This window comes from Marmota flaviventris, chromosome 2 (assembly GCF_047511675.1).
Source record: "Marmota flaviventris isolate mMarFla1 chromosome 2, mMarFla1.hap1, whole genome shotgun sequence".
In the NCBI taxonomy this organism is placed as follows: Eukaryota; Metazoa; Chordata; class Mammalia; order Rodentia; family Sciuridae; genus Marmota; species Marmota flaviventris.
The window spans coordinates 103,867,576-104,307,728 of NC_092499.1; the positions used below are offsets into that span (position 1 = coordinate 103,867,576).

Sequence of the window (440,153 nt, forward strand, 5' to 3'; positions counted from 1 at the left end):
TCTCTGTGCCAATCTAACCTGCCAGAATAATTGTTCTAAATCTTCACTTCTAGCACATTTCTAAATGCCTAGGTAGCTTTGTAGTTATATTTTCTTTTCCATGAAATCTGAACTCTAGTGACTGATATTCAAACTTTACCTAGTTTTCTTCTACCCTGTGAACCACAATCCTTTTGAGGAAAGAAACCAAGGTCTCACAAGAAATACCTTAATCCCTTTAAAGGGTATACCCTCCAGTTGCCCAAAGACTTTCCCATGAGGCCCCATCTTTTAAAAGTTACAAAGCATTTCCCAATACTGCCATCCTGGGGACCAAACTTCCAAAACATGAATCTTTGGGGAACATTCAAACCATCTCCAAACCATAGCAGGAATTTCTGCCACCAAAAATGTACTCACATCTAGGTACCATAGATAACTTGACATCCAAGATAGCAGGTGATACATACCCTTCCCATTATGCAATAATATAGTTCTTCATGGTCTAGTAATCTAAGGTTACATGATAAAATTATCTAAAAACCATTTAATAGAAAATGGCAGGAAAGGAAATGACAACCGCAAGGAAAACTCATATTAGGGAAAATGAATAACAGTAAACACACAGTGGTCTCCAATTCATAGCATATATTATAGATTACTAGATAGGAATAGCAAAGACTTTCTAGCATGAGAGAAGAGAAGATTCTTCAGTCAAGCAGTCTTGCTGCCGTATGTTCTATTCTTGGAGGACCTCATTCCTATTGTTCCTACATGGCCATATCTGTGATGGACAGTGGGGAGGATAATCCACTAAGGACCACATCTCTTAGCATTCTTTTTCTTGATCCATGGGGATTTTAAAAAATCATTTGCTATGGCAAAGATAACTAGCTTTTACCACCAAATGGCTGTGATGCCCTTCTGTTGTATAGAGTTGTTACTAGAAAGTAGTTCCTAGCTAGGAACTACTAGGACAACTAACTGTATAAAGAAGAGATTTCTTTAGCTCACAGTTTTGGAGGCTTGGGGGCATGGTGCCTGCATCATTCCCAGTCTTTAATCAGTAAAGTTATGTGGCTATCTACATTGGAATGAGTTAAAGTGTTGTGTATCACTTTTAACAAATGTGCTTAAGATTCAGGTAAGCCTTTTCCAGTCTTTTCTCTCATTTCTCTGGGTTCATTAAATGGTCTCTAAGACCCTTGAGTATAGCAGAGCCATAAGATGAAAGAAAAGGTGTCTGAACAGCCAAGTTGACTTTCTAAAAGACTACCTGCTGATTAGGAGCTCTAATATTGGACTTTGCAAAAGTGAGAAACACACCTATTGTGTTAAGCCATTCAAACAACTGAGTTACCTATTATGGCAGTTATTCTAAGGCTGAGTAACCTATTTGTTCTCTAGACTTAGTGCATCTTCACAATAGTAAACTGCCTATTTGCATCCAGCCAATTCCATGGGGGAGAAATTCCAAAGCCAGAGGTTTTCTCTTCCCCTATCCCCATATTGGGGGTTAAAGCCAGGAGTGCTCTACCACTAAGCTATATGCCCAGCCTTTTAAACATTTTTAAACTTGAGACAGATCTTTCTGGCTTTGAACTTGTGATTCACCTGCCTCAGCCTCCCGAATAGCTGGGATTACAGGCAAGTACCATTGTGATCAGTTTAGCCAAATGTTTTCTAAAGTTTTAGTATTTGAATCTAGAGTCCAACATAGGTATTTTTGTTTTTTAGCAACAGTCCTTGGTATTCTCCTAGATTGATGGCCTCCATTTTGGTTTCTGTCTGAGAACAATTTGAGACTGAGCTTTCCAACCTTTTATGGTTAGATATTGAAGTTTCATCATTTTCATTATAACCTATAAACAAAAATTGCCACTCATAACAAAGTGGTATCTTTTCTTTTCTGCCTTAGATAAATCAAGTTCAATCCTAAAGTTGACTTTTTCTCATAGGACATTACCAAAAACTAGCAAGTAATAGTTTATTTATTCCAGAATCTGACCTTTAAATAACGTGGTCTTTTATATATTTTATCCTTGATAGGCACATGTTCTGAATCCTAGTATTTAGTAGGTATTGTTTTAACCTATTGCTTTTCTATTTAATTCACAGTGCAGTATAGATGAATTATCGGAATTATCCGGGCCTTATCTGAATTAACTGATTCAGCATTTTTGGATCCCCAAAATGCTGATACCCCCACTCCTAGTACCAACATAATCCTCACTACTGGCACCAATATATGAATTGTTAGAGCTATGTTAGTGGTGAATGACAATAGGAAACAACTCAAATTGGCTTATGCAAAAATAAAAGAAATTTTAAAAATTAAAAAGAAAAGACTATATTGGCTGTTGGCTCACATAACTAAAAAAACTAGTGATATATTTAGTTTGAGTCATAGCTTGCTCCAAGGGCTTAAGCAATGTCAGTAGAATTTTATTCCTCTTCATCTCTTGGCTCTATCTTCTGAGTTGGCTTCATTCTCCGTCTCCATATGGTGGTTTTTGGCAGCTCCAGTTCACATAATTCTTACTGTTAGCAATCTCAGTGGAAAAGTGCATGCCTCTTCCCCACAGGGGCCTGCAATAGTCTTACATTTCACTGGCTCTGATTAGGACACGTGGCCAGAAGAATCCAGTAGGTTGGACCTGATTCACATGGTTACTCATGTTGCTGAGAGTAGAATCCACTCCACCTAAAAGACATTGACTGAGCGTAGTAGAGGAGGAATGTCAAAGTATGGTTATCAGAAGAAGGGCAAATGGATACTGAGTGGCATAAACTCCCAGATGTCTTTCATTAGATCCACTGTGAGTGTTTTCTAATTGCTTCACATGTGTTAGTTTTATCTCCTTCACTGAACTGTGTCTCAGGAGCAGGATCATGTATTATATGTCTTAACAGTGCCAACCCAACAGGCGATACTGCTGATTGATAGCCTCTTCTTATATTACTAAAGATTGCACACTTAAGGAGGATAAAGATAGCTTAATAAAGGAGATGATTTACAGAGATATGTGAAGGGTTAAAGGAACCAAGAAGGGATGGTAAAACATTTAAGGATTGACAACCATGGGAGGCCTAAAGGAGAAGAGAAAGGATTGGAACTATAAAAGTGGTAGCTTGGAAGAGGATGCCCGACAAAGGCTGTGACTGTCAAACAGATAAATGTAGCCATTACCAAAATATGGCCTGGCAAAGGACCAGGAGACAAACATGTATCCTCTTTTCCTTCTACCCTCCAAACTTCTCCTGGTATCTCCCCTTCACCAAACTCAACTAGAAAATGGAGCTTCGGTGGTACAGTCTATAAATTCCTGCTTCCAGTATAAAGCAAGACAAATAGAGTGAAAAATGGATCTGGAGGAGCAAAAGGAAAATTACCAGGATGCCTCTATTATGTTCCAGAAAGCAACCCTAAATAAAAATAATCCCTATTCTGTGTTTACTGTATTCCTTGGATTTATCTGGAAAATAAAGTTTTGCCCTTTTCCATAATTTTGTTAAATATATAATGGATAATGGGCATTTTAAAGAATTTAACATTCATGAATTTGCAGATCATAAAAAGTCTTTTGTAAGCCCATGTAGTTAAAAAGCTATCATTGTTGTATTGATATGAAACTCCACAAGAATATTATACCTGGCAATCCATCAGAAAGCCCTGGCACAGCACTTGTCAAATAGTGACAAATGTGATAAATGTTTGATGATTTGAAGAATGATTGAATGAATAAATTAAAGCATTTCAAACCAGAAGAGTGTAAGTGGAAAATTAGATGGGTTTTCCTTGTTAGAGGTTAATACTAACTATACCACATCTACCAATTCTGTCTTTTTAAGTCTGACACTGGCTTTTTAGCTGTTGATCAAAGTCTTATCTCTTATAGAAAATGGAACTGCAATAAATTGTGTCAATCTTTAAAAGTAAGAAGTTCCATAATTAACTGTCATGCTAATAAATTCACTCTAAAGTTCATTTCAGTTCAAGGGCTATTATATATTTTTCAATCTAAAACTGGGTTTCCTTGTGGAATTGTCACTCAGCTGTAAGAAAAATAAATATACTTGCTTTATCATATAAACTGGTATTATAAAGTGTCAGTCCAAACTGTTTCTCTAACAGATTTTATAATTAAGCCAAAAATGCATACATCTGTTCTTTGCCAATCCTGTATGTACAGGGTTTATGCTTTTATGTGTATCGCCATTCATTTATTCATACAACAAATACTATTATGTCAGTCCTATGTGCCACACAAAATCCCTGCCTTTATGGTACTTATGACCCAGAACAACACTTTTCCAAGTTTAAGGAGAAAGTGAATTGCCTGAGGATCTTGTAAAAATTAAGATTCTGATTCACTAAGTCTGGTGTGGGCCCCAAGGCTAAATTTCTAATCACCTCCTGGGTGCTGCTAATGCTAGGGACCACACTTTGAGTAGCAAGGGTCAAATGGATTTATTTAATCCTTACAACAGCCTCATAAGTATCAGATTTTTTTTTTCCTTGAGCATTTAACTATGTAGAGAACTCTGTGCTATGTATTGTAAATAGATATGGGTCATTAGGAAACTCACTATACAGCAGAAAAAGATAATGTAACAAATAATCATAATAGTATGATTCTGTTTATATGAAATATTTAATTAAAGCAAATCTATGTTGACAGAAATTAGTGGTGGTTGCCTGGGCTAGGGGTGAGTACAGGGATTAACTGTAAATGGTCATGCAGGATCCTGTTGGGATGGTAAAATGTTTTTAAAACTGTATTGTGGGGCTGGGTTTGTGGCTCAAGGGGTAGAGTGCTCACCTGGCATGGGTGAGGCACTGGGTTTGATCCACTTAAAACTAAAAAATAAATATTAAAAAGAACTGTATTGTGATGATGGCTGTATGACTTGATAAATTCACTAAAAATCATTGAATTATATACTTGAAATGGGCAAATTTTAAGATGTGTAAATTATGCCCCAATGAAATTATAAGAAAATTCAAATAATTAAAATATAATGTGAACAAATGCAGTAAGAGAAACATGTAGTTTCAACTGCTTTTAACAGTCAAGGAAATGGAACTTATAGAGGATAATTTGCCCAAAGTCACATACTAGCCAGAGATGGAATTACAATATAAATCTATTCCAATTAACCTAAGAGAAGTCACTGTCAGAAAATTCATTGCCGTGGAAGATGTATGCCAGGAAGTAGATACTCTTGCACCAAGAAGAGGTTGCCTCTCTGTCAGAATTGTCCTCACCCTGTGAGACAGAGATCATCCTGAGTGGTGACCTACATAGCATCCCATACCAGAGCTGCCAGCTAACATGGCTATGGAAGCCCATGAGCTTCTGGTAGACCTTTGGGTTACTTCCAGATTTTAGTTTCAAGCAATGAAAATCAGTCCTTGTCTGATTTAGTAGCTAAGGTATTGGGCAGTCCATGGAGTCATTATGAAAGCTCAGAACCAAGTTTAAAATTGTGCAGTCAAGAATGATGCCCTAGGGGCTGGGGCTTGGGGCTCAGCAGTAGAGCGTTCGCCTACTCATTATGTGAGGCACTGGGTTCAATCCTCACATAAAAAATAAATAAATAAAATAAAGGTATATAAAATAATCACATCAATCTTTAAAAAAAAAAAAAGAATGATGCCCCCAAATCTTGCAGATATCTCAGCAACCTCCTGAGAAAATTGCTGTTTTGATGCTGCTGAACATGCTGGACTCCTCTCCTTACTCCACCACTACTGCTGCTCTAGGAACTCAATTTGGTCATAACTGCAAAGTCTCAAGAGAGAAGTGACTGCTGTCTTTGCTTCTTTCTTCGTGTTCTAGTCTTTTACTCAAAGCCATGCAAGTGCTCCTGCTTAGTGGAAGGTAGTTTATACAACAACTTTGGATGGGAAAATATTTGACAACTTTTATCAGTTCCTAGGTGTAAGAATCAGGTTTTTCTGGGGCTGGGATAGTGGCTCAGTGGCAGAGCACTTGCCTTGTATGTTATGAGGCACTGAGTACGATCCTCAGCCCCACATGAAAATAAATAAATAAAATGAAGGTATTGTGTTCATCTACAATTTAAAAAATATTTTTTAAAAAAGAATCAGGCTTTTCTTAATTTCAAGACTCATATAATCAGTGAATTCTCAGAGCTCAGAGAGTTCAGAATTTGGGCAACCAACCAAATGAACAAATGAAACAAAATTCCCGCCCCCCCCCCCAAACAGGTGTCCATTACAGCCCTGCAGAAGCAGTAGTCCGTGGAGCAATATCATCAAGATCAGTTGGAAGCTTGTTACAAATAAGATTCTCAGTGAGATAATTTGTATGCATAGTAAAGTTTAAGAAATGTTGCTCTGTATTATACAACATGTAGTTCGTTTTAATTTTCAAATATCAGTCACCATTATGTTCTAATCATCTAGAGAGTTACTAAATTTAATGCAGGACACACAGTTAAATTTGGATTTTAGATAAATAACAAATAATTTTTTTTTCTTTTTCTTTTTTATATTTTTATTTTTTAGTTTTTGGCGGATACAACATCGTTGTTTGTATGTGGTGCTGAGGATCGAACCCGGGTCTCACGCATTCCAGGCGAGCACGCTACCGCTTGAGCTACATCCCCAGCCCCACAAATAATTTTTAGAATAAGAATGTTCTATGTCATAGTTGGGACATACTTATACTAAAAATTATTCCTTATTTATCTGAAACTCAAACTAAAGTGGGCATCCTGTATTTTATCTGGTAACCATATTTGTCCTCTCCCCCATGATTAACAAAAATGAATAAAAACAAAGGAACATTAATTGCCTAGTAATGCATTTATACCAGTTTTCTCTTTTGGTTCAATAGACTATGAGTGTCATGAGAGCAGAATATAGAAACTGCATAGTTTCAAGCCCGCTCTGAGTTATGAGTAAGAATTTAATGTTTCAGTTTCCTTATAATTTGAAGGGTGAATGTGGGTTTTTTTTTTTTTAATAGAACTATATGATGGTAACTAATTTCACTTAAGAGTTTTGGCCAATAGCACCTTCATCTCACAGAACCTGATTGTATGAATGTGTTAATAAAGGAAATATATGATGACAATCATTGCTGGCTTACCTCTGAAAATGGTTATTATAACTTGGTTTTCTTCCTAAAGAGTTGCTACTTGTACTCAGGGATTTTAGAAACATAGCTTTTAAACATTCAGGAAAGAAGCATATTGTATGATATATCGATCAGAAGAATTTCATTTAAAAATAAAGGAAAACTTTAGTACTTACTTCAAAAATGTATATCAAGTATGTTTTTTTAAGGTAGATTATGTAAGGTAGAATAACTCACTATATTACTTAGTCAGTCCAATGATCTTAACCAGCCAAATAGGGAAATTGGGATGATTGGGAGATAATGACTTTCTTTTTACAGGATTTTGTGTATATAAATGAATCATTCCAATATACTTAACCAACAAAAATCTTCCATTCAGCATGTTCCTGCCATCTTATCTTATTCAATTGGTTGGCAATGGAATGAATAGGGACTATGAGAGGGAGGCTTACAGTTCTAAGGAGCAGAATATCCCTAGGGTCTGACAAGTGTTAGGGACTAACCTATATGTCCTATATGTCCATACCTACCAGCCCCTACTGCCCCACTGCCCATCAAAAGTTTCATACTCTGCTTGCTGCCAGCTTTTAATTCATTATTTGCAAGCTCCATCCTATAGGCAGATATCTGTGACAGGTGAAGGAAGTATCCTGGTTTAAAGACCATAAAAGAGCCAATTGATTAGCTCATTTTAAACATCAAATAATAGAGAAATCATTTATAAGTATATTATCAATAATTTATACATGCTATTTCTTAAAATGGTTAAGTATTTAGTGCATAAATGAGAATAGTTAAGGGCAGGGGTGTTTCTTAGTGGTACAGTGCTTCCTTGCACATGTGAGGCACTGGTTTAGATCTTCAGCATGTTAAAAAATGAATAAATAAAATTTTAAAAGTTATTATAAAAAAAAGAGAATAGTTAGAAACTATATAAAGTTGGGTGCTGTGGTGCACACTTGTAATCCCAGCATTTTAGGAGGCTGAGGTAGTAGGATTGTGGGTTCAAAATCATTCTCAGCAACTTAGTGAGGCTCTAAGAAACCTAGCAAGTCCTTGTCTCAAAATAAAATATAAAAAGAGCTGGGGATGTGGCTCAGTAGTAAAGCCCCTCTGGGTTCAATTCCTAATACCAAAAAAATAAAAAGAAAATTAAAAGCTCTTTGGAAAAATAACTGATTCGAGGTGTGGAACATAAAGTTACAAGAAGATCCCGAAACACCTTGTCATACCAAAACTTAAGTATCAAGGACTTTTGGGTCATGTCAGAAGGGACTCTGTTTGAAGATATTTCCATTGGTCAAAGAGACACAGTTTGAGAATGAATTAGAATAACTGTTATGAATTGATGCATAGTAAATATGTTTCAATCTTTTAGCTCAGATGGATACTCTAAAACAAAGAAACCTCTTTTGATACTTTTGGAAACTGCAAGAAAACCAAATTCTTATTTTGAAAGCTGTTAATAAGACGAATGAAGCAAGCTTCTAGTTTATTTCTCATAAATAAATTGTACCTCAGGGTAACCTAATAGTTAACGAGAGGAGGTTTCTTTTTACAGAATATTCCAGTTAATAGTTGATGCAGAAATTAATATCCTATTCTAACTCCTAATGAAATAATGTGGTTAGGGATTTATCATTAATGTTGGCTAACTTTACAAAAAAAGAAACAGCAAACAGCAGATATTATTTGTCACCTGTATATAATATCACATATGAAATATTCTTGCCAAAAAAATCAAACTAGAATTATGTCCAATCTAGTTTTCTTAGGTAATAAAACACAGGGCAGAAAGATGACACTATTGGAGTTACAGTCAGAAAATCCAGACTGGAAAATCCTACAGGACAAACAACCCAGTTTTGCTTCAATAAATCGAATGGAAAAAAAAAGGAGGGAGAAGCAATAGTTTAAGAGATTTTAAGACATGTATCAAAAATGCAATATGTGCCAGGTGCATGGCATATACCTGTAATCCTAGTGGTTTGGGAGGCTGAGACAGGAGGATCATAAGTTCAAAGCCAGCCTCAGCAACTTATCGAGGTGCTAAGCAACTCGGTGAGACACCATCTCTAAAAAAAAACACAAAAAAGGGCTGGGTATGTGGCTCAGTGGTTGAGTGCCCCTGAGTTTAATCCTCAGTACCAAAAATAAAAAAATGCAATGTGTGTGAACTTTATTTAGATCCTAATTTGAACAAATCAGCTGTGATAAAATAATAAAAATATTCATGAGACAATTGAGGGGAATTTGATCATAAAGCATTTTTATAAAAATTATAGATGTGATAATGGTATTGTCAATATATATTTTAGAAGTAAGTGCCCTTATATTTTAGCTATAAATACATAAATATCTGTGGGTAAAAATGATTTGGTGTTTACTTCAAATTAATTTGGGGGTATGTTTGAATAATTGTTGAAGCTGAGTGAAGCTTCAAAGGGATTAATTTACTATTCTTTCTACTTTCTTTTGTGTTTGCATTTTTTTTCCTAAAATAATTAGGTTATAAAATTATATTTAGAGCATGATGTCAATTTAAGTTCTTAATATATATATGTATATATTACTTATGTGTATTAATGCATACATAAAAAGGAAAAGAAGCTTAAAAAATTCTTGGTGATTACCACTTTTTGATGGAATTAGAAATGAAATATATAAACTGGTTAAGGTGGTACATGCATGTAATCCCAGCAATTTGGGAGGCTAAGGCAGGAGGATGTAAAGTTCAAGACCAACCTCAGCAATTTAGTGAGATCCTGTCTCAAAGTAAAACTTGAAAAAAGAACTGGAGATGTAGCACCATCAAAGTAATGTACCCTTGGTTTAATTCCCCTGTAATCCCCCTTCAAAAAAAAAATGAAACATGCATGTTTTTTATTATTATTCTCTATATTCTTCATTGGGGGAAAATAAATTTCAAGAGGCACAAGACCCAATTATTTTCAACTCTTTTTAAATTAGCATTGACAAATAATGAAGACAAGAAGAAAAGTCCCTAAACTACTAAAAGTTGTCATTATGTGGTGGAACCACATGACATTTTTTTTTTCATTTCTGTATTTTTTAACTTTAATATAAAGGTTAATTACTTCAGGATTAAAAAATTCAGGACCTGGAGTTGTGGCTCAGCGGTAGAGCGCTCGCCTAGCATGTGCAAGGCCCTGGTTTCGATCTTCAGCACCCTGTAAAAATAAAAATAAATAAAATAAAGGTATTGTGTCCAACTACAACTAAAAAATAAATATTAAAAAAAATTTTAAATAAAACACCACTAAATCTACAAGCACAATTCACTAAACATAAACAAAATTATGTACCGTTTAGTAAGATTTTAGAAAATACTAACAGATGTAGGTAACATTGTCTAAACTTCAGGTGCCTAATTGGTTGATTATCCCTGAGATGACGGGTTAAATACCAGTCTAAAGGTCTAGAGAAAAAAGGGGGAAGGAAATCAGATTGTGAAAAAGCAGAGGGTGTTCTTGTGATTCCGAATCGCAAAAGCTGAATATTACTATCAAATATAAGGAAGCATAGCTCCAGAAAGAGATCATGCTTTGATGATTTTGTTGCCTCAATTTGTTTTGTTTTGGCATAACATTGCTATATCTTTACCAATTTTAAGTAAAACTTCATAGATTTCATTTTTAGAAATACTACATTTTTTAAAAATATCATGGCTTTAATAATTCATGGAAGAAAAATAAATTTTAAGAGGCATAAGACCCAATTATTTTCAACTTATCTTAATGTTATCACTTTCTCTTCATGATATCTTTTTTAAATCTGTTTTTCTTTACACATAAAACTTTTTCTTCTATTTTCTTGTAACTAGAAAATTTTTATAAGTGGAATCACCTGGTCAGGAGTATGAACATTTAGAAGGCTCTTGATATACATGATTGATAACTTGTTTTCCATTGTGTTTTTTACTAATTATTAATTTACTAATTCATAATCTACCCTCTACCCAGCAGTGTTTGTGTGTCACTGAATATTCACCAGAATTGATCATTATGTTATTTATTTATTTATTTACTTACTTACATTTTTGTGGTGCCAGGAATTGAACTTATGGCCTCAAGCATAACAGGCAAGGGCTCTATCATGGAGATTTTTGATTTCCAGCCCCATCATTATGTTTTTAAATATATTTGGGCTAATTTCACAGTCATAACATAGGATTTTATTGTATTTGCATATCTTTGATAGACAGATATTTGTATTAGCTATTTTAAAGTCCTTTTTCATGAATATTCCCTTATATACATTGTCTGCAATGTAAATCTTCTTAACTGTCTACATTTCTATTTAATTAAAAAAATAAACAAAATCATGGACCCATTTAGACATATTGAGCACAAAGTCATGTTTTGAGAACATGGCATAGTGTTTGAAATGTGAACTAGTTCCCATTTGAGCTTGTGTCTTCCTCCCCACCTCCAGTACACTAATAGTTCATGCTAATTATCATAATGTTTCAAATAATTCTTGTCTTTAAGTTCTCCATTTGCACTTATCTATAAATCATTTCAATTTACAGATGCAGCAAAGAACACCAATGATATTATTGATGGGCCAGATGCATTCTTGTGCTCTTCCTTCTGGGACCAATACTTTTTGAGATGGTCGGGAATAGAAGACTGATCTGTGGTGAAAAAAAACCCTACTTCTCTGAGAGAAGTTAACAGATCCTTTGGGAATAAGTCTATGATTTCGATTTCTTATTAGCATTGTGAACTCCATTCAAGTGTGACTGACAGTTACACAAGTCAATACAGAAATACTTTAGGACAGCCAAGTTTCAGAGCTTTGTTTTCTTTTTTCTTCTTTTTCTTATAAATTAGTGCTTCTGTTTTTACAGAGTTCATTGGAAAAATAAATCAGAGCACTTTTGATTCTACAAATGAATGTAATGAAGCAATGTTTCCAAGAAATCTATCATTTGGCTAAAAGAGGACCAAAATAATAAATTGATTGTTTGAGGAACATACTACTGAAGGAAATGAAAGTACATTCTAGATGATTATTAATGCTTTCATTTTCACTTTAATTCTTATTCAAGTCATATCTAAAGACTAAATGCAATTGCACAGGTTTAGAAAGCAAAGAATATTTCTGGTTTTGACAATTTTGATCTCATCAAGCATACTTTATAAAGTGTTGAATAATGTCAGGATGGAACAGGGTAGTCAAAGACCCAGGAGATAATCAGCCAGTTGCATTTATTGATTTTTGGTTTTCATTCCCAATTCCAGAGGAGGTGATATCCCTCAATGTAAAAGATTTTAAAATATTCAATGGCATCTTTTCATCATGCTCTTGAATATAGTTCGAAAGCTTATGGTGATATGTTCAAATATTAGACCATAAAAATCCTGTAGGTTTATAATGCAAATAAAACTGGAAAAATTACAGATAAGAAATTCTGGATTTAGAGAAGAATGTGCCAATCACCAAAACTTAATGTGTAATTGCATAAAAATGCTGGTTTAGTGAAATTAGAACTTCAGCAAATGGATCCAAAATAAAATTTTTCGGTAGTATAGGAAACCAATTGTTCCCTAACTCCTCTTAAATAAAAGTGTGGATAATTAAGTGTAATTTAAATCATCTAATCCAAGTCAACCCATTCATTTAATCAAATCATCCAGGGAAAAGAACTTTAAGACAAAGCAACTTTCACTGAAAATACAATTTCTCATTTAACTAATAAATAATTACTTAGGGATTCTTGGCATTAGAAGAAAGATGGTTTTTAATAAGAAAAAGAAAATATAGCCTTTACCCTTGAAGGACTCATCTTGGGGGGAAACAGAAAATATGTGCCCCCAAATCTCAGAATATGGACATGTTCTCCTATTTTCATGAATGTTAAAGTAAACAACAAGTTGACTGTAATAGACTGTATTTGCCTAAAATGCCAAAGACTTGTAAGCAAAGTTTTATAAACTCTGACATATACTGAGAGTTGAACCCAGTGTCCTTTTTTTTTCCCCTGGGCTTTTCATAACGTTTTCTTTCAGCAATCATTTGAAAGTGGTTTATTCAAATATATTTTTATTCCTTTTAGCATTACAGTATCTTCTTAAGTACTTGCTCCAATGGTCTATATCTATTTAAGGTAATATATGCTGGCAGTCCAATTCATGTTCAACTTAATTATCCTGAGTAGTAGTTGGAGAGTCACTATTCTGAGGGCACTGTTTCTCCAACTGTAGTGTGCACCAGAATCACAGGAAGAACATATTACAAAACAGATAGCCAGTCCCACTCTCAGAGTTTCTGAGATGGATGAAGTTTCATTAACTGAGTAGTTCTAGGATGAAGTCCAAGAATTTAACTTCCTAACTAGTTGCCAGGTCATTGACATGCTACTGGTCCCAAATCTGAGTTTTAGTCCTTTTTTTGTGTTCTCTCTGGAAGCTTGAAGATCTTTTCTTTGTCTGCTATGTGCTCAGATTTCTGGATCACGTTTTCAAGTTGATCTATTTTTATTTTGTTTTATTTTTCAGTATTGGAGATTGAACTCAGGGGCACTCGACCACTGAGCCACACCCCCAGCCCTATTTTGTATTTTATTAAGAGAGAGGATCTTACTGAGTTGGTTAGGGCCTCACTAAATTGCTGAGGCTGGCTTTGAACTTGCCATCCTCCTGCCTCAACCTCCTGAGCCGTTGGGATTACAGGCCTGTGCCACCATAACCAGCTGATCTATTTTTATACACTGTAGTAGACATTTACTGAACTTGTTCAACTTGGTGACTCATGTATTTCAGTTCTGGGAATTTTTTTTAGATTATTTAATTAATGACTTTTTTCCTTTTTTTTTCTCTTAATTAATGATTTTTTCCCTCTTTCTCTTCCTGCCTTACTCCCTCAACCCCCAATTTCTCTGTTACTATGTGGACTTTGAACATCCTAAATTAGATCTTTTTGCTCTAATTTCTAGGAAATTTCCTTAACTTTCTCTCTTTCAATAGTTCATCCCTCCACCATTTATATGATTGCATTATCAATTCTAAAGGCTTTTTATTGTATTCTGAATATTCTTTTCTTTACATTGAGCCACAATGTGCTCACCTAGCATGAGCGAGCCCTGGGTTCAATCCTCAGCACCACATATAAATAAATAAAATAAAGGTATTGTGTCCAACTACAACTAAAAAATAAATATTAAAAAATATTTTTCTGCTTACTTGTCTTTCATGGTTGCAACTCTCTCCTAAAGATAATTTTTTTTCCTTGAGTAGGAGAAAAGTATTTTTGTCATTTGTTTTGATTTCTGTCTTCATGATAGAGGCTTTTGTTATATATCTAATAATCTTTGGTGTCTGCTCTTTTATACAAATAGGGTAACAAAATGTTGATGGGAAACTAAGGGAAGAGGTAGAGGTTTGTTAAACTGTAAACTTCTCTGTAGAGTTTGGGCTTACAGCTGGAAAACCTTCTATATCTTCAGGACTTTTCACTTGGGTTGATCAGCTTACATGGAGAAGGATCATCTAATCTCCTGAGAAACAGAATGCCTGGCTGCTGGATTCTGGGAACCAAGTTGGTAGCCAGGAACCTCAATATTCAACATTCAAATGCTGACTCAATATCCCTGTCGCCTAGAGACCTTCTGCTTCACCTTTTGCAGATAATACATTTGTATTACTTTTCTTGGTTAGGAGAGAGGCATTTACTCTACTGTATGAAGTAGGGAAGGAAATGGGTGGGAGGACTGATTGCCTTTGTGTGTGTGCTGGGGATTGAACCTGGGCCGTGTGCATATTAAGTACAGGCTGTACCACTGAGCTACACTTCCAGCCTTCTGACTACTTCTTGAATAAACTTGTAATCAATCAACCTTGATCTTCCTTTCCTTTTCTTCACTTCAAGAGGCACCTGGAACTGGATAGTTAAGTCTTTTATTGACTCTGCTGTATGCATGGGTTTGGTTATTGATTTCCCTCATTTGTTACCTTAGGATTCTGTTTTAAACTGAGTCTCATATAACTCATAAGTTTTTAATCTTCTCAGATTTTGTTGCCATTATCTTGTCTCTTGTCTTCCATGCTTTTAATGTTTAAAATGTCATTTTATGAGTGGGGCAGGGAAGTGAATGCCTGTATTCCTAGTTGCTTGGGAAGCTAAGGCAGAAGGATCTCAAGTTTGAGGTCCACCTGTGCCAGTCAGTCAGTCCCTGCTTACAAACACAACAATAATAACAACACAAAAACAAGGGTGGGAGTGTAGCTCAGAGGTAGAAAGCTCCTGGGTTCAATTCCCAGTATGGGGGAAAAAATCTTATGAAATTATATGATGTATTCGGTTAAATTTTACTTAAGGTAGGGGATGACAATGAAAAGATAAATAAAAAACACATAATTATTAAAAATGGGCAATTAAATACATAGATGTTCTTAATACTATTCTACTTTTTTATATGCTTGAAATTTTCCAACATAAAAAATTAAAAAAAAATCCCTTTGCTCTTGGTAGGCGGAGGCAGGAGGATAACAAGTTGGAGGCCAACCTCCGCAATGTATGGAGATCCTGTCTCAAAATAAATAGAATAGGAATATATCTCAGTGGTAGAGCGCACCTGGGTCTAATATGTAGTGCTTAACAACACAATCCTTTTGTTGATGTCTTAGGGTAGTTTTGAGGGAGTGTTTAACTGCTATGTTTATATAGAAGAGTGGAATCATTCACTTTTTAATAAATCTTTATCAAACATCTATTATGTGCTAGGCACTATGCCAAAATGTGCATGGGAATATGGAAAAGGGAGGTTGTTATTCATTTTACCTGATCAAGTATACTGACTTTAAAAAAACCCCAAATCTATGACTCTTTTAAGTATGATGTTTTGGAGTGTTTGACAGTTTTTTCCCTTTTCTGACCTCTGAATGTTTTGATTTAAATACGTATTTTTATGAAGTATGAAAGAAGGAATCTTAAGGGGGTAAAAGGAATTGAGTGTAAGATGGACCATAAAGGGGTATCTTCTCAAATCTGAATATCATATTCATATGAGACATCTAAATAGCTTAAATAGTGGATAAAAATCATACTAGCAAGGAGTAGATAACTATTTTTATTTACTCACATTCAGAGAGAAAAGAAAATCTCTACCAGAAAATCCCACAAAGGTGGGAGATTCTTGCTGGTAGAAAAGAATGGGGAGTATACTATAAGTGATTGATTAGTAGAATCTGGTTTATGATTAAGTGAAAAATCTTGGTTTTTAGTTTGTCAGTAATGAGAATACCATGAACTGAAGTTATTAAATTAATTGTTACACAAACTTGTTCCTGTTAGTCTCAAGGGGACAGTCTGGGGCAGAAAGCTACTAGAGAAGCTATGAACCATCAAATTTGGATCTATGTAGATAACACTATGCATCCAGATTGCAATTTATGACCTACTTACCCCTTCATTCCATTACTTTTCTTTTCTCCCTCTTCTCTGTCTTCTTTTTAAAAAGGCCCAAAGTCATGTCATTTTCCCAAGGAAGCAAAAAGCCCTTTGCTTTGACTGCTTTCCCTTTTGATTATAAATGTTTCTTTTAACAACTCAGGTCTGCCTGATAAAATATGTACATGTGTGCATGCACATGCTTGCAAATACAGAGTGGGAGGCTCTTAGAAAGTAGAGAGTGAAGTCATGTGGACAGAATTCCTGTGTTTGGTTATGGTGAATAGAAAGTGAACTAAAACCTATCAGAACAAAACTTGAGGGCAGAGTAGATTTTAGATGTTCTGTTCCAAAAGCATTTAGCACCATGCCTAGCATGTAAGAAAAGTTCATTAAATATTTTTCAATATTTATGTATTGGTATTAACTTCTATTATAGAAACAGTGCTACTAATTAACATCAAATTTGTATTACTTATTTTTCTTTGAGCTTTTCAATAAAGCCTTTTGGTTCTATCTGGCAAAGTCAGCAAAAACCCAAACACATGTTCTAAGTGATATAAAACTCCACTTTTTATATTGTCTTCTGTCTTCTTTATATTGTAACATTATATATGTGTATATATATATATATATACACACACACACACATACATATATATATCTTTTTATATTGTTTTCTGTATCATAGGAAATTCACTGGAGAGAATATTTCATTATTAAAAAGGGCACATGCAAAGACTACATTAAAGCATGAAAAATATTTGAAGTTCTAATTTCAAATGAGTAATAGATTGAATTTCAGCTCTCCCTTTTTAAGTTTACTGTGCTCTTGATACAGTTGTTAGGTGCATGGTGTAGACAGATGCAAATCAATCTTAACTGTCAAGGAACTCACAATATAATGAGAACAAAGTATAAGATAAAACTATGTATAAAAAATTTCAATCAGTCCTCTGAAGGAGTAAGGAAGCCCCTATGACTGAGGGCTTGGGTAGATAGCTATTTCTTCCTTTCAATTAGTTGTGTGAGAAGTATAAAAAGAAACTGGCTCTCCTTTTTCCTGAAAACAGCATAAATCCCTCAGATAGATGTCTTCTCCTTCCCCAAGATTTCCCCCCAGTTTTATCACTGAGACTTTGAATCTTACTATGGGAATGAAACCTTAAAGTTACCTAATCAGTTTGTTTTTTTGTTTTTTGTACCTGGGATTGAACTCAGAGGCACTGGACCACTGAGCCACATCCCCAGCCTTGTTTTGTATTTTATTTAGAGACAGGGTCTCATTGAGTTGCTTAGTGCCTCACTTTTGCTGAGGCTGGCTTTGAACTTGTGATCCTCCTGCCTCAGCCTCCTGAGCTGCTGGGATTACAGGCATGCACCACTGCACCTGACCCTAATCAGATTTTTTATCTACTCTTTGTTGAGGGTGGGTTGCTGGGCTTGTATCAGTTAGAACATACTAGATTAAGAAGCACAGAAAATTCAAATCCTATTGGTTTCATCATGAATGCAGACCCAGGTTGAGTTGTTTGATTCAGAGACTCAAAAACATCACCAAAGATTAGATTGTTCTCTGGGAAGGCTTTCTTGATGTCTGCTTTATTTTAACCTGGCCAGACCTGGTGTTTGGGGGCTCCTTGTTTTTTGAGCACATGCAGAAGAGGTTGCCTCTGAAGCTCTCTCAGAACCTGAAAAACTTCCCCCAAAGACCCCAGCAAATTGCCCCTCTCATTGACTCAAATTGTCATGTCAACCAATAACTGGTGGAGGGAAAGGGATTGAGCTGATTCCTTAAATTGGAGTTATGCTAATTTGCTCAGATCAGAACCACATGCTTCAAGCAGGTAGGAAGGGATGGGACTAGTAGTTTTTTTTTTTTTTTTAAACCCAAGATACACTACTACAGGATCTGGAACAAGGTCCAAGTGTAGCTAGTACAACTCCATGGAAGCCCCCAAATCCAAAACTACAATTGCCTTCTCTCGCTGGACAGCTCCAGTTGTAATTAAGTACAGTAATGGCATATATGCAGCTGAATCTACCTCCTAGTTTCCATCCAAGTCCAAGATCCAGTGACTCCTTCTTGCCCTGTTGTTGCTTGTAAGCTGCTTTCTTCAATTTTTTACTTTGGATGTATGGTCTTCGCAGAGTCTGTTTTGCTTAGGACTTATTCGCCTTTATTGCCCCAGCTGACTCAAAGGAATCAAAATAACTGGCTGCCAATCAAGAGAGCCTTACCTCCAAGCCCAAATTGAAGGAACTGAGGTTTAGTTAGTCTGTCTGTCTTCCTTCTATCCTGGAGCTCCTTCAAGCCAACTTCAGAATTTTTGCGGACCAAAATAGTGGTTGTGTGAAGTTCTCTGGGCCGTCTCAGTTAAATCGAAGGATTGGCTTAATCCATTTACAAGAACTCTTCCCGCTGTACGATTCCACAGCATCGAAAGGGGTTCGGGTACGACAGTCGTGAAAGCTTGGGTGAGTGGAGTTTGAGAATCTGAAGTCCTTACTGCTTTGTGCGGTTTCAGGGAGGTTTTACCCTTTCTTTCGCATTCGGCTAATTTGACCAGCCGCTTCTACGCCCAGAGAGACAGAGGGCCGGCTCTCCCTTCCCCACGCGCGCAGCTTCCAAGCTAAGCGTCACGCAGACTCCCGGGGCCAGGGCCTCTGGGCCCAGACCAGTGCCGCGTCCAGGGTCCAGCATGTCTTGCTAGGCGATGGCAGCCTTCAGTGCTCTGCGGCCTCGGGCTCCGGATCCAGATGCTCCCACGGCTTCATCTCCGTGATTCCACTTCGGGACCCGAGACGTAGAGGGACCAGCGCGAGGAGGCGCCACGGCGCCAGTCTCCTTGCTCTCTAGAGGCCCCAAAGATGCGCCCTGGGCGGCGGGCTGCATGGGCCTTGCCTCCGGGGTGCCTACGCGCGCTTCTCGCCCCTCCCCTCCCCTTCCCTTCCCTCCCCGCCAGCCGCAACTCCGGCCCGCCTCACCCGACCGCGGGCTTTGTCCAGCGTCCGCACAGCGGCCCCTCCCCGTTTTCGCCGGCTCCGCCTTCCCGACCCCCCCAGTCAGCTCCACTTCCTCGGCGCAGGAGGCGGCAGCGGGCAGGGGACGAAGGGGTTAACCAGAGGCTCTTCCCGGCGCGGAGGGATCCGGAGGCGAGCCGAGCGCGGTGCTGAGGCCGCCTCAGCGAAAAAAATGTCCGCCTGAGGAGACCCACAAGTTCTATTCGGGGGGACCGCCAGCCCGCCCCGGGAGGAAGGGGCGGCCAGGCCCGAGAGCCGCCTCCCCCGCCCGGACCCGAGAGCTCGCGCGGGCCAAAGTGAGCCGTGCCGCCGGGCGGTGCAAGGGGAAGCCCGAGTCCGCTCTCCCGGCCAAAGTGAACTTTAATCGGGGTGGTTGGATGCGGAGACGGGGCGGCAGGTAATTGCGGGTTGGCGAGCGGGAGGGAGACGGCGTGGCGGGGCTGGAAGCCCCTGCCGGAGCTGGGGCGTCCCCGGCCCGCGCCCCAACTCCGCGCCCCATTGTACAGAGCCAAATCCGAGGTCCCCTCCAAGTTGGGGAGCGGAGTCGGGTGGAGGCGCGAGTCGCCGGCGGCCAGGCCCGCGGGCGGCGCGCTCGGCCTGCGCGCCCCGCTCGGCGCTCGGCTGGGGCCGGCACCCAGCTCCGGGGCGCGCGGGAGAGCGGACGGCTTCGGCCGCTGAGCCAGGCTCATTGTTCGGCAGGTCCGGGGCAGGGCAGCAAAAGTGGGAGGAGGCCGAGCCCGGGGAGAAGGACGCCCGGCGAGACCGAGACTAGTTGTTGGCGTTCCTGCTTTCTTTTTTAAAACGCCCCTTGGGCGCGCGGGGGGTGCTTTCCGACCCCCTGGGCCCGCCGGGGACGTCCGGGAGGCGGCGGCCGCAGACGTGGGCCTGCGAGCGGCGCGTTCGCTGCAACTTGTCAGTTCTATTGTTGCCGAGCGAGTGAGTCACTTCGTATCTCCCCTCGCCGCTGCTCCGCTCTCTGGACGCCGAATTGCCCCTCACCCCTCCCCACCAGACCCCCGCCCCGGCCGGGCCCCGCGCGCCGAGCTCCCGGCGACTGCGCGGGGCAGGAGGGGCCGGGGAGGGGACCGGGACCAGCTCGGAAACTTGCGGGAGAGGCGGCGAGTTGCGGGAGCCACCGCGTCGCTCTCGGGCCGCGCCGAGGAACGCGTGGATTCAGGGACCCGGCGCGGGCGCTGAGCTCTCCCGCCCCCTGCTCGCGCCGTGGTGGGAAGGAGTGGGGGAATTGGAAGTCAGCTGGGCTCTCCCAGTGCTTTTCCTCCTCCCTTACGCCTCTTTCCATCCCCTCACACACTTTGGGCCTCGGTGGTCTCTCGCTCAGCCCGTTTTCCCCTGCCTTAGGACCTGCTAGAAGTGGCCGAAGATGAATTCCCAGCAGCAGCGCATGGCCGCTATAGGGACCGACAAGGAACTGAGCGACCTGCTGGACTTCAGTGCGGTAGGAAAGCGTTCCACGGCATCTTGGGGTTCTACTGAGGTTTACAAGGAAAAAAGCAAGCAGAAAAGAGGGGGGAAAGACCTAGACACTAGGCGGGGTGAACTCCATCTGTTTTGAGCAGTAGTTCTCAGGGCTGGAGTCCAGCTCCCCCAAGTTGGACACCTGAACTTTGATGTAATGTCTAGACTTGCAGATTTCAAACTTTAATGCCAGAGGGGTCGTTTGATTTAACCAGTTAAAAGAAGAACAATATAATCATGAGCTTTGGTTGAGTCATTCTTTGACCCTGATGATTATTAGTGATTTTAAACTGTATATGGACAAATTATTTTTTTTCAACTCTTCTCACCATTTTCCTCCCTAAGATATGTTTATGGTACCTGAAAGATGTCAGCTGCAAGAAAGTGAATCCAGGGCTAAAATTTTCAGCTATTTGAGCCAGTACTTTTATTTTAAGGTGCACATACAGTATACATGTACGCACTCTATCTGTAGTCTCAACCGGGAAATATCTTAAAAATATATGGTGAAACCACAGGGCTGGCTTGAATTTCTTTATCAGCTGCTATTAGAAGACAGGACTAATACCTGCTTTATAGGACTGTGTTATCCTTACTGTACATAGTAATTTCATTGGACATGATTCTGACTGTAAGTGCAAATTAAGTAATGTTAATATAATGAGATTCACTTAGTTCCAAAGTGAAGATCATGGGTAGAAACTTACTATTTAAACTTAATTAAACCGGAATCTTTATGTAAATGACTGGGTTTTCAGAAAAGAATGTAGTCAGTTTTTTTCCAAATAGTATTAGGAAACAGTATCAGTGTTTCCATTCTGAGTCTGAATGTATCTCCAATTTTATTTCAACTTCCCTATGAAATATAGTAACTAACTAATGACACTTGGTGGAATTTTATTTGCAAAGAATCTAGAAGAATTCAGGATTAATAGATACATTTGGGTTATTTTGCAGATGTTTTCCCCACCTGTTAATAGTGGGAAAACCAGACCAACAACACTGGGAAGCAGTCAGTTCAGTGGATCAGGTAAGATGTCTAAAACTAGAAACTCATATTTTGGTGGTGTAACACATTTTAGTAAAAAAGTATGAAGCATTTTAGTATCTCTTTTCATGCCATTTTCTAGTGTGTCAAGTTAAAATTATAAATAAAAACAAAAAAGCATCAAACATGGACAGTTTGCTAAAGATTCATTGATTCAGTTACAAGAATTTCAATACAGATTTAAAGTTGTTCATTTTCCTATGAATTTAAAATTGAAAATCATCTTGAGTTCAAAGGATTGTTTCAAACCTTTATATTTAGAAAAATGTCACAAAAAATGGTCCATGAGTGGTCTTTAAAACAAATTTTTTGATATATATATGTAATTTGCTAAATTTTAACTCACTGTCACTAAACCTGGATTCTAAAAAAATGGTAAAATACTATTATTGATTATGTGTATACAATAATTGAGTCATGCGATAATTAGTAAGATGTATTTATTTTAAAAGTTGGCTACTGGAAATTTATAAGTAACTAATTTCATGGGCAGTTATTTAAAATATTAATGGATGAAATGTTAGAAATGAATATAAACTTATGTTTTTTTAAATTACATGTCTTAGATGAATAAGTTCTGTCTGTTCTATATTCACATTACATTAGGGTAATGTTTATTAGATTCCTATTTCTATACCAATGCTGTTATCTTTGAATTTATTTTTGGTGTATTTATAACTATTTTGTTCCATTATTAGACATTCCATTTTTTTTCTAACTTTTTTTTTAAACTCATCATTTTAAAATTAATATTCCAGAAGTAAAGTCCATTCTGATGTACAAAGGCTATAATTTCTGTTTGAATTTATTCCTTGGTACTCAGAGAGATGGAAAATAGTAAAGCCATAGCAGCAGCATCATATGAAAACCAAGTGTCAGATCTCTGAGCTGAAACGCAGTAATTGCTTTTTGATCAGTGCTTTTTATTTACCCTAGTAAACTGATAGTTGATTTCTTAAAATACTGTGAGAACAAAACACTGGGAATTTGAATAACTAATTTAACACTTTATTCCACTTCACATTTAAAAAATGTGTCAGATCATACACTACTTTACTAAAATTCATTTTTAATTATGAAATTACAACTTGTGGGGAAAATATAGCATGCTATCTAGCATCTCAAATAAGTAAAGCATTTTATAGCCTAACGGATAATAAAATATTACATTTGTTCAAAAGGATATCATGAAATGTTAGCCAAATCCCAACTCTTCTCTCATCTCATTTTTACTGGTAATCATGTGAAATTTTACTGTTTTGGGGAATAGAAAAAAATTATAAATATAGAAGTTGGATATAATCTTGTGTTTTGAAGACATTTTGGTTTTTACAACTAAGAATTCATTTTCAGGAACTTTCAAATTGCCTTTGTCTAACCTTGTATATTTCCTTCAATGAGTAGTGATATTATTTTATACTGTTTTTACTTACGTTTGGATAATATATATTTTTTGAAGATAGATGCAAGGAAAATATATTTAACTGGATACTTAATGAGAACTAGGACTTGGACTTCAGAAACTTGCTATTATAAATTCTTCCCAATTTTAGAATAAGAACAATTATATCAAGAATAATTATAGTCTGTGAAATTAAAAAGTGTTTAAACTCAAATGTGGATTGCAAGTATGGCATTGGAGTTGCTAGCTTCCTTTCATTGCATTACACAAAGAAAATGTTATTCTGTTTTGTAGAAGTGGTCACACTTGATTCTTTGGAGTAGGAAATTTTTAGTTTTATCATTTGTCTATTGAAAGTTTGAACTTAAACACCTGTATTCAGTGGACATGGAAATATTTACCTGGGTGGTTTGTTTTAAATGCCCCCCAAAATTATAATAAAATAAGCTGTGACCTTCAAAGTTAGTGAGTGGATTTAAATTTAAGAAGAGAAAAATGGTATGTGATTATTTTATGTCAAATATAGGGTAGATAAGGCTTCACTGTAGCCATTTTTTATCTTAAAGTGAATGTCTAAGAGAAATTGACAGAGTAATATTTTATTTATATTTTTTATATACTTTATTGACATATGAATAATCTTGTGCCCTGATTTCAGAGGATATTATGTAATACATTGTAATGCCTGTTTATTTGCAGCATGTAAGGAGCTAAAGAAATGATTTTTGCTTTTGAAGTGCTACTATAAAGATTAGAGTTTTTTTGTCTTCGAAAAAAAATTTGCAAGACATTATGCCTATTTCTTTTTGAAGATGATAATTTAACATTGTGCAGTATAGTTCTTTTTGAAGATGATAATTTAACATTGTGCAGTATAGTTTTCTCTTGATTATTTATTTGTCCTTTTAGAGACTGTCTTAATTTCATAGTAGATTGTTTTTGAGAAATAGTATATAAGACTTTTAGAATTTTTTTTAGCTGAAAGTATACAGTATATATTATAGTATGTGATATTATCTGTATCTTACTTCTAAAGCAAAGCAACTTATATGATAGCTGACACTTCGTCAAAAGTTATGTAAAAGATATATTTACTATTTTTCATCTCTAAGAGTTTATTATAGTGTTATTTCTTCATCAAGGTATTAATTTCTTTTGTAGTATAGTTTCATTGTGAATTTATCCATTTGCTGTGTGAGGTGTTCTCTAGTGACCTTGAGAAAAGTGTTTCTGTGAAAGTGAAAGGTGAGGTATTCTATTAAGGTAGTATATAGAAAGAAAGTTTGTGGAAAGGATTGATAAAATGGATATGGTTCAGGTATTTAATTCTCCTAACCCCCAACTTTAGGGTTTGAGTATGCAGATTAAAAAAAAATATTAGATTAAGTATTTGAATGTTTTCTGAAAATTTTCTTTGTATTTTAATCCAAGTAGTAACAGATGTTGGAGGGGAGTGGTATAATTTTATAAGCCATTTGTATTGATTGAGTTTGTCTTTCATGCTTCTATCTAGAAAGTTACTTTAACTAGGAGGTTAAAGTTTTCCTTTTCCTTTTTCAAATTAGACTTTTGTAATAGTATAAGTTTCATCTTAAGAGTTTTGGGAACTATTTTAAGAAATATCTTCTTGTAATTTTTAAATTTGAAAAAGGAATACAGTTTATCATTCTTCAGTTACTGATCAGTTGGAGTGAGAAGGATATTCAGAGATACATAGTTTTTTTTTTTTTTTTTTTTTTTAAATATTGATGTAAGGCCAGAAAAATATTAATGAATTCTCATTAATTGCTTTTCAGTGATTTTGTTTTAATTAAACTTTTTGTTTTGAGATAATTGTAGATTTATATGCAGTTGTAAGAAGCAATACAGAAATCCTGTGTAACCTTTACTCATTTGCCTGCAATGGTAACATCTTGCTAAACTGTAGTACAATATCACAATGAGGTTATTAATAGTGATACAATCAAGACAAAAAAACTGTTCCATATCACAAGAATTCCTGATGCTGCCCTTTTATAATTGCATTCTCTTCTCAGATAATTAAAAAAATCTGTGGTAAGAGTATTAAATACCTACACATCATATTAAGCATATTAAGATTATTAAATGTCTACTTGCCCTAGTAAACATTTCAGATTGCTGTAGCGTTATTTGAACTTACCAAGAAAAAAAAATTAAGAGAAAACCAAAATTTTACTAATGTGTTTTTAAGGTGAACTACAGTAGAATAGGAATGGTGATTTTTTTTAAACAGAAGGAAAACTAGGTTTGGCCTTTCCTTTAAGGTATTTTAATGTTTGTTATGTATAGGGTGTGGGTCATATTATACACTGTGTTGAAATTTATAGTTATAAACTATAATTTTTAGTTATATATATTTGTTATAATTTAAGCTTGTTAGACATTTGCTCTGTGTAAACTATAGTGATGAATGAGAGTAACTGCATAGTCAGCAGGGACGTGGTGGAAAATATATTTTAAAATAAATATGGTAAGCTATTAATAGATCATTTAAGGGAAAAGTTAAGTAGCAGAGGAAAAGTTAAGTAGCAAAGGGGTCTTTTAGTGACAACTTACATGTGAAAATACAAATGGAAAACTGAAAAACTAGGGACAAGATTATACCCATGAGTAGAATATATTCTTTAGAACAGTTCTTATAATGTTCAAGCTATTGTGGATCTAATGGATTTGAAAAATGGATCACAGCATTTTAGATACTTATGGTGTGTAGGGAAGCATAGCTGTATTGATGGTTTTTGTCAGTTTTCATAAACAGTCTAAATAAAAACTCAAGTTTCTTTTTTTCTTAAACTATCCTATGGTATATTGTCTTCTTTGAGTTTTAAGATTTAGATTCTCTTGGAATGGGAAGATAAAGATGAAGATATTCAACCTTGAATATAAGAACAGTTGTTTTCACACTTTGTATTTAACAAGGCCGTATAGAATATATTCTTTTATTAAAACCAGATACCCTTTTCGGTTCTTGAGCAATTGATAATTATGCCTGAATGTTACTGGCTGCTTTATGTTGTTGAAAACTGGTAACCTGAAGATAAAATGTAGAATTGTAAAGTAAATTTCTGTAACAAAAAATGTCAGAAACTGCACATTAATGTAATTTCAGTTAAATTCATAAGAATCAAGATGTGCCATAGATTCAGGGAACAGGCTTAAGGAATACTCAGAAGTTTTGAATTCAGAGTTGACTTGTGAAGGAGATAATGGAAAATGAATTAGGGAAAAGAACTGGCCTCTCAGGCGTGGATTAGCATGAGGAGATACCCAGAAATGGAATTTGGCTCCATCCAAGGCCCTATACAGTTTGGAGAAAGAGAAGCTGGTTTGTATTGACACCATTCCTGAATTCATGTCATATACTGTTACCTGGAATGATTTTGCATGAGTTTACATACACATTTTATCACTTGTTAACTGGTTGATCTTGGGTAAGCTACTTAACCTCTCTGTGTTTCTGTTTCTTAATTTGTAAAGGAGTACTAACAATATAGCTATTCATGTGAGGTTGTTATGAAGATTAAATGAGCTAATACACTTAATGCTCCAAGAACAGTAAATGGCATAGAGTGAATTATTAGTGGGGAGGCTATAGAATAAGGAAAACATTTGTTTATTCAGGAGACTTTTGTGGTTATTCAGGGATGAGCTGCTGGTAAAGGTTTGAATTTTATGTTAGTATAGAAAGTAGAAAGGAAAAATACTAGGAGTAAAGGATTGATAGAATATGAAGGGTTGAATTTCTGTAGGTAAGAAAAATGACTCAAGGTTGTAGTTATGACACCATTGGAAAATGGAGCACTGGAAATAATGAAAATGCTGAATTGTTCTGAGCATTTTAAATTTTATACAACTGGTCTGGGGATGTAGCTCAGGAGTAAAGTGCTTGCCTAGAATGTGTGAGGCCATGGATTCAGTCCCCAGCATCAAAACAAAACAAACAGATAAAATAATCACAAGACCTCAGACTCTTGGGTAATTTGGGGATTTATGAGAGAAGGATGGTGGGAGATAAAGATCTTACTGCTGCTTATAAATTAATACATAGTTGTCATTGTAAAGAAAACTGGGGAATAGAAAAAGCAACACGGAAAGGAAAAAAACCCTTATTTTACTATCCAGAGAAAATCGTTATGTTTTCATTTTTTTCCCCCTATAGTCCTGATTTTTTTTTCCCTGATAGATAGCAAAGTTGAGATCTTAATGATGGTTTCATTTTCTGTACTGCTTTTTTATTTCACTTAATATTTTATCATTAATATTTTCTCATATTACTAAAGATTCTTGATAAAGTTGGATTAAAATTGTTATATGCAGTTGTTTGGGATGGATATTGCATAACTGAAGTCAGTTCTTTATTGCTTGACATTTCAGAATTTTGTTTATTAATTTATAATTAATGTGGTAGTGAACACCTTTTTGTATGGACATACATTTTTACCCAATTTACGTTTTTTTTTTTTTGATAGAAGACATAGACTCTGTTTTTGTGCCTTTAAGTTATAATTAAAGCTGAGTGAATGAATTCCTTAGGGAAATGCACTCAGGGAGATAAGTGACCAGGCCAAGAATTGATATAGTGCTGGAGTTAGGTGTATAAAATTAGTGACTTTCTTGATTTTTTAAAAATAGTTTTAGCTGTAAATGGACATCTTTATTTATTTTTTTAATCTTGTGCTGAGAATTGAACCCAGTGCCTCACACTTGCTAGGTAAGCACTCTACCACTGAGCCACAACTCCAGCCCTTTTTTTTTTTTTTTAATATTTATTTTTTAGGTGTAGATGGACACAACACAATGCCTTTATTTTTATGTGGTGCTAAAGATCGAACCTGGGTCCCTCCCGTGCTAGGCGAAGGCTCTACCGCTGAGCCACAATCCCAGCCCCTTTGGTTGATTATTTAATGTAAAAATATAAATTTTTATTAACATATGAAAGGTAGATGATGACATTTGGTACACATTTGTATTTTTGTATAAAAGGGTATGCCATGACTAGAGAGGGAATTCCTTTCGTTCTCTGTGTTTTTTAAATTGGAGTGGAATCTAATTGGAGTCTTGTCAGTAAGACTTGAATTTTTTACTTTTTATGAGAGATGCAATGTTGTGTGGTAGGAAGAGTTGAATTTAGGAGCCAGACAACTGGTTTGGAATTAGTATTTTGCAACTGATTAGCTATGGGGTCATAGACAAATAATTTGACTTAAATTTCTCATTTGTGAAAGGGGAATTATAATACCTACCTTTGGAATCCTTGTGAGATTTAAATAAATGAGAGTGTCTATGTATTGCCTGCCACGCCCTGCCATGTAGCTACTTCAAAAATGATCACTACCCATTATTATGCGTCATCTTCTTAAGTAAAACTTCAGAAGTTACATAATAATAATAATAATAATAATAGCCAGTGTCTATTGAATTGCTATTCTATGTTAGGCATTATACTAAGTAATTTATAGACATTATCTCATTTCTTATTGGAGAAAATGAAACGCTTTGTCGCTTTGTTGGTAGTAATGGTGAGAAAATGTCCTCACATGGACAGCTTATCAAAATTTCCTTTTTTAAAAATTTTTTTTTAGTTTAGTAGATGAACACGCAGTATCTTTTATTTATTTTTATGTGGTGCTGGGGTTTGAACCCAGTGCGTCACACATGTGAGGCAAGTGCGTTACCATTGAACTACAGCCCCAGCCCCAAAATTGCTTTTTTTTAATATTAGTTTTTTAGTTGTAGATGGACACAATACCTTTATTTTGTTTATTTGTTTTTATATGGTGCTGACGGATTGGGCCTAGTACCTCACACATGTGAGGCAAGCATCCTACCACTGGCCACAACCTCAGCCCCTCACAACTGCTTTTTAGTGCCATACAACTATATGTGTATTATGAATCTGAAAAGTAATCAAGGATGAGTAGTTGTGAAAGCTCATCGGGTACCTAAGAACTTTAACCTTTCTTCCTTCTTTTAGTTGATTGTTGATTTCTTCTTAATCCTGTCTTTTTTTTTTTTTTTGGTGGTGGGGGGGTACTAGGGATTGAACTCAGGGGCACTTAACCACTCAGCCACATCTCCACCCCTATTTTGTATTTTATTTAGAGACGGAGTTTCACTGAGTTGCTTAGCTCCTTGCTTTGAATTTGCCATCCTCCTGCCTCAGCCTCCTGAGCTGGAGGGATTACAGGCTTGCACTACCATGCCTGGCTTTAATGCTGTTATTTGTAGATGAGGTATGGTAGCATATAGAATGGTGAATAGAATGTGTATGCCTTTTGAAAATGTTCTGCAATGCTTAGGCATCACCATTATTAAAATGTAGTGTTTTCTCTACATTTTTTCTACCTACTTAAAATTCTGAAATGAGGTATAAAAAAATAAGATAAAAATTATGTGACCTGAAAGGATAGACTAGCTGGGAGACAGGAGACAGGTTGAAGAGAATGTTAAGAGTCTCCAGGATAGGACTTTTCTTCTCCTTCTCCTTCTTTCTCTCTCTTTCTGGGTTTTTTTTTTTTTTTTTTTTTTGTGGTGCTGGGGATTGAGCCCAGGGCCTTGTACATGCTAGGTGTGGTTGAACATTTGTTTAACGAGCTACATCTCCAGCTTGTCCACTTTTCTTCCTAATGGCAGAGGATAAGGGACATAAACTCCACTAGTAGCCTGAAGCAACATGTTGCAAGTCAGCAGAAGAAATCTTATCTTAAATATTAATGCACATTTTACTTTCTATGTAGCATAAACATATATGTCACAGAATATACATGTTTTTCATTAACCATCAGTAAAACAAGTTCTGAAGATGTGTTTTGCTTGGCTTGTGGCACCATCGTCTTCCCCTTGTTTTTCTTTGTATTTTGGGAGTAGGGACAGGGTCAAATGGGATACTGGCCTATACTATCCCTAGCAGGAAACCCAGTTCTGAAGCATATTCTTTAGTTGTCTTTATTTCTGAACTTTTTCTGCTTCTACAGAAGCCTGTGATTAGGGAGAAAATTGTTTCTGTAGGGAGGAAGCTGTTATTTCCATAAACTAAAACACAGATAGATTTGTTAGTAATGTAACTTATTTGAGCCTGTTTTCTGTCTCCAGCCAGATCATCCTGTAACTTAACATACCCTACTTAGGAAGAAAATGTGTATTTTTGTTTGTTTGTTTTTTGTGGCACTGGAGATTGAACCCAGGACCTTGCACTCACTAGGCAAGGGCTTTACCACTGAGCTACATCCCCAGTCCTGAAAATGTATTTTTTTTTATAGAGAGAACCACATTTTTTGTATGTTCAAAATGCTCTTTTGTGTTCCAGGTAAAATATGTGCTCTCATAAACACCATGGTGAGTCATTCAAGCTACTGTAAATTGCTTGGGTACTAAAATATCACCTTTAAAGATCGTACAGAAATGAGAATAGATAAGAAATTGTTTAAATTTTTATTGCATTGACTCAGGGATGAAGTCTTCAAAATATTTTAGTAAAACAATTTGAGACAAGAGACGGGACAGAAATTATTACTTAAAAAAATTTTAACCAATACCATACCTTACTATATTTTTGGTTATTAAAATTTGAGAAATTTGGTTCAAGATGTCATTTTGCCATCACTGTTTCAGGTATTAAGAAGGTACATGAATTTGAACTAAGGGTTTTCTCTGAATTTGTCATAATCAGACTGATGAAACAACATTCTGGTTATGAAATGGAAGTCTTTCTGTAGGCTGTCTCCCTCAAAAATTGTTTATTTGCTCCTGGTAGTTCTGCCAGTGAGCTGTTGTGAGCAGGATCAGCTTATAATTACTCCTCCACCTCTTCATTGGTGTCTAATGTAGAGAACACAGGTTGGACTTGATCTGAGGCTGCTCCAGTCAACAAGCAAATGTGCTGCTGTTCTCAGCAAGAGCTGGGAGCCTTGGTGGGGCATGGAGTGGGAATCCCTGCTAGGAGGGATTATCATAGTCACCTGGAGGAGCTTTCGTCCTGGAGGCAAATGTTATTGTTTTGAGGTTCTTGGGAGTAAATAAGAGGTTTGCTTGTGTCACTGGAGAGGAAAAAAATCTAGGCTTTGAACTTAATTGTGGAAGCATGGTTTGTCCACAAGTGAATCTGAGCTTATATGGTCACTTGTAGAGCAGGAGTAAGATCCTTTTTTTTTTTTCTGATTGGAATATTTCCTGATTGGAAGCCCTGTTATATCCAGCTCACTTTGTCATTTGCTCAGTGTCCCATTTGCTTACATGCCTGCTATTGACATGTTTTTCATGTTGATCTGTTTTGGGAACTGTTTTTCGATGTGATCCTGCTTTGGAATAAAGTTAAAGAATGTTTCATATTGAATCTCTTGATGGCAATATGTAGATAGATTGAATTGACTGTAACTTTCCAGCTATGCAGGTAATTATAGCTGTTTCAAGACTATCTTGAAATATCTTTTTTTTTTTTTTAAGGGTATTGTTATTTTGTTGTAGACGGACATAATACCATTATTTCATTAATTTATTTTTATGTGGTTCTGAGTATTGAACCCAGTGCCTCATACATGCTAGGCAAGTGCTCTGCCAATGAGCTACAACCATAGCTCCTATCTTAAATATCTTTGTAGTGTTTCTCATGGAAGTATCAGCTAGTTCTTTTTATTTTAGATGATAGCATGTATTATTATTTGTTGAGACTTTTTTTTTTTCCTTCTAAAGAGCGACAATCCCTGATCTAAAAATTTTGAAACCCAAAAAAGATGTAAGCAAGAATTTTCCCATAAATTCAGCGTAAACATTTGCTAGCAATATCTGGTTTTACCTAAAGGGAGGCTGTTGACACTATTTTCCTAATTACTGTGTAGTTATCAGGTACTGGGAATGATTTGTAACTTACGATTTATGTACTGTATTAAGTTGAATTCTTAAACCCACCTGATCCAGTGAATTTCAGAAAAGGAATTAGGGAGATACCCTCCTCACCCCCATATTGCTTTAAACTCACAATAAAGAAATTCTTTGGTACTGAAAGTATAGACTAGGAACTTTATTATTTTAAATAAAGAAAAATTGTGAAAAGCTTGTTCATATAAGGCGATCTTCTCAGATTATTGGTTTTTTTAGGTTGAACTTTGTTTTGTGTAGTTCACCTAATATGTTGATTTAGGGAGTCAAATTCTGTTTTGAGGAGAAATGAACTTTCTCATCTTTTGGACCCAGGAGTATACTGATAATTCTCTAGTCAGTTAAAGCACACAGGGAAATCTTTGGGGTACTATATGGAGAGTCAAATTGTTTTCATTGGTTCCTCATTGTATATATATATAACCAGCGTTAGATGATCCCTCTAAAAAGGAAGCCTCAATCTTGACCATACCTTTTGTGAAGTTTGAATACTGCCTGGGAGTATAGACAAGAAAATTCTACCAAGCTCCAGTGAGCTTCATGATGAAAAAGTGGAGCTAAGATACTTATTTGTAGATAAAATCATTCTTTAGTAAATTTTATTTCCTTTTATACAGGGAAGCACTTTTCAGACCAGTAGTATAATGTTTAGTCCTAAAATACCCTCATTATAATAACCCTTATTAAAAACAAGTTGTGGGGCTGGGGTCACAGTGGTAGAGTGCTTGCCTAGCACATGTGAAGCACTGAGTTTGATCCTCAGCACCACACAATAATAAATAAATAAAGTCATTGTGTCCATCTACAACTAAAGAAAAATATTAAAAACAAACAAACAAACAAGTGTGCCTCAGTGGTAGAGATTTGCCTCACATGTATGAGACACTGGGTTCAGTCCTCAGCACTACATAAAAATAAAATAAGGGCATTATATCAATTTTCAACTAAAAAATATTAAAAACAAACAAGTTGTGATTCTAATGAGTGAAATTTTTCCTCAGGAGCCTGCTATTGGCTCAGTTCCACTGCTATTTAATGTAAACTGTGAAAATAGTAATGAAGTATGTAAAAACTAGTTTGTCATAGTCTGTTTTGAGAGACAGACCGGTAACCTGTTTTTGACTTTTCTGTTTGCTTTGTAAGCTTGTTCACTATAGTGTTGCCAGTGTTATTGTTCCAAGAACCATGATACAACCACAATACAAATAGTCCACTTAAGGTTTATACCTGTACTGTAGGAACACAAAACAGGAGGTACAACCAGGGTCTGTCTTGTCTTCATATTTATATAACCCCTTTTGTCAAGCTTAAGAGCAGTGCTACAGTGAGCAGACTCCATTTATGTTAAGTTAGACTCCAGAGACTTGCAGAACAAGTTGTAATGGCAGTAGGACTTTGCCCAGTGAATGATTGGGAGAAGGGGAGTAGTCTTACTCTTAAAAAAAAAAAATCAATAATGATAAAATACTTCATAAATATTTACTCATACACTGTTTACTTCAAAATTCTCATAGGAAGTTGGTAACTGTTCATTTTACAGAGGAAATAGAGAAGTCAACAGTGATATACATTTGCCTGTGGTTTCTTATTGCCCCTCAGAAGTAGCAAACTGATCAGTTGTAGTTGCACCTGCACTGATACCAATCTACACTACAGTACGGTTTGTCTTGAAGAGGAATTTAATATCTTTAGAAATCTTAAAATTTTTTTGTAACAAGAGTCTTAAATAGGGTGATGTTTCTCCAAAAGAAAGTACTTCAAGATTTATTTTTATTAAGAAAACTTACCAAAAGCTTCTAAAAAATAGTTATTTTTTATTATGTAAAGATATTTAATATGAATTTTTACAAGCTGATATCTTTAGGAGAGTAATTCTTTTTGTGTGTGGTCTTTTATTGTTCAGCTATCTTTAGGTTTTGTGTTTTGGAAAGAAGATGAAATTTGATAGGTGTAAGATATTGGGATGTTCATACCTATTATTTAGTTGAGGTTGTGGATAAGAATGGTCACATCTCCCGTTGGAATAAATTCCTAATGCTTTCTTTAAGAGCTATCTTAAATGGTAATGACAAGCATAGGTGGTAGGTGCTACAGTAGAACTGAAGACTTTGGAATGTATGGCTAGGGTTCTTGAACTCAGGAACGAACTTCTGTGTTCCTTATATCTTAATGTTCTTTAAAAATACTGTTATCTGTTTTTTTCATGTTTTGGATTACTGGGGATTGAACCCAGGAGTGCTTTACCCTATATGCCTAGCCCCTTTTATTTTTAAAGTCAGGTTGCTTAGGGACTTTCTAAGTTGCTGAGTCTGGCCTCAAACTTGCGATCGTCCTGCTTCAGCCTCCTGAGTTGCTGGGATTATAGATACGTACCACCACCATGCTTGGCTTGTTTTATGTATATTAGTCAGATTATAAACTTTCTGAGAGCAGTGATGCTATTTTCCACTTGTATTTTTGTAAAGTACCCTGAGTTGAGGTCAGTAAACACTTGGTGACTGTTTGATTTAGGTTTAGGGATGGGTGATAGGTTGGTGAAAGAAAGATTAAATTCCTTAACTTACATTTTTCTTTCTTTCCTGGCACCAGCTGCATGGTAAGGCTTAAAAGAAATTTACGTAGGTTCGCTCACTCTGGAGACATGAGTTATATATTTATTTACAGTGGTTTACCTGTTCTCTTATTTCTTCTGCAAAGATCTCAGCCCATCCAGGACTCTTACATTTAAACATCAAGGATGAACAGGAAGTGGCCAAGTGGTAAAGCCATTGAGGTTTTATGTGAATACAGCTGGCTCTAGAGAACCACAGCCAGCTCTGGCTCTGAGAAGCAGAGAGAAGTGATACTTTCATAGTGTTTTCTTTTCACAGGGTGTGTGGCACATTTGTTCTTTAGTAATATTAGATTGTAGGGAGATTGACTTGTCTGATTCTGGGCTTACTTGGCCAGAGGAACTCTGTTTTATGAGGGCTGTAGGGACTATTATACTACAGTCTGGAAACCAGTAGATGGCTAGAATTTTGCAAGTTATACTTTTCCTAAAACTCTGATTTTTGCCAATTGATTTGGGCCAGGGAGGGCAGGTTGTATAATCTTCCATTATAATAATGTGGGGAAGTATTTGTAGGATTAGAAGAAGATAGCTTTGTTTTGCGGAACTCTCATTTCCCTGCTTTGTTTGTGATAGGAAAGTGAACCTTTGCTTAATGCTATAAATAATATCTGGTTTTAGATTTTGGGGCCAAAATTGCTTTTGTTGATTGCAGAAAATATGTATGTGTGTGTATATATACATACATATATAACATTTTTATACATAATTAGAAATGTACACATATTTGCATGTATATACAATAGTAAAATATTAAATATGACTAATTTTAAATATTAAGAATTAAAAAATACATATGCATATGTGTAATATGTATGCATATGTATTTTAAATACTCAATATATTTATATTTAATAAATAATTTAATATACATATGCACATACATATGCATATGAAGGCATATATACATGTAATATTTTTAAAATGTTTTTATGTGTGAGCTGGGGATCAAACCCAAGGCCTCCTGTTTGCTAAGCAAGCACTCTACCATTGAGCCATACCCTGAGATCTAGACATGATATCTTTGGCAATTGTGTCTTTTATCTTTTAATATCTTTTGTTTTGTTTCAATTAGGAAAGGTGATCACTCTGATGTAATTTGGAGTTAAAATGTTACCCTTATGCAGAATTTGGAAAAATTCTTTATTGCGGAAAGCTTGAGTTAAAAAGAGTTTTATCAATAGAAATTTAGGACTCTGTTAAGCTGGAGGTGTGATAAAGACAATAAAAATTCAATCTCATAATCTTCCTCGGAAGAAGCATTGTGCATTGGAAGCTGCTCTCAGGTTGAAGGCCACTTAATCTGAGATATTGGCTGCTAGAATACTTTTTTCTTTGTCTCAATTCTTAAATAGTGTTCCATTTGAAATGTGTAAAATATATTTTCTGATGTAGTCCGACAGATAGTTTCTTATTTCAAACAGTAACTTTCATTGCTTGTAAAACCTGCAGATTTCTGGGACTCCACCTTGACAGGCTTAATGTTGATTTTCAGATTTCTGAAAATGCCCATTGCTCCCTGTGAAAGGAGCAGGTTTGCATTTATTCAGTGATTCTAAGATGAGATAATTGGTATTTTTATGATATGAATGGAGGCTTTGTATTTTTGAATTTTGTGAAACAAAGCTGTGTTTGTAAACACATTTCAAAAAATATAAATGACACTTTTTGGTGAAGATGTTCACTGAATAGCAAGAAAGTTCAGAAAAGGGAGCTTTTGTTAACATTTAATAATAATCTGACTGTTTTCATTGACTATCTCACTGATGTTTAAAGAGTACCTGATTTTTAGAACTTTTTGCATTGAAAATAATCTTCAGACTGGGTTAGGGTAGTAAAATATTTTCTAGTATCAAATGCCGCTGCTTTTTCTTTTTCTTCTTTTTAGTTGTAGATGGACACAGTAAATTTATTTTACTTATTTATTTTTATGTGGTGCTGAGGATCGAACCCAGTGCCTTGCACATGCCAGGCAAGGGCTGTACTACTGAGCCATAACCCCAGCCCCTCAAATGCTTCTTTACCAGTTTGAATTTTTAAAATTATTGTCTTGATTTAGAAGACTGTATCATAAAAACATTATATTCCAATGTAAAAATAATCTTGGGAAACTCTGGGAAAGGAAAGCATTTATTCAGTGTCTGATGTCAGATTTAAAAAGTTACTGTGGTATTTGGCAGATAACAGAAATATTGTAGTGTGGCTTAACTGGCTTAGGTATGAGTTAACAATATGAAAATATTCAGGCAAAATCCAAAGCGAGTCTTCAGTTTTTTAAAGTTAAAGTGGTTAATGTATATTTCCTTTCAGTTCCTTATTTAAAGACTTCTGTTGACTTCTAACAAAGTTTTCTGTTCTGGTATGAAAGTATTATTTCCAGAAAAAGTGCAATGTATCTATTTGTAGTAGTTTTCTTCAACTTTCTAGGTGACAGGAAGACAATGCCAGATTTTAAATTCGTTTAAAAAATCTACATGTAAGTGAAAATATATTATTGACTGTTTTTGAAAAATTGTAAAGATATGATCCAAAGCTAAAAAGTCTATAAATAGTATGGAAGAGAGCAAATGGGGAGAAACAAATTTTCTCTTGTTCTTCCTTCTTCTACCCGATTCCTATTCCCTTGGTGCAGATTTATGCTGTTTAGTTTCTTCTCAAAGTTTTTCATGTATATATACACATGATGCAAATCCTACTATTTTTATATAATGGGGAACAGTTCTGCAACTTAACCTTTACTGTATAAAGGATATTATTGAACCCATACCAATTTGAGTAGAATATTTGGTTTCCTAAAATATGTGCAGTGATTTGACCCATTATAGAAAGCAGTATAATTGGATAATACATATGACTTAAACTAAAAAAAAAAAGTAGTAGCATTTCTTGATAATTTGAGAATTTCATTTTTACCAACTTAAATAATAATTTCCCTCATTTAGAAAATAAATCTTGTCATAATCAAAAGTGTTCAATAAAATGTTAATTGCTTATGTATAGGCCCTGTGTCCTTTTATATGAATTATTTAGCATAATCCTTATCTAACTCTTTGAAGCTGATTCACTTTTAATCCCATGTATGCAGACAAGAAAACAGTCTTCAGGAAGTTGAGTAACATAGCTAATAAATAGCAGAGTCAATTTTCAAAGGTGATCCATGCAACTATGTAGCAGTAGTTATTCAGAATGTAGTTTCATGGACTGTTGTCTAATATCTTTTTATCAAATATCTCAATTATTTACCATAAGATTTGGGGAAGTCATTATTATAATGTGTTTGATGGAATTGATAAGTTCTGGAACCTGTTGTGGCTCTTAACCTGATCCCAAACCCAAAAGTGAATGTATCAGTATTATCTGGAGAACTTTTAGCAAATACCTATTACTGTATCCCATTCCCATGTATTCTGATTGGGTCATTTATGGTGAACAGAAATTTACTAGCCTCAGAGCTAGAGACTGAAATATCCAATATCAAGGTGCCAGCATATGTCAAGGTAGTCCCTCCTTTATGGCTTTGATCTTAGCTCATACAGCAGGTCTCAGAGGTTGAAATCTAGTACCTGCAGTTCTTCCAGACTAGTTTTACATGCTGCTTATTGTGTGTGTGTGTGTGTGTGTGTGTGTGTGTGTGTGTGAGAGAGAGAGAGAGAGAGAGAGAGTGTGTGTGTGTGGTGTGTATTGAACTTAAGGGTATTATACCACTGAACTACCTTCCCAGCCCCTTTTTAATTTTTATTTTGAAGCAAAGTCTTAATAAAGTGCCCAGGCTGGCCTTAAATTTGTGATTCTAAGTAGTTAGGATTACAGATATGAGCCATAATGCTCAGTGGCAAGGATGTTCTTGCTCATGTCATATGGTGGAAGATCAGAGGGAGCAGAGACTTGCATCCTGATCAAGTCCTTTTTATAATGGGTTTTAATCCATCCATGAGAGCAGAACCCTCAAGATGAGGAATTAGGCCTCGCCTCCCAACCCTGGGGGTAAAATTTCCAACATATGCATTTTGGGGGACATATTTAAACCAAAGCAATGTGATCCTGGCCCCCAAAGTTCATGTCTTCCTCACATGTGGTATATATTATTTTTATCCTGGTAGCTCCCAAAGTTTTAACTACTTCCAGCATCAACCTTAAAGTCTTAGTGTAAATCCCAAATTTCATCTAAATGTCTAATAAATGAGATTTAAGGTAAATTTCCCCTTTAGCTGTGAGCGTGTGAAATTAAAACAAGTACAAGGGTCCAAGATATAATGGTAGTCAGGCATAGGATAGATAGTCTCATTCCAAAAGGGGAAAATAGGCAAGAAAATAGGGGTTACTGGTCCTAAGTAAGTATAAAACCCAACAGGGAAAACAACATTAAATTTTAAAGCTAAAGAATAATCTTTTTGACTCTACATTCTGCCCTCTGGAAACACTGTAGTGAAGATTGGGTCCCAGTCTCAGGTAGTCCCTCCTTTGTGGCTTTGATCTTAGCTCATACAGCAGTTCTCAGAGGTTGAAATCTAATACCTGCAGTTCTTCCAGACTAGTTTTAGGTTGTTGTAGGTTTCCCTCTCTCCCCTACTGGAGCCTTTGTCTAGCAGTCCCCCCCCCCCCCCCCCCCCCCCCCCCCCGTACCAGTCTATCTAGGTAGATGAAGGCATGCCCCCACAGCTTTTCTGTGTTCCTGCACATTCAGTACCTTGCTGTCAAGATTTGCATCTGGCACCTTCTGAAGCTGGGACCCAAGCTGAAGATAGGTGTTCTTGAGCTGTGCTTTGGGTAACCAATGAATGAGTGCTGCAGCAGAATGCAATGAGCAGAGATGGCCCTTGTCCTGGAACCTCAAAGTCCCCAGGGTGCCCCAGGCCTCTTTTGACATATTTACTTTCCTGAGGTATTTAGCACTTTTGGGCCTGTGATAATCTTGGAAGTGTCTGATAATCTTGGAAGTATCTTTGGGGTTATTCTCCCATTGTTCTGATGAATAGCCTCTGGCTTTGTTCTGTTTATATTGTTTTCCTCTTCTGAAAATGATCTTTGATTCTCTACTATACCCCCAGGCCTAGAATCTTTTAAATCTCTAAATTCTGCTTCCCATTTAATTACAAATTCTGTCCATTTTCTTTTCACATTTTACTGTATGCAGTTAAAAAAACAAGTTAGAAAAGTAATCCCCAATCTTAACAGTGTTGGGAGGTGAGGCACTGTTATATCGAACTTCCCAAACTCCAGAACTATGGGCCAATAACTTTCTGTTCATCATAAATTACCTGGTCTCTGGGCCGGGGTTGTGGCTCAGTGGTAGGATGCTCACGTACCACATTGTCAGGTACTAGGTTCAATCCTTAGCACCACATATAAATAAATAAATAAATAAATAAAAAATGGGTAAGTAAATAAAAAATAAAGGTATTGTGTGCATCTATAACTAAAAAGTACTTTAAATAAATAAATTTAAAATTACCTGGTCTCACGTATTCTATTAACAACAGCACAAGAAGGGCTATGATAGGGCACTGGTAACTCAGAGTGTGGTGTTGCTATAAAGAATACTTGAAAATGCAAGAGCAGCTTTGGAACTAGATAATGAATGGAGGCTGGAACCTTTATAAAATGAACTGGATAAGACTAGACTAGGAAAAGACTAGACTAGTGTGAATGGAGCAATAAGGGTCATTCTGGTGAGGGCCCAGAAAAAGGAGACATAAGAAAAGTCAAGCTTCTTAAGAGATTACTTAGGTGGTTGTGATCAATGAATCCTTCTAGGTCAAATGTTTTCTATATAGGAAGGCTAAATTGTTAATTCAGTTTTTTAAAAAAATATATGTATCTTATAGTTATAGATGGACACAATGCCTTTATTTTTATGTGGTGCTGAGGATCGAACTCAGGGCCTCACACATGGTAGGCAAGCACATTACCACTGAGTTATAACCCAGCCCATATTCAGTTTTCTTCATTGAGTTAAAGCTATTCAGGTTTTTTTGTTTCTTTTTGAAACAGGGTTGCTTTTTTTGCAGGGGGGGGGGTTGGGGTAGGGTGGGGTGAGTATGGGGGTGTGGGGCTCATGCTGGGGATGGAACCCAGGGCCTTGTGCATGCTAGGCAGGTGCTCTATCACTGAGCTACACCCCTGGCCCTAGAATCAGCATTTGTAAATTGTGTCTTTCAAGGAATTTTTCTATTTAATTATTTTTAATTTTTTGGCAAAAATTACCCATAATATTGCATTACCCTTTTATTGTGTTTAAGATGTGTAGTCATCTTTCTCTCCTGATACTGGCAATTGTTTCTTTTCTCTATTTTCTTAATGAGTCTTAAGGGAGAGTTTAAATTTATTGCAATATTTTCCATTTCCAACATTCCTTATTTTTTTTTGTTTATATTCCGGTTTCTGTCTTGTCTCATTTTCCTTCTACCTTTTACTTTCCTGCAGTGGAGGACTGCAGGTGATGAATTCTCATTATTTTTGTTGGTCTGAAAATTTTTTTTCTCTTTTTTCCTTTTTAAGTTCTAGGAGTAGGACCCAGGGGAGTTTTACCCCTGAGCTACATCACTAGCCCTTTTTCTTTTTTTTTTTTTTAATATCTTTATTTTGTTTGTTTATTTTTATGTGGTGCTGAGGATCGAAGCCAGGGTCTCACATGTGCAAGGTGAGCACTCTACCACTGAGCCACAACCCCAGTCCCCCTAGCCCTTTTTCATTTTAAGTTTTGAGACAGAGTCTGGCTAAGTAGCTTAGGCTGACATTGAATTTTGATCCTCCTGCCTCAGCCTTCTGAGTCACTGGGCTTAGAGGCATGCCCCACTGTGCCTGGCTTCTGCCTTTATTTATTTATAAATATTTTTCAGTTGTAGATGGACACAATACCTTTATTTTATTTATTTAGTTTTATGTGGTGCTCAGGATTGAACCCAGTACCTCACATGTGCTAGGCAAGCACTCTACCACTGAGCTACAACCCCAGCCCTTTGCCTTATTTTTGAAGGCTGTTTTGCTGGACTTAAAATTCTAGATTAACTTTTCTTTTTTGACAATTATCCAATTGAAAGATTCGTTTTTCTTGAATTTTGACTTTCATTGTTGCTCATAATAAGTTATATCTGTGTATTAAGATTTCTTATGTTGGGGCTAGAGCTGTAGCTCAGTGACAGAGTGCTTGCCTAGCATGTGTGAGGCACTGGGTTTGATCCTTAGCACACGTAAAAATAAACAAATAAGGGGTTGGGGTTGTGGCTCAGTGGTAGAGCCCCCACCTCACACATGTGAGACCCTGGGTTCGATCCTCGGCACCACATAAAAAATAAATAAGTGAAATAAAGATATTGTGTCTTCTACAACTAAAAAATAAATATTTGAAAAAATAAACAAATAAAATAATGTATGTTGTTCATACACAACCACCAATATAAAATAAAATAAAAAAGATTCCTTATGTTTGCTTCCTATGACTTTTTTTTTTTCTTCAAGATTTCTTAGTTTTCAGTATTTGTCCTCAATTATCTTCAATTTTATTTATCTAACCCCACCCTTAAAAAAAAAAAAGGGTTGGGGACCGAACCATTCCCTAATCCTATTTTTTTAGAATTCTTTATTGTGAGATAGTCTTCCTAATGGCCCAGACTGGTCATCCTCCTGCTTCAGCCTCTGGGTAGCTGGGATTACAGATGTGTACCACTGCACTGACTTCTACCCACCTTCTTACCTCTCCTAGGACACCAAGTGCTAACACAGGATTAGTGCTTGTGATATTTTTCCCATTGTAACTGAGATTCTGTTAATATTTTTTCAGTATTCTTTCTTTATAGTTGGATTTTAGTGGTTTCTGATATTGTGTCTTCAAGCTTTGGGTCTTTTCTTCTATAGTGCCTAATCTGTATATTCCATTTACTAAGGTTTTCATTTCAGATATTTCATTAAAAAAAAACAAAACAAAAAAACCTTTATTTCATTTATTTATTTATTTTACTGTGGTGCTGAGGATTGAACATAGGTCCTTGCACATGCTAGGTGAGCGTTCTACCACTGAGCCACAACCTCAGCTCCTATTGCAATTTTTTAAAAACATTTTTAAAAACCCATTTTTGGGTCATATTTCCTCATAATGTTTTTGTAATTTGTAAGAATTGATTTCAAGTCTTTGTCAATATGTTAATTATTTATTTTGGACCTATTTCTATTGCTAGATCTTCTGATTATGGGTAACATTTTCTTGCTTCTGTACATATCTGACAAATTTTCTTCTTCTTTTTTTTCCCCTTTATATTTCCTCTAGAAAAGCTTATTATTTTTATTTACTTATTTTTTTTTGGTACCGGAAATTGAACTCGGGCACTCAACCACTGAGCCAGATTTCCAGCCCTATTCTGTATTTTATTTAGAGACAGGGTCTCACTGAGTTACCTAGTGCCTCAACGTTGCTGAGGCTGACTCTCAATCCTCCTGTTTCAGCCTCCTGAGCTGCTGGGATCACAGGTGTGTACCACCGCACCCAGCTAGAAAAGCCTAATTTTAAATTTTGCTTTTTGACTGTGCTGGTGTTTTCAACACTATCATGATGATTTTCTGGTCCTCCATAAAGAAAGCATGCTTGATCTTGTCACTGACATTCAGCACACATAGAACATCACAGACCTCATTGATGTGTTTTTTTCATTTTATAAAGTCTCATAAGAACTTAAGGTTTCACAGCATGAATCCCTTGAAGTCACCCTGGGCACATGCCAAAAATGGGGATTTTGGTGCTTTCCCAACCCTTTTTGTTACAAAGGGAAACAGTTCTATTACCAGGGGTTTGGGATAGCCTACTTTTGTTAAAGGCTGTGATGTAGGAAAGCCTAATGATGTAATGTCAAACATTAGATCATTCTGAGTGCCTCTAGACACCACCCCTGGAAGAGGAGAGTAAAGCTGGTAAATTTGAATGGATTCTAGATATTATGAATGTTACATTATTGAGTGTTCGGATTTTGTTCCTTTTTGAAAAATCTAGTGTAGGAAATTAAGTTATTTGATATTAGCGCAATCCCTTCATGGTTTGTTTTTAATTTGGAGTGAATCTAGATAACTTTTATGCTAAGAAGAGTTTAGCTATATTACTAAGGTGTAATGCTTCTGAAATCTTTACAGAATGCCATGGACTTTCAGCCTTTACTCTCTATTCAGATTACTTCAAGCTTAAAACATTTACCAGTTCTGTTTGAGCCTGGGGAATGGTTGAGTTTACAAATCTGTTGCTTTCATCCTGCCATTGTGGAGTTTTACCGTGGGGTTGTGTGATTTGGGATCCCATGCATATTTCTCTGCATAGTTCCCTCGTCCAGCCACTGCCCTATGAATTCTAGCTGTCCTTGCCTTCCAAGACTCTGATCTTTGTTCCCTTCGCTTTTCTTAGTGAGACTACCCTTCTCTGCTTGAGAGCCATTCCTTGTACAGTGATTTAGATTATTTTTAGGTAGGAAACGAGGATGATGGTAGAGTTCACATAGTTTCTTTCTCCTTTTTAGGGATCACAGTGTGCGTCATAGTTTGTTTTCCAATATCTATACCAGTCATTTGACGTATGTTATCTACTTTTCCAGTTGTTTGCAGTAGAAGGTTAATTTATTCCCACTTAATGCATTATGGCTGAAGTCAGAAATCCTCTTTCTTTTTATATTAGGAAGGTAAATGTGGCTAGAGGAAATAGTAGGAAGAGGGGAGGTAGTGTACTTAGATGAGGGGCCGGATTGGTAAAGCCAGAACTGTCACATGTCTGGTCAGGTAGTACTTGGCAATGTAAGTGGTGCTTCTGGGCATGTGTGATGCACAGCTCAAATGGTGGCTTTACATGGAGCAAAGCTGGTAAGGGTACATGTGAGAGCACATAGATGTGGAATTGACAGCTCCTTGTCTTGATTTGAGTTGGTAATGTGAGACAGAGTAGGTCATCCAAGATGATGTCAAGGTTTTTATTTTGTGTGATTTATTTATCACTCTAGTGGGGGTTAGTAAGCCCCATTCATAAGGATTTTGTGAGACTTAAATGAAATGATGCATATGAAGATGCTCTCTATGTGCTGGTGCAACATAGAGGTTGAAGTATTATTGTTTATTACTAAAGTCCATGCTCTGCATTTCTACACAAAAACCTGCGTTTTGTCTCCCTGGCATCATAACAACCTGAAAATGTACTGTAACTTCAAAACATCAGAATTCTAACCAACCACGGGAAACAGTCTGGTATCAGGAAAGCAACAATATTTTGTTTTGATGTTTATATTGGCATGTTTAGATGTCGGGTTTAGTCTTCTGAAGATGAAGTTCAGCCATTTTGTATCAAACAGCACAACCAGTGTCTGTCACTTTCCATGCATAAAGTTTAGTGAGATGTTCTATGTAAGATCTGATTTGCTAGTTCTTCCTTGTAGAGTTATAAATGGAAAGATTACACTATCTGATTAATAGTTTCTTCATACTCTGCATATAATTTGTGGCTGCAGAATATTGTAATTTGTTGCACACTATGTAACAAAACAACCGAAGATACAAAGATACGTTTAATAAATATTGTACTTATTGGAAGTAAAAAATAAAAATCAGAATTCATGTTCAGGGAAAACACTCCTTTCTTTCTTTGATATTTTGTGCTAGTGTATGAGAGTTTTGTAGTTTCATGGCAATCATGTGTGAAAAATAGTCATTTAAAAAAATCTCTTGACTTGGAATAAACTGTTCAGACAAACTGGAATGAATGAATAGCAGGGGAGTAGTGATACCAGTGGAATTTTGTGCAAGTTGAGGATGGGAAAACAGTATTCTTCATGGTGCAGTGCCCTTAAAGCTGGGGACTGGAGTTTATGATGGAATCAGCTCAGAAGTTACATCTAGAAGTACAGAGATAACAACAGGTTTTAGGCCTGTACGTAACATAAATGCATTTCATGATTATAAACATTATTCCCCACTTCATCTTCCTTTATCTTTCACTTGCATTCATCTTCCTATATCACTCCAGGGAAGAAAGTGCTCACCACACTTTTCCCTGGTTAAGATACTAAAAGTTTCACTTTTTTTCATAGATAACATAACTTATAAAAAATGGACAGTAAGACTAAATATCAGATTACCTGTAAGTTAATTGATTTTTGTCTGCTTAATTTTCTTGATTCTAGCCATATCTTTTGAGAGAAATTATCTAATTTTGTGACTTCCCCAAAAGATACTTTTCATAGCCCTCTGAAAAGGCAAAATAGTGTTATTTTTTAAAATTATACATTTGAAATTCTGCACTTTATCTCTATTCATTCCATTAACTTATTTTAAGTGGGCATGTATGCATATTTTTAAAAATTTTCTCAGCTACTTTTCTCATTGGTTATTGCATTACTATGTGCCCTCTGTATAATTTATATATTTCTACACTTTTTAATACTATTATGAATACTTGTTAATCTACAATTTCATCTCAATAATTAAGCTGTTTTTTTCCTACCAAAAAAGCATTATGATCTACTCTTCCAATTGTTTTCCTAGAATATGAACTCCTTTTTTTTTTTTTTAAACTGTCTTATTCAGTAATCTATTCCAAGCACATAGAACATTGTTTCTTAGAGTGATTAAGTAATTTTACTGGATGATATGTAGATGTAAAATTTGAATCTGCATAGATGATGATGATGATGATGATGGTGGTAATAATAATAGTAATAATAATAATAATAGGCTTGAAACTCAGTCCTGTGTGAATTAAAAGCCTGTCCTTTAGGCAAGTATGGTATACTGATTTCCTTGTATGCATATAACTGATGGTCATAGTGTTTTATTGGTAAAGGGAAACAATATAAGAAGAATAATTTATAAAAATCTTTTATAGAAGAACTAAGCTTCATGAAATAAACATGTATTCAACATCATATAAACATTTATTCAGTGTATACTTTGTGCCAGGTTCTTGCTTGGTGTCTAGGATATAAAGGTGACACGGCATGGTCCTTTAGAAGAGATTATAATTTGTTGGGGAGGATAGTCATGAAAAGGTAAGTAACAACCTGGAAAAGCACTTCAGAAGAAATAATCAAAAATATTATGGGTTCTCCTGTCTAGAGAACTGGTATATCCTTTGCTGTTATGCTAGATGTAGGTATGGTGAGTGGGGAAGGCAGACAACTTTATAGTACACCTGTGCTGCTGAGGGTAGTAGCCATTAGTGACATGTGACTATTTAAATTTTTAGGAGCTGTGTGTGATTAATAACAGTTAAAATATAAAATTTGATGGAAAACTGTCATCTCAATCAAGATGATAAGTTTACCCACCGTTTTCCAAAATTCTCATGCCCATTTTTTCTAATGAGATAACTTTTTTTTTCATTGTTTTATTTTATTCATTTATTTTTTATGTGCTGCTGAAGATTGAATCCAGGCCTCACATGTGCTAGGCAAGTACTCTGCCAGTGAGCCACCACCCCAGCTCTCTCATGCCCATTTGTCAATTTTTTCTTGTATGCTTTCCTCTGCTTTTTGTCATTTGCATTTTTTAGATTTTTAACATAAACAAAATCACACAGAATGCTGTCTTTTGTCTGGCTTCTTTAACTTAGCGTAGTTGTTTTGACAGTCATCTATATTTCAGTAGTTTATTCTTTCTTATTTCTGAATTATAATCTATATCACAATGTTTATCCTTTTCCTGTTAATGGATATTTGTTTCCAATTTTTTCAGTAATACAAATAAATTACAGTTATTCTTATGCAGGTCTTTGTGTAAACACTCAGATGGTAGATGTTGTTAGCTTGCTAAACTGCCAAAGTTGTTATGACATTTCACATTCCTTCTTGATGTGTATGAAAATTTCAGTTCCTTTTTTTCTATGCTGACACTTTTGTATAGTCATTGGTTTTTTTTAAAAAAATATTTATATTTTAGTTTTTTCAGGTGGATAACAATATTTTTGTTTTATATTTATTTGGTGCTGAGGATCGAACCCAGTGCCTCATGCATGCTAGGTGAGCACTCCACCACTGAGCCACAACCCCAGCCCATAGTCATTGTTTTTAATTTTAGCCATTCTAATATAAGTGTGCAGTGGTATCTTAATTTACATTTTCCTAATTACTAATCATGGTGAGTAGCTTCTTATGTGCTTATTTGCCATCTTTTGTTTGTAAAATATCTTTACATCAGTTATCCATTTAAAAATATTCAGATTGCTCAGTACCCACCCCTCCCTCCCAATTAGATTTCTTTGCTTTCTTTTTGAGTCTTGAGACTTCTGTACATATCTGGACTCAAGATACACGATTTTCACATTTTTTTCCTGCTCTTCGGATTGTCTTCATTTTCTTGAGTGTCATCTGATGAGAAGTTTTAGATTTTGATGAAGTTCAGTTATATTATTATTTTATAGATCATACTTTGATGTCTAAGAAATTTTTTCCTAAGAAATGGTCACAGAAGTTTATGTATACTTTCAGAAATTTAAAAATATTGGTTTACATAAGATTGCTCTATTTTGAATTAATATTCTTATGTGGTGCAAGGTAGGGATTGAAGTTTATTTATTTTTTTTGTATATGATATTCCATATAGCATTGTCTGTTAAAAAGATTGTTTTTTTCTCAGATGAATTCCTTTGAACATTTGTCAGAAAACAGTTTTCCAGATATACATGAATGTGTGTATACATGACATACGTACATACGTACATACATATATGTATATACATGAGTATTTTGTAATTTGTACCATTGATTTTTTTTTTTGTCTTTTTGTAGTACCACACTTTTTTGATTATTGCAACTTTGTAATAAGTTTTGAAATCAGGTAGTGTTAATCTTCCAAATTTGTTCTTTTTCAAAGTTATTTTATTTTTTATGGGGATTCTGCATTTCCATATAAATTTGAGTACTATTATCAGTTTCTACCAGAAAGAATAAAAAGCCTACTGGGATTTTGATTGATATTGCTTTAAATCTCTAGATCATTTTGAGGAGAATTGATATCTTAACAAGATGAAGTTTGATATGATCCATGTTGGTATTTTATCTTTCCATTTATTTAGATTTTTAATTTCTCTCAGTAGTATTTTCATGTATAGTTGTCTGACAGATACTGTTAAATTTATCTTTATTTCATACTTCTTGATGCTATTGTGTGGGGTACTTGTTAAATTCAATTTGTTTATTTTTTTATTATAGGATATAATTGAGTTTTATATATTGACATGTTATACTACACACACATTTTAAACTCATTAACTCTGGTACTTTTTCTTTTTTAATAGATTTAGTTCCGTGGATTAATCTACATAGATGATCATGTAGTCTATAAGTAAAGATAGTTTTACTTTTGTCTTCTAGTTTGGATACCTTTTACTTTTCTTTTTTTCCCTGATTATAGTTTTAAAAAATACGAGTACAATTTTGAATAGTTGTGGTGAGAGCAGATATCCTTGTCTTGTGTTGGATCTTTAGATGAAAATCGTTTAGTCTTTTACTAGTAAGTGTGATGTTAGCTGTTGGTTCTTTTTTTGTAGTGCCTTTAATTAAATTGAGGAAGCTTCCCTTTATATCTAGCTTCCGAGAACATTTTCCAGGAATGAATGATGGATTTTGCCAAATGTCCTTTCTGCATCTGCTTAGATGGTCACTTCCCGCCCCCCACCCCCCAATTTGTTCATGTGGGGAGTTACAGTGATTAATTTTTGATTGCTGAACCAAGTTTGCATTCCCCTCATAAACTCTGTCTTCATAAAGCATTATTCCTTTTAGATGTTGGATTAAATTTGCTAAAATTTTATTTAGATTTTTTTTGGGGGGGCAATGTTAGTGCCTTGTTTCAATAACAGGCAAATAAATAAATGAATGAATGAACGAACAAACGGATAAATAAATAAATAAATGCAGTGGTACCTACTGTCCTTTTTCTGTAGTTTTGCTTTTCATTGATTTCTGTTACATGGAGGCAACTGTGGTCTGAAATATTAAACTGAAAATTCCAGAATTAAAGTATTAAGTTTTCAATCGTGCATTATTCTGAGTAGTGTCCTGTACCATTTTTCTCAAGAAATGAATCTTCCCTTTGTCCAGTAATCAATGGTATGTACATTGTCTCCCTATTAGTCACTTAGTAGTAGCCATCTCAGTTATCAGACTGTCACAGTATTGCAGTTCTTGTGTTCAGGTAACCTTTATTTTACTTGGCGATGGCCCCATATGGCTAGAGGATGTTGCTGGCAATTCAGATATGCCAAAGAGAAGTCGTAAATTGCTTCCTTTAAGTGAAAAGGTGAAGTTCTTAATAGGAAAACCATAGTAGAAATAGTGTTCGATAACTGTCCATGGTTTCAGATATTTACTAGGGGTCAGAACCCCTGTGGATAATGGGGAACTACTATAATTGGTGTTATTTATCTCTTAAGTCTCTGGTAGAATTCACTAGTGAAACTTTCTTGATCTAGAGGTAAATGTTGTTGAGAGTTTTTACTACAAATTCAGTTTCTCAAGTAGTTAGAGGTCCATTTATATGATCTATTTCTTGACTGGACTTTGACAGTTTGTGTTTTTCAAAGAATTGTTTGTATAATCTAAGTTGTTGAATGTATTAAATTGTGTTATTCACTTGCTGTTCTGTTAATATCTATAGAAGAATCTGTAGTGAGGGTACTGCTTTTATTTCTGATATTGGTAATCTATTTTTTTTTTCTTTTTGATCAATGCTGAGTTTATAAAATCCAGCCCTTGGATTCACTGACCATTTGTTTAACTTATATTGTGATTATATTCTTTGTTTTCTCTCACTTACTTCATTTGTAATTTAGTCTTATTCTAGTTTATGGTTGTATTAGCTTTTTGTTGTTAACACTAAAATAACTGACAAGAACAACTTAGAGAAGTTTATTTGGGCTCAGAGTTTCAGAGGTCTCAGCTTCTGAGCAGCCAATTTCATTATTTTGGGCCTGAAAGTGAGTCAGAACATCATGGCAGAAAGGCATGGTGGAAGAAAGCTGCTCAATTCATGGGAACCAGGAAATAGAAAAAAGAGAAAGAGAAAAAAGGAGGGATGGAGGGAGAGAAAGAGTACACACCTGTGAGGAGCCAGGGACAAGATATAATAATCCCTAAGTGTGGGAGACCAACTTTACATGTGACTGAGTCCCACTCCCCCGCTGGGTGCTGAGGCGCTCAGTCACAGAAATGTGGCAGAGCTTTCTCCACCCTCTTGGGTTCAAGAGTGGAGGGTCTCGGTGTCTCGTGCATGGGTGTGTCTTGCTACAGCCCCATGGGTGAAGTTATGCTTACCTGTTTCTTTGTAATATAACCTCTTGCCCTGTTTAGGATAGAATCTTCCATGGAAGTGCCTTGTGTGTGTGTGTGTGTCCCCTTCTCTTATTGTGTCCTTGGGTGTGGCCTGCCCAAGTGTCAGTCAACCAGCTGACAGTGGACATCATGAATATAGACTCAGCCCCCTGAAATCTGACCCCTTGCCTCATTTGCCATTAATTTTGTCCCTATATACTTTTCACCTTATACATTGTGGTTTTCATCTGTACTTGCTTGGTTTATGTCTTTTTATACCCCCCCCCCCCCCATTATTTACAGACTAATTTATTAGTTTCTGTAATCAAACCCATGGAGATAAGATCTTACATATTTAATAGTGTGTTACTCCTATACAAATGAAAAAATTAAGTTTAATGTTTCTAGACCAATATGGCTATTAGTTTCTGTACAATGCAAACTTAACATGGTAAACTGGGATACTTTTTCCAAAGTTGAAAGCAAAGCCGAAGTTTCCAAATATTCAAATTATGTGTGTGTGTGTGTGTGTGTGTGTATATGTATATATTCATATTCATATTTACATAAAAAGACCAATAATAGCGGTATCAATAGCAGCAGCAGCTTTTTCAGGTTCTGCAGTCATCTGAACAAAATTGTAGAGACATCCAGCACACTCCATTAAAAAAGAGGAAAAAAAAGGGGGGATAATAAAACTTGAGAAAACAGCAAAGTTCTGTTACTGTTGTGATACCTGTCTCTAAATTTTTTGAACATAGGTAGTATATTGTGGAAAGCAGGACTAACTCCTCTGAGTTATTCCATGATGTGCAGAACAGTACTTTTCACATTGTGCCTAAACCCCGAGTTACTCCATTTTATAAAGCTGTGGTTTGCCATGAGTTACTCCATTTTGAATTTAAGTGCTCAGGTAGAATGTATCTTTGTACCAGTAAACAAACTCCATCTGCCTAGCCCAACCATAACACACAAATTAATAAGTTAATCATGCTAATAAAAGTGACCGCCTGTGAATTTATCACATTAATCAGAAGCACATGGATGCATGGGCATATCAAACTCATACTGAGAAACTCAGGCCTGTGGGGCTTATCAGAACATACCATACCACTGAATGAAGAAACCCCCTCACCTGAGGCCTGCAAGAGAAGGAGCACCCTGAGAACTGGACACAGTGACACTGAACCCATCACCTGGTTACTGATCATAAGCCAGGAATATAACCACAGTGAAGAACCTCCAAACCTCTGTCGCGAGTCTTCAGCACAGTATGTTTCTCCTGCCCCTGATGACCATTCATGGCCTGTTCTAAGCTGACACTCTGAAACTGTTCCCTGGCTTAGAATAAGTTCCTGTGCTTTGACAGCTCTTAGTCCTGGAGAAGCCATGAACAAGTTCTTCTGCTGGTTCTGGTTTACAATCTTATCTGACCACCTACAATGAAGGTTTGCTCTCTACTTTTTTTTTTTGCTTTCAGTTCAGCCTCCTGAACCCCTGTGGCTGTCTTAACACTTTCTTAACCTTTCTGAAACACACACACACACACACACACACACACACACACAATTGTATAATGATGTGTGACATCATAAACATTAGTGGTTAATATTGGAATAAAAGAACCTGTGATGCTCAGCTTCTGATTGTCAGGTGACTCATATTTGGTAAACTGTTATACCCGAAAATAGTGTAATCTGTGAATTTATTGTTATTCAATAAATTCTGACATGTGGAAAGACACAAAGGGATTTAGTTAATGTTAATGGCATAGGTGTATTTAATAACTGATTTAATGTCCTTGCCTATCTTAATATCTTGGTCAGTTCTGGGTTGGAATTTGATTGCTTTTTTGCCTCATTATGAATTGTACTTCTGCTTTTTTGTGTGCCTGGTCATTTTAAAAATTGAATTCTAGACATTGTGAATTTTGTCTTGCTGATGCTGTATATTTTGTATTACCAGAAATATTCTAGAGTTTGCTCTAGTATGTTTCATACTATACTGAAGACATTTGAATATTCTCCCAGTGTCCTAGGATTCAGGAATTTTCCAGTCTGGCTCCTGGGAACAATTACTATTACTAGCCCTGTGTGAGTACCTGGCATTAGTCTTTGTGATCTTCTGACTTTTAGGGTTATTCTTTCTGTGGCATTGGGTAGTATTTTTCACATGCCTGTCCTGATCATTATTCACGGGAATCTCTCTATATAGAGTTTGTATACTCTTGCTTTCTGTTTACTCTATCTATAAGGTTCTTGTCCATATTCTCACCTCAGTGAGTCTGTCAGTCTCCATTTTCATTTCCCCTGCCCATTCCCCAAGTCTAAAAGCTAAGATAGTAAGTTCTGGCACTTGTAGGGGTTGTCTGATTTGTTTCTTTCCAGTCAAGATGCATGTCCTTTGTTGCCTGTTGTCCAGTATCTGGAAAATCATTATTTCATTTATTTTTTGTTTTATGCTTTTTTCATTTGAGAGTATAAATCCAGCCCCTATTGCTCAATCTTTGAAGTAGGAGTTGTAGCTATTTACATTTCAGTTTAAAAAAGAGGAATAGAAAATTTAGTTCCTCATTTGATCTAGTCACATTCCAAGTACTTAATATCCACACGTATCTGTCTAGTGGCTACTGTACTAGACAGTGTAAATATAGAAATATCGCAGAAAGTTCTTGTTGGACTGTGCTGAATTGACCATATGTTGTTATATATAATGTGTTCTTCATAAAAGCTCACATAAAAATTGCAGGCAGGCTTATGTTGTACTTCCATTTATGCAAAGAAATCCAACATTTAAGTTTTGAGATGCCTGGTTTATATTGCATATCTGGTAGATTATGGAACTGGAAATGAGTCTTCAACTTTAGTACTCTTTTTTGGGGGGTTCTGGGGATTGAGTCCAGGTACTCATGCATACTAAGCACATGCTTTGCCACTTAACTACACCTCCTGCCTTTTCGTTACTCTTTATATTGTATTGTTTCTCAGAAGCAGGTGAGAAATCTCTGGCTGATTGTGTCTGCTTTATTTTGATTTTTTTCTTTTTTTTTGTTTTGGTTTCTGGTAACAAGTATCACTGAGATAGATGATAATGTTCAGGCCCTTTGTAAGTTCAAGACATTGCCTACTTTTTTTCTTAAAGTATTCTCATGACTGACCCTGTGCCTTGGCACACAGTAAGTGCTTAAATACTTGTTTATTCAAAAGATATTTCAGCACTCACTATGAGCCTGGGTTCCCTTTGGTGTATGTGGATGGAAGATTAATTTCTGTTCCCGACTTAAAAGACCGTGAGTATCCAGTGTTTCCATGGAGAGACTGCAATTCCTTAATAGTACAGTGAATTTGTATCTCAAAGAATTCTAACTAGATTCCCAGTCACTCTACCATCTGAAATACTGAATGGCACACCTGAGCTACCTGATGATATTGAGAAAATGTTGCTTCCTTTTCCTCAGTGGCTGTCAGAGCTATTTCACATAAAGAGCAAAGACTCTAAACATTTTGATGGTAACTGTTGAAAAGATAGAATGTTAACACCTGTGTTCATGAGAAATTGGAGCAAGAATCTAGTTTTATGGAAGAAACATCTTACACACACATGAAACCAGTTTTTTTTTTTTTTTTCCAAGGAGTCTGGTCTATTGTAAATTGAGAAATCAGGGATAGTTTAGTCAATATTTAGGGTTCTTATTTTGACCTTCCTGTTTAATCTATTTAATTAAGAACAAACTTGACATTTGTTAAACAAACTTTAACAAAATAAGTATCAAATGCTTGTTTTGGTTACATTTTCTGTTTATCATTTAATAAAAACTGATAATATTTTGGTAATGGTGCTTGAAAATATTCTTTAACTGTTGAATTAGAAGTTCACAAGCATCCATTTTAGTTAGCATTGGTTTTTAAAAAATTGGCAAGGTTATCATTCAGTATTTTGTCATGTCAGATTTAGATTAAAAAAATAAGAATAAAGAGCTGCTGTAAAATATTATGTGTACCTTTTACAAAGAAAATCACAACTCCTTTGAGTTGTAAAATTTGAAAATACATTTCTCAAACATATGCTCATATATATGTTTGTGATACTGGAAATTGAACCCAGGAGTGCTCATCCCTCTTTATTTATTTTTTGATTTTAAATTTTATTTATTTTTTTGCATACCAGGGAATGAACTCAAGGGCACTCAACCACTAAGCCACATCCCCAGCCCTATTTTGTACTTTTAGAGACAGAGTTTCACTGAGTTGCTTAGCACCTCGCTTTTGCTGAGGCTGTCTTTGAACTTGCGATCCTCCTGAGCTGCTGGGATTATGGGTGTGCTCCAACACGCCCGGCTGTTTTTTTATTTTGAAACAGGGTCTGGCTAAGTTGCCCATGCTGGCTTCAAACATGTGAAAACCCTGCCTCAGCCTCCTTTATTTTGATTTATTGCATAAAGAATTGGGGGCATATTCACTTGGGGTAGAAAAGAAATGATTAAATTTTTTTCTGCTTTTTCTTTTGGTACAGGGGATTGAATCCTGGGGTGTTTTATTACTGAGCTATAGCCTCAGTTCTTTTTATTTTTTGAGACAGTGTTTTCCTGAGTTGCCCATTTGGTCTTGAATTTGAGATTCTCCTGCCTTTGTCTCTGGAGTCTCTGGGATTAACAGTGCCTGGAGATAAAAATTTCAAACTAGTGATATGAATTCCTTTTTTAAAATAGTGATTTTTATTAGCAAATATTGTGGAATTTAATTCATTTTTGTAATAATGTTTATTTTCTTAAGTATTATTTTGAAAGTATTTTTAAATGTACGGAATAAAGTTTGGACTTTCAGAGATTTGTTTTCATATTTTAGGTATTTTCATAGCTATATGCAAAGTGCTTTTGTTAATTAATCATTGCTACTTTATAGTGCCTTAATCTGATTTTTTGAGATATAGATACTTTTTCCCCATTTAATAGTTTTTTTTTTTTTTTATCAGTACTTGGATTCTCAGCCTGTAAGAATTAGTCTAAAGTTTAGTTTAAATAATGTGGTAAATAGGCACCAACTGTTTGCTAGTCACTGGGCTAAGTGCTTTGAAACTAATAAAGATATAGATACATGGTGAGTGTAGTTCCATATATCCAGTAGAAGAGAACACGTATATGCTAATAATTACAATACAAATAGGTTCCTTTTTGGGTTCTGATAGACATCTTAGAAGAAATACCTACTGAAAAAAACTCAGTGAGTAAATGGGTAAACATGTCTGTTTCCCCCTTTTTATATATCCAATGTTATTGTTAAAATAAAGCCTGCCAGAGTACACATTCTGTTGTTAAATTTGCACACCAGAATTCTAAAAATCTTATGATATGCACGGTGTCAAATACATTTAATATTTGTAGTATTAAATATTTGGGTGGAATGACCACTTGTAAGAACTCTTATTTTTAAGTTTTTTTTTTTTTTAATCAGTGATAAAATTTAAAATAGCCACCTTGCCATCACATTTCAAACCGCTGGCTGTTAATGTGTTTGAAAAAACACATTAGTGGATCTCACCCAGCATGATTAAAGAAATGGTATAGAACAGAAGCTTTGAGGGTGTATTACATGTAATCTGGAATATTGTTTTTTTTTTAAATAAGATTTTAGTTATATAAATATATGTTTGTGTATGCTAGGTGGTGATATAAAATGTACTTAATGGTGGGTGAATTGTGGTTAAAAAAAAAAAAAAAAAACTTTGAAAGACACAGCTTTGGTAGTTAATTTTAGCTGGCTTTTTAAAGGCCTAGTTTCTCTTTCTAAGATGTGAAAATGATTGAATTTGCATAGCTGACATGTGACAGGTTTGGTTGTTGATAATGCTGCTTGGTAAAATGCTATTCTCTCTGGTTTAAACAGCAATTCATTTTTTCCCACATTAGATAAAAGTCTTATTACAACTTTTTTTGTTCTTTGTAGCCTTTAGTCTTTTCAGCCACTGACCTTTAATTCTTGTTGGACAGCTTCTTTTAAAGGAAAAAGAAGCTTTATTGGCAGTGAAGGCAGTCAGTGTTTATATCCACATTAAGGAAGAGATTCCAGAAAAATGAAGAAAGATAGTAGGATATCATTGTTTAAAAACAAAACAGTTTAAACCACCACAGTTCAAATAGGAGAAATGCATCTAGTTAATGATGTATCCTACCCAGGCCTTAGTTTTCTCATTGAAAACCCAGAAAAACTGTTCATTGTTGATCTCCTTGATTATTTTCTGATACAAAATTGGAACTCTTGAGACATCTTTATATCTCTTTCAGGTGGGGAATTCTACCAAATATTTGGAGTGATAATGTGAACAGTCTGTTAGGAATTCAGTTTCATGGGTACCCCCTAACGAAGTGGAATTGAACTGTTACGTGTACATTTAAATGACGTTTAAGAGCTTTTGTCTGTACTATTTGATGTAGTTTTTATAGGGCAATTAAAAGCACTTAATTTGTATATTAGAAAAAATATCTTAAAACTTTCCTTACAGGGAATTTTTTTGAAGCAGGTTGAATTTGTAATCATGTGTCAATATCAGTTATTTTTCAGCCTCTGTAGAATAATTTTTCGAAGCCGAAATGAAAATCACATAGAAAAGATAATTCAGCATTTCAATACTGTAGCTTTTATTTTCTAGGAACATATATAGGTCTTAAAATGAGGTTATTTTTAGAACTTTAGCAGGTCATTGCTTTTATTGTTCTTTTATAGTACTTGATTTTTGGATTTTATTTTCATGGTATTTGCTGTTAACTTGAGTAATACTTAAGTGTATAGAAAACCAGCTTTATTGGTTTGGGAATGTGGGAAGTATAAGTTGAAAAGAGATTAAAAACCAGTTTCTTTGGGTTAGAAGTAATTTACATCTGGAAATATATCCTTGAAGTCTGATTGTAGTTTTTCTGTTATTTGCAAATACATTTGTGATGAAATTTTGATAGTATATCCTATAGAAATGATTTCAGAGCCTCTATGTTTTCTTTCTAGAAAAGCTGTAATTGTAAGCAGAATTTGGCCATGTTGGTTTTGAGTAGGGTGTTAAATCTTGCAGGTGAAAACAAAAAAGGGTAGGGATTATTCTTAACCAAGATACCATGCTTGTATGATTTTTAATCTTTATTTTTTAAAAAGAGTGCTTTGAGATATTAGAAAAGGAAGAAATCTTTTATCAAATTTGTGTTGTTCTCAGTGTTTTATTTTGGCCTTCATACTTGAGAATATCAGTTTTATAATATGAAAAGGAGGTTCCCACCCACAACCTTCCCTCACCCTTTCTGCACACAGCTATTTATTTTAAAATGATCCTAGTTCTTTATGAACTGTCAAATATGGCTTGATGCTTTATATTACAGCAAATAAAAATTGGTACGGATGTGGCAGGATGTGACCTGTGCCTCAAGGAGGAATCAGACAGAGTTTGGACAGCGTTCATGTATGTATCATAGGGTGCTGCTGACTTGGTTCCCAGGAGAACATGAGATTGCCATGGCAACATAGGCTCTTTGAAGGCAGATATCTTGGCAGAGTGGTTGGGTCTTTTGAAGTGCTGGGTGTGTTGATAGGAAAAGATCCTCTCAGCAATAAGCAGACAACTGTAGGCCAGCAGTCAAGGAAAATAAGAATTTAGTTTTAACTTTAACTTGAGGACAGATATCTTTTGAATTTCCCACTCAATCCCAATCTTCCTTTAAAAAAAATATTTATATAAGATTTTCTCTTTACATTGTATACTATTTCAAGGACAAGTTTCTAAGCATGTGCTCTGTAATGTTTTTGCTAAATAAAATTGTCTGAATTTTTAGTGAAATTAATGTGTTGTAATGCATTCTGATATTATTGGTAGCTTCTGATATTGAAAGAGTTGGTGAAGGTTATTATAAACTGTTCAGTTTAGAATTTGGTAGTGTTTAAAAACTTGTAGCAAAAAATATATATCCCGACTCCTTGATCTGCCTACTGTTTTCAAGATCCTTTTCTTTAGGTACCAACTTTCTTTCTCACATTTCTCCACTCTGAATGTCAGCCTGCTTTTTCGGTTTTGTTCTGTGGAGGCTCATGTCTGCTTCTGGGCCTTTACTCAAATTTGCCTCCTGCCTAGTATGGGTTCTCATCTTTATGCCTCTCCAAATACTACTTGGAATTCACCTTTATTAGTAAAACTTTCCCTGACTACTGCAACTCCAAGGACCTTTCTTTCCAAATGCTTGATTAAAATTTGAATATTAAATTGTTTAGAACTTAATAGGATTTTTGTACATATCTTTTATTAAGTGCTGGGTGTTGTACTTAATTCCTGAGTAATAAGCCTTTTATGATCAGGAGTTATGTCCTTTAGTCTTGTGCCTTATAATAAGGACCAGACACATAGTAAAACTAGTTGATTATTGGTTTTGACTATGTTAATAGTAAAAAGTCATATTCAAATAGTGGATTATTTAGTTTTTTTTTTTTTTCAAAATTATATAGGCAATCTCCTTAGAGTACTAAATTGAAGATCTTACTTTTAGTACGTGGTCCCAGAACCAATAATAATTTGTATGGAACTTTAATTCTACATCTAAACCATAATTAATCATCTAAACTGAAGAAACCAGAAAATAATTTATATTTGGGTCTTCTTTATTTTTTTTAAAGTTGAGCTTTTTTTTTTTTTTTAAATTTATTTTTGTTTAGTTGTAGTTGGACACAATACATTTATTTTATTTGTTTATTTTTATGTGGTGCTGAGGATTGAATCCAGGGCTTCACATGTGCTAGGCGAGGGCTCTACTGCTGAGTCACAACTCCAGCCCATATATTTGGGTTTTCTTAATTCTCCCAAGAGTGATACATAACTAATACTATTCTTGATGCTTAGGAGAGAAGTATATTTAGTGTACACCGTGACAACTCAGGGCACTCGTGCTTATTAATTCTTGTGGAACCACTATTGAGAACTGGACATATAGTGTAATTTCTTTATTATATTTAGTTTCCTCATATTTCAGTGGCTCATTTGAACCTTTCTGTATGTGAAATTTATTCTGTTCTATTACTTCTTTTTATAAGAAATATTGGTAAAACTTTTAAAGAAAGCCATGTCAGGGACCTAGTAGAAGTTTTGCTATTGTGATTTATTAGAAATGATTGAAATGAAATAGTTTTCAACACTACTGTCTGAAGATGCAAAATACAGTTCCCACATTATAAAATCAATTCATTGTAAAGTTGAGAAATTTTTGGTTCTACAAAAACTTTGAGATTTTTCTCCCTCCAATCTTGGAATGAAGAAGATAAAACCAGTTGCTGAATCCAATATTTTAGAATTTTTATTATGTTTGTAAAGAAATCCATTAGTTATTTGCATACGTTTTACATCTGAAAGTGTTAAGCTCCCCGCCATGCTTTATTTTTAAAAGCAATCACTCCTTAGAGAAATATTTAAAATACATAGTTGTTCAGAATCACCATTAGTTCTTTGCTTTTGTTTATTTAGCATAGGGGAAATGCCTAGAGCCAAGGGGAGTACCAGGGTCTTGTGGGTCTGATAAAACATTAGGGTTATTCCCATTCACAGGAAAGTTATTATTCCCTTAATGCAAGTGTACTAAAAAAGCTCCTGCAATTATCCATAATAGGGGATGGTTTGATGGTTAATGATTTATATGTACTTCTTCACTGGTACTGAAGAAGCAGCATTTTTTATTAGTTTTTGATTAAAATCTTTATATAATACATTATGAATTTTATTGTTTTCTGAAAGTTTACCTCAAATATTTGGCTTCATCAGGCTTATAGTCATGAATATTTGTTGTGTTTAGCATCATAAGACAATACAGTGATAGTATATGTTTTTTTTAATGAGGCTATGAAGAGGCTTGGAGAGGTGATTTTTAACTCTGTTATGAAGAAGAGATCATGGGTTTATTGAAACTCTTTTTCTAGCTATTTATCCATCTCTGGGTGTACTACATTGATTTTAATTACTTGATTCTGACTACCAGATATATGGGCTGTTGGTAATTCTTATTCAGGTGAATTTCATATTAAACATTTTTTTTAAACACTTATATCTTCCGCCTCATGTATGTGCAAAGTTTATTTGAGAAGATATAGAAATGGTTTATGCATTTAGGTGTGTTTGAATGTGAACTTTAATGTCAATAATTAGAGGTATTTCAAATGATAAACAATAAAATTTTTGGCATTTAGATTGGTTTATATTTAAAATTATTGGTAGTGAATATAATTTTAAAAATTTTTTAGTTGTAGTTGGACATAATACCTTTATTTTATTTATTTATTTTTATGTGGTGCTGAGGATCAAACTTGGGGCCTCTCACATGCTAGGTGAGCACACTACCACTGAGCCACAACCCCAGCCCTGAGTATAAATATTTCAATAGACTGAATTAAATTAAAATATGTTCTGATAATGCATATTTAATTTTACTTGTTCCTTTTAGATGTACATGGTAGTAGAGTATATTTTGATATATTTAACAAACTTATAATGTATATCTTGTTCTAATTAGGATTGCATATTCTTTTGAATACCTTATACCTAGACTGGTGTGAAGTCTTTCTGTAGACATAATGGGGGAAAAAAAAGGACAACTTAAAACATCGTTTGGTTACTGCTAGTAGAGACTGGATTGGTCAGTGAAGAAATATGCGTCAAGTCCATTGTTTGATACTGGATAGAACATAGGAAGCTTCCTATGATAAGTTCTATATAGCTCCTGAAATCTTGGCTTTTACTTGAGACTTTCTTTAATGAGCTGCTTCTCCTTCTTCTATATTTATAAATCTGTCTAGTTTATTGAGTGAGATGGACAGGCAGAGCTGTGTTTGCCAAGGACCAGATATGCCTCTCTACTTGCTATGGCACTCTTGGTTTGGCTTTCACATATAAGGGATTGGTCCAGACCCAAAGGAGGAGATGTAGGGAGTCAGCTGATTAGAACTTGCTCTGGATTTAAGAAGTAGACAGAAGATGTGTATTGCTGAGAATGGAGTGTAGGGTACTGCCCCAGGTTTTTAAATTTATTCTTCATTAGAGTGAAAATTGGAGATCAAGCATCAGTGCAGATACTGTATCTGTTAGAACCTCTCTTATCTGAGGGAACTTGAACATAGCAACCTTAGTGGAATTGCCAGAAAAGTGTGAGTGTTGTTTTATTATAATCTAGTTAAGTGGAGAAATTTCTTTTTTAGCTAGATAAAGATATAAATCACATTAGTAATTCAGTGGTTACTAAATGAGAATATAATTTTGATCCCTGTGTTTTGGTTTGGTTTTAATTAGAAATAGTAGGAAAAACTGGCTCCCATTATTTTGTATTTATTCATATTAAATTTTATAGTACTATTGTAAGAACAATAAGAGTGCTTTTCAGCCAATTTGAAATAGACGCTATCTGTAAGTACTAGACTATTGTTTGGCTTTCACTGACTTACATTTTACCAGGATCATGTTGTCTTCTGAGTGGAGAGTAAGGCAGAAAGAATAGATCATTTAGGAGGCTGTAGAAGATATGGCTAAATTTTAGATATATACTGAAGGTAGAATGGATGGATATTGGGTCTGTGTAACAAAATAATGGGGTTACAGTTATTTGAGAATGGGGAAAACCGAAGAAGGAGCATAGTTTTGTTTTTTAGAAATAAGATGGAGAATTCACTTTTAGACACATTAGACATTTAGTTGGAGAGATTAGTAGGTTATTAGCTACTCTGGTCTGTGGCTTTGGGTAGGGATGTGAGCTGAAGATAGTAATTTAGATGTCATCTGAGAATATATGGGATTGGAAATCATAAGATTGGAGTGAATATAGATGAAGAAGAGATCAAAAGACTATGTATATACTTCAACATTTAGATGTTGGAGTGATGAGCAAAAGAGACTTGAAGACATATTCAGAAATACAAGTGACTTAATCGGAGTTGACTATGACTATGGTTTAAATTTCTTTTTAAGAGTTAGATATAGAATGGAAGGAATCTCAAGCTATATTTTTCTCATTTTGCAGATTAGATTTTTTTTCAGTGGAATAGAATAGAAAAGTGGAGATATACACCCAAGAGTATACAGAAGTATATGGCAAACCTGACATTTCAGAGCACTGGGGTAAAGGTGAATTTTTAGTTTTTAATTTTTAAAATATTTTAGTATTTTAAGTGGTAGATGGATACCATACCTTTATTTTTATGTAGTGCTGAGGATCAAACCTAGTGCCTCACACATGCTAGGCATGTACTGTACCATTGAGCTACAACCTCAGCCCATAAAGGTGGATTTTCAACAAAATATTTTAACCATTTGCAGGAATGATAAAATTAAATTCATATCTTACATCGTATAGAAAAATAAACTGCAAATGGACCAGAGATTTCAATGTAAAGAATGAAACTATCGTATAAAAGTAAGAGAAGAAGACCTGGACAAATTCTTTTGTAACTTGGGTGTAAGGGAGGGTTTTCTCTCTGATTCGAAATCCAGATGTAACAAAAGGAAAGACTAATAAACTTGACTATATAAAAATAAAGATAAGACTTTTGCATGGCAAGAAATCCACTAAATATAAAGTCAAAAGGCACATTCAGAACTGGGAGAAAACATTTACTGCAAATAAAGGGCTAATATTCCTCATATGTAAAGAACTTTTTAAAATTAAGAGTAAAGAAAAACAAATAGAAAGGGACCCAGACAATTCTCACACACACAAAAAAAAAACTATAAAAATTGCCCTTATACATATGAAACATATTCACTAATAGGAAAAAGTCAAAATCAAAACTGCACTGAGTTATCTGTTTTCACCTATCAAATTGGCAGCAATTTAAAAGTATAATTAAATACATTGTTGTGAGGAGAAAAGTATTTTAACATGTTGTTGATGGAATGGAAACTGGTAGTTGGGTGTAACTATACCCCAGGTTTGCACAGCACATCTTGACAAGTGGCCTTTGAGAACAAGATGGAACTAGAGAAAGGTTCATTTTCTAATGCCCTTTAGGGTATATATCTGACCACTTGTTCCTTTCTCCAAAATCCCTGGGACCAGAAAAAGGTGGGGATTTCCCCTCTTGCTACTTCTTTTTGGTTCTATGTTACTTAAAAGTAATGTTTCTCCCTTCAAAACTGGCTTTTGAGATGCTACAGGACAGTATAGGGGAAAACAAACAAATAAATAATCCTTTCTCTAGAGAGCAACTGAACTACAATGTTGAAAATTGTTTTTGATGGTTATGAACATATTCACTAGCTCTGTTATCTTAGATTCCTTTAGTAGCAAATCATAATCTCTCTGGAGATAAATGGATTCATTAGGCAGGTGCAAGCAAATGACAAATGATTAGAAATTCCAAAATTATTTCAATAATTAAAATAATCCACACTATTACTTGCAGAATGGATGCATTACATATGTATAAGTGGAGAGATGTGTTGGGCCTTTATTCTGTGGAATCTATTTAAAAACGTACTGAGAATGAATGGAAACTATCATGTACTATGTAAATGCAAAGCTTCTGCCTTAGCTCACAGCAATTATTATATTTCGCACTCTTATATATAGTAACTGATGATTGATATTTAGATTAATGATAGTACAAGGAACCTCAGTAATGCCTTGGTTTCATATCACCATACTTGAGTTATTTGTTTATACCAGTCATCAGAACTGGAGAAGAAGGTAATGTTAACTAATACATGTAGAAGGAATGATTTAAAAAATCATCAGTGTGCAACAACTTGATAGTAATTGGTTCAGATAAGGATCATTAAAGTATGCTAAAAACTAGTGAAGTGAGCTGAGTGTGGTGGTAGTACACACCTGTTATCCCAGCTACTTGGGAGACAGGTGGGAGGATTGCAAGTTTGAGGCCAGCCTGTGCAACTTAGCAAAACCCTGCCTCAAAATAAAATCAAAAGGGCTGTGGACTTAGCTCAGTAGTAGAGTGCTTGCCTAGCATTTGCGATCCCTGGGTTCAGTTGCCAGGACTGAAAAACAGAACACAGCTAGTGAGTTGAAAGTTTGATGATTAACGAGATACTTATATAGATTCCAATTATCCTCCTGCAAGATACTTAGTAATTTCAGAGGGAAAATTATAAGTTTACAGTGGAGAAACCTTGCTGACAGAACATTAAACATATGGTTAAAGTTAGATCACCAGTTAAAGGACAAGTTTACAAGTGCCTCCTGACATAAAGCACTGAAAACATACCATCACTTCTGTGTTACTCCTGCCAAAAGTATAAAATCTGAATCTAATCATAAGAAGAAAATTCAGACAAACTCACTTAAGGAACATTCTACTAAACAACAGAGCAGCAGTACTCTTCAAATGTATCAGTATTGTGACAGATGAAAATTAAGGAACTATTCAGATTAAAGGTGCCACAAAGAAGTGCATGTTCTGGAATTTTCTTTTGCTACAAAGAGCATTATTGGAACAATTGGTAAAATCCAAATAAGGCCTGTATATTAGATAGTAGTGTTGTATGAGTGTTAGTTTTCTGATTTTGATAATTGTATTTTGACTTTAAGAGAATATTCTTCCTTTTAGAACAAGTATTTAGAATAATGGAGAGAATACTGTGTTTGATAGTTACTCCCACATGGTTCAGAAAACCTTTGCAGGTAAACGTATATAGAATAAGAGAAGCAAAGAGGATATAGCAATTGTGTCTTTGAAAAGAATGAGATAAAGTAATTATGAAGTGTTAGCATATGTGGGATTTGGGTGACGAATATGGGAATTCTTTTCATGATCCCCCCATTTACTCTCCTGTCTTTCCTCCCCTTTTCCCTTCTCCATCCTCTACTTTATTGGACTTCCTTTCGCTCATCTGTTAAATAGTATTTGATTGGTTCTTTATGTAATCCTAACTTTCCCTCTCCCTTTCCTTTATTTTACTCTAGCTTCCTCATAAGTGAGACAGCAGAGTATGTAGTGCAGGTGGTAGAGTGCTTTCCTAGCATGTATAAAGCCCTTGGTTCAAGCCCTAGCACCCTCTGCACCCCTCCCCCCCAAAAAATCTAAGAGAATAAGAGAAAACATTTGACCTTTAAATTTCTAAGTTTTAAATGGAGCATGATATTCTCCATATCCATTCCTTTTCTAGCAAATGCCATAATTTCATTCTTTTTTATGACTGAGTAGAACTCCAGTGTGTGTGTGTGTGTGTGTGTGTGTGTGTGTGTATATACATACATATACACCACAGTTTCTTAATCCATTGATTTATTAACAGATCTGGATGGATTCCATAATTTAGCTAATGAGAAGTGTGCTGCTATAAACACTGATTTGATTCTGTTGTAGTATAAGGCCGATTTTAGATCTTTTGAGAAAATTCTCCTATTTTGAAGTATTCAATTAATTGTTGTCAACTACAGTTATCCTGACGTGTTATAGCACATTAGAAGTTATTTCTCCTATCTAGTTGCACCTCTGTACTCATTAATCATCCTCTCTCTCCATCCCTTCCCACCATTACACCCTTCTCAGGCTCTGGTAACCACTCTTCTATTCTCTACTTCTTTGATATCAACTTTTTCTAGCTTACATATGTAAGCATGTCATATTTGTCTTTTTGTATCTGACATTTCACTTAACATAGTACCCTCCATTTTCACCCGAGTTTCTGCAAATGGCAGAATTTCATTCCTTTTATGGCCAAATTATATTTCATTGTGTATATAGGCCACATTTTTTTTATCCAATTATTCATCAATGGGCACGTAAGTTGATGACGTATCTTGGCTATTGTGAATAGTGCTATAGCAAACATTTTAAACGTTATGTACAAATAGAAAACAACATGTTTGTAGCTCTCTTTTATGATTAATACCTTAAATTCATTTTGATATTTAAAGGACTTATGTACCAGCATCTTGTTTATGGCTATAATCTATAATCAGGATATGGTAACAGGTCATTTAAAACATTAGTACTCTATATGTTTTATCTGTAATTGACAAAATGTAGTCCACAGTAAGAATTAAAGATAGAGTAAAGTGAGTGAATGTGCTATTAAACCCTGCATTAAAAATATTTAGCAATAAACTTTATACATCGTTATATTCCTATACTTTGAGAAAGAAAACCACGTATGAATCATCATTACTTTAGATTGTTAAAAACTAGGTATATTATATTGCATTCTCTTTTGGCGATTTCATATTTTTAGAATGAGTTGTCTTATGGAAATTGGGGATGCAGATATAGCTCAGTGGTTGAATGCTTGCATGAGTGAGATTCTGGATTTAATTTCTAGTACCCACCTGCCCCTGACACAAGTGTTTAGGGCTGGGTATGTAGCTCAGGGGGTAGAGCACTTGCTGAGTATTCACAAGGTCCTACGGTTGATCCCCAGAACCACAAAAGAAAAATTAATTTACCTAAAAGTCTGCCTACCTTTACTATTTCTGTGAATATGTTAACAAACAAAATATGCTCATAACCAAAAGCTTGTATTTTATTTTTACTATTTAATATGAGCTATTTGTCAGTTATTTAATATGAGGTAGATAACTGACAAATAGCTAATTAAAGCTGTGTTAAAATTATTACTTGTAAAGTTTCTTTGAATATAAGTTGAGGTATTTACATATTATTTTTCACTAAAAATAATCAGAGGTACTTGGAAATGGATTTGTTTTGTATCTCATGCAAGGAACATACAAGATAAGATTGGAACATTTTGTGATACCTGTAATAAGAAAGCTTTAAAGACTACTGGGGTTAGAGAACTTAGGGTCCATTGAAGAATTTACTGCTGAATAAAAATGGCACAATTTGAGCATTAATAATGATAATATCTACAGTGATTTGAGTTATATATGTTAAATGTATGAGTTCATAGTGACTCTTAAAATTACTGATTAAAAAAGTAGAGGAAGCTAATAAAACAATCATTATTTTAAAAAGTGAAAATGTATGAAAGAATTGCATTTATCCGGTCTTTTTCTATTGGAGTGTACTGTTGGGCAACTAAATAGTAGTTGAGGGGATGTTTCCTTATATAGAACTGTTCAAGTTAACAAATAAGGAACGGGTTGTAAAATTAGACTATCATCATTTTGTATTTAAGACCTTATAAATTAACATATGTAGGTATTGAGCATTATACTGTTCATATTACAAGAAGAAAGAGATCCAGACACATTTGCTTCCTGAATAAGATAGAATCACATTCAAAGTAGTCTTGTCTCCCCAGAAAATAATCTAACTTCAGTATTAGATCATTCCAACTACTAATTTATGGTGAATACAACATATAAAGAAAATGTTAATTAACAAGAAATAACAGAAAAATCCAGATTGTGGAAAACTCTAGGATAAACAACTAATTTCTTCTTTCAAAACCCCAAAGAAAAAAATGTTGAAGGGGACATATTTTAAGATTTAAATTAGTTAAAATAAGAATTTATATCCTCATTCATACTAGCCACATTTCAGGTACTCAGTAGCCACATACAGCTAGTGGCTACCATATTGGGCAGTGCAGATAGATAATATTTCTATCATTGCAGAAAGTTCTATTTCATAGATGTGTTAGTTTCTTAGGGCATCATAACAAACTTCTGCAGTTTTGGAGGATAGAAGTTCAAAATTTAGGTATTGCAAGATACTGGTAGGGCTAGGTTACAGGCTCTGGGGGAGTACCCTTCCTTTCCTCTTCCAGACTTTTTTTTGACACCTTATGTCCTTGGTTTTTGGCAGCATACCTTATGTTGCTGCTTTCATTTTTTTGCCTGGTCTTTTCCTTTTCTCTGTCTCAGATTCGTCTCTCTTTTCTCTTATAAGGACAGTAGTCACTGGATTTAGAGCCTATCCTAAATCTGATATGTTCTTATCTTGAGACCTTTAATTACATCTGTAAAGACTGTGTTTCCACATATGGTCACATTTACAGGTATTGGGTATCAGGTCTCAGACAAGTTTTTTTTAATTTTTTTGAGATACAATTCAGCTGCTCCATCAGTGGTGCTATAAATTAAAGGAATAATGAAAAGCAGTTGCAATGTTTGCACCTTATTTGGATTCTGATTCAAATTAACAGATTGTGAAATAAGACAATAATGAGATGGTTTACATTTGAATACTGAATGTTTATATTAAAAAATTTTGGTAACTCAGGTATGAATGGTATTGTAATTATGTTTTAAAAATGAACTTTTAGATATACAGTCATATATACTGTATATTGAAATAAAATAATTTATTGGAGGTTCTTCAAAATAATACTGAACTAAAGGAATGAATAGGGGGTTGCAAACTATAGCCCATTTAAATTGCAGTCTCTTTTTATAAATAAAGTTGTATGGAATTATAGATATGCCTTTTCATTTACTTATGGCCTGTGGCTGCTTTTGTAATAGAGTCTGAGATAAATAGGAACAGAACAGGCCTACAAAAGCCTAAAATATTTGCTTTGTGGCTCTTTACAGAAAAAGTTTGTTGATACCTGGTACAAATGAAACAAAGTAGATTATGAAGTGATAATAGTTAAGCTTTCTCCCTTTTATTTGTTTAAAATTTTCAATAATATGTTAAACTTTCAAAAAAAAGTTGACTATTTGTGATTCTAGAGAAAAACTAGGGAAAACTAAGCATAAAAATAATGAAACTCAAAGGAAAATAAGAGGTTTCTCTGTAAGAAGTTCTAATATCAAGGATGTTTTATTTCTTAAAGAAATAAATTTCTTAATGAAATGACTATGGCAAATGTTAACATTTGTTAATTTTGAGTGGTAAGTACATGAGTGTCATTTGATTTATTCTCATGTTATTTATCTGTTGAAATAAAAAGTTAAGCTCTATCATTTTAAGTCTAAGTTAAAATGTAAAGTCACACTGTAAATTTGGGAAAGCATTTGTAATATATGACAGGGGATTGAGAGCCTTTATACATAAGAAGCCTCTATAGTTGTCGTTGTGTGCCTCCTTCCCTCCCCTCGCAATTCTTATTAGGAAAACTGGAAAAGGACAGTGAACCTTGCCATGGAAAGTTAACTGGCTAAGGATGCATCTAGAAAAAGTGTTAAAAGAATTACCACAATTAGAAAATGGTTAATTAAAAAATTAGACATTCTTAGAATAGACATGTAGTTAAGTTTGTAGTGCTTTTTGGTACCAAGAATTGAACCCAGGGGCACTTAACCACTGAGCAAATCCCAGTCCTTTTTATTTTGAGACAGGACCTTGCTAAATTGCTTAGAACCTTGCTAAGTTTCTGGGGCTGAGTTTGAACTTGAATTGTTTCTGCCTCACCCTTGGGAACTGCTGGGATTACAGGTGTGCACCACCATGCCATTTGTTTTTTTTTTTTTTGTTGTTGTATTTTGACCAGTATTATTTTGAATTCAATATTTTTAGTAATTTAAAACAAAATTTAAAAAAATTCAACAAAGAGTAATTGAGTTTACTGGTTAAATGATAGAAATTTCTGTGTCTACATGTGTTTATTAAACTGTGATGTATATTATTAGAGTACTTCTTGAGAAGGTCACAAATTTCAAATTTCAGCTCTTGTGAGAATCACCTGTAGTGCTGTAGTGCCTTTTTTTTTTTTTTTTTTTTTTTTAAAGTACCAGGAATTGCTTTACCGCAGAGATATATCCCCAGCCCTTTTTATATTTTATTTTGAGATGAAGTCTCCTTAAGTTACTGAGACTGACCTTGAACTTGTGATCTTCCTTTCTCAACCTCCCCAGTTTCTGGGATTACAAGTGTGTTCTACTGCTTCCAGTTTATTTGGAGGGCTTTTGGAGGAGATACAGACTATTGAACCCCATCACCAGGAATTTGTATTCATTGGGTTTGAGATGGTGCAGGTACTTAGAATTTGTGCTTCTGACAACTTCCCCTGAGATTTGAAACTGCTTGTTGAAGGACTACACATTGATGATCAGTGTTCAACAATTAAATAAAAATAAAAATAAAAGATACATATGTATGTGTAACCATGAAATTTTTGATGCACAAAAAAGTTCTTCTCATTTTGGTTTATGATCCAGTTAAATGTATATTTAAAAGATTGCATTTGCTTTATAGAGAATGATTGGAGCCTTAAGTTTTTAACTTGAACATCTTTGACTCATAAATGATGGTTTTTACTTTATCTAAATAAAACTGGTTTCTTTGTGTTATACTATTAATTATATGGATGAGACTGAAAAGAGTAAGTAAAGAAAAACTGATTCTACATATAGAACAATACATTTTTACAGAAACATTTGGTAAAATTATTTTAAAAAGCAAGTAAAATCACAACATTGTGATTTACTCTCCAGTGGAGAATTTCTATTATTTGTCTATACCTGTCATAATAATTTCTTTTTTTTTTAATTCAGTAAGAAAAAATAAAAGCTAAAGTAAAATACTGTTTCCTTCCTGGAAAAAAATAAATTACAAAGAATAAAGGTCTCTTAGGCCCTTTAGTTGGGCTAACTGACTACATAGGCCAGTATTGTCTGATAAAACTTCTACAGCGGTGAAAAATTTTTTGTTTATTTATTTTTTTACATTTGTGCTTTCAAATAAATATGACCATTGAGCACACGAAATGTGACTAGTATGTACTGAGCAACTGAATTTTAATTTTAAGTATCTAAAATTTATATTTAAATAAACACATGCACCTGGAGGCCATCTCATTGGACAGCACAATTCCAGGCAGTTTGGAATGAGACTAATCCCTTGTTATAAATATATTAATAATTTTTAAAGTATTTTTTTAAGTTGTAGATGAACACAATATCTTTGTTTTATTTATTTATTTTTTATGTGGTGTTGAGGATTGAACCCAGTGCCTCACATGTTCTAGGCAAGCATTCTGCCACAGCCACAACCCCAGCCCTATATTAATAATTTTTAAAAAGCATATTCAGCGTTTGGTTTGCTGATGTTTTGCTTTGTCACTCATTTTTTATTGTCTTTTTTCTTCGACTACCACTTCTGCTTCTTTTGTGTAATGGTAGCAGTTTGGCTTACTTTCATGTACTAAATATTCCTAAAATTGAATCTTTAGGATTTGAAGGTTCTGGTTTAGAGTTTGTTGGCAACATAATAATATTTCTTTTATAATATTATTTGTAAATTTTATAGAATCATGTTTTTTATGAGTTTTTATTGTTTATATTAACTTTATTAAAAATCTCTCCAATTGACTCTTTTGATTCTTAAAACAAAATTCTTTTTATTTTTATTTTGTTTAGCTTAAACCTGGAGTTATTCAATGAATATTATTTGCTTATTTTGAAGCATGCATTATTGAGAGATAGGGTCTATTTCCTCTACCATTCCCTATCATATGATGTGCTTATAACCAGGAGAGGCAAACATCCTGTTGTGATCATATTTGGAAGTGTTTTTAGGAAGCAAAATATGTGTGAGGGAAACACATTGAATAGTCATATAAAAGCTGGAAGAATTGGAATAGACAAATATGTAAATGGCAAGGGGCCAATCAAGAATCTTTTATAGATTTCTACTTTCTATATTCTTTGTTCTGTGACTTGACGGTAATGGAGATTGTGCCTCAGAATTCTTAGCAGTGTTGTGTACCTGCTACCATTTCAATGTTTTGAGGTTTTTCTTTGGTACGGTGTTAGGGATCCAACCCAGGGCCTCTTGTTGGCAAGCATTCCCAGCCCAAATCTTGTAAACTCTTTTATTTTTTCAATTTTATTTTTTTTAATAACTTTATTTGTTAATTTTTTATGTAGTGCTGAGGATCAGACCCAGTGCCTCACACATGCTAGGCAAGTGCTCTACTACTGAATCACAACCTCAGCTCAAATCTTGTAAATTCTTAATGCCTAATTTACACATCTACCCTGAAAATATATATTACTTTTGTTTAGTTGAAGAAGCTTTAGTGAACAGTTTTAACAAAAGTTCTGTGCAATGTAACTGAAATTTTCCTGTTAATCATATCAATGGATTTGTGTCTGTATTATTAATGTTTCCTTAGTGTTCCTCAGTTTGAAGGCTAGGTCATTAATAAAAGTAGAATGCTTGAAACTACTAGATTTCTATAGTCATCATTTGTATACATATCAACTCTTGTTTATGTCAAGACTTTATTTCATCATGAACCCTGTTATCTTATATGGTGGACACCAACTTTCATAAAATCATTTTGCTATGTAAAATACTTTTTGTCATTTATGGAATCTATTATGTTTTTATTTTACCTACAACTCATATTTTCCTAAAAACTGTATGACTAGTCAAAATTTCTCTCTCCTAATGATTCTTATATCCTTTCTGCTACCTACATGGTAGTTACTGAGTTTACTAATTTAATATTAATATATGAATTTGTGACGCTATAGCTTTGTTCATCATCCTAGGTTGACAGCTTATTATATTGTGTTTTCCAAATGTCTCACACCTGCCATTTAGTGCTCAGAAGAGCATTTTTTAACATGTAGTTTTTAGTTGAGACCTTAAGAGTATCCTGAATGTGTAGGATGAAAATGGTTGAGGGACTTAACAAAATTGTTATAGTAAAAGCTCACGATTGCAAAAAAAAAAAAAAAAAAAAAAAAAAAGAACCAATTTTAGTGTTGAAATAAAGATGTAAGCTCTCAGGGAATTCTACGTTTAAAAAAAATTACATTTAGGTCTTATAGGAACAGAGTTTATTTTTATTTCCTTCGGGATCCTATAGTTTCTTGATTCAGGTTCCAAGGTGGGAGTGTTTGCCTTTTACTCCTGTTCTTTTTGCAGACTAATTTCTTCACTTATTTATTAGTTTGACAAAATTTATAACATCTCCAGCTTACCCACTATCTCTGTGTTAACTTCCTGATTCTAGTTCTCAAGATAGAGTATTTAGTGATTAATAAGCCAGTGAGTTGAGTTAACTAGTCTCAATTTGGCTACCTGTGCATTTCTGATCCACTTAGCTTGTGGTAGGATCATGGTTATTGTTCACTGATATAGACATGGCTGCCCTGATCTCATTCAATAGGGACTGTAAGTGATTTTTTTATGCATATGTGTATTTCAAAAGTAATTAAACAGATTCTCCATGCTGTCAGTTCCTTTAATGATTTTTATGCATATTCATTAACAGACTTTTTTAAAGCACATATTATAAAAATATACAGTGTTGGGTGGTGATGTTACAGACATGATTAGAAGCAAGTGTAATCCTTGCCTCCAGCAGCTCATAGTTTTAGCAGTAGGGGTGACACATAAACACTAATGTCATAGTGATAATAGGTAATTCTAATACAAGTGGACTACTTAAATAGTCACATTAAATGAGAGCTCAGAGTTGGATTTCTGTCCCTAAGAAAAACTGTGTGACCTAGAGGTGGGCACAGTGGCACATTCCAGTAATCCCAGCAGCTCCGGAGGTTGAGATAGGAGGATTGAGAGTTCAAAGCCAGCCTCAGCAATGGCAAGGTGCTAAGTAACTCAGTGAGACCCTGTCTCTAATAAAATATAAACAAGGGCTGGGGATGTGGCTTAGTGTTTTGAGTGCCCCTGAGTTCAATCCTTGGTACTAAAACAAACAAACAAACAAACAAAAACCCTACATGACCTTGAGTAAGTTTTTAAAAATATCATTATACCAATTTTTAAAAGGAAAGTGGTATGTGTTTTCATTGTGGAACTTCAGATAATATACATGAAAGTGTTTTATATAAAGTATGAATGAAGTATGACAAAAATATTAAGAGTTTTATTCTATTGACTGATTTCATTGCCTTTCAGTTCTAGTGAAGTCTTTTTACTTTTTTTAAACACAAAGATTGTTTTCTCTTTCTATTATGTGATGATACATTGAGAAGGTGGCTGTATGCAAGCCAGGAAGTTTTCCCTTACCAGAGCGTGACCATGGTGTGTCCTTGATCTTGGACATCTGGCTTCCAGAATTTTGAGAAATAAATGTCTGTTTAAACCACCTAGTCTGGGCCAGAGTAGTGGCTCGGTGATAGAGTGCTTACCTAGCATGCGTGAGGCACTGGGTTCGATCCCTGGCACCACATAAAAATAAAAACAAAATAAAATAAAGATATTGTGTCCATCTATAACTTAAAAAAAAAAAAACCTAATGTGTGGACTTAGTTATGGCAGCCTGAGACTTCTACAGGGTGTGAGAAGGAGTTGGACCAATGTTATTGTCTTTGAAAATAAGGAAGAGAACCATGGAAAGTAGTCAGCATTTAGAAACTGGATAAGGAAAAGAAATAGTCATCTAGATCTATATGACAGGAACACAGTTTTGCGAATACCTTGATTTTAGCTTTGTGAGATATTTGTGACCTAGACAACTGTAGGATAATACACTTTTGTTTTTTCAAGCCACCACACGGTGGGGGAGATTGTTTTCCTGTTCTTACCGGGAGAATATATTATCTTCTTAAGACTTAACCTTTGTATTCTTTTCATGTAAGACATAAATTTTGTTTCTTTGGGGCTGGGATTGTGACTCAGTGGTAGTGCACTTGCCTAGCATGTGTGAGGCACTGGGTTCCCTCTGCACCACATAATAAATAAATAAACAAATAAATAATTTTGTTTCTTTGACAATATTGTACTTTTTATATTACTTATGTTCTCTTGGTTTGGGTAGGTTCTTTGACATTTTTCTGATTCTTTCCTTCTAGGTTCTTTTGCCTTTTTGTATTTATTTGTACTTTCTCATTGAATTTAATTAAAAACTTGAACTTTGTTATACATATTTGAAACTGTAATTTTATCCATAAGCATTCTTTTTAAAAATTTTTTTCTTAGTTGTTGATAGATCTTTATTTTATTTATTTATACGTGGTATTGAGAATCAAACCCAGTGCCTCACACATGTCAGGCAAGTGCGCTACTGCTGAGCCACAGTCCCAGCCCACATAAGCATTCTTAAATATGTATATGTATATTATTTCTAAGTTCCTTTATTTTAAAATCTATTTTCTTGAAAATCTATCTTGTTATTGTTTATATTGATATTATTGTTTTAATGATTTATGTGAAGTAAAATTACCTGCCTCTTCTGTAATCATGAATAAATACATATTTTTCCCAACTCAACTATAGATTTTATTGTTTAGAAGCTTTAAAGTTACTTTGACCTTTTTTTTTCTTTTTTGTGCTATGAGAAATTGAACCTAGAGTCTTGTGTATGCTAGGTAAGCACTTTACTATGTCCTTAGCCCTCCTTTGCTATCTTGAAGTTTATTTTGTTGGAAAATCTGATAATGATAATTATTTTGTTTCAGTCAAGACAAGAACATGCCTTTGACCCATAAGTCATGTACTGTTAAATATTCTGTCACATTTGGATGACTTGAATTAATGAGTATGCCACTTAATTTTTCTACTTGGGCTACTTCTCCCGAAGGTCCATGGTATAGTTGTATTTCTCTGATGGGAATTCGGTACTTTACGTCGTCTTCTTTATTTATTCTTTTCTGGTTTTGGACTCAGTAGTAATTGAAGCTTGCTCCTTATGAATCCAGAGACAGACTTAGATGGGAGAAAGAAATATGCTTTGGATTATCTGCACTAATTCAGTAATAGTTTTTTGATACTTTGTTTTGCTTTTCAGAATCTAAGCTGAGGTTGCCAATTTTGATCAGATGACCCTTCTTTTCAAATCAGAATTCCCTGCTCTATTGAACATAAGGATTCTATATTTAAGGCCCGGTTTTAATTTCCTTTCCTAAACCTGAATTAAAAAAACCTTTTTCCTGCTAGATCATCTCCTTTGTTTCATTTTTTTAAAAAACAATGTTTACATTCCTCGTTTTCTCAATATGCTCACTTAAGCTTTAGAAAATAATCATTAATGGCCCTTAGTACATTTTTATCTGCAGTTCTATAATGCAAGCGACATGAAAATGTTTACCTGTTTTCAGATGTTTCTTTTGCTTCACTGGTCCCTTCTTTTGGTTCTCTTCAAGGATCACTCCCACACTGTAAATTTTCATAGTGTTAATTAAAAAAAAAAATAGAAGAAAGAAAAAGTCCAAGTTCAAATTTAAAGGAATATGGGAATAGAAGGCAAAAGCCAGATTATAAGCCCTATGTTTTTACAATAAAGAGAGTAATTTTTGTATGTGGTTAGTAAATTTTCTGTGATGCCAGTTTCTAAAATATAGTTCCAAAATAGTTTAAAAAGTGGAAGCATAAGTTAAGTTTTAAGCTTTTCAAGGAGTCAGTTTTGAAGAACAGAATTGTTTTGGTATAAGTGTTGACATTCTTATTTTAAAAAGAATTAACTTTACTGAAGATCTTGTTGAATAATTTTAAATTATTGTAGTAACCAAAGACTGGTAGTTGTAACCAAAGATTCCATGGTTTACTTTAGAACTTTTGGCCCCATTAGGAAAATTTCCCAGTTAGACTTTTCAGGATCAAATTGAGTTTTCTGTGCCTTTGATTTTGGTCAACATTTAAGACAACACTTGGGACTTACTGAGGTCTTAAAAGTAACAATGTAAAGATATCAGAGGATGACAAGTTTGGTAAAGATAAATGCTGGTTCATGATATGTAGAGGCAGAGGCAGGTATTGTACATCAAGAGTGTCTAAAAGAAAATTGAAACTTGTAGTACTCATGAGATAACACCTCAAAACAAAAGCTTTTCTGCTTCTGAGATATTAATTATACAATAATACTCTGTCAAGAAGTGAAAAGGAAAAAATGATAATCAAATAGATGCAGGTCCGTTTTATTTATCTGAAAGATATACCTTGGTGCAAATTGATTATGAACTTGTGGGGACACAAACATAGCTTTATTTTTAGAACCTCGTGTTTATATTATTAGGTAATTACAAAATCCTTCTTCAGAGTATTTTTTTTTAACCCAGACAATGGTAGGCCCTCTTTCTTTATAAAGAATTTTCCAAGTATAACAAAAGTAAAGGACAAAACAAACCACACTTCAATGACAGCTAGCTATAGGCAAGACTATTATGTTGGAAAAACACTGCTCAGAAAACAAAGCTAGATTTCCCCCCCTTTTTCTTTTAAAGAAGGGCTTGGGTTGGGGTTGGGGTTATAGCTCAGTAGTAGAGGTTTTCCTAGCATGCGTGGGGCACTGGGTTCAATCCCCAGTACCACATAAAGATAAACAATAAACAAATAAAATAAAGGCATGCGGTCCATCTACAACTACAATAAAAGTGTGTGTGTGTGTGTGGGGAGGGTGGGGTGGGGTGGGTTGGAACCTATCAGTGAAATGAAGGGATTAGTATAAAATTCTCTTAACAACACCAAGATTAAAAAAATCTAACTAATCAACAGATAGCTTGTAGTTTCTGTGACAGTAATTTCTGTGTAGTTCATTAAGTGAAATAAACCAGTCACAGAAAGATAAATACTGTATGACTTAGAATTATCTCCGAAGCTCAAAGGTTGTAGTCAAACTCAATTCAGGGTATGATGGCAAGGTGCAAACTAAAAATTTTTAAGAGAATAATTCCTACCTATTTCTTAGTTTTCTTATCAAGTGTGATCAGCTATAAAGAAAAGCTACAAGGCTGTCTACCTCTTTGATATATTTTAAAGTACTCTGTGTTATAAAAAAGTAAGTGCCTTCATCTCAGTAGATAGTATTCAGTTGACTACTGCATTTCTAGTTCTATGTGGGGGAACCCTCAGACACTCTTTAAAGTATGAATTTTGTCCTACAGGAAATTATGTTTCACTTTGGATACACAAGATTAATAGCTATGAAAAAAATTAAAATTCAGGAGTTTAGAGTGACTGATGTGAAGGTCATAAAAGTGCTGAAAATGAAAAGTAAGGATTTGAAGCTGTCACTAATGTGATTTTAGACGTAAAAGGAAATGATGTAAGATTTGTTCTACTTATTAAAGATAACAGGTTGTTATTTTTCTAGGTCTATTTATAAATTTTATCCTATAATTTTAGATTCCTAAGAGAATAACATTTGATTTAGATTATTTTGTTGAAGGGTGTTGTAAGAAAAGAATGCTTTATGAAAATGAGATCCATCTCAAAAATGTTTTAATTTTAATTAAACTGAAATGGTTTACTTTTAAAATACAGATTTTTATTTCTTTTTTTCCTGGGGATGTATCTTACTGGCAGGGTGCTTCCATAGAGTCGCGAAAGCCATGGGTTCAATCCCCAGCATCAGCAAACCAAAACACTGTGTGTTTGTGTGTGTATTCTTTACTTTTCTGTGTGTGTGTGTGTGTGTATTCTTTACTTTTCTACCTTTGTGTTATTGTTTAATGTTTGTCCCCTTCAAAACTCATGTTGAAATTTAATTTCTATTTTAACAAGATTAATATGAGACTTTTAAGAGATAATTAAGCCACAGAAGGGATTAATGCCATTATAAATGGGTAAGTTTGGCCTCCTTTGGCCCATTGCCTTCTGTCTTCTGGTACATGGGGATCCAGACAACAGTCTGTAAAATGCTATCTTGGAAGAATTGAATGGCTTCAATAGACACCAAACCTGTGTCATCTTGACCTCATACTTCCCAGCCTCCAGAACTGTGAGTTAATAAATTAACAGTTTTAGAAGTGACCTAGTGTACAGTATTCTGTTAGAGCAGCACAGAATAGAATGAGACACTTTTTTATGCTGGTATGCTGTTCTTAATGTCTTTTTTTGATACCTTGGATTGAGCATTCCCTCAGTTTTCACATATTGCGCTCATTACTGTGGCAGTCAGATAAGTTGCCATTTCATCTGTGAACCACTTTCAGTTATTTTCTGTAAGATTTTGTAACTCTGCCAGTCATGTTTGATTATTTACTCATCTGGCTTTCCTCTTACATTTATGTTTTTCTTTAAGATAGATATTGTTTATATATTTATTTGGAATATCTGGCATAATGCTAAGCACATAGTAGATAGATTGTAGATAAATAAGTTACTTAAATTCCCATACTAAGGAGTAGAGTTTTTTTTTTTTTCACATTTGTGGAAAATTAGGTCTTTCATTTTCAAAGATTAGATCTTAGGCTATAAATCCTTAACTTTCTGTATTTTCAGTAATAAATTCAGCACCAATGGTGACTTAGAACATGAATTTATAAAAGTTGCTTGTTAAAACAGTTTATTGAAATAATAAGCTTGGAATAAGAGAGACTTAACAGAAAAATTATATTTCAGTAGTGCATTTTATGCTGCTATAACAGAATACCTGAGTCTTGAAAATTATAAAGAACAGAAATTTATTCTCCCAACTGTTGTTTGCTGGTTCCAAGATGGTGCCTTGCTGAGACTAGGAGGAATGGTTATAAGTACATGTGGCATAAGAATAAGAGTGAACCTATCCACTCTAAGCCCTTTTCATAGCAACTTCAATTCATTCATGAAGGAGGCCTCACCTCCTAACACTGTTGTATTGGGAATTAAGTTTCAAGATGAGTTTTGGAGGGGGAAAAACATTCAAATCATAGCACTTTATATATTTTTACTGATTCTAAATTTAGATGTGATTTATTAATAAATTCATTTAATAAGTATTTATTGAATATCTGCTAAACTCCAGGGACTGGGGTGGACTTTGGTGGTATATTGGTGAGCAAGATATATAACAAGGTCTTAAAAAAGGCAACAAATGAATACGCTGGGTAATTTAAAGTTTCAGGTTTATTCAGTTGATGTAATTGAATTAATTTTAGACAATCCTATTTTATATCTAATTAATATAGTTTAATAATGTTAAAAACAAGTTTTAGAATCCATGTGCTTTTTTTTTTTTTTTTTTAAAGTTTCGAGACAAGGTCTCACTAAGTTGTTTAGGGCCTCACTGTATTGCTAAGTTGGACTTAGACTTGGTATCCTCCTGGGCTGGGGCTGGGGCTCAGCGGTACCGCACTTGCCTGGCATGTGTGAGTCACTGGGTTTGATTCTCAGCACCATGTATAAATAAAGGTCTATTAACAACTAAAAAAAAATAATTAAAAAAAGAAAAAAACTTGGTATCCTCCTGCGTCAACCTTCTGAGCAGCTGGGATTACAGGCATCTACCACCGTGCTCAGTTTACTTTTTAAAAGTAATAAATTCAAAATTCTCTTGGTTTTGATGGTATTACGTGTAATACTGAAGTTTTCCATAAAATCTAATTAGCCTGGGGCTGGGATTCTGGCTCAGCGGTAGAGCGCTCGCCTAGCATGGGTGGGACCCGTTTCGATTCGATTCTCAGCACCACATAAAAAGAAATAATAAAGGCATTGTGTTGTGTCCATCTACAAAAAAAAAAAAAAAAAAAAAAAAAAAAAGATTCATATTCTCTCTCTCTCTCTCTCTCTCTCTCTCCTTAAAAAAAAAATCTAATTAGCTTATTGAATTGGAGCTGACTCACCTTGCAATGACTTAATAATTATCTGTTTCATTTACCATTGTAAATTCAATAGCTACGTTATTCAGTTGTCAGACAAATTTGCAAAATTAACTTCAGTAAGTATTAACCATAGTACTGATTTAAAGGTTTATATGTATATGTATATATATATGGAGAGAGAGAGATTGAGATAGATATTTCTGTCAAGAAAATCTGTTAGTGATTTTTTTCTGTTAGCTTTTTTTTTGGTTTTAGGTGGACACAATATCTTTATTTTTATTTTTATGTGGTGCTGAGAATTGAACCCAGTGCGTCACACATACCAGGCGAACGCGCTACCACTTGAGCCACATCCCCAGCCCCTAAAGTTATATATTTTTTTAAAAGAAAAGAGCTATATCTGCAGGTGATTGTATAGAGCATGCTTTATAATGTTTTAAAGAAGATTGTATTCTCTGTAGAAGATAGATTAAATGGAATCTTGACTAGTGATGATTTAAATTGGTTTAATTCAAAACAAATTTTATATCTTCAGTGAAAATAGTTGCTCATCTAATTTAAAAAATAAATGATAATTGAAAAGTAGATATGTATGTGAATTACTTTTGAGGTAGCTGTTGAAATAGTTTTATGTGGTATGTGTTAGTGTGGGATTATAAAGTGCAACAATTCTGCAAATGGTACGGTGTAGAAAAGTCACATGATTATATGGTAGCTTGGAAGAAATAAAACATTGTTATATAATGTTGTTATTAGAAAATAGTAGTAGTCTTTATAATACAAGGAATTCTTAAGATTAAAGATTCCTGGCTTGAATCTTTTCTGTGAATCTTGCTATACTTTAGCCATGTCCTGTTGCCTCTCTCATAGTCAAATAAAGAAATAAAGAATATCATCCAGGTTAAGTCTTTCTTGGCAAAAGAGATTATTAAACATTAAAGAGAGGAATTAAGACATATGGATCTTATTCTGACTACTCTGTCTTTGAGATTAGAACCGATAGAAGGTTACAATGAGGGAAAGTTGTAGAGGGAAAGAAATTACATATACATTAAGAAAATGAAAACAATGAAGATATTACTCCATAGTTCCTTGGTTCAAAACCTTGATAATGTATTTGTTTTAGAATTCACAATTTTTTTTAATTTTAAAAACCTGAATTAATATTATGTACTACATATTATATAACATTCCCTAGATAACTCTATAGCAGGATCCTATAACCAAATATATCAATATTTCTGAATTGAAACACCAACATATACACAGAGCAGAATAAAGTAGGAGTATGATCACTCTTACTTCCATTCAAGTGAGGTTTTACCACCAAATAACTTAATGTAAAACTTTCTTTTTTTTAGAACTTTTTGAACTTTAGTTAAGGAATTATGGACCTCTTTCTGTTTTACTCTTGAGTGTCTGTACAGGCTACTCTTGTGAAGAAAGGAAGATACACTGTTCTGTTTTGATTTTTATGAAATACATGTTTCTGGTGAAGTAATGTGTATGTATATGAACACATTTTTACATTATGCATCTATACAGACAGATGTATGTATATCTATATACAAATTTAGAAGAACTTTGTGCATGTTTTATTTGTGAGTGGGAGAGAGATAGTGAGATAGTTGGGAGTAAATGGATTGTAGGGAGAGAAGTGGTGAACTGGGTCATTAGCACTGTTTCCTCCTTGTGCTAGGTCAGGTTTGGTTACTAATGTGTGAAATAAAACCTTGATTATAGTTTCACAGCTGTGTTAGCACTTAAGCTGATCACTAACAGATTTTCTTGACAGAAATAAAACCTAGACATTCCAGGACTATGTAAAATCACCAATAAGCAGAATATTCCATATGCCACACAAAACAATGGTTAAAAAAAAAAATTGAAACAGTCACGACAGAATGATTTGAACTACTGTTTTACTAATCTTAAGGAATTGGAAGTGTTTTCTGCAGTATGTAGGTACCCAAAAGCTATTTCAACTTGCCTCTTTAATAACTAGTACAAGGCTTGAGCTTTAAGACAAAGAAATAAGGAATAACTGAACCAATTGAATAGATAGTAGGATTTAGGTAAGCAGAAGCTAATGATTCAAATTGGAAAAAGGCCTGGGCACAGGGGATTAACACCCCAACCATTATGAAAAGTCACACAGGATCTCAGATGACCTCAAGAGGGTTGCACTTTTGTTTATTAAGAACTTTTGTAAGACTGTGCTAAGATACTATGAAGAATACTTGGACTCTAGTATTGTTTAACTATTTAAGTGCCAATAAATGTCATAGAAATTACTGTTATTTTTACTCAATTATGACAACTAAAGGTCAGGCCCTGAATCAAATGAAATGAGTTCATGGGTTGGAATGCATGTATGTATTTCTTTTTAAATATTAAATATTTTTACAATTTAATTTAATGTTCCAGATCCATATAAACATTAAAGTAGGATTATGATCACCCTTATTTCAATTCAAGTGAGGTTTTACCACCAAATGCACAAGAAATGTTTTCATTCCCTACCTTTACTTTTACAGTGCTTTTTCTCCAACCTTCTGTTCTTTGCTGACAACAGCAAGTGTATGTACTTTGTTAGATCAGTTAATGCTGATTCCTGCAAGAAGAAAACTCAGGAAGTGAGCTTAGACATTGTGAAGAGGAAGCACAAAGAATGAGGCAATTGAATGAGGAATATTGGAAGGATTATTTAAAAGTGTGAGTCATAAGCTGTATTAATATTAATTTCCCTCAGGTTACCAGTCTTCATATATGTATCATGGTTTATTTTACTTGGTTAATTTATCCACATATATAGATGGTAACAAGTGAGTACAAAATGGTGAATGCAAAGAAAATTATCAAATTTTCTTTCAGACCCAAAAGCTTAATAAGTATGCCTGTAACCACAGTTCTTGTCCCATGACCATGTACTAATAAACTTGAGCCATGCAATATAAGATTATAAAATAGAAGACATTTAGTGAAGATAAAGCAGCTTTTACATAAATCTTTATTTACCACATGATGCATACTTGATGAAATGTATTTTTAAAGATTCCCTTTAGGACACCAACACTTATTCTGTTATAATAACTTGTTTAATTCTGAATAATTGTTTTTTTTTCTATTTAAATGAAGAGCTCAATGATGGAAAAAAAAAAAAAAAAACATTTCCTGCAGTTTTTATTCCATGCTAGAATTTGGGAATTATATGTGGTAAAGCCAACAGGAACAGCTGTGAGACTGAGGGGATTTCAGTTATGAGGTTTTAATTTTATTAATTTAAACTGTGTTTTGGGGAGTGGACAGAAAGGGAAGAGGAAGATTTTTAAATCATGCCCAATAGTTTTTGGTTTTCTGTCTTTTCTTTATTATGGTATAGATGGCTGTAACTTCAAATTTATAATATGGGAGATTTGTGTATTATCAGGTAATTCACATCCTGTTGGATTTTCTAAATATCTTCAATCCTTTTTAGAAAGAGGTTAAAAAATACATAACATGAAAATAAGATCATATTTATCCTGAAGGATTGTAAAACCAGCAGTCTGTATTCCAAAGATGAAAATATGGTTTTGTTCAGCACTATAAATAAATTGACTTTATATTGCTGCTTACATTTCTGTTTTCTTTTGATAAATTATCAGTATTAACTAAAATGAACTGAGTGTGTTGACAGACCAGGAAAAAAAAAAGAGGTTGTGTTGCTTAAAAAAAAAAAAAAAGCAGCTTTTAAAAATAAAACTTTACTCCTATAGACTGTTATGTATGATCTGTGTTTCCACAAGGAAATGTTGATTAAGTAGTTTCCATTTTGGTATTACAGTATGTCCTGTTGTAAGTTGCTGACTGTATGAAATCTTTTAAGTCAAAAAAGCAGTTCAGCTTAAACCCCTACTATTCATTATGGCAGAAACCAGAAATAGAAATCCACCAGTTTTATAATCTTTTGAGTTCCTGCATATCTTTTAGAGTAAATTAGTTTTTTAAAGTTTTAAGAAAGGCTATTTGCTATAGAACTAAGTCACATTATGTATTCTTATAGAAAAGGTCTTTTAAAATATGATTTACTAAATGCATATCTATAGTGGTGGTGGTGTTATTTTAAAGGAAACCTTAGCCTAGAATTAGTGCCAAAACTGTCTGTTAGTGGAACTGTAAAATATATTGTTAAACTATAAAATAGGATAATTAAGTATAATTGACAAAACTTGTTTATATGTAATACTTGTCAGGGTAGACTTATTTTGGATGTAATAAAAAGTCCAGATATCTTTTCTGTTAAATAAGTAACTCATCCATGGATTTATTGAGGATATTTGACTAAGTTTTTGCAAGTAAGGTCAATTCTGAATTGTGAATATGTCTGCTTGCAAAAGTGTAGTAGTAATTCAGTATAAAGTGAGATTAAGTTTTTGTCTTTAAATGTTACAAGTTCTGAGGAGTGTGACTTGTGTTTTCTGAATAAATGATTCAGTTTCTATCAGTACCTGGAAGAGGAAGGGAAGGAAACATCCTTATATCTGCTATTTTATACAAAATTTAAGACTAGTCAGTGTTAAGTTGCTAAGTTATTACTTTGCAGTAGTTTTGATACATGTCATGATCAGTAATTTTTACTTAAATTATTTTTATGTTTAATGAGATTTAATTGTGTACAGATTAATATTATACTATAAAGGAGACAGAAATTTGAGTGGCACTTGGAAAGAAAAACTGTCATTTGTAGTCTGATGTGGCATTCAAATTTAAATTAGTGGTTTGGGAGAATTAAGATTTTAATATCACTTAGAAGTAAAACTTTTATGCCTTTTCAAGATAAACTAAGGAAATAAACCATAAAGCAAAGACTTTCTTTTTTTTTTTTTGTTCAGATACAGTAAAGATGGGACTTTAAAAATGCTTTCTAATGTTTTTAATACACCTTTCATTTGTCAAGTTAGAGTTCAATTTGTCCTATAGTATTTTATATATCATTTATATTAGTATGTTGTCTTATACTTTGAAAGTTAATGTTCTCAAAATAATAGCTAAAATATGTAGTTAAAGATTATTAAATAAGAAAAATTACTATTCATGAGAACAATCAAAATTGTTTAATTGTACTTTAGTTTATTGGAATGCATTTTAAAAAACAAGTTATTATTATTATTATTATTATTTTTTTTTGGAGAGAGAGAGAGAGAGAGAGAGAATTTTTTAATATTTATTTTTTAGTTCTCGGCGGACACAACATCTTTGTTTGTATGTGGTGCTGAGGATCGAACCCGGACCGCACGCATGCCAGGCGAGCACGCTACCACTTGAGCCACATCCCCAGCCCCAGTTATTATTATTTTTGAGATGTGTCTTGCTATGTTGTCCAGGCTGGCCTCAAACAGTTGAGCTCAAGTGATCTTCCTGACTTGTCCTCCTGTGTAGCAGGAACTGGACTGGACTATAGGCTCAACCCGGTTATGCTGGGCTAAAATAGTAATCTTTTCTATCAGTAAAGATGTTTTTGTTTGAGTTGTTTAGTGACTGTCAACAAGAAATTTTGTGTTCAATATAACTTTAAATGTTAATTGGTATAGTAGTTATAAAGAATACATGAACTATACATAGAATGTATTTATTTAGTATTTTGTTCATAGCGTATTTTGAAAGAAACATTGAAGCTAATGTGAATATAGTAAACAATATTGGAAATGAACTTCAAATTGTATTACGTATCTTAAGATATGTCTAAACTGTTAATTTCAAGGAGGTAACCCTGAAAAGTTAGATCGACAACTCTGAGTAAAGGTTTTCAAAATAGAGGGCCTTCTCTTTTTTATGAATGGCAAATGATGTACAAAACAGTTTCATTTTGAGGTAATGGTGAATACAAAATGTAACTGAAGCTATGCAAAGTAACCATGGAACTAAATTCAAGACATTGGTATTTTTGATCTATATAAGTACCCTATAGTTTGTTTACTGATTTTAACAGTGGTTGCTCACTTTAAGATTTGGAAAGTACAGAAAAAATAAAAAGTGATAATAGCATTTGCTAAGAGGAACATTTTGGTGTTGATTTCCTTCCTTTTCTTTTTTCTCTGTATATTCTACATATTACACATGCATGTTTATACCAGTGTTTAAATTGGGATCATCCTTTGCTGTAATAGCATTAGATTTTAACATTAAAAAAATTGATTGTTTATATGATCACATTCAGATGTTACAATTTGTAGGAACATAGTTTTTGCTTTTGAGAAGAATTCAACAAATTGTCTGAAAAGGCCAGACAGTAAAATATTTGAGCCTTTGCAGTCCAAGAGGCAAAATGAAGATATAATATAGGGTTTTATAACCACTTAAAAATGTGAAAAATATTATCAGCTTATACCCCCCCCCCCAAAAAAAAAAAAAAAAAAGCAGCTGGTTGGGTATGACCCATGGCTTTAGTTTACTAACCTCTGCTTTGGAAGATTATTTGCTTATATCTTATTTGTATTTCATTCTGTGTGCACATCTGTCTGTCTATCCATCTAAATCTTTTAACACTTCTTGATATGACTCAAAGGCACTAAGCTAGGCTGTGTGTTTTTAAAAACTAGGGAGTTTGGGCTGTGGCTCAGCGATAGAGTGCTTGCCTAGCATGTGCAAAGTGCTGGGTTCGATCCTCATAAAATAAAAATAAATAAAATAAAGCTATTGTGTCCAACTACAACTAAAAAGTAAATATTTAAAAACAAAAACAAAAACCAAAAAAAAAAAACAAAAACCCCAAAACCAAAGAGCTTGTTCGCAATCCCAGTATTATTGTTGCCAGAATCAGTTTGCTGGCTCCTGGAGAGAGGGCTGATCGTGACTTAGTGAATTCTGCTGCTTATAGTCTCCCAAGTAGATGTACTTGCTGAACTTAGAAGTGAACTTGATTTAGCCTTTATAGGAAACAGGAAGCAGATATACTTGGGTCTTATGCTAGGAAATGAGGATACTGTATAGAAGATATTAGACCTAGCTGATTTGGCCTTGAAACATCATGGGCTTTTTTCCCAAATCTAGTTTTTCTTGACCTCTTGTTATTTTAGTATCCATTTTTTTTTTTTTTTTTACTTTAGAGATGATTTTAAACTATTAATAAAGAATTTTATATGTTGATGTAAAGGAGTAAAGCTTAAAACGAGAGCAATAAGTTAGCTTAAAAAAAAAAGTCTCTTTTTCTTGGGATATAAAGTGTGTCCTACAGTGTATTCAATTGGGAACAACTGTGTAATTTTGGTATTGCCATGGTACTGTTTTTAAATATTTTTTTTTAGTTGTACATGGACATAATACCTTAATTTTATTTATTTATTTTTATGTGGTGCTGTGGATTGAACCCAATGCCTCATATGTGCAAGGCAAGTGCTCTGCCATGGAGCCACAGTCCCAGCCCTGGTACTGTTTATTTTTAAGAATAGTTTTTCTTTTCTTTTTTTGGGAGGTCTATATGTAAATACTATAACTCTCATTTTCAACTTATGTGTGCAAAGCTTTTGTAATTAACCTTTAACCCACTGAGTCTCAAGTTTTCAATTCTGCGAGTACTTCAGTAAAATTACCAGGTACATTAAAGTAGATTGGAAATTTTAATCTGGAGCTTATATATATTACTATAATTAATATTATAATCTAGTATTATATATTATATATTGTGTACTATATTTAAGTTTTTATAGGTGTTCCACGTCTGGGATGATCGAACAAAATGAATTAAACAAAATGTATTTGGAGCAATATTAGTAAATAGAATTACATGATGTTACTTTAAGCTGTTATCTTAATAATATGTACAAAAATTACATGATTTACCTCCCTTTTTGGGGACAATTTACAAGCTTACAGATTTGTAGTTATAGCACAAATTTATACTGAAGCTTTGTTCCAAAAAAGTTATGTTTTAAGATGGCTTTCCTTCTTGGCACGTTTATTTCATAGGAACATTAAGAGGAACACAGTCGTTTGTATTTTTCTTTGCCCTTCTAGTAAGCATTAAAAAATCTAGTAAGCAGTTAAAAAATAGGTGTGGATGGTAAACTACGGTTGCATTTCATAGCTTGGTGTTGCCTTTAGTACCAGAAGTACTTATTTAGATAAGGAGTGACAATAAGTTTCTAACTTGAACAGATTTGCTGTTAACACTACTCTGCATGTCTGTTGGCCTGTAGTTTCTTTCCTGCAGAACTTGGAGCAGAGGGTAATATGTGTTTTAATGGCTAATGTTTTGTTCTTATGGTTTGGTTCTGACATGTTGCTGAACTTTTAAAAATTTCTTAATAATTTTGACCATAACATCTCTAACTCAAAATTTCCTTTTAATAAAGCTCTTCAGTTTGTTAACTTATTCTCAGATGTTTGCTTTAATTTCATAATTCCCTTATATAGGACTATGTTTTAGATTGAAAGATGATATTCCTGACTTACTACTTCACTTACTTTGTTGTTTTCCACTGATGGTGAAGGATTTGCACAGTTGTATGTTTACATTCTTTGCTGATTTCATTCGCATTTTTTACTGTTACCAACCCTCATTTTCCATCCTATGACCAGTGTCCCATATTTAAAAAGAAAAAATGGTCAACCAAATCTACAGGCATAGAAGAAAGGTTTGAACTTGTGATGTTTTATTATTATATTATATTATAATGTCTTAATTGATTTATTCAATTCAGACATTTAACTGGTTAACAAGTATGGACTTATTAAATAAAATTTAGAGGAAATAAGATCTCATCAGTATTCACTACAGACAGTGTGGGTTGTTTTTTTCATTGTGTGGTTGTACAGATATGCCTACTGCCTGAATGAAGATGGTCTAAAGATTTAAAAGGTTTTTAGAGTTAATACTTTTTTTATGGCAAAGCATTTAAAATTTTTTGAAGAAATGACAATCAGGGCTTAGGATGTAGCTCAGTAGTTGGCGCTTGCCTAGCATGCATAAGTCCCTGGGTTCCATGCCCAGTACAACAACAACAACAACAACAAAAGAAATGAAGACCAGTTACTCATTTTTGAGTACTTTTTGCTTTTTTGTTGGAACTACAAGATTAAATCTCAAATAAACAACTACAGTATAGTACCATTTTTTTTTTTTTTTAACTTAGGGAAACATTTGTCTTTGACCAGTTGTACAATGTATTGCAAACTGTCTTTTAGTAATCAGAATGTAGAAAAAGTAAGTTGATTAAAACACATTAGTAATGTTTTTACTTTGTAGAGACAAATGCTGCTGTATGTTTCCCTAAATTTCCTTAAAAACTGACCCCAAATTTAAAGGTTTGCCCAAAATCAAGTTTTCTTATTCCAAGATTTGTTGCCATACTCTTTCTGCTTTTTTTTGTTTGTTTAATCTAAATTTTAAAAACTTATTATTTCCCAGATAGGAGCTAGAGTTTGAAAGAGATTAGGGATCACTCTTTGGAAACAAAAGATGTTCTTAATGATTTTAATTTGGGTCCACAACTGAAAATCATTTTAGTATTGTGTTGGATAAGAATTCTTACCTAGTTACCTATAAAAGGATCATCCACATAGATTCCCATTGCCGTGCCATCATTATGTCATTGCAATTTTCATAGAGTCTAAGGAATGAGGAAGCATAATTTTTTCTGATAGTGCGCTATACAATTCTGAGAACCTTGCTGTTGCAACCTGAAATCATAAAAACTCTTTACTTAAAACATGATTGGATTTTGCTGGCAGTGTGATGGCTGTTTTTCCATGACTTAGTTTTTGTGCAAACTAGGACTCTTGGTGAATGGAAGAACTCATTAGACTTTTCTTATTTGAGATTATTAATATATTTTGATAAGAATTTTGAGTAGTTAGTGAGAGTTGACTGAGAAGTTAGAAGCTAGTTCCATATCTGTGTATAATGTATTAAAAAACACATACACCTAGTCTCTCCCTCTGAAAATGCATCTATAAAACCAGGCTAAAATGGATGGAATAGCTATTTGAGTACTCTGCAGAATAAATAATACCAGGTGGATTGAAAAAGAAGAATAGAATTCAGAGTATCATCAAAATGGCTGTTATTTTACAGTTTTTTTCTTCCAGTATCCCTAGGACCTGAATTTAACAGTCTGAAACCTAGATAGTGGAGAGAGAGACAGAAAAGGAGAGAGGGGTAAAGATGGAGATAATTTGCAAAAGAAGCCTGATAGCTGTGACTCAAGATCAAAATCCCTTCCCCTTTCCCCTTTCTCCTTTCTCTCTGTAACTCTGTGATAATGTCATCAGAAGCTGTAGTGGAAGCCTGCAGCTGCAACTCTGAGGGATGGGAACGTTACTGTCCAATTGACAAATCCTGTTGCTTCCCCCTTCTTTTCTCTGACTTTCTATGGCTTGGTCTCAAAGCAGATACAGTATCAGAAGTGTGTGACTAAGCAGGATGCTGAAAACTCTAGCATTCTGGTAGGAGAAATGAGAAAGGGTGCCCCTTGAGATTGGAAAGTGGTAATTGTGAATGCTCTAGAAATGAATAGAAAAGTCTTGGCAGACAGAAGATAAAAAGAAGACATGTAAATGTTAGAACTGAAAAATACAGTAGGTGGAAAAAACTCCACTGGATGGCTGACTAGCAGAGTGTGATGACACAGGGAAAATATCAATGTATTTGAAGATGAAGTAGAAAAAAATTTATCTGAACGACAGTTTTAAGATTGAATAGAATCTCAGTGAAGTGTGGGAAAATAAAACATTAGGCATTTTGAGAAAGAATCGGTGCTAAGGAAATACAGAAATAAGTGACTTGAAAACCTCACAGATTTTGTGAAAGCCATAAACACAAATTCAAAAAATCTAACATGGAATAAGCCCAAAGAAGCCGATCCACAGAAATGTCATAATCAATCAGGAAAGTAAAAAGAAAGAAAAAACGGTCAAAAGCAAGCAGAGAAAAACCATATGTTATTTTTGATAACTGAATTCCTCATCAGAAATTATGTAAATGAGAAGAAAAAGGCAAAATACTTCCTAAAATACTGAAAGATAAGCATTGTTTATAAACAGCAAAAATACCCTTTACAAACAAAGGTGACATAAGGGTATTCCCAGGGAAAGGAAAACCTGACAGCATTTGTTTTCAGCAGGCCTGAACTGAAAGAATTCCAAAGATGGTTCTTAAGACAGAGGGAAATGGTACCAGAATGTAATATGGATTTTAGGAATGAAAGACGATAAATGGAAATGCTAGCTATCATAGACTGTTTTCTCCATGTCAGTCCTAGAAAAATAAATGGGCTATTGAAAATATAATGTCAATTTATTCAGCCTAAGCAATTTTATAGTTGAAAGCAAAAATTATGACATGAACTGATGTGGTTTTTAATGGAGGTAGTAATATATATAACATCTACAATCGATTTGAAGTAGTAGTAATATGCTGATTTTACGGGATTCTGAAAAGTTAAACATGTTTTATAATCCCTAGAGCTAGTACTTATAAAATAGATGTTAGAATCACAATGGATAAATTAAGATGGGATGTTAAAAAAGTGCTCCAGTAACCTAAAAGAAGGAAATAAAGGGGAAACAGGAAACAAGCATAAAACAAATAATAGAATGGTAGATGTAATTCTTACACATCAATAATTACATAAAAATTTTAAATGCTATAAACACAGCAATTAAGAATTTGTCAGAGCACATTAAAAAACGACCCCACTTTATGTTGTCTCATATCAAATGCAGTAGTGTAAGTAAATTGAAAGGGAAAAGATGAAAATAGATATAACCTGCAAACAGTAATGAAAGGAAAAACATATTGGCTATATTAATGACAAAATAGACTTAAAATACTCAGGATACAGAGTATAAAAGGATTGATAAAGGGATTAGTTTACCGATCATAAGTGTGTGATTACATAACAATAAAATCAAAAGTACACGAAGCAAAACTTTACAGATCCTTAGGGAGAAATAGAGAATGCAATGTTTATAGTTGAAGATTTTAACATTCTTTCCTTAGGAATAGGTAGAACTAGTAGACAGAAATTACCAAGAATATAGAATGCCTGGATGACACTGCCAACCAGCTAGATGTAATTGACATTTGTAGGATGTTTTACCCAACAAGAACAGAATATTCATTTTTTACAAGTATACCTGGAATAGTCACCAAAATACACCACATATTACTCTTAATACAGATCTTAACAAATTTAAGACAATTGAGTGAATGCAAAATATTTTTCTCAGATCATAATGGAAATCTACTAGAAATAAGGAACAGGAAAATTTCCAAGTATTTAAAGAATAGATAGGGGATGTCTAAGTAATTTTTTAGTTGGGTAAAAGAGGAAGGGGTCATGGAAAATTAAAAATCATTTTCAACTGACAGTAAATGAAAATATAATGTCAATTTATTCAGCCTAAGCAGTTCTTAGAAAAACAAAAGCAGTTCTAGAAAAACAGAAAAGACCTCAGATCAATAATCCATGGTTCCGTCTCAACACTAGAAGATAAAAATGAAACCAAAATAAGAGGAGAAATTAACAAATTCAAAAGAAAAGAGTAACAACCAAAGTCAGTGAAATTAAAAGCTGGGTTTCTTTTTTATAGATCAGTAGAAATTTATTATCTTTAAAATTATGATAGAAAAGACAGGGAGAACCAGTGTTATCAGTGAAAGAAGGGATGTAGTTAGAGAGTCTACTGGAATCCAGAGGACAATGAGGAAATGTAGAAAGCCTCTCTGGACATTAATTTAACATTTTAGGTGAAACGGACCAGTTCCTTCCAGCAAACTTTCAAACTTTACCTAAGATGAAACAAATAAGCTTAATTAATTCTTTATTAAAGAAGTTGAATTCAGCTGTCCTTGGTGGTGCATACTTGTAATCCCAGCTACCCAGGAGGCTGAGGCAGGAGGATCTCAAGTTTTAGGTCAGCCTTAACAACATAATGAGACCCCAAGAAACTTAGAGAGGTCCTGTCTCAAAATAAAAAATAAAAAGGACTGAAGATGTGGCTCAGTGGTTAAGCACCCCTGGGTTCAATCCCTGATTTAAAAAAAAAAAAAAAAAAGTTGAATTAATAGTTAAAAACCTTCCAAAAATATTCAAACCCTGAATAGTTAAAATGGTCAAGCCTATGAAATACTTAATGAAAAAATAATATTATTTCACTGCTCATGTTTTCCAGAACACAAGAAGAGGAAACACTTCCCAACTTTATATGAAGCAGAATTAAACTGATACCAAAACCAGACAAAGACAGTAAACAATAAAGAAAAAAGGAGGAAAGAAGGAAAAAAAAAATTGTGGACTAGAATATCTCTTAAGAATAGTTGTAAAAAAAAAAAAAGGGAAAGTGGATCCTACTATTCAAAAAAAGAATAATATACCATTACCCACCAAATCTATCGTTAATGCCATACTTAATGATGAAGGCATGAATATTTTCCTCCATGAATGAGAATAAGACAAGGATTTTTATTAAATATTTTGCTAGATGTCCTGATCAGTGTTAATATGGTAACAGAAGGACATAAAAGGCATACAGATAAGAGGCAATGTAGAGAATCCCTTGAAAAACCTGAAGTTTAACAAGGTTCCAGAATGCATCACATTCACTCTTCCCTGCAGTTCTATTTTTTTAAAACTTTTTTTAATATTTATTTTTTGGTTGTAACTGAACACAATATCTTTATTTTATTTATTTATTTTTATGTGGTGCTGAGTATCTAACCCAGGGCCTTCCATGTGCTAGGCGAGCACTCTACTGGTGAGCCACAATCCCAGCGCCCCCTGCAGTTTTATTTCTATGTACAATTGCCCTTCTGTGTTTGCAGGTTCTACCTCTGCAGGTTTAACCATCTGTGGATGGAACGTATTTGAAAAAAAAAAATTGTGTCTGCACTAAATACGAAGAGACTTTTTTCTTGTTACTGTTCTCTAAACAATATAGTATAACAACTGTTTGTGTAGCATTTATATTGTATTAGGTATTATGAGTAATCCAGAGATGATTTAAAGTATATGGGAGGTTGTATATTGGTTATATATAAACACTATGCCATTTTGTATGAGGGACTAGGGCAACTATGGATTTGTTATCTGTGGGTGGTTCTGGAACCAAATTGCTCTGAATTGTGAGATAGCTTACTAGCAATGTACAGTTAAAAATAACAAACCCAGTTCACAGTAGCTCCAAGGGAATAATATACTTTATACATATAACATACTAAACAATGATGAAGCAAATCAAGAAAGACCTAAATAAATGTAGAAGCACACTATGTCTAGGGATTGGAAGATTAATAAAATTTTCAAACTGTCAGTATTTCCCAATTTGATTTACAGATTTTTGAAGAATTCCATTTGCAACTCTAGCAGTATATTTTGTAGACACAGGGAATTAGACATCAGAATTTATGTGGAAAGGTAAAGACATAAACTATTAAACTTTCAATAGAAAACATAGACAACCTTCCTGATCTGGGGTTAGGCAGAGTCTATGACATAAAAAAGCATGATCCATAAAAAAAAGTTAATAAACCAGAATTCGCTAAAACTAAAAATTTTGTAGTACAAAATCCAAAGTTAAGAGAATGAAAAGGTATGTAGTGGAGCTAACTATGAAATCAATATAATATTTGGAAATCACCTAGTTACATAAGTAACTAGGGCTGTGGCTGTAGCTTAGTGGCAGAGCACTTGCCTAGCATGTGTGAGGCACTGGGTTTGGTCCTTAGCACCATATAAACATAAATAAATAATTTGAAAAATATATAAGTAACTCAAAAAGCAATAGGGAGAAAAGGAGAAAAGTAATAGCTCAATTGAAAAATAGGCAAGCTTGAACAGATAGTTCACCAAAGAGGATTTAAGGATCTTGAGTAAACATCTGAAGAAAATGTTCAACTTCATTAACCACTGGGAATTTGCAAATTAAAATGATAATGAAACATACACATTGTAACAGCTAAAATTAAAAACAAAAAGTTGTACAGTACCAAGCTCATGAGAATATGGATCAATGGAACTGTCATACAGTGATGGTGGGAATGCAAAATGATATAACCACTTTGGAAAATAATTTGACAGTTTCTTATAGAGTCAATCAACAATTCACTACTTGATATTTACGACACCGAAATTAAAATATGTGGTTACACAAAAACCTGGCAACAAGTATTTTAAATGTTGTATTCATAATTGAAAAAAACTGGAAACAACTCAACTGTTGACAGGTGAATAGTTATACAATATAATGCATTAACACAATGAAATAACATTAGTAACTTAAAAGACAAAATATTCATGTATGTAGCAAATTAGTTGAATCTTGAATGCATTATATAGAATCAAGGAAGCCACTTTTAAAGATTCAGTGATCAATGTGATTCTGTTTACTCAGCATGAATTAACATGAAAAGATAAAACTATGGTTATAGAGAACACTTTGCCAGACATTAGCTTTGAATGGAGTATATGATTATAAAGGCAAAAGGTAGGATTGTTGTTGATGTCGTGTAACTGGTTTGCTTCCTTATTGGTACCGGCTCAAGAATCTATACTTGTGTTATAATTCATAGACTGGAATACCAAAAATAAAAAAACCAATTTTATTGTATGATAATTTACCAAGTTTTTATTTTTTAATCTCATGCTAACCTGTCTCATTTCCTTTTGTTTAAAGCAAGCAATGAGTTCTGTAGTAAAATTTGAAAGACAAAATGTATTCCTTATATATAAAATGTCTGACCAGTATTCTTTCTGACATTTTATAAATTATTTTAGTTCTTGAAATTTAAAAAAAAAAAAACGTACAAAGTAAGGAATGATAGCATATTTCTAAAAGATAATGGCTCAAAGAGGAAATTGCAAGAGAAATTAAGATGTTTGGACAAAATGAAAATAAAAGCAGCTCATCATAATTTGTAGAATGCAGTGAAAACAGGGCTGAGGGGGAAATTTGTAGCATTAAATGTATTTATAAGAAAAGAAGAAAGATTCAAAATCATTATTCTAAGCTGCTACTTTAGATTAGAAAAAGAAATGCAGCTTAAATCTAAAATAAGCAAAAGAGAAAACACAAAGAGCAGAAATGAATGAAATTAAAAATAAGAAATCAATAAGGAAAATCTTTGAAACCAAAAGTGGGATCTTTTGAAAGATAAGAGAAGATGCTTTTCAAATGTCATTTTCAGAGTCTAGTTTTGTTTTTATTATTGGTGTCTATTAACGAACAAAGTTCTGTATGCCATGCCCTGTTATTCTCCCCTGAGGTATTGTCTAATCATACCTAACATGACTAGGGCTTGGCTTTTATTTCTCCATTATAGTCTTTTACCACTAAATTCTACCTCAGTGCTTTAGTTTGTTATGTCTCTACAGCCATATATTTTCTTTTAGCCACAAATTTTACTTTATTTTTCTACTGCTTTTATTTATATTTTATTGTTCAGAATTAGCATATCTTCTATTGGGTTTTATAGTTTAGAGTATCAGTGTGCAATATTTCAGTAAGCATTTCCACCAAAAAGAATTTTCCCACTGAAACTCATCTTCCAGTGTCAAGGAAAAGTAACATTATTTGTTTACATTTCTTGAATTGTCCTCCAAATCTTCTATGGATTAAGAAGTATCTATTGCATTTTTAGTTTTTTAAAATTTGAAATAGTTACCTTTACAATTGACATTTTAACTAAAGCAGAGCACCTGTCTACTACAACTGTCTCACATTTTGAATTTGAAGTGTCATTTAATTTGTTTCAGTGTCTCTGATATGCTAAATTATTATTATTTTTTGGTTGGTAAAACTTTGTAATTGATGTTTGTATCTGGGGCACATGCTATTGAAGGACTGGTTCTTATTTTAACCTTTGGCTCCTCAAAGTTTTTTTTTTTTTTGGTGAGAGTTCAAGGAAGAGGAACAGTAGAAGAATTGCCCACTGTCCCTAGAAAGACTTAGGAGTAAAAGAGTGAGTCCAGGTGTGGAAGTTTTAACAACCCTAGCATAACTGTTTGGATTGAAGGAGATACTAAACTTTTTAGGAAGACAAAACCTATGTCTCCATTTGGGATTATGGGTATTTTGAAGTTGTGCATATTTTTTTTCTTAGTTCTTCTGTGCAGACTTTTTATTGTCCATGTTGCAGAAGTCATTCCAGGAGCACAGATGATCTGCACTTAATTGCTCTAGAGAGAGATTTGGAGCTGGCTCTGCAGGCAAAGAGCAGTGATCAAAGGTGTCCAAGGCTAACCTGGGCAACAACCTAGGCTCAAGCATGGGCTGTAGGCACAGTTGTTTTTGTTTTATTTATTTCTTCCTTTTTTAAAAAAACCAAACTTTTGTTGTTGCTATTGTGCTAGGGATAGAACCCAGAGCCTGCTCTAAAACTGAGCTACATCCCCAGTTCTTTTTGTTCTATTTTCTAAAAGAGTCAAAGGAGAAGTATGGTCTGGGGTTGTGGCTCTTCAAAGAAATAACATCATTATCTTTTTTTGCTCCCCTCGGTAAGCACCCTTAAATCATATTCAGTTACAGTTGAAGTTTGGATTATTTAACTTGTGATATCCCTTAAGACAGAAGCATGATCCCCTAAGATTCTCATATTCATAAACCATAAACCGAGATTTCTTCCTGTGTAGAGACCTCTATACATGTTGATTGATTATAGTTAAATGACTCTTTCATGTATTTTTGGGTAGAGTACTCCATCAGCAGAAGATAATTGCCAGTCAAGCATGACATTTCTAGAGAGTCATACATAGATACACCCAACCCACAAAGAAAACTAAGTGATTTAAGAAAAGTTGCTAAAAGTGTTCCTTTTGATTTACAAGCTGTTTCCATTATGTCTGTGTAAAGCTTGAAGTTTAAATGGGTAAAATAAAGCAGAAATGGTCTGTAGTGCTTCTCATATTATACTACTTCTGTGTAATACTGTAGCACTTTGTGAGTAATAATTAGTTAAAGTTAGTCCTTTGCCATATTCATACCTAGAAAACCAGCAGATTACATGAATTCTGCATCTAAGAAAAGTTATAAAAACAATGAATTCAATTTATGGGTGAGATGAGAGAGTTCACCATTAGAATTGTGTTTCCAGAGTGCTTTGCTACTTCATTAATAGCAGATGTAGAATAAGTCGTTCTTCTACATGAGGAATGTAATTATTTCCTAAAGCCTCTTATCAGAGAACTATTGACTAACCTTTATTCATTTCTGAAAACTTTTTCAGCAAATCCCTGTTTTCTGTGGGTTGAAGGAACCCGTAGGCGATGTTGTGTAGGGCATTGGTTAACTAAAATGGATCTCATTCTCACTAGTTACGTTCTATAAAGTCATCATGAACTTAATTGGCACATACTGAACTACTGCTCTGAAGGGAAATACAAGATTAAATTCCTTCCTGCAGCCATTCAATGCACAATCTTGCTTTATGTATATTTATGTATGGTTTTGTTTAAAGATACCTTATTTAATAAATCTTATTGATTCATTAATAATAATAAGCCCACAGCCAACAACACAATATCTCACGCCTGAATAATGCTTATCTAACATGTTTTGTCTATAATGCATTTTATTATTTTGAGCTCAGGAACACTAGACAGTGTTTAAGATGGCTTGGGGGACATTTTTAAACAGCAAAATTACTAAACAAAAACACAAAAAATTAAATAGTGTGGCACTAAATACACTGCAAAAGAGGACACTTGTTTATAATACCAGCACTGAAACAAGAAGGCCTTGTTCCATCTTGGCTGAGAACATGCCTGGTTGGTGACTCAAATTTTTGCTGTATTGCACATGTCGACAAATGACTGAAAGCCCAGTGACTGTGCAAATAAATTTTAGTACATAAAATTTTTTAAAGACAAATTTGCAAGTGTGGAATCCATGAATAATGAGAACCCATTAATTCCAGTGGTCCTTGGGTACCTGTTCAGACTGAGGACAGAATTTATATAGTCCTTTTATTTCTCTTTTGTGCTTTTCACTTCTTCCTCTCTTTTCTACTTGGTAGGTCCAACAGGCAAACTTGGAACCAGATGGAGCATTTTGCTGAAGCTCTATTTGGTAAAGATTTATTGGCTCAACCTTCTCAGGGTAATAATGCCTCAGTCTCCCTTCAGTTTGAAGGATAGATGGATTATTTTGATTTTTCCTAAGTGATGGAATTCATGACTTTTACTTCAAGTAGTAATAAGTTAAGCTTCTTACTTTTTTCATAAGAACAGTTAATATAGCTAGATAATTTTCTCTCCTTGTCAGAATATTGGTAATTAAGAATCCAACTAATCTAAATAGAGGACTTAACATTTTTTCTTTCTTTTTACTTCATTTCGTGAGTTTACCCTGAGTTCTCTAACTTAGGAAAATTTAGAAATTCATTGAGTTCCTTAAAGTGATATCTGTACTATTAATTTTACAATCAGTAATTTGTACCTAGGAACAAAATCTCAACTAAATCATCTACTGCTGTATTTTAGGGAAATCTTTCTTTCTGAGATGTATGATCAGTGTATCATCATTAGAAAAACATTATTGATACTTCACAGTATTTCTAGCTATTCTTGAGTATTAATTAAATAAACAAAAGTAGTATAGCAGCCATAAAAACTAGTGGTGAAATATTTGGAGAACACCTGATTCAACAAAGTTTAAAGAGGTTTCCTTAGTATAGGACCTTAATATCACGTACCTTTTTTAATCTTCCAGAGAAATTCTAGTGTCAGATATACTAAATAAGCACTGTATGTTTCTTGTATTTATATGAATGTGGAATTCTTTTAGGCACCTTGAAGAATCACGTGCTCTATGGAATAAACCTGTGGAAATGTTGGTGTTTAGTAGCCTCCCTTCAGTTCCTTCCTTTAGATCTCATTTCTACTGTTGAAATAGAATGAGTCTTTTTCTTCTCTACAATAGTTCACTGAGTATTTTACTAAATTGTCACTAAGTTTTTCTTCCCAGATAGACTGCCCTTTGTTGGATTACCAAATGTATTTTTTTGGACATATGTAGGTGCTACCCTTATTAGGCTGTCAGGCCAATTATGGCAAAAGATGTCTTTATTTTTTCTGCCTGTAGTGTCTGTCATAGAGCAGTGTGATACTGTGTGCTTAGATAATATTTAGTAAATAAACACTAAACCTTTACTTTTCATTTCAATTCTATTATTTCCTCAGAAAGTACAAGGAACCAGTGATATGTTAGATGTTTGGAATTTTATAATGAAATCATATAAGGTTTTTTTTTTTTTTTGAGAGAGAGAGAGAGAATTTTAATATTTGTTTTTTAGTTTTCAGCAGACACAACATCTTTGTATGTGGTGCTGAGGATCGAACCCGGGCCGCATACATGCCAGGCGAGCGCGCTACCGCTTGAGCCACATCCCCAGCCCCATATAAGGTTTTTATTCTCACAGAGTGTACTCACTTTATGCCAGAAATTATGACTTTGTCAATGCTAGAATTGTTTTAAGATTGCTGTTAGTTTAAAATATCTTTCCTTTTAAAAAGAAGAAACAAAAAGAGATATGGAAATTCACAAGTTAAAGCATATGTGGCATTGTGGTCATTAAAATTTTTTCAAGTAAAAAATTTTAGTAATTAATGCATAGTGGTTGTATTCTTATAAGGTTAATGAAGTGTTTAAGAGATTTTAGTTTTTTAGCCTCTCTATTTTCTACAAGGTATCAGTAGTTATATAACATCATCGCCTGAATTTCTAAAGAAAATTCAGTATCCTAATGCATAATTAATTTTTTTCTTGCAAAAACAATACAACCTGTAGGTTAATAGGCTATTTTATAATCTGCTCAGAAAGCTAAGCATAGGTTGATATTTTCTTTTTCCACCATTATGTTTAGGAAGCCATTCCTAGCAAACCTAATCTGTGTTGTCTCAAGAAAAAAGGTGTATGTTTCATTTGATGTGAGTTACTGGTTTCTTGTCATCTTCTGTTCATATGAAGGAAATAATCAGTGTAAAAGATGAAATGAGGGATTTGTTCGGTATAATTTTCTAAAGTCCATTTAACAGTCTTCACTTTTGTTATAAAAGAATGCTTTCTTTATTAAGATCCCTTGATCTGCCATTAATGATTAATATCAAACACGTCACTTTACCTTTCTGGGCCTAAGTTTTTTCCTTGTAAGATGAGGAAGCAGTATTAGATCATTCCTAAGTTCTTTTCTAGCTTTAAAATAGTTTGTGTGTGTGTGTGTGTGTGTGTGTGTGTGTGTGTGTTTTGCTGGGGATTGAACCCAAGGTTTCATACATGATAGACAAGTGTGGTACCCCTGAGATATATCTTCAGGCTTAATTCTTGTAGTTTAATGTGTAATGCTAACTTCCTAACATAATATATCCAAGCTACTGACAAACTGAGAAATATTTTCTGAAAAATTAGAGAAAATGATATAGTTGAAATATTCTTTTGGATATATTTTATTATGTTTTAATTTTTTAAAATTTTATGGTATATGTGATAACTCTCACATGAACTATTTTTTCTCAACAATTTTTTCTTCAACCAGTGTTGATTAATGAAAGTTCATTTAAAACATTTTCTGAAGTCCCTTAGAATCCCTTAAATCAGTTTTCTATCAAAATCCTTATTATATAAATATTCATAATCACAAGGCTCCACAGAGAGATTGCACAGGGGAGCAAGAGTTAGGTGAATCTACTCTTTTCAAATACATTTCATAGCTAGAGTGTCTAACATTCAGTGTTGGATCAAAATCTTTATTGATTGCTCTCTGGAGACAGTATATTATAAACTGAATGTAAAGTAAAATAGAAAATGCAAAATTTGAGTTATTTCATGATGTTCACGAATGGGTCATGAGAGAACAGTTCTAGTCACGGGCAAAACCATGGATAGGAGAGAGACTGACAGAATTTGTTAACATTTAAAGAGAAGGAATTTGCCAGTAAATGCTTCAGAATAGAGTGGTTTGGATATCAAAGAATTATGAAGAAAAGTTGGCCTTGTCATAAAGAAAAATAATCTGGAATGATAGTCGATGTAATATGACATCAATAAAATGTCAATGTAACCTTTATTGTCTTAGAATTAGCACATGACTATAATAATTGCTTAAATAGTCTGAAATTAGCTCTTCTAAAAATTCATTTTGAAATTGAAGTCCTAGTCCAACTTTCTGTTTACTTCTTACCATAGAGATTTGGTTCTGTTTTTATGTAGATTCACCAAATGGCTTTTTAAAAATCTAGTACCAATTATCCAGATATATACCCAAAAATGAACATATGAAACTTAAATTGATTAATACAGTACCATTCTTGAGTCACCATTAAAAATATTTATTAAATATTTCTATTTTGGGGGTGCCAGTGTTAAATTTATGTCTTCCCTTTGTAGAGAATAGGGTGGTGAGAACAGAAGAAATGCTGAAAAAAAAATTCTGGGTTATAGACAATCAAAGGTTAAATTCGTGTAGGATATTTCTTAATATCTGAACTCTGATTTATATGTGCTACTTTGAAGTTCACGGATCCCAAAGGAAATGACCTTTGCATTCCTGCATGGTTCATATACTCAAGTTCAAGTTAAACATTTTTATAGAATTTTCTATATGCAGTTTGAAAATAAAACAAACCTGTGTCTGTGTATAAAACTTTTTTTTTTTAATTAAATGAACTATTTCAATCTGTACATTTGAGGGTAGATAGATTTATACATTTGAGGTAGTTGCCTGTTAGGGGAAATCAAAGAGACTTTACAAGTAGGGAGGTCAGGTTTAGAGGTTGTACTTTCTTTATCCAGTGTGGGTTGTGTATTTGACATAGGTGTTCTGAGTCTTATATATATATGATTTTATTTCCTTTGTCATGAAATATCTCTTTCCCATAGTTGTCTGTTCCCCATACCTCTCTCTCTTTTTTTTAACTCCTTGTCAATAATGAAAGACTAAGGAAGTTTAAAATCTAAAATTTGGGCTCAGGTAGAGAACATAGATATCATTTATTTTATTTCCTGAGTGTAATGGAAGACAACGTAGTTGGTAAACTCTGAGATTTAAATACAAGTTATGTAACTAAAGTTGGAAATTCTTTAATAAGTTATTCATAAAGGAAAGATTTTAAAGCCAGTCTATCATAACATTGAAATGACATAATAGGAGATAGAAGAGAAATAGAATAAAATTGATTTTATTTGAGAGAAGAGAAAATTTCAGTTGGTAGTTGTTCAGAGCTGATGTTCTTTATGAAGGGAAGCCTTTTTTCTCTCCTTAGAATGGAAAATAGTTATTGATAGATTGGCTGACTATTTAAAAGCAGCTCCAAAGCACTTGAGAAAAATCTGGATATAGAAGTGCACGGGTAGCTTCTTGTAGTGCTGATGTGGCCAGTCTAGATAAACTTTAGAGGCCTTCTTGAGTTTTGGAAAACAGTTCTTCTGTTTGATGGGTCCTCAGATATTCTTTTTTTCAGAAAAAATTTTGTTTTTTTTTTTTAGTTATACGTGACAGTAGAACATATTTTGTCATATTGTACATATATATACAGAATATAACTTCCCTTGTGTTTGTACATCATGTGGAGTTGCACTGGTTGTATAATCATACATGAACATAGGTCAGTTATGTCTGATTCATTCTGCTGTCTTTCCTATTCCCATCCTCCCTCCTTTCCTTTCATTTCCCTTTGTCTAAGCCAGTAAACTCCTCTCACCCCCTAGCGGTGCACTTATTGTGAGTAAGCATCTGCATATCAGAACATTTGGCCTTTGGTTTGGGGGTGATCGGCTTATTTTACTTAGAATGCCGTAATTCCATTCTTCTTTATGGCTGAGCAATATTCCATTGTGTGTGTGTGTGTGTGTGTGTGTGTGTGTGTGTGTGATTTATTTATTTATATATATCACGTTTTCTTTATCCATTCATTTGTTAAAGGACAGCTAGTTTGTTCCATAGCTTAGCTATGGTGAATTCAGTTGTTATAAACATAGATGTGGCTGCATTGCTATAGTATGTTGATTTCAAGTCCTTTGGGTTTATACTGAGGAGAGGAATATAGCTGGGTCAAATGGTGGTTCCATTTCAAGTTTTCTAAGGAATCTCCATACTGCTTTCCAGAGTGGTTCCATCAATTTGCAGTCCCACATCCTCATCAACATTTATTGTAACTTGTATCCTTGATAATTACCATTCTGACTGGAGTGGGATGTAATATTAGTATAGTTTTAATTTGTATTTCTTTAATTGCTAGAGATGTTGAACATTTTTTCATATATTTTTTGACTGATCATATATTTTTTGTGAACTGTCTGTTCAGTTTTTTAGCTGAATTTATTGATTGGGTTATTTATTTATTTTTTGACTTTTTTTTTTGAGTTCTTCATATATCTTGGAGATTAATGCTTTGAGATGCAGATGGCAGATATTTTCTTTTATTCTGTAGGTTCTCTGTTTACATTCCTGATTCTTTGCTGTGAAGAAGCCTTTTAGTTTGATACCATACCATTTATTGATTCTTGATTTTACTTATAGTGGTTTATGAGTCTTATTGAACAATTCAGTTTCTAAGCTGACATGATGCAGATTTGGGCCTACTTTTTGTTCTAGTAGGTGTAGGGTCTCTGGTCTAATGCCTAGGTCTTTGATCCACTTTCCTCAGATGTTCTTAATGTGATATTTATAAAAATAGAATTGCTGGCAGTTCATGTAGTTCCATTTTATTTAGTTGTATTGTTGTGGGTCAGAGGACCTGAGCAGATAGAGATGTGAGCTGGTGGTCTCAAAAAATTTTGAGTTGAAAATGCCCAAGTGATTCTTAAGGTAAGTGGGGATGGCCTTTGAGTTTATGCTGGCTTTCTACTGGAATGAGCTTGATACCATCAGTCTAGATCCTGTATGAAATGGTTAATACAGTTCTGTTCCTCGATCGTCATTTTTTTTTTTTTTTAAAGATAGAGGGGGGTGGAGAGAGAGAGAGAATGAGAGAGAATTTTTTAGTATTTATTTTTTAGTTTTTGGCGGACACAACATCTTTGTTTGTATGTGGTGCTGAGGATCGAACCCAGGCCGCATGCATGCCAGGCGAGCATGCTACCGCTTGAGCCACATCCCCAGCTCTCGATCATCATTTTAACATTTGAAAATGTTAAAGAAACAAAACTATGTGTTTTACCAAAGTATGCTTCACCACCTCTCACCCATTAACCACATTTTCTCATTTATTGTGTTGGCAGTAACTAATTTTCTGTCCAGGTATTTACAGTGTTGGAAGGTTTTCTATAAATTTTTAGTTTTATAATTCAGGGACTTGTAGGAGAAGTGATTGGGTTTTGAGATCCAGATATATAAGAAGGGACCTGAAAGTGTTTTCTTGCATTTTTCCGTGTAAGTAATTCATGTTCTAACTTTCTTGCTTGGATTGATATATGTATTTATACCTGTGTATCTATATCAAATTGTGCTTTTACTGCTATGATGTATAAATTATTTTTAAATGGTTGCATTCTGCTATTACATTTCAGGAAAGTACGTCTTCTTAAGCAAGGACTTTACAGGAAGAATATCATTCTGAAAAAAAATTAATTTTTTCTTTCTGAATTTTAATTTCTTAGAGAAAATGGACTCATGGGGGAATTTCTATTATGATTAGAAATTAAAATGTGAAAATCATATGAAACAGAAGACCATGAATAGCCTTTTAATATACTTAATGTATTCAATTATTGTTAGGAAGGAAAGAAATGGTATCTCAACCTGTAAAACCATGCTAGATCTTTAATTTGTTTACAACTTGCTTCACATTGATTTTTTTTTTAAAGGAAAATATTTTAGTTTAACAAGAACAATTAGGGAACTAGTGATGGTGTTTTCTTTATTATATAATACTGTTTTTGCAGTGACTAGAATTTTCAAGTAAAATCTATTACAGATATTTTAATGCCTGTGTGTTTTACAGATCTGTAAGCGTGACTTGGGAATTGTTGGAGATTGGATTCTGTCTGTAACTACAGATGGAGTTTAGTGTGCAGGATGGTCATGGGGTTTCCTTAGGATCAACAAATAAAACTGAGAGGAAGAAAGCTGGATTAGACAGTGGGAAAATAAACTTGTGATTCTAACTCAATAACATCGTTGACTATCCGTGCTGTGAATTCAGGAGCTAAAATATTCATTTCTTCATTGTTTTCCTGATCTGGACTTGGCTTGTTGGGCCTTTGGTAGTAGGTCTATCATTCAATATGAATGGCCCTAGGAAGGGGCATAACCTTGGGCAAAGCTGTCCATGCACTTCCAGCAGCTGGGCAGTGAGGTCATCTTCAGGGTGGCCCATCCTATGGTCCTCCCAGGAATGTTCTATGGAGTCTAGTGTGGTTTCTTTGCTTATTCTTCTTCCTAGTTTTTCTTGGGCCTCTGGGATGAATTATATCCCTTTTTTCTTTCTCCTTCTCTGAATATGGGTGAGAGGCTTGATTTAATTGCCTTAAAAGATTTATGTGGGAATCTCTAAGAATAAATACATTTAGAAAATGTGTTGAGATCATCATATGTAAGATGTCATGGATCATTTCTGTATGAAATTTAACATAGTATGAGCCAAAAGAAAAACAGCAATTTCCTCTTTTAGATTTTCACCTATGTGATCTTTCCCCTGGTTCTCTTGAGGCATTTAGTCTTCTTAGGGTGGAGTGCGGGTGTATTGAGAAGGCAGACAGAATAAAAAATATTAATATTAGGATTCAGATTTTCATTTATTCAGTAAATATTTATTGAGTGCCTACTACATTCTAGGCAAGATTATTTAGGCTCTGGGGAAAATAAAATTTTTGCAGAAGAAAATGGTCTTGACAATCACACATTGCCAGCAATTTAAAACATAAAGTCCCATCAAGAATAAAGCCAGAGCTGTGTGTGGTGGCACATTCCTATAATCCCCAAGGCTCTGGAGGCTGAGGCAGGTGGATGGCGAGTTAAAAGCCAACTTTAGCAAAAGCGAGGTGCTAATAAGCAACTCAGTGAAACCCTGTCTCTAAACAAAACACACAAAAAGGCTGGGGATGTGGCTCAGTGGTTGAGTGCCCCTGAGTTCAATACCCATCCCTCATGCCAAAAAGAATAAAGCCAGAAAAACTGAAATTACAGAGTTTCTTCTATATGGTAGATAAATTCTCACATTATAAGGTGGTTCTTCTTTTTTTTTTTATGGAAGCAGCTTATACTTTTCAAGTTGACATCTAAATATTTAAATTATTGAACAAATTTAACAATTACAAAGCATATAATTTAGAAGTTTGACATTAATATTTAAAAATGTCATTCTCTTAATTGTACTCAATGGAATTTTAGTGCCTTAGCAATTTGATAACTGCCACTGTCCCCTTTAAAAAAAAGTAGATGCAAGATATTGGTATGGTAAAGCATTCAGTGTTTCTGTGGAGAGGGTGTTGCTGTATTCCAGACCTGTGGCTGTTGCCAGAAATTAGCACTGTTATCTTCCAGTGATGGTAGTCACATTGCATAGGGTGCTGTCCTGTCCTGCTCCTGGCAGATTGAGTACATGGGACCTTTGACCTTCCTGGAGCTGTTTGTAGAGCCTCATTGCTGTTGAGGCTTCTTGGGGTTCTATTGTTGTGGTTCTAGTTCAGTCAACCAATTCCAACCACATCATGTGACCCTTGACACTAATCTGTGTCATGTGTCCAGCTTGCAGGACCATTTATATCGTAATGATTGTACTCTGATTCCAAAGGCTACTCAACAATTGGCTGATGCAGGAGGCTGATGTTGTAAATCATTGAGTCAATGAATTCAGTGGATCTTCCACATTCTCTACTATCTGTAAGGAGCCCAGTATTGTTGAGTGTTGGAAAGTCCACGCAATTGATTGGAAAAAAAGTTCTGACCATTGTTCAGAAAGCGGTAAACCATTAGGTCACATAAATATGGCTGACCCCAAAAAGAATGATCTCCTTTCAACTGCCTCCTGCTTAACTGTCAGAATGAAAGGTGCAGGGGATCATGTAGACCTAGTTTTGAAAAATTCCGGGCATGATATCTTATTTCCCTTTTTTTTTTTCCCCCTTTTTAATTTACCCTAATGGTAGACCCATGATGGCCTGGTTCAACCACCAGGATTCTTTTGCTGTATTGACAGACTTAGGTCAAAAATACAATTAACCGTTTGGTAAAATATTCCAATTACCTAGTCTCCTTATAGTGGCTTGTGTGGGTCAAACTAGAGGATATTATAGTTTCATCAAACTTTTATTTTATTTAAAACAATTTCTTTTTAGTTGCACTTATTCAGATGCAGTGCTGAGGATTAAACCCATTGCCTCACATGTGTGAGGTAAGTATTCTATCATTGAGTCACAACCTCAATCCCTGAAACTTTTATTTTTTAAAAAATTCCCTGGTTTCTCTTGTATTTAACTTTTCCTCACGAAAGCATTGAGTCTAAGGATGAAATTATTAAATAAGAGGTAGATTCGTAGCTACTAGAATGTAACATAACAGTGTCCTCTGGCATTTAAAGAGGAAATATGTTAGTACCTGGGAATACCGGAGAGGAAGGACTTTAGTGATGTTTGTCTTTCAGACACCCCCAACCCCAAGTCTTCCTAATGAAGGAAAATTCCCTGGCAAGACTTTTCCAAACTATTGTGACTCTAAGTATGATTTGATTGTCATTACCCTTTGAAATAGTAGGGATGGCTCCAGTTTGTGTACTTCCCACGCAAAACACCTGTCACCACCTCCAGATGTCTTTCCCTTCCCCATTCCTGTAACCATTGCTCAATCATTCCATGAAGTGGATGAATGCTACCTGGCTAGTGTGAGAACAAACAGGACAGGTTGGATTGACTTCTTATATAGTCCTCTCCAAAAAACAAAGATTTGGACTGTATCATTTGAACTAAACTGGGAACCATAAGACAACCATCCTTATGGAAGGGCAGGTTTAAAGTAATCAACCTGTGCCCTCAACTGATTTAGGTTTTTCTTATGGAGCTCCAGGGGCTGCTTTCACACATTCCTGGCTTGGTACTTCTTATATGGAAACCAGGCATTAACTTCCTTTATTACCAAAAATTCAGTTACTTGCACCATATGGAAGAGACTTTTGGGTATTTAAGGAAACATAACAGTTCTCAAAGGATTGCAGAGATCTCTCCAAAAATGAAGATAACTTTGATTACTTGTGGGGAGCTTCTGGAGGGTTGACCAATTCACTGTTTACATGTAACTTGAAGGCAATAGTTTCTAGGGTGAAGTCATTCAGTTAGGATACATATTATGAAATCAGCCCCTGATTTTAGCTGAAGTGATTGATGATATACTTCATCTCTAGAAGACATTCAGATCAGCATTATGCATTGGCCAGGGTTTGTATGAATGCCAGAATTGCCTTACTTAGACTTTCTTGTGGGCCAGGCAGGTTGTAAGGTGGATTCTGTGTAATTGCTAAAACATCTTGTATACCTGGATCTATGCTTTGGTCCAAGTGGGAAGGTCAACACAGAAACATAAGGAGAAAGCCAGTCAAGTTTCTATTTGTTTGTCTGATTTGGTCGAGGACTCTAGAGGACCTGGTGGAAGTCAGTATTGTAGATTAGTCTCATATTGTTGCTTGGAGTTCTGTTTATCATAACCTTAATTACATGATAAATAAATTTGATCCTCCCTTTTGTCTGTCAGTTTAGTCAGTAAGGTTGGTCGATAAATAAATTTGATTTTCTCTTTTGTCATCTTAATCAGCTTCGTTGATAGAGTAGCATGCTTATAGAAAAAGGCACCAGGAGCTTAAGACAGTGTAGAAACAAGGGGGGTTCGCAGTGTCAGAAGGTGATTTTCCATGGGCTTCTTGCATTTCAACATGTTTTGCAAGCAGAGGCACTGACTGCCTTTGTTTGGATTATTCTTTCAGGGATGCTTGTATGGTAAACAGCCTTGGAAAGTAGACATAGTATCTTCCTCTGGAAAAAAGGACAGTTATGTTTACTGTTCAGTATAGTAGAGATAATTTCTCTGTCCAGAGCAAATGTCACAGATGCTTACTGTACATTATAGAAGACTGGGGCTTCCTAAACTCAGGCTTTCTCAGGATTCTGTCCTTTGAACCCACCGAATATGCAGCCAACCATTTGTTGCCCTGGCATGTGGGAGAAAGGGGAAAAGATGCTGATGTTGATGGAACGGAGTTAGACATTCTTTCAAAAAAAAAAAAAAAAAACAAAAAAAAACAACGATTTGGATTGTTATTTTAACTATACTGGGAACCTCAAGGCAATCTCCTGTTGGAAGACCAGATTTGAAGCAGTCAGCTTGTGTTCTTAACTGATATAGGTCTCACTTGCGGAACTTCAGTGATTATAAACAACATTTTCTTTCCAGGGGCCCCATACATACTCCTTCTTGGTTGGGATGGGACTTGCTGGAACATGACTAATAAGGTCATTTGTCTCTACTCAGAAGTCTCATGTGTTATGCCTTAATTCGTGAAAGGGTGGCAGACTACCTTGTTATCTTACAAGTAGGGCCAAATCTTAGATTCTTTATGTTCTTAACACTGACTATTCATTTGTGGGTTCCATATCCCCATGTAAAAGAAAGATCCATTTAAGGAGCATAAGTAAAAATTCTAAATGCATATACTGTAGTCCTGGGTCTGGGGGTATAGCTTTGTCACAGAGCATTTGCCTAGCATATACAATGCCTTGGGTTTGATCATCAGCAAGGAGAAAACAAAACAGTAGTCATCTCTTATCCACTGTTTTCCCATTGTTTCAGTTACCCATGGCTCACTGTGGTCCAAAAATATTAAATGGAAAATTACAGAAATGAACCACCTGAATGTTTTACTACAGCATATTATTATAATTCTATTTTTGTTGCTATTCTTTTATAGTGTCTGATGTATAAATTAAATTTTATAATAAGCATTTATTTATAGGAAAAAACAGTGCTTATAGGATTTCTATCCATAGTTTAAGATATTTCTAGAATGTCTTGAAAACTATTTCCATGGATAAGGGAGTAGTACTGTACGCTTCAGTCTAGAAAGGTCATTTAATTGTGTATTACTACTAGAACAACGGTCACAGATTATTGTTCATGGGCTGTTTGACTCACTGTTTACTGTAGATAAAATTTTAATGTAGCAGCCACACCTATTTATATTTTCTTTTTCTCTTGCTGCTTTTGCAAGGTAGATTTGGGTAGCTGCCTTAAAATTTTTTTTTTCTTTAGGAACTAAGCAAAATAATGTGTATTATTTTTATTTTTAAATCTTATTTGTATGGATGTATCATTTTATATATTTCTGGGATACAGTTTGTTTCAGTGCATGTATACATTGTTTACTGATCAAATCAGGGTAATTAGCACATCTAGCACCTAAAGCATTTGTCATTTCTTTGTGATGAGAACATTTAAAAGCCTTTCTCCTAGCTATTTTGAAACACTGTACTACAAGTCAGAATTGCATGGTTAGAACTGAGACCATATTGCCTGCAAAGCCAAAAATAATCATTATTTGTGCCTGTAATTAAAAAGTTTTCAGAGCCATGCTCTGACACTCTAACTCCACATTGTTTTCCTTTAAATACATTTTGCAAAATGTGTCAAGATATATATAGATTCTCAATGCAGAGTTTGGGCAATAGTAAAAAAACAATCACCATTTAAAAAAAAAAACAAAAACTTGAAACTATCTCAGGAAATGTGAGATCTAGACTTTTTTTGGCCTAAACATTGCCTGTTCTGTAGGTTTTTAGAAGTTATCCCTTGGACTGAACTCTTCCTGGTGAGACTGAGATATGGCATTGTATACCTGGATTTCAGTATACATGAAACATGATCTTCTCCCAGATTAAGCAGAGAAGAAGGGACTGTCAAATTATATAATCTGGGAAAGAAGGCAAAGGATTAATTTGGCAAGACTCTGTGTATCCAAAGCTTTGGTGGTAACACGAATCATTCAGTAAAGTGTTGAGGTATTGCTGTTAAATTTTGTGTTTTAGTCTGGAATACTGGAAAGCCAGTCAAAAAGTAGCCATTGAAAAGCAAGGGAAAGCAAAACAAAAACAAATCAAAAGAGAGAGGTGGAAGCAACAATAAAAAGGTGGTTTTTTTTTTTTTTTTTTTATGTTGATGAGCCCTGTTTTTCAGGGTAAGGTAAACCTTTCTCTCTGTGCTGAGGTGTGAGGATAGAAACCTGGAATATGGTGGAAGATCTAACCTGAATGAAGTTTAGCAGAGAATTAAATTGATTTTAATTTTAATGAGCTTTTGATGAGGAGGTCAACATCAAACTGTTTCAGAATTTGGTTGCTAGGTGAGAAGGAAAAGAGTTGATAGCCTGGTAGAAAATTGGATTTTTAGGATCCATTTATGGAGGAAGGTAGGCAAAGTTTTAACATTGTGATAGCCATTAGTGGCTCAAGTGCAACTTTTTAAAGACGACATTGAAGGTGTTTGGGAATTATTTTGCTCACTGCCTCCAGAGTACAGGTATTTTGCTTACTTCCTTTTTGCATAAATGTAGTGACCATGTGTTTTGAACAACAATTAGTATTATTTAGTTACATAAAAGAGTTGAACTCTTTTATTTACAATTTATAGAAATCCAGTCACTTTTAATTGTACATTTGGCAACCTCACACAGAAGAATAGTATATGAGGCAGGGACTGCTCCAGAAAAATTTGGGGGATTCATGTTGTATTTATGTAGCATAGTGTTAATAGATGTGGTCAGGAGTTGAGGTGAACCTGCTGATAAGTGGGGTAGGAGCAGAGGCAAGTGCACTGAGCTCATCTTGAGGCCTTCTTCCATAGAATTCAATATGTTTTGATTCTTGTATTTATATGGATCTGGACATATAGCATCTTACATGGCAAAGTTTGGCATTACTGGTGTGTGTGTGTGTATGTGTGTGCATTTTTTTAAAAAGTGTTCTTTCTTTTTCCTTTGGTAAAAATGTCAAAGCTGTGAGAGGGATACCTATTAATTTTTGACTCATTGCTTAATTTCTGTATATTATATTTTTTATTCCGAGCACTGAATTTTCCAAGTGTTCAGAATCACCTAAGGTAGATAAGTAATAGAACAATTGTATTCTCCTAAAGCTGATATAACCAGGTACATGGATAAGATCACTTGGGAAATGTGTTCAACTAAATAAATATGTTGTTTAAGTGGTATATTTTTCTATCTGGGCAATTAAGTAAGCATATTGTTTCAGGTGGCAGATGTGGAAGGGACTGTGTGTAGGTGGAACAATGCTAAGCTTTCTTCTGATTAATCAGGGAAGACTTCGTGGAAGAGGATGAGTAAGTGGGTAAGAAGCTGAGAGGGTGTTTTAGTTATCTTTGTAAAGAGCTTCACAACAAAGGGGAGTAATATTTGAAGTTAAGAGTAAGAATCTTTAGTTTTTTATTACATGAGGTAGATGGAGAAGTAAAACATATATTTTAGATTTGATTTCTATTATATTATTTTATGCTTACTTCTTTCAGTTAAAACAAGAGCACCTTGAGATTAGAAACCACATTTTCTGCTTTTTTTTTTGATGTTATGTATAGAACAAAACAATCATGCTAACAAAAATATCCCTTTAAAAAATAAGAAGAAACAAACTTAAGTTTTCAAATATGGAAGATGTTAGCTATTTGTGCAGAATATGTGTAAAGAGATAGCTTGGGATAAAGAATTGGAGCAGAACATTGGTAGTGTTCCTAGCTTTGAGGGCCAAGCTGAAGTGAGTATGTTGTGCTGAAATGGGAAGACATTGGTGATCTCCTCCTGAGCCACTGCAGGAAAATGCTGGTAGGACAGGGAACATTGGCTTCAGCATTGGCTTAGCATACAGGTGTGGGTTTTGGTTCTCCCCACCCATGAGGAAATAGTTTGGGAATGCTGTTCAGAATGAGACCCATTCCTCAGATCTCTTATAGGAAAACAGGTTCTTATAGTACAGGAACAAAGATCAAATGCTTACTCTCTACCCCCCCCCCCCCACAAAAAAAAATGGTGCTTTGGTTTTTATGTGGAAACCTAGCAGAAATAAGCTCTTAAATTTAGTATAGTCTATTCATTTTGTAAGTTTGACCTATAATGGTAGGAATATGATTCTGAATAATTACAGATGTCTTTATTTCTTTTAATAATTTAGTGATCAACATTTCTTTGAATTTTTCTTGTCAAGCCATGTGACTAGTAGAAGGAAATAATACTTCTAATTTAATGGATTTCTGAAATAAGTGTAGGTTACTGTTTCTGGCTCACACAAGCGGTATAGTATGCACAGAGTCAGATGATTTTTCTTCTTTTTAGTGGTATTTAAGCTTTTCTTTTCTCTCTCTCTCTCTCTCTCTCTCTATATATATATATATATATATATATATGACATTGAGTATTGTTTTCATGTTGTTGAGGAATTAAATTTTTGTTTGCCATATGGAAAGAATAGGTGGGATTATGAGACATAATCCCAGTTGCAATTCTCAGTTTTTACCTCAAGCAAGCGGATGATTTGATCAAGATTGACTTATTTTATAGAGGTTCTATTTAGGTATGGAATTTGGTTCTATTCAGTGCTTACCTGGAACTTTTATTGAGTCCCTGATGTGTGCCAAATACTTCTCTAGTACTTTATACCGATTACTTCATTTAATCTTTGGGGAAACTTAAAAGAAAAGTAGTGGTATTTCCATTTCAAAAGTGTGGACGTTGAAGATATAAAAAAAAATCAACCAGATTTATCAAGCCTCTCCATTCTCTCTGAAAATTTATTGATTATTGATCCAGGCTAATTGTTTACTTGTGTCTAGGCAGTTATACTTACACATATTTCCATATTTTTGTTGTAATTGTGTGTTATACATTTACCAAGATGAATTGTGTTTTGTTCCCAAATCTCTTGATAATTATCTCTCTAAATTTAAACTGCTGGATTCATAATGAAAGTTGTTTTATAAAGTTGAGTTCAGTGTTTGGAAGGACTCAGTGACAAGGAACTACAGTACTTGGTACTGAATTAGGTCCAAATGGGATGTTAATAAATTGAAGAGTATGGCAGTCAGCTTTTCTAAACTGTGACAAGAACAACTTCAAGGTAAAAAGTTTATTTTGGGCTCACAGTTTCGTAGTTTTCAGTCCATGGTTAACCAACTCCATTGCTCTGGGCTTGCAGTGAGGCAAGACCTCATGGCAGAAGAGCATGGCAGAGGAAAGCAGCTCAGAAGAGAATGGCCAATAAGCAGAGAGAAGGAAGAGTTCGGGGTCTAAGATAGAATCATTCCCCAGTGGCCTGGCTCCTCCAGTCATGCCTCTGCCTGTAGTTACCATCCAGTACAGTAGTCCTTTCAAATAATCTGTCAAATGATTAATCCACTGATTAGGTCACAACTCTTAAAATCATTTCACCTTCTGTATTAACACAGGAGTTTTGTGTGTGTGTGTTGGGGGCGGGGGTTTGTGGGGCACCTTATATCCAGACCATAACCAGCGGAAAAACAGATCTGGAAGATTGTGAATTTATTTCTTTGGGAATGCATTAGTTTTTGCTATATTTTAAAGCAAAAAGCAGAACACCATGGAGAATGCATTAGGAGTATGTCTCATACAAGAAAGGCAATGTGGAAAACTAATTAGAGAACCCATACTCATAAAAGTCTTGATCCCAAGTTTGGAGCCAAATGAAAAATAAGACACAAGAGAAAATGACATGAAAATTAAAATGTCAGGTTTATTAATTACACAGTGATTGGAGTTTATGGCTTCAGAGTGGCTATGGCCAAATTGGCTTACCAACACTGGAATGAAAATAATTTAGAATTTCTGCATTACTCCATTTCAACACATGACTGAAAGAATAGTGTCATTATTAGTGTTGGCAACTTTTTTATTATGTTAGTTGTTACATATTCAAGAAAGATGCACACTTGTCAGGAGGCTTGCTTCTCCTTTGGGGAGAGAAAGGAGGGAGTTTTTCCAGATAGAAGGCCCAGGTTAGGTAAAGGTGATACCTATAACAAAATATTGGGTTATATTTTATGTTAAAATATGTTTAAGGTAATGTCTCGCTCATTCATTATCTACAAGCAAGTGTTCATAATTTATACTATATTAGTATTTGCTACAAAGAAACAGAACCTCAATTCAAACTTTAACCTGTCTGATATATGAGCCTGTATCCTTTTCAGTAAATTATATTTGGTGAGGTTTCCTTGGGGCATCCTCCTGCTTCCGTTTTCACATCTTTTATCTGTACACCTGAACTTTCCCCTTGGAAATTGGACTACAGAGCTATTTTGTTTGTCAGGAGAAAAGTTCTCAAATGGGAAAGCTTGTATCAAATAACATAATGGGATGGAATTGTAGCCTATAAGTGAAAAGAAAGAATATTTCTATTTAGGAGCTTTAAATTCTTGAAATGCATCTTCTGCCGACCCAGGTAAGTTCTGTTCAAAGAACTTGTGGTAGCACCTCATTTTCATAGAATTTTTATTTACATGTTCATTTTTTTTAAAGTTCTCATTGTAAAAAAATGTGTACCACCAATGTGATGGAGCATAAAGGAAGTTAAGGAGGCATTAAATTACATTAATAGAAATATGCTATCAGAGTCATAGATGCTAATGTCCTATTATAATCTTAGCTGGGGTGATAAATTCATTTCTATACTTTAAGAGGGTCATTTAACTATATTGTCTAGGGTGGGGGCATATTTAGAATTTAAACTACTGAAATTGCATCTTTATAGGAGAGATAATTAAGGAAAAGGGTATGGAAAGACAAAGGGTGAATGGAAATAATATTCTACAGATATTTGAATGCCATAATTTAAAAGAGGAAATAGATTTTTCTATTGTTCCTTTGGAACATGGGTAGGAAATCATTTTTGTGTGTGTTTTCAGACACACACACACACACACACACACACACACACACACACACTCAGGGTGAAATAAACACTGTGGGTTTTGTGTTGCAGCCATTGAACCCTGCCACTACAATGTGAAAGCAGCCACAAGACAGTATGTGGCAAATGGATATGTGTGGCTTTATTCAAACAAAACTTGATTAGTGAAAACAGATACTGGGGGTGGATTTACCCACAGATAATAGCATGCCAATCTCTGTTCTTATAGAGTACAGTTTTCATCCAGAGAGGTCTTCCCAAGAGATGATTTTTAGCAGTGGAAAAGACTTAACCTTGAGAGGCCTCAGTGCCCTGTTCAGATTTATTGTGAACATCTGCCTAGCATGCTATTGGTAGAACTCTTGAATTACCTAGATGGGAAGGACCACATAACTCCTAAGGATGCTGCCAGTTTTTTTGCCATCACTTTCCTATGTTTCTCTAACTTATAATTTCTGTGATTAGCCATTTGAATATTTATACCTTAATGGAAAAAATTTCAACTCAAGGGCTGGGGTTGTGGCTCAGTGGTAGAGTGCTTACCTAGCTGAGAATCTACTGTAGATTCTCGGCACCACATAAAAATAAAAAAATAAAGATATTGTGTCCACCTAAAACTAAAAAATAAATATTAAAAAAAGATTTCAACCCCCCAAATTTGTATGTGTTTAACTTTGCCTTTTATGAATTTGTTTAAATCCAGTTTTACAGTATTTCATCAAGTATTTTTTTGTATGTATGCATTTCAGCATATGTAATAAAATACAGTATATATTTTTTTGTCTCTGTATGCAGTATTTGTGTATACAATAAAATAAACATACACATTTTAAGTGTAAAATTACGATAGTTTTAAGATTGGTTTTGACAGGTGTATATGTACGTGTACCACCCCCTAATCAAGATACAGAAAATGTCCATCACTTCCAAAAGTTTCCTTCTGCTCCTTTGTAGTGAATTTTCCTTAACACCTCTCTCTTGGAACAACTCATCTGATTTCTTTCACTGTAAATTAGTTTTAGTCTATTCTAGAAGTAACTACATAGAAATGGAGTTGTACAGGATAAGCTCTTACATATGGGTTTCTCTGACTCAATATGTTCTTGAGGTGGTTTTTTTTTTTTTTTTTTTTAATTCTTCAGTTGGGGATTGAATCTAGGATCACTTTATCACTGAACTGTATCCCCCCCACCCTCCCATTTTTATTTTGAGACAGGGTCTCACTAAATTGCTGAGGCTGGCCTCAAACTTGGTGATCCTCCTGCCTTAGCCTCCTGAGTTGCCAGGATTACATGCATGAGCCACCTTCTCCTGGCTTGTTTATGGTAGTATCTCGTATGAGATCTGCCCAAGTTGTTGAATGCATCGGAAATCAGTTGCTTTTATTGCTAAGACATTTCCATATACAAGTATTTGTTTATCCATTCATTTGTTGATGTATATTTGGATATTATGAAAAAAGTTACCATAAAATTTTGATACAAATTTTCTTTGGACATTTGTTATTTTTCTTCAGTAAATACCTGTGGGACTAAAAGTGATAGGTCACATTGAGTGTATGGTAATATTCTGAGAAAGTAGACAACTACCTTTCAAAGTGGTGGTACCTATTTTACATTCCTGTGAGTAATATCTGATTGCTGCAGTTGCTGAGCATCCTCTTTAACACTTGGTCATGTAAGTATTTGGTAGTATTTCCTGAAGATTGATGATGTTGATGAGCTTTTCTTGTGGTTATTATCTATTTTGCCTAATTTTAAATTGAGTTGTCAGCTTTTTATTAAATTTAAAGGGCTGTTTTTTGAACATTTTCTCCCAGGTTTTTCTTACCATTCTTTTGAGAAGGGCAATTACATTTATTTATTTATTTGTTTACTTTCTTTGTGGTACTAGAGATTCAATCCAGGGCTTTATGCATGTTAGTCAAGCGCTCTATCAGTCAGATACATTCCATGTCCTAGGTTTTAATTTGTTAAATTCATATGGTCAGATTTTCTTTTTTGTGATTATTTTCCCTGTCTTGTCTAAAAACATCTTTGCCTACTCTAAAATTGTGAATTTCCCCCCGGTGTTTTCTTCAAAATTTTTTACAGTTCTAGATTTTACATTGAGTTCTCATGACCATTTCAAAGTAATTTCGAGTTCCATAGTAGTTCAAAGTTCTTACCATTTCTCCTTCCATTTGATATTTAGCTGTTTCAGCACAATTTGAGACTGACCTTTCTTTACTGATTTTTTTTTTGGTGTCCTAATTGAAATGCATTTGACTACGTTCAATTATGTTTCTGTGTTCTATATTCTTTCATTGATTGTTAAATGTCTGTTGTAATATGTAGCTACTTGACAATGTCTTGATTATTGTAGGTTTAGAGTATGCCTTGAAATTATATGGTGTAAGTCAATCCAGTTTTGTTTCTTTTTAAAAATTATTTTGCCTATTCCAGCTCTTTGCATTTCTATATGCCCCTTAGAATCAGCTTGTCATTTTATTTCAAAAAAGCTTGTTATAATTTTGATTGGTCTTTCATTGATTCTTTGCTTTATTTTTGGTCACTCTACTTCTTCATCCATGGTAACATGAGTTGTTCAATAGTAGTTTTAAGTTTTATTTTTAGAATTATCACATAAAATTTACTTATTTTTGGTGTAGAATTTTAACATGTGTAGATCTGTGTAACTTCTACCACAATCAAGATACAGAAGTTCTTCTTTTTGTTTAAAAAATAACAACAACAACAAAATCATTTACACTCACATTATCACTTTCTCCTTTTCTCACCACTTAATTTCTGGCAACCACTGACTCTTCTCTGTTACTGTAATTTTTATCTTTTGGAGACCGTATTTGAATATAATAATGGTGTTTTGAGACTGTCTTTTACTAAGCATAATACCTTTGTGACTTATTCAATCAGTTTTGTTTTAAATTGCTTAGTAGTGTTACATTATATAGATGAACAGTGTGATGCATCCGTGTTAAAGAATGTTTGTGTTGTTTATAGTTTTGGGAGTGTATAATTAGAGTGGCTGTGAAATTTATGTGTGGGAGGGTGATACAGAGAAGTGAACCCAGGGACTTGCACGTGCTAGAATAAAATATTTTTTAAGAATAATAGTTTTCATTTGTATAGGATATTACCTTGGAGTGCTGGATCATATGATAATGAATATAGTTTCTTTGTTTTTAATACATTTGTTTCTTATTTTGAAAACAACCACATTCATTATAGAGTATGTAGGTAGAAAGAAAAATAGAAAAAATATTGCTCTTTGTATCTGCAGAAACCAAATACTGGAAATTTCAGTATGCCGGCCCCCCTGCCTTCATCTCCACCTCTTCCTCCTCTGGTTTTCTGTTTATATTTAGTGGTAATCATATTGAAAATATTTCATGTCAGTATTTTAATTTCATATTGATATGTTAGATTTCTTTCATCCACAGTACTTTTCTAATTAGCATATAGCATAATGTGTACCATTTGAATAACCACAGTGTGTGTTTGTGGAAGTGATTTCCTGCGGTAGAATTTTAGGTACTCTGACTAGATAGCATGAGATATTTTTGACTGACCAACTTTTCTTTACTCCTAAAGTCCAACCAGTTTCTTGACTTCCTGGGATGATGTGGTTAATGGCAACCACTCATATGCTACTCTCATTATTCAGAAAGTTATGCCTACTTGCTTGATTTTTTTTTTTTAATGTGAGTGATTATTTTTCAAGTATGTTAGACTTTCCTTTTAGACCAAAGAAGTGCATTGTTTTTATTTGTATTCTTGAAACAGCATGGAAATATTTCCATAAAGTCTTAGATGCTTCTAGCTCTATTTTTCTCTATTATCTTTATTTTTAAATGCTGTGGGCTACTCCTGTCAGGTAATTACCAAGGCCTTGTGTTAGCCCTTGTGGAACTCAATAAACATTTTTTTCTCGTCATTTGGCCTAAGTGCTTGTCAGTGATGTTTCTGTCCATTTTTGCAGCCATGAGTTGGGCTAAAAGGATTGTTTGGCTTGAGGTTTGGGGGATCAAATTAGTTTTCTGGGTCTTTCTGACCTGACTTGTCACCAAAGTTGGCTAGTATAAAATAACATTAAGCTTATGGTCAGGTCCTATAACTTAGAATTTAGAAATGAGGAAAATGTTTCTTTTACTTATTTAAAAAAGGGTTATATTTTTTGGTTCTTAGAAATATGAAGTAAAACCACTGCTATCCTTTTTTTTTTTTTTTTTTTTAATAATGGAATGTAACTGTACAACCTGGACAGAATACATAGTTAAAGCAGTAGGCATACTGGAGCACCTCAGATCTCAAAATACAACCAAACCTTCAGAATCCCCCAGCCTGTACTTAGTATAGCCTGAAACCTGGAAGTGATATAAACATATAATGTAAACATATAATATATGATATAAACATAGTAAGATCCAGAAGTCTCATAATTCTAGCATGAGGGAGTAAGGAAGGGTGAAAAGCTCAGAGAGAGTTCAGGTAATTCCTATTTTCTTTCTCTTTTTCCTTGACCTCCTCCTCCTTCCTTTTTCTCATCCTCCCCGTTCTCCCTCCTTCTCCTTTTTCCTTTTCCCCTGTTTTCTTACAGTCTGCTTCTAAACACTCTCATGGTGATGATATCCATCTGACACAGGTTTATGCAGGAACCAAAATTATTTTCTCTGATTGAGTTTTGGTTCCAAGAGGCAATGCTAAACCCCATTGCTTTTTTTCTTAAAATTCTATCCTCTTAGTGTTTGGTGTTAAGCAAGTAGACTGACTGACTGTTCCTGGTTTCAGGACAGAAAAAGTATCCTCCAGAGACTGGAAAAAGAGGAAAGGGCTTATGAAAGAGATCCCATGAAGTTTTGTACAAATATCTAATCTTAATTACCATATCGAAGTCTTTTAAAACTGATAATGTGGGATAGAACTCCACTCAGATTTCAGACTGACTATTGGGTGGTGTACCCACAGGACTAATCCAGATAGCACTGCAAAGGTTTTTAAAACTAAATGGGCATTGGAACTAAAATTCACAGAAGGCATATTGGAACTTGCAGCCTGAAACTAAGTGAATTGCCTGTGAAAACAAAATCTCAGTTTACTCTATAGGATTTAAGAAGATCCCGTGTTTTATAATATTATTAAAAATTTCAAGGATATAACCTAAAATAATCACAAATAACTCACAATGGGAAATATAACAATGGACACCTGTGATAAGATAATATTGATGTCAGAATTAAATAACAAAAACTTTAAATTCTCCATTATAAAGATGTTGGAACAAACAATTACATACACTCCCGCAATAACCATTAGGCTTAAAATATCAACAAAGAAAAGATTAAAGAGAAAACAAGATTTTGAAACTGAAAAATACAACAAATGTAATAAATTTACTGGATGGACTCAATAATGCAATGTAGTTGGAAGAGGAGTCAGTGAGCTTGAAGATAAGTGAATAGGAGTTTTCTAAGAGAAAATTAGAAATGTCTGATTTTCCAATCTGGACAACAAAGAGAAAAATGAAAAATATGGGGGGAAAATAGCTTTAAAGAACCGTGGGCCAGTAACATAAGGCCTGACATTTGTATCACTTATTTCCAGAAGGTGAGGAGAAATAATGTGATGTATGAAAAAATTTTGAAGAAATAATAGCTGAAAACTGTCATTGTGCTAAAATTCATAGGACTTTGTATTAAAAGTGAAAAAAAGTCAGTTTTATCGTATGGTAGCTTAAAAAATAAAATAATATTTAAAAGGCAGTGGTATTTATGAATTTTTATTTCATAATAGAAGGTAATGAATTTTTGATCATGGCAATTATTGGTTCCATAGTTAATAGAGGGGGATGGTTTAGATTTTTTCCACATTTATTAATAGTAGCAAATTAATAAATTTGATATGATTACTTATGGCAAGGTGTTGCTTTTTATTAGACAGTTTTTGTGGTACCAGGGATTGAACCCAGTGGCATTTTTACCACTGAGATATATCCCCAGCCATTTTGATTTTTCATTTTGAAAAACTTTCAAAGTTGCCGAGGCTGGCCTTGAACTTGCAATCTTCCTACCTCAGCCTCCTTAGTCACTGGGATTATAGGCATGTGCCACTGTGCTGGCTTCTAAACAATAATTCTTGATGTATACAGTAGTTTGTTTTATATCTCTTTCTAAGCTGTACAAGTTTACTACTTCTGGGGGATTATAGGGACATGAATAGCTTTGAGGAAGAAAGTAAGTTCTTATTTTTTTTCTTGTAGAATTTTATGATATATTAATAAATATTTGTATATTTAATCTCAAAGGTATACTGTTAATTAAAGATCCCTAATTTCATAGCTCTAGACATTTGCAAGGATTGTACAGGTTCAGAAGGAAAGTAAACAGTAGAATACCTATGAGAAGGGAAGAGATGTGGGGGTGGTTCAGAAATGAAAGTCTTGAATCCATGGAGATGCTATTTACTCTAAGAGAATGTTTGCCTGGAGCTATTCATCTTGCAGTTATGTAGTGATACATGTATCAGGGATGAAATTCAGGCATGAATAGTATATATTTTAACTCAAGTTTATTGAGCTATTTTGAATCTCTTTGAATTTGGATATAATTTAACACTGCTTTAAGCAAATGGATGCTTTTTAAAAATAATGTTTTATCCTAATTAGTTATACATGACAGAATGCATTTTGACACATCATACATAAATGGAGTATAACTTCTCATTTGTCTGGTTGTACATGATGTAGAGTTACACAGGTCACTTATTCATTTACACATGTAGGGTAATAATGTTTGATTCATTCTACTGTCATTCTACCCCCATACCCTCTCCCCTTCTTTCACTCCCCTCTGTCTACTCCAAAATAACTCTAGTCTCCAAACCCCCCTCCCCATTGTGAATGAGCAAAATGGATGCTTTTTTGGGGGGTATGCTTGGATCACTTAAATGATCCATAGTGAAATTAATCACATTTTCGGATTTTACTTGAGTCTTTAAAGCCACAATTTTTACTGTTGTAGTTGAATAAACCATTGTGCTATGAAGAAAAAAATCTTTAGTTATTTTTTTTTTTCTTGTCTTACTAGTTGCTGACTTTTTATTTTTTCTTGGCTATATATGTTCTGTCTCTGCAGTCGACCCTTTCTTGAATGGACAGAGGAGCTCACTCTTAATATTGAGTTGAAGCTCAGTTTCATATAGTCTTGCCACCCGTAAAAGGAATTGTAATATTGGAGAGGAAGAAGTAAAATTAATGATGTGTTCTTACTCCCCAGTAAGATTAAATCTAGGGTCACTGGGGATTAAATCTAGGGTCACTCTACCATGAAGCTACATCCCCAGTGCTTTTTTTAAAAATATATTTTTTAGTTATAGGTGGACACAATATCTTTATTTTTAAGTGGTGATAAGAATCGAACCCAGTGCCTAATGCATGCTAGGTGAGCGCTCTACCACTGAGCCACATCCCCATCCCCTCAGTGCTTTTTATTTATTTTTTTGAATCAGGATCTAGTTAAATTGCTGAGGCTGGCCTGGAACTTGTGATGTGCCACCATGCCCAGCTTCTTTAGCTTAAAGTCCATTTTATTTTTTATTGGTTGTTTTTGGTGTCATATCTCAAATTTCTAAATGGAGCCAAGGAAAGAGAGGTTCTGTGTTGTTTCCTTTTGTGTAGAAGAATTTTTTGAGGTTTTCCTTATAGTGCGTCATAGGTTTGGGTCAGCTGCACATAACTAGCATTTTGGAATGATGTGGTTAGTTCAGATAAGGGGAGAGATCAGTTTTTCCCTGGACAAAGAAGTTAAAAAAAAACAAAAACTGATTGTTTTCTTAAATTAATGGTTGCAAGGTGGTAAAATGTAAAGTAATAAACCCAGAGTAATTTGGAAGATGATTTCCTGTACAGATTTAAAAAGGAGTATACGCTGCCTAACTGTAGCATGGTGTGGGAGGTAATGGGAGAATTGAGACCCAGTGCAAATGTGTAGAGGCAGAGACAGATAGGCAAGTCCAGGCTGTCATTTCCTTATGGTCATTTTGGGTCTTGTTAACAATTTTGGTAGCCTTGGAAAATTGTTCCATTTCTTATGTACATATGCTCCATTTTTTATTCTATGATGCTGTAAAAAGTTGCCCTTGCCTTTTAATGGGCAAATTAGTTGAAAGGTAGTATCCATTCTATTACTGAAATTTGTTTTCTTACTCTATTATGAATATGTAGTTGACATTCTTATGAATACATAGTTGATCTCTCCCTCTCTCCCACCTCCTTTTCCCGCCCCCACTCCATACACACACTTGATTTAGACATAGTAGAAAACCAGTATTCTCTTTTTAAAATATTTATTTAATTATTTTTAGTTGTAGATGGACACAATATCTTTATTTATTTTTATGTGGTACTAAGGATCGAACCCAGTGCCTCACATGTGCTAGGGGGCGCTCACCACTGAGCTATAGCCCCAACCCAAAAAAACAGTATTCTTTATCAAAAAAGAATTTTATCTCTTGTGCTAAATGTGTGTATTGAACTAAATCATGTGATCTATTGAGAGTCATCACTATAATGTGAAATAAATCATGTTTAAAACTGCTTGATGGGTTTCTAGAAGAAAGGAGTTTTAAGTACAAAATGAAATAGTCTTTAAAATAAACTGATGTATTAAGAATTTAAGGAAAAACTAAAGTGAAAGTGAAAATTTTTCTGTTATAACTTTATTTAGAAAGGGTTAATAACTACAGACTCACAACATCTGATTAAGAAGCTGGTGCAATGGAAGTCATCATCAATAAAAGAAATAATTTGGGTACTATTTTTTTTATTGTCACAGATTGAGTTTTTAGGATCTTCTGCTTCAGATTTCTAGAGGTGAATCACCTTAAAGTCTGCTATCTTCATCTGAACATTCTTGCCAAAGCGTGTCCTACATTTAATTCAGAGAGGACAATGAAATATAACTGGTATACAAAAAAGGGAAAAGATACAAAGAAGCCATAGACTTTACATAATTTTTTTTGTTGTTGTTCTTTCAGAAATATACTAGTTATCTTTACTGGTAAGCTTCTACTTTGTGAACAGAGACAAGGAAGGTTAAGGAGATCTGTATTTTTCTTTAGCTCTTTTTTTACTGTAAAGATTTTATTGTAGAGATAAAGGTAAAACAGAGTGTGTTAAAGTACAGTGGTTCCCTGGGTATTTGCAAGTATGTTCATGTCATGTGTATTATAGTTGGCTGAGATAATAGCAATTAAGCCTTTCTAGTGTGTTTTTCCTTGAGTGAAAGAGGGAGAGGGAAAAGGTACTTGAGATGCTTTGATTTTTATAGTGGGGTGCCTTGCCTAACTCTTAATTTTCAAATGATCCCCTCTCTTAGTACCCTACATTTCTGACACACAGACCCAGCTTCAGTGTTGGGGCAGTTCTTCCTGACATGCTCTTATCTTCATTCGGTACCATTCATTCACAGAAACATACTTAAAAATTTTCTTGTACTTGTTTATTTTTTTTGTTTCAATTAATTTTTTAAAGGTATATTGAAGACTTTTCTTCTAGAGCATTAGGTTTGAACAAACACATCCATATTCACATTTCTTTGTATAATTGATGATTTAATCATGGTTCATTATTTGCTGATATCTTGTAAACTGAGCTTGGATAACTTTTTTGTTTTATATTTGACCATATTGAAACTCATCTGATACTTTACCCCATCTCCAAGGCCCTGTGAAATATTCCAACAGTATTTTAAGCATTCTGTTAGCCAGTTACTTCATTGTCATTTGTACACCCAGCTACTTAACTTGGTTTCCTGATATTTTCTGATTAGTTGTGGATATGTTTGCACTTCATTTACTTCAGTACATATTTTCCTGTCCTCATCATACCTTTACCCATGATTAAAATTCCATTATAACTTAGCTTTTCTATTTGTTGTTGCTTTGAATAGTCCATATTGTAGAATATTTTTTATGTCTTTAAAAAGAAAATAAATTATTCCTTTGGGTTACTCTTTAACATTATCTTTACATACCCTCTCATGGATTCTAACGGAGACCAGTTTTTGCTCTCCTTTCATGACTTTCTCTTCCAAATAGACTACATTCTCAGAGGTTATGCTTGCTTACTGAGTCAGTGGAACTTTCTCCTTGTTCCAGGCCAGATTTTCGGGTATCATGAGACCAGTGGATCTGTAAGTTTGGGGTTTCTTCTGCACCTTCTCAAGGACAAATAGTTACTGATCTTCTTGCCCTCTGACACAGTAACTACTAATCACTCAGGTGCCAGGGATCTTTGAGATTTTTCAAAAGTCATAGTTGGCTAGCTTTCTGACCTGGTTCTATCAATAATACTTTATTACTTTTTGATCTAATATTTTAAACTTATGCTTCAAAATTTATTTCAGACCACTCTTGATTTGTTTTTCCAGTAAATACTGAAGCTCAGAATCCACATTATCTCTTTTATCTTTCTTCTCTCAATGAGAACATTCATTATTATTCAAGTTACTTGAAAAACGATTTCAAATGCCTTTTCAGGATTCTTGTTTCTTCTAAGAAAAACTGTCTTCTGTCTGTGAAAGTGACTGTGTTCTTATTTATCTTCTATTATAGAATGAATTTCTAATGCAACATCTTAGAAAGGAATTCTGAGCCAGTAATTTTTTATTCAGTCTGGATTACTGATTTTTTGTTTATAATGTAGGCTGTAGATTTGATTGTGCAACCTATTTTGACATTATGCATGATGTCTTTTTATACTTTAATGATGTTTGGTTTTAAAAAAAAAAGTAAATTGATTTTATTCCATTTGTCTTCACCAGTGGATTCAGAATCCAGTGAAAGCTCTTTGGCAAGTGCATAACCTGACTAAAATGTCAGAGAACAGATGGAAAGGAGTTCCGTAAGAATTGGCTGAACAGGAGTTTGACTTTCCAAAAAATAGCTCTACTGCCTTTTCTCTTCCCTGAAAGTGATCTGAGGAAGAGCTTAACCTTCAAATGAAGAAACAGCTGTTTTTAGGCTGATATTCAATAGAGGATAAAAGCTCTTTCAAGTAAGATCTTAACCCTATGATTTCTTTCTTTTTGAAGAGCCATGAGTCTCAGAACATTAAGAATATCTCATGATCAGATGTCAATATAAAAAATAGTTCATAGCCAATATGAACAGTTCTTTTGAATTTTCTTGATGATATTGCTGTCTTGATTGGGCTAAAAATGAATTTAGGGTAATTAACTTATAGTATGAATATTAAAGCAGCTGTGTCTATTCCTGATTATAACTTAGTATTGGGAAGGTTCTTACAGTCAACATCTCTGTTTATGCTATTCATATACATTTTAACATTTCACTATAGAATGCTAAAGATCCAATTTATTATATAAATCTCTTTGTCATTATTGATACAACTATATGATCTGTTTATGTGAATCTGTAATGAGTCTCTGACATTAACTTTTGTAAATTTATCATTTTCACAATTACATGAAGAACTTGAGCCAGGACAGCGGCGTATCTGAAATCAAGTACTACTATATTAGATTAAAACTAAAATAACACTGGAAAACAGATACAGCACATTGGAAGATGAAATAGAAAAGTACAATACAGAATAAAAGAAGGATGGGCACTTTGGCAGCCAAACACATTTAACTTTGCTGAAGTCTTGGTTTTCTACTCAGTTTTTAATGCAATAAAATCAGATGTAATCTTCATGATGAATCTTTTGTATATATAAACAAATCAAATAGGTTTTTTCCCCTCTTACTGTTTTTTATGTCTTCTTCAGGTGAAAAAATTAGATGATAGTGTTTCTCTTTGGTTTTCCTTTTGGATCCACCTAAACATATTTATAAGCTGTTGCCTGAAATTAATTGTGGTGATGGAAGCTAAAAGTGTTGTTTCATGCTAATTTTATAATGTGTATATACTGCAGAAGTTAGACAAAGGAACTAAGTTAAACAAAGATCTAGAGCTATTGCCAAACCTAAAAAACAACAATGGCACAAAGAAGAGAACAGAATGCAGGGTCCAAAGCCAGCAAAATCCAAATGTAAATTTGCTAGTTGACAGGCATCACATGTAAATGGGCTTATTTTGGCAACTCTGAGAGTTAAAAATACAAAAGAAATCACTTATACAAAAGCAAAAGTAATTGAAGGTTGGTTTTTTTTTTTTTTTTTTTCTTTGCGGGGGGGTGGGCAGTGGGTGGTTGGGATGGTGATGGTGGTTTTAAAAAGAAAATGGTCTTTGGAAATTTATGGTAGTCATTTAGTTTGTATGAAGAATGCTGCCTTTTACTTTTGTTAAAACCCATTTATTGTTTACTTAATCCCATTACTAGTGTACTGTCTTTCTTCATATTCATAAAAGTTATTTTGGGTGACATAGAAGACATGACCATTATGCCAAAAGCTTACGGAACACATTTTTTCCCCCAACCTTTGGATTGGGGCCCATAGTTAGAATCTTTTCTTGGTATGTTTGCAGCTTATTTTATATTGTGAATATAAATTGCTATTTTCCAGCTCTTGCTTGTGTGGCCATTTACTTGATATAATTAGAAAAATAATCTTTTACTTTATTTTAAGGGAAATAATAAAATAAAGTGACTACTTAGGTACTTCTGGGTCTGGCTTATTTGTGGCTCATCAGGTGACTGTAGGTGAAAGGAAACAAAAATAGACATGCTCCTTGGAAGAAAAGGGAATGAAAACAGCACTAGTGCAAAAATAAAAAGATAATATAGGATTCTTAACTATATATGTGTTATTATATAGCAGAACTCTAAAAGTCTGTCATCTTGTTCCCCACTTTATTCTCCCCTACTTGCCCTGGCAAATACCATTATATTTTCTGCCTGTGTGAAAAAATACAGAGTCATGAAGTATTTGTCCTTCAGTGATTGGCTTATTTCAGTTAGTATTTTGTCTGCCAGGTTCATCTATGTTCTTGTAAATGACAGGATTTCCTTTCTTTTTTTTCCCCCTAAATAATATTTCATTATATGTATATATCACATTTTCTTTACCTACAGACATTTAGGCTGTTTCCACAAAAATACTGTGATAATGCTGCAGTGAACAAGGGAGGGCAGACACTGACTTCAGCTGTTTTGGGCAGATGTCCAGAAGTGAGATTGTGGAATTATATCGTAGTTCTATTTTTAATTGTTTAAGAAACTTCTATGCTGTTTTCCATAAAGGCTGTGCCATTTTTACTTCCTGTTTCTTTACAATTTACTAACATTTGCTGTTTTCTGGTGTTTTGATACTAGCCTTCCTAACAGGTCAAGGTTATACTTCCTTGTGGTTTAAACTTGTTGGCCACGTGTATGTTTTCTTTGGAGAAATTAGATGTTCTTAATTCATTTAAAGCAGTAATCTAAATCAGTGAAATAGTATTGCAGAAAAAGACTGAATTTCTTGAAAATTTTTTGATGCATTTGAATTATACATAAATATTTAGACGATATAGTGTATGAAGTGTTAAGCTAGCATTAGTTCTACATTTGTCCAATAATAGCTTTTAATATAAGTAATTTTTTTTGGTGGTGGGGGGTGGCAGGGTCTCAGGTGTTGCCCAGGATAGTCTCATACTTCTGGGTTTAAGTGTTCTTCCCACCTCAGTCTTCCAAGGTGACTCTAGGTGTGTGCCATTGTGTCCAGTTGTTGATTTAAAAGGAAGAAAAATCCAGCTTTTAAGAAATTATAGCAAGTAATATAAATTTATTTCAGGAATTGTGAAAAAGATAAAGATAGAACTTTGAATTAAAACTAAAACTAGTTTTTGTAGTTCTCATAACTGTTTTTCCTCATACATTTTAAAAAACAGTTTCCATACTAAGCATCCATTTAATATCTTGCTGTTTTATTTAAAAATATGATGGAAGGAAAGTTTTTATTTAAAGAAGCTTTATAGATAAAAGATGAGAAAAGGTAGAATGAGTTTCTATATTCAGATTTAATACTTTTTAATTGGAAACAAAAAGAAAAGCATTTTGAATTTAATTGAAAATGAAAAAAAAACAGGGATGATGAATGCTATGCATAGTTGATTTATATGATCTTGGAAACATGGACATGAATTAGTACAACTTAAATCTATATCACAATATGCCAACATGGTTCTACTATCCACTCTACTGTTGTTCTATTGTTTTAGAATTTACTTGTGGATTATTTAAGTGAAGTTTAAAATTCCACACTATTGTTGAATTATTATTAAGATGCAGTTTTTGTTCATTAGACCATCTTCCAGGGCATTCACTGTATTGTTGGATGAGTCATCATGCTTTGAGAGTGTTTCACATTTGTGACTGATTCATCTTAATATTTTTTCTTTGCTAGTAATTATCCTAATTTTTTCAGTCTTTTATACATTTTTTTTTCTGATTTAAATTCTTTGCATTTGTCTTTTGAATTGAAACTTCTGACTTCTAGTCAGTGTGATTTTTAGGTTAGTTTATTAGAGGACTATTTTAGGATGACATCATCGTCTTGGAAACAATTCAGTATTTTCAAAAAGTTCATGAAGTTGATATGTTTGGGAACTAGAGAGTTTGATATAATGGATTTTTTTTAAATTGTGGAATATTTGCACAGACTGAACTGGTTGAGCATCCCTCACCTGAATCTAAAATATGCTCATATTAAAGTTTCAGATTTTGTATGTTCAAATTAGGAATGCTTAACCTCTATATATCTTGAGGTTGGACATAATATGGAAGTGAGAATATTGGGATAAAACTTGGTTTGTTTTATTGACTTTAACTTGCTTAATCATTTGTGCTGCTGATGAATACTATACAAACGAGATTTAAAAAAGAGAAATTTGGTGGAGGAGTAAATGACAAATTATTTTGTCTCAATAGGTCTTTGCTAGATACTTATTAAATAGAAATTGTTAAATTATAGAAAACAGATTTAATTAGATCATTGTGCAAAACAGTGACATAATGATATTATTTTCTATAATGTGTTACCTTAATCTTTTAAAATGACTCAGTGAAATAGTGTAGTGAAATAGTTTTGCCAGGATAGATGATCGTAAGTATTTAGAAACTACTACTTGCAAGATGCTTTCCCGTCACATTATATGTTGTCATCTGGTTCTCACAGATGAGGAACTGAGGCACAAAAGGTGTGACATTCAAGTCACACAACTTGAACTATGGATTGCTACCTCAGTTTTTTTTTTTTTTTCTCATGTTATGAATACCATTTCTTTTTCATATTCTAGCTTTTTATTCTCATAAAAGCAGGGGCGGTAGGAAGGTTGGTTTGGGAGAAACGTGTGTCTTTGTAGATTATGGGTACCTTTGAAGAACAGTGGGTCCAAGATTGTGTCAGTGTTAAGCTCTATGGTCAGACATCGAGGGACGTCGTTTTATGTATCATTTGTTACAAATAAATAAACAAGTTATTATTATTGGGGAATTTGAAACACAGAGGTTACCAATCAATGTAAACAGCAGACTACCAATAAATATAGTCAGAGAAGAACAATAATTTGAAGAGTCAGTACCACAAATCGAAAATCCAACTTACTCCTGGCCACTTCATTAAGCAACAGATGGCCACCTCCCACAAATTTCTTCAGTGGCACAATTTTCCGAAAAGTTCTGTAGCCATGGGATTGAAAAGGCCTTCCATATGGTTTCAGGTAGTTTATACTTATTGACACTGTACTAATAAGTGCCTTACAAATTCAGTTGTCAACCTCACTCTGTAAATTGTGTACTATTATGAAACTCCATTTTGTAGACAAAGAAATACACTTAGGATAGTCATCACATAGCTAGTAAATGTCAACACCAGGCATAAATGGACTGTAAAACTTATTTTCCTGAGCCCTCCTTCCAAATGTTGGTAATTATAGAGTTCGTTATATTCTGCTTGCTGTGTTGACAAGGAAGAAATCAGAAACTTTGGTGTGAAAGTCAGATTCTTGGTATGGAAGAAAATCATTCAGATCCATTTTTCTGGTAGTCTTTACTAAATATATTGAATGTCAGAATGTGTCAAATTTCCTTCACATTATCAATAGATAAGTATCTTTCTCTAACTACAAGTACACCAAAGGAGATATGGAGAGGATTTTCTGGGACAGCAAGAAATCTGGAAGTCTACCTGATGAAAGAGAGGAATGCTATTTTGAAGAAAGTCTGGAAGGAAACGTAGACCAGGGGTTCACATATTGAGGGCAGGTGGAAAGGGATCCAAACAACTAAGGTATTTGTTAATGCCTGTGCGTATAGAATTGGATAAACTAATGACTGAAGCCATTCCATTTTGATTCTAACAAGGAGTGGGAGGTGGGAAGCAGTACCTCTTTAAATGGAGATGTACACTTAGAATACGAGTGTGTATTCACTTGCTGAGTTGATGAAAGATGCATACTTTTCTGTTACTATGGCATAAAGGAACATCATCAAGTTTCCCTTCTTCCTCCCAAAGGAACTCTGAACAGCTTGTTAACTTTATGTATCACTATCTTTTTCCTAGTCTTAGGATTGACATAAATTTGAGGAAATCTGTAAGCCACATCAAGATCCTTGATCTTAAGCAGAAATGCTTGTAAACCATGTCTTTAATCTATACAAGTTCTTTGGGTTGAAGATTTTATGGAGAGGATCATGGCCAGCTCAGCCAAAGGCTATGGAACAAACTTAAAATGAATGGGTTCTACTTGTGATAATATTGTTAGCTAAACGTAAATTGCCAGCATTTTGTCATAACCATTTCTTTTTCCAAAGGATTTTTAAAAACTTGAAAAGTATTCTGTGTGATACTTAGAAAAATTTTAAATGATACTCAGAAATACAAACCGGTCATTTTATCATCGTGTTTAGAGCATAAAATTGTGAGATTCTAGCCCTTTTCATGTATTTGAGGGTTAACAAAGAAGTAGGTCTATAAACAGTTCTAGTAAGTTGGCTTTCTTCTGTTTTGTCTTGGTTACTGTCTTCATTTCAGAGAGAGTACAAGATAATGATTTTATATACTTAAATCTACTCACGTAATTTGAGTAATTTAATAAAGATTCTGATATAAGAGACAATAATGCAGGTAAATGAGCAAGAAATTGGTTGACTGAAGATCTCAATCTTGAGCAGTAGTTACAGGTCAACTTGTAGATATTAGACAGTAGAGTGGTATTGCAATATCTCAAAAATATCAGAAAGTAATTCTTGGATTGTGAGGGAAACAGGTATTTCTGAAGATTTTATTAACAAAATAGTAGCTTCAGCTGAAAAAACCTTTTTTCCCTCTTGAATAGTGAGTGTAAATCACAATGTTACAACATGAATTTTTATGCTTTTGACTTACATTATGGTTTCAAAAATAACATTGCATTTATCTCTTTTTAAATTCGGTTAATCTTCTAGTTATAATTGGATGGGCTTAGTAACCTTAAGCTAGTGCTTATATTTCTCCACTGCAGTTTTTTAACCATAGTGGAAGACTGAGTTGTCTTTTCTATCTTGAAAAAAGCACACATTGTCCACTATTTAATTGTTTTTCAAAATTTATCAGTTTACATTGGTAGTGAGAATGACTTGTTGCTATTGGCTTAAATGTGCATTTCTTCTTCTCTGAGAACCTAATGTGGATGAAACAGAATATGAAGTAAAATTTATATACAGTGAGATAGATGGATCTTTAGTGTATAATTCATTAAACTTCATACAGGTATGCACCCATAACCAATACTCCAATCAAGATATAAAGTTGATGGGCTAGGATTGTGGCTCAGTGCTTGCCTATCATGTGTTAGGCACTGGGTTTGATTTTTCAGCACCACATTAAAAAAAAAAAAGATATTGTGTCCAAATATAATTTAAAATGTATTTTTAAAAAAAGATATAAAGCTGTTCACTCATGACATGTGGTGGCTTCAGTGCAATGCTTCTCCAGCCTTGAGCACTTATTTCTCTAGCTGCTGGGAGTGTGGTAGATAACTCCCCCCAGTGTTGTTCTTCAAGAATTATCTTCTGCTGAAGAGAGTCATCTTGACCATGGTCTTGTCTACATTCTGGGGGTAATGTATATTGATAACACCATAATCTTTGGGGTATATGTGTGTATTTCTAAGATGAGAGATTCAAAGTTCTTGGTCTGCTTGCTGCAATTTATGGTAATTTCCAAAGGCTCTCTCAGCCCCCAAACTCCCCTGTTAGGAAGCTGAGGCATTTGTTGATATTGTATCACAATTCAGCTTTTCTCTCTATCTCTTTGTACTTCCTTTAATTCATCATAGGTATTCAATAACAGCATTTTCCAATGGAATTCTTTCTCATTGGTATCCACCTCAAAATCTACTTCACAGGAGATCCAAATTGCAGCACTCTAGAAAAATCTTTTGGGCTGGGTTTGCAGCTCAGTAGTAGAGCCCTTGCCTAGCATGTGTGAGGCACTGGGTTTGATTCTGAGCATCACATATAAATAAATATAGGTCCATCAACAACTGAAAAATATTAAAAAAAAAAAAAACTTTCATGTCCCCCTCCAGCCAGTTCCTACCCATCCCAAGCAACCATTGATTTGATGGTTTTGCTATCTAAATCATATTTAGATTGGTTTTGCCATTTCTACAATGTTAAAAAAGTAGAATGATACAGGATATCTTTTGTGTCTGGTTTCTTTTATTGAGAAGACCACTGAGTTATGTTTGTTAGTAGTTTTTCTTTTTGTAGCTAAATAGTAGTATTGCATTGTGCTGATAAACCATATATTTATCCATTTAGGTATCTCTAGGCATTAAGGTTATTTCATGGATTTGACTATTTTGAATAAAGCTCTATAACTAGTTCTGTGTAATTCTGTTTGTATTCATTTCTTCTGGGTAAATACTGTGAGTAGAATTTCTAGGTAATATTGTAGAAGTATGTTTAACTTCCTGAAAAAGTGCCAAAGAATTTTCCAAATATATGAGAGTTCTAGTTGCTCTACATTCTAACATTTTGTACTCAATTGGTGTGTTATATTTAGTTCCATCATAGTAATATTTTGGTACCTCTGTTCTTTTTGATTAATCAAATAGTTTTTGTATTCAGTTTTAATCCTTCTAATGGATTTTTAGCTATACTTCCTTTATTTTCAGGGATTTTGATAGGGATTATAATATATACTCTTATCACAGTGTACTCAGTGTTATATTATGTCATTATTATAAAATTAAGAATCTAAACAGGTAGTGTTCCATTAACTCTTTTATGTTCTTTGTCCTAAAAATGTCATAAAGGTTTCAAAAGGATTTTATGATTTTCAATTTAAACAATCACATGCATTTTAAAGATGAAAGGAAATAGTCTTTTATCCTTACTCACATATTTGCTGTTTCATATTTTTCTTTGTGTGAATCCAAATTTCATCTCATATCATTTCCCTTCAGTCTAAAATCTTCAGTTGGTATATGTTGCAGTTTACATTTATGGTCTGTGATTCTGAGATGACTTTTTTTTTTTTCCTCCTTGCCCTTTAAGGGTGTCAGTCATTCTATTACCTTCTAGACTTCATTATTTCTGATGAGAAGTAGTGTTTCTTGGTATCATTTTCCCCTTACTGTAAATTGTCTTTTTTCTTTCTGATGAAATTTAGGATTTCTTTCTTTACACAAGCAGTTTAGCATTTTGACAATTGTGCAAATTGGTGAGATTTGCTTTATGGTTCCGCTTAGAGATTGCTCAGCAAATAAGATCTGCAAGTTGATGTTTTTCACTGATTTTGGAGAAAATTTTGCCAGTTTATTCACTCCCATCTACTTTTGATATTCCATGTTTTAGACCTTTTAGCTGATGGTCTATTCATGTTTTACAATATTTTGTACTTTCCTACTGAAAACTTTTTATTGATCTGTGTTCAGTTTCACTTATCATATTTTCTGTTCTAGTCCATTGTTAAGCTTACTCACTGAAATTTTCAAGTATTGTATTTTTTGATTCTAAAATCCCATTTTTAAATAGTTCGCTGTACAGTGAGTTTCTGTCTGTTCATTTTTTAAACCATATTTTGCTTATAGTGTTTGAATATTTATAACTCCTTTAAAATTCTTTTATTCTTATGTCAACATTGGTGTCATCTCTGTAAGTAAGGCATGCTTTATTCTTCGACTAATGGTTATATTTTTATTCCTCCATGTATCTAGTAATTTTTAATTTCATGTTGTTAATGTAGAAAATCTGTTGTAAAAGTTTTGCTTTCTGTTAATTTCTGCAGAGTCTAGTTTCTGCTTTGATTAATAGTTTGGTAAATTTATTGGTTGATATTATTGAGGCTTTATTTACATAGATAATGGCCAAATTTTCCAACTAATTTTAACTTATTCTAAAATAAAATGAATTTTGGGATAGCTTATTGATAAAATTATTGACTTCTAAACTGTGAATATTCTTAAAACACTTTAATTTTTTTAAGGTTTAGACTAAGTTCAAAATTTAGAAATCTTTTCACAGCAATAATTTTTGCTTACAAGTTACAATAATAAATATGCATGAGTGCTTTAATTTATTCCATTAGAGCACTGTGCTAATGTCAGGGGTTCAGTTGAGTGCCTTTTGGTTTGTTTACTTTTGTTCTGATTCTTGGTCATCAGTTGTTTCCTTTATAAAGGCTGCCTTGCAAAATCATGCTGTTTATCAGGACTGGAATGAATGTAAGTAGGTTAAGTAAAAGATTAAATCTGCTACTAGGAAACAAGTTTTTATATTGAGTAGCAGTGTCATTGTGTACATAAAAACTTTTTTATTGCTGCTTTTATGCATTCAGTATTATAGGTGATAACAATTTAAGACCTGAAAGTGTGGTCTTTATTCTTAATTTGAGGCAACATATTATTTGGTGTTGATTCAAGAAACAATGTAACTTCCATTCTGTATGACACAGATTTATAAATACGATACTAGTATTAAGGTGAAGTTAGTAAGGTTAGGGAAGCTGAGCAAGTTGTACAAAAAATATGGAATTGAAGGTGAGCATTGTATTAGTGAGATTTGATTAAATGGACAAAAGGTAGAAACACTAAAGAACCATAAAATATTTATGACTGAAACCATGTAGGAGTATTAATCTGCCTTGTGATTACAGTTGGATGTAACCAAGTGTGTTTGAATGGTAAGGCACCAGAGTTCACTCCTTGAATGCAAGGTCTGTGGTTCTTGTGCATCTCTGACCCTAGTGCCTATAATCCTCCCTAGATGATGACAGTAACATGTGCCATCATAAGAAAATTAATATTTTTTTTTAGGGTTAGAAACACTGTTTACAATAAACACTTGTGGAACAGATTAGAATAAACATTCCATTTCAGATTGAAGAATTTGAGATTCTGTTGACAGTGAAGTACTGAAAATGCTCATTTACCTCTTAAATCTGGGAGTAATGGGTTTTAGAGAAGTATTTTAGGAAGATTACATTATAAGCAGGTGATGTATTATGAAATTGTGTTTTAGGATGATTAAGAGTGACTCTTGCTCACGAGTTAAATAGATATGTCACAAAAGCCCAATGTAAAAAGTAACTCAGGAGATATGAGAAAAAAAATAATTATAAGGATGGTGGAGAAAAAAGCAAAGGGGAATCAAAGATGCTGCTGCTAGTTTACAAATCTGGTTGACTTGGATGATTATAGTACTACTTGTGGTGTTAGAAATATTAATAAGGATTGATGTTGTCCATAGGCATAGGAGGAATAAATGAAAGTTATTTGATGAATTTGGCTTTAGATATTGTGGATTTTAAGTGATGGCAAATTACTAAAAATGAATGCTTTCAGTAGAAATTTGGAGGCTCAGGATCCAAAGTGCAGAACTGAATTTAAAACTGGGAATGTGCATTTGGAAATTTATTATCCATAGAGGACAAAAATCACAAAACTAAATGAGCCATTCAAAGGTTACAACATAAAATCACAACACATAATGAAAGGCAGGTGCTTTCAGTTTTTAGGTGTTTTTTTTTTTTTTGGGGGGGGGGAACAGAAGTGAAAGTATATAAAAGAGAGACCCAAAGTTTAAATCTGAGGGAAGCCAAGTGGTTCATAAGGTCTGATGCCTTAGAGCAGGGATGGGGGAACTACAGCCCATGGTTCATTGTCTATTTTCATAAATAAAACTTATTGAACACTGCCACTCCTACTTGTTTACATATTGTCTATGGTTGCTTTTGTGGTATAGTAGTAGAATTGAGGAGTTGGTATGGAGAGCAATTGGATTCTGATTGCCTAAAATATTTGCTGTCTGGTCCTTTACAGCAAAAGTTTGCTGACCTCTGCTATAGAGACCTAAGAAATGAAGAACAAGAGCATAGCCTTTATTATATTTTTATATATATATATATATATATATATATATATATATATATGTATATGTGTATATATATGTATATGTGTATATGTGTATATATATGTATATGTGTATATATATATATGTATATGTGTATATATATATATATGTATATGTGTATATATATATATGTATGTGTGTATATATATATGTATGTGTGTATATATATATATGTATGTGTGTATATATATATATGTATGTGTGTATATATGTATATATATGTATGTGTGTATATATGTATATATATGTATGTGTGTATATATGTATATATGTATATGTGTATATATATATATGTATATGTGTATATATATATGTATATGTGTATATATATATATATATGTATGTATATGTGTATATATATATATATGTATGTATATGTGTATATGTATATATATATTTTATTAGGATGCTTTTGGTAACCGGAAATATTTCAGTTTTATCCTGTGGACAAATGTCCACTGAGAACCTGCTTTGTGTCTGACACTGGGTTTTGCTGGTATAATCTAGGAAGAGGCTGGGTAGCAGGAAATTAATTAACCAGTATGTAAATGGTCAAAATTGGAAATGGTGAATGTAGAATTTTATTTTATGAATCCAGAAATAAATGATTAGTAATTCAAAGTGTATATAAGGAAGAAATTTTTTAAATATAGGAAAAATATGAAAGGAATATTTTTACAGAGTTCCTCTGGAGAGGCAGAGTGTGTTGCCATTATAGGAATTAATGGTCTAAGACTTGAACACAGGGAGTACATGGGCCTCATTACGGGAAATGAATAGAATTGTTTGTGGAATTAAGTTAAGAATAGTAATTGCTCACACAGCTGTTTTTAAATAGCAAATTGTGTTAGGTAATCAGCAAAAATTCACTAAAACGTACTTGATAGTTATACAGAAACTGCTTTATTGGTACTGACTTATGGTCGTAATGGGTACTATAAAAACAAACAAACAAACAAAAACCCTTTGTATGCAGTTTTCACACTGGTATAGCATTGTATCTTTTTTTGTTTAATGTGTAAGTGCAATTGTAATATTTTCACCTTTTTTTTCTAACCACCAAACCCAAATATAATTGCCTTGTTCAAGAAGAGCAGCAGCAAGAACTTTATGAGCTCACAGAGCAATGAGGTGTACTCTTACTGAAAGGAGGAGTATGTTTGATTGCTTTTCTGTCTTCCTTCTAGATAAAAATGGAATGTTTTATTTGTGTGGCTGGATTTAGGTCTTTCTAATTTATTTGTTTTTTGTTTGTTTTATGTAAGTGTATTTTGTTTGACTATATTTCCATCCTTTTCCTGGCATTTGGATTTTCTTTGGACTCCATTTTAGGTTTTTTACTGACTTTTTAACAATGCCTCTGTCTTTTGTTTTTGTTAGCTTCTCTAGATTTTAAAATACAACATTAACTTTTCACAGACTATTGAGAGTTAATATTGTACAACTCCACATAAAATGCAGAAATCTTTTGACCTTACGTGTCTGTTTACCTTATGGGTCCAGTTGCTCATCTCTGTGCTGTTATTGCCTTGTGTATTATATTTAAAAGCATTGTGACTCCTATGAGATAATGTTATTTTCCCTTTAAACAGCTGTGTTTTAAAGACATTAAAAGGAGAAAGTCTTTTTATTTACTATATTGATGCTTTTTTTTTTCCTTCCTCAAGATCCAGGTTTCCCTCCGATAACATTTTCCATCAGCCTGAAGAACTTCTTTTAGTGTTTTTTGTACAGAAGTTAGTTGGGAATGAATTCTTAAATATTCTTTTACTTGAAATTGTCATGATTTCACCTTTATCCTTGAAGGATACTTTTGCTCTCCCTGTCCTTCTATCCATGCCCAACTCTATCTCCAAGCACTTTAAGGATGGTTTTGCCACATCTGTTAGCATCCATAGTTTCTGAAGACAAGTCTATAGTAATTTGAATTGTTCCTCTCTATGAAATATATCCCTTCCTAGTAATTTTTGAGGTTTTCTCTTTAATTTTGGTTGTCAGCAATTTGATTATGATATGCCTGTGTTTGGTTTTCTTTGTATTTGACCTGTATGAATTGGACTGAGTAGAGTCTTTAATGGGCAAGTTTGTCACATTTGTAAATTTTCTGGGGGGTCATTATGAAAATATTTTTCCTACTCTGTTTTCTCTGTTCTGTCATTATTATCTATGGCTAGCCTTTTAATATCTTCCCTTAGGTCTCTGAAGCCCTGGTTATTTTAATCTTTTCTTCAGTTAAATAATTTCTGTTCATCTGTCATCAAATTCCCTTACTCTTTTCCCTGTTGTGTCTCTAATAGGAAATTTTATTTTAGATATTTAATTTGCTGTTTAAAAAATGTTTTTGTTTTCTTTTAGATTACTATTTTTTTCATTCATTACCTTCATGTGTCCTTTCCTCATTGAGCACATTTTTAATATCTGTTTTTATGTCCTTGTTTAAAAATCTTAACCTATCATTTTGAACTTACCCTCTGTTGACTATCTTTTCCCTTGAGACTGAATCACATTTTTCACCAAGGAATTTTAAATATTATCAATGTTATTTGTGGAAATTTTGGTTTCTTTCATGGTCCTTCAAGAGGTTTTTTTTTTTTTTAAAAAATTCTTTGTTTTAGTGAGCCTTTAATTTTGTTAGACTCAAATTCTAACTTGGCTGAGGATAGCAGCTGCTCAGATCTCAGTTTGTTTGTCTGTCCTCAGCTGCAAACTGACTTGGGCCTATCCTTTAATGTGGGCTTAAAGACTGGGGCAAATATATACCAGAAATTTGGCACTTTTTTTTTTTTTTGCTGTCTTTTTCCTTCTGAGATTCTGTCCTGACTTTTTGGTGACTGTGGCTGTCCTGGCTCAGTCCTCTTTTTCTTCAGGCCATGAAGACAATGGGTTTTCTGTTGTAATTGTAGTAGCTTGAGGTTATGGATGCTTGTCTGCAGGACAAAGTATTTGGAATGGGAAACTCACCTGTTCTGGTCTCTAAGACCTATTAAAAAGAGCAACTCACTCATCCTGGTACCCCATATATACTGAGGATTAACTGTGTTCCTCTCCCCGCCTCCCTCTCCCCCCCACTTTCAGGATTTATTGAAGCTATTTGTAGGAGCTTTCTGTACCATATTGAAAGCAGAGTTCTTCTCATCACTTTTAGGATTTCCCCTACATCTTTGTAATCTGCCCTTAAAGATAATACTCCTTTTAAAAATAATAATAATTATTTCACTCATTCTTGAAAATTTACTTAGATTGCTTGACATCATTGTTTTATTTTATATTTTTTGGGGGGTGGGTAACAGGGATTGAACTTAGGGGCACCACTGAGCCACATCCCCAGACCTATTTTGTATTTTATTTAAAGACAGGGTCTCACTAAGTTGCTTAGCGCCTTTCTGTTGCTGAGGTTGGCTTTGAACTCCCAATCCTTTTGTCTTCGCTGCCCCAGCTTTTGGGACTATAGGTGTGCGCCACTGTGCCTGGCCGATTTCTTTTTTTAAGCTTCCTTTTTTGTTTCTAAATTTTTATGACAGATTGTCATGTGAATGCACTAATTTTACATTTCCTTAATTATGCAGTAGTCATCTGAATGCAGAGTAGCACACTTCTACTAGGTACCAGAAGAATGTAGAGATGAATAAGTATGTTACATGCTATAAAGTTTTGTTGATGTGATATACATGAAAAGAGTCATTTGTGTTTAAGACAAAATAAGTGCAAATTAATTTCTGACTTAGAATTAATCGATATAGAACGATTCAGGGGAAGGGTATTTAATTTTAGCTTGAATTACAGAAGTTCAATAGGTAGGAGAAAGATTAGGATGGATTTTCTAGGGCAAGGAATTAGTGGAGATAGAATATAAATATATGATCAGTCTTCACATGTTTAGGGAATATTCGGTTAATGTCTTGAGGATGGAGCATTGAATTTGTGAAGGGGTATAATAAGTACTAAAGCTGAAAAGGTAGATTGAGACCATGCTCTGGAGTGTGGATATCATTCCTAGAGTAGCAGAGGATCACATTTGAGGAATGAATGGATTTGACCCAGTGTTCTACTTGCTTCTCAGGTGCAGTGGGAAAGCCCTTCGTTTTTACCAGAAACTTGACTGCTATTTCAAGAAGAGATTCAGAGATAGTTCAATAATTTTATGTCTCTTTGGACAGAGCAAATCCTCTACCAGGTCACTAGATGGTTTTCATTAAAAAAATCCCCAAATTGGGGGCTGGGGTTGTGGCTCAGTGGTAGAGTGCTCACCTAAGCATGAGGCGCACTGGGTTTGATCCTCAACACCACATCGATGTAAAAATAGATATTGTGTCCATCCAAAAACAACTAGAAAATAAATATTAAAAAAAATCCTCAAGTTGTCTTCTGGGAACTTGTTAATTTCAATTGTTGTCCATCAGGTGGTTTCTATTTTTTTCTTAGAGACCCAGCATTTCCTTACTGCCCTGCATCTTACCTCTTTTTTTTTTTTTATTATTATTAATTAAATCGTTAGATTTTTATGTTTAGTTAAATCTTTATGTGGCCTTTATGTCAGAGTAATGTGGTTATTAACAATAGCATGTCTTTGGAGATTATTTTCAAAATTGGCCATGATCTTGATGAGACATTTGGTATGATATTCCACTGTATATTGTCACTAAAGACTTTAACGATGAATCTGTATTTGTAAATCTTTGTTTTCAACAATGCCAAACAAAAAATGTGCTTGAATTTTAAAAGGTGACCTGAAAGGATGATTGCTTCTAAACTTTTTACAGACTTAATTTCTCACATGTGTTTTGTTTTTAAATTATATTGTTTTATTTGACAGTCCATTGCACAAAATCTCTTGTAAATAAAAATAAAAACTTTATAACCCATTTTATACCTTAGATGAGGCAGCATATCTTTAAATTCCTCTATGACATTAATATTTCCCTAGCCTTTTCCCCTTTTGTTTTTTTTTAATAATTGTAGCATAATAACAAAGAACTTATTATTCTAATTTATCCTGTGTTGCAGTGAAATCCAGGAAGAACAAATTGATAGATTATTTCACGTGTATTTAAAATCTGAAAACTACAATGAAAAATGTTGGTGGTAGGTTTTTAAATGCATATTACATAAGTTGATTGCAACTTTTGAATCTTATGTAAAGGAGTATCTTACTAAGTGAACAATTGAATAAAGAAACTGTCAGAGACACTTTCAAAGCTTTGGTTATCAGATACAGTTATCTCCAATCAGTTTTCTTTCATCAAATCATTTATTGAATCTCCCTATAGCAGATGGTAATACTGCAAGGTATATTACTTTTCACTTTTTTGTGACAGTGCTGGAGTTTGCAATTTTTCGAATGTTTTACTTGCTAGAATAAAAAAACTTGATTTTATTGCTGGAAAAAAACAGTGTTTGAGGGGATTGAGTTGTATATGCACCCCTGTGCTCTTCCTTCCAACTCCATTTGTATCTCTTCCACAGGGCTGGACTCTAATGCATGGTGCCTAAGCATTGTGGCCATATTGGCTTGCTATTCTCACTGCCTTTGCTGTAGGGATATACCACTTTTCCTTTCTTTGTTCTTTTTTATCTCCCTCTTTCTTCCTTTCATTGTTCCTCAGCTTGGTAAACTCTCCCAATTCCAGTCTTCCTTCTCTGTTTACCCTAGTGTTTGATTTTCTAGGGAAAAGTAGTAGAAGAAACTGGGTTTTTGTACCAACAGCTTTGCACCTTTTTTCAAACCTTTTTACCTCTAGGTGGGTCTTGTCTGAACCTAATTGCATCCTGAGTGATGTCTCCCTGAAGTGCTTTAAACTCTGTAGTGTTGATAATCTTTGTTTGTAGGGCCTCTGGGGAAAAAGCAGTTGTTTAGGGCATACAAAAATCATTTCCCTTAAAAGGAATCTGTTTCCAGTTTTTGGTGATGGATGAAAACCTAGAAAAGCCTTTAGGAAGGACTCTGTTTTAGCACCATGAGGGGGAAAAAGTGGTTTTGAAGTTGAGAGATGATTTTATGATTGACTGTAGATAGAGTCCTCATTCAAAAACAAATGGTGGTAGTGATGGTGGTGGCTGTGAAAGAGAAGCAGGTAGACTGTATCTGAGTTTTTTTTTTAATTGAAAAGGGAGTAATTTAATGCTACATAAAGACTATATGGTCCTCAAAGAATATTACTTTCTGACATCTTTTTAATATTTTTAGTTGTAGATGGGCAAATACCTTTATTTTGTTTATTTATTTATATGTGGTGCTGAGGATCGAATCCAGAGCCTCACACATGATAGGCTAGCACTCTACCGTTGAGCTAGAGTCCCAGCCCACTTTCTGACATCTTGAAAATGCAGTTTCGACTTTTTGTTCCTTCTCCCAACCTCTGAGAGAAATATTGATATGTTTATAGTTTCTGGTTTGCTTTTAATTACTAAAGGAGGCAGATTGCTTTCATTAAATTCACAAATCTTTGTTTTAAAAAATGAAGCCTAAAATCCCATGTTTGTTCTTTATTGGAAAATACAAAATAAAAGTAAACATGGTTTTTTAAAAATGAAGCATGTGAAATAAAACATATTAGATTTTTGTTTAAATTGGTTTTATTCAGAAAGGCAGGTACTAAGAGATTCTGTATATAAAAGATTTTAAAAGAAAAGGAACATTTAAATTTGTATATAAATTCTTGATTATCCTTTAAAAAAGAAACAGGACAGATTAACTTACCAGAAAGTTCTAACAGTACTCTAATTATGTCTATCATTCAGTTATTTCTAAGCCTTAGCCTTCTCTTAAATCTGTTATTTAAATCTGTAAAGGAGCTAACTTCTCTAAAATTGTTGAATTTACATGTCTGTACTAGACATGACAATGAAATAAAATATATGGGAATGATATATTTTCAGATATATCTTAACAGAAATGTTGCCCCTCCTCATCACTGTTTTGCAATTGTGGTGTGTTTACTTGTTTATCAGATTTTGACTGATTTGTATAATATCTATGTTAAGAAGTTCATCTTCTATGTTCAGTTTCTTTCTTCTACTTACCTTGGCCTTAGACTAAAGCTTTCAACGCTTTATTATTCTTGTCATATTTCTGTGTTTATACATCTATTGTCTTCAGTAAAAAAAGAGTCATTGATACAAAAAGATGACTCGTGTCTTTGTCAGTGCCAGCCACGACCATTTACTTGGAGTCTGAATATGTTAACAATAAAAGTACAGAGCTCTGACTTTAAAACCTAGACAGATCTTTGTTATTTTATAGCATCCTCTAAGCCCTTTGCCACATCCAAGAGCAGTGATATGTAGTGTTCTTTAGCTGTTGGCTCAATTACCTAATTAATAACCATTTTATTTAATTAATGTTCATGTTTCTCTGTGGAAGGAATTGGCGCCACTTAATAAACAGAATATGTGGTTTCAGAGAATTTCATCTCTTTTAAATTTTGCCTGAGATTTATCTGTCGCTAGCACCCACCTTTTTTGTATTTTCTTTTACAAAATGTTTTCAACATAATGTGGAAGTCTCATGTATTAATCATGCTATAAGAAAATTCAGTCATACAATGAATCAATTGTGGTCTGATTGTTTTCATTAGAATGGGACTAATCAAAATAAGTTTTTATTATACAATCAATGAAAGTGTGGTATTTTTGCATATAATTTTCATAAAATTAGTTGCAGTTTTATATACCATTATAATGTAGGTAAATAGTTTTGTAGGTAAATAGAAGCTTTTGTTTTTTGATTAGGTCTTATAGGAATTCTATCTGCCACTCTGTAGTGTTGGTTACAAAGAAAATGTTTGGTACATAGTTCATAGGTAACCGGTGATACTGGAAAGATGATCACAAAGTGTTTTTTACATGACACTTTCCAAGTTAGTAGATGCTTTCTTAAAATTTGAAACTTTAATAAGAAAGTTTCTCCAAGAATGAACAGAACATTCTAAATTTTTATACATAATTTCTGTTTTCAAATATTCTGGTTCACTTGAAATTGTACCAGGAATATTATCTATACACAAATCACCTTTATCTACAGAGGATACATTATTCCAAGGCCAAATTCTGTACACACTTATTTTCCATATACATAAAACCTATGAGAGGGTTGAATTTTTAAGTTGGGCACAGTGAGAGATTACAGTAACCAATAATAAAATAGAGCAATTATAATAGATATATTTGTAATAAAAGTTAATTAATTTTTTATTGTAGAATTTTCCATTTATTATTTTGAAATTGTAGTTTGCCAGGGTAAGTGAAACCTTGGACATAGAGAACTACTGCATGCAACACTATGTTTTCTCTTTAACTCTTTAACATGATTTAACAGTTCTTGGTTGTTTTTTTTTTTAATCACTTGCTACAAGAAGTATAGACATAAACAAGAATAGAGTTCTAAGAACTGAATTCTTATTAATTAGGATGCTCTGCTTTGGAAACTCTCACCCCCTTTTTCTGTTATTTTTATTTTATTTTATTTTTTAATGTTGTAGTTGGACGTAGTATCTTTATTTCTATTCATTCATTCATTCATTCATTTATTTTTATGTGGTGCTGAGGATTGAACCCAGCGCCTCACATGTGTTAGGCGCGCTCTACCGCTGAGCCACAACCTTGTTACCCATCCCTTCATTTGATAATTCTGTCCTATAAAAGAACTTTGGGAACCATGGCAAGTTACCAGAGAGATTGTGGCATTTTATTTACCCTACACCACAATTTCACCTAAATTGCAGAGGCTTTCCAGGAATGTTCTGAAAGAGAAAGAGGTCCTAAATAAATTTACTAGAGTATTGTCATTGTAACACCTTGATTTTCACATGCACAAATGAAGCAAAGCCAGTGTTTTATATTTATCTTAGTAAAAAGCTCAATTTGGGATTAGGGAATATACCCTCCTAGGAATCAAAGATATGAAAGACTGGATATGAAAGACTAGAATTATCAAAAAAGAAAAGGCAGAAGTGTCAAGTTAGGAGATCTTCAACTCCTCCAACTTCATCTGGGGACTGATGGGGAGGTAAAATAATGGAACCCAAGCTTCAGAAGGTGGATTAAGAAACAAAGAATTGTTTTTTTAGTGATGGTCACTGATCCTTTCTCACAAAGTGGTTCTGCTTATTTGGAATTAGATTGTGTGTAATTTTAGAGAACATTAAAGTGTTACCAACAAAATTACTAGGGTAAGTTGTCATGTTTTTGATTAGTTTTGATATACCTAATGTTGATTTGATATGGTTTGATATAGTTTGCCTTAATTTGATATCTCTAGTAAGGAATATCTGATCACTGATCTGATAGAAATGAATTTTATAAAATTGATATTTGTTTGACTTGCTTCATTCATATTTTTGTGGTTTAGGAACTAAAGTTTCATATTTTCATGTAGGCAGTACTAAGCTAGAAGAAGTTTAGAATCTACTTATAGGAGTATGAGTGGATGGGAACAGAAATGGAGAAGTCTAGAATGTTAAAATATCCAAAGAAATATTTTAGTTCTGAAATTCCATAATTACACAGGGTATTGCTTAGAGAATACTGGAATAGTGATGAAGGAACTCTGAAGTAACATCTTCTTCAGATTCCTAGGGCAAGGATTGATATTCAGCTAGTTCCATAAAAATGCAAGTATACTTACCGAATGTGAATTATTCTCTGCTATACCATACAAAAAACATCCACCAAAATATCTTTTTGGAATTATATATTTTACTTTTTTCTTTCCTTAGGTATGGATGAACGTGGAGGTACAACATCTTGGGGAACAGGTGGTCAACCAAGCCCCTCCTATGACTCATCTAGAGTAAGTTTTCTTATTGACTCTTTTTTGGGCCAGTACTGGGGTTTGAATAACCAGAGTCTTGTAGGTGCTTAGGCAAGCACTAGTTCACTGAACTGTATCCCTAGGTTTTTTTTTTTTTTTTTTTAATTTTGAGACGTGGTTTCAGTAAATTGCTGAGGATGACCTTGATCTTGTGGTTCTCCTGCCTCAGCCTCCTTATTAGCTGGGATTACAGGCATGCACTACCAGGCTGGCTCTTATTAATTCTTGAATAGAAGGGTAAAGATAATTTGAATAAGTAATTTCTTTGCTATGTGAACTCTTAGATAAATGAAGATAATTTATTTTCATGAAGATAGACTACTCAGTCGCTTCACTATAGACTTAATTCTTATTAAAAACTGTCATACTTTGGGGATTTATTGTATTTTGTGTTATTTCTGTATTTGAACTTGCCTGCAGTACTCCTCATGAAATCTAGAGGAGCTCAGAGTGCCTCATTGTATTTATATAGTCGTGTTTCTTTGTGCTAATTTGATTTGAGAAATGGCATTAGCTTTCAGAGCACAGGCTTTCAGCCTCTCCTCTTTTAGTCTTATTCCACTTGCCACCAGCTATTTCTGTGAGGAACTGTACAGCCCCATCTCTTAGAAAGATATCAAAACAGAGACGACATTTTTTTGGTTGACAATTAAGAGAAAATAAGACCAAGCTAATACTGTTCTACATACAGAAAGTTCAAAGATTAGAACCTTTTTTACAGAAACAAACAGAAATCTCAAAAAAAAAAAGGAAAATGAAAAATTAGATCAAAGAATTTCAATGAAATTATGCACTGTGTTCCCAGACTCACTAGTAAACTGGTGAGTTTAAGAGATAATGTCCCAAAAGGCCATATTTAAATGAATAATGAACTATTTCTTATTTCTCTCAGAATTAACCAAGAGAAGATAAATGGGCATAAAATTTATCAGTTCTTAGCCCTTGAAGTGAATTGGTTTAAATAGAACTAAAACTGAATGTGTGATTGGAGTTCATAGTCTCAGAATGGATTATAGCCTTTTGCACTGAAAATGCTCTGTTAAAGTACTTCTTAAAATATGAGGTTTTGCTGTTGTATTTGGTCATAGTATGTTTTATTTAAATACTTTGTGAAGAACTGGATTCGTTATGTGGAATCTTAGAGACTGCAAAACATAGGATTTTAAGTTTTTCCTTTGGGAATCAGTGGCTGAGAAATCTACACTGCAGTGTAAAGAGCCTGTGCTGCCTATCTGAAGACTTGGATTTTACTGTTGACATCACTATTAACTAACCAAAATTTAATCTTGGACACATTATTATTATTGGGGATTGTTAACCAGATGGATATACACATTTCTTTCCACCTTTAAAAGTTTATGATACTTTGAATAATATTGTGAATAAAAGAGGTAGGTTTCCTGTTTAGATTTTGGAAATAACAGCTTTATTTGGTGGGGAATTGACAATATGCTATTTATTAATATTAGAATATTTTCTTTCAAAGGCTTGAGTTACTGTGTAATAATAGGTTATTTCTTAGAGTGCTTTAAGTGGTGCATTTGTATTTGATATTCATTTCCTTCTCAAAGTTTTTTGTTTTTCTACTTGAGCACTATATAGGATTTTAAAAGAACATAATAATGTATCTAAACATTTATGTAACTTGTGATCCTGGAATTAAGTTTGGCTTCAGAGATGGGATCCAGATCTGCCTCTCTTCTTGCTTTTTGATTTATAGGTTAGATGTGTAATGCTGTCTTTTATTCCTACTTTTTTTTTTTTGAGTATAGGTTATTTGCAGTGCAATGTTAGAATTGATTATATAGTGAAGTAGTTTTCTATTAAGAAAAAAAAAAAGATTAGTCTTTAGGTATTCCCAGCCTACTGTACAACCTTATTTGTATTTCACCTTGTTTATTTGAGTGATCAAATAGGATGATGATCCAGTGCTATCCTTCTTTATTTTTGTTCCTACTGAAATCCACTTTTCCACCAATTTCCCTCCTTTTATTGTGGTCACAGTCTGACCCTAAAATGATTTAGTGAGCTAATGAAAAAGCCACGTTGTTTGTTTGCTTGTTTTTGTTTTCTGAATCCAGTTTTAAACTTTCTTCCCCCTTTAACTCTTCTCCCCCAGAGAGATACTCATGGTTACTTTTGAAGCTTCCCTCAGGACTACTTTTTATAGGAAGATTATCAACTTTTAGTGTTTCATCATTAGATACTGTTTACTGTCATCACCATGTTTTTCATAATTTTAAGAATAAATGGTTATAATCATGTTAATAAAACTCTAATTTGTCCAAAGTAATTCATTCTTCTGCCTATTTTATCATGTTGAGGTTTTTAAATTCCTGTTTTATATTTTAGTACATTGAGGTTTTTAAATTCAGAAATAAATATTAGATGTTGGCTAAAACCAAATTTTGATATACTACTAGTAAAATAGTCAACTCAATGTAAACTTTAACAAAATTACAAATACTTTTTAAAAAATCATGTGAAAAAATTAATTTAGAGTTCATTATATTGTATTGACTGTACATTCTATTACAGAAAATTGCATTGTTTAAAATTGAGTCAAAATTGATTCGATTTTCATTAATATCACTGAATAGAAAATTTTGTTATTTTAGTTTTCATAAAATTTGAAGGGCCTGGTATACAAAAATAGTACTGAAAAAACTACAGAGTACTTGGATGGAGTTATGAAACACGCTTTTGATTTACATGGATTAAACTATATAAGCTGCTGTTTTTCCCCCTTTTGGCCCAATTCAATGCTATAAGAGAAAAAGAATGATTTTTTTTTTTGCAGTAATGTAAAACTGTATTTGGCACATGAGCCCTATTAATACTGTATGTCATGTACATAGTTGTATAGAAGGGGCTATACAAAATCATGTAGGTTGAATTTAATATTTATTTAACAGCTTTTCAAAGGAAATCTTTGTGTGCACCATACATAGGTCCTAAATTTACCATATAGATACTAAATTTAAATCTGATTCTAAGATATTTTTCTAGAATAGTAGACTTGTGCACATGAGCTCCAGAAAAGTCAAGTAGTGAAGAGGCACAGATTTTTCTTTGGTATATTAGTCTTACATCCCTTCTCTGAGCATGGAAAAGTCACTTCAGCAGCTCTCCAGTTAGCTGTGGCTATCCCTCTTTTTACCAAATGCACCAGAAGTAGCCTCACAGTGTAGATGAAGAGGTAGTTAAATATCTGGTCATTAGAAATATCCACACAGAACCATTTAGTGAAGAGATTTTATGAGGTAGACAAGAAATATAAAGTGTTTTTAGAAGAAATAATAGACATATTCAGCTTTCTTGGGAAAAAGTCATGATCAAGGTACACTTGATCTTAGCCAACAGGCCGAGAAGTGATCATGATCAAGGTAAAGCATCAGAGACAAATGAAGGATTTAAGTCTAAGGTAGTATAGAGAGGGCAAAAAGAAATTTATTTGATGAGTTTGTCCCCTTCCTTTCTTATCCTTTAGTGCAAAGAAATGCTTTCTATATTTGCTATTGTACCAGGTATAAAAGCCAAATGTAGCATAATTTTTCATTTTTTTTAAATACAAAGAAATGATGACTTATTCTAGATTCAGATTTTTCTCCCTCTTGCTACCAGGGTGATTCTGACAAGTTATTTAAATCCACTGTACCTTAGTATATTTATCTGTGAAATGGCATAATGATATCTACTTCATAAGGTTGTTTTGAGTATTAAATGAAACAATATACATAAAGTGCTTAGATCAGTGTCTGGTACATAGTGCTATGCGAGTGTTGGTTTTAAAACTGTTTCTCAAAATTTGTTAGATCTATATATAACAATTACATAAATGTAAATGAAATGAGTACATTTGCAGATATACTATATTTTAAGTGTAATGACTGAGAACTATTTGCTCAATTAGTCTTACTTAATATACTTTAATTTCTTTAGATCTATAAAGGACAAAAATAAAATCAATTTTTCTTCCCATACAATTGCTCACTTCTTTTTTGGGGGGAAGCAAAAACTTCTTGCTATTCAACTTTGATATAAGAGTTTTTGTGTCTGCCTGATATGATGTTTTATACATAATGTGTGCTGTATATGTGTTTGCTGAATATAATCAAATTGGGGAATAATGATTATATTTACTAGGGTAATTGGATTTGGAGATTAAGGAAGGAAAATTTTAAAATTGACTTAAGATGATGAAGTTTGATGTAGATGATAGTAATATTGATGGTAGTAAGACATTTGTCCGTGTTTATGCATTGTTGTCCCTATGGTGATTCTACTTAGAAAAGAATTTCATTTAAGATCAAAGGTAATGGATACTTTTATGTGATCTTAGAGAAGTTACTTTACCTCTCTGGGTTTAAATTTTTTATCTCTAAAATTATGATAATTTTACACATATCTTGTACAGTTTTAGTGAAGGTGAAATATAATAATAGCTATTAAATATTTCACTATTGATACTAAATGGAAGCTGCTTATTATTAATATTACCAGTGTTATCAACAAATATCTAATAATTTAATGTACATTTTCAAGGCTATATTTCCTGATATGTCTGATCTTTTAAGTCAATGGACATTTCAAGGGACTGTGTTGTCTTAGTTTCTCTGCCCTCTTAGCAATGTTACCATTAACCTAGATCAAGCTCTAAAGAAAGAGGCGTTTTCTGTTGTTATTCTTTTCTAAAATATCAAGTTTTTCATTCCTTCATTTAAAAGGTAACCTTCAGTTTGCTGGTAGTAAAGTACTCAGTGATTATATTTATAGGTGCCATCAGGGATCAGGAATTGGCATTCATTTTCTTTTTGTGATAAGGTTTGCAGACTAAAAGTCATTTGTATTTTTGCTCTTTCTTCCCTGTGCATTTTGCAGTATTATAGAGTTTTCAAAGATGAAAGGATGTTAGTTAATCTGTTTATACTCAGTCCCTTTATATCATAGATGAGGAAACCAAGATTTGGAGAGTTTGAGATTTGTGCTAGTTCCACAAAATACATGAGATCTGGATAGCTGTATGACTATTTAATGACAGCTTCTGACGTAGAACTCAGACACTGAATATTATGCTAGTGTATTTTAATCTTCTTACCTTAGTAGCTCCCAAGTCAAAGAACTGGCCTAAATATTCTGCCATATTCTGAAGGAGTGGGAGAGGAGAAAGGTGAAAAAAAGAAGAGGATCTGCTGCTGGTGAAAGAGGATATGGGGAATGATATGATAGAAAAATTTTCCTAGCAAGTATAGTGTATTGTGAGGTAAAATAAAATTTAAAGACTAAGCGTTAAAATTGATCGAACTGATTGATGGAGAATCAATGTCTATTTCTGGTATTCCTAATTCTTCCCTTTTTGGCTCTGACCAAGTTATTTCTGTTTAGCCCAATGCCCCACCCCCACCCCATGCCTATCCATTGATAGAAATGTCATGGGTACTAATTATTTCACTACAATTCTGGACTTATGCCTGTTAGCGAAGAAGGAGAAACTGCCAGTGACATGGTAATGAATTGGCTTTAAAATACTTCATTTAGCTGATGTATATGACTCAGCACAAAAGGATTTTAAATAAGTAGATATATTTTGAGGACTTTCATTTTAATACTTGCTGTGACTTCTGCTACTTTCAGCAATGAAAGAATGCCAGGGTTCAGCTTATTTAACAGCACCAGCCACGGTTGCTTCACAGAACATTTATCAGGAACACACATGGATGGCAACCTGATAGACCAGATCAGCTAGAAAATGAAAATGCGAGGTTAGAAAGACTTTGGAGGTGGTCCAGTATTCTTAATTTTGTATATAAAGCCATACATTGGGAACTTGGGATGAAGAAAACAAAAAATAAAAACTAAAGTAAGAATATAGTTTTCAGATTCTGTGGAAACTAAAATTAAGTGTGTAAGGTTATCTGGATGAGATGAATGTTGTTTGTCTTGCACTTCCTGGACATTTCTGCCACATGTGGCTAAAGGGAACTTTAATTTTGATTAGTGCTCCTTCCTTTCTTAGCAGGTATTCAATATCTTTTCATCATGTGCAAGAGCTTTGCCAAGAGCCACTCCATAGTTTGTAGATAGAGAGCTAGATGTGGGATAATAGAGCCTTGGCTTCCTTCATATACTATCTATAAAACATACAGAGGTCATTCTGACCTCAGTAAGGATTATACTGGCTGGAATTTTGGATTGACCAGTTGAGTCGTTCGTTTACATTTGACAGCAGAGGCCATCGGAATTTCTAGGGATGAAGGAATATGTTTTCCTCTCCCATTGGAGCGCAGTGGTATGAAAATCTCCCTTACAAATAAGGATATTGATAAGTGTCTGCTTTTAAGAAATTTTTGCTTCCCCAATTTTAAGATTCTGAGATTATTAAATGTATTCAGTTTTTGAAATATTAAAGGTAAAGAAATACATACATATTTTGGAGTTCAGGAAATATACTTAGAAAAAAAGTCATGTTTACCTAAGGAGTTACACTTTAAAGCTTAAATTCTTCTAAGACAGCAATGGAAGAGCTATTATATGTAGTGAATAATGAATTACCAAAATAATGTCATTGGTATTTGAGGTGGGGGAGAGAGTACTTTGAGTTGTCAGAAAAGAGTTACTAGATAAGACAGTGGACATTTGGGTGAATAGAGGGGAGAGAAAGACAACTTTCTGGAAAGGTGCAATAAGAGGGACTCAAGGACAAAGGCCTCCAGTGACTAAACTCAGTATAGATTAAGTCAACTCATTCTGTCCATGAATGTTATGAGACTGGTAGCCTTTCTCTAGAAGAAATTGGCCTATCCTTCAGGGAGTAGGTAGCTAATTAAAAATAGACTTTTATTCAGGGAATGAATGAATGAAGAAGCATGGATGCAAAATGAAAGAATGACAAATTATAGGACAATGCAGAAATGTTAATTACATAAATCCATTTGTGTTGAACTTAAACTTAGATTAGGATGATAGGAGCCAGACTATAAAGGAATAGAAAGAAGAAAAATTTCACAAAGTAGGAAAATGAAAGTTGCCCCCGCCCCATACTAGGTGACTGGGAAAGATATAAAATCATTTAGATTCACTACTCCCACAGAAAGAGGATACCTGAATTAAACTTCCATTTTTTTTTTTTTTAAAGACTGTGGCAGGTTAGTTACAGTTATTTAAACAAATATCAGATTATTTGATTTTGATAAATAAAATTTACTTACAAGTGGGAAAATCTAATCATATGAACAAAAAATTGCTTTTATTGTCCCTTATTTGTCAGTATTCACGGGTAATAAAGTTTAGGATACCTTTAATATAGCATAGGTATTTTCTCCAGATTGTTTATTTGCTAATGTTTTATTTTTGAAGGGGAAAAAAGGTATAGTTTTTGTAGCTACTAGGAGTTCAAATGGAATAATTAGAAAGGACACACAAATTTTGAAATAGTATTTTATGCCTCTTGATCTCAGGTACAAAACACGAGATGAAGCAGTTAAATAGCAAAGCAAGACAGAAGGGACAGAGACTTAAAGTAAGTGTTTTCTATATATTGCATCTATGTTCCCATTAATCTCTGTTTTGTTATGTAACTGCTCCTTCAGAATGTTCTGAATGTGAAGAAAACTATGGGTAATAAAAGGGTGTATTTTAAAGTTAGGTTTAAATAAACCCATGAGAGTACGTATTTGTTACTCTTGGTGGTATTCAAAACAGCACCTACCTGTAAACTGTAATCTCTGTAATCTGTTTGTTCTTGGATAAGAAAAACGGGGTTATGATGATATGATGAGAGCACCTTTATATCTCTTGCCCACAGAAATCACAAACTGACTGGGTTACCCATTGTTCTGTTTTATTCCAGTAAAAATTGTTTTTTAGTGTCATCTTTATTCCTAGAGATAACAACTATTGAGATGCTCCATTTTAGATCTTTTCATAAAGAGCCTTTATGTTCATTTCTCCCCTTACTGTGAGTTTCACTTAATTTAGTATGCCTATACATCTGTATTAGGACCTATCTGGTCTTTACAGTTCTCTCTTTGTTTTCTCATTGTTTAGATTTTAAAGCTAACAAATAGAAATCATATCACATTACTCTTTGAATCTTTTTAATGTCCCTTCTTATAAATTGTTAAGTTCAGTCCTTCCCTCCCTCCCTCCCTTTTTTTAAGACCATTCCTTTAGTATTTTTCTGAGATTTCTTATCAGTAGAAATAAAATGCAGGAGATTCTGAATAGTATTTTTAAACCCACTTAACTTATTTTTATTAATAGTAATAATTATAACTAGCCTTTGTCACCATATACAGAGTTCACTTTCATGTGTTGCCTTCATTGATCTTTATACCAACTCATTGAGAAATCTTCATTTTAGACATGAGGCTCAGAGATATGCCTTACCAGAAAGGCATAAAAAGTCCCCGAAGCAGTTGTTATTCTTATTTGTCCAGGACTTTATGGAAAGATATTCTAGGAATTTTAAGATGATGATTCTACCAACTTTTCTTATAAGAATAATGTCCACATTTTATATGTAAAGCAAAACGACACAAGCCATTGAATGAATCAGATAGATTTGCTTCCAGGTTTTTTTTCTTATATTTAACTTGCATAAATTAATTTTTGAATCTCTCATTTCTCATCTACTAAGAGATTGGTCTCATGAGGAGTATGTGGAAATAAACTAGAGGAAGTTTTAAAAAATAAGTAGCACATATCTGGAATCTATAGGTGTGTATTCCTCTTTTTACCACCAGTCTCATGAAAAGGTACATATTCATTCTCTTTTAAAATCATATCGTGAATTTAAATGCCCAACAAGAAGTTCTATAATTAGGAAAAGTAGATTTCATTTATGAAATTAAAGCGATCAGAAAAGTTTATTGCATTACAGATTTTAGGAATTTGGACATTATTGGGAAAGCATAATGGGGCAACTTAGATTCTTAGAATGTACTTTATGACAGAATAAAGATTCGTACATTTTCAGTTCCTCAAATCTTTTTAAAAAAGAATATGTATCCCACAAGGTAGTTATGAAATTCAAATGAGCATATATATGTCAGAGGCTTAGCATGATCAATACATTTTAGTTCTTTATGTAATTACTTTTCTTGTCATATTCTCTGATAATTTTATTAGATTATAACAAGCTTGAAATGTTTCTCTTTGACATATTGAACTCATTCTTAAATCTTCATGTTATCAAATGAAATAATTTTAATGTGATTTTATATCATAATTAGTATGGTGCTTTGTATATGGAGCAGAATATATTCTTTGGTGTTTAGGAAATTATTCTGAATTTATTTGTGATTAAGCAATAAAGTACCAGCTGTCCTGTGTCAAATACAATAATGCGTAGCTTAATGGCGGGGGCATGTTTTAAGAAATGTGTTGTTAGGTGATTTCATCATTGTGTAAACGTCATAGAATATACTTACACAAGCCTCGATGGGATAGTCAGCTACACACTGAGGCTGTGTGAAATAGCCCATTGATTGTTCCTAGACTCCAAACCTCTACAGCATAATACAGTACTGAATATTGTAGGCAAGTGTACACAATGGCAAAAATTTGTTTATTAAAACATATTTAATAATAGAAAAAGTACAATAAAAAATATAGTAGAAAATGTAAATAATCCATCTTTATGGTGCCCCATACAGGACTTGTAGATACTTGGGGGTGAAGTCAGCCAGTGAGGGAGTGGTGAGTGAATGTAAAGGACTGAGACATTTAGACTTTCAACACATTATATACTTAGGTAACAACAATTTATAAAATTTGTTTTTCTTCAGCAATAAATTGACTTGAGCTTACTATACTTTTTCATGTAATAAACTTTAAAAAAACTTTTTGCTCTTTACTAATAACACTTAGCTTAAAACATATTGTATAATTGTACAAAAAATATTATCTTAATGTCTTCATCTTATAAGCATTTTATTTACAATTTATAATTAAAATATTAATATTAATTGTATAAATTATTTCACCATGGCATTTTCATACATACATATATCACGTGTTGATAATGTGTCCCCTCCCTTTTAACTTTAATTTGTTTTTTTTTAGTTGTAGGTAGATACAGTACCTTTATTTTATTTATTTATTTATATGTGATGCTGAGGATTGAACCCAGTGCCTCACATGTGCTAGGCAAGCACTTTATCACTGAACCACAACCCCAGCCCTCCTGTCTGCCCTCCTTTCTATCTTATACTCCCTCTGCTACTCTCTTAACACTTTCAGGGTTTTTTGGGGTTTTGTTTCTGTATTTTTTTTTTTAAGTTTCCACATATGAGAGAAAATACGTGATGCCTGTGTTTTCTGTGTCTAATTTCAGTCAACATGAGATCCTCCAGTTTTATTCATTTTCCTGTAAATGATGGAGATTTCATTCTTTGTGGATGAGTAAATATTGTGCATATATACCATATTTTTAAATCCATTCTTCTGTTGATGAGCATCTAGGCAGATTTCATATCTTGACTATTGTGAGTGGTGCTGCAATAAGCATGGGTATGCGGGTATCTCTTTTGTATGTTGACTTCATGTCCTGCAGACATATAACCAGAAGTAGTCAGGCTGGATCATATGGTAGTTCTTTTCTTAGTGTTTTGGAGACTTCATATTGTTTTCCATAGTAGCGGTACTAATTTACATTCCCATCAACAGTGCCTCAGTGTTCCTTTTTCCCACATCTTTGCCAGTATAAAATACATTACTTTTTACTTTTTAAACTTTGCTTAAAACTGTGATACAAGCACATACATGAGATTAGGCCTTTACAGAATCAGGATCATCCATATCATTGTCTTATTCCTTCATATCTTGTTTCCCTGGAAAGCCTGTAGGTCAATAACTTGCATGGTGCTGTCTTCTCTGGTAAGAATACTGCCTTCTCAAGTCCCTCCTGAAGGATATTCAAGGTGTTGCTCTTAAAAACAGGCCTATGGTGGTTTGCATTATGATTATTATGATTATTATTATTATTTATCATTAATTTACTTGAAAGAAGATACTACATCAGAAACATCTGCCTTTACTAAAATTTTTTTTATTGTAGTCTATGCTTTCAAACATTTTTAAGTACTCACTGAAGTCAGCAAAAAGCTTCTTCTAAGCCCTTCACAGTGAATGTTTTTGGTGGGTTCCTCTTTTTCTTCTGCAGTTTGCTTTTCTCTTGTCTCTTTAGCTGTGCATTCATTAGGCGGTAGTTATTTTTAGCTCCATTGTAATCTTGTTGGGACTAATGTAGTAGTTTGCAGAAGAATATTGTTGACTGAAAAGTCATTATATAGTGCATGACTATGTCTTCTCTACATTGGTGATACCACTATTTCTCATTGACTTTACTTTTTTCAGTTCTTGCTGTGTAAATATTTTTCTTGATTTCCCATTGACCTTACCTTACTTAGGTCCTTTCCCCTCAGTGTCTTTCTTCCCAAGTTGGAATTTTGCATTCTTCTTTTGAAGTTCTGTACTCTTACTTGTGGGCTCTTTATATAAAACTCCTTTGTTCTCCCTCTCCCATTGTTCGTGAATTATTTATTGAGATTCCACTATTTTCTAGTCACTGTAACTAGATGGGAAAGACAAAAATGATCAATTCATATTCCATCAGATTCCTAACATGTAAAAAATTACATTAATTAGATTAATGTTTTCTCAAACTGTGTTTAATAGGATATTAATAAACAATGTGCAAAGTTTGATAGTTCAAAATATTTATGTATTATTAGGTTAAAAGGAAATTAAATGGATTCCTTTGTCATTAGATTTCTCAGTTCTTAAAAAGTATTGCAAAGGGAGTGCTCTTTCTCATGGAAATAACAGAGATTGTTGTAGTACCCAGTGATGAGAGTTACTTCATGAGGGTGGTCCAGAGAGAATAGAAGCAATACTGGCTTAGGAAAGCTGCCAGATATATTTTATAGGAAGTGGAAAATGAAAATCTGTTTTGCAGTACAAGGAACAGTGGATTGGACAAGTGAATATAGTCAAATGGGTTACTTATTCTGGGCATCAGATTCCTAACAGATAAGACAAAAACATTTAATAAAATTAATGGTTTCTCAAACTATCCTTAGTAGGATATTAATAAACAATGTACAAAGCTTCATGGTCCAGAAATTTTAGTGAAACAAAAACTAAATGGATTTTTTTGTCATTAGATTTCTCAGTATTTAACAAGTTATTGTAAATTATCCATTTTCAAGAAACGAATAGAATATACTTCCCACATTCTTCTATTTGTAGAATTACCTCTGTGTCACCTGTGAATTGAGTTTGACTGCAGTAGCATTCTCAAAGAAATAGTAAAATTAGATGCCGCATTCTGGCTGGGCACAAATGCCGCGGTCTGGCTGGGCACACAATCACGAGCCACCACACAGCTTGTAGATTCAAACAGCAACTCTTTATTCCCAAACTCACACCAGCCGTCTACAATCACGTTCTGGGGAAATCCACATTCTCAGCCCAAATTCACGTTCTCTGCCCAAATCCACATCCACTGGGCTTCTATCTCCAAAAATATACTGTCTGAATCCCGTGAGAACTCAAGGGGAACTCAGGCAGCAGGATACGCCCTATTCCCGGGAGGAATAATCTTAAACCTTAAACCTGGAACCTAAACTGGGAACGCCCTAAACACGATTATCTTAAAACCGGGAACACCCTAATCTGCCTTGGTCCTTGAGCAAAGTCACCTACATTCAATGTCGCTGCAACATGTCAGCAACATGGGGTACGCTGGCAAGGAAATTGTCATACCTACTTGGCTAATGGCTCCCAGCAATTAGACAATGTAAATGTTTAACTCTTAATTTAGGTCTATGATCGATTTCCATTTTTCTATAACCATGTGAGGGAACTAAGTTTATTTTGTATAATGCTATTCATTTTTGCTAGCACCATTGTTGAAAGAATTGCCCTTTTCTACCCACTAAATTTTCTTCTTATCTCTGCTGAAAATCAAATGGCCATACAGGTGAAGGTCAATTTCTAGGTTCTCAATTCCATTCTTCACATTTATACCATAATCTCTTGGTGAATATATCTTTACAATAAATCTTGATAATCAGGTAGTTTAAGCCTTCCAACCTTCTTATCCTGTTCCAACCTTCTTATCCTGTTTTAAAATTGGGAGATCTTGGTTCTTTGCATGTAAGTTCTTTATTCTACTTTTCACATTCATACCATAATCTCATGGTGAAAGTACCTTTACAATATATCTTGATAACCAGGTAGTTTAAGCCTTCTAACTTTCTTATCCTATTTTAAAATTGGGCTGTTGTAGTTTTTCTGTATATAAATTGAAAAATTTAAACCGTTATATCAGTTCCTACAAAACTTCTAGGAATTTGGTTGGGATTGCATTAAATTTATACATCATTTTGAGGGTAATTGACATCTTACAGTATGGACTCTTTTAACCTGTAAAATATATCTCTATATTTAAGCCTTCTTTAATTTCTCTTAGTAGTAATGTGTTATAGTTTCAGTGAATAGGTCTTGCACATATTCCTTTCGGTTTTTTAATGAATACTTCATAATTTTTGATGCTATAGTAAGATACCTTAATCTCATTTTCTGATTTGTTTACCTTATTTACCATTTGTAGTAGCTGTTTTGTACATTCTTGAGGATTTTCTGTTTGGAGAATATGTCATCCATCAATAACTACAGTTTAAGTTTCTTCATTTCTAATCAGAAATTTTTTTTTTTCCTTTTGAACTACCTTTGTATATGTTTTGGGATTCATATTGCTAAAAACAAATGTTTATATCTGAGCAATATTGATCTGGAGGGTTTTTCTTCTTGTGAACTATTTTGCTGTGATACCTTTTGGTATCATGGTGATGCAAGTATGAGAATGAGTTGAGTATTATTACTTCCTCTTCAAATTTCTGGAAGTTTGTGTAGCATTGGTATAATTGTCTCTTGAAATGTTTGGTGGAATTAATTACTGGTAATATCTGGACCTGGAGTCTTTTGGGATGATTTTTAATTAAAGTTTTAATTTTATTAAAACATAAAGGGCTATTCAAGTTATCTTTTTTATTTTAAGTAAGATTGATTGACTTGTATAATTTAGGAAGTCAGCCACGCGACCAGCATGCTGGCTTTGTACAAGAGGTTCATAGCATAGAAGTTAACTAGTAAGATCAAAATAAACACACAAGACTCAATTACCTTTTTCTTTGACCAGGTCTGAGACGGCCCTCCCTCTGGCTCCTGCCTGGAACCACCCGAACCACCCGGTGGGGCAGCAAGGCTTACTCAGGACTAGCAGGAGAGAGAGAGAGAGAGCACGCTAGAGGATGGCCTTTTATTGGGGAACAAGAAATTCAGGGGAAAATTCCATCCAGTGAAGGTCGAGGGGACAGCATTCCAAGGTCAGGGTCAGTGATTGAAGGGCTCTGCACCTAGAGGGGGTGGGGATTAGTTCGACACGGTTTAGCCAGAACGCCTCATACCCAATCAGGGAGGTGCTCAATCATGTGTGAGAATGGCTTCCCACAAGGAAGTATGTTCCTTTATCCTTTTCGTCTAAGTTGGATATGACTTTTTCCTAATATTTTGTTGTGTTTTTCTAATGTTTATATTAGTTATCTCTTGCCATGTTAAATTACCACAAACTAGATGGCCTCTGGTAATATACTTATCTTCTGAAGCTTCTATGTATGAGGAATCTGGCATAGCTTAATTTGGTCCTCTGCTTTTGGGGTCTCTCATAAGGTCATAAGTAAGGTGTTGGTCAGGACTGGGATCTCATTTGAAGGACTATTGGACAAGGACCTACTTTTAAGCTCATGTGGTTGTTAATAGGATTCAGTTCCTTTTGGGCCATTGAACTTAGGCCCTCAGTTTCCTCTTGGCTGCCCTCAGTGACTTGCACAAGACTGAAAATATGCTTATTCAAGAGATCCTTAGAATTTTAATACCCTATTTGCCATCGAGCAATTGTTTTTCTTACTACAAACTGTCTTTAAATATTTGGATACTGGCATTTTTTTTAATCAGCAATAATCTGTTCTTTAGTTGTGCTTTACTTCTAAGTATTTTTAACTAATCTTTGAAATGGGGATTCCACTTTTCAACCAACCAGACTTTGTAGATTCTGACAAGGTAGCGGTATTGAGGATTCACGATTTATTTTGAAATATAGCAAATAGTATAATTCAGCATATATATAGTATGTTCCAGGGACCTTTAGGTATCCCTGAGATCTTTATAGAGTGTTTTCAAAATTAAAATAATTTTCATATACAAATAAAACTTTATTTGCTTTTTTTTCTTTTTTCTTGGGGGTACTGGGGATTGAACTCAGGAGCACTCTACCACTGAGCCGCATACATCCTCAGCCCTGTTTTGTATTTTGTTTAGAGACAGGGTCTCACTAAGTTGCTTCACGCCTCACTTTTGCTGAGGCTGGCTTTGAATTCATGATCCTTCTGCCTCAGCCTCCTGAGCCACTGGGATTACAGGCATGTGCCACTGCGCCCTGCTACTTTTTCATTCTTATTCTTTTCTCACTGTACTTTGGAGATTTTAAAGGCTACATGATACAGAATAATGTATTTGCTCTGGCAGTTAAAGGGATGTTGGCTCTTGTGTTCTTGTGTTCTTAATTTTTTAAGGTGTAATTTTGAACATGGTAAGGTTTTCATGTCTTTTAAAAGTATAAAGAAAAGTATAAAAGTATACTTTCAAAAGTATCTCAGAACTGAGAGCAGAGGTGTTCTGAGACCCTGAGAATAGCTGTCTGTTGGAAATGATTCTGTATTAGCCTATCTACCTTACTGCTAGATTTCTTGGTGCTGAAGAGTAAAAAATTAGTGACTAACATTAATCTGCTGTCATACTAATTGAAATTAAATCAGTTCTCTACTGCTTCTTGATTTGGAGAAATTCTCTAAGACAGTTTTTCCATCTGTGAGATGGGAGAAATATAGTATTAGATATGTAGGTTAACATAGGTTAAATTAATCAATCTAATACATGAAACACAGTGCTGTATCAAAGTAGATAATCAATAAAAGTTAGCTGGGATGACTATGGTCACCAGAGATTTGCTTAATGACCCTTGTGTTTTCTGATGATCAGTATGTTTCATTTTGCTTCAGAGCATTCTTTTGCAAATCTTAGTGTTATTTCTTCTGCCCCCCTGGCATTAATTCCTACTGTTTATTTATTTGTTTGTTTGTTTGTTCTAATCAATTATACATGACAATAGAAAGCTCTTCAATTCATTGTACACAAATGGAGCAGAATTTTTCACTTCTCTGGTTGTTGATGAAGTAGAGCTCACACCATTCATGTAATCATACATGTACATAGGGTAATGACATCCATCCCATTCCACCATCTTTCCTACCCCTTTGTTAATTTCTACTTTGATGTGCCATTTGAAGCTGTCCTGTTAAATTGACATATTTTAAGCTATTAATACTCAACACAGGGATTTTAACTTAGAATTTGGCAGGGTGGTTTGGGTTTCATTTAAAAATTAACTGATCATGCTATCCTGCCCCTTAGACTAATAAGTAGTCTAATAATACTAATCAAACCTAGGAAGCTGAAATGTGGCATAGTTTAAATATTGTGATTAAGTCATTCAGTTTATCAAAATTTTTTTAGATGTGCTTGCTTTATTTTTCCCAAACTGTGAACTCCTTGAAGGCAAAGCCCATTGTATTTATTGTATTCTAGTACCTAACACAGCACCTGATAGGTTACAGGCAGTAATACATGTGTACATATGCACCGTCATACTTACATATGTATGTTTTACCTTTTTACTTTTCATAAGTAACTATATTAAAATGATGTAAAGAAGTAATTAAAAGGTATTGGGAATGGGGAAAAAGAAAAGGGTAGGAAAAAGTCAAGAGAATAAAAAAATAAGATTTGACAATTGTCCACAAGTACTCCTGGAGGCATCTAGGTAGGTATTGGTAGTAAACATTAAAAATATAAGAATTCAAATCAAGCAAGCAAGCAGACAAAAGAGAAAATCCATTTTAGTTCTTGTTGATATTGAATCATCATGTTTGATTACATAGATAGCTTAGTTTGTGCCACTGTTAACCTTAGTATTAAAGTGGCATATCTCCCAGTCTTTCTTAGGAGATGCATTATAAAAAAGAATCTGCTACTGTGAGCTATTACTGATTGTTAAAGGAATGCTGGTCTCTTCTTTTTGTAAATATCTTGAGACTTTTGTATTATGTGCAAATGTAGTTAACCTTATTTTCCATAAATATTTGAGAAATTTTATTGGTGTAAATACAGGAAAATCATATCAGTTTGGATTAAATGTCTGATTCAGAGTATAGTTTAACGTTTTAGGAAATAATTATCGTATTATTTTTACTTTTAATTGTACTTGTATTAGCTGAACTTATTCCAATAAAGTGATGCCACTTGAACTTGGTTGACAATTTCATTTTACTAAATAAATACATATATGCGTATACATATAAGTGTAGTTTTCTTCTGATAAAGTATCAGGCAGCTGCTACTTTGACTGTATACTAGATTACATTGCTGGCTTGTGTTTTAAATACCACGTTTTGTGAAGAATGCTACCTTTAAACACTAGAATCATGATCTAGTTTGTGATGCATCTACTGAGAAGCATTCAGAAAGCCTTACTGATTGAGGGAACAACACATTCACTTCCACAATTTATGTTCACTTCAGGGAACACGATTTCTGATATACAGCCATAGGGTAGAACTATTTTTATGCTGTTAACTTTTTTCATTTTTCTGCCTTCAATTTTTTAAGAATTCACATAATTTTATTTGATAAATAACTATGTTATGACTGAACTATGCATATTCCTGGACAAATGAATACCCACAAAAACACTCCTAAGAATTGGTTTGTTTTTATTCAGATCTGATGTGTGTTTTTCAAACTGGTGAATGAGTAGCCCCTGGTGGTCATTTTTTAGCACTATGTTGCTAACTCCGAGGACTTGTTCTTTCCTGGTTAAAGAAGGAAATGGCTTCACTTACTGATACTTGAAGAACTTAAAGGAGAATAACAAACTTAAAGGAGAATAACATGCAAAAAGTCAGTAAGTGCTAGGAAAATGGGAGGATATTTAGAATTTAACTTTTTTGACCTGTAGAAGTAAGCGCTAACGTGAAAGAGAAAAATTTCTTTAAATGCATCTTTCAGAGGGCTGGGGATGTGGCTCAAGCGGTAGCGCGCTCGCCTGGCATGCGTGCGGCCCGGGTTCGATCCTCAGCACCACATACAAACAAAGATGTTGTGTCCGCCGAGAACTAAAAAAAAATAAATATTAAAATTCTCTCTCTTAAAAAAAAAAATGCATCTTTGAAACATCAACACATGAATCAACACATGAATGGAAAGACTCACTGATTTTATAGTTGATATTTCAGAGACTTAAATATTTAAAAAATTATTTCTCAAAACAAAGTTAGAACTTTCTCAAAAAAAAAAATGCTTTTTTAAATTAGAAAACTCCAAAAGTTTAAAATGAGGAATGATTCCAAATTCAAGAAAAACTTTATGAGATCTTTAATTAACCTACTCATCTAAAATAGAGTCTCTACTGAGAGGACCCTGTTTTTGTTTTCAGAAGCCCACTTATCATTTGTAAATCACCTCTAAAAGTTATGCTTTGTGTATCAAATATACTAACTCACCATTAAAAGTTATGCTTTGTGTATCAAATATACTAACTCACCATTAAATTACACTTAACTTATATAACCTAATGACAATACCTTTGTTTTTCAAAGGAAGTTCTAGCATTTCAGCTTCTAAGAATTATCTGGAAGAGAACCTGCTTAACCAAAAACAGGGTACTATCTCCTTTGGGTATTAAATAGAAATGCAAAGTCTTTCATTGCCTTTTCTTTCTTGGATTATCCCCATGACATCTGTGATCTTTTATCTAGATGACCACCATGGATTTCAGAGATCTAGGAATTGAGGAAGAGTAAAACAGGTCTGTCTCTTACAGGTCTTCTTAGGTTCAGTTGCTGTGTCTCAGTACCTTCAGCGTTGCAGAACAAATCTTGGATTCCCTATGAAGCCTTCTGATACTGTTTCTCTGGTTGAACATCCAGCCGAATTTAGGTTTTATGCTCTGTTCCTAAGAATTTTTATATCTCTCTGTGTGTTTGTTATGTATATATACATACATATCTCTCACACATACACAATTTGATTAGTATTATTATTTGCAAATTTTGTACATTACTACCAAGCCATTCAGTTACCATGTGTTGGAATGGTGTTATTAAGCCTTTTCCAGTTCATGATAGTGAATATTAATTCCAATTTCTTAATAATAAGGGCTAATCTTAGCTGGAGATACTTAACTAATTCTTCTAATGCTGCAGAAATTTGATTCTAGTTTTGTTGGAGCCTCAATTTGTATTCCCCATTATCTCAATTTCCTAGAAGATTGTTGCACTGCATTCCCACCTTAGGCAAGGGAAAAGTTCTGCAGGAAATAAAATTGTCTGTAGTTGATTTGCACTTACGAAAAGATTTTTCATTTTCCATTTTGTTTGGTTATTCATTATCAGAGTCCATAAGTTCAAAAAGTTCTCAAGAGTTTTTTGACTCTGCTATTTTGAGCACCATTGCCAAAGTGGATAGTTTTAAAATTTTTATTTATTTCGTTCTTGCATTGTGAATTCCTGTTTGAACAAATGTATTCATGTTATATGACTCCTGCCTATCATAGAGCCATTCAATTCACAAGAATTCTAGAGAAAAACAGTTATTATTAGAGAGATAACATTTCATAGTTGGGCTCTAGAGTTAGCCTGAATGAATTAAAATCCCCATCCTGCTATACAGTCATACTTCTGGTGAGTTATGTAAACTTTTTATGTGCTGCTTTCCTCATCCGTGGAATGGGAATATCAGTAAGTAATTCATGGGATTGTAAGGGTCGTGAGAGATACCTTTTGTTCAAGTTCTGGCAAGTAGTATTATCATGCGCATGCTATTATTGTAAATGTTGGCATATAAAACCTTGACTTAAGGAGAATGAGGGAAAATTTGGTGTGTATTCCTAGAAGGAATTGCTGATTCTTCAAGTGACTTGCTTGCTTTTTTCACCTTTAGGGAAAATAAGTCCAGGCCAGTGATTCAGCACCTATTTGAATCAGTCACTTAAAGGAATATTATTTCACTATTATACTTTTATTTTGAACTTACCCTTAAAAAATGGGTTGGCCTTAGTCATGAGGACAGGAAGAACTGGGGGTAAATGGCAGCCACGTGGTCAAAACCACCATGGCAGATGACAGATTTCAAAAGTATTGTCCTATAGATCCTACCAGGACATGCAGTATTGTTTTTACTGATGAATTGTGAACTAAGTGTTATGGGCATAGGTCAGAATTTGAAATTAAGCATCAACTGATGCTGTTGCCATAGCTATCATAGTTAATTCAACAATGAGAATCAAGACAGGATACTGTCAACAAACAAATTATACTTTTGTCAAATATATATATATATTGTACTTTTGTCAAATTTTGGTATATCAATACTGTCACCAGAAAAGAAATATCTCTAGAATAGAGAGTCCTGAAGAGTTTCTGGAAGTTGTGGGGCTTAACTCCACCAGCAGGGTCCTTGATGTACATATCAGAAGAGATTTCAGCACATGTAGAGGCAAAGATAATTTATGTAGGAAAGCAAGGGAGGATACACGTTCAAGGGAAAATGGGGACCATTTCAAGGTTTTTGTTGTTCCCAGCTTTTCTTTTAAAGGAAGCTTAGTGAGGGGTGGGGATGGGACATTATAAAAGTATGGTATCAGAGGGGTGGTCCAAGATGGTTTATGGTGGGGCAGTCATTCTCAGCATCTTTAGGCTGACCTAGTCCCTATTATCAGACAAGTAGATAATGATGGAAAGTCCCCTAGATTATAGTTTTCTTAAAAAATATCATATTTTCTCTGCTTAATCTGTTTATTGGTGGGATAATTAATAGTGCATAAGAAATTTATCATAAGTAAGTTAATTTATGGTAACTTTAAGATTTATAGATTTCCCAGACATTTGGGATGAGGCCTGGGGGAGAGACCTGATTGGAGAGTGACAGGGCTGTCATTGAGTTTGCATTTCAGTGGAGGTAAAGTGGGTTTTTCCCCCCCTGCTTTATAAATTGATGCTATTTTTGTACACTTCTAACTCTCTACAATGAAATATCTTACTTATGTTAAAGGAAAAAAAACAAATCATGTGTCTTTTAGAAAAGTAACAAATGGTTATCTTACACATTTTGGAAAATATAGAGAAGTAAAATAAAGAAATCTCAGTCTCTTCCTCTTCCTCCCTCCCCTTTCCCTTCCCCATTCCCCTTTCCTTTACCCTTTCCCCCTCTTCTTTCTTTCCTTCTTTGATACAATGTGTCACTATGTTGTCCAGGTTGGCCTTGAACACTTTTGATAATTAATCTGGTCTTTTTTTTTTTGTAGCTTTTACAAGGTTAAATATTAGGATAATATCCACCATGCGGCTTGCGCATTGGTTTCATTAATGAGGTTCTTGGCATAAAAGTTAGCTAGCAGAGATCGAAATAAAACACACAGACTCAGTTACCTTTTTCTATGACCAGGTCCGAGATGGCTCCCCTCTCTGGCTCCAACCTCAAACCACCCGTAGGGCAGCAAGGATTACTCAGGGCTGGCAGGAGAGAGAGTGAGCGAGCACTCCAGGGAGTAGCCTTTTATTGGGGAACAAGAAATTCAGGGGAGAATTCCATCCAATGAAGGTTGAGGGGGGGCCGCACTCCAAGGTCAGGGTCAGTGATTGGGCCCCTGGGGTCAGTGGTCAGTAACACCCCCACACGGACGGGTTCTCTCATCAGGAGAGGGCCGGGAAAATTCCGACACAGCCAGAAGCCTCAGGCCCAAACCGGGAGTCGCCCAGTCACGCGTGAGAATGGCTCTCCACAATAATATATACTGTTTTTGTTCCAGTTTCCCCGACCTATGGTTAAAAAAATAAACACTTAACATACAGGTAAAGTTGTCCTTAGAGTTATTATTTTAAAATGTCATCTTATTGAGTGTAAGAATACAGCGTTGCTAATTAACTGATGTCTTTTCTTCTTACTGCATGAGTTTCAATAAAGGTAGTTTTTCCTTAAGTTTGATTTATTTTGGTTAGTTTCATAAATATCAAAAATATTTACTGAGGCTGGGATTGTGGCTCAGTGGTAGAGCACTCTCCTAGCATGGGTGAGGCACTACGTTCAATCCTCAGCACTGCATTAAAAATAAATAAATAAAATAAGGTATTGTGTTCACCTATAACTAAAAAAAAATACATATTAAAATATTTACTCAATTATAATACTGTTGATTAATAGTAGAATCTATAAGGTTTAAAATATGTAAAATCCAAGTTTAAAATCTTTTCCTTCATTTTGCCTGATTATACATAGTACATATTAGGCAGATTCGTGAATGTGAAGGTAGAATCAGGGCTTTAAAATGTGACCATTTTGTCTTTGATATAGTGCTAGGGGTAGAAGAAGAAATAAGTTCCCATGGCTTACAAAATAATATGAACTAGTTCTTCTCAAACTACAATTTGTTCATGAATCTCTTGAAGGTCTTTTTATAATGCAGATTTTAGGTCACTGATTGCAAGATTTTACTAGAAGTTTTACATTTGAACAGTCTCTTGAATTTGCCAAAATAACTGAGAACCACATTTTTAATACTAAGATATGAATTAGTGCTTATGAAACAATCTGTGAAGGACTAGCTTTTACAAAAACAAGTATCTTTAGAACAATACTTATCAAAAATACAATAATGAATAAATTTATAGAAAGCAAAGTTAGGATAAATTTTGTTCCAGTTTTCCCTACCTATTGTTAAAAAAATAAATGTAACATGAATCTAATCGTTTAATAAACCTATTTATGGTGAACACAGAACCTTTTATAGGAGAAAAGTCAGAACTGAGTTTAGGATCAAACCACAGTTGGGTTTCCTTAACTATTTTATATATGATATATTTATAGTACATTTTAAAAGGTGATTAACTTTATAAAATCCAAGGTTCAGGTTTATTTTTGTTATATTCAACAAACACATAAAATTGTTTTGTCAAATTACTTGAAATCATGTCTGAAAGCTTCTTCATAGTTCCTTCGCTTACCTTGTTGATGGATAACCAACCATCCTTGGTCCAGCATCAGTGTACACACCGTACTTTATCCCTGAAACAGAGTATCCAAAAAGTTATTGTAAAGGAAGGGCTTACTAAAGGAAAACAGAATCTGTGAAGGGTTTCAAGTGGTATGGTTTAAAACATGTTTTGTAACATGTATTAGAAGACACAAAAGCATTAGAGGGAAGATTTTTTTTTCCAGTTAAATTAGTCGAGAAAATACTTTCCTCCCCTTTGCTTCTTGACCTACTTTTTTCCTTTAAAAAATATATGGCATTTAAAAACTATTTATTAATGCAAATATAAACTTTTCAAACTATTAGCATAAACATAAGTTTCTGACAAACCTTGTACATGTAAGTCTGAAGTCAGTATTTTTTTTTTAGGAATACACTAACAGTTTTTCTCAAAGTTTTACATATGTTGCATTATATTTCAGAGTGTAATTTTTGAGTTAGATAATTTTTTAATTGAGTTACATTTCTCTTATTTAAAATTTTATTGTAAGTGTAGCAACCATTCCTGAACTAGAAGATACTTAACTTCTGTAATGTTTTGCCCATTAATAAGAATCAAGTAAAAATTAAACATTATAAACTCAGAGCAGAATATTGTGTTTTTTCTTGAATTTAGTGTCTGCAACTTTAGATAGTAAGAACATTGTATGGGCTAAAATATTTTTTAACTCACTGAATGTTACCTTGTTAATTGAAGTATTGATTTCCTTTATTTTTATTGAGATCAATTCATTAGATACTGCTTTTTTATAATTTACAAACTAAAGTAATTAGTACTAATTTACACTTTGCCTTTGTATTATGTAGAAAATAGTACAGTATAATGGGTTAATAATTTTTTAATGCACATTTATTTCTTTATTTGAAAAGCCAATGTGGAGGATGAAGCACTATACTGACAATTGTACAAAGTATTTTGTACACTTTTTAAATGTGTATGTATTAAAATATTTAGATATAAAGAAATGTTAAGCAATCAATTTCAAAATATCACAGAGATGATTAGAATAGATGTAAATGGCTCTTATTCATAGGATTAGGAGTGCTACCATGTGGGTTTGACAGGTGACTTCATCAAACTGCTGTTCTCAAGGAACGCCATGTACATAGGGCGATAGTTTCTCCTTAAACTGGTCTAGTTTTTTTATTATTAATTTTTTAATTTATATATGACAGTGGAATGCATTATGATTCATATTACACATATAGAGCACAATTTTTTATATCTCTGGTTGTATTCAAAGTATATTCACACCATTTCATGCCTTCATACATGTACTTTAGATAATAATGTCCATCACATTTCACCATCATTTCTAACCCATGCTTTCTCCCTTCCCATCTCTCTGTCCTATCTAGAGTTCATCTATGCCTCCCATGCTCCCCCTCTCTACCCCACAATGAGTCAGCCTCCTTATATCAGAGAAAACATTTGCATTTGTTTTTCTGGGATTGGCTGCCTTCACTTAGCATTATCTTCTCTAACTCCATCCATTTACCTGCAAATGCCATGATTTTATTCTCTTTTATTGCTGAGTAATATTCTATTGTGTATATATGCCACATTTTAAAAAAGTATTTTCTTAGTTGTTGTTGGACCTTTATTTATTTATTTTTTGTGTGGTGCTGAGGTTTGAACCCAGTGCCTTACACATTCTAGGCAAGCACTTTACAACTGAGCCACAACCCCAGACCACACATTTTTTTAATCCATTCATCTTCTGAAGGGCATCTATGTTGGTTCCACAGTATAGTTATTGTGAATTGTGTTGCTGTAACCATTGATGTGGCTGTGTCCCTGTAGTATGCTGTTTTTAAGTTCTTTGGGTATAGACTGAGGAGAGGGATAGCTAGATCAAATGGTAGTTCCATTCCCAATTTTCCAGGAAATCTCCTTACTGTTTTCCATATGGGCTGCACCAATTTGCAGTCCTACCAGCAGTGTATGAGTGTACCTTTTCCCCCACATTCTTGCCAACACTTATTGTTGTTTGTATTCATAATAGCTGCCATTCTGACTGGAGTGAGATGGTTCACGTTTCTCTAATTGCTAGTGATGATGAACATTTTTTCATGTATTTGTTGATTGTATATCATCTTCTGAGAAGTGTGTGTTCAGGTCTTTGGCCCATTTATTAATTGGGTTATTTGTTTTTTGGTGCTTACCTTTTTGAGTTCTTTATATGCCCTAGACATTAGTGCTCTATCTGATGTGTGAGGGTTAAAGATTTGCTCCCAAGATGTAGGCACTCTTTTCACCTCACATATTGTTTCTTTTGCTACGAAAAACTTTTTAGTTTGATTCTATCCCATTTATTGATTCTTGGTTTTTAATTCATGCACTTATAGGAGTCTTATTAAGGATTTGGGGGCCTAATCCCACATTATGGAGATTAAGCCTATTTTTTCTTCTATTAAACGCAGGGTCTCTGGTTTTATTCCTAGGTCCTTGATCCATTTTGAGTTGAGTTTTGTACATGGAGAGAGATAGGGGTTTAATTTCATTTTGTTGCATATGGATTTTCAGTCTTCCTAGCACCATCTGTTTAAGAGGCTATCTAATATAAGGTAATTGTAATTTTGTAGGTTAGTCTCTGTGTTCTCTATTCTGTACCATTGGTCTATCAGTCTGTTTTGGTGCCAATACCATGTTCTTTTTGTTACTGTTGCTCTGTAGTATAATTTAAGGTCCGATATTGTGATGTCTCCTGTTTCACTTTCTTGCTAAGGATTGCTTTAGCTATTCTGGGTCTCTTATTTTTCCAGATGAATTTTCATGACTGCTTTTTCTATTTCCCCAAATCTTTTGGGATTTTGATTGGAATTGCATTAAATCTGTATAGTGCTTTTGGTAATATGGTTCTTTTCATAATATTAATTCTGCCTATCCAATAGCAAGGTAGATCTTTCCATCTTCTAAGGTCTTCTTTGATATCTTTCTTTAGGGTTCTGTAATTTTCATTATATAGATCTTTTTTTAATGTTTTTTAAAATTTTTTATTCTAATTTGTTATATATGCCAGCAGAATGCATTACAATTCATATTACACATATGCAGCACAGTTTTTCATATCTCTGGTTGTATACAAAGTATATTCACATCATTCATGTCTTCATACATGTACTTAAGGTAATGATGTCCATCTCATTCCACCATCTTTTTTTATCCATTGCCCACTCCCTTTCCCTTCCTCCCCTTTGCCCTATCTAGAGTTCGTCTAATCTTCCCATGCTCCCCCTTCAAACCCCACTATGAAACAGCCTCCTTATATCAGAGAAGACATTCAGCATTTGATTTTTGGGGATTAACAAACTTCATTTAGCATTATATTCTCCAACTCCATTTATTTACCTGAAAATGCCATGATTTTATTCTCTTTTATTGCTGAGTAATATTCCATTGTATATATATGCTACATTTTCTTTATCCATTTATCTACTGAGGGGCGTCTAGGTTGGTTCCACAGTTTAGCTGTTGTGAATTGTGCTGCTATAAACATTGATTTGGCTATGTCCCTGTAGTATGCTGTTTTTAAGTCCTTTGGGTATAGACCAAGGAGTGGGATAGCTGGGTCAAATGGTGGTTCCATTCCCAGTTTTCTAAGGAATTGCCATACTGCTTTCCATATTGGCTGCACCATTTTGCAGTCCCACCAGCAGTGTATGTGTGTGCCTTTTTCCCCACATCCTGGGCAACACTTATTGTGTTTGTATTCTTAATAGCTGCCATTCTGACTGGAGTGAAATGAAATGTTAGAATAGTTTTGATTTGCATTTCTTTAATTGCTAGAGATGTTGAATATTTTTTCAAATATTTGTTGATAAATGATTGTATATCACCTTCAGAGAAGTGTCTGTTCAGTTCCTTGGCCCACTTATTGATTGGGTCATTTGTTATTTTGGTGTTTAGCTTTTTGAGGTTTTATATACCCTAGAGATTAGTGCTCTATCTGAAATACAAGTGGTAAAAATTTGCTCCCAAAATGTAGGCTCTCTATTCACCTCACTGATTGTTTGTTTTGCTGAGAAGAAGCTTTTTAGTTTTAATTCTTCCTATTTATTGATTCTTGATTTTAACTCTTGCACTATAGGAGTCTTATTAAGGAAGTAGGGGCCTAATCCTATATGATGGAGATTTGGGCCTACTTTTTCTTCTGTTAGACTCAGGGTCTCTGATTTAATTCCTAGGTCCTTGATCCACTTTGAGTTTTGTGCATGGAGAGAGATAGGTGTTTAATTTCATTTTGTTGCATATGAATTTCCAGTTTTCCCATCACCATTTTTTTTATTGGTTGTTCAAAACATTACAAAGCTCTTGACATATCACATTTCATACATTTGATTCAAGTGGGTTATGAACTCCCATTTTTACCCCGTATACAGATTGCAGAATCACATCGGTTACACATCCACGTTTTTACATATTGCCACACTAGTGGCTGTTGTATTCTGCTATCTTTCCTATCCTCTACTTATCCCCCTCCCCTCCCCTCCCATCTTCTCTCTCTACCCCATCTACTGTAATTCATTTCTCTCCCTTGATGTTTTTTCCCTTTCCCCTCACTTCCTCTTATATGTAATTTTGTATAACAATGAGGGTCTCCTTCCATTTCCATGCAATTTCCCTTCTCTCTCCCTTTCCCTCCCACCTCTCGTCCCTGTTTAATGTTAATCTTTTTTCTCATGCTCTTCCTCCCTGCTCTGTTTTTAAGTTGCTCTCCTTATATCAAAGAAGACATTTGGCATTTGTTTTTTAGGGATTGGCTAGCTTCACTTAGCATAATCTGCTCTGATGCCATCCATTTCCCTGCAAATTCCATGATTTTGTCATTTTTTAGTGCTGAGTAATACTCCATTGTGTATAAATGCCACATTTTTTTAATCCATTCATCTATTGAAGGGCATCTAAGTTGGTTCCACAGTCTAGCTATTGTGAATTGTGCTGCTATGAACATCGATGTAGCAGTATCCCTATAGTATGCTCTTTTAAGGTCTTCAGGGAATAGTCTGAGAAGGGCAATAGCTGGGTCAAATGGTGGTTCCATTCCCAGCTTTCCCAGGAATTTCCATACTGCTTTCCAAATTGGCCGCACCAATTTACAGCCCCACCAGCAATGTACAAGTGTACCCTTTTCCCCACATCCTCGCCAGCACTTGTTGTTGTTTGACTTCATAATGGCTGCCAATCTTTGGAGTAAGATGGTATCTTAGGGTGGTTTTGATTTGCATTTCTCTGACTGCTAGAGATGGTGAGCATTTTTTCATGTACTTGTTGATTGATTGTATATCCTCCTCTGAGAAGTGTCTGTTCAGGTCCTTGGCCCATTTGTTGATTGGGTTATTTGTTTTCTTATTGTTTAATTTTTTGAGTTCTTTGTATACTCTGGATATTAGGGCTCTATCTGAAGTGTGAGGAGTAAAGATTTGTTCCCAGGATGTAGGCTCCCTACTTACCTCTCTTATTGTTTCTCTTGCTGAGAAAAAACTTTTTAGTTTGAGTAAGTCCCATTTGTTGATTCTTGTTTTTAACTCTTGTGCTATGGGTGTCCTATTAAGGAATTTGGAGCCCGGCCCCACAATATGTAGATTGGAGCCAACTTTTTCTTCTATCAGACGCAGAGTCTCTGATTTGATATCAAGCTCCTTGATCCATTTTGAGTTAACTTTTGTGCATGGTGAGAGAAAGGCATTATATAGATTTTTTTTTTACCTCTTTGTTAATTTGATTCTCAAGTATTTTATTTTTTTTTTTTTTTGAGGCTATTGAAAATGGTGGTAGTTTTTTTCATTTCCCTTTCTGTGGGTTTGTCACTGATATACAGAAATGCATTTGATTTATGAGTGTTGATTTTATATCCTGCTACGTGGCAGAATTCATATACTCGTTCTAGAAGTTTTCTGGTGGAACTTTTTGGGTGTTCTAGGTATATAGAATCATATCATCAACAAATAGTGCCAATTTGAGTTCTTCTTTTCCTAACTGTATCCCTTTAATTTCTTTCATCTAATTGCTCTGGCCAGTGTTTCAAGAACTATGTTAAATAGAAGTGGTGAAAGAGGGCATCCCTGTCTTGTTCCAACTTTTAGAGGGAATGCCTTCAATTTTTCTCCATTTAGAATGATATTGGCCTGGGGCTTAGCATAGAGAACCTTTATGATATTGAGATATTTTCCTGTTATCCCTACTTTTTCTGATGTTTTGGACTTGAAGGGGTACTGTATTTTGTCAAATTCTTTTTCTACATCTATTGAGGTGATCAATCACATCAATAAGTAATTCATCACATCAATAAGTCTATTGATGTGATGAATTACATTTATTGATTTCCGTATGTTGAACCAAACTTGCATCCCTGGGATGAATCCCACTTGATCATGGTGCACGATCTTTTTTTGATATGTTTTGTATTTGATTTGCCAGAATTTTATTGAGAATTTTTGCACCTACGTTTATTAGAGATATTGGTCTGAAGTTTTTTTTTTTTTTTTTTTTAATGTGTCTTTGCCTGGTTTTGGAATCAGGGTGGTATTGGCCTCACAGAATGAGTTTGGAAGTCTCCCTCTTTTTTTTATTTCCTAAAATAAATTGAAGTGTATTGGTATTAGTTCTACTTTAAAGGTCTTATAGAACTCTACTGTGTATTCATCTGGTCCTGGGCTTTTCTTTGTTGGTAAGCTTTTGATGGCTTCTTCTATTTCCTCACTTGATAATGGTCTGTTTAAATTGTGTACATCTTCCTGACTCAATCTGGGCAAATCATATGACTTTAAAAATTTGTCGATGCCTTTGATATTTTCTATTTTATTGGAATGCAAGTTTTCAAAATAATTTCTAATTATCTTCTGTATTTCTGTAGTGTCTGTTGTAATATTTCCTTTTTTATCCCATATGTTTGTGATTTGAGTTTTCTCTCTCCTCCTCTTCATTAGCATGACTAAGGGTCTGTCAGTTTTATTTATTTTTTCAAAGAACCAATTTTTTGTTCTGTCAATTTTTTCAATTGTTTCCTTTGTTTCAATTTCATTGATTTCGATTATTTCCTGTTTTCTGCTTTTGGTGTAGATTTTTTCTTCTTTTTCTAGGGCTTTGAGATGTAATGTTAAGTCATTTATTGACTTTTTCTTCTTTTAAGGAATGAACTCCATGCAATGAACTTTTCTCTTAGAACTGCTTTCATAGTGTCCCAGTGATTTCAATATGTTGTACTGTGTTCTCATTCACCTCTAAAAATGTTTTAATCTCCTCCTTGATGTCTTCTGCAACCCATTGTTCATTCATATTATTTTTTATTATTTCCCTTAGTGTAATCCCTCCCTCTGCTGATTTTCATCATTATTGTTCATTTCCTCTTCGTGGAATATTTTGCTGAGGATGTTCTGTAATGCAGGCTTTCTAGCATATTATTTAGTCTCCTGGTGTTGGAGTGGATTTTATTTCTTATTTCATCATTGGTTTTTAATTTCATTCCATTGTGATCTGATAGAATGCAGAGTAGTATCTCTACTTTTTTGTATTTGCTAAGGGTTGCTTTATCTCATAATATTTGGTCTATTTTAGAGGAGGATCCATGTGCTGTTGAGAAGAAAGTATATTCTGTCTTTGAAGGATGAAATATTCTATATATGTTAGTTATGTCTAAGTTATTGATTGTATTATCGAGTTCTATAGTTTCTTTGTTCAGCTTTTGTTTGGAAGATATATCTAGTGGTGAAAGAGGCATGTTAAAAGTCACCCAAAATTATTGTGTTGTGATCTGTTTGACTCTTGAACTTGAGAAGAGTTTGTTAGATGAACATAGATGCTCCATTGTTTGGGGCATATATATTTATAATTGTTAAGTCTTGTTGCTGTGTGGTTCCTTTGAGCAGTATGGAGTGTCGTTTTTTATTTCTTTTGATTACCTTTAGCTTGAAGTCTACTTTATTTGATATGAGGATGGAAACCCCTCCTTGCTTCCACAGTCCATGTGAGTGGTATGATTTTTCTCAACCGTTTACCTTCAGTCTGTGGATGTCTTTTTCTATGAGATGAATCTCTTGGAGGCAGCATATTGTTCATATTGTTGGGTCTTTTTTTTTTAATCCAATCTGCTAGTCTATGTTTTTTGATTGGTGAGTTCAGGTCATTAACATTTAGGGTTATTATTGAGACAGCCATTTTTGTTTATTTTTGGTATTTAACTTGACTTGGTTTCTCCTCTGATTAGTTTTTCCCTTAGTGTAATCCCTCCCTCTGCTGATTTTCATCATTGTTTTTCATTTCCTCTTCGTGGAATATTTTGCTGAGGATGTTCTGTAATGCAGGCTTTCTAGTTGTAAATTCTTTTAACTTCTGTTTATCATAGAAAGTTTTTATTTTGTCATCAAATCTAAAGCTTAGATTTGCTGGATATAAGATTCTTGGTTGGCACCCATTTTCTTTCAGAGCTTGGTATATGTTGTTCCATGATCTCCTCGCTTTGATTGTCTGGGTTGAAAAATCTGCTGAGACACGAATTGGTCTCCCCCTCTATGTGATCTGATTCCTCTCTCTTATGGCTTTTAAGATTCTATCCTTTTTCTGTAGGCTAGGCATTTTCAGTAATGTGCCTTGATATAGATCGGTTGTAATTTTGTACATTTGGTGTCCTGTAAGCCTCTTGTATTTGGTTTTCCAATTCATTCTTTATGCTTGGGAAATTTTCTGCTATTATGTATTTGAAGAGATTGTGCATTCCTTTGGTTTGAAACTCTGTGCCTTCCTGTATCCCAATAACTCTTAGATTTGTTCTTTTGATGCTGTCCCATAATTCTTGGGTGTTCTGTTCATGGTTTCTAACCTTCTTCACTATGTGATCAACTTTTCCAGATTGTATAAGTTGTCTTCATTATCTGATGTTCTTTCTTCCAAGTGATCTAGTCTGTTGGTTACGCGTTCCCTTGAGCTTTTTATTTGGTTTATTGTATCCTTCATTTCAAGGATTTCTGATTTTTTTTTCAGAGTCTCTATCTCTTTCTTGAAGTAGTTCTTTGCTACCTATGTATTTGCTCTCTTATCTCTTTGTTGGAATGATCAAATTTTTACTTGTATTTGCTCATTTAGGTCATTCTTTAATTCACAGATCATTTTAATTATGAACCTTCTGAATCCCTCTGACATTTCATCAATTTCGCTGTCCATACGTTCTGTTATTATAGTGTCCTGGTTTGTTCGGGGCACTTTCCCCCCTTGTTTTTTCATGTTGTCTATGTGTCTTCCTTTCTTGTAGTGTGGTTCTGAAGTATTACAGTTTCTACCCTATATTCTTGTAGTACACGTGCAGATTGTCTGTACCTCACCTTGATGTTGGATTTCCAAACCCTGCTGGTGTCCCTCAATATATGCTACTGCAACTAAAGGTGGTGACCGCAGTAGCCTATGTAACTGGAGATGATAATGGAGGTGCCCCAAGATGGATGCAGTATCTTACAGAGATGGGACTGGGGGGTGGGGAGGTTACACTCTCTTTGGGATGCCTGCTCTGAGATGCAGCTGCTTCTAAGCCCTGTCTGTTGTCAAAAAGGTAGGGGCTACTGTGTGGGGAAGGCTATCGCGATGACTGCAGTGTCCCAAGTTGGAAGTGGGTTAGTCTTTGGCCCCGTAGTTGTGAGGGGAGCGAACTGGGGTCTTCTCTGGACCTCGGTCTTACCTGATCCCAGGTCTGAGCTTCCGCACTTGTCTGCTGATTGGAAAGGGCAGTCCTGTGAAGGGGGTTGAGCTCTCTAGGGCATCTGCTGGTGGTGGAATGGACCCGGGCCTACTGTGAGCCTGGATCCCGAGCAGCCTGTTGTGAGCAGATCTGGGCCAGCCTGGGTTAATAATTTTTTTTTTTGGTTAATAATTTTTAATGAAGCATTTTATTTCCTTAGGTACTTGAAGTAGAAGGATATTCTACACTTTTCATGCACCTTGTGTTAGGACTTGTAGGTTTGACTTGCTGAAATTAACTTTCAAAATCTATAAGCAGGATTGTAATTTAATCCCAAAGACATTCTCTGCTTTTAAGATTTGTTTAAGTATAAATATAATAAAGAATTGAACAATGTAGAAGGTGGACATATACAATATGGAAAATGTTTGCTGAAAATAAGTCTCTTAGAAGTACCAAAAAAGAGATTTGTTCAGAGAATTCAACAAGAACTTTAAAAGCATGTGACAGTTAATATAACATAGAATACTGGTGCAGAATATTAAGAGAGTTTCTTAGTCACAGTTGTTATTCAGAGTTTATCTTGTAGTCTTGATTAGGTTACCTTGACGTTAGGTGAAATGAGATCTGTCTTGCTACACTTGCCACTTTGTTAGTTATAATCCCCTGTGAATTGATAATTGGTATTTGGTATATGGCATCTCTCTTAACCCCATCTTTGCCAATCCTTTACTTACAGATCATAGGCAAGACATTTAACTTTTCTAGTCTTTTATTATCTATACAGTAGGCAAATAAGTATGAACTACATGATTTCTTAGGTTTTTAAAATCGCATCATGTAACAGCTGGATTCAGTGTGTGTGTGTGTGTGTGTGTGTGTGTGTGTGTGTGTGTTGCACATCCTATTTAAGTGTCCTTTTTTCTATGAGGGCTATTAGAGTTGTTTTTGATTTTTCAACATATAGAAGGACTTCAAACAGATAAAATCTGTTGTACTAAATACCACAAAGCTACAGGCCAGAGAAGAAAGCATCAACTCTGATTTCTTTTACTGGATGTTATTAGCATTTACTTAGATTTGTGAGCATGGATGGACTGAACTTAAGACTCAACAGAGTGAACATTTTGGGTGATCATTTGGTATCTCATGTTCAAAAGTTCTTCATAATCTTCCACACCAGTATTTCATGTATCTTAGTATCCTTTCTATCTCTAAAATTTATTGATTCTCTTTCTCCTACTCATGCCAATTCAAGACTTTCTCTTCAGTCCAGGGTTAAAGTAATTCTGTGAAACTATTTCTTTTTCATGGGGCGGGGGCTGGGGGGGGGGACCTGACGAGATTTTTCATCACCTTAGTGGAAATTTAAGCACTTAATTATACACCAAAGTTCTGTGCTGTTCTTGCCGTTAAAGAGTTTTTGGAAGTGGATCACAAAAATAGCCTTCCAAACAACAAAATAATTTGTATACTGGCAATATTTGGACAAGTACCATAAATTCATGTATATTGTATTTTCTGAATAGATTTTCCTATTTAATCATACTAAAATTAATTTATATCAAAACTGAAACTGTGAAGTGTTCAGCTGTAATAAAAACACATACAATAAAAAAAATGTCAGTCTCCCTGTTAAGGTGGTTCATTACATATTAGCACCGGATCAGTTAAAGGATAATAGAAACTTAAAATAATGATTACTAAGTGGCTTTTTCAGATGTAGAACTGACTCATTAACTGTAGCATTGTTCATTTTTAATCTTCCTTAGTTTAATACTTTTTCTTAATCACCTACTAGGTACCCATTAGCGTGCTTGTTACTTGTGATAGAGCTGAGAGTGATTTGACATAGATCTCAGATAACTGTTATCCAGTCAGTGCACTTCTCTTTTCCAGAGGAATGTTAACTGAGTAAGACAAGTCTGTCTGTCTGTAACAAAATATCTGATCAACTGTAAGGTTTATTTGGGCTCCCAGTTTTGGAGGTTTCAGTCTGTGGTCTGCCAGCCCTGTTACTTTTGGGCCTGTGTAAAGGCAGTACAGGTGTCGGGAGGAAGCTGCTTACTTCATAGCAGCCAGGAAGCAGAGAGGAAAAGGAGCACATGGTCCCAGTGTCCCTTTCAAGGGCACACCCCAGTGATCTCATTTCCTCCTAATAGGCCCCACCTCCTAAAGATTCCACCAACTCCTAATAGTGTCACAAGCTGGGACCAACCCTTTAATACAGGACCTTTGAGGGAAATTTATCTAAACCATACAACCTTAAAGCTTTTGTTTAAAAAAAAGCATAGCCTTATATATTTAGATGTTTATTTTGGTGATTTATCTTAGTGATAAGTACATATCTATAATAAGGATACTTTTCTTTTAAACTTCATTTATTCTTATTTGTTTTATTTCCATTTTTTTCTCACTTTGAGATTCAGGCATCCTCTGGAGCTTGCTGTGGCTTTTGGCAAATTTTATTGGTTTTTGCCCTTAAAGGTGATTCAGTTTCATAACTTAATGTGAAATCTTTTGGCTCTTGGAATAACCAAAAGTCCCTGTTTACTTGTTCAAACCAGTTAGGTATGTTAGTACCTGATAAGCCTTCTTTCTGATAGTTACTACTGTTCTATTAGGAAACAGATTGAACATTTATAGAGTCTTAAGCTCTGCAGCACTTTAAAGATTTAACAGTTGAAAACTCCCTCCCTCTGTCATTTATTGAGCATTTGCCATGTATGTGCCAGACATTGTTCTGATAATTCAGTTGTGAAAAAAGAAAAACCAGACATGGTCCCTGCCCACTTAGAATTGTAAGATATAATAATCTGTAGCTGGAATGATAATGGCTAGCATTTATTATGTGTTTTCTATGTTCTGGGAACTTAAGTGCAACATATATTAACTCATTTAATCCTTTTGCAACCTCCTGTAAGGCTAGGGTAGTATTATTATTATCCCTATTATACAAACAAGGAAACATAGGCAAGAAAGATTAATTTGCTCCAAGTCAAACAGCTAGTATGTAGCAAAGGTGGAGTTCAGATCTGCCAGTCTGGCTCCAAAAAATTCCACATTTCTACTACGCTGTACTATGCAATTATAACAGATAATTGTGGCATAATTTAAGCAGATAATTAAATATGCAATTTTAAGAAGTGTGAACAGGAGTGTGATGAAAATGCTTACTGCCTAGGGAGCAGAGAATGAGCTCACCTGATTTGGTCAGGTTAGGATCAGGGAAAGCTTTTCTGGTAAAGTATATCTTTATTGAAAAAGTCTTTTTTCCCTTCCCTTCCCAATATTGAAAAGTATTAGAATATTCTAAAATAGAATTTAGACAATTGGTTTCATACAAAATTTTTTTAAAAAAATGTTGGTTACATTTTTCTTATGGGCTGGGTGAAATAATTTTTTAAAATGAGCTATTTAAAAACATAACCCCAGGTGGACAGTGTAAAATGCCTGTAATCCCAGTGACTCAGGAACCTGAGTCACAAATTCAAGACCAGCCTTAGCAGTTTAGTGAGGGCCTGTGCAACTTAGCAAGACCCTGTTTCAAAATAAAAAATGAAAAGTGTTGGGGATGTGGGTCAGTGGTTAAGCCCTTCATAGGCTCATTATTCAGTAAACTCACCTCTTCCAAATTAACCCAGGAATAATGGCCATATGCCTGTAATCCCAGCCCAGGAAATCCTGAGGTGGGAGAATACTTGAACCCAGAAATTCAAGGCCATCCTGGGCAATTTAGTGAGACCTCATCTCAGACAGAAGGGAAAAGATCATATGTTTTACTTCTACAAAATACCAAATAAAATAAATAGAGCTAGATTATTGGTATAGGTTTTTTTTTTTTTTTTTTTTCATTTTGTGATGGAACAAAATACTTGATTATGTGCTAGTTTAAATATGGAAGCAGCTTTGATTGATCACTTGGGGTCTACTGTCATAGTATAGCAGAGATTAATGTTTCTAAATTTCTTGCACCATAAAATGAGCCTACACAGAAGTGTGAGATGCTTTTTATAGAACACATTTCATAATATCAAAACATTTATGAAGTGTTACATACTCACAAATGAACCTGAGTTATAAATTAAATTTCTCTATCAATTTTATTATAATGATTTCATTGATTATTAATCTCTTTAGTGTTTTTCCCTTTTCCATTCCTTCCCTTCTTTCTTCCTTCATACTAGAGATTGAAGACTGGGGCTCACTGTTGCTAGGCAAGAACTCTACCACTGAACTATATCCCAGTTCTGCAAATATTTTTATTTTTGAGATAGGGTCTTGCTAAGTTGTGGAGGTTGGCCTCAAACTTGAGATTCTTCTACCTCAGCCTCCTGAGTAGCTGGGATTACAGGAGTGCAGCACAGTGCCTGCAAAGTGCTTTTAATTTTTATCATGAGATCAGAACAGGATATATTTTTTTGTGGTCAATAGTATACTGAGAAGCTAGTCTAATAAATGATTCCGATAGTATTGCTTTGCCTTTATTTTATTTTTCAATTAGGAATTATTCTTTCTTTTAAATAACTTTATTTTATTTATTTATGTGGTGCTTAGGATTGAACCCAGTGTCTCACACATGCTAGGCAAGCACTCTACCACTGAGTGACCCCAGCCCTTGCTTTGCCTTTATTATGGGTATCATCTCATATATGAAAAATCTCATACTTATTAACAGTCTGCTGTTTTAAATTCCTGGTTATCTAACCTATATCTTTTATTGAGGCTCTATGAGAAGTTATCTTCCATTAAAAAAAACATGCATACATAATATTATTTTGCTATTCTAATCACTTTGGATTTTCTCTTAACTGTGGGATTTCTTTCTACTTTTTGCTTATCTGGAAATTTGTGTTGTTTTAATGTGGTTCTGGGGTGGAGCTTGGAAGGGATCCCTGTCTATGCTTGAATTTCTCTTGAGTTAGTCAGGTTTTTTTTTTTTTTTTTGGGGGGTGGGGTACCAAAATACCTGAAAACAGCAAATTAGAGGAGGAAAAGTTTATTTTGGCTCACAATTTCAGAGGTTCAGTTCATGGACAGCTCACTTTGGGGCTGAGGTGAGGCAGAGTATCATGGGGGAAGGAAATGGTGGTAGAGCACTTTCCATTGTTAATAGTAGCCAGGAAGCTGAGAAGCCACAGGGAAGATGAACCTTTCCACGGCACACCCCTTTTGACCCATCTCCTGGAGCCACATCCCACCTGTTTTCAGGTACCACCGTTAGTCCTTTCAAAGAAGGATGAATTGATTAGGTTTCAGCTCTCACAGTTCAATCATTTCACCTCTGAACATTTCTGCATTTGCATAGGAACTTGTGTGGGAAACCTCATATCCACACTGCGGTATTCTCCCCCTGGCCCCCAAAAGTTTATGTCTATCTCATAATGTAAAATACATTTAGTTCATATCCAAGAGTCTGGATAGTCTTAACAATTCTAGCACTACCCAAAAGTTCACATTCAGTTTTACTTGAGACTCGAGGCAAACTCTTGACTGTGAGCCCTTTAAAGATCAAAAACATGTGACATATACAACATTTCTTTTTCAAAGGGAGAATATAGGCATAGGAAGACAGGATGTGACCAAAACAAAACCAAAACCCAGCTAGACAAACAGGTCTTGTAATGTCACATGCATAATCTAGGAAACATGGTGTTGAGATGCTCTCTAAAGGGCTTGGACAGCCCTATCCCTTTGGCCATGCTGGTTACAGCCCACATGACCTCTCTTTTTCAGTCTGGCTGTCTCTGCTGCATACAGCTATCTTTGTCAGACAGTGTATGTTACTGGCATCTCTTAACTCCTGGAGTCTGTTTCAGCTTTGGTTTTACCTACATAGTTTCATACCTCACCCTGTATGGGTTGTCTCTGGAGATTCTGACCCTCTTACTTATTGCCTGGCCTCCTTTATCAAAGACCTTTCTTAAAATCTCAGTGGGTGCCTCTTTGACCTCGTAAGTACAGCATTCTGCATTCCTGAAGAACCAGCACCAAGCAGTGACACCAAGGTCTGCTGCCAGCTCACATGGTAGCTGGGTCCCCGGGTATCACATCTGCAGTGGCCTCTGAGAAGCTTAAAACAACTGCCTAGGCCCCACCTGTTCAAGGGAGGTGCACTGGGTTCTCAAAGGAATTTTTCTTTCAGACCCTTGAGTCTGGGGTGGATGTGGTCTTAGAAATTCCTGAGAGGTCCTCAAGCCATCCTTACCTTTTTCTCTGTGTAAACTACTTAGCATCTCTGTCATGACTGTAATCTCTACAACAAGCAGACCTTTCTTGACCCCAGTCTTACAAACACTTTTCTGGCCAAATCTGCAAGTTTTAAAAATCTTTCAGCTCAGCCTACAGAATGGGAGAAAATAATTACCACATGCATCCCAGAGCATTAATATCCAGGATATATAAAGAACTCAAAAAACTTAATACCAAAAAAACAAATAACCCAATCAATAAATGGGCAAAGGAACTGAACAGACACTTCACAGAAGAAGTAATACAATCAGTCAACAAATATTTGAAAAAATATTCAACATTTCTAGCAATTAGAGAAATGCAAATCAAAACTACACTGAAATTTCATTTCACTCCAGTCAGAATGGCAATTATCATGAATACAAGCAACAATAAATGTTATCGAGGATGTGGGGGAAAAGGTACACTGACACATTGTTGGTGGGACTGCAAATTCTATGGAAAGCAGTATGGAGATTCCTCAGAAAAACTTGAAATGGAACCACCATTTGACCCTGTTATCCCACTTTTCAGCATAATCCCAAAGGATTTAAAATCAGCATACTGTGGCGATAGAGCCACATCAATGTTTATGGTAGCTTAATTCACAAAATCTAAACTATGGGACCAAACTAGGTCCCCTTCCACAGCTGAGTAGGTAAAGAAATTGTGGCATATATGCCCAGTGGAATATTTCTCAGGCTTAAAGAAGAATGAAATTATGGCATTTGCTGGTAAATGGATGGAACTGGGGAATGGAGAATATCATGCTAAATGAAGTAATCCTTTAAGGACAAATGTTTTCTCTGATATACATTGGATTAGACAGAGAAGAGTGAAGGAAGGGGAGAGGGTATGGGGGTAGGAATGTTACTAGATTAAACAGGACATTATTATCCTATGTGCGTGCAGGATTATATGACTCTACTTTATGTACAAACAGCAGAATGAGAAGTTATACTTCATTTATATATGATGTGTCAAAATGTACTCCTCTGTCTGGAATAATTAATTAGGACAAATAAAAAAATTAAAAATTCTTCAGTTCAGGGCTGGTGCTGTAGCTCAGTGGTAGAGTGCTTGCCTAGCATGTGTGAGCACTGGATTTGAGCCTCAGCGCCATATTAAATAAATAAATAATACAATAATATTTATTTAAAAAATCCTTCAGCTCTGTTTTCTGCTCCTTTTTCTCACAATAAACCTGGCTAAAAACTACCAGCAAAATCCATGCCACTGACTGAATGCTGTGCAGCCTTTAATTTTTCTCTACCAGAATAATGAGTGTATCATTTTAAAATACAGCATCACACAATCTAAGAACGTATACAAAACATAGACAAGTTTTTTGCTAGAATCTAACATGAATGGCCTCTAGTCCAATTCACAGTAAAATCATATTTTCTCTGAAATCTCATGAGCACAGTCTTTACCATCTTCATTTAAAAAAGAATTTTTTTTAACTTGTAAATGGACACAATATTTTTATTTATTTATTTTTATGTGGTGCTGAGGATTGTCCTCATGCTTGCGAGGCAAGTGCTCTACCATTGAGCTACAACCCCAGTTCTACTGTCTGCATTTTGATGTTTTATAAGGTCTACTTAAAAAAATTCTAAGGCTTCTCCAGCCTGCATCTTCATACTTTTGCAAACTTCTCTCACAAACCAGCTCCAAAGGCTTCTGAATCACATGGTCAGGCTTCCATGGCTGTGACCAAAATACCCAAGGAGAACAACTTAGAAGACAGAAGTGTTATTTGGGCTCACGGTTTCAATGGGGAAGTGTAGGCTGACAGCATTCCTCTGTTCCTGAGGTGAGGCAGAATATCATGGCAGAAAACTGTTCAGCTCATGGTGCCAGAAAGCAGATAGACTAGCCTCGCTCCATCTGTCTACAACTACCATTTAGTTCATTCAAAATAGAATGAACTGACTAGGTTACAGCTCTCACAGTCCAATCATTTCACCTCTGAACATTCCTGCATTAACAGGAGATTTTGGAGGATACTTCATATCCAAACCATAGCATTTCTCTTCCATATTTGAAAGAGATCTTTATTTCCATACTGTCTTAAGTTCTTGCTATTAGAAATGTTATCCATGAACTAGCAGTATCAACTTACCCTTTAGAAATGCATCTCAGGCCCCATCTCCAACCTTATGCATCTTAACATGTATTTTAACAAAGTCTGTGTTGTGGGGTAGGATTCTTCAAGTTTGCAAAGCACTACTCTAGGTATCATCCAGCTGGATGATTCATTAACAAGCTAATAGATATTTATGGATCTTTCTAGAACTGACAGTAAAAATGTGGCCTATGGTAATCTTTGTAAATTATTTCTAAGTATTCATCTTGGCTCACTAAAAGTTATATTCAAGGTAGGATCACAACTACTTTGTAGAATATGGATAGTGAGTAATCTCAAATAGACTTTGAAGTGAGGTTTTGTTCTAACACTATGACAGGCATTTCTGAGTCCTGTCTCTGTTCCCTTCTCCAGTAGCAGCTTGCATTTGTAGACGAAGAACTATTTCTTTCTTGCTTCTTAGGCAATAGATTTTAAAGGAAAATGTATTCATTAAGATGAGCCTCTAAATATGTGAGGGGGTACTGTTTAAATTTCTATTAATATTTATTTTAAATCTGGTGATTATGCCTTATTTTTTAATATATGGATTAATAGTATATGCATATATGGTCTGGCGTTGTGACTCAGCGATATAGTGCTTGCCTAGCACATGTGAGGCGATGGGTTCGATCCTCAGTACCACATAAAAATAAATAAATAAACAAATGAACAAATAAATAAATAAATGTATTTTGTCCAGCTACAATTAAAATTTGTTTTAAAAAAATAGTATTTGCATATAATAAATGAAATGACAGTTATTGAGGGCTCATATTCAAATCCTATATGTAAAGGAAAAAAAAGCTCATACTTTTGACTGCTACTCTGTGATGTACCATGCCAGTCCAAGATTTTATATGTGGAATTGTTAAGCAGTTGAATGCTGGGAAATAATATTGTAGTAAATTCTGTTCTATTTCCTGGATTATGTGGTTGTGTGTGAATAAAGGACAGTATTTACTATATATTGTATGGTTGAAAGTTAAATATTCTTTGGTCTGGGGACAGAAAGTCAGCCATGTTAAATGATAATCTATAAAGTTAATAAACTATGTACAATAATTTGACAGATCATAAATATGTATCTAAAACAGATTATTTGTTTGCAGGTGCTTTAGGAAATAATTGTAAGTCAACTTCAGTGTTTTTATAGTTGTGAAAGGAAAAGAAAGCTCTTTTATTAATACTAGAATGAAGAGAAGTAAAATTGAGGAATGCTGAGAACATAATCATTTAATTAACCTTTGGCTTTCAAATGTACTGTGAACAATTAGTTGATGTACAAACACATTGCAGTTAGCATTTTTCCAGGGTAATATTGTTTATGATAATAAGCATTATTTCAGTAAGTGTTTTATAGATTTTGATGCATTATTTTGACCTTGTGGCTAAAAATGGCAGTAGGAATGGGTATCAGAGAGAATATCCAGATATTTGCAAGTTCATTTTAAGAATAAAAGTAAACTTCATGGAGTGGTCTTTCTGGAAACCATCCTATTTTGTATACAGCTACTGCTGCTTTTGGCTGTCCCATTTGGGACTAGGGTTGTGGTTTTTGAGGGCACCCTTGTGGTCATTACCAAGTTGTAAATCTTACCCACATACTTCTTATGTTTGTTACATGTGTTATCAGTGATTCTAAATAAGATAGAAATGAAACAGATTCATTTGGGAGTTAGCACCCTCAGAAGAATAGTTTTAAAACTGCATGGCAGAAGGAGTTGTGACACGCATCTATAAGCAGTTGTAATGATTTGATAGTTACTTAGCTCTGGGTTCCTAGCCCTTTGGTTGAACTGTGAACATGCTTACAAAGATAGTGAGGCCTGTTTCAACCCCATTAATGTCTTCTTGAATGTTAGCCTGCAGTTTGGATAATGATAAATGTTCAGTGACTGATTTTATAGTCCCAGGGGATTCTGGGTGGTTTCTGGTTTCTGTGAGGCAGAGCAATTTTCTCTCTTACTTGGGCCTCTTCTAAGTGTTTTTTTTTTTTTTTTTTATCTTTACTATGTGGTTTTAAATTGGCAAAGGAATAGGTATCATATGCATTTTCAATTAACTGTTATTCAAATACTTGTTTAGAATCAATATGATTTTGGAGGTGATACTATACTTTGTGTAAGAGTCTGAGAAGCAGGAGTTTTTCATTAATAGGGATTTTGTAAACTTTATCTTGCCCGTGTTTTGCTTTTAGAAAATCTGGTAAGCTATAAAGAGAAATTTAGTAATAGCTGTGTGAAATGATAGCATTAGCTTTAATGTCTTCATGGTGTTTGCAATTTCTTTTTTCAAACTTAAGCATTTAAGTCAAGTCAGTTATATTTATCAACTGTTCTTTTTTACTTAGTTAAGTTTCTACTTGTTATGCAAATAGTAAAAGAAATATAAACAGACCTTTCTTGTTAAATAATTGTTTGCCATTTAGGAAAGAATTTATTCCCAATATACTGATTGTAGTTATTTTTAGTATTTTAAATAACACTAATTGCCCAATCCTTTGTTCATAAGGTGCAAGAGCAGAGAAAGAATAGTGATAATCATTTTTTTTAATTTATAAGAATTGAATGATCCATAGAACTCTCCTTTTGAATGTAATGAGATCATAAAGATAATTTTAGTAATAGTTTATAGAATTTTGATAGCTCCTCTCTCTTGTCAGAAGCACTGATTAAAAACATTGGGTTTATGGTGTTTTGTTTTCAGAAACTTAACTTTTCTTTAAGATCAATCAATAATTTTTTTTTTTTTACTTTAAAACCTTAAGAGGAGGAGTAAAAGGAATACTATGCTATTCTGCTTTTAAATGATAAATGAGGATCTTGGTTAGGAATAACTATTTGTAAGTCTATGTATTAATTAGGTGAGTGTCTTTATGCTCAGTTAGTACTACCAAATAATCTCTTTAATACTCTGGTCTTTTTCCCCCCTAGGGTTTTACAGACAGCCCTCATTACAGTGATCACTTGAATGACAGTCGATTAGGGGCCCATGAAGGCTTGTCCCCAACACCTTTCATGAACTCAAATCTGATGGGTAAGTTGGTGATTCTCTGCAAGTATTCTCAAAGTCCCTGTGGTCAGAGAAATTTTTAATTCCCTTGTTCAAGAAGGACACGTAAGTATCCCGAACAAATTTTCTGAGTTTCTAGAGGCTTCTAGGGCTTTCCTGGGTTCAGCTTGAAGAACAGCATCCAAAAATTTGGAATCTTCTTATAGATAATGCCCTGTTGTTATTGGTATCAAAAAGAAAATAACAGTATTTTAACTCACTTTTGACAGTGTCTGTGTTACCTCAAAGCATTGCATATTTTCTGTTTTCTGGGGCAGGTGGTTAGCATTATTTCAGGGGTGCTTGTAATTTACTGTTTGTCTTAATAGTTGTATGTATGTGGTAATTAAAAATATGACAGAACAGTGATTTTAGGCAGATTTTACTCATATTTGACAGTATTTCTTTTGGCACTGTTTGATTAAAAGCTAATGGTATGTTTAGTTATTGTAGAGATTGTGTTAAGCACTTTAATTCATGTTGAGGATGCTTAAAGGTTTGGTCTGCAAAAGTGAAATGTACTTTGCAGAGTAAGACCTATCACTTAAACCTGATATTTATGTTTTGGCAAAACCTTTATGGTTTTCATTCTTCCTCTCTCCCTGCTGCTTGCAGAACATCCCACCCCCACCCCGCCTTTCTCAAATGAAAGTTTATTGTTGTTTGGTCTGAAATAAGCCCAAGTTTTGGTTTTTTTCCCAATTTGGATAGTATTTATTTATATTTATATATATATATATATATATATATATATATATATATATATATATATATAAATTTATTTATATATATAATATTATTTGTACATGGACATAATACCTTTATTTTATTATTTCATTCATTCATTCATTCATTTTTTTAATGTGGTGCTACCTCACACTGAGCCACAACCCCAGCTCCTCCTTCTTTTTAAATAAGCAGTAATTTGACCTTTTTTCAAAACTTGATTCAAAAGAGTCTGTGTGTTTCATGATGTTATTTTTCTTTTTGCTATTGCTGTGGCTGAGCACATTACAAAGGCTTTATTTAATCTGTTTTACTGATTGTCATTGGTGTCATGTAAATATGGAAGGATTGTGTAATTGACATTGATTTCATTACTTATTCTGTTTCTTAAGGACATGACCTATATTGTGATCTTAGAATTGTCCTTTTGAGACACAGTCTTGCTAATCTAAGTGGATTACCCAAATCCAAAATCCTGGTGGTCTGCAGATTCTTTCTAAATGGTTTTGCTCTGAACAGTCTTTGTTTCTTTCTTCTGTCCTCTGTAGTGTTTAGAAGACAAAGTCTGATGTTCTAGTGTGTATTTTGCCTAAGGCAGTTGACAGTTTAAAACCAGAATCATTGAGTGTGACACAAGAGTAAAAAAAATCTAATCAGCAATAAAACTTGGTTTTAAAATCACAGTTTGTTTCAACATAAGCACAAATGAAAATCATGGCATTAAATATATTATTCCAGGTAAAAATCAAAGTTGAATTTAAAACAAAATAATTATTTGGTCATGGAAAACAGTTTTTTAAAAAAACTTACTGAGTTTGCCATCAAAGTAAAATAGACTAGACCCTCCAAATAAATTCCTTTTGCATCTTAACTTGACCCCAATAGTATTTAATTTATATTAAGTATAGTAGGGCAAGTTAAAATCAATGTTTTTGTAAATTAGCATTGAACTAAGCTTCCTTATTGAGGCTATCACTCTGCATTGTGAAAAATAAGAAATTGCCCCTTTTCTATTTATGTTCTTACCTTTATTTGTTGCTCACAGAGATGACTCTTAGACCCAGTAGAATTGCATCACCAGAAAACTGAGAGCTAAGGTGACTATTAAAATTGTGGGGGACAAATGTAGGAATTAAATATAGTTCGGGAGGTATTATGCATGCCAGTCTTTTGTTATAAGCAGCTCTTGACTGTAATTCTGTAAAAAGTGTATCTGTGATTCAGTTTGAGGTAACATTTTCTCATTTGGAACAATTATGAACACGTGCCTGTTTCTTTCTTCAGTTTTCAAATAATTATTGGAATTACCTTGTTTAGTTGATCAAATAGATTTAACTATCAAAATCAGACCATAGATTTTGGTTGCAAGTTTTAACTACCTACTTTGAAAGGATTTATTTACATATTAAAAAGGGAGAAGTAACCCTGAAATGATTAAGCAGATATATTCAAAAGGGTTTGTCTGGTACTTGGAAAGGTCTTGGTTTACCATGCTCATTTCCTTTATTTTCAAGAAAAATGATTAAATGAGTACTTCAGTAGAATGACTTACTGTAAGTAAGCATTCTGCATGGTAGTAGCTTGCTTTTGGAAATGAATGTCTCTTAAATGGCAAGTGCAGCTCTGTACAGCAACAGGCAATCTAACTTGATGTGAACCAAAGTAATTGAACTGTTGGATTCCCAAACATATGTGCTTACAGTACTAGACAGGGTTTAAATAAATAGATTCACTTTTCTAGCTGTTTGATAGTTCAAGGGAGTTTCAGACCGAAAACCTGGATTATTAAAGCTTCGATGATATGTGTCTGGCAGTATTAGAAGCGTTTGAACTGCTGATTCCTAATTGTCACAACAGGTAACACTTGGGGGTGGTGTGGTGAATGATGAATGCTCAGAAACACTTAAAGCTAACAGTAAAGCAGTAACACATTTTATCACTGCTGTCATCATGTAAAAAAACTATTAAGTGTATGTGTAGGATCATACATCTAGCAAATGTTGTTATTTTTTGAGTATTAAGTTCAGCCATAAGCACATTTGCCTGAAGAAATAGTGGATTATAAAGTGCCGTTGTCTTTCATGATGGAGCTTTCAAACACTTTAATGATTTTATGCATTACAAAAATGAGAAATTTTGTCTAACAGGGGTTGATAATGATTCAGTAATGAACAGTTTGCCACAGAAAGTACATTTCTATATTCATTTAGATATTTGAAGTGTTTTATTGAAAGTCAAAAATTACTATGCTGGATTAGTGTTTCTTTTTATGAATTCCAGAATTATCCTATTGATTTGTCAATATGGTATGGCTTGTCTTTTTAGTGAAGTAAGTCTGTTCTTAGCATCAAACAGCTCTGTGTTATATTAAAACTTTGTGCAAAAACCTTGACCATAAAAGTGAATTACAGAATTATCACCAAATAGCCTGGTCTTTTTCTACCCTCTTCTAGCTTTTGCCCATTGCTACACTTTTGATCCCCTTATTAATTTATTTAAAACTTGTTTTGCTTTACGTGTTGGTAATCAATTATGTTTGTGGTGATGATAGGACCAACTCATTAATTGAACATAGGAGCAAATTCTGTTATATAATTCATTTCTAAGTTTTTTACTAGCTCAGCATTTTCCTTAATCATAATTATGAAGACAATGGTTTTGAAAGATGACCATCAAAAAAGTTCACATAATGAAATAACTTTTGACATTATTATATATTTTATGTCAGTTGTCCCCCCTTAGAAGTACAAATTGTATCTTAAAGACTGAAAAAAGAAAAAGCTATTTAACTTTGCTTTTAGTAGTCCGCTGCATTCCAATTTCATATGCTACATAAAAGTCTTTTGTAAAAAGGATCATTAGCTTCTAGGAAACTGGTTTTCCATGGCACAAACTACTGAAAAATATTCTTGGTCGTATGAAGGACAAAACAAATAAATAAATAAATGATAAAATAACAGTACTTTGGAATTGCTGTGTGTGTGTTTGCTATGTATGTTTTTATAACTCACTTTAGATAGGTATTTTAGTTAATTTAATAGGTTTCTAATCAGTAAATCTCTACTTACAGATATTTGACTTATAAACAAACCAGCTGCCCCTTCACATTGCTGCTAGAATATCTTTGCTCAGTTCCATTCTCTACCTCAGGAATTAAAGGGCCCTTCTGGTAACAAAACTACTGTTTTATTTCCATTTAATTGTAGGTTAAATAGGTTTTTGTGGACTTTTCTGGGAATTTAAATCTATTTATCTCATATATTTTTCTGTGTATTCAGTATATATTCCTATATATTTTTTCCTGTGTGTTGAGTATTTCAAACAAACAAATTTCAAGAAAAAACCTTACATATTAGATACTGCCTGAACTATTATTTATGATAAATCTAGAAGTCTCCCAGAATTACAAAAAAATTTAAATTACCAGTTTTAGAATGTCAAAACACAGTAAAATTCTACCTTTAAAGATATCTAACTTTGATACACATGAAATTCTTTTGTTAGATGAGATAATGAAAATAGATAACCATGGTAGACTTCTCTCCCAACTATGTTCAATCTCTAGGACCACACCAAAAAAAAAAAAAATCCTTTTTTCACTTGATAAGTGGCTATTGAAAAGATGAACTATAGCTATAGAGAAACAAATTGGACCAAGCAAAGGGAATTTGAAAAATGAAGAAGGATAGATGATGTTCTGGTCTCTATCATTCTCCTTTTAGATTCTTAATTTCAGTCTTTCCAAATTGCTCCAAATTATCTTTTCTGCCTGCTGTAGTACATGATACCTTATTTCTTAGTACCATGGAACGTTTTCTTTCAGGGACATTATGCGTTTTATATATAATACTCTTCCTGGTGTTATCTTTTTTCATAACCCTACCCAGCTTCTATACTCTGAAAGGCAGACTCTAAATTTTGATATCCTTTCTCTTTTTTCATTTATTTTCCCTTCCCCCTCTACCTTCTTTTCCTGCCTTTCTTCCTTCCTTTTTTAGTGCTGGAGAGGAACCCAGGGCCTCGCATGTGCCATACAGATGCTCTACCACTGAGCTGTACCTCCAACTCTTTGAGGTTCATTCTTTCCTAAGTCATTCCTGTGAGCCAGAGATGACCTGATCTGGGAAAGTCCAAACTAGGACTGATGCCTTGTTTTCTAGAGCACCCTCGTATAGATGTAGATCCCTTCTATCTGGGGGTTATTAGTCCTGGATTGAATTTCTTAAAAGAGTAACCAAGATGTTAGAAAATACCAGGGAAATGTTTTATTTGAAAATAAAACTAAAATAACAAAATAACAGTATTAATATAAATTATGTTATTATATAATATCTACCAGGTCATGATATTAACAGACTACTTAATCATTAACTTTGGGAGGGTTTGTTTTGTTTTTCGTCTAGGACTAGGGATTAAACCCAGGGTCTTACACAGCAAATACCACTGGGATTCACCCCACCAGTGATTTTCTTTTCCCCAGAAAATTGTACAGTACTATATATGTCCATTATTTCACCTTTGAATCTTTATTTTTTCCTCAGTTATTTAACTGACTCAGATTGTAATCTGTCAAATGACTTTGTAACTAATTACATCATTTTCATGGATGTCATGAAATCTTGAGTCTTTTGCATGATATTCACTTTAAATATATCTTTTGTATTTGCTATGTATTATGGGATATTTAGCAAGAGTTTGACCAACAGTTCCACAAACTCTGGCTTGAGACAGCCATACTACCTGTGGGGAATATTTCACCTTTGTTTTTATGGTCTAATGAATATTTTCATGAAGTAACAATGTTACCTTAATTTTGGAACCTTCAAACTAGTAACTGTATAGACTAAATTATGAAGGACCACCTTTATTCTTTAATTTATTGCATAGTCCATGAGAAGAGTAGTTATTAGTCTTAACAGTTTTCTAATGATCTAGGGGTATAGAACTGATAGGTTCTTCTTCCCTGAATCTTTCCATTGTTTGTAATTCTATCCAGGTGAACATAAACTCTTAACTGAGGCTGTTAAAAGTTGTCTATAATGGGGTAGATGACAGGCTCTGTAGCTCCTTGATTATTAGAAAACAAAAAATCTTAAGGAACTTATGTAGCCTTTATAATTTAGTTAAATGCTAGAATTTGAGAATACCACCATGGTAAACAGTTGAAAATTTGGGATACTATTTTAATTCAGAATTAAAAATGCTCCTAAAGGAGCATTATCAGGTCACACCTTCTATGTGAAAAAATTTAAGTTTCACTGCTTATAGTTGTAATGATGAAGCCTGAATCATTGAATAAAGGTTTTCTGAGAAATAATTGCTTACATAATTAATAATGTTCAAACTGGAATGGGCCTTAGAAGTCATCTGAATGGTTCTGTATTCGAGAGTGTTGAGAAATAATATGGTTGTCATAAGGAGTGGATGCAGTAGGAGGGGGGCTGGTGGTACTCCCTATATTCTGAAAATGCTGGAACCTTTTTCAGAGTAAGCGTTAGTATTAGCTTGATTGGTAGTCACAGTGTTTATGTAAGTTTTAATTAGCGATGAAATAATAGTGAATTTTTGAAAACACATTGAATTGCTTAGGTTTAAATTATAAAAGTATTACTGTTGGAAAATATTTATTGCATTTTGATCCTTTATTTCTGTGTTTTTTGTTTGTTTGTTTGTTGTTTTGCTGTTTAATAGGCCTTACATTTTAAGTGAAGCAGTTATTTGGAGTGTTAATCTACCATTTTTTGTAATCTCCATCACATATCAACTTATTTATTTTTGCATACAAAATTCAGTGTTTACTTCTCATAGACCACTTTTTTGTGTGACTTCCACTATATATTTTGTTGGTTAGTGGCATTTTTATATAGGTTTTTATAACTTGCTATTTTATCTGTATTTAGGACTTTTTGATACCTACAAACAGACACATGCATTTGCATATGTATTATATCTGTTTATTGAGTTTTTTTTAAGAGAGGAGAGAGAGAGAGAGAGAATTTTTTAATATTTATTTTTCAGTTTTGGTGGACACAACATCTTTATTTTTTTTTTATGTGGTGCTGAGGATCGAACCCATCGCCGCACGAATGCCAGGCGAGTGCGCTACCGCTTGAGCCACATCCCCAGCCCTGTTTATTGAGTTTTTACATAATTCTTTCCTCTTGGAAAATGTATCTTGGGGTATTATTACCATGTGGTATGGTTTGGTGGTTCTACAGTCATTCTTCTATTATATACTTGTTTTTCACTTTGAGAATAGCTCTGGAGAATTGTAAGACAAAAGGAAGTATAGTACAAGGCCACTTCACAACAAATTAAATCAGTTTATTTAGAGGTTAATTATAAATTTTATTAATAACTCTTACATACATTTTTTACTCTAGTCCCTGAGTAAAACTTTTACAGTGAGCTAGAGAGCAAATATTTTAGGGTTTCTGTTCCAGAAAGCAAAATCAATGTTATTAAATGAGTACTTATATAATTTTAAAAATTGTTTCTGTTTGAAGCCAATTCTGGTATAAATTAGAGGGCTGGTTAGGGTCAGTAATCTTCTCTACATTGTATGTTACCAGAGTCATATTATGTTATTGATAGAAAGACCTGAGAAAGGTTAAGTAAAAAAGGATGAGAACAGAGAAGCATATAAAGCTTATTCTGATATGTTTTAGAAATCAAATATATCAAAATGCAATAAGATCAGGGATTGAATGTTGGAACAAAAAAATTTACACTAGTGGGAAAAACAGTTTAATTCTAATAAAGTCTTGAGTTTAGTTAACAATAACATTCTAATGTTAATTTCTTAGTCTTGACAAATATTGTCTGATTATATAAAATGCAATGGGAAACTGGTTGAAAAGTATATGGGAACTCTACTAACTTGGAAACTTTCCTCTAAATTTAAAATCATTCCCCTGTAAAAAAGTTTACTTGAAAAATTATACATAGCTTCATTTGCATTTGGGTAGAATATCTCTCAAAGAATATTCAAGAAATTAACAATGATTTCCTTCTAGGAAGGGAACTCCTAGAAGGCAGAAGGGGAAAGAAGCTTATTTTGTACCCTTGTGTTTTTTGTTCTGCGAGCATGTATAAACCACACTTAAAAATTACTTGAAAGAATGAGAAAAATAAGCCACATGTCTTTGCAAGAGACATGTCTGATAAAGGACTTTTGTCCAAAATGTATAAAGAACTATTAAAACTCCAATGAGAAAACTAGCAGCTGATTAATAATGGGCAAAAAACCTGGACACTTCACCCAGGATGTATAGATGGTAAATAAGCCTATGAGTAGATATTCAACATAATATGCCATTAGAGAATTGCAAAATAAAGACAGTGAACTATCTCTAAACACCAGTTAGAAAGGCCAAATCCAGAATACTGACAACACCTAATTCTGACAAGAATGTGAAACAACAGGATCTCTTATTTGTTCATTTTACTGCAAAATAATAGAACCACTTTTTAAGACAGTTTGACAAATCCCTATAAAACTAAATACACTCTTACCGTACAACTCAGCACTTTTGTTCCATGGTATTTTTTTCAAAGAAGTTGAAAATTTATATCCACATGGTAATCTGCAAACAGGTGTTTAAAGCAGCTTTATTTTTTTTAATATATTTTTTTAGCTGTAGGTGAACACACAGTATCTTTATTTTATTTTTTTAATGTGGTGCTGAGGATTGAACCCAGTGCACATGTGAGGCAAGTGCTTTACCCAGCCCTAGCAACTTTGTTTATAATTACCAAATATGGAAGCAACCAAGATGTCCTTCAGTAGGTGAATGGATAAATAACAAACCATGGGAACATTTAGGCAATGAAATATCATTCAGTGCTAAAAAGAAATGAGCTATCAAACCATAAAAAGACATGGATGAATCTTGTGGATTATTGTGTGAAAAAAGCCAATCTGAAAAGGCTATATAGTATATAATTCTAACTATATGGCATTCTGGAAAAGGGAAAACTATCAGTGAAAAAATCAGTGGTAGCCAGTGCTGGAGGGAAAAGGAGGTTGAGTAAGTATAGCACTGGATTTTTAGTACATTGAAACTATTCTGTACATTTTAATGGTGGAGACCTGTCTTACATATCTGTCTAAACCAATACTTAAGTGGACCCTAATGTAAACTATGAACTTCAGATATTAACATTGTGTCAGTTATAGGTTCATTAGTTGTAAAATATGTATCACTTTTGTATGGGAAGTTGATAGGAGGCTATGTCTGCGTGTAGGTACTAAGTAGGTAGGTAGATAGGTGGAGAGTATATGGGAACTCTCTTACTTCCTACTCAAAATGTTTTTGCTAAAACATCTCTAAAAAGTTAAATTATAACAAACTCTGGTGCATTACAAATTTAAGATTTTCAGAAATATTTTTCAAGTGATTAATACAGATGAGTCCTTTGGGGAAAATTTTTTGTATGTGAAATCTGTAATAAAAGCAAATCACCCCTTGCTTAAAAAGAGGTTTAAGATCGAGAACCTACATCTCAAATTTCCCATTTTGCTTCATTGTGTCAGTGAATCTGGCTGTGGGGTATATTTATCTGCTGCAAAGTCCACTGATGCATGCAGAGCTGAGCAGAATACAATTTTCCCCAGTGGGTCCTCTTTCTCAGGGCATTTGTAGCTGTGCTGCTGTGTGTGGGGTCAGCAGGGAAAAGCTGGAGGGGCTAAGATGTCAGCTTTTGTAAAGCTACTAACACACTATTTTAGGAAAGGAATGGGACATCTGGCTTTAAAATGTGTGTGTGTGTGTGTGTGTGTGTGTGCGCGCTTTATATATATAAATATATAATTTCCAGTAGGACAATTAGTTGTAAGTGTGCACAGTAATGTTTACTAATATTGTAAACAGGGTAACTTATTAATGTCTGTGGTATTTAAAGACTGATTATATAATTCTCTGTAGTTTTTTTGTGCTTTTCTGTTAGAGTATTAGTTTCTATTTCTTTTGTCCTGACATTAGATGTTTTTAATTTGTTATTGTAACTAGTTAATTTAAACCCAAAGCTAAGGAATGTTTGTGGGTTGATGTAATGTTATTAGTTGTTCTTACTTAAATCATTTGTATGTTACCATAAGTCACAATTGTACTTAAGTCAGCCATTAAGATTTCCTATTCATTGAAAATGAACATGTAAAGTGTTGGTATATAGAAAGTTAATTTTAAAGAATACAGAATGGCTACCAAGTAGCACATGATGGAGAAAATATTTTTAAATTTAAGATACAAATAGAATTAATATTTCTAAGCAGAATGTGTGTAGATCACTGGTCTTAGGATAACAAGTTATGATATTTGGAAAAAGTGAAAATTAATCTTAAATTACCAGTAAATTGTACAAATACAGCTTTCTCAGCATGGGTTCTCATGATAGCATAACAACATATAATATATCTGATTAGTGTTATAATAGATTGCCTTGAAAGGGAACAGTTTTAAGGATTAATAAAGCACACAGTAGGAAGGATTTAATTAACATGATCAGTCTAAGTTTTAAAAGAAGTGAATATTTTTCTTTAGCACATTATTAAAATTTTCTTACTTTAAAGAATCATGTTTTAAAGCATTTTAACTGTACCATAGTTAGGGAAAAGGACCACACTTTTGCTTTGAAAACACTAGCAGAATAAATTAGAGTAGTATGTGTGTTTTTAAGATGGAGTTTGCCTGTTGCAGAACTGGTGAGGAGTGAGTTGACTCCTGGTTGCCTTCTTAGTGGATTGTGTTATCTCACCATGAACAGAGGCATAGAGTAGCCAAGTCCTAGTGATTTTCAGGACAAAAATTGATGAAAGCACACTAGTGGATATAGTTCTTCCTAAGAATTTGTTGCAAGCGTATGTATGTATTGTGTTCATGGGTTTGAACTCATGTATCACATTTTCATTTTTAATACAAAATCTAAAAAGATTCAGCCCTATATGAGAAGTTTAAGTCATCTTTTCATAGTGCCCGTTACTTATTTCCTCAGTGACTACAACATTTGAATTTGGTTGAAAGTTTGTTTTTAATTGGGGAAACTAAGTCTTTTGTGTCCACCCCTCCCCCCCAAAAAAGCCAAGTGTAGAATGTAGGCTGCTGCTTCTTGTCCCATTCCACAGAACCCCTTAAGAGACTTAGTTGGTCTTTATAAATTTGGGGGCTGGGCCTAGATGGCTGCATTCAATGTTGAGAGCTAAAAAGGAGCTTGGTTTACTTCATTGTACAAATGAGAAAAACAATTGATGTTAAGAAGATTTGAAGCCCTTAGAAGATTCAAGTTCATAATGCAAAAAAAAATATAATAATAATAAGAGAGCTCATGTATAATGGCATGATTTGGAATGAACATATTTTATATACAGAGTTATGAAAAATGGTGTTGTGAATGGATAATTATGATTGTAATGCATTCCACTATTGTCATGTATGTAAGAATTGAAAAAAAAAAAAGGTTTCAAGTTCAGAGTATTCCCATTAATATTAATGTACCAAGGTGGAAAAAAGCATGTTGTGTTAATAGGAGAGTCAAGTCCAGTGTGGTGGTGCATGCCTGTAATTCAGCAACTGGAGAGTCTGAGGCAGAGGATCTCAAATCTGAGGCCAGCCTCAGTAACTTAGCAAGACCCTATCATTAAAAAGTGAGTGGAGAGATGGGGGTATAGATCAGTGGTAGATGATCCCAGGCTCATCTCGCTAGCACCACAAAAATAAAAGGAGAGAGTTCTTTACTCCCAAAGAAGTGAGAATTACACCAATTATCTTTGTTGTACTTGCTTTGGCAGCACATCTACTAACATCAAACAGCAGTTGTATAGTTTACTAAGCTAAAATGGGTCAGTGAACAGAAATGAAGGATTTTACTGAGTAAAGAACAGGATATTTATTTAGATCCTGTCCCAGATGCATTGTCTGGTGTTAGTCCCATTTACGGATTCTTGTAATAGAGTGATTTTTTAAAAAATTATCTCCCATTTCTGGCTGACTCTGATCCACTCTAGCTTTATTTGTTTGTTTATTTTTAAGACAGAGTTTACCTGCAGAAGAAATGGCTAGGGTTGAATTGATTTTTGGTTGAATATTTTATTTCATGGTGACAGAGGCATGGAGTAGCCAAATCTTATTGAGTTTCAGGCCAAACTTTATGAAAACATAGCAGTGCATACAGCTTTTCCTAGGGATTTATTGCAGGCATAAAAAAGAAATTTTAAGATTCACTGAAGGTAATGGCAGTTGGTTTCCTCCCTAGGACCTAAGAGAGAGGTAATATAGACTCTAGTATTTGGTGTATTCATGTTGAAGGAAGAGGACACGATGAGGAATAGAGATCTGTTTCAGCATATCTTGATAAGTTCATAGTTTGCTTTTGTGGAGTAGAGGAATAAATAGGTTTGGTTTGTTTATCTTGGAAAGAATAACACTTCTAAGTAAGAGAGGGCCAAGAGAAAAGCATTACCTCAAAGTGTCCTATGAACAAGTGGCCAGTTCCCCCCACTTCCCTTTAGATACCAGAGAAAACAAAAAACTCCGAACACAGGAATATTTTTAGAGTAATAGTTTTTTATTATCCATAATGTGATTTAGAAGGAAAGGAAATGCACTACCCTTCCTCAAATCTTAGGAAAGTGGGAATGAGAAATATTCTGGATTTCTTTTTTTTTTTTTTTTTTTTTAAAGTTTGGCTTAAAAAAAAAAAAAAAAAAAAAAAAAAAACCAACCTTCTAACAGCTGGCTCTAGACTCCAGATATGAGTAGGAAGCCCTAGGTCTGGGAATGTTCTTGGTGTCACCTTAGTCCTCTGACCTGACCTCGGTTGAATTTTCAGGTGATCTGACTTTGCAGTGATCTGACACTGTAGTGTAAAGGTACCCATACCTCAGGTAGCTTTTTCAGTGACAGGCCCTGGGTTAGTTCTGCGGTAAAATTTGGAGGCTCCTTTGGCAGATAGCTTGGAGAAGTGAACACTACCACTTGGAATGCCCTCAGCTGTCTTGCTAACCATGAATCATTGTACTTGGCCAAGCTGCAACTTGATCTCCACAGCTGTTCAGATGAAGAAGCTGCTACTGGGCAGCTTAGATTACTGCATTCTGAGTGTTAGCAGTTAAGGTTCCGTCCTTTCAGTCAGGTCTAGGTGGCCTTGATTTTCTGTGGCAAACCAGTGGGCAGGCAATTCATTTGTGAGGTTGATTTCCTATCACACACAAAATCTAATAATTGTTTCCTGTGAGAGTTTAAATATACCATCTCTCCATATTTTATTGAAAGCTTTCTATATGCTAAACACTGTGTTTAAGAGTGTGCGAAACACGATGATAAAAATGTTATCTTCAAAACAATTAGTAAGGATTCAAACCTTGTACTTAATAGGCTTATAATGTGTATAAAAATATAACATCTGGAATGTATGTTCCAGGCTTAGCTGTAGGAATACAGTGCTTTTGATTTGAATGGGGAAAAAATATATGTAAACTCATTTAATGTAAAGCACAGTATTCATATTGAATCCATTTTCAATTATGAATTTCACTTTTTCATGGCATAAAGCTATCAGATCTCCGCGTGTAATTGTCCAGAGAATAAAATCTATGATGCTCAGCCTGGAACTTAAAGATCTTCATTTTCTGCCTGAAGCCACTGTTGCTGCGACTATATCCTCAAGCTCCTCCTCCTCCTTTAAACTCTTCCTCCTTTTTTTCCCCTTACCTCTATGAAGTACTTTACACCCCAGCTGAATCCTAGTGACCCCCTCCCCTGTTTTCAAAACTATTGTGTACTTCCAGGTTTTTGCCTTTGCCTGATGACATTGGCCTTTTATTTATCCATCATACATCAGCTCACATTTGACATCCGTGACTTATTATAGAGGACAAAAACACTGCTGCTTTTGTATTTTAACACTGTACAACCTGCTGAGTAGCATATCTTATTATCAACTCTTATTAGAGAGTTGTGTACATTCTTTTTCTGTTGAAGTATAAATTACTTGAGGGTAGGTCTCTTTGTTATTTCATTTTGTGTCTATATCTTTTAGTGTATGCCTGAAATGTAGTGACACTCAGTAAATAAAATGGCATTTCTTGAGTGGCTGTCCCTTAACTTTTCAAAAAAGGAGTACTATAGTTTAGCATCATGTCAATCAGAAGATACAGAACTACCTCTGAAAGTAAATTTAGAGGTGAAATCTGGCTGTGGTCCCAGAGTCTTTGGCTCTGTGGTAATGACTTTTGTTGGCAGATTAAATTTTGAGGACATTTTTTTTTTGCCTAGTAACTAATTTTATTTTTGTGATATGTTTTTGAAAGCATGTTTATTTCAGTAATAATTGATTATTTATTGCTCTTTGACATATGAGCACATGACCATACATGATTTTTTCACTTACTGCTCCATCAGGAGCTTATTAGTAAGGGAAGTGGTTGCAGTTGGCAACTATCCCAAGGTACTTTTAGCCAGTGAAAAAATATAGGCAGTGATTAAGTGTACTGTAATGTTTTCATGATAATTATATGTATGTTACAGGATTGGCTTGAGAATTAAAGGGCACAAACTATGCATCAAATTTAACATAATACCTAGCACATTGTTAGTACTCAAACATGTTCTGTTACTAATAAATTAAAATTTGTACTGACATTTTCCTTAACTTTGGGTGAAGGTCATTTTGTTTTAGTTAGAATCTTATCATTCTTCTTATGAAAACTGTTATTTAAACAATTGTATAATTCATAAAATGGTTTTATGAATAACAGACATAGGAAAGCTTGCAGATTTTTAAATGATTTTTATTTTGTGAAGAGATTATATTTAAGTCATCTGTTCACAGACAAATGGGATATTAAATAAAATTTTATTGTTAATTTTATTGACTCATTCTTGTCTGTTATCTTTGTGCTATCAATTCTTGCAGTGCAGAAGGCTTATCTTGTATTCAGTACAATGATCAATTTAATTGGCTCTGCAGTGTTTAGGATGAGGTTGCTTGGCCAGGATATATTTGGCATATGAGGAAGGCAAGCTTCAATGTTGATTATAACTCCGCCTTGTCTCCATTGTGTTCTTTCTAAGCACAGACACAGCTTGGTCCCCTGGCAGTGACATACAGCAAACGTCAATAACAACCTTTGTAAATGTTAAATAAAAGAGCAAATTGAAGGGCAGTGATTCATTAGGAAAGAATTTTGTCTGAGCAAATTAACTCCTATTCCTGTTAACCCGTGTTAAAGAATCACTGACTGTCTCTTGAGTCTTTGGATGTGATTGAACTAGAAACTGTACAGATGAAGGGCCTCTCTTCTCTTTAATGGGTACTTGGGATCTGTGGTGTGTGCTTTTTATTCAAAACATCTTTCTTTGTTTCTTTACTATTCTTTTAAAATTATATTCTGATAATCTGGCCAATTTGATCAAGCTTCAGATGTTTACCTTAATTTGTAGTGCAGCTACCAAAACCCTCTAAATTTCTTGTCTGTGAAGATTTTTATTATAGATTTTAAGTTCTGTTGTTGTATTCTACATATGTGTGTTAATTCTTGAAACCAACCTATGTGGATCAAGTCACTAATCATTCCACCTCAACAGCCTTACCAGGCAGACAGCCAAGGTGCCAGTGTATTCTCAGATTTTTGTATCTGTTGTATTTTGCATTTCATTTCCAATTTGTCTTCTCTTGCCTAATCATTGCAAAAGCATCCTGTATGACCTCAGAGTTGTTGGCTTTCTAGAAACATTTTTTAATACTTCTTTCACTAGCCAAAACTTGAATTTGCATATTTTTGTATGCACATGATTTTTATCTGAAAATATTTTATTCTTTCTCTAAGGTACACTTAAAAAGAAATTCTTCAGATTTTCAAAGCTAGCATATTTTCTCTTCTTGGGAAACATGTTGTATATCTATTGACTGCTTTATCAGAACTCATTTATGTGTTTTATTATATACTATAATGGATTCATCATGAATTTGCTGTTAATGAGGAGCTTTTTATTTAATGTATACTTTCATAGGTTTTGAAAATATCTTCTACATACTAGACACCATATACTATTAGTCTTTGTAGTCAAGCATAAGTGTAAACTAGTAAAATTTTAAGTTCCTTGTTTTATACTTGCATTTTTTGTGCACAAATGAAAAACATATTTTCTTTTCTTCCTTCCACTTCAGCCAAACAAGCATCATTGATCTATCATTTACATAGTATATATTCATCATGATGCTCCCCTGGTAATCCTAAATAGGAACTACTTTCTTCTGCTTTGTCATAGTACTTTGTTTATATCTCTTGAAAAATAAGTCAGATATTTACATTACTACATTAAACTTTTTTTTTTTGACTCAGCTTTGTTTCTGTTTCAGAACCTCAAACAAAAACAAGCATTCATATATCCCATCAACATTTCTTTCTACTTCTTGCCATAAATCTTTATTTCTAACATTATTTACCTGCTTAGTTTGAACTGTTTCATATATGTACACTTTTTCTCACGTTGTTTCCTCTAACTCCAGTGCCCTTGTGACATTTCCTTGCCTGATTAATTCCACCAGTTCATTTGTCAATACTTAACTGCATTCTGCCATTTTCAAGGCACTGTTTTAGCCACTTACTTGATCTTATGTTGGTAATGAAAGCCATAATGACTTTGTGTCCTGGAATTTTCAGTTCATACTTTACCTTTCCTAAGAAGGCTTGCCCAAATTCCCAACTTGGATTAGTGTTTCTTTGTTTTGAAGATAAAGCCACTGCTAAAGATTTTTTTTTAATTATTATTTAAGATTTCTTGAGGCAGTTTATTTGGAATAATGACACAAAGGTAAGTAATTGCATCTCATGGTAAAATTCCTTTTTAGTCTCTTTTAATCTCTCATTTCTTTCGATTAAGTAGACAGTCTCTCTGTTAATGCAACTCCACTGCCTCTCTTAGCTTTTGATCCTCTCATTTAAAGGAAGAGACACAGGCCTCAGGTTCCATGTCTCAAGTAGGAAGAGTTTCTGTATATGACAGTTGCAGCTGGTTTTCCATTATGCTGTCTTGTAGTTTCTCACATACTTCAGTTTCCATGTATCTGCTTCTACTTTGTTCCACAAGAACTTAACATTTTTTCTTTCAGTGACTTGACTGAAGCAAAAAATTGATGTGAAGAAAACATAAATGTGCAGCCATGGCAAACAGTGCTGAAAGTAGTCTGGGGTTGGCTAGGGAGTTTGGGAACGAGTATACTTGGGTATTAGTGGTGTTGGTGTTCTTTCCTACAATTCTGAACTGTTTGATGGACATTTTCTTGGTCAGATGATTGAAGCCTTCTTCATGTGGCAGATCAGACTGAGAGCCATGGTGTTCCTAGACTTCCCAGGTATTGCAGGTGACAGTGCATTTCCTCTACAGTAATGAAGAAAACAGAGTCCCAGGAAGTTCATTGTGCAGACCTTCCACCACTAATATCCTGACAGTATGCTGACATTTTCACCAGAACAATATCTTGGCTCTCAGAACTATTTGTTTTTTCTTAGAATGATTCTACCATTATCATGATTGACTTAGCAGGAAAAAACTACCAAGTGGATGGGAGAATCAAATGGTGTGGTGATACAGATCCCACCAGGGACAGATAATCAACCTTGCCCAGGTATAGTGGGTTGTCCAGATTACAGTAAAAAACTATTTGGGGCCTTTATGTGCCAGGGACACCTGAGAAAACCAAATGTGATTTGAGGTCTGCAGTGTAACCAGCGGTTAGTTTTCCTTTCTGTATTGGAAAAGTCTAAAAATAAAACAGAGGTTAAAACTTTATGATATTCTTTAATGTTTGTTGTATTGGATCCAGCCGATAAGCCCGAATAAAATTATAGGACTTCTGGTATATAGTTGGTGATATGATGCATCTCGTTAACTTAAGGCAAGCAGCATGTGAAGTAATTAATATTTTACTGTTGACTCTGGCAAATCTGTGGGTATAATGAGTGTGAGACTCATGCAATGCTTTAGTAGAAAGTAAGTTATGCATTAGACTTTAAACTTCAAGACTAGCTAACAGTAAATTTCTGAGCAACCCTGTTGTTGAGCTAGTTAAGTTTTGCTTTATTACTTTTTAACTAATAGATAATTTCTAGAAAGCAAGGTGTTTGCCCTTTGCAGTGGGAATTTAATACTGTGTTTTTGACAAGCGTAGAATGTGCTATACTTTAAAATTCTTTCCTGCTTAATTATGTAGTTTTAGAATTATTTTATAACCCTTTAAGTAAAATGTATACATCTTCATAACATGTTGTAAATAGAACTATTCTCAGCTTGTTTTCTTTGTGTAAATATAGAATTGGAGAAAAGATTAATCAAGTAGTTCCAGTGAATATGATGTTTTATAATGTTTAGATTTGTCATACTTATGTTTAAAGAATCTGGTTTTTCAAATTGAGACGTTGATGATCTCTAGTGCTTTGTTGTTTTTTTTCAAAAATGCCTTCTTGTTATATCATCCTTATAATCTGATTAGCAAAACTTGATTGAACTCTACATTCTCTTTGTATTATAAAACCAAAAAGAAATTCTGAAAGAGTTGTTTTGCTTTCATAGTAATCTCTCCTCCCCACTCTGCTCAAATATAGTATGCTCTGTCTCAATCTTATTGAAGAATTGCTCATGTATATTGCTTTAAGAAACAGAACCAAAATTATTTCCTCCCCTTAATCTGTATATTGGAAAAACTTGAGTTGCTGGGAGTTAAATTTTTATTTCTCTGATAGTGTCAATCTTTTACTCCCTGGTCAGATTTCATCTTTTTTCATCATTAATGTGCATTAAACCAGATCATATCTACCAATCTTGCTTTATTATCTGATCATCTTGTTCCCTCAGTGAGTCCAAGAAGGTCACAGTGGGGATCTCTACGCTACATGTTTGTCAATGATTAATGGAAATTTCCTGTGATAAGCAGCACAGGATAACCATGGATTATCAAGATTCTTTGTAATTGGCTTTAATTATATTGGTCCAGTGTGGCAGTCTGTTGTCTGTGTTGAGGGGATGGATAAGGTTCTTTCCTCATGAATATGAGTTCAGTCTTTCCTATTATCTCTACTCTTCTTTCATCTCATTTCTATCCATGCATTTAGTAAATGTTTGTAAAACATCTGTAGAGTACAATAAGTTCTCTGAAACTTCAAGGAGTCAAAGATGACCAGTGAACATTTTCAATGCTAATAGTTTTTCATAATCCACAGTTGACACAGATATAAGCTTTCTTCAGTAGGGGGAATATTTCATTTAAATACCATACAATTTATATATAATTATTTTATCCCCCTAGATTTCATTGTCTTTTAGAATATCTTCCCAGTGCCTCCCACACTGACTCAAGCAAAGTGAGCTTTCCCATTGAGTTTGAGAAGTTATTTGTGATATGATTAAATGCACAAACATGAGAATGTTGTAAATCAGTAGTAAAATTATTTAGCAAATTATTCAGTGGTCATTTCAGTGGAAGTGTAAGAATTGATTTAGGAAACTATTCCTAGAGACAATAGTGCCCCCATGGAAAAAGGCAGTCTTGTTATTCACTGTACCTGGGGTGATAATTGGCATAAAAGATTTTGTTTTGATCAGTATTACCAAATCCTAGGAGAGCCATCTGATAGGATACAAAGTGTTTTTGCTTTGGTGGAGACTTAAAATTAAGTACTTTTCCTGAACATCAGAATATGAAATTAGAGCAATTTCATGTCCTTACTAGAATTATTTGAACAAGTGTTCTATTTTTAGAAGGGGTCAATGATGAAGGATACAGCTCCATTTTTCCTGAAATGATCCTGTGATTTGGGAGGGATTCTTTATAGAGTTTTGTTGAGTTGTATGTAACTCATTTGCTTCTCTTCAGTATATTTTCATTACACTTTGTCAGCTTCTGATGTGGGCTTCTTGTAAGTCCATTTTCTTTTATACTAATAGTGGATATATCTGATTTTCCTTACTGTGTTGTATACCTATAAACATGTAGTTATATTACTTCTTCGGTAATCAGATGGCAAGAAACAGGTAGCTTTATTAAGTCATCAGATTAGAATCAAAATCACATTTAACTTCTATTGTTTCTGTATTTGACTAAAGGAAAAGAAGGTCACATTTCATTAAGAACTTTCATTGTCCCAGGCACTGTGCAGAATGCTTTTTAGCTTTGTTCATTTAATCTTCATAACCCTATGTGAGAGGATTTGCTGTTGTTTTTAAAAATCTTTGAAACTCAGTGGGGGTTTTTGCTCATTTTTTTATTACTCCCTGGTAACCATCATTTCACTCTCTGCTTCAGTGTTTTAATAATAATTTTATAGAAATGGAATTCACATACCCTAAAATTCATTCTTTTAAAGCATACAGTTCAGTAGGGCTTTTTCTTTTAGTGCATTCAGAGTTGCACAATCATCTTCACAGTCTAATTTCAGAATATTGTATCACCCCATGAAGAAACCTGGTACCTGCTAGAAGTCAGTCCCCATTTTCCCCTCCACCCAGCACAGGGCGGCAACAACTAGTCTTTCTGTCTCTAGGGATTTGCCTAACTCTGGACATTTCATATAACTAGGCTCATACAGGTCGTCCTTTGTAGTTAGTTTTCTTTACTTAGCATGTTTTAGGGTTCATCCATGTTGTAGGTATTTCAATGCCCCGTTTCTTTTTATGACTGAATAATATTCCATTTTGGGGGTATACTACATTTATTTACCAACTGATTGAGATTTGATTTGTTTCTGCTTTTTTGGGTTCAAATAATGTCAATATCAACTTTGCATACACATTTTTATGTGATCATATTTTCATTTATCTTCTGTATATATAGTAATGCATCACTTAACTATAGTGTTCAAAGAAATGTATGTTCAGAGAAATGTGCCATTAGGAAATTTCCTTGTGTGCAAACATCATATAGTATACTTATGCAAACTTGTATGTCATAAGTCAAATCTGTCGATGGGACCAAGAGATGTGGTAAATGCAAGATGTCTGAAGCTGCTGATGGTATAACACCATCTAATCTACTATTCTACAGTGGACTTTAAAAAATATATGTACAGTATACTCTAAAATAATGGTAAAAGATATATAGTAAATACATAAGTAACTTAGTCATTTATTATTATTAAGTATCAGATATTGTCCACAACTGGATTTTTTATACTTTTATATGATTGGCAGCCCAGTTGATTTGTTTACACCAATGTTACCAAAACCCATGAGCAGTGTGTTGTACTATAAGTTTAGGATGGTTATTATATCACTTGGGGATAGAGATTTTCTGGCTCCATTAAAGTCTTATGGGACTGTTGGCATTGTTCGTTGTTGACTGAAACATTATTATGTGGTGCACAACTGTACCTAAGTGTGGAATTAGTAGATAATATAACTATTTGAAGAACTACCAGACTATTTTCCAAAGTGGGTCTAATTTATTCACTTTTTTTTTTTTTTTTGCCAAAGTTTGTCTGTTTTTCATTTCAGTCATCCTAGTGGGTATGAAAGCCTCACTGAAGTTTTGATTTGCATTTCTCTTATGATTAGTAATGTTGACTACTTATGTATCTAGTTTGGAGAAATATCTGAGGCTTGGTGTTTTAATCTCTAAAATAGAGATAGTCATTCTGGGCTTATTATAACTTTGAGGATGATGTAATGAAAGGATTATCTAATGCCCAGCATGGGGCCTAACACTTAGAAAACAATTACTAAATGTTTATTTCTTCTTTCTTATTATATCTTCTATTTCACAGATGAGTATACTGAGACAGGAGAGAGCCCAAATAATTCAGCAGAGTTCATGCGACAGTTTGTGAATACTAAGCTAAAATCCAGGTCTTTCACATTCCTTCTACATTCAACACTGTTCTACCAAAAATCCCTCCTTTTTGCCTGTGCCAAAAACTTTCCTCTACTGTAAAATGGCTATTATGACTAGGTAAACTTAGTTACTTGGTATTTTTTTTTAATATTGTTGCTATCAAAACAAATGTAGCTGATGTTGTTATTGTATTGAATAAACTTTCTTTGGATCAAATTGGAATGCACTGTACCTAAAAAAAATAGGACTATCATCTATACTTTAACCTTTCTGAGATAAAAATGTCTAACAGATGAAATTCTCAATTTTGGGTGAATATTTTGATGTCTAACCACCAACTGCTATTTCAGCTAGAATGGTTGAACTCTGGTTTCCAGATGATGGTATTACCTTAAAATGGACCTGTTTTAAAATGTAGTTTATGATGAACAGTACAGCTGACATGTTTTATTGACCCTGTTATTTTTGTGTGGATTCTAGACAAACAGCATCTGGAAATTATGTGCAAATTAACTTTAAAAAAAAAAAAAATCTTGTTACAACTAACTAGAAAGAAAAGGTAGAACTTTCAACAAAAAAGGAGAAACTTCTACTCTTTTGGTAGGATTTTACTAATTAAGGTTCTCTGGGATGTATTATCAGGAGACCAGTTGACCAACATCTGCAGTTAATTATTAGTTACCATAGAGAGCCATCAATTTTCTTGTGAAGTACTAATTTTTTAAACATCAGAGTTGGTATCAGTACTGTTTATAAACTGAGTTTAGAGCATTAAAACTATTCTTCTGATTTTGAGACTCTCAAGTTAATGTATTTTGTTAAGAATATTAAACAATAGTGAAAAATTTAGTGCTTGCTGTGTTAGTCTTGATGCTAAGTACTACATGTATTACTCATACAGTCTTCACAACAACTCCTGAGCTTTAGATGTTGTCTTAGTTATTATTTGTGTTCTTCAAATCAAAATTTTGAAAAATTTAGGTAACTGATTCAAAAGTTACAAAATTATTAAATTATGGAACTAGGGTTTTTTTCCTTTGGTTGGTGCTGGGGACTAAACCCAGGGCCTAGCATATGATAAATAAGTGCTGTACTACTGAGCTACATCTTCATCCTTTATTCATTCATTCATTCATTCATTCTCAGGGGTGGGGCTGGAGACAGGGTTTCACCACATTTCCCAGGCTGGCCTTGAACCTGGAATCTGTCTGTATCCACATCCTGAATATTTGGAATTATAGGCATATGCCACCAGGCCTGGCTGGAACTGGGATTTAAACCAAATTCTGACTGACTCTAGAGCTCTTCTGTTTTCTTTAAATTTGTTAAAAAGAAGTAAAATTTCAATTTTCTGCTTTGCTTTTCAAAGCACTAAAATCAGGTATGTTTTTAATAATATATATCCTATGATTTTCAGATTCAAATATGAATACTTAGAAGATCCATTTTGTTAGTGATAGCTTTGAAAGGTGGTCAGTCCTGCCTGCTGATCTGATGAAGCCAGTCACTACTCTTACTTTTGTTTTCCTTCTTTGTTAAAAATGAGTGTAGTCCACAACATCTGAACTCCTACAGGATCATTGCTGGGAAAGCAAATCTTTGTGCGAATCACTTCAGGAATTTATTTGGAAAGGTTTTATGCCCGCCCCCCCCCCCCCCATTACTGTATTATTTGGGAGTGGGTGATTAATATACCATTTTTAAAATGGTATTGTTTATTCTATTTGAGAAGGAAACAAACGTCAACTCATATTATTTTTACTTACTCATACTTCTATAAGCCAATGGAGTTGTTCTTCATAAGAGGAAACACTCATTGTCCACTTAAAATGACTGCTCATCTTTTATAACTATGACCACAATAGTTCCTTCTCTGCTAAATTTCTGGAACTGGCACACCTGATTTCTATTCATTCGTGCCTCATACTCTGAAAACTACTAGACAGACCCTTTGAAATAAAGCTGTGCAGTCCACAGAGGAAGATCATTAATTAGGAGAAACTTCAAGGTCCTCTCTAATCCATTCAGTCAGCAAATTAATGAATTGAAATCATTGCCTTTATCTAGTCTGATGAAGACTACACAGTTACAGAAGGTCCTCAACTTATGACAGTTTGGCTTATGCTGTTTTGACTTCAGAGTGGTACAGAAGCAGTGCTCATTGAGAAGAAACTGCTTTGCATTTTGAATATTGATCTTTTCTTTGGCTACCAATGTGTGGTAAGATTATTCTCTTATGATGTTGACCAGGGGCATTGAGCTGCAGCTCCCAATCAGCCAGGAGATCACAAAGTTAAATGACTGATACTCTACAGTGTTGTCAGGTTTTTTTTTTTTTTTTTGTATAGATATTCAATAATATGATATTCAATACTTTTATGATGTGATTTTTGCCCAGTGAAAGGCTAATGTACATGTCCTAAGCATGTTTAAGGTAGACTATGCTAAGATTTGATCTTCAGTAAGCTGTGTTAATGCCTTTTCAACTTTAAAAAAAAAATTTATTTATTATTAGTTGTTCAAAACATTACAGAGCTCTTGACATATCATATTTCATACATTTGATTCAAGCAGATTACTTAACAGTATTTTCAATTCAAGGTGGCTTTATCAGGCTGGGCAGTGGCACATGCCTGTAATCCCAGCAGCTAGGGAGGCCGAGACAGGAGGATTTTGAGTTCAAAGCCAGCCTCAGCAAAAGCCAGGTGCTAAGCAACTCATTGAGACCCTGCCTGTAAATAAAATATGAAATAGGGCTATGGATGTGGCTCAGTGGTCAAGTACCCCCTAGTTCAATCCCTAGTACTCCCCCCTCCCCACAAAACAAAAAATTTAATCAGGATGTAAGCCCTTCCCAAATCAAGTAGCATCTGTAATTAGTAAGAACCTGAAGTAGAATCTAAGTCTTGTACTCTCTTCTAATCTATTTCCATGTAGAAAGGAATCTGATGTACTTTTTAAAGTAAATGATAGGTAATAATCCACCAGTGAGAACAACTATCTCTTTGTGGAACAATCATCATCATCGTAATATCCTCCTTGGACTAACCATTAGATTTCTTTCTTAGTGGTAGTCTCTATTGTAGTAAGTATATTTTCATTGAATGTGTACATTTTTTGGACTATAGAATCAGTAGGCTTATGTGGACAAAGTATGGTATTCACATCTGTAACAAACACTATGTGTCCAAATCTGAAATGTAAATTAATTTAGTTAGCTGAGTTTGTTTGTTTTTGATGAGAGACAAAAATACCCAACATATTAACATCAAAAATTAATTACCTAAGTCAACTTTTTGGATTGTCAGAGGGTCAGTTTAGATTCTGCTATATGTCTTATACTGATTTTCACATGAACTCTGGCTCTGGTGATTGATGTTCCTAATGGGATCTAAGGACCCATAAGGTGCCACATTGCCCTCTGAATTATCAAAGAAATCTGCTATTTAAAAACAGATGTGTATATCCAGCTTTCTTCCATCAATGATTTAAATTGGCTGGTTTGCTTTTTTAGAGTGAAACAGTTCTCCTGGTTTTTCTTTTTAAATTATGTCATCTGTCTATGGTATCTGTTGAATCAGTATTCAGAATACTCAATTATCTAGGATACCTCTGCATACAGCCTCCTTGAGTAAAAGGAGCCAACAGAACCTCTCTGAATGCCACTGAACAGAGCATAAAGCTCTTCCTTGGTGGAATTATAACAATGTTTGCTGAAAATTATCCTGTTTATCTTCTTTTGTAATTATATACTCTAGAGAGTCATTCCTCAAGTATTGCAAAACAAAACCAATGAATATACATCTAAATTTTATTCATGGTCACCTATTTTTATTTGCAACTCAGTTTTGGTTAGACTATTTTAAGAAACAGAGCCTTTTTGTCCTTCTTACAGAATCACCAACTACCCTTTTTATTTCACCCTCTTTTGTCCTTTATCTCTTCAAGCATGCTATTGTTTAACAGTTGCTTTGTGTAAGATACAAGCCTTGCATGCCAACTTTGATGTGGCAGAATGAATCATGTTGCCATCGATCTCAGCCTGAACAAAATAGCCATCTTCAAAGAGGAAGAAGTTTCTAGCTTCAGGTTGTTTCAGCCCTGCGTGCTTTGCCTAGCCTGCCGTGTAAAGTCAGTTGCTTTACTCCAAATAGCACTGTATTAATATGCACAACATGACCATTTTCAGTAGAAGGTTATTAGAATGCTAGTTTGTATCCTCTAGTGAATGAAATGATGTGTGATTATGAAGTCATCAGGCATGGACCAGTAAGACTCCAGAGAGCCTGCCCCCTCTGAGGTCCTGGGGGTGCCATTGATTGGTGGCCATGTGTTTGTGCCCGATAGACTGTGAAATGGTGTGTTGCTACACGGCTGTGTTGCACCTGCGCCCCACCGAGGTGATTGATTGGTTTGGTCATGTGGAATGTTCCCATCTGGTCTGCAGTAATGTGGTTTTTTTTTTTTTTCATCTGTGAATAGCAAGTGCTGGCTGGATAGTTACAGCGAACTGTTTCAGAGGCTAAATAATCCTTTTCCTCTAAGCACAAATCAGGATTTGAAGGAGTTTGTTTTGCTCACCTTTTTTTTTTTTTTCCTTCTTTTTTAAAATGAAGGCAGTCATTCTTCATCATGTTTCTGTACCTTCTCTCTGGGATGTTAGGCATCTTTCTCTTTTAGCATATTTCCACCACCACCTCCTCTACTGTATTAAAAAATACTTTATGTATGTATAATTTGTAAAGTTTAAAGTGAAATCTGTTGGGGTATTTTTTCTGTTTGTTGTTTTGACATGCCACTTGAGGTGGTTTGCAATTTTTTAAAGGATGGTTTCTTTGATCATAATTGGATTATCAAAGTACTGATGTATTTTTAAGCCTTCATTTAACCTCACAAAAGTAGTGGTTTATTTATTGAAAACTACTGATGTTGCAGTTTAAATGTCAAGAAATTATTTATTAGGTTCTTTTTTAAAAAGATTCTATAGTTATATTGGGCGGTCTTGTTTGATATTTCTTAATCTTAGTCCTTTTTCATAATTGATCTATTCATTCCACCTAATGACTAATTACATATCAGAGCACATCATCAGCCACATTCATCATAGTAGAATGTAATAATCAATGACATTTCAACAAAGGAAAAAATAAATATGCAAATAAGGCCTCATTAACATTTGCATGAGTTGTTTGAATAATCACGTTGCTGACAAGGCTGTAATTAACAGAAATTGATGCTGAGTTCAGTATTTGATAGTGTGTTTTCTCAGCGTTTTATTGTTGTCACTGCGGGGGCTGAAATGAAGTTCTGCTCTACTTGTACCTTGACTGCAGTTTGATGTGCTGGGCTATGCCAGGTACCAAAGGCTTCTGGGAGCCCTTGATTTATCTGTGACCTAAACTTAATGCCTATAAAGATACTTTATTTAAATTGCCTTATTTTTTTAAAAATAAGCACTGTTAGGTTTTAGCAACTATAGGAAGAAAACAAACATGAAAATACAAGTCATTCATTATTTTGCCAGAATTGCTTTATATGAATACTGTTAAGACTTCAAGGTTTAGAATTGCTCATACTGTGGAAAACTGATGTCATTATTTTTTTTCTCTATTAAGTTTGGCTTAGTGGATCACTATAGAAAGGTTGGTGCTTACTGTAATTGAAAATCACTTGCTTAATGGGGGAAAATACAGTTGGAGATTGTTGTTGTTTCTTAATAACTCTGCTCCCCCACATTCCTCCTCCTTCTCCTGTACTGTTTCCTGTTTTTGTCATGGATATTAACTGAAATGCACTAAACACAATAAAGCTGTTTATGTCAGTTTTTTGGATGACTGCAAGTGCTGATTATAACAAGTTTAAGGAATTTCCTTTGTTGAATGTGTACCCGTGCCATATGGCTCAACATGGAACATTAACTTGACAGGGATAATGGATTGTGGTATATGGAGACAATTTTGCCTGCAGCTTTACTATAACTCATTCTGGTTGGGGATCACAGGTTTATAGTATGGGATGCAGCAAACATCCAGATGGATTTACTTTACATAAAAGAGTTGCATTTCTTTTTATTTCCTCCCTGTAATTGGAAAAAAGAACATTTTTTTTAAAGAAGCAAAATATAAGAAGGTAAACAAAGAAGGAAAGATTGTTCAAAAGAAGAAAAACATGGATTCTTTGCAGTGTTTTTGTAAAATGTTACGAAAGAAACTTTCTGTATATTTAGCACGTTCCTTTAAAGTCATGTTTATATAAGCTTATATTGTTTATTATCTTAGAGCTGTATCTAAAATGAATTTTCCTTTCTTAAGATTAGATGCTTGTCTTCATCAGCCTTCTTAGATGGTTTAGGTTTGTAGACATGAAGAATCAAGTAGTGTCACTTCTGAAATTATTTTAGTAACACTTATGTAGTAACCCTCCTTGAGATGAATTTGATATATAAGATTTAAGATAGATAACCTTTTAAAAATGTATCAAGTTTTTAAACTACAATATATTATAAATAGTGTAAATGAGGTTTGTTGTTTTATTAAACACAATTGCTAGTCGCTGGCTGCTTGGTTTTTAATGTAGCCCTGTGAGAGTTATTCCGGTGTGTCTGGTGAGAATAGGAATACCAGAATTCACTCTGACCAAATTTCAGTTTCTTTTGAAATCATTCAGATCTTTATTTTCTATTCTGTTATACTTTAGTGAAGTATAGAACTTATTGATTAAAAGTTATGTGGAGTTCTACAGTTTCTGTCTAAAGAAATAATCTAGATCTATAATACTGATCTGTAATATTCTCGATGTCAGGTAATGTGCTTTTTCTGAACTTAGTAGGTGAAGACATCTGTTTTCTGCAGTCTAACCTCTAGTCCTCAAATTGCTGGCATTGTTAAAAGTTTTCTTTGAGCATGAAGAACATACACAGAAGTCAAAGACTGAGCTTTATCCATCTTTGCTATGTTAGAAAACACTACAAGTAGAAAGAAAAGTAGGCATTGAGATTGTAGAAGAGGAGGCTCCCCCATCCGCCTTGGAAATACTTTTTCTTCATGCCTCTTATGAGGTCATGGCCCTTCAGAATCATAGATTGGAGATTTGAACATAAAAACAATAATGGTATAATTAAGCCACAGCTTTTAACAGATCAGTAGGTATTTCTCATCTTTTATGCCAAAGCATACAAAACATATATACCAGTTTCTAGGATATTATCTCGCACTAATACACAGGAAAGAAAGATGTGCTTGCCCTCAAGCAATAAAATTTTCAGAGACATCAAAATTTAGATTTGGGGGTTTCTTTTCATTTTATAGTAGATGTTTTCTTATACAATGTGATAGCTAGCATATATTTATAAATAAAATACACTTTCCCTATAATTTTAAAATATTGTAATATACAAAGGATTCTAACTGAATAATTAAATAATTTTTCTTCACTCTGGCAAAAATTTGATGATGATTATAAAGGGCTCATTATTTAAAAATTTTTTTTTACAAAATTTTGTGAAAGTTTTCTTTGTTTTTATATTGGCGGAGGTTAAAATTCTGAGGCTCTGTTTTTCTCCAGTGACTATAAAGTATTTATGATAAAGAAGATTTGATTTAAAAAGTATTCTACCAGTTCTAAATTTTGTTCTTTTCAGCAGCCTTTCCTTAAGCCAGTTCTCTCCTATAGCATTTCATCAAGGGAACAGAAATGGGGAAAAGGAGGAGAATTTCCAGTTTTTCCATTCTCCTTTAACTTTTTAGTCTGGGTACCTAAATATTTTATAATGTGGACTTTGATGCTCATGTCTAAAATGACATTTCAGCATTATTTGAGGATTCTTTTTTTTTCCATTTTATTTTGTTTTCCTACTGATGGATATGGCAATCAGTGTTTAGATCAGGTCTGGGAAGAATCTCTTCCTATGCTTGAAGTGGGCCTTATCTTAAGGTCTTTTCTCTTAGCCTCTGTTTTTAACCGTTAAAACTTTTGAAGATTCTTTAGTACAAATTCATATATCTATTGCTACTGCTCCCAGCAAGTACCTCACAAATAATCAGGTCTATTTCACACTTACCTGTATCAAGATCATAAAGCTTTGTGTGGTTATTTGTATATTGTACCTTCTAAATGTTCTAGGAGCCATTTCTAGGAAAGGGGCAGCTGCTTATTCTCAAAGAAGTTCATTTAGAGACTACTGGGGTAAGGTAATAGACAGTAAGAAGTAGGATTAGAAGAGACCTAACAATATTATTGGGGTTCATAGATAAAAATCAGGTGACCAGGTATTTTGGTTATGTGTAAACAGATTATAAGCCTTTAAGTAGTTTCTTTTTCAGGTGTATGCTACCTGCTGATACCTTAGATTACTAAGAGTTCTGCCATCACTAAATTATCAATTTTAGGTTTAGAATATTATAACTAATATTTCTGAAACTATTAAGTTTTATGTACTGTATTGACTAGTAACTTAGGACATTTATCTTATTTCAGTTGTGAACTTGAGTTCAAATTAAGCTTTTGAACAGGTCTTTGCTCCTTCATCATAGCTGAACCACTAGGAAATCTTTCATGTACCTTGCCATCATCATTATTTGCAAGCACTCAATGTCTTACTTCTTTAAAAGAAATTAGTGCATTACAGCTTTTGCCTACATTCATAGAGAAAGTATAGTTGCCCTAATATTTAGAGGCCAGGAATTTTCAATCCTTTGCTGAGACATACTCACAAGAACAAAGTAATAGAAGCAAAAAAAAAAAAAAAAAAAAAAAAAAACCTTTATATTTGTTATCAATATTTAAGTACCATAATAACGCTTACTGTAGAAGATCTGCAAGTTGCACTAAACCAAAAGGGAGGCAGTAAGCTTTATTCAGTCATTATCCCATTATATAATCATAATTAGCATTAACATTTGGAGGATAGCCTCAGTATCCACAAGTTCAGCATCCTTGTTTTACATTGTATTTGATATGATAAGTAAACATATGATTTAATGTATACAGGAGGATGTGAGCAGGTTATATGCAAATCTATGCTATTTTTTATAAGCTCTTGAGCCTTTTGATGTCCCTGGGGAATCCTAGAACCAATCCCAGTAAATACTAAGGAATGTCTACCTAGTAGAAGCCCTTTTCCCCACAGCAATGCAGTAGCATATATATATCATGTACAAAAATGGGAGGTTATATTCCATGTATGTATAATATGTCAAAATACATTCTACTGTCATGTATAATTAAAAGGAACAAAAAGCTATACAAACACATGCTATAATACTGATGAACCTTGAATAATGTCCTGATTGAATGGAGTATGCTAAGTGAAACCAACACAGACACAAAAGGACAAATACTGTACAGTGCCTAGAGTGATTAAATTCATAGAGACAGGAAGTAAAATGGTAGTTGGTAAGGATTAGGGGAAGGAAGGAACAGGGAAGTTGCTTAATGGTATAGAGTTTTAGTTTTGCAAGATGAAGAGAATTCTGGAGACTGGTTCATAAAGCATTTGTGTACTTAAAATATGGTTAAGGTGATAAGTATTGAATGTAGGCAAAAGTGATTAGGTGATGAGAGCTGAGCCTTTATGCCTGGGATTAGTACCCTTATAAAAGAGACCTTAAAAAGTGCCCTTGTCCCTTTCCTCCATGTGAGTACAATTGAGAAGAAGGCCCTGTATGAACCAGGCCTTCACCAGACACCAAATCTTTCATTATCTTGATCTTGGACTTAAATTTTGAGAAATAAATGTTTGTTGTTAAGCCACCTATAAAACATTTGTTATAGCAACCTGAACATACTAAGACAACTATGTAATAAGCACGTTCTATAAATATGAGTTTGAAAGAATCTACAGTAATCTGTCATGTAGATATGCTATAGTTTTCTCACCTATTATCAGACATATTAATAAACAGCTTCGTATTTAATATCCTTTATAAAGTTTTGTGTAGCTTAATTTGATTATTTCTTTAGAGTGGATTTCTAATAATTAAGAAGTTATTTGATCAAAAGTTCTGAGACTTTTTTTCTTTAAGCTTCTCTAATACACATAGAGTTGTTTTTTGATGTCTGATACATTTTATATAGTTCATTATCTACTCCCCATTTCCTGGGTTTGGGAGAACCCAGTGCCTAATTTACACAGTGGATTCTAAGTAGATGTGGGATGCAAATATACAAAGCTATTTTCTAGAAGATTCTAGGTTTTTCAGACACCTTACCTATTTTCTCTTTTGTAACTGCTTTGAGTTTTGTCTTTTACTCATGAAGTATTTTCTCCTTAGCTTCTTTCCCTTCCTACTCTTTCCAACTTTTCTCCACCTCTGTGAAGTGTTGTTACAGCCCCTGTCAACTAGTCCGCTTTTCCATCTCCTTTCTAAAGTTGAAATCAATTGACATTGGTAGGTGCTAAGATAGCATTGACCAAAAACACTGTGGTCCTGTTTTATGGGGCTTTTATACTTGAAGGTTACATGTGTTGTGCCATGTGTATTTCTTATATCACCCGCTTGCTTGTGGATTAATGTTAGGCCTATTGGAAGTGTTCATGATTGACCATTCTAAATGAACCAAAGATTGACAAGGATTATATAGGTCAGTATAGGATATTCCTTTATTAACACTAGGGCTGGGCCATAGATTATCAGGATGGGACCTTAAAAGGTTCATAATCTAACCACACTTCAGTGTTTTAATCCTTTATTCAGAAATATTTATAGATCATGTGTTAAATGCCAGGAAGTGTGCTGGGGACTGGGAAAACAGGGAATAAGATGGGTAAGATTCTGCATGCCATAGATGTAATGCCTGATAACAAAACCTTGCACTTGTTATGTAATTACAATAGCATGTACTAAGCATTTTTTTTTTAAGGACAGTTTCTAGGCTAGGTGTTCTTGTATATTAGTGCATTAAAGTCATGTAGTTCAATGAGATAAACACAATTCCTTACATTTGAGGAAACAAGCTGAATCATTAATTTGCACAGGATTCACATTGCAAATCCAACTCTGATTCCACAGTTATGATTTTAGCCAGTATTTTGTGACTTCTGACTCCAAGTCCAGTACTCTCCCCTTTTTAATCTTTTGCATGCCTTTATGTCTCTGTCAAGGTGATGTCCAGCCTGTGTTTTGAACATGTGCAACAATGCTGTATGTACTTTATCCTACAGAAGATATCCAATCTTTGGTTATATCTATTGGAATGGTCTTTATGAAGTATGCTGTTTTTTAGAACAAAAACTTTTCCCAAGAATTTTCCCACTTTCTTAGAATTTTGGAATCACATCTATCTGCGGTAGCCCTTCAGATATTTAAATCAAACTGTCACCTTTTTTTCTCCAGAAATATTTCTCCATTGTTAATCAGATCCCCTGATTTCAAATGTCTTTACTGTTGTCTTAGTCACCCACCATCTGTGTATGAATTTTGATTGCTTGTAGTTTTCTTACTGTGGCCTCAGGAATTGTTGCATTTTCTTCAGATGCAGATAAAAAATTGAAAATACTTTCCAATTTAAGTGGTAAAAATTGATATTAGCAATTTCCTTCCTTTTGTCTTTAGAGACCCTCTGTTATTTAATTGATAATTATTTCTTTAGAAACATCTGAAATATTTATAATTCAGGAAAAAACCACCATTCTTTTCCTTTTAAATTATGTGGACCTTACAATTCTGTGTTTGTTGACGAAACCAGTCAATCTGTGACCCAGCCCTGGTATTAGTACAGGAATATCCTTATATTGACATCCTAATTTTCAGGGGTTTGCAGGTAGGTAGGAATAGTAGGTTCAATAGGTTGTAGAAAGTTTAGGCAAAGATTTAAGAACTTAGTAGAAAGAAGACTATTTCAAGCTTGAAAAATTATAAAGGGAAGAAGCACAAACCATTTCTTCCTTTGGAGAAAGAAAATATAAAAATAAGGAAAACTAGAATGAATTCTGTGGTGTTGGAACTTGTAGCTTTCAGTATATATAGTTAGAAATAAAAATATAGATATAAGTGAATGTTGTGCATATTTGTGTGTGTATATATGTGAGCACAGGCGTGCACGCGCCCACATACACACCCCTCAACTCTATCCAGTAAGAGGGCTTGGGAGTAGCAAAACCCTGGTACCAGTGTTCATTCTTCATCAAAAGGAACCAGTGCTCAGAGAAATGATTGATTCTAGAACTGGGGCAGGAAAGTGGAAGGTGAACCAGCAGCATCTTGTTATGCTGCAAAGTAAGGATGTGCTCAAAGAATGGTGACAATTTGTCAGGCTACAGAAGCGACTAGTCGAGTCTGATTTATTTTGAACAACAAAAATAAATAATCGTAGCAATGGATTTATTATCCTTTGAATAAAATAGAAAACCACTGAGTCTATGCTGATACAAATAAATTGACATTTTTTTGTGAAAAACAGTATTTTTTCCCCTCATGGTACTGGGGATTTAATTCAGGGGTGCTCTACCACTGAGCTATACCTCAAGCCCCTTTTTATTTTTATTTTGAGAAAGTCTCACTAAATTACCAAAGCTGGTCTTGAACTTGTGATCCTCCTTCCCCATCCTTCTTCCTGAGTTTCTGGGATTACAGATATAGACTACCACACTCAGCTAAGAAACACGATTTTTATCTTCCCACAAAATACTTATTAATTAATGGGACAAGGTGACTTTATTGTTGAGTAGCAGTGGCAGATACAAAAGTGAACAAAGTAAATATCATCAAGAATAGGATAATTCAGATTCAAGCACACTAGAATGCGAGAAAATAACATCACTTCTGTGACATACCTGCCTAAGATGCATGACCTGGATGTAACTTTTGGCAGAGCGGGGGTGGTACTTGGGATTGAACCCAGGGGTCCTTACTGAACTACATCCCCAGCCCTTTGTATTTTTTGAGACAGGATCTTGCTAAGTTGCTGAGGGCCTCACTAAGTTGCTGAGTCTGGTCTCAAACTTTGGATCCTCCTGCCTCAGCCTCCTGAGTCACGGGTAATACAGGTGTGTGCCATTGCACCTGGCAACATGAATGTAATCTTAAGAAAATATTAGACAAAATTAATTGAGGGACGTTGTGGGTATCAAGGATACAAAAGTTAAGAAAAGATACGACAGCTGAAGAAAATTCTGAACATTGTCCATTAGAGAGCCTTATAAAGACAACTCAAGTGAGATCTGAAGATTAAAAGAATAATGTCTAAAAGTTAATTAAATCAGTCAGGTGGTTACTTGCACAATCAGTATCAACACATATAGTATTTACGAGCAGTAGAGCATTGCATCTACAACATAGTGTCAAAAATAGTTCAGGGAGGAAAGAATAATTTTACTGTACTTGTGACTTTTCTGTAAACTTAGGACATTTTCAAAATTAAAACAGCAACAAAGCATTGTTTGAAATCTGAATGTACAGATCTTGGAATGTCAGGATTTTAAAAAATGGTTATTGTTTTCCAAATAAAGGGAAGAAAAAATTTTTTTCTCTCTTTTTTTCATTCCCTCCACCTATCATAGGTTTTCTGACTTAGGATCCTGTGAGACTGGCAGAAGACAGGTTAACAAGATAAATAAATGTATTAATATGTGCATCTTACATATGATGGAGGTAACCAGAGATGTTGGACCAACAGAGATGTTGGACCCCTAGGGAGAGGTTTTAATGACAGTTGAATTCTTTTGAAAGACTCTGCTTTTATGCAGATAAAGGATTTCAAAAATTCAGATGCCTTCAACACAAAATAATTCCACAAGTGGCATATTTGGGGATAGCATATCTTGATCCCCATAACATGCATTGGGAAGCATTCATCAGTTTTTAACAGTGGTATATAATGATGAAAGTGCTTTTGGAATATGAGTTAATGTATGGATAGATGGGAGCAAAAAGAGACTATATATCAGTTGGAAGTTAATTGCTTAGGTGTTCGTTCATAGGAATCTGAACTGAGGTAGTAGTCGTTAGTAGCAGGGAAAGGAATGGTTGTGAGGTATATCTTAAGGCTATCTTTTGGAATTTGTTAACTCTTTTGGTGAGGGGGAAACCGATACTAGGGATTTAACCCAGGGGTGCTTAACCACTGAACTACACCCCTAGCCTTTTTCATTTTTTATTTTGAGACAGTTTCACTAAGTTGCTTAGAGTCTTATTAAGTTGCTGAGGCTGTCTTTGAACTTGCCTATCCTCCTTCCTCAGCTTCCTGAGTCATGGAGTTTCTTGACTCTTAAAATGGAAATAACAGAAAGACAAATTGATGATCCTTAGTGCAAATATTTTTAAATTCTGGACCAGAATAGTTGATATTCTTGAACTTACTTGAAAATAATATGACACATACTTTGACTTTTTTTTATTTTATTGGTTTAAAAAATGACAGCGGAACACATTACAATTCTTATTACATGTATACAGCACAATTTTTCATATCTCTGGTTGTATATAAAGTATGTTGACACCAATTCGTGTCTTCATACATGTACTTTGGATGATGATGTCTGTCACATTCCACCATCCTTGCTAATCCCCTGCCCTCTCCCTTTCCCTCCCACCCCTCTGCCCTATCTAGAATTTACCAATTCCTCCCATGCTCCCCCTCCCTACCCCACTACAAGTCAGCCTCCTTATATCAGAGAAAACATTCGGGATTTGGTTTTTGGGGATCGACTAACTTCACTTAGCATTATCTTATCCAATGCCATCCATTTACCTGCAATGTTATGATTTTATTTTCTTTTATTGCTGAGTAAAATTCCATTGTGTATATATGCCACATTATTTTATCCATTCATCCACTGAAGGGCATTTAGGTTGGCTCCACAGTTTAGCTATTGTGAATTGTGCTGCTCTAAACGTTGATATGGCTGTGTCCCTGTAGTATGTTGTTTTTGAGTCTTTTGGGTATAAACCGAGGAGAGGGATAGCTGGGTCAGTAGCCAAAGCAATCCTTACCAGGAAGAGTGAAGCAGGTGGCATCAGTATACCAGACCTTAAGCTATATTACAGAGCAATAGTAACAAATACAGCATGGTTATTGCCATCAAAACAGACTGGTAACCAATGGTACAGAATAGAGTACACAGAGACTAACCCACAAAACTACAGTTATCTTATATTAGACAAAGGTGCCAAAAACATGCATCAGAGAAAAGAGAGCCTCTTCAACAAATGGTGCTGGGAAAACTGGAAATCCATATGCAACAAAATGAAATTAAACCCCTATCTCTCACTATGCACAAAACTCAACTCAAAGTGGATCAGGGACCTAGGAGTTAAACCAGAGACTCTATGTCTAATAGAAGAAAAAGTAGGCCCTAATCTTCATTATGTGAGATTAGGCCCCAACTTCCTTAAAAAGACTCCAATCGCACAAGAATTAAAACCAAGAATCAATAAATGGGTTGGAATCAAACTAAAAAGTTTCTTCTCAGCAAAAGAAACAATCTGTGAGGTGAATAGAGAGGCTACATCCTAGGAGCAAATTTTTACCCCTCACACATCAGATAGAGCACTAATCTCTAGGGTATATAAAGAACTAAAAAAGTTAAGCATCAAAAACACAAATAACCCAATCAATAAATGGGCCAGGAACCTGAACAGATACTTCTCAGAAGATGATGTATAATCAGTCAACAAACATGAAAAAATGGTCATCATCTCTCTAGCAAATAGAGAAATGCAAATCGAAACTACTCTAAGATATCATCTAACTCTAGTCAGCATGGCAGCTATTATGAAGACAGATAATAATAAGAGTTGACAAGGATGTGGGGGAAAAGGTATACTCATACATTGTTGGTGGGTCTGTAAATTGGTGCAGCCAGTATGGAAAGCAATATGGAGATTCCATGGAAAACTGGGAATGGAACCACCGTTTGACCCAGCTGTCCCTCTCCTCGGTTTATATTCCAAAGACTTAATGACTTTTAGGTGTTGTTTTAAAAATATTTGGTGCCGGGGACTGAACCCAAGGGACCTATACAGGTTAACCATGTGCTCTACCACTGAGTTCTACCACCAGTTTTCCACATTCGTGCTTTAATATGAATGCTTATTCTGTCAGCAGGTGGCATTACTGAACACAAAACTTACTGAGCAATCTTATCCTACATGCTTTTATTCCCCCTATACTAGTATTCATGGTAACTGTTTTATAATGATGGTTAGATAAATAACCTAAATTCTTCTTGCACATACTACAATAAATACTCTACATGCATGAATTCTTTAAAGAATTAGTATATTCATAAGAAATCTATTATGTGAATTTAAAAATATCTTTTCCTCTGTTAATTATAATACATACTTATTGTAGGAACATAAATACAAATAGGCCAAAAGAAAATAAGAACATCTCTATACTATCACAAAAATGCATAATTTTTTACTCCTTATCATTTAAGATTCAGAGATTGAATAATTTGATCTACTATCTGGTACTAAGTGGTGGTACCAGAATTGGGACCCATATCTGTTTTGTTTTAATTCATTACTTCTTCCATTTGAACATCTGCCTACTTGTTTTTCCTATTTAATTTTATACTATCACCTTGTTTCTTATCTCTCCTCAATACCTTTGTAATTGTTTAGGAGGATATGATATTCTACTGACATATGAATATGTTGTATATTCTATAAAAGTTGTTTGCATAGCATAGTTGGGCACTGTGGTACATGCCTGTAATCCCAGCAGCTCAGAAGGCTGAGGCAGGAGTATCACAAGTTCACAGCCAGCCTCAGTAATTTAGCAATGCCCTAAACAATTCAGTCAGACCCTGTCTCTAAATAAAAATTTAAAAAGGGCTGGGGATGTGGCTCAGTGATTAAGTGTGCCTGGGTTTAATCCCCAGTACCACCCCCCCCCCCAAAAAAAAAGGTTTGCCAGGCATTAGGAACTTATACATCTTTTCCCATAAGTCACAGGGTTAAAAATAATAGGAGTAGATACTCAAATTGGTCTACAAGAAAGTGACCCATAATGTAACTGAAGTTAAATCCAGAAAGAGGATACCTAGTAGAAAGAGGTGGTGTTTTCTTTTTTCTTTCTTTCTTTTTTTTTTTTTTTAATGCCTCATTAAGTCAGTGATTCTCAGGCACCACACTTATGAGGGTAATAAAAACTTGTTTATCAGTGCTTTATTGTCAAGTGAGATAATGTGAGTTGTAGAATGAAAAAAATATATATCATACAGGTGTCATTCTTAATGATACTCTTACATTATTTCCATTTTGAAAACTTTATTTCTTATTTACCTTTATCTGTAATTGGCAGAAGTTTAGTTGTTAATTGTTCTGAAAATATTATATTGAAGATTGGAAAAAGAGTTGGGGTAGGACTTAAGAAAGCAGGTTGACCAAGCTCAGGTATAACTTCTATTCCTGATTCTGTTCCTCCTTTTAAATCCAACTAATTTCTAAAGCTGACTCCTATGTCCAAATGGACAGCCAGTTTCTCTCGCTCTATGTTTTCTCTCGCTCTTGTTTTGTGGAAGTTGAATGTAGGGGGGCATTGAGTTGATCAGTGTTTCTTCAGATTTTAATGCTTATAAAAACGGTCTGGGGATCTTGCAAAAAAGTAACTTCTAATTTTGATTTTCTGGGGTTATACGTGAGATTCTAGTTTCCAAAATCCAGTCTGAGTATTACCCTTTGAATGGAGTTGAAGCGTGAATGATCTCCCTGCAGTTTTCATTTCTGAAACTATTTTTGTAACTTAGGGACTTACTCCTGTTATTATGGATATCTTTTAAATTTTGATATTCATTTCCTCCCTTTAGTACAAACTGTTTTTCATGTGAGTAAAGCTTAGAACTCATTAGTTGCCCAGAAGCAATGATGATCACTGAATTAGTGTAAAATTCTGTAGTAACAGAGACTAATCAATACCAAAAGAATAACAATACCTAAAGAAGATGTAAATGATTGTAGTTAGGTTTTTTCTTTTTATTTTTAAAACTTTTAAAATGTCTCTTACTAATAACTGTGGTATTTAAATTTAGCTACTGAATATGTGCAGATTTATTACATTATCATATTGTAGACCCTTCATGTTAAAATCACTAATATATAATAGCTTGTACATTTATATCATAAAAAATTAGGATTTTGTCTTAGGAGAACTGCTAGTTATCAAGTTCTATGATATTTAAATCCATACCACAGAACTCTAAGAAAGCAAATACTGAATTTAGACAAGGCCAAAATACCAAGACACAAGGGGGCACTGTCTTCCCATAATCAGATTGGATTTTACCTAGCTTTTTGATTACTGTAAATGACATTCTTTTCCAAATTCCATCTTCTCTGCAATCAATCATAAAAGCTTAAATATTGTTCATTCCTCTAAAATTGTAATACTTAAATTAATTAATCTTTCAGAGTTCACAAATCAAATGCTTATAGAAAAATGCAAGAACTTTATTATATTTGGCAGGAGTTTGGGAGGAGAGGATGGTTTGAAGATTGGAGATGGTTAACACACTTAATTGTCAGTGTTTAGATTTGTGGCGGGAGAAAATCACTGTAAAAACAATTCAGTTGCTTTGGAGAAATATAGTGCCTCTGTTCTGCAGAGAAGAGTTGGGATAAAGATTGAACTGTTGTAAGCTGCAGCTGCATTTGCCATCAAATACCACGTTGGTGCTGATGAATGTTTTGTTTTTATTGTCATGGAAACTTGGAGCTGGAGAACGGATATTCTATTCATCTGGGAAAATAGCAGTTCCTTGCATAAAACATAAGGGCCTTCCAGTACAGTTCCTAAAATAGATATTGGCTGAATATAATCCAAAAAGTTGAGGAAGTAAAAGTAAAATAAATGAAATCATTTCTGGATCACTTCTTCTATTCTCAATACTAACAGCATAACTGTGTGTTCAGTTATTAAGCTCATTACTTTCTGCTACAAAGTTGAATTCCAGTTAGCATAGTGTTTGTTTAACATCAGCATAATAGTTATCCAAACCTTTAGGAGTCATCTGTATATTTCGTCTTTGATCTTAAGATATCTGCTGGGAATTCAACCTGTTCCCCTAAATATCATTCATAGTCACCAAATAGCTTTTTAATTCATGCCACTTAACTGCTATAATCTTCCAATCAGATATTTTAAAGCATTTCATGATTTTTGAAAAAGCTTTACCCCAAATGAAGAAAATCTTACTGAAACACAAACTGAGATCATTATATGGACTGAAAATAAAAAGAAAATATAAGATTTTAAAAAACCTGTATGTCATGATCATTGTACTGTCATGTATAACTAATTAAAACAAATTTTAAAAAAGAAAAAAATATATATAAAGATACAGTAAATCCTTGTACGTATAAGTTACAAATGGAAAGAAATAGTCACAGCAACATTTCTGTGCAATGTAAAAAAGAGATGTGGTTTCAATTATAGCAAATGCTATATAGCAAAATACAAATATGAGAAATGATAGTAAAATATAAATAAAATGACAAGAGAAGTTCAAGCTGAATCCCTAACTTTATATTAAGAAAAGAGAATAATTATGAGTTATGCTAGTTTTCCTAAAGGTTACTAGCCAAATTTTCTCTGCAAAACAAATCAAGGAAAATTTTTTGACATCATAAAAAATGGTAGTAAAGGAAACATTGGAACAGCACTGTTTTAGGATAGTCAAAGAAGACTTCTAGTGGAAGTAACATTTGAGGAGAGACTAAGACACTCTGACATAACAATTGTGCAGAGGGGCCAGCAGCCTTCAGTGGGAGAGAACTCAAAATGTTTAAAGAAAATTACAAAATGCAAGTTTATTTTTAAAAAATGTTCAGGTGGACTCAAAAGCATTATAAATACCTAGGACTTAGGTTTTTGTTGTTGTTGTTGTTGTTGTTGTTTATTCTGTTTTGTGTTTTTCCCCCATTTGTTTGTTTAATGTGAGATGGCTGTCCTATGTCGAGTTTTAGAATGCTAGTATGTAGAGATCCCTTAGAGAAAGAATAGTATTGCTTTCAAATTAAACTTTCTTTCTTTTTTTTTTGGTACCCAGGGGTGCTTAACCACTGAGCCACATCTACAGCCCTTTTTAATTTTAATTTAAAGACAGGGACCCGCTGAGTTGCTTAGTGCTCGCTTTTGGCTTTTAAACTCATGAGTCTCCTCCTGCCTCAACCTCCTAAACCACTGGGATTGTAGGCATGCACCACCTCACTTGGCTAAAATTAAACCTTTAAGTAAACTGTTACTGTTTTCCAAAATATTTTAAACAAATCAGTAGTTTTTATTGAATACAGTCTGATATATGTATGAGACAATTCAGAAAAAAAGGTGTCAAAACAAATGTAAATATAATCTAACTTATAGTCAGAGACAGATGCTCTGCAAAGCAGTGACCTCTCAAAGAATATAGTTTAATAGCAGCAATTTACACAAACATTTTTCATGCTCTCTGCTATCTGTATTTATGCCATAAATTTAGAGTGTGAGTTTGTATATATGTTATGCATATGAATATGTGATGTGGCATATAAATATATATCATGCCACATATAAGAGAAACAGGAATTTTAAAGACCTATAAAACAAAACACATGGTACCAAAGTTAGAGAACTAGCCATCTTGCCAAAATAGAAGAGAACTAAGACCTGTACCTTGTATTCTACATTTGAAATGATGAGAGAACAAGAAAATTACCAGGGTTTTAACCTTTAAGAAATAACCATGTGTATAGTTAGTGCAGGAGATCATATTTATAGAGCTGTTTGCTTCAAATTCACATGTGTCATAATTACTGGAATATTGGAGTATTTTAGAAATAAAACATCTGATGTTAGAAATAAGTGAACCTCTTTACAATATCATAAAAACAGAAGTAACCTAACACAGTTTTTAAATTTTTCAAAGAGTTTATCAAATCCAGTATCTATTATGGTAAAAATCTAGCAGAATATAATGTTTGTAATTTAGGATGCTCCCAAATGTAAAGATAGTAACAAATGTGGAACCTGTTGTTTTAGGTTACATTCTACTTTAGACACTACTATGAGCAATTTTGGGGTTAGAAAGTCTGATTATTTACCAGACTCATATTTTTCCATGTTCTAAATTCTTAATTTATACAAACAGGTTTGCTAGAAGAAAGTCCCTTCAGCCCCACTTTTCCCCTTGTATACACACACACACACACACACACACACACACACACTTTGGGACTGTGTGTGGAAGAGTTCAAAGAAGTTTCATAGTGGTCCCAATCAATATTTGTCAGACCCTGGTCAATGGGCAGTCCATAAGAGGCAGGTGAGTTCTGCAGTTGCCCCAAATTCCTTCCTAGAAGACATTTCCAACAGCCTGCCATTTTTCCTGAGTTGTGGAGACAAAGAGCTGAATTTAAAAAAAACAAGGTAGCTTGGATTTCCATGACAAAAAGGAGGAAGCCAAGAAAGGGGGAGACACACAGTAAGAGAGAACTCACTATCTGTAGAAGAGTTGGTTCCCTCAAGTCTTTGGCTGAGTATTGATCTGTGCATGTATGAAAAGAAACTGTAGACCAGGGAAAGGATCACCCAAAAAGAATAGGCTGAACAATTCCTAGAATTCCCAGAAAGTTCAGAATAGTTCTTCCAACCAATGAAAGTAGAAAAATCTCACAGAACAAAGGTTATATGTATAGTCCTCAAAATGGTATTGTGAAAAGTATGAAACTGACTTCTATAACTTAACTGTTTGCCGGGACAAAGTCTGTTTTTTGTTGTTGTTGTTTTTAAGGAATACAATAAAATCCAGCACCTAAAAATATAAACTTCATAAGACCTGACATTGATTTTAAAATTACTAAGGCCAAAAAAGGAACAGGATGATATATCCTGTAACTGGGGAAAAGTTAATCAGTAGAAACAATAGACCAGGAAATTACAGAGATGATGGAATCAGCAAAGAAGGATGTTAAAATGGCTATTATAAATAGGCTTAAAAACTTAAGATATAAAAGGAAAAGAAAAACCAAGTGGAATTTCTAAAGGTGAAAACTATAATACCTAAAATGAAAAATCTACTAAATAAGATTAACTACAGATTATTGATTGCAGAAGAAAAGATCAGTGAATTCACCAACATAGAAACTGAAACTGTCAGGAGGTTGAACTTCCAACTTTTATTTAGAATGTAGAAAATATAAAGCTATTTCTACTCTAGTGATGACAAAAATGGCTTGATAAATTACTAGAGAGCAGAGATTGCATGGCATTTATGTAACTTCCAAAGGGGGGAGAGGGCATATGAACAGAGGAGACTGGAAAAAAATTGCTATTGATACAACAGGCATGCAGGAGTTCATCAGCTATTATTAGGGGAAGACAGAAATACCAGCCAACTTCCCCAGATTTTAGGTAATAAAAGACTTAAGCTGCTACAGAGGGCAGCACGTGGCATAACACAAGCTAAGGGACATTATGACTGGGAAATACAAGAGAATTACCTTAGATTATGATACCAAGTAGAGGTGTCTTTCCTCTCTGGGAGGAGTGAAACCTTTAACCCCAGGTCTATATTGGGTATAAGGGAGAGTTTGAGAAGAGGGAAAGGAAAGCTGGAAAAGCTCTGAGGCCCAAGGACACAGGATCTAAAAGGACTGAGGCTGAACCAAAACAAGAGAACTACCTTCTTCAAAAGTCTAGCAAGGGGTACTAAGCAACTGCAGTGTACCACAGGGTGTGGGCCAAGAGAATAGAGAGAGGGGACTCTCTCCCACACATAAGGCATAATACAGAAAAGGTATTTCCATTTCCAGGTCTAAGTATCCTACTATTCTTTACACAATATCCTACTTTCAATCAAAATTTCAAGACATGCACATAGACAGAGCAGGGTGGGTGTGGGGATTGTCAAGAGGCAAAATAGTCAACAGAACAAGACATGAGGATGGCCCAGATGTTAGAACTATCAGACAAAGATTTTAAATTATCTCTGGTTAGCATATTAAAGGATCTAGTGGAAAAGTTGGACAACATGCATGAATATATGAGGAATTTTTAGAAGATAGGTGGAAATTGAAATGATAGAAATAAAAAATGTGGCCGTGCGCAGTGGCACAAGCCTGTAATCCCAGCAACTCTTGAGGCTAAGGCAGGAGGAGCATCATGAGTTCAAAGCCAGCCTCTGCAATTTAGTGAGGTCCTAAAGCAACTCAGTGAGACCCTATCTCTAAATAAAATATAAAAACAGAGCTGGGGATGTGGCTCAGTGGTTAAGCATCACTGGTTTCAATCACTGATCCCCCTGCCAAAAAAAGAGAGAAATAAAAGACATGATATCAGAAGTAATTCCTGCAGGGTCATCAGTAGATAACACAATTGCTGAAGGAATCAGTGAACTTGAATGTATGTCAATAGCAATATCCAAAATGTAGCACAAAGAGAAAAATGTGAAAAATAGAGTTATGGACAATATCAGTCTATTGTGTGTAATTGAAATGCCATAAGAAAAGGGAGAGAGAACAGTGAAGAAATATTTGAAGAGATAATTACCTAGAATGAAAAACCATAGATTCAAGATTTTAAAATCAGTATACATATCACTAGACATATTCAAACTGCTGAAAACCAAACATAAAGAAAAAGTCATGAAGGCAACTAGGGGTGGGAAAAAATAAAGGAGGAGGAGAAAAGGAGAAGGAAAAGAAGAGGCAAAGTAAAGATACATAAGAAGCTGAGAAAATCCATTTCTAGCTGATTTGTGCTACAATAACTGTTAAAGGAAGGTCTTTAGGCAGAAGGAATGAGACTCCAGACAAACTTTTTCTGTAAAGAGCCAGATATTAAATATTTTAGGCTCTGTGAGTCAGACAATCTCTTTCACAACTAATCTGCCCTTATAGCACAAAAGCAACCATAAACAATACTTCAACAAATTGCCATGGCTATATTCCAGTAAAACTTTATTTACAAAAAAACAGGAAGCAGGAGAGCTTTGGTCCATGAGTCATAATGTGTCAGCCTCTGATCTATACAAAGAATGAAAGCTCCAGAAATGGTAAAAATGAAAGTAAATATAAGAGACATGTTTCCTCTTTTAAAAATCACATTATAAAAGAGTTAAATGGCCAAAGCAAAAAACAGTATCACTGTATTGTGGGATTTATAAAATGTGTAAAAGTAAAACACGTAACAGTAGTAACATAAAGAGTGAAAGGGAGAATTTGGGGAGGTAGAATCTGTAAAAGAAATGTATTGTAGACTAAATGTAACCACTTAAAAATATTTTAATGTAATTTATCTACTACTAGTGGATATTAAATGTACTACTCAATCCAAAAGTAGACTGAAAAAGAGAAAATAAAGAACAGATGAGACAAATAGAAAACATTTAACAAAATGGCAGGCTTAAATCCACCCATATCAAAGATATCACATAAATGTAAATTATCAAACTGAAACAGAGAGAGAGAAACCAGGAGATTGAGGGGAAAGTGTTTGACTTTTTCATTGTGTGTTGCAGTGGTTTATGCACATATTTTTAAGAATAGGTTCTTCTCCGGGTGAAAACACTTAAATAATTAACAACACAACATCTGCTGACACTGATCTTACTTTTTTCCTTTTAAGGATGGTCTGCCCTCCTTTGCTCAAGAGCTTCAGACAATAAATACCAGGGTATCTTGAACTAGTGACTTGGAACCACAAGGCCCAAGGTGTTCTATAACTACTTTGCCTGAACTTTGGGAAAAGGGAATAAGCAGGTTTATATCCATGCCTGTCTATCCTTTGCTTTATATTATAGAATCTATGATTTTATTTAAATTCCTTTTATACTGTCTGTCCTTTTATGCCTTCAGTTCTCTTCAGATCTACCATTTTTTCCAAATCTTGCATGCATTCTTTGTAAATCTGTTTATTCCAGTTGTGAACTTAAACTCATTGTTTGTGTGTATACATACAAATAGTGCTGGAGATACATCCATTCCGTAATGAGAAGGGAAGAGAGAAGCCATTAGATTTTGATGAAATGAAAGACATAAAGAATTTAAAACCCTCTGGAAGTATCCGAAAGTTCCCTTTTAAAAGTTCTTTTCCTAAGCTGGGTGTGGTGGTGCACACCTGTAATCCCAGCAGCTCAGGAGCCTGAGACAGGAGGATTGAAAAAGTGAGCCAGCGTCAGCAAAAGCGAGGCCCTAAGCACTCAATTAGATCCTAGATACAAAATAGGGCTGGAGATATGGCTCAGTGGCCAAATGTTCCTGGGTTCAATCCCTGGTACCTACCCACCCACAAAAAATTCTTTTCCTAATGATGTTAAGTAGGAATATGTAGCTGTACACCAAAGTGTGCAGCTATAATTCAGCAATTTTTATAAAGGTAGAAAAAAATACAGGCTCTTTTCCTAGAAAGAAATTTTTTCTTTTTCTCCAGTAATGAAAACTTTTTCCTTGGGCACTAATATTCAAGATTATATACTTTTTCTAATCAATCTACTGCATTCAAAACAAATATAGTAACTAACCTTTAGATAGCCTTTATCTTTGCCATTGTTCTGAGCACTTTATACATCAATACATTTTATCTTTGCAAAACCCTTATGAAGTGGAATTATTTTAATTCCCATTTTATAATCGATGAGACAACTGAGGGACAGAGAGATTAAATAATACCATGATAAACAGGAGAGTGGGAATTTAAATCCAGCTGTCCATATCCAGAATCTCTGTTCATAATCACTACCAATACATCCTCTCACTATTTTCTCCTTTGTTTTTCTTCCCTTCTTCCTTTCAGCAAATATGCTCATATGCACTGTTTTCTAAACTGATCTGTAATCTATTTTAAGTTAGTATGTAAAAATCTTATTTTGAATAGTGCCCCCTGACTCCCAGATGAACTTTGGGTTTTGAGCTATTGAGAAATAAAGATTAGAATTTACCTGTTTTCAATCTGCAAAGATAGGATGGCAGTAAATTGCAATACTGGAGACCACTTGATGAAAATCAAATGTCCTGTATTTTATACTCAAGAGTACCTATTTTTTAGCAAGAACTTTATTTAAATCTTAGCAGACCATAAAGGGGATTTAAGGCTCTCTACTGGGCTTTTTCCATCTGTTTCAGCAAAATGTAATCCTTTTTTATGACTCACTCTATATTTTTGATGCTATAGAAGGCATGCTACACTTTATTATATAGGTGGAGGATGTTGAACCCTAGTTAAGATTTTTTTTTTTTCTTTTTTTGCGAGAGGGTGGGGAAGACCAGGGTTTGAACCCAGGGGTGCTTAACCACTGGGCCACATCCCAGCCCTTTCTATATTTTATTTAGAAACAGGGTCTCGTTGACTTGCTTAGGGCCTCAGCCTCCCAAGCTGCTGGGATTTCAGGTGTGTGCCTCCACGCTCAGTCCTAGTGAGGAATTTTATTAACAAGAGTTTTTCCTAATTTGAGAAAAATGAAATCTTGATAGTTTTGATTATATCAACATTAATTTGCTGTATTCACTGTGCCATATTCACAGTTAAATGTCTCAAAATGTATAAAACAAATATATGATACCCTGCTTATACATTTTACTTTTATTACTGCACGTCATTATTCCAAAAGTCCCTCCATTAGCATCTTGTGATCCCCTTTTTACTACCTGCAGTGTCCACTTTGCATTCTGTCAGAAAGAAGGTGCCTGATTAATACCAAGGATGTGAGAAGCCTCATCAGTCTTGTTATGTTAATGTAGAAATAGCCCAGTCCAAACTTGCATATTTTCCAGGTAAAGAAACTGAGGCCTAGAGAGAGTTTAATGACTTATCCATATTGTACAGCTAGTTCACAGCAGAGACCGAAATAGCTCCTTTTGACTCTTATGTCCATGCTGATTTCATTCCAGTACCCTGTTCATAACCAGATAGTTGATGAATGGTAGCAGTTCCATTGACTAGTTTCTTTCCTTCTATTCCAATTCTTGCTGTCAGGGGAACTAGCTAATTAACGATCATTTATTATCCACTATTTTAGAGCACAGTTCTCTTAAGCTGTCTCTGCTTCCACGTGGCTGAATGCCATAGATAGAGTCTTGGAGTAGAATCTGTCCCTGGCACACAAACAAAACAAGTTTAGAATTCCAGACCAGTGTTCTGAACAAGTGGCATCTGCCTTCTGGCCTCTGGGTGCCATTTAAAAAAAAAAAAAAACAGACTTAGACATTGACCTTGCCTGGTAAGGTCATGGTCTAAATTAAACAGTTAAATACAGAAAGATGTGAGAAAATCATGGGAATTAGCAACAACGAGCTTAATGTTCTGCTTATCGTATAATACAAGCAATGTCTAAGAAGAGCATTGATGCAAGTATTTGGTAGAAACAGAGTCAGTCTGTCAGAGGAGTATGTTGTACAAGTGTGTGAATACCAAGACAGGATAATGTCAGGAAGGAAATGAGATGCCAAAAGTAGATGTATTTAATAATTTGCTCCCTTCTTTGACCCCAACCAAATTTTTTGGCTATGTGACTGTTAACCTTTCTTTTTCTTTCTTTTTGAGTAGGGAGAGTTAAAATATAGAATGATTAACTTAGTTTGTTTAGAAAATTATAAACCATCTAATAAATGATTTAAAATCTTTTGTTTTTTAAGAATGAGAAAAACATTAAGGGATGACTCTTTTTTCCTGAAATGCAACTAAAAGACCCAATTCCTAGTTCTTTAATCTGTTGGATTGCTATAAAAATGAAATTGTCCTCACTTCTTAGTTTTAAATAACGTGGTTGGAGAAGGGTGATGGGTGATATTAAGTGGAAAAAAATGTACTGCTCTTAAATTCTAAACTTAAGGAAAAGCAGCAATGTAATATTGATCTAGATATATTTTCAAAGACAATTTAGAAAATGTACTTGTTAAGTAAAATGTTTCAAAGAAGCAGGACCTAGATTTTAAGCTACCTATAATAAACACCTTCATTTATCTCATTACTAATTTCTAAGAAGCAACCCCCTTCACCCTCTCATTGAGTTCTGTGTTTTAAATATTCTCCTCTAGTCATTCTAATGGCTGGAAGTGAAAGGAAAACTTTTGTATAAACTTTCTCATCCTCATCTACTTGTTTATGTTTAATTTGTGAATCTGATGTTGAGGGGAGGGGTAGAGAGAGTACTTCATCTCAGGTTTAAACATCTCAAGAATTGTCATTTCTAAAATCTATTCAAATTGCTTAGGTCTGACTGTGTGCCCTTATCAGGATAAGATACTTTATTGGTGCCTTAGCAATTCTGAGGAATTATTGATTGGGAAACTGCTTACAGAACTGATGCAGGAAGTTGGTACAGAGTTTAGATGTCATGTGATGAGATAAAGCCTGTGTTAGAAAAGTGATTACAACTGGAAACTTGCTAATCACTGACCTCTATAGGAATCCTCTGGTTTATCGCTAATCTCACTCACACTTGGCATTTTCCTATGCTGCTGCCTCATTCATAGCTGTGTGAGTAATTTGGCATGGACTGAACAAGAGAAGGGCATAGAGAGTCCAGCAGCTGTGCTTGCTGGCACTAGATATTTAAATATCTTCAATGTAGCCAGCAGCGTGCTTGGCACAAATGTTAGCCAATAATACTTAAACAAGCCAATAATACTTATTCTTGTTGTGAAGAAAATAGGCACACATTTATTTTAAAACCCTTTCCCTCTTTTTTTTTCCTTCTTTTTTCTGTAAGTTTGAGCAGATTGCTATAAAAAATAAGGTCTATAATTCTCTAGTGATAGTTAGCATTAGCCTACATTCGTTCAGACAGAATTTCCAAGTACTTACAAACATTAATTAAACTGTGTGAGGTACATATTATCGAATTGAGTTTCCTAAAAGACCAAGTGGGGCCATTGATGCTAAGTGACTTGCAACTTGCCCAGTTCACTTTGGGAGAAAGAAGCAAGAGCCAAACAGTGAAGCCAATAATCAGAGTTCCCAGATCTCTTCTGTGTTTTACCAAGTGGCATTGCATATTTGCCCACTTCAAAATACAGCATTCTGTGTTTCTCAAAATGGTTAATGTAATTCAGATTGTGTTGAATTTTTGATAGGGGATTCACCCATAAAAGAAGAGAAACAGCTTCTTCATGCGTGAAAAGATTAGGCAACCAGTGAGTTTTCAAAAACATCCCGGGGTGGGGATAGTCTGCTCAAGATAGTGTCATCTATTTTAGATTTGTGTCCAAATATTTAGATTTGGTTATGTAAGGATTTCGTATGTTTTCTCTGAAAAAGCAATAATGGAAAAATATGATGTATACATTGGAATATCTCATTTTGAACATAGTGATGTTGATCTAGGTAACTTTTGAAACATCTAGAAAATCTTTTTTTTTAGTTAAGCTTTCATCTTTTTAAGGACAAACAATCTCATGTTGACCACTTAAATTATAGCACATGGTGGTTTTCAAATTTATGTATGCAAATCAGTATACTTACAGAAATGAACAGAGAAATAACATTGGGTTTCATACCAGTATAGAAACCATTCAGTTTAATTTGTGCTCTTACTCATGAAATCAACAATTATTTCCTGGATGGTCATAATAATTAGTCAACTTCAGTTTTCAGGAAAATTTCAGGTATACACTGTATTGCTACAGAATTAAATGCTTAGCAGGCTACATTGTCCATATCTTTATTTCTGTCTCTTTCAACATCAGTACATTATTATCAGTTAGTAGAAAAAGAGCCCACACCATAAGAGTGCTACTTCTCCAGTCCATAGACTGAGATCTAGAAAATTTTCCATCATATCTCACAGTTTCTATCAGCTTCTTCAATCACTTCTTCCTATTAGCAGGATTTCTAGTAGGAAGAATACAATTAGACATTGTACCTTGAAGTGTAAACAAATAACTTTTACAGTGTCGTCCATGTACTAGTTAGTCAGCTAATGCTACTTTCTGCCACCATGCATGCAGCAATCTCAAGACCAAGAGTAAAGGAGAGAAGATAAAAGTGACTTCTACTGCTGTGTAGTCTAAGGAACTTTAAAGCAGGAAATTACTGAACCAACAAAGGAATACCTGTCTCCCAGGACAGGATCTGCTTTAGTCTCCCCACCATACTCTGTCAGCACCAGGTGAAAGTGGACCTTGGTGCAAATGGAACTATGGATTTTTTTGGCACATCTGCTGGGACCCTCAGTCAATAGCACTCCATGGCTGCCATAGCAACTTTGTTTTGTTTTTTCATAGTTCTAACAATTGAATTCAGGGCCTTGTGTGTGCTAGGCAAGCAGTCTATCATTGAACTTCACCCACAGCCCTAATTGTTTTGTTTTGTTTTATTCTAAGATTATATACACAAAACAAATTTTCACACATGAAACAACTTCTCTGGATGTAATGAGGCAACCTCTTATCTTGTCCAACTTAGTTGTTTTTAACCTTTATTTGTTGTTATGTGGTGCTGAGGATCTAACCCAGTGCCTCACAGGTGCTTGGCAAACACTGTACAACTGAGTTACAACCCCAGCCCTTATTTCATCCTTAAAGGTTAGAAAACTGAAGCCTAGAAACATTAGGTTGGAACGAATATTTTTTTAAAGTACTTAGCAAGAGTAAAATCATTATAAGTCCTTGTGAAAAAGGAAAAGAATAGTGAGTGCAACTAGCATAAATGACCATATTATAATTTTATCTAAAACAAATCTTTGAGTTATTTGGGTTTTGCTGACAATCATTTTTGGTTGACTTTGTCATCCATCCATCTTGTCAGCAGAACTGGGTTTCGTGTCCAGTGCCAAATCAGTTGATAGGTAGAGGTTGCTTTGAGTGCTAAATAGAGAAGGATCCAAATGCCATAGCTGGACTCCACTAAATGTCTACCTATGTGGTTGGGATCCAATATGGAAAATGGTGCAGTGTGATATGCCGTTAAGAATTTGGTTTTCGCTCACTGGTAAAACACATGCATAGCATATGGTAAAGGCCCTGGGTTCAAGCCCCAACACAAGAAAGGAAGAGGGGATGGGTTATTTGGTGGGAAATAGCTCTGTGTTTTTTCTGCTATTCACTAATTCTGTAACCTTGGGAAAATTATTTCTACTCATTAATGAAATGGGATTTAGTGGTATTACCTCAGTGGATTTGAACAATTAAAGTCACTGTTTGCTTTTATTTAGACAATTTCCAGAGTCTTCTAATTGGTCTGTCTGCTCCTATACTTGTTCCTCTCTTGTTTATTCACAAGAGAGAAACCATAATAAGTAGATTGTGCTACTTTTCAGATGTAGACAATAAGTAATTCTAAAGTTAGTTGACTGTCCCTATGGAAGAAGTTACTTTGACCTCCCCTAATAACATACAACAAAAAAACAAATTCAGATTTTAATGTGAAATGTAATACAGGAAAGCTTTTGAAAGAAAACATAGAAAAATAGATTTATAGTTTTGGAAGAGGAAGAGATTTCTTGAACAGTGCACATTTACCATATGGGAGAAAATGGACAAATTGGCCTACATTAAAATACAGAAGTTTTGATTATCAAGAGACCCCATTAAAAGAGTAAGTAGCAATCTACAAAAAATATTCACAGATCTAATAAAGGTCTCTACTATGATTTGAATATAATCTGTTTCCCTCAAAGTTCCATTGTGTTTGAAGGTTTGAGGTCCTGTGTCATTCATTGAGACATGTCCTTGGAAAGGACTTTGGACCCCAGTCTCTCTCTGTCCTGTTACTTCCTGTTTCAGTGATACAAGCTCTTCCACATACATGCACTTAACTCTACCATGTTGTGATACAGCTGACGTGGTGGGAGAACACACCAAAACTGAGCAGATGGAGATGCCATGTGCTTAAAACTTTTCTTTTTATAAGTTAGCTGCCTTGAGTATTTCATTGTAGTAATGCAAACTGACTGATGCAGTCTTGTATACAAAGTGTATGTAAAACTCCTACACATAAGTAAACAATAGACAATTCATTAGAAAAACATGGGCAAAAGATCTGAACAGCCATTTCAATGTAATATGTCCAAACACTCAACGAATTCACTGTGACTAGTAGCTTGGCTGCTAAAAATATCTATTCAGTCTTCCACTCCATTAATAAAACATTCACACAAAAAAACAATACTTCCATATAGTTCCTTGCTAATAAGAGCAGCTTAAACGTTACTTATTTTCTGCACAGATAGTGTTTTCTATGAGTTCTTACAATAAACTAAAATAATGCATTTATTTACTTTTATCCTTTGCTACTAGATCTCTTCACTGGGACCAGGCACTATACTCTGATTCCTCCTTGGCATGACCACTCTGCAAGTTTTACAAAGTACAAAGACCACACTTTCTCAGATCATCTCTTCTCTAGGAAAAACATCCTAGGGTATTTTGTTACTGAGATGGTTTTCAAATCCCTCTCTGTGCAACTCTTTATGTTCAAAGGAATACTATTTTGGGTGACAGTTGGACTAGATAGCCTCAGAAGTCCTATTTTGAGTCATTATTCTTCTAACCCCCCACCCCTTATTTTTCTTAATGCCAGCTAAGCCATTTAATTGCTTTAAAAAAAATCAGTGAACTGTTTTTCTATACAACAAAGAATAGGAATCCATGAATATTTGGTTCTCACCACACTAGGAACTCCCAGTACTTTATGGATTCTCCTTGTCTGGCAAAGGAAGAGTCCAGATGTGGCTGTACAGTTCTCAGGTGTTACATCAAATTGTGCCAGTTAGTGCATTTCCCTTTTATTCTTGAGCCTGGTTGTTCTTAAAACTGTAGAACAGCATGATCTGGGTCTAAATGAAAACCACTTTGACAGTTCTAAAACTGTGTGTTGGGCAGAAGTACAGCTTATCTTCCAGACCTCCTTCATTGGAAAATCACTGACCTAAAACATTATGTTGTTCTCACCTAGCCACCTACTCCAAAGATATTTCTGTGAAATGGTAGTTGGTTTCTTCTCTTAGTGTGAAATCAGAAGCTGCATATTCCTGCATTCAAGTGAGAATGGGACTTCCTTCTTGGTTTATTGGACCTCAGTGAATTGTAGTAGCCTCAGATAGTTCCCTTTCTATTTCTCTGACACCCCCTCCCCCACTTCCACAGAACATTCTGGATCCAGAACTCAAGATGGCTGACCTTGCTGCAGACAGCTGCTATGGTCTAAATTTGCACTTTAAGGAAGAGTGAAACTGATCAGCAAGGAGTGGATTGTAGAACCACTCTACTTTTATGGTATTTGTTTGGTACCAGGGATTGAACCCAAGGGCACTTAACTACTGAGCCACATCCCAGCCCATTTTTATATTTTATTTAGACAAAGTCTTGCTAAGTTCCTTAGAGCCTCACTAAGTTGTTGGGGCTCACTTTGAACTCATAATCCTCCTGTCTCATCCTCCCAGCCACTGGGATTACAGGTCTGCACCACTGCTCCTGGCCTTTTATGGGGTTTTTGAAAATTATATGTACTATTTTACTAAGAAGACCTAGATATCTAATGTATTAGTACTTGTAAAACTTGGTCTTTCAGTAGGCCATAACGTTTTCTATTAGCTAGTGTACAATGAGGGCAAAGGCTTTTGTGTCTTATTTGTCTCAACCCCACCATCTAGTAGAGTGACTAGCCCATAAATGAAACTCAAATTATTCTATCCAGTCCATTGTCAATAGTTGTGATTAGATTAGAAAAGGGAGGAAATATGAGTTGTGCTCGTCTACTCCCTAGCTTCAATTTGACTGCTAATTGTGTCCTATGCCAAAAGAATGTAGACAGAATTATCCTATGAAGAGTTCTTTATAGGTTGATATTAATCTATAAAATTCCATCATCCCAGATGTGAGACATGTATTAAAATTTAGATTGAGGGCTGGAGATATAGCTCAATTGGTAGAGTGCTTGCCTCGCATGTACAAGGCCCCAATTCCTAGCACTGTTTAAAAAAAAAATTAGCAACAAATGTACCACTCATGATTACTTTTGAAATAAATATTGTGGTTTTATATTTCAATTTGTTTGAAAAAATAGATGAATGACTAGAATACTTATATATTTTTCCATGTATACATATAAACCACATGTTAAACATATAACCCATCAATTGCACTTTCCCTCCCATTTTAATACATCTGTGTCAATTTTGTTGAAATAGTTGTAGAATTGAATACTTGACTTAATGAGTTAACATTAGTTTTTTTTTTTTTTTTTTTTTGAAACTTAGGTAAACAGTAGAAAGTTGCATCTTGAATTACATTATTGGTAGAGAAAAAGATGTCTTAAGTTTTTTTGAGGTTTGAGGATATTCGTTAGAGTGCTTATATTATTGTCTCAATTTGTGCATATTACAGAAACACTGGAGAAAATTTTTTTGAACTTAATAATTTATGAAACAGCAAATTACTTGTTTTAAATACAAGTTAGTCAAATCATTTATCATTTCTTGAACAGTTAGTTTGAGGTTAGAAAATAATGAATCTTGCTAATGTAAATCACATAAATCTAATTACCTTAAACTGTTTTTTTGGATAAGATACATATTTAGCTGGGCATGGTGGCATATGTGTGTAATCCCAATGGCTCTGGAGGCTGAAGTAGGAGGATAGCTAGTTCAAAGCCAGCCTCAGCAAAAGTGTGGTGCTAAGCAACTCCGTGAGACCCTGTCTCTAAGATACAAAATAGGGCTGAGGATGTGGCTCAGTGGTTGAGTGCCCCTGAGATCAATCTCCCTGGTACTCCCCCTCCAATAAAGGACACATTTATATGCATGTATCTGCTGGCTTGGTACACATATAAATATATACATGTATCATCCAATTATATATTGCTATTTTACTACAGTTGGGATTCTTGGGTTTTTGTTTTTGTTTTTGTTTTTTGGTACCTGGGATTGAATTCAGGGGCACTCAACCATTAAGCCATATTCCCAGCCCTGTTTTGTATTTTATTTAGAGACAGGGTCTTACTGAGTTGCTTAGCACCTTGCTTTTTGCTGGGGCTGGCTTTGAACTCATGATCCCCCAGCCTCAGCCTCTCAAACTGCTGGGATTACAGGAGTGTGCCACGCCTGGCTCATTACAGTTCGGATTCTTAAACTTGGAGTTCAGGGCTTTATCAATTATGCTTTGAAATTATTATTAATAGGCCTGCTACTGTATCATATTATTAAATATGTTAAGTTACCATTCAGCAAATGTGGGTTTTTAGCCCAGGAACAGACAATTCTTAGATGAGTTCTACTAGACCTTCAAAGAAGAACTAATGCCAATCCTCCTCAAATTATTCCATGAAATAGAAAAGGAGGGAACCCTTCCAAACTCATTCTATGAAGCTAGTATCATTCTGATACCAAAACTAAACAAAGACACATCAAGGAAGGAAAACATCAGACCAATATCCCTGATAAATATAGATGCAGAAATTCTTAATAAAATACCAGCAAATCACATACAAAAACATATTAAAGAGATAGTGCATCATGATTAAGTGGGGCTCATTCCCAAGATGCAGGGTTGGTTCAATATACAGAAATCAATAAAAGTAATTCACCACATCAATAGACTTGAAGACAAGAATCACATGATTATCTCAATAGATGTAGAAAAAATACAGAACCCCTTCATGTTCAAAACACTAGAAAACTAGGGGTAGTAGGAACATATCTCAACATTTAAAATGCTGTATGCCTTAAACCCAAGGCCAACATCATTCTAAATGGAGAAAAACTGAGAGCATTCCCTTTAAAAACTGGAACAAGACAGGGATGCCCGCTTTCACCACTTCTACTCAACATAGTCGTTGAAATTTCAGCCTGAGCAAGTAGGCAAAAGAAAGAAATTAAAGGGATACAAATAGGAAAAGAAGAGCTTACCAACGACATGATTCTATATTTAGAAGACCCAAAAAACTCCACCAGAAGACTTCTGTAACTCATAAACAAATTCTGCAAAGTAGCAGGATATGAAATTAACGCCCATAAATCCATTGTTCCTGTACACCAATGATGATTTACCTGAAAGAGAAATTAGGAAAACTACCCCATTCACAATAGACTTAAAAAAATAAAATACTTGGGAATCAATCTAAAAAAAAGAGGTGAAAGACCTCTACAATGAAAACTACAGAACACTAAAGAAAGAAATTGAAGAAGGCTTTAGAAAATAGAGAGACCTCCCATGTTCTTGTTTAGGCATAATTAATGTTGTCAAAATGACCATACTTCCAAAAGTGCTGTGTAATGCAATTCCTGTGACATTCTTCATAGAAATAGAAAAAGCAGCCATGAAATTCATTTGGAAAAATAAGAGGCCCAGAATAACCAAAGCAATCCTTAGCAAGAAAAGCGAAGCATCACAATACCAAACCTCAAATTATGCTACAGAGTAGTAACAAAAACAGCATAGTATTGCCACCAAAACAGACGAGAGGACCAAAGGAACAGAAGACACAGAGACAAACCCACATAAATACAGTTATCTTACACTAAAATGGAATAGTATCAAATGAAAAAGCTTCACAACAAAGGAGACAATCAAGAGCATAATGAAAGAGTCTACAGAATGGGAGAAAATTTTTGTCACCTATACCTCAGATATAGTGTTAGTCTCCAGGATATATATATATAGAACTCATAAAACAGGCTGGGGTTGTAGACCACTTACATAGTATGTATGAGGCATTGGGTTAAATTCTGAACATTGCATAAATATAAATAAAATAAAGGTCCATCAAGAACTTAAAAAGAGGACTGGGGATGGGGCTCAAGCGGTAGCGCGGTCTCCTGGCATACGTGCGGCCTGGGTTCGATCCTCAGCACCACATACAAACAAAGATGTTGTGTCCGCCGAAAACTAAAAAATAAATATTAAAAAAAAAATTCTCTCTCTCTTAAAAAAAAAAAGAACTTAAAAAGAACTTGTAAAACCTAACACCACCAAAAAACAAATAACCCAATCAATAAATGGACAAAGGAGCTGAATAGGTACTTCATAGGAAAAAAAATGGTAAATGAACATGAAAAAAATGTTTAAAGCAATTACAAAAATACAAATTAAAACTGCACTGAGATTTCATTGCATTCCTGTCAGAATTGCTATTATCAAGAATACAAGTAATGGGGTTGGGGTTGCAGCTCAGTGGTCGAGTGCTTGCCTTGTGTGTGTGAAGCACTGGGTTTCATCCTCAGCACCACATAAAAATAAATAAACAAAATAAAGCTATTGTGTCCATCTACAACTAAAAAATATATATTAAAAAATGAATACAAGTAATGATAAACGTTGGCAAGAATGTGGAGAAAGCTATACGTTGCTGGTAGTACTGCAAATTGGTGCAACCTCTATGGAAAGCAGTATGGAGATTCCTCAGAAAACCTGGAATGGAACCATCATTTAACCCAGTTATCCCACTTCTCGGTATATACCCAAAGGAATTAAATTCAGCATACTACAGAGACACAGCCACATCAATATTTATAGCAGTTCCATTCACAATAGCTAACCTGTGGTACCAACCTAGATGCCCTTCAACAGATGAATGTATTAAGAAATTATGGTACATATACACAATGGAATTCTACTCAGCAATAAAGAATGCAGTTATGGCCTTTTCTGGTAAATGGATAGAAATGGAGAATATCATGCTCAGAAATAAGCCAGACTCAGAAACTCGAAGATTGAATGTTTTCTCTCATAGATGGAAACTAGAATAAAATAAAGGGAGAGAAGGATAGGGTAACATAAAGGTATAGGGAAGATCACTAGTATAGAAAGAGATACAGAGGCAGACGGAAGGGATGGGAAAGGGGAGACCATGTGGAATTAATTGTTAAAGAACCATATTAAGTGCATATATAAATATATCACAGGGAATTTCACCTATATGTATACATAGAAAGAACTAGTCAATACAAATAGATGGGCTAAAACATTTTCTCGCAGAGTAGAGAAAGTAGAACCATGTAGGAAAGGGGAGGACAGGAGGGACAAGGGAGGATTGTGAACTGCCTTGATGTTCTCTCTGTATATCTAAATTTCTATCTTATTTTAATGGTTTGTGAGGACAGGTTATTTTAGAGAAAACTTGTTTTCAAAACCACAAAACTTCACCTTGACTCTTACAAGCGGTCTTGTTCGTAAAACATATATCCTAAAGGATTATTTTTTGTTTGTTTCCTATATATATACTACAAATTAAAGTTCTCTTTGTATGACATAATAACTTTATGAGGAAACTGTGAAGTAAATACGCTATGTTTACTATAATTTTTGTAAATCTACATATTTATGTGTTGGCATTACCTGAAATATTTGCATCATCCTAATATTCAAGAGGCCTTTCTCAAAACACATGCTGTAATATTCTTAACAGGCTCAGAAATGATATCTTTGTTAAAGTATTTTTGTAATGATTAGATTTATAACTGCAGGATTATTCTGCATGTCTAAGGGATTAATAGATGTCATATTTAATGTAGGACTTTTTTAATAGTTAGCCAGCATACCATATATACTTAAATGAAAATAACCTAATATTGGTCCATATACCTCAAAGATTTTTTTTTATTTTATTTATTCTAATTTGTTATATATGACAGCAGAATGCAATTCAATTCATATTACACAAATAGAGCACAGTTTTTCATGTCTCTGGTTGTACACAAAGTAGAGTCACACCATTCGTGTTTTCATACATGTACTTAGGATAATGATGTTTAACTCATTCCACTGGCTTTCCTACCCACAAGCCCCCTTCCTTTTCCTCCCTCCCCTTTGCCTTATTTAAAGTTCATCTGTTCCTCCTACACTGCCCCCTGCATCCCCATTATGATTCAGCATCCTTATATCAGAGAAAACATTTGGCATTTGGTTTTTTGGGATTAGCTTACTTAATTTAGCATGATATTCTCCAACACTATCCATTTACCTGCAAATGCCATGATTTTATTCTCTTTTAATGCTGAGTAATATTCTGTTGTGTATATATACCACATTTTCTTTATCCATTCATCTACTGAAGGGTACCTAGGTTGGTTCCACTATTTAGGTATTGTGAATTGTGCTGCTATAAATATTGATCTGGCTACATCACTGTAGTATGCTGTTTTTAAGTCCTTTGGGTATAAACCAAGGAATGGGATAGCTGGTTTAAATGGTGGTTCGATTCCCAGTTTTCCAAGGAATCTCCGTACTGCTTTTTATATTGGCTGCACCAGTTTGCAGTCCCACCAGCAGTATATGAGACCTCAAAGATTGTTTATTATGCAACGTATCAAAAGACAATTTTAAGTATCCTGTCCTTGTGTAGTGTTTTTAAATTAACAAACAATATTTTTATACAATCAGAAGCTAATAACTCAATGTGTAGTAGACAATTTTGGTGAAGTTCAATAACTTTAAATATTTTAGACAACTTCTTGGCAGAATTAATTACATGACAATTGTTTTTACCTTGGAATGGAGAAAAAAGTCAACTTGTCATTACTTATTTTTGCCTCTATTTTTGGTATCATCATCTAGTTTTGACCTCTTTGCAGAAATCTTTTTTAAAGCGATATGTCTATTTGTGAGGAACTGTTTAAACCTAAATCATGTTTGTAAATGTACTTTCCTGAACCTATGTCAACTCTAATGTGTTATAAACAAATGAGTGGTGACACTGCAGTCAATTGTCAGCACTGTTTCTATTCCTTCTTTTTTTTGGGGGGGGGGGGGATTTGTCCTTTTTAGTTATACATGACAATAGAGTATATTTAGACATTTATACAAACATGGAGTGTATCTTAGTCTAATTAGGATCTCAGTCTGCTTGTACATATGGTGGAGACTCACTGTGGTGTATTCATATACATACATAGGAAAGTTATGTCAGATTCATTCCACTGTTTTTCCTATTCCTTCCCTTCATTCCCCTTTGTCTAATCTACTGAACTTCTATTCCTACCCTCCACCCTTTGTTGGGTGTTAGCATCCACATATCAGAGAGAACATTTAGTGTTTGTTTTATTGATGTGGTGCTGGGGTTGTGACTCAGTCAGCGCTTGCCTGGCATGTGTGAGGCACTGGGTTTGATTCCCAGCATCACATATAAATAAATAAAATAAAATAAAGGTCCATCAACAACCATATATATTTAGGGAAAAAAAAAAAGTTGATATGGCTGTGTCTCTGTAGTATGCTGATCTTGAGTCCTTTGGGTATAAACTGAAGAATGGGATAACTGGGTCAAATGGTACTTCCACTCCAGTTTCTTTGAGGAATCTCCATACTGCTTTACAGAGTGGTTGCACCAATTTGCAGTCCCACCAGCAATATATGAGTGTACCTTTCCTAACATCTTTTATTCTTGATTATTGCCATTCTGACTGGAGTAAGATGAAATCTCAGTGTAGTTTTAATTTGCATTTCTGTAGTTGCTAGAAATGCTGAACATTTTCTTAACACTTGGCCATCTGATGTTTGAACTGTGAATATTGTCCCAACATGAACTCTTTTACATTGCTGCAACAAATATAAATTGACACAGTGACTTCAGAGAATAGTAATGAAATATCTGTAAAGCTGAAAATGTGCATCCTTTAATCTGCAGTTTCTACTTCTCTGTGTCTGTCCTGGAAAAGCTCTCATATATAAGACATGTACAAGGATATTTGTTTCGACATTGTTCATGATAACAAAAAAAGTAAACTGTCTCTTAGTAGGGGAATGATATTTATTTGTATAATGAGACATTTTATAGCAGTAAAAATGAATGAATTATTTTCTTTGATCGACATATATCTCAAAATCATAATATCACATGTAAGTTTTAAAAGGGTTAATATCATGTAATCCCTCTGTTTAAGCATATTAAACTCAAACAGTAATGCATATCATTTAAGTGTGTGAATATTTATTTCAAAGTGCAAAGTATACGTGAAGATCATACTAACTTTATGACAGTGACTACCTTGGGGTGTAGATTAAGTTGTATATGTACCATTTTAATTTCTTAGAGGAGAATGTTTCCATTTGAAGCAAATATGGGAAAATATCATTCTCAGTGGTGCCTATTTAGATGTCTATTCTTGTTCATTCTTTTGAGTGTATTTTCAGTATTATACATTGAAAATAAAGTATTTACATGCTATTTTATGTCAAGTAATAATCTAACTGAAACAAAATGATTTTTACTTATTGTATTTTATTCTCATGTTTCTAATTTGGTCTTTCTACTTTCAGACCCTTAAATATACCTACCATAAATAGTCTAGAAGTCGAATTAATTGTCAATAAGTGAAGATTATTTATATAAAGTTATTTTCTTCATTTTATAGGGAAAACATCAGAGAGAGGCTCATTTTCCCTGTACAGCAGAGACACCGGATTACCAGGCTGTCAAGTAAGTTTAGTGAATTAAAAAAAAAAAAAAAAAAAAATGAGATAAGTTTTACACACCTAAGCAAAGGCTTTCTTAATAATAGAGAAGTTAGGAATTTATCTACATTATTTCACCATTATTTCTTCATTTAAATTTTTACTACATGTGGTGGTGTTTTAGCAGTTAAATATATTTTCTTTACTCTTGCTCCCTCCCTTCCCCAATTCCAACAGACTGGCTTTATCATCAACAGTTTTCATAATCCACTTCCATTTTAACTACAAACAAAATAGCCAAAGTTCTACCCATTTCTAAAATGCTTATCAAAGCTAGGCACGGTGGTGTGTACCTGTAATCCCAGTGACGCAGGAGCCTGAGGCAGGAGGAGGATCATTAGTTTGAGGCCAGCCTCAGTGACTTAGATAGACCCTGTCTCAATAATAAAAATTTTAAAAGGGTAGAGGTCAGGGGATATACTCAGTGGTAGAGCACTCTGAGGTTCAATCCCCACTACTAGTAAGTAAAGTAAAATGTCTATTATTTCTGAAGGTGGTTTTTAATAATTCCCCATAGAAAAACAAAATTGCCGGTATGTAATATGAAGCATATATGATTAATCTCAATAGCTTGAATATCTATAATGTCAAACACACAGTTAACATTAGAAGTATTTTCATTTCTGTGCTGTATGTCACCAATTTTTTAGGTTTCCATCTTTGACTTAGAAACTTTGTTTTAGCTTCTCTACATTCATCATATGTTGCATTTCTGCTAATGGCCATTTTCTCTGCTTTTTTCCCCCTATCTTTTCACTGAGAATCCTGAACTTTAAATTCACCTGCAGATTCCCTCAGAATCAAGCCAAAAACAATAAAAAGGAGAGGCAGCATATATTGTTTGCTGAGAACTTTCCTATTTAAAGACCTTCTAAGGATAAAAATTTATCTCTTTCCATTACAGGAATATATTTATACTTAGAACATTTTCATAAGCATTCTTAGTTTAGTTTCAGATTTTTTTTTTCATATTAACCCAGGTAATAAAACCACTTTCCTTACAATGAAAAAAAAAAAAAGAATATATTGTTTATATCCATCTGCATTCTTCTTGTGAGACCTACTTGGATTTTAAACATGAGCATATGAGCTATTCTTAACTGCTATATGAATAATACTCCATTTGATACATATCTCATAATTGTATCATTATCTTTAAGGGAGTTTTATGTAAGATTCTTTTTTATGATATGTCTTCCTATTATAAAATAATGTATTATAAAAACTGAAGATCATCTTGTCTTTCCCATTCCTGGCAAACTCAATGGAAAGGTGTGTTCTGAAATAAGTAATTTTTTGACTACAATATTCCCCCTGTATCCATGGTCTTGCTATCTGTGACTTCAGTTGCCTACAATCAGCTTCAATCTGAAAATTCCAGAAATAAGCAATTCACAACTTTTTAATTACATACTATTCTGAGTAGTGTGATAAGAATATTATTTTGTCCAACCTACCATCCAAATTATCCCTTTGTTCAGTGTATCCACACTGTATACACTACTTGCCTATTAGTACTTAGTAGCCATTTTGGCTTTCAGATTCTTTATTGTGGTATCTCAGGGCTTTTCCAGGTATGATGGTGTACACCTATAATCCCACCCTCTTGGGATTACAGTAGCTGAGGCAGGAGGATTGCAAGTTCAAAGCCAACCTCAGCAATTTAGCAAGACTCTGTCTCTAAAACAACAACAAAAACAGGCTGGTTGGGAGTGTAACTCAGAGGTTAAGTGCCCTTGGGTTCAATGCCCAATACCAACAACAACAAAAAAAAACACCTTTTTTTTTTTTCATGGTGCTAATAATTGTTACCTTCTTTTCCATGTATTTGTTAATACATTATTTCATTAGAGTTATTTAAAATATATAGATTTCTGTTATAACCAGTGTTATACCTTATCAGCTCTTACCAACTCACAAAACCCAAACTTTCATCATATTTATAGGAATATTGCAAGGTGATTGATATCACTTTTTAAAATATTTTTTAGATGTTGATGGGCCTTTATTTTATTCATTTACTTATATGTGGTGCTGAGAATTGAACCCAGTGCCTCACACATGCTAGGCTAGTGCTCTACCACAACCCCAGCCTCATATCACATTGATATCTTAAAATAGAATATCATGAAAGTATTTAACACTGTGGAAATTAAAAAAAAAAAAAAAACTACAAATTGAGGATTGGGGTTGGTTTGGGTTTTTTTTTGTTGTTGTTGTTTCATTTTTGTTTTTAACCAGTTGTTAATCATTTACCAGCAAACCACTCATGAAATTACAGGTTACACAAAGGGTACTGGAGGTTTGATCCTTAATACCACATAAAAATAAACAAATAAAGGCATTCTGTCCATCTACAGCTACAAAACAAAACAAAATTTTTTTAAACTTATAGAAAGGGCTGGGGTAACACAAAGCTAGAATGCTAGGCAGGCATGCACAAGGACCTTGGTTTAATCTCCAGCACCACAAAAAAAAGCAAAGCAAAAGTTATAGAAGACCAAAAAATGTAAGTACCTATTCAAATCACAGTGGGTCAGGAGAAAAGCAGCAGTTGAACTTGTTTTTTGAAGAATGACAGTGCCGAGTTAGACTTACTGTTTTTTTCTATGTAATTTTACCAGTATCTATTGATAAGAAGCATGATGTCCTCTCTTCTGAGCCAGATTAAATGTGGATCAGTGTTTGTCATATTTCTGTTTATAATTGGTAGGAGAACTCACTGTTTTAGGCTACAAATTATTTTTTGATTTTATAGTCTAAATTTGAATTTTTTAATGAGTTGGTTTGCACCTTGATTCTTATTTTTAATCTTAGCTACATCACTCTCATCAGAATTTTGCACTTCACTTAATCATCACTGTTCTTCTATGAATAGGTTGAAAGCAAACCAAAATTTTAAAATCTAATTTACATCATTTTAACAATAAATGGTAAAAAATAACTACAAAGAGTTCTATAGTTTTGAAGTGCTCTGCAAACTGCCATTATAAATATCATCAAGTAGACTTGTCTCCTAGCCTGCTTCAAGGCCTTAAAATTTTTTTCACCAAAATCTCAGATCTAAGGTAGCAGTTTGGTCAGTTAATATTGAATCTTGTCCTTATAGTTTTTATTTATTACTTATCACGTATATGAGATTGCTAGTCTCATTTCCTAATGATATAATAGAACATAAGTAAATATAAGTTGAATATAGTAAGAAAAAAAGGAATGTAAGATTTAGAATCAGTAGACCTAGATTTAAATCCTGTCTCTGTTTGATTCTGTCATATGAAAAATATGATCAGCAATTTCTGCTTCTATATACATTGTGGGTCTAGGAAGGTTAAATTAGTGTGATTATGAAGAGAAATTCATATTTCTTTTCAGACATCTCACATACTAAAATGTCTGATAAGTGCCTAATATTATTTCCAAGATATCTGTAAGTTTGAGAGCCACTGGTCTGATGTCAGTGTCACTGTTAAACTTAAGGAAAAAAACTATTGTAAGCATTTTGATACCATAGCTAGTTAATCATAGTTAATGCTTTTATTAATGAGTTCTCACATTTCTCCCCTCTTAACAAAGGTATTACTATTAATTAAAATTAATGGTAACCTCTACTTACATAATTTTCCTGTTTTGCTAAGGTGAATCTTAATAGTTTTTGCCAAGGTTGATATGCACCTACACCAGATTTAATTCTCATATTTAAAAAAAAAATTTTTATTTTAAGCCTAGGTACATACCACTCTAATAACAGTAAATAGTAAACCTAAACCCATGTATGAGGTTTTTAGCTATGATATGACTAAACTGCAGCAAAACACAAAATTCCAAGTCTATACTCATAACTCCTTCCATTTTAATTTATTTGGTTGAGGAGAGGTTGGGAATTCATACATTTATCAAGTATTCCCAGAAATTCTAATTCACATGGCCTGGGTTTTATGAATTGAGAAACCCAGCTTTTCTGTATATTCCAATTCTAAGGATATATGGGATATAAAAACAAAAGAAACCATAAAATTACTCTTTGAGAACTATTTATAAACATTTTAGAGACCAGCAGGCCTATGGAGATTAGAATAAGGTTATTGGAGTGTATGATGGGCAATAACAATACATATTGCTTTATACAAGATTTAAAGATAGTCAAGAATGATTCATTTTTTGAAAAATTGAAAGAAGCAAGCATGACCCAGAGAAGAAGCCCCAAAATTCAGCAGAGCAGAGAGAAGACTGTACTGCAGCAAGGACAGACAGCACCAGTGAGGACAGGAGGGCTCTTAAAATAAGAAAAAGAATTCATCACTGTGAAAGAAACAATGGCTTAGCTATTTATTATTGTTACTTAGCTCTGACTGCTGCAATTGCTGGCAGAAATTTTGATAGATGACACCAGCTGACTTGGGGCCTGAGTAAGTAAGCTCAGGAAATTGAAGACTCAGGAAAAAAAAAAAAAGGTATATTACTTCCATTCAAAGAAAACCTGTATTCCAAACAGTATTCGTTATTATGGATCAGAGAAGGAAAAAAACACACTTAATTGGCTGCCATTTTGTCTTTTCTGTTCACAAGTGACAAAAATTCAAGGAAATATAAATTAGTGACTATAAAATTATATCCACATACCACCTTGAAGCCATTTTTCTTCAACAAAATCCCCCAAGAAGCATTAACTCTGCTATTAATGTACATAAATGCAGCTGACATACTGCAAAATTCAGGCTAATTTAATAATGCCTGATGGGCCTTACTTCATGTTAAGATGATGTAATAATATGTTGCTAAATGAGTCTCCTCATATTACCTTCACGTCAGTCTTATAACTGATGGGCCATTAAAAGGAAACTGGTGTAGCAGTGTTACCGGAAACATTGATAGATTATTCTACAATTGAATTTTTTTTTAATGGATTCAGCACAGAACTTAGAACCCATCATCTTTACTAAAAATAGGTATTTACTTTTAAAACTGCTATATAGTTAAGTGAAAAATCCTTTTGTCATTACAAAGGTTTTCAAGTAGTTTGAAAATTTTCTTAACCTAGAAGATGGCAGGGTCTGGTTTTTCTTCAGAAAGTTGAAAGTTTTATCTGAGTTAATACAGTATAACGTTGAGAAAATGACAAATTTAAAATTTAGCTAACTCTGTTATTTGAAAATTTACTCGTACGTATCATTTGCTTCTTTCTCTTTTCTTCCATTATCTTATAATGAGTCAATAATACATCAGGAAAACAAAAATGATAAATGTGTAAATACCTATCAAAAAAACTTCAAAATAAATAAAGGAACATTTGATAGAATTAAAGAGAGAAATAAATATTCATAATCATATTTGAAGATTTGAATACCTCTTTCACAGCAATTGACAGTATACTAGGCAAAAACCTTAGTAAAGACCTAGAATTAAGTAAATGATCAACAACTGAATAATATTTTTCTTTCAAGGGCACATGTTACATTCAACAGTTTTGACCCATATGGTGGTCCATAAAATTACTGTCAATAAGGTATCTAGAAAAATACCAAATATTTGAAAATTAAGCAACACATATCTAAATAACCCATCATTTAAAAAAAACACACACACACACACACACAATGGGCCAAACACAGTGGCTCTGGAGGCTGAGGCAGGAGGATTGCAAGTTCCAAGCTAGCCTTAGCAACTTAGCCAGACCCTAAGCAACTTAGTGAGGCCCTGTATCAAAAATTTAAAGAGCTGGGGATGTGGCTCAGTGGTTAAGCTCCCTTAGGTTCAATCCCTGGTGCTCCCTTCCCCCCCCCCCCAAAAAAAAAAGAGAAATCACAAGGGAATTTAGAAAGTATTTCAAACTGAATGATAATGAAAATATGACCTAACAAATTTTTTTTAGTACAGCTGAAGCAGTGCCTAGAGGAAAAAGTATAACTTTAAATGCTTATTTAGAAAAGTGAATGACCTCAGATTCTTCCCTAAGAAACTGGAAAAGCACAAAGTAGTAGAAGGAAGTACTGAAATAAGAGCAGAAATCTTTTATTATTATTTTCTATTATTAATAGAAAAAAACAAAGGCCCAAACTAAGCCTAAAATTATTTATTTGAAAAAATGAAATTAATAAATCTTAGACCACTTAACACAGAGAGGGACAAGAGAATACAAACAATATCTGGGGTAAAAGAATATACTTGATGTATACAGTAAGAAGAGAATAAGGAAATATTAGTAACAATTCAGTAAATTTAACAAACCTCATGAAATAGACAAATTCCTTGAAAAGTATTTACTGAAAGAGACAAGATAAAATCTGAATAGATGAATCAGTATTAATGAAAATGAATTTCTCTCAAAAACCTTCCTAAAAAGAAAGCTTGCAGGTCACATAGTTTCACCAGTGAATTATTTTTTAAATTCTTAATGGAGAAAAAAGTAACAATACTACTACTGATCTTACATAAACTTTTTTAGAAAATAGAAGAGAGGAGGAAGAGCAGCTCAGCTTATTTTTTGAGGTGAACTATATACCCATATGGTTTGTACCAGAAATGAAAGTTTGGTTTAAATCAGTCTATGGAGTTCATCCTATTAACAGGTTCAAGGAGAAAATCAGTATGAATATTTCCATTGGTACGGAAAAATTATTTGACAAAGTTGAATACTCGGGATAAAAATCTTACAACAGAGTAATAGAAGGCTGCTTCCACCATTTGATAAAAGACATGCATATAAAACCTATGGCTAATAGCATACTTATTGATGAAAGACTAAAGGCTTTTCCCATAATACCAAATGAAAGCAATCATTCCGGTGTCCCCATCTTCACTTCATATCCTGGCTAGTGTAAGAAGGTGAGAAGAAAAGTCCTAAAGAAGTCCTAAAGAATCATCAAGAAAATTTCTAGAACTCACAAGTACTTTTTGGTCTACCACAGATACAAAATCGATTAAAAAATTATATGGGTGCAGTGTGTGTTCTTATAATTCCAGCTACCTAAGAGGCTGAGGCGGGAGGATTATGTGTTCAAGGCCAACCAGGGTGATAAAGTGAAATCTGTCTCAAAATATATATTGTGTTTCTATACATTGGCAATGAGTGAATGGCTAGAAAATGAGATTAACAAAACAATATTGTTCATGGTAGTATCAGTGGGCATCAGTACTCATGGATAATTTTAACAAAAGATTTTAGCCAAGCATAGTAGTGCATGCCTGTAATCCTAGCAATTTGGAACACTGACGCAGGAGCATCACAAATTCTAGGCCAGCATCAGCAACCTACCAAGGCCCTAAGCAAGTTAATAAGACCCTATCTCAAAATGAAAAATAAAAAGGCCTGAGTATATAACTCAGTGGTAAAGCAGCCCTGAATTCAATTCCCCAGCACCCCTCTCCCAAATTTTAAGGCTTCAACAATGAAAATATTAAGCACTCTTGTGATAAAATAAAGAAAATCTAAAAACCATCACTTAAATCTAAATATTGACAAGATTATTTAAAAGTTCATTTTAAACAATGGATTTACCTCACCTGACTTCATGGTTTACCACAAAGCAGTATTAACCAAAACAAAGATGGTGTGATATTTATATAAAGATTAATAAGCAGCCCAAGGAACAAACTCAGAAATCCAGAAAGGAACCCACATATATATGGCAGATAATGTTTGATAAGAGCACCACAGCAATTCAATGGTAAAAGAAAAATCTCTGTAACATATGGTACTGGAGCATGTATGGGGGGAAAATTATTTCTTACCGTATACCATATAAAACATAAATTTGAAATGGATCATAAACTTACTTTGAATCCTAGAATAACAAAGCTACTGGGAGGGAACCAGATAAATATCTTCACCACCTTGGTTTAAACAAGTATTTCTTTAAAAAGACAGAAAGCATGAAACATGAAAGGAACATTGATGAATTTAACTTAATAAAAATTTAAAATTTGTACTTATGAAACACCGTGAAGAACATGAAGCGGGGAGTGTGTGTGGTACTGCACATCTATAATATATAAGCTTCTTGGGAGACTGAAACCAAGCTACTACTTGTGCCTAGGAGTTCAAGGCCAACCTGGACAATATAGCCTGAACCTATATCTTTAAGTAAAGGAGAAAATGAAAATTCACCAACTAAGATACAATATTTGCAATCTTCTAACAGATCTTGTATGTAGAATATATGATGGTCCCTGACAACTCAATATAAAAAGATAAGCGACTCAATTTTTTAAAAAATAGGTAAAACACTTGAGCAGATATTTCACACACACACACACACACACACACACACACAAAATACAAATGGCCAATCATCTTGTGAAAACATCAGCACATATAAATTAAAACTATAATGGCATATCACTACACACCCACCAGAATAACTAAATTTTAAGACTAGAAACATCAAATGTTGGCAAAGATATGGATCAACCTGAATTATTCTTTTACATTTCTAGTGAGTCTGTAAAATGGCACAATGACTTTAGAGAACTGATGACAGTTCTGCTTCATGACTTAGCAGTTTTGCTTCTGAGTGTTTATCCAAGAGAAATGATAACATTGTGCACAAAAACCTTTATCAACAATGTTCATAGCAACTTTATGCATCTTATTTTAAAATTGGAAAGAAACCCAAGTGTTTATTAACAGAATGGATAAATAATCTCTCATTTTCATAAAATGAATGCTATTCAACAATAACAGCAACAGAAAAAGAATGATCTAATGATACATGGCAGCAACATAGGTGACTCTTATTAATGTGCCAAGATCTCAAAAATACATAGTGTAGAATTCCATTTGACTAACTTCTATCTATGTTGATAAAAATCCAGTCAATGGTTACCTCTGGGAAGAAGATGTAATTGTGAAGGACCTAACGAAGCATTTTGGAATAATGGGTGTGTTTTGTGTCTTAATATGTATTCTTCAAAACTGACTTGAGTAAATATATCTTAAATATGAATGTTGTATATATACATAGTTTTAAAAAATAAAATGAAAAACATGACATTTACAAACTTGACATACTTAGAAATAAATTTTCACAAAAGATATGTGAAATCTTGATACTGGAAACTACTAACCAGGGCTTAGAAAAAATTTAAAGCCTCAGCAAGTGCATAGGTATGTCATGTTCATGGATTCAAAGAGTATTCTTAAAATGTCAGTTCTTTCCAAAGTGATCTGAAGACTTAAATGCAACCCTAGTTATAATCCCAATAGGATTTTCTTTTTGTAGGAATTAAGCTTTTTCTAAAATTTGTTTGGATATACAAAGAACCTAGGATACCCAAATCAGCTAAAGAAGCAAAGAGCAAAGTAGGGCTGGGAGCAGAGGCACATGCCTGTAATCCCAGCAGCTCAGGAGGCTGAGGCAGGAGGATCAAGAGTTCAAAACCAGCCTCAGCAATTTAGCAAGGCCCTGTGCGACTCAGTGAGACTCTATGTCTAAATAAAATACAACAAAGGGCTGGGGATGTGGCTCAGTGGTTGAGTGCTCCTGAGTTCAATCCTACTAATAAAAACACAAAAGGGGGAGGGGGAAGATTTATGTTACCTAACTACAAGATTTAGTAGAAAGCTACAGTAATTAAGCAATATGCTACTGAATTATCCAGACTAAGATATCCACTAAGATGTCAACAAAATAAAGCCCAGAAGTATACCAGTTATTATGGGGTCTGTGTGATTTTTCAGTAGCATTGCCAAAGCAGAATAATGGGACAGAAAAGATTTTTTTGAAACAGTGATGCAGTAATAAACGAATGGGTACTCACATGGACAAATGTGAACACGAGGCCTTCTTTCATACTAAGCGCTAACAATTATTGAAGATGGATCTAAAACCTAAATGTAAAAACTAAAACTACAGAGCTTTAAGAAGTAAATGTGGGCTGGGGCGGTAGCTTAGTTAGTAGAGTCCTTGCCTAGCACGTGTGAGGCATTGGGTTCGATCCTCAGCACCACAAAAATAAAATAAAGGTATTGCATCCATCTACTGAAAAAAAAAAAAAAGAAAGAAAGAAAAAGAAGAAGAAACAAACGTAGCTGGGTGCTGTATCACATGCCTGTAATCCCAGTGGCTCCAGAGGCTGAGGCAGGAGGATCACAAGCCTCAGCAACATAGTAAGACCCTGGGTAACTTAGTGAGACCCAGTTTCAAAAAAGGGGGGGATGGGCTAGGGATGTGGCTCATTAGTTGAGTGACCCTGGATTTAATACCTGGTACAAAAAGTGTGTGTGTAGAGGGGAAGTAGTAGTAAAGGCCTCTGCTTATCAGAAGACATGGGTAAATAAATAATAGACAAGCCACAATCTAAAAGTTAATATTTTCAAAATATATATTTAACAAAGGGATGGTATCCAGGATATATAAAAACTAAGCTGGGTCATGGTGGCACATGCCTGTAATCCCAGCAATTAAGGAGGCTGAGGCAGGAGGATCACAAGTTTGAGGCCAGCCACAGCAATTTAGGGAGGCCCTTTGCAACTTAGTGAGACACTATCTCAAAAAGGGGAGCTGGGATTGTGGCTTAGAGGCATAGCGTGCGCCTAGCATGTCTGAGGCACTGGGTTTGATCCTATGTACCACATAAAATGAAGATATGGTGTTCACCTATAACTAAAAAACATTTTTTAAAAAAATAAAAAGGGTTCTGGATGTAGCTCAGTGGTAAAGCACCCCTGGATTCAGTCCTAGTATCAAAAAACAAAAACTCTGCATGGTCACCCAAGGTAGTGGGATGTTTAAATGCAGTGGACTGACAAGTTTACAATGCCTTTCTAGACTTGTATTCTGTGGTCATTTCAAGAATAGTATCATTTCTGATTGGCAGTGTGATTAAAAGCTGTTGTTTAAAAGATAGTTTTGGTGTGGCATCCTCTTTCTCTCTCACTCTTTTTTCTCTCTCTCCTCTCTCTCTCTGTCATTAATATCAGTACTCTACAATTTACAGAATTGTAAAAGCTGTGATAGAATGACAGTCAGATGGCCTGCATAGGAGTACCATAGACCAGCGGTCATCCAAGTGCCTACCAGTCAAGTCTCCCGAACACATACCCTTCTAAGTGGGAATAGCCATATCCATTCATTTACATATTGGCTAGAGCTCCTTTCTTGTTGGTGTCAGAGTTACTTAGTTGCAGTACAGACAGTTTGGCCTGCAAAGCTCAAATATTGTCTATACCTGGCTCTTTTTTAAAAACATTTATTCTTAAGTTTTAGATAGACACAATATCTTCATTTTACATTTATGTGGCACTGAGGATCGAACCCAATGCCTCGTGCGTGCTAGGTGAGCATTCTACCACTGAGCTACAACCCCAGCCCCTATATCTGGCTCTCTATAAAGAACCAGCCCTACTCAAGATAATGCATAATTTTCCATCAATGATTAACTTTTTTCCTACACAGGTATGTTTCTAGCAAATAATATAATTGAGACTCTCATGTGACCAATCCTACAGTGCCCTGCTATATCCCTTAAGAGGATTAATTAGAGATAATTGTTTTTAAAAGCAATTGTTTGGATGATTATTAATGTAGACAAACGTAATAGTAGGTGCCTTTTGGACTGAATTTTTAGAAATATAATATTTAGAACTAGAAAATATTGTATAGCTTTCTGAGCAAATATATTTCAAAACAGACATAAGTGAACAAAAACTCATTTAGAGAACTTGGCAAATTGTAAAGTAACTTGCAACTTAACCTATAATGAGCAGCTGAAGAATTTAGATGTGTTTAGTTTTAACAAGTTAGGACACTATTAATGAGAAATATTTTTAAAGCATAATTTGGCTTTTTCTGTAATTTTTAAGGTTTACATGTTATAGACAGTGATTAGAATGTTGCCATCAACTTTAGAGGAATATTCTCATAGTGAAGGGGTTGAGAGGATGGAGTTTTCAACCTTAGTAGAAAGTTATTCTCTCACCATGTATTCAGTCAGAGGCTAGACATCCCCTTTACAGAGATTTTAATAATAAAGGGATTAAAGCCCCTGTTGTTTGATTGGAGAACAAAAAAATAGACCTTAAAATGTTATTCAATTATCTGAGCTCTCTAGTGACAAGTAAAAGGCTTTCCAAATGGTATTAATGATACATCTCAGGCTGGTCACTAGAAAATACTATTGACACTAAACTCTAATAATACCCAGCAGCAGCAGACTAAATGCCTAACAGACAGCAAATGGTTAAATTGATACAGTGATCTGGTTTGCACGTCTATTGGGTAGGTTAATAATGATGATAGTACATAATTAGCATATATCAGACACTTAATCTTACAAACATTATTTCATTTGGTCCCTGCAATACTCTATGAAAAGAAATGGTGTTATTGTTGTTGCTGCTGCTGCTATAGCTACTGTAGCTGCTATTATTATTATTATTATTATTATTATTATTATTCCTATCTGATAGCTAAGGAACCTGAAGCCTCAAGCAGCTATCTGATTTATCCAAGATTACGTAGCTGGTAAATGTCAAAAGGACAGGAAAATTGAAGTAGTGATGAGAGAATGATTGAAGTAATAGACTCTGTGGTCTAGATTTCAAAAGAAGGAAATGAAAACATGATTAAACTTTGGGACTAGAATAAAGGTCAGGATATTTCATGTCATGAGGTGAAAGAACAAGTACAGTAAGTAATAATAGAGTGATGGCACTGAAAGAGTAGGAGGTTAGGTCAAACAGAATATTGGACCTGAAAATTTCAGAAGTCAAGTGGTTCCCAGTGCTGACAACATCCTCCTTTAGGGAACAAGATTATTAGGCTGTGACAGGGGGGTTGTTGGAGTCAGGAAGGTTGGGTCAATGTTGAAGCCATCCAAGAGGTGATTCTGTCTTGAGGAAGCATGTGAAAGAGCCATATGCAGTCACTGGTGCACAGTAGCCATTCAGAAAATGTGTGAAGCTGAACTGTGTTATCTAATTGTCTGGGCTTTGTAAGTTTGTTGATACACAGGTAAAATTAATTTTGTGGGACGAAAATCAGATAATAGGCAATTGTAATTTCCTGCTTCTGTTAAAAGCCAGAGAAAGTTACATTTCTGTGAGGGTTATTTGGCAGGGAAAAAGAATTCACCCATTGTTTGTGTTCTCTCCATAAAAATTGATAATTATATTTTTGATGATACTTAGTGCTGTTTGGGAGCATTGTTTCAGAAAGTAATTTATTCATTTGCAAAATTATGTCTAGGTAAAAGAGCCTATTAAATAATTGGTATAAATTAGATACCATCTCAAAACAAAGAAGAATGAGTACATAGGGGATATTACATAGTGAGAGATTGTCTTCAGTTTTGAAGGGTATAATAATCTAGAAAATGGCAAAATAAGTGGAGCAGGAACATAAGAATGTTGACAGATGTCAAAACTGGATCATGGGTACCTTGTGCTGATTTTTCTACTTTTGTATATATATGAAATTTTCCAAAATTAATTCAGTATTTTGAAGATGTCCAGTTGTAATATATCAGTTCATAAAGTATCACATGCTTAATTTATGTCAAATGCTGTATTGGGTTGTGTGTTAACAGTTAGGTATACATATAGAGAATAGATTGGGAAGAAGGGAACTTATTTGCTACATGTGAAGGCTAGCATTAAAGAGAAAGGGAATAGCTTCAAAGTATTAGAACTCTTCTACAAGTGTTAGGACTACTGACATCCACAAAAGAAAAGAAAGATGACATTCTTTGTCTCTTATAGTTCTAATATTAGTACCCTTGTAGGTATAGCTGGCTCCTTTGTATTCATTGAAGGAAAGGCTCAAAGGCATATTGATTGCACTGTAGGAAAACATTCACAAGGCCCTTTTTAATAGGAAGTTTTTAAATTCAGGCAGTCAGAAAAACTGCTCACTTTGGAGAAGAAATGGTTAAGAGTGTATTCACTACCAATGCCCTTAGAGTCTTCCACCAAGAAATCTATTATTGCATGTTCAGAAGATGACTCCTTTTGAAACCTACAGAACCCTAAAATAAAATAATTTATTGCATGTTTATGATTATTTAAATACCAAATACATTAAAATGGCTTTTATCTGGACTTCATATTTCTTTTATTTCCATGAAGTATTTCTGTCTTGATTTACATCCCATATCTCTCTACCCTGATATTTTGTCATTGGCTGATACAGGATTTGGGAAGAAAGCTGAAAAAAATTAGTGAAAAAGAAATATTAACATAGTAAAATTTCCCTTTGCTACTGATAATTAAAGAGGAAAGAAACTACTGGATTATCATGTTTTAGTAACTTAGTAGTACATAGGTATTTTATTTTCTTTTTTAAGCCAGAAAGATTGGTGATTGCATAGGCAGGGTGCATGTGATGGATGACTGTCATTATCTTCTCAAACCTGCTTGACACTGTAAGTATAGACAGTGATGATTAAATTTTCAAGAAACTGTGTTGAGATTATAAGATTTGGGACTTGTTAAAGAATCAGCTTAACAGTTGGCTAGTAGTGGCTGGTGTGTTTTTATTGACCCAGGATAGGATTAGAAGCATCTTAGGTTTTCTTTCACTTTGTTTCCCTGTACTGTCTCCCCAGCCCCCACCCCTGAATTAATGTATTGTCCAAAGTGTTGGTAATGACTTGGAACTATTCAGGTTGCACAAAGCATTTAATGAAATCTTGTCTTAGACAAAACACTAGAGAGGATCATAATTAATGTCTCATTTTCTGCCAGTTGCTATTGATTACTCATTCAAGATCCCTTTGTTCTCAGAATGATAACAACTGTAGTTTGCATCACTATCTAATGAGATTCTCAGGATAGAATTCTTTAACAGCATGCTGATAATTGCTAACATATCCTTGAAATTTTAATGTAAATGAATTAGCATCATAATACAATTATTTCACAAATGTCAGTGTTTTCCAAATTTTAAATTTATTAGTCTTTTTTAATCATTTGTAGAAAATTAACAGAAGGCTGATATATTACTGAAGCTCAACATGTATTGTTTGCCCTAAGTTCCTCTCACCCTCTGAGATTTTGATTTGATTAGGACTTGAGATGAGAGGCTTCTTTGTCAGTCTTCAGTTCTCCTGTGACAATCTCTGAAACTTCAAATGGATTTACAGCTAAAGCATACTGTGATTTTGTTTTTTGTTTTTTTCAATTTAAAGAATTGCAAATAAACCCTGGGTCACTCCTCTAATTCCAGCTACTCAGATGAGGCAGGAGAATCGCAAGTTCAAAATCAGCATGGGTTACTGAGTGAGGCCCTATCTCAAAATAAAATGAAATTTATAAGGGCTAGGTACACAGCTCAATGATAGATCATCCCCGACTTTAATTCACACTACCAAAAAAAGAAAAATGCAAATTAAAAAAATTATAAAGCTACTATACTGACTTTTCTCCAAGAACAAATTTGTCTCTTCAAACAAAATAAAGCATGGTACTAGGACACATAGAAATTAAACAGTACCTATATTCTGTTTTATCGCAATTATGTTTTATGCCTTTATCCCTTTAATTTTAGCACACTCCCTCCTCAGAAAGATGTCTGTTTTGAACATCTGCTTGCCTTTATGTATTGAAACTGCATACCATTTCAGGAGTATAAAAAAGGCATGAAATTAGGAAATTTTATAGACCGTACACACAGCCAAGGCTCTAGGAGTCCATAATAGATATTTAAATATTTTTGAGGTATGTGATATTAGAATTCTCAGTCTCATTATTCAAGAAAACAAATTAATGATACTTCAAATTTTTAATCATTAAATGGTACTGATAATTTTTGACATAAGGTTAATTAGGCCCTTATTTAATCTGAAGTTATGAATGGAATCAAAGTATATTTAGTATGTGTTTAAACTAATCCATTTAATGATAAAAAGCAGTTCTGAGAAAGCAAGCTTGTTTGTCAAGACTACAGACATTTTCTCCTTTAAGGATAAAGAACATGTAAATTATTATAATGTAATTCTGAACCGTTCTAGCTACTGAACAGTACCATTTATGTAGGATGTTATTTTGCCTTATAAGATCACATTTAGAGTACCTTCCTATTCAATTAACAAGTTCATATTAATAAATGATATTGGCCAAATCTACTATTTTATTAAATTCACATTTGAAAGCAAAATAGTTCTTACACATGAAGAGGGACAGAGAAAACTTGAAAAAATATGTATCAGGTTATTAAAATTCTTTATAAAGAAATGCATATTTTTGTTTACTGGCTAGATCCTTGTCATAATGATTTCAAAGTGTTACTGTAGGTTATACTGCAATTATATGGCTAAATTATATTTTAGGCTATATTAGACTGCAATTATAATTTAGTCTATATTAGACTGCATTTCAGGGTTAGGTATGTTTTTCAGAGATGAGGTTCTAGATGAATATTAAAAATTTATTTTCTAACACTGTGTTAAGAAATGAGTACCATGTCATTTCAGAATACTAGCTCTACCTTGAATAAGATGCATTTTCAGAATAAACTGATTTGCCTAGTCCTGTATCCTCTGGGATATTTGTATTCCTTCTGCCTAAGATACCTCTAGGACAAGATCAGTGGTAATCAATAGTGCTTCTCATTTGTTTTAGGCAGACAGAAAAATCAATATAAGCTGATATCTAATTTTAGTGTAGGAAAATAAAAATATAATAATTTGTTATTTATACTTTGGATTTCCTAAATGTTTAAAGAATCAAAGTAAGAAAAAGTATGTCATTTTTTTACTGATAGAATATAAAAATGTAAGGCTTTTATAATTTAGCCATTGATTTTTTAGCCATATTTTTTATTGGCTTATTAGATGATATTTCATAGATTGTCAAGTCCTTATAGAGAAAACCATGTTCTAAACTTCCTTTTTATTTCTTATAGTGCTCAACTGTTCATTTTAGTGAACAGGATAAAATATGATATTATGTTCTTAAAAAGAAACAACTTCTACATGTTCTTTGCCTAATCATATGGATCATGATATAGTTTGAACAGAGGGCATTAGTTAATGTTATGGTTAAAACGGCTGAGTGAAATACAGCCTCTATATGCATTTTGGCATTAATATTCATGATGGAACAAGAAGACAGAACATTTCTTGTCCATATGTGTCTCTAATGAAGAGAAAAGTTTATTAACACTAAACTTAGTTATAAGTAGGCCTTTTTCCCCTAAGAAGTTTATTTTTCTTTTTCTTCGTATACTATACTCATGTATGCAAAGTATAACATTTTGTATTCTGTAAGTAACTTGGCTTTAGAATTGTAACCCATAAATTAATTTATAAATCACTTACATTTTTTTCAAGTTAGCAATCTTATAAATGTAATTTAGCTTCCTGGACTGCTATAGGAATCTTGATGTGGTGAGGAAAAGACTTTTTAAAACAGACATGGGTGTGACTGCTGTAAACATTTACCGTGATGGTACATTTGAAAATGCACTAGTGAATTCTCAGTATTTTTCTTTTCTCCTAAATTTTTATTTTGAAAAATTACCAACAGAAAAGGTGTAACACAAAAGAAGGATGAAGAGAACAATGAACATCCATGAACTCTTAATCAAGATTCATCAGTTAGCATTTCACCACATTTATGTACTCGGGTTCCTTTTTTTCACCCATGTGTGTATGTTTGTATGCTGTGACTTTATACTCATAAATGTGCATTCACACTTCCACTGAGTGATTTAAGTTGACATTTTTCTGTACTTGATCTCAATTGATATAGTTTGAATCTGTCACATACTTTTTTGCATTTAGCTCTAATTGTCAGTCCTGTCTAAGGGTCTGTCACTATTGCCTGTGTTCTGCCTAATTCCAACATCCTATCTTAATCATAGTCATTGGAAGTTGTAACCCAACAACATTGGATTCAGGGTAGAAAAGGTCTCCTGAAACCTTAGGTCACATACTTAGGACAAAAGATTTGTCCCCAGGAAATGGAAAATAAAAATATCTTTATTCTTGTGGTATTTAGAATGTGGTGATTTGTAAGAAAAATTTAAAACATGAAACTGAATTTTCATATTAACTAAGCCAATAACCATTCTATACACTTGTATTTTTAAACAATTCTGTGAACTCTTTGTAGTTCATTTAAAGAGGCTTATTGATGTTAGATCATTTGTCCAGGATCACTATATCACCCGTCATGATTTGAACACAGAGGAGCTGACTCAAATACCCACACCATTTCCAGGACATTAGTATTTTTGTTTAGTCTTACTTTCTTTTCCTCCCCCTCCCCCCCTTCTTCTCCCCCATCCCTGGGGATGCTTAACCACCAAGGCACATCCCCATTCCTTTTTATTTTACTTTTTTTTTTTTTTTTTTTAAGTTTGAGATAAAATGGTCTCATTAAGTTAGTTAGGGCCTCAATAAATTGTTAAGGCGACTTTGAACTTGTAATCCTCCTGCCCTAGTCTCCCAAGTCACTGGAATTACAGGCATGTGCCACTACAGCCAGCAATGTTGAGTCTTATTTTTAGATATAAAAATGACACATTCCTATTCAATATTTAGGTTATTCCATTCCTCATTACTATAACAATTACTTGACATCTTTAAGAAATAACTCACTGGCTACATTTTATTAATTCTGAAATTTTATCTATCTTTCCTTATTACCCAGGCAGATAAGACTTTCTCTTCACTAGTCTCTAAACTCAGTCTTTTGTCGCACTATTGAAGCATTAGATTAGAGGTCGAAAAATATTTCACAAAAAGGGCTAAACAGTAAATATTTCAGGCTTTGCAAACCATATGATCTCTGTTGCAACACTAAACTCTTCCATTATAGCATGAAATAGCCACAGTCAATACATAAATGAATGTCAAGGATTTTTTAGGAGGGGGAAGCTAATATAAATCATTAGCTTATATTTTGGTAAGAATTTGTAGAAAATGTTGTAAGGAGCATAAGAAACATACAAGTGTCCTTCTCATATCTGTTTATGTGTGTACAATGACCAGCTTTATTTTACTTCCACGTGAGAAAATGCAGATGAAGTAGTAAATACCACAGTTACTTCAAAACATTGTCAGTGAAAGTTAATTTGGTGCTGAGCAGGGAACATCCTTTTGAAAGACCAGTGATGTTTAAAGGAAAGCTTCAAGGTACATGACCCCTGCCCTGATGCATGTGGTAATAATATTTTTCATCTACCATACTATGAACTATATTCTCATCTTGCTATTTAAGGAATGTTGTATGTGCCTAGCACAGCAAAATAAAACAAAAATGCAAAACAGATGTGGCAGTGAAAATTTCAGTAAAATTGTATACTTAAGAATTCCCTGCTCATACCACTCATACAGTTGGGAGGTCCATAGCTCATAGTTTGTTATATAGTCTTTTCATGTATATATTATATTGTCTAGTGATTGAAAAACTCTTTTTTATTTCTGTTTTGTAATGGAATGTATCAGCTCTATCCAAAGAAGAATATACCTTTTGAGGAATATGAAAAAACCATATTCTTAATTATTTCTGAAAGATGTCATAACCATCTTTCAGAAATAATTAAGAATATCAATTACTATGTACCAGGTTTAGTACTTTTTGCTTCATATGTGCTTCAGTATTGTTGAATAAGTTTTAAAGAAACTGAAACGTCAAGGGTCTGGGGTTGTGGCTCAGTGGTAGAACACTTGCCTAGTACATGCAAGGCCCTGGGTTTGATCCTCAACACCACATAAAAATAAATAAGTAAACAAAATAAAAGTATTGTGTCCAACTACAACTAAAAAATAAATAAAAATTAAAAAAAAAAAAGAAACTGAAACATCAAATGAAAACAAAAAGACAACATGGCAGAACTTATGAGCTGCAACAAAGTTATGATCAGAGGGAAATTTATTGTTGTAAATTCCTGCATGTAAAAACCAAAAAACAAAGCAAGCCAGCAAGAGCAGTGGTGGCTGGCGTCTCAGCCTCCTGAGCAGTCTGTGCTACTCAGGGGCCTGAGGCAGGAGGATCATTTGAGCCCAGGTGTTTAAGGCCAGCCTGGGCAACACAGTGAGACCCCATTAAAAAGAAAGAGAAGCAGCACACTTTCAAATCAGTATCCTGACTTTATAGCTTAAGAAAGAAAGAAAAAAAAGAATAAAGAAAAAATAGAATGGAAATAAACAAAATAGGAAATAGAAAACAGAGAATCATCAAAATCAAAAGGTGGCTAAGAAAAAAGAAGAGTCAGATTACTAAAATTGCAAATAAAAATGGTTGATAATACTACTAACTTTACATAAATAAAAAGGATTACAAGCAAATACCATCAGCAATTGTATGCCAACAAATACAGAACCTAAATAGAATGGATAAATCCCTAGAAGCACATGTACCGTCAAGAATCACTCAAGGGCTAGAGTTGTACCTCAGTGGTAGAGTTCTTGCCTAGCATGTGTGAGGCACTGGGTTTGGTTCTCAATACCACATAAAAATAAAATAAAGGCATTCTGTCCATCTACAACTAAAAAAATTTAAAAAAGAATCACTCAAAAAATAAAAAGTCTGAACAGAGCAAAAACAAATAGAGAGAAAATAGGTAATAAAAATCCTCCCAGTTAAGGAAAGTCCAGAGCCAGAATGATTTACTTAGTGAATCCTACCAGTAACTTATTTTTTAAATTTTTTCCTACCAGTAATTTAAAGAAGAAATAACCATATTCCTTTTCAAATACTTCATAATTTATTCTCTGAGAGCAGTATTATATTGATAACAAAGCCAGATAATGATACCATAGGTAAAGGGAAATTGTAGACCATTATATCCTTTTTTAATATTGATGTAAAAATCATTTATAAAATACCAGCAAACAGAAAACAGCAGCATATTAAAAGGATTCTATGCCACAAACAAGGGAGTTAACTTTCATGGTAAAAATGCATTGAACAAGCTAAGAATAGGAGGGAACTTCGTCACCTTAAGAAAAGTCATTTCTGAAAACTACAGCTAATCTCAGACACAATGAACAATGTGAAAACCTTTCCCCTAGACAAGGTTTTCTGCTTTCACCACTTTTATTCAATATTGTATTACACAAGTTCTAACCAGAGTACATAGGCAAGAAAGAGAAATAAAAGACACCTGATTGTAAAAGAAAAAAAAAACTATCCTTATTTGCAAATGATATGATTCTATTTAGAGAAATTCCTGAGAAATACAATAAGGCAATTATAGTTAATAAATGAATTTAGCAGAGTTTCTGGATATAAGATCAACAAAAAAAATTGTATCTTTATAAACTGATAATAAAAAAAACAAAAGTAAAATCAAGAAAATATCCCTATTTACCCTAGCATCCAAATGAATCAAATATTTAGGAATAAATTTAAGCATGAGGTAAGCAATCTGAATACTGGAAACTACAAAGCATTGCCAAAAGAAATTAAAGAACACCACAATAAATGGGAGCACATTAGCTATTAATTGACTGGAAAGTTTAATATTATAAAATGGGCTGGGCATGGTGGTATACACCTGTAATCTTAACCCCTTGGGTCACTACGGCAGAAGGATCACAAATTCAAGGCCAGCCATGGCAATTTAGTGAGACTTTGTCTCATAAAGGGTTGGGAATGTAGGTCAGTGGTAGAGTTCCCCTGTATTTAGTCCCTAATACTGTATATGTATATTAAAATGCCAATATTTCCCAAAGAAATCTGCTGATTCAGTGCAATTCCTGTTAGAATTCCAATGGCTTCCTTTTTCAGAAATGAAATAGCTGATACTAAAATTTATATGGAATTTCAAGAGATCCCAAATAGCAAAACAACATTGGAAAAGAAGAACAATGTTGGAGTAATCTCCCTTTTCAATTTCAAAACTTACTTACAAAGCTACCTAAGTCAAACAGTATGGCACTAGCATAAAGCAGACATGTCAACCAATAGGGTAGAACTGAGATTTTAGAAATAAGCCCAAATGTCTATAGCCAATTAATTTTCAAAAGGGATTCCAACACTACTGAATAGGGAAATAGTATTCTCAACAAATGGTACTGGACAACTAGCCAGCCACCTGTAAAAAAAAATGCAGTTAGACCTTTGCTCACAACCTATGCAAAAGTTAGATCATATCAAAGACCTAAATATAAGAGTTAAAAACCATAAAACTCTAGAGAAGATATAGGGTTGGGCTGGGATTGTGGCTCAGGATATAGGGCTATATTTCCATAATCTTAGATATGACAGTGGATTCTTAAATAGGACATCACAAGAATCAGAAACATGAAAAAATTAGTTATCAAAAATGAAAACTTTATTTATCAAAAAGGACATTTTCAAAAAAAGGAAATTTGCAGAATGAGAGAAAATATATGCAAATCATATATGATAACGATCTGGCATCTAGAACAAATAAAGAACTCTTTTTTTTTTTTTTTAAGAGAGAGAGAATTTTAATATTTATTTTTAAGTTTTCGGCGGACACAACATCTTTGTATGTGGTGCTGAGGATCAAACCCGGGCCACACACATGCCAGGCGAGCACGCTACCGCTTGAGCCACATCCCCAGCCCCTAGAACAAATAAAGAACTCTTAAAATTCAACCACCAAAAGACAATGTACCAATGCCTTTCTACCTAATGGGCAAGGTTTTAAAAAGACATTTTTTTCAAAGAAGGTATTCATATGGCTATTAAGCATATGAAAAAAATGTTCACTATTGTTCATCATTAGGGTCATATGTATCAAACCCACATTAAGATAATTCAACTCCATGCTGTTTTTATTATTGTAGCTCTCTAATATAGTTTAATCTCTGGCATTGTGATGCCTCCTGTTTCACGTTTTTTGCTAAGGATTGCTTTGGCTATTCTGGGTCTCTTATTTTTACAAATGAATTTCACAATTGCTCTTTTCTAGTTTTTTGAAGAATGTCTTGGGATTTTAATAGGAATTGCATTAAATCTGTATAATGCTTTTGGTAGTGTGGCCATTTTGACAATATTGATTCTGCCTATACAGGAGGATGGGAGGTCTTTCCTAAAGTACAAGAAGTAAAATCCAGAGTCAATAAATGGGATGGATTCAGACTAAAAAGCTTCTTCTCCACAAAAGAAATAATCAATAACATGAAGAGATAGCCTTCAGAATGGAAGAAAATCTTTATCTTCATGCACCTCAGATACAGCATTAATCCCCAGGATGTATAAAGAACTCAGAAAACTTAAGACCAAAAACAAATAACCCAGTGAACTGGTTAAGGAACTGAACAGACACTTCACAAAAAAAGAAATTCAATTGATCAACAAATATATGAGAAAATGTTCAACATCTCTAGCAATTAGAGAAGTACAAATCAAACCTAAATTTAACCTCATTCCACCCAGAAAGGCAATCATCAAAAATACAGGCAACAATAAGTGCTGGTGAAGATGTGGGGGGAAAGGTACACTCATACATTGCTGGTGGGACTACAAATTGGTGCAGCCATCTCCTGCAGTTTGGAGATTCTTCAGAAAACCTGGAATCAAACCACCATTTGACCCAGCTCTCTCACTTCTCGCTTTATACCCAAAGGACTTAAAATCCGCATACTAGGGCCGGGATTGTGACTCAGAGGTAGAGCGCTTGCCTAGCATGCATGAGGCACTGGGTTCGATCCTCAGCACCACATAAACAAATAAAATAAAGATATTGTATCCACCTAAAACTAAAAAATAAACATAAAAAAATCCACATACTACAGTGACACAGCCACATTAATTTTATAGCAGCTCAATTCACAATAGCTAAACTATGGAACCAACCTGTGTGCCCTTCAATAGGTGAATGGATAAAGAATATGTGTGTGTGTGTGTGTGTGTGTGTATACACACAAACACGATGGAATATTACTCAGCATTAAAGAATTTTATGAAATTATGGCATTTGCCAATAAATGGATAGAGTTGGAGAATATCATGCTAAGTGAAATAAGCCAAACCCGAAAACCAAATGTGGAATGTTCTCTCTGATATGCAGATGCTAATTCACAAGGGGTTGGGGAGTGCTAGGGAAGAATAGAGTTACTTTAGGTAGAGGGGAGTGAAGGGAATTGAGGGGGTAAACGGATAGGAAGGATAGTAGAATAAAACCGAAATTATTACCTTATATACATATATGGCTGCATGTCCAGTGTTATTCTACAGCATGTACAATCAGAAAAATGAGAAAATATACCCTATTTATGTATGACATGTCAAAGTGCATAAATGCATTCTAATGTTGATCCAATTAGAACAAATAAAAATTATATAAAAATACAAATAAATTTTTAAAATAATCCAGCATTTATGAATGACTATATTAAGAAAACAAGCAGGCAGGACATAATGCCACACTCAGGAGACTGAGGCAGGAGGATCGCAGGTTTGAGGCCAACCTCAGCAACTTAGCCAGGCCCTAAGCAATTTAGCAAGAACCATCAGAAAAATTATAAAGGGCTGGGAATGTAGTTCAGTGGTAAAGTGCTCCTGGGTTCAATCCCCAGTACCCAAAAAGAAGCAAGCAAGCAAACAAAGTAACAAGCATTGGCAAGGGATGTAGGAGAAAGTGGAACCTTGTATGTACCTGGTAGGAATTAAATGCTCCAACCACTGTGGAAAACAGACTGGGAGTTTCTTAAAAAGTTAAACCCAGCTGTGCCACACCCAGGTATATACCTACAAGTATTGAAGACAGATTCTCAAGTAACTTGTACATAAATATTCATAGCAGTGCTATTCTCAGACCAAAACAGGAAACCGATTCAAAGTATTCATCAGTTGATGGATGGATAAGCAAAGTGTGACTTAGCCATATGATGAAGTATTATTCGGCCTTACAAAGGAATGGAATAGTAATATATGGTACAAGATGAATGAACTTCAAAAACATGCTAAGTGAAATAAGCCGAACACAAAAGTTTATGTAACATTACTGCATTTATATGAAATATTCAGAATAGGTAAGCGCAAAGAAACAGAAAGCTGGTTGGTGGTTGCCAGTGCCTAGGGAAGATAGAATAGGGAGGGAGTGACTGCTTAACAAATATGGCAAGGGAGGGTGGTGGGGAGCGGGGAGGTAGTAGTGACTGCTTAATGGGTATGGGGCTTCTTTTGGGGTAACAAAAGTGTTCTGGAACTAAATGCAAAGAGTATGGTGATAGTAGTCAGGCTGTTAAATATATGGTGTGAGGGTAGTGTATGTGCCAGTAGAATCATATCTCTACTTGAGAGTGCCCTCTTAAGTATATTTAGCACACTTTCCCTTTGAGGTCTTCTCTTTCTCTCCTGTTTTTTTAGTTTGTGTGATCCCTTTTCATGTCTATTACCAGAAATCTCCAGAGCCAAATTCTGCCAAACTAAACTCAGTTGCCTTCCAGCAGGGTCTCTGGGTTAGTATTTCATGGCTGCCAAATCTGAATTTCATGAGGTCACATAGCATATATCAGAGTTCTCTCATCTCCCTTGTCATCTTGATGGATTTCTTTTATCACACTTTTGATGTGTTGACATTAGAAAAGTTAGCAAATTCATAGATTGACAGACTTGAAATCTGAGAAAGATAGAAATGGATGATTATTGCAGACCAAATAGTACTGTGGCCCTCAACATAGTACAAGATGAATTTTATCAGAGATCAACAGTGAGTCTTGTACTCAAGACCAAAATGCATAAACTGACCAAGTACAATATGGAGGGGCAAAAGAGCAGCAGATGCAGCAAAATGAAGAGCCAGGAATTAGGATCATTCTGAACCTCTCAATGTGAGATAACACAAAGGGATTATGTGTACTGTTGAAAACTATTCCACACTAATCAGGCCAGATCTGGGCATTGTCTTCCATTTGATTTTATAAGAAACTTGGAAAAACTGAAAATAAACCCACAGGATGGTGTCAGAAATGAGGAGGAAGACATTAGAGCCCATCCAATGAGATTCAAGTGAAAAAAAAAACACTTGAAAAGATTGGCAGTCATCACACAGTGAAAGCTATCCAAAAAGGAAAAGAACCAACGAGCCAACTGCCTTTCATGATCACGAAAGCATTCAAAGTCTAGGTGACCACTTTCAAAAATATTCTTGATGATTAAAGAGTGGAATCACATAGCCACTTACCTGTCTTTCAACCCAAAGATTAATTACATAATTACCAAAAAGCAGGCAACCGGAGGGAAGAGAAAAATGAAAATATAGGCTAAAAATCAATGATCTAATTGAAGTGAAAAAGTTCTTATTAGGTGCTTCCTAAGTTCAAGGCATTACCAAGGGTACTATAAGTGATTCAGAAGTAATGTCCAGGTTTGGGTCAGTATTAACAGAAAGATGACTTGTTTCCTTGGCCTTGTTTTATAGTCTAGTCTCCTGAGACAAGATCTAGGACTTGGGAGTCCAGCGCAGCTGTCTTCTTCAGGAAAACCTGGAACACCCTACTACTCATTCTCTGCCACAAGTTCTAGGAGAAGACCACTCCATGACTCTGCAGCACTTGGTGAGTATTTTACACAGCAAATCCCATCTTCCAAATGTTTCGCTCCACCCCACTCCTATTTAGTCTACCCCTGACTGACTATGCCTTTCTTTTCTTTTTTATTTTTAATATTGATTTTTTTAGTTATAGGTAAACACAATATCTTTATTTTATTTTTTATGGGGTGCTGAGGATTGCATGCTAGGTGAGTGCTCAGAGCCACAACCCCAGCCCCCTGACTATGCTTTCCATTGGAAAAAAATTTCATTTCTTGTTTATCATGTTAATGGTGGTCAGTGTTTATTTGTCTACAAATGATATACAGGTTGGGCATTCCTAATCCAAATATTTGCAATCCAGAATTGAAGTTTTTTGAATGCCAGTGTGATACCACAAATGGAAAGTTCCATACCATCATGACCTGTATAATGCGGTCACAGTCAAAATACGGGCACATTAAAAACAGTGTGTGAAGTTACCTTCAGACTGTAGGTAAGATGTACATGAAGTATACGTGAATTTAGTGTTTAAATTTGGATCCCATCCCAAAATATCTCATTTTACATGTGCATATATTGCAGAATCTGAAAAAACCTGATATTCAAAACACTGGTCACAAGCATTTCAGATAAGGGAGACTCAACCTACATCCATTAGATAGATATGCAGTATATGAAATTATCGAAATTTTTACTTTTATAAATACATCATAAAATTTTAATTAAAGGTTTACTATGAGTAATTTTGGATGACTCTAATTTTAACATTTCAAACAACCAATTTAATATTTTGCTTTGTCCTTCATATGATGAGGAACTAAATATTTGAAAAATGTGACTTAACCAGTTTTCTTGTAATTGAAATTCCACATTCTAATATTAGCACCTTTTTATTTTTTTATTTTTTGGTGGTGCAAGGCAAGCTCTCTGCCACTTAAGTTACAACCCTAACATAATACTTTTTTTTTAACTAAAATTGAAATAATATTGAACTATTTACAAAGTGATTTTATGGACATTCATCTTAGCAGTATTATAGTCCAGTTAATCAGTGAATATAATCTTAAATTTAAAATAAAAACTGAGACTTAAAGAAGACCCATTCATATAATTAGTAAGTGACTTACCCAGTATAAAATTTTAAGATTTTCTCATTCCAAATCCAATGTTTGCTGCATATTAATTACTCCTACTCCCCAACATGCTATGTTGCCCAGGCTGGGTTTTTAATTGTTTGTTTGTTTTCATGATAGGAATTGAATCCATAGGCACGCTAACTGAGCAACATTCCCAGCCCTTCTTTTTTATTTTGAGACAGGGTCTCCCTAAGTTGCTAATAGCCTTGCTTAGTTGCTGGACTCGGACTCAAGGTCCTCTTGCCTCAGCCTCCCAAGTTGCTAATTTTATAGGCTTGGGCCACCATACCTAGCCCCAGGCTGGTCTTGCACTCACAGACTCAAATAGTCCTATAGCCTTGGTCTCCAAAATAGTTGGGACTACAGGTATGTGTCCCCACACCCAGCCCCACTTTCTTTGAACTGATATAAAATTAATCGCATTAAGGTGTACCAATAGAATGCCATACAGTACATTCACAGTGTTGTGTAGCTCTCACCTCTGTTTCATTCCAAAATATCACTTCAGAACTACCGCCTTCTCCTTTTTTAGCTTTCTTCTTTTATGTCTTAATACATAACCTAACCAAGCTAGTCTGTTCTCTCTTGCTGCTTACAGCAAGCCTCAGATGTTCTTTGAAGTCTTATCCAATCTATTTTTAAATGTCAGAATTCTTGGTGATTCCTACCAAAGATCCTTTATACAAAAAAATTTAAAGTTTTAAAACATGTTTATATTAAAGTTAGGCCACCTTTTAAAGCAAATAAATAATATAAAGGATGTCATACTTATTGCATAGTATTCATTGAATGACTCTGTCTGTCTTTTGTAAGACCTAAATATTTGTGGTCTCTAGGCCATGTTTGGGGTATGTATAAAAGGACACAGTGATGGAGTCTTACATTCAGTATAGAAAACTGTAACTAGATGTACCCGCATCTCAGTATCATAGATGATTTAGTGTGTATAATGTTAAGAGTCAGCCCTGATGTTTTGGATGGTTATATGATAAACTGTAAAATAAATTTCTGCATCTGTACTCTGGTTTCCTACCTAATGTATTGTGGTAGGAACATTCACTGGAGTCTATATGTATCAGTGGCGCTATAAAAACTATCTTGTTAGTATACTGTGTGAGCTCTTGCTGTGACAAAAAGCACTAATATAGAACAATATACTATTACTGAGAGTTCAAGAAGAAAAAAATCAACTGTTGAAATAACTAAGAAAGAATGGGATAGATTTTATAAAAATCTAGACTTAAAATTCAAGCTTTTTGTAAATTAAAGCTTGTATCTTCTTCATTTTGATTATGATGTACTTACTGTTGATCATCTCTGCCATTCTAGATATGGTGCTATATACACACTCCATCTTTCAAAAACTCAAGATAGTAATGTTAACCTCACGTTAAAAATAAGGATCCAAAACTCAAAGGAGCTAGTAATTTACCTAAGACTGAGTGGGGAATGTGGTGGTTCTCTTGGTTCCCAGGGAGGCCCATCCACCTTCTGTGTGGGTTATTTATTGAGCAATTACTACATATCCCATTGTTATTTCTTAGTCTTAGCTATTTTTCTTAACATTGCAGTTATTGATAAATTCTGTTTAGAACAACTTTGGAGATCTACAGAAACCTCAGCATCTTCTCAAACCATTTAGATGCTCTAGGAAATCAACATTTTGCAAGAATAATATCTGATTAACCTCTTTGCATATATGAGGGAACTGAAGCTTAAAGAGATTTAGTAACCTGTTCTATATCACACAGCTGTAATAGCTGAAATTCAGATTCTGCCAGCTTACTGTCTAAACCAGTTTCCAACTTCCCAAAAGTGAACTGTGCATCCAAGGTTAAGACTTTAAATCAGCCATTTTTATGTGATTGCATAGTGGCAGCTAATGGCAGGTAAAAACTAGCAGCAACTAAATGCAAACTAAAGCAACGTCTTCTGTTAGTAATGGCCCCAACTCCAAACTAACAGGAACAGTTGACTGTTGTAGTAAAAAAGTGTGACTTTTGCTCAAGGAATTCTGTAGTAGTTGTAAAGAGTTGGGCTTCAAAAATACTTCACAAAGAAAGTTTTACAAATACAGAGCATGCCAGTGTTGCTTATCTTTGGTATTTCTGTTTTAAGGAAATGTAGGCTATGTCTTGGGTTAGGGACATAGGTGCTAATGAATACATTTTCTCCCTTTTATTGTATAAATTTTTTTCTACAGGCTACTTATAAAGTTGCTTTTTTTAGCTTCATAGCCTTCTGGGACACTCACTATAGAGAATTCCCAGCCCAAATATAAATGGGCCTCATTCTTTCTAAAACTGCATATTTTATTGTGTTTAGGACCTAGGAAAGTACTGTACTTGATTCTTATTTTTACAGTTTTCAAAAATGTTATATTATAAATTAGCCTTCTTATGTGTTCTCTCTTCTTAATAGTGAACCCATTTAAGAATTCTTAATATATCTTAGAAAGAAATATACTTTCTCCATCTACTTATTTACTGGAAATAAATAAGGCATTCAAGGACAAATTGCACAATAGTGCTAAAGTTGCAGTTTTAACCACACATTATTAATGTTCTTCCTCCATACTGAATGACATTGTGTATGTCAGTGCCTATATTTAATAGTTTATGTAGCATGTCTTGTTGTTATAATACCTTAATTTTTCATTCTTTAAATTTTAACATAATAAATTGTAGCATAGCGTTAGCTCTCTTAGTTGTTATTGTTTTTTTGGTTTTTTGTTTGCTTGTTTGTTTGGTTTTGGTACTGGGGATTGAACCTAGGGCCACTTTACCACTGAGCTATATCCCCAACCCTTTTGTATTTATTTTAAGATAGACCTCACTAAGTTGCTAAGGTTGACCTCAAACTTGTGATCCTACTGCCTCAGCCTCCTGAGTTCCTGGATTAAAGGTGTATTTAAAATGAGCTTTTAAACCTAATTTTTCATTTGATACAGACACTGAAATTGTGTCTCTATTAAGGTAGCAAATTCATGACTTATTTATTTGTTTGTTGGTTGGTTGGTTGGTTTATATTTGGTGCTGAGGATCGGACCCAGTGCTAGGCAAGTATTCTACTGCTGAGCTATAACCACAGCTCTGAGCTGAAGGATTTAAAAAAAAAAGTTTTTTAAATTTATTCTAATTAGTCATACATGACAATAGAATAATACATTTTGACACATCATACATAAATGAAGTATAACTCCAGCCCCAAAAATACTTATTTTTGTTGTTTCCTCTCGTTTTACTTCATTGGCTGTTATCTTCCCAGACTTATACGATATACATTCCAAGTTTTTTTGTTGTTTTTGTCACACTGGGGGTTAAACTCAGGGACGATCTACCAGTGAACTACAGCCCTAGTCATTTTTTATTTTTATTTTGAGATGGACCCAGGCTGGCCTTGAACTTGCAGTTTGCCTGCCTTAGCCTCCTCAGTTGCTGGGATTATAGGCTTGCACCACTACGCCTGGTTGTTGTTTTGAGATGGAGTCTCACTTTGTTGCCCGGGCTGGTCTTGAACCCATGAATTCATATGATCCTGCTGTCTTAGCTTGCTGAGTTGCTGGGATAACCATTACCCCAGTTGTATTTTAGAATGTACCATGTTATTAGAATAACTTGCTATATACCAGTTAAAAGAAATGAAGTGCCCATTTTTATATTCCTTTGCTCGCTCTGAAATATTGAAGACAAGAAAGGCATTAGGGGAACAATTATTTCCTATTCATTTGCAGTTTGATGGGGGTTTTTTCCTACTATAATATATACGTTAATTAAATATGTTGTTTTCCATGTGCAGATCCTTTGCAAGCAAAGAAAGTCAGAAAGGTGCCTCCCGGTCTGCCTTCTTCTGTGAGTACCCACTTTTCTGACTTGATAACAAATAGATTGATTTCAAGTGTTCAGTGTTTGCTTGTTACAAGGGTACATTCGATTGGTGCCAGTGGACATAGTTCACAAAGTAACTATTCAGTACTTAACAAAGTCATTGATTGAATAAACCCACATTTAGTGTTAGGCTTTTAGATTTCTCAGCAGTGATTTGTAGTTTACTCATATGTTCTTACTCCATGTCCCTGTCATTTGAATTCCCCTCTTGGGAAGAGGACTAGGCCAGTGGCTGTCAAAGAAGATCTCCTGTACAGGTCTTTTGATGTTTAATTAGTCATTATGTTGCTGAACAGGAGGACAGACAGAGATTAATAGCTGAGAATCTTAGAAATTTACATTTGTAATAATCCCAATGGAGCTAAAGACATTAAGATTCGGAGGACATGTTCAGCTCAGCTTGCCTCAGTAGGACTGAGGTTATTAATATGCATAAATCACCAAGTCAGATGTTCATTGTGAAGCCCTTGTGGATTTTAAAGCCTTCATTAAGCCTTTCCTAACTTCAGCCTAGCATCAGGAAAGCTTTCAAGCAACTAGTTTGTTGATCCCTCTTTGCTCAAAAATGTATCCTTTGAGAATAAAGGGCTTTGATGAAGGAGGTTGGAAAGGTTTGGTGGAACAATCATTAATGACTGTGATAGTCTAATACTATTGGGGGGTGCTATTTTAATATACTTTATTCTTTAAAGGAGCAAAAGGATTTATAATTGAAGCTACATCATAAATGTACCTACAATTTAAAAATCTCTAGTACAGAGAAGGAATTTTTTTTCCCCTCTCCCTTTGCTTAGAACAAATGGGGAGTGAAGCTGTTGAATTGAGGCCCTGATGCCTTGTAGGGTACATCTCTTTGTTGTGTAAATGGATGTTGGGCTTTTATTTGGCAGTACTTAACACATGGGCGCAGGTGCTGCGGGATGAGTCACAGCTCATCGAAGTATAGACTGAAAGGAATATCCGGCTTGGCAAGTAGTAATCTAGAAGTAGCAGCATGGGTCTGAGCTTTTTATTTTTTATTAAGGCTAAACTAGAGATATCATCTTTTTGGTTGTTTGCCTTCCTTCTTTCCTATGTTCTTCCCCCGCCTTTTCTTCCGTGTGATATATAAAAAGTAGAATTTGAAATCCTCTTTGAAACTCAGTTCCAGATGGAACTGAGTTTTACGCAGCCTAGGGCAGCTGGGCTCTGAACCTGCAGTTTACCTGGAAGGTTGGATTGCAGCTGCAGACATTCTTAAAAGCTTTTGCTTGCATAAGCACTTGGGCCCACTAGAGGCTGAATAGCTGCTTGATAAACAAAATGAACACAATGCTTCAAATCATTATTCCCGAAGACAGGAATTTTTTTTTTTCAACAACAGCTAAAAATAGTCCAGCAATTTACATTTTAACAGTTGTGTGCTATGCAAGGATAGGTGGCTCAAACAGTATAACAGATGATTTCAGTTAGATTAACAGAAATCATATTAAAACTGGCAGACTGCTAAAGCATGTAAGTGTGCAGTTTTCTTATAATTTATTACTATAATTCTATGGGAATAATAAAAGTTAAATTACATGTTAATATTAGTAGAACTGCATAGGTTTTTTTTTAAAAAAGATAGTAAATTTAAACAACATCTTATTTCTTCTGAACCTAACATTAATCTTAAAACAACATATTCTCAGATTTCATAGTTCTGTTTGTTTTAGATATTGGTTATGGAGTTCAGGGGTGCCTCCCACTGAGCTACATCCCAGCCCTTTTATTTTTTATTTTGAGATGTGGTCTTTCTTGTTAAGTTGCCAAGGCTGGCCTCAATCTTTCTCCCTCAGCCTCCTGAGTAACTGGGATAGCTATGCCCACTATAGCATTTGCCCACTAAATTCAGCTAGTTCTTTCATTTTTAAAACAAAAAGGAAAAATGGAAAGAACAGTCAGAAAAGAGACAGGTAGTCATCAGTATTTCTTACATTCATAATTATTACAGCATTTGCTACTTGAAAGTATTTCTCTGTATTGTCTCAGGTGTCCAGGAAAGGAAAAGCCACTGAATTCTGATATTTGAAAAACCATTAGGAAATCTTACAAGTCACTACTATATTTTTCTCTTTACTTAATAAAGTATAGATTGAAATCTCAGGGTTTTAAAAGACAAAAAAAAAAAAAAAAAAAAAAAAAAACCTATATAGAGCAGATACTTTGAAAACTAATAGAAAAATAACATCTAAGAATAATTATATTATTTACCTTCTTAAAATTAAGAGTTTATAGTTGTGATTTTCTGTTTGAATGCTTTTACTGAAAAATGTACACTTTGTAAACATTGAACATTGTGAATTGAAAAGTGAAAGTTTATAAAATGAAAATGGAATGTGTATATTTTATAATGATTAGAATAACATACTAACTACAACTTTTGAAAGTAATGTTCGGAATTCAGAATTGCCACTCATCCAGACTTTGAGTGAAGCGTGTGAAGTTGTGTACCAAATGCTTTGGTAACAGAGCCTTGGGAAGTACTAGTGACTTCTGGAAGAGTTGACAGTTAAGCTTTATCTGGGAAGATAGAGTAGCAGTTCATCTACTAAAGAAGGGGAAGATAGGCCAGACAGGTAAAAGGCAAAGGTGTAAAAAAACTAACAAGTTCAGGGTACATCTAGAAGTATAGCATTGCTAAATTTTGTACGAGATGCAGCTTTTATAATTTCCTACTACAGACCTAACCTCCCACTCCAGTGCACAATTGAGGAACACATAAGATCAGTCTAGATATGAGAAGAGATAAGCTGTCATAGCATGGCTCTCCTGGCCAGTAGCTACAGAAGGTATTTGTAACTAACTTAAGGTTATCTGAAAGTTTCTAAAAAGCGTGGATGATACTTTGACTTTGCAGATGGTTTTTCTTCCTTTTTAGGGTTCCCAAACCTCACCTCTCATTTCTTTAACTCCAGGTCTAGTTTTTGTTCTTTATGTCTACACCAGCTGTTCCTGTTTTTTAAATCTGTATCAGATTATTGCTAAGATACAAGGTTTAAGAGAATTGTCCTCCCTCCCCACCTAGTGATTGAAACCAGGGGAGCTCTACCACTGAAGTACATCCTCAGTCCTTTTACTTTTTTATTTTGACATTGTCTTAGTTGCTCATGCTGACCTCAAACTTGTAATCATCCTGCCTCAGTATCTCAAATTGCTGGGACCACAAGCATGTGCCACCATGCCCAGCAGGGGAAGAGAATTGTAAACCACTGGGCAGTGGTTGGGGACAGTTTTATTCCCCGCCTAGTAATTTGTAAATTAAAAAAAAAAAAAAAAAAAGGAAGCATTTGCAGCATATTTGTTAGCATCCTTTATAGACTTTATTTTACTGTTAGTGGCGCAGGACTTCCAATTGTGAGGAATTGTGTTAACCATTATTTGTATCATCTAATCTTTGTCACACAGTTCTGTAATTTACCCTACAAATGAGGAACTTAAAACTCAAAAGACATAAATAACAAAATCACACAGAGGGCAAAGATTGTAATTAATTTAAGATTAAAGACCATTTTCTTTTTATTTTGAGTGTTAAAATATATTACCTATCTTGGTTTACTCATAAAATATCTTGTTTAGTATGTTAAATTTAAAATATTGTTTATTCTGTCAATTATGCTTTTACTGATCAAATTGTTTTTAATTAGCTTTTTTATTTTATAACTTTGGAGGGAGTTGCTTTTGATTCTGTGAACCTGGTGGGGGTGGGGTTGTTTGTTTTTCTGGTGCTAGGAATACAGTCCAGGGCCTCATATATGCTAGGAAGCACTTTAGCCCTGAGCTTGATTCCCTGCCCTGAATCTCAATGTTTCTATATGTAAAAGGAGAGAAAAATGGGTATCTCAGATGTTGTGATAAAAGTATCATGTACCTAACATTTGCCTAGTGTGTCATATATATCCAGTAAATGTTCCTTCCTTATTTTATCTAGTTCCTACCACTATAACCTGAAATTTTTTTTAATATTTTTTTTTCTAGAGAGATAGAGAATTTTATAATATTTATTTCTTAGTTTTCAGCGGACACAGCATCTTTGTTTTTGCATGTGGTGCTGAGGATCGAACCTGGGCCGCATGCACGCCAGGCGAGCACGCTACCACTTGAGCCACATCCCCAGCCCTGAAATTTTTTAAAAAGACTTCATATTTCATTTTCAGCATACTTTGTTGAAAAGCAAAGAATATTTGAAAACAAAAGAAAGGATAAATATAGTGGAAGAAAAGTGATGTTACCTATACTTGTCTATGTAATATAATATACATGTCTGGCACACAGTGAGTATATAATAAATTGTAGCTGATTTTTTTTTTTTTTTTTTTGAAAGCATTCATTTACAGGAAAGGAACCTACAAAAAGAGCATATTTGCTTCCTAGAATTTATCCTACCTTTGTTTTCTGGACTCTTGAGAGTGTTTTCTCCCCATCCCGCTTTATTTTTATCATTGATTGAACATCTTTATGGCCCTCTGAGGCATTTCAGAAGGAGAGAACTTTCTCTGTTCTTTATGCCTTATTTCTTAACTTGATGTTTGTATTTCCAAACATAGATAATTTTCTTTTATATGCTGCAGAAGATACAGAACTCCCAAGTAAGAAAGAAGCTAGATTTTATCACAAGATATCTTTCCCAGAGAGTAAACACTGAGATAAATTCCAGAATGCCTTCCTAGTTCCAAATACCTAAAGTTGTGTTCTTGTTCCATAGCATTTGAAAGTATCTTTTCAACATGCAATCTTAACTTCATCAAAACAGTATGTTACTAGTTTTGAATACTACTGGGTTGCAGTCCCATGCAAGGCTGATGACAAAATTATTTGTTTCTTAATCAAATGTCATGCCATCCTTTGCCCATGTTTTAAATTGTATACACATATCTTCCCACAAAAAATACTGTTTGTTATTTGTGGGTTAAACTTGCAAGATTTATTTACCATTCCATCCCATCAAGAAAAGCTTTTATTCCCTCTCCCCAAGGAATTTCATTATTTCTGAGATGAATCGGAACAGATTGAACTCCACTGTTTCTTTCTTTGAGCAAAAAACAGGTACAGAGTTCTGTAGCCTTATAATTGGTGATTCTAGTGAGAATTTAATGTGTTAGTCTCCCAAACATTTCATGAGATTTTATTTATTTAGTAATAGCTTTTTTCTTTTTCTTTTCTTTTTCTTTTGTGGTACTCAGAGTTGAACTCAGAGCCTTGCTTTTGAGCTCTCTAGGCAAGCTCTCTATCACAGAGCCTGCTTTTTAAAATTTAATATGAATTTGAGTCAGCATTAAAATTGAAAATTTAGGGACACCTCTTGATAATTGGAGAGATTATGAGGTGTTCCTGAACCACAAAGACCATTACACCATGTCTAATAATCTAGAATTTTCATGTACATACCAGATAGAATAAGTAAGATATTAAATAGAAAAAGTCAGAATACTAAATCCTGAGGATGTCTAAATTACAGTGTTTTGTTGTTGTTGTGTTTAACTAGGAAAGAGATGACAAGTAGAACTTTCTGAGGCAATATGGGAAACTCTTACTTCAAAAACTGCTAGTTTTCTGACTCAGTAAGGAAAACATGGGTTAGAACAGTACAGATAGTTACCTCTAATTTATCCATTAAAATAACAAGGTGGGTAACACATATAATACTCTTCAAAGTGAATAGTGTCACATGGAAATTACTAGGAAGACTGGTTAACAGAGCTTTTAAAGTTATCCAAGGTCTTTAAGACCAGCAAGAATTCCAGCAATTCTGGAATAAATCATATCTACATGTAGAGTATCAGCTTTAGCTGAACCTCACAAGTGAACCCTCCAGTTCTGGAACATGAGTTGAAATAGGCATTTGCTGATTAGTTTCTTGGGCAAACAAGCATAGAGGGTACAGAACAACTGTACATCTTGGAAAGTTTGCTATTTCTTTTTTTATGGCACTGGAAATTGAATCTAGGGACACTTAACCACAGAGCACATCCCCAGCTCTTTTTTTTTAATATTTATTTTTTAGTTATAGATGAACATATATCTTTATTTTATTTTTATGTGGTGCTGGGGAACAAACCCAGTGCCTCATGCGTGCTAGGCGAGCGCTCTACCTCTGAGCCACAATCCCAGCACCCACCATCTTTTAAAAATATTTTCTTTTTAGAGACAGGTTAAGTTGCTTAGGGCTTCACTAAGTTGCTGAAGCTGGCTTTTTTTGTTTTTTAAGTTGTAGATGAACACAATACCTTTATATTATTTATTTATTCTTATGTGGTGCTGAGGATCGAACCCAGTACAACAAATGTGGTAGGCAAGCACTCTACCACTGAGCCACAACTCTAGCCCCTGAGGCTGGCTTTGAACTCAAAATTCTCCTTCCTCAGCCTCCCAAGCTGCTAGGATTACTGGTGTGTGCCACTACCCTACAGAGTTTGCTATTTCTAACTCTTAGATAAGCTGTTTGAAGGCTACTGTGATACAAAATTGCCACAGCGGTCAGTTCATTCTCTGATTTTACAGGTTAGAGTAGCAGAAAAATCTTAATATATAAAGGGGACAGTTCTGTAATAATTCCAAATTATATACAGTTTGGTCATTGAATGAAAGATTTTCTTCATACATAAATAAGAAGAAATAGTCACTGTTTATGCCAATAGTAACCACTGTTGAGAACAGTGTCAGAATTGTAACAGTGTAAATGATAGGCTTTTAATCCATGTTCATTTTTGTGGAAAGCCAGTAATGTCTTTGATCTGATTTTAAATAAAAAAGTAAAAGGAAAAGTAATTGAGAAATAAATCCTGTGAATTCACTTGTTTGTACTGATATAGTTGTACAACTGTATATTTGTTATTTTCTGACTTCTCTATACTTTCTTAAAGAAGAATGTGGCTCAGTTTCATTCAGAGGCGGCTTTAAGATTCATTGAACTTCTTAAGCTGCTTGTATTTCAGATTAAGATATAAGTTAAATGTAGAAAAAATATCATGGGTAGGGTGTATATAGATAAGTTGTCTGGTTTTTAAGGATGTATAGTTGAATTCTATAAATACATTTAAACTTAAGGCCACTGTTAGGGTGTTCAGCATTGACAGAACCATGAGGGTTTTTGTTTGTTTGTTTGTTTTAATTTCTACCTAGTATAATTGGTGATTTTTTTGAGTATAGAAAAGAAAGAATATATTAATTCGAAATTGTATTACTGGGGATGTTTGGTGTTCTGGATTTCATTTTAAGTTAAGTTAAGGGGGAGGTGGTTATATTCTAAGTAATTGACATGGTACTCACCATCACTGATATTTTCTTAATTTAACTAGTGATACTTATATATCTTATTTCAAGGATTATAATATACGCCACATAGATTGATTCATAGTTAAACTTTTGCGGGGGGGTAACCAGGATTTGAACCCAGGGCTACTTAACCACTGAGCTACGTGCCCAGGCCATTTTCTATTTTAATACATTCTTGCAAAGTTGCTGAGGCTGGCTTTGAATTTGTAATCCTCCTGCCTCAGCCCCCCAAGCCAGTGGGATTACAAGCATGCACTACTGCTCTTGGCTCATAGTTAAACTTTTACACATTTTAAAAACACTGCTAGTTACAGGATGATTTCTAATTTTTGCCCTGTGTTTATATTCGTTGAATTAATTTCAAACAAAATTTAAGGTATTGACCAAAGTTTTAGTCTTTTTATTAGCTACAGATGTTTTAATACACAACCCAGTATATTTCTAGTGTGCTGACATTTTATTATTTTTCATGAATAATTCGGTTCTGTAAATTGTTTCCTGTTCAATTTGCTAGAATTTCCTTATCTCTTTGTGATAACCTGTATTAGTAACTCTTCCTTAGTGTCCTACACCAGGGGTCAGCAAACTAAAAGGCTTATGTAGTAAATTCATTCAGTTTTGTGGGCCAGCTGGTCTCTATCAAGACTACTAAATTTTGCTATTACAACATAATTTATACATTAATGAATGAGCATGGCTGTGTTCCAATAGTTATTGAATGATTGATTGATTGATAGGTACTGGGAATTGAACCCGGGGACATTTTGCCACTGAGCTACATCCCCAGCCTTTTCATTTATTTATTTATTCATTCATTCATTCATTCATTTTTATTTTGAGTCAGGGTCTCACTAAGTTGCTGAGGCTGGACTCAAACTTATGATCCTCCTACCTCAGCCTCACAAGCCGCTGGGATTATAGGCATGCACTATTGTACCTAACCAAAACTTTATTTTTAAAAATAGATATTTGGTCAGATTTGTGTCCCCAAACCATAATTTTCTAATCTGTACTAGACTCAAAAATTAGAAATGTAGTCCCTTCATGTTAAGACCCTGGGCACTGGACAGTGTCTATTGGTCTGACAGATGCCTTCCAAGATCTTTACTTGCTACCTTCTGAAATGTTCCTGATTAGGATAATAATAGATTCTCAGTGTATAATGTGGGTGCTGTAATGTGATAATTTAGCTAGGATTTAAGCGTTGCATTAGGTAATAAATAATATGCAGGACATTAAAAGTAGATGCAGGAATAGTTACATTAATAGTTACATTAATAAATTATTCATTTGAAACAATTGAGTATAACATATTTAAATAACCTGACTTTGATATAATCTTCCCTTCTGTAATTTTTTCACTTATACTCAAGGTATATTTATGCCCAATCATCATCTTTGTCCCAGTCTGACTTTCTCATAAATAAAACTTAAAGCTGAAGGTAGATGCTAGCAGCTTGACAGTCTTTTGCAACCCAAGTATGGTGCGTGAAACAGATTCATTTGAGTCATGTATCATGTTTTAAGTGAATTTTATGTGGTTCCTATATAGTTCCCCTTTTGGGTTTTATGATAGCTAGTGTTAATAATAAATAAGCAAAATCAAGTTTTATGACTTGTGCTTGATAATTTTCTACTTAACATTATTTGAAATAAAAAGCAATCAGTGTCTTCCACCTTCACCAAAGATATTTAAAAATCTCAAAAAAAAAAAAAGGGACTTGGGGGTTGGGGGTAATCCCTCAGTGGTAGACCAATCAGTGCGTTTGATTCCCCAGCACTAAAAGAGGGTTGGGGGAGAGAAAGGGAAAAGGAAGAGAAGGAAAGGAGAACAAAATGGAAAAGGAAAAATTTCCGAGTTGGCTCCATTTTGTAGATTTCCAATGAAAATTTTTCTGCTAAAAATGAATATATACTAAGTATTTATTGTGAATGAAAAACTCTTTTTAGGCATTAGTTATGTAAAAATAAATAAAACATGGCCCCTGTCTTTAAGATGCTTGTGATCAAAAGATAAATTTTACCTTTGGAATGTTTAATTTTTTGTGATGAGTAAATGTTCTCCTCTAGGCACATAATATAATACGCAGGGAATGCTTTTTTAATTAAGGGTATAAAAATAAATACTGCAATGCAATTTTATGTATCTAAAATAGGGAACATATCGCTAATGACTTCCTCTTCTAAACTGAACTTTTCCATTTTCTCCTCTGGTTGTTCAAACCATCAAAAATATGTTAACTTGCTTCCTTTGTGTAAGTAACTGATTTATTTGTCCCATTTTCCCCCTCAGTTATACAGATAATTCCTAGTTAAACACAAAATGAGTATTTTTACTTTATAAAGATACTTACGTATATATTTTTTTTATTTTAAAAGAAGAAAAGGAAGGAAGGGAAGAAAGAAAGGTAGAGAAAGAGGCAGAGGGCTAGGGTTGTGGCTCAGCAGAAGATAGCTTGCTTAGCAAGTGTGAGGTGTTGTGTTTGATACTCAGCACCACATAAAAATAAATAAAATAAAGGTATTGTGTCCAACTACAACTAAAAAATGTATATTTAAAAAAAAAGCAGAGAGAGGAAAAGGAAGAGGAGAAGAAAAGAGAGAAAGAAAAGAAGGTAGGGATAGAGAGGACATTCATCCATCAGCACTAACTCTACATTATCCTAGGATAGCCTAATTAAAAATACACAGCCATGGTCCTTATGTGACAGAAAAGTATGGAAAGCAAAAATATAGAGGAAAAAGTTATAGTTTCATTGATATTAAAGTGTTTAACAGTGCTGGGTACAGTGCCACACACCTGTAATCCCACTGGCTTGGGAGGCTAAGTCAGGAGGATTGCAAGTTCAAAGCCACCCTCAGCAACTTAGCAAGGCCCTAAGCAATTTACTGAGACTCTATCTCAAATTTAAAACTTTTTTGAAGGGGAGAGGGGGTGTTGGGAGTGTGCTTCAGTGATTGAGCACCCCTGAGTTCAATCCCTGGTACTCACCCCAAAATTATAACATGTAATAGTGATAATGTTCCCATTATAAATTTTTCATACTAAAGTTATCTTCAAGAATTATAACTATTTTTCACTATCTATGTCACCATCATCTTTTTCCCAGCCACCTTTATATCTTTCTTGCATTGTCAACAGCTTCCCAACTGATCTCCCAGTTTTCTTTCAGTCACTTTTTAATCACAGTAAGATCCTTTTAAAATCTGTCAATTCATATCTTCCTCTGCTTAAAAATCTTCCAGTAGCTTTCCTTATCATTGTAAAACCAAAATCCTTAAAATGGCTTACAGATCTGTCCCCATGGTACCTCTCAGACCTCATCTTCTACCAGTCTACCCCTCCCTCACTCCACTTCAGCCCCACTGAGCTCTTACTGCTCCTCAAAGATAGAAATCACACAGACCAGCCTCAGGGCCTTTGCATTTATTTGCTGTTGTATCTGTTGAAATGTACTTCCCTTAGTATCTACATCTCTAGTTTTCTCTTTGCTCATATAATATGACTTTATCAGTGGGGATCTTTATAAAACAGTAATATGCCCACTAGCGCCCCCTACCTTGCCTTCTGTATTTTTCTCTGTGGTACTTAATACCATCTGATGTGTTCTAATTTGTTTATCTTTGTTTATTGATATGCTCTACAGCACCAAGATACATAATATATGTTCAATAACTATTGAATAAGTGAACAAATTAAAATAATTAGTACTGCAGTCATGGCTCTTCTTTATTCCTGGCATGCTCAGTTGACTCTGAGAAGGTTTAAGCTGTATACTAAATAATCTGAATTATTTTCAAGAGAATAAGAACTGTAGGTTACTGTTTTAACCCTTGTATTATAAAACATGTTAAACCTTGTAAAAACTGTTCAGTGACAAAGATCACTGAAGTTATTCCTATTTACACAAAGGTAGACTGTCCTTCAGGTATATTAGAACTAGGAGGGTATGCATTTGATTTCTAATATGAGATCTTAGCATTAGAAAATTGTGTTCTTATAGTCATATGATCTTTATTCCAATTTTAACAATTTTATTCCTTTTACTCTCCTAGTCATTTTTATGTGACTCTTTCTCCCCTTTATTCTTGCACCCTGTATACTTTCCAGGCTACCTGTTCCTTGCAGACACTTTTGTTTATAATCCATATCAGTCTCTTTTATGCTCTACCATATTCTCCAGCCAAAAGGTACAAAGAAGCAAGTCATAGGCTCAGCATCTTTATTAAATGATAGTGCAAGAGCCCTAGCTTCCTTATTTAGTTGGGCTCCCTTATATATGTTCACTTCATAACTTTTTATTGCCTGTTAAAAATTATAATACAGCCATCTCTGTTGGGGATTACTTCTCTTTTTGAAAGACTTGGCCACAAATATTTGATCTTCCAGATGATGCCATTTTAAATATAAAAATGTCTGACCCTCACATCAAATTTTACATTAAATAGATGTCATTATAAAAATATAATTTAAGGTGGATATAGATACTGAGTATCATCTATGTCAGTAGGTCACAGCTCTTAATCTTAAAAATAGTAATACAACTAGATTTAAAATATTTCAGAAAACCTAAAGAATTGTGTATTTTACTAAAATAAATTTTACACCACGTGGGCTGGGGTTATGGCTCAGTGGTAGAGTGTTCACCTAGCACATGCAAGGCGCTGGGTTCAATCCTCAGCACCACATAAAAATAAATAAATGAAATAAAGGTATAAAAAAATTTTTTTAAAAAATTACACATGGTAACTATAAAATCCTATTTCTTTCACTGGGATTATTTTATGTCAGCATAGTAATACTTCATTTCCATTTTTAATCAAAATTCTGAAAGACATCCATCACTTAAGTTTTTTTTTTAATTTTTATAACAGGGACAGTTTTTTTACTATAACTCAATATAAAAGAGTTTTAAAAACAAAAATCTTACAAAATTGAAATTCAGAGTTTGGGAGAGAGTAGATAGTAAAAGGTTTGGTGATAAAATGGATAGAAAATCTTCAGTATAGTTTAATATCCGCATTTTGCAAAAATGATTCAGTAGCCTAACCTGAGTTCTCATGAGAACTCCTAAGAGTCAAAGCTAAAACCTGAATCCCTGTCTACTGACTCCTAGTCCAGTATTCTTTTTGCATTGCACCATATAATTCCACAATTTTCTGGAACCTAAGCAACCTATCTTACCTTCTCTACTGAATCTACATGTGATATAGATACACAGAACAAGTAGTTTAATGGATTTCTTTCAAGGTTTTTATTTCCCCCTCAGCACTGAGAATTGAACGCAGGGCCCTACACAAGCTTTACCATTGAGCCATACCCCCAAGCTATTTAGTTTAATTTGGGTTTGTTTTTGTCTTTGAGATCAGGTCTCACTAAGTTGATGAGGCTGCCTTCTTAACTTTTCGATCATCCTGCCTCAGCTTCCTGAATATCTGGAATTCAGACCTGTGGCCCCATGCCTGGCTTCATCCAAATTTTATGTCTGTTTCCAAGTCTGTCTAGTAAGAGATCATTGTCATGGTTAGCATTTTGCTTTTACTGGTGATGCATATTTAATATTAGTCAAATAGTATTTGTTTTGCTTTTTCCATGTTGAAAAGGCATTTTCACCATTTTTATCTCCTCCCCTATTTATCATACTCTCCTCAGATGCATTTTCAAAATGAAGTATTCTGTGGCTTTTGTTGAGAGTAGTCACCAGAAGTAAGAAATTAGTCTTTTAAGTTGGTCCTTTCATAATTTTAGCCTATACATGATTTCTTTTAGTAAATATGGCAAATTTAGGTTTGCTTTGTTACTAGATCATTACAAAAGTGAGTCAGGAAATTTTGGAAGATTTTCAATATTATTCAGTGGGGAAAAGTATTAAAAATTACCACCACTAGCAAGAATTTTTTACTGAAACAAAAATACAGATAGTGGACCAGAAATAACTTAATATGTAAGTTATTTATTGCTTTGGATTGCAGATTCTTGAACTGATACTGGGCTAGGATGCAGATGTTACTTCTGGACTCTAAAATTAAGTTTAAAATGAAATAGAATATCTTGGTGCTATTTCATTTCTCATAATTTGGAAGAATCTGGCATTTTCCAGCTCAGAAGGAAAGGAATTGAGCAGACCAAAATAGTATACAACAATAGCAGAAAAAAAGGATGACACTTTTTTTAAGAGAGCTATCTCAATCCAAAACTGTTTTCACAGAAATTACTTACCTTTATAGATGATTTAAAATAGCTTTGTTTGCTTACAGTTTTTGTTGCTGTTGATAGATTCAAAAGTGCTGGTTTATTGAGTTTAGAAATCTACAGGTCCTCTTGAGTGTGTGTGTGTGTGTGTGTGTGTGTGTGTGTGTGTTTACATATATAAACACACACACACACACACACACACACACTCAGTAGGAATCCTGTGATTATAGAGCCATCTGCAGGAAAATTATCAAGTTGCAACATAGTTAATGATTCTCTTACAGTGTTATTTCAAGAGGTAAATGAGAAGTGACAAACTGCAATTCATGTGGGGAAAGAAATGGCCAACCAAGAAATATAGGATTTACTAGGGCAGAGGGACCTGCTCTTTACTAAAAATAAATGTTTAAAAAATTGCTTTGTCATAAGGGTTTGTGATCAGAAGAAACATGATTTGCTTTAGATTTTACATATTCTTAGTAATGGTAATTCAATCTCATTGTAGTGCTTTTTAAGACCTTTGCATGATTTGTCAGTTGTAGTGTTAATGTCAGTGTATTTATTTACCTTAGAAAGAGAGTTATTTGCTTTCTTTTCCAGGAGATGTAGTTGTTTTTAAACATCTTCATTATAGTAACATGATTGGCAAAGGAAGAAATAATCAAGTGTTCTTTTGCCCTAAAAATGCAGGTTATATAGTTGATTGTTTCCATTGGCTTATACAGATGGGTGTTTTATGTTTTATTAATCATTATTAAACATTTCTAAAACTCAAGTTAGACTTGAGATATTTGTAAAGAAATGATACACAATTGAATGTCCTGTGTCTAAGACAGATGCTGATATGTGAATTTTATCATGTGTCTTTGTTCTGCTTTAAGAAATGGTCTTGGAATCATTTTTGTTTTGGTGGTGGTATTGGGGATGGAACAGAAGGCCTTGGGAATTTTACCACTGAGCTATACCCCCCAGCCCTGGGAAATATATTTTTATGTGTGTGTTAATATTCCTCATTCATTGAGAGGGATATGTTATTTCCCTTGAGTTTTATACTCTTATTTTCTTTGTTATAAAATTAAATTTCTAAAATATGAAAATATCAGACCAACTTCTTCAACACTTAGGAATGATCTTATTTACAAAGTAGCATATACTAGAAAATTCCATACTGCAATGTTCAGATATAAAGCCTGGAAGTTTGATATCTGACTGGGTGTTTGATTTAGTTGGCAGTGCTAACTAAAAATCTGCCCAATTAGGAGCTAAGAAGAGGAGGCATTGGGAAAGAACAGTCTTTTGCTTTGCATATAGATCCTACCACTTACTGTCCTCTTTCATTTGTCCTTACCCCTACCTCCCTTGCCACCAATAATTTATTATTAACTGAGCTTCATCCTTTAGGGATGAAATATAGAGTTCATTTGTAGAATTAATCATACTTGAACTTTGGCTTCACGTATCACTCTGAAATTATGTTTTCTAAGAATTGATTCACTTAGAAATAATGTTGAAACTTTCATGAGGAATCCTGAGTAGATCTTATATTTACTTTTCTCAGCCATATTATCTGGCTTTGGGGGACAGAGTGGATGTTGCTTGCTTTAGAAGAATGTACAATAAGATTTAACTATTAATAGGACTTAGTTAATTAATTCAATGTATGTAATTCAGTTCAATTAACTTTTTTTCTTTTATTTTTTATATTTTTTATTTGATTGATTGATTGATTGGTGCTGGGAATTGAACCCAGGACCTCACATAAGCTAGACAAGCACTCCATGCCTAAGTCACCCAAAATGGCCTCAAAACTTGCCATCCTCTGCCTCAGCCTTCTGAGTAGCTGAGATTACAGGCATGTGCCAACATTCCTGACTCAATTAAATTTTTCTTTGGAAAACTGTTTAGAATTTTATGTCACTTGGAAAATTCTTGCTTTAAGGATAGTTTTCAAAGTTTATAATTATTATAGTGATAAAATCATCAGGGATAAAGATGAGCTAAATTAAATAGATTAAAATACAACATGGGTAATTCCAAGAAATTTTGCTTGACTCTCCAAAGAAAATCTGAAAAATAAGAAGGGAGTTTTTTCAGAGAAGCCTAAAATATACATAGAAGTTCCCAGAAAGTCCATACCATAGTACACTTTTTGAAAACAAAATCCATTGTACATTTTCTTATACAGTTTAGGTCTGTGCTTGATGATTATTAGAGCAAGAACCATCAACTCTGAAAACATTTTAGGAGAAAGCATATTTTAAAAAATTAGTGGGCTAGGGTTGTGGCTCAGTGGTAGCATGTGTAAGGCATGTTACCATTTATATGTGTTGTTCTCAGCTACACATATAAATAAATTTTAAAAATAAAGGTCCATTGACAACTAAAAAAAAACATTTTAAAAATTGGTAAAATGTACTAATCCTTAAACCAGGAATCATCAGTTTGTTAATAAAAGATGTAAGACTCCAAGTCTCATTTTTTCAAGATTCTCTGACATTTTCATTAATCATTTTGCCTGTGTGTTTAACAATGCTAGTCTTGCTATAAAACTTAGGTTATTGGACTAGATGATGTGAATGTTGAGTCCGATCACATAATCTCAAGAGTAACGCATAAGTGATTATATAGAATTGTGGGTGGAAACAATTCAGAATAAAAAGTGCATGACAGGGAGCTGGGGTTGTGGCTCAGTGGTAGAGTGCTTGCCTGGCATGTGTGAGGCACTGGGTTCGATTCTCAGCACAGCATATAAGTATATGATCAAAATAAAGGTCCATTTAAAAAAATAAAGGAATCACTTTAAAAAAATAAAAAAGTGCATGACAGTACAGAGCCTCTGTGCAGACTGCACGCCTGTCTGAAATCAGGTTTAAAAATTGGCCCTGTCTCCAGCTGACTCGTTTTGTCAGACTGAGTCACAGGATTAACCCTTGACATGTTCCTCTAAAAAAAAAAAAAAAAAGCAAGATTAAACAACTGCATTGACTAGAGCAGCACTTGATCCATCTATATGCATTTTTTTCTGTAATATGATTCTCTTTAGGGGGAAAATTGTTCTGCAGCTGTTGCATAGATGAGTTTTTTAAAAAATATTTTTGAGAAAAAGAAAAAAGACTTCGTCATAGAAGATAAATTTTATAATTGTGATAAAGCAAATGACTGCACATCAGCCAGTTTTAGTTTCCTGTGGGTAAGAGCCTACTTCCAAGAGGTAGAATTTGGAATGACCAACTTAAAACACATTGCCATAGCATATGCATAGAATCTAGGAATATTTTACTTAAATTATCACCAGTCTTCTTGATGATTTACTTTTTTTGAGAAATGAATATAATATAGACACAAATATAAATAAAGCATTTTTTAAATACTTGCATTTACTGTTAATTTAGGCATTTATGTATACCAAATGACCATGGGGTGGATTGGAAGGAAGGTCTTATCTACACATGTATAGAGTTTATACTTGCTTTTGAGAGAAGGAATGAAAGGTAAAAGCAAAAGCTTCTAGTTAGTTACTCAATTGTTTAGAAACTGTTGTTTCCCCTTCAGTTTCAGGTTTAACAGTGAATCTTACCCAGTTGTGTTTGTCTTTAATCTGAATTCTCTATTACCTGAATGTTTGTTTATTCCCTTCAGATTATAATGGAATTTGCCTCCAAAATAAAGTACTGATGAGGAAATGTTAAATTTTTCATTATGCCTTAATAGCCACTATTGCATAATTGAATTTACATTATGCTTTTTTTAAAAAACAACATAGTACTCTCTGTTTTTGTGAAGCACCAGAGAAAAAAGAGTAACTGTTAGAGGTGAATTTTTCAACCAGTATGAAAAAGTTTTCTCTTGTAAGAGCAATGATTATACAAAGAAAATGTTGAACTATTGTTAGTACATTGTGGCTCCCTCTTTGTTCCTTTTCAATCTCTATTGAAAAGTAAATTATTTTTAATAATTAATAGAAGGAAATTTTATTTTAAATGGTTAATTTTCCTTCTTTTTTTTTTTCCTGTTAAAAAGTAGCCATTTTGTCAATAGAGAAAGACTGTCTATGAAAGACTAAAATTTACTTGAATGGTTTTAAGACATGGTATTGTTAATTGTAAATCAACGCTTTTTACACAGTTCTCCAAGGATTGAAATGGGTCTTTGTGGTCTCTCAGGAGGGAGGAAGTTACACACCACTCTGCAGACTGGCATTTTAATAGTCTGCTGTACAGTGATGTTCTTTTGCAGCTGCTGCTTAGCCTTTTCTATATCTGGAGAGTGTAGGGAGGTTTTATTGTTGTTTCGATACCATCAGCTTTTAAAACATTGTGAAGTTAGCTGGCCTTATTGTCTGATTCAGTTTTATTACTATGATTTGATCAATACGGTTCATAAGGATAGGTGCTTCTTTATATAATATTCATAGAATATTTCATGGATTTCTCTTATGTGAAAGTTGCCTTTTTAAAAAGTGATGTGCCCCTTTTTTGCAGCTTGTGAGCTCTCCTTTGATTAACACAGTTCTGTTAGAATCTATGAGGCACAGGGAGAAGAGATAGTACAGAGGTTTTGACAGGAAGTAAGATCAAAGAAAAGTTGCTATTCTGTTTTTTGGATTAGAATCCACACCAAAAGATAAATTGGAAAAATTTTAAATAGCAAAATGTGTTTATGTGAGAAAACATATATTTGAAGACAGTGTTTAAAACCTTTTGACTTTGAATTATTATAATGAGTTAGAAAAATCTCTGAGACATTTCTTCCCACACTGATTATTTTTTGTTTCTGAGAAATTTGGACATCACCATAAAGTATAAATATAAAGTATTCATTTAGAACAATAATAAGCTTAGAGAGGAGGAAGACTTCTAGGAAACCTCATTTAGTTTATTAGGTGGAGTGCACATTTTGTCTGCACACACCAGCTTCTTATATTCTTATATAAGGGGAAACAAAACTTTCTTTTTCCTATTTAATTATGAAGTTTATAATACATATTAGATGTTCTAGAAGACTGCTTTCCTTCATAAATTTTCCATTGGTAGTGTTTATGAGAAATTCAAGGAGATTTATAACTGAAAATCTATATTATTAATTGTTTCCATTTTAAAGACAGGTAATTTATAAGAATTTTTCTAATTTTTAGAATAAACTTTTTAATGAAATATGTTCCTCTGAAAATTTTTCAATATAATGTTTATAACTTAAAAAAAAACATGGCTTATTCTAGCTAGTTAATAGGTACTGGACAGTTTGCTTTCTCCAGGAAGTGATTTTGTACAGGCTTAACTGCCTGGATCCTTCTTGTTACATATGATTCAGTGTTTCCAATTCCTGATTACTTGATCATGTGTTTATCATAGTTGGAAGCAACTTTAGACCATGCCAGATGGTAATGTTGCTGGAGGTGTAGCAAGCAAGGTTTCCCTGCCACAAGTGCTCTAATTTAATTAAACTAAAAACAGATTAGCAAAAGATCTGTCGGTTTGCCTTCCTTTGTGTATGCCTGTGTGTGTGTGTGTGTGTGTGTGTGTGTGTGTGTAGATATATACTTATGTGACAGAATTAGTAATTCCTTGGGATATTTATCTTTAGGGCACAATATCTCTTTTCTTTATTTAGAATTTATAAGGGAAATTTGGGGTGTTTTTAATACCCCAAAGTTTGTCTTATTGGTATCCTCCACCAGTGCAGGGACTTGATGGAAATTGAAAGAGGTTACTTACAGCATAAGCCCTCCCTCTGGGTTCTCTGAGTTGGTTCAGTCCTATTTTGCATAAGTTCCTTTTGAGTAGATCCATGTGTGGATGCATACTACTGAAGACTTACTCTGTTTGCCTGAGTGGATGAATGTCTTGGAGAGAAGCTGTGTGCTTTAGCTGCAAACAGTAACATTTTCAAAATCAACATGTATTGTGCTTATCCTGTCCCTGGAATGGGCAGCAATTCTTTGATGTATTACTATAATGGGAAAACGGTAAGCCTTTTTCTTTGTTCATAGCTTCTGACTTGTTTAATGGAAAGCAGTGTAGTTTAATTGCTTTTAAGTAAAACCTGTGAGGTTATGTTTTATTCTTTTCTGTAGTAAATTAGATTATGTATTTATTTGTAAAGTCATATATCTTCAACAGTTAACTCAAAGTTTTTGGCTTTTATTTTATTTTTAAAATAGTGCAGAAAATAAACTTGAATTTGTTCGTTATTTTTAGCCTAATGTCTTTACTAGCAATGAGCTTGAAAGTACATTTGTTTTGATTTTTTTTTGGTATATTGTAAATTTGAAATCACGATATGATATATATATATATATATATATATATATATATACACACACACACAAATATTTATTGAGTATTATTTGATGCTTTATAGATAGAAGGAAAAGATGAAAGTCATCGTGGATATTCATAAAATAACAAGTATGAAGCTCTGGGAATGATTAGGGAAGCAGTCAGCTAGTGAGGGCCGTATTTCCTGTTTGGAGTTTCAGGTCCAGAGCCTGACTTTTCTGGGAGACCATCTGTTTCTAATCATACTCAAATTTTGACCCTGTGCAGATTCATAAAATAAATCACTATCTTTAAAAGAATGCATTTTAACATTTTCTGAAAAAAAAATATATTCCTGGTCGATTCATACCACATGATTGGGTGTTTTTAAATAATACTATTCTGAATTGCTAAGCAAGATTGTTCTGGTCTTTAAATTAGTTAATTAATATTAAATAGAATGTTTCTGCAAAAAATACCTTTAAAGCCAAAGTATTTTGTATATTCTAAAAAGAAACAACTTTTCTGAGAGACTTAATAGGAGTTAATCTTTGTTAAGTGCTTAATAAACATTATAAAGATATTGTATTAATGAATATCAATCTTGATTTGTGTCAGAAATTCATATTTTTCTTTTCAGTCTTTCTCCCCCCAAAAAATTTTCCCCATAGACATCTTAAGAAAAATGCGTATGTTGTTTTAGTGATTTGGGGGGAGGCATTTTGATATTAATGTTTGAAGTTTGAAAAAATTGTGATTACATTTGCCTAAAATAGGAATAAAATCATATATAATCGTCCTTTTCTTTTTTACCTCTGAGAACTATTAATAAAAGCACTTTTCATTTGCCAACTGCTTTGGTGTAACGTCCCTTTGGATTCAGCCAGTGGTTGGTTTGTGAACTTTTGGGTAAGCTATCTTAATAGAGGATAGTTAGCCAAAATATCTTCAACTTTATTCAAAATATGTGTTCAGGTTGCCATGTAAAACACGGCTTTAGAGAATGTGAGAGATAGATTTAGATGGGTAATTTAAGTGAAATTACTTGATCTGTAATAATTTCCTTGCCACCTGCCTTTCAGATGTGAAAATATTTTTCTCTTGTGTTGGAGTCTAAATGAAACAGTCTGTTTGAAAGTAGTATGTGAATGTGTGTGTGAAAGAGAGCATGCTCACATGCGAGCATGCACGCACACACGCACACACGTTTAAGTTTAGTAAAGTTAATTATGCAGGACCCCAGAAGCAAGGAGACTATAACTCAAAATTGTGTTTAGATTTTATTCTTTCAAGAGCACAGATCTCTCTATTACAACATTTCTCTTTGTTCTACACTGAGAGGCGGGTGGTGAGAACAGCTTTGATGGTATTAAGTATTTCCAGGCTTATGGTAGATGGCATAACTGGTATAGTAGAGAAGTGTGGCTTGAAAATTGTTAGCTTGTGCCTGATACAGGTCAAAGGTGACTTATATGTTCTTGAAAAATGCATAAAGAGATGATACATTATTTTAGTCCTCTGAATCACAAGACCTTACACTTACCCACCTTTTGTCTTAAAAATTGTTATTCTCAAATAATTATTAGAATTATGAGAAATATTAGTCCCTAATTACTTCATTTTTCTTCACTAAGAAAATTATGTGATATATATATTTTCAAAAGACTGTAAATACATCATCTTCGTATGTATTGGGAAATGTATGCCTATCTGCTTTATAATAAAAATTAGCACTTTTATTAATAATTTCTAGTGAAATTCAATAATTTCTAAGTGAAATGTACTTCTTTACTTGCGTTAGGAATTTTCTATAATCTTCGTGGTAATTAAATTTAAACTCTTTAATACTTTATTGATTTGAGATGATAATACAGATTAATATTTTGAAACGCTGGAAGTTTACATGGATTTTCATTTTTAACATCTCATTACAAAAAGAATGAGAAATGAGTAATCCTAATGGTTCTGGTCTTAAACAAAATGTCTTTTTCCAGTTTTTATTTTTAAGTTTTCAAGTTTCTTTTATATATTTGAATGTTTACGACCTTTTAATAAAACCAACAGACTTGCAGGAATGACATGTTGGCCAGAGAGGAAGAAGAGCCTTTTCATATTGTACTGTTGGAAGTGTAACAGACTGGAATCTATATATGCAGAAAAGAAAAGCCAAGTTGTTCCTTCTGTTTTTTCCCACTAATTGAAGAAATTTTTATTCTGTCACATGTAAACTTTGTGTGATTATATTATGTTATGTATCATGTTGTGTAGGGTATTAATGTGTTTGTGATAAATAGGGAAATTAAAACCATTTTGACATTATACCTTTTTCAGTGTTTAAAAAATATCAAAGAAATAGTGGATTTCTGAGGGATTTTTATTGTTATAAGAACACAGCCTGCATTCATTTCTCTTATTGATATAAATTAACTATGTCCTTTATGCAGAAAGGTAAAACGTTGTTACAGGTCAAAGATAGGAAAGTTGGCAGACGGAAAGGACTCTTTTGTCTTTTTTTTTCCTCAAAGACTCTGGAGTTCAGTCTGGCTCTGGTCTAAGCAGCCTCCATTTTTCTTGGCCTTGAACTAAAGAGGCTATAGACCATTCAAGGTATAAAAAGTTTATGTACAGTGGTCTTTAGTTGTGGTCAGGATTATTTTAATCCTCATGAGAGCCATGACAAAAGTCCAAATTATAAAAACTTAAGCAAGAAACACATTTTGAATATTGAGCTTTGGATGGAATCTGGAGAATAAGAGACAGAAACTAACAGACTGTAAGGGCTACTCCAGCCAGGAATTATGCTGAAGACTTGGTGTCACAGCCACTGTCATTTAGATGTTACTATCCTCAGTTTATAAATAAGGAAAATGAGGTTCAAGGAAGTCAAGTAATTTGCTCAACTTCCACCCAGTTAGTAAGTGCTAAGGTCAGAATTTGAACCCTGGACCATCTCCCAAGACCAAGTTTTCTTCTTATGTCATCCAAGGACAAGTAAATTAGTCTCTACAATAAAGAAAAATTTAAATGTGTCCTTACTACCCCTTGTATTAAAATATTCTACAAATATGTGACTTGGAAAAACACTAGACAATTTTATGAATATATTTTGCATATATGATCAGACTAACATGAATTTATGAATTTTACAAATGCTAATTGGTGGGATTTAGCAAGCAAATTTTTATCAGTTTTTGCTTAAGATGCAGAACTTAAAACTGTCCTATGTATGTTTAAAAAAAAAGTAACAAAAACTCAGGAAATTAGTAGTTTTCCTCCTCTAATGGGATTCATAGTACTGAAAATTGGTGTAGCCATGGTTTTGACACCTGTCTGCCCATGTAATTTGTTTTTTCATCAGAATTAGGGTAGCAAGGAAGTAACTAAAATTACATTACAAATTCCTCTAAGACATTTTTCAAATAAACATTTTCAGTTACTAAAAGCACAGAAGCCAGTGTGAGTCTATATTGAGCTACATTTTTGTTCTTCTGGGTAATTCATTGCTAGTTAACACAAGAGAAGAAAGTACAGTTATTTCAAATTTCTAGACTGTCTGTGCACCTAATATAGTTAAATATAATATTTCTATGATAGAGAAAACATGAGGTCATGTAGAGTTTCCTGAACATGGAATGCTAAAGACGTGGAATGACAGGGACTTTTGCATTGACCTATTTTGTTTTGTTTTCATTTATAAAACTTTCTGAGACTATATGTGCCCAAGAAAGTTTTCTTTCCTTGATTCAAGCAGGTACAAATACCCATGAGTTAAATCTATAACTTTTGCCAGGAAATACGTTGTCACTCACTTTAGCTTTATTAGTGGTTTTTGTTGTTATCGTCTTTTTTGCTGGAACTCAAGCCCAAGGCCTTGTGCATGCTAGGCAAATAAGTGTTCCGCTACTGAGCTACATCCCAGCCCTTGTTAATGTTTTTGGAAGACAAACTTGTTTCTTTCCTCTTGTTCATAAATTTGTTGGGAATAAAAAGGAAATCAGGTGTTATTTTGTTTTTTTGTTTTGTTTTTGTTTTTTTTAACAGTGCTAGGGGTTGAATCCAGGGCACCACATATGCTAGGCAAACACACTCTATCATAGAGCTATATCCCAGTTCCCCTAATTTTACTTTTTTTAAGTGAAGGTAGCTAAGCTAATCATACATTGATTATTCCTAGAAAACTAGTTTCAAATGCTGTCCCTTAGAAATTCTAGTTTCTCTCTCAATGAAAAACAAAATTGTGATTATTAGGGAAATAATAGAATTCAGAGTCAAAAAAACAGTGAAATTTGCTTAATGACACTAATTTAAGATTAATAAAAATATGCCTGGTTTACCTGAGGGAATTTTCCTCACAATTAAAGATCAGTAATAGTCAACTGTGCTTGTTAATATAGCAAAAACAGTAGTTGAATCTAAGATGCTTTGAACTGAGAACTGGAATTTTTATTTCTTATTGTTACCAGAGAGGAAAGTTTATTTTTACCCCTAATCCTATCTGGAAATTTTGAGGAAAAGATAATATTGGACCTTTTATTTAGGAAACTGTTCAACATATAAACATTTATTTATCCCTTTTACCAGACTAATTAGGTGAAAAGAATCTTGTGTGGAGACAGCTTGTGTGTCCCTGACTCAGTCTTTGTACATCATACATTTGCTTTATGATGCCTTGTGGTTTTAGTTCTTAGGGTACTTTTATTGGAACTATCTAAATATTTCCTCCTTAGACTTGGAATTACTATAAAAACTCTAGTAGCAAACTGATTTTATGACAATATTTGCTGTTTTTACATAATATTAAAATAAAGCATTAATATGCTACTGATAATATATTAATATTTAATCAAATATTAATATTTTATCATTTAAGTTGTTAGATATTAGGGGATTCTTAAATTAGACTCCCATTTTACAAATGGATTTAAACTTTTATGTCATTTTCTTTGTTTGGTTTTATGTTTTAATTTCTATTAAGGAAGGAACAAGGAAAGTAGAAAGACATAAATTTAAGAAACTAAAATTTTTACTATTTAGGTTCAAGATTTTTTAATCCGAAGGTATACATAAGATCATTATCCATGTAAAATAGTGGATTCAAAGTGATCAAAAAAATATGTAAGAAATTATTTTTAGGAAATATCTTTAATTTCCTCTAATATTGACTTTAGCACTGTTATCTGAATGATTAGTTACTAAAGCAGAATTTTTAGTTACTCTTTGTTTGCCCTCCCCTCTTTGTTTGCTAAACAACATCTTTACTAAATTCAGATCCTAAAAAATTCAGACATAGAAGGTAAATTATTTTTGTGTATTACTATGTGCAGAACTTTCATAAGTTAATCAGCAGTAATTTAAACACTAAAAAGCAAATGCTTAAAATAATTAACCTAATTTTTTTAGTTCTTGTACTGACTGAAATATATACATTTTAAAAATTATATATCCATAGGCTTAATTAAAGTTTTTTTTTAATATTTATTTTTTAGTTACAGGTGGACACCATGTCTTCATTTTACGTAATGTGGTGCTAAGGATCAAACCCAGTGCCCTACACATGCTAGGTGCATGCTCTACCTCTAAGCCACAGCTCCAGCTCTTAATTACAGTTTTTTAATAGAAGTTTTAAATGAGGTTGAGATTTCCTTTTTTTTTTTTTTTTTTTTTTTTTTTTTATTAATCTAAACTTTTTTTCTTTCAGGTTTTAAGTACTCAGCTAGATCTTGTAAACTTTTTATCATTCAGAACAAGGTATCATGACATAAAGCAATATTCCTGAATGCAATATCATATTTTCATTTTAAATTTATGATGATAAAGGGGAATTAACCAAATGATTTTTGTTTTATTTATTATGTTGTTTTATTATTACATATACTTATTTTGGTAAGTTGATGTGAATTGTGCTGAATTTATTATTTGCATAGACCTTTCATGTATTGCAGGTCCATGTTAGCATGTTAGGTCCATATTAATGATATTGAACATATTGAAATTTAAAACTATTATTCAAACCATCTTGACAACAGATAATAAAAGTTCAAACAAAATGAAATCTTGATAGTTCTTTGGCGGAGCATATCCAAAAAAATGAACAAGCCCTTCCGTCTTTACTCCAAATTAGGTGACAGTATTCCCAAATGTTTGTGAATTTTTGGCTAATTTTCATAGGCCTAAGAGCTTACAAGACTTCTGAATATTTCTTTCAAAATAATTTTTTTGGAAGGAATTGAAGTTAGTAGCTATTTATTAAGATTCATCTCTGCAGTGGATAGGTGAATCATAATAGATATAAAAGAATCCCCCAAAAGAGTCTCAATAAGAGGCCTGGGGTTGTGGCTCAGGGATAGAGGGCTTGCCTAGCATGTGTGAGGCACTGGGTTTGATTCTCAGCACCACATATAAATAAACGAATAAAATATAGGTTCATCAACATCTAAAAAAAAAATATTTTGAAGAAAAAAAGAGTCTCAATAAGAAGAGCATATCTCCTTTTTTTCTCAATGGGGTTTGTCAGCTGCATTTCCAGAGCAGGATGGATTGGTCACACTTGGCCTTCTCTTCCACCCTCTGGAGGCATCTTGTCTCATTTTTTGCTTTTTATTTATTTTTTTTTTCCAGAATAATTATTTAAACAGCTGAGTAAGGGAGAGTGTTCTGTCTTATTCAGTATACAATTATAGTAAATATATGCTGCTTAATAAAATAAAAATTGAAGTTTAGTTCCTGTGTGAAAATGTGAAATCCACATTTCAGGTTGTTCAGTAGTCGTGTGACAATTGGCTACTCTGTTGCACAGCGCAAATGTGGAACATTTCCATTATCACAGAAACCTTTATTGGACAGTGTCATCTAAAAGCATTCCTCTCATTTTCTGGAAAGGGCCCTTTAATTAGGATATATAGTTATCCTCACATACTGAGGAAAATACCATCTCATCATTTGGGTCATTTAAACATACCAGGGACCACACAGGTTATGTGTCTTTATCTTTTTTAGGTAAGGTTTGTTTGCATCTTCTCTCAACAATTATCAGAAAGTCATTCTTTCCTGCCTCATAGGGACATTTCCAATATATAATTACATAAAGGATGCATTGAAATCAAGAACACAGTGCACAACAGCTTTAGATACGAATGGCTTTCCCCTAAATTTGGGGTCATCCATATATCTAAAATAAGTGAATCATCCAAGTAGGAAAAAAAGAAATGTCTTTGCCAATTTGACTCCAGTTGGTTGTATGAACTAAAACATTCCAAGGATAATTATGTAATCATTGTAAAGAGAAATTGTAAATATTCATTCCTAAAGTATGCTATTCCTTTTGAAAAGTTAACTTGGGGTTGGGTGGAATGAGGACATTCAAGATGTTGATATGGGTTTGTTCTTTTCAACCAGACTTAATAGTGATGAAAAGGAGATATCTGCTAGATTTTCAGTTATATTCTTTTTTTAACATTTATTTTTTAGTTGTAGTTGAATACACAATACCTTAATTTTATTTATTTATTTATTTTTATGTGGCACTGAGGACCAAACCCAGGGCCTCTCACTAGGTGAGCGTTCTACTGCTGAGCCACAACCTCAGCCCCTTCAGTTATATTCTTTTAAATTAAAAATGTCTGTTCACCAGACACTCAAAATTTCTCTTAACACCATTCTTTAAGGAGAAAATATAAATGCTTGGGAAAAGCAGTCCCATTATAGCTGCCTTGAGCCTAGATTTCTGAAATGGAGACTAGAATTCTAAAGAAAATTTCTATCTGTTGTTTTAATGGAACATCTTAAGGTACTAAATTGAACATTTCGCTCTTGTATTTAAAGTAGTTTTTAAATCATCTTACAGCATACATATTCCTTTCTCAATTCTAAAATTGTTGTGGTACAAAACCATCCTTGACATTTGAATGTATGATTAGATCATTAACTGGCCCGGGTTGGGGGGGGGTTCGGGGAGGTGGGGGCAGGGAGCCTGGCATCTTTGTGCAGGTGATCAGATGACATAAGCAGTCTGGTTTTAATTTGTGGCCAGTACTGATTGTAACTAGGAGAGACTTGCTCTTTTTGTGGAATTGGCTGACTATTTCCCTACATCTGGAGTTAATAAACTCTTTGAGACCACATGAGTTGCGCTTTGCCACAAGAACTCTTTGATCTGAAAAATCGAGACTGGCACAACTGCTGCCTCGAAACATTGCATCTGTGTTTTTGCAAGCTATGGTTAAGATACCAAAAGTGGAGTTAGAATTGTTGTTAAATGGGTGTCTTTGAGAACCATTTATTTCAAAGCATTTTTATTATGATAAAACTTTTGAATTTGTTAGAACCTAAGTGATAAAGTAGTTTAGGGTTTTATTTACCATTTTTATTTATAATATCTTTTAAAACTCCTTTTTAAAAAAATTGTGTTTATGAAGCCTAACAGTAAAAACAAACTTTACCTCTAAATGAGGCCTGTTTTTTCCATACAGCTTCAGAATTTTCTTGTAAGGGTAAGCAAGTGTCTTCCTCTGCTGTGTGTGATGTATCTTGTTTTTTTGTTTGTTCGGTTTGTTCGTTGTTTGTTTTGCTTTCCATGACTGCCATCAGTCAATTATTATATGATCAGTATATTCTGTATTTAGCAGTTTGTAAATCAGTAAAATCAAGTGTGTCCTTTACTTCCTTTTCTAATTGCAAACATTTTAAAAATTTAAAAATGTATGTGTGTCATGTATGGAACAGAGTGATTAAATGAGATTAAGGATGAAAAAACGTAAATGGGCATATTATGTTGAAATTTAAACTGAAAATTATGGAGGGTTTTTTTTTTTTTCAATAACACTTCAGAACTTTCTCACAGTTACCAAGTGTGAGGGTTACATGTTGTTACTGTCCAAATGGAATTAGAGAATTTTGTATTTCATACTCTCAGATCAAGGATGGTATGTATAGTAAATGCACATTTGTGGTAAAAAGTACATCTTCTGATGCAGTCTTCTAAATTTGATTCTGATTTGTATTTCCTGGATAAATCTATAGATGTACTCTACCTTTTGTTGTTTGTGGTTTCAGCTTGGCTTGGGGGAATCTATATACAAAGGGACAAAAGACTTCTAGTTGTGGCTAAGATTGGAAGCTGAAACTTGATTAAGAGAAAATAATCCATAGTTCCTTTCCAGAAAACTTTACCTGCCTGTTGGCCTGTATGATACATTCCAAACACACTTATGTATACCCAATTCTTTAATCGTAACACAGTCTTTTATGAAATAGCTTTAGACTACAAAAATATGTATAATATATAATGAACAAACTTTTATCTGCCATATTCCCCTATCTAGGGTCCTTCTGGATAATTCTTAGGAATATATCTTATCCCAAACTTCTCAGGTACCACAGATGTGTGTTTTTACCTCTGGAATGTGAAAGGTAGGAAACAAACCTAAATGCCAATCCATTAAAAAGACACTCCTGTGCTAGTATTATCAGGACTACTAAGAGTAAAAATGGGCTTTCTAACCTTTCATTTAGGAGAAGTTGTGTGTATATAAGTAGGGACATATCGAGAAAAACTGTAAGAATTGAACAGGGGCAGTATGTAGCAGCATAACTGCTTCTGTTAGGATGACCGAAGCATGATAATATTAGCTAATTCGTGGTGACTGCTTACTCTGAATAGGCACTGTGCTGAATATTTTATTATGTGTATTATTTTATCTAATCTTCCATTGGCCCCTGTATGTGCATTACTGTAAGCACCATTTTACACATGAGGAAATTGAGTCTCAGGAAGGTCAGGGTAACTTGCCAGAGGCCTTTACAGTTAGTGCCTCAAAGAAAGACCAGATTCTTGATAGTTTATGCATATATAATAGTTTATGTAAATTAAAAGTTTAGCTCCCATTTTAATATTTCTTAACTTTTTTATCATTGTTATTATTATTATTACTATTTAGAAGTATAATGCTTGAGGTAAAAATATACAATTTGTAGAAGCACATGAAGTCAAAATCCTTCCTAAGTCCTGAGGTGTAACCATTGTTAAATTTCTCATGTATAATTCCAAAATTTTTCTTTATGTTAAATTTCTTGTGTTTTATTCCAGAGATTTCCTATGCTTATACAAATAAATATGTTTGATTTTATATATGCTCCCATAATTTTAATGTTACTTACTTTCAGTTAAATGAACACTTTGAATTTTTATTTTTCAGTGAAATTTAATTGAGTGTGCCCTTAACAAGCCAAAACAAAATAAATTATTTCATAAGCTACTTACAATAGCTTACCTTTCCTTTCCCTTCTTCCTGACTTCGGGTTTACTTTACAGACCATACATGACTTTAAATGTTGTTTTCCTTCTTGGTTTCATTAGTTATGAGAATGGTGTGATTGTGTTTGGTCATTAATATTATTTGACTGCCCATTTAAGTTTTCCAGAGGAATACAAAATGTTGGTCATTTACAAATTCACAATGTTCATAGTTCCCTTTTCTGAAGCAATGGTATACCAAAGGAAATTAATGCTATTCTAGCAAATTAAATGAGGTTTTTATGAAAGCTATGCTTAAAGTGTACTTGAAATTAAAGAATTAAAACTCCTCAGCAGAAGTTGTTGTTTTTTTTAAATATTTTTTAGTTGTTGATAGACCTTTATTTTATTTATTTCTATGTGGTGCTGAGAATCGAACCCAATGCCTCACATATGCCAGGCAAGTGCACTACCGCTGAGCCATAGCCCCAGCCTAGAAGTTGTTTTTAATTAATTGCTGACACTACCAAGTTAGAGAAGTTTCTGAACAACTGTGTTAGTCCTTCCACAGTTGACTTTTAATAGTAACAAAGGATAAAAAATGAATCTAGTTCATTTTGATTTTATATCATGCTGTATGTTCAAAGGACATCTGTTTGTTCCACCAGATTTTGAATCTTGAGCTATGTGAAATTTGTGTTTTGTTATCCAAGTCGACACTTAGAACTTTTTTCATCCATCTGGTATAATTGTCACATCGATATGCATTATATGGATATTCGGAAAGAAACATGTAGTTAGTCAAGTTTGATGTTATTTATGTGGATTTAGTTCATGTTCTTTGTATTTGTAGTAGGCCTTTATAAGGATTAGATGGCCTTTTTAGATGCTTGATGGAAAGTAGAACTCATCTTTTATAAGTAATACAATAGTCATTTCTATTTTAATTAAATTTCTTGTTTAATTTTAAGGTGTATGCACCATCCCCAAATTCAGATGATTTCAACCGTGAATCTCCTAGTTATCCGTCTCCTAAGCCACCAACCAGTATGTTTGCTAGCACTTTCTTTATGCAAGGTAAGTACTACCAAGTAGTTGTCACATACAATTGCAGTCATCTGTATATTAGCTCATATTTTAAAGTGTGGGGAAAGACAGTATCTTCATAGGAATTCAGACATTATTTATCTAAGTATTTTTTGGCTGAGATAAATTAAAATTTAGGTTTTTTTTTTTTTTGGTTGTTATTGTGTAGTGCTGTTTATCATTAATTGCAATTCAGATGGATTATTCACCAAATCACTAGAGTACCCACTCAGTATTGATTGAATTTATAAAAGACTTAAATTGAGAAGAATAAATAAAGGTGCTCTGACTTGGCTTTAGAATTTAAAAGTATGAAAGCTATTAACAACTCTGTTTTGTCGTTTAAAATTACAGGTTTATATCATGCCTAGAATAAATAATATAAATAAAGAGTGAATATCAGAACAGAGTTAAAACTTGTTAAGAAAGAAAATGTGTTGCATTTCCTTCAATGTATGTCTAGCAAATCATTTTTATTTGGTCTCCTGTGGTTTGTGATTATGGGAAGCATATATATGGGAGCAATAAATTATTACATAAGTGGTTCCCTGACTATACTGTGAGTGAAGTCATTACTGACACATTTAATTTGAAGGCTGACTGTAATATGGTCATTATCAATTACTTGGGTCTACTATTAGAGAAACTTCATTGCAGTTTAAAAATGTTAGATACAATGTACATTGCATGTTATGAATTAAGAACATTTTTTGTATATTTATGAGTAAGAGTATGCCATTTAACCAAAAATTAAATCCAGCCTTTCCACCAATTCGGAATATTTGTCTTGTTTGATGTGGATTTACATCTTCTGAGGATTTATTTAATGACTTATTGTAGTTTAGATAACTTTTTTCCTTCACTGTTAAACTTATTATATCTTTCTGTTGATTCGTTGGTACTGGGGATTGAACCCAGGGGTGCTGAGCCACATCTTCAACACTGTTTTTTTGTTTTTAATTTTTATAAGCATCATCAAAATAAAAAAATTTAGCTAAGGAAATTTTAATACTTCTCTTTTTATCTTAGATGGGACCCACAATTCTTCTGACCTTTGGAGTTCATCAAATGGGATGAGCCAGCCTGGTTTTGGTGGAATTCTGGGGACCTCCACTTCCCACATGTCTCAGTCCAGTAGTTATGGCAGCCTTCATTCACATGACCGCTTGGTGAGCTATCACACATTACAAGGTTGCAGCAACATCTTGTCCTCATTATGTTTCTTTTGGATTCCAAGTATACAATTTTATTCTGCCAAAACTTCTAAAGTTTGGAATGTTTCTGGACTTATACTATTTACCATGACTTTTCAAAAAGTAAATGACCATAATAACCCTCTTGAACTAACTTATAATGCTCTTTTTGATTGGTTGTAGTAGTTGTTCAGTGTATATGCGTATTATTCAGAAAATAAATTTGACCGATCATGTCTCTTTGCCCCTTTTTCTAGAGTTATCCTCCACACTCAGTTTCACCAACAGACATAAACACAAGTCTTCCACCAATGTCCAGCTTCCATCGTGGCAGCACCAGCAGTTCACCTTATGTTGCTGCCTCACATACCCCTCCCATCAATGGATCAGACAACATTCTAGGTGAGCTTTTGGGATTGGCAAAAATTCCTAAAAATCTTACAGGTGGGTTTTCAGTGAACCCCATATTATCATGTATTTTTAGTATTTAATTTAAAAGTAAAGAATCTTTTCATTTTTGTTAATGTGGAAACTAGTAAGGAATGAATTCATTTTTACTTTAGCGTATTAAGCACATGCAGAGTAATGCCTCCTTGATGGTGGTAAATGTGTGACAACAATAATGCTGAAACAGCATACTTTCCTACTAAAATTCTTAATTTGTTTCTCTTCTCAAAATATCCAGGAACTAGAGGGAATGCTGCTGGAAGCTCACAGACAGGTGATGCACTCGGAAAGGCTTTGGCATCTGTGAGTATTGGCTTTACATATTATACTGAATGGATTCTGTATTGCTAAATGCAGTGATTAGATTTTATGGACAATGAGTATTAAGTGTAGTTATAGCCATCAGCATCATTACTTATTTAGAGCTATTCTGTTTTTATTGACTCATTTCACAAAAAGTACTTTATAAGAATTTTTCCAAGATGGAAAATATTTTTTATATTTTTGGTGTGGGAGGAGCACTAGGGATTGAACCCAGAAACCCTTAACCACTAAGCCACATTATTTTTTGAGACAGGTTTTCACTAAAATGCTAAGGTCCTCACTAAGTTGCTGAGACTGACTTTGAACCTATGATCCTCCTGCCTCAGCTTCCCAAATTACAGGTGTGTGCCACTACACCTGCCTATCTATATTTTTTAAAACGAAAATAAAAATCAGCCATAGCTGAGTGATTCAAAAGTTAGGAAATGAGAGCCTTTTTTAAAAAGCCAGATTTATTGAAGAACTCATACTAAAAGAAGTAAAAATAATAAAACTGATTCAAAGGGATTTTATAGTTTTTTGGCCCATCCCACCCCATTTCACCTCTAGTACTAGTCATGCTAAGCAAGCACTCTATCACAGGGCTACCTCCCAGCCCTGTAGTATTTTCTTGATCAAATACATTTATCAGTTTAGTAAAAAAGCAATGGTTATATTTTAATATCTGACTCTGAAATCGTTAAAATTAAAATTTCTTCTTTTGGAATGATAAAATGAGAAGTGAGAGCATTTATCAGTAATCCATAAAGGTTCTAAAACTAATTATTCAAAAGAGGTATTCTGCTTTATACTTTGTTAAATTTCTCCTTAGGCATTTTTTTCTCTTCTTTTTTTTCTTTTGAGCAGTATCTTTCTATAACCCACACAATTGTCTTATATTTTCTGTGCAGTGCAATTAACTCTTCAAACATATTTGTTGCTGTTCATGGGGAAGGTAGAGTACTTTAATATATGAGTAGTAGGAAGCAGCTGTTGAACATTTAAAGAGGTAAACCTCTTTGGGCTGTTCCTGTAAATTAGCCTTTATCTGTAGCTAAGTTCAAGCTTCTTGAGAAATTAAACAAGTTAAATTTATCTGCTAGATAGTGGAACCCCACTCAAAATGGCTGCAGTAAATATTTCCTGAATTCAATCTTGGATCATTTGTAATAATAGCATGATAATAACAAAACCCACAAAAAATTATCAGCTATAATTTGATTGTTCTTTAGGTGCCTGCCACTATACTAAGCATTTACATGCTTTGTTTTATTTAATCCTCAAGAAAACCCTGCAAGGTTGGCATTATTATCCCTGTGTTACAGCTGAGAAACTAAGGTTTAAAAGGTTAAGTAACTTGAGCCCAGAAAGATTAAGTAGCTTGCTCTAGGGATCACAAAGCTAGTAAGGGTAGACTCATATACATTAGAACCCTGATCTGACTAGGTTGCCTAACTATTGCTGTGTATGTCCAGGAGCAGTAGTGCTACAGTGACTGAGTCTTAGAGAGGTAAGAGTGAATACTATAGAGAATTGTCCCAATTTTTTTTGAATTTATTCCCACCAGAAAAATGTATATTATTCTGTAGTATTAAAGATAAGGGTTTCCCAGGTGTTTGATTGGCTTGTTATATTCCAGTAAGATAGTTCACATGTAAGAAGAAGACAAATAACAGGGTTGGGGATTTAGCTCAGCTCAATAGCAGAGTGCTTGCCTAGCATATGCAAGGCCCTGGGTTTGTTCTTGGATCATACCCTGTGGGGATAAAAAGAGGACAAATAAAATTTGAACTTTTAATATTAAGCAAACTTTAAAAATACAATGTACATTTTGACACCCCCCACACCCACAGGGTTTTTGTTTGTTTGGTTTGGGTTTTTTTTTTTTTTCTTCTTTTTTTCCTTTATTCTTATTTGTTTTAGTTAGTTACACTGGTTTTGGTTTTTGAAACAAAAAGTCTATGAAGAAACCTTGCCATAAAATCAGGCAAGAATTTTTGATGTTCTTAGTGGCCCTTCAGTCTCATTTTTAGTTACCCTTCAAGTCCTTGAACATCTTCTTAAAGTGTGAACAACATACTAGCCAAACCAGGGTGGCATTTGAGAAAGAAAATCCAAAGTCTCTGTGTGGAAGCTTGGGAAAAAATGTTTAATCTAGTTAGTGGGTGGGCTTTGGTTGTCATGGAAACTGAGCTCTGTCATCCTGTGTTGTTACTAGGCAGGAGCAGTCAGGTCATTCCATAAATCATTTCTGTCATAGCTGACGGTGATGCATTCCATCTGCTCCATCACTACATGCCATAGTCTACACACTTCATATCCCTTCCTTCAGTCCATCTGCTACCTCCTTCCCCACGTCCAGACCCCTCCCAAATACATTCTTTCTGTAACTTCCTCCACAGACTCACATTCACTTTAATACATGTTTAGTACTCAAAATGTACTGAAAAACAAAAACATTACATTGTCTGGGGATAGAAAGGATTAGAACAGATGAGAAGAGGAACTTAATGAGGATTACATTTGAGAATCTAACATGCACATCAGAATTTTATGTTAAATATTACAGATCTTTGGAAATGGTGACCATGACTATTTTGAAACTTTTCAAGTTCTTTAGAATGTAACATTTTTAGCATGGCACCTAGTTTTAGGGGAAATAACACTGAGCAGTTGCCACTGGAAGTTAATTCTAGTTCTCCAATTGTCTGATGTATGTCTTAGAAGGTCTTTCATGTGTGAAACATCAGAGGGTACAACCTTTGTTCTTCAGTTTAGGTATTAAAGAGCTTGCAGAATACTGTGTGATTAAACATGTAAGGCTAGATAATGCATTTGCAAAGGTTCCTTTATTTTAGGTTTAAGCCTGGATAATTGTGGTCTTAATCTCAGGATAGCAAAAAAGAGAATTGTACATGAAAGTATTTACACAAAGTTCCCAAAGCCCTGTGGATTATGCATTAGTTTAGATAATAAACTAGGGTAGATAGAAGGGAAGGAAAATCTGTGTATTCGTGCCATTTCTAATGTGTTTCCCTGAACATTTGCCAGACAATAACCCTTTAAGATTGTGCCCATGGAGAGTTATATAGAGCAAGAAACATCTGGTTTATTTCAGTGCCTAATACCATATCAAAACACTTGGTCTTTAATTTAGAGGAGATCAAACAAGAGGACTGTTTAACTTTGTTGATTATATCAGACTTCTTTGTGATAATTTATGTTTTGATTTCTACCTCAGAGCAAGAGAGGGGGGAAGTGTGTGTGGTGTGTATGTGTGTGTGTGTGTGTATGTGTGTATGTGTTTTAATCTGGATAGTTAAATGGTCAGTAGTCTCTAACAAAAGAAAAGAAAATTCCTGGAAGTTGACGTTTAAAAGTAATTCATGAAATAAGTTTCTTTGTTCCTTAGACTCAATAACATTAGCATAATAAAGATTAACTGAAATGTGCACTGTAGTGTTTAAAAAATTGGGCTCACAATTTCAGGGTTGGGCCTGGGCGCTCTCCATTGTTTCCTTTTTGTCCAAGGCCCTTTTCATTAGCTCCTGGCTTATTGGCACCCTGCTGATTGGAATGGACCATGACTGATAGGAGGAGGAGCCTCATTTGTTGCAGTAAAATGAGGCATATTACCGTTTAAGCCTGGCAGAAGGTATTGAGAGTTATTCATCATTGGTCACTTAACAGTATGAGGACCATGGACTGCATGCAGAATGAGTTCTTACTTTTGTGTTTATGCTGGAGACTCTAAATCACTCCCTCTCTCATTTTGATGTTACTGACTTTTTCTTCTTTTTTCTCTTCAAACACCAATGTTAGAGTCCTGTAAGGTCAGAAAATACGAAACAAAATATATTCTTAATTTAGGATGCACTTGCCAAATAAAGCCTTGTGTTTAGAATTTCTGAAAGTAGCACAACAATTTTTATAGAATAAGTATAATTTGTTTGTATTTGGTAATACAATAAACCTGCACAGATAGTTTAGTGAGAAGATACGTGATCCAAATGTTGTGTTATACCTTTTTAAGGTTTTTATTGCTCCTCTTCTCCCCGCATATTCTTTTGAAAGTAAAAAAGATAGGAAAAATCCTCCAACTTGCCAGCCTTTTTCCTATCTATAAGTTCAGGAAAAATCAACAATAGTTCTCTCTTATCACTTTAATTGGTGAAGTAGAACAAGCAAATGGGACAGGTGAAGGCAAATGGCTTTTATTATATAAATGGAGAAGCTGCTGTGGGGAAGAAATACCAGAAGGGATATGTTTTCAAACTTGATACATTTTTGTTACCACTTCTCCTGTTTATACAGTGAATTTTTTTAAAGCTCCTATTTATACAGTGATTTTTAAACCTCTTTTACATATAAGGTCAGCACATTTTGCTAAATCACTTTAAGGTAATGATCTTACATGACTTTACGCTACAATCTCTGCCTTCTCTGATATAATAGGAGGTGCAGCTAATTCTTGACATGCGTGGGCATCTTGACATGTAAGGGCAGAGTTCTCAGGGAAAATAAGTGTTGATAGTCCATTTATACCCTGAGCAGCCCCTACCTATCTAATAATGTGATATGGACAGTCTATTATTTTAGCACTAATTTCCAGACGTAGTGGAACCCTCACCACCACCTCACCATTAAAATTGTTACCATAAAACTGATTTGAGAGTTAGGGATATAGTTCAGTGGTGGAATACTTGCCTACTGGGTTCAAGACCCCAGCACAAAAAAAAAAAAAAACCTGATTCAAAATAAAGTCATCTATATAACAAAGCTCTTTTTCTTCATTTGGTATTTCTGTCACTGCTCCCCATTAAATAAATACTAAGACAAATGCTAGCATTTAAGGAGTCCTGCTTTTTATCAGTAAGTGTTATAGCAAATTTCATGTGCAATTTTATCATTCAGATTTTTTTAAAAAACATTGAGAGCCTACTTACACAAGACACCGGCAGGCAGTGATTGATTCAGTGTTGAACTTTATAAGATCTCTGCCTCTGAGATAATAAAGGAGGTAAAAATGACATGGAAATGGGGAAGTGACATTTGAGCTAAGCTTTGAGGTAGTGTGGAATTCCACCAAGGAGAAGTTAAGAAATAGACTTTCTGAAAGTAGAACAAGCTATGTTCAGAAAATGAAAAACAATATTTTGTTTGGATAATAGAGTATGTAAGTTTATAAGTAGATTACGGAGTAGAAAGATATTTTTGTGACCAGATTATGACATCAAATGTTATTTTGTACGCAACAGGAAGCATGGGATTTGGTAGTTCAAAACTGTGTTCCAGGGCTGGGGCTGTAGCTCCGCGGTAGTACACTTGCCTGGCATGTGTGAGGCACTGGATTCGATTCTCAGCACCACATAAATAAATAAATGCCTATCAACAACTTAAAAATATTAAAAAAAAGAAACTATGTTCAAGGACAATAGCTCAATTATATATGGGATAAAAAGAGGAGTTACTAGAAAAATAAAGACATCCCACTTGAGGGCTAAAAACCAATAAGTCAGGCTACATGGAACTAAAACTTTTCTCCCTCTTCATCTACCCACATCAGTGTTATCAGCTCTTCCCTCCCTTGCCAATATTACACTCAGGATGTTTCATAAACCATTATTGCTAATTAAAGGTATAATTATGTGAATTGTTTGTTTATTTGTTTTACTGGGGATTGAACCCAGGGGTACTTAACCACTGAGCCACATCTCCAGCCCTTTTTATATTTTATTGAAAGACAGGGTCTTGCAAAGTTGCTGAGGCTGGCTTTGAACTCATGATCTTCCTGCCTCAGCCTCCTGAGCCACTGGGATTGTAGGCATGCGCCGACATACCCAGCTAATTATGTGAATTTTAAGACATATTTTTGTTGGCATGTGTGACCTTACCTAATTTACTACGTGGTTGAAATAAATTAGTTTATATATGTGGAGCCACTAGGAACCAAAATGTGGCTGGTAGCTAATTTTCATGTATGTCCTGTAAATTTTTTGCAAAGTAACAATTTTAAATAACAGCTTTTTTTCTGGTGATGCTGGGAATGGAACCACTCAGCCCTAATAACGTTAAGACCAACAATATTGACCTTACACTAATTCCCTAAAGCCTCCAAAAGCTTCTTGAATTCTTTTTCATAGTTTTGCTTTTCCAAAATGGCTTTTTAACTTGAGTGTACAACTTCCTGATCTGGCTATATGAGAGACTTGTTTAAAGACATTTTTTTTTAATTTTATTTTTTTATTCTAATTTGTTATATATGACAGCATACTACATTACAATTCATATTACACATATAGAGCACATTTTTTAAATATCTCTGGTGGTATACAAAGTATATTCACACCATTCTTGTCTTCATACATGTACTTAGGAAAATGATGTCCATCTCATTCCACCATCTTTTTTACACCCCTTGCCCTCTCCTTTCCCCTCTATGAGACCTTCCCTGCCTTTGCCTACTCCTTAAGACTAAGCCTCACCCTTAGAAAACTTGGAATGGAACCACCATTTGACCCAGTTTGTCTCATCTTCCCATGCTCCCTCTGCCAACCCCACTATGAATCAGCCTCCTTATATCAGAGAAAACATTTGGCATTTGGTTTTTAGGGATTGGCTAACTTCACTTAGCATTTTCTTCTCTAACTCTGTCCATTTACCTGCAAATGTCATGATTTTATTCTCTTTTGTTACTGAGTAATATTCCATTGTGTATATATGCCACATTTTTCTTATCCATTCATCTACCGACAGGCATCTAGGTTGATTCCACAGTTTAGCTATTGTGAATTGTGCTGCAATAAACATTGATGTGCCTGTGTCCCTGTTTAAAGTGTTAAGTGCTGAGGTGCAAAAATGTTTTATTATGCATTTTGTAAGAATAATATTGTCCAGCATCACAAAGGGGATACTAAGAACTTTATGAGAAGAAGCTGAAAGTCTGGGTTTCCTGGGGTCCTAACATAGATAGAGATAAAGGACACCTGAGAACAGGCTTTGTAGTTCCCAGGTCTTGTTGTGAAGCTTAGTCTTTTTTTTTTTTTAATTAATTTCTTTATTTTAATTAGGTATATATGACAACAGAATGCATTTCAATTCATTGTACACAATTGCAGCACAACTTTACATTTCTATGGTTGTACATGATGTAGTGTCACACCATATGTGCAGTCATACATGTACCTAGGGCAGTGATGTCTATCTCATTCCACCGTCTTTCCTGCCTCCACATTTCCTCCCTCCCCCACCCTCTCCTTTGCACAAAGTTTCTCCATTTTTCCCATGCCTCCCCCATCCTCGTTATGGATCAGCATCCACTTATCAGAGAGAACAGTTGGCCTTTGGTTTTTTGGGATTGGCTTACTTCACTTAGCATGATATTCTCCAACTTTATCTATTTACCTGCAAATGTCATGATTTTATTCTCTTTTAATGCTGAGTGATATTCCATTGTGTATATATACACCACATTTTCTTTATCCATTCATCTATTGAAGGACATCTAGGTTGCTTTCACAGTTTAGCTATTGTGAACTGAGCTGCTTGAACATTGATGTAGTTATGTTACTATAGTATGCTGTTTTTAAGTCCTTTGGGTATAGACCGAGGAGTGGTATAGCTAGGTCAAATGGTGGTTCCATTCCAAGTTTTCAAAGGGTGAGGCTTAGTCTTAAGGAGTAGGCAAGGGCAGGGAGAGTCTTTCCAATGGTCCCCATTTTCACTTTTACCGATGGGAATCTAAAAACTGGAATTAGGGGAGTTCTATCCCAGCACTTATCCTTCTAGGCCTCAAGTTTCATTGTAACAATGATGGAGCTGGAGAAATTCTCACAGCTCCTTCCAGCTTACACCACCCTACAATTTTGAGTTAGTGTTTTAAATAGTCCCATAACTTTTATTTGGCATTGACTTTTGATTCTCAGAACATTCACTTTTTGCAACTTCCTGGCTTTGGTCAAAAACACCTTTTACTCCTTGACTTCTTCCCATCACAAAACTAAGTAAATACACTACAAATCATCTACACCATATTCCTCTAAATAATGAGGGGAAATAAGGAAAGGTGCTTACATTTCCCTGGACTTAGAAAGCTATGGAAAAACCTACACTGGTGCTGGGGAATTAAATAGACAAAAATTATATTATTATGTTGTATGCATGTACAACTATGTAGCAATGAATCCCATTATTATGTCTGATTATAATGTATCAATAAGACTTTTTTAAAATAATGATAAGAGGAATATTTCCCAGGAGGGACCTCTTAGGGGCCCTTGAATGAATTAAAGGGACTTTTTTAGGACTACAGGGGATTGAACCCATGGGTACTCTAACACTGAGCTATATCCCCAGCCCTTTTTATTTTAGTTCTATTATTTGGAGACAGTATCTCACTAAATTGCTGGGCTGAAACTTGGAATCTTCTTGCCACAGTCTCTATAGTCTCCGGATACAGGTGTACACCACGACCCACCTGGCTAAAATGATTCTTAATATATTTACTTGTTAATTAGGTGAACTTGAACGACTCTCCTACACTATTTTTGGCAATATGAAAAGTATATAAAGTATAACAACAACATTTTTAGCCAGAATACCAAAATTTATGCATTCAGGTATATTCTCTTCAAGTAGATCTGTAGGGAAGTCAAGTTCAAAAATCATTTGGGGAACACATTTTTGATCCAGTGGGTATTTTTTTTTTAACTTTCTCCAAGGGTGGCATAGTATACTTTGGAAGTAAGTTTAATTTTTTTTAACATTTGGAGCTAAAATTGGCATAAATATGGTTGATCAAATTAGTACTTTTTAAAGGAGAGGTAAGGAGTAATTAAGAAATATTTTTCTTTGGTTGGTTTTTTTAAACTTTTTAAAAAACATTTCTTTCTTTTTTTTTTTCCTATCATTTTCTCTCTAATGTGTGTATGTGTTGCTGAGGATTGAACCCAGCACCTTGCACATACTAGGCAGGCAAGCACTTAAAGATCATTTCAAAAAATGAGTTAATTCATTTAGATAGTATATTCTAACAGAAATTTTTAACTGTTTCCAACTAGAATAATAAAGAAGCATATCTATTCTATTCTTATCATATTAGAATATATATGATTTTTTTATCTAAGTTTTAAAATGGAGGCTACTGTGCTCTTCATGTAACAAAAAAGTCTTAAAGAGTGATGGAAAACCTTTTCACTATAAGTATTAGGGGGTAACACCTTAGATTGGAAAAATAAATTTATGTAAATAGATTTATATATTTGCTATTGTGAAATATTGATGTATGTGTATCTCTTGTTTTCTGCTTAGATTTATTCTCCTGATCATACCAGCAGTAGTTTTCCATCAAACCCATCAACACCGGTTGGATCACCTTCACCTCTTACAGGTAGGCTTTTCTTTTATCTACTTCATAACATGGTTTAGGTTTACTTGGAAATATTTCACAGGCACTTTTTAGTAACATTTATTTAAAAATTCACCTAAATTTTGGCCAGGCGCAGTGGCGCATGCGTGTAATCCCAGCAGCTCTAGAGGCTGAGGCAAGAGGATTGCAGGTTCAAAGCCAGTCTCAGCAGAAGCAAGGGACTAAGCAACTCAGTGAGACCCTGTCTCTAAATAAAATACAAAATAGGGCTGGGGATTTGGCTCAGTGGTCGAGCGAGTGCCCCTGAGTTCAATCCCTGATCTGCCCCCCACCTCCAAAATCATCTAAATTTTGACTATAAGAAAGCATCTAAGGGGGCTGGAGTTGTGGCCCAGTGGTAGACCGCTTGCCTGGGTTCAATCCTCAGGACCACATAAACATAAATAAATAAAATAAAGGTGTTAAAAAAAAACATTTTAAAAAGAAAAGAAAACATCTAAACATGGGCTTACTCAGTGATAGAGTATTTGCCTGTCATGTGCAAAGTCCTGGATTTGATCCCTAGTATGACAGGGAAAGGGGGACATCTAATAGAATCTTCCTCTGGAGTTCACTTTGGAGAATATTGAAATATTTGTTAGTTTTGAATTATTTATGAATATCTTTTGAGATTTTTAATATAATTTGTTGATAATTTCTAATAATTGTTGTGGTACTAGAATAAAAATTAAGGTGGGAAATTGGGGTGAAGGTAAAATACAAAAGAACTACACCAAAAATTTTTATGAGATAGTGTAGACAATTTTTAAAATAACCTATTTAGAAGTACAAAGGCTAAGAATGTAGCTTAATGATGGAATGTGTGCTTAAGGTTCATGAGGCCCTGGGTTCTATCCCTAGTATCACCAAAAACAATTAAATAAAAGCACATTGTGACCTCTTTTTTCATTGTTCTCCACATTTACCATGTACCATGTGTAAGACTCATTCATAGATGAATAACTTTATGTAGGTATTTTGTCTTTATTTTTGGGTTCACTAAGTTATTATTTCACATGTATACATACATACATATATACACACATATAAAAATGAATTCCTGGGGATGATTCCGTTTTTCTACTAAAGAAAAGAACTCAGTGAATGTGGCTCAATATTGTTAGTGGTTCAAATTTGCTTTATTTCCTCCTTTTTCACATTAATTTTGAAAAGTTCTAGATATTACCCTGTGGTATCAGTTTATTGAGACACAGTTGTAAATGGGAATTTTTTTTACTTACTAGGAATAAATAAATAAAAGTACATGAAAATGTTAAGTATCTGTTAAGCTGTAATGTGAAAACCTGGCCTGGGGCTGGGGATGTGGCTCAAGCGGTAGCATGTTCGACTGGCGTGCGCTGAGCGCTGGGTTTGATCCTCAACACCACATAAAAATAAAATAAAGATATTGTGTCCACCTAAAACTAACTAACTAAATAAATATTTTAAAAAAAAAACTGGCCTGTATTTTTCTAAAGAGTGTTTGGCAAAAATCTTTGCTAAAGAAAATATACTTTAGTTTGTTTTGAAGAAAAAACATTATTAGGCAACTGGATAAGATTGCCATATTCCTCCAACAACAGCTGACCTCAGAAATGACTGTTTAGGAAAACAGAATCCAGCCATTAGTTAAGTCCAAGTGGTTTTGTTTTTTCTATGTTGCTGTTAAGCCTTTTTACATTGTGCAGTGTTTCTGGAAATCCGGACCTTTGCTATCACCTGTGCTTTGTGTATTTGCCTTGTGGTTCTGCTTAGAAGCATTCCAGTGTGGAGATGATGAACTGCTGGCAGCTGCTCCCAGCTATTAGCAGGTTCTGCTACTTTCTCAGACACTGTGGCTTCAGCTGTCTAGTAAAAGTTGAACAGCTGTTCCCCACATAGACAAGACTATGAAAGACCCGTTGACTTGAAGTTGTTGTTTAACAGAGCTGAAATTACAGGAAGAATGATGTAACTTTAGCCCTGCTCACCCTCTTGGCACACTTTTGCTAAAATTATCAGTGTCATGTTTACCATAACCTATTTCACTTTCCCATCTGAGACATCTGTGTCTGCCCTCACTGTACATTCCCACTGCCTCTCCTTTACCTAATAAGACAGTTACCAAAGTATCTTTTAGTTTTAATTAGCACTGGAGAGAAAGGCCATAGTGGAGCTCAGCAACTTTGAAGGGACATCAGTGAAATGGAGAATCAGAAGCTTCAACTCTTTCTTTGTTTTTGTTTGTTTGTTTTTGTACCAGGGATTGAACCCAGGGACACTTAACCACTGAGGCACATCCCTAACCTTTTTATTTTTTATTTTGAGACAGGGCCTCAGTAAGTTGCATAGGACCTCCCTAAGTTGCTGAGGCTGACTTCAGCCTCTTGAGTCGCTGGGATTGCAAGCATATGCCACCACACCCAGCAACTTCAACATTTTTCCAAAGGGGGAAAAAATGGGTCTCAAGTAAAAATCACATTTCTCATCCATCTTTGTTTGATGTTTATTGGATGATATTCTTTTTTCCCCCTATAATTCAGTTGAGTAATGAAAATGTAGACTGTTGAATTATAATCAAAGGGAAAAAGAGAAGGAGCAAAGCAGTGCTTCTATTTAATATAAGGAAAATTATTTTTGTATTTTGTGTGACAATGACCTGTTATTTAAAGTAAAATACTTTATGTGCTCTCTACACTTTCCCTATACTTTATGCCTGAAAGTTAGTCATATGCACATTCTCACAGAGAGAGCTTCTATTCAATATATGGAATTTATTTTGGGTCTTGTGTGGCAATGACCTGTTATCTAAAATAAAAACTCTACCCACTATGTGCTCTCTACACATGCCCTATTCTTTATGACTGAGCATTAGTCATATGCACACTCACACATAGGCAACTTCTAAGGCAGTCAGTCATTCTTAAATCTCCTTTGTTTTCCTCTAGAATTTTTATAAGCCATTTCTACATAGAGAGTGCTTTTGAGAAAGCATCTGAGATATTGTATCACTTAGAATGCTTTAAGATGAAAGAAAAAGAAGTTCTTTTCTCAGCTAGCTTGAACAATAAGAATTTTATTATCTCATGTGGCAAGAAGCCCATAGCAGGCAAGGTCCTGGCCTTGTATGTCAGACTTGCTCTGCTTCTTAGCATTTCTCTCTCAGGTTTAATGTAAGACAGCAAATCAGGGTACTGTAGACAAACATAACAGGATCCAATAGAAGAAAAGGAGCTGTCTCTTCCTTGTCCTTAAGAAACCCTTTCCAGAAGCCTCTTGAGGAGGTTCCCCCTCCTGTCTCATGGGCTAGCACTGGGCCTAACATAGTTACTTGCAACAGAAATGGAACTACCATGTTCATATTAGGTTATCAGGATTTAGCCCCAAAGCTAGGAATAAAATTATTCTCTCCTTGGTTTATACTAAAAAAGGAAAGGCCCACCTTCCTACTCCTTTGTGAACAAAATCAGACCTCTGGGTGCAAGGTAGAAGAGAGGAATGGTTGTGTCTACTCTTGACATACTTGGTGTTGAATGAGTTGCGTGACTTGTTTTCAGTCTAGTTGAGAAAGTGAAAAAGAGCCACAGAGTTCACTCTAACTGCATGGTCGGGATAGGTTTCATGAGGAAGAGTAGGATTTTAAAAGGAGAAGAAGGACTGTTTCTAGCTTAAAGGAAAGAGCTCAACAAAGGATCTAGATGTGAGAAAGTGTATGAACTATTTATGCAGAGTCATCAGGTAAGGCATTGAGAGGGAAAAGCTGGCTGGGGCCAGGTTGTGGAAAGCAGAGCACTGGATGCTACCTCAAAGGATAGCATTATTCAGTCTTTTCCAAGAATGGGAGAATCTTACTTAAGTTTGAGTTTAGGGTAAAATTACAAAGAGAAACAACCAACAAAAAAAGAAAAAAATATGAAAAGTGGTCATATGAATTCTCTCAACTACACAAAATGTTGATTTCTATTCCCTAAGTTTATTAAATAATTGTAGTAGGTGAAATACTTACTATGTCCTACTTGAAGCAAGAGCAGATCAGAAATACTGAGTGCTTTTTAGATTTATTGATCAGAGTCTTTCCACATTTTCAGCCAAATAATTCAGCTATTTTATCCTATTTACCCAGCTAGCTTCTTTTCTGTAAATGTTTTGATAAACTTTAATATCAAGTAGATTTATTATAATCTTTCTAGAATAAGAGCTAGCTTTTTTAAAGTGGAGACAGTAAAAAGCCCAAGCAATTACAGAAATTGTTGCCTACATAGAATAGTTCTCACCTAATGAAGGAAGCAGAACCCCAACCCGTACTTCCTGACACCAGGTGAGAAGGAAGGGAGGCAGTACACTTTCTGAGTCAACCCTGAGAATTCCAGCCTTCACACTTTTCTTTTTCCATATTCTTGTATTAACGCTACAGTTGATGATTGCAATCTAGAGACAGCAGTGTGATTCTAACTTTAATCTGAATGTTTTATTCACACACAAACGAAGCTGTAGTGTCAAATGCATGTTTAGTATTATGATCTGTGTCCAGAATACTTTTTTTTTTTTTTTTCATTTAATGCATGGTAAAGCTACCATCAGAGTTGACAGAAATATCTCATTAATAGAAAGACCTTTAGGCTTATGAAGTACTTTCATGTCTCTCTTTTTTTTTAATATATATATTTTTAGTTGTAGATGGACACAATATCTTTATTTGTTTATTTTGATGTGGTGCTGAGGATCAAACCCAGTGCCTCACACATGCGAGGCAAGCGCTCTGCCACTGAGCTACATCCCCGGCCCTCATATCTCTTAATATCAGCTTTGTGAGGCAGATTAAAAACAAACCCAAAAATCTGTGTGTTCCTATTTTGTAACTCAGAGTTCACAAGATTACTTGATACTACATATCAACCAGATTACAGGTCAACTAATTCCCAATATCCACTAAACTTCTGTTCTCCCTTTCTTTGAGTTTTACCAACCATGGTATTGACTTCTACTGAGCTAATTCTAAGCATCCAATCATCCCAATTGCATGAAATTTTGAAATAACAAAGTGGAGTTACAGGAGCTCTGTCCATGAAATAAATTTAGCTTGGGATTTATATGAAGTTCAAATAGATATCTGCTGCCCCTCAGTACTAGGGATTGAGTCCAGGGCCTTATGCATCCTGTGTGAGCCCTCTACCCGTGAGCTACATCCTCCCCACCACCACCACATTTTTTCATTTGTTTAGTTTGGTTTTGTTTTTTGTGTGACAAGGTTTCAGTAAACTAAGTTATCCTATCTGGCTGGCCTCAAACTTGCGATCTCCTGCCTTAGACTTCAAGTAGCTAGGATCACAGGCATGTGCCACCACATCCAGATCAAACATATATCACTAATTCAACACTGTTAGTTGTTTATTAAGTGTATAATAAAGGGCAATCTAATCTATAATAATAGCAAAATAGATTTAAGTATGTGTGTATTTTTTCTAATTGAATGAATTGTATAGTTTTTTCATAGCACCATCAAAAATGTATGAAGTTGGGCTGGGGATGTGGCTCAAGCGGTAGCGCACTCGCCTAGCATGGTGGGGCGCTGGGTTTGATCCTCAGCACCACATAAAAATAAAATAAAGATGTTGTGTCCACTAAAAACTAAAATATTAAAAAATTCTCTCTATATATAAAAAAAATGTATGAAGCTAAGGCTGGGGTAGAGCTCAGTGGTGAAACACTTGGCTAACATGTAGGAGGTCCTGGGTTTGATCTTTAACGCCACAAAAGATAGGGGCAGTGATGAATGTTGATTATTTCTTATCTAAGTTAGTGTAAATATCTGATTTCTTAACACTAAACTAATGAAGAACCACAAAAACTGCCTGTTTTACAGAGCATCTATATGCATACTAATGATTCTGAGGTGCTTAAATATAATAAAACTTGTTGATATTTCCTACAAATTAAGTAATTTGATGGTCCAGCTCCTGCCTGTCAACTTCCTTGATCACCCAAGGGGATTGAGAGAATAGTGGAGCAAAATAATTAAAAAGTAAAATATTATGAACGTTGAAGTTTTCTTTTCAGTAATTTAGGGGCTTCATAAATAGATTATCCTAGCCACCTAAAATTCATAATTCTGCATCAGTTTTTGGTAAATCCTAATATACTGAAATTGTGATAAAATAAGCCCACAAGTTTATTTCAGTGATCATCCATAATTTTTTTTGGGGGGTGGGGGGGTGGGGTTGGTACTAGGGATTGAACTCAGAGACACTCAGCCTCTGAGCCACATCCCCAGCCCTGTTTTGTATTTTAAAGACATGGTCTCACTGAGATGCTTAGTGCCTCATCACTGCTGAGGCTGGCTTTGAGCTTACAATCCTCCTGCCTCAGCCTCCCAAGCCACTGTGATTACAGGCGTGTGCCACCCGGTCCAGGCTATTATCCATAATTTGTATAGTTGGTTACATTTGTTTGTCTTGTATGAAGCCTTTTATGGTCCTCAAAAATAATTTGTTTATAAGTTTAAAAAAAAAGTCAAAGGACATAATGATATATCTTTTTTCCCTACGGTTTTAGTATTGTTGTATGATCATAACATATGTGTTATAATTAATTGTAAAATCTAATCAGATTATTAAGAATCTTTGTATTCCACTTTTCAAATTGCAAAATTTGTGAGATTGATGGGAATGCAATTATTGGTTATTGAGTAAGTAAAGGTGCTGTTCAGCTAAAATGAATGTGATAGTTTTAGTTTACTTTTTTTCTAAAATAGCAAATAAGTTGTGGTGTTTATCCTTAGCTTCATAAATATGGAAAATGGACCTGCAACAACAGACTCTTTGGATCACAATTTAAACGTCACTTAGCAATACACAAGGCAAATTAAATAAACCTTTTAACCTCCAATTTTAGATTTCTAATGCAATTCAGGTTGTCACTGAAGCATGTAAAAAGAAGAAGAATGCACATTTAATTGAATAGTCTTTATTATTTTCGGTAAATAACTTATTTTCAAGTGAACAACCATTAAATAGTGAAGACTTTTGATCAATTGTTTTGTCTTTTTTCTTCTTAAAGCTATTTTGGCAAGACTATTAAAATATTGCATTCTGCTCAGTAAATGGATGAATTTTTTATTTTATTTTTCTTATGGCATTTTCCTTTTATTTTTGATGCTAGGGATCAAACCCAGGGCCTTGTGCATGTGAGGCAAAGTGTTTCATTTTTTATGAACTTAAACCCTTTCTTTTTCTATATTGTTTTTTATTGTATTTTTACTTTCCTAACATTGAAGAATTAGCAATATTTTTTAAAGTTTTTATATAATGGTATTTTCCAAATTAAATAATGTATTTTGGTATAGACTATGTTGGGAAATTTTTAAACAGATAATCCCAAATGCAGTTGCAGTTATTTGAAATTTGTTCATCCATGCATTGCTAAAGGCACTATCAGTTAATATTTCACTTTGTAAAGCAAATTTGACCTTTTTAATTAAAAATCATAAATATGTGCATACCCTTTAATTTGGAAATGCTACTTATCTTGAAAACATCTCTCTTCCCTATCCTGAACTAGGAATAAAAACAGTAATATATAAAGTATAATTTTTTCTAGCTCCTTACATTGTTGTAATTATAATGAAAGATTTCTCTTTTTTTAATTGGGGCATATGAGTAGCCAATACTGTACTGAAAGTTGAAAAAAAAAATTCATGTGAATTTACTTACATTTATGGAGTGTCCTTACTCTATCCTTTAAAACATTATCGAGATAGCTGAGTGAACCCACACTTTTGGGTGCTTTTGGATTTTAACAGGTACCAGTCAGTGGCCCAGACCTGGAGGGCAAGCTCCTTCATCCCCAAGCTACGAAAACTCACTCCACTCCCTGGTAAGAGCCTCTTACAAGTCATTACAGGTCTTACAGGATTTTAGCTATAGTTTGGAAGGGTTTTTGGTTTTGTTTGTTTTAATAAATCTTGTGTAACAATGAAGAAACAGTAGGATAGCATTACACACGAATTCTTTGCTAACAAATGGCCTGATTTAGTTGAACAATATGACACATTGGGTGTGCCTTTACCATCTGTTCTTTGGGACATCAGGCTTCTGGTGTCAGGACAGCTGGTGTTAAGATAGTATTGTAAAATTTTTATTTCTTTGACAAATCTAGGGCTTCATTTTTCTATGCTTTTATGTTTCCACATCAGAGGAAACTTTGAAAAAAGAGAAGTAAAAGTAAGAAAATGAAATCCAGCAATGCAAAATCGTGTAATGCTGTGTATACATTATGTTTATGTTAATTTTTTTAAGTGAATGTCAATTATTTTTGTCATGAAATATTATTTCTCATATTTTCTTGTAACAAAGATTGTATTGTGCAAATCATACAAGCAAAACACTGTTTACTCATCAAAAAAAAAAACAAAAATAGGAACCTTCTAATTAACTAAGGGTGAAGAATTTGTGGTAGAATGTTAACCGCTGTTGCTTTTGTATGCTTACGTTTATAACCCGGAATTACAAAGTATAATAAAAACAAAAGAAGGATGATCTGATCAATGCTAAATCATGCTATCATTCAATAATTTCAGCTTGCAAATAGAAGTGTTCTTTTTCTGTGACTAACCAGAACAGTTTAAATTGAGGGAAAGTTTTCTTCTCACATATTTTGCAAGCAAATAGAAGCAACATGTGCTGTTTAGATGCTAACCTTGTAACTTCCCTGTTAAATTCCAGCCTTCTCATACTTTAATACAAGTAGATCTCTCAGGCTCCATATTAACTTTACTAACATGTTATGCCAACATGCACATCAGCTATTTCCTCATCTCTTTTGGAGTTAATCTTAACCTGTGCTTTGCCTCCTGTTCTGTCTTGACTTTGCCAGAAAAATCGAGTTGAGCAGCAACTTCACGAACATTTGCAAGATGCAATGTCCTTCTTAAAGGATGTCTGTGAGGTACTATTTCTTTTGGATGGTGCCTTTTTTTTGTGTTTCAATTACTTATACTTCCCATTATTCATTTAAAATCATCAAGCTGTACAGACTCCAAAGTCTTTTAAAATCAAACAATTGACCATTTCAGCTTTTGTAGTAGTATATACAAATAGATTTTGTCTTATATTGTTGAGTTATTCTTCTAAAAAGAGCTCTACTGGCATGTGCTTTTGATTTTTAAAATTCTAATATGTTTGTGTATGGGACACGTGTGTATCCACAGACAATGTCATTTCTTCAGTTTTGTTAAGAGCATATCTTAGATCTGTTCACCATTTAAGATAGGTATGCTTTATTCATCTAAAACAAAATGATAGCCTAAATTTGATGGATTTTCCCAGTTGACATCTTTCAAAGATCATTATTAAGGTGCAGTTTATCCTTTTTTATCAACTAAAATTATATATTGATGTAATACCCTTTTGTAGAAGCTAAAAGAAGTACACCTTGTAATAGATTGGTAAATTGATCCTATAAAACAGTGATTATTTCTGAAGCTTCAAAAATTTAGCATAGCCTGCAGTCGGCCTTTCTTTTGTTGTTTATAGTGCAGGTAGTTGGTTTTGAAACTACTTGATAGTGCATTTCACTTGCTGTCTTTCATATATCCCAAAGTAGGAAATACAGCAGTTTAATAAATGTAACAGATACCAGCAGTAAGCTCCATATTGTTGGTTTTTTTGTTTTTTGTTTTCTTTTTTTTTTTTTTTTTTTTTTTTTTTTAATTCTTATAGCAGTCTCGAATGGAGGATCGTTTAGACAGACTGGATGATGCTATTCATGTGCTGCGGAACCATGCTGTGGGACCTTCCACCAGTTTGCCTGCTGGTCACAGTGATATACACAGTTTATTGGGACCATCCCATAATGCACCAATTGGAAGCCTCAATTCAAACTATGGAGGATCAAGCCTTGTTACCAACAATCGATCCACTTCAATGGTAAAATAGTACTTGCCTTATTTGTAATTATCCCTGAAGCTTATTATCCTAAATGTTTTTAACAATATCTTTGAGGAAGAGGATTGAAGATAAAGAGAGGCTCTTAAGAAATTTCCTTACTGTTTTGGGCAGGGTCATTGGCTGAGTAATCCTGCTATGATCACATACAAAAAAAAACCTTTTTCCTAGAGATCATTTTAGCTTAAATCTGGACTTTTTTCCAGACGTGTAATAATTTGGGCCATTGTATGTTGAAATAGTGAGTAGGAAGTCTGAATATCAAAACAGTGAAGCAAGACTGGATTCAAGGATTTTCATCTAGAAAAATTGTTACTATTATAATTTGGAATCTGACTTCAATGGCCAAAAACATATGAAATTCCAATTTATATAGGTTTGAATTTAAACTTTACTCCCAGATGAAGAAAAAAATGAGACAGGGAACAGCTGTTATTTAAGTAACAAAGAAAGGAAATAGTTTTAGATTAATCCCCAAAGAGAATAAACTAGCTCAATCCATCTTTGAAAAAACATGGCAATTCTTTGGGGGGCAGGGAATAAACCTCTGCAGCCATACACATCAAAAACTCTGTTACATTATTTTCTATCCAGATTGTCTTTTAAAGGAATGAAGTTCTTTTTGAACCTGATATTTAACTGATACCACGTGTTTGGATGTTTATAGCATGGGTTTTAAGGTTCACTGCATGCTGTGAAAAAGTCTCCTATGAAACAGATTTTTAGCTGTAAGCCGTGTGATCAAGGCTAAAATGCACCTATCATCAGAATAATTAGGTGCCCTAAATGCTAAAGGCTTGTGTTCTATAAAACGGGATTGCTTCCAGATTTCCACATTCACATGTCAGACAAGCCATTTATATTAATTTTGGAGCCTCCGAAGTAAACATCAAACAAGGCTGCCTGGTATCTGAGGACAGTGTTTTCCACAATGTGGGTGACATTGGATGCTTGCATATCTTAGCAACTAGGTTTTTGTTTTTTGTTTTTTAATATTAGGAAATCTTAAAATTTAAGCTCCTTTTAAATTAGTTTTTACTGATAAGCTAATAAATGTGAAAACATTTATGAATAATTAAACTTATGAGAGGGTAATGTTAGTAGTAGTAGTAGTAAAATAACTTAAATGGTGCAGTAAGACTAACAGGAGAGTGTTTTGCAAATATGAATGTAGAACATCAAATTAATTATTAGCAATTTGCTGAGATGCTATTTAATCTTATTTAGTAGAGTTACTGGAAATTAGCATACTTGAAGTCCAAATTGGTCTTAGCATTTACAGTTCTTAATTTCTTACCTCTTTTTGTGTGGGTGTCCTAGGGATTTAACTCAGGGGCACTTTACCACTGAGCCAAATCCCCATCCTTTTAATTTTTTTGTTTTGTGACATGGTCTTATTAAGTTGCTTAGGGCTTTGCTAAGTTGCCAACGCTGGCCTTGAAAGGAATCCTTCCTTGTCACTGGGATTGTAGGTATTCACCACCATGCCCAGCATGTATTATTACTTACTTCTTAATCACATTTAATTCTTTACTGTTATTAGTAACTTGTCTGCCCCAATATTTGATGTATTTCTTTCCAACTAAGTACAGAATATATATGAAATGGAACTTCTGTCTTGAGGAGATTGTTTTACCAACTTTGGATATACCTTAAGAGGAAAAGAGATATTTTTAATCTAGACCTCCAAAGCTATGTAAATATATAATACGTTGTAAAAGGACTGATGAAGGGAATAATGTCATTAGATATTGCCCTGAAGCTTTTAACTAAGACAGTAACTCCCACTTTATCCTATAAGAATGTGCCTACCTGTTCTAGGTAAGTTAGCAAGACCCTGTCTCAACATAAAAAGGGGTAAGGATGTAGCTTGATGGTTAAGTGCCCCTGGGATCAATAACCAGTACCAATAGATAAATAAGAATGTGCCTGCCTGCTACCTGTTCCCTAACTTAGAACAGCAACCAAAGGAGTGACCAGAATATTCCTAAAAAGGAAGAATCTCCAAGTATTCTAGAAAGAAGAGTTTTCTGAATTATAGGATAAGTCTGACTTAATGGAAGCAGCAACAGCAAGACCAGAGTAACTAAATCCATGCTACTGCTCATAGTGTATATCAAGATCTCTTCAGTGCTGCTATCCTTCTTAGAGAGCACAGGCCTATTAAAAATTTGCCAAAACATTATCTTCTGTCTCCATCCTATCCAGACACAATCACTAGTACTTCCCAGCAGTGGAGATCATATATTTCTGCCAAGTTTACACTCAAAATAAAAAAAGTGACTAGCTAACAAAATCTGACACTGTCAGGTGAGTCAGTATTTATCTCCCATCCTTCTAAATGAGGGTTTTTTTGTTTTTGTTTTTTGTTTTTTTGGCAGTGCTCATGGTAAGCAAGTACTCTAAGTACTCTACCACTGAGCTACATGCCCAGCCCAAGGGAGACTGTTTTATCCTGGTGGCTCTCTCCCCTGTCTGAGGGCTTCCATCAGTACTGCCAAAAGCCCGTTGCTTACACACTGAACACCTACTTACATGGAAATCAACCCTTGTATTCTTACAAGATGTGTAATTTGGGCATGGGGCACATTTTTGTAACTATTCCATCCATTTCCAAAGGTTAACCACCTCCTTTTATTGTCCCTTTATCACCTCCATTATTTTCCTGAATGGTCATATCAGAAATTACATAATTTCACATTATAAAATTACCATTTTTTTAATCTTGTTTAGAAACTTACATACTTTTTTCCTGCACTATCATAAGTTAATGTTTGTTTTAGGCTCCTAAAAATGGAGATACAGTTACAGAGTAACTAAAGAATATCAGTTTATCAATAATTCTGTGTCACCATGTAGAATTTGTGAGATCAACTTCTTTTCAAAAACATTTTGTTTTTTTTCATCATTCCATTTATTTCTCTCAAGAGAGTAGAATATTCTGATAAATATTTGCAGAAGCTCCATATAACATTCAGATGTTTTTGTTATAATGGAATTTTGTTGTAATGGACATTGTAGACCCGCATCCTAATTGTAAAGTTTAAATATGATGCTGGTTTCTTTCTTGATATTTAGAAAAGGGTTAACACATTTTTTTTCTGTAAAAAGCCAGATAGTAAATATTTTCAGTTTAATTCTGACATTGTAACATGAAACCAGCCATAGACAATATGAAAAAAAATGGGTGGGTGCAGCTATATTCCAACATAACTTTATTTATATATATAAAAAAATACAAACAGGACAAGGCTTAACCTCAGACCATACTTTGCCAATTCCTGACTTAGAAATAAATTTGACTAGTAATTGACTTACTAGTACAAATAGCATGTTTCATTGTGTTGTTGTTTTTTTCTTTTTCTTTTTCTTGGAGCCCATGACTTTTTGCTTGTTTTGTTTTAATGGGTAGTTTGGGAGTTTTGTTGAAATACTTAAGGTGACCGAGATGTACTACGAATGGAAAGAAAGGAATTAATGGCAGAATAAAAGTGGTCCTTCTGTATCCCAGCATAAGGGGCATAGACCTGTAGTCCCAGCTAGAAGCTGAGACTGTAGGACTGCTAGAGCCCAGGAGTTCAAGGGTAGTCTGGGCAAGATAGCAAGACCTGTCTCAAAAAAGGGGGGAAAAAAATTGGTACCAACAGCTTGGTTCCCCTCCTGCAATGTGAACAAATCAGTAATCAAGTTTACTTGCAGTGTAAAGTCTGTGTGTTCAAAACAGTATCCTTGGTCAAGGAAATAGGTTTGTGAGAACCCCTTCTCTATGGGGATGAACCCAGGTTTCATGCATGCTAGGCAAGTGCTTTGCCACCTAGCAACATCTCCATCCTCTTGCTTTTAGTTATAACAGAATTATGCCCTTAGGTTATCATTAGTGTTGATTCATAGATGATCCATCTTATTGTTAATATGTGAAATAATTGTTTAGGGTTTTTTTCCCCCCAAAAAAAAGTAATATTTCACATCAAGGTTGTAAAGACTTTTCACTTGCTAAAAATATATGGTAATAGGAATCAATATCAAAAGACTTAATGTTGGCTATTGTTTCTTTTAACTGGATATATTTGAGTAGCTTCAGAGTTTAAAATTAAATGAGGTTTTAATCACAGAAGGCTTTTAACATGTTTTCATTACAAAAAAAAAATTACATTTCCTGAAAGATAATTATATCAGAAAAAGAAACTAGGAAATGGGTAATTTCTATTCCTTTTTATAAAATTAGAGTAAACAGCCTGGCATTTTTTGAATATTTGCTTTTATTTTTGAATGAAGTAAATGTTTTCATTTACTTAATTTCCTGTTTCCTTTCCATTTTTTATATATTTCTCCATATTTGCCTGAAGCAAATATAAAACTTACAACTTTCTGTCAAATACTCTCATTAGTATGTGATACTGATGTATCATTTTAATTTTAAAACACATTATCAGAGTTTTTAGGACTATTGAAATGTCAGCATTTGGCTTTAGTTTTGCTCCCATTTATTTTATTTTTTTAATTTTTTAATATTTATTTTTTAGTTTTTCTGTGGACACAACATCTTCATTTGTATGTGGTGCTGAGTATCGAACCTGGGCCACATGCATGCCGGGCGAGCACACTACCACTTGAGCCACATCCCAGCCCCCCATGTATTTAGTGTAAGAATAAACTTGGAATAAATTGCTGACAGGAGGAAACATTGTTAAATGAAAAACTGAAAATTAATAGAATCATTGATTTCATTTGAGCATTATTACACAGAGGTCTCAGAAGCATGAAGTTGTACATCAACATTTATTTGCTCATAGCTGTAATATTTAGATAACTAGGCCCAACAAAATAGCTCCATCATAGCACATCTTTAACAAAAGGTACTTAGTTTTTCCTCAGTGATTTCAGCTTCAGACCAGATTAAGCTTAAAATCCTGTATACTTGATACAGATCTGAAATGTTCCTTACTGAAGACACAGTATAAAATTTCATCCATGGAGTCTTTTAGTTTCAATGTTAAAATTCCTAGGGAAATTTAATCCACACTCGCCTATCGGTCTGTGTGTGTGTGTGTGTGTGTGTGTGTGTGTGTGAGAGTTACTAAGTTTTGTTGTCAGGCAAATAAGGTAATATTTTATTCAAAATTATCTCAGCATTTTGGTCACTCTTCAAAATAAATTTGAAATCTTCTTAACCTTCCATCAGGGCAATAGTTACTTTTAATACCATGGGTTTCATCAGCTCACATTTTAGTGCTTTTTTAAGGGGTTTGGTAACTTTTTTAAATCGTTCAAAATGTTCTTAAAATTTGAAATCCATGCAAGTTATACATTTATGGAAATATTTTTTTAATAAAACAAATGGAATATTGCCAAGTTTCTAGTGTAAAACTCTTCAAATAAAATAAAATACATTGGGGTAAATAGAGTATAAAGATCCTTTAATCGGTCTGTAGCCTAATACTAATTTAAATCATTTATATTCATCAAGAAGTACAAATTATTAGACTAGAATCCAAAATCAGAGAGGAATTTATACTCAATATTTTCAGTCTGTCCCTTAATTCACAAGACCTCTTATTCTTTGATTAATTAGACTTAACATTTTTCCATTCTGAGTGCTAAAGCCATTGGCCGGATTAGATGAAAACAAGCCCCTTGTTGGGTGCTCCCACAAAAGTCAGGCCATACACAGATTATGAAGAATCTGTATGCAGGATGATGTCATTTAATGGGACAGGCCTTTTATTCTGAAACAGGGCTCTTCATAATAATTGAAATTTAGCACATAGCAGGCCCAGGGGTTTGCCTTCACTGCTACACCCCCAGTTGTGGCAGCCTGTCAGCTGTATGCTAACGAGGTGAACAATTAAACAGGGTTCTATCTGGCTGGCCCCACAGGCTCTAGGCTCAGACAAAGAACTGTTTATACACCTGTTGTGCGTGTAGATGGCCATTTGAATGTGGAACAGCAGATTAAAGGGAGAATGTGGGAGCAGGGTGAGCAAGGGTTAAAAGGAACTATAAAAATTGTGAAAGTCAAATTCTCCAGAAAATATATGAGGGCCATTTGCAAAAGGAGTCAAGTTACAAAGAAAAAGTTCCTGCTAACTTCATTAACATGAAAAACTCCAGACATCAAGCTTTCTGCTAGTCCTGGACCATTTTTTAAAGGCTTATATTTTTACTGTGTATACCAATTAAATTTGCTCTTTTGGAAGTTGGTAATGTAGATTGGCATGGCCATGGAGGCAAAAATATTTTCTGGCATTTATATTCTAAAACAAATTGATCAGTCTGACATTCCTTAAAGAGAAAGGTAGAATCCTTAAAATTTGTTGTTTAGATAATGATCCTATGTCTGCCAAACACTTCATCAAGAAGGTGATAGAATTTTTTTATTATTATTTTAGTTCCCAAAAATAAAAAAAAATATTTATCCTAATGAACTAAAAGGTTAAAATTCAGCAGATACGTTTTACCTTAAGAGAGTGAAAATTCACAAGTATTACTGTTCAATGGTATTGTCTTACAGAGCTATTAGATTCGTTTGTATATATATATTATACATGACAGTAGAATGTATGTATTTTGGCAGAATATACATATAAAGTATAGCTTATTCTATTTAGGATAAAGTTTATATTTTAAGAGATTATCTTCTTCTAAATTACCTGTGACCGCTCAAAATCCTAGATAAGAACAGAATTGGCACGTATTACCAAAGATCACGGGAAGTTTTAAACCCATCATAAACATAAACACAGCTTTTGCTTTGTCCTGCAAAGATTTCCTGAGCTGATCAAAAATGTTCTGATATTTTATCTTAGGCATAGGCCTAGGCTTCTAAGAGTCCAAAGAATTTGTAGCTATATGTTTTGTTTATCCCATATCTATTTTCATAAAATGGAATTTTGAACTTACCTACCTCTTATATCACTCAGTAGTCCATAGTTACAAGAAAGCACCCTTATGTAAAGTTAGGATACCTTTGAGAAAGAGTTTCATGAAACATTTTGAGAATAAATTTCTTCTTCACTGGCTATTAGGCTAAGTTCTTTAGATTTTTCTCAAGCTTTTGGGGGTTATAGGGGAAACCTTAGACTTTTCAAAACTTTTAAGGATGGGAATGGGGTTTGAGGACTATCATCTTTTTTTTTTTTTTTTTTTTGGTCTCTTCTAGTTCTAAGATTTTATTATTTTAATGCAGATGAAATTTATGTGATTCAGAAAAAAAGTTAAAATCAATTCTTGAATATCCAAGAGAGCAGTGACAAAAATTATTCTTAGCAAATCCTCAAATAATTTTAAATGTACTATGGAATACACTAAATGGAGTTTTAAAGAATGCATTAAAGATATGAAGAGGGGTTAAAGATAGATATTTCCTTAAAAGTATTGTGGAAGAACTGATATATTGTAATCAGGTCCACTGCCAAATGGCCTGTATTGCCTAAAACTGCTTTGGTTCCTTTTGTTTAGCTCACAGGAAACCAAAGGATAAACTTGTGTAGGGATATTTATACTTCTTAGGGTAAAATCCATACAAAGTCATAAAAGATAAAAGCTTTATTAATTACTCAAGAGGGATTCAAAGCCTAACAATTTACTAGGATTGAAGGATTTATTGAAAAACAGTGGTTCTCGTGTATAACTCCAAGCAATAAACCTATTTAATTAAAGGCTTAATCTTCTAGTTGACACGTCTGCTACTGCTCTAATAAAAAGCTTCATCTATAACAAGTTTTTCTAAAAATATTGCAGTAGCTAAATGCTTGAGCTATTTTAATGCTTTACCTTTCAGGTTTTTGATTAAAGTTTAATGTAAACATATATTGCCATTTTTGTTGCCTGGCAAGGCAGAAGTTTGTTAACCTTAAATTCCTTCAGTTTCATACTGCTTTTGCCACTCCTAAAAAAATTTGAGGGGAGATAGTTAGAGAAAGAAAAAAATAAGATAACTGTATATGGGGGAGGCACACCAATGTTAAATACAATTAGTAGTTGGAATGTAGCTGTATTTTGTTAACTACAAGGTCACACATTTTTTAAATATTTAGGTAGCGTATGAAGTAGATTTTCAGATTTATGTAGAATCAATAATAGACTTTTAGTGCTTTATGGTTTATAGAATGTTTTTTTTTCTCTAAAAGTTCTTTTGGCTTCTAACAACAATACTGTGGAATTTAAAAATTTGAAAGTTACAATTTTTTTTAGAGTAACATTTTGATTTGGTTTAAAAGCAGTACTATATTTTAAAATTTTCATCAAAACCCAGAAAAGTCATCCAAAAAAAGTTGCTAAATTCAGATGAATGATACTGTTTTCTCTATTAAACCTGTAAAAGAATTTGGACAGAGTGGGTTATGGTAGCACACACCTTTCGTTCCAGCTACCATGGTGGCTGAGGCAGGAGAATCACTTGAGCCTAGGAGTTCAGAGCCAGCTGGGGCAACAGAGGAAGACCCTGTCTCAATACCAACAACAAAGAATTTGGATAGTTCTTGACCTCTTTTTTGTTTTTGTTTTTGTTTTGTTGTTACTTTAGGTTGGAACTCACCGGGAAGATTCTGTCAGTCTCAATGGCAATCATTCAGTCCTGTCTAGTACCGTTGCTGCTTCAAGCACAGACTTGAACCATAAAACACAAGAAAATTATAGAGGTAACTATAATCCGTTTTCAGCAGTAATAGAAACAGATATCATCTGGAATACTGTCACTTTCTCACTGTGTATCTAACATCTTTAAATCAAAAATCATCCCAGGTGGTAGAATTTCAGAGAGTAATATTGCTACATGAATATAGATGGTATTTATATATTTAGGATTCCTAAAAGATATATATTAATGGACAGAGCCATATGCACACCATCATTTAGTATTTATTGGGTTTTTTTGTTTGTTTTTAACTTGCTCCTACTTCAGTCATGTCCCTTCCTTAATTATTGCCTCTCATGAGTGAGCTTGTGTGGTACCTAGAGGCAGTAAGAAAGATATTTCTGAGTATATTGAGAATCATGACTAATGGTAACTGTTGTTTATGGCTTTTTAAATTTCATTGAAGAGACATAATTTTGATAAAAGGGAAGCTATTCTCAATGTTATAGTAGAGTCCATAAACAAGTACAAATATATTGGTAACATTAAAAGCCACCAATTTCTCCCAGTTATATTTAGCCATGATGCCTATTTTATTGTGTTTATGTGGGAAAATGTTAAGCTTATTTTATTTACCTTGGCAGCATCTTAAAAGTCTCAGGTTGAACATAGTGGTGCATATGCCTAATCCTAGTGACTGGGGAGGCTGAGACAAGAGAATTTCAAGTTCAAGGCGAGCGTAGGGAACTTTGAGGCCCTGTCTATATATAAATAGATATATAGATACATAGATAAATAGGGCAGGGATATAGCTTAGTGGTAGAATGCCACTAGATTCAATCCTAAGTACTGAAAAAAAAGAAAGAAAAGAAAGAAGTTAATTTCTAGTTTCTCATACCTTCACTTGTTAAATAGTATATGAAAGTGAGTCTCATCTTTTATTTTCTGTTTCCTTCATCTCTTTGTTAGGTGGGTTGCAAAGTCAGTCTGGAACTGTTGTTCCAACAGAAATCAAGACTGAAAACAAAGAAAAGGATGAAAACCTTCATGAACCTCCTTCATCAGATGACATGAAATCAGATGATGAATCCTCCCAAAAAGATATCAAGGTCTCATCTAGAGGCAGAACAAGGTATTTGTTAGTATCCAGGTATTAAATTTCACTCGTTTGCTATAAATGAAGTTGAAGGGTTTCGTGTATTTACTGCTAGCTATGTTCTAGATACTGTGTTGGAATTTTTATGTATGTTTATTCCATCATCCATAAAAGGGAGAAATATGAAGGCTTAACTCCAAAATTTTGTTCTCTATTCTACCACACCATTTTAGGGTCTGCATTGAAAAAAAGAATCACATTTCTTGCCTCAGTTTGCTTTTGGTCTATAAAACAATATAGGGGGAAAATTGTATGATACAGACATTTAGATATATTCAGGCAATAAATGTTCAATATATTAATTTAAGAGCTAAGTGTATGATAATACTCCTGTATAGTTTAAAGCAGGTGTCAGTGAACTATGGCTTATGGGTCAATGCAACTCATTGCTTACTTCATAAAAAAAGTTTTATTGGAAAACAACCATAACCATTTGTTTTCATGTTGTCTATATCTGTTTTTGCTTTACATTGACAGATTTTAGTAGTTATCATAGAGACCACATGGTTTACAAAACTGAAAATATTTACCATCTGGTCCTTTACAGAAAAGGTTGGCTGAGTCCTGATTTAAACAAAAATTTCATAAAACTATGAAAAGAAAATGCTTCAATACAGACTGTTGTTGGGGAAACTTGTCTAGAAATTGGACTTGACCTTACTCTTAAGTAGGGCTATAGAGACGTATTAGTTTCAAATGATTTCCAAAGTCTTTCTTCAGATTTTTCTTGCAATTCTACATTAAAATTAGATAATTTAGTATATTTGCAATACATTCTGTTTGTTAGTATATATCCATTTACCAATAATATGTGTACTTCACATGCAGATATTTTTATTTATAACATTGGTTTTGTGTGTGTGTTACAAGCTGCCTTTTTGCCTTTTGACATTCTTACTATTTTTAAAACTGAAACTTTTCTCTTGAAAAAAGTAATTTTTAAGGTCCTTTTGCTATCATTTTTAAAAAACATTTTTAAAATTGCCAATGGACCTTTACTTTATTTATTAATTTACTTATATATGGTGCTGAAAATCAAACCCAGTGCCTCACACATGCTAGGCAAGCACTCTATCACTGAACTACAACCCTAGCCTCCTATTGCTATCATTTTAATATACATTTTACTTAACTGATATCTACAAATGAGGAAGGAAGAATTAGATCCAGCAATCTAGAGACCACTCCTTTGAGGCATCTTAACTCTTTCATAGTTAAATTATTCAGAAAGAACATTAAGGGAAATAATTTTGTGTCCTTCCTCTTCATATATCTCTTCATCTGCTACATCAAGAGTCAGGAAACCATCTGTAAAGGGTCAGAGAGTAAATATTATAGGTTTTATGGGCCATATAGTCCCTGTCACAGGTACTCAGTTATGCTTTTATAGCATGAAGGTAGCCAGAGATAATGTATAAGCCAGTGATCATGGCTATTTCAATAAAATTTTAGTTCCCAAAACAGCCAACCAACTCATGGCCATAGTTTATAGACCCATATTAGAGACCCATCAGAAATCAGAAGGTAGTGTAACAAGTTAACAATTGTTAATACTAATTAATTAGTGACCAGCATGACCTTTGGACAAATGAGGCTAACCTGGGTTTGAATTATGGTGCTATCACATATTGGACAAATGACCTTGGACAGTTATCAAAGTTCTTTGAGACCAGTTCCTCCTGCTCTAAGAAGAGACTTTCTGTTGTATTTCTTATTCTCTAAGGAACAACCTAAAAGTGTTGCATGTAAAACCTTTTGCATACTTTGTAGCATGCAGTAAGTACTCCATTTATAAAGCTACTATAGTTTAAGTTATGATAATTTTAAGTATGCAATGTAGGTTTCCTTCCACAGAGTAATGATATGGTTTCTCATCATTACTAATAAGCTTTATGTTATATGGAAGTCACTGATTTCCCTCTGTTTTATATTTACAGTCCAGTCCTTTTTTTATTTTTTAGTTTGAGACAGAACCTCACTAAATTGCTGAGGCTGACCTCAAATTTGCCATCCTCCTGCCTTAGCCTCCTGAGTTGCTAGCATTACAGACGTGTCACTGTGCCCAGCAAGAAGTTGTATTAAGTTTTCCTAGACATTCTGATGAGTGGCCACATTTGGACACCTTTGGGCTAGATGATCTTTAAAGGACCTTTTGAAGTTAAAGAGCTAGTGACTCTGTTATCAAAAGAAGGCATTATAATTTCAGTTTTTTAAATTTACTTTTTCTTTTGTCTTTGTTTTTGTTTTGTTGTAGCAGGGATCTAACCTGGGGCCTCAGACATGCTAGGCAAATGCTCTCCCATGAAGCTAGGTCCGTAGTCCTGTCCTGAGTGTTTTCTGTAGCATGGGTTTTGGGAGGTTTTTGTTTGATTGGTTGGTTTCATAGTGTTTTATGGTACTGGGGATTACCCAGGGCCTGACGCCAGGTAGTAGTTCCACCACTTTAGCTACATTCCTAGCCCTTTTTAAAAATGTTTTATCTTGAGGGCTGGGGCTGTAAACTCAGTTGCAGAGTGCTTGCCTAGCATATGCAAAGCACTGGGTTTGATCCTTAACACCATTATGCAAATAAATAAAGGCATCTGTCCAACTACAACTACAAAAAGATTTTTTTAAAAAAAATGTTTTGTCTTGAGACGGGGTCTCCTTAAATTTCTCAGCCCAGCTTTGAACTTGCAGTCTTTTCTGACCTTCCCAAGTAGCTGGGTTTGCAGGTTTGTTCCATCATGCCTGGCTATAACATGGTTTTTTTGCTCATTTTTCTTTTGGGCCAGTAATTTTAAGGTATAATTCACATACCATAAATCAGGTATTCACCACCATGCCTGGCTTTAGCATGGAGATATTTTTATGCTAAAATGAACAATAAAAAAATGTATCTGGGGGCTGGGGATGTGGCTCAAGCGGTAAAGCGCTCGCCTGGCATGCGCGGGGGCGCTGGGTTTGATCCTCAGCACCACATAAAAATAAAATAAAAAGATGTTGTGTCCACCGAAAACTGATAAATAAATATTTTTTAAAAAAATGTATCTGAGGGGCCACGATTGTAGCTCAATGGTAGAGCACTTGCCTAGTATGTGGGAGGCACTGGGTTCAATCCTTGGCACCACATAAAAATAAGTAAAGTAAAGGTTAAAAAAAAAAAATACAACTTTTTTTTTTTTAATGTACATGGAGCTGGGCAGGGTAGTGCATACCTGTAATCCCAGCTACTTAGGTAGCTGAGGCGGGATTCTAAATTCAAGGCCAGCCTTAGCAACTTAGTTACACCTGGTCTTACCAGGGATGTAGCTCAGTGGTAGAGTGCCCCTGGGTTCAATCCCCAGTGTTAAAAAATAAAAATATGTGGTAGAGTTTTGACTATATAATCTCGTATCTGCACTGAAGAATGGAATGACTAGAAAGAAGTATACAGTCATGTTAAGTACAGCTGTTAACTCCTGTTTTAGTAAATTTCATTTCTGTCTTTATAATCTTGAACAATCAGCATATTTTACTTGAAAGAAAGCTAATAGACACTGTTATTGCTTTATTTCAGCAGTACTAATGAAGATGAGGATTTGAACCCAGAACAGAAAATAGAAAGGGAGAAGGAAAGGCGGATGGCTAACAATGCCAGGGAACGTTTGCGTGTGCGGGATATTAATGAGGCATTCAAAGAGCTTGGCCGAATGTGTCAGCTTCATTTGAAGAGTGAAAAACCCCAAACAAAACTCCTTATTCTTCATCAGGCCGTGGCAGTCATCCTTAGTCTAGAACAGCAAGTCAGAGGTAAGTGGGTACAGAAGAGATAAAAGGTGTTCTACTGACAGGTGGGCAGACCTTTCTGTTTCCAGTAGTTGTATTGCTCAGGCAAGTTATTTGTAAGTCCTCCCAGTACTTCTGTCTCACTGTATTGGTCAGTAAATGTGATTCCACAAACCAGTAGAGAGTAAGCCTGTGAAACAAAGCAGAAAACAGATAGCCTCTGCCTGCTGCTCAGCATTAGTGCTTTGTGCCACTTTGTTCTCATGGACTCTTCACTTACAGTGCTTTATTTACTTGTCTAGATCTGTCCTCCTCCCTAATCCTCCCTAACTTCCCTTGTTCTCTGTACTCTAAACTTGCACACTTTACTCTGAAGCCTCTACTAGGACCTGCTGGTTAGTTGGCTGCCTAATCATGGCTCCTGATGACTTTGCTAGATATGGATGTCCTTTGCACCTGTGTCAGTAAGGTCTCAGGGCTTCCTCTTGATCCCTGATTAGGAATACCATAGACTTCCTGGAGTAGCACATACCAACATGCCTGTGTCTAAGGGCAAAAGTGTGTGGATTATTATGGCTCAAACCCTGCTGTCTTAAGCAACCATTCTGTTTAATTTTTCATGAACTTTGATGAAAACTAGAAGCTTTGGAACTTCATTATTTAACATGCATTTAAATCATACTTCTTCTGCACCAACCAGATGTATCCTAGACACTGAGCTATCAAATGATAGAAGCTTCCTGCCCTTGAAAGTTTCTACCATCATGTTTGTATTTTTGGATACCTGTATATGTTCTTATCAGGTTTATGAATGTTTTATTCCAAGCCTTTTTGCAAGGAATTCATAAATGTGGCCCTGCTTTCCAGGCCCCACCAGTAGTCTTTCTTCATTGGAAGTTAACTCTTTCAATGAATATTTATGTTATATTTTATTTGAAGAAGGAAAAAAAAGAATAGAGATGGGCAGATGTTTGAAAACTACAACCATCAGCTTTCATCATTGATTATAGAAAAAAAAGAGAGAACTTTTACAAAGAGATAGTAGCAGTTACTTCATCTATTTCCCTCCAATATTTTTAGTGCATAAGGGTTATGTATGGATTATCTCGTGGATGATCAGCATACTACTAAAACCAAATACTTAACTCATCTTGTTGCAAAACCCTTGAAGTATCTGTGGAGGATGTATGAAACCTAATCTTTAAGGGGTTATATGCTCCTTTGAAATATTCATAAAGAGGCCATTTATCTGTAGCAGAAGCAATGTATCCTTGAGCCTGTTGATATGTCCTGTCACTTCACCAAAATATTGTTTTCTTGAATTGTCTTTAACACTTTTGTCCTACTCTGAAGGCAGCAAGGCACTGTGCTTAGTAGTCCAAGTGCACTCATCCCCCTCTCTTTAGCCTGAAATATTTTTTACCCTGAAAATATTTGGAGCCATTTATTGTTAAAGTTATTGTCTCCATCTGGGATGTGAAAGTCTTACTGTCTGGTCAACAAGAGTTCCAGAATTCATTTTAGTACAATACCGTTTCCTTCCCACAGTACATTCGAGCTAGAATACAGAGTCCTAAGTGGGTTTTTTTAACTTTTTTTTTTTTTTTAAGAGTAGAAAGACCCACTCTCAGATCCACACCATCAAAATGAAAAATACTTCTGTTTGGGAAAAATGTTACAAACTCTACCATGCCCATATCGATCTTGATCATTTGTAACATTTAATTCTGCAGTGGTCCCATGTAGGTACCTAGAACAGAAAAACGGAGTCTGAGAGAGGGTTTTAACATCTAGGCTTGTTCAGCTGCCTGCTGTCTTTCTGGTTACAGTTATGGGTACTAGCTTCCTGTGGGTTCTGAAAGCTCTAAGGAGTCTTTCACTGATTAGAGTTTGAACAAATTTCAGATATGCCAAACCATAACTTTTTCAGGGATTACTTTAATACTCAGAAAATACTTTTTCATTCTTTGTGACTCTGGGCCTGAAGCCCACAGCCTTTATCTTATATCCCTAAGATACATAAAAGACTTTTTCTTGAAAGACACTCAAAGCTGTCTGTCAAACAGGGTCTAGAACCTTGACGAAGCCCACAATACCTAGAGTTTGGTATAGTCACAGTTTTTTTCCTGGGCTTATCTCTAGCAGTTTTGAGTTATTTTGGTAACCTGCTCACATTTGAGAGCCTCTTCATACAGGCAGTTCCTGAGCCCAGCAGTTTCTAAAGACATACATTTTGTTTATATGACATGCTTTGGGTATCCTTAGGATTCCTTGACTTTTCTTCTGGTATAGGGTGGTGCTCCAAAACTTTCTCTGTCTAGTAGCCCCAATCTGCTGGATGAGTGGATAAGCAGGAGGCAAGCAGACTTAGGTCCAGCAATCATCCTAGAAAATAATAGAAAGAATGGCTTCTCTTCTAAGCTTCAGAGTTTTCCCAGAGCACATTTTGTGCCTTGGTGCCTCACATAGCAAACCCCATCTGGTCTCTGCCATTGCCAGTTTAAGCCTTTCTGTTATCATAGTCACAGTTTTAACATTATCCTTGTCATTTGTATTCTTTAGCAGATTTCACATATTACCTTCAAATTTGTACTTTCAGCATTACACAAGATTTAGTCAATAATCAAACATTTCATCCTCTCAAGTTCTTTCAGAACTCAATCAGCTCACATCTCTTCTGGCAATAATTTATACATAAGAGAACTATTAGGTTTTAAAATTCCAGTTTCTAGTTGAGTCTGAAGATAAATGAGCCTAGGACATTGGTTACCAAATCTGGCTGGTCCCAGAATCACCTGAGGATTTTCTTTTCTCAAACAAATTTCCAATACCCCCCAGGAGATTCAGTTGGAATTAGAGAGTCAAAGATGATAGAGTTGGCATATGCACTGATAATATTCCACTATAAGGACAGAAGAGAAAGTAGGCAATAGCAGATGAGACGAGTGGGGGAGGGGAAGCATGTAGGAAGGAAAATATATGGAGTAGTGGTACCTAACTTATTTATTTCCAAGTACCAAAAAATCCTAAGAATACTCCTCTGAAGATTAGGATCTAATGTTGTGGGAAATATAATAATTTTTTCAAATGGCCTAAAAGCATCATTATGAGATTTCAGAACATCAGGGTTAGAAAGAATATCTGAAAACTTCTAGAAACAAAATTTAAATAGTTTGTAGAAAAAGGAACAAGAGTCAAATATCATCAGAGTTCTGGACACTAGTTCTCCTGAATTCTAGGAGATAGTAGAACAGTGCTTCAAAACTCTGAGGAAAATCATTTTCACCCTAGAATTCCATACCTAACCAAACAATCAAAATAAAACAGAATAAAGATACTTCAGATATATAAAGACTTTAAAATTTTACCTCCCATGTACACTTTTTCAGAAAGCCTCTGGAAAGTTGGCTTAGGCCAAATAAGACACAATCAACAAAACTAAAGTACGAGATCCAGAAAACAGAACTTAACACAGGAGAGAAGCTAAGAGAAATCCCATGACAAGAGCTCCTAAACCTAGGGGCTGGGGTAGAACAGTGGTAGAACACCTGCCTCTCAGGTGTGAGGCACTGGGTTCAATCCTCAGCGCCGCATAAAAATAAATAAATAAATAGATTGAATATATTGTGTCCATCTACAACTATATATATATATGAGAGAGAGCCTAGAAAACATTTCATTCATTGAAGACAGAAGATGCTTATCTGAAGAGAAAAGATTTTCAGGGAGAGAAAATAGGATTAATAGATGACATGATGTGTTTGAGATTGTAGGAAGATATATTGATAGGTGTCTGTTAGATCTGTTGGAGTATTAACTAGGGGATAGGTAACTCCACATCATGTACAACCACAAGAATAGGATCCTAATTAGAATAAGTTATACTCCAAGTATGTACAATATATCAATACACTCTACTGTCATATATATCTAAAAAAAACAAAAATAATATGAGAAGTAGGTGATAGGATTAGCATTACTAAAAAAAAAAAGCAAGATAGCTGTGAACTACTGGGAAACCTGTTTTATAAGTAAGGAAACTAAAATTCTTGATTTAGCAAGTATCTTCATATAGTCACAATAACATAAATATTTAACTAGTCATAATAATGTAAAAAATGGCTGTAAGCTGGGCATGGTGGCACACTTTTGTAATCCTAGCTACTAGAGAGGCTGAGGCAGGAGAATCACAAGTTTGAGATTAGCCATGTAACTTAGACCCTATCTCAAATTAAAAAATAAAAAGAGTTGAACATGTAGTTCAGTAGTGAAGTACCTGCCTAGTAAGCTTGAAGCCCTGGATTTAATCCCCAGTACAAAAAAAAAAAAAAAGGAAAGTGACTACTGAGTGAACCAAAAATGCCACTGTAAACACGTTGAGAAGATGGCATTGTAATACTGCCACATCTTCAGCTTTATACCCAACATCAAGAGATAGAATTCCTTTAATGGAAATGTGGGAACACAAGCGAACATGCCCTGAAGGTAATGTTGGACTTCTGCTTTAACATCTCTATCAGATCTTTCTGGCTACACAAACGTACTTCCATGGGTTGCTCACACACACCAAGAGGTATAAAAGTGTGACCCTAGCCTTCACCTTGTCTTAAAGCTACATATACTTTATATTTCCTAGAGTCTGCTATAATATTCCTACTTTTACAACTCTGAAGTGTCCTTTGTCTTACTATGGAAACTATAAGATCTTGCCCAACTTGTTGAATTTTTCATCCTTTCCAGCTGTTTTAATCATGCATCCTAGATTCTGGTATGACACAGAGTCGAAGTTAGCTAAGAGCATATTCCATTATAGGGGAAATGTGAGCCTATCTCACATGAAAAAAATTTTAAATCTCACTTTTTCCTCCTTAGATTTTACCTGTAAATTTAACTTCTCTCGGTCTCTCCGGTCATGATATGAGACGGTCACCTCCACAGGGCCATGACACATAACAAAGACAAACTCTTCTTATTGATCAGAGGTGCAGTTACTTGTCAGAAAAACTCTTGGGCGGGAGTGTAACTCTGTGATAGAGCACATCTTACCATACACAAAGCCTTGGGTTTGATGCCCACCTCCACAGAAAAAGTAAACAGAAAGAACTGGGCACAGTAACACACACCTGTAATCCTAACAACTGGGAGGCTGAGGCAAGAGGATTCCAAGTTCGAGGCTAGACTCAGCAACTTAGCAAGAGCCTGTCTCAAAATAAAAAGAGCTGGGAAGGTAGCTTAGTGGTAGAACACCTCTGGGTTCCATTCCAAGTACCACTGTAAATAAATAAATATATAAGCTCCTTATATTATTTTAGGGCATTTTTAATCAGTTTATACAAATATGTGTAACAAAAGAAAGACTATATCTGTAGTAGTTATGGGCTAGATATCATGTTCTTTAAATTTTTATTCTGGGACTGGGGATGCGGCTCAAGCAATAAAGCGCTCGCCTGGCATGTGCGGGGCGCTGGGTTCAATCCTCAGCACCACATACAAATAAAAAAAATAAAGATGTTGTGACCACCGAAAACTAAAAATAATAAATAGTTTTTAAAAAATAAAATAAAATTTTATTCTTTTGGTAAAACCCAATTTCTTAACCTCTTTTGAAAATGCATACATTTCTAGGCACAGTAGCACATGCCTATAATCCCAGCAGCTTGGGAGGCTGAGGCAGATGGATTGAAAGTTAAAAACCAGCCTAGCAACTTAGCAAGACCCTAAGCAACTGAGTAAGACCCTGTCTCAAAATAAAAAGGAAAGAAGGGAAAAAGAGAATGAGGGGGGAAAAGAAGAAGAAAATGCCCACATCAGGGGTTCCATCCAGGCTTCTTTGCTATCTTAGGTGGTAAGGATTTTACCATCTATGAATGACAGCTAGCAATAGAAAGAACTACTCAGTCATCTCTACATATAAAAGCAGAAAAATAGGGTGTGCATGATATCTCTTTCTCTTTTAAGTTAGTACATTTCCTACAGAGGAATATCTATCTCTTATTTTATTATTTTCTATACTGGTGAAGGTCTAGATAAGGCACAGATGTCTCTCTCCGAGTACATAGTTGATTTCAGCTTTCATATCAATTCATTGTGCCATGTCTAATGAGGACTCTGAGGAGACTTGGTCGACTAATAACAACATTTGCCAAAAAGTGAAGAGTAGCATGATGATTTAGATCAAATCAAACCCTAAAAGACTAAATCAAAAGCAGAAAATGAAGAAAACACAAATGGTCACTAAGAATTTGAATCTGGTGATTCATTTAATGCTGAACTTCGGTGGGAGCACATTGTGGCTATCTCTGTGTAATGGCATTCAGTATGGGATGGCCATAATGATAACAGTTCTTTCCTCTTGTTTTAGAGAGGAACTTGAACCCCAAAGCAGCCTGCCTTAAGAGAAGGGAAGAAGAAAAAGTTTCTGCCGTATCGGCAGAGCCACCAACCACGCTGCCAGGAACCCATCCTGGGCTTAGTGAATCTACCAACCCTATGGGTCATATGTAAACATCAGCCAGGTGAGTACAGCTTTGAGAAAAAAAATACAAGGAAATCACTTAAGATGCATGTTAGATTGGGTTAAAAATCTTTGAACAAAGTTCTCTGTTGGGCATTGGCCTTTGCAAAGGTCATATGTAATTTAGAGTATAGAGTACAGCAGTTTGCCTTTCTCTTATCTAATTAGAGAGCCAGTGGCATTTTATATTATTGTCTTCTAAGTTTGACAGTGTCCTATAATTTATTAAGAAATGTTGGGGGCTGGAGTTGTGAGTCAGTGGTAGAGTGCTTGCCTAGCAGGTGTAAAGCATTGGGTTCAATCCTCAGCACCACATAAAAATAAATAAATAAAATAAAGATATTGTGTCCATCTACAACTAAAAAAAGAAAAAAAATTTTTTAAAGAAAGAAAGAAATGTTGGATATTCTGTTCCGAGTCATCTCGTGTACTCATTCCTCTCATGAATATTGTTGTGATCCTAGTTATAATAATGCAGTGACTCATTCATCAGAAGGTATTGTTGTTCCCACTCATACTCCTTATTCTTCTATTCAGAAATGCTTGACTTTATCAGCAAGTAGTTTTATGCTAATCATCCATGTCTTCTTTGTCATGAATTTTCTACACTTGAAAGAGTTACTGCTTACTTCCATTTGGCTCAGTAATACAAGTTAGTAATACACACCTTCCTCCCCCTTGTAAGCACATCATTTAATACCTCTAGAATCTGTCAATGAATGTGAAGATGTTACATGATATAACCAGAATACTCTTCTCTCTGGTGGAGTTTTATTTGTTGAAAGACTTATTCTTTCTGCCCACCCCACCCGGGATTCTGGGTATCAAACTCAGGTCTCACACATACTAGGCAAATGCTCTACTACTGAGCTCCATCCCCAACCTGAAAGACTATTATTTTTTGTCTATCTTTCATGGACTAAACACATCTTTGTGATTTTTTTTTTTCATACAATACAGTCACATTGGTATCTAAGTTGTAAGGTTAATATTTAGAAAGCTCAAATTAGTATAGACTGTAATTAAATATTTGCAGCAGTAGCATTTTATCTAGTAGTATAGATTAAGAATAGAACTACTGGCTGGAATTGTGGCTCAGTGGTAGAGTACTTGCTTAGCATGCAGGAGGCACTGGGTTCGATCCTTAGCACCAGATAAAAATAAATAAAGGTGTATTGTGTCCATCTACACCTTAAAAAAAAAAAAGGAATAGAGCTTCTAACATAATTTTTATATGCTGCCTTAAGCAGTATTTTAAATCAACAGATTTAAAACAGTAAAAAGCAGATGGTAGAAAAGTAAAATAGGAAAAAAATATATTCATTTGGTCTGCTTTCTGGCTTTATCGTTTTGAGCTGAAAGTCTGGGATTTAATTGAATATTTACTAAACTGCAAACACTAGTCAGTAACTCACCTTTTTCTGAAGGATTTGGTGCTAGCCAACACTATTGGGATCAAACTAGATTACAATTGAAAATTTCATTTTGGGAAAAAGGGAGGAAGAGCCAATATAATGAGTTAAGTCAATAGTAATAGTAACATTGTCACACTGGAGAAAACGCCAAACCACTTCCCCCACAAAAAAATATTAGTAGTCCAATAGATTTTCGTGTCAAAGAGACTTTAGGCAAGAGCTTGTTAATTTGCAGATCCTCTAAAAGCCAAGCCATTGTTTTATATTCTGTGAAAAATATAAAATACTATGAAAAAGTTAAGTACTCTTATTTCATAAATAAGCTTTGCTGTTTTAAAATAAAAGCGTATCACTATTTCTCAGTGAAAAGTAATTCCTAAATTGATAGATCATTTCAAAGAAGAGTGAGGAGAGGTAACTTCATATGTTCAAATCCCACCACTAGGCTATGTAAAAGAACACTTGACATTCACACTTGATTTTATCTCAGACCCTGGGTTTTATTTTTTCTTGTGTCTATTCAGTTTGTTTTACCTATTTTTTTTTCTTACCCAGTCTCCCACTAGCTTTATCCCTTAACTCTGTCTCCCTATCTCATTTCTCTTTTCCTGATGACTTCCTGATCTTTTACTACTTCTGTGTTTCATTTTGCTTTCATATCTTCTACCCTTATCCTTTTTCATAATGTGGATATTCTTTTACTTAATTAAAATTTTAAAATACATTTTAAAAGGCTTCAAGATTATGAGACATGCTATCAATACACTTTATTCCATAGATTTTATAGGCTGTTCTTAGAATATGTCTTATGGTTGCTACTATCTGGTTTTACATGTTAACCTGGTAATCTTCAGTTCTTTGTAAAACTGGAGAACAGATTAAAACCAGCAAAAGATTTGGCAGCAAGAAAACTGCTACTATAATCAGAATGTCTAAGAAATGACCACAGAATGTCTGGTTATAAAAATATAAGAGCTGGGCATGATGACGCATGCCTGTAATCCCAGCAGCTCAGGAGGCTGAGACAGGAGGATCTCAAGTTCAAAACCAGCCTCAGCAGCAGTGAGACACTGAGCAACTCAGTGAGACCCTGTCTCTAAATAAAATACAAAATAGAGCTGGGGATGTGGCTCAGTGGTCGAGTGCCCCTGAGTTCCATCCCTGGTACCAAAATTCTCTCTCTCTCTCTCTCTCTCTCACACACACACACACACACACACATATATAAATAAAAGGATGTCAGGCATGGCGACATGCCTAACCAACTACTCAGAAGGCTGAGGTTGGATGATTGCTTGAATCCAGGAATTTGAGACCATCTTGAACAACACAGTAAGACCCCATCTCAAAATACACATACACAAGAATTTGCCACCAATATAAAGCCAAATAGCTTTGAATCCCTTAGTTTTCTATCCTGGAGCATAACTTTGTCAATTAACAGTACTATGCTTATTGTTTACTAAGGAAGTGAAAATTTAATATTCTTCCTAAACTAGTTCCATCATAAGTGGTTTAAATGAAGTAGCTCCTTTTATTTTAGGTTTCACTTGCTGTGATTTTAGTTACCCAGTTAACTGTGGTTCAGAAATACTTAATGGAAAACTTTAGAAATAAACAATTTATAAGTTTTAAATTGTGTGCCATTCTACATAACATAATAAAATCTCACTCTGTCCTGCCCAAGATGTGAATCATCTCTTTCTCCCCAGTATCTGCACTGTTTGCTCCTTGCCTGTTAGTCACATAGTAGCCATCTTGATTATCAGATCCACCATCTCAGGATTGCAATACTTGTTTTCAAACTTTTACTTAACAATGGCCCCAAAACACAAATCTTCATTTTAGTATACTGTTATAATATTGTTGCTCATCTCTTACAATGCCTTTATTATAAATTAAAATTTATCATAAGTGTGTATACATAGAGGAAAACAGTGCATCCATTGAGGCTCTTGGAAGATAGCCTTCTCAGATAAGGTAGTAGGGATAGGGGTGGGACTGATAACCTATAAGAATGAAGCTCATTTGTAAGTCAATTACCAGACTACTAGTTTAGTGCAAACATTTCTGTAAGTGAAGAATACTGACTTGTTTTAAGAGGATGGTGTTTATTTTTAACAACTATGCACTAACTAGTACCTGTTCTCTCCCTGCCACAGTTCCAGAGTTATCAGTAGGCTAGATAGAAGGTGACCTCTCCTCATAAGGACTTGGACAACTCAGATTATCTGAAGACACAAACCTGACAGGAGGGAGAAGATAAAACAAAACACTTGAAGCAAGAAACTCAAATGTAATCCTATGATCAAAGCAACTGGTGAACACTTCCATCAGAAGTGAAAATAGGAAGCTCATCGGATAGAACGTCAGCCCAAGAGATGTTTGCAGCATATCATTTTGTTGCAAGCAGCATGTCGCTTCTGCACAATCAGAGACTGTCTCGATCTCTCCACTCACCGTGGAAGTTGCCTTGTGCCTAAACTGAATTGACAAATGCATTGTAACTACAAATTTTATTTATTGTTATGGAACTGTAAGGTCTACATATAAAGGGAAAAAGTTAAATGTGGAAAGCTGATGTATACTCAGCTGATGCCAGCATTTGTTAAAGCTGTTCACGTGCAGAGAACAAAGCAGTGACAACCATTGGCCCTTAGCATTCCCGGCATACCTGTTAGTGTCTTAAAAAGGAAGGGAAAAGTCTTTTGTTGCCCTCTCCTATCCTTTTGCCATATGAATAGTGTTTTCCATGAAATAGGAAAATATTACTTGATATAGCATTTCTCTCGCTCTCATTTTTCATTCATTTTTATTTTCTCTTCGTGGGTGTTATACTTGATCTTTGAATCTGAGTAGTTTATGGTCACAGTCCAGAATTCTCCATGCAGCCCTGTGTGCTCTGTACATCCACCTTATAGTGGTAAGCAGAGACTATCTGTGACCATAGCCTTGCTAAGATTTTAAAAGGGGAAATTTCAACCCCCTAGGTTTTCCCCCCAAGTAAACATTGCTTTATTTCTAATAATAACCAAGACTTTTCAAGCTTCTAGGTTTCATAGTAAAGCTTGTAATAATAGCAAGAAGTGTAAATTACAAGGGAAGAATCTACTTTTTAGAAATTGCTTTGTTTTCCAAGCAGTAAGTACTACATAATATAGTACTTGTAAAGTGTTAGCTGTAAGTAAGCACAAGATACGTTTAAAATACAAAGATGATTTTTCAGGCTGTGATTATGGTGAACAAAACAAAACCCAGTAGTCACCAAGGCAGGTAGTGTGATAAATGAACACACCACTCTGAGGCTAATTACCTAATGGAATACAAGAGCAATGGTCACCCATGTTTCCTTATCCGAGCCTTTATTTCTCTGTCATTTGGATGGCTGGTCAGTGGGGAGGAATTCAGTGGGTGATTTAATCAACTGCAAACCATCTGCCCCCATCCCAAGAAGAGGAGCCAGATTAGCATTAAACCAGTACGTGTCAGCCCTTTGTAATACTGTGCACTAAGGCACCCTCTGTCTCTAACCCTTAGGAGTTGTTTTTTAAGTCATAGTCATCACGCTGAACTTCCACGAAATCTGTCTTCCACCACAACCACCCTGGGAGAGAAAAACATGCTAAACAAGGTTGTCTTGGCTTAGTAATTCCTTATAGCCAGTATCAACAATGGCAATCAGCACACAGAAGAGAGAGCCCAAATCACTATGTAACTTAAAAATTTCTGTTAATTTGAAAGAACAAAAACAATTAAGAGAACTGCATATCCTCCAATCAGGATGATTCCTAACAAATCAGCTATTTGTGAACTTGGTGGACTTTTTGGTTACCTTAATTTGCATATATTCTCCAATTACATCAGAATCTATCTGTGGCCTTGTTCTTCATTTCAGTGTTAATCAGCTAAACAGAAGTTGTTGCTTATGATGTGTGAGTGAACATATGCCACTGCCTGGCCTTTTTTCTTCGGAGCTTGTTGTCTTTTTCGCTATATTAGACTTTGCAGTATGCCCAGAAGCTTTCCTTCATAAAATAGAAAGAAAAAAACATTTGGCTTATTTTTCACTGTAGCTAGTCTTTTATACAATAATCTTGTAAGAAAATTTCTTGAATTCTAAATATTACTCTTTCTAGATTTTTGAAATCGAAAGTTTTCAGTAAAAAGTTTCTTACTTTATTTTATTATATTAGGTAGTAAAAATGTAGGGTTATTTACCATAACCTGTTCATTAATATCAGAAATTTACAATAGCATTTTAAGACCATAGTAGGATTCTAGCATACCGTGTAGTACCTATGGAGTATTGTAAGAGCTACTTGTTCGAGATGAATTGCTTCTCATCTTGTTCTCCAGTTTCCATTGTTGGTTTATTGCAGATTTGTATCCTGTGTCAAATTCAAGGTATTATTGATAAACCTTTTCAACCAGCAGCAAGAAGTTCAAAATTTTTTCTGTCACTGTAACAGAAAACACAATATGTATATAACATTTATGTAGCAATAAATGTGCCATCTTTTTTTTAACATAGTAAACTAGTGAGTTTTTTACATTCCTTTTTCCCACATAATAATGTATTGTTTTCTTTTCTCTATCTCATCTTTCCCAGAAAGGCTTATGTGCTTTTCCTGTCTGCATAATCTGCGTTTTTCTGAGAAACAACAGTAAGACATCAGTGAACTGGAAGAACTAGGGTGATATCTAGCTTGTAGCTTCTCCAGGTTGTGCATTTCTCTTGTACTTTCTACTGATAGTGGCCTTTAGCCTTTATCTAAAGGTTGGACAAACAGCAGTTAGTAGCTAAAGAAAATCTGCTCTTGTAGATCTGGAGGGAAATGAAGACAATGGAAGGACAGGAGTGAGGCTTTTCAAGTTAATATCCCTTAAGGCACTTTTACATTTCTCATGTCCAGTTTTTAGCACCACCACCCCCCACCAAAAAAAAAAAAAAAAAAAAAAATCCTAGTGATTATCTAGGAGAACTTCATGTCAATCAAGAACCAGAGATAGTGACTTTGTAGAGGGCCTTTGCTTAAGCAGCCCAAGGATGGTATCTGACCTGTTAAGATTGGTTCTCTGAATTTTGAATGTGCTTTTCACTTTGGGGGCCCAGCAGAGGATTTTACTTATATTGTGGGATTCAGTAAAAACAAACTTTTTTGGTTTGATTTTACACAAAATGATAAACTAAAAAGCTCCACCCAAAAAGAAAATATACAATGTTAGAGCTGAAATTAAATCTGGAGATCATCTAGTACAACCACCTCGTTTATAAATTTATAAAAACTAAGGCTCAGAAAGCTCACATCTCCAAGAGCACAGAATTAGAACAGATCAAAACACTTACAACTTGTCATACAAACCTCCATGCATTTACTTTCTCTTCTTTCTTTTTACAGATGTCTAGATCTAATCTATTCAGGCTTTATTTTCCTCTATTTGTTTCCATTCATGTTGCTTCTAGCTCATAATTTTTTCTTCCCTGAAAACTCAGATTTTAAATAAATATCATGAGAGGGGTGTGTGTGTGTGTGTGTGTGTGTGTGTGTGTGTTAGAAGTTGAAAATGTTGGTTTTGGCATCAAACAGTCCTTGATTCAAATCCAGATTCAACATCTAATTAACTCCATTTCCTTATCTGAAAAATGGAGATACTTACAAGACTTGTTTAAGTACTGAATGAAACAATGTATGGAAAGCTCTTACCATGATACCTGTCATATAATAAGTACTCAATAAATGATAAATATTTTTTAAATAAATAGTATTATAACCAGCTCCTGGGATGATTCCTCTTTGGCCACCGTATAGAGGTAAAGGGTAAATTCCCAGAAAATGTCAACCACTCTTCATAGGAGTGGACGATGTTCTTTTATAGCAATCTGATGAAACATTACATTTCTTTCAGTGACCTCCCATGGCTTCATTTTAAGTGGATATATATGGTAAATGATTAGAAAATACTAAAATGTTTTTCTTTTTAAAAAAAAAAAAAAAAGATGTATGAGCACACATACACTCATTAAACCATGTTTCAAAAGAAAGCACATGCCTGTAATCCTGGTACCAAAATCCCTGGTACAAAAAAAAAGAGCCAGTCATGCTGTTAACAGCTCTTCTCAGTTTGGGTTCTCTGGAGGCAGATTCTAATATGGAGTTTGAAGAACAAAGGATTATTAGAAGTACCATGAAAACAAAAAGGGAGAAGAAATGGGAGAAGGCAGGGACCATGATGTAGGTCTGATATCTATAAAAAAGAATAGGGGAGAGGAGGAGTAGGTAGAGTCTCAAACAGCCAGCAACTCTGAAAAAGGCCTGGGGGGGGAGTCCAGGTGCAGGTGGTAGAAGGGACCAGCACAAATATTGCCCGTTAAGAAGTCTTGTGTTGAGTAGTTATGGCATGGTACCAATGTTCCTGGTTTGGTCAGGCATTGGTCGAAAGAGACCTGGGGAGACTGAGGCCTGTGAGAACATGGCAGCAAGGTGCTACAGCCAGAGACTGACAGCTCAGGACACTTACCCATGGGTTATACTTGAAGGGAAGCCTCAGAGATGCATCTTCATAATTGCCAGCAGTACCTCACTGCTACTTCCTATAAAACTAGCAAAACAAAACCAAAGACACTTCTTCTAAAGTCCCTTGGAATTAAATAGACCTCAACAGGTTAGTGAGTGCTCCAAAAATTGAGGTTCTTTTCCTTCTGGCATTCCACAGTCAAGGAAACCTACACATATTGTCTGAAAGAATGAAATCCATTCCTCATCCCTGGTCTCTGCTGTGAACATATGCAGTCAGGGTACAACCCCTCTATAGTTTCTGTGTTTAGTTTTCTGATGTTCTCATAGGACACAGTGACTCCCTGCCTGCTGGAAATTGTCCTCAGCATCTTTGTGATGATCTTAGGCTTAGGAAGTCCACAAAGTCCTCATCATTTGGGGGTGTTTTCCTGTGACTGCACCAGCCCCAGCAGCTCTTCTGCACTATATTGAGCATATGCATAGAAAAAAAAAATTTCCCTGTGTTATTTTTCTTTCCCTCTAATCAATAATTGTCATAAAACACTGAAGAAGGGTTTTTTCCTCTCCCTTTGACCTCCAATCCCTATGAATTGATGGCGCGGTCCTGCCTGCTGAGGGTCTCCATTCTCACTCTTGAGGGTCAATGCTCCCCTGGAGAGGTCCCCAGCTAAAGTCTTTCAGGAACTCAAGTCATTTTGTCCTTAGGCATGGCAAGCACAATGCCCAAGTCCTCCAAAGTCTATGAAAATGTTTGCAACGTGAAAAAATATATGGTACCAAAGACAAAAAAAAACTACAAAATTAATTGGAAAATAATTACAAAATTCATATAAAATTGTTTATAGTAAAGTTACTATTTAATATAGGACTTGAGCTTATTTTAACAGATTGAGCTAAACTAAATTAGGTATAGAAGAAATGTACTCAACACAATAAAAACCATATATGAAGTGGGCATTGTGGCACACGCTTGTAATCCCAGTGACTCAGAAGGCTGAGGCAGGAGGACTGCAAGTTCAAGGCCAACCTTAGCAATTTAGCAAGACTCTATCTCAAAAATTTAAAGGCTGGGGATATAACTCAGTGGTAAAGCACCCCTGGGTTCAATTCCCACATCTAACATGATCAATGGTGAAAATCTGAAAGTTTTTCCTCTAATATCAGAAACAAGACAATGATGTCCACTCTCACTACTTGCATTCATCATGGTACTGGAAGTCCTAGACAGAGCAAAGAAAGGCATCCATAGTGAAAAAAGTTATATTGTCCCCATTTGCAGGCAATACTCTTGTGTAGAAAACACTAATGACTCTACCAAAAAACAACTAACATTCAGAAAAGTTGCAGGATACAAAATCGATCTACAAAAATTAGTAGTATTTCTATATATACATTAACAACAAATTATCTGAAAAATCAAGAAAATTATTATGTTTACAGCTACAAAAATGTAAAATATTAACCAAGAAGGTGAAATACGTATATGCTAAAAATTACAAAACATCAATTAAAGAAATTGAAGAAACAGTGAATGGGAATATATCCCAAGTTCATGGATTGGGAGAACAAATATTGTTTAAAAAAAAAAAAAAAAAAAAGTTCACATTACCTCTAATGATTTGATCTTAAATGTCTCCTGAAGTCCATATGTTAAAGGCCTGGTCCCAGCTGATGGCTCGGTTAGGAGGTGGCAGAAACATGAGTGAGTGGGGCCTACTTGGAGGAAGTTGGTTAGTGGGGAATGTGCCCTTGAAGAAGGTAGTAGGACCACCTTCTCTTTTTGCTTTCTGGTTGCCATCAGGTAGGTATCTTCCTCTGCCACATGCTCCTGCTACCATGCTGTGCTATCCCACCACAGGACCAAAAGTAACTGGGCTAACTATGGACCAAAACCTCTGAAACTATGAGCCAGAATAAATCTTTCCTACTTTTAAGGTATCTCAGGTATCTTGTCACAGCAATGGAAAGCTAACTAACAACCTAACCAAACCAATAGAGTCAATGCAATCCCTATCAAAATTCCAATGACAATTTTTTAAAAAATAGAAAAAATGATCCTAAAATCTGAATGTGATCACGAAAGATCCCAAATAGCCGAAGCCATCTTGTGTGAAAAAAAAAAAATGCTGAAGGCATCACATTACCAGACTTTAAAATATTCTATAAAGATATAGTAATCAAAAAGCATGGTGGTCTGGGGTTATGGTCCAGTGGTAGAGCACTTACTTGCCTAGCACATGTAAGACACTGGGTTCAATTCTTGGCACCACATAAAATAATAAATAAAATAAAACTATTAAAAAAAAAAGCATGGTACTGGTATAAAAACAGACACATAGACCAGTGGAACAGATAGAGAGACCAGAAGCAAATCCACACATTTACAGACAATTGACTTTTGACAAAGGTGCAAGGAACACAATGGGAAAAGAATAGTCTTTAATAAATGGAGATGGGAATTGGATATTCACATGCATAAACCTTCATCTCACTTCATAGACAAAAACTGACTTGAAGTGGATGAAACACTTAAGTAGCCAAAGGAAAAACAAATTGGATGAAACACTTAAGTAGCCAAAGGAAAAACAAATATATCAAACTATAAAGCTCTCACAGCAAAGAAAACAATCAACATAGTAAACAGACAACCTCCAGAATGGGATAAAATATTTGCAAACCATACATCTGATAAGGGTTAGTATGCACACTACATAAGGAATGTAGCAGCAAGAAAACAAGATCTGAATGGACACTTCTCAAAAGATGATATACAGATGGGCATCAGGTACTTGGAAAGTGTCCAGACAACACTACTCATCAGGGAAAAACAATTAAATCCACAAAGAGATATCTCCTCACACCTGAATAGCTATTATCCAAAAGACAAAATGTATTGGCAAGTATTTAGAGAAAAAGGAACCCTTTTGCACTGTTTGTGGAAATGTAGATTAATACAGCCATTATGGAAAACAGTATGGACTTCCCTCAAAAACTTAAACCTGGGCATGGTGGTGAGGGCCTGTAGCCCAAGTTACTCAGGGAGCTTAGGCAGTAGGATTACTCAAACTCAGAAGTCCAAAGCCTGTCTGGGCAACAATAATGAGACTCTGCTTTTTAAAGAAAAAAGAGGCTGGGGCTGTAGCTCAGTGGTGATGCATGCTTACCATGTGCAAAGGCCCTGGGTTTGATCCTTAGCACCAAAAGAAGAGATACATAGATGATAGATAAATAGATAGATAGATAGATAATATAATCCAGCAATCCCACTCACGGTTATCTATATAAAGAAAATGAAATCATGTGTTAAAAGATGTCCTCACACCCATGTTCATGGCAGCGTGATTCACAATAGCCAAGAGATGGAATCAACTTAAAATGTCCATCAACAGAAGAATGGATAAAGAAAAAGTGACATATATACAATGAAATATTATTCAGTCTTTTAAATGAAGAAAATCCTGTTATTTGTGACAACATGAACGAACCCGGGGGGTGTCGTGTTAAGGGAAATAAGCCAGGCACAGTAAGACAAATACCATGTGATCTGCACAATCTATAAAAGTTGAACTCAAAGAAACAGAAAGTAGAAGAGTGGGGTTACCAGGGACTGGGGCGAGGATAGGAGATATGCTGGTTAAAGGGTACAAAATCTCAGAGAGGGGGAATAAGTTCATCAGATCTATTGTACAACACAGTGACTATAGTTAATAACAGTGTGTTGTATTCTTGGAAATTGCTAGTAGATTTTAAGTACTCTCACCACAAAAAAACAAAAATAACTATAAGAGGTAATACATATGTAATTAGTTCATCTGAACTATTTTACAATATGTGCATATTTCAAACATGTTATATGCAACATATATACACATTTTTTATTTTTTAATTAAAATGTTTAGGTGTATTTTTATGATATAGGATAGGGCTTCCAAAGGCCTTAAAACCATCCTGGTTCCTTCAATCCTAGAGCCTTTTAGTTATCACTGTTCTTAATAGTTTCTTTAGAAAAAAAAAAAAAAAAACTGTGTCTTCCCTACTGGAGGCTAGGAACATCACTGTATCCCTGAATATCTAGCCTAAATAACCCAAGAGACAGCAGGAATATTCTAGAAGATCTAACCAGACCTCCTTTCTTCTGCTCTCAGGGTGAGAGCTTTCCTCGCCCTGTCCATACAGCCCTGTGAGCTATTTTGCTCCCCATTTCCTGGCCCAACTCTGGGCTGTGAATTTTCTCATGGACAACTGGCCTCATTGGACCTATGTGGAAGCCCAGGGCTGGGAGCAGGCTGTGTCAGGGCCTCTGGTTAGCAGGCAGGAGGGATCACCTTACCCTGAAATGGCATCTGGCATTTGCCATGATGGTTTTTCTCTGTCTTCTACATATTCCCAGCAACCACATTTGCAGCTCAAAGTAGGGGATACTGTTCCCAAGCAGCCCAAGAAACTCCAACCCCTGACTACTAGGGCCTGCCATGTGGGGACCACACCCACCCAGGAGGCAATGGGCAGCAGGTTCCCCAGAGGATCACCTTTTTTCTTCCAGACACGCACCCCCACCAGGCTAGAAGCCCCACAGTACCACCTGGATGCCCACTTCATCCTCATTAAAGCCTGTGCTGAAAGGAGCGGGCGTGTTTTTCAGATTCTTTCAGCAGTGAGTTATTGATCGACACTGATAGTGCCAGGAGCTTGATCTCACCCCGAACTGGCAGAGATTAATTAGTTTGATTCCCAAGCATAATTCCTAATTAGGCACAGGAAGAAAGGAAAGAAAACACAAAGGAACTATTCTTCCCCAAGGACTGCTGACCTTCTGTCCAGGAACAGAGAGGGAGGAGCAGGAAATTGGAGGAAACCAGGTAAACAGGCCTAGCACCTGGATGTATCCTGCCTCATCCATGCCCGGGCAACAGGCCCACAGGCACAGGCAATGCTCAAGACGGACTCGTGCCATCCTGCACTGTCTTCCAGGGAAACAAGTGCTTCATCTGCTTGCTTTACTCCCTGTCTAAGGAAGCACAGGAAAGGCACAATTAAACAGGAAGCTTTGGAGTGCCTGCTGGGCCACCAGGGGTTGGGGATGCCAGCAGACAACTGGGCTGGGGGAGAAAGGTTAGATGGAGAGAGGGTTATTGCCCCAAGACTTGAGTAGAAATACTGAAAGTCACTCTTTCCTGCACCTGGGAAGCAAGAGCCATCTTATTCCTTACTAACATTTTCTAGACCTTTCCAGCCAGAACCAAATGGCTCAGATGGCTCTTCACTGATGTGGGGCAGGCTGGAGAAAGGATCTGTGACTTAGCAGCTGTGAGAATTGGCCAATCAAACACTCTGAGCTTCAATTTCCTCTTCTGTGAAATGGGAATAATAATTTTGCTAGCTTACATGATGGTTGTGAGAATTCACTGAGGAATTCAGAGATACATGGTACATAGTAGGCACTTGTAACCCTCCTAAAGAAAACAAATCAAGGAAGCAACAAGTTTTTTTTTTTTAAATGATGAGCTGAAGACTTCCTCTTTATTCACTAGCACATATTTAATGGACTATGTTAAAGCACCAAGATCAACTGCCTGAGGAAGACTGTTAAATTGTAGGGGGTTGCAAATAGTTGTGACCAAAGAAGTCAGTGGACTTCAGTACAGAACAGTAAGGACCCCTGACCTGGACTGACTGCTGGGCTGGAGTGCAGACATGCCTGCCTGGGAAAATGGACACCACTTTGAACCTGAGATGATATTTCTGACCAGGAAACAATTTTAGAGCAATGGCTTGCTGAGGAATTCAGAAGCGGCTAATAAAAATTGGGAGACCCTGCTATCTGCAGTAGGGCCAATGAATGTCAGCAGATGGCAATCATGTCTTGCCTAGTCACTACCCACCAACCCACACCAAAATGGGTCACCCACCCACCCACCCCTTCAATTCTCTGTGTTCAGTGTCCTGATCCAAACAAGCCAGCTACAAAAAGGTCAATTATAAAACTACTTGGGAAATCTGAACACTAACTAGATACTTCATACATTAAGACACTATTGTTTCTGCTTTTAAATGTGATATGTGGCTACATTTTCCTAAAAGCCCTATCTGAAGTGCTTACAGACTTGGCCGTGCCATCTGGAACTCACTTCATACACACCCGTGTTGGGGGAGGGGGCTGGTGAGGGGCTTTAGATGAAGCAAGACGCCTCAGGTTGATCATTTTTGGAGCTAGGTGACAAGTATGTGGGGATTTGTGATTTCTACTCTTGAAAACATTTGAGATTTTTTCATAATAAATGGTTGAAAGAAGGAAGAAAGAAAGAGGGAGAAGAAGGAAAGCAAGAAGTGAGGGAGGGAGGAAGGGAGGGATGGAAGGAAGCAAAGAACTGCTCAAAGTCCCTTTGAAACTTCCCTGACCCCCATGTCGCTGGGAGTGGGAGGCTGGCTCCTGCTCAGCTACAGCAATGAGAGCCATGAGGACTCAGGAGAGACTTTGAAGGAGCAGCCCCAAGCCACAAAGTCGGTGGGGAATCAGCCTACGACATGGAGAGGGACAGCAGGGTGGGCCGGGTGACAGAGAGAATCACAGCACAGGTGGTACCAGGTGACATCAGGTGGGGAAGGGAGAGGGATCAGGATGGGGACATCGATAGCTGTGGAGAGGGTATTAGCCCACTTCTCGACCTGAGGAGGGGTGGCAGAGCAGATGGGCTCCAGGAAGGGACCTGCTCTGGGAAGAAAGTGACTTCAGAAGGAGGACAGAGCCTGTGGGAGCCCCAAGTACGAGGCGCCACCACTCAAGGAGGTCTCTAGTCTGAAAACAGGAAGGGTCCTCACCACCGGCAGCCCACAGATGACCTGGTCCAGGTGCGGGGTCTGCCACCACAGGCAAAGCTACCCCTTCGCCTGCCACAAGTACCCCTGAGCCCTGGGTTTCCCTGAGGCTTTCTCAGAGGCTCCCAGCAGGGCTGAGGTGGAGGTCCAGCCTTCTTGCCAGAGGAAGGGCTGTGTCCAGAGAGCTGCCTGCTGGGGCGGGGAGAGGAATGTGTGGCAACGGGTCCAGATCTGCCCAGGGAGGCCAACCAGTGTGGGGAAAGTAGATTTTGCAACAAGCTAGATGATGTTAAGTGCTTGGGGGGCCTGGGAAGACCAAATGTTTAATATTTGGAGAAAAGGCTGTCTAAACAAAGTAATTAGGAGGCTCCTTTGTAGTGATATGAAAGAGATGGATTGGGCCCCTCCAACATCAAAGGACAGCGATACAATGGCTCTGGTGGGGGAGGGGAGTGCCTGCAGGGCGCGTTTGAGGAGGGCTTTGAAGCCCCAATAAAACTTTATCCCTCTCATTTAACACACTTCCTAAAACTTCTCTCTCAGAGGAAGGTTAGCCTCCCCCAAAGCCACTTTTCAAAAGCAACGTTTGCCGCTAGCCCTGGGAGAAACCACTGAGCCTGCCCTCCTCTGTTTACCTCAGGAAGAACACAGAGTATGGACTGTCCCCTAGTCCAGGATAAACTGAGAAGAGGATATCAGGGCCAGCTGGGGTGCAGTCCTGAGGGCCTGGCTTTCTAGCTAACACAACTTGGTAGTGGGAGCAGGAGGGGTTCTGCTTCTGCCTTCACTAGCTGGGTAACCCTGAGCAAATCACTGATCCTCTCTGAGCATATTTTGCCTTGCTTGTCAAATGCAAGTGAAAATCCCTACACCCATGGGCATGGGTGTAGATTCAATGGTGGCAGGTGAGGGGGAAGTTGGAGGAAAGGAAGCCGGAGGGAGGATCCTTCAGATGAACCCTTATTGGGCCCTAGAAAGACTACACCAGTCAGGGCAGGGAGCATTTCCCCAGCCCCAGGCAGAGTTAACCCTGCATTCTCTGTGCTTCCCATGTCCCCCTGGTTGGGCCTCCCAGAGTGGGCCCTGCTGCAGACCTATCCTGGGCTAGCCTATGGAAACACAGGAGGACTTCTGAAGTTGACTTAACCCCCAAATTCAGTGATTCTACATTTCAATTCCCACATTGTTGAAGTGTTTATAGGTAACATGAGATGAAAATGGGGTTTCTTTTTAAACAATCTTTAAAAAAGTGTGGTAGATGAAACAAAAATGTCAGAGTATTGATAATTATTGAAAGTGGATGAAGATACATGAAACTTTATTTTATTTTCACCTACTTGCATGTATATTTGAAATTTTTCATAATAGAAAGTTAAGGTATGAAAATAAAATACATTTCAGTCTCTTGTAACTCTACCTCCCTGCTGCCTGGAGTTCAAGTAGAATTGGTGGCACATCCAGCTTCTCCCCAATTCCTTCCCCTGAGTGGCAGTTTTGTTGGGGGGGGCTGAGGAAGACAGAGACCAACATGTGCCCTTGAGAAACTGCAAATGCTCACCAGGGTATGGGCACCTGAGGAGAGAGCAGTGGACTTAGTGGGTGTCTGGGGAGAATCCCATCACAGTGACAAGGTCACTCACACTAATAGCAACTGTGGCAAACAGTGGCTGGGGGTCTGGGAGACTGCAGGCTTCACGTAGTGGGTGGTGTAGAGCAAAGACGCCTCGCCACCCTGCATGGATTATTGTACTTGCCAAGTTGCACTGGATTCCAGTTTAACCCATTTGGAGTTTCCCAAGGATAGGAGTTAGAAGTCCCTTTGAATGGACAGAATTTTAGAGCTCCTGGGACCTCTTGGCAAAATAAATCAGGTTTTTCAGGCAAATCTCAGTTCCCTGCCCATTCCCTCATTCATTCATTCAATCATTCATTTAAAAAACATTTAAAATTGCTATGGTTTTACGGGTCAGGAATTCAGGCAGGGCTCAGCTGGGCAGTTCTTCTGCTCTATGTGGCATTGACTGGGGCCACCCCAGCCTCAAGGAGCTCAAGTCTGGTGAGGGAGGGGAGTAGGTTAATACAAAGTTCTTAAACTATGTGAAAAATTCTTCAGTCTTCATGGGTGTAAGCCCTTCCTGTTGATGAAATTTCTCTACTAAATGGAATTTCTACTTTAGTTAGCTAAGCACACACAGTCTAACAAATATGCAAATGGCATTTTACTCTTAGGTTTACTTTTGGGTTTTGGTACCAGGGATTGAATCCAGAGGTGCTTAACCACTAAGCCACATTCCTAGCCCTTTTGATTTTTTTTTAAATATTTTATTTTTTAGTTGTGGTTGGACACAATGCCCTTATTTAATTAATTAATTTATTTTTATGTGGTGCTGAGGATCAAACCCAGGGCCTTGCATGTGCTAGGCAAGCGCTCTACCACTAAGCCACAACCCCAGCCCGCCCTTTTGATTTTTGAGACAGGATTTTTATTAAGTTGCTTAGGGCCTCACTAGGCTGGCTCAATCTTTCAAATCCTCCTGCCTCAGCCTTCTGAGTCACTGGGATTACAGGTGTGCACCACCATGCCCAGTTACTTTACTCCTAGTTTAAGTCATTTTCCAACCCATACAGGTGGCAAGGGCAGGAGGTATGCTGAGTAACTTTTGTGCCCTATTCTCCTCAGCCCCCTGCCCCACCCCAGTGGGTGGGCAATGGCTGGTGTCATGTTGTGATTTGGATATGTGATGTTCCCCAAAAGCTCATGTGTGAGATAATGCAAGAATATTCAGGGATGAAATGATTAGATGATGAGAGGTATAACATACTTAGTGGATTAATCCATTGATCTGGATTAACTGAGTGGTAATAGTAGGCAGGTAGGATGTAGCTGGAAGAGGTGGGTTCCTGGGGGCATGTTTTGGGGTTTATATTTTGTCCCTGGTGAGCAGAGCTCTCTCTGCCTCCTGTTGCCATGTCTTGAGCTGCTTTCCTCCTTTCCCATGATGCTCTGCCTCACTTTGGGCCCAGAACAATGGAGCTGGCCATCTATGAACTGAGATCTCTAAAACTCTGAGCCCTAAATTAACTTTTTCTCCTCTAATTTTTCTTGTCAGGTCTCCTGATCACAGTCCCGAAAAAGCTGATAAAACACCTGTGAACTCAACCAGTGACTGCTCATGGATGAGGTTTGCCTCCTGATAGCCACGGGTCCTTCTCCTTCATGGCACTCTCTTTTCTCTAACTCCTGTTCCTCCCCTGGATCCCATCTCTTCTTGCCACACCAGGAGTTTGCCAACAATTCCACATGGGCAGAGGGAAGGGACCTCAGCTTCTCAGATGGAGCACCTGTAAGACACCAAGACATGCCTCCTGTGAGCCTAACTCCTGGGTGGTGCTGTGCCCTTCCCTCCGCATAACTAAGTGTCCCTCTGACTGTCCTAGGTTTGGTGTGTGCATGGACCCAGGAAAGGGGTCTGTTTTAATGTACAGGGAGAGGGGACTCTGGAACTGGGGCTCCAGTCTGAGCCCTGTCCCTCTGTAGGCTGTATGAGTGGGAGTCAGAAATGACAGCCCCCTCTGAATGGGGGGGAGCTTAGGGCCAAGCCCTCCTGCTCAGTGAGACACAAGGGAAGTGGGAGGCAATGCATAATCCTGGGAACTTGGTGATTCCAGCAGACAAGGATCTCCAACTGTTTAAGGAGAAATGCATCATTCAAATAAGAAGGTATTTCTGCCATCTATTGCTGCATAAACCTTCCTCCAAAACTGGGCAGTTTAAAATAGCCACACATTTTCGCTGGGCAACATGGTGCACACCTGTGATCCCAGGGGCTCCATAGTTTGAGGCAGAAGGATCACAAGTTCAAAGCCAGTCTCAGCAACTTTAGCCAGGCCCTAAGCAACTTAGGGAGACCATATCTCAAGATAAAAAATAAAAAGGGCTGGGGATGTGGCTCAGTGCCCCTGGATTCAATCTCTAGTACAAAAAAAAAAAAAAAAAAAAAAAAGCCACATGTTTTAATATTATTTCTTACAGTTCTGTGGACCAGGATTCAGCTGGCTACTCTCCCACTCCATGTGGTTTCAGCTGGGGCCCCTCATTCATCTGCACTTACATATTGGCTGGCAGGTCCAAGAAAGCATTCTTCACGCGTCTGGTGCCTCAATGACTCTCTATTGGCTTTTGTCTCCCCTGGATGTTCTGTGTAACCCAGCATGGTGGTTGGCTTCCTCAGAGAACATGAAAGAGAAGCCCAGACCCTGAACTGGCAAAGCCACATTTTATTGGACAAGGTAAGCCCCAAAGCCAGCCCCAAATCAAGGGGAGAAGCAGAGCCCCCTTGTGATTGGAGAAGGGGCAGGCATGGTCTTCCAGGGATAAAGAGGCCATGGACAGTCATGCTGGAGATGATCAGGCGTTCAGAGTATTTTTTCCCAGCCTAAATGTGGTCTACCTGCTGAGCTTATGGGGTGTAATTGCCACTGCTCCCAGCCCCCAACTCTCACCAGGCCATGAGTAAAAGTAAATTACCATCAGGCAAAATAAAATAATTATTGAGCAAATCATGGAACTCAGCCCAATTCAAACACATTGGTCTTACCTTCCTGGTTGGCACAGGTTGTGTTATAGCTATTCAATATCCATGTACTTTACTTCTGGTAACAGACCTTCAGGAAGACCCTTTATTTAGTTTTTTATTTTTTTGTTCATGGGGTCTGATCCTGCTTGGTAGCCTAAGAATATATGATCCACATCTGCACTACCCAGTGACTCACTCCCATGATTATACTGAATGGTTTGGGAATGGCAAAGGACTCAATCAGAGCCAATAAAGTTTTGTAATGTTTTCTGGAAAGAGACTTTTTTGTTTGTTTGTTAGTTTAACCAGGGATTCAACCCAGGGCCACTCTACAACTGAACTACCTACCCCTTTTATTTTTTGAGACAGGGTCTTGCTTCGTTGCTTAGGCTGACTTCGAACTTGTGATCCTCCTGCCCTAGCCTCCTGACTCACTGGGATTACAGGCATGCACCACCACACCCAGCTGAAAGAGACATTCTTTATCTCTCTGGACCTGAATGATGTATTCGTTTCCATCATCTTCCATCTTATTACAATGTATAGCCTCAGCCAGAAACCTCCTAATAGGCTTTCCTGCATCTGAACTTGCCCTCTTTATTAGTCAGAGTTCTCCAGAAAAACAACCAATAGGTTATAGAGATTTATTTTAAGGAATTGGTTCTTTTAATCATGAAAGAAGCCAGAGAAGAATGGATGCTGCCCTTTACTCTGAAGGCCTCTGGGCAGCAGACCCTGGGAGAGTTGACATTGCTTGGGGAGGGAGGTAAGTCTTTTGTTCTATACAGACCTTCAACTGCTTGGTGAGACACACTCACATTATGAAAGACAATCTCTTTACTCCAAATCTACTGCTTTACTGTTAATCTTATCCCAAAACACCATCATAGAAACATCCAGAATAATGTTTGACTTCATATCTGGGCACGTAGTCCAGCCAAGTTGACATGAAATAACCATCATATCCTCACTGTCCATTCTCAACATAGCAGCCAGAAATAATACCATAAAAAAGTATCATCAAATCATCTCCGTTTGGTGCTCAAAACTTCCTAATGACCCCTGACTCATTTAGAGCAAAGCCAAAGTCCACTCAGCCATGCTCTTCTGGCCTCTTTCCTTCCAAGAGCCTTCCCCTGAGTCACTCCCCTGAGCCTTCGGCAGACAGTCTTTGTGCCTGTAGTTCCGTCTGCAGGCATGTCCTTCCCCAAGGTCCATGCAGGGCCAGGCACCCACGCTGACCACTGATTTTATATTGCAGTCCCACATACTGCTGGGGTCCCCACCTGCACCCCCAAGGAGGGCTTCCCGGGCCTCCTCAGAGACTCAGCAGCCTTCTGTTCATACCCTGCAGCGTGGCTAAGCAGGCTGGTCTCCAGTTGAGGGATTTCACAGATAGTGTGTAAACTAGGGAACCCTCCCTGGTGGGCACACCCATATTCTCCCTGGGGTCCTAGATACAGCCCTGCTCTCAGCCTGCCTGATCCTGGAAGAAGTCTCACTTTTCTACCCTTCTCCATGCTCCTCTCTGCAGCCAGGAGGAGGAGGCCTCAGCCCTTCTCTGGGAGGTTTACTGTGGTCTCTCAGTCCTGGTGGCCCTGCTCTACCCATGTTTCTGCCCCATTTTGTGACACCTAACCTGCCACTGACTCCTTCCCATGACAAACCTAAATTAGGAACCTAAGTCTGCAGGGAAGACTGCTTACACCGCATTCCTACTAAAAAGCAGAAATAGCACTTCTTAGCTTAGAGAAGCAGATCAATTTAAACATGGATACAGATTGGAGCCATGAAGTTTTCTCATTGAATAAAGGATTTAATTATTTGGACTAACTCAATATGTTAGATTATTTATACTAACTAAACAAATTAGGTTTTTTTTTTTTTTTTTTTTTTTTTTTTGTTGTTGTTGTTAATTTGAGTGATTCTCCACTTTTCTCAGAGACTAACAAGACTACAGAAAGCAAGATGGGAGGATCTTTTTTTTTTTTGCCTTTATTTGATTATTTATTTTTATGTGGTGCTGAGGATCCAACCCAGGACCTCACACCTACAAGGCAAGTGCTCTACCACTGAACCCCAGCCCCAGCCCCAAAATGGGAGGATCTTTAAATGCCAGGCTCTCCCTGTCCTCCTGTGGGCACCTCTGCACCTTGCTTGGGAGACACGGGGAGCCTAGCTAAGACCACCAGTTGGTTGGTTTCCTGGAGAAAGGGACATGTCATGGAGAACTCTGTGTCTTTTCTGCCAATACATGGGTCTATAGAAGGCAAGTTCTCTTCTTTTGAAGGTGAATGTTTATTAAAACTATGAAGTTGCATTGGTATGGCTATTAATAACCTACAGACTTGATTCAGGTGTCACTGCTTTTCCACTAATGTCCTTCTTTGGTTTCATAATCCAAACAAAGGTACCATGTTGCTTTTTAGCCTGTGTCCCATCTGTGACTGGGCCTCCATCCTTCTGTTTTCCCATGACTTCTGACACTTTGAGGAATACTGGGCAGATGTTGTATAAAATATCCCTTGACTGTGTTATTTTCTCATGATCAGGGGTTATGGATTTGGCGAGTGAGAACCACAGAGGTGAAATGTCCTAATCACATTTGTGAGAGGTGCATGGTACCAATGTGACTTGTCATGGCAGGGTTGACTTTAATCAGGTGGGTAAGGTGATGGCTACCAGCTTTCTCCTCCATAGAGTTACTTTTCTTTCTTTCCACATGTTTCCCTGAGAAGGCAGTCAGTAGTCCAGTTCTGCTCCAGGGAAGGGAAATGAGACAGCACCTCTTGGAGGAAGGAGCACTCACATTTATTCTTTGAAATTTTTCCATTTGGCAGGTTTCACACTTCTCCCTTATTCTAATCATAAGACTACATTTCTCATCTGTAAAATGGGGATAAAACCTGTACCCACCAAAGAGGGTTGTTAGAACATTTAAATGATGTGACAGATGAAAAGTTATGATCAAGAATGATCCAAAGACCTATCAAACTATTTGCAGGAATTATTTAATCCTGGGCCCATTTTGCATGCAGCTGTCATATTTGTGTCTTCCCAGCCCCCAGTTCCCTGGAGAGGGGCCGTTGGGGCCAGGTTGCTGTTGCCTGCTCTCTGTTCCTCTTGAGAGCCTTCAGAAGGGAGGTCTGGAGAGAAAATGCCAAAAGCACAGCAAAGGAACAGCTTTCAGCCCAGACAGGGAGTTGCTTGGAGAAGACCCTGAGGAGCTCGCTGAGATGTGAGGTTTTGGTGGAAGACGATGAGAACCAAACACTTGAGGAACTGCCTTGGAGACCAAGGTCAGAGGACTAATGCACAGAGGCGCTCAGCAATTATTGGTTGATTGAATAGTTCAACCAGCCACTAAAAATAGCTGGGAACCAGTCTGAGTCTTGTGTTCCAGATTTATTTTGTTGTTCACGTGTGTGTGTGTGTGTTGTGCCAACTCCCTGTGTGACCCTGAGCAAGTTAGTTAATTTCTTTGGGCTTCGGTTTCCATCTATATAAGTTGTAAAGAGGTTGGGGAAGGACGGCGACTGAGTCCAGGCCTTAGATGGGAGCCGCTGACTCCAGCTTCTCCTTCTGTCCTGCCACTTTCCAGGACACAGCTGATTTTTGTGACTCCTTAACTTGATATCAAAGCACACCGCATGCCCGGTGCTTATCCAAGGACAGGCACTGTTAGAAACTTTGCCTTGTGTACAATAAGGCTGTTGCAATATTTGTTCTGCTTGTCTTTGCTCTGTGCTTCCTACACATGTGCCCTTTGTTTCTCTTCAACATCTGTCCCTGACTATTCTCATCTTATGTTTGTCCTCAGCCGTTGAAAGGGCTGTATTTGTTTGAATTAAAAATAAGACCACCAAGTGGGCTTCCCGGGTGGGGGCTGGGAGGCAGCCTTGGCCATCCTGAGGTTAGATCACAGCCTCCCCCTCCCCCCAAGTGTATTTTTAAAGTAGGAAGGGACACCCCAGGATCGCTGAGCCTGGGAGAGGAAGACAGCTGTCTCCCTGTAACTCATGTCCTGAGCGTGTGGATTCCCGATTGGAAATGGGGTCAGTGGGTTGGGAGGAAGCACCCAGTCTGGGGAGGGAAGTCACCAGGCAGGAAAGGGCTTTGCAGAGGTGGGGGTGGGGGTAAGAGAGGGTGATGAGTTATTTTTAACATTTGATTTGTTTTTTTCAACTGGACTTTTCTTCTGGGCACTCTCTTTCCAGACCCAGGCCGCCCCTGTTGGCTGCTGTGGGTGTCCAGGGTAGATTCCCACAGCCAAGCCCTCCAGCTCTTCCCTCCCCCACCAGTGTTCCACCTGTTTCTACCACACCCGGCCCAGCAGACCTTCCACTTCCAGCGCCAGGGCACCACCTGCTGCCAGAAATTGCTGTGACATCGGGGTAGGGTTCAAAGTGGGGGCTGTTCAGGTCCATGATGCTGAGGCAACAAACCTGGTGGCAAAGGATCAGTCAGAAGAAACTGAGTCATCCATAGGTCTGTACTCTGCCGGGGGTGGGAGAAAATGGACCCACAGCTCTGCCGGTTTGCCTCCTGGGGACCGAGCACTGCTCGCCCGGGCCACCTCCCACCCCTGGCACTTGACCCCATCTTTCCACTGGGGCCCAGGCTTTGGGACAGCCTTGCCCTTGTGAAGGGGAGTGAGAGAGCCCGAGCTGAACAGTTAAGAGAGGCAGCTTGGAGCCTCCTCCCCTGGGAGCCCTACTTGCCCTCCCTCCAGTTCCTTCTTGCTGGGGCCACCAACCTACCACCAGTGACTAGGTCCTGGTCTTGTCCCCCATGCCTTATTCCCTGTCCTCTTCTGCTAAGAACTAAGTCTGGGTGCCCATCTTCCAGGGGCTGGAGCCCCATTTCCTCAGTTTGCTGGCTCCCAGGCTGCCTCCTCTCTCCAGCCTGTGTGGCCTCTGGGCTCCACGCCTCATGGCATGACCATGGTTAATGCACCCACAAACCCAGAAGGCTCAGTGCCCGCCCACAGCCCATACAGCCCTTGGGAACCTTTCCATGTCATTACAATCAGAAGGAAGAAAAACTTGGTTGCAAAAAAATGTTTTAATATACAATATTAGCATATTCACTTTTAAACTAACACAGCTCTAAATATTTTGATGGAGAAAGGGATCCATGAAAGCTAAAGTGACCAGGGTCCAGGAAAGTCCTAATGTGGCCCTGGGTGGGGCCATACGCCTGGGAAGCCGTCTGATGGACATCACGCTCCCTCGGCCGGCCTGGCTAACAGGCTGGTGAAGGACAGTGATGGGATTCTCCTTAGAGAGCCTCATGTGAAGAGAGCCCCTGGACATGACAGTGATGGGATTCTCCTTAGAGAGCCTCATGTGAATTCTTCACTTTTTATTTCCCCTGTTAATAAAAATGTATGATGTTTACATTGTCAGAGAACAAACAGAACTTTGCTTGTGTTCCATGTCTTACGAAATGGGTCTGGTGTGCTCTTGGCTGTTCCTTCATGTTCCTGGCAGTTACAGATTTGACCCCCAGTGGAATGCAGGGACAGTATATCAGGATGTCTGGGGTGAAGCGAGTGGCTCACCCCTCCGTGGCTGTCCTATATCTGGCAGGTTGATTTGTCTCTCTGCAATCCCTGCTTTGCCTTTCCTGCTGGTCTTCCTTCCATGCCCAGACCTGCCCCTGGGCTCTGTTTGTCTCCACCCCCTTCATATGTCTTCTTTCTTCAGGCCACCCCTTCCCATGTGGCCTCAGTCATAACAAAGTGCCTCAGACGGGGCGACTGAACAATAGAAACCTATAATCTCACACCTGTGGAGGCTAAGAGACCAAGATCAGGGGTCCATAGAGTGTGGCTTCTTCTGAGGCTTGGAGATGGCCATGCTTCCCAGTGTCTTCACATGGTCTTCTCTCTGTGTGTGTTTGGGTCCTAATCTCCTCTTCTTATAGGAACACCACTCATGTTGGATCAGGGCCTACTCTAATCACCACCCTTTAACTTAATTACCTCCTGAAAGCAACCCTACAAGTTGAAGCTCAGTGGTAATGTGTTCATCTAACATGTGTAAGGCCCTGGGTTCCATCACCAGAACTAGGCAAAAAAAAAAAAAAAACAAAAAAAACAAACCCTGTCTCCAAATAATCACATTCTGAGGAAGTAGGCGCTAGGACTTCTAGAAATGAATCCAAAGGAGACACAATTTGGCCCACACACGAAGAGCTGGGAGGTTGCTGGCTAGGCTGATGCTAAGGGGTGAAGTGCCACTGAGCCTGAGCGCAGCATGGAGACCAGGAGAGAGGAGATGGCCTAGGGGCAGCTCAGCCTGGGAGGACCAGCAGCCAGCCCCTGAGAGGGTTGTCTCTTGATGCTTATGAAATAGCTACCGGCACTGGGAAGGATCTAGTGCTCTTGATGTAAATGCACTTTTTTTTTTTTTACTTGAAGTGTGTAATAGAAACCCTCCCCTGGGCCCACTGAGCCCCCATGCCTCTGTCCAGACTCTCCTGCCTTTTTCTTTTCTTTTTAACATATGAAAAGACTTTTTTTTTCTTATTATTTTACTATATAACATATTAGTGATTATATCAGATTGCATTTTCTCAAATGGTAAATGAGATACCTGATAACGTGTTTCTTTGATTCTCCCAAGAAACTCAATATCATCTATCTTTTGGAGAATTCAGATTCTTACCATATCTGTGATACTGTCCATGAGGATATCAACGATGCTTAGTAGTAAAGAACATTTTGCTAAGTTTTTCTATCATGGTTCCTTGCTCAAGGCGTTCACCTTTTTCTTCTAATCTGGTTTTTAGCACCTGATCATGTGTTTCTTCATTATTGTGCACAGGATCTGGTTGAGGGATTGGTTGTGTGTGTTCATGTGGGATATCCACAGAAGGGTGGTAGCATACTGTCGTCCTGCCATCAGATGTCAAAGCAAGCTCTACTTTGCAATTATAGTCATCTGGAAGACAAAAAAAAAATGTAAATTTATAACAAACAACAGATAAACCCTCTTTTTGAACTGGAAATAAATGCTTCAGGAAAATTCTCTTTGATATCACCCATTTTAATGCTGTTGCTGCCCTAGTGTTATATGATGATCAGATGATATGATGAAAGACATTCTGAAGAGCAACCACCCTTAAAATCTGCTTCTAGGCACGCCAATTTTTATTCCAGGAGACCTGAGTTGCCTCAATTTCGGTCCTGTGTTACACCGCCCTGCACCCTCCTGGCTGCAGAGTGCTCTTTTTCTGCCTATTTCAACCAGAATATGATCTTTGTTCCAATAGTTACTCAGTGGCCACAGCTCTAAATTCAAGAGGCGTTTCTGAAGAACCTTCTGGAGGATTCTTCTTGATGCACAAGCCCAGTGTGTGCTTATCCAGTGCTTGCTGAACATTCTTGGAAGGAGCTAATCTCCCATGGGTCTCCCCTGACAGCACCCGGCTTGTTCGCCCCCCACTTCTTGCCCTGCCCATCTGGCCGATCCCTGCCCGAAGAAGTCACGTTCATTCAAAAAGCTTAAGAGGACAAGTGGGGAAAGTTAATCTTTCCAAAAAGGGATTAGTGCCTGTATTCCAAAGCCAAATGCAAATTAAAAAAGTATTTTTGAAGATAAAATGCAGCTTGGCTTCGTCTGGCCTTCAGCTGCTCTCCCTCACTACTGTTCTAGGTTTCTGTGCTGAGCTAGTCAAGTAAGAAAAGCTGAAGGATCACTTCTTAATCTTACACACTTGGGCAGCCATCCCTCCAGCTTTCCCCAAACACCCTGGGACCATGAGTCCATGCCTGCATCTGTCCTGAGTTGGAAGATAGCTGGGGAGACAAGGAGCTATCACTACTGTGTCATTGCTTGAAGGCAGGCCTCCCTGCCTGGGTCTCCACATGTGGATCTACTGGGAAGGACACAAAATCCCAGCCTGATGGCCAGTTAGTCCTGGGCTACTTGCACAGAATAACCATGTTCCCCAAACTATCCTGAATGCAGAGTTTAAACTGAGCAAGACATGCTCCTGGTTACCTTGCCTTTGCTAACAAGATAAATCAGACTTCTCTCTTGTCCTGTCTTCTTCCGGGAAGTTCCTGGAACAAAGGGGAAGACTTTCTGGAAAGCGTGAGGCCTGCCCTCCCTCAGCTTGCTGACATTTCCCCGTACTCCCCGGAAACCAGACCCACTGCACTCAGTCACATTCACAGCCCCAAGGTTCTAGTAACAGAAATGTGCCCATTTCACCCACTCCTCCCACTCGACTCTGCAAAACCCAGAGCCTCAGAGGCTCCCTATAACTATGTTGAAGGCTCTTCTGGGGACCTCCGGGAGCTGTCTTGCTGGGTCCACTGACAGTCCTCCCGTCAGTGTTGAGAAAGAAGCATGTGAGAGTGCTGCCCGCCCACCCATGGCCTCCATGGACCCATGCTTCGCTCCCCAAGGATGCATCTCATCTCCCCAGGCCAGGTCTTGCCCTCTCCCTGGGACCCTGGATTCTCTTCATGTTTTGTGCCCTAAGAAGACCCTTGTGAAAATAGCCACCAGGCTGTTCTTCACGAGGCAGATAAAACTCCTGGGTCAGGTTGGGCTCCACACGGTTCTTTCCACTCCTCAGTCTCTCACCTCTACTCCCCGGCACCTCCACCCTAAACACATTTTTTAATGTTTCCTCCTTCCTCACATAAATTAGCAAACATTCTTAAGTCTGGAAGCTGCTGGCACATACAAATTCATCAGACATAGGTTCCAGGTTTAGGCTCAGCCGACACACCTGAAACACACACACACACACACACACACACACACACACACACACAATGTGCATGTACCCACCTATTTCTTTCTGGAGACCCTTCCCCACCTCTGCTCTAGCTGTTCACTGCTATCACGGGGGCACCTATCATCAACCTGGGTTCTTCATGGTCTCTGGAGCAAAAAAGTAGGACATAGATCTTCCATGGAGAGCTCCCCCAATTTTCCCCATTATATTTGCATGCATATCCTTGCAATTTCAATGAGTTATGAAATTTTAGAGGGCTATCAGAAGTTACCACCCAGTTCTGACCCAGTGTCCTCCACCAAGGCCTCCTTGTGACCCCAAAAGGGGACTCTGGGAATGTAACTCAGCCTTCCTTCTGATTGCCAAAGAGTAAAACAGACAGTGATGACACTTCCTAGTAAGCTCTTTGATAATTGAGCTCTGTGATAGGCCTGGTCTTGATAGACACCCAGGGACATGACAAGGGACTCACTCGTCCTCATGTAATTGAACCAGAGCCTGCCCAGTTCAGGACATGGATATGCTTGTCACCAGGAAGGAGGGGCCCTGGAAGATTGGCTCATTATCCACCTAAATCTTTCTGTGCCTCGGTTTCTCTGCTTATAAAACAGGGCTTATGTTTTTATATTTGGGGATTAAATGAGTATGTATCCTAAAAGTATTATATATTGCTTAAAACCATGCCTGGTGCATAGTCAATGTCATATAAATGTTAGTCAAGAGAGTAATTAGAAGTAGGAAAATTTAACATCAGGAATTATTGGGCTGAGAGTGGTAAAAGCACATGCTTAGCATGTGTAAAGCCCTCAGATTGATCCCCAGGAGCAAAAGAAAGAAAAAGAAATTATTAACTCTAATTTAGGATTGAAGTAACATGAAAGAATTTAGGAATAGCAAGCTGAGCACAATGGTGCACACTTGTAACCCCGGGCAACTCAGGAGGCTGAGGCAGCAGGATGACCAATTCCATTTAGTGAGACCCTGTCTCAAAATAAAAAAAATGAAAGGGCTGTGGATGTAGCTCAGAGGTGGAGGCCTCTAGGTTCATACACACACACACACACACACACACACAAGAATATAGGAACAGTAGATAGAAGGAGCAGTCACTAAACCAATGGCTAAGACACTGCACACAAGGAAGACAAGGAAGAGACCCCAACACCAAGCCTGAGACCTGGACCTTATCACAGAGGGCATGGCTGGGGTTTGCTGTGACATAGGAGTCACTGTGGTGCCATGCCTGTGGAACTTGCTGGAAATGTGCCCTGGAGAGGGCTGGGGAAAGCTGTCTAGGGGGATGTGTCTGGCCCCAGCAGGGCTGTTTGCTGATGTTTTGGGTGCTCTTGGCTGCCACACACTGCAGGAACTCTGCACTGGGCAAGTCACCCAGGCTGCAGAGGCAGAAGCTAGACCTGGTGAATCCACCAGTGCTGGCTGCAGGACCCTGCGAGTGGGCACCTCCTCCTCTCACAGTGTCTCTAGCACCCTCTGCTCACAGTGCCTTCATGCCAGCTTCCAGAGCAAAATACTTGAAGTGCCCAGATTGGATTTTACAGAGTAGGCAAAACGGAAGAATGAAGCCGAGAGGCACTAAGTCAACCACTGGCAGGTTTTTGCTGTTATTTTTACAATTGTGCAGTGTTTGTTTCCATCAGCACTCTAGGAAGTTAGGGACAGAAACAGAGGGAAAAATGTGGAAGAACTCCAAGCTTCACCATGCTAAGGACCGGGGTTGGAGGCACACAAACAATGTACTGTGCTTGTCACAGGCTTTTGGAGAGCAGAGCACCCTAGAGAGGCACAGGAGGGGCTCTGAAGATGGAGGGGGTGTTAGAACAGGGCAAGAAGCATTTGGTCCCAGCCAAGCCCTGGGATTTGGATGTTCCTGGAGGTCTCGCTTATGAGGTAAGGCCCTGAAAAAAGACAATAAGTTGCAGGATTTTGTTGAGGTAAACTTGGAATTGTGGTGTATTTGCAGGGGAGGTCTGTTTCCTTGTTTTGCCAGAGGAAACTGGATTGGAGGTAAAAGTATAACGGGGAGACTATTGACCAACCAGAACAGAGGCCCAGTAGGACAAGAAGATGTGGGTGGTGACTTACTACTTATTGGTGGTGGGAAGGGAGAACAAAAATATTTGATTATGTTGCCCATGGTCCCCCAAAGGCCCATGAGAATCAGGCCTTCCTTGAAATTGACTAAATTCTCAACAAACTGCCTTGAACAGTGGAACCTGAAGCAGACCTCAGAATTCTGTGTCCTTGCTACAAAATTCTGGGCATAGAACAGGACAGCACCTGGAATAGCTTAGAAATGCAGATCCTTAGGCCCTGCCCTGACCTGGAGAGTCAGAACCCATGTCTTCCAGTCCCTACATGACTTTATCCATTAAAGTTCTAGTGGCACTGCTCAGTTCCTGCTCCATAATTTTAGGATACCAGAGTAAAATGAAAGCGTGGGGTCCCTTGTTAAAAGGTTAAAATTTTCAGCCTGGTGCATGAAATCCCAGCTACTCAGGAGTCTGAGGCAGGAGGATCACAAGGTCCAAGCCATCTTCAGCAACTTAGCAAAACCTGTCTCAAAAAAAATTAAAAAAAAAAATAAAAATTTTAAAAAGGGAATGTGGCTCAGGGGTAGAGCACTTGCTTAGCATGCACAAGATCCTGGGTCCAATCTCCAGTTGTGAGGCAGGGGAGGGGAGAAGAGGGGTTATCGTGTTAAAATATGCATAACATGAAATTTGCCATTTTAACCCTTTTATTTGTGCCGAGCAGTTGTATTACGTCCATTCTCATTATTGTGCAGCCGTCACCACTCTCCATCTCCAGAACTTTTCCATCATCCTAAGCTAAAAGTCTGTTACCATTAAACGCTAGCCCCTCCCCCTCCCCCGCCTCTGCCAACCCACTCGCCCTCAATCTATTCCAGGTGCTTTACATAAATAGAATCACACACGGTATTTGTCCTTTGGTGTCTGGCTTATTTCACTCAGTAAATGTCCTCAAGGTTCTCCCGTGTGACCGTGGAGTTTAAGCCAAGCACAGGCTTCTTCCTGGGGCCCCCGTGACAGTACAGATCACAATGCACCTGTGAAGCCCATGCTGACAATACTCTATAGTAGAAGAGGCTATTTTTCTAAAAGTCATCAAGAAAGCTGCCTGATACTTCCTCAAATCAGAGTTTCTGATTTTTTTTTCCTAAAAGCATGTTTCTAAGTCAAGGATAAAAAAAAACCTAAGAATGTAGAGTGCTTGCCTGGTATGCACAAGGCCCTAGGTTCAATCCCCAGCACCACAGAAACAAACAAACACCTGAATATGTTTCTCTAACTTGAACTGTACCACAGGGGAAGGACATTTTTTTTTATTGTTGGTTGTTCAAAACATTACATAGTTCTTGATATATCATCTTTCACACTTTGCTTCAAGTGGGTTATGAACTCCCATTTTTAGCCCATATACAGATTGCAGAATCACATCAATTACACATCCATTGATTTACATATTGCCATACTAGTGACTGTCGTGTTCTGCTACCTTTCCTATCCTCTACTATCCCCCCTCCCCTCCCCTCCCCTCCCCTCCCCTCTTCTCTCTCTACCCCCTCTACTGACCTTCATTTCTCCCCCTTGTATTATTTTTCCCTTTCCCCTCATTTCCTCTTGTATGTTCTTTTGTATAACCCTGAGGGTCTCCTTCCATTTCCATGCAATTTCCCTTTTCTCTCCCTTTCCCTCCCACCTCTCATCTCTGTTTAATGTTAATCTTCTTCTCATGCTCTTCGTCCCTACTCTGTTCTTAGTTACTCTCCTTATATCAAAGAAGACATTTGGCATTTGTTTTTTAGGGATTGGCTAGCTTCACTTAGCATAATCTGCTCTAGTGCCATCCATTGGGGAAGGACATTTTTTAAAAAGTATTTATTTTTTAGTTATAGTTGGACACAATATCTTTATTTAATTAATTTATTTATATGTGATGCTGAGGATTGAACCCAGGGCCTCACACGTGCTAGGCAAGCGCTCTACTGCTGAGCCACAACCCCAGCCCCAAGGAAGGACGTTTTCAAGGGGTGAAAATGTCAGCTCAGACCAAAGGCTTTCAGTATGAACTGTGAGGAGAAGAAGGAAAAGGCCATCTCCAAATCACAAGTCCAGGAAATCATGCAGTCTTCCAAAAGCCGCAGAATCACAAGAAGTCCCCACTCCACAAGGCAGGTCCAACCCCCGGGAAGGATGGTGTCAGCAGGACAAAGTCCTTGTTCAGTCTCCACCATCCCCGGTTTATCATGTGCAGTGTCCCGTGTGCTGACACAGGCAATATCCAATTGTGACCTTCCAGGTACATGGCCAAGAGTGTGAGCCCAGTGTGGGGATCACAAAAGCCACCAGACCCCAACTCTAAAGCACCATTTATGTTGCTTCTAAATCATGGAAGCATTACTATTTTGAATTATTGGTGTAGCATTTTATCAACTGCTTTCTCACATAAGTGGGGGAAGCCTTGCCAAAGTAGCAAAATGAAATCTGCAGTACATCTTTTCAGCTAAACAGTTTTATTTCTTCAAGTACACAGAGAAGTTTCAGTAATATAACTTTCAGGCAGGAAAAGCCTTCAGGAATCTTTTTTTTTTCTCTCTCTCTCAGTGCTGGGGATCAAACCCAGAGCCCCACACATGCTAGTCAAGTGCTTCGCCACTGAGCTATATCCACAGTCCCCTGAGAATCTTTAATGAAGACACAAACATGGTTTTTCACTTGCTCATCAGTCACTGTATGAGAATGGAAGATTTTTACAGTTTGGGGAAAGCTGGTTCGTTCTCTTCTGCAAGGACATCTGGTTTACATCATCATGTGCTCAGCCAACCCTGCCCTCATAATCTCCACCAAAGTAAGTGTCAACCCGGATTCTGCAAAATGTCACATATGTCAATTTGCTGCAGTTAAGAAAATTCTTGATGAATATCCTCCTTTATCCCAGGATCTTAAAATGTTTTTTAAAGACACCTATTTGGACCTATGGAACTAGGAGGTTCTGGTGTTGCTGAGCGCCCCCACCCCCTTCCTCTTCCTACTCCTTCTCCTCTTCCTCTTCTTCCTCCTTTTTGGGGATTGAACCCAAGAATGCTTTAACCCCGAGCCACATCCCCAACCCTCACTAAGTTACTTAAAGCGTCGATAAGTTGCTGAAGCTGGTCTCAGATTTAGGATCCTTCTGCTTCAGCCCCCTAAGTTGCTGGGATTACAGGTGTGCATTACTGCACCCAGCCTGGTGTCTTCTTCTTGAAGTTAAAATGGCAGAAATGTTGAGGTTGTGACTTCATTCCATGCCTTAGTTCTAAGGGCCCAGGCTCTGTGACTTCCACCTATACCTCCAATTACTAGGATTATTAATCAAAGAAGACAGTGGCAGGGAAGGCTGCTTCGGAAACCTCCACTGGCCTGTGTAATTATAGTACAAGCAGCTGGCCTCTCTTCCACACCCACTGTCTAGTGGTCACAGCCAGCACGTGACTCTGGACCTGGCACACTATGACTCTCACCAAATATGTCTGCCACATCTGAGTCACAGGCGAGGGGGAAACAGACTTGTTTTCCTCCTGAATCTCCAAGGCTGTGTTTGCAACTTGGCCCTGGCCACAGAAGCCAGAACCTTACAGCTTTTTTGGCAATTAAATGGCTTTCACACTTCTATTTTTAAAAGGCTTGGAAAATCGTAACCTGGGGGACCAGAGTGGTTGTGAACCTCTTTCCAAATCTCCCCCCAGGCAGAGGCCCTGTCCTTGCAGCAATCCCAGAACAACTATGAAACCGAAATGCCATGACAGGGCCCCTCTGAAAACCTGCTCCTCAGATGATAAAAACAGCATCACTGGAGGCACTGGGTCCCTTGCAGTCTGTCCTGCCCAAGGACAAGGAGTCCTCGGGTCCCCAAGCAGTCAGAATGATGGCCTCACTGTTTTGCATGTGAATGAAAAGGGGATTCTATCCGGAGCATGGGGAGCTGACTCAGAGATGGAGGTTAGCATGAAAGAGGTTCCTTAGGGAGAATTCTTGGCATCCACGTCAGGGAAGAGGGGTGGGAGGGACCGGCATGGCCACAGGGAGGAGTCTGGCTACAGTGCAGCCTCAACAAGAGTTCAGGGGTCCTTCTCAGGGCACTGAAGCTGGGATGACACCCCCCCCCCCCAGTGCTGCAGAGGGGCAAAGGGGTTGGGCCCTTTTATGGCCCTGAAAGTCAGGAGTGGGGTGTGGCTGGCAGGGGATCCTGGCTGGAACAGTGCCCCAGCAGGTAGGAGTAAGTCCTGCCCTCCTGGGGACCCCACCTGCACACCACAGGCAGCAGTTCACCCATTGCATCTTTTCATCTTTCTTCCTTCATCTGCAAACGTTTTTAAAAATTCAGGTGAAATCCACATCACATCATAGCATAAATCCCCACTTTAATTTGTACAATCCAGTGGTGTTTAGGACACTCATTATGTTGTGCAACTTCCATCTATATCAAGTTTCAAAATATTTTTATCACCCCAAAGGGAAATGCTTCACCCATGAAGCAGTCACTCTCTGTTCCACCTGCCACTCATCCCCTGGCTCTGAAGAATCTCTATGGCTTCACCTATTCTGAACACTTCATGAAATGGAATCATGTGCTGTGTGACCTTTTACATCAGGCTTATTTCACCTGGCATAAGGTTTTCCGGGTTCTCCCTCGGTGCAGCTTGCATTAGCGATTCATTCCTTCTTGTGGCTGAATAATATTCCAAGGTAGGGAGGTACCACATTTAGTTTATCCATTTATTCATTGATGGACATCGGGGTTGTAGCATTTAATCTTTAATAAAGGAACCCAGTGTCCTAAAATTGTCTGTGTTCCACCTGTGCTCCTCCCTCCTGCAACCCCTGGCAACTACTGATCTTTTTATTGTCTCCGTGGTTGTGTCTTTTCTAGGATGTCACATAGTCGGTCATACAATAATAATACATGGCTTTTTAGATTAGTTTTTTTCACTTAGAAATATGCATTTTAGTTTCTTCCCTGTCTTTTCATGACTTGGCAGCTCATTTTGTGTGTGTGGTGGGGGAGGTGGGTACCAGGGATTGAACTCAGGGGCACTTGACCACTGAGCCCCATCCCCAGCCCTATTTTGTATTTTATTTAGAGATAGGGCCTCACTGAGTTGCTTAGCACCTTGCTTTTGCTGAGGCTGGCTTTGAACTCATGATCCTCCTGCCTCAGCCTCCTGAGCTGCTGGTATTACAGGCAAGTGCCACTGCGCCCGGCTCATTTCTCTTAAGTACCGAATGTTTTTTCATAGTCTGAATGTCTCAGAGTTTATTTATCCACTCATCTACTGAAGGACCTCTTGGTAGTTCCCCGGTTTTGGAGTAAAGCTGCTATGAACATTAACATATTGGTTTGTGTGGACACAGGTTTTCACCTCCCTTGAGTAACTACAAAGGAACATGACACTGGGGCACAAAGTAAGAGTGTTAAGCTTTTAAGAAGCTGCCAGGCTGTCTTCCAAAGTAGCTGCACCCTTTGAGTTCCTGCCACCATGGACAAGCGCTCCTCTCGATCCACATCCTCATCAGCATCTGGCATTGTCAGGGTTCTGGATTTTAGGCCTTCTGATAGGTGTGCAGTTGTATTGCTTCAGTTTGCATTTCCTGCTGACATGTGGTGTTCTGCATCTTTTTATATGTGTATTTGCCATCTGTATCTCCTCTTTGGTGTAGTATCTGTTAATGTCTCTGGCCCATTTTTTAGATTGAGCTTGTCTTCTCAATGAGTTTTATGGGTTCTTGGTATATTTTGAAACTACTCTGGATGACACTATGATGGTAGATATATGTCATTATAAATTTGTTCAAATCTATAGAATATACAACACCAAGAGTGAACCCTAATGTCAACAGGGTGATAATGAGCTCTGGGTAATAATAATGTGCCAACGTAAAGTCATCACTTGCCACAAATGTACCACTCTGATCCAAGCATGGTGGTGCACACTTGTAATCCCAGGAGCTTGGGAGGCTGAGGCAGGAGGATCACAAGTTCAAAGCCTGCCTCAGCAACTTAGAGAGGCCCTGTCTCTAAATAATATTAAAAAAAAAAAAAAGGCGGCGGGGTGGGGGGGGGTGCACTGGGGATGTGGCTCTGTGGTTCAGTGCCCCTGGGTTCAATCCCCAGTACCAAAAACCAAAATTAAAGCAAAACAAAATACAAACAAAACCCCGAAATGTACCACTCTGTGGGGGATGTTGATAAGAGGGAGGCTGCACATGTGTGAGAGTAAGGGATATGGAAAATTACTGCATCTTCTACTCAATTTTACTGTGAACCTAAAATTGCTGCAAAATATAGTCTATTAAAAACAATTTAAAAAAAAAAAGACTAGGCACAGTGGCACATGCCTATAATCTCAGCCTAGGGAGGCTGAGGCAAGAGGATCCCAAGTTGGAGACCAGCCTGGGCAATTTAGCAGACCCTGTCTCCAATAAAAAAAAGAAAAGAAAGAAAAGGCTGGGGTGTAGCTCAGTGGTAGAGCACCTCTCGTTCAATCCCCAGTACCAAACAAAACATAAAAGCAAACAACAAACTAAAAAGGAACTTAGGATCAACATGGCAGTTCCTCAGCTCATTTGAAAGCAGGATAGCCTGCGTAGACAGGGATGGCGAATTCCTATTTGAGAAAGCCTTGGGTTCAACTGAAAGTTCCATGCCTGCCGGACTGTCTATGACTCAAATGTGGCTCTTGAAGCTTGTCCCCCACTTCCTGCTAGGGTGTCCTCAGCCCAGCCTTGACTTGGAGTGCCGCCTGCTATCACTCCCCCGCCCTGCTCCGGGGAACCATCTGCTGGACTCAGCCTAGAGTAGGACTCTTGCCCGTCCAGCCCTTGGCTCCGTTCCCTCTTCATCTTCCTGGGTCACTGATTGTGGAGTTGCTTCCCTCCTTAGAGCCTTAGAGCCAGCCTCCTTGGCTTCAAATCAAAATGGCCATTCTGGCAAACGTAGGACCCATTGGTGGAACCCACATCCCCCTGGACTCAGTCCATCAGTGAACCTCTGTAGGGACCTCCTGACGCCCACTCCAGCCCCACCTCTAGGGCAAGGAAGATGCAGGCCGTTTGCGACTTCCTCGTGCTTAGGTTGGAGTAAGTGCTGGCTGAGCAGCCCTATGCTGGACCCTTGGGCTTGTTCCCACTCATTTCTGCTCTCCTCTTCCCTGCTCCCGGGTTATTGGACCCTTGTACTCAGGTACTCCCAGGTGGCCCAGCAGCCTCACAGAGGTGTTCAAACAACATTGGCTGACTGTAAAATCTTCCTGGAAATTTCAACTCCATATTTAAGATCTTCTCTCAAAAACCCTTTACGAGAGGGACGTGTCCTTTGTGTGTTTTGTTTGTTCGTTTTTGTTTTGGGCTGGATTGAACCCAGAGCTCTTGTGCATGCTAGACAGGAGGAACTCTACCACTGAGCTACACCCTGGTCCTGGAGGCTGTCCGTTTGTTATTCTGGTTTTATGTAGGTGGCTTGTGATCCTCACAGCAATCCATGAGGTAGGCCCTGTTATTCCCATTTTGCAGTTGAAGAAGTTCAGGACCGAGCCTACCCATGTGGGAAGTGGCAGGGTCAGGGTTTGCGCCCTGGTGCCTCTAGGGCTGGCTCTGCCCATCTCTGAGCTCCTAAGTTCCAGTCACCTCTACAGTGCTGTGACCTACTCTGTGCCGGGCAGGGGTTCATCATTGAGGTAAGGCACATGGGGTGGGGAGTGAGGATCAGGCCTTCCAATGACTTGAGCCTAGCTGGGGAGGCAGGCCAGAAACTGAGGCAGTCGACTCAGGGCAGGCACACCTGATGTGCGGGTCCACGTGCATTGAGGTGTGATCATCTGCCATTCCACAAAGGAAACCACCTCTTAGCTGGAGGGAAGAGCCCCTTTGTTTGTGGACTTATGGATGACACATGTAACCAACTAAGTATTCATTTCAGAAGCCAGGGTCAACTTCTCCCAATGGACATTCATTAGTAAGACAAATACCTTATCATTTGCTAAGGACTGAATGCTTGTGTCCCTTGCAAAATCCATGAGTAGGTCATGAGGGTGGAGCAGTCATGATTGGGACTCTCACGTTTAAAAAGAGGCCCCAGAGAGACCCCTTATCCCTTCTGCCATGTGACATGACAGTGAAAAGATAGTTGTCTGTGGACCCGAAATCAGGACCTCATCATACACCAGATCACCAGCACTTTGACTTTGGACCTCCCCGCCTTCAGAACCCTGAGAATAAACCACCCAGTCTGTGGTACTTTTATGACAGCAGCCTGAATTGACCCTGTTAAACCTGACTCCGGTAAATAAAGCCTGTCCCAGCAAGGGAGGGAGGTGGGGTCCAACAGCCCTTCTTCTTGGCAGCCACTGGACATCCCTCCAGGCAGCAATTCTCAGCAACAGTTGCTTGAACTTGAGGCAGGAATTTGTCTTGTCTTTTCCCCAGCAACCAACATAGGCCACAGCACAGTGTGGAGCTAAGGATGTGTACAAATTACAAGAAAATGAACAAAGTGCAAGGAACTTTGAAGAAGAATGGGGATGACCAAGAGAAGTGACCTTGGATTGAGACAGAGGTATACATGAAGTCCTCGGCACAACATTTTCCCTTGAAACATGGATGGCAGTGGGGGTCTCTCACAGTTCTTTTTCTTGAGTACGGGCAGGAAGAGAACTGTGCATGCCGCCAGGAAAAACCTGGAAGACCAAGCATGTGTGGTTAGCGCTTAGAGCACAGAGGGAAAGAAGCAAGCACACCTGATGTGCCGGTCCAGGTGCATTGAGGTGTGATCATCCGCCATTCCACAGAGGAAACCACCTAGAACGTCTGGGATCTGCAGCCTAGAGCTCTGGGTGGTCCGGGGCAGGAAACAGGTAAGGGGAGTTGGTGGTTTCTTATCCCTCCCCCGGGGAGAGTGTGCTTCCCTCCCATCTTTCCCAGAGTCCTCAGGTGGGTAAGCCCAGCCTCCAGGTGGAACACCTGTGGTGGATGAGGGGCTGTCCTCAGTGGAAGAGGGAAACAGCCAGCCCTGGCTAAGACGGCAGGCAGTGCCCCCTCTGCCCTAAGACAGGGAAGCCTGGAGGAGGTGGGAGGGCTGGGGAGACCATGCCCCACGCAGTCTGTGATCTTGTCATTTCCTTCCATTGGGTTCCTAGTGTGAAGCTCTAAAGCAAAGGGGGTGTGGCTGGTTCTGGGGTGTGGGAGAGGCCATCTTGAAGTCCTGAGCAGTGGTGAATAGGGTAGGTCTGACCCCAGGGGATGCTGAGGAAGATGGTGTGCACCTGGCAGGCAGCTTAGGGCTGAGCCAAACAGGAGAGGGTGAGAGAGAGGAGCACCCAGGGCGGGAGGCAGGGGAGAGCCCCAGAGGTGGGAAAGCACCTATCTTCTTCAACAGGCCAGTTCAGCTCCCGCACGTCCCTGCCCCCAGCTTCTCTGTGCCTTGAAGGCTCAGGGTGGAACTGTGGGTGGGGAGAGATGTTGGCAGCCGGGTCAAGAAGTAAAGGCCATCTTGGCCACTTGTCTGCTATGGAGCCCCCAGAAGTCCCTGCAGCTGTAAGCAGGATGGTCTGAGTTTATTCTAGTGGAAACCCCCGTGGATGGGGGAGGGAGGAGCAGCAATGGGGCGAATGGGGAAGAGGGGTACTGCTCTGCAGAGAGCTGGAGCTCCCAGGCAGTCCCCACTCATCCCACTGCTGGGGAGGGCACCCCCATCTGGTTGTGCTCACCTGGAAAGAGCGCCCCAGCCAGGTTTCTACCCGTGAAATGAGTGCTACAGGCCGACACTGACCCAAGGTGGACTTTCTGATTCTTTCCCTGGTCTGTCAGGAGGGAAGGGACGCTTTTTGTCAAGAGGAGAAAAGGGAAGGTGAAATGGGAGGAATGGAAAGGGAGAGAGGTCTTCCCAGAGCAGCTTGGGCCCCATGAAAGGCCTAGCTACTTCCTGAGGAGAGCAGCTGGTGGGGTGCTCCCACTGCTGACCGCACAATGGCTGCCCTCTGCAGGGCTCCTGCTGAAGGAGTCAGGTCATCCTCTCAGGCTCTGTGCGCCTTCCAGCTCCCACCTCAGCTGAAACCTGAAGGTCTGGCTAGTGTCTTGGTAGCTCAGACTGGGTACATGGGAGCTTGGACCCCTTGCTGTACCTCTTTCTTTACGTTCCAACAACATAACATGGTTGCCATGGGGATTCCTTCATTTGTAGAGTAATAGTTTTCAGAAAAAAAATAAATGACTCACAAATTCTTTAAGGAGGAACAGAGTCAGTCCCTGGGGATGATATGATGTAATAGGTTTAAAGAGGAAGGATGACTGGCTTCAGTCTGCGTACTCTTTCTCTTTGATCTCGTGCATGGATGGAGGCCACCAGTAACTCCCCCAGAGCCTTGACGCACATGGAGTTGTAGTTGGTGACTGACACCAACATTTGGCTCTTTGCAACATCTGAGGGCAGGTGTTAAAAATAGTGTTAGAAATAACTGTCTAGAATCACCTGGGGAGTTACATTCTGAGTTCCCACAGTGGTCTTCGTGGCCATTTGGGGGCCTAAGCTGGTGAGTGGAATTATTAGCCCCAGGATGCCACAGGACTTTTGCACATTCTTCTGCATTCTGTAGGATTTTCCCTACCTTGATGCTTTTGGAAGCTTGAGATTAGCAGCACCGCCTGGAAATTGAAGGACACAGAGGGGAAGGACTGACTGAAAGCTTCATTGCATGAAAGTGGCAGAATCAGGTTCAGAAGCCAGGCCTTCTGAGCAGCTAGGGCTATCAGAACTGGAGCCAGAAGAAATACTTTATGAGCAAGCACATTTTTCTAATAACAGCACAGAACAGGAGGTTGGCTAGTGAGAGCAACAAGGGGAAAGAATAATGAGGAATGAAAACCAGATTGACAACTAATCGAGTTGATCCTTCCTTTCTTTTGGAAAGAGCACTGCAGCGAGAATCAGCTGGGTCCCTACTTTCCCTCCCTGCCAGGTGGAGGGCCTGGGCGTGAATCAGCTTGGGTTCTTGTCACTGATGACGCGTCTATAGCACAAGCACTGGAAATGCCAGTGAGGGCCTCTCCATGGTAAAATTAGTATTCAAGGATTCCCTGTGGCCCACAGCATGAAGCCCAGACTCCTGGGCTTAGAGATGAAGGTCCTTGTGACCTGGTCACAGTTCATCTTGCCAGTGCTTCTTCCACTCACCACTTCCTGTGGATTGATTGCCTGCTGTTCCCTTCCCCGACCTCCACACCCTGGTTCACACTGTTTCTTGCAAAGCACGCCTCCTCCCACCCCAGTGTCCTAGTTAGAAAAAGTCCGAAGATGCCACTTTCTCCCAGTGTCTTCCTGGAATCCTGGGTTTGGGTGCAGGTCCTCCAACACTGGCCTCACTTGTTGCCGACAATCAGCCACAGTGCCACAGCAGTCCTGAAGGATTAGCATGCGCTGTGACAGTGACAAATTTGGATCTAGATCTGCCCTCATGGAGGAGTTGAGGAGGACTCATGCGCATGTGATTACAGGGAAGTGTGAAGAAAGAATACAGTTCTCTGAGAGTTTTCCAGGCTCCAGGAAAAAGAACACGGAGGAGACGGGGGGGAGGGGTGGGGGTGGGGGGGGGGGGGCAGTGGAAGGGAGCTCTTCCCAGGAGAGTGGTGGTTGGAGTCTGGGCCAGAGAAGCCATCTGGGAAGACTTTGAGGGGGTTTGAGGAGAGGAGTGAGAGGTCACGTTTGTGCTCCAGAACCCTCATCCTGGCTGCTGTGTGGAGAATGGCCTGGGATGGCATTCCTTGGTCCCTGCTGCCTGGGAATTACTAAAGAGTTGGAAGAGGAGACATACTGCTGGCCTCACCTCCAGACACCCCCATGCAGGTGGTGGGAAGGGAGGCAGAAGTGAAGGGGGCCACGCAGTCAGAGACCCTGCCATGCTCCAGCCAGGAGATGAGAGCAACTTGGCCAGGAATTGAAGGATGGATGTTTAAGTGATGAAATTGCCAGGGTTTGGCCCCAAATTCCCATAAAACGAAGGGGAAGGAAGTGTCAAGATTGAGCCCGTGTATGGCTTATGCAAACAAACTGAAGAGGACACTCACTGAGACCCAGAGCATGGGGAGAGATGAGGAGCTTCAGGGCTTTCTTGAGGACCTCTAAAGTTCCTTTGAGTTCTCGTGGTAGGTGGGAAGCAGGTGTGGCAAGGTCACCTCTGCCAGGTGCCTTCCATTCAAGCAACTCCAAGGAAGTACAAAGATGGCCCAGAGGAAGGGAGCACTCAGGCCAGGGGGAGTCCAGCTGGCACCTGGGGAGCCCCCAACTCAGTCTAATTTCTTACTCTTTTTTCTAATTTTGGGGATTAAACCCAGGAGCACTGTACCACTGAGCGACATCCCCAGACCTTTTTATTTTGAGACAGGGTCATGCTAAGTTGCTGAGGCTGACTGGACTGCACTCTCCTGCCTCAGTCCTGCGAAGCACTGGGATTATGGGCATGTGCCACTGCTCAGGCACCAGTTTCTGAGGCATGATGAGAGCACCAGCCGAAAGTGTCCCCAGGCTGGCACCGGGTCCATAGGTCTCTTGGCTGCCTGGGTTTGCAAGGTCTTTTGGATGGGAAAATGAAAACTGGGCAGAGCAGTAATGGGCTCCGGGAGGTAGGATTTGGCAGCTTTCCCTTCATGAACAGATGAACCCAGCTCTGAGCTTTTTTGTGCAAGGTCCCTCGGCAGGGATTTCTGAACAATCAGAAAACTTTCCCACATCCATTCTACAGTCTCTTGTGCAGGAGAGAAGACCCCACTTCTCCTTGGGGAATCAGGTCCTTGGCTAGTATTTTTGAGTGACACATTTTTGTGACCTTGGATGTGTCACTTATCTCACCAGATCCAGGGAGGGACAGGAGGAATGACATGCAGCTCAGCACTCTCTCCAGAGGCTCACCGGGCCTCTCTGGGGATGAGACAGAGCTGAGTGGGGAACAGGCCCCACCCCAGCCCAGGCAAAGTGTCCTGGAGGAGGAGGAGAGGGAGGAAGGTGGGAGGAGAAGGGGGCTGGAGAAGGGGTGGGAGAGGGGAAAGACTGTGGGAAAGAGAGTTCGTGTGGCTGGAGGAGGGCCATGGCAGGAAGAGGGTCCCCCTGCCCCTCCTACCCTCATGTCCCTGTGTCCTCATTTATGGGCAGGAGGGATTTCAATGTGTTTGTGCCTCAATTACGTAAAAGCTCTGAGGCTGACCTTCAGGAGTATGTGTATTTTAAATTTTACTTTGATAAGAGCACTACACTGATGCATGCATTGTGCTTGTTGATATAAGAGCTTTCTTTAAAACATTTTTCTTACATTCCTTCAGTCCCTTTACCCAAGGTAACAGCAATTGAAATAGTCACCCACAGGGAGTCATTCCCCACCCTACCTCTTTTTTCTTTTTTTGGCAGTGCTGGAGATTAAACTGATTAAGCTGAGCTGCATCCCAACTCTGTTTATTTTTATTTTTAAATTTTGAGACAGGATCTTGCTCAATGACTGTAGCTGACCATAAACTTGCGATCCTGCTGCCTTAGTCTCCTGAATCTCTGGGATTACAGGCGAGTGCCACCACGTCCCACAGTATCATTCCTTTTGGTTGCTGTTTTAACAAATTGAATCATATGACATACAATTCTCTGCCACTTGTTTTGCTCATTGACAATAGATCCATTATGGAAATTCCTCCCATGAGTTGATACAGATCTTATTCTTGTTAATTGTTGTGTAATACTCCATAGTGTGAACCTAACAAAGCACTCCTACACAGCCAAGAGATTTTTTTCCCCCAATGGTAGAGTAGAAATAGAATGTTAAAAAAAAAAAAAAAAGTTCTGAACTTGAATGAATTGTTTTTACCTCGCCGGGAGCTAAACTACCTATACAGTTCAAAAGCCTAGATTGGCAATCCTGTGTGTGAATGTTTTTAAAGAAAAAGAAATGGGCCTCCTGCCTCGGGAGTTTGCTCTTGTGCCAGGGAGATGAGAGGATGGTGGCCCTGAGACAACAGTCCCAGGAAGCAGGATGGAGTGCTGAGCTAAGTGCTGAGACCCGGGCCTGCAGGAGAGCCATTTGGGTTCAGCCCCCAGAAGAGCACAACTCCTGTGGAGTCAAACCAGATGGAAAGTGTGGGGTCAGAAGCTACCCTCTGTGCCTCGTGGTCAAATTGTAAAGCTAAGTAGGAAAAACTGGGGTGTTCAAAGGCCTGGCTGGGCAGCCATCTCCTTCCCACTAACATCCTCCAGGAATTTCAATAGTCTCAGGTTATTTTTGGCCTTTTGTTTCCCCTTTACTGGAAGTTGAGCCACTCCTCTCTTGATTTTCTAACTGCAGAAGGGATGAAAGTCTGAGATTTCAATCAAAAGCTTAAGAAAATAATAATCCCCGGTTGCCCTAATTCTTTCCTGAAAATACCTCACACTGATAGAAATTGTCTTTAAGCCCCTTTGCTCTTATTTCATGCTTTAAATTTCTTTCTTAATTAAAAAGACTTGTTTGCCTGATGTGAGTTCCAAAGTGCTTATTTATTTTAACTTATCTTCTTGGGTTCCCCGCCCCCCTTATCTTCACTAGTGACTTGATAACTCTATAACTCTCTATTCTCCTGTCTTAAAATGCCTGGTTGCTCTGTCACTGAAGTAACATGATAATGAACTTTGTAATCAGCCCATTTCGATTCCCAGGGAATGGCAGTGGTGTCAATAACAGACAGAAATCACAGAGCCCCTAAAGTCTGCTGCCTTAAATTGGCTGCTTGTCCCTATCAGAGATTTTAAAATGTTTTTCCTCTCAGATTAACTTCAATTTCTCTCAACCCTACCAATGTTTGATGACAACGTTCACTGAAAATTAACGACAAATCATCAATGTCTGCATTCCAAAGTACCTGGTGGAATTCATTGTGCTGATGGACAGAATTTTTTCCTATCACTCAGGACGATTGAGTGCAGTGCCCAATTTGGCAAAGCCTCAGGGACTCACCACCCTTGGATTCTTGAGTTCAGAAAGACTGTGATAGAATTAAGTCTGACTCAACAAATGAGGTCACTGGGAAGAGGCGCGCTAGCATTAAATTTACTGTTAATGCCAGGGTCAATTGACTGAACAGTCATCTGCTTGTGGTTCCAGAAGACCTCTGGGTAAATTCCAGAAATGGCCTGGGTGGAAGATAGCTAGCATATGAAGTCAGCAAATGCTGGTCACTGTGACTTTTGGTGCCCAGTTCTCAGTATACTAGACAGTATTTTCAGTGTCTCTGGGCACCACTTTGATGTGTAAAGCCTTTGAATCCTGCAGAAGGTGACTTCTTATGTTAAGTCTAGAAATGGCAAGAAATGGTGCTGGGCGACTCGTGTTCTAGATCTACCTCAGGTGTTGACTGGGCTCAGCTCTCCATGTCTCCATGTCAACTCATCTAAGAGTTATTTCAAAAGTAGATATCATACTTCTCCTGAAGTATGGAAAAGTGGGGAATTCTTCCAATCAGCCAGTGGTCAGGCATAACTATACCTTTCACCCAATCCCTGAGCCTCGGTTTCCTTATCTTTCAGAAACACTGATTACCTCCCCCTCACCTCCCAGGACTATTAACATGAATAGGTTGAGAATACAGATATGGAATTTCCATATGGCTAAGTTAAAAGTTCTAGACAAACAGAAAGCACTAGTAGAAATCACTCCTAGAATCTGATGAAGCTTTCCAATCATTTCCAGTCCATTTTAAGAACTCACTGAATACACCTGAAGTTGAGCCTGTGTTAGTTCAAATGTCATCACCAGATGGTCAGTGGTCTCTTTCTGCCCAGACCCTTGGGAGTTGGTCTGCACCTTCTTGCTGGTCCTGCCATTGCTTCAAACTATCTGCCTCCAACCCTGTAAAAGTGGAGGCCACACATATACCTCCTGGCTCCTCCTGAAACTACCCTCCTCAGTTTCTTTCTTTTTTTTTTTTTTTTTTGAATTTTAATATTTATTTTTTAGTTTTCGGCGGACACAACATCTTTGTTTGTATGTGGTGCTGAGGATCGAACCCGGGCCGCACGCATTCCAGGCGAGAGCGCTACGGCTTGAGCCACATCCCCAGCCCCCTCAGTTTCTTTCTTTAAAAAAAATACCTTTATTTGAGGGGCTTGGATTGTGGCTTAGCAGTAGAGCACTCGCCTAGCACGGGCAGGACCCAGGTTCGATCCTCAGCACCACATGAAAATAAAATGTATTATTTGTGTCCATCTACACCAAAAAAGAAATATTTAAAAAAATGCCTTTATTTGATTTGTTTATTTTTATGTGGTGCTGAGGATGGAACCCAGTGCCTCACGTGTGCTAGGCCAGGGCTCCACCACTGAGCCACAGCCCAGCCCCTCTCCTCAGCTTCTCAGCTGTGTTTTCCAGGATCTGTTCACAGAATTCTTGTCTGAACAACCACCTTCCTTAAATCCAGTCTCCTGAATTCCAGAGGCAGTTTAGCACTAGAGCAACCTGTGGGATTTGGAAGACAGACAACTTGTTTATTATCCATGGGCCTTGCTAGGCCTTGATTTTCTCATCTGTAAAACAGAGAAAATAAACCTACATTCCTGGCTATCAGTGAGGGTGAAATAAAAGGACACAGGTGCAAGGTCCAGGCACATTGTAGGAGCTGAATAGAGGTCCCAGTCCTCTTGCCTTGTCTCCCTGTTCCTCCTCATTCGGCTGCCCCCCTCTACACACCGTCTCTTCTCCTGAATAGATGCTCTGCTCTCTTCCCTGAGGAGGTCCACAGAGCTAACTGGACCTCACATTGTGCATCTGCCTGGAGGAGGCCTCACAAGCAGCACCCCTCCACCTCCCCTCCACCATTGGCCTTCTCTGCACTGTTCCAGATTCCCTCATCTTCAGAATTGTGTGGGGAAAACATCTGGATGTGTCACTTAGTTTTTCATGTCACAGCTACCACCACCATTGCACATGGAGAAACAGGCCCTTTGTGCGGCTGACAAGCCAAGCAGGGGTTTTGTGTAGTCTACTGCCAACCCAGTGCAGAGGAACTGCTGGGATGGTCCCAAGGGAAAGAAGAAAGACGGGAAGGAGGGTTCCCATCCAGCAGGTTGTGCTAAAGGCTGCAGTAAATCCCCCACTTCCTGCTGTTTTCACAGGAGATGACAGGACAAGAGCTGGAGATGAAATTAAGCAAAGTTTTCCTGAGGCACTGAGCTATTTCTTTTGAATCTAGGCCTCTGGGATAAGGCAGCCTGTGAGCCACACCTGTTTCCCACCGGTTCCCAGCTCCATTCTGCAGGGGGAGCAGGAAAAGAGGAAGTGTGGACTCCTGGGCACACCCCCTTCCTGTCATCCGCCCCTCCAATATCTCTCACCCCAACTTCATCCTCTTTATTTTCGTTGGTCCCTGTAACTGTCATTGGGGTCTTTCTCACCTTCGTCATCACAGCCCTGCATGTCCCCAAGCATGTTGTGTGGAACGCTTGCTACTTGAGAAGTTGCCTCTTACAACAGAACGGATCCCACGAGTGGTCTCAAGGAATGCACATGTTCCGTCTCTCTCTCTCTCGGGGCTTCTTAATTCATATTATCTATCGAGAGCCCAGAAAAATTCCATAAGCAATGGTTTAATTTTTCTCAGCTAGTTTCCCCCCGTCTTTTTCAATCATGAACCCTTTCCTGTGAGCTCCTGAGCAACACCTATTAGCAATGTTTGGTGAATCACTCTCTGGGAAAAGCTGGCACGAACAATGTATCATTTGTAGGAATGCCGTGAAGTCAAAGTCACTAATGAGAAATCTGGCCTCAGAGGGCTATGGAAAAATGTGTGTGCTTTGCTTTAATGAAAATATGACATTTGTGTAGATCAGAGGTTCCCACCCCTTGCACCACAAAAGATCCTTTTTAGTTCTTTCCTCAAGGGACTCCATGTTTTGAAAGCTTTTATCTACCCAGCAAACTACATTTATTGAATAATAATTTGTTTCTTTGAGTTTTAGTCATCAAAGACATCTAACTGCCAATTAGTGCTTCTGATCAGTCAAGATAACCACGGTTACCACACTGAGTTGATATGACTCCAGCCCAAAGCAAATAAACGTAATGTTTTATTTAGTCTGGGAACCTCATTGAGGTAAATGTATGATTTCCTTTGGGCTTTTTGAAATCTTGAAAATAGCTTGCAGACCCCCCTCACTGCCTTCTCAGAGCTCAGGATGGATGGGAAGCAGGACTGTGCATGGAATTCCAAAGAGGACACAGCAGCTGGAGGGAGTGGTTATTGGAGCCACACAAGGACACAGTGGACGGAGAGTAACTAAGTGGATCCAGCGATGGGCAGGCTGGGAGTCTGTGCCTCAAGGGCCCCAGCTCCTGGTGAACAGGCAAGAGCACACAGTCAAGAGCACACACGTGGATGAGCACTTGGGCTGGTCACATTGCACCTGCCCCTTCACCCCAGCACCCAGGAAAGAGCAGGGGTGAGGACAGGGCAGAGGGAGGCAAGGGAGGGCTCCTCTGCTGCACCTTCTGCCCAGGCCTCTCTGATGTGCTTTTCAATTTTGAGCTACTTCGAGGTGAGTGGACTCATGCCACAGCCGACTCGGGTGTACCAGAGGCCTTGTGGGCTTCGGGACCCTCAAGGCACCCTCCTGCTCTGCAGCCAGCTCACTCCTCACTTGATGGGGAAACTTCTGCCCACAGGGAGCCCGTCCCCACTCAGACCTGTTCTGTGGAGAAGGATGAGGCAACCAAGCAAGGTCCCTAGAAGGGCCTTCTCTTACAATGATCATGTGAGTAGCACAGATAGGTTGGGCCCAGCAGGTGGGTCTGCCTCAGCCAATGGAGAGCACGGGTTTTCCTCCTGTACTTTAGGGTGTGATGTTCTGTGATTCAGTTTCCACCTGTAATTCCTCCACTGCAGACAAGCCATTGGCTGCAGCTGGGAGGCCCTAGTCCCTGAAGGGAGAGGGGGACTCAGGCCATGCCTTGGCAGCCCCGTCAGCCTCCACAGCCCACCCTCCCTAGACCTGGCTGCTCTCACAGACCCCAGCTCGGTGAGCCATGGCCCTGAACTAAAGCACCCAGCCCTCTTTCTCCTCACTAGCCAGGACCTAGCATTTTCCCAGAAGATACAATCTCTGTCTGGCAGAAGCCTGCTTGCAAAAATAAATTCTTCCCTGAACATTTTCCAGGCCCATTTTAGAAACAAATCTGGGTGATGCCTTTTACCCATTTCCAAAGAACAACAACCCAAGCCCTGAGGCCTCACTCTGTAGCCTCAATATTGAAAGAATGGGGGGCCAGGATTTGCTCCTCAGAAGAGCCTGTCCTCCTTCAGCAGTGAGGTTGGGCAGGCCCCCCACTGTCCCAGCAAACTGCTGCTGCCCAGGTCTGGGGACACAGGTGGGAGGAGCTCACAGGCCAGGCCTGGGGATAGTGCCATCAGGCCCTTCCCTCTCGCCCTACAGGTTCCCCATGGGAAGGGACCTTCCTGAGGCTTCTGGAGTACTGTTACACTATTCATTCATTCCATCCATAGGTGTTCATGCTGAGCCTCTGCTGTGTGTCCAGGGGCTGCTAGCCGCCAGGGAAGTAGTGGTCACCACGTGCCCACAGGCCTGACAACACAATTGACAACACAATGACCTGCATGAGGGACACAGCAGCCCCAGAGGCTGTCCTTTGCTGTGCATGAACTCTCATGACTCACAGCAGCCTGTGAGCTGGGAGGAAGGAGGGCCGGAGGAAAGGAGGCAGAGTGTCTGGTCCATGTGCTCTGCTCTCACCTGCGCTCTCCCACTCACCTTTCCTGCTCACGCTATAAAACAAGAAGCTTCTCTAGCCCTATTTTTATAGAAAAGAAGCCAAGGCCCAAGGAAAGGACAGAGGTGGGACTGATACACAATTGGTTCCAGAGCTCCGAACTCTGCCTGAGACATGCGTGTTCACGTGGGTTCACACTCATGCACACATACACACATCTCCACCGTGGGCCCCTTCTCTAGGGATACCTGCAGTTGACCCAGAGGCTGATGCTTCACCTTCCTCCATCAATAGCTGTGTGTTCTGAGTACCTGCTCTGTCTCCTGCATGCTGTGCTTTGGGCCTGGGGACCAAGGAAGGAGGCCACGGGTCATAAGTGACTCTGAGCAAGTGAAATATGGCTAAATCCATGTTGAGAGGTACTGTGAGGGAAATACACACTGGATTCCTAAAACTTATTTAAAAAAAAAAGAGTTATCTATCTATGTATATGTATAAAATCTCTCATAATTGATTGCGTGTTGAAATTGAATGTCTTTTGGATGCTGGGTTGAAGAAAAATATCGCTAAAAATAGTTTTCCCTCTTTCCTTTTACTTTTCTTTTTTGTGTTTTGTAGTACTGAGGATTGAACCCAGGGCCACAATTGTACTTTTACTTTTGAAATGTGACCAAATGTGTGTAAAAATCACATATATGCCTCAAATTTGTGGCTCACTTTATATTGTTAAGGGACGGCAAGGCTGTAGATGGAAAGACAGACTCTAAACATGGAGAATGAGGGCTATTGAGAGGAGAGTACAGGGGAGGAAATGGTGCAGGGTGGATGGACGTAGGTGGCCTCTGGGTGGCAGCACCTACCCTAGGAGGAGCAGGAGCCAGAGAGACTGCAGAATCAATTATTTTCTACCCTGGGGAGGTGTCAAGGCCTCTGTCCTGAGTGAAGGGAGGATCCAGGGGAGAGCCAGGCTTCTACCTTTGTTCTTTCCCTGGTTGAGCCAGGTGTCCTGGTGCTACAAGGGCCTTTCAGGTCACTGCCTCAGCCTCTGGGTGTCAGAGGTTGGGTCTGCCAAGGTCCCGATCTAGGAGTGGCTGACTGTCCCAGAAGGTGTTCACACCCAGGTAGATTGACTAAGATCTGCTCTGAGCATGGGCAGACTGTGATGAGGAGAAGTGCCTGCTCCCAGGGAGCTCGTGAGCAAGGGTGCAGTGGCTGAAGACAGACCATAGGCAAAGAAACAAATGCAAGTGTCAGGTGTGACAGGTGAAAACAACAACCAAGAGGGAGCACAGGTGGATAGGAGCTGTGCCAGGAAGAAGGTGACATTACAGCAGGGACCTGAGTTATGTCATGGAGGTCAGCCATGAGGACATTGAGAGGAAGGGCACATGAGCTGAACCCACAGAGCTGAACCAGCACATTCAAATGTCCTGAGGTCAGAACAAGCATCTAGTGTTCAGGGGCAGAGTTAGGCCAGCCTGTGGGGCAGAGTGAGCCAGGGCATGGTAGCCAAAGGCAAGGCCAGGGAATTTCAGCATCAGGTGAGGACCTGGGTCACATGGGTGTTCTCCATAAAGGGCAGTCATGGTTGTCACTGAGATTACTAGTGTTCCAGGAGACCATAGGCATCCAGAATGATGACAACTGCCACCATCCATATAATCTTCCAAGATAACAGAGGTGCTTCTGGCTCCAGGGCTTGGTGCAGAAGAAATGGAGCAGCCCATAGCTAGGCAGCCACGTGCTCTTACACTCAGCGTTATGTTCAGTTTATTTCTAAGAGAAAGTCTACTGAGAGGCATTTGAGCTGGGTGTGCTCTGGGGGTACAGTGGGAGCTATCAGAGAGGCAGGAGGGTCACGTGACCAGAGGACCCAACAGTTTATTATGGCCAGGGAGTCAAGGCCACAATGGTTTTTGACCTTCTGCTCTATCATCTTCTCCCATCTGCTCTGCTGTTCTGGTTTATCATGCTCCTTTCCTGATCAAGAACCTGCCGTCGCTCCCTCTGTTGTTCTTCAGCTGACCCTTTGCCACAGAAGTCATTCGTGCCCTGTAGGGTCCCTGTCCAGTAGTTACGGCCAAAAAATCCCAGCTTGGTCTACTAGAGGAAAACACTTGTTTAGTTTTTGCCAAGAGGGAAGGACCTGTTTTGATGAATATTTATTTCCCAAGGAAATGATCTTTTTGCCTTTCTTTGAACCATGAAGCCAATGCTACCCCAGCCTTCTTAGCATTGCAGGAGTGCGTCACAATCCCTGGGGGTGACTTTGGCTCAGAGAGGCCTGACTCAAGTTGCTCAGGACAGCTGTGCTTGCTGAAGGAGCCCAGATGCAACAGCCTACCAGTGAACTGAGTCACATCCCCAGGTTTTTGTTTGGTTTGGTTTGGTGCTGGGGATTGAACCCAGAGCCTTGTGCATGCAAGGCACTCTACCAACTGAGCTATATCCCCAGCCCTCACCCCTAGCCCTTTTTATTTTGAGACATAGTCTTATTTAAGTTGCCAGGGCTGGCTTTGAACTCGTGATCCTTGTACCCCAGCCTCCCGAGTCACTAGGATTACAGGTAGTGTCACCAGGCCTAGCCTATCACTACTTTTTAAATAATTATGTGCAGAGAAAGATCCATTCCTTCAAATTTAATAACCATAGCTCACCAAACTTTCTACCTTCTATTACATCTCATGATACCTGCTTTTTGATCTTGTGAGGAGCTCCATATTCTGGTCCTTCTATTTTCTCCTTTTCAGGAAGATGGGCATCATTACACAGCAATGCAGCTCAGAAAGGCTAAGACTCTTTTCCTTTTCTTTTTGCAGTATTGGGAATTGTACCCAGGGGGCCTTTACACTAAGCTACATGCCCAGTCCTTCTTATTTTTTATTCTTTTTTATTTAAAAAAATATTTTTTAGTTGTAGATGGACCCAATATCTTTGGTTTTATTTTTATTTATTTTTATGTGGTGCTGAGGATCAAACCCAGGGTCTCACATGTGCGAGGCAAGTGCTCTACCACTGAGCTACAACCCCAGCCCTTTTTATTTTTTGAGACAGGCTTTAACTAAGTTGCCCAGGCTATTTTTAAATTTGTGATTTACCTGCCTCAGTCTCACAAAGCGCTGTGATTAATGCATGCACCACTGCACCTGTGACTTTCTTGAAATTGCACAGACATATGATCTGGAGTCAGGGCATCAGTTCCATACATAATTTTTTTTTTTTTTTTGGGGGGTGGTGGGTAACAGGTAACAGGGATTGAACTCAGGAGCACTTGACCACTGAGCCACATCCTCAGCCCTATTTTGTATTTTATTTAGAGACAGGGTCTCACTGAGTTGCTAAGTACCTTGCCATTGCAAAGGTACGATCCTCCTGCCTCAACCTCCTGAGTTGCTGAGATAATAGGCATGCTCCACTGCACCTGGTTCCATGCCTAAATTTAAAGGCATGCATGGGAATCACCAGGAGAATTTTCACACCAGTCTGATTTTATTGGTGGGTCCTGGGCAAGGGATATTGAGGCTCCCCAGGTGATTCTCACAAGCCACAGTGGAGCTGACAACCATGGCTTCGAAGCCCAGCACAAGAACCCTGGTCTCGGGACAGAGGCACCATCCTGGTCCGGCATTCTCTCTGAGCAACTTGCAACAAGTCCCATAACCTTTCTGGTCTCTAGTTTCTTCATTTGCCAAAAGGATCTGTCTCACTCATGGAAACCCTAAGACCCTTGTTATCAGGAAGATGCCTGGGAAACCCTCAGGGAGAATACTGAAAAGGGACTCTGGAGCAGGGGAGGGAGTGAGAAGAAAGCCCTGCGCTGGAGATCGCAGGGCCAGTCTCTGCCCTTGCAAACTGCAATCCCAGGGATGCTCTTCCTGGGATGGAGGTCACAGCTCCTCAGAGTGCTGCTTGACAGGTGCCAGGCCCACACCTCCCATGTGTATGACCAGTCCATACAGCCCATTAGGACTTTAAATGACTGAGGACACCCGGTCTTCAGGGCCAGAGTGGAACTTACTATGTCTCAGGAGCAAGGAGAGAGGCTGCCCCATCCTGCAGACTCAGCCCTGGAGAAGGCAGAAGAGTGGGGGCCCTGGGGCAGTGACCCCAGGAGGAAGGATGTGGCTGACTGTGTTATAGAGGTTCAGCTGGCCGAGATGATGGGGCAGAGGTCCTCTCCTTAATATGATTCTCAGAGTTTCCCTTTGTTCCCCGTTCCTGGTTGGGAAAATGTGCCACACAGCAAATAGAGCCCAGAGAGTAAAGGTGTTGTGTGTTCTTTGGGGCTCTCCAGTGTTTCTGTAGTAAAAATTCATTTTTCTCCCGGGACATTTTGGGGCTCTCTGGGCACTCTGGTGGGATGTTGAGGGGACATGGAGGAGTCTGCCCCATCCCATGATATGCCGATTGTCACAGTGGAGGTTCTCAGAGTGTTCTAGGGCCCTGAGCCCTGCAGGCGCCCCTTGTCAACAGAAGCAGGTGGAGGATACTTGCTTCCCTGCAGAGCAGCAGGCTCCTCCATCCTGAGCCCCCGGCTCGCTCTCTCCTACTTGGTGGGTGATTCTCTCCTCAGCACCTGGCCCACGGCAGGCCCAGAGTGGGCATGCAGACTGGCCATGTGTCCACTAAACGCATTGGGGCTGGAGTCAGTTTCCTGGTGTGAAAATTACTTGCTGCAGGCAAAGGGATCAGGAAAGTTCTTTTCGGAGCCTCTTTCTTCTTAGGTGGGTTTTCTGTATTCAGAGCCTGTAAAAATGAAGAAATGAATGTTTAGGGACCAGGAGAAGGAAAGAAAGGGAGCCAATGGCCACTGAGCAGCAGGGGCACTGGCTCCTCCCAACAGCCGAGTCTACATATCAGGCCCGGGGTGTGGATTTGCTCCATGACACTCAGACACAGAGGGCATCGATTCCCTTCAGTCTCCCAGTGTCCACCTACCAGGCTGGAGGAAATCCCATCTGTGGCATTTGGAGCCCTTTCCTGGGCTCCTGTGGACCTGAAAGGGTCTTACACCATCCAGAGCAGGGCACTGTGGGCCTCAGACACCTCGGTACTGTTGGTAGATTTGCACCTCAGTCACCATGGTCCCTGGAGGCAGTGGCATTGTGTCCAGGCTCAGCCTCTGGATTTTCATGCTCCATTTCTGCAAGACATTTGGGTACCCCCCACATCTTCTCATCATTTGCTGAGACCAACACCCCTTTCTCCCCACAAGTCCTGGCACTATGGTCCCTACATCAACTCAAGAAGTCAATCTCCCTCCCTTCCATCTGGGGTCACCTCTCCCCATTCCTTTGGGCCTAGAGCACCAGAGCTCTTCACTAGGGGTAGGTGAGAATTCAGCCTTCAGAGACACAAAGTGGCCTCTTCTCTCCAGGAAGGGGATGGGGAGAAGGAAGATGATTTACTCTTCCTTTGGGAACATAGAGCAAAAGCAGTAGCCGTGACTCTCCCCCAATCCCACATAGCACCCCAGAATATCAATTTTGTTTTTGTTTTACATTAGCCTTGTTTGTTTTACATTCTCAGATGAAGAATCCAAGGCTCTGGGGTTAGTTGGTTGCCAGTTGGCACTGGGTGGGAGCATATGGAGATAAACTGGCTCTACAGCTTATCTCATCTGACAATGTTAGAAAGGATGGTGGGCACTGCCCTGGTACTGTGACCAGAGGGCTCCAAGCAGTTACCCACCTTCGAGAGATGACCTCTGTCACAACTGTAGCCACTGCTGGGAAGACACCCAAAGAAAGGCACCTACCAGTCAATAAAGATCCTCTACAGGGTGGTGTCTCTAGGACTCAGGACTCAGGACCAGGACTCAGGTTTGCACCCCATCAGGCACCAGGCTCACAACGACACATGTGCGATCTCAAGTAACCCTCACAAGAGTCTTAGTATCATTCTCCTCCATGTAAACAATGACTGCTAAGATGTTGAATAGCTTTCCCAAGTCCTGTAACTAGTAGGTCGCCAAAATGGGATTTAGACACAAATCTCCCAGTTTTAAGTATAGTATCCTTTCCATAATATATTAGTGGATATAACTGAGATAGTTTGTTTTTTTCTTTTTCTTTTTTAAATTTTGAGCATTGTTCTTTTTTATTTTATTTTATTTTATTGTGGTGCTGGGGATTAAACCCAGGATCTTGTGCATGCAAGGCAAGCACTCTACCAACTGAGGTATATCCAATCCCATGAGATAGTTTACTTTTTATAGAGATAAAAATCAAGACAGGTGAACACCAATGTTCACTTTTCATTTTGACACAATTCGAAATTTCGCTTTCCTCTTAAGACATGGGTAGAAGCTGCTCGAGGGTAATTCCATAAACAACCACCAGGTGGCACCATTGCACAACAGCTGAATATCCCAAGGGCTCGACTTGGAATGGAAGGGTTGGCTAAGTCTAATGAGCTCTGTCCAAACTCTCCTGGCCATTGCTTATGCTGCCTCTGATTTGCTAACAGGGTGACAAGAGCTGCGGTCTGAATAAGAAGCTCAGAGTCACACATTTCAGTGAGTTCCTGTCCATTTACTAATCCAGCTACTTAACAAAAATATCTTTTGTGCCCAATAACTATTTTTAAACATCTTAACCTTGTTAGATCCTTTACCAGAACTTGACAATGTGCTTCCTTGTCCAGGTACAGGGACAGGATTGGGGCCTTTAAGGAAACCCTCCTTGGCCTGAGATGGTTGTGGGGATGGATGTCAAGTCTAGGCTGAGGGAGGGGTGCCTGGGATCATGCAAGGGCAGGGACAGGGTTTGGCTAAGCTTTGGGGGCCAGTCAGACAGCTTTGTACCACGTGCTCTTCACCTCTGAGCAAGGTCAGGAGCCTGGAAAGATGTGAGGTTGGAGGAGGCAGGGAGAGATGTGGATAATGAGCCGTGCTTCTCACCTTGTTGGTAGACAGAGGGTCCTCTTCATTGGTAGCCTCATTCTTGGGTTTTGGAAGTTCCTAAGCAGAGGGTGGTGAGCAAGAGCCTGGAACTGAAGCTGGCTTTGTCCTGGCCTCAGAGGTTTCTATCACACACTAGGCCCTGGCACTAGGATAGAAGCAACTGGAGGCCTCAGGCATTGACATGTAAGAAGATGGGTCTTTCCTATTGGAGGGAAATAAAGGGGGAACCAGAGCCCTGGGCTGACAATGCCCACACAGACTCAAGGGAGGAATGTCCAGGGTCACCTTAAAAGAATAGGAGAAGTCAAAGCTGAGGTGTTTCTAGCCTTAGCAACCTTCCAAACATCCAAACATTTGTTTCCTGTGGCCTGAGAAAAGTCAGAAATACGGCAGGAATCAGAAAAGGGGTGGAGGCTTCTCGGGGACTCAGGTACCAACTGTGAGGCAGTGTAGACAGCTACTGGCCCAGGGAGGAGAGCCAAAGGCAGGGTGGAGCATGGCTTCATACCTGGGGCCAGGCAGGAGCTTAGACCACACCCCACAGTGCCAAGTCCTGAGATCTGACCTTCAGGGAGGGCCTGAAGCTCTCCACAGCACTTTTTAGTTTTTATTTTCTTCACAACTTTAGCCCAGTCTTAGTACAAGGAATGACAGTAATGAAGATTCTGCTAGAAGAAATGTGGAGTGCTGGGGAGAGGTTCTAGGTTGTTAGAAGAAAATATAAAGTGCTGTGAAAAATCTTGTGAATTATAGTGTAAGAGATGCTTTTTAAAAATAACAAACCTATTGTCTCATGACGACAAGTATCCACTGTTTTTTATAACTACTGCATGAAATCTGTTAAGAATTAGCAAAGAGTATTTTTTTGAATTTATTTTTTGTGGTACTGGGGATTATACCCAGGGGATTATACCTAGATCCTTATCCCTTTTTATTTTTTATCTTGAGATAGAGTCTCACTAGATGCCCAGGCTGATCTTGAACTTATGGTCCTCCTGCCTCAGCCTCTGGAGTTGCTGGGATTACAAGTATGCACCACCATACCTAGCTAGCAAAGAATATTCTAAAATGCTATAAAAATCATTGCTATAACTTATTTCAATAGAGTTACAAGGAAGTTGATAACAGAATTTGAATTGGAGTACTATTGCCTTGAAACAGAAAAACTTTCCTTCTGAACAACCTCATATGCGGAAGCATAAAATGTCATGAGCAATTCTATAAATGTAAAAGTAGACTATCAACAAATGAGACTGAGAAGCACAGCATGACCTCTATGAATTGTAGAAATATGATTTTTATTTAATTTTAATTTGTATTTAAAGGACTTTGAATATTTTTATGTTCTGTATAGCACCTGCAACTTGACACTCCTTCAAACTGCTAAACCTAAATTCTAGCCCTTGTAGAGATTATGCCAGTCCCCAAGTGTTAGGGATGAATTATGTCCCTCCAAAATTCACAGGGTGAAGTCCTGACCCCAGTGCCTCCGAATGTGACTGTATTTGGTAACAGGTCATTTTAAGAGGTCATTAAGGTAAAAATGGGGTCAGTGTGGGCCCTAATCCAATGTGACAGTGGCCTTATGAAAAAGGATTAGAACAGACACAGAAGACCTTGTGAAGATATGGGGAGAAGACGGCATCATCAAGCCAAGCAGAGAGGCCTCAGAAGAAACCAATCCTTTGATCTTTTGACCTCAGACTTTGAGCCCCTAGTACTTTGGTTTAGCCACCCAGTCTACAGTTCTTTGTCATGGAAGCCCTCACCAACTAATGCAGAAAGTCACACAGACCAGTGGGGGAAGAGTCAATAAGCACAGGGGATGCTAAGACAGCTTCTTTCAATGATAAATCCCTTTTCCCAGAACAATTTGTACCTGTCTTTTTAGAGTAGCTATTTGCACCAAAAGAGAGGATAATGAATCTTCAAATTTCAAAGATGTTCATTTATTTCTGTGCAACTGTATATGGCCCCAAAGTGACAGTCATCCTTCTGAGAGTCTCCTGTCTTCTAGACAGTAATGGCCCATGCTAATCAAAGCTGTGCCCAGGCAGGGACACCAGTTTGGAGAGATAAATTCACAGACAGGCCTGGCATCTGAGCCCCAGCTGAGCTCCCATGTAAGTATTCGGAATAGGAGCAGGTAGCCCCCAGGACATGGATGGAGGCCAGCCAGATGATGAGATGACCTCCGGGATTCTGTAGCCACAGTGAGCCCGATGTGGAACCAGAGCAGGGGCTGGCAGAAGACCGCTGTGGACAGGAAAAACTGCTCACGCTGACCATGAAGGAGAAGGCAGGCTGAGTGAGAAAGCCTGGATTTCCCACCAGAACTGGATCAGGGGCCAGGCTGACCACACACAGGAGCCTGGCTTGGCCAGTGTCCTATTTTGAAGACAATAGCTCACTATTAATTGTTCTTAAAAATAAGTGTTTGATGGCTAGATGAGTACTTTTCCAGAAATTCATTTTGTGTGTGTAGGCTAGAGGCTCCTAACGCTCAGTGGAAATTTTAGAGAAAAAAACTAGAATTTATAGCTGGAGATGCATTAGGTGCTCAGGCCGAGGAGAAAAATTAATCATCTCAGAGCTCTATTCCTTGGCAGCCAGTGTGCTGCTGGCATCACTGCATACAGGTACCCGGACTTTTTCTACAATAAAACCTTATTAATTTGAAATCCACGGAACAAAAAGAAAAATTCTCCAACCCCCACTGGACCTTGCATTTACTGGATTCAGCTTATCTCAGCACTTTTATTAAACAGTCATAAGGCATCTTGTTGGTTGGGGATTGCAGTGGCTTTGAAATAGTCGCTATTTTTAATTAAGCAACATTGAAATAATGAGGTTTCACTGTAATTTGGTATGATTTAATTAACTCTAACTTTGTGTTGGTCCTTAAACCTCTTCATCCCAATTGAGGAGCCCCCTGGCTGCCTGCTTATTTCCTAGGACACTGGGGCCTCTCGGAAGGCTCCCTTACTCTACCATTCTGGGCAGCAGAGGGGACCCCCACTTTTGCTTGGAGGCCTATGGGGTTACCTGACTTTCTGGTTTCCTCTTTTTTACTTGCCATCACTGCCTACTACATATTTAAAAAGCAGCTGTCACCTTCCCCTCCTGCTGGGTCCCCTGCCTGACCTCCATACCCCAGGCTCTGAGGCTAATCACCCTATTTCTTTGGCTTTTCATTTTAGAGTCTGCTCCCTCTTCCTTCCCAGAGCGTTCCACCTGGGTGGTCAGGGCTTTCTGCCCCTCTTTCCTGTCAGTTCATTCTCTTTCCAAACGATTCTCATTTTTCTAAAACCCTTCCGTAGCCCCCCTTTGCTGGCCATGGTTGTCATTGGTCACTGAGCCCCAGGAATTGGCAGAGGCACCTTGGAGGTAGTTGTGGGAGGTGAGGATGAGAGGATGGAAGGACGGAGGGGTCCCAGGCAGGTGGCCTGGTTCTTCTCACCTCTGCTTTGCCCACCACTGCCCAGCTTTCCTCTGATTATAAAGGAAGCTTCTGGGTAATATTTGATGTGGAAACGAAAGGTTTCTGTTGCTAAAAACAAGTTAGAAACCACTGAACCACACAGTGGGCCCCATGCCCTCAGCTGAACAATGGAGACTGGAGTGACACCCCAGAGCCAGTTCTCTGCTTCCCTCCACTTCTCCTTCACTCCAAAGCCAACTCAGCCGGGGGCCCTAAATCATCTTGTCACTTCCCACCTTTGTCCCTGTGGTCCAAGGCTGGCTCAGATGCCACCCTCCTCTACTGGGGCTGTGGCCCCCCCAACTGCCCTCTTTCGTTCCACAGCACCTAACTTCTCTCTGTGGCCACAGGCGATTGGACCACGAGCCCCTGACGTGAGCAGATCTTCGGGTCCTGGTGCAGAAACACTGCCCACCATGGTATGTGGAATTGCCACACAGATGATGAAGCCACTGGGGGATTGTGGCTGGTGCTGGGGTTGAAAAGCCCAGTGGAATCAAGAGCCCCTTGTTGGTCAGAGTTAAGGAGCTGGGGTACAGGGGCCAACTAGGAAGCTAGTCAGCAGAGGTAGGAGAGTGAGGAGGATGATTAAGGCACTGAGAGCCCTGCTCCTGCAGATAACCCCCCTCCTCCACCTTACCTCTGTGAGACCCACTTAAAGCAAAGCTTTCCCTTTGGGAGCTGCAGGAGAGGACTCCACTCCTGCCAATAGAGAGTCCAGGTCATGCCTTCTGACCTGGACCTTGAGGACAGGGCAGACATGGTGTCTTACTCAAACTTTATTCTGTGCAGCACATAGCACAGCAGCATGGTAGAGACACACATCCTTTTCCCCCTCCAGTAGCTGATGGGGGCCTTGGTTACCCACCTGCCTGTCTTAAAAACATGGTATGTTTGAGTTGGATTCCTGTGTGCACAGTCCAGTCTGGGCAGGGAAGGATTTAAACACATGGCACCGCACACCCGCTAGGAGAACCACAATCAAAACCATGGTAACAAGTGTTGGTGAAGGTGTGGAGGAATTGGAGCACTTACACAGTCCTGCTGGGGATGGAGAGTTTAGTCACTGCAGAAAATAATCTGGCCATTTCTCAAAAAGTTAAACATGGAGTTGCCATATAAATCAGCATTTTTCTAAATAAATTTTTCATATAAATTCTCATTTTTCTAAAATGGCACTTCTAGGTATATACACAAGGCAAATGAAAACACGCCACATGAAAACTTGCACGAAAATGTTCCTAGCAGCATGAGCTGTAGTAGCCTCCAAAGAGGAAACTATCCAGAAGCCCACCAGCTGATGAATGGATAAACAAAACCTGGTCTGTCTACATAATTGAATATCTTTTGGCAGTAACAACAAAAGGAAGTGTGACTGCAGGCTACCACAAGGACAAGGCTTGAAGACACTGTGCTAAATGAAAGAAGTTGCTTACAAAAGACCACAAATGATTCCGTTAATATGAAAAATTCAGAATAGGAAAATATGAAGAAACATAAAGTAGATTCGTGATTGCCAGGACCTGGAGGAAGGAAGGTTGGGAGTGGCTGCTAATGGGAACTGGGTTTCTTTTGAGGTACAAATGTTTTGGAATTATAGTCATGGTGGCTGTGCAACCTTATGAGCAGACAAAAATGCTGAGTTGTACATTTTTAAATGTGAATTTTATAGTATATGAATCACAACTCAACAAACAACCCCCCAACAAGATCTTCAATGAGTTTAGATCTAGGCACTGAGCAGCAACAACCACCAACATGGTGGAAAGAGGGGCAGCCCGATGTTATGATCCTGTGTTGAAGAGAGGACCACAGTCAGGATGTACACCCTCAGGAATCAGCAGTAGAATCCCAGAGTCCTGCCAGGGCAGTGGCCTGATCTGCTCAGCCTCTGCTCTGGGAGCAGCTCCCAGGGAACATGCTCAATGGCATCACAAGGATGAAGGCCAAACTACCCCAAACCCTGCAAGATAAGCCACCAGAGACTTCAACACATTCCACAGGAAAAATAAAAAGAGATTGAGAGAAACCTGTGCAAAACAAAAAGAGACAAGAGGCAATTCACCCAGTAGCTATATGTGGACCTTATATGATTCGGAGTCAAACAATCTGTTAAAGAGGTAATTATGACTTTTCACACGTTTAGGAACTTAAACACTATCAACTGTTTTCAGATTTGAGAAAGATATTTTTGTGCTGTGTTTTTAAAAAAGAGTCCTTATTTGTTAGGATTATTAAAATACAGTAAAAACGAGAGATGCTTGGGACTTATTTCCAAATAATCAGGAGTGAGGGAGCTAGTGGGGGTAGAGATAGAATGAGATTGCCCATATGTAGATGATTGTTGAAGCTGGTGATGGGTATAGAGGGCTCTTAACATGTTCTAACTCCTTTTGTATATGTTGGTATGAAGAGAGTAATCACAGGCAAAGTGGGAGTCTGAGGTGGGCTATTAAGTCTAACACTCACTAATAGTTGATGGCCAAGTTCATCTTGGCTGGTTTGTCTGCATCCAGTGTCTCTGCCACCCCACCTGGTGTGTCAGTGGGCCCCTTTGCGGAGAGAGCACTTGCAATGGCTGTGACTCCCCTGGGCCTGGCCTCAGAACAACTTCCAGATGACAGAAGTTAGAAGATCGTCATTTGTGGACCAAGGCAGGAAGAATTCCAAACAATCCCAATACTGGAGCAATTCAGAAAGCAGAGAGCAGCCATGTACAAGTAGAAGGAGGAAAGCCTTCCAGATTAAGAGTTCCCTGCAGTTTTGGGAAGAGAGAGTTGACTTGTGGATCAGAGGCTGGGGAAAATTCTAGCAAGGGAGTTTGAAGTGAATTAGAAGGACAGATTAAATCATGCAAACATCTTTGAATGCGTTTCTTAATTAAAATTAAGGAGTTGTGCTTCTCCCTTGCTCAGAGCTGACGTCCTATGGAATGGCCAATGATCTAACCCAAGGTCACTTACAGGCTGGTTGTTTTAGAACAAACATTCCCACCGAAACAATGTTTAAGCAATGGTTGGGTGCTCAGTTTCTTCCTTAAAGTTTTTTTTTTTTTTTAGCCAGTTTAAATGCTGAGCATTTGCACCTGAGGTAGGAAAGGCATGTTTAAAGGCCTGAGAATTTAGATAAGGTTAAGTTATATGTCAGGGCAGTCAGGATGTACACCTTCAGGAATCAGCAGTAGAATCCCAAAGAGGGAGGGAGCCCTTCCAGTTGGTGGTCAGAGAAGTAGTGAGATCTGAGCTGAGTTTTTAGCAGCAGGTAAATTTCAGTGACAGGAGAAACCCTTCTCACTTTGTGTGTGTGTTGTACTGGGGATTACACTCACAAGCATTGTACTTCTTAGCTTCACTCCCGGCCTTTCTTTTCTTTTCTTCTAATTTTTTTTTGTTGTTGTTGTTGTTTTTAGTTGTAGATGGACACAATACCTTTATTTTATTGTATTTATTTTTATGCACTGCTGAGGATCAAACCCAATGCCTGACACATGCTAGGCAAGCACTGTACCACGAAGCCCTAGCCCCAGCCCCCTTTCCTGCCATATTTTAAAAATAATTTTTATCTTGAAACAGGATCTTGCTAAGTGCCCAGGCTGGCCTTGAACTTGAGATGCTCTGCCTCTGGCTTCCTGAGTTGCCGGGATTATAGGCATACACCTTTGCACCTGGCCCTTCATACCTTTGTTAAGAAAAATTCTGAAATTCGTTTTGGGGCAATTCCCATATTTGTCTTGAGTCAGGCTCTGTGAGTTAGGACAGAACGTTAGCAGAAAGCTCAGATCCACCTGAGACAAACACAAATGTGTTCGGGCTGTGCAGAACAGATGCCAGGTGTTTGGGCCCTCAGGATGCACCTAAATGGCTGTCATCACCCTCACTCCAAATTCTAGGCTCTCAGGTCCCTGGCTGGTATCTGACTTCTACATCTGCCAAAATTTCAGGGTCAGGTTGACTCTTGCTTATCTTTTTGTTTTTACTTTTGATGTTCCAAATAAGCCCTTCTTCAATTGATCTCTTCCACCAGGTCCATAACTTCTTCCTGAAACTAGCCTCCAGAATACAAATTCCAGACTCATTAGACGGGTTCAAAAAATAGGTCTCTGATGGCTTCCTTATTTCAGGAAGCATTGAATTAATTATTTCCACTCAGGAAAATGTCATGTTGGAGTTCATTCCTGCTTTAGTCCCCAAGTGAACTCCAGGAAGAAGCAAATGAAAAGCCATTTTAGTGTGTGTAGATCAAAGGAAGAAAGAGCTTCATTTTCCCTAAAACAAAATTTTAATCATTAAAATTTCATATTCCACATAAGAAATTTTAGTCAGCAGTGGACAACATAGACAACAGTGGTTTCAAAAGATTTTATTCCCTAGTGATATTGTGGTGTTGGTTTGTGTAAGTGCACACTATGATGTTCCAACAGTGTCAGAACCATCTAACTATGCATTTCTGTTTCTTTTTCTTTTTCTTTCTTCAGTACTGGGATTGAACCCAGGGGCACTCCACTACTGAACTTTACTTCCAACCCTTTCTATTTTTATTTTGAGACAGTGTCTTCCCAAGTTGCCCAGACTGACCTTGAACTTGTGATCTTCCTGCCTCAGTCTCCCTAGTAGCTGTGATTACAGATATATCACTGCATTCAGCTCAAACGATGTGTTTTTGATAACATATTCCCATCAGTAAGTGACACGCCACCTTGCTTTTCACTCTTGGAATAGCCAAATACTCATTTCTCATTTGGGTGTCTGTCATCAAATGCCCTGTAGCAGTTATCCATTATGCTGTGTAATAAAACTCCGGCAAGTTTAGTAGCTTGAAACAACAATTTATTGCTCACGTGCCTGCAGGTTGGATGGGTATCTGGTGACTGAGTTCAGGAGGGCATGCTCTGTGGTCAGCTGCAGTTGAGCTGGGGATTGGCCAGGGAGGAATAGTCTGATGACTAATCTGGGCCTGTTCTCTCTTTCTCCTGCAGGCCAGTCCAGGCTTGTGGTCTTGGTGGAGGTAGGGTCCTAATAGAGTAGGAGAAGCATTTAAGTCTTCCTGAGGCCCAGATTGGAAAAGCCATGTCACCACTTCTGCTGTATGCTATTGGCCAAAGCAAGTCATGAAGCCCCAACCCTATATACAAGGGATAAGAAAACACGTTCTACTCTTCATGGCAGGAGTTTCAAAGTCATGCTGCCAAGGGTATGGGTTCAGGGAGGCCATTAACTGTGGTCAAGAATGCCATCCATCTACCAGGACCTGACAACAGCACTTTCTTTTAATGGACTTAGTCTGATTTTAGACATTAATAAAATTCATTCTAATTCCACTTCCAAATTCCTAATTCCTAGGGAACTGGAAAAGCAGAGCATGCCAACCTTCTATAATCCTTCTTCATGTGACAAACATTTCTGGAGCACCCACTGTGCCAGGCCCCTTGCTCCTTGGATCACTGGAACACATGTGAAAATGACAATTCTCCTGCCCTCCTGGTGTTCAGCACAGCAGGAGAATCTGGGCTCTGAACAGAGAGAGGAGGCAGCCACAGAGCTCCAGTGGAAGCCTGGGGAAGAGATATCTGGTCTCAATGGTGAGTTGGAGTTTGCCAGAAAGAGATGAAGGGGGAGTTTATTCCAGAGGCCCTGCATGTGCAAAGATGTTTGTGTTTTCAGCAACGTGAGCAGCTTACACAAAAATCCTAGGCTGTGAAGAATCTTGCAAGCCTTTCTATGGAGGGTGGGCTTCATTGTGAAGATACCCAAAGCTACTGAGCTTTTGGTTTACTAACATGCTCAGCTTTGTCTTCTAGAAAGATTCCAGGGCAATAGAGAGGTGAGGGGGGCAGGTAAAGACAGGGAGAACAATGAGGAGGCTCTTTCCATTCCACATGTATCCTTTTGGGTGGAGGTTTCTGAAGCTGTCCACCTGCTGGCTGAACTGGGGACATTCTCTGGCACCACTCACCCCTTTCAATTGCTTACCAGTTATGCAAGCCAGAGTGAGGCGGGGGCAGGACCTAGGAGCTTTGCCCTTTTTGCTCTTGGCCCACTGCTAAACAGGTTAGCTTTTAAACTTCTGGCTCATTCCAGAGCCGATGCCTCTGGCCCTGGGGGAAGCTTGGCCTTCCTGACCCCGCAGACATGTTTACTTTCTGGGAAACAGAAAGTGTGTGATTGGGGGAGGGAGGTGTACAGAGAACCTTACGCCTCAGACCTCCCTTCTCTCCAGTTTTCTTCTTCCTCTTCTTTTTTAAAATATATATGTATATATAAAATTTTATTCAGTGCTGAGGCTTGAACCCAGCGCCTCGAACATTCTAGGTGAGGGCTCTACTGCTGAGCCCCAGCCCCAGCCCCCAGGATTTTCTTCTTTTGACATTTGGTGCAGCGTAGCTGAGCTTTCAGATTCCCAACCCACCTGACACCCTTCCACCCTGCCATATACATCCAGGCTGTCATAAACCTCATGGGAACATGGGAAGTGTAGTCAGAACAATGGTTCATGTGCTGGCCCCTGGAACCTGTGAAAGTGTTGTTAATATGGCATAGGGACATTATGGTAACAGATGGAATTGGACTGCTAATAAGTTGACTTTGTTTGTCTTTTTCTTTTCTTCTTTCTTTCTTTTTTTTTTTTTTTTTTTTTTTTGTGTGTGTGTGTGTCAGGGAATGAACCTAGGAGTGCTTTACCATTGAGCTACATCCCCAGCCCTTTTTATTTTACTTTGAAACAGGATCTGGCTAAATTGCTGAGGTTGGCCTCAAACTCTTGATCCTCCTACCTCAACCTCCTGAGTATCTGGGATTACTGGCATGTGCCAGCATACCTGGTTAACAGATGGTTTTAAGAGAAGGAAAGTATGTTGGCTTACAGGTGGGTCTTATGTCATCATAAAGGTCTTTAAAAGTGGAAGGGGGCAGTAGAATGTGATGGGTGTGAGGAGAATTCCTCCTGACCTCATTGTTTCTCAAGGTGCAGATGAGGTCTTGAGCCATGGATGAGAATAGGGACTTTTGAGGCTGGGTAGGTTGGGAAAATGGACTCGCTCCTAGACCTTCTAGAAAGGATAGAAAGGAATACAGCCCTACCCACACCTTGATTTCAAACCAGTGAGGCCCATGTTGAACTTGCAAACAATAAAACTATAAGATTGTAAATCTGTGTTGCTTTAAGCTAGAAAATTTGTAGTAATTTGTAACAGTGGCCACATATATGTGTGGGTTGGTAGTAACCTCCTTGGAGACAGGCTCTCCTCCTCCACATCCCCAGCACCTAGAGATGGCTTGTGCCCAATGCTCAGAAGACGTTTTCAGAATGAACAGGACTGACAGAGATGAAGGAGTAGGCGTGTGCCCTCCATCAGCTTGATTGCATACTAAACTCTCAGCTGCCCTTAGCCTGTCTATCTGGCCACCTCCATACCTTCTGATGAAAAATGTCCCCCCTCCCTCCCTTTTGCAGACTGTCTTCTCTGAGGAAGGCTGTCTTGCCCAGTGGAGAACATTTTCTAGGTATACATGGCTGCCTGGAAACATGGACCCAGAATGTCAGGGATAGGAAAGGAAAAGTATAGGATGAACCTCGCCAGTTTGTGAAAGTAAGGAAATGCTTAAAAAATGATGGGGGATGTGTCAAAAGAACACAGCCAGTACTGTGAAAAGTGATATCAGCAGGCTAACATGGGAATTGGAGAAACAAATGAATAATGACAACAGTAGATCATGAATAATATGAATGTACTGTGCAAAATGAAAGAGGCCAGAACCCATAGACAGCATGCTGTAAGAATCCACTTGTATGACATTCTGGAAAAGGCAAACTGTAGGGACCAGTGGTGGACAGAAAGAGAGGGTATGGGAGGGTCTGATTATAAGGGGCACACAAAGGAAATTTGGGGGTGATGTAGCTGTTTTGTGATTGTGAGTGTATGTGTGTGACTCAAATGCTTGTCAAAACTCATAGAGCTTGGGCTTGGATTGTGGTTCAGTGGTAGTGCTTACCTAGCATGTGTGAGGCACTGGGTTCAATTCTTAGCACCACATATAAACAAACAAATAAAGGTCCATCAATAACTAATGAAAATATTAAAAACAAACAAACAAACACCTCATAGAGCTGCCAGCCATGGTGATGCACACCTGTAATCCCAGCAACTCAGGAGGCAGAGGCAGAAGGATCACAAGTTCAAAGCCAGCCTCAGTAATTTAGTGAGGCCCTAAGCAACTTAGCAAGACCCTGTCTCTACATAAAAAATAAAAAGCGCTGGGGATGTGGCTAAGTGGTTGAGTACCCGTGGGTTCAATCAGGTACCAAAAATCAAAACCAAAAACCTCATAGAGTTGTAAGCCCCAGAGGGAGAATCTTTTAAAATTAAAAAAAAAAAAAGTTAACCAGGACTTGGAGGATCCCCAAATGGTATGCAAATTGTTACAAATGAACCCTGCCATAAAACAGATGAACAACATAACCACACTGAAGGGGAGCAGGGGAGAAAAGAACCAACTTGAATGCTCTTGACTTGATCCTGTAAGCCTGAAGACAGAAAGCATGCATGTGAATGCTCATGAGCCCTGTGCTGTTAGTGACATTCTCACAGGAGGCACTTAGCAATTCTGCAACTATTTCGGGTGTATAGTAGGGCTGAACAAATAGGCATGGATATTGTAGGTGTCAAGAGTCCAGTTTCTCACTAGCAGAGAAAGCATTTACGAATAAGAAAAGCTAGAATGAGCACTGTTGTATTGGAATAGAATCTGGATATCAGTTTGAATGTATGATCTTAAAAATTTTTGCATATTCAGTATGAATGTGTAGTTTCTAAAATTACACACACACACAACACACACACATACACACACACACATATATATGTGAGGTAGATATGTGTGCATGCTTGGGTTAATATACACAGATACATTTCAAGCCCTGTCCTCTGAGAGAAACAATGATACCCAGTAACAATAAAGCACAACAATTGCCCAGATTTTTATTTTTATTTTTCTTTAAATCAGGACTCCCTAGAGAAATGGTTGATTCTAGGTTCTTTCCAGGGAAAATATAAGAGCATGAAACAAGTTAAACTACCAGGACGTAAGGGAGTGCTCAAGAAAGGATGGAAACATGCTGAGTGCAGGAGCTCATCTGAAGAGCTCCCAATGGCTGGGGTGGGGGAGGGGGTTGGAACAATTTGAACCTATACTATCATAGTATCCCTTATCCAAAATGCTTGAGATATCTGAAAGTGTTTCAGATATTTCATTTTTCTTTTTTTGGATTGTGTGTATTTGCATATATATAATGAGATATCCTGAGGGCGGGGCCCCACATCCAAACATCAAATTCATTCATATTTCATATATATTCATTATATACATAATCTAAAATAATTTTATACCATGTTTTAAATTACCTTGAGCATAGAATTGAGGGTTTTTTTTAAATTTTTTGAGTTGTAGATTAAACCAATATCTTTATTTTATTTATTTATTTATTTAATGTGGTGCTGAGGATTGAACCACTGAGCTACAACCCCAGCTCAAAATTGAGTTTTATAATGTGGAATTTTCCACTTGTGGTATCGTATTGGTACTTGAAAATTTTAGAATTTTGAAGCATTTTGGACTTTCAGATTAAGGAAGCACAACTCTATTAAAACCTATAGAGTAAAATAAAATAAATATCCATGAGTCTATATTCATATAGACAAATAGATGAGATATTCTTTATTCGCAGAAAATTTCAATTACTTATGATAATTAGTAAATGAGAGAAATATATGGTAATAAAATTAATTAATGAGAGAAATAGCAAATCACCTTTGGGAAAACACCATGGTAATAATCATTGCAGGCATAATACACCGGTTGATGTTAAAATTAATGGGCAACAATTTGAGGTTAAACAGGATATTTGCATAGCCTCAAAGTATCTCTCTTAAGATATTTATTAATTGTAAAAGGAAAAATAGTAACTTTACTGTGGAGAGAACCTTTGTCATCACAAGTGACTAAGGTTAACATCAGCAGTAATAAGACAGAGCAACAGAATGGCTCACTGATGGGAAGCATGTAAACCAGAAAGATGTTTTTTTGGGGGGTGCTGATAAAGTGGTATTGTATACATAATTTCAAATATCAATTGTTCTTTGCTGGTTTATGGAAAATCAATTAACTTTTATGCATTAACCTTATATCCTAAGAACTTGCGTAATCACCCATTAGTTCCAGGAGTTTTGTTGATTCCTTCGGATTTTCTACACAGACAACCTATTATCTGTGAATAAAGGCAATTGTTTTTCTTTCTTCTCCCTCTTTTTCTTAGCTTGCTGCTCTAGCTAGGAATTCCAGCACAATATAGAATAGGAGGAGTGAACGATGACCTCCCAGCCTTCACCTGCTTTGGGGGAGAAAGCATCCAGTGTCTCAGCATTGAGTATGACGTTAGCTGTAATTTTTGTCAATATTCTTTATCAAGTGGAGGAAGTCTATTTCTCCTTTCCTGGAAGCTCTTGTTTTTGTTCAAAGGCACTGGGGGTCAAACCCAGAGCCTCATGCACGCCAGGCAAGGACTCTACCACTGAGCTACACCCCTGACACTTGCTGAGATTTTAAAATCATGAATGGATCCTGGATTTTTATCAAATAAATTTTTCTGCAGCCATTGGCACAATTATTTTTTATTTTTAACTTATTGATATGGTCAATCAAATTACCCTGTTTTAAAATATTGAACCAATCTTGCATACCTTGAATATTTCCTACATAGTCCTGATGCACGATTCCCTTAACATAATCTTTTGTTGAGAATTTTTGCATCTCTATTCACAAAAGACATTGGTCTGTAGTTTTCATTTCTTGCAATGTGTTTATCTGTTTGGTATTAGGATATTCTGGCTTTGTAGAATGTGTTAGTGTTTCCTCTACTTCTATTTTCTGGACCCCAAAATATAAAAGATATTGTTATTATTTCTTAAGTCAATATTTATTTAGGTTTCTAACATACTTTACCAGTTTTTCTGCTTACTATTTCTTTATTAAATGTACATAATTCACTTAGCAAGAATCTGGAGGAAATAAAATCTCTGAGCTCTTATATGTCTGAAAATGTCTATTTCACCTTTCTCTCGAAAAATAACTTATCTGGACATAGAATTCCCATGTAAAGAATCAACTGTGATTTCCCTCAGCTTTTTGATTATTATTCACCATTCTTGAGTATCCAGTGTTGCTGAGAAGTCTATGATAAGTCAGAGTAGTCTTTTCTTTCTGGTACATTTTAATATTTTTCTTTATCATCAGTGACCTCAAATAATGTGACCTTTGAAATCCAAGGACTCATGTCTTTCTTCTTTTTTAAAAATTATTTTTTTAATATTTATATTTTTGGAGTTGTAGTTGAACACAATACCTTTCTTTCTTTATTTATTTTTATGTGGTGCTGAGTATCGAACCCAAGACCTTGCACTTGCGAGGCGAGCGCTCTACCGCTGAGCCATAACCCCAGCCCCTTTGTTCTTGTTTCATAGTTGTTTTTTTTTAAAGCCTTTTTAATGTTTTTGAAACTAGGTCTTGTTGAGTTGCCTAGGCTGACCTCAAACTTGTGGTCCTTCTGCCTCAGCTTCCGGAGTAGCTGGGATTACAGGTGTGCACCACCATACCTGGCTTTCTATCAGAATTTCAAGAATATAAAAATTATATGTATGATATATGTATATATGATATATAAAACAATATATTACATACATATAATTTCATATATATACATGTGAAATGTATATAAAATTCATTCAAGGTTTTATCTATATTTCCTACAGCATGACTTATCTCACTGGTTGGGTGTTTTGTTTTTGTTTTTTGTTTGTTTGTGTGTGTGTGTGTGTGTGGTGCTAGGAATTGAACTCAGGGCCTTGTGCATGTGGGGCAAGCACTCTACCAACTGAGTTATATCCTCAGCCCCTGATTGGGTCTTTATTACCATTTTTTATAGCGCTAGGTTGACTCATGTGTTTTGTCATTTTGTCTGAGATATCTTCACGCAGATATGTTTTCTTCCTCGCTGTTGGGTGTTTTCCTGGTTGCACATTCTGGTTTTAAATTCGATCTTAGGCTAACGATATAATGTTCTGGGCAGAGACTACATCTGGATATTGGATGTGAGTCAATTTCAGTCATCCAAGTGCCTGTATCTGTCTCTGCTGTGGGCAAGTGACATCTCTGGATACAAATCTAAGCAAGCTATTTTGACTTCTATTCTCGAGCAGGGAACATGGTCTCTAGCTCTGGCTTCATGTTTGGGGACCTCAGTCCGGTCTGCCCTCACCATGAGTAAGGTGAATGTGCTTCCTGTTCTCAAACAGACACTGAAGCCCTGGCCCCAGCTCACACCTGCCCTCAGCTCTCCATGCGTGCCAGTGGCAGCCCCTATAGCCATAAGCCTCTGTTCTACTTTGAGGGCTTTTCACTTTTTTATTTATTTTTGTTTGAAGTAGAGGAAAATGGTTTCAGTCTTTGCTCACTCCGCTCTCTTGACTGGGAAGGTCTGAATTACTTTTATAAGTTTTAAAAAAATGCATTATAAAATAACATTATGAAAAAGAGAGCTGGCCCTATAGACATGTGATGTATCACAATGATTAAGAACACAGGCTTTGGGTCTGGCTCCTAGACAGCCCTGATCTTACTAACTGTGCAATCCCAGGTACAATGTCTGATCTCTGTGGACCGCTTTCCTCCTTGCACAAAGGACATAACCATGTGGCCTGGAGTTTTGTGAGGACCCATGAGGTGGTACATGAAATCTTCCTTCTCTCTCACTTCCCAGGTCTACAAGGATTGAAAAAGACTTCAGAGTCAGACAGATGGAGGGCAAACTAGCAATTTTATTACTTGTGGAGTTGTTGGAGAATAACAGAAGTATTAAAAAACAGGTTTCTTTTGTGACCATTAATTCTTCTTCAATAGGTTGTGTTATAATATCCAGGTCTATATTTAGAGTTCTTTTGTGTTTTTTTAACCATATACATCTTAATACTGTTTTATTGATGCCTTGCTAACGGTTCATTTGACTAATAAAGAAAGAAAGAAACTTAAAATACCTTGGTAGCTTTAAGAGGTATTTTTTTCTTTTTCTTTTTCTTTGCAATACTAGAATTGAACCCAGGGATACTTTACCACTGAGCTACATCCCCAGCTCTTTTTATTTTTTTTTTATTTTGAGAAAGGATCTTGCTAAATTGCTGAGGCTGGCCTTGAACTTGGGATTTTCCTGCCTCAGCCTCCTAAGTAGCTGGGATTACAGACATGTGCCACCACACTTCACACTCTGGGAAATTTTATAGGTGACTTTGTTGTTTGTGTGTTAGGTTTTTTTCCTTCTGACTATGGTATTTTAAATGGTGCAGACCCTGAAGAGACAGGTGGGAAGCCTGCAGAGGTGGGGTTTATACAACATGCTAAATGTGCCAAGTGATTTTGTAAATTTCTTTTCTTTTTAAAATATTTTTATTTTTTAGTTTTCAGCGGACACAACATCTTTGTTTGTATGTGGTGCTGAGAATCGAACCCGGGCCGCACACATGCCAGGCAAGCGTGCTACCACTTGAGCCACATCCCCAGCCCGGAATTTATTTTCTTAACATAAGCTAATTGGTGATATTTCATAAAATGAGATGCAGACTCAATGTCCTCCATTTTCCTGATGCTTTTTATTAGATGCCCATAAATGCTTAAACATGAACCGATGCTCACACTTGATATTTCCATTAGCCTGAACCAACCAGAAAAATTTTGTCTGTTTTTGTGGTACTAGGGATTGAACCCAGGGTCTAACACATACTAGGCAAGTGCTCTAACGCTGAACTACACCTTCTGCCCTTTTACAATTTTTATTTTGAGACAGGGCCTCACTAAGTTACAGAGGCTAGGCTTGAACTTGTGATCCTCCTACCTCAGCCTCCTATTACTAGGATTATAGGTGTGTAGCACTGCAATTGGTCAGAAATCTGTTTGGTTTTTTTTTTTAACAAATATAAATCATCTCCTCTTTTCCTTTGATCATATATTCATATATATATATATATATATATATATATATATATATATATATATATATATATATATATATACACGTATACAAACACACACACATACTCAAAAAACACACACACACACACAAAAAATGTTTTTCTTTATGTTTTCCCTGCAACCTGGGATGAGGCACTCTTTATTTTTTTAAATTGTGGTAAAATCTGAGTAACATAAAATTTGCCATTTAAATTATAGTTAAGAGCACAGATCAGGATACTAGGTACATTTTCATTATTATGCAACCATCTTCACTATCTGTCCTAAAGGATTTTTTCACCCAAACAATGTTTTAAAAACTATGGATTTTTATGAAGTACTTCACATTCAAAGAGTAACAGCTAAAGAAAAAAAATGTGGAGATGTTGACATCAGACTTCTCCACCCTCACTTATTGGAAGTAACAAAGAATCTCTTTTTAAAAAAATCTCTTCCCATTTTATCATTCCTTGCAACTCTATAACAATGTTGTTTTATGAAAACAAAATTTAAAATAGAAAACAAATACTTTGTGACCAGCTTGTATATAAAAAGCAAAGTTTGTAACAGGGTAACTATTTTATAGCTCTCCAAGCTCATTAAAACTACCTTCTTCCTGTTGTGTTCTATCATTTGGACAGGTATGTAATTAAGATAGATGGTGTGTGATCCTAAGGGCTCCCTTATGGGAGAATGTTCTGGCCAAATTCAGTTTATTACATTATGCTGTTCTTTTATATGTCCCTTGGTGTCATACTTCTTAGCTGTCTACGTAATATCAAATGTAGGTCATTTTCCTTCCTAAAATGTTTCTACTGTTGTTGTATCCATTAAGGAAGTTATAATTCTGAGATGTCTGAGTTTAATTGCTAAGTGGATGGATCTTTTTCTGGTATTAAGTATGAATATTAAGGCTTTGAAACAAACTGTACTATATTTATAAACTGTTCTATATTTTCTAAAAAAATATTTAATCCTGTGACAATAGAGTCAGCTACTTTATTAGGTAGTGTTCAGAGTCCCATCCTTTTCTGGGCTTAAGAATGTTCTAGAATATTTTTAAGGGGGGGGGGACTAGAACATTCAGAGTCAGAAGGAGAGTGTGCCAAATCTCTAGGGATGAGTGGGCCTCCCACTTCCAGTGGAAGGGAAGGCCTCACGGGGGTGGGGGTGGGGGGGACAGCTGTTGTAGCATGGGGCCAGCACTGAGTGAGACCTCCTGTCTCCCGTGGAGCTCTTTCAATTCCCTCATGTTACCCACCCTTGCAGCCACTTCCCCCTCATTCCTGTCCTAATGGCTTCTTTCCCTATTCATCTCTTGGTTATCTCTCTCACTATTGCACAACAGTATTTTCCAGTCCCTCAAACCAAACCTCCCACTTAAATCCCACATTTTCCATACCCTTGGTCTAGGCCTAGAGACCTCCAAACCCAAAGGCTTTGGAATCCATCACTATAGGATTCCTTTCTTTTTCTGCCTTCGACCCTGTCTGGTCTCCCCCTTAAGGCCACTGACAGAGAACAAAGGCTAGACAAGGAAAGGAGGAGCTACATGGAACAGAAAGCGGGGATGTTTGGGTTAACTTTTAAAAAAAACACATCTCCCCATATGAAGAAGTGGATTTCCTCTGATAGAAAATACAGTCATGTTCCATGCTAGGAAAACTTAATCTGAAGAATAACAGCCTTGAAGAATAGTCTCTTTAAAGTTTAGGTGAGGAGAGACAAGGGTAAAGGTACATCTTGGAATGTTGCTAAAAATAATTATTCTATTCACATTAATATGCATGCTGAAACTTGTCAGTGATGTCCACACCTCACATTAGCAATGATAATGCCTAAGTTTCCCCTCATCATCCCCTGTCCCCTGGTACATCCGGTTCAAGGGTGGTCTCTTCTACCCCCTTTCAATGAGCTATCTGTAAATTCCTCTGTGTTGCTGATGATAGCCAAAGAGGTGTTCTGAGTGTTGAGTCTTTCATCCAAACATCCAGTATCTTTCTGATGTTTGATAAGGGACTACAGATCCCAGTCCCTGAGATTTCAGACACAGGGCTTATAGGAGGCCTCAGACAAAAAGAGGCTTTGGCCCTAAACCAGAGTCTAGGGGTGACTCTGGACTGCCAGAATGTGGGCTCTCTGCCCCAGCTCCACTGGCCTCTGACAACCCCACTCAACTCCCGCCTGGCCCCTCTGGCAGGCAGAGCTTCCCAAGGCTGAGTTACCAACACGGCCTTGCCATGTTTCCCTTTTTCCAAACATACATCCATATCTTGAGTCATTTTCATTAAATTGGCATAAACTCTGGTATTTCATTCATTGGATGTCCATTTCTATGTCCTTGAATTTCATGAAAGGCATCCCAGGGTTACAGGAGACTGAGAACTCATGCCATGCAGGGCTCAGAGAGGTGGTCACTGCCTCTGCTCCTTGCAAGACAAAAGCCGAGAGAGGGAGATTCACATAACCCCTGTCTCAAAACTTCTATGGCAGCCTGAGGTTCTGAGGTCCTCTCTGCCTCTAGCAGGGAGCTGTAGGGAGAAAGTCACCCCTGGTCTGAAATGAGGAATGAAAGGTCCCCTGATTTCTGCAGAGCTCTGGTTCTGACAGTCCCAGGTCTCAACCTTTGCTCCTCCAGTTATTTATTAGGGATGTGATCTTGGGTAAATTGTGTGGCTTTTCTGAATCTAAAGTCCCTCCTATGTAAAAAGGTGATAAGAACATCTACCTCAGGGCTGGGAGTGTAGCTCAGTGGTGGAACAACACTTGTCCTGGTTTCCACCCCCAGCACTGCCAAACCAAACCAAACCAACATTGACTATTCATTTTAAACATAAAATGTGAAGTTCATCAAATTGTCTAGGAAATCCAGTTTCCCACTCTGATTGTGACTACCTTGACCCGGGGCTGTAAGCAGAAGAAATGGATTGCAGCCTGCTCTGCAGCAGACCAACTGGTCAGCCCTTACACAAGCTTTATGAAAAATAAATGGTATCTACTTCTGCAAGGCAAACCAAACCAATTCATTATTTCAGACCTAACCACCCACTTGTCCTAGCTTGCTACTTTTGTTTTAGTCATACCCAAGAAAAATGTATTCTGAGAATAAAAGTCTCTTGTTAGAGGACTTTGGCAATCCTAGACAAATAAAATCACAGAATTGTAAAACATCTGTACCCATATTTTCAGGTCTTGTCCATTGCCATGTTGGTTAAAATATGGCCCTTCCCATGATTTAGATCATCTATGACCAAATAATTCAACCCAAAGAACGATTCACTAATTTGCTCCAGAGAAAATGTGGCCCACAGAACCAACATTTTAAAAATGTTTTAAGGTTTTGTTCTTAATCTTGGAATTTGAGCTGTCCTGACTTTGGCTAAAGCGTGGTTGAAAAGGGACTCTTACATCCTGACATTAGCCAGGGAGACATTGAGCATAACAGTAAACAAATGTGCCTTTATTGATCAGTATCAGTTGGTGGTTTAGTGATGCCTGACTGGAGAGATGGTGAGTGTAAACTTGTCATGTTTCTAGGTTAATTTTTCCTTCCAAATGTAGACTGAACATTGACATTTCTGTCCGACTTCTTGAGCCTACACAACAGGCAGTCAAGTTTCTAGAAAGTCAAATCCTACTTGGATCCAACCAACTTACAAATGTATGTATAAAATACACAGGTGTTGTGATAAAACACCCCGCACAGTAAAAGGGAAGGCAGAAGAGAAGAACTTGAGCTAAAGCTTTAAAGAGTGGAGCAAGAGGGAAGGGCATTTCAGATGGGGGAGCCTTGAGAGCAAGCCCAGGGGATGAAGGGTGGGTAGGGGCATGGCCCCTCACAGACATGTTTGGCAATTTGGACCAGATTGTGGGAACTTTCCGTTCCATGCCTACCTCCTGTAGGCAGAGGAAGACCTACCATGTTTGGCTGCCCACAGGACTCTAGAACTTCAAACAGAAACTTAATATCATAGCTTGACATATTAAATCCCTTCCCCTCACACTCTTTCAGGAATAAACCCTTTGAAAAGTATTGTTTAAGACAGTTTTTTTTTTTTTTTTTTTTTTTTTTTTAAGGCAGGGTCTTGCTCTGTTGCCCAGGCTGACTTCAAACTCATGGGCCCAAGTGATTGTCCTGCCTCAGCCTCCCCAGTAGCTGTGACTACAGGTGCTCACCACTGCGTTGCACTTGGCTAAGACTAATATTCTTCACTTCATGTATGAAGCAGGCATGGTCTAAAAATGAGACTGAGCATCCAAGGAATAGATCCCCTCTGCCTGGCCAAGAGTCAGATATGTTGGAGAGGGCATAGCTGGGTCTCATTGGAGGGCAGACAAGCCATGGTGCCACGATCATGGAGCTTGCTGGAAATCTGACCCCTGGGGTTCTGGGGAAAGCTGTTT

At 36.2% G+C, this 440,153-nt stretch overlaps 1 protein-coding gene and 1 pseudogene across 13 annotated transcripts; one reads left to right on the top strand and one right to left on the bottom strand.

Moving 5' to 3' along the window:
* The first annotated feature begins 19,626 nt into the window (after positions 1–19,626).
* Tcf12 (transcription factor 12) lies at positions 19,627–368,624 on the top strand. Of its 13 annotated transcripts, none has more exons than XM_071608299.1 (21): positions 19,627–19,926; positions 20,889–20,985; positions 21,963–22,035; positions 150,455–150,528; positions 194,722–194,824; positions 257,592–257,656; positions 283,974–284,109; positions 289,022–289,074; positions 320,059–320,164; positions 321,203–321,342; positions 321,624–321,768; positions 322,052–322,116; positions 331,426–331,504; positions 339,300–339,373; positions 340,373–340,444; positions 341,218–341,424; positions 349,967–350,081; positions 350,987–351,167; positions 354,712–354,944; positions 361,282–361,435; positions 365,012–368,624. In XM_071608299.1, the coding sequence occupies exons 2-20, from the start codon at positions 20,911–20,913 to the stop codon at positions 361,422–361,424; spliced, it is 2,139 nt and encodes a 712-aa protein (XP_071464400.1). In that variant the 5' UTR covers positions 19,627–19,926; positions 20,889–20,910; the 3' UTR covers positions 361,425–361,435; positions 365,012–368,624. The 13 variants fall into 13 exon arrangements, with proteins under 13 accessions (XP_071464400.1, XP_071464403.1, XP_071464401.1 ...); XM_071608302.1 differs by having other exon boundaries at positions 341,221–341,424; XM_071608300.1 differs by having other exon boundaries at positions 19,627–19,825.
* Positions 368,625–387,399: 18,775 nt separating this feature from the next.
* LOC139704626 (large ribosomal subunit protein mL42 pseudogene) lies at positions 387,400–388,227 on the bottom strand (annotated as a pseudogene).
* Positions 388,228–440,153: the final 51,926 nt, after the last annotated feature.

Coding starts and splice junctions, on each gene's coding strand:
- Tcf12 (XM_071608299.1), top strand. CDS start 20,911: ATGAATTCCCAGCAGCAGCGCATGGCCGCTATAGGGACCGACAAGGAA. Junction 20,986..21,962: donor ACCTGCTGGACTTCAGTGCG/GTAGGAAAGCGT, acceptor GTTATTTTGCAG/ATGTTTTCCCCACCTGTTAA. Junction 22,036..150,454: donor CAGTCAGTTCAGTGGATCAG/GTAAGATGTCTA, acceptor TTCTTTCCTTAG/GTATGGATGAACGTGGAGGT.